General features: G+C 36.3%; 2 protein-coding genes across 3 annotated transcripts; one reads left to right on the top strand and one right to left on the bottom strand.

Annotated features, from left to right (window-relative positions):
* Nucleotides 1-75,640: 75,640 nt before the first annotated feature.
* Nucleotides 75,641-412,698, bottom strand: smog (G-protein coupled receptor 158 smog). 2 transcript variants are annotated; one of them, XM_081757949.1, is made up of 13 exons: nt 412,501-412,698; nt 283,675-284,613; nt 191,845-191,953; nt 181,685-181,845; nt 177,447-177,609; nt 175,440-175,508; nt 172,005-172,114; nt 126,241-126,476; nt 122,679-122,923; nt 113,916-114,083; nt 104,609-104,734; nt 81,877-81,897; nt 75,641-79,086 (listed from the first exon to the last, which is right to left on the bottom strand). In XM_081757949.1, exons 2-13 carry the CDS (start codon nt 284,415-284,417, stop codon nt 78,883-78,885), a joined length of 2,355 nt encoding a protein of 784 aa, XP_081614075.1. In that variant the 5' UTR covers nt 284,418-284,613; nt 412,501-412,698; the 3' UTR covers nt 75,641-78,882. The 2 variants fall into 2 exon arrangements, with proteins under 2 accessions (XP_081614075.1, XP_081614079.1); XM_081757953.1 differs by lacking the exon at nt 81,877-81,897.
* On the top strand, nt 392,367-392,921 carry LOC145684649 (uncharacterized). Its single transcript, XM_081757067.1, has one exon. The coding sequence runs from the start codon at nt 392,367-392,369 to the stop codon at nt 392,919-392,921; it is 555 nt and encodes a 184-aa protein (XP_081613193.1).
* Nucleotides 412,699-515,155: the final 102,457 nt, after the last annotated feature.

Here is a 515,155-nt window from a genome sequence, read left to right as displayed (position 1 = left end):
AATTACCAAATCTGCCAATTACCAAATGCGCCAAACGCGAAAATGACCAAATGCGCCAATCGCGAGAATGGACAAATCTGCCAATGGACAAATCTGCCAATGGACAAATCTGCCAATTGACAAATCCGCCAACTACCAAACCTGCCAATTACCAAATCTGCCAAACGCGAAAATGACCAAATGCGCCAATCGTGAGAATGGACAAATGAGCCAATTACCAAATCTGCCAATGGACAAATCTGCCAATTGACAAATCCGCCAATTACCAAATCCGCCAATTACCAAATCTGCCAATTACCAAATGCGCCAATCGTGAAAATGGACAAATCTTTCAATTGACAATTCTGTCAAACGGAAAACACCCAACTCTGTTTGTATTATCATCAAATAACTGGATAATCTAGTAAAAACATAAAGAAAGAAAGTATTTATGAATAACAAGCAAGAAATTAAGAGTAATTAAGAGAAAGTAATCAAATCATCGCCCAAATATTTGAGGATTTGAACGAGGTAACCATTTACAATAGCATTAACGTTTACTTATTGGGGGAGATCGCGGCTGGTTGACGAACTGCATATAACTCCTTCATTAATTAACATAATGAGCTGTTGCTACTGTCATAAAAGAGCGACCTATGGATGAAGCTGCCACCTTTATATGGAATTTGTAACTTGCGGATTATGGTGTCTATTAGATAAAGAGTGTTTTTGCCAGTCTGAAGTATTTTTTTCAGTTCTCTGTTACATCACAGAATCGTCACTACTTGGGGTACAGAGGTAAGTAATATAGCATTAGTTAGATCTGAACTTTGTTTTTATGGATATTCAAACAATAAAACGTAAATGCCAAACAATTGCTGAGTAATTACGACTTTGTTGCACAAAATGGGCTTGGGGTTAGTTGGCGTATAGCATTTGGGGTTGGTTGGCAAGTGCGCCAAACAACCTCATGTGAAATTTTATTTCATTTTACTTTTATTGTTACATTGTTTGTTTTATTGTTATATAGTTTACAGTTCTAACAATCCTTTACTTCAATGTTATAGAATAGCATGCAGATATTGGATTGCTGTCAAAATTTAGAAATCGAGAAAAGACTGTAGGCCGGACTCTGAATTTTCTGAATAGGCCTAATTCTCAGGATCAAGAATATTTTGCTCTTTTGTTACAAAAATAGAGGCCTAGCTATTGCTTTTTCTTTCTTTGTGGAAAGTAGGAAATAAATTGCATTTCTCGATAATTCAGCTAAAACATATCTTAGTTTCTCTTAGCTACTTTGTGAACAGCGGGAAATAAACTACCTTTCTTGATAGTTCAGTTATTTTAATTACATTTTGAAATAATATGAAGAATTAACCTACACCAAATCATATTAAAACTGATGTGGTTTGATAATCTTGTAGCTTTCAATGTCATGACAACCAAGCTAGAATAAAAGAAAGAAGTTTTCATATTTCATAATGCTGATTCTTTTAAATGTTGTGAATAAAAGTAATTTCAAACTTCAAATAGCCTACTTAATTGCAATTTATATAATAGAATTCAGAAAAATAACGTATATTTCTAATAAATCCAATTTTTTGTGTGCTTTGCTATATTTAAAAAGAATGCCAACTAGCCCCACGCTATCAGCCAACCAGACCCTCAGTAGGGGTCGGTTGGCATACTCCGTTTTAAAAGAAAGAAAAATTATTTTTCGAAAACTGTAAGCAACAAAACAAAAACAAAAATGGAATTTATTAGAGGAAACATTGGTCTGTCCGTACACATCCATTACATTGCAATACAGTGCACAATCTGCTCATAAAAAAAATAAAGAATGAAAAGTTCGCCAACCAGCCCCGGTCTCCCCTATGGAAGATAGGTTGTTGCGGAAAAGAGTTGGAAAGACCTTCACCCAGCACTGTATTGACAATGGTTGACTATGATTATATATCCAGTGAAACTTGTAGAAACCGGAACTTGAATAAAACGGAAATCTGTCTATAACGGAAACTCCTCACAGTCCTTATCGCTGTTATTCCTTCGAGTAAAATTCGGACCCACCGCCTTCTGTTTTATACAAGTTTCACTATATATATTAGCTAAAATGCTAGTTCTTCGCACAGTATGACGAAGTTTGTGCAAAATATTTGAATCCCCCAACTCCCCATATAATGCTCATTTCAAAGATTGACTACCCGGTTTATTTCGACTGAATCCATTCTTTGTTCATGTCATACTCACCGTGACTTTTTATTTTTAACTCCCCCCTCACTTCCCATACCAGTGGAGGCAATATTTTACGGTAATGGCATTGGGAGTCACCATTCATCTCCGTGACCCCGAACACTAACATAAGAATTTGACACTAATACCAGTCATTTTCGATTATTTGTATATGTGATCCCCCTGTGACCCTCTTGGGGATGATAGATGTATCTCACCCCTACAACATTTTTTCCTGGTTATAAGTAATATGTGTACAAAGTTTCGTTAAAATTGCTCCGGGCGTTCCAGAGTTATGCTACACAATATATAGATACATACAGACACACCTACATACATTATTTTTTACATATCATCCTCTTGTGACCCTCCTAAGGATGAAAGGGGTATCTTTCGCCCATAGTGTTTGTTTCCTCACTGTAAGTAATACTTGTACCAAGTTTGGTTGAAATTGCTCAAGGCGTTCCAGAATTATGCTAGAACATATACACACATACACATAGGGTCTACACCCGTTCATACATACGTATTTTTTATATACAGTACATCCATGTTTATCCAGACTATCTGGGACCAAAGTCAATCTGGGAAATCGAAAATCCGAATAATCCTGATAATATGGATAATAAGCAAAACAAATCCTGAGTCAATTCACTTCAACGTCTTGTGAGTAAAGCTTTCTAAAACTCGATAAGAATCATTTTATGTACAGTATTACCTGTGAAATCTATACACGAACTGTACATTTAATCAAAAAAAGAAAATGTTTGTCGTACTTATGGTTACGTTCTTGCTATCATAGTTAAAAATTATTATCTATGTGAACATTAAATTTTAAAAAGTTTCTACAAATCCGGTTTGGATTATCCGGAGATCCGGGTGAACGAGGGCCGGATAAACGAGGTTGTACTGTACGTAGATTAAAAACTTAAAACTTGTTAAGGCATTATCTATACATATAAAAAGGATGTATGTATGTATGTATGTATGTGTGTATGTATGTATGTGTGTATGTATGTATGTTCGAGCATAACTCTCGAATGCCTGGAGCAATTTCAACCAAACTTAGTACACGTATTACTTACAGTGAGGAAACAAACACTATGGGCAAAAGATACCCCTTTCATCCCTAGGAGGGTCGCAGGAGGATGATATGTGAAAAAAATAATGTATGTAGGTGTATCTGTATGTATCTATATATTGTCTAGCATAACTCTGTAACGCCCGGAGCAATTTTAACGAAATTTTGTTCACATATTACTTACTTATAACCAACACAAAATGTTGTAGGGGTGAGATATACCTACCATCCCCAAGAGGGTCACAAGGAGATGACATATACAAATAATCGAAAATGACAGGTATTAGTGTCGATTTCTCAGTTTTCGGGGTCACGGCGATAAATGGTGACAATCCAGATAGCGTTTCAGTCTCAGTGGAGGTCAGATACCCCTACCATCTCTAGGGAAGTCACAGGGGGAATGAAGTACAAATAATCGAAAATGAGCGATATTTGTTTGGAATCCATGGTTTTCGGGGTTGTGGAGATGAATGGTGCCAAACCCGATGGCGTTTCTGTCCAAATGTGGCTAATAAACCCCTATCAACCCTTCGGGGTCACATGGAGGATGACATGTATAGTCGGGATGAACCGTGTAATCAATTATTGAAATGTATATTGTGAGGGTAGTTGGGAGTTCAAATATTTTAATAAACCTGATCTCCCCGTTCAAAGAACGGGCATTTCAGCTAGTTTAACCAATAAAATACAAACCAGGGACATACACAGGCGATAGGTTCTGGTGATCCGGACTCAGCTCCCCCCCCCCCAAAGCTGCTTTTCTGTGAATTCGGTCTAATTTTAGGAACGATTTTACAAATTTTAAAATTCTTTATTCTCAAATTGAAATTGGACCCCCCTCTAGAAAGAAATTGCTGTGTATGCGCCTGATAAAAACAGTAGAGGGAAAGTGGGTTGGATTGATTGTAACTACCGTTTTAAGAGTGATTCGTGCAATTAAATAGGGATATTCATTGATGCATCGATCGGCATCAGAGTGATAAATTTCGGAATAAATTCCAGCGAAAAATTCTACGGGTGCTGAACGCCTATCAAAAATCCTCTATAAATGTTTGATCCTAGAAGCACCCATCTAATTAGTTAATTATTAGTGTTTAGCGTTTCTTTCCAGCACCGAGGCTATATATAACTTGGACCTACACTTTGAGATGGGATCCGAAATACCACAATGCGCTTAAACTTAAAGTCTCTTCCACTGGGAATCGAACCCAGGACTTCCTGTGTGGCAAATATATCCTAGGCACTACACCTGTCTCAAATCCAGTCTCATGTGTAATTATAATATGCGCTTATCCTAGACACTTTTGTCTGATTATCAAATGAAAACAACCGGTTAAGTTGAAAATTACGTATGTGTATACAGTTACTGTAAGCAGTAATGAAAGTGATGTTTAATTTTGTATAGGTGAAAATTCTTTGTATCTCCTTAACATGCCCAACGATATGTTCAAAACATATTTCTAACGTTAAATAAACCACCTGTAGACCTTGTAAACATATTTTATATTTAACTCAATAGTCGTAACAAGGTACAACACTTTTTAGTAAAAACACTATAAGATGTGAAGTTTCAATACTATAACAGAATCTTCATCAGACTTAAACAAAGTTATCTAGTGTTTTTTTTGGGAGGGGGGAAGACCCTGCTATGATCCAAGCTTCCAGCAAGTGCGCCTTGTGGACAAACATCGTGTAGTTTTCTCTAGTTATTTCCGGCTCCTCTCACTTTCTTCATTTCACTATTATCGTCATTTTTCTTAAATTTGTTACATAATCACTGAAAAAAAATCAAAATGTTGTTTCTACTCTTTCTACATCCCGTGGTGTAGGCCAATGTTATGGTTGCAATGAGGTACCTGAAAGAACACCAAAAGCGATTCTACTAATGTAATGTCGTATAATGCATTGCCCTTCTTCCTAAGATGCCTCTATTGGCATGCAATAGGTTGTAATAACTTTATCAAGAACGTGGTATGTATAAGCTTTAATGTATGACATTTTAACGAACATACGTAAGACACTATAATATTTATACATGCCATTAAATTGTGTAATTGTGACTCTATATTATGTTTGCAATTGTAAAAAAAAAAAAGTACATTATATATGTAAAACAAGGTGACTGAATGAGAAATGGAAGAAGAATACATGTTGATTTCGAAGTTACGACTACTTACTTTATAAATTTATAGTTTATATCTATTCTCAGGTTATCGAAATGACTAATGAAAAATATATAACTACACTAGTTATGCAAATCAAAGAAATATGAGTCGAAATGTTAAGTTTTGTGTAAATAAGTTTATAGTGTTTTTGTGTAAATTTATAAGTACAGAAAAAGGAACATGTCATACGAATCGTTATTTTGGAGAACCTAACCTATTCATTGAAAACCATAAAGTGAAAATTGTAAGAGAATAACACTTACCCGAATAATAAGGAAATATATATACTTTATATATACTTTATTATAAGTAGGCAACTTGTGATACTTTTATTGAAGTTATAGCATTTGTTCCAAAGGACGAAACTGAACATGCCCATGAATATATTATAATGAAAGAAATGCAAGAGAGTATGAAGATAAATATGTGAGTAATGTTCGTCGGCCACATGGCAGAGGGGCGTAATTTGCATTTTTAATTTTTTTACAGGAGAGAAGATAAAAGATTTTGCTAGATTTGAATCTCTCGGTACTCTCTCAGATTAGAAGCAAACACAAATCTTTTTTGTTATTTTGATATTTGAGGTCAAAGTTTATTTATTATGCCTTTTATCATGTGCATTTTCATACATAACATTTTTATTGAATTCTACATGTTAGTGTTGTACATACGCCCTTATGTCATAAACAAGTTATTTCCAACAAAGTACTTAAATGAATTTCTACATACCGCTGTTGTTTACTTACGCAATAATAAAACAGTATACACAATGATACAGTACACACAATGAATTAAAAACACACTTATAACAGTAGTCCTTCCGTCAGTACTTTTTTCTATCAGAGGAATAGTAATTTTTCTAGATTGGACTTTACCACGTTCTGTTTACACAACCAAGATAACGAAAGAGAATATTAAATACTTTTTTTTCATACATAGAGATGCAATAGTGAGATTCAATAGTGCTGATTAATTTTTACCCATAACAAGATTAATTCCAATCTTCATTAGCTATTTCAGATTATGCACAAGTACTTTTACTGAGTGCCCGAGTAGAAAATCTCTAAGTAGTCCTTAGCGTAATCGAATGTAACAGGATTTATGGAAAAGCTGTGATACTCTTAAAGGATTACTTTAGTTTTACAGAGTTTCATTAAATCATTCTTCATTTCCTTGGAAATTGGTAGCAGTCCTGAGTACAGATGAAAAGGATTGTATTTCTTTCTAGGTGTTCGGAAGGATCTTGAATGTGAGGATTCTCTGAAGGCTCTGTCATCCTTTCCTTGAAGAGAATCTTATTTTCGTATTTTGTGAATCTCAGCCATCTTAACTTTTGCCATGGAAAAGTAACACCGTTCTGATCTTCGTATGTAGCTCACTTGTAATAGCTTTTTGCTGGATCAAAATTATAGAAATATTCTGTTGTCATCGAATGTTCCGTGAATGGCTACAGCTTTCGTCTTGCCATCTTAGCAACTATACACCAATCAGAAGGTGTATAATTATCTATGTTCTTCTTTGCGCGTTCTATGACTCTATGCATGGAATCAGCTTCCATCTGAGTGTGTTCTGGTTCAAGAAACTTGTGGTCAATACAGGTTACACTTGTATTATGGATGCATACATACACATTGCTGCATTTTCCTTGTTCAAATTCTGTCCACTACAACAGTCTGAATACATCGTCACTTGTTTACTCCAGGAGGTAAATTTAGCAAGTAGAGTAGAATGCAGGAGGCAATTTTATCAGGGCCTCTCTTACCCCTTGTTTCATCCCATATGTAACAAACCCCTTCGCGCGTGGCTAGATTGTAGATGGTGAGGTTGTAAACATTAAGTTTACGAACATAATACATAACACCCGTTTTACGTGAAGGCGTTGTCAAGACTTGTTTGAGATCAAAACAGATAGCTATATGAGTATCGTCCTTTGTTGCTTTTTCTTTGTCTTTTTGCTCTTCTTACCTTGCTTCTTTTCTTTTCAAATGTTATTCATAAACCAATTTCTCTCTTTCTTTTTCCTCAGAAGACAAATTTTTAAAACTGACAAGTTTTATATTGATCTTTCTTCGGCTTGTGTACCTTGATATTCATTTCTTTCAGAATTTTCCAGTATGAAGTAAGCCCCATCACATTTCCAGGTGGGACTTTCTTCTCCTTGCAGTATTCCTTATAAAGGTTGTAAAGCTTACATACGACAGTCCTGCCTCAACATAATAATAGCAGGTTGAAGATCGACAATAATGAGAGTCAACTCGGGACATCGATAGCACATGCTCTTTTACAATATTTTTGACTGCTGATGTTAAACTGTGTTTCGGTTTGTGTTTCCTCGAAGCTCGTGACCTGTACTTCCCGAAGAAAGCCCTTTCTGCAAAACGAAACGACACACTTTATCACTAACGTCAAGAGTACAAAGAAAAAAACTGCTTGCAAACTTGTATCATTTTCCCATCGATAGTTAAATAATAGTCAACTGTGTATTGCCTTCTGGAAGTGGTGTTATATTTTCCGCGTAACTTTAAACTTCGCTTCATGTGACGCAGAAGATAATCTCTCTGTCTATGTATGTCTCCTAGTTTCCAGTATAAACGATGCACAAATTTCCAGGTTTTTTTCTTTGATAATTTGTTACCAACTGTACACGAATCTACATGAAAAAATGGGTACTCTGCGCGAATCACGAATTTTGCCAGCGCTGGTAACATATTTCTTACACAAATTACGATTAAGTTTGGCTTTCTTCTTCTTCCAGTTCATGGGATTCGTATGTCCTTTGCTTTGGATGCATTTGATGATTTTGTGGCCACATTTATTTCTATTAGCATTTCATCATTTGAAGTACTTTCACCTTTGTCCACCTCAAAATTCAAGTCGGCATCGCTATCGTACGATAGTCTAATATCAGTAACGGAGTGTCCAGAGTCGTCTGTCTCCAAAAGCCTGGATATTTCCTAATCAGATAGCGAAACACCGTCCATCCTGATCACTCTCTTCATCTCAACTACAAGATCCGTACACACTGTAAAACTTAAGAAAGGCCAATAATGCCATAAACTGCAACATTATTTAGTTTACTTATTCACCGCCTACAATAAAACATTGGAGAAAAAATATATAACGTAATGTGGCTTATTTTGAAGTCGCAATTGCTTTAATACGGATCTGAATTCAACTTACGCCCATCCATTGTACTTAGGCTCAGATATACGTTTCCTGCAATGTGAATATTATATTTCTGACATAAATTCGTAAGTGAACATAAACCTTCCTGTCATGAACAACTTTGTGAAACATGTCTTCCAAACTTTGAACTGAAAATCCGCTTTTATTGGGAATTAACTTACATCAATTTGCTAGGTGCAAGAATGTAACTTAAGTGATTCAATGAGCGAAAAAAATGTTACGGTAGAGACGATTATTTAATCTTAAAAAGAATGTAAATGTATGTCGAGGAAATATTATCTTGTAAAGGACAAACTGCGTTTCTTTACTAATATGACCACAAAGGGTGTAACCGTAGCAAATATTGTTGGACAAGTCTTTTGGGAGCCAGTTTATTTCTTTTCTTTATTTTGTTTATTCAGTTATGAGTATTTCAAGTTTGAAGTTACCGACGAAGTGCCTGTGGTGCACCATCATGTAAGTAGCCCACTATGAGAGGGATACACTTGACACAAAAGCTCTTTCAATTTTCAAAGGGCCTGTGACACTTCCATAATGTATCTGAGTCACAACAACCGATTTTGATGAATTTTGGTAGACTAATAGAACACTTTGCAAAACTACTGTAACTAGCAGGAATTTGTCGAAAAAACTGTAGTTTCTGAGATACAGTCGATTCATTAAAGACCAAATTTGTCGTGATATCTCGAGAACGAATCCACAGAAAACAAGAAAACTTTGCAAGCCATAGTAGATACATGATAGCTTCAAAAAAATTAAAACGAATTGTTTGCACTTGCGCAAAACTGCGCATAATGCGAAAATAATTGTGCGCATTCGCATATCTCGAAAACGTGAAGACTGCGATATATTTTTCTCTTGCTTAGTTTGAACTACATGACAAGTATAACATAATGCAAGAAAAAAACTAGACTCAAAGGTGAGCGTTTTCAACCAATTCAGGTGAGAAGATGTTAGGGTGGTCTGGCCCCGGACACCCGTGTCTACTTACGCACTTTGTCTGGATACTCAGTCATACATTTCCATTACACCTGTGTAGAAGTCATATAGTTAACATTAATAGTCGCCATATTCGGGTGTAGTGATATCAAGTACTGTAAGTCTTCAATGTTACACAACAGTAACACAGAATTAAGAGAGCGTAAGGAAACACTATCAGGCCTATAGACGCAGTCTATTCGAACACATCAGTGCGATGCAGGCATCTATGCTTCAAAGAAAAGTGTCAAAATCATAGGTCATAGGGTTTACTTATATATAGTTAGTGTGGCCATGAGACGAAACCTTTGGTGTTGTCTCATCTCGTCGCGTGAAACAGTCTAGTCGCAAACATGAGATGCTGGTGTCGTCTGGTGTCTTTGTCTCGAAGCCTGTGCCTGGTATCGTGTCGTCTCGTAGAACATTACGAGACAAAACTCATGATAAAATTGAAGGGAAAACCGACTATATGCTAGTCGTGACCCGAACAAGCCTGCGTAACTACCGTCGCGGATCTCTTACGTCAGCCTTTGCTTTATACAACTGGGTAGTATTGCTACGAGACGAGGCGGGATATTGGGGCTGTCGCATTTTGTCTCCTTACAACACTGTCGCGTGTCTCGTCTTGCAAATAATAGACAAATTTCGTCTCGAAGTGTTTGCTCGTTGTCGAGACGAGACGAGACATGAAAAAGGTTTCGTTTCGTCGCAACACTAACTATATATAGGTAACCCTATGGGCTATGATTTTGGCATGTTTCTTTGATGCATAGATGCCTGCATCACCCTGATGTGTTCCAATAGACCGCGATCATAGGCCTGAAAGTGTATCCTCACGCTCTGCGTAGGTGCAGAAAATTCGTTTTAATTTCGTTTCAAAGGTATCATGTATCTACTATGGCTTGCAAAGTTTGCTTGTTCTCGGTGGAACCGTTCCCGAGATATCACGACAAATGTCATTTTTAATGAGTCGGCTGGCTCTGAATCGCATCTCAGAAACTACAGCTTTTTCGACAAATTCCTGCTAGTTACATTAGTTTTGCAAAGTGTCCTATTAATCTACCAAGTTTCATCAGAATCGAGGGTTGTGGCCCAGACACCTTATGGATGTGTCATAGGCCCTTTAAAAGTAGTGGAAGAAATAATAAAAAAGGACTTGAACCATATAAATATTGTTACTTTACTATTTCAACAAAAACAAAGTTACAACTGTGCTGACGACCTTTACGGGGATGGAGATTTCACAAGTTTGGTTGGACCTCTCATAGAATTTGTGTAAAAGACCATAAAATCTACGAGCAGCCCTGTCTATGGCTGATCTAATTCATTAAGCGGATGTCAGCTTCTTTTTTATATTTTCGAAATAAACCAATATATGTATTCCTTATTATAATAGAAGAATGCAGCTGGTAATCAGTTAATAATAAAAAGTCTTCAATAAGAAGATATAATCTTTAACAGAAAATGGATAAGGAAAGTAAGAAGAAATGTAATTATTATAGCAATAATAACATCGTTAATAAATAAGCAGTAGTTAGTATAATCATGACTTGTTTACAAACACGTATCTTGAAATCTTTTTTGAGTACTATATTTAGAAAGTTTAGAATATTTAGTTATTTTTCATATACACTGTAAAAAATTTCGCCTTAAATTTACTGACCGATTACCGTCAACTCTCGCTGCCATCCGATTACCCTAAATTTTACGGACCACCGTTTTTTCATAAAAACGGCAGACCGTATAATTAGAAGCAAAATAATATTGACCGTGTTTAGAAACAAATTTGGTACCGTATATTTTACGGTAATTTACCGTAAAATTTAGGAATCGTTTTTTTTTTAAAAAAAAACCACAGGTGTGTTATTACCTTACAAGATTTACGGTAATTATCACACCGATTCCCTATCTAGAGGTCCTTGCCGGTCCAGCGTGCGCTCTTGCTAGATCCAGTAAGAATTCTTGCTGGGCAATATATATTGACCCAAGTTTCATCGAATTGCTGGAAACTGTATCAGTACACACACTAGCTAGCAATAATTTTTCCTGGATGGATGCAACTAGAGTGCACGCTGGTCCACTGGTGTTAAAGACTACTTAACTAAAGAAAACACAAAAATGAATGAAAGAAGCGTTGCACCTACGACGTGCATAATATCCACAAGAATAAAATTGAAATTAATTCTTAGTTTGTAATATCGAACCCTTGTTCTGATATCATCTTGAACACACATTAATTTTTCTTTTCTAAATTACCAATTTTGTCATGTATTGAACAAAACACCAGAAGAGGATTCGATATTACATACAAAAAAAAAAAAAAAAAAACATGTTTTTTTAAGATATTCATAAATGGATATTCTGTTGCAGTGTTAAGACTAGCTTTATCGCATGTATTTTCGCTATGAGTACCAGTAGACTAATAGACCTCAAATATTCTAATCAGCGATTCATTCGATTAGTCGCATTATTACGGTTTCAGATAACCAAGCAGGCACCCGACAACATAGCTTAGAATGGCCAGAACAATGGCTAAACAAGTGTAAAACCATATGACTTCTCACAACATTGCCTACAGTATCCAGTATCCGCTATCCCAAATTAATAAATACCTGTTTGCATAATTATGTAACAGTGGCATCAATGCTAAAAAAAAAAAAAAAAAAAAGTCACCAAACTTCCAGAGTATCGAACTTTTGCATGTTTATTAAACGCTCAAATGTACTAACAAGACAGCAGATCAGATTATAGGTACTCAGAACAAAATTAAAGATAAAAATTTTTACAGAAATATTTTTCAAATCTAACAATTCATTTATCCAGAAAAAATAATGACAGCATGGGCGCCCGATGAAAATTTTCTAAGGGACTCATCTCCCTGGTTACTATATACCCTATTACATTTGATATTTTTTAGTTGTATTAAGAAATTTAATACGTTTTCGTTAACTAGGGGAGCGACCCCCTGCCCCTCCTTCGGGCACACATGAGTGACAGTATACTTTTATTTCTGTAACATGAAAAATTCCAGTTGATGTAACACAATTTATGTAATGCTGTACTAAGTGCGGTAAACTACGAAGCACTTATCCTTTTTTTTCTTTTTTTTAAAAAAAAAGAAGAAAGAATTTCAACATTGTGATTCTAATTCTAGCTTCACCACCACTCATAGTTGGCTACATTATCATAAGACGTTAGTTTATACATCCAGCAGCTTCTATAGTTCACTGAGATTTGATGTTGATTGATTGATTTTTACGTCCCGTTCAGCAGCGAGGCTATATGAGACGTGGACCTACTGATTAACGTGGAATCCGAACCACGAGCTCCCGCCGGGAATCGAACCCGGGTCTCCCGCGCCAAAGGCGCGTACGCTAACCGCTTAGCCACGGAGGAGCTCTATAGTTCACTGAGAGTCAGCTTTGCTGGGTTCTTAGACTGTAGGAACTTTGCCCATGTTACAAGTAACTGTTGTCCTCTTGACCTGATTTACAGTAGTGAAATTTAAAACCGAAAGTTATAATAGAAGAAATTGTTTTACAACTATAAATTTTGGTATTTGTTTTTTGTACGACCTTGTACTTAGTGAGAAATTCTAATTTGTAATTGTGAAAGTTGTGAATATTTGAAAGAATGTGAATAAATATTTTTATAGCCTTGTAAATAATAAATAAAGTAAATATTTTAAGTAAACACTTTTGTAATTTTCTTCAAAAAGATTCTAAAGTGACGGCTTATATTTTGATGTCTCTATTCAAATTAACCGTCCCGAAAACAGGTTCGGATTCATTTTAACCAATTTGAAACTACTTATTACCAAGACTTCTTAATTAACTTGATTGTTATTACCTACGATTACAACTAGCATGTTCGAAAACGTATATGTGTGTCACCTTACGAAAAGACAAGCAAGCTGCTAGTTCGCTACTGAAAGGACAATGAATGAAAGCTGTCACTGATTATTGGCAACGAAAGATTCAGTTGTTAGTGCAGCATATTTTTTAAAAAATAAACTAAACATGTAAACTCGAGCATCTCATTTTAATTCGTTCGATGTGATTTATTGATTTATACATATATAATGTGTTTGACATATATATATATATATATATATATATATATATATATATATATATATATATATATATATATATATATATATATATATATATATATATATATATATATATATATTATTTTTAAAGGAAGAAAATCAATCAACATTCTGGACTATATTTCATTAACTGAGTAATGTAGTCTTAGAATTGGTGTAATAAAGATCTTAATGACAGAGACGACGACTTCTATATAACTTTGGGGAGGCATTGAAATATGTGTAGTTCCTTGTCACAAATTCGAATAAAGATATCTACATCCAGGGAGGCCGATCCCCAACATCAGCGCGCATGGTTAATGACGATATAATTCAGTTTCACTTTTATACCAGTAAGTAGCTGTAACAAAGCATCAATTTTCATATCTACGAATAGGATGTTTTAGTACATGTTCTAGAAAAGTTTACACGGGTTTTTACATGGCATTTTGTTTACCTCAATATTATCAATGGAATGATATATGTCTCGTCATTGGAAGACTGTTAGGACTACGCGTATCATTCTTGGAAATATGTGTGTCAGTGTTAAGAGAAATCAAGCAACAAAAGGTACAATACGATTGTTAACAGTTAATATTTTTCACTTTAGGAATCTGTTATCAAGATCAAAAAATTATTTTATGCACTAAGCATACAAGTTACAAAACACTAGTTGCTAATGTGGATTTACTAATAGATGAAAAGTTAACTCAATTATACTAATTTCCTTTTATATCAACTAATCTTGGATCATATTTAATCCACATTAAACGTATTAACTACATAAAGAGAAACTTGCTCTGAAAACACTGGTCAACAGTGAAAATGCTTCGGAGATAAAACTAATCAATTCTCACTAATTTGAGGGTGCTGATAACGAATATGAAATTCGTTTTTGAAGATTGGTTCGGGTTTCAAAGAAATACGTTAACCTCCGATGTGCTCTGCTCGGCAAATTAAGGGTTCGTAGCAACAGAAGCTGTCTACTTATTTCAATAAACTTCCATTGTTTGACGGTTAGTTTCATTGCTACCCTCAGGGACATACGCAGGGGTGGGTCCTGTGGGTCTTGACACCCCGACTTGTTTGTAAACTTAGTCTAATTTCAGGTTAAATTTTACAAATTTTAATATAATTTAGCTTCAAATTGTATTTGGACCCCCGAAAAGCTTAGGGCCCCTCCCGAAATAAATTCCTGTGTAGTCTCTGCCTATTCATATTGCTCGCACTTCATCGCTGACAAAGAAATATCAACCACTTCACGGTTTAGTTTGTATTGAAGAGTTTGACAGAGAAAACATGTTGTGTAACGTTATTTTGTAGTTACAATTTGCCATCTCGGACGTAGTGGTGGTGGTATATTGGGCGGGAGGGTGGGTGCTGCTATTATTATTATTATTATTATTATTATTATTATTATTATTATTATTATTATTATTATTATTATTATTATTATTATTATTAATATTATTATTATTTATCTTTCTATGACTATACTAAGCAGAAACATGTCGCGTAGATGTGTTTGCAGTGAAGAGCAAATTGTTTTTAACGAAGTGAACCGAAAAGTGGTATTTCGCTCCTATCATAAAGAAAACCTATCACTTGTACTTTGGCTGTAAAGTGGGAGATGTGGACAAGAACTGAGCACCACATATATGTTGTAATACTTGTTCTACAAATTTGCGGGACTGGCTACACGGAAAAAGGCCATGCGTGCCATTTGCAGTTCCAATGATATGGAGAAAAAAAAAAGACAATTCATACTTCAAACTGCTATTTTTGCATAGTTCTTCCAATTAAAGGTATATCCAAAAAAGAAAAAAGTGGACTGCTACTTATTCAATTCAAATATTCCTTGAAATGTTCATCACTGAGCTACACTCTGAAGAACTAAAGGTTCCACAACTTCTCATACCTTACTCAAGTGTTTTACCCAATGAAGAACAAAAGGTGAACAATGTCGACCCACATTGTCAAATTCTGCTGCAGATTCATCGTCTTCCAACGATTCTAACCTCACAAAACCAAAATATCATTATCTATTCACCATATGATACTCAACCTGAATTAAATTACCTGGGGTTTTGAAAAAGTGGCGCAGAACTGCTGGCATCCAAACTCAAGAAGTGGGGAGCTTATTCTGAAGATCTAAAAGTGTTCGTGTTTTGAACAGGTCAGAATCTCCAAACAGTAGTTTCAGTGGAAAGTGACATATTACGTTGTAACTATGTAGGCCTAACTGGTCTTATGAGTAAACTTAACATAGACGATAATCTCAATGAATGGCGGTTATTCATAGACGCATCAAAACATTCTTCAAATATATTCTGCGTAAACTTCCACAAATTGCTGAAACTAAAATCAGGTATGAATCCTTATTGGCACTCAAATTCGCCTCCTCAATTCAACTCCTCAATGATCCTGAATTTGATGCAGTGTTAGAAAATGAAGAGAGGATTGCATGAGATTCTTTCCGAAAAGTGGTGACGAATGTTTCGGAAAACGAGCGGTCTCAGAAATATAAGGAAATAGAGGTGCACCTAATACCTTCTACCAATCAATAGGGTGTAATGTATTACTAAAATACATATGTTCCACTCCCACATAGATTTTTTCCCAGAAAATTGCGGAGCAGTCATTGATGAACATGGGAAACATTTCTACCAAGTTATATATATGATGGAGAAACGATATCAGGGCTACTGGACTACTGCTCTTGCCGATTGTTGTTGGACGGAAAATTCCCAATTTTACCCTAATTTCCCCTTTTCTCGTACAACACACACACACACATATTATCATGATATTATTTGAAAGCCTGTTTTATTCTGAAGAGAATGACGTATAAGTCATGATCACCAAATAAATAATAGGGCCGCGGTGGCTCAGTGGTGGAGCGTTCACCTCTGGTGCTTGGGGTCCCGGGTTCGATTCCAGTCCCCGCCAAGTGAACTTTGTGGTGGATAAACACCGTGTGCGTGAGTTTCCTCGGCTTTCTCCCGTTTCCTCCCACTTTCTTCATTCTACCATTTTTTCATTACTCATCATCACCGTCTCCTTTAGAATTACCGCCATAACCGTTGGACGTAAAACTCAGATTTCATTTCATTTCAAATAAATAATACTGTTCGGACTAATTTGATTTTATAGTTATCTCACTTTCTTTCTATATGAAATTTGGTATTGTCTAGCAGAACTGAGAAATATTTTTTCCGTCACAACTATTGTAGGTATTACAATGAAACTTGCCACATATATTATTTATAAACTACAGTAGTTTTAAAGGTATATTATATTTGGGTGCCTTTAGTTGGGGCCTTACCAGGGGGTGCTACATTTGAACAAAGGGACCTTTGGACGGGAAATTCCCAATTTTACCTTGAATTTTCCTTCTTCTTATACATCATGTACACATGCGCATAGTACCATTTGCAAGCTTGGTTTATTCTGAAGTGAATGGCATATGAACCAAGATAATCGGATGAACAGAATTGAAGAAATAGCTACTTAAGTGAAAGACCAAATAGGCTTGTTGGCTATCCAATAATTACAACAAACATTCATCTTTTCGGGTTCGATTCCCAGTGAGAGGGCATTAAAATTCAAATGTTACGTTACGTCTCATATAACCTAAGTACAGCAATGGGATACTAAACTCCAAAAACCACCATCAGTAAACATTCATTTTGAAACATAATTGCGAATTTATAAAAGTAACACACATTAAAATTAAAATATCTTTTCCGCTCTTTCATAAATTCTCCTTCCTCTTCTTTTTTGTAATACTGTGGGACGATGATTGAAAAATACATCTAAAGTAAAATGATAGTTCTTTGACTTATCCATTGGCAGATTTGTCCATTGGCAGATTTGGTAATTGGCGGATTTGTCAATTGGCAGATTTGTCCATTTTCACAATTGGCGCATTTGGTAATTGGCAGATTTGGTAATTGGCGGATTTGTCAATTGGCAGATTTGTCCATTCTCACGATTGGCGCATTTGGTCATTTTCGCGTTTGGCGCATTTGGTAATTGGCAGATTTGGTAATTGGCAGATATGGTCGTTGGCAGATTTGGTAATTGGCAGATTTGTCAATTGGCTGATTTGTCCATTTTCGCAATTGGCGCATTTGGTCATTTTTGCGTTTGGCGCATTTGGTAATTGGCAGATTTGGTAATTGGCAGATTTGTCCATTTTCACAATTGGCGCATTTGGTCATTTTCGCGTTTGGCGCATTTGGTAATTGGCAGATTTGTCCATTGGCGGATTTGTCAATTGGCAGATTTGTCCATTTTCACGATTGGCGCATTTGGTCATTGGCAGATTTGTCCTAGGCCCACCCAGATATCATTCAGAAGTATTAATCTTAGATTTATATTCTTTGTCCATTTAAATCTTTCCTTGGAAGCTTGTATGAATCAAAATATTTTAGGGTCTTTTTTTTTTTTTTTTTTAAAAAAAATATAGTCATAACAGATTTTTTTCTCCGTTGATTTGACATTTATAAAATTGAAAATACACACGAACAAATAAAAAGAACATAATCAAAATTTAGAAAAAAAAGTGAAATATTTAATATACGGTACCTCAGTCATGCATTACCTTTAGGCTAAATAAGGCATGTGATTAATGAAAGCAAATGATTATGAAAGAAAAATTGCTGGAATGAGAAAGAACGAGGAAACAAATGAACACTGAGAAAACCCACGTTCACGATGTTGACCACAAACTCACATAGACTGCAATCGAACCACGGACTCCCTCGTACCAGAGGTGAACGCACGGAAATAAATTTCAGGATGTATAAATATCCCGATTTGTAGCGAACAAGAGAAAAATGTTTTGGTAATTTTCTGAGTTTCATGGTCTTATTGATACTATTAGAGATAGGAAAGCTGGATATTTTCTACCTAGAGAAACAGTCATTACTACCAGTAGCGTGTGCAGGAATTTATTTTGGGGAGGTCCAAATTCAATATGAGGGTATTTTATTTTAAAATTCCTAAAATCGCTCCTAAAATTAGGCTAAATTTAAACAAAAGTCGAAATTTCGGGAGAGGGGTCCGGATCCCTGTGTACGTCCCTAATTGTTACATACAGAGGTTGATTTATTTATGTTGAACCCAATTTGAATACGCCACTTGCTTAGGAAATGCTGTATTTCCACCATCAGTTGTGTTCGATCTGCAGGCCACCTCTACTGACTACTGCCCGGCATCGGAGTTTCCACTGTAGGAGACTGTTACAGCTGGACTATAGGTATTGCCTCTCACTCCTCTTTACAGCTTTCCACAGACCGGAGACAGTGCGGACTCGACGATGGGCCAGGTGCCGCTTGAGTAGTTGAAAAGCACAATAGTCCATTAGGCTGATCTGGACTCTTGACAGGGATATCAGCCGAATTGCAGGGGAATTGCCGAAATTCCAGTTTAGTTCCATATTATTCATGCATTTCCTTTTTCGCCCAGATACATGATACTATTTCAGGGCGTTCACTCTGCTCTTGCGAACGACCGTGAGGCGTTAATCCTTGTGAATGACGTGATTGATTGTCGCCTGCGATGTACGGCATTTGCTGGCCATCGCACGTTGTATGGGATGTTTTCCGAGGTCGCCATATGCCGAACTCACAAGAGGCCCGTTTCTAGTTGTTCGCGTCAGTGTGGTGGTCCCAGGGCTGTGTTCCGTATAATACGGTTCACAGTAGCACGACCTACTTGAAAATTACGCACTTGATACATTTCTGCGATGTGCGACGCCATAAACTTAGGGTCGCCATGAACCCCTTCCACCTTCCAGAATCTGTTCAGTTTCTGCGGCATCAGACTATGTTCGACCACACTGCTCTACTGCGTGACTAACAAGCAGATACTGTTGCTTGCTTTGTAACAATCTCTCTCTCACGGCGATGGGTTGCGCATGCGCAGCATAATTGAACATTGACTTGACTCAATATAAATGAATCAACCTCTGTACATGACAAGAAAGTGCCGATATTAGGGAAGTAACATTTCACCAGCAGTGTCACAAGTTCTATGACATGTGCATTGATTATATTGAAGAAGCTTTGTTTGACCTAAAAAAAAAAATCTTGAGGATGAACTGTAGCTAAATCATTGTTGGCAGTTGTTTTAAAAATTCGGTCATTTATATAGATGACGGCCAGTACTTTCAGCACTATAAACTCGTCAAAAAAAAGTAATAGAATCCAAGAGGCCGAAATGGAATTCCAGTTCAAATGATTTGTCTATGGAAGACATTTCATGGAAAAATAATCAATATTTCTACACTTTCGTCTGTGGTAGAGTTTACCTTGGCTCTTCCCAGAACCAATGCCTTCGTGAAGCGCATGGTTTCAATTACAAATCCATTATGGACAGACGAAAGTGTACTGAGACATGAATAACAGTGAAGACCAATGTTATTGATTTGTCATGTGTACAGTTTCACCAGTAAACACGAAATTACTATAACTGCTTGATTCAAGCGAATACTCACACGTTCCCCCAAAAGCGACAAAAATTAGAGTAGTACCAGAAACATCTGAATAACGTGTTTTATTTATTTATTTATTTATATAAACATGTCACTTTTTTTGGTGAAATACTTTATTTTAGGCTTTTATATTTACTACACCAATGTAAGGAAGTGAATGCAACTTCGTCCCTTTAATTTCGCGCATTTTAAAGATGAAAGTATAATGTCCTGTATTTTCAATGTTGAAATGTAGCATTCATTCTTAAATGTGGAACGAAAAAATTCACTCGGGCAACGATAATTTTGTGATTTTTTTAACATTACTTTCTTTTTCTTCTAAATTTAAAATAAGCTTGTTTAAGCATGCCTATTCTGTCTTAAATTAAATTCCCTTTAGATCATAATATACAGAGATGCCCATCAATCCTGGTTAACGACTGACACCTCTACGTTATCTTAAGCCCAACTAAAACATTATCTGCTTTTAAGCTTTCTCAATGGTTATGTTCCCCAACAACCTGTTTTCATTATACAGTCTTCATTGAGGAGGGATTTTTTAATTAATATTTTTTCTTTAGATTTATGTCCGCTGCTATTGGGTTTAAATGATGTCCCGTTTTCTCTTCCGATCCCAGGACTGACTAATCCTCTTCCGATCCGATTTCAATGACTGCTTTTGCCATTAACATTTTTTGTTTTTGTTTTTGGTAATGCTTTGGTAATTCCTAGTTCGGACATAGAAAAGCAGCTTTGTATATAAACTAAGATGCACTTTCACTAATGAAGTTCTGAATTCCCCGCTAGATGTCACAGTAAGCCAGCGTTGGACTTTGTCTTAATTGTTGCACGCAGAGTTACGCCATATTGTCATTTTTGTGCTTTATTTGCTTGTTTAGGTGGACAGCTTTGAACTGTTGACTTTTTCTGTTAGACAGAAGTGTAATGACTGCAAAAGTGCAAGTACGCTGACATTCGTCGCGTTTTATTGGTTCTATCTGGTTTTAGTGGACTTTGCAGATGTCAATAGGGATGCGTTCGAGTCGAGTCGAGTCGAGATTTAAGCCTGTCTCGACTCGACTCGAGAAAATGTTGTCTCGACTCGAAAATATGTTGCTGTCTCGACTCGTGTCTCGACTCGACAGTCTCTGTCTCGACTCGACTCGAATTCGAGTCGAGACGTCTCGAAATTCGAGTCGAGACAAAATATACGAGTTAAAATATACACACACATCAGCCAGACCGTTATGTCTACCTACCTAATTGTTAGTATATCCACCTTTTGGCATGAATAACAATGGCAGCGCGTCTTGGCATGGTCGCAATGTTCCTCGGTGGGTCGCTGGAGAGAGTTGGCACCACATATGCACACACAGGTCATCTAATTCCCGTAAATTCCGGTGAGGGGGTGATGCACCCTCACGTCACGTTCAATCACATCCCAGATGTGATCGATTGGGTTCAGATCCGGAAAGTTTGGGGGCCATCACATCACTTGGAACTCGCTCCTGTGTTCCTCGAACCACTCCATCACACTCCTGGCCTTGCGACATGGTGCATTATCTTGTCGAAAAATGCCACTACCGATGGGAAACATGGCCGTCATGAAGGGGTGTACGTAGTCTGCAAGCAGATTGCGATACCTCGACCGTCATGGTGCCTTGCTCAAGCTCCATTAGACACATAGATGCTCACCTGAATGTTCCCCAGATAATAATTAAGCCGCAGCCAGTTTGTCTCCGTCCCGCAGTACAGATGTCAAGGAGCCGTTCCCTATGAACACTACGTATTCGCACCCTCACATCGTCATGATGAAGAAGATATCGGGATTCATCAGACAATGCAACGCTCTGCCATTGTGCCAAGGTCTAGTGGCGATGGTCACGTGTTCATTTTAGTTATAGTTGCCGATGTCGTGGTGTTAACATTCGCCATCGTTAGGAGTGTGTGTTCAGACTAGTGTTGTGAAGGCCTGTGAAAAAAACAGGAATTTTGGGTTAAAAAACAGTTTTTTTACTGTTTTTCCGAGCTGGGGAAAAAACGGAAAATTTGGGTATTATCAGAATAATCATTTAATCACAGAATCATTTTAGTTAATATGTTAAATCAAACATATATTTCGTAGAGATATCTTGATTGTTCTATGTAAAATTCCGGAAATTTTGAAACCATTAGAAAAAATCGTTTGTTCGGAAATATTGGCAAAAACAGGAAAATGTAGTTTAAAAACTATTTGTTAGCCTGATGCTAGTAATCTTACTTGCTGTAACAGGTCTGCAACATATACAGTGGGAAGTCGAAAATCCGAACTAATTGGGACCACAGGTGTTCGGATTTTCAAATTGTTCGGATTTTCGAAAATGACCAAGAAAATGCCATTTAGGCTTACATACTGTACGGTATGTTCTTCTATCGATACAGTGGTTATTCAGTACATACAGTAATTACAATACCGTACGTAAGGCTACTTACATTTAATGTTTCTGAAAAACTTGCTTGTACTCTAAATAACACTGTTCTTGTAAGTCACACTTAAAACTTATAGGTCTAAGAAAAAATAAAAATAAAAATACATGACAAACAATTACATATAAATGAACTTTTGTTAAAACACTGACTTCACTTAACGTCGATGGACACGCTATTGCTTGTTTATCGCTAGCGTTAAGACAAAATGTAAAAAGCTTCTAGGGACCGCATTCGGATTTTTGACGTTAGGATTATCGACGTCCTACTGTATATACAATGTATTTCGCTAACGGAAAAATACTTAAAGCAACAGGTTTTAATTCTACTTTACACACATATACCGCACAAGTGAGTAAATTTGAGCAGCGGGAAATATATTAAGTGAAACTTCCGTTAGCAGACTAGCAGAATATCCGTTCTTCGCACGAGGAGAATACGTTTCATTTTGGACACAAAGGGCACCAAAACTGTCACTAATGAACTTGTGGAGCCCCAAAACTATGAATTTGACATTAATATCGATAATTTTCAATTATCTTTACATGTCACCATCCTCCTTAGAGTACTAATGGGGCTGAATTTGTGGATTTAAACGGCATCTTCTGCTCATCTCAGCGAGTATGGATTCGAGGCCATTTTCGATCATGTATATATATATATATATATATATATATATATATATATATATATATATATATATATATATATATATATATATATATATATATATACAGAGGCGGATCCAAGGGGGCTATAGCCCCCCCTTCACACTCAAGTATACACTGCATAAAATGGGCTTCAATCCTGCTTTACACTGGATAAAACTGCAAACTATGGTTTAGCCCCTCCCTTGATCATATCCTGAATCCGCCACTATATATATATATATATATATATATATATATATATATATATATATATATATATTGTATATAATGCTCAAAAAAATTAGGGGTTCAGCTGAAATATCACACAAGACCTTAAGATAAAGCATTCCTTCTTGTATGATATATATGAGTCAAACACAAGCTTATTCATACACTAAGATACACTAGAAAAATGGGGCACGGAAAACCTTGTTCACATGGCTCATGACACAAGACGGTTATGTGTGCATCTCTCGAACTGCCCATAAACAGGCAAAACAACAACACTGATTGTTCCTTAATATGTCATATGATCACTTCGAATAGCCAACAGAGCCTCGTACCTGCGTGGCATGGATTCAATCAGATTATCGATGAGTTCTTGGGGGATGTTGTGCCACTCATCCAGAAGAACGACTTCCAGCTCTGGAATGGTTGTTGGATTTGCTGGCCTAGCGGCAATTCGTCTGCCAAGCATATCCCAGACATGCTCAACTGGAACTAGATCCGGAGAGCTTGCTAGCCACTTCATCCGAGCGATACCATCAGCATCTCATCCACTAACCAAGTTCTGTGAGGACAAGTATTGTCATCCATAAAAAGGAACGAATCACCAATGGCACCAGCATAAGGAAGAACAAGAGTTTTCATGATCTCATCCCTATATCTGAGAGCCGTCAAAGAGCCATTTCGGATGATGTGGAGCTCAGTACGCTCACCAATGCTGATTCCTGCCTACACCATCAGTCCACCACTATGATACTGGGATCTTTCTCGCACAAACATGGAATTGTGTCGTGTTCCACACTCTCTCCAGATGAAAACACGTCGATTATTAGGCTCTACACTGAATCGAGACTCGTCAGAGAACAAAACATTGCCCCATTCATTCCGTCCCCACCCACGATGTTCCTTCGCCTACGCTCTTCGATCAACACGGTGTCGTACAGTTAATGGGACACACACCATAGGCCTACGTGCGTAGAGACCACCTTCTCGAAGGCGATTGCGGACCGTTTGAGTAGATATTATGCGTCCTGTTGTTGTTCGGAAGGCTCGCGGTAGCAGAGTTGTATTCTGGTTTCGACGGGCTGTTAACAACAGATAACGATCGTCTCTGGCTTTAGTTGCTATTGGACGGCCCTGTCCTTGTCTTCTTCGAACACTTCCAGTTGTTTGAAATCGATTCCACAATCGGGAAATCACACTTTGTGCCACTCCTATGGCATGTGCCACCTTCCGCCATGACTGACCAGCTTCCAACCTCATTGGGGGCCGCGGTGGCTCAGTGGTAGAGCGTTCACCTCTGGTGTTTGGGGTCCCGAGTTCGATTCCAGCCCCTGCCAAGTGAACTTTGTGGTGTACAAACACCGTGTGCATGGGTTTTCTCGGGGTTGTAACGTTTCCTCCCACTTTCTTCATTTCACCCTTTCACTCATCTCTCATCATCACCGTCTCCTTTAGCCTAACCGGCATAATCGTGGGACGTAGAAACTTAAAGATTTTTCCCGGTCCGCATACAATTATAGCTGAATTTGCATATCATCGCTAATGGAATTGTCACCATTGATTTCAGCGACTGCGAAAACTATGGATTTGACACTAATATAGGTCATTTTGGATTATTTTTACTTGTTTCGGTATCCGATCCCCCCGGCCCGAATAGGGTGAATTTGTAAGTTAATGTGATCAGACTTTTCAGCGACCGCGAAAACTACGAATTCGACAGTAATATCGGCCATTTTCTACCACTTTTAAATGTCCCTGTACGCGCCCCCTGAGACCTCCTGGTCCGAATTAAAAAAAAAAAAGATTCGTCTTGATCTGGGGCCTGGGCCAGGGTACCCCTGACTAAAATTTGGTAACTCTCGGTCCACTCGTCTGGTCCCCAGGCCGCATACAAACAGACAAACACAAACAAACTATTTATTTTATATATATTAGACTAGATAGATTCTTGCAAATTATGCCAGATTTTCATATTATCTTTCCGAACTAATTTTAAAGACCCGCTCCTACTTATCTTTATATATATATACGCAGTATCTCTATATTTATATCTATCTATATCTATATATGTATATAACAAACGTAGGAATTACACCCTCAATAACGCTCCTGGAGGACCCCTTTCTCAAAAAAAAATCCTGGGGAAACACTTGTAGAAACTTAATTTTTCGTGCCAGACGATTACCGAGACCTGGTGAACAAAAAAAAAAAAAAAAAAAAAAAAAAAAAAATAGCGATCGAATTAAAAAAATAGTTCTCCATAATAGTATTCACTGAGAATATTGTTATAAAATTTAAATTTTATGGGTAAATCAGTAGACTTTGAATACATCCACATCGTATCCACTAAGTTGCGAAATTGTGTACCTCCAGACATGGGCGGCCGAAGAAAATTTTCTAGGGGGGCATCTTCAGTGTTTGCTATATTAGTCTGGCATTTAATGTGCATGATTTGTTATATTACGTGTACATTTTCGTGAGCCAGGGAGGTTCATTCTTATCAAACACGGAGATTATGAAGGAGCAGATCTACTGCACAAAACATAATAAAAACATCTCTTTCGGATTTCTATCATCCCGCAGTCCAACCCCGAGACGGAAACATAAGAGATAGGCTTTTTGTTTTTAAACAAGATAACGTGCCTAGCGAATGCTTTACATTGTGAAGATTATATTAGTGAAAATTAAACGAATATAATTTTACAACTTAATATACATATCACTAAATGTTGGGCTCCCCGTTGCTATGTGGTTAGCGTATGCGCCTTTCTCGAACGAGGTTTGATTCATGGTAGGAGCTCATGTGTTTCAAATCCGACTTTAAACTTTAAGTTCACGTCTTGTAGAGCTTTGCTCCTGAAAACGGCGCTAAACTATAATCTAATTTAATATTACTAAATATTAAAAAATAATGACTTACCAAGGTGACGTCAATTTGGCAGTCATCAAATCCATTTTATACTTTCACTTAATCCAGTGGATATTAATATAACAATTACAAGACACACGTCATCATCTTCTCATGTATCTGCATTATTTGATTCATCTATAGATTTGTTATTTGTACGCATCATTCATTTTTGCATTTTCGGGAGGGTTCAGGGTTCTTTCTTCATTTAAAGAGTCGGTTCTCTGTATTGGAAAGAGAATCAGGGGAAGAAATATATACAAAACATGCCGCTTCCGACGCAGCACTGAAGCATTTCTTTTAGCGGTCATACCCCCCTCCCCTCTCAAGTTGTAAAGTGAGAAGGGACAGAAACATCCCAGACACTCAGGGTTCAGTTGACAATAATAAAACTATGGGTAAGTAAACATCTTGTACAGAGTCACGTTTTGCTTATTTTTGAACATTTCTGTGAATTCAACAATGCAACAGCGGAAATACTAACTGGTTTTATTAGTCCAACCATCGCTTCAACTAAGGGATAATTCCCAACGCTCAGTGAGCCATCTAAATTTTCGTTCTTTTTCTGTTCTCCAGAGGAAAGAATGAGATTTTGCCAAGATGCTAAAGTCAAGATGCTAGATGCTACATGGGAGTGAATTATGCTAGATCTAGCACCAAGATGCTAGATATGGCTTCACTGGCGGGCTCCGATATCTACAGAACTTTCTGCCAAAGCATACAAAAAAACACAAAGCACAATAGTTTCGATAACATCTGTGTGGTCCTTCGGTAGGCTACACATCCGGTAAGAAGCTCAATCCAAAGAGTAGTTTGCACTGCGCCCGTAGCCGGCTAACAAAAGACTCGTAGCCGGCTTGTATAGATAATTGAGTTCAAATTTTCAAGTATCCATTTACTGAATTCCCATATCGTGTATGCATGCATTTGCATGCATTATTTAATAAATAAATAAAGTACACACACAATTAATTATGTCAGTGATAAACGGTGTTTATTGAAAAAAAAAACTCTCCAAACAATGAAGATTAATCTTAGACTGGAGAAATGGTTATCCTTCGTTTTCATTATCATTTGGCTATGAAACAAACAGCTGACAGATATACAACCCCTATATACAACTATGTGATGTTGGAATATATAACTCGTAGGTTATGATGTTTTATTTTTTCAAAAATTTCAGTACTTCTAGTGAAATGAAATCTTTAGTTTTACGCCCTACGGTTATGCCGGTTAGGCTAAAGGAGACGGTGATGATGAGAAATGAATGAAATGGTGGAATGAAGAAAGTGGGAGGAAACGGGAGAACCCCGAGAAAACCCACGAGCATGGTGTTTGTCCACCACAAAGTCCACACGGCGCGATCTGGGATCAAACCAGGGACCCCATGCACCGGAGGTGAACGTCCTACCACTGAGCCACCGCGCCCCCACAGTACTTCTTGTGTACCCCTATAAATGCAATAAAGAACTAATGGCCGTTTTTTTTTTTTTTTTTTTTTTTTACAAAAATATTCAATTAGAACTGGACAATTTACATAAAATTTGGAATCGACAAATGAAAACGGCACGTTTCTAGCACTTGTGGGTTCGAGGTCTCATTGTTGAAAGGATTGGATACAAACATATAAACTTTTCTGTGAGGAGAAACATATACGCGTAAATCTAGTATTTTAATATATAGATAATAATTGGAATAATTTTATTTTCGAGTGCTATTTTTTAATATTCGCAATATTGAAATTTTTGAACTTAAATTTTTCCCGTGTTTGAAAAAAAAAGATATCATTACTAGTAAAATTAACCTAATACAAACATATTTATTTTTTTCAATTTTTCCAGAAAATCGAAAAAAACGTTTAAAAAAACAGGTTCAAAATTTCCGGAAATTTGACAAAACTAGTTCAGATACACTTGTACTTTGCCCAGCATTAAACTCTGATCTTAGTTCCGACGCAGTTCGCCGCCTGTCCTGTTTTACCAATCTGCCCAGACTAGAACGTTCGACATCTGTAATGAAGTGGGGGCACCCAACCCCTCGACATTTGGACGTCTTTTCCCCTTGGTTTCGCAACTTGCTGAAGACAATCACCACAGCACTCCTCGAACACCTGACAAGTCCTGCAGTTTCCGAAATACTCGTGCCGAGTGTTTCTGAGCGAGCACTTTCTTCAAAATAATATTAAAAATTATAGAAAAATTTTCGAGACATTCGAGTCGAGTCGAGATTTTTAGTAGCTGTCTCGACTCGACTCGAGTCTCGACTCGAAAATTCGAGTCGAGAAATACGTTTGTCTCGACTCGTCTCGAATTTTACAAAGTGTGTCTCGACTCGAATCTCGACTCGAATTCGAGTCGAGTCGAGTCGAGATTCGAGACATGTCTCGACTCGTGCGCATCCCTAGATGTCAACGCGCAACTTTTCATAGACCCTATATGCAAACACCATAAAATATCCCCATATTAGTTGCATTAATGTTTTTCTTTAAAATTCCCATGTTTCCTACACCAAAACTACTCCATTGAGAGAAAAAAAGTCTGATCGGAAAAATGGTGCGTTAAAGGGTTAAATGGCGCTTATGGCTGTGTTAGAAAGACGGTTAATGAAGAAAACTGTTACGAAAGAATTGATGGACAGAGCGGAAACGGGATAGGAGATAATGGAAAAAGACCAAGAACATCCACTAATAGGATTTTCTCCACCTCAAATCACGTGATCTCGGGTTGCCACTGAAGCACCTTCCCTCCAAGAAAGATAGAAGAAGACATCATGTTCTTAAAATTACTTAAAGCATCCTCATGTTTGCTATGGGAAAATTAGAAAATGAACGTAGAGAAGATAGCCAATGACTTCATTCTTTCTTGTACTGTAAACAGCATTACTTTTCTCGTGGAACACTATCCTGGAAGTATGTCATTTTGTTATGTACTGGTAGTTAACTTTAATTCTATTGTTTGTGCAGTGATAAAACTAGGTTAAAAGACAATGCTCAGAGTATGTCAAAGTACATTAGTATAATAGACCTTATAATAATAATAATAATAATAATAATAATAATAATAATAATAATAATAATAATAATAATAATAATAATAATAATAATAATAAACTTTATTTTACGTGCTGAGAACAGCTAAAATACAGCAAAAATACAGCACTTTGTCTTATTCTACATTATTTTAGCAATGAATCTATAGTACTAGTGAAAAAATTGTGTTTACATCTATATCATAAATTATTAATAATAAAAACATTGACAATGTAGTGTACGTCAATTATTAAAACAAAGAAGTGTCAAAAATTAAAAGTAAAAAATAAAAAATAAAAATAAAAATACTAAGTTATATTTAAAATTCTAAAATAAAGTCATATTTTAAGATATGCATTCATTATAGCTTTCTAAAATTCTACAGATTAAAATATGTTTTCTATTATGCGGTTGCAATAAAACTTTTGCCCTTGTACCATATGTTGGAACTTTAAAATCAACATTTTTAAAAATATAGTCTGAGGTATATTGGTTGTCAAGTAACTTTCCTACATATACAGATTCAATCAATTTTCTCCTGTCAGCCAGTCGTTCCAAATTAAAATACGTTATCCAATATTCATACGTGCTAGAATAATAGTCAAGTCCTAACTTAAAACAAAGTATTCTAATAAAACATTTTTGCACCATCTCGAGTTTGTTTACGAGAGTTTTTGTTAGGCTGTTCCAAGTCACTGATGCATATTCTAGTTTCGACCTTACCAGTAATTTATATAAGAGTACATATATTTGATTGACAGAAAGCAGGCCATTGCTTAAACAGGTAACCGATTATTTTTCTTGCTTCATTACATACATTTTGTATATGATCACCAAAGCGTAGTGACCTGTCAAATGTTACACCTAAATCCTTTATTGTGTCAACTTTCTGTATTACAGTACCTTGTATTTCGTATTGACTTACATAGTATTGCGATTTGTTACTGTAGGTCATGCACTTAGTTTTCAGACAATTGATACTCATACCGTTATCCTTGCACCACATAATGATTCTATTTAAGTCATCTTGTAGCCTATCGTTGTCCTCAATATTATTTACTACACTAAAAAGCTTAATGTCATCAGCATAAAGTAAAACATTTGAATGATTTAAGACTGTTGGTAAGTCATTAATAAAAATAGAGAAAAGTAATGGGCCCAGAGGAGAACCTTGAGGAACACCGTTACTAATGCTGGCTGAATCTGACATGACATTTCCAATTTTAATTTGGTATGTTCTACCAGTCAAATAGCTTTCAAAAAAATTTAGGTACAAGGGTGTTACACCTGTATTTGACAGTTTTTTTAACAGTAATCTATGGTCAACTGAATCAAAAGCTTTACTCATGTCAATGTATATGACATCGGTTTGTGATATACTTTTCATTGCATAGTAGATAAAATCCGTTATTTCACAGAGATTGGTTACAACTGATTTCCCTTTATAAAAGCCATGCTGTGATTTTTGCAATATATTTTTTACATTAAAAAACAAGTGTTTGTGAATGAGGGTTTCAAAAATTTTAGAAAATATGTTCAATAAGGTTATCGGCCTGTAGTTGTTCGGATTTAACTTGTCATTATTCTTGTAAACCGGTACCACATGTACATGTTTCCATTTAGATGGGAATGACCCTGTTCTTAATGAGGTATTGTATATTTTTGACAAGACTGGAGCTATTTCTTTCGAACATGCTTTAAGTATATAATTTGGAAAGCTCCCAGGTCCTGAAGATGCTAATGGCCGAAGTTTACCTATTACGGGGATGCGGCACAGGATCGACACGGCACAGGATCGACACGGCATACGACCGACAATTCAGCTCAGAAACCTGTTTCGGTCCTGTGCCGTGTCGACCCTGTGCCGTGTCGATCCTATGCCGTGTCGATCCTATGCCGTGTCGATCCTGTGCCGTTTTGCTCTCACGCCGCTGCTCTGAAATAATTTAACTTTTAATCATGTGCCTAAAAAAATAATATTTTTATTATCTGTTTAATCTTTGCTCTTACAAATTATAAACTCCTGTCGATTCTATGCCTGTGCAAGTTATATGCATAGAATACGTACGATCGAAACGGCATAGAGCCGACACGGCATAGGATCGACACGGCACAGGATCGACACGGCATAGGACCGAAACGGCACAGGATCGACACGGCACAGGATCGACACGGCACAGGATCGACACGGCGCAGGACCGAAACGGCATAGGACCGAAACAACGCACGATCATCCCCACTGCGTAGTATCTATAAAACCAAATATTTATTTCTCATAAAAGCAATCAGAGAGCTGTCAATTGATTTTAAAATATAAGAATTATAAGATATTTACTATATGAATATTAATAATTGTGAGTGACAAAAGAATGATAGTGCTAAATGGACAAAATATAATTTCTTGTGTGCTTGGTCAAAAGCATTTCTATATGTATGGAATACTTATATTTATTATTATTATTATTATTATTATTATTATTATTATTATTACGTTTTAACTCGTTTTGAAATCATGGCCTGATTCCACTAGAAAGCGAAAGCCATGAGAAATGTAAGCTAAGTAGTAATATGGAATACTTTTAATGTTGCTCACTAGAGGAAACATGCTCGCATGTCTTCTCGTCTCGATATCGAGACCACAAGAGACTTTTTTAATAAGAAGCTCAGTTGGGAAGTAATAACTGAGCCGATGGCTCGAGCCGGCTCGCTCGGGGTGAACCATCGGCTCGAGCTGGCTTGGTTGGATGAACCATCTGCTCGGTTCGGCTCATCTGGGCCGAAGGCTCTTGCTGACACGGTTCGGTGAGCTGTTGGCTCGGCTCACTTCTCGGTTCGGGTCCATAGTGAGTGAGCTGTGAGCCCAGCTGCTCAAGTTGTTTACAATTGTAAACAGTTTTGAAGATATTTGGCCAGTGCCCTATAACTTTTAACAATGTTTGGCTCGAGCCCGAATACTCAACCTAAACCCTCAACCCAAATTCACAAGCTCGTGAACAATATCCTTGACTCCTAGAATTCACGACTACCGAGGTTAGCAATCAAGTAGTTTTTTAGTATTCAAACACAGACCGCGTTTCTTTCATGTTTAAACACAGTGTTGTTATAATTATAATTATAATTATTATTTATTATTGTTAATAATAATAATAAAAGTTGTACTAGTAGTAGTACTAGTATCATTGATAACCTATATTGTCTATGCAAGATACTTGAAGAGAATACTCGAAACTACAAACCAGATTTGGTTCGACTCGACCCGAATTCGAGTCGAGTTGGAGGAAATTTTTCGAATCGCGTTCAAAGATGTCTGTTTTTAGTCGAATCGAGTTTCAAAGAATACTCGCTCGTACTCACTCGTGCCCATCGTAGGATGACCACATTCTAACAATCGAAAAGTAGGACACAAGTATAATAGTACTGTATATGATATCTTACTGCGTCGGCAATACGCATATCATTATTTCAATTAATGTTAACCTTAAGTTAATGAACATTTTTGTTAAGAAGAAGCACTGAACAAAATTATTAAAGGAATTAAACACAATTCCAAATGCTTTGATGAATAACAAATTGGTTTATTTTATGAACGTACAGTCAAAGTTCGTGTTGGGCTAAATAATAATAATAATAATAATAATAATAATAATAATAATAATAATAATAATAATAATAATAATAATAATAATAATAATATTCGAAGCGTGGTATTATTTTAAGAAATGAAAGAAAATTTAGACCGGCACAAAGGAACTTCTATTTAACTTGGTTAGCATCACTGTCATAAGTTCAATAAGAAACCTTTCCTACTTTACCGATATCTCAACAAGGCCTTCTCAGTAAAAGCGATGTATTGTAAAAAATGGTTTGTTGATTGTTCTCCATCCCTAGTCTTCTGAGGAGTGTTAAAAAACACAGCGGTTCATCATTCAGGAAAAGAGTGTGTTTGATTCAAAATATTGTGAATAAAGAATGAAACATTAAGATATTGCAAATAAATTAACTCTGGACATTTCGCAGGACATTTTAAAGAAGAAGGATATTTCTCGATTTCCTAGACATCTTCGCAACACGCAGGACAGCTCTTTGAAAAACAGTACTGTACTGCGAAAATCAGTACGTCTGGTTACCCTAGCCCATCCCTACGAGTAACGCAGTATGGCATTTTAGCCAATGTTACCTTATATGAAAATATTCATAACTTATAGCTGTCAAGTAAAAATGTGTCCTTGCATTTACATAAAGCAATTCAGAAAGGGCAATAATAATAATAATAATAATAATAATAATAATAATAATAATAATAATAATAATAATAATAATAATAATAATAATAATAATAAAACCGATAGTAATAGTAGTACGGAAAATTGAAGTGATAACATTTGTTCACATATTCTAAGTTTCAGACCTAAAAGTAACGCGTTACTTTCGAAGTAAAGTAACAGTTACTTTTTGGGGGCAAGTAACGCGTTACATTTTAGGAAAAAGTAAAGTAACTTGTAACGCGTTACATTTTTACATGTAACTTACCCAAAACTGTCCATGGGAAAATTGTTCACTGCTCGGGCCAAGATTGTTTCTGACTGTCGACAGATGGATGCCGTTTATGGCAGACCTTTGCCTGAAGTACTGCCCAAAGTTTGTAGTCCAACGGGTTAAGATCCGGGCTGCTAGAAGGCCAATCAGTGGTAGAAATGAAGTGAGGGACGTTCCGCGCCAGCCAGTCCTAAGTTGGTTTCGCTGTGTGGCCTGGAGCGGAATCCTGTTGGAAGGTCCACCTTTCTCCAGGGAACATGGTAGCAGATAGTGGTTACACTATAGGTGTTAGCACTGTGTCCTGGTATACCTTGGCAGATGTTTTAACACCTTATTCGCAAAAATACAGCTGGGTTGTGCTTGAGTAGCTCACTCCCCACCAAACCATCACTGAGGCAGCATGATGTGTCGGGTGTCATCCAGAAGTCCTAAACGGCAGAACTCCTAAAAATATAGGCACTAGACCTGAATTTTAGTACTTCTGCAGTTTAGGACTTGTGGCACGGTATGATTTTTAGGATTTCTGCCGTTTAGGACTTGTGCCGCGATATGATTTTTAGGACTTCTGGCGTTTAGGACTTCTGCCTTTTAGGACTTGTGCCGTTTAGGTCTTGTGCCTTTTTCATTCACTTGCTTTAGTTCTGAAATTCGCCACCACCCCACGAAATTGCGACGATGCAGCAACTAGTTGGCAATAATGTCACGAACGTAGCTAATTCCAACAATAACAGCTATATTTGTACTACTAAGATTATTATTATCACTATCTGTTCTGCACTTATACGTGAATTACATAATACAACTTATTTCATTCTAAGAATTAATTACATAATTAGTTAAGAAATTCGTTTCTTTCGAATGGAGATACGAGAATCCCAAGACAAATTCCTAAAACAAAAATAAATAAATAAAAAATTGAAAAAAATGTTTAAAAAGCATATTTTACCAGACTTCTGAAAGCAAGAAAACATTCAGAATTTCAATATATACTGTGTGGAGCGAATTTTATTAAGAGTAAGACAAAAATCCACCAAAGTTTACTTAATTAAGACAAAAGCTCACTAGACATTTCACGAGTGAACATTAAATACCAACGGTATACATAAAGAACGCAGTAGATTTAAAATTGAACAAAGAACATTTATTATGCAATACATTGGGTGACATTCATAAGTTCTAAACGGCACAAGTCCTAAAAATATAGGCACTAGACCTACATTTTAGGTCCTGTGCCATTTTTGCAGAAATTACTACATAGTCATTTAGGCGTGTAGCCTGCAATTTTTTCTAGGGGAGCTTGATTTTTATATATTAAAAGCAAATCAAAAGTTTATTTTCAGATTACGAAAGCTTCAATAAGACAATAAATTTATACATATTACACATGTACATAAATACATAATATTATTGTATTTCCAGTTACTTCCTTTTTGAAACCTGGACCTTGACAGAGCGTAAATTTAAAACCACAGCTTGTGGGAAATGTACGAATAAGTTAGTTATAAGAAATCGGAAACTGTTCATGGAAGTCCATTTGTTTGTATTTATCTTCTGTACTCTTATATAAAAGAGTAAAGATGAGTGATTTTTGGGCAAACTACTACAAGTAGAGTCGATAAATTTTAGTTATAAAATATAATTTTCTTATAAAAGCAGTACATAAGAAAGAATTTTTGGAAATAAGTATCGTAAAAAGGGTGGGGTAAGATTTTTTTAAAGGGTAGTGTATCTCGCAAGTTTCTAAAGCTAGTAAAATAAAACTTGGCATATAAGCTTTCCTATTTAAAAAAAAAAAAAACTGAAAATTGAAAATTGAAAATTGAACACATAAAAGGGAAAGAGCAAAGGGAGCACATTTTTTTATGTTCGATTTCCCCATTACTTACTCAGAAAATATGTAAATAAATTAAGGAAGGATTTGTTTAAGGTAGATGCGTGAAACTCGGCATTTGAACTTTTAACTAAAAGTAATAAAATACTATATGTTTCAGCGTCTTGAAAATTACACTTCTAAGCGAAAGGAGGGTCAGTTTCTATAATATTAAAATATCCCACTGCTTATGAGATTTGGGCAGAAAACTCTTTTTCCTTTAGGCCTCGGTTCATCCAGTTAAGCAAACGAGAGTACAAAGTGGCTGATTAATTAGGTTCTTTTAATTATTTTAACATGTTGACGTAGTTTAATTCTTTTAAAACTGTATTCTTTCACATTCTATTATAAACATATTTCATTTGCTGTAATTATTAAACACGTTTAATAAACATAAAACAGACTAACCTCCGGTCCCGGCCAGAATATGTTTTTGGTGTTAAGCCATCATTTGCCGTCCGTAACATAACCTTTGATTTAAACTTCACGTACTATCAAGACTCAAGTCTCAGAAATGTAGCATATATGAAATATACTACTTCTACTACTACTACTATACTACTACTAAATATTAATAACAATAATAATAATAATAATAATAATAATAATAATAATATGTACTTCTGAAATACATATGTATCTATGTGTTATTAATTCTTTCATAATCTTGAAAGAAACTTTTGATTTGTTTTTAGTTTGTAAAAATGAAGGCCCTCTAGAAAAACTTGCTGGCTATACCCTGAATGACTATGTATTGGTTTCTGTACACGTATTGTGTTATCACTTACTAGTCTAGTGTTATTTTTAGAACAAGACAATGGTTCTTGTCTTGGAATATTACTAGTTTGGTTTGGTAGTACAGTGATAGAGTGTGACCTATGATTTTATTTCCCTGTAGGGTATGCTATCTGCAATGCAATAAACTGTATATGCTTCTTCTTCCTAACAAGGCTGGGCGATAAGCCCCTGCAATTCCATTACAAATAAGGACGATATTATTTTATAAAATACTTGGTGAACCTTTGTTAATATAACGCTATTAGTTCTTACAACCTTTTGTTAATCTTATTTAACAATTGCAAAATGGAATAAGAGAGAAAATATATAATGATGATGATAGTTTATTTACATAAGGTATACATACAACAAAAGGGAATCTGTTGGTCACTACTGTGTATCTGCTAAACCAGGGTCAAACTCTGTGTGTCACAAAGGTTAGTTTAACAGAGTTTAAAATAATAATAGATATTTTGTTTGACTTACAAAGATTATCATATTAGCAAAATGATTTGAAATAACACGCCAGACATAGGATAAGCCTTGGGCTATATCGCTTAGAATTGTTTTAAGAGTAAATATATCATTTATGCATTAAATTTCATTACTGGCTACTTACACGTTTCGGCCTCGTATTGGAAGTCAGCTTCTCGTGTTCTTTTCATATTCCACGATAACTGTTTTAATTGCACACTCCGCCAAATTACCTTTCCGACCTTACAATACTTTCTTGGAAAACTTCGGCTAACATATATCACCAGACGTTTCGAAAACCGACATCCTTTACTTCAGGATACAATGCGTTATTTAGCACTTCACCCAACACCTCACCGTTACTATCATTCTCCACTTTCGCTCCTATAATCTACCACCGTTAGATCCCTCTTTACTTATCATCGCCGATTATGTCATTCATGAACATCTTCCTCTCATTCACCCATCATTTCCAGCACAGTGATTACCATTATTTACTAACATGGGACTCATTCATTTTCATCATTGAATAGAGCAGCCTCTAGGCTAAAGATAAGCTCATTTGTCTAACTAATATCACCCACGTGTTGTCCTGTGTATGCATCTCGCCACAACATTCACGCCCATTACTATATCATACGTATCGTGCATTCTATACCTAATCCTTCGTTATGATCATTAATGTTCTTTCCTTATAATATACTGCCTGATTATTTTCTTACTAATAACAATCATATATATGTAAAGTAACTTGGCTTCAGTTATCGCATCCTTATTGGTATGCAACCGTGCACATCACATTGCATCAGTTTGAGGGAATATTATTGATGAATTGGCAATGGCTTTCATGTTCTTGACGCTAATCCTTACATTTCCGACGATTTGAACTCACGTTTACTGAGTATGAGTGCATTCTGGGGATTTTTCGTAAAGTGTTTCCACACATTTGAATCACCCTGCTTCACTGTTATGCTCTACCGACACTGCAGATGTCTTTCTAGAGCATTTGAGTACAAATTCGCTATACTTAATACTCAGAACATCACTGTTGTCCGGCATCCATACCTGGCGATTATGCAACCACACACAACGGGCATGGTGTCCGCCATTTTATATTTGTTCCAGATATCGACTTAATACAAACGAATTATTGTTACCTGGTACAAGCCTATCAATTCATATCCATTTAGACCAAGTTTCACTTGGAAGATTATCCGGGACTCCCTACGTTCCTTTGGGGAACCCTTGCGCGTGCATGGTAGGATTGTGAAACATGCAAAATTCAATGGAGCAGGTATGACTTCTTCAGTGAATTTTTTACCCGCCCTCTTTATGTTGGTTAGTTTCCGAACTATTGGCGTCCGAAACTCATTTTTCCACGCTTTGTAGATCCGAAACTATGTCCGATAGCCGAAAGTTCAAGAGAACTTTTTTTTCTTGTCTCAGTGGCAGGAGTCACCTCTCAAGAGTTGTAACACTTATTTTGCAACACTCGATATCTATCTATCTATATCTATATCTATCTATCTATCTATCTATCTATCTATCTATCTATCTATCTATCTATCTATCTATCTATCTATATACATATATATATATATATATATATATATATATATATATATATATATATATATATATATATATATATATATATATATATATATATATATAGTAAGTAAAGATCTAAGGGTTTACTTGTCCCTACCATAAATCCATCATTGTAACCAGATTCCGGCGTTGCCGCTCTAACTCAGGTAGAACTGTATAAAGCTCTCAGTATGGCTAACCCCATTACGGTTATCATAGTAGCCCGAGCCCGTGCAGACCTATAAACACATTACCCCACAGAAATGAGTGCCATAAGTCCATGCCTTCTAAAGGCTGTTGCACCATGAATTTAGTTATCATTATTATTATTGCTAATATTAATATGTAATATTAGTAATAGGCTTAATAAAGATTCTGCCTGTTTATGTGCTCTGCTTGTAAGTATATTATTTCTAACTTTAAGATATAGTTATAGAGGTCATTATATAATTGATCAGTTTCTTTCTAATGTGATTCGTCACGTATATAAAAACTGGACAAACTACAAATTAGGATACTATACACAGGAAATTAATAATGATAGCTTTATTACTCAGATATTAACCTGCATACATTAATACATATGAGATTTAGATACTTAATAGAATGCTTTTTAATCATTTCTTTCTTTAAAAATAAAGTTTTAAATTGTCATTATAGACAGATGGCCTGTCGAATAATAATAATAATAATAATAATAATAATAATAATAATAATAATAATAATAATAATAATAATAATAATAATAATAATAATGTTTTCCCAGGACATTGAACAAAGTTACCGTGTCTTGCAAAATATTTTTGTTGGAGACAAAGATCATGTTGTCATCGAGATAGTTCAATCGTCCTCAGAAACTGAGGAAAACTAAAACGAGGACGTTTTGAACTCTTGAAGTGTTAAGTTCCAATTGTTAATTTTATCTATTTATATGAGAATTTTCAAAATAATGTTCAATTAGGTCTGATACAGTACTTTATGTGAGATTGATTCTAAGTTGCATGAAGGGCATAAACAAATAATAATAATAATAATAATAATAATAATAATAATAATAATAATAATAATAATAATAATAATAACATTTATAAGACTAACATTAGTGCATCACGCTAACTCCTAATAGTAAATCACGTTGATGCTCATTGCAATAATATAATACAATAATTTAGATTTCAGCATTTATATTTATGTATCCTCAAGTTCGTTGGTCGGCTACCTAAAAAAAGAAAGAAAAAAGTGAATGCAAACAATTAGAGCTCTTAAGTATTGACTTTAACCTATAATTAGTGCTTGAACTTTTCGGGTAAACTGTATCCGCCCGATACCCATTGCGTTTGGTATACTCGATCCTTAGACCTGATAAACCCGTTTGACCCGTGTTTGTCCTGTTTGGACCGTTTGTACCGATAGACTCGTTATGAGTTCGTACATGATAATTAGAACAATTTGTGTTATGATAATAAAGTGAAACAACACATCATTTACCATAATGACAGACTAAGCTTGTTTTCATAAAAACGGGATTATCAGGTCATCCCTATTCATACGGTTCAATCGGGCAAACCCGATTCATACGGGTAAAAATATAATATCGGTCCAACGTGCGGTCCAGTTTCTATTCTATTTTCCGAGCATTACCGCAAATGCACAGTACCCGAAATGGCTCGGACGTAAAAACTATCATATTATTATTATTATTATTATTATTATTATTATTATTATTATTATTATTATTATTATTATTATTATTATTATTATTCTATTAATAGGAGAGAAAATTACTTGTTGAATGACTTGTACGTATTTTATCCCTGTTTTAAATTGTTATTCTGGTTTTATGTATCTACTTATTGGTTTGCAACACTCAGAAAGAATAGTTCGAGACTTCATTGTTTACCCTGGCGAGAGGGAGAGCGGCTAAGCTTTTGTAATACCGGCAACATCCAACTGGTTGACAAACCGCACGTGGCTGCTAACAACCATATGACAGTTTTACTGCTGATAAGAAAACTTGGTTTAGCTTTGAAAACCACTATATAATTACCATATTTATTATTTATGTTGTATTCAATTATACTCGCTATTATGTTACTGCTCTTATGTTATTAAAACTACACCAACCATTCAAGTATGATTATGATCGAAAAGATCATAATGTCCTAGTTTTAGTAATAAATAAATAAATAACTCTTAGCCCACCCATTCCTTACTTCTTTACCATAGTACCTTCACTTCTCCCACCTAAGAGAGAGTGTAGCCCTCAAAAAGGGAGCTTGCCTATGGCGAGCACTAAAAAAACGCTTTTAATTGCTATTGTAGCATTTTAATAGATAGATATTGTGGACGGTTATCTGTTTGTGGTCAATCCTTTCGAAAATGAGATCTCGGAAACTGCAGGCTCTAGAAAGATGACGTTTTCACTGATCGATAGCGAATTTCATGTAGATTGTCCAGTTCTAATTGAATATGTAAAAAACATGGATACTATTTCTTTATTACATTTTTACGGGTACATTGGAAGGATTGAAATTAAAAAAAACAACTAAAGCATCACATCCTACGCATTATACATTCCAACACTACATAGTTGTATATAGAGGTTGTATATGTCTCAGGCGTTTGTTTCATGACCAAATAATAATGGAAAGGCAAGGATAACCATTTCTCCAGTTTAAGATGAACCTTTATTTATTTTTTTTAGTGTTTTGCCCAATGAACACCATATATAACTGACATTATAATAAATTGTGTATGTAATGTATTGTCTTATTACATACTGCATGCAAGAAGAAAGAAAACACTGGTCATACATGAATTAGAAACTCCAACCGGAAGTAGGCTCAAATCTTGCAAACGGTGCGAGATATTGAGAAAAAATAATCAAAAAAATTCCCATTTATGATACCTCTTGGATTTTTTTGCTCAATACGCCTTTCACTTGTGTCTGTAAAAGGACATGTACAGATGTTGTAAGGAATGAGAAGGAGATTTATGCTCATATGCTAATGATGCGCTGTGTAGAGAGCGCAGGTTCAGCTAGTAAACAATTAATATGCCTGCAACTTTTAGCGAAATTGGCATATCTTAAAACTAACTTCACCATTGTCTTCCTAATTAAATTATAGCCCGAAATTATGTATCGTATTACCTATTCCTATTTTAAAAACTTGGACTTAATTCAAAATGGCGGATTTCAAGATGGATGCCGTCAAGGTCATACCTACCATACGACTTCCCCTAAGCTTTATATATACATTGTTGTTTTTTTCATTAACGCTCCGTTTATAAAGGGTAGTAAGGAACTTCTGCAGTAATCTCTAATAACCACATCACAACTCTTAAAAATTATAAAAAATAGAAACATGCACCACGGCAAATATTTCTATCATCACAAATAGTGCATACATGTCCTTTAACAGAAAAAAAATCATTGAAAACAGAGCCGGACAATTGAGTGATGTCCTTTGTTAGAATTAAAATCAATCAAGAACGATGAAGTGGATTCCACCCCACCCCACTGCGACATGTTTCATACTGTGTTCGATTGATTGATTAATAAATTAATTGAGATTTCACGTTCGTTTTCAATACTATTTTTACATGAGCGAATTAAGCACCTTCCTTCCGCTGAAATCGATATTATACATGGCAATTGTAATAGAGTAATCTAAATATTTCTTTGTTCTATCTACAAAAGTTATAATTCTGCCATTTCGTGATGTATAGCAAGAAACCAGTGAATTATTCTATTTGTCAAGAAAGCATTTAGGAATGATTTTATGTTACAAATCAAAAAGTAATAGTTGATTAATTAGAGTTTAGCCTTGGTTAGGACTTCACGCTAATCAGCAGGTCCATGTCTCATATAGCCTCGCTGCTGAAAGGGGTGTTAAAATCAACTCAATTAGAGATATGGAAACACAACTCAACGTGGGACCCGCACCACATGTGCTTCTACATATAATCGAAATCTGGTGCTTCGCGTAAGAAATTACAGTAATACCGTTGAAACAGTGCAGATATTTACCATCCTGTTTTCAGCTATGGCATTTTACATTTACATTTACAGTTCTTATAATATGGTTTTCTAATCAAATTTGAAACGAAAACACTTGAATAAAGAATTACTTTTAAAAAATGTTCTCAGTCTCCGGGTAAGTTAGAAAGAAAATTAAAAAATCAAATATGACTTTCTCCGTGTCTTGAACACACGATTAACAAATTATTTATCAAACTTTTGGACTATTGTGTTTGCTACTTTAGGTTTATTTTGTGTAAAGTGGTTTTGTGTTCCACAGCCAGATACTATAGAATTTGTGACAAATAATTGGAAATTACATTTCTTGCAACATGTTGTATTTTCCTGTTTCGCCTATTTCAGTTTCGCCGAATGTCTTTGCCTACTTAATTATCGCACACCTGTGCAGGTGGCTATGTTCGACGCATCAGCACTTCCTGTTATCCCAAAAACTAGTTAAAGGGAATGTATACCACAACGGAGGGTCATGAAGTGGCTCCGCTGAGATTCGAAGGAGACAATTGTGTTTGCATTTGATATGTTATAATAACTAGACGTGCCACCGGGCGGGATATCGTGAGTTACAATATATTTTTTTAGTGTAAAAGCTACAAAACTAACAGAATAGTTGGAACCGAGTAATTTGTTCGGAAACGGTTGAATAAGTGGAACACTCGGCGAACACGAATCCCACCATTTTCAAGGGCACACAGTTTGAGGTAAAATAGTATGTCCCAGGGTCCCCCACGGGGTCCCAGACGGGGTTCAACTCAAAAGTTTCAAATAACAAGGGGGGTTAAGTAGCATATCATTTGAAAGCTGTTGTTATATGAAAGAAGATGGAGCAAGTCTCGATTCTCTACGATAATCTTGTGGAACATGGCGCCGGGTTAAAGTATAAACAAAAAATTAATTGAAAAGTCAATGGTTACTCCTATAAATCGGAAACGGTGAGGCAAATGTGAAAACATGAAAGGACGTGTGGCATTATTTGTAAAGTGTGGCATTATGTTCAAACGATTTAAGTTGAAACGTCTTGTCCCAGGACCCCCACAGGATCCCAGGTGAGGTCCAATTCAAAAGTTTCAAATGGCAAGGGAGGTTAAGTAGCACATCGTTTTAAAGCTGTTGTTAAATGAAAGAAGATGGAGCAAGTCTCGATTCTCTACGATAATCTTGTGGAACATGGCGGCGGGTTAAAGTATAAACACAAACCAAATTGAAAGGTCTATGGCTACTTTGAATCCAAGATGGCCGCTTAAAACCTATGCCATTCATAAGAGTACAAATCTAAATCTCTTTCTTTTTAAAAATTATGTATTTAGAAACAATAGGAATACTAAATAACAACTGAATTTCGATTCACTTCAACTATTATTTCATTCCGTAACAACACATATATGTTTTGTTCCTAATGTACGTTCGTCACGGTTCTCTCGATATCATTTGTGTTAAGATAATGCATAGGCGCCGACTTGAAGAAAATATTGGGGGGGGGGGAAACAATGAACATAATCATATTCAGCCGTTTTCTATCAACTGTTTGATGAAGCCCTTCTTCTTCCCCCCTCCAAGTTCTCGGTCCGATATTCCGCTTCATCCTCTCCTTCCTCGACTGGATTATATTGGAGGGGCGAGGACCCCACCTTTAAACATTGGGGGTGCCAAAAGTGTCCTGCCCCCCTAAAGTCGGCGCCTATGATATAATGAATATGTGATGAACACACAACTCTGATTTCCTATTCATACTGTTAAACAAAAGTCCAATATTTTATCATACGGATAGCGATGAAGCGTCCATATCTCAGCAAATTGATTTCCTGGCGATGAGAACGGTCTCTTCAATGCATTCCTATCTTAGGTTTGCAGTTTCGTTGATTTTTTTCAATCTTCTGCTCTGTCTGCATGTCTGTTTCCCCGCTAATGTTGAAAGCCGATTTAATGAAGTAAGAAAAGTAATCGTTTCTATGCAATGAAAATTAATTTGGAATAGTTGAGTTTTTCTCCGATTATTTCCTTTTACTCGGTCTTATTTATTTTTGCTTTCTTTCTATAAATTACAAATTAGATGAGTTTTACGATATTGTAACGTATTCGTGATGGTTACATTTGTATGCCATTCGTTGGTTTGATCGCAATATTTCAAGCAATAACAAATATATATATATATATATATACAATAAACGTTCACTTGCAAGATTGGCGAGCAGTACCAAACCAACGTGTAAATCATTTCAGTACATCGAGCTGCGCCAAACTTTGTTTGTTTGGTCACAATATTCCAAAAAATAGCATATTTATATACAAACTCATTTTTCACGCTGTCACCCATATTGGATTGCAGGTGTTACTCTTTATATTTTGTGGATATCTACTATTGACCGTAAACGTAAATATCACATTTCGCTTTTCCAACATCACTGTTTAAAGTTGACATGCATCCGATACATAGTGCGGCATTTTGAACTCAAGATGTCGCGTTTTTGAACATTTCGTATCTTTTCGTCACCTAATGATCAACGTTCATGCCAAATTTGGTTTTCCTACGTTCAACAGTCTGGTATGCCTATCCTCTCGGCATAGGTTTTAAGCGGCCATCTTGGATTAAAGGTGGCCATAGATTTTTCAATTAAGCTTTTCTTTTCATTTTGACCCGCCGCCAACTTGCACAGGGTTGTCGTAGAAAGTCAAGACTTGCTCCAACTTCTTTCATTTAACAACACCTTTCACACGATGTGCTAATTAACTCTCCGTGCCATTTGAAACTTTTCAGTTGGACCTTACCTAAGACCTTGTGGGGGTCTTGGGACAAGACGTTTCAACTTAAATCGTTGTACTTTGAAAATAATGCTACACGTCCTTTCCTGTTTTCACATTTGTCTCACCGTTTCCGATTTATAGGGGTAACCATGAACTTTTCAATTAAGTTTTTGTTTACATTTTGCCCCGCCGCCATTTTGCACAGGTTTTTCATAGAGTCGAGACTTGCTCCACTTTCTTCCACTTCACAACTTTCAAAAAATGTGTACTTAACCCCCCTCCTCGTGTCATTTGAAACTTTTGAGTTGGATTCCATCTGGGACCCTGGGGCAAACTTTATCCCCAAAAACTGTGCCCTTGAAAATGATGAGATACGTGTTCGCCGAGTTTTGCATTTACCCAACCGTTTCGAAGAAATGACTCGGTTCAAACTATTCTGCCAGGTAATTTTTTGCAGCTTTTACATTACAAAATATGTTGTAACTCACGATATTCCGCCCGGTGGCACGTATAACTTTGGGATTCTTCTAGTTACAACATATCAATTGCAAACACAATAGTCTCGTTCGGATCTCAGCTGAGTCACTTCGTGACCCTCCCTTGTCAGAAAGAAGTTTTACCTGGCAAAGTATAAACTTTTTTTGTAGCTTGATTTGTACAGTGTTGCCAATTTTCATGGTGGAATAGGCTGATTATGTAACAAAATACTCCACTTACTGTTACGCATAAAAAAATCCACAAGAGTTCTAAATACCTATAAGTAATAACTTTTGATTAATTACTATCCCTCATTAACTGCTTTTAAAATTTGTACAGTGTTGCCAATTTTCAAGGTGGATTAGGCTGATTATGTAACAAAATACTCCAATTACTGTTACGCGTAAAAAAATCCACAAGAGTTCTAAATACCTATAAGTAATAACTTTTGATTAATTATTATCCCTCATTAACTGTTTTTAAAATTACCATAGATAAGGAGCCAATAATAGCTTTATTATTCGATATAATTTATTATTACCTAGATGAGATAAAAGGATTGTGTGAATAAAAAATTCTTACGATTGCCAGCCACGAGGATTGAGCTTCCTAGATTCTGCATAATCCACTATATCATTTCACACGTTGGAAATATGTATAAAAGTAATTTGTTAATTCAATCTAATGATTACTCATACAAAATAATTTGAAAAACGGTCTGTGGATAATCTAAACAATTGCATCAGGCAAATAAAAATCAGTTGCGTGTTATGTAAAAAAAAAAAAAAAAATGCCTTCACCACAGTGGTGTAGCCAGCAGTTTTATTTAGGAGGGGCCGTCGTTTTTAGGAGGGGGGCGCTACGATGTACAAAGCCAAAGAAATTGTGTGGCAGTTAGTGCTATTGATGCCTGGAAAAAACGGAAAATTTTAGTTTCCTTCCGGAAAACTAAAAAGCTGGTTTTCAGCTTATTATTATTATTATTATTATTATTATTATTATTATTATTATTATTATTATAATTATTATTATTGTTATTATTATTATTCGTCTTTTTCCATAACTTATATTTAACCAATAACTACTGTCCCCGCCAAACGTTATACCTTTTGCATAACTATTTTAGTTTAATCCCTTGTAACTTCATAAGACTGATTTTCTTTGAAATTTCACTTAATTTCTTTAAAATTTCCTGACAAAAATATTTATTTATTATTCGTCACTAAAAAAAATAATTTTATTAAAAGCTATATCTCATTTACTGTTTTAGGGGAACTCCACATATTTCCTAACGCTATTTTTGACCAATTTTTACTCCCTTCTCCTCCTAGTCACACTTCGTAACGCAAGGCCGAACCTCTACAACTTTGTTGCATAACACTTTTTGATTTTTATTTTTTCACCAATTTTGATTATTTTAAAGGTTATTAAAATAAAAAAACTATTTTTAATGGTAGAACTTTTTATTACAAAATGCTTATATTATTGTGAATATATCACAATCCAAACGTTTGTAGCCCCTGATCCAAAAAGTCCAATATATTTCATTCAATCAATAATTTTATTGTATGTCTTATATATGGAGAACTACATATAGTGTAACCCAACCCAAGATATCACTTAACTCAGTGTGATATGCTTATTGCGTAAAAAATATGAAAAGTCGATTTAGGGACCGTCCAAAAATTTTGTGGCCCGTTATAAAAAAAATCCAAAATATTTAATTAATCGACATTTTTCTTGTACTCCTTATACCTGGAAAACTACATATCTGGAGAAAACTCGATTTAGAGACCGTTCGAATATTTTATGGTAACTGATCCAAAAATTAATATTAGCCAAGATCATAATACTTTGATCCATTTTTTAGATCATTCCTAAAATTCTTGTTTTTATCCAATCTTTCTTTTAAACAGTATCACTCTCTTTGTTCTCAATTTGAAATTTATCAAGCAATTATAAAGCATTGCTTATTATCCAATTTGTATTCGGTGTAGAGCTTCAATTTTCTCAAAGTTTCAAATAAGATAATAAAATATGATTTACTATCGGAATTCGTGTCAGGTATTATTATTACTTTTATTAGTGTTTTCCTTTCTTTCAATTGTTAAAACAAGAAACTACCTTGCACTGTCGTAAAATATGTGCTCTTTTCCAATAGCATAATAAGTGCTCATATAATTTTGAACTTTAAAATTAAGGATTGAATCAGTACAAGAAGTACAATTTGGATAACGAATGACTTATAATTGATGTTTAGTGGCGTACTGAAGTAAAGGGATTAAGGACTTTGATACCCCCCTTGAGCAAGGTATTATGCAAAATTAAGCACGTTTATCATATTAGCACGTTTATATATATAAACACTTGATATATTTGGTCTAGGAATTAATTCGTGCGGGTGGACAAGAGATGGCGCAATGAACGGAGCGTCCCACAGTTTCGTGTATCCACACATGTGTTGCAAACCCCTGTCATCGCGTATCGTTCGTAGTATAGGGCAGTGGATTAAAGCGTCAACAACACCAGTTTGTAGTTAAGTGAACATGGCGCAATTTGTGCCTGATAAAGTGTTTTTGCGGGGTGTCCTGCTGCATTACTTTAACATGCAGAAAAGTGCGACTGAAAGTCATCGTATTTTGGTGGAAGTGTATGGTGACCATGCTCTAGCTGAGCGAACGTGTCAGAAGTGGTTTGCACAGTTTAGAAGTGGTGATTTCGGCTTGACAGACCAAGAGCGAGCTGGACAGCCAAAAAAATTTCAAGACGAAGAATTGACAGCATTGCTCGAGCAGGATTCGTGTCAAACGCAGGAACAACTTGCAGCAGCATTAGGCGTTGATCAAACAACAGTCTCCAAACGCTTGAAAGCCATTTGAATGATTCAAAAGATGTCACATTGGGTTCCACATGAATTGAAAGACAGAGACGTTGAAAGACGAAAAACCATTTGCGAATTGCTGCTTCAACGACAGAGCAGAAAGGGGTTTCTGCATCGAATTATTACGGGTGATGAGAAGTGGATCCATTACGAGAACCCTAAACGAAAAAAGGCCTGGGTGAAACCAGGTGAACCAGGTCCATCACAACCAAAACGAGATACTCACTGTGCAAAGGTTATGCTGTGCATATGGTGGGATATGAAAGGTGTGGTGTACTATGAGCTGCTGCAACCGGGTGAAACTATGAATGGAGAACGTTATCGACGACAATTAATGCGTTTGAAGCAAGCTCTGGCCAGAACACGACCAGAATGGGAGAACAGACATGATAAACTTATTGTTCAACATGATAACGCTCGCCCACATGTCGCAAAACCGGTCAAAACCTATTTAGAAAATGTCGGATGGGAAGTTTTACCCCACCCGCCGTATTCACCAGACGTTGCTCCTTCGGACTACTACTTGTTCGATTGCATGAACAACGATTTGATTGGATAGCGGTTTACTTCTTCAGAAGATATCGAAACATGGGTCTCTGACTGGATCGCTTCCAAGGATGAGGACTTCTTTCGCCACGGAATCCGTACATTGCCTGAAAGATGGGCGAAAGTGGTGGCTAGCGATGGACAATATTTCTCTTAAGGTATTTATGTATTTTGTGTTTGTACTACAGCTTCAATGTGTGCGTACCAACCGCACGAATTAATTCCTAAACCAAATATAAACTTGTGTTCCTAAAGCCCCTGAACCCCCTAAACATTTGCGTAGAGTACTGATTGTGTTTCTCTTATTATTTTAACCGTTTTATGCTTTGAACGAAATTTGAAGTGCAGGAACCCTGTGAAGGTGACCACCTTTACTATAAAAATTTCTTTAATGGTTCTTAGTTTTTCTTCAAAACAATCAATAACGAACGAAAAATAAATGATTGAGTTTGATTTTAAATCGAAATTTGAAATACCACCAAAAAGTTGGCCCACCCAACCTTATTTTGTAAATGACTCTTAATAATTTTCAAAACAAACTATTTCCTCTTCAAACCAATCAATAAGAAAGTAAAACATGTTATTAGCTTGAGTATTGAATCGATATTTAAAAACAGAAAAAACAGTATGAAGTTGACCACCAAATATATCCTGGAAATAGATATATTTTACTGGTTGTTTTGAAACAAGTGATTTTTTCTTCAAAATAAGCAAACCGCCCCGAAACAAATCACCTTCATCAACATTATTTCTTAATTATATTCTTATGTTTTTCGAATCAAATTACTTTTCTTCCAAACAAGCAACAACAAATCCATATCAAACGATTGATTTTGGTCTTGAATCGAAATTTGTAAGTAAAGGAATCAGATTGAATTTGATCACATTCTAAATTTATTTTGTAAATCTCTTTCTCTATTTTTTCGAAACAAGCGATTTACTCTTAAAATCAACCAATAAGAAACGCTTGGCTTCGGTTTTGATTCGAGATTTTAAAGTGGAGCCAATATGAAATTCCATCACCCATTTCTCTTGAAAAGACTCTTTATGTTTTTCGAAACAGACTATTCTTTTTCAAAATAATTAGTAGCATACGCATATCAAACAATTGATTTTGATTTTCAATCAAAATTTTAAGTGGAGGAACAAGGGTAAATTTGGCCATATACCAACTTTATTTTGTAAACATCTCTTTATGTTTTAAGAAAGATACGATTTTTACTTTTTTTCTTCAAAAAAGTCAATAACAAACGAAAAACAAACGATTGGCTTCCGATTTCAATTCGAAATTTGAAAGGAGGCAACTTAACATAGGTGCATTGCTTCGCTTAAAAAAAAAAAAAAATCCAAACGCAAATTCTAAGCCTACAGTTTTAAAATTGCAGTTACATGTACATACTTCAACTTAGTATACATAAAAAATTACAGCATTATAAAAATATCAGACAAATAATATTATTTATTCGGTATTGAAAACCTCGAATCAACTGTTGGAGTTATTTAGCGTATTTTTTTTAATATCACAAAATTAAAGGTGTATTTATTACGGCATGGATATATTACGCACAATATTTTTATACAATTTGTATATATATATATATATATATACATATTTTTTTTAAAAATAGACCATTTAGAATTATTTATCCTTAAAATTTTTTATATCCACAAATTCAAGGTGAGGGATATGCGATATTGATATTTTCAGAAAGTGTTGGCCACCCTACAGAATGTCGATCCTGTGCCGTGTCGATCCTGTGCCGTGTCGATCCTATGCCGTTTCGGTCCTGTGCCGTGTCGATCCTGTGCCGTTTCGGTCCTATGCCGTGTCGGCCCTGTGCCGTGTCGATCCTATGCCGTGTCGATCCTATGCCGTGTCGTTCCTATGCCGTTTCGATCGTATGACGGTTCTCTCCTATATATCCTTGAGAAAATAATTGTTACTTAATATTGCGTAATTATAAAATAATGTATTTTTTATTATTTCGATCGTATGAAAGTTCTGCTGTCGATCCTATGCCGTGTCGATCCTGTGCCGTTTCGGTTCTGTGCCGTGTCGATCCTATGCCGTGTCGATCCTACGCCGTGTCGATCCTATGCTGTGTCGATCCTACGCCGTGTCGATTCTATGCCGTGTCGGTCCTGTGCCGTGTCGGTCCTGTGCATGTAACCCCCTATTACTTCAGTGACATCATTTTCACATATTACTGGAATCGTTATATTATTGCTGTTCAGATTACTAACTACAACACAGTCTAGGGTATTAACTTTTAAATTAAAATAATTGTAAAATACATCTTTAAAAACTTCAGCAATTTGCTTTGTCCCTGTAATGGTGGTACCATTGAACAAAATTCTATTTGGTACACTTTTGTCTTGAGACTTTTTAAGGTTATTCCAAAAATACACTTTGTTGGTACAAATACTATTCTCCAACTGCTCAAAATAACATTTTTTAAGTTTATTGTACATTCTTTTAACATTTTTTCTTAAAACCGAAAATTTTTCATAAATGACTAAATTACCAGTTTTCTTAAATTTTACAAAATATTTTGTTTTCTTATTAATTAATGCTTTTAACTCTTTAGTAATCCAAGGAGCTTTGTATTTCTTTTTTGTATAATAATAATAATAATAATAATAATAATAATAATAATAATAATAATAATAATAATAATAATAATAATAATAATAATAATAATAATAATATAGAGTGCTTGGTATAAGTTCTTTCGCAGCTATTGAGAGACTGGAACTATAGTTATATCATCATCATCATAGGTATTCTGCCTTTATTGGCAGGTCACTTGCCGCAGCTGAGAAGCATCCATGCTCCACGGTCCTCCGCTAACCTTTTCGTCTTCGCGTATGATCTTTCTGTTTTAATATCATCCATTAATTGTAGTCTCCTTCGCCCCTCCCTCTCTTTCCCGCCACCATACCCTCTAGGACGTCCCTCATGATACAATCTCTTCTTAAACAATGTCCTAACCAGTTTCTCTTCCTCTTCCTAATAATATCTAAAAGTGTTCTTTTCTCATCCACCATTTCTAACACTCTCTCACTCGTTTTCTGCTCGACCCAACTAATTCTTTCCATTCTTCTCCACACCCACATTTCGAAGGCTTCCAGTCGATTTTCGTCAGCTTTACGTAATGTCCACGTCCCCCCCCATACAGTACAACACTCCACACGAAGCATTTTATGAGTCTTTTTCTCAACTCTTTGTTCAAGGTCCCACAAAACAGACTTTTCTTTCTTTTAAAGGCTTCTTTCGCCATTCCTATCCTTGCTTTTATTTCACGTTCGCATTTCATGTCATTACTAAGAATATTGCCCAGGTATCGAAAACTATTCACTTGTTCTATTTTCTCCCCTCCTACTTTTATATTTGACACAGACCCCTTCGTTCCAACCACCATGGCTTTTTTTCTTTCTAACATTTATTTTCATCCCATATTCTTCAAAGCCCTTTCTCATTTTTTCTAACATTTTATTGATTTTCTTTTCAGATTCTGCAACAAGCGCCATATCGCCTGCAAATCTTATACAGCTAATCATTCTACCTCCTACCGAAATGCCATCATCATCATGTAGGCTCTTTTTCACTATCTCTTCTAGATAGACATTAAATAGTGTTGGCGAGAGGCAGCATCCTTGTCGAACTCCCCTTCCAATTGCACTCTCTTCCGTCAGTTCTTCCCCTATCCTAACACTTACTTGTTGGTTCATGTATAAGTTTCTTATTAGTCTTCTATCTTTCCATTCCAACCCTATCTTTGTTAGAACTCCCAACAACAATCCCAATTCACGCGGTCAAAAGCCTTTTCTAGATCAATAAATACAACATACACCTCTGTCCCTTTTTCTATAAATCTTTCACCGATCACCCTTAATAATCCAATAGCATCTCTTGTGCCCTTGCCTCTTCTGAACCCGAACTGCTCTTCCTCCACATCTTTATTTGTTCTTCCATATAACCTTCTGTTCAGTATTCGGAGCAGAATTTTAGATGCATGAGATATGAGACTAATAGTTCTATAATCCTCACATCTCTTTGGGTTCGATTTCTTAGCCATCGGTATCATGATCGTTTTCAGAAAGTCTCTTGGCCATTCTCCTGTTTCATATATTTCATTGCATAGTCGCCACAATTCTTCCTTTCCCTTGTCTCCTATATTTTTAATGAATTCGATTGGTATGTTATCTATTCCTGTTGCCTTTCCATTCCTAATCTCGGATATAGCCTTTTCAAACTCATCCCGAAGAATACTAAATCCTTTATCATCCTCGCCTACTTCATTTTCCACTTCAACATTTAGGCTACACGGTCTATAGTTAGAGTTTTTGTTCCTTTCATTTCTGGCGTATTTCTTCTGTAGGTTGTTATCCAATAATATTGCAACGAAATTTGATTTTTTTTTGTTCTTTCTATCAAGAAAATATCTGGTCTATTGCGTACTATAGTTTTGTCTCTGACGATGGATCTGTCCCAGTATGATTTGAAGGTTTTATTTTCCATAACAGTGCGAGATTTATCCTGTATTTGTAATATGGTAGCTTCTCTAATGAATGTGGTAGAATGTGCAATTACTTTGCTATGGTTTCCTTCCTATTCTGCCTAATAACTCTCCAGCACTTTTGATCTTATATTTATTCAGAAGAGGAATTTCTCTTCTACCTAATCTTCACAAAAAAGGGATATTTAAATTTCAGGGAAGTTTAATAGTAATTATTTTTACGACAATTGCAGCTGTTAGGTTTTTGTATATCATTTCGTATATCATATGAAACTTTAATTGCATTTTAAACTGGGAGTCTCAGAAATTTCACCTTTTCCATTGGTCAGAAACTCTGATTAGTTTCACTTTCCAACAGTGACGGCCGTAACTAAATTCAGCATGACTCAAGGAGCGCAAAATAACGCGATCATTTTCCTTGAGGCTTCCAATGATTTATTTTCCTGGTGGACTACACAACTAATAGGGTATTGCCGTGTCATATGGGGTCAGTTTGCACAAATTTAACGTAGGAATTCGGGTGCTTTCACTTTGACACATATCTATGGCCATAAGACCTACCTTGTTACTATCATTTGAAAGCTTGTGTTCTGCACTTTGTAGATATATCTACACGTTATAGGAAATTCTTTGCATTTCGTCCATGTTCAGGTTCTGATTGTGAGACAATAGGATTCCAAAGAGCGATTTTCGCAAGAATCTACTTCAACGTATTTAAGCTCGATCGTGGAGAAGCTCAAATAGTTAGAAACATTAATGATATACGTGATAAATTAAGACATCGTAAGCGAATATATAATGTAACGTACGTTCAGAACATTTTATAGTAGAATCTTATACTTGAAATCTAAAAGAAGCCACTGGCCTCCTTCTGTTGTTGGCGACTACGAATTGAAGGTGAATACCAAAACAGATGATAGAGAGGTTACAGAGGAACTAGGAGTTGAGCACTCGATCGTAGTTAGCCATTTGGAGAAACGGATAAAGGTGAAAAGATGGACAAAGACGGATAAAGAAATCGGCATTTTATATTCTACTCTACTCTGCTATTGCTCTTGTCATATAAAAGCGATCTATTTCACACACTCTCACACTTGCAAGGTAAACTTAAGTTTGTTTGACAATTAACATATTCTATCAGTGGGTACATTGCGCTTCTGCTCCTAAAACGTTTCCAGCGTTGACGTCGCATTCAAAGAAGCATATACAGTAATGGTACTTCGTGGTTGCATTGATACTCTACAGCTTATTCAATTCAGGCGGATCCAATGATCCAGGAAATTGATAAAATGTACCGAAAACTACGATGTCTATATCGGGCATTGGTCAACATCAAACATCTAATCAAATTACGCGAAAATAATATGAATAAACAACACTGCAAAAGTTATATGCATTGCAATACGAAACACTAACCTATCCACCACTCGTCACCTCGTTCACTGGCTTCCACCTTTTCCATCATGTGGTGATGTTCTTGAAGAGACACGTCTTCAACAATCAAGTCAGTGATCACACTGTCGTCAAAGACTTTATCAAGTCAGTGATCACACTGTCTTCAAAGACTTTATCAAGTTAGTGATCACACTGTCTTCAAAGACTTAATCAAGTCAGTGATCCCACTGTCTTCAAAGACTTTATCGAGTCAGTGATCACACTGTCTTCAAAGACTTTATCAAGTTAGTGATCACTAGGCTCCGGATTCTTAGGTCCGAACTTATTCCTGTACAGTGAATGCAAAAGATTCGTATTTTCTTTACATTTCAAGTTGCTATAAGTAGAACTATATTAGTTTTATAGAACCTAAAATGACCTAATTGGGGGGTTAGGATCTAAAAAATTATAAATGAGCTTTTAGAACCTATAACGTCCTAAATGATTCTTTATAGTTATTTTTAACTTGAAAAATACTTTCAAACACGTAGTCAATCGTCAACGACATAATTTAATCTGTAAAGAAGGTTTTCTTGAAAGCTCCTAACAGAGTGGCTACCTTCAAGGATATGCTTCCAAACAAACCAGTGCCACCACAGCCCGTTGTGTCCCGTTGGGGAACGTGGCTCTCAGCAGCACTGTACTATGCAGATAATTTTGAAAGCATTGTTCAGGTCATCGATTCGCTCGACGAGATTGAAGCCGCTTCAATCACGTCTGCAAAAAAAGCACTGAAGTCACTGTTTGCTGTACAACAACTAAGTTACATTAAAGCCAACTTTTCTCATCTGCCTCAAGCCATCACTGAATTGGAGAAGAAGACTCTTCCACTAACAGAAGCTCTTCAAATTCTTCAAGAAGTGAAAGAGAAAAAAGTATCTGGGGAAGTTGGAACAAAAATTGCGGACAAGTTGGAGGCGGTTTTGAAACGCAGTCCTGATTTCACACAGATACAACTAGTGGGCCAAATTCTTCGTGGAGACAATGTCCAAGAAAATTTGCTATGGAATCCCGAGGAATTGGCCAGTATGAAGTATGCGCTTCTTATATCGTGTGATGTGGAACGCAGTTTTTCTGCATTCAAGAGAATTTTGTCAGACGACAGGAAAAAGTTCACAACAGAAAATCTTGCCAAATATTTTGTTGTTCAGTGCCATTACAGAGAGTGAAGTGACCACTTTTTGAGCTATAGAAAACATGAAAAGTGCCCGAAAAACAATATTTGAACATTCGTATTTCCTCAGTGTATCGTTAGAAAAGTGAAGTGATATTTGTGGTGTTGTATAAAATTTCAAATATAAGAAAACTGACAAAAAACTACTACTACTACTACTACTACTACTACTACTACTACTACTACTATAGTACGACAGGCCTTACATATGTTAAACTATATTTCAGCTATCAAAAAAAGTCCAAGGTAAGAAGAGTTTTATTATTTTTATTACGCAGAAGACTGGTTAGCATAAAGCTTACTAAATTAAGGTTACCATTTAAGTATGAAATAGCTAACAAAAAGTGTTTAAAGTGTAGTAATATTCCGTTTTCAGTAATATAACGCTAAAAATCCTAAACCGTGTTTTTAAAAACGTATAAAATCCTAAAATGCACTTTTTAAAATCCTAATTTGAATTTTTTGGGACCTAAAAATCCGAAGCCTAGTGATCACACTGTCTTCAAAGACTTTATCAAGTCAGTGATCACACTGTCTTCAAAGACTTTATCAAGTCAGTGATCACACTGTCTTCAAAGACTTTATCAAGTCAGAACAGCAAATTTTTATATGGCTGGGATTCTATATTAAACAAACCTGTGCTGATTATAAGTTTTTCACTTGCGGTTCAAAATCCTACATTAATTTCACAACCCAATATATAATTTGTCTATCAGGATTTGTTAAAATTTTCTAGTTTGGGAGCAGAGGCACCAATTTCTGTATGACTTGAAGGGGGGCTTCAGATATGTGAATTTGTCATATATTCAAGCAAAGATCGAAATCAATATATCCAGATTTTAGGGGTCCAAGAAAACTTTGCAAGGACTTTTCGGGCTCTCTCAGATCCCCAGGATCGCAGCCCATACTGGGACCCACTCAAAGTTCAAGGAACCCAGAAGAATAACGAAAATTCTTATGAGATAATAGATTCAAAACAAATGTTTTTAAACTAAAAGAATAAATATCATACACGAGTTTCGGAGAAATAAGTACTATTAAATTTTCTTGAGATTTTTTTTTTCTTTTTTTTGAAGCACAACCAATGTTTTGCAATCTTTGAGTTTGCGCTTTACCATTCCTCGCTTACATCTACTACTTTCACATTTCATTTGTTTGTATGATTGGAAGTGAATGTACCAAACAGGACATCAAGCATTAATTCGAAACTATCAAGGAGATGACTACAGTTTACTTTTGCAAGGAAAGAAATTACTCGATAGCCATCGATCTATCATATTGGCTGATCCTAAGTGTAAGTCAATTATTATTATTATTATTATGTACTTCTCTGTAGTAGGCAGTTATAAGTAAACAAAGTAAATAAAAGTTGTACGAATAATAATAACAACTCATTCTACAACCGGGAATGAAATTCCAATGAAGAACGCTGAAACAGGAGATTAGCCAAACAAGATGTCCGAAACAAATCCCAGATATCACCAAAAAGGCTACCTTATGTCCTTACTCATATAAATTCCATTTACAATGATGTTACAAACTTCTTGAAGACAGTATATTACAGAGGGATATCACAACTGTTAATAAGGATAATCAAGCTTCTTTTTCTTGTTTTACTGCGCGAGATGAAAGTTGGACTTCCCAATAATTGCATGCAATTTAGAGTTATTACATAACGTTCTCTGTAAGCAGACAGGTCAAAGTGTCTTTAACGCATAAATAGTAGTGTTTGTGTGCGTTTTGTTGAATTTCCTCCGTGCCTAGCACAAGAGAAAACAGTTTGAGTTGTTGATTTTGAGTTAACGCCCCATTCAGCAGCGAGGCTGATCCAGCGCTGATATTGATTCAGCAGGCTTCAAATTTTAAAATATTTGCGGCAACAAACATTAGGTTGTTTTTTCCCCTCAGAACCAGGGGTAAAAGTGAGGGGCAACGTCATACCCCACTTCCAAAAAATACCTGTGGCATCCCTCCACTTCCTAATAAAATTATAATGGGGAAAGATAGGGGGACGTCGTGACGTCGTGCTTCTCCCTACCTTTTCAGATCTACTTTTATACTGTTAAAAATACTTTTTAAATCTAAGAAACCGTTTCTTATCTGTGCACCGAGAATATCTTTTCTTAGTAACAAGAGTTTGCAACTCTCATTAATGAGAAATGAAGAAAAGTATGAGGTTGTATAAAGCGGAACGAGAAAATATACTGTTACTTTCCTTACAAATGAGAATTGCCAAATCTCATTTCTAAGAAAAGATTGTCTTGGTGCACAGATAAGAAACGTTTCTCAAATTTAAGAAATTATTTTTAACAGTGTACCCCTGCTCTAAACTACATAGAAAATGTCGGGATGATATCTTTAAGATATAAGTTTGGACTTAACTCCCTTCTGGAAATTCTTTCCCCTCTTTCATTGTTATTGTTATTGGTAAATAAAAATTAAGCCGTAAGGCAATCGCGGCGGGAAAGATCCATCTGTTGTATTTCGTAATAAACATCAGAAAATTCAAATAACAGTACATATACGTGTTACTTCCTCTGACTTGATTTGATCAAACCTATCAATGTTTTATATCAACAGATAAATTTACGTAGGCATAATTTTCAATTACTTGTTTAATATTAAATATCATCGAGTGACGACACAAGCATTAAATCATCATTTTGATTGATGATGGTAAATTATGGTAAGGAATTAGTAGATTATAGTGTTTCCATGGTAGATAGGGTTGCCACTTTTCCAAAGCAAAATGTAGGAACACTTCAATACAACTAATGGAGGGAGAAATGTATACCAACGGTCTTTCTTCCCCTGATAATATAATGTAAGTCTTTCTAGTGAACAACGAGTCATATTTATCTAACTGATAAAAGGAAAGTGAGACAATATAAATCATTGGCTCTATATAATAGGGTGTATTAGAAGTCTGCGGCCGTAGGCCAACTCTATTATGAGTAAAGATACAAATAAATAAATAAACGGACAGCGGCAGTTGTTGGAAATAGATAGTTTTCAATCGAAAATAGTGAAATGGAATAATTCCAATCGCATCAGTCGTTTCGGCTCCATATTAGTAAGGATCCCCTTTGTTAAATGAAAACGCAACAGGCCTTGACAATAACTAACTAACTAACTAACTAACTCTATGGCCTATGGAACCCGGAGGTTCAATGCCGCGTTCACAAAAGCTCTCCACTGACTTCTATCCTTAGCTAACTGCATCCAGTTTCTACACTGTATTCCAATCTCTGCGAGATCCATCTTAATATTGTCCTCCCATCTACGCCTAGGTCTTCCTAATGGTCGTTTTCCGATTGATCTTCCAGTCAAGACTTTGAAAGCGTCTCTACTTTCTTCCATTCTAGCTACATGACCCGCCCATCTAAGCCTCGTAGACTTGACGACCCTAACAATGTTGGGTAAACCATATAAATTATGTAGTTCCTCGTTATGAAGTTTCCACCATTCCCCATTCCCGTTCCTCTTGGGTCCGAATATTCGTCTCAGGATCTTGTTCTCAAATACTTTCAGTCTATGTTCTTCCCTCAGAGTAAGTGACCATGTTTCGCAGCCATACAGAACAACAGGCATGATTATCGTTTTGTATATTTTAAGTTTCAAATTCCTCGACAGAATTCGCGACGACAAGAGATTTTGAACCGAATAGTAACACGAATTCCCTGCTTTTAGTCGACATTTAATTTCTCCGTGAATATGATTTTCCTCTGTTAATAATGATCCTAGATATTTGAAAGTATCCACTTTATCAAAAGTATTATTTAGTATTTTAACGCATCCATAATTTGCTGTATTCCGGTCCCGACGCACTTCCATGTATTTAGTTTTCTCTGCATTTACTTCTAAACCCATGTCCCTGCAAGCGTTTAATAAGATCTCTGCATTTCTTTCTATTGTTCTCCTATCATCTCCTATTAAATTTACATCATCAGCATATGCCATAACCTGGTGAATACCGTTCAACTGTAAGCCCTGGTTGCTATCTTTGATTTTCCTTATAGCGTATTCCAAAACGAAGTTAAATAATAATGGCGACAACGCATCCCCTTGTTTCAGCCCATTTTCGACGTGAAAGCTCGTGGACAAAAATTTTCCTACCCGGACTTTACTTTGGGATTCATTTAAACATATCTTAATTAATCTAATTAGCTTTCTCGGTATTCCAAGTTCTGCAAGAACGTTGTATAATGTTTCTCTAACCTAACCGAGTCGTACGCCTTTCTAAAATCAATAAATAGTTGATGTACCGGGGTATTGTATTCCCACTTTTTTTCGAGTATTTGGCGAATGGTAAATATTTGGTCGATAGTTGATCGATTTCGTCTAAATCCGCACTGATAATCTCCAATAATTTCATCTGCGTATGGGGTCAGTCTTGCTAACAGAATATTTGAAAGGATTTTATAGGATGTTGACAGAAGAGAAATGCCTCGATAATTATTACAGTCAGTTTTGTCGCCTTTGTTGTGGATTTGAACAATGATTGATTCTTTCCACTCTTGTGGCAATTCTTCCTTGTTCCAGATAAGGAGAATGAGTTTGTGTATCTTGTTTCACAATTTTTCGCCTCCAGCTAAAATTAACTCAGCCGGAATTTCATCTACACCCGGAGATTTGTGTTTCTTCAATTTCTTTATAGCGGTTTCTACTTCTATTCGGTTGGGTTCTGGAATATACGGTACTGCGGTGTGTATCTCCTTTTCTCCACGAACACTAGTTTTTGATTGCGTGTTAAGCAAATCGTCAAAGAAATCTTTCCATCTATTTAAGATGCTATCCGTGTCAGTGAGAACTGTACCGTTAGATTTCTTTAATATATAAGCACGAGGTTGATAGCCTTTCTTAAATTCGTTGATTCCCTTATACATGTCCCGTATGTTTTTACTTTTACTATTATCTTCAAGTTCCTTAATTTTAGCTTTCAGAAAATCGCGTTTCTTTGTTCTAAAAGTTTTGGAAGTTTCCCGCCTGATATCTGCGAAATTTTGTGTAGTCATTTCATTCGGATTTTGTAGCCAGCGTAATTTTGCCTGTTTTCTCTTCTCTGCTAGTTTTATGCATTCCTGGTCGAACCATGGTTTGTTCCTACGTATTTCCGCGTGTCCCAATTTTTCTTTTCCTGAAATTTTAATGCTTTCTCTAATTTCAATCCAGGTATCCTCAACACTAGTGCACTCCAAATCTTCTAAAGCCGAAAATCTATTCGAAACTTCAATCTGGTATTCCTCTCTTACCTGGCTCTCTTCTAATTTCTTTAAATTGAATCTCTCCGTTTTCGGACAATGAATATTACCTTTATTCAACGATAACCTCTCCCGTATTATCGCTGCTACCAGGTAGTGGTCAGTGTCACAATCAGCCCCTCTAAACGACCGGACATCAATTATGCTAGATTGCCTTCTTCTATCTACTAAAACGTGATCGATTTGATTATGTGTTTTCCCGTCTGGTGATGTCCAAGTGTATTTATGAACGTCGCGATGTGGGAATTTTGTACTCTTCACGATTAGGTTTTTGGATGTTGCAAAGTTCACGAGTCTAACACCGTTGTCATTACTTTCCTTATGCAAACTTTCGTTCCCTATAATCGGTTTGAAAATATCTTCTCGTCCTACCTTCGCATTGAAATCCCCTAATAGAATTTTCATATGGTATCGCGGGAGTTGGTCAAATATCCGTTCCACTTCTTCGTAAAAACTGTCTTTTATATCGTCATCCTTATCTTCCGTTGGGGCATGTACATTTAAAACAATAATATCACACCACCGTCCCTTAAGAGTAATAAAAGAAAGTCTGTCAGTAACAAATTCAACCCGTTTAATTGCTGGTAATATACGTTTATGAACGAAAAACCCTGTTCCTAACTGGTGATTTTTATTTCCTTCCCCGTAAAAGAACGTAAAATTTCCGGAATTCTCAGATCCATTTCCTTCCCACCTAACTTCCTGAACTCCTACTACGTCCATCCTGTATTTCTCTAACTCCCTCGTTACGGATTTTAACGCGCCTGCCCTATAAAGACTCCTAATATTCCATGTTCCAAATCTCATGTCCATTTTCTTTTGCTGAGGTCGTGCCAAGTTATCAGTCCTTGTCCGAGGCTTTTGTGAATATTTCTGAACAAGCGCTTTTTTTTACAGGATGAGGTTGTTAGCCCTACCCAAACCCCCAAGCTGGAGGACCACTCCTAGTCGGCTGTCCGCGACTGCTTATTCAGTATATTCGCAGCTAACCTCTATATCTAGAGGCCTTCTCCTCGATCCGCAACCTGAGGACGCGCCATGCCGTGGTGATAGGAACCCACGTTACACGGGGCGTTGACAATAGGTGTAGCATTTGGGTGATGAATTTGCCTCCTTTCAGAATCAAGAAGGTTGGATAAAACACTGTTCCCAATCCGCAGACTTCAACGTTATTGAACACCTGTTTTCAGTTCTGGAGTCAGAAAGCGGAGCAGGTTTCCTCCTGACAGTCCTAAATGCTGCACTACATGAGGAATGATACTACAATATCCCATCTGAAAATCATTCATAAATTCTATATTTCTATTCCACAATGAAACAAAGCTGTTCTGCAAGCTGGCGATGATTCTACGCTCACTAGCGTGACTAGAATACTTTGCTAGTGGATCGTGGGCCCTTACTTCTGAGAATGAAAAGAACCTTATCTGTGTTCCAACGGTAATCTAGAAGGGACAACAACTTCTAAGCGGCAGTGATAATTTCAAAATTTCCCCCGATGATTTTATGCATACATTTTGAAAAGTAGTACTGCGAACATATTGGCAACTCATATAGACTGAAATAGTGATGTCGTTATTTCCTCCTCGTTACCACGGTGATCGCCATGAATACATGAATCGAAAGGAATACTGTTAAGTCTGCTGTTAATAATTACAGATCGTTAATTAGACAATTGTATAATATTTTGAAGATAAAGTAAAGTTAGTAAGAGAAGGTACAGATTAAGAATATGGGGCCACTATTTATAAAATTTACGAGTGAAATTCCTTAATTCATGAAGTGCCGGTATCATCTAAAGCAGGCCTGCCCATGAATTGGCTCCCGGAGCCGAAGCGTGAGCGACAACGAGCGAAGATAAGAACAGGTGAGCACAGGTGTTGGTAGCTCCGCCCCTTCCACTGCATCCGATAAGTGTTGCCAACCACCATGATGGTAAAAAAACCTACGGCCAAGCCTGGTCACAAATTTGCACGATGTTGAAGCATTGAGCAGACGCAAGCGTGAAATGTGCAGGTGTGCTCTCCCCCTCCCCATTTCGAAAGCAGTGACGCGAAAACACTGCAGGAAATAAAATTGGTACGTTTTTTGATCTAGGAAGACGCATGATAGAGGTTACAGTTAGCGTTGAAGTAACTAACAAATGAAAAAGAAAGAAAGAAAGAAAGAAACGAATATTAAACATGTCAGCTTACAGACGTAAAAACGACTGCAAAAATCGGAAACGAATTGTTTCAGGCCTTTTTTTAGCTTGCTTACACAATTCGTGACATTGCATTACATTAGCACTCGGTCTGTAACTTGTCACTCGCTTCACGTTTGCTAAGTTGTGAACGCCTTTCGTTGCTAGATTGATAGCAGAACGACGGGAGGTTGAAAATAATAATAATAATAATAATAATAATAATAATAATAATAATAATAATAATAATAATAATCATAATAATGCGTATTATTATTATTATTATTATTATTATTATTATTATTATTATTATTATTATTATTATTATTATTATTATTAATAGTAGTAGTAGTAGTAGTAGTAGTAGTATTCGGACCAAAGACGGATGAAAATGGGGATTTGAGGAAATTCATAACGAGGAATTGCATAGTTTATACCGCTCACTTAACATTGTTAGGGTCATTAAGTGTAGAAGGCTCAGGTGGCCATTCCGTGTAGCCAGAATGGAAGAAATTAGAAATGCTTTCATAATTTTAACTGAAAACCCAATTGGAAGAAGACCACTAGGAAGACCTAGACGTAGATGGGAAGACAATATTAAGATGGATCTTTCAGAAATAAGAGTACAGAGTAGAAACTGGATCCAGTTGGCTAAGGACAGAAGTTAGTGGAAATATGTTGTAACCGCCGCATTGAACCTTCGGGTTCCATAGGCCATAGAGTTAGTTAGATATTATTATCTAAAAGAAATGTTCAAATGTTGTTAAGAGACAATTACACAGAAGAACTGAGTTCCGACCAAACACTAATTTGCCGGAAGGAAATCCCAGTGCAGTTCAGCCCACTTTAAGCGTTATCCGTGCAATCCACGTTTCATGTTCAAGACATTGGGAATAATTGTTCGTATCATTCAGTTGGAACGTTCCCTTCCAAGTTTACGCTATTACAGTAGGCCTACAACATCGTGACTTTCAAAACCAGTCAGTAACTATCGAAGAAAGACAAGCATGTAGCTTCAGTCGTTGATATGATTTAACATTCTTTTTCACTTTTAACAAGCCACCGGCAAGCAACCAGCCAGGGACAATATATTTTTCCTTATTAAAAAGACACTCCTTGTTAAAAAAAAAAAACTAATGGTACCCACTAATGGTCACTCTTAAAAATGGAAAATCTCTTTGGCTCTCTTAATATTTTGTTTGATTCTTTGCGATCAAAGTAACATTAAAAGTGGAAAAAATGAAATGAAATCTTTGGGTTTTACGTCCCACGGTTATACCGGTTAGGCTAAAGGAGACGGTGATGATGAGTAATGAATGAAATGATAGAATGAAGAAAGTGGGAGGAAATGGGAAAACCCCGAGAAAACCCACGCATACGGTGTTTGTCCACCGCAAAGTTCACTTGGCGGGGGCTGGGATCGAACCCGGGACCCCAAGCACCAGATGTGAACGTTCTACCACTGAGCCACCGCGGCCCCACTTTAAAAGTGGAGTAAGAAATACTATTCTTCCTATTGATAGTGTAATAGTGGCTTCTAATCTCCACAACCAACCCCTTGCTAAGCCTATTCGTACACACATACATGCATAAGCTAATTTTCTGGAGATAATACTTAGATAATTACAAACAAGTGCTACAGTATTTTTTTTTCGTATCAACAGATTATCTCTTTTCCTAAAAAGCGAAACAACATACCCACACTCGGATTAAGAACTTGATAATATATATATATTGAAAACTGGTTTTCCATTGGGCAAACTGGCAAATTTTTATAAATGTAAGCGATGGTTTGGTTCCACCACATCCTTCTTTAACAAAAGGAAAGAAAAAAGAAGAAAAGGAACGTACATAGTTTATCATTTGATTGCTGTTACCAGTTTGTGTTGTCTATAGTTAACGGTTACCACATTGTAAAAAACACTATACACTAAATGGCAATCAGTTACCATACATACTTTTTTTTTTATTTGGTAAGCTAGTGATTACCGCCAACGTTGACAACACTTCCGCTCCTCTAAGGACAAAACCCGAAGATTCACGAAGCACGAACAATGGTATTTGCTCGTAGAATGCTCGTGAGCGTTCACGAGGAGATTTTCCACTATCTGCTCGCCGTGGCCAGGGCTGATCTAAAGAATCTTCTAAAGGAACCACATTTCTACGTAAAATGATAAGATAGAAATTGCATAAGAAACGCTAGCGCCATTACCACGTAATCCATAATGAACAAAAGCAATTATACGCAATGTAGAGACTAAAGTAGAGACGACTGACAAGCTGTCGGCACAATGAAACTAGAACAAAATACGATTTGTCTACAAGGAAAAGTCACTGTCTACTTTGAAAATAATGTCAATTATATTGACGCATTCAGATTACTTACACCCACGCTTTAAAATATAAGTGCATAGTCACAGTCGCTATAAAATAAACAATAATAAAAAAAAGGACACTAGGCTTGTAGCCATATGCGTACTGAGAATTTTCAGTCTGGACCGATTTCTGATCGGTTAAGTTTTAAACACTAATTCTGTAGCCCTACACATATGCAATGTAATGTGTGATACTGATGGTACTAAATAAAGATTTTCCATAATTATTTAAGCTTAATATCTGATAATAAACAAGTTAAGTATTTTGACACTTAATGTAACCTCCAAATGTATAGATAAATACACAAAATCTACAGTATCAAAAGAAACATTTCACTTTAAACGCTTGTCATATTTTATCATATTATTTACCAAATTGCTTGCTTTTCCTATCTTTTCGTAGTTTCATTCATTGGAAATCTTTTTTATATATATAAGTTTTACTTTTAATCTAATGTTTGCAATCCAGAAGTTAATACGTCACTGTTTTCGTTTGTACTTAGGTTCTTAGGCGATGTTGTTTAGAAAATAAAACTGCGATCATCATGGCAACGAGAAGGATGTGACGTCACTCTATCTCAGTCTATTGAACAGGATCGGAAATATGCCCCGGGGGCTAATTTCGTCCCTCCGGGGGAATTTTCTCCAGGGTTACCCTGAAATATTCGTAGCTAGAGGGCTGATTTCTCTGGCTACCTCTAATTACTCTTATGTCCACGCCATACAAAACCGTAAATTTCATTTTCTTTAGGGTTTTTCATTACTTTCATAACTATAAATACCTAAAAAAAACATTTTATAGTAAGTAGTTCTGCCTATAGGCATATTATTGTCTCAAAATTTGCGAAATATGTTTTCCAGTGCTCTGCTAAACAAAAACATACAGGTTCGTTACCTGAAACAAAACATACTTAAAAATAAAACACATTTATTAAACTTTATTTCATCGTTTATTTATTTATATATATATATATACTTTTATATACAACAACACAATAACCGTTGTCTATATATATAAGTACAAGCTACAGCTGGGGAATAACAATTACTTCTTTGTTAAGTAATATATATATACTTTTTAAACTTTAGTTCTTGTCATGTATTTATCACTATTTTTTTAAAATTCCTGTTTCCTTGTTTTTTATTTATTTATTTTTTTTATAAAATTCTGTTCGTACATAACAAACATTTTATTTATAGGACTAGATTGGTCCCTGGTGATACTTTAAAACAAACAAAAATATTATGGAGACGTGGACACGATTAAGAACAATAACATACTTGGTATTTGGGAAAAGGTAGGTAGCATTACCAGTTTCTACACTAAAAAATAATTTACTCTATTGACAGAATAAAATTAGTTTAAACCAATTGCCTTTCAGCCATGGTACAGGAAAATATTCATGTTGATAGTTTGAAAACCTTTGTGTCTATTTTTGTTTGCTTAGTATATTCACCTAAGCTTCTTAGCACTCTATTTAAAACTTCTTAACTTACAGTGGTGCCAGATCTTCTAGTGTTCCCCTCTACAGTATTCATAGATTAAGGGAAATCTTTCGAATCTAGGGAAATTTTGTAACAAAAATTTAGCGAATAGGGGGGGGGGAGGTATTTTGTAAAAAGGTAAAATGTTAAAATCCAGCGAAATAATCGGATTGAGTTGCAGACTGGATTTACCTGGTATCTTTTATAATTGCTGCACTATATTTCTATTTATGATTGTTGGTAAGGAAATTATTAACGCCCTAGCAGCACTAAAATACCGCTCCTCGTCAGATTTTTAGCGAAATCAAGCAGTGCCGGATACCGTTCGTACTTACCAGATGGTGTTGGTATTAAGGTGTCCACCCAGCGTCGTGAGGACAATTGAGGAGCTACTTAAGAGAAAGAAGTAGCGAACTCTGGTCTAGAACGCTAGTATTAACGGCGAGAGGAGCCGATATGATCACCATACATCGCCCGAAAATCATGAGTGTCAGAAGACAGCTAGTAGGCGCTGACCTTCTAAGGGATTGTCTTCTTTCTGCATAAACTATAATGTAAATTGATTTTTTATATTCATACTTTGAGGAATGAAACAAACTAAGAGCAGGGCGCAATATTTCAAAGTCAAACGCACTCACCAATCCAAAAATGATGATCGCCAGTATCTCTCACATACAGATTATCAAAGGTCCCTACCCTCCTCCACGGTCTTTGGTTTGACAAAGGAAAAAATTACATCAGGGCATAAAATTTCAAAACCAGACTATTTGATTCAGGATAATCAATTTTGAATTGGACAGTTTATATACATGTTTAAAAAAATCTTACCTTAATACTACACATTTAGGTGGAGGGGGGTCTTTGTGTTTTCTCTCACTCAGTGACAATTATTTTCGTGTGAAACAGAAACTACACAGCTCTATAGGTTGAGATAGAAAACATTCCTACTGAACACTGGTCGTCAGTTCTAAATTTCTAGTCGCCAATGGCGACCTGGCGATCAGAAATTTTGCGCCTTGCTAAGAGAATATCTTCTATGTTATGTGGGATAATTCGGTTTGAGACACAAGATTTAAATAATTCGATTAATTCTCTGGATCATAAATTGAGGTACTACTTACTGTAACTGTGATTGCTCTACCACTGAGGCTACCTAATTAATTAAAACTTCTGGGAAAAGTAGATAAAATTTTTATCAGATAACTTTAGCACAGGATAGGAATCAGTGGAGAGTTTGTTTCTGCGTCGATGAACCTTTAGCTCTTTAAACTATAGAATAACTGACATTAAAAAAATATATCTTCCTGGACCATGGCTGTTACATAATACAGTTTCTGTGTAGAGTTAACTAAACGTTTTTTTTTATTAATATAAAACTTATTTCTTCATTATAAAACTCATTATATTCATCAGTAATATACATAATTAAACTTATTAGGGAAAGATAAACACACTGCATTATAACACAATGATTTTTATTTATTTATTTTTTTGCACAAATCATCCATACAACCATTTTCCTCTTATACGTACTTCACAAACATACTTAAAAGAAAGAGAAAAAAATAATACCACACGCGCTAAACAATTCTTTTTTGAGAGTTTAAATATTGTTTTGGATATATCAACATCTTTTCTCGTTTTATTTTTTTTTTTTTTTCATCTGCCAACAGTATAATGGTACATAATGGTGTTTATTTGAGTATACAATAGCTCTCGTACATTGATCTGAAAATAGTTTTTTTTTTCGTTTTCTATATAATTTGTATATATTATAATCTATTTAAGATGTATTTTCTTAATCAGATAAAATGCTGTCAACTTGTAGTCGAGTTGGAAATATGTTACTTACCAGTACGCTCATTTTGATAGACCTGTTTTAGGTAGACATATGCATTTACGAAGTTGTTAAAACAAGTTATCGCTTTTCATGTCCCTCTGTCATCAAAACTAACGCGCTCTTTTTGTTTATTTATTTTTCACAAATACAAACTGTAATATTGTATATGTCACCGCGCGTTTCAATAATTTTATCAAAAACTGGACTCACCAGTGCAATTCAAACCAGCAAGAAAAAAAAAATGAGATATAGACAGGACCTGCAAATGAACAAGTGTGCACTTGAACATCACTTCAATACAGTCAGGCTTGTAGCGAGAAGGGTGCGAGATTTTTTTTAGGGAGATGCGGAGGAAATAAAGTTGATTTCAACTTACATTTATAGTTTCTAAGTACAAAAATGTACTTTTGAAACGTAATTTCCTTAATGAGCCTCGTAGATACAAAAGCATTTGAAAATTTCAACGGAACTGAAGATTTTTGCTGGGGGATGGGGGGTGTGTGTACTCAGCCACACTTTACATTCCTTAGGTACGAACCTTAATATAATAGAGCACATTTTGAATTTTTACAGCTAGAATTGAACTTTGACATCTTAATTTTTTACCGGTATGCCATACCAGCCCAATAAACTCGAAAAACGTTTAATTCACGTATCGTTTCTATGATTTGTACTTTTAAGAATAGTGTCCTCCGCTGCCACTAGTTGAGACCCCTCGTGGCTATCTGGTTAGTGTATGAATCTTTGGCACAAGAGACCGAGATCGATTCCTAGTGGGAGCTCATGTAGTTCGGATCCCACTTTAAGCTGTAGAACAACGTCTCGTATACCCTTACTGCTGAAAGGGATGCTAAATGCAGTCAAACCAAAAAAGTCCTGCCACTAGATTTCGCATGTTTCTGCCTAAATGTTATGTGAAATTGCCACATTACTATGGTCGTACAATACTTGTTCAATTTCGTAGACTATTTTTGTAGCCCTATATTACTACTAACCTTTGGCTAGGTAGGGGCTCCGCCCAGGGCCGGATTTCCCAATAGGCCCGGTAGACCCGGGCCTATGGCCGCAAGCTCCCAGGGGGCGCACGGCCGAGAGAAAAAAAAAGTAAAAAAAAATATCAAGAAATAAAAATAAATAGCCATAACTTGACATATTTTTTGAATTCATTTTTCAAAAATCAGGCTAATACAGCATTCTGATTTTGAAGTTCATTGGAACAAAATTGTTGGTAAAATTCAACAATCTTTTGTTAATACATTAATGGTATTTTGTTAAGCCCAGAACCAAGTAAATTCCTCAAAAAGCTTGCAATGATAAAATTGCATCGTGGAGTGGTGTTTAAGCAATTAACATATAGGCCTGATATAATTTTTTAATAAAGGTTTTTAGGAAAATAACTTTAACCAGACTAGGGGGCGGAAAAAATTATTGGACCTAGGGGCGCCAAAATGCAAAATCCGGCCCTGGCTCTTCCCCCAGGCCCCGCGTTTGCTCGCATACGGCCTTGCATCTTATGTATCAGCCTTTGTATCAACAGTGAATTTTGTGCATCTGCTCTTCATTATTTCCTGAATTTACCCATCTGGGGGCTTCGCCCCCCACACCTGCGCCTTTGCTCGACCTACGGCCTCGTACCTCTCAAACCCACAATTCTACCGAATTTCAAGTTTCTTTTCCTATTTCAACCATCTAAAAGATTAGATTTTATATCCCAAGAAAACGCCTATTTAAAAACATGGGAAAACATTTCTTCACCCTCCTTTTAGACTTATTAAAAATTTAAAATATTCACTTTTGAAAATTTTCCTGTCACTTAGTCCCAGAAGGCTACAATCATGCCAAATTTCGTCATTCTAATCCTGCCGGAAGTGCCTAAACATATTGGGGTGTAAAAGACATTCCATATAAATAACATGGGAAAGATTTTTCAGTTCCCTATAAAACCACTGTTGGAATTTTTTATTTTTACTGATTTACATAGATAACGCTTACGAAAAGTACAATTATAACCAATTTCAAGCTTTTATTCCAATTCCAAGTACCTAAAATATGAGATTATAGGTCCAAAAAAAGGACCATTTAAATAACATGGGGAATTTCTTCATCTCCGCTTTAGACCCCCTAAAATTTGAAAATATTCACTTTTGGCAAGTTTTCTTTCGGTTAGTCCCGAAAAGCTACAATCAGATGAAATTTAATCATTGTAACCCTACAGGAAGTACCCAATAATTTGGGGGTGTAAAATGTGTCCCATATAAATAACATGGGAAAGATTTTTCAGTTCCCCATAAAACCACTACAAAGTTGGAAATTTTTACTTTTATTGATTTACATGGTAATGCTGACAAAAGTGTACAAGCACACAGAATTTCGAATTTTTATTCCAATTCCAAGTAACTAAAACATGGGATTATAGGTCAAAAAACAAACAAACAAAAAAAAAAAAGACCTATTTAAATAATATGGGGAAATTCTTGGTCCCTCCTTTAGACCGCCTAAAAATTAAAAATATCCAGTTTTGGCAATTTTCCTGTCGGTTAGTTTCGGAAAGCTACAATCATGCCAAATTTCAACTTTCCACGTCAACCGGAAGTACCCCTTTACTTTATGTCAGTTTATGTAGTTTTATATATAGTTAAGATAGTAATTTAATGTTTTAAGAAATGAATAAAGGATGCCAGGATAAGGCAGAAACACCAATTTAAATAACGACACATTTAGAAAATATAAAATCTTCCAATACTAGCACCTAATGTAACTATAACATCTTCCAACATAAGTTTTGAAATACAGACAACTCGATTCTGTGTATGTGTCAAATAGGGAAGCAAAATGTGCCTGCATCATTGCTAGAAAGTGTTTAATCATTTTTTTAAAGAATATATTCCTAGTGTTAACATTATCCACTACCTATGTATTATGTAATAAATTGCCAGTAACTTTCACAAATAAATGTTTGTTTGAGGTATAAGAAAACATTTATGTTCAAACGAAACAAAGAAAGTATTACATCAGATTCTATTTTCATTTATATATACGGTATATTTTTCAAAAAAGATTATTTAAAAAAATGTCATGATGCTGAACAGTGATGACTATATAGTTCCAAATTTGGTCGTTAGATGGCAGACTAATTCATTTGTGATTACGAATCAAACTTCCACTCGCAGCATCTAGCGTCGAAATGTAAAAGTAACTTTCTGTCGATAGTAATAATATAAAACGAATATAAAATGTCTTTCCCTGTATACTCGTTTCTGTCCATCTTGGTGATGAGCGTTCTGTCATTATCTCTAAGGATGTCTTTTTGTGGGTGCAACTAGATTAGATCATTGTTACATATCGATAGGTTCTGGAAGTTTTATTATTTTTATTTTAACGTTCTAAATACCTATGTTAGTTCTTTATTATTAAGAACGTGAATATTATCAGTAGCAACGATAAAAACTCACATGATATGATGAAATAATGATCTTGTTTGTATTCAAGTACAGCAAGCGAACTGAATATACTATTTAAATAAAACCGATAATATATCCAAAACCAGAACAAATATTCTGAATTGCAGGAGTTAAATGAAGTCCTAGACATGTATACATTTTCTTGAAACAATGTTTTGAAAGATATCCTAGTATTGAGCCAGTGCAGCAATATATTTCAAACTATATTTCGTCACCCTCCATCGTCTCAAAAAATATCTTGAATTTAAAACCATTACGATGTGATTCTTTAAAAAGTAAATATAATACTCTATATTTCTGAACCTTGAGGATTGCGTGAAAAACAACATGCAAATACATGCATTAGAAAAAAAGGGGGGAGGGACTTTTAGTTTACATTAAATTTAGTAAGATATGAAATTGTATTTTAAAGTTATAAAAAGGTGAAAGTACTCAATGTGAGACAGATTTACGTATATGATACTCTGGTTGTATGAAGATAAATCAAGGCCCAAACCTTTAAGGCTTTGGTAAATTAAAAAACTGACGAAAAAACATTTAACTTTAAAATAATTGTTCTGTTTGTCCATTTTAATACGAGTTCTCAATTATTGAAAGAGCATTAGCAAGGGTGTCTACAGACAGTTTTTAGGAAGCATGTTGCGTGCATGATTTTTTTTGGGGGGGGGAGGAAGATCTTAATTTTTCATTGAAAGTGGCAAAATCGAACTTTAATTATATCAAAATGGTGCTTGTAAGAATGGCGAAAAGTTCCGAAATTGAATAAAATTTAGTCTACAGAGGAAGTCAACTTGGTTTTGCCAAAACCAATTCCAGTCTCGATACTACTTTTGTTTGGGAGGAGACGAGCAGATGGTAAATTTGAGGGAGTTGCACCGAAGCACTTGGGCAATGGGCGCCACTGGCGTTGTCTCACATAATCTATAAGAATCTGGATTCTGATATAATCTACTGTATTAATATTTTATACGTAAATTTCGTGAATTATTAATTTAAGATTAGTGAATATAGTACCAGGAGAACTGACTAATTGCGGAATTTTTAGAACGAAATAAATCGACTAAAATCCAGGGAGAATTATCTAATGCTGGAATTTTGCTATTAACTAGGTCTACGCAAATCCCGGGATCGGGATCCCAAGTAGCAAGTGAACAGATGAAAATAATGTAATGTATGATAGAGAGGATATATGGGTTAGAAAAATATTTCTTTTCTCTCACCATTTTATTACAAAAGCTGTACATAAGTTTTTGCACACTATGCTAGAAATAAGTATTTTTTAAAACAATAGTTCTTTTCTATGACGTTGGACTTCTTGCCCGTGGTAGCGCGGAGGTCTTTGAGGTTGATCGTTAGGAAACTTTTGCCCGGAACAACGCGGAGGTGAGTTGGTGTTTTCTACACAGTGCAGCGCGAAGAAGAGAGGAATCTCTTGCCCGAAGCAGCGCGAAGGTCTTTGAGGTTGATGGTTAGGAACCTCTTGCCCGAAGCAGCGTGAAGGTTAGTTGGTGATTTTTGCCCAGTGCAGTGCGAAGACGAAAGGAACCTCCTGCCCGAAGCAGCGCGGAGATAAGGTAGGAATCTCTTACCCAATGCAGCGCAGAGGCAAGATTAGGGAGAGTTGATATAAGTTGACCAAAACAAGAGTGGTTTAGTTTTCTTTTGATTCGAATTCAGCATTGTAATTATGTGAAAGGAAACTTACTCCTTCAAGTGGGATTTAGCCGAAGCTTAGTATTCCCCTCTCAGAGAGGATCGGGGACGAACTCGGAATCACGAACACAGAAACCACAACCGTTGACCGTTTATCACAAGTATTAACCACCACACTATCTCCTCTAAAAGTTTTCAACGTCAGTTTACAACAGAACGGAGTCAGGCCGGCTGGGTATTGACCAGAGGAAAAGCTAGCCAAGAAGAAGCAGAAAGAGACAGAAAAAGATGAGGAGAGAAAGGCCTGAAGTGAATTGATTCGTGCCTCAGTTACAATATTGGGAAGCCATTCGTCTAGCATGGGCTAGAGTGAATAAGCATTACGAGGCTTTGTTGCATTGTTCATAGTAGTAAACCTTGGCTCGACTGTTCTGTTCTCTGGTCAATATACAGCTGGCCTTAGCTTGGTAGTTGATCTGAAGAATTAACTAGTTAAAACTGACGTTGACTATTCTCTTGCTTAGTTATTTTCACGGAGACTTTGCTCCGGCTTCTAGCTATTACAACAATCAGTATAAAAAAATATTATTGGCCTTTCTGATAGATTGGGTGACTGGCTACGTTCACAGTGTACTTACTCAGTGGACCAACTTGATCATCTCATTGTATCGTACACATAAAACTGAAGTAAAAGACCGGAAAGAAATAAATTAAATTAACAAATTATATATCTTTAAGTTTAAATAAGCAAACGTCCCTAATTTGATTATATATATATATATATATATATATATATATATATATATATATATATATATATATATATATATATATATATATAGAGAGAGAGAGAGAGAGAGAGAGAGAGAGAGAGAGAGAGATAAGCGAGAATACGCAAATAACTTATAAAGCAGCCGATAGATGGCACAGGCTGTTTAGTTTCTCCCATACCTCATGTGGAAGCACGATGTCACGAGAGATACGCACGACACAAAGAGTTCAGACTGTCTTATCTCGAAATAAACAAACAAACAAACAAACAAAGTGAAAATGACGCCTCATTTCGAAAAATGTATCTGCTTCTATCAGAAGACTTCTGTGTCTTCTCGAATATTCTTACAATATATTTATCTCGTCTCGTCTCTTACAGAACTCTTAGTATTAATGCAAATGAATCAATAAATTGGGCATATTTACTCTATTGTTAATGTGTATGAAATGTCAGGGGAAATAGAAGAGAAAAATAGATCTCTTTAAATAAAAGATATAGAACTATTTTGTTTGATGAGTAACAGGGAAGATTTGTCAGTTAACTTAGTGTGTTCGGCAACGATGTTGTTTTAAAAAAGATATAGGATTTCATTTATATATGGATCTCATAATGACGTTGATGTATATTGTTTGATGATCAGTGCTTAGTATTCCTTTCAGCAGCGAGGCTATATGAGATGTGGATCTAAAGTTTAATGTGGGATTCTACCCATATCAGTTGCAACCGGGAATCGAACCCGAATCTTCCGTGCCATACACGCATACGCTACCCATATAGCCAGAATGGAGCTCCGGCTAATATTGACCTTTAAAACCAGAGCCAGACTTATGTGGATAACACATATAAAGAACTTTGTGTGAAAAAAAAAACTGTTGTTAAATATACCGTGGCACGGTTTTGATTCTTCCTTAAAATAACAACAATATGGAGTACATGGATCCTTTCAATAATTATCCATGAACCACGATCCCCATGTTATTCACTTGGTATGGAAATCACACCAACATACAAGCAAAGGTGGACAATCACCTATACAAATTATTTTGCCAATACCTAAATTTACGATGTAGAGACAACTGTACTAGTGCACAGGCATTATTTTTGTAAGTTAAAGAGCACATGATGTAAGTTGCAGGAAAACTGTAGTCAGTTTGGGTCACTCACTTCGAAGTTACTATAATAATAATAATAATAATAATAATAATAATAATAATAATAATAATAATAATAATAATAAGTGCCCAAGAAACCAAATGAGTGTTGACCAACGACTAAGTTTTGGTAGAATCACCGTTTTCGAATGGCTACTAATATGTTGATGATGATAGTTTTGCGGCAGCGATTTTCAACCAATCAATATTCAACGGAAAAGCAACCAAATTGACAACCAGTTTTCAACTTAACCACCAAAAACAAACGTTTGTCATACGGTATTGGTTGGTTCAATGCAACAAAATTAGCACCATAAATTGTAGTTGAATTCAAAGTGAAAATTCGTATGCTTCGACTACCATGAAATGCTTGTGTTTCAAAGTTGTTTTACGCATGAAAAATCAACTTGATCCATGAAATGAAATCTAAGTTTTACGTCCCACGGTTACGCCGGTTAGGCTAAAGGAGACGGTGATTATGAGAAATGAATAAAATGGTGGAATGAAGAAAGTGGCAACTTGATCCAATCTTCAAGTGAGGTGGGGGCAACCATTTTGGTTACTTGAGTGGTTAACCATTTTTGCTAACGACTTCACGTTGTATAAATTATTGTGTCAAATTTTACAAGTATCGTATAGTGCCAATACATATTAAACAGCAACCTGAAAGAATAGACCCTAACAGCATAGCTGGTAATCCAACGGTCGCCATAGTTGGGAAATCGCAATAACGAAAATAAAGTTGAAAAATGTGTTGCCCCAACGTGATTTAAAGGAGTGTTGGCCAGCCAACAATTTGGTGTCATTTATCTAACAGTCATGACCCATCATATTACTTCTTTCGCAGGAGCTACGTTCGCAATTACGTTGGTTGGCAAGTAGTTGGAAAGTGCTCGGCAAAGTATCTAATTCCAACTTTTGCAGTTGGCAAGCCTACTGTTCCCCTCTGTTAGACCTACTGTCTGTATTGTTAAAGAAAAGACAAGAAAAAAAAAATCAATTTTACGTTTGGCTGAACCTATTCGTGACATAATCTCAAAGGATTTTGGCTTACCATTTTATACAGTTTTTAGTTGCAGAAGGAATTTTTGTTTTGTATTCCATAGGTGTTCGCATGGGGAACAAGAGGGAGAAAAATTTCCCCATCTAATGTGCGGTTAAGGATAGCTGTCGTCTGATAATTGAACAGAACATGTGATGCTTTGAAGGTGCTGTTGCCAAACGCTCTGTAACAATAGATACAGCAGCTCTGGCGACAAACTTGCAACGTCAAATAAGTTATAATTTTGTAATCGTAATAATATGACTGGAAGATTTGTGTAACAATTTGTGCAACGTATGATTTACAAATTAAAAAAAAAATAGTACTTGTAAGATTCGACAGAAAATTCAAAATTGAATTGCCGGCAACAGTGCACCCAGTGACCTCGGTTACCAAAAAATAGCGCAAAAGAATACTGCAGTGATTGGCGAACAAACCTTCTTTTCATTTTGGTTACAGCAGGTCAGACACCAAGTTTCCTTAAGCACACAATAGTTCGTATATAAAAATTCTGTTGCACAAGAAACAATTTCAAACCTATACCTTTTTATCTGGAATGGATCAGCAATACGTTTTTATCCCTCTCTTCTCCCCATTCATCCGGAGATCTACGCACCCTCACAATTAAAGATAAGCTACACACATTTGGTACGTTTCGATATCAGTAACCTGTCACAAACTGGCATATTGTAGGTTATCTTTATGGGTATTAGATTAAGTCAGATTAGAAAAAAAAACGTCGTATACAGTACCTAGAGAATAACCCGGTTTTGGCTGTACATATATTTATATAAACCAAATAGTCCATTATACCAGAGTTGATTACATTCCAGATTATGAGACTCACGCATGTGTTGGGTGGTTTGATATCTTATACAATATATAGGGTGGCCCAAAAGTAGGTATACAGTCCCGTACTGTATTAATATGATTTCTTATTGTTATCAAACAGGTGGACCTAGTTTCTTTATTATTTGTTCTTAACGTCTTTTTACTTATAACTTAAGCCCGGAACAGTCGAAGCAAATAAATACATAAACTAGAATGTTATACTTGATCAATGCAGGGGTGTATACCTACTTTTGGGCCACCCTACTTTGTGTACATATGTTAACACACACGTACTTGTTGTACTTATTTATGTGAGCCTTTATACGAAACATTCGGTGTGCCAAATCCAACCTCACTATACGTTGAAGGTCCATCGTTGTAGATGGCACTGGGTCCTTCCACACTACATACAGAGTCCTCTGGCGTTCTGGAAACTTCAGCTTCTGTTGGTTCATGATCGCCAGAGTGGTGGTGACGTGTTGAACATCTAGAACGATGGTGCAATGCCTGAAACAAACATTCATTTACTCAATGAAAATAGTATTACAAATAATTCTGCAAAATTAAATTGTCACAATTTTTATATTAAACTGCCTGAAATACCCATTCTTCGTATGGGTCAGATAAAATATCTATGTAAACAAACTGAACAACAAAAGAAAAAATGCCAGTCATTTTCTACTACTTGTACATATCCCGGTAAACACCCCTTGAGACCCCCTGGTTTGGAAGTCAACGTCTGAAGGAGTGTTACCATTCATCTTAGCAATCGCGAAAACTATGGATTTGGCACTAATATCGGTCATTTTAGATTAGCATGTCTCGGTATCCGCCTTGTGACGCCCCGGCCCGCAGCCGAATGTAGTGGATTTGGAAGCTAATGTAATCGGAGTTTCACCATTGATCTCACCTCCCGCGGAAAGTTTGAATTTGACACTAATATCGATCATTTTCTACTACTTTTACATGTCATGGTAAACGCCCCCTCTGAGACCTCCCTGGTCTGAATTTTAAATATATGCTTCGTCTTGGCCTGGGGCCTGGACAAATGTACCCATGACCAAAATTTGGTAATTCTCGGTCCACTCGTCTGGTCCCCAGCCGCACACAGACAGACAGACACACACACAAACAAATTCATTATTTTATTTATATTAGATATTAAAACAGAAAGATCATACGAAGACGAAGACGAAGAGGTTAGCGGAGGACCGTGGAGCATGAAAGCTTCTCAGCTGCGGCAAGTGACTGCCAATAAAGGCAGAATACCTATGAATGAATGAAGATACTTGTATAATGCTAGATACAAGGCCCGTAACTAGAGGCTGAGCAGGAGACTCATTTCCCCCTGCGAAAACCTTCAGCACCCCTGAAATTTTCAATTGTTTATTTAGATAAATATAGTCCCAAAATAAGCAAACAACAATGTAAGGTTAACTAAATTAGCCTCCAAAAATTATTTCTTACCTTTTCTCTAAAAGCCTATCTTATGTTCTGGCTACGGGCCTGCAGCTACTAATAGAGAGTTACACCCCCTGTTCGGGGAAGAGAGTTCATTGACTTGCTCCACAAGACGGTCTAATTAGAGATTTACTAATTTTAACAAGTCACTTAATAAGTTCTTAAGATGACTGATAAAACAACAACTTTTAGGCAAAATTCAACTTTACTTATCAACATAGTCTCCTTCAAGAGAGATACATTCATTTCAACGCTAACATTTCAATGTCTTTTTTGGAGAACAATTTGTCTTTGGCCTCAAAATAGGCTTAAGTTTCGGGAATCACTTCTTTATTGGAGTCAAATCTCTTTCCCTAGAACATTCTTTTTAGCTCGACAAACAGGCAGTAGTTACTGGGAGCCAGATCCGGAGAGTACGGTGGATGGGAAGACATTCAAAGTGCAATTCATGCAATTTTGCCATTGTTGCGAACGACTTGCGACACGGTGCATTGTCTTGGCGAATGAGTATTTTTCTTCTTTCTTTCTTTCTTTCTTTCTTTCTTTATTTATTTATTTTTGCAGTTTCTTCCTTCAAACAGCAAAAATTCCACGCAATATTCGGTACTGATAATTCTTCTTTGTGAAGGTAATCGTTGAATACATTACCATACGTATCCCAAAACATGGAGGCCCAAACCTTACCAGCTGACATTCGCGTTTTTGGTTGCTTTGAGCAGCTTTACCCGGTTACTGTCCACTCAGCTGACTACCAATTTGACTCTGGAGAGTAGTAATGGATTCATGTTTCACCCATGGTCACATAGCGCATCAAAAATGCTTTCTATTGCGCTGAAACAGCTCCAAACAGCGCTCTGAATCGTCGACGCGTTGATGTTTTTGGTCGACTGTTAGCAAACGCGATAGTCACTTCGAACAGAGCTTTCTTATGTACAAATGTTCACGCAAAATTGTGAACACACTGCTTTGTGATATCTTTAAGGTATCAACTATCTCATGCAACTTCAATTTACGATAGGCCAAAGCTATTTTGTAGACTTTTTATTTTTCTGGAACAACTGCCGAATTTGGGCAACCAGAGCGTTCAGTATCATCGGTGTTTGCACGGCCTTGTTTAAACTCGGCAAAGCACTTCTCTACCATTTATCTCTATGGAACAGAGTCCGAATAACACTTGCTAAGCCATTGCTATGTTTGAACGGTACCTTTTCCCATTAAAAAGCAATGCTTTATCGATACATGAAATTCAAATTTTTCCACTGTTTTGAAAATTACAAAAGTAGCGTCACTAAAACCACTGCAACTTGTGAACTAAACGACGGATTATTGCGAAATTTTGACACATATCATTTGACGGGTAGCACTTTCTAAAAATCACATGGATTTGTGAATAGTGGCGACATCTCTATGTCATCCTACGAACTTATTGAGTGATGTGTTTACTCTTTAGATTATCCCTTTTCTCGTCTACAGGAACCTTTGAACACAATAGGATATATTGTGCAGAAAATTACCAGATGTTAAATAGATCCAAAAATTTTGATAACGGAGAGGCCTCGATCGTTAGATAGATAGATGGATTTATTAAAAATTAGAGAATGCCAAATTCTCTTTAAAGGAAACAAATGTTTTTCTTACATAGATACAAATCAGTGATAGGTAGCAATAATATAAACTAATATTAATCCTACTACTGAATTTTATGTTTTATACTAATGTCATTTTGCATTTAGTATATTTTTGATCTATTGAAAGGCAGTTATTTTTTTGATGATTTGGTTCCACTCTGCGAGACTTCCTTTTCTGAATCAACATTCGTTGACATATTCCACTTACCTTCTCTCGGCTTCCCTTTTTCTGCAGCAAGAAGAAAAACAGGACATTTGATTATTCATATTTTTATCTTAGGTTAGGAAAACATATCAAATTTAGAACAATCTTATTATTATATTTAATTTTATCTATTTTCAACATATTTTTTTTATAATCTCTAAATCGTTTCTCTTACAATAAAAATATTAGAATTGTGCAAATAAAATGTCCACTCCAGTACGTGATATGCAAAAGTCAAAACATGAAAAAATAGAGGATCTGTTTGTAAGTCGCGGTCTGCATCTACACACGTTTGACATTGCTCAACCGACAATTGGATTCCGTGACGAAGGAACTCTAAAGTCTGAAATGCGCAGATGTCATCAATCGTACGTTACACCGATCGATAATCAGAAGACGCCTTTCCTCGCAACAAATGCTTGAGATACCAGAAAAGATAGTCGTTGGTAGTGTTGCCCATGAGACGAAAAATTTATCCTCTCGTGTCGATTCTTGTCTCAAAAACGAGACCGGAAGTGAATTTTCAAATTCGAGACGAAACCAGAAATATGACAAATACTCGTCTCGATTCTTGAGAAATTTTAATTTTTTTTAAAAAATGAAAACTTGTTCTGTAGACCAGATATAATATCAAATCTTGCATTTTATTTCGAAGATCATCGAATATCTCAGGAATAGAAGGAAAAAATAGGTAACCATTTCGTTTGTTTTGCGTACGCTGTTTCTTTTTCCTCCCTAGTTTACTAGTTACTCTGCGTACGAACGGCATCTGGCAAAACAAAGGTGGATGTACGTCGTAACGCTCGATGAAGCATGGATTTACCTTTCCGACTGCGGCAAACCGAGAGTCATCATGTACCGAGAGAAAGGCGCCAAGAACTTCAGAAGATGGGTCCGTGTCTGTAAAGAATTCTTCCCAAAAGGAATCATGGTCGTTACTGGCTACTTTTACCGAGGTAAACTGAAGATTCGTAAGGTGGCGAAGAACTGCAAAATAAATTCGCAGTATTTTCAGGAGCAGATCATGCGGCCGATCTACGAGCATGAGATTCGAACAATGTACGGAAATGACGCCAATCTGGTGCGCGTTCACATGGACAATGCCTCATTACATACCTCATTATAGTCCCTCGCATTCTACAGGGAGATGGAGGAGGCAAGTGGTATACAGGTGATGCCTTTCAATGAGGTACCTGTTAAATCTCCAGATGCAAGTCCTATGGACTATTGTGAATTTGGATAGCTGAAGCGGGCTTTGGGAAAACGGCGTGTGACAACTGTGGAAGGACTTTGGAAAGCTGTGCAAAGGGAATGGGACAATATTCCTCTCCAAGTTCTTCAGAGAAGCCTATTACAGGAGAAATTACGCTGTCGGGCTGTTATTAGGAACCAAGGGAAACTCATAGAGCACTTACAGACCTGGCGCCATGGATTCTTCTAAATTTTTAGGTAAGTCGAAATTGGCCAAATGTAGACTGAACAACCTCTGTATGTCACAAAAATCATTTGTTCAAAATTCTAGAAGTAGCAGTAGTGTAGAACAGATTGAAACAGTCGATTTCATTGGCTATCGGTCAACGTATAAATGTTTTCACTTTGTCTAGTTTTCTTCAAATGCCATGCTATGCTTCCGGCGAATGATTAATGCTTAATTTCTCTGCATCCTCTCGTGTCGTTTTCCACAGATTTGCTTTGGGGATCAGCTTCAATTCGTAGTTTTCAGCTATGAACGACGTTATTGATATTCACTATTCTCCACGAGTAAATAACCACGACAGAAGTTTCGGAACCAACCTTACATTGTATATATATGCTCGCTCACATTGCCTTAATTTAACTCTCACTGTTATTAATATTTTGAATTGTTTCGCCTCTCTGTGACCGAATTTAAATAGTTAAGCTCAATTAGATTTTGAGAAGATCATGTTCTAGCTTCTTATCCCTTCATGCATGAAAATATAGGATTATACAGATATATCTCTTTTGATGTATAAAGGTAACCAAGAAAGTGCTATCGCTTTCTGTGGAGGTCCGTATTCAATTGGCCCCCACACCGTGAGTTGAATGCAAATGAACATAAGGCGAAGGTCAGTTGTTGGTGGTACTACATATTAGCATCCAACATACTAGCTGGTTGTGGCAGTTCAGTTACACCATGAGCTTGCGTAAGGACAGAGTGAATATAGGACCTCCACAGAGCGTCATAAGGGTGTGTATGCTGCACGAGTTCAAACTGGAGACAAACGCCGCTGCAGCGGGGCGGAAGGTATGCCAAGTCTTTGGTTAGGGTGTCGTGACTACGCGGACAGTTCAGCGGTAGTTAAACAAATTTAAGGACGGTGACGAAACATTCGAAGACGCACCACGTGTTGGAAAACCAACACATGTACAAAATGAATATCTTCAGGCAGCAATTGAGGCGAACAGTAGCCAGATATGTGACGAATTTGGACTGCAATTCAGTGTGAGTGGAGAAACCATTCGGCAGAATCTCCATCAACTTGGGAAACACTACAAGTTGGGTCGATGGGTCCATATGATTTGACTCCGGACCAGAAGGCAATGCAAGCAAACATCTGTGTTTCTTTGCTGTCTCGTCTGAGGAAGGAGCCATTTCTGGACAGGGTGTTGACATGTGATGAGAAGTGAGTCATGTACGAATCTCCACGACACCGTCGTCATTGGTTAGCATCCCAAGAACCGGTTCCAAAACAGCAAAAATTAGCACTGCACCAGCTAATTTCCTGTGTGTTTGATGGACTGTTTGCAGCATCGTGCATCGGGAACTGCTACCTGCTGGTCAGAGCATCAATGCTACTGTTACTATCAGCAGTTCAAGAAAACTCAAAACTCTGGAGCAAGAGCTTTTCAATCGCAAAGGGGTCCTCATGTTACAGGACAACGATAAGCCCTACGTGGCTAGGATGAGCCGGGACACCATTCTACGCCTCGGATGGGAAACACTATTGCATCCGCCATACTCTCCGGACATTTCACCGTCCGATTATCACCTGTTCCATTCCTTGGACAATCACCTTAGAGGACTCCAGTTCAAATCCCTAGTAGAGGTGCAAAATGCACTTGACACGTTCTTCGCTTCACGGCCCACCAAGTTCTACCACGATGGAATCCATGGCCTTCCAGAACGTTGACAGAAGGTTGTCGATGCTGATGGGGACTATTTTTTATCTTCCAGGTACGTCCTAGGTGACATATCAATGTTCGAAGGTGGTGGGTGAAAAAGCGACAGAAATTTCTCGGTTACCTTTACACAAGCGAGACATTAATCCTCTTCCTTAACTTTCAATATGCGGTTAATAAAATATGCCTCACCGTATTTCCATTGCTTCGGATTGACTGTCCCATTATACCGCCAAACGGACTAATAGTTGAGTTGAAATTCCGATAGGTGAACAAAATATAGAACAAAAATATAGAGAAATGTTACGACCATAATTTGAGTAATACTTGCCTAAGGTTAGGGGACATTTTTGATTCCACAAAATGATTTACGTTGCTCCACAAATTTCTTATTGGCATAGCAAGGATTACATAATTTATACAACTGAAGTTTTACAATACCGATTATGAAAATGATTTTCTCTCCTTCGTGCTTTAGCTGGATGTCTTGTATTTTTTTTTAAATAGAACAATGCAACAATAACAATTATATATTTTGCACTTTTCCCATAGGTCCATATTATATTGTCTTGGTGTCAGAAATCACCTCCGAAACCTCGGTGTTGTCTTGAAACACCTTATATAAACACCTTCTATATACACCAAGTCAATAAATAAAGTTCAAATGGACCTATGGGGAAAGTGCTTAGCAACTGATATAGGGCCGTCCAGAAGGGTGGAAAAACAATCTTGCAACACGCGTTATTTCGAAACAAGAAACAGTGGAGTAATGATCCATGATAGCGCATATATCTCCCTCGTGGCTAAGTAGTTAGCGTACGCGCCTTCGGTGTGGGACACCTGGGTTCGATTACCGGCTGATTCGGATCCCACTGTAAGTTGTAGGTACACGTCTCATATATTCTTGCTACTGAAATGGACGCTAAACTGAAAATCAAATCATAACAGCGTAAAGGAAGTCACACATATACCATCGAAATGAAGAAGAAGAAAAGGAGAAGATTTCAGCAATATGCAATATGTGCGCAAGAGATTTCCTGCAGAGCATAATTTCCAGATATGCTCCCAACGGAAATGTCGGATTTGCTCTAACTTAAATGTCGATTCAAAGTAGGCAAAAGGAAACCTTGACAGCAGTGAATACGAAAAGTGTGGCTGTGAAGTCGGAAGTGTTAACAGACGCCAGTTACACAGATCCTCGTGTTCGGAATAACGCGTCCTGCGATGTATTATTTAACGTTCATACGTAAAAAAAAAAAAAAAAAAAAAAAAAAAAAAAAAAAAAAAAAAAAAAAAAAACTATGAAACAATACTCATCACAGGACGTGTATATATACACAAACTGAAATGCCCGTTCATCGCACGGGGAGAATACTTTTACCGCCTTAGGATACTCATTTCAATGAAACTGTAATGATAAAAAAAATAATGTTACCCTACCCCATGCTAATGGATACTGAATTTGGACTTAAATGACATTCATTTCAGCGATTCCTAAAACTATGTATTGGACAGTAAAGTCTGTCATTTTCGTTTATTTTACGTCACCCTTTCATCCCATCCATGGAGATGTGGGATAAATTTGGACTTAAATGGGTCAGGAATGTTACTATTCGTCTTAGCGACCCTGAATATTGTGGATTAGACACTAATATAGGTCATTTTTAATTATTTTTACATTTCATTTTCTCCTATCCCTACTTTCACCATCCTCGTCCCCCACGCCGATAGACAATGAACTTAGACTTAACCGGCATTGGAAGAGTCATTATTCATCTCGGTGACTCCGAAAACTATGGATTGCACACTAATATTGTTTTTTTTTTCTTTTCTTTCTTTCTTTCTTTTTTTTTTTTTTACATCTCAACTTTTTCCATCCCCACTCCCATCCAGGTGTTCTCAGCTCCATGCAAATAATGTAATAAAAATCTAAGTGAGGTCATGGTCTAGCGGTCTAGAAATTATCCGTCAAAAAAAATTGCATTTCATATATATATATAGTTGTCTGTACTCCCAAAATAAAGACGTATTCCAATTTTTCCTTAAAAAAAAAAAAAAAAAAAAAAACTCGCTCAGATCATTTTAGGTCACGAATAGATAACGTTTGGTAGCTTTATACTTGCTCTCCCTCTCACATAGACGGTCCTACTGAAGCAAAATCATAAATTGTATATGTTGGCAGGGACATATGCAAACGGTAGGTCCGGATTGCCCCCAAATTCCCGACTTCTCTTTAAGTTTTTGTCTAATTTTAGGGGTGATTTTATAAATTTTATTAGGAGTTAATTTATTTTTATATTAAAAATCTTTTAGTTTAACGTTCCACGATTAACACCTTTAGGCTAAGAGAGATGATGATGATGATGAAAAAGTGGAATGCGAATGTGGGAGAAAACGGGATTATCCGTAAACCTACGGCTTCGATGGTGTTTACCACGAATTTACTTGGCCGGGGATCAAACGAATCGAAAGTAAGCGCTCTACCACTGAGCCATCACGCTCCTTTTATTCTGGTATTGAATTTCGAAACCCCGAAAAGCGTTGGATCCCCTGAAATAAACTCCTGCCTACGTACCCGTATGTGAACTAAATGTTTCTGATTCATTTTAAACGTTTGTTTCATTCAACATGAAGGATATGTAGATTCACTGACGACATCCAATAGAAATCATTATTATTTTGTTAACTCTGAACTCATTTGTAAACCATTGTATTATTAAGTCCTACTCATGGAAGCAAATATGAATTCTATTCGTGTCGTTATACAGTAAAAGATTCTTTGCAAGATATATTTTTGACCGCTGTTTGCTTATCCACTTACTAATCAACGTTGAATAATAAAAGTTGCATTGCATGTCGTTTCCTTTGAACTAACAGTCACGAAGAGAAAACTTTTGACAAGTCATATTTAAGCTTCTAAAACTGATAAATAAGTTCTACAGCATGAAGACGAGTAATTTGAAACATTTTTTTTTTCGCTTTTTATGTTTCACAATTTTTCACATGAGAAAAGACATCTACAAAGTACTGACCATCGTTTTAAGAGTTGGAAGGTAATGATTTGGTTTCCGATTTCTATGATTTAAAACTTTGAAAATATTGTAAAATTACCTTATTAAGGTAAAAAGGTAGAGCAATTTACACATGAGATTTGGTTCTCCCCCTCATAACTTTTTATTACAAATAGGGATGGTACCGAGACCGAGACTAGTCTCGGTCTCGTCTCGGTCTCGTCTCGAATTATCGAGACGAGACCGAGACCGAGACGGACCTTTATATACCGAGACGAGACCGAGACCGAGACGGACTTTTAAATACCGAGACGAGACCGAGACCGAGACAGACCTCTATAAATCGAGACGAGACCGAGACGAGACTTAGGTCAGTCTCGAAAGTCTCGGTCTCGTCTCGAATATTGATATTGATAGATACTAAAATTGCCATTACTCAAAACTCGTTTCGTTGCTGTGTTAGATAATATGAGAACGGTTGACTGATGCACATTGGCGTATTTAGGGGGTGGTTATCGGGCTCAAACCCCTCCCGAAATAAATTTGTGATAATTTTTTGCATTGCACGTACAACGCAAATGTTTCTTAGTCGTTCCTCAATCCTCTCCAGAAACAAAAACAACTACTGATGCAAATAGAATTCTCTCTCTCTCTCTCTCTGTATATATATATATATATATATATATATATATATATATATATATATATATATATATATATATATATATATATATATATATATATGTATGTGTGTGTGTGTGTGTGTGTGTGGTCGCGGTGCCACCAAGGTCCGCCCTGAATAGGTTCCCGGGCCCAACTTTAATTTTAAATGGAAGCAAGGGGTGAGTGGTACCTCGTTCGATAGACCTTAAAAAACTAAAAATCGTTGTGGCAAAAGATCTTTCATATCGGGCACTGTATTCAAAATGGCCGACAAGACATGTTGCCTCTATCAGATACAGTAAAACGTGCAGTACCACTAATATGAAAACGGTTGAACATAAATGAACCGAACAAAAACTCAAATAGAAAATGTCATGTGGCACATCGATTGATATTGTTGCGGAGCCTCCCAGGGCCACCCTTCATGGGGGCCCAGGGCGCAACCTCAAAATTGTAAATGGAAACATGGGGTGAGTGATACCTCGTTCAACATATCTTTAAAAACTAAATAGTGCTGTTGCAAAAGATTGTTCATATGGGTCACCGTTTTCAAAATGACCACCAAGACATAGTACCTACATCAGGTAAAACGTCCAGTATCACTAATATGAAAACACCAGAACAAATATTCGAATAGGAAATTATTTATCATTCTATAGCTCGGGAATGTTGCAACAGTCGAAAAGATGATTAGAGTGAAAGTGCCATAATGGAAAGGAAAAAATCTAACTCCTAGAAATTTATCCTAACCTCACTCCGTGAGTGAAGCGGGAAGGATCGGTGAAATCGCAAATGAGAGCCTTAGTTTTTGCAAATTGTATCTACGAAACAAAGTTATTTGAAATGTGTTTTTTAAGAAATAAATGTCTCTGTAATGGGTTAAGGTATGTAAAATTATTGTTAAATGGTACCTTCCATTTTGATTGCAGGCAATGGTTTTATGCAAAAATGAATCAACTGAAATGCGAAACCAATTTGTCGAACAATGCAATTTTAGAACAAAGTTTGCAAACGTTGGTTTTGTTCAACAGTCGTCTGCATGATATTGGTTCGCTTCTTTTTACTTCTGTGTCTTCTTGCATGTGATAGAATATGAGTTTCACTGAGATGTCCACAGTTACATTCCGAATAACTTTCAACGGTAATTTCAGTTGTGATCCTTAGTAATGAAACGGTACATACTGATGCAGATATGTCCCAAAAATATTGCACGCATTGCGTTAAATTATAAGGGGCGAAGGGGCGGGCAAACTGTTGTTAAACTTGAATTTCACCTTATTTTTATTCACCTTATTTCACTTTATTTTTATTCATTATAGTACCAGTCATTTGTACACAAGTGTTTCAGACAAACCATATCTATTGCAAATAAAAGTGAGGTTCTCATTTGAGATTTTACCATTCATTCCCGCTTCACCCACTTACGGACAGAGATCGGAAAGATAATTTTCTATCATTTCCTCTTTTGCATCATGTCAATTATACTTTAATAATATTTTTCTCCGTTGCATTATACTCGAGCCGTGGAATGATAAATACCCTCTTGCTTTCCTATACGAGTTTTATGTTGTTCATTTATCTCCAATTATTTTCATATTAGTGGTACTGGACGTTTTATCAGATACAGGCACCATGTCATGGCGGCCATCTTGAATACGGTGACCAATGTGAAAAATCTTTTTCCACAACGCTTTTTACTTTTTAAAGATCTATGGAACGAGATATTACACACCCCATGTTTCCAATTAAAATTTTAAAGTATGGTCCTGGTACCCCATGAAGGGCGGCCCCGGGAGGCGCCGCGACAACACCATTCGGAACATAAATGAACATTTATGTTCAACCGTTTTCGAGATATCTCCGTGGAAAGATTAAAATGGGCCATCCTATATATATATATATATATATATATATATATATATATATATATATATATATATATATATAGCCGCGGACCCAGTATATGATCAAGGGAGGGGCTAAACCATGGTTTGCCGCTTTATCCAATGTAAAGAAAGTAGGATTGAAACCCATTTTATCCAGTGTATACCTGAGCGTTAAGGGGGGCTATAGTCCCTATAGCCCTCCCCTATGATATATATATTTAAAAAGCTGAAATTTTGTACCAAGTTGGGAAATTCTTCTAGATACTCTACAATATCACTAGATGAACGATATTGCTAATAGCAAAATAAAGTTGTATTTTCTCAAATTGCGCTACGTAAAGTATTACATAGGCTATTTCTAATTTAGTTATTTAACAAAACCACAATAGCCCATACATTATTTAGTGTAACAAAGGACAACACAGTACCATTAACATCAACATTTTGGAAATCTCTAATAACTCAAATGGCATGGACGGTGCAATGCGCATCAACTGTATCTTAGCGTCAAATACTGTGATCATGGTATAATATATTTCGAATGAATGAGAGAACAAAGTTACAAGAAACAGAAAATTTAAATGTTTCTAAACACTTTACTTCGAAAACGTGCTGACATATCAGGTCTCATCATGCAGATGCTTAAGACTTAAATGCTTATAACGCCATTTACAACAATTGTTATTTCAAGTCATTTGAGATACCAATACTGCTTAAAATGACGTATTTGTATTAAATTTTTATAATGATTATTGCTTTCCTTTGCTTCTATAACATTACAACAATAGTTTTTGGTGGTTTTAATTACAACAAATGGCAGTTACTGTATATTATTTTAAGCAGCGTTGCCCACTTAAATAAATTGTTAAATATTATTCTAAATATGTGCAAATAACGTAGATGAACTGCAAGATATTTTAAAATTACTCGTAGGTTGTTTTATAGTGCAAGAATGCTTTCAAGAGAAGACGTTTTTCATAGTCTTTGGGCTACTTATAATTAGAGATGCAAAAAAGCCGGCTTTTTTGAATCGATGGTTTTTTTCACATAAAAAGCCGGCTTTTTTGGGAAAAAAACGAGAATTTTGGAAATTTTGTTTTTTTTTTTCATTTTCATGATTTTTCTATCTAAATAGCCTTCTTATAGTATATTCTATACTTAGATAAGAATTCCATGACCTAAATGCCATATTTCGCTCTAAAATTCACCATCAAGATTGATGGAGCACATGTTTTACGAATTAAAGCTAACATGAAGAATGTAGTATTTGAGGGCAATTTTAGAGGCTATTTATCTTTATTTTAACTTCTGAGTTATCGATATTTTTTTTTTCTTCTCGGGAACATTTCAGTTTGTCATCTGTGTTTCATTTCTAAGAGCTTAGTACTCTAGCTTCTAGCGCAAAAGTTAAACTTACGTTTTTTCTATATATCCGTCAAAGCGTACGTTTTTCAATATATCCGTCTAACCGTACTTCCACATTTCTATTATACTGTAGCTGTGCAACGATTTAGCAATAATTTTCCGGATACAACCTTGAATACTAATTTATACAAATAATCAGTAGCTTATTTAGAAACGTACTTTGAGGCGGGTTTCTCTGATTGTTTCGTTTTCTAAAATGTCCTAATTTTATTTGGGAGGAGCTTGAAGTTTATGAGTACAGACATCACTAATACTGTATTTCGTTTCGTTTATATATTTAGAGATAATCTTCCGGATACCACCTTGAAGACCATTTTATACTGAGAATCAGTGGCGGATTTAGAAAAGTATTTGGGGAGGTTATTTTTTCTTACTAATGTTTAGTTTTTCTAAACATCCGTAATTTTTATTTGACGGGACCTTAAAGTTTATGAGTAAAGGCATAACTAATAGATATTTCGTTTGTTTTAGACATTCCGTAATTTTGGGGAACAGGCTTCAGTCCCAAAGACCGTCCCCCTAACCTTCGCAAAACCCGTCACTGCTGGTAATTAGTAATAATAACGATTTAAAAACAATAAGAAATGAAGTCGGCCAACTCACAGTACACGCACTATTTCAACTTCATAGATGGAATGAAGAAAAGTTTTGTCAGAATGGTCGAATGCTGAGTTGAATCCCGGACTTCCCGATAGAAGCGCAAAAGCTCCACTCAGTCATGTTTGTTGTGCAGTTGTATTTAACTTTAATATATTCCTTAGTCCGTTTTTTTTTTTTTTTTTTTTTGTGGTGGTGAGAGTTCCATAAAGATATGAAGGGTGTGAGCCAAGAACATGGTGACTAACAAATTTTCAATTGCTGAGTTATGCAGCACCAGATAGACAGCAACGCATACCGCTTCGTTTCATCCTTCATGTATAGTCTTATGTGAAAAATCAGCTTTCCGACTTTCAAAATGGATTGTGCAGCAGAAAATTTCTAATTTCTTAAAATAGTAAAATTGTGAGTTAGCATGTTCTTACCTCACACTCTTCATATTTTGAATCCCTCTTGTTAAAAATACAGAAAACTTGAGGACTGAGTAAACCGTGATGGTGCTTATATAAAACTGTAGAATTTCAAGAATATACAAAACCAAAAGCTCTAGATGTGCAGCCTTTAAGTGTATCATATAAATCTAAGTATTTTTCTTATGTTTCATTTTAATTTTATTTTGTTCCAAAAAGAGGGTATGGAATATTTTGAAGTAAAAATACTACATAGAATTTTGCTACTTATTTGAGTATTTTTTAAAGAAGTATTTACTTTTAGGGTTGGCTGGTTTACACCAGCTGTTTTTTTTTAAATAAACAACTGGTTTAAACCAAAATAAATAAATAAATAAATAAATAAAACGAAAAATGCGAATCGTGTGAACTTCATGGTGACGTTTCCCACATCAAACCATCTGCATTAGTTTTATTTCCTTTTCACCTTTTAATCAAGGTATCCCATGTTCAATTCTCGGTCGAACCACAACTCTTCTTTCATGCGTAAACAAAGTAGCGTTTCGGATGTAACTTTAAACGAAAGTCTTCTCCTTGATAACCTCGGTATTACGTAAGGATGTTAAGCCTGAACATACAAAACGAAACTAAATTGTATATTTCCGCATGCCTGAATGCCTGTTGTTTTATAAAGAAGCCAAGGTTGCTTAAATATATTGATAGAAATTGGCAAAATTCATTGATTGCCTACGTAGCTTCCAACATTAGCTTGAATTGTACTTTCAATAATATGTACGTACTAAATTTGTAATTTAATACCTCAGTTTTAGCGTACTGATTATGATACGTTGACCTTTACATTTTACATGCAAAACAATAACAGGATTTTTCCGTTATTGTTTTACATTTAGAGTAATGACGGGATTTTTCCGATGGCTAGGGCGGGAGTTTCTCAATTGGAGAAATTTACTGACCGGACTTCTTTAAGCTTATGTGACCTCTTCCAGCATAACCCCGTTGTTGCACAATAACACCAAGGCGAAACAAACTTATTTCTGTCAATATGTAATATAAATACATAAAGCAAAATATCTAAACCCAAAAAACCTGGTTTAAACAAAAAAAAAAAAAAAAACTAGTTTAAACTCCCCCCGAAAAACGGGTTTTTGGCATTTTCAAACACAACCATGGTTCTTGCCAACCCTGCTTACTTTTGTATGTAGGAGGTTAAAAAAAATCTTATTATATACATTGGTTAATCCTTTGGAATTCATAATGTAAATATGTTGAGAAGTAAAACTGTTTGAAATATCTTTTCGAAATTCATGGTTTATTTTCGAGGTTTTATATTATTACCGGCATCAACCACTAATTAAATGACTTTTTGTGTTATAGAGAAGCGAAACAAAATCTGGTTTATCAATTTAAAGCAGAATTTTCAGAAAAGCTCAAAATTTCCCAAGCAAAAAAGCGAAGCAGAAAAAACCGAGTTTTTTTTCAAAAAAAGCCGTTTTTTTTTTTCGAGCCCTTGCATCTCTACTTATAATGTTAATGTTTAAGTCTTCGTTCCAGCAATACATGTAAATGCAAATTGTAACTGAAATTAAATGTAAGTGATACATTTTCAGTAACACTAGTTGTTCTCCCTAAGCCTTAGGCCTGGTGTACACATTAGATTAAGACCCTGCTTAATTAAAAGTTCTAATTACACCCTAATTACATTTCACTTGCTTTAGTTTGACCACCAACCACCTCAAACTCGATCCATACCATATAGCTATATGCAATTATTCAAGGACTTACAGTTAGCAATACACAGTGTTCACTTTTGTTTTGTTTTGTTTTACATTAACGTCCCACAGTTATGCTAGGGCGGCTAAAGGAGGCGGCGAACTAATGAGATTATAGTGAAATCCGAACCACTTCGGTCGTTCAACTTTACCCCTACCGGAAATCGAACTCGGACCACGCGAACCGAAATCAAGAGTGCTAGCCGCTAGATCAAATGGGGGTGTTCACATTGTGTTGATTTAAATCATTCAGTCAGTGTTGCCAGATCCGAAGATTAAAAAGTAGCGTGTCTGTACTCCGAAAGTAGCGAATTCGAACTATTTGTAGTCCAAATATATAGAAATGAATACTGATGGTGCTAATGAAATAATTTAATATGAGCTGGAAAATGTGCTGGACGTATTGCAAGAAGAAATTATGACCGACGGATGAAAACAATTCTAGACTGGATACCACGAGACAAAAACACCCTAGGAAACCTCCGCATACAAGAAGGTGTGACGAAATCAAGAGCCACTGAGGAGTAACCTGGAAAAGAATTGCCCAAGTTAGATAGTTGTGAAGACTTGGAAAGACCTTCATCCAGCAATGGACTGATAATGGTTGATTATGATGATGGTGATGATTTTATTATGTCTCAACCTCGGAGGTAAACTAAACCAAGTCATAATTTCGTAATTTTATATAAGCGAAAAACTGGTTCCTCAACTAAGACCATATATATAACTTTTACTAGGTAAGGTAGGGTAAAAATGGATCCAAAATTTAATGAAAATCATAGAGCGAAAAAAGTATTTTTGACTATTAAATCCATCATGTTGCAGCAAAACTACGAAAATTAATACAAAAGAAAACTAGAAAGTTAAGAATCACTTGTTTTGGCGAGTGAGAAAAAAAATAGATACAGATAACTCGAATTACCTATATACTTATATAATGTGTATGTCCATGTTTCGCAAGTAATTTTTAATCAATATAAAATTTCAACGTAATGAATGCAAGATTAGTTTTCTCGAATAGAGATTGCATGCACCGTTGAGAGCTCAGGAATAAGATTAATCTATGTTACGGCACTGGATATGTGCTTACGTAATGCATTACGACCTTATGAACTTGTATAAGAAACAGAATGCACTTAAAATGAGACGCGAACTATACGAAACATCGGACTTTGAATCTAACTTGTTTTGTGATCCAACTCGTGACCTCACATAGCAAAGATGAGTGTAGTAGCTCCCACCACAAGATTCAGGACGTTCGTGTTATAAAGTGTCAATTGAACACGGAGATGTGAAATGGTAATAAAGCATTTCATCAATTTCAAACAAAATACATAGGGTCTATATTGTTGTAATAATTTACCCTATTAATAACACAGGCCTACAGAAAAAAAATTTTTTCTTGGTGCCTAAAATTTTAGAGCTGATTTTAACTATGTGTGGGGCGCTGAATCCAATAATGTAAGCAGTTTTTTTCTATCAGCTCTACTTTGGTAGATACAGGCTACTGTACCAGTAGTGTTATTTACGTTACAATGTATGTGGAAGAAATATTACAATCCAAAATAAATATGTAAATTATAAATGATGTAACCACTATTTCTGCATGCTTCTTGCAATAGTATACAAAATAAGCAAAAGAAATACAAATATTCTCGTAATAACAAGTTTGAATATGATCTTACAAACTCTGCAACTCAAATAACTGCTACTGTGCTCTATAGAGATTTCTATTTGGAAGAACGGCGCTCTTTTCTCATTAGTGCTGCTATCTGTCGGTACTAAACGGAAACTAGTCATATAGTAGTTCCAGGAACGTCCACTAGATTGCATTGGTATTCTACTTGGCTAGTGGATCGTAGTTGTTGTCTTGCAGGTGGAGTGACATGTTGGAACATGTGAGTTTTGTTCTGAAATCATAACTTGTATCGCGTATACTAAGGCTTTATATTTAACATCCGTGTTAGTGGCCTGAACATAAAATGAGTTCAAGTCGAAGAAGTTGTGTTAACCATCCTGATGTGTTTTGCTACATATGTGGTGAGTACACATTTAAAGACAATAGAAAACATATCAGTGACTTTGTAAAAAAAGCATATCATGCATATTTTGGTGTACGCCTAGGGGACCAAGATAAAACGTGGGCTCCACATATTGTGTGTAAAATGTGTACTGAACACTTGCGACAGTGGACAACTGGAAAAAGAAAAAGTCTTAAGTTTGGTGTTCCAATGGTTTGGAGGGAACCCACAAACCATGTTGATGACTGTTATTTCTGCCTGGTAAATGTTACGGGTATGAATAGAAATAACCGGAACAAGTGGACATATCCTGATCTGCCTTCAGCAAGACGTCCAGTTGTTCATTCCGATGAAATACCAATCCCAACGTTTCACCACTTGCCAGAGCTTTGTGAGACTGAAAACGAACGTAGTGAACATTCTTGTGACATGGATGATGGAAGTGACAGTGATTATGAGGGAATGTCAACAATTCCTCAACAGTTTAATCAAGATGAGCTAAATGATCTAGTTAGGGACCTTAATCTTTCAAAAGAATCGTCTGAATTACTTGCTTCCAGATTGAAGGAGAAAAACGTACTAGAACAAGGAACTAAAATCACATTCTACCGAACAAGGGAAAAGGAGTTTTTACCATTTTTCACTGAAGACACAAATCTCGTATTCTGTCACGATGTTAGAGGTCTCCTAGAACACATGGGTCTTCCAGAATACAATCCAGATGATTGGCGCCTGTTTATTGATAGCTCCAAGCGAAGTTTAAAATGCGTCCTTCTACACAATGGCAATAAATATGGCTCAATTCCAATCGCTCATTCAACACGACTGAAAGAAGAATATGAAGCAATTGCTTTGGTTATGGAAAAAATTAAATATCAGGACCATCAGTGAGTGATTTGTGTTGATTTAAAGATGGTGAACTTTCTTCTTGGACAGCAAAGTGGCTACACAAAATATCCTTGTTTTCTATGTCTGTGGGATAGCAGAGACAAAGCAAACCATTGGTCAAAAAAAGAGTGGCCGCAGAGAGATGACATGGTTGTTGGTAAGAAAAATATTATTAACATGCCTATTGTTGAGTGTGACAAAATCATTTTGCCACCTCTACATCTCAAGCTCGGTTTGATGAAGCAGTTTGTAAAGGCGCTAAATAAGGACGGGCCGTGCTTTGCTTACATGGGAAACAAGCTACCTCAGATCAGCACAGAAAAATTAAAAGCTGGAATATTTGATGGTCCCCAAATAAGACAACTCATGAAAGATCCGGCTTTCGTGGAGTCCATGAATGAGACTGAACGTAGAGCTTGGACCTCATTTGTAGAAGTTATCAAGAATTTCCTTGGCAATAATAAAGCTGATAACTATGTTGAGCTAGTGAACCAGATGCTTAATGCATTCCAAAAACTTGGATGTAATATGAGTATCAAAATTCATTACCTGCACAGCCATTTGGACCGTTTCCCAGACAACGTAGGCAGTCTGAGTGAATAACAAGGTGAAAGATTTCACCAAGATATTAAAACAATGGAGGACCGCTACCAAGGAAGATGGGATGCCCATATGATGGCAGATTACTGCTGGAACCTAAAAAGAGACTGTGCAAAGAAACATTCAAGGATGTCACGAAAACGAAGCTTCCGAAGTGTTGAATATATCGTTTTGAACAAATTATTTGATTTTTTATTCATAAAAACTATTATAAAATGTAGTTACAGAGTTATTATGTACTTGATGTTTGTGTTTATATGGTTTTCATTATTTTCAAAGTGTTCCAAATAACAGATTTAAATGTCATAGTTTTCTTTTCACTTACAGTAAAACAGCACCTATGCAATTTTCAACGTTGTAGCAGGTCAGTCTTGCAATTCCTATATCTCAAAAACTAAAGCTGTTAGGGGAAAACTAACACCATATTTGGATTCAGCGTCCCAATTCTACTTCAAATCAGCTAAGAAACACCCGGCACCAAAACCACTGTAAGCCAGTGTAATTAACCATATTTGTTAAGATAATGAACGTTATATTCTGTTTTCAAAATGACAGTCAAAGCAGAATGTATTGAATAATAAATGAGAAATTGTAAAAAGTTTCAATTTCGGTAAGATTAAATACATTTGTGCTGCTATGTGTTGCGTTATCCGTTAGGAGGTATTGAACAATTCTGGTTCAAAGGAAGGAAATAAACTACTGTATAGTACTGGAGTTAATTTAATAGAGTTTAATTGTATAGGCAGTTCTGAGGCTATATGAGACAAAGTCTATTGCTGAAAGTGAAATATGGGTTCTATTAGGGTTTTAGGGTGATATACCCACTGATCATTGAACCTGGAATACGCGCATGGAAAGCATTAGCATTAGCAAATTAGCTATGAAGAGGTACACCATACCATAATTCTAAGTCAAAATGAAAGGAAAAATAAGCGAAAACGACAGACTGTACGAGAATAATACTTTCACTTTTTTAATTTCACACTATTTATTTCGAGACTTTCGAGACTTTCGAGACGAGACCGAGACTTGGTACTCGAGACCGAGACCGAGATCGAGACAAGCATCTGTTGACCGAGACGAGACCGAGACCGAGACGGTGACTTTTTACTCGAGACGAGACCGAGACCGAGACCGTTATTTATCAACCGAGACGAGACCGAGACTGTACAAAGTCTCGTCTCGTCTCGTCTCGATACCATCCCTAATTACAAAAGTTTCTGTATAAAACAATATAACACAGAATTACTATAAATGTGGTCTTAAGATTAATACAAAATTTATTTAAGTAGTTAGGTTAAATAGGTGTCCCAAGTTCCAGGCAGCCAAGGAAAGGATTCTCATAAACCTTAAAGCAAGTTGAGTAAAGGCGAGTTAGGATTTTTTTACTGCTCTAAGGAGCAAAGAGAGGTTGGAGTCCCACAGAGCTCCAGGCAAGCTAAGCGTGGAAAAAACACAAAACTCGACGCAAGCTAGGTGTTTGTGGTTAGAAATTTCTCAGACCTCTACGCAAACTAAGGAAGTAGTTGAGTTCCCATAAAGCTCCAGACAAGCTGAGTAAGCAGGAGGCTTTAAAGCTTCAGGCAAGTTAGGAAGCTTCGGTTAGGTTAAAAATCCTTTAAATTTTCAGGCAAGCTAATAGAGTCGAGTTGGCAAGCCGAAACTGATGCTGATTGAAGCAATGCATAGGGTTTTATACCCTCTTTTGAGCAGCAGTGACGCTGATATTTCTCTTTTATTACATGATTAAGTGGTGACTAAGATTCTTGTCGTCTGCTTTACGTAGTAACATGTAGTAGTAGAGCACGTAGTTTTGTTTATAAATAAAAAAAGCACATGTTAATATTTACAAATATAAACCACGTATAAGATATTACAATATGCATTTATTCCCTAGAAATAGCAAAATTTTACCAAAAAAAAAAAAAGTGTTTTTGGTACTGCAAGAGTGGGGGAAAGAACTCTCCAGAGTTGTATATACTTATCAGAAACGCGAAACCTTACTTATATTAGAAATATAGACCCCCGCTAAAGCCAATACTGAAATCACTCTACTGCTAAAAACCACACAACTTTACATTACTAAACTTGACTTCAGTCATTCTCAAACTCAATGATGCCACATTTCATGAAAAATAAATCCTTCAACGCTTGTCAAATTGCTCTCATACTCAAAAAATACCCGCACATTCAGTATAAAAGGAATGAAGTATGGATCTTATAAGCACTAATGATTAATTCAGAAGGAAATTATCTCTGGGTCATATCTCGAGTAACATAAAATCGTACTTAACGAAGATTCGCAGAATTTTCGCAGCACTGTTTTCATCTTCCGTGTGTTCAAAATTTCTTCCGGGCGTGGATGGAATTATTTTCCATCAATATGCAACAGAAAAACTGGACTTGAGGTATTTTCGCATGGTAGGAGGAATAGAGAGACAAAGGCAGACAGAAGTTGTAGTGGCGATTTCTCATTTCGAACTGATTGATGTTACGAGAGATCTAACCGGTTTTGTGGCCTCCAGTGATTTTGCACTTGAAGTTGTGATGTGAAACACAAATAAAGGAGATTTTTCGTTTTTTATTTTTTTTAATGGGAAAATCATGGGAAAAGGCTGACCTGTTTGAAATGAACTTTGGAAAATAGTTAATACCTATCTCAAGCTAGAGGCTCCACTCGTGAATTTATAATGTGAGCACCGACCCGAGTCCAAAATATGTTTTAGCATTTAGGCTCGAGCCCATATGATAACTAAATGAGCCCGAAATAGGCCCGGATTACAGAAAGTTGATGATTAACGCAAAATTGTATTTTTTATTTACAGAAACTACAGGTTCAATTTCGCGGTTGTGCTTTAAAAGTTCTCCAGAAAGAACGGTCAAATAAATATCGTTGTACAGTATATTTATAAAGATAGGCCCGAAAAGGCCGAGAAGTATGGTTGTATATTTAAAAGTTTACGTCCCGAACCCGTGCAGACCTCTATCTCAAGCTAAGCTTTTATGATGTCACTTTCACAAAAGGGCGTATTGTAAGCCCGGAACCAGAACAGTAAACCAGGAGTTGTCGAAACCATTTTCGGAGGACTAAACTGACTTTTTCTTAAATTTACGAGGTCCACGCCACAAATGCGTGTACAAATTACGAGGTCCACACTTTTGTCATTTCGGTAAAACAACTACGGCGTCGGAGGCCTCCATTCTCTGTCTCTTAAGCAGTTAGATTTTCTTTACTAGGTAGCAGTGGTTGAGTCACAGTGTCTGAACGAGTAAGATGTGTTTCTGATACTTCTCGGGAACATAGAATTTTCGGTTGAAGAGCAACAGGTAATTGTGAAGTTCCTCACCGCAGCTGGACGTTTTGCAGCCGATATTCATCACCACCTGGAGTATGTATATTTGTGTGTGTGTGATGACAGTGCACTTGCAGAAACCACTGTTATTAACTGAGTGCGTGAGTGTGAACCAAGGTAAACGAGTGTGAAAGATGAGCAGAGATTTTGATGTTCAAAAACAGCATCAACTGGCGCTAACGTTGCCCGTGTTCAAAAATTTCATCATGGAACATAGACATGTCAACATGCAGGAGATTTTTGATACACTGGGACTAACAATGGGAATAGTAGAACGAATAGTTACAGTACAACGAACTGGGTCTAGGGAAAATTTCTTCTCATTGGGCTCCATGAATGTTTAATGACGATCAAAAAGAAGCAAGGATTCGATCAAGTGTTGCAAATGTGATACGCTTCAGAAGAGAGGGACGCAATTTCTTGGAAGATGTTGTGACACAGAGTCCATTATTCAATCCAGAAACAAAATGGCAGTCGATCCAGTAGAAACACACAGACTCAATACCCTCAAAAATTTTCGTCAGGTGTCATCCAATGAGAAGGTTATGTACGCTATCTTATTGGATTCCCAGGGCGTGATATTGTCCCACCCCGTTTCGAAAGTTCATACAATTACGGCCGAGTGTTTTCATACACTTTTTGCCAAAATTGACTGTGAATGTACTACAAATGAAAAATGACAATTCATCCTCTGTATAGATAATGCATCGCCACATTGTGCTGATGTTGTGACCTCATTCTTGGCTGTGACCTCATGCTTGGGATGTTGTGGCTTGAACTTCTGCTACATCCACCTAAATCACCAAATTTAGCCTACCCTAGTCACATATCAACAAGGAACTGAAAGTTTTAGGGAGATGATGGCGGTCGCAGGGGAAAAGCTGAACATCCTGGCCACCCCTAGGTACAAGCCTGGCGTATCGTAAGTAGGTAGAAGTTTAAAACATACTGTATATCAAAAGAAAAATAGCAATGGCCGGTCTCAAGCCAGTGCTGAGAAAGGGGGAGGGACCCCCTCATTACACACCGGTTACCGCATGCCTTGTGGCGGACTGGGTACTTTGAGGGTGAGACATGTTCGAGTGGTGCTTGGAAACAAGCAACTATCTCGAATGTCCAGCACCCCCGGGCAGTACTCCTCAAAGACTGCCTTGAAAGCTAGACAACAACCTACCGGCGGATGTGAGGCTTCGGCTATCCTCCGAAATGGGCAACTAAGCCGTGCCCTTGGATCCCGGAGATAAAACTACGTGGTATCCCAATACGTATGAAAGAGTGGGTAGTTGGTGTGCCCAGGGAGGCGGATCCAACGCCCTACCGGGAGGATGATGTAGGTACTGGGTGCTCTTGAGTCCGGGTTGGGATACTTAGTATTCTAATGCACACTCGTACCTCAGGAGAGCTGAGGAAGTGAGAACTCCTTCGTCCCAGTTTTTCGTTATGTTTTCGCTGGGTGCAGAAGCCACGACCCTACCAGGGGAGCTGCCGCTCCCAAATGGCCATTGTTTTCAAAGGGAGACAGTCTGCAGCAGTCATTGGCTCTGGTAGTGTACGGTGTACCTCTACTGTAATTAGAGGAAGTCCCGTATTGCTTGGAAGATCCTACCGGGAAGGGAGTATCAGCTCGCTGGCACCAACTCAAATCGTGACTTAACACGTACTATAGAATCCGGGACGAGATACGGGAGTATCTCGACGTGTGCGTGGTACCTCTATACGCGAAGGCGGTGGGTAGTTGAACGTTAGAGGTAAGCATGGCCAGGATTGAACAAGCCCCCTTGGGCATGCCGGGGGCTCCCGGATTGGGTTGGAGTCTGCCGGGCTTGGTCATACCATGGGGTCCGGTACCACATAAGAGCTAATCGCAGGAATCTGGGTAACGGTGAGCATGTTGGGGAGGTCAGCTTGCCTTTAAAGGATCGGGCACCATACCTGCAGAGTATGGGAGGACTGGCTCGCTAGGAGTCCGCATCCACCAGTAGGTAACTGGTAGGTGGGGTTTCGGCTCTGCCACGCAGTAGGCGTATCCCACTCCCTGCGAGAATGGGGGTTACACGCTAAGGCGTCAAGGTTGGGGACAAATCTTGACATGGGGACATCGTGCATGAGGACACGAAGATCAGATAGAGGAAGTATGGGCCGGGTGCTTATGTTAGTGGTACCGGTTCATCAAAAGAGGCCGATAGACCGCACCACGTCAAGCCAGCGTGCAAAGCGTGGAAGTCGTAGACCACTAACTCCTAATGTACATAAAAAATATAGTATCTTATCGGCTTTTATCACTAGACTTTTATGACAATGGGTATCCTAAGGAAGGAAGAGTCTTCAAATATTTTTCATAAATATGTTCCCCTGTAAAATGAACGGGCATTTCAGTTCTTAATTTTATCTAGAAGTTACCAGAATCCTTCCGTATCACGAGAGGTTCACGAAGGGTGTCATATAACAACATTTTAACCATATCTATTATTGGAGAATATCGTGAAAAAAACTTGCATATATTTAATTATTGATTAATACTCTTCATTGTGCTTGTAAAAATTACTTTATCAGTTTATAGATTTATACTATGACAACAAAAATGTTGAGATCTGACTTAAACTAATGTTACCTACGAGATTCATGAAATTAATTTCTTGTTTCAAACTTAAAAAGCACTTCTCATTTCGACTAGTGTTTTGTTTTCGAGACGTGAAATTTCTCCTCTCTTGGGCAACACTAAGAAAAATGCATTTACTTGGGGTATTTCCATTATTTTCATAACTAGTTGCATATAATAAATTTTGATAAGCACAGCATATTTTTTATACCAACATTTTATTCTATGGTGATGCGAAGTTTCTTTTTCTTTCTTTTAACTCCTTCAGTACGAAATTAAGGAAAACATATTCATTTATGATATTTGTAGAATAATTAAAAGATTTATCTTAGACCTATAATATCCTATTAAGAATTGTAAATTAATATTTACCTGAAGTGAGAACCTTCTATGAGCAGCCTTTCGCCCTCCTCTTCTTTTGGAAATGTGAGGGTTGTCAGCACGAATGGTTTTGTTCTTGAGCACTTCCAGTTGCGTATAAAGACGCTTCAGCTCAGCCTGTAAAACAATAATAAACCTTAATCAGTACCGGTATATATTAGAAACAGTAGTTTTTGGTGTTCGACGCCCTTAGTGTGTTAGGATATTTCCACAGCAACCAAAGGCAGAATATATCTTAAAACTATGTTAAAATTACACAGAGTCTTTGGTTGTTGGTCGTTGGTTACGTCCTTTGTCAGCAATGAGATTATGTAGTATTGAACAGCGTTCAACTATCATTTCAAACACGTAATAAATAACTCACTACTCATATAAATTGTATTGTTAATGAAAAAAGCATTATAAAGGTTTGTCATCACATACACAATGGTTACAACATACATACCATAATGGTAACAACCATCAGTACGATACTTTTCAAATATCATGTCACGTAGGGTTGTTCGTTGCATTGTGTCACTCTCAGACTCTACACACAAGGACGCCCATGTTGTGGTTTCCACAGGGGGCAAGTATAAGCGACATTTGAAATGCAGTCTCAAATTTTGCGGTAACTATTCTAAAAAAATATCTATTTGGTTTTCGATCTTCCGAAGTATAATTTCCTCTAGAGAGGGAAAGCGCCCCACTTTGCCCCCTTGATAGGCGCCCTGTTATACACATATTCAAATCTCCCGGAATTGCACGCACTTCTTCCTGAATTCTTCATTTCAATCTGCAAGTAGTGTTGAGAATACCTTGCTCTTAAAATAGCTCCAAACAAGCTTATCACACGCAAATAGATCTGGTGAGCTGGAAGGCCAGTTAATGTTTCCAAATCGGAGACGATACGGTTTTCAAAAGCACAACGTAAAGTACCCATGGACTGTTGAGCCGTGTATGTTGTAGCTCCATTTTGCTACAATTAGATCCTGGCGAAATCAACGTATAACTGGTGAAGACATGGAAACGCGAAGTCTTCCAGCTTATGCATGTATGCTCTGAGGTTACTGAGACCGCACGGCTATGCTCGCCCTCAAATGAATACAGTCATACCATTCCGAAAGCTGCAATGCAACATCAACTGTCACTCTTTTATTATAGAGGAGTTATCGATGCAACTGTTGTGGATTTTTATTATTCCAATCAGGGCCGGATCCAAGATTCTCTGAGGGGAGGTACACCAATAACTACCAATACATTTGAATTAAATTTGAGCTTTTTAAATGCCTTTATGCATCTGTGAGATAAATGAGGAATTGCTTTAGATGTGCTAAGTGTCTGCTCTCGATGAATTCTTTTTTCCTTCAACCTTCAGAAAAGTGACTTAAACTATTGATTTTGCAAAACTCACTGCTAGCTTCTCACTTTTGGTAGTGTATATTTATAACGAAGGGGTGCACGTGCACCTTTGGCCCCCCTAAACCCGGCCTTGACTCTAATATCGCATGTTTTGTTTCTTTACAGCACCCAAACACCATTAAATTTCCCAACAAATTCCTCTCTTTGTTTTGTACTTGCAAAAAGTTTTCATATAACTGTTTCCATAACTCTCAATGACATGCTGACGATTCCTGAACAATCTGCACAGATATTTTGTATGGGTGGTAATAGAGATCGTCGTGCGAAATACACCGCATCGATAGCACTGACATTTCCACAGAAGCGTCATGTTTCTTCGCAAACCGTTTTAGATTCTGATCAAGAGGTTGTCTTCCCGTCTTAATGTTTTCAGAGGTTCGTATAGTTCTTTCACATCGATCCGGTTTATTGTTGGTTACACAAACGGTTTGTCTAAACTTATCAATCAATCCATTTCCTTATTTTGTGTCAATCTGGAGCATGACCATGATACGCTATTCTCGAAAATGTTGGCTGAGTTTCGTCTGTGGAGTAACTACCACCCTTTCACTATTTTACAAATACGTTTCCACAGTTAAAGGGTCTTGCTTCTGACCAATGCTTCATCTGGAAGCAAATGTAAAACAATCGTACAATGATTGATGCGATGCATGCAATCCTCATTGTAGGGCTAGTAGAGATACCACACTCGGAAAACAGTTGTTGAACGCTGCCTATAATTTAAAGTAGGCTAGGCTCTGAACCAATACAATGCATTCGATTTTCTTCCACCCGAAATCGAATCCAAGACCTAGTGTGCCAAAGAGATTTAGGCTACCCCAATCACTAGACTAAGAGTGGGCCATTTATACCCAGAGTGAAGAAGTTTGGAATCTTAGAACTACTGAGTAAGTTTAAAGGGGATAGTATCTTTCTTTCTGTGTCTGTGTGTGTGAGGGAATTGAGAGGGTGTGTCATGAACAAAGGAGAGAATACGGTGTATGACACCTCTCCAGAATAAAACACACAACTAGGCTTGTATTTTATAAATATTTATTAAATAGTTGTATTTCGATCATACCTGATTACTACATCAAGAAAGCATGAGCTTGTACTATGCTGACCACGTCTGCATTATCTGCTATGACTGGCTACGCTGTCAGTGCGTTGTCATAGTTGCCAGACTTTGTCACAATTCAAGAATTATACACTTGCTGACTCAAATATATCCTAACCTCAGACCAGAATGAACGTATGAACTGAGTAGGATGAAGTCTAGGGCAGAATGCAGCCTAGGGGCAAGATATAAGACTTCTTCTTTCCCCATGTGGTCATTTCTGTATTACAGATTATAAATGATCTATTTTTATTTCCAAGTGATCTTTTCCTATAAATGTAAGTCGAACAATTAGACTCATAGCCACGACTAAGTGCTTGATCCCGTGTCATCGACGATTTGGACGACGCAGTCTAAATCCTTTATTAAAATATACAATTTTCTTCATATATTTAAAATAGAATATGCAACACAAACAAACTCGGTTATTAGAAATATATTTGAAATTATATTACTTTTTTGTCGGAGGTTTCCGAAAGTATAGGCTGAGATAATTAGTTAAACTGACTGAACTGAATTTTCCCGTCTTTCTGGCACAATGCGAGATTTTAGAATCTGAGTAATTAACAACTTCGTTGCACTTGTGTATAGTTGTCAGAGCTGAAATAGAGCGGTTAGACTTTAATATTAAAGGCAAGGAAATAAAATAAACAATTATATCCACTATTTTAAGTAAGCTTTATGTTTTGTATGGCTTTACACTAAAATTAGCGTTATTTCATCATTACAGGGATTCGCAACAAGAGGAACAGGGTTGACACCTCAATAAACAATAATTGATTGTTAATTTTATTACTGATTATCATTTTAATACGAATTATTATTATTTAAATGTAAATCTATCAGAGTGATTTAGCAACGACACAATGACAACGCGTTTATCTATTCTTCATTGTAATTTTACTGTACATAATCATGCAATGTAAAAATCTTTCAGTTTTACGCCCTACGATTATGGCGGCTAGGCTAAAGGAGACGGTGATGATGAGAAATAAATAGAATGGTAGAATGAATAAAATGGGGGAAATGGGAGAACCCCGAGAAAACCCATACACATAGTGTTTGTCTACCACAAAGCCCAGTTGGCGCGAGCTGGGATCGAACCAGGGACCCTAAGCAACAGAAGTGAGCGCTCTATTACGGAACCACTGTTTCCCCGCAATCGTACAATGTAGTATACTGATATGTAAATAATTGATAAACACCGACTCAAAGTAAACTGTTACACTATTTCTCATTTAAATACTTAAAAACGATATCACAGCAGTATTTATAATATAACCAGGTGATTGCAAAGGGTTTTCCATTAAAAGCGGTGGTATCGGACGATTTCTTGTGACTTCAGCGATATTCTCCTCTTAATTTTCATAAATGGGCAGGACAGAAACACCACTTTCTCATACAACAGTCTAGTACAACTGATTTTAGATGAAAATGAAGAGGGTAATATTATTTTACGTTAGGCAAAACTAACAGACTCAGTATTGTTACATTTTGGGATTAGTAAAGGTCAGAGCTGAACTTAGCGTCAGACATCTATAATACACGTATGAAGATACGTTTACATATTAAAATGGGTTAATATTTCTATTTAAGAATGAAAGTTGGCCACGACTTTCTTTGCAGGACTATCCTTTTAATCAAATTTAAAATTACCTTTTCTCATACTTGGTCATCGATGTGCCTTATAACATGGTCAATTTTCTCTTTGAGTTCTCACACTGTTTAGAGTTAGTCTGCTTAGACCTTTAGCTTCAGATCAGGGGTAAAAGTGGATCTAAAAACGTAGGGGGACGGTAAATAGCGGCATGAAATCACACCGTCCCCTTGCCTATCTTTGCCCATCGTATTTTTTTTAGGAACTGGGGGAACGCCGTACATATTTTTTCAAGGTCGGGAGACGGCAACCCCCGCGTTCCCCCTAACTTTTATCCCTGCTTCAGTACCCTCAAGAAGTAAAAGTCACATAATTTGGTTGGTCAATTCTGGACACCATTGCGAGGCAGGGCTCAGCCTAAGAATTTCTCAAGAAGTAAAGCACTCGTCTCGTAGGGGATGTGGTTGATAGCGCCATCTTGTTGAAGCCGTATGGAGTCAATATAAATTAGTCAAATATGGCTGAAAAACACTGGTAACGATATTGTGGTAGGCCCTACAGTTCTGCAATTAATTGTCGCAGTATTTCAAATCCTTGTATTGAAAATAGTAAGGTCCTTTCACGTAACTTGTAGGAGTTGTGTTAGAAACCCAACCGCATTACATGTAATTTAAATCAAACTTGACCTATTAAGATCAGAAAATTTACCTGTGTAATGGTGTAAAAATATTTGTCATTCTTATTAAGTATGATGGTCTACAGAGTGTTCCACATAAAACCGGTACGTCTCACGTACCGGTTAATCATCTCTTAGTTAAATTGCTTGTGGGGTGACAACACTGTCTCGAAAGTTGACTATCGGAATATGGAGTGCAGCAGTGTGTTCGTTCGTTAGTTGTTGTGCGAAGCTCGTATTGTTGAGTTGTTGCAAAATGTTATGTGTAGAATCAGCGCTTGTAGTAACAAGGACCATTTGTGACACAAATGGAGCAGTTTGCGTTAGAACAGCCCCATTTATTTCTGGGGCACAAAGAAAAGCAAAGCATATACTGACAGTCCTCATACAAAGACGATCTTAAATGGAACATTACTAGAGAAAGTAACAACATCACGCCTACAGAATCACAACGTGTTGCTGGTAACGTCATCAAACGAGACGTATGGCAAGATAGCCCCCCCCACTTTAGAAAATTGAAACAATGACTAGGTCATTCGTTTGTACTACGTTTGTACCGTTTGTACCGAAAATATTTTCGTTTGTACCATTTTCCTTATAGGGTTACTTGAGAGGTCGACTGGGGAGGCTATCTTGGCGCCAAGATAGCCCCCCCGTATCACAGCACAAAAATTTGAAATACACCATTCGAAAGCAAATCGTTTGTACCGTTTACACCGAAAAAAGTTTTGTTTGTACCCTGATAGTTTTCGAGAAACAGGGGATGACAATCGGGGGGGGCTATCTTGGCGCCAAGATAGCCCCCCCGTATCACTGCACAAAAATTTGGAATACACCATTCGAAAGCAAATCGTTTGTACCGTTTGTACCGAAAAAAGTTTTATTTGTACCATGATAGTTTTCGAGAAACAGGGGATGACATTTTGGGCGGGGGGGCTATCTTGGCGACAAGATAGCCCCCCGTATCACAGCTCAAAAATTTGAAATACACCATTCGAAAGCAAATCGTTTGTACCGAAAAAAGTTTAGTTTGTACCCTGATAGTTTTCAAGAAGGAGTGGATAGCATTTTGGAGGCTATCTTGTACAGCGGGGGACACTTCTAAATGGTACAGCCATATGGAGATTTACGGCTAAGGTGTACCATTTAGAAGTGTCCCCCGCTGTACAAGATAGGCCCCCTAATATGTACTTTTTCCATGCCCATTAATAAGTATTATGTGCCTATTCATGTGAATTTATGTGTATTTAGAACTCTTGTTGTACATATCCAAATAAAAAAAGGACTTGTTGGGAATAACGCAACGTTAAAATTGAATCGGCGAGTGGGAAAGCAGTGTGAGTTCTAAATAAGCCATTTTGAGTTAAAGGCGAAAATAACACTAAAGATGTAGAACTACAAGTTGTAATGAAGAGCAATACAATTTGGAAGACCTCACACGTTATAGTAGATTGCTGTAATGTCGACTGTACATTTGTAGCATTAACAAACGAAAGTTCTTTCCTCAAATATCTCAAAATGCGTTTTGTGGACTAGTGCTTTTTTTTCCGCTCAACGATTCAATTAAATTTTCTCTATTTGTGCCCTTTTCCGTAAATAAATACCGTAAAAAGAATAACAAAGTGTGTACAAATTCAGAAATAAACTGGATTTACAGAAATAATCTTAAACAAAGAAAACTAAAAGATGAAATGTTTGCTCACCTAAACTGCGTCCTTCCACGTTTCAGCTTTACATCAACTGAATAAATTAACTGTTTACATCTGTCACATTAACGGCTCGAGAAGTTTGCCGCTTTCATAGACAATAGACGAAAGCAAATAGGCCATTGCTGAATAATACGTATTTACTTAAGGAAAAGGGCAGAAATAGAGAAAATTTAATTGCATCGGTGAGTGGAAAACCACTACTAGTCCACAAAACGCATTTTGAGATATATGAAAAAATAACTTTCTTTTGTTAATGGCACAAATGTACAGTCGACATTATAGCATTCTGTTATAACGTGCAAGGTCTTGCAAATTGCACTGCTCTTCATTACAACTTGTAGTTCTATATCTTTAGTGTTATTTTTGCCTTTACTTCAAAATGGTTTACTTTGGACTCACACTGTTTTCCCACTCGCGGATTCAATTCTAACGTTGAGTTATTACTGAAAAATTCATTTTTTATTTTGATATGTACAACCAGAATTCTAAACACATCAATTCACATGGATAAAGATATAATACTTATTAATGGACATGGAAAAAGTACACATTAGGGGGCCTATCTTGCGTACAAGATAGCCCTCAAATTTCATCCCCTGCTTCTCGAAAACTATCAGGGTACAAACAAAACTTTTTTCGGTACAAACGATTAGCTTTCGAATGGTGCATTTCAATTTTTTTGTGCTGTGATACCTGGGGGGCTATCTTGGCGCCAAGATAGCCTCCCGCCCCAACATATCATCCCCTGTTTCTCGAAAACTATCAGGGTACAAACAAAACTTTTTTCGGTACAAACGGTACAAACGATTTGCTTTCGAATGGTGTATTCCAATTTTTTGTGCTGTGATAGGGGGGCTATCTTGGCGCCAAGATAGCCCCCCGCCCCAAATATCATCCCATGTTTCTCGAAAACTATCAGGGTACAAACAAAACATTTTTCGGTACAAACGGTACAAACGATTTGCTTTCGAATGGTGTATTCCAATTTTTTGTGCAGTGATACGGGGGGGCTATCTTGGCGCAAAGATAGCCCCCCCCGATTGTCATCCCCTGTTTCTCAAAAACTATCAGGGTACAAATAAAACTTTTTTCGGTACAAACGGTACAAACGATTTGCTTTCGAATGGTGTATTTCAAATTTTTGTGCAGTGATACGGGGGGGCTATCTTGGCGCCAAGATAGCCCCCCCCAGTCGACCTCTCAAGTAACCCTATAAGGAAAATGGTACAAACGAAAATATTTTCGGTACAAACGGTACAAACGTAGTACAAACGAATGACCTAAACATTGTTTCAATTTTCTAAAGTGGGGGGGCTATCTTGCCATACGTTCAAACGAGGTCTGCGAAGCAATGGCCACTACTTCCAACATCTCTTATAAACAGGGAACTATTTAACGTTACTATTATTATCTATTCATTGTTAGTTAGTTCATCGTTGAAAGTGTTGCTTGAATCCCATGCGTGAGACGTATCGGTTTTATGTGGGACAACCTGTATTAACCATATTCAACAAACATAAGAAGCTTCTTTTTACCCATTCTACTGAGTGAATTCAGAACAACAATTCTATTATATCATTATTAAATTAAAAATAAATGCAAAATTAGAAATGTTATTAATAGAATAACAATAATAGTTATTATTGTAGTTATTTTACAAAGATCAAATTCACAATGAATCATTATTTATTTTAATATCACAATTAACCATATTCATCCTGTTACACTTGATTGTAATTCAACAATATCATAATAACACAGTCATTGTAGTTTTACAGTGTAGGCTAAAATTAAAATCCGAATCCAGCTTAATATAAGAATGAAATATTTGTAGCCTTCTATAAACTATTTGGGGCTGACAAGGCTGGTTGGTAAAATGCTCCACCGACATGAGAGTTTTACTTTTTTTACTATTATATTAATGTACTGTACAATCGGAAGGCACGGTGGCTCAATGGTAGAGTGCTTAAGTGCATGGAATCCATGGTTCGATCCCCGGCCAAGTAAGTTTATGGTGAACAACATCGTGTCTGTGGGTTTTCTCGAGTTCTCCTGTTTCCTCCCACTTTCCCATTCCACCAAATTTTTCTAACATCATTCACTTGTTTTAATCGTCGTCTCCCTTAGCCTAAAAAGGCATAATCGTAGGACGTTAAACTGAAATATTTCATTTCATTTCGATTAAAAGTATGGAATTCTCAAAATCAGGGGGCAATTGTCTCCTCTGCCCTCCTCAAATGACGCCCCTGACTTGGGAGGACTAGCTCAGGAGAGTAATGCTCCCGGAAGTAGGGAGAAAAAAACAGTTCTGATTGGTTGGCATTATCCACTTCTTGCCACGTTGCTTTCAAATAGCAGAAATCAAACGACTGCCGTCGTCGGTCTTCGTGGCCAACTGGGCTAGAGCTATATGCTAGGAACGAAAACCTCTTTTGGCGTGAGTTCAAACCATGCCCGAGGAAAGTTTTTTTTTACATTTTTGTAACGCTTTTTAAATTAAAATAATATGAAAATAATACTCAAAAAAGTGATTTACTTACTTTTGTGCAGATAAGTAGTAGTAGTAGGAACGGGCCAGAAGCCCCGCAGAGCTCGTTTTGTTCCCCTTGTACTCCATGATATAAATTTTGTGACCAACTTAAAATAACTGGCTAGGATAGCGCGTAAAACAGCTGGCTAGAGTAGCGCGCGAAAAAACGTACCTCCGGGAGCATTACTTTCCCGAGCGGGTCGTGACTTGGGGCCTTTGCTACCTTGTAACATTAACGAATAATTCCTTCATACTTGTTAAACAAGTAAAAAAAAAAAAGTATTGTTACCCGAATATCTTCTGGATTCATGTCTGATAAGTTGATTTCTGCTGCGTCCAGATTATCACTGTTGAGAGTGACGCCATCTTGAGGTTTAAAAGCGTCCCTGCCTTGGAGCTCCTGTGCCAGGTAATGCTTGGGTTTTGAGTCTGCTGCTTGATGATGGTGATACCACAACTGGAAAAGACATACATCATCTTAGATTGATATATTAGCATTTAACATATGCGAGGGTTGGCTAATATACTTCTACTTCAAACTACTCATACACCATTTTCTCTTCCTTTACATTAACATGAATGAACAATTTTATTTTCTTCCTTTTCCTTTTGTAAATACAAATAATCTGAGAGAATGGTAGAAAAGTATTTGTCTTCTCGTTTCACAATGCATTTCGCTTCGCATGCGATGAGAAGCGACGTAGCCTTAGAAAACGCTATTTCGTATTTTAGTTTGTTTGTTTACGTCAGGATCAAGCTGATATATTTTCATATCCGTTTCCTGCTCAAAAATGCTTATTCGAAGTAACGGACAATCAACCTTAAAGTATTCGAACTTAAACTTTAAACTGCAGAATGATTGGCGCGAAGACGTGAAAGTCAATAGGATAGATCGCGTATGTAGAATGAACTAGCAAACTTTGATAGTAGCTAAACAAAACTGCGTAGCAATAAATATGCAGCCCTAATATAATTTAATATGTTCTTTGAATTTAATTATCTTACAGTACAATAGCATTGCTGAAATGGGTGAAAGAAGCTTCTAATTCTTGTTCAATATATATTTGTGTATGTGTGTGTTCTATTGAACAAGAATTAGAAGCTTCTTTCACCCATTTCAGCAATGCTATTGTACTGTAAGACAATTAAACTCAAAGAACATATTATGTTACGGTGGACACAGTCACAGACTATAGACAACGTTGCATTGATTGACTTTTTAAATGGAGGAAAACGTCAATTTGTCCTCATGTTACAATATCCCAATAAAATTACATTCCCAAGTATGTATACGTTAAAGACACCAATAAAAGGGAAAGAAGGGATGGAATACTACCTAGCCTTTACTTGCAAAATACTGCTCCGGATTAATATGATAACAAGACAAATTCTGAATAGGGATGAAAACTTGTCATTCTCAAACATATTAGTGAGAACCTTAAAACTTATATTATTTACTAGCATCAATTACTCCTTTCGCTGGGCTAAATTAAGAAAGAAATAGTAATATGTTCAGTTACTCAGTCACTTTTTACTATTACTAGAGCGCTCTCTGATATCGGTCATTTTCGATTACTTTTATATATCCCCTCAGTTCCCCACGTTGCAGTGCACGGCGTCAGAAGTGTTATTGTTAATCTCAAAGACCCCAAAACTGTGAATTAGTCACGATATTAGTCATTTCGATCATTTATATATATATATATATATATATATATATATATATATATAGGCCTATATATATATTTATTTATTTATTTATTTATATACCTTCCCCTAAGTTGAGGGATTTGGATTTAAACGGCATCAGAAGTGTCACTGTTCATCTTGCGACCCCGAAAACTATGGATTCGACACTGATATTGGTCATTTCCGATCATTTTAAAATGTTTCTCCCCTCCCCCATCTTTAAGTTTCAACGTCAAAGTTATATGACAAAAACCATCTCAGGTTTAAACTTCATCTAGCTTATAAGAGTTATTAAGTTTTCTTTATTTTTATATATCTTCCCCTTCTACCTCCTCCCCTAAGTTCTACCGTCAAAGTGAAATGATTGAAAAAAACACCTCACGCCTGAACCTCATCTATGTTAAAAATTTGATCGAGATTGATCGTTTGGTTCAAGAGTTATTAAGTTTTATTTATTTTTAACTCTTCCCTCCCACTTCCCCTAAGTTCTATCGTCAAAGTGAATAGATAAATACCATCCCAGGCTCGAACCTAATCTATTTTGAAAATTTGATCGAGATCGGTCGGGTGGTTCAAGAGTTATTAAGTTTTATTAATTTTCATATTTTCCCCTCCGTCAAAGTGAAATGATAAGAAGCTTTTCAGGTTCGAACCTAATATGTGTTGAAAATTTGATTCAGATCGATCGGGTGGTTCAAGAGTTATTAAGTTTTATTAATTTTCATATTTTCCCCTCCGTCAAAGTGAAATGATAAGAAGCTTTTCAGGTTCGAACCTAATATGTGTTGAAAATTTGATTCAGATCGATCGGGTGGTTCAAGAGTTATTAAGTTTTATTAATTTTCATATTTTCCCCTCCGTCAAAATGGAATGATAAGAAGCTTTTCAGGTTCGAATCTAATTTGTGTTGAAAATTTGATTCAGATCGATCGGGTGGTTCAAGAGTTATTAAGTTTTATTTATTTTTAACTCTTCCCTCCCACTTCCCCTAAGTTCTATCGTCAAAGTGAATAGATAAATACCATCCCAGGCTCGAACCTAATCTATTTTGAAAATTTGATCGAGATCGGTCGGGTGGTTCAAGAGTTATTAAGTTTTATTAATTTTCATATTTTCCCCTCCGTCAAAGTGAAATGATAAGAAGCTTTTCAGGTTCGAACCTAATATGTGTTGAAAATTTGATTCAGATCGATCGGGTGGTTCAAGAGTTATTAAGTTTTATTAATTTTCATATTTTCCCCTCCGTCAAAGTGAAATGATAAGAAGCTTTTCAGGTTCGAACCTAATATGTGTTGAAAATTTGATTCAGATCGATCGGGTGGTTCAAGAGTTATTAAGTTTTATTAATTTTCATATTTTCCCCTCCGTCAAAGTGAAATGATAAGAAGCTTTTCAGGTTCGAACCTAATATGTGTTGAAAATTTGATTCAGATCGATCGGGTGGTTCAAGAGTTATTAAGTTTTATTAATTTTCATATTTTCCCCTCCGTCAAAGTGAAATGATAAGAAGCTTTTCAGGTTCGAACCTAATATGTGTTGAAAATTTGATTCAGATCGATCGGGTGGTTCAAGAGTTATTAAGTTTTATTAATTTTCATATTTTCCCCTCCGTCAAAGTGAAATGATAAGAAGCTTTTCAGGTTCGAACCTAATATGTGTTGAAAATTTGATTCAGATCGATCGGGTGGTTCAAGAGTTATTAAGTTTTATTAATTTTCATATTTTCCCCTCCGTCAAAGTGAAATGATAAGAAGCTTTTCAGGTTCGAACCTAATATGTGTTGAAAATTTGATTCAGATCGATCGGGTGGTTCAAGAGTTATTAAGTTTTATTAATTTTCATATTTTCCCCTCCGTCAAAGTGAAATGATAAGAAGCTTTTCAGGTTCGAACCTAATATGTGTTGAAAATTTGATTCAGATCGATCGGGTGGTTCAAGAGTTATTAAGTTTTATTAATTTTCATATTTTCCCCTCCGTCAAAGTGAAATGATAAGAAGCTTTTCAGGTTCGAACCTAATATGTGTTGAAAATTTGATTCAGATCGATCGGGTGGTTCAAGAGTTATTAAGTTTTATTAATTTTCATATTTTCCCCTCCGTCAAAGTGAAATGATAAGAAGCTTTTCAGGTTCGAACCTAATATGTGTTGAAAATTTGATTCAGATCGATCGGGTGGTTCAAGAGTTATTAAGTTTTATTAATTTTCATATTTTCCCCTCCGTCAAAGTGAAATGATAAGAAGCTTTTCAGGTTCGAATCTAATTTGTGTTGAAAATTTGATTCAGATCGATCGGGTGGTTCAAGAGTTATTATCTCATGAATATAGTCACTTATATATATATATATATATATATATATATATATATATATATATATATATATATATATATATATATTGATTTTAGTTTTCTCCTCCTCTTTCTCCTTCCCTACGTTGCTCCATCAAAGTGAAATAATAATAATAATGAAAACACTCCAGGCACAAACCTAATCTATGTTGAAAATTCGATCGAGATTGGTCGTTTGGTTCAAGAGTTATTAAGTTTCATTTATTTTTTTAAATTCTCCCTCCCCTCCTCTAAGTTGTACCGTCAAAGTGAATACTCCCAGGCCAGAATTGCTTCTACGTCAAAAATTTTATCAAGATCGGTCGGGGGGGGGGGACAAGAATCACAAACAGTCACTTTCAATTCTCATTTCAAATAAGCGGACATATGTCTCAATATTCTGGCTTTAAGAGGGAGTGGGCATTTCTATAAATTTTCGCCACATTAATATGTACGTTGTCTGTTGTTTATGATTGCACCACGTGGAAGTGGCCGACCTCTTGGAAATGAATTTTGGAAATAGTACCAACCTCAAGCTGCTTATTTTTTTTTTTTTTTTGTCATACTACTTTGATTAAATGATGTAATCTAAGAGGGAGGGGGAGGGAGGTTCAAAATGTATGTCAAAACAGAAGATCTTATGGGTTCTAATCATTACGCTTTTATTGGAACTCATATTCTAAGGAGGAAGGAGGTTAACATTTTTCACAAATCTATGCTTCGTGTGAGAAAAATGGGCTTTGGAGCTACTTCTATGTATAAAAAACTCATCATAAGCTGTCGGTTAGTGTAAGAAATTATGATGATAGTTTGGAAGGAAATGGAGTGGGTTGGTTTGAGAAATATTGTATATACCATTAAATCAGAAACGTTCTCCATGGCAGTGGTTATTTTGTCTATATTGTCTGATAAATATTCGGGAGTAGATGATTTAACAGTGTTCTAGATCAATAGTGACATGAAGCTATAATTTACCCCGTCAGCTCTATCAAGCATAGTGAAAACAGTGTAACCGGGTACCGCTGTGAATGAGGGACACCAGTATGATACGAGTATATGGGTTTGATTACTGCCTGATCGCTGCCAGTTGAGTCGAGAAACATGAGAGAACGGTGAGTGAGTAATGGACTGGATATAGTAACGAAAGTTATAGTGGTATTAGAGGCAAGTTGGGTGGGTAGCATAGAAGCATACTCATAATAGTAGGAATTATGGCAAAGTTTTGAACTATGAAAGTTAATAACTGCGAAAATGATGAACTGTTTGAAAATATTAGAATTAATCAGGAAAAAATTGCAAAGCAAGGAATTTCTGGGCTTCATGTGTAGGTAGCGGAAGTGGTGATAATATATTCTGAGAGTTATGTCGGTCAAGTATTTTACCTACCTACCTACCTGCATTCGATCTTCTGTACTAGTTTCTAATTTTCTTCATGTTATTTCTTTTCAAATCAAGTCGAAGTTCAGATTTATTAGCAATTTATTTGAAACTACCTATATTGTATCAATCCTGAACTTGAGAAGAAAAAAAATGTCCTTTTATCACCCTTATGTTTCAGCCATATAGGGAAAGAGAGAGAGTACAGGAGGGCAAGAATACGCGGGGGGAAGAATACGATTCCCTAAAAGCAGGGGAATATATTCACGTATGGCAATAATGCGTCATATGGAGTTTGATGTTAATGGCCTCTAGAACCTAAACAACTTTGAGTGTGCTGCGGAAAACTACAAGCTATCTAGGTAAGTATTTATGTTTTTTCTAATAGTTTGATATAATATTGGGACTTATGGTATAACTTACACATTTTTTTTATTGATTTCAAAGTACTGTAAAGCATTAGTTTCTATCATATCCATTGTTTGACATGTTGGTGTAAATTGACTTTCTTTCAACAGTTGGCGGTGCAACATCACGGGAAAGTCCATTATGTAGTTAGGGGGTAAGGGTACGCAGATACCGACGGGGCAAGGATACGCGTGCGTACTCTTGCCCCCTTTTTTAAATGGAAAATATCCAATTTGATTTAAATCTAACAATCAAAAAAGAATGTGGATTCCGTTGTAATAGACAGTGACGGCAAGCGTTACGAATACTACTTCCCATATGTAGCCTATATCGTTAAGAATTCTGAAGAATCCTGTTATTTTCTTATGTACGAGGGACACATTGTTATTCTAAATACCATTCCTTACATAACAATATCTAAGGTGGTGTTTGAGTTTTCGAAACAAATGAAAGTCTGAGACAGTTAAATTTGCAGTTATTGAATAACAGCACGTTTTATTTTATTCAGGTTTCAGAAATGCTACATGCAGTACTCTTTTATCTTAAATGTCAATAGTCTTCAGTAACAAAATTCTTTTAGTCCAATGTTTGGTATGGGATCTTATAAACATATATGAAGCTGCCCTACTCTAACATTTGACAATACGTAGCTTCATGAAGGGTAGGCCGAGAACTTTTCAAATTACCCTCGTAGTTGACAAGCATTCTTTACTACAAGCAACTGATGAAACAAGCTGGTTGGAAAATATATTTGTTTTTATAAATGATCTAAATATTATCTGATTTTTTGTATCTTATGCATTCTCGATACTGACATGAGGAAAATTAAGGATTTTTCTATGCTTTGCTTTTGTTTAGGGAGAATCTGCAGCGTCTTTGGGCACAGTAAAGCCAGTATTTACCAAATAAATGGAGAACGAATTAGTGCACTATATCACATTACTGGATCTACTCTTTTGTGGCTTAACTTTAAAAGATCTAAGAAGAGTGGCATACGATTTTGCTGGTTATCTACAATATGTACGAAACTGGCATAAATATAGTTGCTCATAAAGTTCCAAAAGTGTTGTTGGCTAAAAATCAGTTGTGAATAAAATTGTATCTAGTGATTGTGAAGTTACCATCACAGCTGTTTCCTGTGTGAGTGCATCTGGTTCCTTTATTCCACCTGCGTTGATATTTCCCAGAAAACGAATGAAATAAGAGTTACTCAATAGATCGCTGTCGGGTTCTGTGGGAATGATATCTGATTCTGGTTTAATCAACTCACAACTTTTCGTAGAATGGCTGCATTATTTACATCAACATGTGCATTCGAATCCGGTCACGAAAAAGGTATTTTTACTTGTTGACAATCAGTCCTCTCACATTTCAATAGAGCGATTGATTTCTGCAGGCAAAATGGGATTCTGATGTTAAGTTTACCACCCCATACGAGCCATAATTTGCAACCATTAGATCGCTTCTTTTTTGGCCCGCTAAAATCCTGGTATTCAATAGCGTGTGATAAATGGATGAGGAATCATCCATCCCGCCCAATTTCAAAATTCCAAGTTGTGAGTTTGTTCACTGAGGCTTACTACAAAGCTGCAACCATTGGTATTGCAATATCCGGCTTTCAAGAATGTGGAATTGTCCCACTGAATCTAGATGTGTTTACTGAAGAAGATTTTTTCCTTCAACTGTGAATGTCGTAGACTTAAATGTAGAAGCCAGCTCTGAAGATAAATGCTGAAGAAGCCAGCATTCCTGAAACAACGAATCAAGCAGACCTGAATAGAGCCCAAAATTTTTCATCGGAGGATTCACTGGAAGTAAAGAGGAGCCCATGCGGCGCCTCCACATCAAACACTCCTCTGCTGGTTGCTCGTTCTTTCCCACCTGTTACCAAACCTTCAACCAGCAACACTGGATTCTCACTAGAAGCAAGCAGTGACTTATGCGGACTGTCAATATGAAACACCCTTCTGCTGGTTGCTTGTTCATCTGATACCAAACCTTCAACCAGTGAAGCTGAATCTTCATTGGAGGTAAGCAGGAGCTTATGCGGACCGTCTACATCATACACTCCTGTGGTGGTTGTCAGTCCTCCTCCGTGTGCCACCAAGCCCTCAACCTGTAAATCTTGATCTTCTCGAGGTCAATCAGAGATTCTGACATTCTCTCCTTTTAAACAGAACTTACTTCTGAAACCTCGCCTCCAAAGAGCAAAGACAAACATCAACTTTCACCAAGAAAACTAAAACCGAAGATAATTCCTCAGGTCAGAGAGAAAGTAGTGCACGAGTGTCCATTATGCAATATCATCTACAGCGATACCCCAACAGAAGAATGGATCCACTGGGCAAGATGCAATGAATTGAACAATGCACATCATATGAGTTCACATTTCGTAAAGCAAAGTTTTGTGTTCCATGTAAAAATTTTCTGTTGTAACTATTTCTTACCAAAATACATGAGTTTAATTGAAATTTGCGTACTCTTATCCCCTTTCTACTATATATATATATATATATATATATATATATTGAATATTAATATGAAAGCAAACTCTTAGATAATTATCCTATCTCACGATCTTACAAATCCTGCGCAGTTACAAAGACAAATGATTGCATTCCTTACCTTATAGAAATCTTACATTTGCACTGAGTACATATACAAAAATTGTTAAGTCTAATCAAAGGAGTAGGAAAGACGACCAAGGCATGTATTATTTCTGTGTGTGTACGTTAAATCTCAATTTCTGGGTTTAAAACATATTTAGGATGTCTTACAAAAAACTGATAATATAAAAAAAACTCTCACAAGAGATAGCATAACCATTGTTTAGAAATAAATGAGTCTGGGCACAGAATCCCTGTGGAGGCACTTGAATTGGTGATATTTGCAGAACACACTTATTACCGTATATTTCTGAATCCAAGACGATGCGTTTTGCCAAAATATCGTGTCCAAATATATGAGGTTCTCTTGCTTTTGCAACATATGATAGTGGGAGTAAGGAAAATCTACTGTGGGAAGAAAACCAAGGTTACAGTGATGCCGAAGCTTTATTGGACCCTTCAACTGAGGAAGACTAATGGGGTCTATGTCTGATTTGATGTTTAGTATAGTTTAATTTTAAGTTCAGAAAATATACCCATATGTGCTACATAACACTTTGTTTAAAAACTGAGGTTTGTCATGGATTCAGAAATATACGGTATTAATGATAGTATTAAGTTCGTCATTATAAAAATTCCGCTTACCTTTGGTAGGAAGATCAACAGAAGTACAAATGTACAGGTGAGCTGGCTGCGTGCAAAGTAGACGAGGAACATGTAATCGGGGTGAAGTGACGACCAAAAAATAACTCGAAGGATGTAGAAGGCTCCACTCACTAAAAGCTCCACCACAAGAGCCAAACTAAGGAAGCGACGTTCCTGGAACTGAGTAGTTGCGTTTCTACACGCAAAGCTTAGTCGGAGACCAAACACGAGAATCAGCAACTCTCCTGTACCAAAAACAATAAGACAAACATTATACATTATGTTATTTGGATATTAGAATTATATTAATAGATGGATTACACATAAAACATATGATCACAATCGAAAAGAAAAAAAAAGACATATTTTCAGTTATGAATTTTCCGTATATTCAAGAGAAAAGTGTTTACAAAATGGCATAAGTAATTGATTAGTGTTCTTGGTTCTCGATTCAGAGGTTTCGGGTTTAAATGCTATGGTCAGCCACCCTGACTGGGACTTTCCCAGTGTAGTTATGATGGGAATGCTGAGATAGTATCTATGTAATTATATAGGTTTTAGCTGGCTTTTAATCAATGTTTGGTGATTGTTTTCAGCTTAAAATAATTGAGCGGCAGTATTGCAATTATGCTAATAGCAGTGTGTCTTTATCTGCATTATTTGGGACCAAAGTTTATGCGGCTAACGATTTTTGTGGATAATCAAACATTGGCTTATTTATCAAAGAAGAACAGTACCCTTGCGATGTTGGCCATAGTTTTTGGATCAGGGGTCACACAATTTTTGAACGGTCCCTAAATCGAGCTTTCGTATTGTCTACGGAATAAGCATATCATACTGAGTTAAGTGATAGTTTGGGTTTGGCTACACTATATGTAGTTCTCCAGATATAATGCCTACAAGAAAAATGATTGAAATATATTGGATCTCTTGATCCAAAAATATAAAAATGTTGTCAGTACTGTACTGTTAGTTTCTGATAATGCTAGGTTGACAGGTATCATTCAGCTTGATATTTGCGGAGTTCGTTACTACTAAACTTTGCTTCTGCAGGGCTGCCAATCCATTAAAAAGAAAGAATACTTAAAACATACCTAGATCCGACTTATTGAAGAAATTGCTTAAATTTCTTCAAAATTGAATCAAATGTAGTACGTACAATGTACCTTTTTCTTTTTTGTATGCGGATAATTGATGCTTGGATAAACGATGTTCTACTCTAAATAGACGAAATACCCTCTATATTGAAATAAAAGAAGTAACACTCTACAGGAAATGCGAAATGATATATCCTGATGATACAGAATGGCTCAAGGAAATGGCTGACAAATGAATTTGAATGACTAGGAAAGATTGAAGGAATAATAATAGTTGCAGGAACGGGAATCTCCGAGAAAACCCGCGCGGACGATGTTATCTACTCGTCACTCATAAATTCACTACTCAGACAACTTGCATTACGAGTGAGTGTGCAAACACTTAAGGTTATTTATCTTGTCTTATAACACTTTTTTTTTTTTTTTTTTTTTTTTTTTTTTTAGAAAATGATCTTGTATGAAAGTAAGGACAATAAACTTTTTTCGATACTCACACGGCTCTCCCTTATCAAGACTACAAAAGACGAGACTAATTTCCCGTAGGTCATCTTCCCAGCAGATAAATCCAATGAAACATATATGCAGTGTTCGAAATGGAGAAAAAGCAGAGGCAGTATGTTTTATTACCATTTTGACTAGATATACCGTTTATCTAAATATTGAAATACAGTGAGGGTATGTTGTCTTATTTCTATTTACACAATGACTCAAAACCATGAAAGAGTTTCTTCGTAGTTACGGGGAGGCATGGAGATCTCCCCCAACTTTAATAAAAATTTAAAAAAATATCCCCTTTAGTTGTCTTATAGAGAATTATATATGAAAAGATCAAAACCGAGTTTTTACGTAACAGTTTTAAACAATTTCCCACGGAAGAACTCGCAGACCCTCACTCGATTGATGGATATTCCAGACCCCCGGAAGGTTCACCTCCACAGCAGACAACCCCTAAATCTACCTATGCTCAAAACACGGAATTATGTGCATTAAGGCAAGAAGATACACACATACGTAAGAAAGAAACAAATTGACTATGACAACAAAATATAACACGATAAGCAAAACAACAGACACTTAAGCAAATAGCATACTATGTTGATTGAATAAACTATATTGTTCTTGTAAATACACGAACTCCGTTATGTATTTCTTTATCACTGTAGACACAAAAGGAATCCCAGCGAATTCATAACAATATTTTCCGACTTCAGTTTAAACGAGTCACATCATTAATACACTATCTTTTGTTTGTATTTTACCCATGACTCATTCCTTTCTGTTATGTGACCCTTATCTGCAATCAACATTTCTGGGCTTTCGGCATCTATGGCCATTTAGCCCGCCACGTATGAGGGATGACGTCCCTCGGCGAGTACACTATCCGGGGAAAGGAAAGGAAGAAAGGATTGGGAAAGGAAGGAAGCAGCCTGGGACCTATAAGTTAGGTACCACCCCGGCATTTGCCTGGTGTGAATGAGGAAAACCCAGGAAACCTTCATTCAGGATGGCTGACCCGAAAAAGATTTTTGCACTTTTCAACCGAGTGCCCTCACCAGGAACAACCAACACGAGTTCTTGCATAGAAGCAAAGAGTGAACTTCTTGTAGACACCTCATTTTAAAAACAAGAGATAGGGAAAGGTAACAAAAAAGTCGATGTTGCTAACTTAAAATCTTTGACTTGCAAAACTATTCGTCAATTATTGTGTATAAAATGGATTTATTAAAGGTATATTAGCATCCACTTACCAGTGACGGTATGTCTTCATCACCGAAAAACGAGAGGCGGTATGCCTTCATCACTGAAAAACCAGAGGCGGTATGGCTTACCACCGCATACCGTCTCACTTCGATGTGTTAAAATACTACGTGAGTTAATACGAAAAACCATATTAATTTGGGCAAAAGGCAAATAGAGGTGCGAAGTTTGAAGCTGAAATTAACATTATTGTCTATAGGAAAAGTTCAAAAATAGGTACAACCATTTTGAAAATCACAATGTTTGAGTTTTTATTAATTATATATATCAATAGTACTTAGTAACACCTTTGAAATGAGCGTATACTAGCATTGGGGATATGAACCTAATCGTTTGTAGGCTTAATAAGGGAGTTGTGTGTGTGTCGAAAAGAGTTTGTTGCTCTTACTTTCATGGAAGCTAATTTTCACACCAGAAGTAAGCGCTCTGTCACTGATCCACCTTATCCCCATTTATCTTCATTTTTTTCTAGTATAATTTGTCAGACATACGAAAATGTTTACTTTTACAAATTTAATAACAAATATAACTAACTAACTCTATGGCCTATGGAACCCGGAGGTTCAATGCAATGTTCACTAAACCTCTCCATTGACTTCTATCCTTTGGCAACTGAATCCAGTCTCTATCTTGTAGCTATTCATATTTCTGAGAGATCCATCTTAATATTGTTAAACAAATATAAATACAAAAAGTTTTGTACTAACCAGTTTCCGTGACATAGTCCCACCAGAAGGTCTTGCAAGCAAGGAACTGGAGGCCATCATACGTCCGTCCAATTGCCAGAAGGCTATAGTTTTCCTGCAGGAAATTGAGGTTTGTGGCTGTCCAGGCGGCCATGTATCCAAACACTACGATCACCATGCCTAGTAGATATTTCAGGAGGTCTTTGTCTCTCACCACCCACCGATGAGCCTTCCGAGTTCGAAACTCAATCAGAATTCTGAAACACAAATAAGTGATCGTCTTTCTACAACATTAAACTATACTGACCTTTATAAACAGCATATACACATGTAACGATCTGCGAAGTCAGTAAAACAATACCCTGTGTAAAACCATTGAATAAATTCTAGAGTAGAAAAAAAAGCTGTCTGAAATGAATTACTCGTAATTGGATAAAAAGAACTGTAATAGTTACGTCAATGTTTCTCAAACTTCTATCAAGTATGGAGCGCTTCTGTTAGTCAGAATGCTCTACAGACTAAAATTCTCTTGTTCTCAACGAAACCAAATTTATCACTTTTTTAAAAAATCTTTTGAATGTTAATACCAGTATAAGCAATTTCAATTAAAAATATGTTAATTTTTTATTGGTATCAATAGAAAAAATATTTCTTTTAATAACTGAATGATATGAAGAATAATTTACAGAGTAAATAAGGAAATGGAGTAATAAAATGTCTTCCATGAGTGAGCACTTATTTATATATCTTTTCCAAACTCTGCGATTCTGAACTGTAGTATGTGTTATGAAAATCACTTGATTTATGTTTCTGTCACTAAAGTTCAATCTAAGAGAACCACAAGAACAACCTTTGATTACCACTAGCAGCCCGCAGACCACAGTTTGAGAAATTCTGTCAATTATATTAAAACTTCAAAATTATAGATAGTTTAGTCCATTTAGTACTAAGTCTCCGAACTAGCATATAAAGAAATGGTTACACGAACTCTTACTTTACTACTTCTATTTTACAAAGCCAGATTGTTGTTAGGAATGTTATTATTCAATGCTAGGAGTAGTTACTTCCTACAAAGCCGTAGCTAGAGATTTCGGCACCAGGGGCGCAGTAAAATTCGGTACCCCTACACTCACCTTACCAAGCTTTTTTAAAAGCATATAAGTGAAGCAACTTTTGTTGTTATGCTACGCTGAATCTTTTGTCAAGCTACTCGATAGACCATTGCAACAGCCAAAAGCGGTCATTATACTGTCTGTATATTCTTTTACAAATAAGAGCTGTTTTCAAGAGTGTTATTTTGGAGTTTCTGTTAAACTTGACAAACCTTATCTTTGGATGTTTACAGAATGGAAAGAGCATGGAGCCGATTCTCCTACGTAAGGAAAACCATGTTAGACATGGGAGTTGGTGGACGCGGGTGATGGTGTTGGAATCGGCCCCAGGCCCAGAAATGGGGTCCCGAAGTGTTGGGTTCGGTTTTCTTCTATTTAACTATCAATCATGGAATTCTTGGACGCAAGTGGTGGCGCTGGAAAGATCTTGATCCTCTGAACACACCGGTGATGTCAGAAATAGATTCCAGGACTCGAGGCCCCAGGGTGACTTGTGATTCGATGCATTTCTTGCAAGGGGATATTCTACAAGTACTTCGGAACATTTTCACCTATATGAACCGGGGGTCGTAAATCAATAGTTTTTGAGTAATTTGCACATGTGTGATGTCTTAAAAATTTGCAGGCTAACGAGAAGTGCACCATACTACAACATACTTAAATATCAGAACAATTGTCAATGCCAATATCCAAAAACAAAGAGTGTATATATATATATATATTTTTTTTTTTCTGGTGGACTCAATATATTACCAATATGGAGAGAGAGATTATTTAAAAATGTTAGTAGATTAAGGAAGACAGGAATACTAATCGCTATTTATCTTCAGTTATACTACTTAAGGACCAAAACTGGGGACAATTTCCGTATCATTTCTCAGTGCTAATGCGCTGCACTGTCGGTCTTGAGCAGGAGAAAAGTTCACTTTTGTATACTGTTCACACACTTATCCAGGGATCTTATATAAATAATAATAACAACAATGTTCGTGTATGCTTTGTATAATGTACAATCTTAAGTCCAACTATTCGTTAATAACAATTACTTATACAGGGTGACTGGTAATTCGATGCATCCCTTGCAAAAGGGATATTCTACAAGTTCTTTAGAACATTTTCACCTATATAAACCGGGGATGATGTTTTTGAAATTTGCAGGTTAATGAGAGGTGCACGATGAAGTTTCACCCTGACCCACCGCCACATATCGTAAAGAGATGAAATTTTAAATGTGTAATCCTGCATACCTATGTACATCATGTAGCAGTGTATAGCTCGTAACTCTGCACCGTTGCTGTGTTATAGGTCCGAATGTGAAGTAAGGTGTAATGGTCCAAAATCCATTACTTTACTTCAGAAAGCAGTCTGGCAAACATCGCAGAAATACTTGAGCCTAGGAAATGACTACCTGGTTGGGAAGAGATATAATGAAGATAATGTGCGGTCTACAGAAAACGCGAACTGTGACGGATTTCATATACAGGATCGTGCATCTGTCTGGCCAACATTCGAGCAGTGAATGGGTGCGTTGTTTCCCAGGAGGCGGGCACGTTTTCTCAGCATGCCAAGCTCTGTTATTTTTCACAAGCTTTTGTTAGTACTAGAGTGCTAAATGTGTTATTTTGTTATGACTTTCCAAGGTTTACATTTTTACCTTTGGAGAAAGCTTATAACATTAGGTTTTCATTGTAGCAATTGGTACGGCAATTTTGTTTTTGAGTTAATTAAGCTATGTATTCGATTGAAATTTATTTGTTTATTTAGTTATTTATGTATTTATGCAAGGGAATGACTCACGGAAGGGTTCGGACCTTCAACTCCGGGGTCAGATCTGTCTTTTAGGTGGGTATAGGATTTAGAAAAGAACTGGCCCTGGGTTTCTAGAAGTACCATCCCGGTCTCCGCCTGGTGAGAGTGAAGAAAAGAAGAGAAAACGTAGCCAAATCAATGACAGCGTGCCTACGTATCACCACCAAATGAAGTCCGGGTTCAATTCTGAGCGAATAAAATGATGTTCAAGTTTATTTGGAATCATTATGGGATATTACTACTAGGAGTGTTCGATAAGGCTGGGGACCTATCGAACTTCGGGACTGAAAATTTATCGAGTTGTCATCGGTTACTCGAAACATTTCGAGTATTTGAAATTATCGAAGTTTCGGGTATTATCGAAATTTCGAGTATTATCGAAGTTTCGGGTATTATCGAAATTTCGAGTATTATCGAAGTTTCGGGTATTATCGAAATTTCGGGTATTATCGGAATTTCGAGTATTATCGAAGTTTCGGGTATTATCGGAATTTCGAGTATTATTGCAAAGTTATTGCAAAGTTGTATTTGTCAGGAGAAAGGAAAGCGTGCAGAAAGAGATTGCTTTTTCGTCCCCTCCCTCCCCCACACAAAGCGTTCATTTTTTCCCTGAATTTTATCTCTTGTTTGTTATTTGCTAACAGCTAGTGTATTAGTGTTGGCAGAGATACGGTCTTAAACGTACAAATAGGGTAATTTGCTCTTCATACGATATAGTATACGCCCAACACCTCAACCATATTAATCACGTACGGTGTTGCTAAAATGTTATAGCAAAATTTTATTTTTAAGCCAAATGTGTTATCTTCTGTCGTGTTTGCTTTCTCTTAATGGCCACTAGTTCACACATTGCCGCAATCAGATATAATGATGCTTTGGGCGCAAACCCCCCTTTAGAATTTCAGTAAAATAAATGTTAGTCAAATCAGTGGTGATTTCAGGGGGTTGTTCAGGAGAAATATTTCCCCACAAACATATCTCTGATCATGTTCACCGTGGTTTACCAGTATTTTTGCTACTTTCACCCTCCATGTATTCAAAATCTCCCGGGGTAGGATTACCATAATTTCTGAATATTTTTAAGAATGGTGTGTGTGTTTATTGAGAAGTTAAGAAAAGTCTAATCTTAACTTCCTAAAATGCTTATGCTCATTTTCTATACTTAAAATATATTTTTTTTATGTTATTGTCTTAATTATTTTCCTGAGTAAAGTATTCTTGCGAAGAACACCTTATCGTTATTGATTTTTTCATAAATATCAGCACAAGACAGAATTGCAAGCCAAGCACTTGACCAAACACAGCGAAATTTCCCAGTCTTCCATTTTCCCTAAAATTTCTGGCATTAGTTAATCCCAGACAATTTTCCGGATCGGGCTTGAATCTAGGACGTATGATAAGACTACGCGGGGGAAACCTTGAAATCATCACTAAGTTTAATGAAGGTGAAAAACGGAATAAATCTATTTCCTCGACAGTGAATATACAGTGTAGCATATGTTCTATACAGTTGGTTTGTACATTATGATGAATCCACACACTAGCGGATCCAGAAGCGCCGTTTGGTGAAGACAGATTGCTTCCTGGACAAATAATGTAGGTTTTAAAAATGTAAGAGTTTGGCATCAATTTAGAATAACGTGGTGCATTATTTTATATAGAGTGTTTCAAAACAACACCGCCAACGTTTGGGTTGCCACATTACCTAATTTTAGCGGATACCACCAGATTTTCAGGTCTTATATTCGTCCCCCCCTTAATCATCTCTTAATCACGAAAAACCACCCGCTTTTTTGGATTGGAGAAAAATCTAAGACGACTTTGTTGATAAAGTGTTGTTATATTCAACGTAAACCGCTACATTTCTGTGTCAATCTCAATCGCGAATGGACAGATGACAGAAACAAGATGAACGCAAAAACTGTCAAATTATTACTACTGGTTTTGTACAATATGAAAGACGTATCATGTGTAGAATCAGGGGCGGATCCAGGGGGCGATCGAACGATTGTCCCCTTCCCCAGAAGAGGAAACTTTGTTATTTTATACATATAAATAAAACCCATCCCAAAGTTTGGAGTCCTTAAAAGTATTTAAATAGCATTATGACGACCCACCGCCCCCCCTTAGAAGTCGGTCCTGGATCCGCCCCTGCGTAGAATTTTATGATAATATTTTATGCCATCGAAATTTCTTAAAGGAAGTTAAAGGGCATGAAAAATGTAAAAAAAAATTTGGCATAATCATACACATTTTGGTTCAACCTATGAATACTAATGTATGATCTCATGGGTGCGTATTTCTTTGATAACATTCTGTCCAGTTCAACTAAACACGTCTATGTTGTTACGTAATCTATATGTTCAACTAGTCTTTATATACTCAGAAATGATTGCAAATTGAACCTACGGATCCTTAGCATATTGTTTAAATTAGATGCATTATTAGTATCTTTTTCTTTTAAAATGTTTATACTGTATTTCATATATTGTGAAACTGTGGTATTTTCGTATGTTAGTATGATTTCAAGTAGGAATCTTTGAAAATGATGAGAAATTTTATGAGATGGACCAAGACTCCTAAATATGTTTTAGCTTTCTTAGATAAAAGTTTAGAAATTATTTTGTATTCCTTAGAGAGAAAACCGTATGAACATCTGCCATATATCGCTTGTTTTTTTTTTAAACTTGTCTTACAGATATCCTTATTAGAGATATTTTACTGTAATACTTATATAATACTTACTTTACAATTCGAGACTCACATTTGTTGAACTTAATAAAACATTAAAGGCAAAAACTAAATTTTCTTTACTTTAGTTTTGTTAGAAAAGTACATTGGAAGTGTCACTTAACAAAGAAATCGCTAAAAAAAATTGAAGGATCGTCAGTATTTGTAATACACAAGTTCACATCAGAACTTACGGTTTAGAATCCCCCGCTTTTCTAATTTCAAAATATGGCAACTTTATCCTGAGACCAACATAAAACAAAAAGTATAGACCAACCTGGGTGCACAAATGCTTCCTTTTGGAGTTATAGGATGCCGAAAACATGAATAAATGAACTTTATAGGTCCATAGCTCCAGTATATGATCTACCGTAGTCCGGTCAAGATTTCATCTAGGAACTAGTATGTGCCCTATCCAAATATCCAAGTTTCAGAATGATCCAAATATCCCACATGATCTTTTCGCTGACATTTTCACTACAGTAACTTAAACACACTTTCCAGCACCGTTTCAGCTTGAATTAGCAGTATAACCTTGTTTCCCATAGAAAAATCTGATTACAACCGAAGTGCAATGTAATCGCAATCGATTTCAAAGACATTGGCTTCTTGTTTCGGAAAAGAAAGAAACAGTGAAAAGTAGTCTATTGTATGCAGGACACGACAGGAGAGATAGGGTCTAATATTTCTTTCAACAACTGCAAAGCAAGTAACTGCACGACCATCTTTCTTGGAAAGTCTGTTTGCAACAATATACGAAGCAGCTGAGAGAACTCTTGAGGAAATAATGTTTTCTATTTTTCCTTAAGAAGTGATCGGAAGTTATTTTAATTTCACGTGGAAATTGAATCAGAGCCATTGAAATGTAAGTCAGAGGATGTGTGTTTCTCTCCCCTTTCCCTTCATCCCTTTTGTCCCTCCTTGGTTCGATCCCCGACCAAGTAAGTTTGTGGTGGACAACATCGTGTCCGTGGGTTTTCTCGGCGTACTCCCGTTTCCTTCCACATTCCCATTCCACCAATTATTCCATCATCATTCACTTGCCTTAATCATACTTCTTCCTTAGCCTAACAGACATAATAGTAGGTCATTAAACTGGAAGATTTCACTTCATTTCATTTTCCTTTAGTCTTCGTTCTGTCATATGTAAAGTTCTCCCTTGTGCATAGCACCATGCCATGAGGGCATGTAGTGAGTGTGCCCTCAGTCGTAGATGAATGTGGTGTTGTCGGCACCACGCTTCGGCCGCATCCCCCTCCCAGGTACGCATTGAATCTGAGATTGATAATGCTCAGAGCCGCACGGCATCTTATGCACAAAATCAAATATCGTAAAGTGACCAAGAGCAACAGATACCTGACATATGCATTTAGACCAATCCTCTTTAAAATCGGACAATTCATTCGAAAGTTATCGTAGCTTTCACACGCCTAAGCTCAAAGTAGGAACAAATACTTGAATTCGGGAAAAATCCCCTTGTGGTATGGCAACCAAAACAATAGGTGTCGGGTGAAAGCAAACGAGAGCATTTTATAATGAGTTCCATCAAAATCGGACAATCCGTTCGAAAGTTATCGTCGGATGCCACATGCAAACAGACAGACAGGACGGCCTGTAATAGGGAGTTTTGCACCCAAAATTCTCAAGGTTTGTTTCACGACAATCTCAAATACTCGTAGGCATTCGAGCGCCGGAGAGTAAATTTTCGAAACGAAAGTTTGATAAGTCTTCAGCCTTATCGAATTTCCTTACCTCTACCTATATCAGTAGCTATCTCTATACAGAACTGTAAATTAAACCCTCGAAATCATATTAAAATTATTTTTCTGCCTGCCCCGTTATTGGCGCAATCGGCAAAGTGACTATTAGTAGACTAATGGTGTCTTGGATTCCAATTCCATTCAGGTGATGCATGTTTTCTCTTCCTCTTTCTCTCTTCTGACAGACTGCTTAAACCTTATACAGATCTGTGGGGAAAAAACTTTTCCTTCACTTCATTGCTAAGGAGAGAAGTTTTAAAATAAACACTCTGCATATATGTAATACATATTATATACAACTATGATAACCTCGAATTCATTGTTTCTTCCGAACACTCCGATAATCCCGAACTTTTCAAACTATTCAAGCGACTCGACAAATGCAATCATATTGATATATTTCTGTATTTGCTGCTTTCAATCAATTCGAGACTCTCGAAGAGTTCGAGTGTCTCGAAGTTGTCTAATGTTTCTTACATTTCGAGTGCCTCGAACACTTCGAAAGTCTCGAACATTTTGGGAGTCCCGAACATTTCAGGAGTCTCGATCATTTCGGGAGTCCCGAACATTTCGAGAGTCCCGAACATTTCGGGAGTCTCGATCATTTCGAGAGTCTCGAACATTTCGGGAGTCTCGATCATTTCGAGAGTCTCGAACATTTCGGGAGTCTCGAAAGTTCGATAATTCGATAAAATTAAAATTCTTTATCGATGAAACGGTTTTGAAATCTTATCGAATTGTTATCGATTACTCGATTATCGGAACAGCCCTAATTACTACTTGCTTTCCAGGTAAATCCTATCACAATTACCAGGACATATTATGCCTCACTGCTGCGTGCATTGGGGGGTTCTGTGAAAACCCAGAGCATGGCATGCTGAGAAAACGTGCCCGCCTCCAGGAAAACAATGCACCCGTTCACTGCTCGAATGTTGGCCAGACAGATGCACGATCCTGTATATGAAATCCATCATAGTTCGCGTTTTCTGTAGACCGCACATTATCTTCATTATATCTCTTCCAAACCAGGTAGTCATTTCCTAGGCTCAAGTATTTCTGCGATGTTGCCAGACTGCTTTCTGAGGTAAAGTAATGGATTTTGGACCATTACACCTTACTTCACATTCGGACCTATAACACAGCAACGGTGCAGAGTTACGAGCTGTACACTGCTACATGATGTATCCTCGTCGCCATAAGTGCCTTTACATCGCAGTGACGGGTATGTGACCGCGCAGTACTCCAAGGAAGGGATGGTTGTATAAGAATTTTTGATTAATTTTGAAGAGTTTTTATTTTGACTAGGGAATTAACATAGGTATAGGGAATAAAGACACAGATTTGAAGCATCAGTGCACGAAAAGATTTGTATTCTCAGTTTTTCTATTTATTGCTTTATATGTTAAGTTAAACACCACAATATGTATCACTGATATCGCAGATCGAATTATTTTGTAAAATCGTGTCTGTAACCTATTGTCAAAACATTCATCTCAAGACATGATGTAGAGAAAAGAGAAAGAGATAAGACATCTGTAATATATGTATAATTACTCAATAAGTAATTATAAATAAATTAGACTCAATAAGTAATTGTAGAAATTAGTTAAAGGACACGTAAGAGAGCGAAAAGGAGGTCTAGAAGTCTGAACTTTTTAGAAACGTCCTAGATAGGCGAAAATATAGTTAAAAATTGCAAAAGAAATCATGTAATTTATATTTCTTTTCTTATATCCTAGTATACTTTTTTCTTTCACATCCAAACATCTCTATTCAGAATTACGAGATGTTTGTGAAGAGAGGTGAAGAGAGAAACATTTCCATCTCAAGAATTATATCAGAAAAAAATCTTTTGACTTCGGCTAGATTCGAATTCGTAACCCTTGAATCCATAAGTCTGCGCTCTACCGATTGAGCTAACAATTGCTGTTGCAAAAGCCTGATTTCTACAACTACCGGTTGCTGAATGGTGTGTATTAACGAAATTGGCCGAGATAATTGCTTCATATAGCTATTGCAATAATAATAATAATAATAATAATAATAATAATAATAATAATAATAATAATAATAATAATAATAATAATAATAATAATAATAATAATAATAATAAAGATGATGAACAGAATTTAAAAAGTCGCATTGTTAAAAGTTTGGTGTGCGAAGTTAGTCCTAATATGAGATTTTATTAATTATATATAATAAATGTAAGCGTGGTTTATTCGTGCGTGCTACTCAAACTGCGCAACTCATAAGGGTTGTACGCGTATGGTACAGTAGCCTTGCGTCCTCCAACCGTGAAGAAAGATTCGGTTTGAACCTATGCGTGTCCTAAGAGGAAGGAGGAGATTCAAAGAAAGAGAAGTGGTTTAGAAATTATGCAAAAATAGAATATCTCACGAGGTGAGGTGATATAGAGTTCAGCGTGTCTTTCAACTGTGACTCTATACAAGATATGCATCTACGACGTAACGTGGAACCCGAACCACACGACTCCTGCCGGGAATCGAAACCCATATCACCTCTAGCTCTATCATGGGAGACACAGGGACATGTAAAAATAATCGAAAATAAACGATATTAATGTTAAATCCATAGCTTTCGAGGTCCTAAAAATTCCTAATTGAAAGATATGAGTGTCTATTCAATAGTTTTCGGGGTCGCTGAAGTGAATAATGACACTCCCGATGCCATTAAAGCCCAAGTTTTTATTCTTCGTTAGCGGCAAGTTAATTCATTTGCTCCTGCTGGAAATGGATTCGTACTATTTCATTCCGATTCAAATAAGTATTCTACTGGGAAAACTAATCTCAAATATATCTTTGAAATATAAACCTATTCTTCCCGTGCAACGCCGGGTATTTCAATTAGTAAATAAATAATTTAAGAAACAATGAGTATATTTAATGGAAACAGACATATGTATTTTTGAATGTTGTATATGAATTGCTAATTCATACTTTATCTAGTAGAAAATGGTGCATCCATTATATATTCTGAAGCAATAGGGAGAACTATTGGAGGTGTATTTTATTTATCTACTGTCGAATTTAGTGTAGAATTATTTCAAATAATTTATTTCGAAACTATCGAGACGAGACTGAGACCGCTATTTGTCGGTTGAAAGGAGACTAATACTGTAAATAGTCTCGTATTGTCTCGTTTTGATACCAGTCCTACTTCGGGGTTTGTTCTCTAGTAACTGGTTGCGTAGTGCACCTACAGTATATAAGACGTCGTATATTTAAATGTTTGAGAACTTACCCCACCTCCACTTGACGGATCGTTCTAACTAAAACTACCAGACCGTTTATGTAATTTTGCGTTTAAGTACAGGTCCTATCCTTATGTCAATTATTTTCTTGCAACAGAGAATGAAAAATGTAACAGTTATAATGTTGATCGCGCATAATCCTGTATAGACAAAAGGCACTTTATAGAGTGTCGACTCCGTGGTGTAAATACAGTAGTTACTGGCTTGGTAAGTTCATCACTGAACGCGTTTCCGTCATATCGTGCAATGACGTCACCTTTGATCGGGGTAACGCTGTTGTTTGCTTACTCGGTGCTGTTTATTCTCTTTGGAACCTGATGTGAAATTACTGCTTTCTCCTTACTTTCAGCTGTTTTTGCTATTTCTAATTTAGATGTCTATTATATTAGTGGATTTTTTTCCATCATGGAAATATATTTTATTTCTTTTTAAATGTAAATAAAAAGAAAAGTCTATTTGGACAACTTTCCCCACAACTCTAGAGGTATTGTCTTGGGTGCGCTTTTCTTTTCATTTCCTTTAGGGCCGCGGTGGCTCAGTGGCAGAGCTTTCACCTCTAGTGCTTGGGGCCTCGGGTTCGATCCCAGCCCCCGCCAATTGAACTTTGTGGCGGACGAACACCGTGTGCGTCGGTTTCCTCGGGGTTCTCCTATTTCCTCCCACTCTCTTCATTTCATTCATTACTCATCATCACCGCCTCCTTTAGCCTAACCGGCACAACCGTGGGACGTAAAACTTAAAGATTTCATTTCATTTCTTCAACACAAATGCAATTAAAACCTGACTCTGAGAGCGCAACAATGTTATCTTGTTCGAAGGGCAGTGATTTTGTGTCGAAGGTAATGTCACGCAAAGAGACAGGCTGCGCGTGGGCCTACCTTGTCTTACGTTTGGCAACATTGCTCTTGGTCAAGTGGCCTATTGCTTATGCCTTTAGGTATTTGCCCTAAAGCCATACAGCGAGCTGTGTGCGTTCTGTTACTCTCTCCCTGCCCCTCGCGGTGTTTGCGAAAATATTATTTGCTTTTCATGCATTGGGATAAGGGGTAAGACATACCTTGGACAATGGAAGGGAGTAACATATAAAATGATCGAAAACGACAACCGATGTTAATGTAGAGTTCATAGTTTCGAGGTCGCTGAGATGATTAGGCGTAAAGCTATCAGCTATTTTCTGTTAGTGGTTTCTTCATATATGTCTACCAAGTTAACGAACCTTGACTTATCCGCGTACAGTAGTTGGTTAGTGTGTCCTCGATGGCTATTTTTACTTTTTCCATGATCATCCCATACCATACAGTATTTTTTTATGTTTTGAAAAAGCTTGATTTTATCAATTCGTTAAACAACAATGTTTCTTTTTTTCTAACCATGTTTCTTAGTATTATCCTCTTCATTCTAACTAATTTAAATATTTTCAATAATTCAGAATTTTGACTAAAAATGTTACAATGATCAAGATTTGTATAAGAAGAGGAGCCTTCATTTCTAATCATTGTCATAAACGGAAGGGAAAACTTATAAAAAAATTGAAATAACTTAGTAGACGTAGAAAATCGATAGAAATAATGAACATCAACTATTAGTTGACTGTTAGAAGTATAGTAGATATAGTTCTCAACCCAAGTAGAAGATGCACTCTTTGCTTCATGAAAATAATAAACATTTTTGGAAAATAATTACAGAAAAGTAATTTGAAGACATTTACTGAGCGAACGAAGGTTACTGGTTAGTGTTGACGCTTCGTAATTGAGAGTCTCCCGGTTCAAATTTCGATACGAGGCATCCTGACTAGTGATTTTGCAGTACCACTGGGCGAACACCAGGATACCTTTAATACAAAAGCTTTGGCATTTTTTTTTTAAATCTTTGTTATTATGTTGTTAATGTTTCAGTGTGAAATGGCATTTTGCTGCATGGAAAATATTTTTAGTAAACAAAATATAGTAGATGAATGGTTAGTGTAAGGAACTCCTACTTGTGTGGCTTAGGTTCAAATCCCGACTGTTCTTATTGATTTTTTCTTTTAGCTACGCTCATATGTTGCACTCCAGAAGTTCAATTTTGAATTAAATGTAGTCGCAGCTAGTTTAAACTGGAATTATTTTCAAAACTATTTGCTATTACATGTTTTTGTTTTACTTGCGATGTTTCAACTTTGATATTAGATCTTAGAACCCTAATGTAACTCATTTCCCTACGTATCATGATGAATGTTTTCGCAACAACGATAGTCGGGCGGTAATACAGAATTTCATTGTTACTGCAGGGCCGGATCTTGAAGCCTGCGAACTACGCGTTCGCAGGAGGCGCCAGGTGAACAGGGAGCCAAATTAGAAAAATGAATTTTGTTTTAAATGTAAATATTTATTTAAAAAAATGTTATGATGAAAAATTTTCCTCATATAGCTTCAAATAAATATTGTACAGACTGAGATACAGATAAAATACATCAAAAGGACAATAAAGTCGAATCTTTGCGTGGTTGGCTGTAAAACGCCCTTTACACATGAAATGGACTCGTACATCAATTGATGCCAATACCACACACACAAGTGATGCTAGTTTGAGGACAATTTCCACGGCACAGGATAGACCTTTTTAAAGAGGGAAAAGGGATATTTTACGAATATGAGATATAATGAAGGTAAATTTAGCTTTCGAATAGATGTTGTATTAAGCACTATGACCGTAGAGCTAAAGACAGTGGTATTCTTTCCACAATCCCACCATATGTACAAAATACAAATATAACAGACTCTTCATTTCTTCCTTAACAATCCTTCCGACACTTTGCTAGAGAATATCATTGCCAAATATGTCTTTAAAATCCGAATGGATCAACAAACAAAAGGAATTCAACCGCAAGTATTGTTTATGGATTGGGTGGCATTATCACAGTAGAAAGAAATGTCTCCAAGGGTGCTCCTCCATCGTGTCTTAAACAGTGTCTTCGCATAGTACTTTGGTTCAATGACCTCAGTTAAGGATTGAGAAAGATCACCGTAAATGAAATTCATATTATCAAAGTTGAAGCAAGCATGGGCGCCCAAAAGGGGACGAGGGGGCCGGGCCCCACCTGGCTTACGACAAGTATAATATATATGTATAATTTCTTAAGATTTTCTTAATACAAATAAAAATACCAAACGTAATATACCAACCAGGAAGATGACCCCTCTAAAAAATTCTTCCGGCCCCCATGTAAGCAAGTAGGCTTTTCTTGTCCATTCGCCCAGGGAGTGGAGCGAATACTAAGAAAAGACGGGCGGTACAAATGGATTTTTTAAAAATCATTTCTGAGGGAAATTTTACCTTAAGTTCCTAATGGCTCAAATCGCTGTCCACTGCTTAATGCTCACTTTGTTTAATATCTATTAGTTCATTTGTCGTTCGTCAAGATTTTCATTTCTATCCTAAGTCATTTCGTTTTTGTTTTATTTTTTAAATGTATAATGATGTGTGCTTTCACTTTTTAATAGTACTTTGTTTTTCATGTAATAATAATGAGCAACGATATAAAACCAAGTGAGAATTTTATCGGAAAAGAAAGCTACAAAACATGAAAGAAGATAAGAGGCAACCGAAGGCTCTAAAAGGTTTCTTTCGCGTTCTGGACAAAATCATACAAATGTTGAGGTGGGGAGTTGTCATTACCAGTCACTGTTAACGAAGCATTTGCAGGTCGACATTCTTTTGAAACTGTAAGGTTATTTTACCTGATTGCAGTAATTTAATTGTTGAATTAAAATGGGACGATACGGTCATTTCTGTTACGGGTCTGAATTAAATTTCATGTATTTCAAAATATGTTTGAATACAATTAGTTTTCACGCGGCATATAAGTATATAACTTGAAAGGATATAATCGAAAGCGATGAAAGGTCATTTGTATGACAAGTAGTTTTTTTTTCAGTACTCTCACTTTCAATCACAGCAGCATATACAGATGCTTGTTTTATTATAACAGTATAACAACAATTATTAATCCATTCTCTGTTATTAAATTTAGATGGAGCGATATTTTAAATTAGTAATAATTCTAATGCAAAGTAGAGTTTTGATTATTAGTTACTTGTGTTCAGGGATGCACCGACATAGGTGCTAGGGATGCGCACGAGACGAATCGAGACAGGATTTTCCAGACAAAATTCGAGTCGAGACACGGTTCTTCCAATAGAGAAATATACATTTTTCGAGTCGAGACATCACTTTTACAACACATTTTCGAGACGAGACAGCTACACATCTTGTCTCGTGGGCATCCCTAATAGGTGCAGTGTTCCTTTCAGAAAAAATCTTCCGGGGGGCACACTTAGTATTCAGAGGGCCACTGCTGCTATTCTTTTTTTTATTATTATATTACAGACGTATTATTTTGATCTCCTCCCGGGGGAAAGTGGCCCCCTAAAAATATGTGTGGACGAAATACTGCACAGGTAGTCTGAGAGTCTGGATCCTTCAATTAGCACAATTTCAGGGGCAGATACACAAAATTATTTGCATTTGTAGGCTATTCCGAAAAATCTTCGAACCCGAAAGAAAAATCTTGGGTGCATCTTTGCTTGTGTTTACATTGTGTTACTGCCTGATTTCGTACGTTTATGTTGGAAAGAAACATGAAAGAATTGAATTGTTCTATAGGCCTAAAGGGCCCTGAAAAAAATTTTTGCGAAGGAACCTGATTTTAAAGTGCTGCCACTGGATCGAGGACAAATTAAATATCAATTAAGACACACACTTTTTCATTTGTTGTGTATTGAACTAGTTTAACTAAAATTAATAAAGAATTATTTGAAATCAAGTATATCTCAAGAACGATTAAATGGACTAGCTTTGATGGCCATTGAAAATTACATTCTGAATGAAATTGATATTGATGCAATAATAAGAGATTTTGCCAAATTGAAAGCCAGAAAAGGGTCTTTATAACATAAACTTTACAGTAACAAAGAAAACGAGAAATTAAGCTAACTACCATATTTGTATCACTGGAAAACACTATTTAAATATGCTTTTAATGAAGTGTAAGAACATATCTCTTTGCCAAAATCAAACCTGTGATAATGTTAAACTTAAAGCTCATTAGTTTTATTCTATTTCGACTTTTATGTTTCAACTGTATTTGTCAAAATACATCTCAGGTATACATTTTAGTTGTTTCCTGTGCTTATTTAATATATATATATATATATATATATATATATATATATATATATATATATATATATATATATATATATATATATATAAATTATTAAAACTGGAACTTTGGTCATGATTCATCCACAGTTAATTAGGTTTAATTTCGCCATTTTCCTTTAATACTCACAGGAAGACTGAATTATTATATATTGAAGATATTTGTAATTGTAACAATTATCTGAAGAATTTTTGTCCATTACAGCATTCTATTCTTTTATTATCATTTAGGCGGGGGCGACTAAATATTGTTTATTTACACTTACAAAATGTCTACAAAAGATCCTGTTACTGTTATATATATATATATATATATATATATATATATATATATATATATATAGAGAGAGAGAGAGAGAGAGAGAGAGAGAGAGAGAAAGTTTTGATTTAGAAAAAAGTACAGTTGAACGTACGATGCAACATGGGCTCCTGGAGGGATTTCAAACGAATTTAGTATACGTATACATTACCATCTGAACAATTTAACCCTAAAATTGCTTTCGATCACTGAAATAAATTCCTGCCTACGCTCCTGTAAAGCAGTAAGAATTTTAGGGACTGATCATGGGGTAATGCCTCCCTGGAGCAACGACAGTTCCCCAGAAATCATACCTCTGATAGGTAGGGATGTGACACCAGTATTTGTGTATTACCACTCCTCACTCTAAGTGTATTGAAACTTAAGTCAAAGGAACTGTTCTGAAATCTTCACCGGTTCTCTCCTCTGAAACCGCATGCGAATGGGGCCAAGCTTGGTCATATACCACATCTGGAATATTACCGTTTATGTCAGAGATCCCGAAAAATATATATTCGACACAAATAAAGGATGTTTTCGATTTCATTTTATTTATTTATTTATTTATTTGCCTGTCACCCTCCCACTCTGACCTCCATGCCAACCAAGGCTTAACTTGAACTTAAGCAACATCGACAGCGTCACTATTCATCTGTGACCACGAAAACTAATACCATAACGATTTCGATATTAATATTGTTCATATTGAGTACTTTTACATGCCACTTGCCCCCTTATTACGGATGACTTCAGTGTCTCGCCCCCACAACTATGGAGCAATTTCAACAAACTTACGTATAGCTATAAACCACCATCTGTAAAATAAATGTGCGGGTGACCTTTTTCGGGGAGGAATTCCTTAGCTACTTTTCCAATATCAATGTGGTGGCTTTTTTCTCTTTCCATGCTAAAGATTGCCGAAGAGCTCAACTGCATTTGCACCACTGTCCTATGAATATAGATTTTAATGGCATTTACTTTACTAAGTGCTTGCTTAGGTGTTACAGGAAAAGTGAGATTCTGTTATAAATGAGTAGGGGTCTAAACAAATACGGAAAACTATTATCAATGACACTACTCGAAATGACTTTTCGCAATATAATGGAACAGTATTTTATTCGAATGTGAAGGAAATCATTGCATAAATTGGCCCTTCCCCTCCTTAGAAGTCTAAGCTACAATACGTATCTAATAATTTTGAATTAGAAATATATGCATCGAGTTTCATATCCTTAACTTTAAGGTCTCCTGAGTTAAGTAAATGAATAACCTTCCTGCTAACGAAAGAGTAAAGCTTTGGGCTTTAATGGTATCTGGAGTGTAATTATTAATTTCAGCAACCCCGAAAACTATTGAATAGACACTCATATCTTTCAATTAAGAATTATTAAATTTTCACCCCTCCCATCAAACCTCCATGCCGATAATGCTAAATTTTGATGTGAAATATAGAAGGTTTCATAATTCATGTACTCAAAAGCTATGGATTTAAGATTAATATAGTTTATTTTCGATTATTTTTGCATGTCCCTGTGTCTCCAGGGACGCCCATTAAGGGAGTAAGAGGGGGCGATTGCCCCCTCTAGAGGAAATTATACTTTGCAAGATCGAAAACCCAAAAATTGTTTGAATATTTACCCCAAACTTTGGAACTATATTTGAAATGTTGCTTATACTTGCCCCCTTTGAAAACCACAATTTGGGCGCCCTTGTGTGTCTCTCATGATAGAGCTAGAGATGATACGGGTTTCGATTCCCGGCAGGAGTCGTGTGGTTCGGGTTCCACGTTAAGTCGTAGATGCACATCTTGTATAGAGTCACAGCTGAAAGACACGCTGAACTCTATATCACCTCACCTCGTGAGATATTCTCTTTTTTGCATAATTTCTAAACCACTTCTCTTTCTTTGAATCTCCTCCTTCCTCTTAGGACACGCATAGGTTCAAACCGAATCTTTCTTCACGTTTGGAGGACGCAAGGCTACTGTACCATACGCGTACAACCCTTATGAGTTGCGCAGTTTGAGTAGCACGCACGAATAAACCACGCTTACATTTATTATATATAATTAATAAAATCTCATATTAGGACTAACTTCGCACACCAAACTTTTAACAATGCGATTTTTTAAATTCTGTTCATCATCTTTATTATTATTATTATTATTATTATTATTATTATTATTATTATTATTATTATTATTATTATTGCAATAGCTATATGAAGCAATTATCTCGGCCAATTTCGTTAATACACACCATTCAGCAACCGGTAGTTGTAGAAATCAGGCTTTTGCAACAGCAATTGTTAGCTCAATCGGTAGAGCGCAGACTTATGGATTCAAGGGTTACGAGTTCGAATCTAGCCTAAGTCAAAAGATTTTTTCTGATATAATTCTTGAGATGGAAATGTTTCTCTCTTCACCTCTCTTCACAAACATCTCGTAATTCTGAATAGAGATGTTTGGATGTGAAAGAAAAAAGTATACTAGGATATAAGAAAAGAAATATAAATTACATGATACCTTTTGCAATTTTTAACTATATTTTCACCTATCTAGGACGTTTCTAAAAAGTTCAGACTTCTAGTCCTCCTTTTCGCTCTCTTACATGTCCTTTAACTAATTTCTACAATTACTTATTGAGTCTAATTTACTTATAATTACTTATTGAGTAATTATACATATATTACAGATGTCTTATCTCTTTCTCTTTTCTCTACATCATGTCTTGAGATGAATGTTTTGATAATAGGTTACAGACACGATTTTACAAAATAATTCGATCTGCGATATCAGTGATAGATATTGTGGTGTTTAACTTAACATATAAAGCAATAAATAGAAAAACTGAGAATACAAATCTTTTCGTGCACTGATGCTTCAAATCTGTGTCTTTACTCCTTATACGTATGTTAATTTCCTAGTCAAAATAAAAACTCTTCAAAATTAATCAAAAATTCTTATACAACCATCCCTTTCTTGGAGTACTGCGCGGTCACATACCCGTCACTGCGATGTAAAGGCACTTATGGCGACGAGGATACATAGGTATGCAGGATTACACATGTAAAATTTCACCCTTTACGATATGTGGCGGTGGGTCAGGGTGAAACTTCATCGTGCACCTCTCATTAACCTGCAAATTTCAAAAACATCATCCCCGGTTTATATAGGTGAAAATGTTCTAAAGAACTTGTAGAATATCCCTTTTGCAAGGGATGCATCGAATTACCAGTCACCCTGTATAAGTAATTGTTATTAACGAATAGTTGGACTTAAGATTGTACATTATACAAAGCATATACGAACATTGTTGTTATTATTATTTATATAAGATCCCTGGGTAAGTGTGTGAACAGTATACAAAACGTCAGAAGTACGTGGATTATTTAAAATAGAGTGAGCTTTTCTCCTGCTCAAGACCGATAGTGCAGTGCATTAGCACTGAGAAATGATACGGAAATTGTCCGCAGTTTTGGTCCTTAAGTAGTATAACTGAAGATAAATAGCGATTAGTATTCCTGTCTTCCTTAATCTACTAACATTTTTAAATAATCTCTCTCTCCATATTGGTAATATATTGAGTCCACCAGAAAAAATTATACACTTGGATATTGACATTGACAATTGTTCTGAAATTTAAGTATGTTGTAGTATGGCTTTTCGCTCAACAGATGTCAGCTGTCAGCACGGTTAGTGAGATAAGAAATTGGCAGGAGCACGCTTGATAATACAGGCTCTATCCATAAGACCAGTGGCGGATATAGAAGGTAAAAACTGGGGGGCCTGCCAGAACGCAGACTATGATAGGTATATCATGAGTTTACTATTAACTTTCAAAAATATATAAATAATAGCTTAAATTATTTTCGTTACTCTGAAAACTGGGTGGTGGGGGGCTAGGCTCCCTAGCCCTGGGCTAGATCAGCCACTTCATAAGACCCGTAGGAACGGCTTGTCTGATGGCTGTTCTCTTCTAATTTGAAGTTTATGCTTAAAAACTATAGTATTCGCGCCGAGTCGTAAAGCTTGACGTACATCTACCGACTTCCCCATCCAATAGAACGCGAGGGTATGTTCCGGTCGTCAACCCTCGCCCATCAAATTTTGTTAGAGTCGTCTCTCGTGCTATACGAAAGACATCTCCCGAGAGTACAGTATTGTCGGATTGGCGCCAAGTTCCGTTTTATTAATTGTTTTCTTTTTTCACATTATATTTTCATTGTTACTATTCTTGTTATTGTTAGCGTTTTAGAATAATTGTTACAGTGGTTATGGTTGTGCAGTGTTATTATTGGTAATTTTTTAAATGCTTCTCTTCAAAGTTTGGCAACATTGTTGGTGAATTTCAGCTATTTGAAGTTTCCCCAAGTGTGCACTCGGGAAGTGGCTCCACGAATTGCACCGAAGTTTTCCGATGTGTCGGAGGTCAAGCAAAATATTTCTGTGATTGGTTTAGAGCCCAAGCTTCACGACTCGGCGCGGGTACTATAATAAAAAAAAATAGTGGGTAGACATTTTGAAAACAGGCGGTTTAGTTACAGTGTTGCCATCTCTTACCTCTCATTTTTCCTTCTTGTCGGATATTACAGAATGAAATTTCCTTGCTATGTGCATGAATACTCTCTTCTGATCTAGAATTCACGCTTCAAAACCAATAAAATAACCATGGTAAACATTTTGCAATTAGTTTGTTTGCAGTGTTGCTATCCCTCATATCACGTTTTCTACTCGTTTAGATGCTACCGGGAAAATGTTCCTTATTTTGTACCTGACTGTTCTCTTCTGATTTGAAGTTTATGGTTCAAAACTAATAAAAAATGTGATTAAACATTTGGGAAACCGTTGGTTTGTTAGCAGGATCTCCACCTCTCATTTCGCATTTCTTCTTGTTGTTGGATGCTGCAGAATGAAAGTTCCTTGTTTTGTGCGTAGACACTATCTTCTAAACTGGAATTCATGCTTCGAAACCAATGAGATTAACATAGATTAAATTTATGAGATAGCAGTGGTTTGTTTTCAGTGTTACCATCTGTCGTGTTACGTCTTTACTCATCAGGTGCTGCCAGGAGAGATTTCTTTGTTTTATAGATGGCTGTTCATATATTCAATACGGCTTATATGGATAAGGGCTGTATTTTAAATAATGTACAATAAAGCAATAAACCAATCCGAGAAATCTCCAGAAGGCATAGTTGGAGAAACGAGGCAGATTGATTATGAAGTTGTTTATCATGAAGTTTTTGTTACTACCAACACGTTCAAGGAAATGTTAGGAGTATCGAATGGAGATTATGTGTTTCAGTTACACCACAGTTTACGTGGTTCCCATGTAAGGAAGTTTTGGAAAATGTTGAACGCATATACCACTTCATATCCATACAGTGATAGTTCAGGAACAATGCTTCACAATATCTTGACTAATGGACGCTTGCCAGAGGGATGCTCACAGAAGCTACTCAATTACGTCACTGATGCAAATGCAGAGTACTTAAAATTCAGGGAAGAAAGATTTATCACTAGAAAGAAGCCGCTCTCAGCTGTGATATATAAGCAGAAGCTTCCAATACTTTGGACATCTCGGGTCTGCAACAGCAGCTCAGGAACCAAAGAACATTGCTAGGGAAGTAGCTCGCCTAGAAAGATCTACTTCCATTGCTAAAGAGAGAAGTCTGTCAATATGAGGTATTCTTTTATATGACTTGACATCCTACATTACCCTCATCAACATTAACGGTGCGACTACTAAGCCTGTGAAGTCTATTCCGATGATCGAATTACACAAGATGCTTCCGGAGATTGAGACTCGTTAAATACTTTCTTCATTTACTCCCACTGCTGTTGTGATAGATATTGATAGATATTGCTGTTGTGATAGGTGTGAAAAGACGAACGCAAACATAATCTCTTGAGACATTTTCAGACATGTTTGCACTTCTCATAAATCGTGTAAGAAATGTCTGTCCATATGAACGTGAAGATTATACGTACTTGACAGCTACCTAGCTCATTCCATAAAAAAAATGCAGAGAGGGAAAAAAGAGCCTCTGTAGATCTGCTACCATTAGTACACTCACCCCAGACCCTAAACTGCCAGCGCAGATGTCAAGGTTTTGGGCATCATCTCATCAGATAATAAAGTAATGCTACAAAATGCGTTAATGAAATAACTTAGCATGCACACGTCACATTCACCTCATAGTCTAGTATTCAGTGATTTAGTTGGCAAGGATGGCCCAACTCCTGCGTTAGTACTTCCAAGCACTACTACACTACAGACTTCAATCAAAGACTTGATAAACCCCATCAAAAGGCAGATTTACGAATAACCCCACATATACTACATATTTTGAGAACTGGTATACAACGCATTATAATAATGTCAAACAATACGGATGTCCTTATTCTACTGCTTCATTTCCATCGAATGTTCCGAGAAAATGATTTGCCCGAGTTGTGATTACGTTAAGCCAGAAACGGATATTATTCCCAGTCATACCCTGGCGACTTCATGTGGCAAATTATGTGATGTCATTCTTGCGACACACATATTAACTGGTTGTGATGTGACTAGTAAGATAGAAACAAAACAGCAGCTCTGAGGGCTCACCCTGAAAGATTTTTAAGACATATTGGTTCTCGTATACCATCAACAGACGAGGATTATAAGCTCACGGCGGAGCACTTGGTCCAAAGGCACAGTGTAAATCTTGTGATGAATTACGTGTCCACACACATCAAATCATTAAGACTGTTAGTCTGTTAACACTACAACCTACTTTATCTACATTGCATGGCCACATCAAGCGTTCGTTTTACCAAGTGTATACGTATGCATCCGCTTTCTGTAGTCATCTGTACGATTGAATCCGAAAGATTTCGGATAGAATTCTGTAAATGGAACTTTTACCCGATTTAAACCTAAATATCACAAATAACGATTTGACAATAACAGTCCAATTGAAGAAGGTGTCGATGCCAGAAATCGTCAACATTCTGTGTATCTTATTGCAAGTGTGACTCTTCCTGCGAAAATAAATAGCCTTCCATATTTGCATCAATCGGCTCAAATGAAATATTAACACTAATTTTCCCACCACTTTGTAGGTTTGGTAATATGCAGTAATACGTGTAGGTTTTCTCACTGGCGTCTCTGGCATGTAAAATTTGGGGGGACATCAAAGGAAATGATCTAACTGCTAGTGAGTATCTAAATAAATTAAATTAAATTAAAATATTGAATATTTCGTATTTCAAAATATTGGGAGAACGCGTCCCCCCGTCCCTCCGCCAGAGACGCCCATGGGTTTTCTAAGCTGATGTAGGTGTTACACACAAGTATTACAAACTAAAATATTATTCTTTCGTCGTGATTTTGTTACTATTCTCTATCTGGAACAGATTTTTTTATTAGATGTTATATTTATATTATTTCTTTGGGTATGGGTTCTTTAAGTGTCACTACAATTGTCACACACTTTTACCACCATTATTTTGTTTTCTAAATTTCCTCAAGTGCCACATGTAAAATAAAAGAAAATACATTTTACGTCTCTACAATGTCATTTGTTTTATAAATTTAATATACTGTAGAGATTACGATTAAATTGGTCAGTATTATTATTATTAGCTTCATAACTTAATCAATTTAAATTACATGTAAATGTCAGAATTGTTACATCTATTTTCTAGTTTTCAATAACGCGCAAAATGTGACAAAGTGCCAAATTTTCCTGCTGAACAACTCAAGTTGTATTGTCGACACACACAATAAACGAAAGATTTAAATGAACATAAATCATTATTTTCATCTTTATAATAATTTTGTGCTGGTACAGCACATACTTTTCAACCGCTCAACCTACTAAGGACATGTTAGAAAGCCATTTCTCAACAGAATAATAGTTTCACAAAGAAATTACGCTACTTAACGACAACAATGCACAAAACGATGAAGAATTTTCGTGCAGCATCCGACAAGGAGAAAATTCGAGATAAGAGATGGTAACACTGCAAACAAACCATCTGTTCCGCAAATGTTTATTCAAGTTTTGTCATTAGTTTTGAAGTATAAACATTAGGTCAGAAGAGTACAGTCAGGTACAAAATAAGAAACATTTTCTCAGCAGCATCCGATGAGTAAAAAACGTGATGAGAGATAGCACCACTGCAAGCAAACTAACTGCTTTATCAAAATGTTTACACATGATTATTTTATTGATTTTGAAGCGCAAATTCCAGATTATAAGATAGTATTAGTAGTAGTGGTAGGCGTTCGCCCGAATGACTCATCCTCACTCTCTTTTATGACCGGGGTGAAAGGTCAATAACCTTGGTCGGGGTCAATGACCTAGGGGTACCTAGGACCACCCCCTCTAAATTTTGGCAAGGATACCTTGGCCCACCCCCTAAATTTTGGCAGGGGTACCTAGGACCACCCCCCTTAAATTTTGGAAATTGCCAAATCTAAAAATTTGGTGTGGTAGCCTAGGACCATAGTATGTACCTCTATTAGTATTGGGTGTCTATGTCGTTCCCTTTCATGGGTAAAAAATTGCCAAAAATTCAAATTTCGGGGGTTTTTGACCTAATTTATCCCCTTTGATGAGGTATTATTACCCTATATAGTTATATGGGCGTATACAGGGGTCCATTACCTTTCATAACATATGGGTATATTAATGCACCCCTTGAAAAATTTGGGAGGGGTACCTTGGCCCACCACTTAAATTTTGGAAATTGACCAATTTAAACATTGGGTATTATAGTACAGGACCCTAATATCTATTATGATAAATTTGGGTGGTCCACCTCATTTCCTTCTAGGGGTACAAAATTGCCAAAAATATAAACGTAAGCAATACGTTATACCACGTGTTTGGTTTTTGGCTCAATTTATCCCCTTTGATGAGGTGTTATTACCTTATATGGTTATATGGTCATGTATAGGGGTCCATTCCCTTTCATAAGATATGGGTATATTTGTGCACCCCTTGAAAAATTTGGGAGGGGCACCTTGGCCCACCCCTTAAATTTTGGAAATTGACCAATTTAAACATTTGGTATTATAGTACTGCACCCTAACATGTATTATGATAAATTTGGGTGGTCCACCTTGTTCCCTTCTAGGGGTACAAATTTGCCAAAATATAAACGTAAACAATACGTTGTACCACGTGTTTGGTATTTTGGCCCAATTTATTTCCTTGGATGAAGTCCTATTACCTTATATGGTTATGTATAGGGGTCTATTCTTTATCATAAGATATAGGTACATTTGTGCACCCCTTTAAAAATTTGGGAGGGGTACCTTGCCCCACCCCTTAAATTTTGGAAATTGATCATTTTATATATTTGGTATTATAGTACTGGACCCTAACATGTATTATGATAAATTTGGGTGGTCCACCTCGTTTCCTTCTAGGGGTACAAAATTGCCAAAATATAAACGTAAGCAATACGTTATACCGTGTGTTTGGTTTTTGGTCGATTTTATCCCCTTTGATGAGGTGTTATTATCCTATTTAGTTGTATGGTCATGTATAGGGGTCCATTACCTTTCATAAGATATGGGTATATTTGTGCACTCCTTTAAAAATTTGGGAGGGGTACTTTGGCCCACCCCTTAAATTTTGGAAATTGCCCAATTTAAACATTTGGTATTATAGTACAAGACCCTAATATGTATTATGATAAATTTGGGTGGTCCACCTCGTTCCCTTTTAGGGGTACAAAATTGACAAAATATAAACGTAAGCATTACGTTGTACCACGTGTTTGGTTTTTGACCTAATTTATTCCTTTGGATGAGGTCCTATTACCTTATATGGTAATGTATAGGTGTTCATTCCCTATCATAAGACATAGGTACATTGATGCACCCCGGGAGGGGATTCGGTATCATAGTACATGACTCAACATGTATCATGATAAATTTGGGTGGTCCACATCGTTCTCTTTTAGGGGTACAAAATTGCTAAAATATAAACATAAACAATATGTTGTACCATGTGTTTGGTTTTTGGCCCAATTTCTCCCCTTTGATGAGGTTTTATTACCTTATATGGTTATATGGTCATGTATATAGGTTCATTTCCTATCATAAGATATGGGTACATTGATGCATCCTTTAAAAATTTGGGAGGGGTATCTTGGCTCATCCACTCGGTTTTAGAAATTGTTTAATATAAGCATTTGGTATCATAGTACAGGTCTCCAATATGTACCACTATAAATTTGGATGGTCCACATCGTTCCCTTTTCATAGGTAAAGAACTACCAAAAATCAAATTTCGGAGGTTATTGACCCCTATTTAGCATGTTATATGGATATGTACAGAGGTTTATTACCTTTATATGTTTATGTTCCCTTTTAAATTTGGGAATTATCAAATAACAAAATTCGGTAAACGTTTTCTAGGACCCATTGTAGATGTTGATGTTCCTCTTATGGCCAAATATTCAAAATTTAAATGTTATTGACCGGCTTTATTATTGAATAAGTACAGGATTTATTACTTTTTTCATAAGACACAGGTGTATTTGTGTACCAATCTTAAATTTTGGAAGGGGTACATTTCTTATTGTCGTATCAATAATTGGTAATTGGATAGTATCTCATTCATTGGGTAAATCATTATGATCACGTGATCGGTTATTGACCTATGATGGGATTAGGAGTCCAGGACATTGGTACATTGAAACTTTGTAGGATAATTTGATAATGCGTCATTGGTTTTGATTATTCCCGCCAAATATAAACGTAAGCAAGACGTTGTACCACGTGATTGTCCTTGATGAGGTAGTGTACAGGGATTCATTTCCTTTGTTGTGGTACTTCTTAAGTTTGAGTACACACACATTTCTAGAAAACAGTTGGTTCTACTCAGGTAAACAATTGACGGACATTATTGACCTTATTGAACATATAATGATATGATTAACTCTAAGACTTAGGTATATCAAGAGAAGTATTCTTTAAATTTGGGAATGGTGATAAACAGAATTTTAACATAAGGTGCGAAATTTGAAACAATACATTGAACTTTAGTCACAGCTCATAGTCTAAGATCATTGGTGGTGATTGATTTGAAATCTGATAGCTAACCTTATTGAATCTTATGACTCATAGACGAAAGGCAATACATGCTACAACAGTTTGAAATTTAATCATAAGGTGATGTAATCTGACACTAGCAAAGTTATTGTTAATGCAATTTGATTGGATGATCACTATCTTTCCTACAATCTGATTGGTTGATCACTCGTGCAATCTGATTGGTTGATGAGTTTCAAATCTTTGCTGTATACAGTTTTAAGTTTTGTTTAACATTTAAAAATCTTGGTTTCGTTCAACATTTTGCACTCACTGATAAATATGATCAAAACAGTTTATTTGTTAATCGAATAGTTAAAAACCGGATAAAGTTTGACGGTTAACCGTGAAACGTAAATTTTTTTTAGTTTGAAATTTTTTTCGTTTGAAATTTTTTGTTTGAAAATTTTTGTTCGAAATTTTTGTTTAAAATTTTTTGTTTGAAATTTTTCGTTTCCAAATTTTTTGTTTGAAATTTTTTGTTTCAAAATTTTGTTTGAATTTTTTTTCGCTTCAAAATTTTGTTTGAATTTTTTTCGTTTGAAATTTTTTGTTTGAATTTTTTTTCGTTTCAAAATTTTGTTTCAAAGATTTTTGTTCTAAATTTTTGTTTCAAAGTTTGGTTTGACATTTTTAAAAGTTTGTACACTCATTAGTAAAGAACTGGAACTGTTTAGAGCAAAAACCTTTGACAACATTGTGGTGCAATAGTACACGTCAGAACCTGATAATGCAACGTCATCAGTTTTGCATCATCGTTCGCGTTAGTATTCATGATAACGTCATCATGGCTACTTGTCTGCAGTTTCTAAACACACGTGACGTGATGAAATCATTTACCAAGATTACTGATTTACAACAGAATGTACCTCATAGAATGTTAGCTAGCCAAATGATCCCTACAAAGTTTGGATTAAGAATCGTAGTGAAGCTTGAAAATGATAAGAATATAATTTTACCAGCAAGATATTTACCCATGGAAGCATCAAAACAAGAAGAACTGCTGCGTTTCTTAAATACTGGATCTGTATCTTTATGTTATAAAAGACTCTTGGGTCGAAGTCATCAATTTGAATTTAGTACACAGCCAGATTCGTCAGCAATTGTGATGAAATCATGAATTCAAACGTTAGCACATTTCTTTCCAATGACGTCAGCCGTAGTTGTATGAATTTGGTTGGTCGGCATGACGTCAGCAACTGTGATGAAATCATGAATTCAAACGTCAGCACATTCCTTACCAATGACGTCAGCAATAACTATAAACCAGCAAATACAGTGTCATCCCACGAAATCATTTGAGCAAGTGCTTTTCAGGAGGAAAGATGTGTACTTCTAACGATAAAGAGTTCATCTTCGCAAGCTATTATCCAATAAATATATTTCAAACAAAACATGTGATGATTGGTATCAGTGCTAGAACCTTTGAACCTGTGATTCGATTGGGCAAAGCAGAACAATTTGGTGTACAACTGACCTGTGAAGAATGGCACGAATCGACCAAATGAACGATGAGCTAAATGTGACCATAGTCAAATCATTAGGCTCAAATCATGAAGTGGTGCTGCGTACAGTCCTCGAAGAGAAGATGGTGCTGTTACGTAAAAAGAGTACATTTCATGTCCCTCGCAACATGGTGTATCTAACACAAACGGAATGGAACAAATTCATCAGCGTATTTCAGTGTGTGAAACATGCAGTGGAAGTGTGCAACAAAACAAGTATATTCCTGAAAAAGTACTATTTTGAAAAATGTGTTATGCATATTGTACAACATGTATCTAGATATTGTGATGGTTGTCAACATCGTTCGTGGGTGCATACCTGTATTGATAAACAGTTTATTTGTGATCAAATGGACATTGAGTTTCCACCAATTGATATTGCAATAGACCTTAAAAGACTTCAATTGGAATTAAAATTATATGCTAAAGACAAACTAGTGCAAGAAGTTCAAAATACATTGTATCGACAATATCCAGATCCACAATCTGGTATGGATGTATGTGGAGTGTAATAAAATGATCCATTTCAATGAATTGTGTTTTTTCATTTCAAGTACAACCCCAGGTTCTGATGTGTACTATTGCACCACAATGTTGCCAGAGGTTTTTGTTCTAAACAGTTCCAGTTCTTTACTAATAAGTGCACAAACTTTTAAAAATGTCAAACCAAACTTTGAAACAAAAATTTAGAACAAAAATCTTTGAAACAAAATTTTGAAACGAAAAAAAATTCAAACAAAAATTTCAAACGAAAAAAATTCAAACAAAATTTTGAAGCGAAAAAAATTTCAAACAAAATTTTGAAACAAAAAATTTCAAACAAAAAATTTGGAAACGAAAAATTTCAAACGAAAAATTTTTAAACAAAAAAATTTTGAAACAAAAGTTGTCAAAAAAATGTCAAACAAAATTTTGAAACAAAAAATTCAAACAAAAATTTGAAAGCAAGAATTTTCAAACAAAAAGTTTCAAACAAAAAAATTTCAAACTAAAAAAATTTTACGTTTCACGGTTAACCGTCAAACTTTATCCGGTTTTTAACTATTCGATTAACAAATAAACTGTTTTGATCATATTTATCAGTGAGTGCAAAATGTTGAACGAAACCAAGATTTTTAAATGTTAAACAAAACTTAAAACTGAATACAGCAAAGATTTGAAACTCATCAACCAATCAGATTGCACGAGTGATCAACCAATCAGATTGCAGGAAAGATAGTGATCATCCAATCAAATTGCATTAACAATAACTTTGCTAGTGTCAGATTACATCACCTTATGATTAAATTTCAAACTGTTGTAGCATGTATTGCCTTTCGTCTATGAGTCATAAGATTCAATAAGGTTAGCTATCAGATTTCAAATCAATCACCACCAATGATCTTAGACTATGAGCTGTGACTAAAGTTCAATGTATTGTTTCAAATTTCGCACCTTATGTTAAAATTCTGTTTATCACCATTCCCAAATTTAAAGAATACTTCTCTTGATATACCTAAGTCTTAGAGTTAATCATATCATTATATGTTCAATAAGGTCAATAATGTCCGTCAATTGTTTACCTGAGTAGAACCAACTGTTTTCTAGAAATGTGTGTGTACTCAAACTTAAGAAGTACCACAACAAAGGAAATGAATCCCTGTACACTACCTCATCAAGGACAATCACGTGGTACAACGTCTTGCTTACGTTTATATTTGGCGGGAATAATCAAAACCAATGACGCATTATCAAATTATCCTACAAAGTTTCAATGTACCAATGTCCTGGACTCCTAATCCCATCATAGGTCAATAACCGATCACGTGATCATAATGATTTACCCAATGAATGAGATACTATCCAATTACCAATTATTGATACGACAATAAGAAATGTACCCCTTCCAAAATTTAAGATTGGTACACAAATACACCTGTGTCTTATGAAAAAAGTAATAAATCCTGTACTTATTCAATAATAAAGCCGGTCAATAACATTTAAATTTTGAATATTTGGCCATAAGAGGAACATCAACATCTACAATGGGTCCTAGAAAACGTTTACCGAATTTTGTTATTTGATAATTCCCAAATTTAAAAGGGAACATAAACATATAAAGGTAATAAACCTCTGTACATATCCATATAACATGCTAAATAGGGGTCAATAACCTCCGAAATTTGATTTTTGGTAGTTCTTTACCTATGAAAAGGGAACGATGTGGACCATCCAAATTTATAGTGGTACATATTGGAGACCTGTACTATGATACCAAATGCTTATATTAAACAATTTCTAAAACCGAGTGGATGAGCCAAGATACCCCTCCCAAATTTTTAAAGGATGCATCAATGTACCCATATCTTATGATAGGAAATGAACCTATATACATGACCATATAACCATATAAGGTAATAAAACCTCATCAAAGGGGAGAAATTGGGCCAAAAACCAAACACATGGTACAACATATTGTTTATGTTTATATTTTAGCAATTTTGTACCCCTAAAAGAGAACGATGTGGACCACCCAAATTTATCATGATACATGTTGAGTCATGTACTATGATACCGAATCCCCTCCCGGGGTGCATCAATGTACCTATGTCTTATGATAGGGAATGAACACCTATACATTACCATATAAGGTAATAGGACCTCATCCAAAGGAATAAATTAGGTCAAAAACCAAACACGTGGTACAACGTAATGCTTACGTTTATATTTTGTCAATTTTGTACCCCTAAAAGGGAACGAGGTGGACCACCCAAATTTATCATAATACATATTAGGGTCTTGTACTATAATACCAAATGTTTAAATTGGGCAATTTCCAAAATTTAAGGGGTGCGCCAAAGTACCCCTCCCAAATTTTTAAAGGAGTGCACAAATATACCCATATCTTATGAAAGGTAATGGACCCCTATACATGACCATATAACTAAATAGGATAATAACACCTCATCAAAGGGGATAAAATCGACCAAAAACCAAACACACGGTATAACGTATTGCTTACGTTTATATTTTGGCAATTTTGTACCCCTAGAAGGAAACGAGGTGGACCACCCAAATTTATCATAATACATGTTAGGGTCCAGTACTATAATACCAAATATATAAAATGATCAATTTCCAAAATTTAAGGGGTGGGGCAAGGTACCCCTCCCAAATTTTTAAAGGGGTGCACAAATGTACCTATATCTTATGATAAAGAATAGACCCCTATACATAACCATATAAGGTAATAGGACTTCATCCAAGGAAATAAATTGGGCCAAAATACCAAACACGTGGTACAACGTATTGTTTACGTTTATATTTTGGCAAATTTGTACCCCTAGAAGGGAACAAGGTGGACCACCCAAATTTATCATAATACATGTTAGGGTGCAGTACTATAATACCAAATGTTTAAATTGGTCAATTTCCAAAATTTAAGGGGTGGGCCAAGGTGCCCCTCCCAAATTTTTCAAGGGGTGCACAAATATACCCATATCTTATGAAAGGGAATGGACCCCTATACATGACCATATAACCATATAAGGTAATAACACCTCATCAAAGGGGATAAATTGAGCCAAAAACCAAACACGTGGTATAACGTATTGCTTACGTTTATATTTTTGGCAATTTTGTACCCCTAGAAGGAAATGAGGTGGACCACCCAAATTTATCATAATAGATATTAGGGTCCTGTACTATAATACCCAATGTTTAAATTGGTCAATTTCCAAAATTTAAGTGGTGGGCCAAGGTACCCCTCCCAAATTTTTCAAGGGGTGCATTAATATACCCATATGTTATGAAAGGTAATGGACCCCTGTATACGCCCATATAACTATATAGGGTAATAATACCTCATCAAAGGGGATAAATTAGGTCAAAAACCCCCGAAATTTGAATTTTTGGCAATTTTTTACCCATGAAAGGGAACGACATAGACACCCAATACTAATAGAGGTACATACTATGGTCCTAGGCTACCACACCAAATTTTTAGATTTGGCAATTTCCAAAATTTAAGGGGGGTGGTCCTAGGTACCCCTGCCAAAATTTAGGGGGTGGGCCAAGGTACCCTTGCCAAAATTTAGAGGGGGTGGTCCTAGGTACCCCTAGGTCATTGACCCCGACCAAGGTCATTGACCTTTCACCCCGGTCATAAAAGAGAGTGAGGATGAGTCATTCGGGCGAACGCCTACCACTACTACTGTATTCATACATTTAACAAGGAAATTTCATTCTGTAATATCCGACAAGGAGGAAAAATGCGAGATAAGAGATGGCAACACTGCAACCAAATCGTCTGTTTCTGAAATGTCTACCCACGATTTATTATTATTATTATTATTATTATTATTATTATTATTATTATTATTATTATTATTATTATTATTAGTTTTTAAGCATAAACTTCATATTAGAAGAGAAGAGCCGTCAGACACGCCGTTCCTACGAGTCTTCCTATGGATGGAGCCTGGACTATGACGTTAGCGCAGCGTAAGTAGACCTACTATTTGTAGTGTTTTTATCGAATGTCATCAAAGTGCAGCGTCAGTGGAGAGGTGAGTTTGGTACTGAACCACCAACCCGCCTAACAATCAAACGCATTGTTGACCTCAAGAACCTTCGCCAAAAGATTACAGACGTACAGTATGTGCATCGGTCTCCATTGATACATTGACCGCTGTAGCTGCAGTGACCACTCGTCGTCTGTTAGGTGTTTGGCCGCTAACATCCAACATTTTGAACATCTAATGTAAACATATGCTTAGTTGAAGGTTTGTAACACATGTTTGAACAATAATTGAATGTAATTAATAAGTTATGATATATAGGGTTTTTTTCTTGAACAGTATATACATTTTTCTGGTGCACTCTGTATAAACACTTTTAATAATAATAATAATATAGGCTACTTGAAAATTTCTCATAACTAAAATTGAATGAAAATATAAATTCTTCATTTGTTCTCGGAGCCGCCCGGTTTTTATGGACGAGTACAGCACGTAAATGCATGGGATGGAAATGCAACGAAGGCTACATACATTTTCAGCCAGTGATCGAAATACATAGTGTGTTGTTGTTGTTGTTGTTTCAAATGCAATTGTGATATGTGTGTGTGCGCACGCATCGTACAGTATGTATGGATTAACTGGCAATAGAATAAAAAACACTAAAATATTTATTAATTCATTAACTTTAGAAATGTTTCCCAATTTTGGTGTATTATGTCTAGTATTAAGAAGCAATGCAGTTTTAGGGTTAGCTCTTTGCGGCATCGAGAAATACTTATTTTATACTCCTATCTTGCACGGGAATAATAATAATAATAATAATAATAATAATAATAATAATAATAATAATAATAATAATAATAATAATAATAATAATAATAATAATAGTATTTCGTTAAAATTAACACCAAATTCACCGAACATGTGTTTATATGACGAATGACTGAAAATATTTTGGCCTGACATGTAGGAATTAACACTTCAACTAAGTCGACCAAGTGATTCAAAAAATGAATCACTATGAAAGAACCAGCAGAATGCCTACCAGAGTAACGCAAAATTTGCACCACCATGCAGAACCATCCTATAAAATTATGATGCAAAAAATGCATCATTATGCTACAAGAAGGTAGACCAATATTCATAGAACATGACTGAGATAAAATGTACTAGTTTGTGCATTATATGTAGGGCTAAAGGAAATTACAATGTATTGTTGTTCAAATCACAACTGGGGGATATTTTCAACATGGCCGTTAACAATAATATTGTAGGCTAAAAGTTTAACAGTAGTTTCGAATTCAGAATTTGTTTGGTGTTATATGTACGCACATTTAATTTTATCAATTGTTCGAAAGTAATTAAGAAAAAAAAAAAATAGAAAAAGATGCATTTATGCAAGACACTCATGCACTCGGTTCTGGATTCTTTTCACAACCTGAAGCTTGTCCTTTTTGTTATTTTTTTCTGCCTTATTGTAACTAACGTTCTCTACATGTATTTTTTTTAGTACGAAAAAGTAAAAGTTCTACTTTCACCCCATCGAAGTTTGTATTCAATTAAACAACCTTCCCCCCATCCTATTTCAGAAAATAAATAAATTGAAAGGAAAAGAAAAAAAACATCTCTGGATAGTTTTGTATCCGTAAACGAAAAACATGATTGTCAATTGTTTTCTGAATAGCGTTTATATCCTCGTCAAATAGTACGTCCCGTCCCTTCCCATCCCCTAAGTAAACTCCTGTTGCCTGCCTGTTTTCTTTCTCTCTCGCTTCTCACAGTTTGCCTTTGCCACCGGATCCAGTTTGTTGTTTACGCTTGTAAATGGTCCGCTTATTTTAGAGGGTTTCAATTTACTGTGTTGATTCAATATTCCACGAGTGTAAGCGGGAGATGTTATGAGAAAATTAATTTTCTGTGTTGGTGGCGAAAATGACAAGAGAGAGAAAGAGCGAGTTTCAGTTGTGTGAACTAACCAGCTCAGTCAGCGAAGCTTCTACAACCCTTTCTCCCTCCCTCCCCCATTTTTTCCAAGCTATTTAGCCAGTGGTAGACTTCCGAATGATTGCGTCAAGAGTCGTATATCATAAAATAAAAACTAAAATAGAAAAAAAATAGCGAAAATGAATGTATAGAAAACAGCCAATGCAAGAAGTTTCTCAACAGCCAGACTACGTAAATGGAGTGTTTCTACGGATAGAGTTGAATAATTAAACTAATTTCATAGCTTTAATAACTTTTTCATTATAAATATATGTTTTCGTTAGTTTCGCATCGTTCATTTTTTTTAAAGTAAGGGAACTGTTTTCAAAAGGAAGTATTTCCCATTTTCATCTAACACTTAAAATATATTGCTTATATAGTTCTTAATATTGTGTGTTGGGAAACAGATTTTGTAAGAAAAAAATGCATAAGATAATTTAATATGTGCTAAGATGGGGAATATAAGGAGAATATCCAGGCTGGCTAGGGAGGACGGAAGCAGCCAAAGACGAGGGGAAAATTCAGTCATGTGGGTGAGAGGACACCTAACATTCATGTAAAACCTTTTTCTCTTTGTAAAATCTTAGTTAAAAAAAAAATCTGAGCCAAGTAAGGTCTCTCGTGTATGATATTTTGTAATTACAAAATTTACTTTATTTCAATGTAACTTTATTGTGTTTTTGCATTTTCATATAATCTCTCTCAGTGTTAATAAAGTTTGCTTACTCAAGTATTCCTCCCAGTTTTTTTACTTACTTCCACAGAAAAGAGATAAAAACCATTATTTTTAAATTAACAGCGGTAGATACTCTACACTGCCGATACTATAACATTCTTACATTTTTATTAATCATGGCTCCCCTGGCGACATGCTAATGCTCACATTCTTTTTTGGCTAAATTTTACATATTTTATACCAAATTCTATTTTTTTAAAAATTTTTTTCTCTATTTCTTGGTTAAGGCTGATGGGTTTCTCAGTGCAATTATTTTTATAAATTTAATATCCTTATAATTTTTGTTTTGTTGAGTGATTCCGTATGCCGTTAACGCGCAGTGCAGTTCAATCACGGAAATTGGGTGTAACCTTCACCGAGATGCAGTCGGTTACAAACAATCTTACTAATTCCTGGTTACATTCCAACCCCCCAGCACCAGCTCCCACCTCACAACATTTCTCTCATCAGATTAACAATGTTACATCAAGTCCTCAAGTTAATGGATCGCCCTTAACTAACATTTCAAACCTATCCGTTGTTAGTCCCCCAACTCACAGCACAGGGCCGACATTATCGGCCACTTCACCAGCCACACACCGACACACACAAAAAGGTGTTGTTCTAGTTATATACTGATACAGTGGGGGAATGTGTTGGGAAACAGATTTTGTAAGAAAAAAATGCATAAGATAATTTAATATGTGCTAAGATGAAGAACTATTAAAATGTTTTGTTCAAATAACTTGGCCTAAGGGACAAGATAAACAAACGAACAAGGCCTCTTAATTGTTTAAAAAAGAGATAAAGTGGGGAATATAAGGAGAATATCCAGGCTGGCTAGGGAGGACGGAAGCAGCCAAAGACGAGGGGAAAATTCAGTCATGTGGGTGAGAGGACACCTAACATTCATGTAAAACCTTTTTCTCTTTGTAAAATCTTAGTTAAAAAAAAATCTGAGCCAAGTAAGGTCTCTCGTGTATGATATTTTGTAATTACAAAATTTACTTTATTTCAATGTAACTTTATTGTGTTTTTGCATTTTCATATAATCTCTCTCAGTGTTAATAAAGTTTGCTTACTCAAGTATTCCTCCCAGTTCTTTTACTTACTTCCACAGAAAAGAGATAAAAACCATTATTTTTAAATTAACAGCGGTAGATACTCTACACTGCCGATACTATAACATTCTTACATTTTTATTAATCAATTGAAAGCAACTATGGTTATACGTTGCTTGTCTGATTCATTTGCAATGCATCCAGTAGTATGGACAAGAAAAACTACGAAAAGAACTCATTTTGTATTCAAATGAGTGCGTTAACTTCTATTTTAATACAGCATAGATAGAGGCGGATTTAAAAGGTAAAAACTAAGGGGGGGGGCAGCAAGAACCCAGATTATCCCTAGGAACGCCAAGGTATTTTTGGATTCCATGGAGCACCAACGGAGGGGCCTCTGAGGCCCACAGCCTAAAGGGTATTATTTCTCACGGAAAATAATTTATCTTGTCTGATGTGAACTTGGGATGTCTAAGACATCATCATATATTTTTATTCTCTATTATTACGAGGTTTCTAAGTACAGTGTTGCCAATATGTGTGTAATTGTTTAAGTTACCATTTTTTATTTAAGTCAGTAACTATGATCTATTTATTTTATTTGTTTGTGTAGAAAAAACTATCAAATAGATCAATAGCAACTTAGTACAGTGTAGAATGTGTAGAAAGGCGGCTTCTAAAAGCATTTTGGTGGTGGTGCAGTAAAGTGGGGTAATGGAGAAAAGTGAAGCTTACTTTAGTATTCCAATGAATTCAGGATTAATCTTATAATTCCATCCCGGCTATCCTTGGAATGGCGAAATTCTTTCAAATTTTGTTTCCGCGAAAAGATAGACAGTGTGAGGAACGTTCATTGGACACTATAGGGGATTTCACCAGAGAAGAAGTGTTGCTAACACAATATAAGTCACAATTTTTCTAGTAGCAAACGTCAGGGCTTTGCACCAATTGAATGAACATGTAAAACGTAAGCAAACAAGCTACGACTTGTCTGTCAGTTTTGTAAACATCAACACTACGACATCATGAGTATTACAAGGGATTCATTGCAAGAAACGTATCACTACTTCCATGTGTTCCATATGCGTTGTCAAATAAAATGTTCAAATCACTATCTTTTGCATCAAAATCTGACAGGATTATTTCCACTTTGCTATATTCGAGGTCACTACCTTCTATGTCAGATTGATTTAAAAGTTCTTTAAGTTCTTTTTCAATTGAACTTTGGCGAGGAGCATGATTTGCCATTATTCCAATGCTGCTGCAGATACCCACATACAGTCACAGTCACAGAATAACGAACTGACAATTTCTTATGAAATATGCGTCTTCAGTCAGTGTTGAAGGCTGCTGCTTCTAGATTCTATGATTAAAAATACTTGATAGCACCAGAGGTGGAGCAGTATAGTTCTTTCGCATCACTATTGAAACTTGATTCTGTGTGCAGTTGGCAACACTCCACCAGAATAATAGCTCAGAGTGCCCCTGCATGTTGTAATACCAAAATTGTTTCAAAGGAAAATAAAATAATAAGCCAAAACATTGGAATATAACAGCGTATGCGGTGGATAAAACCTTAGTACCACCAAAAGGGAAGGAAGAGGCTCTGAGGCCCAGAGCACTTTCTTTATTTATAAATAGAAAAAACAAAACACTAAAAACTAAGCAAGTACGTTTTATGATTAATGGGGTCAAGCTTGACAATATCATTTTTTAAAAAGATTTTTAATGCAATTAGAAGTGTTACAAAATGTAAGAAAAATAATTTGTGGGCCTCCAAGACCCTCCCCCCTTGGTGTTCCTAGGGTTATGATAAATATATCATAAAAAACTTTTAAAAAACTGGATGCTAGCCCACCGGCCCCCTGGCTCGATCTGCCACTGAGCATAGATGTTTTCTTCCCACCTGCATAGCAAAAGAACATAATAAGGGAGGACATAATAAGCTGTTATAGTGTCAAATATAGAAGAAATTAGGTGAAAGTGATAATTTCTAGATAGACATTTGCAAATATATATCAATATACGAGCACCCTAGCATAAGTTCCAGTTATTTCAGCGTCGGTCATTGTAACCGACCGTTTATCGGTTACATTTCTGTTTAAGTTGGCTCCTGTATTTTGATGTTTACCGGTTGTTCATGCAGCGTTAAAGTTGGTTCGTGTATTGTAACACTGCACCCTAGTGCTTCCAAAGATTCGTTTTGATGTTAATTTGTTTCGTTGCCAATGAAATAAATGGCACAAGAGGTGATTAGTTTTATATGCGATATGCAAAACACATATGAGACACGCAAACACACCAATAATTTACCACGAAAATTTCGAACTGTTTCTTTCTACAATTGCTTCGCGTTACTGTAATAATTCCACTCATGTTATAGCTTAATATAGTGAAATTTAATTAACACTTTTACTCTATTTCAATTTACTTTACCTTATAGAAATATCAATCCAGAACTACGATTGGAAGAAAATTTAACTTTTCATGCTATTTCACTCCGTTGCTTTCCGTCGTTCTTTTGTTAAGAACGTAGCGATCATTTCTGGTTATTCCCGCAAGAGGGCATTCGGATCACTATTAGAGAAAACGAAATGCTAAAAGATAAACATGGCGGATCGAAACGCAGCCAAAATTCTTCGTTACCGGGGTGACTGGTAAATAATGACCAGAAAGGAGTAAGTGCATATTTCTAAATTATTAAATATAGTTCTCGGTAAGTTAGAAATTAGAAATATATATACATAATCGTGATCTTTAAGGTTAGATTCTTGTATCGATATGTATTTATGGTAAAACTGTGTTAATTACAGTCGAAGATATAATATTTAAAAACGCGTTTATTAAGGTCTGGTGACGCGAGAAAGATGACGCAGTGAAACGCCGTTTTACAGTGTAAGAAGAACGATGGCTTAGGTCAGCTCCTCAAAACTTAGAAATTTCGTAACCAAAAGTGTAGAATTTTGGAAGTTAACCTAGTATAAATTATTAATTGGAATAACCTGACTTATTTTGGAAGAAAAGGAACACTGAGGAGTCTGACCGAAGTAAAAATTCATTGAAACAAGTTTTGGCCAAAAGCCATCGAGTGTTACTTCCGCCATTACGAGTGATATGAAGTAATGGGGCAGGAAGTATAGTTGTCGAAGTTCATTTCATCGGATACTGGAACCAGGGTCCCATATTTAATAGGACGTGGGACTAATACCCGAGGAGATCAGTTTCGACGTGTAAATACATAGGTTTGCTACCCTATTCTGTCCTGTGAAGCCATAGATCCAGGTGACAAGGACCGAGAGGACTATTTGTAGGAACCTCCATTAATTTGGTAATCTCTATCCATTTTATTTTATTTTCTTCTTGTTCCGATCATAAACGGATTCACTAATTCACCAAATGGAGTGCTTCGAAGTAAATATGTGTAGTTAAAGCAAAAGGCGTTACGCGTTTAGACAGCTCATCTCATTTCCACTCAATAAAAAGATATATAAGCATATGTGATCAACATTGGAAATTGTTGGTGAATTTTACTTTGGGCGCACCGCTTGATATTAATGTGCCTCTAATATTTTGCCATGTCAGAATTGATACATTCCTTTCTTATTGCTAGATTAAGTAAAATTTTTTTTCACTCTGAGATGTCATTTTGAACGTGTGCCTCATTAAATAATGTGTTTAGGTTGCTTAGGTTAGGTAAGATTTAAATTGAACGTGTCCCATAATATACAGCTATCTTGATTGTTAGGTTAGGAAATCAGATTGTGTGCTTACTATTAAATAATATACTTTTGCGTTGTCTGGTGATATATTCCGGGAAATGTATACTTTGATTGCTTGTTTAGGTTAGGTAAATTGAACTTGTGCGTTTACGGTTAAATAATGTCCTGTTATTTTGTCTCGTGATATATTTTGGGAAATGTATACTTTGATTGCCTGCTTAGGTTACGTAAATTAAACTTGTGTGCTTACGGTAAAATAATGTCCTGTTATTTTGTTTCGCGATTTTTTTTAAACATGTATTTCAATTGCGTAGGTTAGGGCTTTATGTAGGTTAAGAAAATTATATTCTGAACGTGATTTCGTATATATATATATATATAACTTGGATCTTAAATGTGAAAGGGTTTCGGTAAATTAGGATAGTAAGTGTACCGTGTTCATTGCTGTTGTCTCATGATATGCGAGTGCATACTTGATCTGTGCAGATTTCAGCTAACCTCCAGTTGTAGTTTTTCTTTATATTTTAAAAAAAATCTTGTTCGAATATGCTTCCGTGCAAGACTCTGTCTTGGGCACATATTTAGTTTAAAGGTGCCATTAACGCACTATGAATTTCTTACATATTTGCCTCATCGGAAGTCAACATAGCTGACTCATGTTCAACTTTATTGATAAACATATACGTACTTACATTTATTCAATTTGTCGTTCTTAAACACAATCTGAAATTTTATCATGTGTCCGTTGCTCTTGAGAATTAATGACATTATATTGTGAAGTTAAAGTGATAATAAAGTTGATAATGACGTTCTAATCTCTCGTAAGATATGTAAACCCTGGCGTAGAGAAGTGGAAGTAAGCTTTTTTTTTCTCGTTTGTAAATATCTCATCTCATTAATAGTAGATTTTTTTCAGTAGATGTATTATGTACGGTTGATATATGCTACTTACTTGTCCTAGAGTACAATGAGAATGTAGTAGCAGTCATGTAGGGCTTATGTTGTCGCCTCACTTAAATTGGTGACAGGGTTATAAACAATGAACGTCTACTTAGTAATAATCTTAGTAATAATAATGTCATGTTGTTAAATGAGTGACTAGAGCATATGGATCATTAGTTCTTGAGTGATCACGAACTGAATATGTATCATAAAGATACCAAAATTTGAGAATTGATACAATGTTTATATTAAGTCAATGTAATAATATAATATCGTAAGTGATTTGAACATACTGCGATGTAGGCAAATATTTGACAAACATTATTCTGTTGCTCCTGATAATTGTTACAATGTAACTGTTGACTGATTGGCACAAATAAACAATCACGACAAAATTTCAATTCTATAATTTCGAATACTGCTCATAGAGTTAAGCATATGTAAGTTTGATACTATTTTTTTTCTTTCATTCAATTTTGTTAATGACGTCGAGTCGTCTTTCATTTCGATTAGCCACTCAACAAGAATCTGAAATCTTTTGATAAATTTGTTGCGCATGTTTGAATTGATTTTTTTCTCTTTCTTCAACTACCGTAATATTTGGGCTGTTATAATTGGCGAAAGCTAACATAACCTAAACATTAAGGTTAAAGAATTGTAAAATAAAACGGTTTGTTATAATTGGCTTCGTTCAATCAGGATATATTTATTTATTTTGATGTTAAGACATAACCAAAGAAAATGGTTTGTTTTATCATCAAGTGATTGTAGACGGGCCATAACCACCTTTTTTCTTTTAAATAAAAATTGTATTTAAATTTAAAACCACATTTTAGGGATAGTGCGTAGATATATTGTAGCTTCCTACAAAAACACGTATACACTCATTCCTCATTTTAACTTACTAAAAGAGGTCAATAGCGATTCAATGTTGTCAAATACCCATAATTCCCGACACTAAATCTGCACTATGTAATATCCACAATTACATTACGAAAGAGATTGAAAACTATGTGATATTCACAATTGCTTTACTGTACTTTTAAGTAAAGTACACTTTCCAATCTGATAGTGTACAATATCTGTTGCACTGTAAATATATATTACAATAAATTGAACATATTTAGTTTAAAATATGGATCTTCAAACTGAATCGGCTGCTTTAGATTTTGTTAATTCCTACGAAAATCCGTAAAACCGAATGATGAGTGTATTGTATTCTGTTAAGTGTATATTCCTATCGAGAGTATATTCTTCTTGATCACCCTGTATACGGTAGATTATATAATACGTACATCTTCAGTCTCAGCTATTAAGTACAATATAGTACTCCTAAGTATTTTACATCCATTTAGTTTTCTGTATATTCCCGATATTCATAATTCCTTATGCTTATACATATTCACGAATAATATGTTTATTCTTATTATTTTAAGTTTGAATCTAGGAGTGCGTCCAAACTACGCCGTGTTCATGAACATTTTATTGTGTACGCACATGTTACGATGTGTTATCAACATTTTGATGATTTCATAACCATTTTTCAAATGCTCATGAACATTTTAACGTGTTTATCAATTTCAACATTGGCAAATGTTAATAAAATAGTCATTTTTAACCAAAAAAAAAAAAAAAAAGTGAAATATACAAGTTGATTTGTTGTGTTGAATGTATGAAATGGTTATAATAAATAAAATTATGAATGAGGGAATTATGAAAATAAAAATAAACGAAAGTATGATATATGAATGTTAGGGATAAAATTATTGGTTGGAGGGGAAGCTACAAAATAAACTGGTGGAAAAAGATGAAAACAGAATTGAACTTTTATGATAGAATGGAAACAGAAGTAAACATACGAGTAACTTATAGCAACGACAAATACCTATAATGAATAGGCATGCATTTAAAACTACTTTTAAGATAATTACTAAAGAATCGGCTTCAAACTTGTCTCTGATAATTGCAGATCAAGAATACCGGATTAGAAAGTTTATAATGATTACTAACACAGCGTTATTTACTGTAAATCGAATCTTAATATCTGACAGTTCTATTCCTATGATCGACAACACATTTTTATTAGATGCCTCGCTAAAGTTCGAATAGCAAGGCATGAAGATACTGATTACAATCAGCGGCCCAAAAATGTGTCTTCAACATTGGAGAGGACGGGTATGATGGTTCCCCAATATATATATATATATATATATATAGAGAGAGAGAGAGAGAGAGAGAGAGGATGTTAATGAACTATACCGACAAACTGTAAGAGGTGATTCCTCACATCAAAATAAGAGAAAAAGTTCATATGGAGCTATTGCAAAAAGTGCATAGTTTCAGAGCTAGGGCTGTCCAAAGTGATGAAAAAGCTAAACTTCAATAGGCCCTATTTCGAATTCCAAAAACTGTGGATGGTGGTTCTTATCAGCGTAAAGGAAGTCACGCATACGCAATCCAAAAAATGCATATTTCATCAATTGTTAATAGGTGTAGAAGGTATTCCCTACAGGGTGCAATTCTCATATATGTTTCCAATAGAGTTTTCAGATATACCCTGATTTCAAGAAGGATCCAAAGTAGGCAGAAGGTAAGCCTTGACAACAATGGATATCCAATGTTTCCGAGGGAAGTGTTAGGAACCGGCAGCTTCATGTTTCTTTGTGTTCGAAATAACGTGTGATGAAATGTATTTCGTCACGGTATATTTCACGTTTTCTTCACTTGTAAGCCTGAAAGTAAACATCGCACCATGCGTTTTCCCGAGTACGAGAGACCGTGTTGCTGACAATCCTTAACACTTCCGACATCGCGCCAAAGGATTCCGTGTTCTTTGCTATCAAGGCTTATCGTTTTCCTACTTTAGACCAATCATAACGTCAGAGCATATTTCAAAATTTGGTTGATGGCATGTCTGGGAATTTCACCCTGTAGAGAATAATCTGTACACCCATTGGACATTAGTGAAATATGCATTTTCGGATTGCTTATGCGTGACTTCCTTTACGCTGATGAGGACAACAATCCACAGTCTCTCGAATTTGAAATAGGGCCTCTTGAAATTTGGCTTTTTCGAGATTTTGGACAGCCCTAGCTCTGAAACTATGCTCTTTTCGTCATAGGTCCATATGATTTTTCTCATATTTTGATGTGAGGAATCACCTCTTATACTTTGTCGGTATAGTTCATTAACACTCTGTATATATGTAAGCGATGTTCAAAATACTTATGAAGTAGAAAAACAATGCTGTGGAGGATCAGGGGAGCAGAGTTGTCTTCAAGATTGGGAGGCAACCAGATTTGATGCTTATTCTGGGAGGACAATTTCATCTCACTTTACTTTGTGGCAATCGGACACAAATCATCACATTCTCCCCAAAAAACGCATTTCAAATCTGATTATTGGGGGGAAAAGTCCCCCCAAGTTCCAAGATTGGAGGGAGCATGTCCCCCTCATCCCCCCGGGATTTGCGCCAGTGGTTATAATATGCATTTTGTTTAAGTATGCCTTATCCCAGTACTTGATAAGCTTGTCGTAGGTAAGGATAGATTAGCTAAGTCTAGAACTGCTTTGGTTACTTTAGATCAATTTAGGTTATAGTTGGTTATGGTTATATAAGTCAGATTATAGGTAGCCCTAGGTAGTATACTTCGAGTACCCTTACCTTAAGTTATGATTTAAAGATTTAAAAAAAACTTCAGACTACTTTTAACTGTGAAAATATTCTCTTTACCAGCTCAATTCAATTATGCAACGTAAGACATTATTGTGTGGATTTTTAGAGAAAAATGTAGATTTCCTAGAGTTAATTTAAAATATTCATAGCTCAGGCCCTAATTAACGTTAACATGAAACAAGAAGCACGGCACATAGTATAGAACAAATAGTCTGAACATGTATGGCTTACGCACAATTAACATACCGCCAACTCAGGGAGCGGAGAAAAAAGTGCCCCAAATATGGTTCTTATTTTGTTCTGACTCACAATATGTTAAATAGTTGGCTACCTCTGCTCTAAACAATGTGGTACACATAATGCAACAAATATTATATTATATATTGTACTATAAGGTACTTACCTATATAATTTAAGTATAATCGCACCATAACATACTACAAAACCGAGTTCTCTACACCATGGTTCCACAAAACATTGGACAATGGAGGGCTCAAAGAAGCGAATTACCACCTGAGAGGGAAGAAGAGAAGATATTTAAAATATTTTCACCAAAGCACATAGATTTTCAGTATAAATCTATTAATAATTTATACGTATTCTTGAAAATTGAATCAATTCAGTAATTTCATTCTTCTGCTTTTTTAAAAAAAGCTTTACTTCCAAACATGAAGTCCCCAGTATCAGGAAGCATTCTTTAAACTCACCAACAAACATCTTCTTAACATTGAATGAAGCACGAGAGTTCAAAGGACGGCCTTTAGTTCAATATTTACTAAGATCTTTTAGTTATATTACCAATAGGAACATAGCTTCCTTGAGAAGAAAGCGTGTAACGAGGACTTTATGTTTTGAAGTAGACTGTTTTGTTACAACGTAACCATAACACTATCTAATTATTATGAAGAACTATTAATAAACAGGAATTGTTGTAAATAGTAAAACAATAAGAATTTCTGTATTTAATATATTCCATATAATTTTCACGGAGATATCTGTAATTAAATAAACTAATTTTTCAATATTCCATCCGAGTTTTATTTGTTTTATTTTAACTTATATTTCAAACACATTGACTGCGTTCATTGTCAGAATTTTAGTAAATAGTCACCTCGAGAGTCAATAAATGCATTAAAGCAATTGTAGAACTTGGTAAATCAGTCTTGGTACTTCTGTTTTGGAAATGCCTCAAGACTGCGGTCGGAGCCTTTTGGATATCTGCGATAGTGTCAGAACGCCTTTCTTTGAACGCCTATTTCAGTTTCAGGAATAGCCAGAAGATGCATGGAATCAAATATGGCAGGTGTGGGATGATCGAACTCCACGATATCTTTTTTTCGCCACAAACTAGCGTACCATTCTGTTCTTGTGTACGTATACATTGTTGTGCAACAGAGACCATGAGCTTTGTTCCCTATTTTCAGGTCGATTCTTCGAATCCTGGCCAATAGATGTTACAAAAACATCCACTAATACTCGGCGTTCACAGTGTGACTCTCTGGAGTAAACGCCTTGTGAATGATACCTTTGGAATCAAAGAAAATAATGAGCAGAGCTTTCCTACATTCGTAACTTCTTTCGGGTTGGAGAGCCTTGACAGATCCATTTCGAACTCACGCTTTGTAAGTAGTTCGTACTGAAGGTACCATGTTTCATCATCTGTTACAACGCTTGATATGAATCGTCTGTTCTATGTCTTCAGTGTTTTATATGTCTTCAGTGTTCCATTCTGCAATGTTTTGATCGTCACTGAGTATGTGTAACGGAAAACGCGTACAGACCCTTCGTTTACCCAAATTTTTTTAGTTCGAATGAAATGGACAGTGAACCTCGGAATTTAAGTGAGATCCTCGATTAGTCTTGCAGATGCGCAACGACCCGCATGTACAATCTCCGCCACTGTTTAGACGTTTTCGTCAGTTCGCACAGTCACTATTGGTCCTGTTTATGAATCATCTTCTGTACTCTTCCGGCCATCACGAAATCTTGTATACCACTTAAATACGTTCTTAAGACTCAATGTTTCACTACAGTAAACAGTTTGATTCATTTGAAACATTTATGTTGCACTTTTAAACGATTTAAAAGAGAATTTTACTTCCTTCCCGGTCAGAGTTCAGAAGGTAGTGTCAGTTACAAGATTCGTAGGAATCGAGCTTCGCTGCTAGCGATTTGTAACTTGCAAATTATTAGATAGTCGAAATGTACTGCTATGTAGTACATAAACTTCTCCACAGATGATGCTAGTAGTCCAGTAGCAACAAATCAGTCACCTTTCCCGTTAGACAGACTATAGATATGGAACAAATTGATGCGATCACCATTATTTAATATGGAAAAATTCCGTTCGGAATACGAAGTTTCGGATATGCTGCAAGGAATTAATCTCGTACGATAAAGTTAAACCGCAGAAGCAATAGTTGATGGGTTGGAAGGAATTTAAATATGCACAAAAATATACGAGGTAATATAAAAATACTGTCTATGTTAGACCAGGCCCGCAACTAGAGGTCGGCTAGGGAGCCTGGCCCCCCAAACTTTTTGTGGCCCCTCCAGACCTCAATACAAAATGCTATTATTAATACAAGTAAATTGTAGGAGAATTTTTAATGACTTGGCCCCCTTAACATATTCATAGTCCCCCAAACCTTTGTGGCTGGTTTCAGGTCTGTGTTAGAACAAATACTTCAAACGAAGAATTGGGAACTCTGTCATTGTTTTGGTATTTAAATAGAAATAAATTGTGGCTTTTGTGCAATATCAATATAACGTTCAGTGTAAGTTTATAACTTGGTTCTTAATTGGGGGGTTCAGAGCACAAGGGATTCAAGTACAATTACCGCAGTTCTGAGAAAAGGAGAAAGTATGTACGCTCTGCTTAAATATATGGAAAAACGAACACTGTCTTTTCCATTGTAAGAGTTATTTACAATATCTGGACATGAAGTTGTTAAATCTTGAGTGGAGCTTCAGGTAGAAATCTTAAATACGAAATATGACCAAAATGGCCAAAATTGGACTTGAGTCCTTTTTGTAGTAAAAGGAGCTTCAGGTACAGATCTTGCATAAGAAATAAGTCCAAAATGACCAATATTGGACTTGAATCCTTTGTGCACTGAAAAGAGCTTTCTGTAGAGATCTTAAATATGAAATATGACCAAAATGACCAAAAAATTGGACTTGAATCCTTTATGAATGTAAGGAGCTTCAGGTAAATATTTTAAATAAGAAGTATGTCCAAAATGACCAAAATTGAATTGAATTCTTTGTGCACTGAAAGGAGCTTCCGGTAGAGATCTTAAATACGAAATATGTCCAAAATGACCAAAATTAGACTTGAATTCTTTGTGCACTGAAAAGAGCTTTCGGTAAAGATCTTAAATACGAAATATGACCAAAATGACCAAAAAATTGGACTTGAATCCTTTATGCACTGAAAGGAGCTTCCGGTAGAGATCTTAAATACGAAATATGTCCAAAATGACCAAAATTGGACTTGAATCCTTTGTGTACTAAACACTGGTGGTCAACATCGTGTTCGTGGTTTTTCTCGGGGTACTCTCGTTTCCTCTCACATTCCTCGAAGTCTTCCATCATGATTCACTTGCCTTAACCATGTGTATCCCTTCGCCTAACAGGCATAATCGTAGAACGTTTAACTCAAAGATTTTTGTACTGAATGCCCAATTAAAAATTTTGTTCCATAATAACCAGCGCGACGATAAAATGTCTTTCTCTTTTATTTGTTCAACAGCATTGATTAGATGTCATTCCTTTGATCAAATGGATGATAGAAGTAGACACTATGAGAAAAAGGCAAAGAATACATAAATCTTACCGTTGCATACAGAAGGAAAGCTCCAAGCAGTATTGTTTCTAACATGGTCCACATTCCTGATGCTATAGTCTGCAAGAAGAAAGAAAGAAAGAAAAAAATAAATACAAGAATACAGAAAATACGTCACCTATAAACGTGAATATATATATATATATATATATATATATATATATATATATATATATATATATATCAGTAGCGGTTCGTGGTTTGTAGAAGCACCAGTTGCAATGTTTCAATATCAAATAACAATTTCCCTGAAATCTAAGTTAATGTAGCGAGTAGAGGAATAAACTCAACTGCATTTGGTTACGTATCATATTATTTTGGTTTCCTGTGAACTACTTTTTAAATAGTAATTGTATTTAGTTTGTAATAAACAAAATAGTTTTAACATACAGTTATTAAAACTAAATAATAATGTTAATTAAAAAGTAGTTTACAACAAACCAAGACAACATGATACGTAATCAAATGCAGTTGAGTTCATTCCTCTACTCGCTGTTTTAACTTAGATTTTAGGGAAATTGTTTTTGTGGCAACACTGTAATTTCTATGGATTGCAACACTGAACATTCATCAAGTTCATATTTTCTGTTGTAGACTAGCATTATCTATAATTGTGGTAACTTGCATTTCATTATCTCCTTTCACTGATGAATAATCAAGCAAAAGAAAATGGTAAATTTCGTATTATTTTTAGTAAGGCAGGCTCTTAACGTATAGGCCTAAGGGAAAATAAAAATAAAAATATGTATGACAAACAATTACATATGAATGAGCTTTTGTAAAAACACTGACTTCACATAACGCCGACGGACAACCCTATTATTTGCATATCGCTAGCGCTAAGACAAAATGTAAGAAGTTTCTAGGAACCGCGTTCGGATTTATGATTTTCGGATTTTCCAGAAAAAAGTACTTTTTTCCCATACCTGATGGGTAAGCTATTGTGGTTTAATTTTGTTTACGTACTGGATTTATTTATATATTTGCAACATTTTAGTCAAGGTGCCCGGCCCCAGGTTTGAAACCCATGGCCACCCATCATACTATCCTAACAAGATTGCAAAGATAAACAAAAACTCTCACACTTACACCCATGTATATATACTAATATGGAAAGAAATATAAATACTAACCATATACATTGCAAGGAGTCCTTTATATGTACTATAGACTCTAAAGGGAGCCACAGTGTGAAAAGGTTGGAAAAGGCCGATCTAAACATACTGATGGACGTATGTAACATTTATATCCGTATATATAGAATACAGAAACCTGTTAAGTATCAAATGTAATGCAGGGGCATGCTATGACATCTAAATGAGAAAAAGAGAATCCTTAAGTAGCATACGGATAACAAGTGCCATACGCAGACTTACGTAGTAAAACGTACGTATTGCATTTATATCAGAAATATATGGCTGTCCCTATCAATTATTTCCCTCAGTTTAAGCCCAGTCCTTCATATCCTCGGTGATGCATAAAGACCTAAAACACAAAACTCAACACTGTACCATTTATGTTCACTACCGATAGTAGAGTCATCATGCGGTACACATGTAAAACTTTTGCTCACACTGAAGTCAGTGGCAACATTTCTGTTTATGTTAGCGAAATAGGATATACAGTCTTGTTCAAAAAAATCTGGTTACCTATTTACCTTTGAAAGCTCCGTACTCTAACCAAGATTTTGAATTAAATCAAAAGAGTATTGATTTTCTTTGGCCAATTTAGACCTTTATTTAGAGTCAAAGTACTGTATTAGAATTTCCTATATGCAAATTCCAGAATATGTGTTTTTAAAGTAAGGTGGAGGTCAAGATTCTTTTTAAAAGACTGTACAATCAGAAAACTGAATAATTCAATATATTAGTATGTGAACGTTTACTCGATATAATCACTTTATTTTTTTTTATCAACCTTTTAGTTAATTATTCTAACATTTAGAATTATAATAAATTAGCAACTAAGCCTTAGCACAGAAAGTATATAAACGCTTACCTTACATTTTCTCTGCTTGAAAACAATACAAGCTAGCACCACAGAAATACACATGGAGAGGATTTGTATTCCCAAAAGGACACAGCGCATCAAGTAATCATACTCTGCCGTACAGATGTCATCAATATCGCATTCCGAGCATTGGCTTGAACAGGGACGACATCTGAGAGAGAAAAAAACTATATTAAAGTGTGTATTAGCATGAAAGAGTCTTCACTACGCTTCCTCTTCCCCCATTTTTCCGAGTTTTGGTGACTCATTTAAAGATAATGAAAAAATCCAAAAAGGTTCAGAAAGGGAGCCAGATTGTATTGCAAAATCTCATTACATTAACTAATATTTGTTTTCGTGGCCTTTCGCATATTGTAGAAATTTGAGTGCGCGTTAATTATGTCATAAACTGCCCTCTCAGGTATAAGGAAAGGTCTGAAAACACTTTACGGTCACACAGTGGGTTCTGGGGTATAAAGAAAGTTCTGGAAACAGGTTTAGGATCACACAGCGGGTTCTAGAGTATAAAGAAAGGCCTGGAAAAAGGTTTAAGATCACACAGTAAGTTCTGGAGTATAAAAGTTTTGGAAACAGTTTTTGGATCACACAGTGGGTTCTGGGGTATAAAGAAAGTTCTGACAACAGGTTTAGGATCACACAGTGGGTTCTGGGGTATAAAGAAAGTTCTGTAAACATGTTAAGGATAACACAGTGGTTTCTGAGGTACAACTGGAAACAGTGGGTTCTGGGGTATAAAAAGTTCTGGAAACAGGTCTAGGATCACACAGTGGGTTCTGAGGTATAAAGAAAGTTCTGGAAACAGATTCAGGCAGGATCACACAGTGGATTCTGAGGTATACAGAAAGGTCTGGAAACAGGTTTAGCATCACACAGTGGGTTCTGAGGTATAAAGGAAGTCTTGAAACAGTTTAGGATCACAGTGGGTTCTGAGATATAAAGAAAGGTAAACATTTTACACACATAGTGGGTTCTGAGGTATAAAAAAATGTCTGGAAACAGTTTTGGGCCCACACAGTGAGTTCTGGGGCATAAAGGAAGGTCTGGAAAGAAACAGTTTGAGGATCGCACAGTGGGTTCTGGAGTATAAAGAAAGGTCTGGAAATAGTTTTAGGATCACACAATTGGTTTTCGGGTATAAAGAAAGGTCTAGAAACAGTTATACTGTTTCATACAGTGGATCACACAGAGGATCACAAAATGGAACATACAAGATTATACGTCTGTCCGTCCGTCACTCCACGTGATTTTTCTTGAACAGAGCGAATTTCTAAATTGTCTTTTGCAATAGACAGCTAGAGGACGATAGTCTCGGGCAAATTCATTAATAGTGTCATTCCGTTAACATATTCACGGGTAACGGTAACTGTAACGGTGGCTATCCATATTCCATTCCTTAGAAAATCCCTAGCTTCTATACAACCTGCGCCAATAGCAAATAAATATTGGTTGCTTATAATAAAGGATATAGGGGTCTATAGTTTTCCTTTCTGCAAATATTCCATATCCCAGTAATTCTCAATTTTTTTCTACTGGTGTTTCACCAAAGCATATTAATCATTAATACCACCATAATTCATACTTACCGCCAGTGGTACACATATTACAGGTTGAGAAACCTTCCCATATCTCATACATGGAATAGCACGATCCTCTTTACTTTCTTCAGCAGAGTTTATTCGTTTAACAACATTTTTAAAGATACCATATGGCACATATCAGCGTTGTCACGTCAGACTTTGCTTGGGAAAGGGATAGGGGAATGAAGATTGTGCACCGATATGTTTCGCATTTTTTATACATAATTACTATACTGATGATTAAAGTACAGTTGAGCTTGATTATAGCAACAATGGTTTCTGCGACACCTCGTCTATTGCATCAGATATTTAGTGTGGCCAACTAATTCCTCATACCACAAAAATCATTGCATGTCGGGTTAGTACAACATTTCCAAATTAATTAAACTCGTTAATAAAGTTATCTCAAACTCGTACTTGTAATCGAGAGCTCCTTCGTGGCTAAGCGGTTAGCGTACGTGCCTTTGGTTTGGGAGACCCAGGTTTGATTCCCGGCGGGAGATCATGTGGTTCGGATTCCACGTTAATCAGTAGGTCCACGTCTCATATAGCCTCGCTGCTGAGCGGGACGTTAAAACCAAAATCAACTTAATCATTGACATCTTTTGATCCTTGATGACTAATATTATATTTATATTTCGGTTACAACGACATTACTTTTTGGGTCCCTTTGAACTCATTATAACCAAGTTCAACTGTATATGAGTATCACAACTCAAGGGGAGGGGCAGGAAATTGGCCCTCTTCCCTTGCCCACCACCAACTGATGGCCTTAACTCACTTTCTAATTCTTCTATATTCTTCGTTCTCCTTTAATTATTCATTAATTTTCAAAAGAAGTGAGAGAAAAGTCATTAAAGATCATTAAGAACTGTATTATTATTATTATTATTATTATTATTATTATTATTATTATTATTATTATTATTATTATTATTATTATTATTACTAGCAGCGTTCACCCCGCTTCGCTGCGGTCACCCCGGAACGCAATAAACTTTGTTACTTAGATAATTTTTACTTTTTCGCTTTCAAGTGATATGATAAAAACCATAGAAGATTGCAGTAAATCTTAACATTATATCGCCTGTCATTTATGTTAACCCGCCCCGCTTCGCTGCGGTCATCCCGGTGCTGGCATATTGTAAAAGTGTCTGTAAAAATAAGCAAATCAATTAAAAAATTTTAAACAGAAGATTCAAGCTATTTTCCGCTGTATATCGCCTGTCATTTATGTTAACCCGCCGAGTGACACGGTCATGCGGGTTGCATATAAATACGTTTATTTTTACCTATGATGAACTAATAACAAAGGATTTGTACGTTATGGACACCTGAATGGTCAATTATCTCAAGACACTGGTAATTAAAAATTAAAGTGATATGATAAAAACCATCTAGGGTCCAAATCCTAATAACCCCCCAAAAATGAAAGAAATTGGTTCAGCCGTATTAGCGTGATGAGCGGACAAAAAATTGTACGTTCTCTTTTATATATATAGATTATTATTATACAATTTTTCACATAAGGAAAAAGGACGAAATTGTACAGAAATAGTGGAATCAGAAGTTTATTCTGATGGCCAAGAATCAAATCCAGGATTTCAATAAGGCAAAATGTATGAGAGTTTCAGTTATACTTCGAAAGTAGGAGACTTGTTACCTTTGTAACTGAAGAAGGATTACTACTACTGGAAATTAGGTACTTTGGGCGTGAAACTGTTTTCTTTACTATACTTTAACATATTTCATACAATACAATGTGTTTACATCGGAATAGGCGTTCCCTGTATAGCCGATTATAACAGGGGCGGATCCAGGGGGGCGATCGGGCCAGAAGAGGAAACATTCTTATTTTATATATATATATATATATATATATATATATATATATATATATATATATATATATATATATAGATAGATAGATAGATAGATAGATAGATAGATAGATAGATAGATAAAACCCATCAAAAAGTTTGGAGCCCTTAAAAGTAGCAGTATGACAACCCACCACCTACCCAGAAGTCGGTCCTGGATCCGCCCCTGGATTATAATAGCTTCCAGGGTCAATTGGAGCTAGAGCACAAAATTATTGGCGTTGAACCACTGTCGCGAGACAACTGGATAATTATTTAATTTAACCTGATCATTTCTATAGTCTGTCCGTTAATTGATCTCCAACATGATAAGCAAAGTAATCATATTGCGTTAGCATCGACCTAATATAGAACGAGTCCCTGAGACCACACAGAGGGCGAATCAGATTGGTAATGAATGCTGTGCTGCAAAAAAAAAAAAAAAAAAAAAAAAAAAAAGTATTTGTTAACACAGCATGAGTCAAATGTGGAGAGCTTGTGGCATTATGTTAAATTTCAACCCAGATTTCACAGGAAGAAGAATGCCGTGTACAAATAAAATTCAATTAATACTTCTATTGAATTACAATTTTCCATATGCAATTCTTTTTCGTTAACTCTTCTAGATTATTCTATGTATTCACTGAGAAGAATCCAATACCAACTACAACCCAATCTGGTAAATACAGAATTCATCTTGCTGTATACTTATTATTTCCAGTTGAAATATATTCTTGTTTTCAAAGAAATAATATACACAAAGACGAAAGGGAAAGAGTTTATTTCTCACCTGAAATACGATTTATCTGGGTAGCCCATAGAGAAAGCAGCCTCCAGATCGACTCCTCGGAATCCACTCCAGGAGGCATTAGGGTGGTCGAGAAAATAGCCGCGGCGACATCTGCACTCATACCCTCCACGTCGGAAGCCATGTCCTGACAATGGAACACACTGTAAAGAGAAGGACAAGCATATATATGAATTTTCATTGTAGGTTTCAACTTACTTACTTACTTTTTTTTTTTTTTTTTTACCCGGCGCTCCTCTTTGTGAAATCTGCAAACTCCATGAACCTTGTTTGTGTAGTACAGTGAGTTAGAACTGGATAATGTGTGACGTAGGAGCACACTTGTACAATCAGAAAAATGGAAGAAAGAAACGTGTTGAGCAATAGAAGGTAGGAGATGCGGTAGGATAATGAAATAAGTGTTGGCAGCGCACGCCCAGTGATGAATCCAAGACTAATACTCGTATGCTACCAAACCTTCGAATTCGGTACTGATTTTCTTCTTTCCCTGTCACTATGCTTCTTTCTCAAGGCCAAGTTATCTGCCTGCTCCTCCTCCTCTCCGTACACGTTACTGAGAAGGGAAGCAACAAACTACGGCAATACAGCATACTCAATTGGAAATAACTGTTGTGTCTTTGCATATGTTATTAGTGTTTCATTTCAGATGTTCATGTATTAATACACTGGTGTGTCGCTCAGTACCATGGGATGTGTCGTAAAATATTTAAAAATATTGAAGTATTTAATAATTAGTTAAAATAAATTTTGAGATATGTTGTACCAGTCAACGTTCTCTGTGTCAGTAATAATGCTCGGTGCGTACATACAGTCACTACTTTATAGAAACGTGAACTATTTTAATTTATATTATTACTAGCCTTCGACTAGTTGGGGGACTTGCCTCCAAAACCCTCCGTTTACTCAGCCTACAACCTCACACGTCATATTTCTGACTTTGCTTTCGTTCTTCGCACGATAACAACCCAGACAGTATGCTTGCTTGCCGCAAGCTTGCGTGTCGCTTTTATTTGATTTTATTTCGCTTTGGCTTATACCCAAAAGCTTATTTCGGTTTAGCGCAAGCTGTAGTTCGGGCAACCCACGCTTCACTTGCGAGACGCTTTTCTTTAGATTGGAGTAAAAAGCCAGCGGGCGTTCGATTTTCAGTTGTTCTCAAAAACCACGTGACGCTGACCTCTTAACTTTAGGCGACAAGATAGTGTTCGCGTTGTTAGCGTCGTTTTAGCATTCACCTTGAGTAAAGAACAAACTTAATTATTTTTTAAAAAAAATTGTGCTGTTAGTACTCTTGTCTCACGTACCTACAATATTGCTCTTTATTTTCTCATATTTCGGTAAACATGAGGCATAAGAAATTGTAGTATTTGTGTATAAAGCATAAATGTGAACATAGATGGCAGCAGTTTTGAGCCTATTTATTTCACGAAAGAATACAGAACTCTTGCAGATATTTTAATATATACTTCAAGTTTGACTTACAGTATAAACATTATTTGAACGCTCTGTTTAAAGTGTAAACATTTTTCTGCGTTTTTATATAAAAAGGTAGAAATTTCAAGTACTCGCGGCTGATAATGCAAGATATTGTATATTGGTAAGAAGCAATGGGGAGTTCGTTGTCAAAAGAAAAAAAAAGTATTGTATTTGCTATCTTGGCAGCTTCATGGTTTCCTGGAATGTTTTTGTTTTTGTAGAAGCGATAGGCGTTTTATGTCTAAGCTTCAAAAATAAATTAAATCTATTTTCCATGTTTTCTGTTATAATGGGTAGAATTAACATCAGGCCCATAGCAAGTAATGATGGGAATTCTGACTCCCTTCTGGCATTCGATTCGTTGAGTTCAAGGAATCATAAGAGTAACGATTACTTTCGTCACTTTAAATACAAGGATTCATGTGTGCCTTTGAATCCCTGTACTCAGGTGCCTTTTAAGACATGCCTTACGTCTGGCCTACTCTCTCGCTTTCGATACTCCCACTGCTGAAATATATCGTCGTGCGCAATTTCCAACTATTTTGCCACACCTCCGCCATCTACGCCAACGCTACATAGCGACACGAATCCAATTGGCACATCCCATCGTCCATGAGCTCTTAGACCAGGTTCCTGCTGTACCACGCTATGCCTACCCACCACTGGACCATCTCTTAGCAATATACGAAAGTACCGAAAGCCAACTCTGACACATTCTCGTCAACTTGATTTTGCTATTAGTTCCCTACTTCAATCCACATTATTATATAGCCTGAAATCAATCTCCATGTCCTATAAATAAAAAAAGTTGAAAATATCTCTGGCCACAGAGAAGGTGTTGCCTTCTACGGCCCGCCCATCCATTGGATGGGAATGAAACTCTTGTTAAAAAAAAAAGTTGCTTGTCACAATAAACCGTTACTGCCATGAATATTTTTATGTTTTGTAGATGTAGCTCGAGACATGGATGTTTTCACGGTTGTGCATTTGCTTCAAAAATTGGGAAGGTGAGAAAATATATTGTAACAAATTTAACCAGATGGATGATATATAAGCATTTCTTATTGTTTTATTTTATCTAAATTCGCTTACCGCAAGCTTCCATGTGGCTTGTTTGACGTGTCCTTCGCTAGGAATAAGCTTAATAAAGCTTGCCATTAATAAGTTAAGCTTATACTTTGCTTGCGTTTCACTTGTGAACACAATCTTGCTGCAAGCCTTGCCCTGATGTAACTAACTAGCTTGCCGCAAGCTTGGAGCAAGCTAATTGGCTTGCATAGTAAAGCTTGCGGCAAGCTAATTGGCCTGCAACAGCAAGTTTAGGGCATTATTCTTTGTGGAAAATTTAAGTAATTGTGGAAAATTTAATTAAATCGTCCCCATACGCATTTCAACCAAAGTGAAATAATAAAAACCGATATTGGTCCTAGTACTAACTGTGTCCTAAAATTAATTTCTAATTGTTTGCCCGTTTCCCGGTGACTATATGACCATTTTGGTATAACAATGGTAACTCAGATCCTTTTTCTTTCCTACCTTTCTTTTATTCCTTCTAGGAAAAATATATTTTAAGTGAAAAGTCTAAATACCAAATGTCATGTTTCTTACCTTAAGGGATTTCAAGATATGTTCATCGTATTATAACAATTGTAACCCCATCGTCTTTCTTCCTTTCTAGGGAAAATATAAAAAACGGTAAAACGCGTGTCTAATCATTTTAAATGGGAAGTCCATATACCAAATTTTATGTCTCCGCCCTTTACAGATTCGGAGATATGGACTTCTTCTTTTTCTAAACATTTTTCCCCAGTTAGCTGGAGTCAGCTTTTCGGATCACACTGTTCTCCACCTGTTTCTATCTTGTATCATATCCACTATGATAGTGCACTGTATATATTTCTTCACTCAATCTCTTAACTTCTTCTCTTGTCGGTCTAGCGCTCGTTTTCCGTCCAGTTCTACACAGAGCCGTAACTTGTGGGGGGCAGGGAGCAACTGCCCCCAGGGGAGCTAACATCCATTCGAGGGGGCTCAACTTTAAGGCAAAATGTTTTTATTCCATGTACGATACGAACATGAAATTATAAATGAAGCATCAAACAGGTTCACTACATTACATAAACAAAACAGCATACACAAGGTAGATAAAAAATTGTCGTGGGCCCATTTGAGTAAAAAATGACTACTATTAGGGTCCCTAGAAATAATATTTGTTCGTATGGCTTTGAGATTGGTTAATATTATCCTCTTAATTAACGTGTCATGTATGGAACGGACCTAGGAGCGTTCGGGAGGGCCCACAGGTTCCGGCGGACCACAAAGAGTAAGAGAAAGATGGAAAAACGGGGCTCGTATTTTCGAATTTTGCGGAAGGCCCCAAAACAACTTTTTCTAGGGGGCCCAAATATTAATGCTTCCCTACCTTCAGAAAAAATCTAAGTTACGGCGCTGATTCTACAACATTCACTAGGTAAGTTGCTATGTATTCCCAAGGTCGTTTTTCTACATGTCCAAATCATCTATAAGTCAACTTTCTTGCAGTTTTTCTACTACTGATCTCACCTTACTTGTTGCTCGTGTCATTTTATTCTTAATTTTGTCCTCCGGGTCACTTCACACATCCACCGTAGCATCTTCATTTCCGCAACATACAACTTCTGTTCCTCTCTCTTCTTCGTCGACCAACATTCCTCTTCATAAATGACAACTCTCACTACTGTTTTGTAAAAGTTTTCTTTATGTGTATTAGTAAATTACGGTAACTCTACTCCAGCCGCTTCTCTCCATTTTCTTCAACTACTGCTAAGTCTGCTGTTTACATCTTCTTCTATTCCTGACTTTTCCTGTAGATTGATACCAGGTATTTGAATTTCCTCGTCATTACTAAGGATGGCCAGAACCGGTTCCTGGTGGAACTGGTTTTCGGGTCTGAACGGATCCGGTTCTAGAAGATCCGGTTCCGGAACCGGTTTTTCGGATCCAGGTCTAGAACCGGTTCTTCGGATCCAGGTTTGGAATGTTTCTTCGGATCCAGGTCTGAAATGTTTCTTCGGATCCAGGTCTAGAACCGGTTCCGGAACCGGTTCTGAAAACCGGATATCCAAGACCCGGTTCCTTGCGGAACCGGTTCCGCTGGAACCGAAACTTTGTGGCCATCCCTAGTCATTATCACTCCTTCTTCCTACAGAAGTATTCTTGTATTCTCGATTACATTTCTCCTTGAAGGATAGTGTAGATATTCTGTCTTGGATTTACTAATTCTAACCCCCTTTGCTTTCCAATGCTCCTCTCCAGTTATATAATTTCTTTTGCAGTGCTGCCTTGTATGTCGTCTGCAAAGAGCATATTCTAAAGTGCTAATAATTGCCACCCTATGTTCCTATTTCCTTTTTAAATTTCCACAAATTCTTTCTTAGTAGTACCTTACGTTACAAATTCTGTATATGCTGCCTAAATTTGAAGTTATTAGCTTCATCGGTTTGCACTGGGCATTGATCACTCACTCACTCACTCACTCACTCACTCAGATTTCATGTTTCAAATATTGTAGGCATTCAGCAAAATTGTGTCGTCAGTCAAAAAAGATTGGAAACTGTGGCATTAATAATTTCACAATTTATTTCCGTTTTAGTAGCATGCGCCTCCCTTAAGTAGTTTCACCTCCCCTCCAGTTAGGAACTGTTGTTTACATTATATGGAAAACTATTTTTCAATAATTCAAGTTCGAATTGATTTCTTATTCTCTACATTTCGTATGCTAAGGTTAATAATTCAACCTATTTATTAACAAAATGGTATTAGGAAACTAGAATTCATTGTAAAATATACGATTTTAAATAATTTTATTTCGCAACTCAAGTGATAACTTCTCTGTTACCTATAGTGAAGGAATTTGAAATCAGAACAAGTATTCACAGGAATTGCGGTATATCTGAAAATTGTTTGCTACCTTTCGATGATTGCCTCAGCTTATCGTTTCCAAGATCTGAAGTCTTAAGAATGAAGATTGGCTCAATCACCGAAAGCTCGATGGCAAATAATTTTCGAACATGAATGAGACCCTAGGAGGATTTTTATTACTTGGATTACGATAGCTATAAGAAGTCAAGTTTCGTTTAATAATAGTGCAGTAATTTTTGTCAAGTTTAATCAAGAATAATTGTTTCAACTTGTCTACATTTATTTTATAAAGATAATATATAATTTGAAATTTCATAGAAGGTATAATAATAATCCGAAACTAAAGTAATGTTAAAGTATTATAAAAGAGATTGGGATGTTTCGAAATATGCATCTCCTCGTAATGAATTCAGTAAGAGCAATATTTCATGTATAAAGCTGAATATTTGTATGGTATACAAATCAGCATCACTGGCTTCGTATACTTTTAAAGTAATTGCAAAGAAAGAGGCCATAGAGTACTTAGATATTTTAAAATGTGTCTCCCAAGGAAGAGGGGGAGGGGTTAAATTTCATGTTAAAAATAGAGAATCTCATGAACCTCTCAAGTTAGGGGATGAAATATGGTGTATAAACTCTTTATTAAAAATAAGTGATTCGTGTTCAAAGTGCTTTTTTTTTTAAAAAAAAATAGAAAATTTAACTTCTAAAAGGGGAAGAAGAAGTTTCTGTAAGATTTTAATTTTTCATTTTATATTCACAAAGTGTTAAAAATAATGAAATGGTTGAACTGTTTAAAATCAGTTTCCGAAAATAGGATTTGGGTAGGAAAGGGATTTTAACACTACACTTTAGTGGAAATGCGTCTCCTAAGAGCGGAATCATCATCATCGTCATTATTATCATCAGTATTCTGCCATTATTGGCAGGTCACTTGTAGCAGCTGAGAAGCACCCATGCTCCACGGTCTTCCGCTAACTTCTTCTTCTTCAAGTACGATATTTTTGTTTTGATATCGTCCATTAAATGTAGTCACCTTTGACCCCCTCCCTCTATTCCCTGCCACCATACCTTCTAGCAAATTCTCCATGATAAGTTCGTTTTTAGCCAATGTCCCAACCAGTTTCTCTGCCTCTATTTAATACGAATATTTAAATTGTTCTTTTCTCCCTTATCATTTGTATCACTCTTATCATTCGTTTTCCGCTCGACCCAACTAATTCTCTACATCCTTCTCCACACCCATATTTCGAAAGCTTTCAATCGTTTGCCATCTTTTTCGAGTAATGTCCACGTTTCTGCCCCATACAATACAGTACAAAACTCCACACGAAGCATTTTGTAAGTATTTTTCTCAACTCTTTATTCAAGGTTCTACAAAATGGTATTTTCTTCCTCCGAAAGGCTTTATTCACCATTCCTATTCTTGCTGTTATTTCATGTTAGAAGGTATTTATTTAAAGGGTATTTAAATTTTTCACAAAGAAGAAGGTCTGCACTGTTTGAAATTATTTTTTTAAAGAATATATTAAGTATTTGAGATGACCCGGGTTTTCATCATTTCAGTTTGATTCAAATATGCATTCTAATTTGTGAAAGAGAGAGTCCAAGTATATCTTTGAAACATTCTCCATAAATCTGTTCCTTCCGCTCGGAGATCTGGTATTTTGAGCTAGTAGAAAATAAAATTAGAGAACTTGGCTGCATCACTAATCTTCTCAAACCACTATCAAATGGTGATTTAAAGCAAAACATACTCCTAGACGTGTATTTCATTATATATATAAAAAAAAAAAAGTTAGTACACCTCTCATGTATCTGGTAGAGACGTTCAGAACTAAATAACGTTCAGGAAATTCAGTATAAAATAATCATCATAAACCTGGGCTATGTTTAAGTATCATAAAACAATATTAGAACTAACGTAATATATCCGAATAGGATAATAGTTAGTGCACACAATCAAAACTTATAAACTTAAGCAGATAGCATTTGTTCTTGAAAAGAAATATGGCATGCCAGAATGCCTCTTTCGCACCACAAAAAATATATTCAAATTAATGGACCCCAAAGTATATAAAAAAACAGTCGAAGGAAAATTGTCTAGAAACTTTCCAGATACTTTCAAGGTGAAGGAACTGGAGATCTAAGTTATTTGTTAGCGAAACCTGCGAGTGACCAACATTAAAAAAAAAAAAGTTACGAAAGTTGGAACAAGTTTTTGAGTCAGTGGGCAAGAGTAATGATGCACTTACGTGTTTAAATTACATTTTTTTAAAAACAAATTCTCAAGTTTTCTGAAATTTACATACCTACAAGTGAGACGTGTACTTCCAACAGCAACTTACTTTTTCTGTTCTTCCGACGTAATTTATTATGTGAAAGAAATAACCAACAGTTAGAAGTTTCTAAGTACTTTGTGTTTTAAATTTTCGTATTTAGTTTACATTGCCTTAACAGGAGACTGTGAGACACTGTACACAATGGAAAGAAAAAAAAATCGAATCAAATCTTTAACGTAAATGATTATACCGTTTAGGCTAAAGGAGACGGATAAATAATTACTATAGAATAATTGGTGATATGAGAATGTAGGAAGAAACGAAGAAATCTCGAGAAAACATACAAACACACGATGCTGTCTACCACAAACTCACATGTCCTGGGATCGAACCAGAGACCCTTTGAATCAGAAAGACGTAGGCAAATGAATAGGAAAAGATGTAGGTACATGTAGACTATGGAAGTGGAGAAATATAGGTGCTGAAAGTACGAAGTTTAACATTTAAGAAAGTTTAAGCACTCACTTCATGTCTAATGTGGTTTGATTTTTTTTAAAAATATCATTTGGCTGTTTTTTTCCTTCTCCTTAATGTTGAATAACCTGGAAGGCAAAATCTATATTTTTGTATCTATTATTGAAATAAAATCACAACAGAAAGTGAAATGCTGTTAAATTTTAAAAGTACAAGCTTTATTTAACCTTCGTCAGCTTCCAGCTCGTTGTAAGAGTAAAAATGATTTATCACTATCTAGAACAAGAGCATTGATTTCTAGCTGAATTTTTTGTGACGTCACCATTTGCTACTACATTCTGAGCGAAGCACATAGAAAGGTTAAGGAGCAAATAGGTGAGACAGTGGTGACAAACAAACGGCAACATCGAAGGCGTGATCGATGATTTGGAAAATGCATTGCTCGTGCCTCCAGGACTTCTTGTGTACCGCTAACGCTAGGTTTTATTCCATTCCCCTAATTTACTCCACTTGTTATTTGTGTCCTTTCTCCGATCGTAAACACTTGATCCTACGCCATACGTCGGCCAATTGGAAATGACTGATCTAGAGGATCAAGTTAATCCAGGAGCGGCTCGGTAATGTAGTCGCGAAGTTACATACCTTCCCAATTAACACAAAGAAATATTTAAAAATATATCGAAACATTTATTTCTGTGTTCGAATGAGGGTTATTTTAATATGGTATTTGCAACCCTGATTGTTGCCCATGAGAGATTTAACAACGTAGCATAAATTATAATGCTCGATGTTACCTTCTGTCATGTGTTCTAGCTTGGCTCTTTCTTGCGTTTGCCTACCTCACAGAAGAGTCCTTCGAACGCCTCACGTACAAAGTAATCACACTTTTAACGTGACTGAAAACTTCTCTTTCCAGCAGACGGGTTGATGAATAGGGTGGAACATTAACCTGTGTGCTGTCGCCCAATCCACACGATGAAAGTGGAAGGGACTTTCCACTTCAAGAAAAAAGGGAAGAAAAAAAACTGACACACATTGTTTCCAGGATGAGAGGGACTCCACAGTAGATTGCATATTTTGTGATGTTCCTATCCTATACATATCATTATGAAAGAAGAATTAAAATATTGTAATAATACACCTTACAATTTCGGGATTTAATTGCACCTGGTGTATGTTTACGTAACTTTGCAAAACTCATTTAAGAAACAAATGAATGTTCTTGACCGACATTTTAAATTGATCTACCTCTGAAATGTTACTGTGAAAACAAGCATGCGAAGCCACACATAAATATGTGAGTATTACAGTTGTAAATTTAAAAAAAAAATAATTATGAGATACCAAAAGCAGAGAATAGTCATTTTCAAATCATGTAGGGAGGTAGGATTAAGAGCAAGGCAGGGAACACTCACGGGGAGCTCAATAAATTACATAGCCATAGTATTAGCTGTAATTTGACGTTGTAACTTCTGAGATTGTACTACTGCTAAAAATGAGATATTTACGATGACATTCGCTGAAATCAGGCAAGAGAAGTACAGTCGCGTTACACCTGTGAAAATTCACAAGTAACCTCTTAGGCTGTAATCAGTTCATTCAGAAACAGCAAGGTTTAAGATAGTGATGGGTAAACTACGGCATGCGGGCTGAGTGCGGTCCTCTGAAAAGTTCTATCCGGCCCGTGACATGATTCCTACACATAATTTCAAGAATTAAACTTCACTTACGAGAATTAGTGCACCCCAGTTTGAATCAAATTGTGAGAAATTTAGAAATGCGTTCACAATTTCATTCATTACACTTCCCTTCATAATCTTTCAATCATTAATAGCGCTTAGTATTACAAGAACTTTGTAAACTGCACCGTTGTTCTTTATAATAAATTATACTGGCCCACCTAAGTTTTTTTCCACTTGTTTCTTTAGTTCAGTTTCCCATCACTGGATTAAGACATGTTAAACTTTCAAATTTGCAGACTATGTGGAAAAGGAAATTAGATATACTTACAAAAGTTGTGAGCAGGTCACACTTATGAGTTCCACCAGAAAGTGGATTGGATTCATTGCATTGATTGATATCTATGGAGTCCAAGGGGAAGAAAACAGCCACTACACCTCTGCAAAATAAAAAATTAAAGAAATATACTGTTAAAAGATTGAAGAAAACAGCTTATATCGGTAAAAGCATAGTAACATGTTTAAAAGATACAGGTACATAGTTAAAAGATAAATTTGAAAAACGAAATTATAATTCATTACAGAAAGCCATTAAAAAATCCATTTTATATAGTGTTATTCATTAGTTATAGATAGGTTAAATTGATATCATGCATGAACTTTCCCTTGAACATTTCCCATTTCAATACGTATAAAAGTCAAAATTCATACGCGAACTAAGACAATGGTTCTCTGATACCAACTCGCTTCTCAGAATCTACAATGAATGGGCCATCTATTTACTTCAGAATACAAAACAAATCAAATTTTAAAAGATTAGATAATCATATGCTGCCTCAACCAGTATTACCAAGACACTGGTACAAACTACGAGGAAAATTTCCCTCTTACACCTGTAGGCTGGCTTCACACATGTAATATTTCATATAAATGTGTATAGCAGAAACACATTTAAGAAGACACGCAAAAATTGCACGATTTGAATGAAATTCACACAGTTGAATGTTTCTTTTCAGAGGACACACTAATCTTAGTTTGAAGGTTCCAGCATATCGGTGTCTGGAGAGGATATTCTACTAGTAGTTTGAAGGTCATTATGTAAGACGACAAGTGAAGTAGCTCATGCAAATCCGTTCATGTATATTAGAATCAGTGTTTGCAATGTCAGGTTGACGCTAGTGCAACTAGAGCCATTGTGGCTGCCCATATGAACAAACGAATTTTAAAAAATCGATTGTTAGAGGCAAGTTTATGCTCCCACATTCCTCTCGCACGATTATCCTTGATACCTGCTCATCTCCGAACGTCTTCGGCGATGTCGGGAGAGCCTGCAGTGGTAAGGCAAATAGAAGGAAGTGATATTCAGCGATAAGTCTCGTGCCTGTTATGAACACAGAAAAAAAATAACGTGTGTCTGCACTCACTGTACAGTATCTACACCAGGCATTCTGGTAAGAGAGAAATAAACCACAAATTCCACTCATCTTCCGTTCTGTATTCAGCGATGTATGACTGCTGCGTCTTATACTTGTGACATTGAATCATGTTCTCTGACCTTATCTGGACACTTTGACAATCCATCTTTACCAGAAACGTAATCCAATAGAGCACATGTGGGACATATCTTGACCGCCACCAAAGCTTAAGCAACAACAGTAGCCCAGCTACGTTTAGATCTACCGGAGCTTGGGATTTATCTAGATAAACACCCAATATTTGTATTATTAGCTTCCATTCCGAACAGGGTCACTCTATGATATACGCGCTATTAAGATGAGTACTGTATGCATTTTAAACATTCTGTATAACAAGTTTGGATTGTTCTATGTCTTTCTTATTGTTGGAACCATTATAACCTATCGTCGTCTAATTGTGCAGTGACTGTTCATCAAATCCGTGAATACTTACCAGCGTGTTGTAAGTGTTCCCACCAGTGTATATACATATATGATACTTTATCAATTATAACAACTTACTCCTTCATAAATTTACTTTGTTCTAAATTACGTACTGCACACCTAAAGTCAGTTCCTATCACCCTGTGTATCTATTTATGTCGTACATTCGTGAGGAGAGTGTTCGGAAAACTAGGAGTAGACTGCACCTAGCGTAGGACCACTAAAATCTGTGAAGAACTATCACTATTTTGTTTTTTGTCCATAATTTTTAAAAACTGAAAATCTGTGGTTTTGCAGCTTCACAAGTCCAAAGGTTCCTTCTTCACAGATCGCTTCCACCTTGTCCGAGTTATAAACTCAACAATTGGTAGAAAAACGACAAAATATTCGTTCATTATAACTTGCATTTTCTAACCATCCTAAGGTCTTGAAGACTTATCTCAACAAAGATAAGTGTTGACACGACGATGGCTTTAGTTATTTACTCTTGAGATATTACATTCTCCAGACACGAAACACTTGAAGGTGAGATAGGGCAGAGAGTCTGCATGCATCAATTAATTCATTATTCCGTCATTCGTATGATTGATAAGGATTTTTTTTTAAAGATCTCTCATGACTTATGATTGAATTAGGGGCCCCACACACCATGTGTTCTCCTTACACAACAATACCGCCAGGAATCCCTACCATGGTATATAGCTCACAGTGAGTGACCCCAAAAATGAGGAGTAGTGCACTCTTCAGTGACAAGTCATGGTTCAATTTGGAGAATGATTCTCACCGTCTTGTTTGGAGGGCACCTAAACACGTTGAAAGAGACAGATATTAAGGCCTTGGTATCATGAATTCCAACAATGGACAACCCCATCTAAGATACAAAGGAATGTAATCTTTGAACAGTGTGTCTTACCGTTCCATGGTGCATATAGTCCTGAATTTCATTTTATGGATGATAATTCACGTCCGCAAAGAGCAAAGTTGATGGAGAATTACCTGCAACACCTGGATTAAGACATCACCTGTTTTGGGTGACCAGCATGGCCACTGCATATCAATCCCATTGATGGCCTGCGAGAACGGATTGCAGCCATAACACGCTCTCAACAGTCAATTGTTGAACTGCGCAGCGCGGTGCTTTTCTACAAGAACCGCTTGCTTGATGATGTAATCAGTAGCATGGATGCACCTTAGCAGCCTGCATGGCTGTTCGCGGTAACCACACTCCGTGAACACTTTTATCAAGAAAAACATGAACTTGTGACGACCACACATATGACATTCGTGTATTCAGTCACATTTTTCAGTGTTTATGTGTCATTGCAAGCGTTTGTTTTGTCCACAGTAGAAACATTTTGGTGCAAATTGTTCATGATTGTCACTGTTATCCACAAATTTCCTAAATTTTTGGACATGAGCGTATATAAATGTATGTAGTCGTATTTTGATATTAGTTGAGCAGTTTAAGTTTTCGTTTTATTTTTTTTTAAAAAAGTCTTTGAATAAATTAAGAATCTAATGGAGGCAAACAAAAAAGAAAAGAGACTGAGTTTTCGAAATGGTGGAAACCAGGAAAAAACTGAAAAAAAGAGAATTGAATCAACTTGAAGAAGAAATAATCGAACTTTGGAAGGATATGGTATCTCTTCAACCGCATGAATTGATAACCATAGAAGGAAGGAAGAAAGAAAGAAAGAAAAAGAACTGCCAGAAGATAAATGTCCCGCGGCAAAAGAATTGATTAATAGGCTCCAATCGACTTTGAAATCTTCAAAATCTTCGACAGTTGTTGATACAGATTCTCCTCTTCCTATGTGCTTTTCTCATTTTATTCCGTCTGGTCTCTTAACAGCGGGAAATGGGAGACTTACTCAACGGAAGGGTTGCCAGATCATACAAAAACTTAATACACCCTAGTAGTAAAAGGCAAACTTTTAAGCCTCTGTCATCCTAATAATAATAATAATCTTCATTTCAGTGCCGCGAACAGCTTTTTGGCAAAAATACAGCACGTGGTATCAGAGCACTACATTGCGAAGGAACAATAACACGTACTAATAATAATAGTAACATAGATAATAGAACATAGCGTCGAATAATAGTAAAATAATAAATAAGAAAACTGTGAAAAGAGGACTATTAATATAAAACATAATGTAGATAAAAGTAAGTTAAGCAGATATAATTTTATGATAAAAAGGCCTTGTGTCCATCTTAAACACAAACTAAACACACTTTCTTACAAGGCTCCAGGAGTAGTAGTCTGAAGAAGTGAGTGATATACTTCCGAAACTGTAACATTTCTAGTTAATTTATAATAAAGATTATAGACAGCTTTGTAAGAAAGCAGGGGCGGATCCAGGACCGACTTCTGGGGGGGGGCGGTGAGTTGTCATACTGTTACTTTTAAGGGTTCCAAACTTTGGGATGGGTTTTATTTATATATATAAAATAAGAAAGTTTCCTCTTCTGGTGGGGGGCGATCGCCTCGATCGCTCCCCCCTTGGATCCGCCCCTGTAAGAAAGTGTGTTTAATTTGTGTTTAAGAAATAATTTCTTGTCAAGGCTGTAAAAATTATCAAGATTTCTATCTATCTAAAACAACGAAAAGCTAAGAACAGCAGTCTTAAAAGTTACAATTTAGCTTAATGTTTCAAAACGTAATTGCTTAAAAACTGTCAATGAGATCTCAAAATTTTCACTTGCTTAATACACTAAGTCTAAAATGTGATTAAAGAATCTGTCAATCTTTTTTAAAATTTCACATTTCTAATTCAGAGGGACTAAAATTGTGTTATTTCTTATGTTATGACTCGGTACATTAAAACCTATGTTTCGTAAACAGTATTCACTGATATAAACATTATCCAGTACTTTTTGCATGCATACTCTGTCGAAATTTTTCTTCTATTCACGACATTCTCTAAATCCCAATAATCATCCCCATATTCATAGCTATGTGAATAGTGGCTCATTTTAATCTTAAAACTTAGCAGTCAAATAAAACATTTTTGCACAGATTCTATCTTGTTTGTCAAAGTTTTAGAAATGTTGTTCCAAATTACCGAACCAAATTCTAGTTTTGGTCTTACAAGTAATTTATATAAATATACATATGCTTTATCTCTTTGAAATACAGGCCACTGTTTAAAAATAAAACCTATTATCCTTCTGACACTTTGTACAATACAAATTATATGGTAAGAAATCTTTAACTAACTGTCCCTATTTCCACACCATTTACTTCATATTTACTGACATAATAGGTATATTAAATTTTATTGGTGTATGTTATAAATTTTGTTTTCTTATTAATTTTAGAAAACTGCTTCTATAATAATAATAATAATAATAATAATAATAATAATAATAATAATAATAATAATAATAATAATAAATGTCACTACTTGTACTGGCACTTGCCTGTATAACGACGTCCTTGAATAATTGTATAATACGGTATGATGTTTGGGGTACTCAAATTCAAAATAATAAATATTATTTTTTTGAAATATAAGCAACTTGAACTTTTACTTAAGCATGATATTAACCTATAATGTACAGCGGGTCAACGCTCTGGCCGAACAATTAATTATCCATAATAATACAGCACTTAGCGACATTGAATGAAAGTAATACGAAGTCATAATGAAATGTAGGCCTACTTGTTCATGTGAAAAATTACAGTTTTACAAAACATGGTGAAATTTGTGGCTTTGGGACCATCCCGGAGAGTCGACATCGTTACATTGAAAAGGTAAGCGATACCTTAATGCTTGGTATTCCCGCGTTTTTTTTAGCGTCATATTTTTGCTCAAACTTGGAAATTTAACTCCGAATTAACCACGATTTGTTTAATTGAGTTAATTTTAAAAAATTCAGAGACCAATAACTTTGAATTAAACACGATTTCTCATTATAGACGCTCAGATTATCCAAGTTCCCCTGTATTTTAAACAATTAATTAAGGTCTCATGTAAATCAGTAATGTTATGTGCTTATTTATATTTCACAATAGCGTTCAGAGTTGACTTGAATTATAAGACCCTTATTTACTTCCCTCAGTATATTTATTCTTTATTTACAGACACTTGGTACATTCTAATCTTTTTATTTGTGGGTTTTGAGCGTGGGGTTTAATTTTCTAGTGAATCTGAGCTGTTTGAGTCAGTAATGAATCAGATTTCACTAGGACCAGTCCGACAAGCATTTATTCGAAAAACACAGTCAATATCATTTGAAACAGCGTTTCATTAGATAATAACGAGATATGATTTGTGTTGTATGTGTAATATACACAAATATGTTCTATCATTTTATCGTGTTCAGTGCCTGAAAAGTTCTAAAAGTTTCTATCAATTCACTACCTCAATTCACAATAACTTTTCATTTTTGCAGCGGAAGATGGCATTGGTCTGCTTCGATAAGATATTTCATATAAATCAAGATATTTATTTTTGAGATTTTTTTTTTAAAAAAAAGAATTCTTTATCTGGAGGTTAATTTCAAGGTATTTTTAAATCCAGTATGGAAATTTTAATGATTTTGTCTACGTAATTCTTGATAGCCATGTGAGAACAATAACCAGATACATAGTCATGCCCACCAAAAATTTTCTGAGGGGGGGGGGACAGTATCTTTCACTCGATATAGTGGGCCGAATTTAAAGAAAGGCTGATAGCACTGCACCCCTCCACAATTTTTCATTGTCACATGACACGAATTAAAGTGCTGCAATTTAGGATAAATCCTATCGATGGTGGGTAGCACGTTCTATTCCAGCGACACGAAAAATCCTATTTATGGTAAAAAGGACAAAATTTATTAATATGAATGGGGCTTCTAGGGCGATAATTTGACTTGTACATTTCATGACAGTACAATAAATTTAAGACCAGTGAAGCATATTATTCAAGTTCATGTCTTCAATTGAGCCGCCCAATTTCAAAACATCTCTTGTACACTTTTTTGAAACGTGTTTTTTCATGGTTTTTATTTGTTAATATTTAATTTCAGCTGATTTATACCATTTAATGTGTTCAGGTATTTATTTTACACATTATAAAACTTATTTTGCTTATTTTCATGTGTAGAATATAGGATAATAACAAAAAAGACCTGATTTCCAGAGAGTTTTGTAAAACAATCAAGATATATTTTGGAATCGAGCAACATAATTATGAGTTGAATTGTTTTCCATTTTGACACCAAAAATGGGCCTTGAAGAGTGCTGTTAAGAAGCTCCAACCTGCTGATGATATCTCTACCCGTTATGATCCCATCAAACGTAGCCGTTCTTCAAAAACCACAAAAGCACACTGCTGATCCTGAAGATATGTTGACAATTTCTTCAGTCTTCATCTCTACCAATGTAGAGAGAACTTCTTTATAATGTTCAACAACTCCCGTTATTTGAATGAGTCTGCAAATCCACCTAGTGGGACACAAGGGTTTAATGTTTACAATGTTTGAGACAGGACCACCAGCATTAACCATGATCAGAGAAGAAATTTTGACCTCACTGAAAGTGACTGCGAAAACAGTTCATGCACTCACTGCAAAGGGTTTCTCACTGTTTCTGACGCACTACAGATATCCTTAATCATAAGATTAGCACAGTGAGCTCCACAATGTACGTACAAGGCAAAAGGTTGCTGTTTACATATGATAGATTGTACACCAATATTTGCACCACTCATATTTCGAGCGCCATCATAAGCTTATCTTCTGAGTTGTGCAACGGGAATCTGGAGTCTCACTATCGCATGCAGAATTTTCTTCAATTAATCGTAATTCTTTTCCTATTTCAGGAATCATTAATTGACAATCGACGTTTCTATTACAGTATTTAATATTTTTGCGTTCGTATTCCAGGAAAAATGTCTTGGAAAGTAGGAAGAATTGAAATAACTGAAATAAGTTGAGCAGTTGAACAATGTGATTACATTAGACTATCATCTACCAGCAATGATCACAGGTATAAAGGTCTTTCTCCGCACCAGCACAAATGGTGTGTTCACATTCTTCTCCTCACCGATGTCGTCTTCCAAATAGAACCGTTCATTCTCTTTGGTGCACTGGTTACTTAACTCTTATTATTAGATGATTAGACTTGTTTTTTCAAAGTATAATTTCTTCTTTGGTCTTAAGGTAACTACGTGATGTTCCACTTGTATTGCTAGATTGAATTTTGTCGCCAGAAAATATCATCCGACGTTTCATTTGCACCTTACGATTGCATATATCATGGCTAAGTTTAACTATTCTAGCATTTAGATTTACAGATGACTAAACACGCGTTTACAAAACACCCTAACCTTGGATTCCAAACATGTTTTCGCGCCGTAGAATCGCAATTAGCGTAAACACCAAACAGCTTTCAACTCTTCAAACTTTAAACTGTTCATGGTGTAGTGAAATCAATAACTTACCTTTCATTAGTTACACTGGTATTCTCGTGAAGACAGGCCAATGAAAACTTTCGTACAAAGCAAACACGCTCAGCACTTCTCACAGAACTATGGTCAGTATCAACCACTTAAATTCCACCTCTGCACATATCTTATAATATCTTCGGTATGGTTTTCCCTACTTATGTAAGTTTTGATGCTTTCCCTCTAATGCTATTGGCAGGTAAAAGTATTTCGGACTAGAATCCTGGTTTCTCTAAGTAATACAACATACGTCAGATACAGTCTCTTTGTCTCTCTATTTTAGCTTCCCCATACGAGGTAGTTTACCAAGCTCATCAAGTCTTCGTAAATTTTATTTCGTCAACTCTAATAAAAAATTCTTTAACTAAAATTCAATAATTTGCCATATTAATCACTTCGTAAGTTCGAGGGTTAAGGAACTTAAAGATACTACCTTCTTAATTGGGGACGTGTAACTAAATAATTAAATAGCCAGTAATATAACTAAGGACACACTTGTCACCACAAAACTTAGATGAACTTCTCTTTTAAGAATGACAATGACGATGTGGGTAGGTTATACAGAAATAAAGATAGGGAAATCTGTAGATTTGTTATATTTTAAATAAACTGATTTTCGGTATTATGATCATTCAACAAATATTTCCACTTACAAAAGTTGCAATATTAAGGACAATAGTAACATACAGTAAAATCTGCACAGAGAAAAATCCTTTCTCCGGACAGAGGTATATTGTACAAATATACGGCATTCTCTTGCTTACTGTAGAAATCAGTACGGAGCATACGTTATCCGTATGCTACATAAGCACTGCCCTTAGATGTTACATCATGCCGTTGCAGGATGTCTGACATCTAACAGTTTTCCGTATATTACATGCATATACTTACGTTATCTTTGTTAGCTATATGTTATATACGTCCATTTGTATGTGAGATCCTGACCTCCTATATTGTTTCATACGGAAAGTACGTATAGATGGAACACTTATACGGAAAGTATTATAAAACATGCGTTTTCAGTTATACGTCTGCTGTACGTTAAGTCCAAAAACTACAGGAATTACTCATGTAACCTATCTTTTTAAGTACGCCACCTACAGTTTTTTCCTCAGTGTGTTAATTTGGCCACTTCTCTAAATTGAATACCTGCTTATCTAGGTCACGTTTATCTTTGAAACTGTATTTTCTCATACGACATGCATTAATTATTACTGTGTAAGTTAGTCACCTGTCTATATTGGAACTTGGTTGTATTGAAGCAGCATTTGTCATATGCTGTTCAAGATAAATTTATCTGTGTATGTTGGTCACTCAAAATACTATATTGTTATTTTTCTGAACTCTTTCATATATCAGGGAGCCGCGGTGGCTCAGTGGTAGATCGTTCACCTCTGGTGCATGGGGTCCCTGGTTCAATCTCAGCTCGCGCCAAGTGAACTTTGTGGTAGACAAACACCATGTGCGTGGGTTTTCTCGGAGGTTCTCCCGTTTCCTCCCACTTCATTCCACTATTTCATTCATTTCTCATTATCACCGTCTCCTTTAGCCTAGCAGGCATAAACATGAGACGTGAAACTCAAATATTTCATTTTTCTTTTGTATCTCCTATATCTGAGGTAAATGAAAATGGAAATTCGGAAGCATGCATTCCCACGATTTATCATGTTTGTTAAATGAGCAGAATATTACCGCTATTAACGAGAGGGTGAATAGAAATTTAAGTAGAACTTGTATATCCTTACCCTGTATGTTTTGGGAAAGCTAATGGATATATCGAGACCTTTCTTCAATGAAGAATTTTAGTAATTTCGCAAAATTCTCAATGTTAGAGCTAACTATTTCAACCGTGATATCTGATGGTTATCAATAAGTTCCCAACAGGTAAATGAACTTATGAGTTATTGACACGCTTAAGATTTTGTCAAAGCATCTTTTATTTCAGGGTAAAAACTTGTAGCTCATTAAAAACAGATAGTTAAGCTTGAAATTGGAAAGTGTATATGTAGCAAAAAGAATAAAAGATATATGTAGGATATAAAATGAACCATCATGTATAAAATTATTACGTAACAATTGACTTGCTACGAAGCACAGTGGACGTAATAAAAAAAAAGTTAAAATAGGGGATTATTTTGCAATAGAAAGGAGCATTTACAAATATTAAAAAAAATCCTTTAAATTGTATACACGTTATTTCATTTAATATTTTCTCCTCTTTTTTGTGTTCAATATGATTAATTCAGGGCGTCATAGTATCAGTTTCTATAGACTGCGTACATGTGTTTCAATTTTATGATTGCCTGTGTGTTTGTGTTAGTCTGGTATTCAGGAAGAACTAAGATATACGGTAAATGCACTGTAGTAATTTTCTTAGCAGTGTATACACTTATGATTTACTCCAAACAATGATTTAAAAGTAGTTGTCTTGTTACTCCTTATTAAAGCTTTCCTATGAAACAATACTTTAAGTTCTGATCTACAGCAAACGCATATATAATTCTGATCTACAGAGGATGGACAAAAATATGTAAACACCTGAAAAATTGCACATTAGCTTTATTAATAGCGAGTAGGACCACCTTTGGCACGAACGGCCTGCAGTCGATGGGGAATGGAGAAATACAGGTCGCGTATGGTTGTCAAAGGGATGTTGTACCATTCTTCCGCCAAAGTAGATGCAAATTGTTGTAGAAACGACGGTAGTGGGTAGAGGGCTCGCACCTTAGTTTTCAAAACTGACCACAAGGGCTCAATGATATTGAGGTCTGGCGATTGTGGAGGCCATGGCATGTGACAGTTCATCTTCGTGCTAATCAAACCAGTCCTGAACAATGCGAGCTGTATAAACAGGGGCTCTGATCTTCAAACACGGCATTACTATCTGGGAACAAAGTTTGCACCATAGGATGCAGCTGGCCACTCAAAAGGTTACACAGTCCTTGGTAGTGACATGTCCATACAAAGTTATGATGTGTCCGGCAGAATACCAAGATATGGCTGCTCAAATCATCAGTGAAGCACCGCCATGCTTCACTCTTGGTAACAGACAGTCTGTATCGTTTATTGTACGCTTGTGGTGGCGTTCTCCACACGTAAACTTGGCCAGAAGTTGGAAACAATGTAAAAGAAGACTCATCCTACCAGAGAAAGTCTTCCACTGTTCCATTGTCCAGTTTTTATGGGTGTTGCACCACTGTCTTCGTATAGCAGCATGATCAACAATCACGAGTGGTTTGGGAATTGCAGATCTACCCTGCTTGTGGAGTTCTCTTCTGATTGTTTTTACGCTAATAGGGTTTATAAGCACTGTATTCAACTCAGCTGCGACTTTTGGAGCCGTGGTGATCTGTTTGGTGACAATTCTAATCAATGTGCGTGTGCCTCTGTCATGCAACACACACTTGCACCCACGCTAGTGCTTCGCTGATTCTGGTTTTCCGGAACACTCATAGGCAGTCATAATGTCGAGACTGTGCCTCTTGATACACCAAACATTTTCACTACTTTCGTCATGGAAGCTCCCACCATACGCGCATCCACACTTTATCCTCTTTGAAACTGTCAGCTCAGACATGGTTCACGATAACCTACAAGAACCAGTCGCTGAACTGTAACTAGCCTATCTGTTCGATTGGCGGGGTTGTATACCTCACAGGATGTGCTGACAACTTAAGCGACACCTAACACTCATACGCAAATCGTGTTTGAAATGGCAACCTCTTTTATACTAGGTGTTCCCATATTTGTGTCCATCCCCTGTAAATCACGTCGGGCACCTGTCTAAGTTGGATACTTTTCAATGGTAACGAGTAATGTATATTCAATGTAATCTGTTAGATTCTATTATTCCAAAAAAAAAAAAAAAAAAGTAACATGTCTATGTTGGTTACCATCGGTTAGCCAACATAGACATGTTACATTTTTTTTTGGAATAATAGAATCTAACAGATTACATTGTATATACATTACTCGTACATACATGGTCTACCAGTCTTTTCATGAGTGGTTAATCTACTAATCTCTGCTCACTTATTAAATAATAACTAGTAGTAGAGTTACGGTATGATGGTGTATATAAAAACTTAGCTAAGTTCTGTGGAGTTCTGTGTTACAATATGTAGTGTTTTACTTTTAAAAAATGCTTTCGGATGATAAAAGGATTAATGGTTAAGTAGTTTTGGCGAGTACCTTAAACAAACGAAAAAACACATAAACTTTACTATTTATGATACAGAAATGTAGCAGAATGTCTTGCAATGGGTATTAACACGCAGAATCGTACTGGAAATGATAGCAACGCTGGAATCATATGCCTCACACTTGTAGTGAAAGTGATAAGTACCGCCTAAAATATTACGCCAGTGCCCGTCTTATTTGTCACGTGAGAGTGCGTTTTCAAGAAGATTGATTTTCGATCTAATTTTTCGCTGAGAAGACTTAAGGGGTAAGTGAAAACTTGCACATTTTTATTCTATAATCTTGCTATAGAATTAAAACTTACATATCAAAAATTGCTATAATGCAATTTTGTTTCCTGCAAAATCTAAAAGATCGTCGATACATCAAATTATGTGTATGTTTTACAAATGACAGGAGAGGAATGCCGCACAATTACTGTGTCATAATTCCACGTTGTATTCATCTTGAACTCTGGCAATTTACAATGCACATTAGATTTTTAATACGTACAAATTTAAATGTAGGAAAAGAAAATGGAAATTTGTCGTATAAAGCAATCTAAGTGCCACTTTATGAACATTTCATTTTCAAGGAGAAACATCTTTTCAAGTGCTGCTGATTCCAAGGACAGAGGGGCGTCATTTAGAGGGGCGTCATTTAGAGGGGCGTCATTTAGAGGGGCAGGAAATTTCCCCCCTCCTACAAGAGTTTGAGGCATACATATACTTTGATCGATTGCCTACCAATACAAAACATGAAAGTATTATGTCGGTGGTGCTCTTGCCCCTCTCAAGCGAAGTCTGAAATGACGCCCCTGCGAGGACAGATGAAGAATTGTTGTGTGATGATGATTAATTAGAACTTATCAATTTCTGGATATTATGTGCATTATTTATAATGATTTCGGATAAGATTAAGAGTTGTGGTATCATAATGTGCTTTGGTCAAACTAGTTCAACGCAAAATCCAGTGGTTAGGACTCATCAGAAGATTATATGTGTGACTTCTGTATGAAGTAAATAAACCTAATATGAATAATGAAATAAACCTAAATAGATTGTAGTGCATTGCGTCCAATTATTACATCCAAACGTATTTTCTTTTACCCCTCTTAGATTGCAGAAAAGTTTACGTTAATCAAAAGAACTTATATTATGTTTCTTAATGATGCAGATGGGAGAGGTGAACTGAACGAGGATTATCTGCAATACTAAATGTAAAAACAAGTAAAAATTGGTACCAAATTTAATAACAACTGGCAGTGTAGCTGATGCAAGAACATCGAGAAGATCATATACATCTCGAGAACACCAAAGAACACTGCCAGAGTTAATGAGATGTTCGTGTGAAGCCAAAGAAATCAGTGCTTCGAGGAGTTAGTGGAAGTCATCTTACGCGTTATGCAGTTGCCACCATTCTGACGATGGATGTCTCTTTTAAGTCATGAAAACCACATTACATACAACAATTGTTTCTTGATGATTGTTATAGACTCATGGAGATCGAAAAAATTTTCTTGAGTTGGTATTATGATTGTCTCGAACTGTTAACATTGTGTGAAGTTATGATACAGTGTTTCATGGTGATGAATTTGTGAACAGGCATCACAGTCCTTTCTGGGCGAGTGATAATCTGAATATATGTTAAAAAGCATAGGAGTATCCAAAGGTTAAAAGTATGGTGTGATTTGTAGTTGTTGGTACTTTCTTTATGTGAAACACAACAAATGGCGAAAGACATTTAGATATACTCAGAAGTCATGTATGACCCGCAATTTCATGATAGAAAAACCAAGCTTTCTTTTATGCATAAGATGTACCAGTACAATACGGTAATGAGGTACCGGTATGCAAATGGTTGCTCGATAAGTTCCCAGGCCATTGGATTGGGAGACGTGATGCACATAAATGGCCGGTCCGCAGCCCAGATTTAGTACTTAGTATTTTTTTTTCTCTGGGCGGCGAGCTCAGGGGGTGTTTTACACGACAAAGCCACAAAATTTGAATGAACTGGAAGCAACAACATCCGACGTGATCAACAATGTTCCAGAAAACCTTTTATAGGTGGCAGTCGCAAATGTACTACTTGTTTTGAGAATACTGGTGCTCATGTGAAGTTATAACAAGACATGAAACAAACTCTCAAATGATGTTTTATAATATATAGCACAAAATATTTTCATGAATAAAGAAGTTACAATGATTTAAAAATAGGAAGTGACTTCTTAGTTGCCAATTCAATACTGTAAGTTATTTATTTCATTTCTAATATGCTTATTGTTTACTTCTCCCTAAATTTTCTCTTACTGAGTTTTCTGTATTTCACATCAATACGACATTCCCCATTCCTACCCACATATGTATGTCTGTATTCACTTATTATCAAAGTAGTCCAGAATATTGTAGATTTCCTTATTAGGAAATTTATTTTAAGAATATAACTTTTGCTTCACTTCTAATTCTGACAAAAATACAAATGTAGTTATTTGGGAATAAATAGCTGGAATTATTGGTGACTATTGTGAACTGGTGAGAATTGTTTGGTAACTCTTATGGGCCGGTAAAAATTGTTTAGTGACTCTTGTATCTTTCTGTAAATGCTTCAGTATAAATTAGCAAATAAATAATAAAAATATATCCTGGAATTCTAACTTCATTATCTATACTATCTAACTTCATATTCTACATATGCACATATACAATCACACACAATATATAGTGCTGAGAATTGCTTTCATAGATTTCTCCTATATTATCATTGATGAATGAATGAGAACCACAGTTTGGAACTTCCAGGCTCTCTCCAATCAAAACTTTCGACGATTGTTTTCGCAATAAGTAGATTCAACTGGGATTTCTGAGTTGGCATTACTCTATTTTCTAGATCGGGGCCGCGGTGGCTCAGTGATAGGTGTCCTTGGTTTGATCCCAACTCGCGCCAAGTGAACTTCGTGGTGGACAAACCCCGTGTGCGTGGGTTTTTTCGGAGTTTTCTCGTTACCTCTCACTTTCTTCATTCCATCATATCATTCATTTCTTATCATCGTCTCCTTTTGCCTACCCGACATAACCGTGGAACGTAAAACTTAAAGATTTCATTTTGTTTTCTATCTTCTAGATCATTTCAGAGAGCGAAGCGAAAGATAGAATGCAAAAATTTGAAACAACAACGATATAGCTTTAAAATTCAGCTTTACTGTAAACAAGAAGAATTTATTAATGAGCTCCATTTCTTAATATAAAAACTAAGAAGGAAGTCCAGATGCCCATGCTTCCTGTAGAGGAAATTCTAAGTCGCCAAATGAGCCTATCGTCACTAAGAAAAAGACAAGTGTAAAATTGTTGACGAAATGGCTGGCAACCGTGTTGGAGACGAAGGTGCACACTTGGCGACGAGCACAGAAACTTGAAAGCACAGAGTGAAAGAGAGGGGGCGCTGTTTGTATGACCTCAGCAAACGAAGAGAAACCGCTGACAGCATTTCCTCTCAAATGTTGCTCTAGCTACTAGATAAATGATGCAAGCCGAAGGCACTCAAACTTGGAACACTCCTGCCCTCTCTAGGGAGTACACTGTAGTAGATTTCCTGTTCTTTTACTTGAGTCAGAGAGCTTCCAGCACAAACAAGGCAACTTGAACTGTATTAACTTCTATGAAAGGTGCTGCACTTTCTTCATAAATAAAAAGTTCTTTTTCCAGGCATTTTTTTTTTTTTTTAAGTAAATATTATTCTGATTTATTTTAAACAGTTTGGAAACTATATTCCAGAATCAACATTAAATTGTTAATCAATATTACCCTTTTAGCTGGGAAAACTTTCACATTTCAATTGTTTTAATAACTGATTAAGTTAATTGAAATCGAAAACGATATTAATAGATATATGCTTACCATCAGAAACAGCCAATCAGTGATTGTTTTCTCTTTGTTAAATAAATACATAAATGAATGATTAAAAATATCACAGCACGTTTATCCGTTGAAACTATTTTTTTTTTCTTTCAAAGGGAAATAAAATTTTTAAATTAACTAGAAATGGAAAATATGGAACAAATTCAAAGCAGCATTATTCTAGGAAAGTTTGGAAGTGTTTGAACAGGTTTAAATTTCAACATGATATATTTAAACAAGAATGTGTTATTTAAAACGTATTTACTTTTCAATGCTCTTTGAAATAAGGGCCACAGTCCATACTCATTTACTTATTTCATAACGAATATATATTTGTATCTGAAATGCCCTTTCTTCGCACGGGGAGAATATGTTCATAAAAAGTAAAAATAACGCATTTCAACGAAAGTGTAATGATAAAAATCCGCAAGATGACCTATTTTGGGAATAAATGTTTAAATCGCCCTACTGTAACGCCCCCATCCGTAGCCTAGCGGACAAGGTGGGAAAAACCAATCCAGCCTGGCCTCAGAAGGGGCTTTACACGAGCAAGCATCCGGAAAGCTCAGGCTGTTATTTCAATTCGGAAATCCAGAGGAGTAATAAATCATAAATTAACAGTAAATATATATATAAACAAATAACAACACAATCCAGGAATAAATGTTTATTACAAATAAATTACAATAATTAATCTATCTTCTCGCTGCCAAGTCAAAATCTGGATTCAATAAATATTTTATTGCTCAGTTTGAGAAATAAACACTACACACGTAGAATACGACCTTTAGTTAAAGTGATGCGATTACAATCTAACTTGGGGTAGGTATTATGTTCCAAAACTCATTTCAAACAGGTCAACCGTTTTTCCGTGATGCAATCACGAACAATGGATATCGTCGATTTTAGATATTTATTTTTTACTCCTTCTCAATCCTTATGCCGATGGTAGCTGAACTTGGAGTTAAACAGCGTTGGAAGTATTATTATGCATCTTACCAACCCCCAGAACTATGGATTGGGCATTAATATCGGTCATTTTAAATTATTATCTGATGTTACCCCTTCTCATCCCCATCACTAGGGGGTCATACAGGTGTCTTACTCCAATAGCATGTTATCTAGATTGCAAATCATGTGTGTGCTAAGTTTGGGTGAAGTTGCTCCAGTCGTTTGAAAGTTATATTGGAATATATATGAATGGAATATATATAGACAGATAGTGCAAAGGTCCCGTTGAGATCGGTTTCTCCGAGCACTCAAATACCTATGAGGACTATCCGAAATTTTACAACTCTATTTCGATCCTCTGTGAGGTCTAAATTGGACTTTTGAGGTCTAAATGAGACTTCAGAGGATGCCAACATACTTTAAAATAACTTCAACAATCCAAATGAAATATGACGTAGTAAATTATTTTAGATAGATAGATATAGACAAATAGATATAGATATGTGACATCGCAGTACTGCTATGGCAGCATTAACTCTCTACAGTCAAATATTTTTATTTTCGTCCTTCATTTGATTTTTCCTGAAGTCCGTAAAGTTGTGCAACTCAAAGTTTGATTGCATATATCGCTTTTGAATCAAGAGCGATAAAGACCTGAGCCTTGAAGCACGTGTAAGTGTGTTTTATGTAGATATTTTCGAGATCATGACCAATGTTGTAATTTCTAACGTTTTTGTGTGGTAACGAAAGAAAGTAGCAAAAGTGTAAAGTAAAAAAAAATGTGCAAAATGAAGAAAATTAATATTCACCAACAGGAAATCAGTTTTCTGCGGGTAAAACCCTGTGTATATATGCAGCATATATCAACAGTTATCCATTGGTGCTAAAATGTTACAAAGTTGATGCCATGTAAAAAGGCTATATGATGCAAGTCCGTAAAATGTTTTTTTTTTTTTTTAATAGAAACGCGATCCCTGCCAACACTGTTGTGAAATTACTGCAACAGGTGTGTTTTGGATTAATTAATGATAAGCAATGAGAATTTGCACATAATTCGGGGTGGTTCAGTAATGTTGGACAGCCCTGAATAAATCGGAAACCAGAAGAGATATTAGCAAGAGTGTGGTGGATCCATATACTTCTGGAAGGGGGACGTCTTTTGAGGTACCACACAATGTTACCAGGTCAACAGTGTTGCCAGCTCAGTACAAAGTTGTATTTTTTAAAATGGAACATATAGAAGTTTATGCCATCAAAAGAATTAGTACAGAATGTGAATACCAACAAGCGAAACCGCACCTGTCAGTGTTGCCAAATAACGAAGTTATAAAGCTTCAAAGATCAAGAAATTAAAGTGTCCGTAGAGCAAAACTAGCAAAAAGGCAAGAAAAATAATACTACGGAATGAAAAGAAGTAACCGAAAGAGTAAACTAAAGAACGCACAGCATCCAGTGAATAACAGGGTTGCCACAGCAAAGGGGGAAAAAATGAAAATTTTGCAGTTGCTATAGGAGGAAAAGTGCCCATATGACATAATGCTGGAAACACCATAGAAAGTCTATGTAAGAGTCAGGAATCCTAATAGCGTTTGTTCGAAAGCAATATCTCTAACCGTTTCCGAGATACACCAAAGGTGTGCGGAGTTTGCAACACTGCATAATAATTCCCTCGCCCTCCAAACTACAGGAACGAGTAATGAAAATGATACGCCCAACAAAATGTAAGAACTACACGGGTCTAATCGTCAAATCAATTATGCAGTGTTGCAAACCCCGCACACCTTTGGTGTATCTCGAAAACGGTTAGAGATATCGCTTTCGAACAAACGCTATTAGGATTCCTGACGTATCACGTAATATATATCACGTACAAGCTCAGCCGAACTCATGCTATCGGGATCAAAGTTGGTGTGGCGGTAGACCTAGACCTGCTGTATAATTGTATGTGATATTACTTTGTGGAGGTTTACGATATCCGAGTTACGGGCGGTCAACTTTTGCATCATATTTTCTAAAGCAAAATCTCATACACCATGCTTATTCGATCCAGATCAAACTTGACACAGTGCTACAATTTCACCTACTATAAAATCACGTGAAATTATTTTGCTGTGAAGACTTAAGGTTCTCGAGTTATAGACGGACAAATTTTGCGTAAGATTCAAAAACGAAAACTCATATGTGTGTTGGAATTTGATCTGAATCAAATTAACCATCTATATACGCGTAAATATATGAAATATTATGTTGTGAGAACTCACGGTTCCCGAGCTATGGGCGGTCAAATGGCCTTAATGGACATATAGGAAAGACCAAAGGAGAGGAATAAAAGAGTGCTAGCTTTGAAAAACAAAATGCAGAAGGTGGACGGATAATAGGTCATGCAACTGCACTCAACCTTTCTAGTGTTAATTCCTATTTAGAGAAGCAGCTAGTTCATAAATTACAAGAGTGGGGGCAGATGTAGTCAGATTGACTATATTTGTGGCGAAGAAAACACCTTAAGAAATTGAAGGACAGTGTGGTAAAAAATGCAGAAAATGTGTCCCCATAGCAAGGGTTGCTTGTAGTCAACTGTGAGATAATAGTGGACAAATACGCGAAGCATACGAGACACACACACACACAGAGAGAGAGAGAGAGAGAGAGAGGGAGAGAGCAAAAGTTGAAGTACTGGAGACTAAAAGAAGTCCCAAGGAACAAGTTCAAGGAGAAGGTTCTACAACAAATAAAATTGGTTTAAAATGTGCAACAATAGTAGAAGTTGAATAGTTATACTGAGGAAAGTCGGAGAAGTGCTGAGAAAAATATCAGGGAAAGGATCACCATAAGGGAAGGAGACTTGATGGTGGAACGAGGAAATACAACTGGCAATACAGTATAAGCTAGCATGGAAGCTAGCAAATAAGAAGACCAAAAGAGCTGTGTCAATAGTTAAAGTAAAGCCCATAGATGGGGTTCATGCAGAGCTAGAAAAGAAAGATGGATATAGACGAAGAATGGGAATACCCAAAATAACAGATAAAGCATCCAAGGATATCACATTAATCAAGAAGATAAAAGACGAGAGGGTGAAGTGCTGTAGGACTTCCAGGCTAGGTGCAGAGATTTTAAGAAGCTAATAAATTAGGAGAACCAGAAGTACACACACACACACACACATATATATATATATATATATATATATATATATATATATATATATATATATATATATATATATATATATATATATATATATATATATATATATATATATATATTGTAAAACTTTGTCCCATATAGGTTATAGGTAGAGCGTTAATAAAAAGAGCGTCCGGAATCGACCCCCACTACCGGCTTTTATTATAAAAATTTCACGATAAAAATATTTTTACAAAATACTATACAAATAATCTCTCTAAGTTTGCAAGGTTAGTTACAGGTAGTCTTTCACCGTAAGGTCGCAGCCAGGGTCTTTACAGAGCCCCGTAGCAGGCTAAGCAGAGTGGAGTTAGGGACCCAATACTCCGTGGCAAACATAGGGATGGTTAAGTGGCCAACAGAGCCCCGTAGCAGGCTAAGCGGCTGAGGTAGGATTCCCAAACAGAGCCCCGTAGCAGGCTAAGCCAGGAGATAGGATAGGCGTAGTCCCGTAGCAGACTAGAGGCCTTGGGATAGGCTACTCCTAATGTTCCGTAGCAAACAGTAGGAGGGACACCAGAAAACTGGTACCTAGTTACTGTCGTTCATCAAATTTATAGGTGTCCTCGGGTGGCGGTGGAGCTGCTGCTCAGATGTCATCGTCTGCTCTGTGGTAGGAGCCAGAAGTCCGTCGTCTGTAGGTGATAGTGGATCCATCTGGTGCGTAGAATCCTCTTGCAAAACTATGTGATGGTGTTTGTAAACACTGGCGTGTAGAATTGTTTATACACAACACCACCTGGAACATTACAATATATATATGAGGATGGACTAGCAAGAAATAGAGATGTGGAATAAGTAAGGGGAAGAATAGTTGAAGGATGAATACAACTAGAGACGACTGTTGGAGAGGAACAGTTTGGTTTCATACCAGGAAGAGGAATAACTAAAGCGATCTTTGGGTTGAGGCAGTTGATAAAATGATATATGGGAATGCAAGCGAAGTTGCACTTCATTTTCATAGACTTTGAAAAGGCGTACGACTGAATGCCCAGACAAAAACTATGGCGATGCATGCGAGAGAAGACTGAAAAATATGTACGGCTGATGAGAGACATGTTTGAAGGAGCAGAGATCCACGTGAAAAGTAGTGTAAATATAACAGAAGGTTTTCCCGCAGAAATTGGTCTGAGTCAGGGATCATCTTTCAGCCCATATTTGTTCAGTTTGTCAATAGATGTGATTTCAAGGGAGGTAAAAAGTTGGACACCACGGATGTGAATGTTTGCAGATGATATTACTATCTGTACAAGCATTCAAAGACAGAAAAGAAACTGGAAGAGTGGAGAAGCGTGTTGGAAAACAGAGGCATGAGGATGAGTAGAACAAAAACAGAATATATGGCACTCAACTAAGGAGTCGGGAGCTTACTACGACTACATGGAGAAAAGCTACTACCTACCTAGAAATTTAAGTATCTTGGATCGTACTTCGACCAGGATGCTGGATTACATACAGTAATCCAACACAGAACTCAATCTAGTAGACTAAACTGGAGAAGGATGAGCAGGATGCTGTATGACAAGAAAGTAAGTTGCAGATTAAAAGGCCGTGTATTCAACACGATAGTAAGACTGACAATGAAGTACAGTAGTGAAACCTGGGTAAACACAAGGACGGAGGAAAAGAAGAGGAAAATCCCGGAGATGAGAATGTTAAGGTAGATGTGTAGTGACGAAGGATAGAATAAGGAGCGATTGCATAAGAGGAACTGTTCAGAGTAAAAAGTTTTAAGAATGGAGGTGAGATAGCTGGAACATGTAGAACTAATAAACCATGAATATGTGGGAAAGATAGAAAGATTAAAATGCTGGAGTACCAGAAAGAAAGAAGAGAGGAAGACCCAAGATGAGATGGAAGGACAAGATACAATTTTTTGAGGGAGAAGAGATGGAGAATAGGGGATACACATGATAGAGAAGAGTGTAGGAAAAGAATTAAAGTCTAGAACAACGACTCCATATGAACATGGAAAAATGCGAAGACAAAGAAGAAAGATAAACAGAGGCTTTGTATTAAATTAACACAAGCTTTTTTACTGCCCAACATCAATCTACATTTGAGGCAGTGCACTCGGTAACTTCTAGATGATCAGAAACTCTCTTGAAACAACGGTATCTTTCTTTTAAGTGTTTTGTGGTAGCCCCCACGAGCAGGGCTTGCATCACAATTACTACAAACGTTTCCTTGTACAATACGAATCAAAAAACCTGCAACATGAAAGTTTAAGTTCATTGTGAAACTACGCCAACAACATAGGCAACCAACCTAACGTCTTTGTGGCACTGATCACGCCAGGATAACTTTCGGCTTCGTCCCCCTGCACACTTCGTTTGGAGCAAGAAATGCATAGACCACGTGACTACAAACCACAAATTTCTCACAAGATGGAGTAATAGATTGAGGTTCTTCTCATTTCTCTTCTCATTTTACATCCTCAGTTTTAAAGAGAGAGAAAGAGAAAAAGGTCAACGTGATAAAAACTAAATAAAGAGGAATATGTGAAATATAAAGGAAAAGAAAACGTGCGCATATATTGACAAATGACACATGCACTTCAAAGGAGACCATCTCAAATTTTGTTATGAACCATATATAATAACTGTGAGAATCAGCAAACCACAAAGACATAATTACACACAGTAAGTGTTATACAACACATATTTATTTAAACAAATAAAAATGCTTGCAGAAAGCTGAAAATGTCTTTAAAATCTCAACCATAACTGAAACAAGAGATTACTTCTCTATTGTTTTTCTTCGTAGCATCCATCTAAATGGAGAAATGAGAAAGAGATAACATCTTAAGAGATTCGCACGTATACAATATCGGAAACTGCTAAATGGAAAAAAGTACCGTCTTTGGCTGGGATTCGAACCCAGAACCTTAGTGTTAGAAATCCAACACTCTACCGATGTAGCTAGTCTGACATTAATACCCTGTTCCTCCATCATTACCTATGAAAGATGGAATGGAGTCTGCAGAAAACTACGTCTAACATGTCCACGACAGACCGCCTATAACCTATGTCTAATTGGTACTTAAAAAAGCTAGTTCTACACGTGCATAGAAAAGTAAAATCAAATGAGTAGTTAGTACACATCACTTTGTCTGTCTCACTCTATCTCTGACTATAGAAATAGAGGAAGAAGAAAAAAATATAGAGGTTGAGAATACAGAAGAACAAGCAAAAATATAAGTTGCAGGAAAATGAATATCAAGGAGAGAGAGAGAGACATAGAGACAGAGAGAAAAATAGAGGGAACGGAGCAAATGATTTAATATACATCGGAAAAGAAGATTCACAACTGTGCTATACATTTAATGTATTGAATACTCTGCAGGCCCGTATCCACGGGGGGCTAGGGGGGCCGCCCCCCCATAACTTTGGCTGGCCCCAATAAAGGTTTCACGATAGGCTTGCAAATAAACTATAATATGGTGATGAAGTATAATATGATTGGGTCGGGCTCCCCCTAACTTCGGCCGCCCCCCCCCTAAATTTGTGGGCTGGCTACGGGCCTGATACTCTGTTTCTTCTAAATTGCTTGCTAGATGACAAATATTAATTTGTAAAAACGTAGCAAATGCCCGCGTTGTCTTGTTTTCTTACTATTTCAGTAATAGTGGAAAACGTGGTTTATGCAACATAATAAATTACTAATTTTCCCACAACAACCATGTAGATGTTGTTGATGATTTTGAGTTTAACGTCCGTTCAGCAGCGAGATTATATGAGACGTTGACCTACTTATTAACGTGGAATTCGAACCATATGAGCTGCTGCCGGGAATCGAAGCAACCATGTACTGTTGGTAAGAAATTTCTAAGCAAAAGAAAAAACTGATCAGCAAAATACATAAAACGATAGTCCTGCAAACTATTACTTAAAGAGAATTTATTGTAAAATCAATACATCCATGTGGCGGTATATAGTCGTAAAGTGATTAGAAAACTTAATATTAAACTGTCGATCACATTGTTTTACTTATTTGAATTCAATGTCGTATAGATTCGGTTTTAGCTCTAGATTTCAGCGTTCTCACTTCGATTCTTAACTTGTTGGAAATATGCATTAATCGAAATTATAAAAACATACGAAATTTAACTAGCTAAAAGAAGAGAATAACATAAAAATCCGGATTAGAGTACGTCGTCGCCAACATGTGCTTTTATTTCAGGGAGCATAAAGTCGGGAAGATCAACATTTTTTTTACCATTAAATCGGCCTATAATTCGATGGATACCACCTAACCTGCAGTCTCGCATATCCATCCCCAACAGTGAATCGTCACATGACCCATTCGCGCTGAACGGGCCATATATTGTGGATCAAACCGTCTTCCAGATGGGCGATACACACGTGTTGGCCCAAAATTTCCAGTGGAAAATATTTTTTCATCTGTAAAGACAACAGTGTCCCAGTGACAAGTAATATTTAGCTCTGCAAACGCCAGTCTATCGACTTTGTGATCTTCTGTCAATCTCTCCTTAACAGCAGCCCGGAAGGACCTTAAGCCTGCGGCCCGAATTCGCCGTCGGACTGTAGTTACATAATTTGGAAAGGCGGTAGACTGTTGCAGTTTTCGGGCACACATGAAAGGCTGTCGACAGCATTGATCAACTAATCGTTGGTCTTGTGTCGGTGAGGACACTCGTGGCCGACCACTTCCAGATTTTCGAGTTAGGCTTCCAGTTTCCTCATATTTTTTCCACCACCTGAACGCTGTTGCACGATGCACGCCTAATCGAGCGCCTGCTTCAGGAACACTCAATCCCGCATGTTCAATTAGAGCGATAACACTCTCGCGTACAGAATGATCATATTGCGCCATCCTTACACACCAAAGTAAAAGTGCTAGAAAGTCTTTGAATATAGGATAATGCAACATATTGCTATACATGACGTCGTATTATGAAAGGCATGCGTAGAAGAAGTAGATGTGCCTGTAATCAACTGTTGTTGCACGCAAAAATACTCACTCACTGTTAGTAACAAAATATTTTCCATTTTTTTAAATCCAATACATTAGAATATAGTAGCAGTTACTATTTTTTAAGAACATAACTTCCAGCGAGTGGTGGGCATAAACAAAAACTCGTAACTATGCAACAGTTAACTTCCATCAAAACCCACGAAGCACTTTACAGATTTAATCTGATTTATTTGTGCAATTTAGATACATATAAGATTACAACTTGTCCGGGAAATTTGTTTATACTCGTCTAAAACAGTTCTATTCTATTATTCGCCACTCGTATACATTATATGACAAACAACAAAACAGAAACAAGTAAAGTGCAAATACTATAGACAATATTTATCAAAACGTACTAGAGGATTAAGATATAGCCGAGCGGTTTAGTAGAGTAGTCCACTACCTCCGCCTTCTCGTGTTCAAACCCACCTGAGGTTTGTGTCTATTCTCTGTTTTTTTTTTTTCTTGTGCTTTCACAACGAACGTTTTTTCTATAATTTCTATAAGCTATGACTTGCAAACCCTAAAGAAAATACACATGTTTATTGTAATACTCTAATCCGGATTTTTATGTTATTCTCTTCTTTTAGCTAGTTAAATTTCGTATGTTTTTATAATTTCGATTAATGCATATTTCCAACAAGTTAAGAATCGAAGTGAGAACGCTGAAATCTAGAGCTAAAACCGAATCTATACGACATTGAATTCAAATAAGTAAAACAATGTGATCGACAGTTTAATATTAAGTTTTCTAATCACTTTACGACTATATACCGCCACATGGATGTATTGATTTTACAATAAATTCTCTTTAAGTAATAGTTTGCAGGACTATCGTTTTATGTATTTTGCTGATCAGTTTTTTCTTTTGCTTAGAAATTTCTTACCAACAGTACATGGTTGCTTCGATTCCCGGCAGCAGCTCATATGGTTCGAATTCCACGTTAATAAGTAGGTCAACGTCTCATATTATCTCGCTGCTGAACGGACGTTAAACTCAAAATCATCAACAACATCTACATGGTTGTTGTGGGAAAATTAGTAATTTATTATGTTGCATAAACCACGTTTTCCACTATTACTGAAATAGTAAGAAAACAAGACAACGCGGGCATTTGCTACGTTTTTACAAATTAATATTTGTCATCTAGCAAGCAATTTAGAAGAAACAGAGTATCAGGCCCGTAGCCAGCCCACAAATTTAGGGGGGGGGCGGCCGAAGTTAGGGGGAGCCCGACCCAATCATATTATACTTCATCACCATATTATAGTTTATTTGCAAGCCTATCGTGAAACCTTTATTGGGGCCAGCCAAAGTTATGGGGGGGCGGCTCCCCTAGCCCCCCGTGGATACGGGCCTGCAGAGTATTCAATACATTAAATGTATAGCACAGTTGTGAATCTTCTTTTCCGATGTATATTAAATCATTTGCTCCGTTCCCTCTATTTTTCTCTCTGTCTCTATGTCTCTCTCTCTCTCCTTGATATTCATTTTCCTGCAACTTATATTTTTGCTTGTTCTTCTGTATTCTCAACCTCTATATTTTTTTCTTCTTCCTCTATTTCTATAGTCAGAGATAGAGTGAGACAGACAAAGTGATGTGTACTAACTACTCATTTGATTTTACTTTTCTATGCACGTGTAGAACTAGCTTTTTTAAGTACCAATTAGACATAGGTTATAGGCGGTCTGTCGTGGACATGTTAGACGTAGTTTTCTGCAGACTCCATTCCATCTTTCATAGGTAATGATGGAGGAACAGGGTATTAATGTCAGACTAGCTACATCGGTAGAGTGTTGGATTTCTAACACTAAGGTTCTGGGTTCGAATCCCAGCCAAAGACGGTACTTTTTTCCATTTAGCAGTTTCCGATATTGTATACGTGCGAATCTCTTAAGATGTTATCTCTTTCTCATTTCTCCATTTAGATGGATGCTACGAAGAAAAACAATAGAGAAGTAATCTCTTGTTTCAGTTATGGTTGAGATTTTAAAGACATTTTCAGCTTTCTGCAAGCATTTTTATTTGTTTAAATAAATATGTGTTGTATAACACTTACTGTGTGTAATTATGTCTTTGTGGTTTGCTGATTCTCACAGTTATTATATATGGTTCATAACAAAATTTGAGATGGTCTCCTTTGAAGTGCATGTGTCATTTGTCAATATATGCGCACGTTTTCTTTTCCTTTATATTTCACATATTCCTCTTTATTTAGTTTCTATCACGTTGACCTTTTTCTCTTTCTCTCTCTTTAAAACTGAGGATGTAAAATGAGAAGAGAAATGAGAAGAACCTCAATCTATTACTCCATCTTGTGAGAAATTTGTGGTTTGTAGTCACGTGGTCTATGCATTTCTTGCTCCAAACAAAGTGTGCAGGGGGACGAAGCCGAAGGTTATCCTGGCGTGATCAGTGCCACAAAGACGTTAGGTTGGTTGCCTATGTTGTTGGCGTAGTTTCACAATGAACTTAAACTTTCATGTTGCAGGTTTTTTGATTCGTATTGTACCATTTTATTGCCATTGCTCTTTCGAACAAGACGTAAATGCTGTTCAGAAAACAAATAAGCATTTCATGTGTCAACCTGTACGAACTGGATGACTATAGTTAACTTTGTTCAAATTGGAACGCTGTAACTAAATTCATAATATAACAATATCAAAGGAGACACGGCATTTGCTAAATTAATTTCAAAGTAATATGATTTTAATTTCTTTTACATTAATGTTTAAAGAATTGGAAGTTTTACTTTAAATAATGGTTATAATGTACGAATACTCATTTATATATATGCTATTACGTACCCAGGAATTTATTTCAGGAGAAATTTAAAGTATTTTCAGGTTCAAATTCAATATGAGGGTAAATTATATTAAAGTTTGTAAAATCATCCCGAAGATTAGACAAAATTTACAGAATAGTCAGGATTTTGGTGGGGGTCACCCCCAGAACCCATCCCCTGCGTACGTCCCTGCGCATTTTCTCACTAGTAAAATTTGGGACATTACATTAGTTTGATTATTAACGTGTTTTGATATTAAACATTAATAGAGTGAAATTGTAAATGGATAATCAATTACATGCTTTCAAAAACATGCTTTTCTTTTTACGCATGCTTTACGTAAAACAAATTATAACATTGAATCAGGGGCTCCTAAAGAAAATTTTCTAGAGGGGAGCTCATCTCCATGTTGCTATATTATGTCTGGTATATCTGGTATTTAATATACGTGGTTTGCTATATTATGTAGAATATACATTTTCGTGACCCAGTGGGGAAGTCTGGGTCCCACCCTGCCCTCCCCTTCGGGTGCCCATGCATTGAATAGACGATGGAAAAATGAAATGTTAATTAGATGCACGTAAAGGCATTAGCCTGTATTGAATGAGAATTTAAATCTACTTTAAGGTAACATATTTGTTTCGAAGACCTTTATTGGTTGGGATATCATTACAATTAGCACATATGTTGTTTCTATGACCAAACTTTATTTGTGTGGAATGTCTATTATTTACTTCAACAAAATTTAATATCATTACAACAAAAGATAGTTTAGTGTGTTAATATTTAACAATATCATTGTTCAAATCGAGATACTATACGTGAATGTCTCGACTTGAAAAATTAAAGATCAAACCGGTGGTGCTTGATTATTACTCCTTTCCACCGGCTAGCTATTGATTGCCTAGTTTCATTAACTGTTGCGTGGGAGTTCGTAGGATGGATACACAATATTTTTTCTTTCTGAGGAAACAAGAGACATTTGATAATAACAAAGGTTACATAAATAACGAAACCATCCTCCACATACAAAGTTTACTTAGGCTAACATTGAGCTTCTGTATGAGATTCATAAGTAACTACATACTGTAGACCCCTAAGCAATAATGTCATGCAATCCACATATGTATCCACTTCGGAAATGATCATATGGCTAAGTTCTTGTTATAGTGATCACACGGAGTAGTGAAGCTTGACCTATATGTACTAGAGACCTGCACGGGCCGAATTTTTCGGCCCTAGCCCAACCCAGCCCGAACGTACCTAGGTCCGGCCCAGCCCGGTCCCGAAAAGTTTTGGAGATTTTCGGCCCAAGCCCGGCCCGGCCCGATAAGTTTTTCAAAATTCTTGGCCCAAGCCCGGCCCGGGCCCGATAAATTTTAAAAGTTTATGGCCCGACCCCGGCCCGATAATTTTTTTAAAAATTAGCTCGAGCCCGAATCTTTCTGAAAATTTAGTACTAAATTTGACCTAACCCTCAGAAACATGTTCTAAACTTTGGTTCACAACCTGACGCTTGCCTTCCGAATGGTACCATTGCCTCCTAGAACTTTCCTTGTTATCGAGAGAATAAAAACTCCATTCCCTGTAACAAAAATCTAACTTAATTGATTTTTAGCATAAAGTGAAGATGGCAATATTGTTTAGCGACAGGCAAAACATTCCGACCCCTTCTTTTTATATTTTGAGTTCAGTGAAGGTCAAGGTCAGAGCTCAATTTACCGCATAATGCCTGCAATCCTCTATAGTGAAAGTGGAGCCGCTAAGCAACACAAACTGTAAATAGCTAGTGCATTCTTTGTAACATTTTTCACGGACACTCTTCTTCAACGTTTGGCTTTATTCCAATTATCGTTTAACGAAAGTCAATAATTATTAAAGAATTGCAATTGATCGGCCCCAGCCCGGCCGACCTGAAGAGAAATCAGTGTCGGCCAGCCCAAGCCCGGCCCGGCCCAAAGAAATAACAATGTCAGCCTGCCCAAGCCCGGCCCGGCCCAAAGAAATAACAGAGTCGGCCCGCCCAGGCCCGGCCCGGGCCTGGCCCGTGCAGGTCTCTAATATGTACCAATATCAGCATCCAATAGAACACGAAGGTGAGTCCCAGTCGTCAACCCCATCTATGAACTTCTACCAGTCTCGTTTTTTGCGCTTTACAGAGAATATCTCCTGAGGGTCGGAACTCCAGTGTTGTCGAATTGTCGCTAAATTTCGTTTTATTTTTATTGTTATTGTTGTTTCATATTTTTGCTATTATTATTGTTACAGTTTAATTTGAATAACTGTTAGTGTTCTTGTTACGTTTCTTTAAGTGATTTCTTTAGTCACTCCTTTGTCATGTCTTCTAAATTTGGCAACATTGTTGGCGAACTTCAGTTGTATCACGTTTTCTTAGTACTTGGCTCTTTGAGGCGATCGCAAAGTGTATTTATTGCTCATGCGTATTCTTGGAATACGCTGACCATGTATTTAAATGTAGATGGCTAATCATAAACGCGAAAGCAATAAAATCGCTGAGAAAACGTCAGCTCGAGCGTATTTGGTGCGGGTCGGAACAATAGACCGCCTGCTGTTTAAAAGATTTGAAAAGGAAGGAAAAAAAGGAAAGACGTGTTGCCAGGCAAAGGGATTGTAGCAAGAAAGAGCTGCTTGGAAGATGGTTTGTGCAGAGTATTGGAACTCTACTATTACGCACCTGGACCTGGCAAAAAGACCTGGAAACCCTGACTGGCTCACAGTATGATTTACACATCTGGTGAAAGTAAAATTACTGAATAGCCATTTTGGCCGCGTTCGCTACAGGGGGTAACGCTTTCTCGACTAGCCTAGAACTTAAGCATACATCGGAAGGCAGCTCCATGAATCGGCCGGACGTATTATAAGTGAGGCAAAGGAGTTCTGTGTTTGGTAGAGTCCAAGTTTTACCATAGTCCCAAGCCGCCAACTATAATTTTAGCTTAATCGGTCTGTGCGAGTGGCCGTCCGAGATTCATAAAATGTCGGGAGCTATTCAAGGGATCACCATCAATTTTAACCAGAATGTAGAGGATCAAAAGTTAAGTATCGAGTTTGTTAGTGGAGGCGTTTCATTCAGTTGATCTAAAGACATGGACAATCAAAAATCGGTTCCCTATTTATTCCTATGGAAATAATTACGGATATCATCCTTGCTTGATATACTACCCGCAGTAGTGTTGAAATTAGTAGGTTGGTATAATGCTTAGGATACAATATACTAATCTGTCCGTGGAATACAGCGTTAAAATGGAACTAAAAGACTTTCTGATCGACAAATCTAAAGACGTTTTCCTTTCTAAAACATTCATTCACCTTATTAAAGTTTTAGAATGGGAAATGGAGAGCGAGAGAAAATGCAAAAAATAAAACTTCAATTTTCACGTTGTATACACTGTAACAAACCAAACTCTTTTACATGGTGTACTCTGGTACATTTATACGATTCTTTTCATACGAAATTCTACACTTGTGTACATAGTGATTGTACACTTGTGTACATAAAGACAGGTTTAACAATTGTATAGGTTAATTTATTATTTTAAAAAAATGTTTTCCAATTTTAGGTGCGCTCATATTACTAAGCCTGTGTCAAGAACTGCCTATTTGTGAATTCAGTATTCGTATATCGGAGAAATATTGACCTACGTAATGAAGCCATAATTAAGCCTTTATATATATTTGTTAGATTATATTTTTAGTTACTCGTATCTCGTTTAAAACAAGGGAAAGACTTGGCTACCCTATCCCTCCTCTATTGACTTAGTGGTTCACTTAAATACAGACACTCATAAATGTCGATTGGTTGCAGATGTGGTAATTTTCAGATTGGTTGCAAAATGAAACTACAACATAGAACAAAGAATTTGTATTTCTTAAAAATATATCAAAAAATAAAAGTTTTGCACAATGTGGTTTCCTATCCCCATTTGTTTGTAATTATCCAACCATAGTCTAATTCTCCTACCTATGTACGCTGCATAATGTCATGTGTTACAATCGAAAGTGCATCATTTCCGGAAAGTCCGACACAGCGTTTCTCGAAATTTCGATTTTAACGAGAGAAGAGGAGCAATTTCTACTTTTTTCTCAATATATAAAAATGACTTCGAAGTTGTCAGTGTCATCATTAGGAGAAAGAAGGGAGTGAAGTATTTGAAGTGAATTTTTGAACACAGCACTTGGGCTGACACTATATATTCTATTACTATAACATAGACATATATATATATATATATATATATATATATATATATATATATATATATATATATATATATATATATATATATATGTATGTATGTATGTATGTATGTATGTATGTTTCACTTGGATTGAAATGCGTATCCTAAGGGGAAAAGGGGTTTATATTTTTCGTAACGAATTGATTGATTGATTGATTGATTAACTTTTAATGGGAACGTCAGTATTGTGGCTATTTGTCCCCGATCCGATAGATTCGACTGCTCAAAACACGAACTGCAGTAAATGCACGTTAGAAACGAAAAAATCTAAAGATAAACTGCTGCACAATACAAAAGATAGGTATACAAGAATAAAGATAACAGAATAACAAGAAGAATAAATTGCAAGCTATTTGAACAATAAGAATCAAAATTGAACTAACAATAAATATTGAATAATAGCAATAAACGAGAAAGAAATAACAGTAGCAATTAATATTACAAACACTAGTATATAAGACATATACGAACCATAAAGAAAAAGAAGTGAGAATAAAATATTAAAATGCAGCAAAAGATTTAAAACACTCAGAGAACGTGAATAAAGTTACAATCGTGTATAAAAGAGAGGACTCGCGGAACAATAGCAACGTCATTACTCAATGCACGGTCAAGTGTACGCGGCAGTCCGTGACGTTCTCTGAGATCTGAGTATTCAGGACATTCCACGAGAATGTGCTGAATACTCAGAGAGACAACACATTCCTCACAATACGGGCGATTCAAACCACGCAGCAAATAATTATGCGTGTCCGATACGCAAATGCGTCATTCGTAACGAACAATGGCATAAACTTATTCTTACGTGCGAAGAACAAAAGCAAACGTAGAGATCGTAGGATGGAGTCTGGAGGCGAAGTCCCCAGCTAGCCGACGGTTAGTATATATTATTTGCAACTAAAATTCCTTATATTTTCACTAGAAGGGTGTATAACCCTTTAATTGACAAGCACTGATAGCAGTACCATTAAAATATTTTGTTTTTATGGTTGAACCAAGTCTTCCTGATCATAATTTCGTATTTTTTATAGTATTTTTGTACTTCGGTTACAAAATACAGGATGTTTATTTCAAAGCAACATTGCTATAAAATAGGTCGTATGTGTTGCTACTGAGCAGCATTACCATATTATGGTCAAATATTATAAGAATACTTTCAGTAATTTGCAGCAGTTTCATTGGAATATCTGCCTACACAGCAAGAAACGCCAAATAAAAAATAAAAAAAAGAACTTTCGCGGAACGTAGGGAATAAAGCTTCTACAATACTAAATTTGACTGTTCCCTGTTGGAGGAAATTAGAAATATCTAAACAAGCGACCCGCAAATCATGTATATGAATATTGTATGAAAGCAATAATGCCAATTTAATGATCACTGAAGTTATAATTCTTGCGGATAACGCAATAGAATGCGATGTTGCTTGTAAGCATCACTGCCAAATAAAGGGTTAAGTTTTTTTCTTTTCTTTCCTTTCTTTTTCAATTTTTTTTTTTAAATAATCTTATGCGCACGTGTGCATTTGTGCAAAGAAGAAGGGAAAGAAGAATCAAAGAAGAAACTTGAAAAAGGAGGAGCTGGCACAATCCCTGAAGGAACGAAGAACCTGAACTAAGTTTCTGTAAGCTTTTCTTTTGGTGTAAAAGCGCACGGAATGACTTCCTTGTTCATAACGGGAGAGAAAGAGGGATTCATAGCTGTATGTTTAATTCTCATCCTTTCTTTCTTTTCCAGGAGAAGCGTTGTTTTCAAGCGATTAACACGAAGCTAATGATCGCCATCTCTCATGATGAAACCTTAAAGACAAAAAAACCTCGAAGCGCAAAGACGAGAGGAGAAAATGGCTGCCGCTGTGAGAAATCTCAAGAATTAATCTCATCAGTACGTAATCTCGGCTTGATTTCTTTCTTAATTAGTGAAATTGAACGGAACAAAAGAAACCGACCATTTTTAAAATAGTAATAATAATAATAAAAGGAATTATTCATTACCAAACAAAAAGTGTAAATGTTACAAGAAATAAGTACGAAATGTAGCGTCTGAAGCACCACATATTAACAAGAAATTTCGTGGCGTGTTGGTCCACTTATCTCCATCTGTGACTCGGTCCTTTCATGCACTTAATGCGGAAGTGAACGATAGCTAACTAATTCTGTAACTTGAGTAGGCTCATAATGTTGATGTAACAAATGGTCCCAATCCTCTGTTCTTTCTTGCTCTTTCTTCGCCTCTTTCGTAGATGTCTTCGGCAAATGCAGACTTCTTCTAGTCGCTTACACCCTCTTTTAATTATTTTTCTACGTATTTGCATGAATATGTTTCTATATAGTGATTTCCGATCGAATGTTCTTCACATTATTCTGATGTGGGACCACATTGTTCTTAATGTTGGAATATGTGTCTAGGTTTGTTTATATATGTAAGGGAAGAAAAGATGTGAGAAGGAAAGAGCGGTCGTAAAAGAAAAAGAACGAAAACACTATTGCATACCATGTGCAGAAACGTACAAAGAGGTGGATCCTGGAGGTTTCGACCGTCTAAAATTCCGACTTTTCTATTAATTTAATCAAGTTTTACAAAATTTAAGTATAATTTGATTACGTAAATACGTCTTTGGACCCTCGAAAAGTTTTAGAACCCTCTCCCGAAATAAATGATTGCGTACGTGTCCGAAAACCTGCATTACATGATTCAGTGATAGTGGCAGGAATTTATTCACCTTATAAGTATATCAAATAGCTTCACTCAATTATTATTATTATTATTATTATTATTATTATTATTATTATTATTATTATTATTATTATTATTATTATTATTATTATTATTATTATTATTATTATTGCATTACATCCCGATGCGACACAGCTTACGGTAGAGAGGACGTAATATTTATATTAGTTTCAAACCACACAGACCACGAATTCGGTACAGCTAACAGGTACATGGATAACCTCTCACAAGACATGATCACCCACCCCACTATTTTGCCTGCAAAAAATCGAAAATACAGCATTTTAACCAAACTAAAAATATAACCATAATTATATACTAGAAGTTATTTTTTGAGGAGACAGTGCTAGATGCTATGAAAACTGTACAGAAAATTCTTTCATCAAGTTAAATTTTGAAATGTAAGCACTATAATCAGTTTATTGGTTTAATAGAAAATGATCAAGTTATTCTTTCAATCAGTTTATTGATTTAATAGAAAATGATCGAGTTATTCTTTCAATCAGTTTATTGGTTTAGAAGAAAATGATCAAGTTATTCTTTCAATCAGTTTATTGATTTAATAGAAACTGATCAAGTTATTCGTTCAATCAGTTTATTGGTTTAATAGAAAATGATCAAGTTATTCTTTCAATCAGTTTATTGGCTTAATAGAAAATGATCAAGTTATTCTTTCAATCAGTTTATTGATTTAATAGAAAATGATCAAGTTATTCTTTCAATCAGTTTATTGATTTAGCAGAAAATGATCAAGTTATTCTTTCAATCAGCTTATTGGTTTAATAGAAAATGATCAAGTTATTCTTTCAATAAGTTTATTGATTTAATAGAAAATGATCGAGTCATTCTTTCAATCAGTTTATTGATTTAACAGAAAATGATCAAGTTATTCTTTCAATCAGCTTATTGGTTTAATAGAAAATGATCAAGTTATTCTTTTAATCAGTTTATTGGTTTAGCAGAAAATGATCAAGTTATTCTTTTAATCAGCTTATTGGTTTAACAGAAAATGATCAAGTTATTCTTTCAATCAGTTTATTGATTTAATAGAAAATGATCAAGTTATTCTTTCAATCAGTTTATTGGTTTAGCAGAAAATGATCAAGTTATTCTTTCAATCAGTTTATTGGTTTAATAGAAAATGATCAAGTTATTCTTTGAATCAGTTTATTGGTTTAGCAGAAAATGATCAAGTTATTCTTTCAATCAGTTTATTGATTTAATAGAAAATGATCAAGTTATTCTTTCAATCAGTTTATTGGTTTAGCAGAAAATGATTAAGTTATTCTTTCAATCAGTTTATTGGTTTAATAGAAAATGATCAAGTTATTCTTTGAATCAGTTTATTGGTTTAGCAGAAAATGATCAAGTTATTCTTTCAATCAGTTTATTGGTTAAATAGGAAATGATCAAGTTATTCTTTCAATCAGTTTATTGGTTTAATAGAAAATGATCAAGTTATTCTTTGAATCAATTTATTGGTTTAATAGAAAATGATCAAGTTATTCTTTCAATCAGTTTATTGGTTAAATAGGAAATGATCAAGTTATTCTTTCGATCAGTTTATTGGTTTAATAGAAAATGATCAAGTTATTCTTTCAATCAGTTTATTGGTTTAATAGAAAATGATCAAGTTATTCTTTCAATCAGTTTATTGGTTTAATAAAAGGTCATCAAATTACGAATATAAAATCTACGTATACCGTAAGTCGAATGCTAATTAAATATGTTTAAAGAAAAATAGGACTAAAATTGACCTAATAATTTTCAAGAACTCGATTAATATGACTGAAGTGAACAAAGACTGCTTGATCACAAATAAAACTAATCCAATTTGAGCTCGAATAGGCTTATCTTAACATTTCAATATAGAAAAAGAGAATATAAAATATGACGTCATGAACATCAGAAGCAATTATGAGTAATGAGCAAAACCTTGGACAACTCTCCTTCCTAATGCAGCAGGTTGCACCTGTGTAAGAAAGTGAACAATTTTGTTTTAAAATGAAATGAAATCTTTAGCTTCCCATTCTTTATAGTCTTTTAGACTAAAGGTGACGGATGGTCAATGAAAGAGAAAGAATCTATAGAATGAGAATGTGGAAGGAAACGAGAGAATTATGAGAAAACTCACCACAAGCTTACATGAACTTTTGTCGAACTAAGGACTCATCCAGTCGAGATAAGAGTTTTATCACTGAGCTACCGTTTCCCCACAACAGTTGTTTTATTCACTTGCGAAAGATCGCAATTTTTTATGATTACCCTGTGTTTACACCTGAATTACGTTACACACACACACACACAGATATATATATATATATATATATATATATATATATATATATATATATATATATATATATATATATATATATATATATATATATATAACAAAGCTTCCATCAGCGGAAGACGTGCCGAACCATATATTTATTTGTGTGCGCTGATGAGGAGAAAGCAAACGAGATAAATTTTTTTATCATCTATTTTAGCGGGAAGAGACGTATTGATCCGTAATCGATCCTTTAATAAGCCACGAAGGATGTGAAGTGTAACAAATTTGGCACAATGCCACTGAAATCAACTCCTCCCGTTTCACCCCCTTCTGCTTGCGAACTTTTGCTAATTTTGTGTCTGGGGACCAAATGCAGAAAAAAAATATTAAAAAGACTTGACACTTGGCAATGCGTTGGCGATGATAAAGCATTCTAGGAAGGGGAGGAAACAGTGGTAAAAGCCATCAGAGTAGAAGATAATATTTCTCTTAAAGTTTCTAAGCTCACCATCTCGTTCCTACATGCAATCCCTTTGTGGGCCTCCAAACCTCTCACTTTTGTCGTCTGCCTGCGTTTTCCTAGTTTCAGTTGGAAAAGAAACTCTTTTTTTTAAGTATTATTTGCGTAAGAAAAATAACCGTTTGCTACGATTTGAAATATCTTGAGGCTTTTCAGTCAGTGAAGATTTTTTTGATTTAATATTTATTTAGATATAACGAAGAAGTGTGTGTTGAAATTGTCTGAAAGCAGATGGTATGTCACACAGTGTGCTAGGATGTATGCAAAATATGTCTATCATCGTCTTGTCAAAATGTTTCTAAAAACTTGTAACAGTGTGTCGAATGGTTTGGCAAATACTTCAGTTGTAAAAATAGTATACTTGTATATATATACTTGTATATATATATACTTGTATATATATATATATATATATATATATATATATATATATATATATATATATATATATATATATATATATATATATATATATATATATATATATAAAATGCATCTGCTTTTTATTGCTATCAATTTTAAATGTTTCGCACATCTCTTAGCAAAACCTGTTCTACGAGTTCATATTCGACTCTGATTACAATATGGTGGTAAAAGACCAAGGAGGTGAAAGGTCAACCAAAAAGGTAAACATTTTACCGTAAAATTCCACCCAAAGAAATGAAGGATTTGGCAAGAAATCGAAAAGGCAGACAAGGAATTGAAAGATCAGTCAAGAAAGTGAAAGGTGCAAACTACAGAAAGATTGTGACGTATAGATTAAAGGAGATGACCAGAAATAAATACTCAATATATTTCCATCAAAATAATCGGACTAGGGTCCTTATCGCTAAAGGCACGTAGATATCAGACTAGAGCTGGCCGGTCTACGTATAATAATACATCATGTGTTCCTTTAACTTAACATCACCCTCACCAACTAAAGTTTATGAGGATGGGCATACCTTGACTCTGATCATACAGTAAAACCTACAGTGTGTGTAATCGTGCAGTGTTTTTAATGTAATATAAAGTAGCATGTTGTATTTGTGTTACAATTTTAGTATATGGAAACTAAAAATGTTCACATACACATTTATGTAAAGAAAGAATCTCCGTTAACAGCATCTAACAAATCATCCACATACATGTTATAAAGCTAACCAACAAAGTTCTGTCACTTTTGGTGGAGGTGTGTGTTTAATTGGCCCTCACACCATGAGTTGAATGCGAATGTCAGTTGTTGGTGTGAGTATATCCAACATGCTGCCTGGTTGTGGCAGTTAAGTTGAACCGTGAACTTGCGTAAGGACAGAGTGAATATTTATTTATTTATTTTTATTTTATTTTTTTTATTTTATTTAACAGTCACCAGATACAGCTCAGAGGCCATTTTACACTGGATATCTAACAACAACAATAACAATGGGAAGGTTTCGGCCAGGAACTGTTTAGTAGGTACTATCCAGGCATTTGACTGGTAGGACTGAGGAAAACATTGGAAAACCTCAGTCAGGATGGTCGGCAGCGGGAATCGAACCCGCGACCTCCCGAATGCGAAGCCAACGCTCTACCACTTGAGCTACTTCGCTCGGTAAATGGGACTTCTACAGCATAAGGACGTGTATGCTGTACGAGTTCAAACTGGAGTCAAACACCACTGCAGCGAGGCGGAAGATATGCCAGGTCTTTGGTGAGGGTATTGTGAATACGCGGACAGTGCAGCGATGGTTTAACAAGTTTAAGGATAGTGACGAAACACTCGAAGACGCGCCACATGCCGGAAGGCCAACACATGTACAAAATGAAGATCTTCAGGCAGCAATTGAGGCGAACTGTAACCAGACATGTGAGGAACGAAGACTACAATTCAGTGTGAGTAGAGAAACCATTCGGAAGCATCTCCATCAACTTGGGAAGCACTACAAGTTGGGTCGATGGGTCCCACATGATTTGACTCCAGGTCAGAAGGTAATGCGAGCAGATACCTGTGTTTATTTGCTGTCTCGTCTGAGGAAGGATCATTTCTGGACAGAGTGTTGACGTGTGATGAAAAGTGGGTCCCGCATGAAGCTCTACGGCGCCGTCATCATTGGATAGCATTCCACAAACCGGTTCCAAAACAGCCGAAACCAGCACTGCATCAGAAGAAGATCTTCCTGTGTGTTTGGTGGACTGCTCGTGGCATTGTGCATCGGGAGTTGCTACCAGCTGGTCAGAGCATCAATGTAACTCTGTACTGTCAGCAGTTGAGCCGTGTTCAAGATAAACTCAAACCTCTGGAGCCAGCACTTCTGAATCGCAAAGGAGTCCCGACTTCCGTTACAGGACAACGCTAAGTCCCATGTGGTTAGGATGACCCGGAAGACTACTCTATGGCATGGATGGGAAACGCATCCACCATACTTCCCGGACATTGTACCGTCCGATTGTCACCTGTTCCATTCCTTGGAGTATCACCTTAGAAGACACCAGTTCAAATTCCTAATAGAGGTGCAAAATGCACTTGATACCTTCGCTTCACGGCCCACCATGTTCTACCGCGATGGAATCCATGGCCTTCCATAACGTTGGCAGAAGGTCGTGGTTGCTGATGGGGAGTCTTTTTGATCTTCCAGATACGTTTTAGGTGACATATCGATGTTCGAAGATGGTGGTGAAAAAACGAAATTTCTCGGTTACCTTTATACATAAAAATAGCATATTACACATTTTAGAACAAATTTCCAGACAGATCAACAATTATTTTCTTGTCCGCGATCATAGTAAGATTAATAATATAAAAGAATAAAATTGAGATTGAAATATTATCGATCTATGACAAGATATACCCTGGTGGAAACGCATTTAAGGATCTTAGGAGAAAGTCAAGAATGTGGCCGAAAATTATTATACGTCGTTTCTACAACTAGAGTGCAGTTCATACATAAAGATGATACAGAAAGGCGCTTTCTCCGTGTAGTGGCTCGTGCCATACATAAGTCATCTTCCGAGAGATCTTGCGGAAAACATTTCCATAACTAATTGGCCAACCAGCACCCTCATTTCAAACAATTGACAGTCACCTGTCAAATCCAAGTTGATTCTTAGTTGCCATAGTTCCAAATGCTGTTCTTTAAGTTTGTGCTCGATTCCCTGTTCCCAAGATCAGCTTCCTTGTTTTTAGCGGAGTGGTGGGTAAAATGATCTCTGCAAATAAAATGATTCCCTACCCGCATAGCGGAAATTGATGGCGCTGCCTGTTGTATCACATGGTTTCTACGTCACACATAATAAGCTGCCCTTGTTCATCAGTTCTCTTTGGATTAGAAACGTTTCGTTAGTCTTCCAGACGAAAAAATAACATTTTCATAACATTGTTTATAAGGTAAATGCTATTTTTTGCTGTATTTGTACTATCACATGAATTAGAATATAAATGAGACACTATTTGCTGAAAAGTCAGTGGTTAACTCTATATATTTAGCAATGCAAGTGGAAGTCTTCTTCATGATTTGTCATAGAGGAACGTATTTAATGGAAGCAACATGAAAAGGCAAAACGATGCCGGGATCATTTTATCTTAGGATTATTCCATTTTGCCGTTTTTGTTTAGTTGACTCAAGGTATTCAGATGAGCATGATAATGAAATCCTTGGAGATAAGCCTACTTTAAGTGATATCCAGCAAAACCTATCGAATCATTCTAGGCCTGCTGTTCTGGAAGCTGCTGTTCCAAAATTAAAGGAATATACAAAGAAGGAAATGATTTTTAAAACGAAGAAGTTGCAAGACGCAAAAAAGAAATATCAAGTATCATCTGCTTTTGACGATGAATCCATGACAGATACCGAGTGTATCTATTGTCATGAGACATTCAAAGTCTGTTGGAGGTGAGGGTCGGATAATGTGTCAGTAGTTCCAAAAATGGTCCCACGATCAGTGTGCTGGTGTTGATGAATATTTCTTTGTGTGTGACATGTTATGCCACTTAGGCTACAAGAAAGCTAAGTGTTCAAAAAAAGATTTCTATATTGAACAGTATATTAGCCTACTTTAACAAACTATAAATACTATTATAACTAACATACTTTAACACAGTATTACTACACCCTGTACTTCGTCCTTTTAAAAATACAATCATTTTTGTAAGTTCAGAAGATTTTTCTATTATTTTCAATGGAGGAATCATTTTACCCACCCCCTAAGGCAAAATGATCCTTTCGCAATAGGTTCAAATTTGTGTCAAAATAATATCGAAGAAGTTTATTGACAATGTTCAAAATTGCAAGTTAGAAACCTGAGAAAACATGTTACCCTAACGACACAATTACCATAACGTAGATCATTACAGCTAAGATACGGAGGCGAATTTGTTTTAAGGGGATTATTTTATTTACCTCTTCCCTACACAGCTGACATCTGTTTCATATTGGCAATTGCATTGGGAAGAAAAAGCAGACATTTTGAGTGTTAAGACGTTGCAACCTTGCAAATGCGGTCAAAAGAAGGATGGAGGGAGGAAGGGAACTTCAAAGATATTTGCCGAACTGCATTCCTATTGAGTAATTACGCTATACACAAGAAAGTGATACTGGTAGGTATCACTGACTCCAACATAGATCTTAAGGGATATCCCAAACAAAATCATAAGGTATTCTTAATTATTCGCTGTAAAATTATTCCATTATTCGTTATCTAAATAATTGTTCGAATGATTATTCGTTATCCCACAATTACAGGAATTATAATCATATGGACAATTATAGGAATAAAGAATTTTATAGGAATACTCGAATAATGCATATTCGAAGAATCCATTATTCAAATTTTAACAGCACTAGTACTCCTTATAATAGCACGTGTAAACATCTTTTAACAGCAAAGAAAATTTTCTACCTGCGAAAAATAAAGGATTCGCTTTGCAGAAGAAATGAAACAAAATAAAATATTGTAATGTGCCATTACAGTCTAATGAAATTATGTTTTTAATAGGAGGGTGCCCGAAATTTTTTGCACCGACTGTACTTGATGTTTAACAAAAAATTTCTGGCTGTTCATATAATTCGTAATATTGTTCATTATTCTATTTCAAATTAACATGAAAAAACTGTAAAAAATTCATTGGGAATGATAGTTTTGGGAATCAATATCTTTATTTATATTTTAAATTAGTTATAAGTCTTGCATATGTATATGTAAATGGATTATTACAATTCTTACGGTGTCAGTGCTATCCGAAAATATAGATCCACTATTGGACGGAACTTTCCAGATCAAATAACCAATCTAAAATTCGACAGAATTTTCAGGACCACCCTTCACCTCTCTTTTAGATACCTAGGTCCTTCTAAAATCTAGTTTAATCCAGATTTTACCAAATTTTATTCGCTTCAAAGCCCCACCGCCAAAATGCTTAGTTTTGATTGGCTGATAAACCCACGCTATGATATTAGGGCGCAATTATTCCATTCCAAGCCGGAAAATCTTGTTGACAACAGCTAGATTTGGATCTTCCCAGCAAAAACGTTGAAACGGAGTGAGAAAACCTGCAGTAAAAGGTAAAACTGATATAATAGTCGAATAACTACCAAGCAGGAAGCTACGGAGCCATAATTTGTTAGTTTTTCATAGTAAAAACCGGACTGAAGAAATAAAAAATAGATGACGCCATGTTGTGCAGATATTGTTAGTTATGGACAGGCTTTGTAAAGTGCATCAGTTTGCGAGTTTTCTTAGGAATCTATAAACAGTTTCGGAGGAGTGGTGTTTTCTCCCTTAAAATATTCTTATCCTTAAAATTATTCCTTTTCTAGTTACGTAAGGCCTGCCTCACTACCGTTTGTGTTCGTGTATGTAGTGGATGTGATTTCTTTTTGTATTTATTTATTAGTAACATGGCGGTATTTAATTTTGTGGTAGTCAGTCCAGTAATCACAATGCACGTGTAAATTTCAGTAAGGGCTCCTATCTGACTCCCAAATTGGGAGTACGGCTTCCAGCGGGATGAGTTGAACATGTAGTTTGTTCCGGGTTCCTGCCCCTTCAGGGCAGGGGTCCTATTGCTAGCTAATACTCCGATATGTCCCCTCAGGGCATCGATTAAATAGGTCGAGTAAAGAATATGATTTAGTAAATATAAGGGCCAGTTGGCCCTGTTCATTTCTTTCCTTTCGTTACCTTTCATAGAGCCGATTTAACATGGTAAAATCGGAATGATTTCTGTGTATATTTATTAGTATAACATGTATTAATGTAGTGTGTAGTATGAATGTGGCATGATGTGTCTTGTAGTTCGAGTAGTATGTGTATATTTGTAATGTAGTATCAGTGATAGTGATAATTAAGTGATGAAAGAGTGTGTTGGACAGTGTAGTATTTACTATGCGATAAATTTTTATTACTCCGTCATTAAGTGAACGTAATATAGTATAATAATTCCGTGTACAAGGTCACATTCAGTTGTTCAAGGGTTCATTATATCGTCGCTAGCCCTAGTGTCAAAAGTCAGTACTAACCGCCATTCTTCCGTCGAGGTGCTTAGTGATTTAGTTTTCATGAAATTGACCTTTCTTTCCGAAATAAAACCTAGAAGGTATAATTCACAGCCCATATGAATGTACAGTTAGGTCAAGTGACCCAAAATTAATATATTCTGAAAGTTTCAACATTCTGCATAGTCTAGAAATCTAAATATTTAAATAAATAAACAATACGTAAATTTTTAACAGAAGTCGGGCGATATGATGCTAGTTCTTCGCTTTGAAAATATATTAAATGTCCATTTTTCTTCGTGGCTGTAGAATTTCATTGTTGATGCAGAATTTTATAAACATTAGACATTATCGCAGATAATTCTATTTTCAGTGAACGTATGTAGGATTTTTTTTCTTTCGTTATTAATAAAGCTACCAAGTATTACATAGTATTGTGTGTGTGGTAAAAGAGTCTTGGGTTCGAGTGAGGTTGTCGTGCGGTGATCGGAATGGGAAAATGTTTGTAGTGATTATAGATTTTAAAGTATTATGATGAAATGTGTAAATAGGCTGGGCGTAGATAGAGGAAACAGGGTGTTTGTAGAATATAGCGTCGTGGCAAATGAATATTAATGTGAATATGAATATTAATAAGTATATGAATATTGTAGTAAATGGATATAGAATATAGGACACCCATATAGTTAAATATATAGTAGCCCAGTGAATACTTCGCCGCGTGTTGATATATAGATATTAAATAGATACGTGTAACTACAAACATCTCAGGTTCTGACCCCTGCACCATAATATCACGCGGACCGGAGGGCGATATATAGTCGGACTACGGTAATACTTTGTAGTTTATGTGTCATAATAGTAATCAACCATAGTAATACAATCTGATAGAAGGGGTAGCATCATATAATCGCTGACTAGACATATTGAATAATAAATTATGAAAAGACAATAGTAGTTAGACAACAGGGCTGTAGTGAATCATATCTTCTGGTCGGTTTTAAAAATAGAATGTACCACTCCGTGAGATTTTTTTTTTCTTCACGTTACCTACTCAGGCTAGCTTACAATGTTCATGGAGGCGACAGCTCTGACTGGGTACAGAATCAAAACAATTAGTTATTGAAATTTATTTTCGCGTACCCGGATGTCGACCCCTAGTCCCTTTAAGTATTTTCATTTCTTTTCTTAGTTTAATTAGACGAGGGAAATTAACGACATCCCAGACTGTGGCGTGTCTGCGCGGGGTAGCTATCGGTGAAGTTTGGCATAGAAATCACCGATCCAAAATTCAGTTTATTTAATTTTTTTTTTTCGACAAATCATTAGTTAGGGATATCTTAGATAATACTTCTATTCTAGTTTCATTACTGTCCTCGAACCTTCTTAGTTTTTCTAAGGGGTCGAATATTTTTTTTTACTTAGAGATTTCAAAATTGGGGACGCAGTTACCTGGTCCCTTTCCCCCTCTCCTTTTTTCCTGCTGGTCTGGGCCGGATACGGGGATCGGATTTCAATCTTACAAGCCAACTCTTGTGGGATTGGGATCTGATGGACACAGAACTTGCATCCTTGGCAGCAGGGCGCCCCTTGAGTCTACGTATTTGAGTAGACAACCCTTTTTGGCATATTAAGAATATTTTGGCTATGGATTTTGTTGAGAGCGAAATTCGACTTCTAACTTTGTAGCGTTAGTTATTTCTCACTTAAGTCTTTGGCGCCCCTATTCTTCGTCTTCCTTCTTCTCTATCTCTCTCTCTGTCTTCATTTCTTCAAGTTTTTTTAAATTTTTTCAACCTCCCCCCCCCAAGATTTTGAACTTGTTACTTACGATTTATTTAACGTACAACTCTGATCTGAAATTACCAGCTGAGACGTTGCAAGACACGATTCATGAATGGAGTAGATAATGATTGGGTCCTCCATCACATTTTGACCTATCGCTGAAATGAACAAAGACTTAGTATTTGACGACACTTCGATTACGTTCTTTCACCGTCGTTCCTCTTAAGTTTTTTTTTAATCCGTTGGTCACTTTCCTTTCTGTTTTGGTTTTCAATTACTTTGTAGTTAACCTGGGCCCAGAAATTGTATTTTGATTTATCTAGTTATATCTTTAGAAATGCTCTGTGTTACGTGCCTGCCTCACAAAGTTTTTTTTTCTTTTCCTTCATGATTTAAACACGAATTGATTATATAAAAGTTAAAAATTTATAGACGCGCGGTATCAGATAAAAGTTAATTTGTTTCCAAATGTAATGTTGGAAGTCATTTGTTTTCTTGGACAATGTTGCAACCTTGAAAAATTTTATTGTTGGGGTGATTAATTTAAATGTGTGCGCATTTATTGAATATAAATAATAAATATATATATATATAGAGAGAAATAAATACTTCGAAATGTATGTGTAATTAGTATGTGAATATGATGTTAAAGTAAAAGTATGATATTAAATGTATTATGAATATATGTAAGAGCGCTCGTGTCAGTCCCCCTAAAAAACGTGTATTGGTTGCTATAGTTTACCAGAAGTCTTCCGACGAATTTAAGAATGTAGATTTTGTTAAGAATACCGCCGTGCACTTAAATAATTTTCCTTTTCTTCTGAATCAATGTAAGTGATAACCTCTGTACTTATATAATGGCATGCATTGAAAAAATATCGGCAGGTCTAAACGTAACCCCCATCATAACAAATATTATCCCTGAGCAATTAACCTAAAACCATTGTGGAAAGTGCACCTTGAATCCTTCTCACCTACATGTGTATCCTGTGACTTGACCAGTTTTTTTTTTATCCTCAATTTGAACCATCATACTCCGTACACCTGTGGAAGATCATTTTTTTTTTTAATCCGAACCATGTATAAACATATACGAAAGTGATCCTAATGAAAGGTCTCGTGAAGTGTCCCAGTGTTGGATAAATAACTTGAAATTATTCGATTAATAAATTTGGAAATAGACCGTCTAAGAGGAGAAACTTCCTCTAGTGAAAGTTATTTTCTCGAAATCCCTAGATGGGTATAGACGTAGCAGTGTGCGATTGCAGATATAAACTGTTACCAGTTACAAACCAAATATAGACGACGAATGGTTTTGTAAACCAATAGATATATATATACATATAGAGATATATATAAATGACCACAAATTAAGTTAAATGGAGCGAAACGTTTTGGACACTACGACTAGTGCGTGAGTTGTGATTTGGACGCTCGAAATTATTAATATTTTAATATCTCGACGTGAGGTAGAGACTCATATAAGTTATAATACACCTAAAAGTTTTTTTCTTTCCTCTTTGTTCATATATTTTTTTTTTAGTGAAATAAGTGTCTCCTTTGCGTATGTCGCAAATCATAATTTTGATTTAGCATGCCTAAGATACAATATATGTAATTATTTTTTTTTCTTTCTTTTTCATTTGTCAATATGATTGAATATATAAAAAATTACTAAAATATAACACTATGTACTCTATTAATATATAACCAAGAACTTGTGTTTTTAATATTTTCCTCATAATTATTTGTTTTGTCCTTTTTTTTCACTATGAATGTAATAAACTATTTGTACCTTTGTAGTTAGTTGGTTTCCTTTAAACATAGATACACTGTCCTGAGTGAGTGAGCGTGTGAATGCATGATAGATTTAATATAAGTAATTTTAGTGATATCATTTGTCATATTAACATCTGTAATATATGTGTCATGTTTTAATATATATGTGTTAAGGTAAATAACCTAGGTCATGAAGGACCGTCACTAATGGTTTAAATCGGCTCGAGGAGTGAAGCAAAAATAGCAGGATAAGCCTAAATACGACATCTTTCTTCCAGGAAGTTGAGACTTTTATTGATGCGATACATAAATTTATATTGAGTTGATAAGTTTGATTTTTTTTTTCCTTGGCTAATTCATATGTGTGGTCGATCCTAGAGGACAGAGTTCAGATGCTGGATAGTTATCAGTCACCGGTCGGAATAACTTTACAAAGAATTAAATTTCACTTTTCTCATTTCCAGGTCTAGGTCTGGGCAACCCCATGATCGTGGTGCCTGGAGCTAGGTCTGGGTGGTATGAGGGAACATGTGTCTATTCCGAAGCATTCCAAAATTGATTAGTCGTTAATAACATTTAGAATGATTCGTCTTTCAACGACTCTCCCGACCTTTTACTATATTTCCGGAATTATCCAGTAATCTGTTTCTCATTAAAATACCCTATCTCTTTTCTTTCTTCTTTACCTACCTCCTTCTTTTACCCTTCTACTTTCTTCTCTTTCTTTCCTATTTCTAAATGAAAGAAAACGGAGTCATGATTGAGAGTAGTCGCTATTGGCACGGTCAATAAGTTGTTTCGATGAGTTTTCTTCGGGAGTCCGATATGGAATAATTAACAATAACAAAAGGTTTATTGGAAGTTACTCTATTGGGAAATAATCTGGATTTCAATCAGTAAGTGATCTTTCGTAATCGTCCTCGTTAAAGAAAATTAATTTTAGCGACTCCTCTCTCCTCTACATTAGCTCTTTTATCTTCGTTTTTTTTTTTTTTGTTTACGTTTTCTTTCAATTTTGGCTAACCGTGACAGGATCTGTTGCCCTAGAAACGACGGTTTCTATGGCAACGGACAGGAAATTTTCTTTCAATATTGGCGACCGTTGACATCGGACAGTTACCATGGAAACAATTGTTTTCCCTGGTAACGAATCTGAAATTATTTATTAAACACTGTTTAGGATCGAGCACATATTGACTTGGCCACAAAAGGTGTATAATTAAAAAGTTACAGTGAGATTAAATAATTATAGTCATTGGCTGTTCTGCTATCTTTGTCTCTCTCTGTAGAAAGGGGGAAATGAAGGAATTTGTCAAATTCTAAAATTTGAAAATGCTGGAAGTTGACCCAAGGAGGGAATTAGATAGGAGTTCCTTAATTTATGAATAGTACCTGAATAATAAGTATTGTTAGTTTATAAGAATATAATTGTATGTATTTATATTGTGTCTTTTTGGGTCGAAGCTATGGCAACCAATAGAGAAGTCGTATCACACGAGAACGCGGAAGTCTCATGTACACAATGTACTTTAGAAAGTAGTGAGAAAAGAGCTCGCGTCTCTCGTAGGCTAGTGAGGTGTCACGAATGTGGGCTGAAATGGATACATTTCAGTTGTATTAATTTAGAGGATACTGCGGAAAATGCAGAAAAGGTCCGGGCTGGTGAGATAGTCAAATACTGCAAAGAATGTGAGGGGAAGCTCCACCAGTCGCGTGAACCCATGCGTTTATCCTCTGAAAAAGAAAATGAGCATCCCGATTCGGACGGTGAGCGAGGGTATAGTACCCCGAAGAACCGAGGCCAAATATCTCCAGTGGAGATATCTGACCTCGATGATGATGAAAGAGATGGGGATCCAGTTGGTGATAAACCCAAAGAAAAGAAAAGGAAGACTGGGTCATCTAATAATGACGCTCTCCTCCTTTCATTGCAACAAATGCTACAAGAAATGAATGAAAATAACCGGGAAATGAGACGCGAAATAAATGAAAAAATAGATAATAATAGCCGAGAGATGAGACGCGAAATAAATGAAAATAGCCGCGAAATAAATGAAAAAATAGATAATAATAGCCGAGAGATGAGACGCGAAATGAATAAGAATAGCCGGGAAATGAATGAAAAAATAGATGCCTCGAACCGAGAAACCGAATCTCGATTCGAAGTATTAACTCACAAAATAGACAACATATGTTTGGACTTTGCTTCCTCAATAAACAAATTGAGAGAGCAAACGTCTACTGACATCGATTTGGTCAGATGCGAGGCTCAACAGTCCATAAAGCAACTTCAGCAGGAGACTGAAAGTAAATTAGATCATGTAAATTCTGAAATTGAAGAAATGGACACAAAATTACATAAAATCGACAATAAACTGGAAACACAGCAGGCCGAAATTGATAGTTTAAAGTCAACCTTGTCAGACTTATCATTGAAAACCGAACTGGAAGTAACTGACCAGAAAGTTTTGAAAATTCAAAATGACATAGTAAATATTCGAAAAGAAATGACAAAATCTAGTCGCGAAAAATCAGAGGTAACCTATCCTTTCCCCGGTAGCGATTCCTCAGGAATATTACCCGCTACAACTACCCGTGGCGCAGGAAAAGAAAATTTAATGTCGGTTGATGCACGGGATATTGCGACGCACTACCCCATGTATCGGTCAGAACCAAAGTCGTGGTTCAATTCTAATAGTGTGCCGAATCAGTCGAGTGTTGTGACGACTACGGTCACTAGCGTGAGTGCTCCCTCCTTACATGGAGGTATACAATCACATAGCGTGTTGCCGGGAAAAGGAGATGGGTGCCATTCTGAGTCGTTGTTCATGGGTGCGATTGGTCCGGGGATGGAGCCCAACATGTTCAATACGACCAACAAAATCCCTTTCCCTTACATGGGTAGTTATAACACCGCTACTACGTCGTCGGTGGTAAATCCGGTGACGACTCCGATCGTGCAGGAGAATATGTTAATTCCCAGTAACTATTCCCCTGCTTATGTTAGTATGGGTTCCAAGGTTTCGCTGAGGGACATCGAACGTTTTCCCACTTTTGACGGGAATATTACCAATGGACAGCCTCGTGTTTTTCTGCGTAGATTGCAGCAGTGTTTAGAAATGTATCGGCTGACCGATAGAGAACGTTTACAAATAGTGGAAAAACTTTTAATTGCAGCATCAGGCGCGTGGTTTGCTTCTATTAAATATAGAATCCATACGTTTGACGATTTCCTGATCCTTTTCAAGGAAGAATACTGCAATGAACATATAGAGAGGCTTCAGAAACGCAACCTCCAATCTTTAAGATATGATCGAGCCAAGTATGGGTCCCTTCTGGACTATGCTTGGAAGATCATAGAATTGTATTACCAGATTGCAGAGAATCCATCGCAAGCCGAACTAGTAGACATCATAGTGAACGCTCTTCCACCAGATGAGTCGCGGGCTATTGCTTCCCACTTGTGCCAAACGGTGCGAGAAGTTACGTCACGCCTAGCTGCCCTGTGTGGGAAAGAAACTGGAGGCCCACCAAAGAGGTATTTCGCCCGACAAGCAAAAGTTGTGAAACCCGTGAAAAGCAAGGCAACGGCAAGTTGCCAAACGGACTTTCTGAGTTACACCCAAGCTGGATCTCGCTATCCGAGTGGGAGTGGCTCAGAAAGCAATCAATATAACGGTCGACGTCTGTTCCGTAACCGACCGATGTTTAACAATCGCCGGGGTTATCGCCCCTATGACCGCACAATGGGGGAATCGAACCCGAATAGGGACGATAATAGGAGGAACTTTAACGGGGCGTACCGGAGAAGAGAAAACGGTACTGGTCAAAACGGCAATGTTAACAATAACTGTGCAAGTAGATCTCAGAATTCTGCCCCTTCGCAAATACCAACTAATGGCGGAAATGGAATTCTAGCGAATCGAGGGATTGATAGTCGCGAGACCGCTGTCAAATCGACAAATTAATTCCGCAACTACCTGGTGAAATGAGGAAGGATAGTTATATGAGTTGTCTCTTTCAATATCTCAGCTGGAACTCCTGTCAGTCCTGCTCCTTTGTGAACGATTTTAGCAGTTAAATTATTGAAAAATTGCGCTGTATTACACAATCTAAAAGGTGAAAGTATCGGAACTCACAATTTCCAGAATCTTAAACTTTTCAACTGTACCGAGGACAAAAAACGTGAACTTCTATCTCAATACCCAAAGTGAATGTTACACTGTCTCATTTGAGTGCATGAGAGTATGAGTGAGTAGTTAGTTTATTAGTATTAATACATGTTAATTCTATTCAACAAAATTTTGTTATTCAAACAAAATTTTTTTTTAACGACGCCGGGGAACTGTAATGTGCCATTACAGTCTAATGAAATTATGTTTTTAATAGGAGGGTGCCCGAAATTTTTTGCACCGACTGTACTTGATGTTTAACAAAAAAATTCTGGCTGTTCATATAATTCGTAATATTGTTCATTATTCTATTTCAAATTAACATGAAAAAACTGTAAAAAATTCATTGGGAATGATAGTTTTGGGAATCAATATCTTTATTTATATTTTAAATTAGTTATAAGTCTTGCATATGTATATGTAAATGGATTATTACAATTCTTACGGTGTCAGTGCTATCCGAAAATATAGATCCACTATTGGACGGAACTTTCCAGATCAAATAACCAATCTAAAATTCGACAGAATTTTCAGGACCACCCTTCACCTCTCTTTTAGATACCTAGGTCCTTCTAAAATCTAGTTTAATCCAGATTTTACCAAATTTTATTCGCTTCAAAGCCCCACCGCCAAAATGCTTAGTTTTGATTGGCTGATAAACCCACGCTATGATATTAGGGCGCAATTATTCCATTCCAAGCCGGAAAATCTTGTTGACAACAGCTAGATTTGGATCTTCCCAGCAAAAACGTTGAAACGGAGTGAGAAAACCTGCAGTAAAAGGTAAAACTGATATAATAGTCGAATAACTACCAAGCAGGAAGCTACGGAGCCATAATTTGTTAGTTTTTCATAGTAAAAACCGGACTGAAGAAATAAAAAATAGATGACGCCATGTTGTGCAGATATTGTTAGTTATGGACAGGCTTTGTAAAGTGCATCAGTTTGCGAGTTTTCTTAGGAATCTATAAACAGTTTCGGAGGAGTGGTGTTTTCTCCCTTAAAATATTCTTATCCTTAAAATTATTCCTTTTCTAGTTACGTAAGGCCTGCCTCACTACCGTTTGTGTTCGTGTATGTAGTGGATGTGATTTCTTTTTGTATTTATTTATTAGTAACATGGCGGTATTTAATTTTGTGGTAGTCAGTCCAGTAATCACAATGCACGTGTAAATTTCAGTAAGGGCTCCTATCTGACTCCCAAATTGGGAGTACGGCTTCCAGCGGGATGAGTTGAACATGTAGTTTGTTCCGGGTTCCTGCCCCTTCAGGGCAGGGGTCCTATTGCTAGCTAATACTCCGATATGTCCCCTCAGGGCATCGATTAAATAGGTCGAGTAAAGAATATGATTTAGTAAATATAAGGGCCAGTTGGCCCTGTTCATTTCTTTCCTTTCGTTACCTTTCATAGAGCCGATTTAACATGGTAAAATCGGAATGATTTCTGTGTATATTTATTAGTATAACATGTATTAATGTAGTGTGTAGTATGAATGTGGCATGATGTGTCTTGTAGTTCGAGTAGTATGTGTATATTTGTAATGTAGTATCAGTGATAGTGATAATTAAGTGATGAAAGAGTGTGTTGGACAGTGTAGTATTTACTATGCGATAAATTTTTATTACTCCGTCATTAAGTGAACGTAATATAGTATAATAATTCCGTGTACAAGGTCACATTCAGTTGTTCAAGGGTTCATTATATCGTCGCTAGCCCTAGTGTCAAAAGTCAGTACTAACCGCCATTCTTCCGTCGAGGTGCTTAGTGATTTAGTTTTCATGAAATTGACCTTTCTTTCCGAAATAAAACCTAGAAGGTATAATTCACAGCCCATATGAATGTACAGTTAGGTCAAGTGACCCAAAATTAATATATTCTGAAAGTTTCAACATTCTGCATAGTCTAGAAATCTAAATATTTAAATAAATAAACAATACGTAAATTTTTAACAGAAGTCGGGCGATATGATGCTAGTTCTTCGCTTTGAAAATATATTAAATGTCCATTTTTCTTCGTGGCTGTAGAATTTCATTGTTGATGCAGAATTTTATAAACATTAGACATTATCGCAGATAATTCTATTTTCAGTGAACGTATGTAGGATTTTTTTTTCTTTCGTTATTAATAAAGCTACCAAGTATTACACAGTATTGTGTGTGTGGTAAAAGAGTCTTGGGTTCGAGTGAGGTTGTCGTGCGGTGATCGGAATGGGAAAATGTTTGTAGTGATTATAGATTTTAAAGTATTATGATGAAATGTGTAAATAGGCTGGGCGTAGATAGAGGAAACAGGGTGTTTGTAGAATATAGCGTCGTGGCAAATGAATATTAATGTGAATATGAATATTAATAAGTATATGAATATTGTAGTAAATGGATATAGAATATAGGACACCCATATAGTTAAATATATAGTAGCCCAGTGAATACTTCGCCGCGTGTTGATATATAGATATTAAATAGATACGTGTAACTACAAACATCTCAGGTTCTGACCCCTGCACCATAATATCACGCGGACCGGAGGGCGATATATAGTCGGACTACGGTAATACTTTGTAGTTTATGTGTCATAATAGTAATCAACCATAGTAATACAATCTGATAGAAGGGGTAGCATCATATAATCGCTGACTAGACATATTGAATAATAAATTATGAAAAGACAATAGTAGTTAGACAACAGGGCTGTAGTGAATCATATCTTCTGGTCGGTTTTAAAAATAGAATGTACCACTCCGTGAGATTTTTTTTTCTTCACGTTACCTACTCAGGCTAGCTTACAATGTTCATGGAGGCGACAGCTCTGACTGGGTACAGAATCAAAACAATTAGTTATTGAAATTTATTTTCGCGTACCCGGATGTCGACCCCTAGTCCCTTTAAGTATTTTCATTTCTTTTCTTAGTTTAATTAGACGAGGGAAATTAACGACATCCCAGACTGTGGCGTGTCTGCGCGGGGTAGCTATCGGTGAAGTTTGGCATAGAAATCACCGATCCAAAATTCAGTTTATTTAATTTTTTTTTTTCGACAAATCATTAGTTAGGGATATCTTAGATAATACTTCTATTCTAGTTTCATTACTGTCCTCGAACCTTCTTAGTTTTTCTAAGGGGTCGAATATTTTTTTTACTTAGAGATTTCAAAATTGGGGACGCAGTTACCTGGTCCCTTTCCCCCTCTCCTTTTTTCCTGCTGGTCTGGGCCGGATACGGGGATCGGATTTCAATCTTACAAGCCAACTCTTGTGGGATTGGGATCTGATGGACACAGAACTTGCATCCTTGGCAGCAGGGCGCCCCTTGAGTCTACGTATTTGAGTAGACAACCCTTTTTGGCATATTAAGAATATTTTGGCTATGGATTTTGTTGAGAGCGAAATTCGACTTCTAACTTTGTAGCGTTAGTTATTTCTCACTTAAGTCTTTGGCGCCCCTATTCTTCGTCTTCCTTCTTCTCTATCTCTCTCTCTGTCTTCATTTCTTCAAGTTTTTTTAAATTTTTTCAACCTCCCCCCCCCCAAGATTTTGAACTTGTTACTTACGATTTATTTAACGTACAACTCTGATCTGAAATTACCAGCTGAGACGTTGCAAGACACGATTCATGAATGGAGTAGATAATGATTGGGTCCTCCATCACATTTTGACCTATCGCTGAAATGAACAAAGACTTAGTATTTGACGACACTTCGATTACGTTCTTTCACCGTCGTTCCTCTTAAGTTTTTTTTTAATCCGTTGGTCACTTTCCTTTCTGTTTTGGTTTTCAATTACTTTGTAGTTAACCTGGGCCCAGAAATTGTATTTTGATTTATCTAGTTATATCTTTAGAAATGCTCTGTGTTACGTGCCTGCCTCACAAAGTTTTTTTTTCTTTTCCTTCATGATTTAAACACGAATTGATTATATAAAAGTTAAAAATTTATAGACGCGCGGTATCAGATAAAAGTTAATTTGTTTCCAAATGTAATGTTGGAAGTCATTTGTTTTCTTGGACAATGTTGCAACCTTGAAAAATTTTATTGTTGGGGTGATTAATTTAAATGTGTGCGCATTTATTGAATATAAATAATAAATATATATATATATAGAGAGAAATAAATACTTCGAAATGTATGTGTAATTAGTATGTGAATATGATGTTAAAGTAAAAGTATGATATTAAATGTATTATGAATATATGTAAGAGCGCTCGTGTCAGTCCCCCTAAAAAACGTGTATTGGTTGCTATAGTTTACCAGAAGTCTTCCGACGAATTTAAGAATGTAGATTTTGTTAAGAATACCGCCGTGCACTTAAATAATTTTCCTTTTCTTCTGAATCAATGTAAGTGATAACCTCTGTACTTATATAATGGCATGCATTGAAAAAATATCGGCAGGTCTAAACGTAACCCCCATCATAACAAATATTATCCCTGAGCAATTAACCTAAAACCATTGTGGAAAGTGCACCTTGAATCCTTCTCACCTACATGTGTATCCTGTGACTTGACCAGTTTTTTTTTTTTTATCCTCAATTTGAACCATCATACTCCGTACACCTGTGGAAGATCATTTTTTTTTTTTAATCCGAACCATGTATAAACATATACGAAAGTGATCCTAATGAAAGGTCTCGTGAAGTGTCCCAGTGTTGGATAAATAACTTGAAATTATTCGATTAATAAATTTGGAAATAGACCGTCTAAGAGGAGAAACTTCCTCTAGTGAAAGTTATTTTCTCGAAATCCCTAGATGGGTATAGACGTAGCAGTGTGCGATTGCAGATATAAACTGTTACCAGTTACAAACCAAATATAGACGACGAATGGTTTTGTAAACCAATAGATATATATATACATATAGAGATATATATAAATGACCACAAATTAAGTTAAATGGAGCGAAACGTTTTGGACACTACGACTAGTGCGTGAGTTGTGATTTGGACGCTCGAAATTATTAATATTTTAATATCTCGACGTGAGGTAGAGACTCATATAAGTTATAATACACCTAAAAGTTTTTTTTCTTTCCTCTTTGTTCATATATTTTTTTTTAGTGAAATAAGTGTCTCCTTTGCGTATGTCGCAAATCATAATTTTGATTTAGCATGCCTAAGATACAATATATGTAATTATTTTTTTTTCTTTCTTTTTCATTTGTCAATATGATTGAATATATAAAAAATTACTAAAATATAACACTATGTACTCTATTAATATATAACCAAGAACTTGTGTTTTTAATATTTTCCTCATAATTATTTGTTTTGTCCTTTTTTTTCACTATGAATGTAATAAACTATTTGTACCTTTGTAGTTAGTTGGTTTCCTTTAAACATAGATACACTGTCCTGAGTGAGTGAGCGTGTGAATGCATGATAGATTTAATATAAGTAATTTTAGTGATATCATTTGTCATATTAACATCTGTAATATATGTGTCATGTTTTAATATATATGTGTTAAGGTAAATAACCTAGGTCATGAAGGACCGTCACTAATGGTTTAAATCGGCTCGAGGAGTGAAGCAAAAATAGCAGGATAAGCCTAAATACGACATCTTTCTTCCAGGAAGTTGAGACTTTTATTGATGCGATACATAAATTTATATTGAGTTGATAAGTTTGATTTTTTTTTTCCTTGGCTAATTCATATGTGTGGTCGATCCTAGAGGACAGAGTTCAGATGCTGGATAGTTATCAGTCACCGGTCGGAATAACTTTACAAAGAATTAAATTTCACTTTTCTCATTTCCAGGTCTAGGTCTGGGCAACCCCATGATCGTGGTGCCTGGAGCTAGGTCTGGGTGGTATGAGGGAACATGTGTCTATTCCGAAGCATTCCAAAATTGATTAGTCGTTAATAACATTTAGAATGATTCGTCTTTCAACGACTCTCCCGACCTTTTACTATATTTCCGGAATTATCCAGTAATCTGTTTCTCATTAAAATACCCTATCTCTTTTCTTTCTTCTTTACCTACCTCCTTCTTTTACCCTTCTACTTTCTTCTCTTTCTTTCCTATTTCTAAATGAAAGAAAACGGAGTCATGATTGAGAGTAGTCGCTATTGGCACGGTCAATAAGTTGTTTCGATGAGTTTTCTTCGGGAGTCCGATATGGAATAATTAACAATAACAAAAGGTTTATTGGAAGTTACTCTATTGGAAAATAATCTGGATTTCAATCAGTAAGTGATCTTTCGTAATCGTCCTCGTTAAAGAAAATTAATTTTAGCGACTCCTCTCTCCTCTACATTAGCTCTTTTATCTTCGTTAATTTTTTTTTTTTTACGTCTTCTTTCAATATGTTTCTTGAATTTCAAAATTAATTGAATTTAAATATTTATTTTAATCTAAATATATGACTAGTTAATCAAGTGTGTGCGAGTAATTGTCACAATCTTGAGGGGTCACACAAGCATCTCTTCGGGATGGAGTCAATCTATCTCTCCCTTGCACGACTGCGAACACACATACGGCTGTTGTTGTACGGGGCGAAACAGAAACGATTCTTACTAACTCATTACCGTATCCCTTTGCCTCGCAACTGCAGTCTCCTCGAACATCATCGAAGATAGAAAAATCAAGGGTAGTCGTACAACAGAAATACTGAAATGTAGACATGTCTTCAAAACTAGATTGTTTAGAGTTCTTCGGTCTCAGTGGGGAAACATGGCGGCTTTTGTTACAGTGACGTTCACCATCCTGTAAGCTACGACGGCATGGACGATCCTTTTGTTCACAAGGGTTACCTGCAGGCTGGCGAACGTCTGGTATGGAATCCCCTGCACCACCAATAAAGTTTCACACTCACGGGTTTTGAAAGCGGTAATTTTCCGAAACTACCACCTAGCTTTTCTCTGCCCTGCTCCACGGGCACTATCAAGTGTTGAGCACAGTTGATGGTGTCACGGGTAGACGAATGAAACGAAGGCTGTGTTTAGGGATGCACGCGAGACGCGAGAAGTCTCGTCTCGTCTCACGTCTCGTCTCGCATTTGCGAGACGAAACACGAGACGATACTGAAAATTTTATGCGAGACGCGAGACGAGACTCAGTTAAGTCTCGCACGAGAAGTCTCGCAACATTTATGAATTACATGTAATTATATATTTAGTGATTTTACATTTATTGAATATTCTAAGTTGAGCGTTAATGCCTCCAGGAACAAAAAAGTGATTGGGGCAATAGACATTTTAAGAGATTTATTATTATTCAGGGTTGATTTTTAGAATTAAAGCCTTCTTTAGTTTCTAAACATCATTAAAAAAGAAAAGCTTTGTAAATTGGAAATTTATTACAACAACATGGATTTAGGACTTTATTTTGCGACACAAACACATACACACGGGCGCACACGAATACATGAACTTCTCTTTTTTGGTCTGAAAAGCGAATAAGACTCCCTATTGCTGCAAAATGTGATATTTCTGTTGTTTCTGTCTTTTTTACATTACTACTAGCGATTTATGTTGGGGGATGGCGGGGAAGTCCCCTCTGGTCAAAGTTTATCCCGGGTCCGACTCGCAGAAATAACATGATATTTTTACGTGGAATAAGTATTTTCTTTCTATATATTTATCAAAAACATCCCCCTCTAGTTCGGAAATTTAATTCAAACACTGGTTTGGTAGGATGGCCCTATAGATTTGATGCGAGATGGTAGGAATGGCCCTATATCTGTCAGTAATTTTATTTATTTATTTTTTTTTTTAGATCTGGCAACACTATATAAGTTGAAGGCGAAAGTTGATAAAATGCGATAATGCAACATTGCTACAAGCGCGAACGAACCAAAAGAATTGGGTCGTATTGTGTTGTGAGGAGTTCTTTTGTGGTCTACAAGCTCTTTTGGTGGTATAAAAACATCTTTATAATGGAAAATCACCCTTCAAGGAAACGACCAAAACGTGTAAGTGTTGATAGTGGCGACGATATTTTAGAAGAGCCAAATATTGCTGGAGACCTCTAAGCTGGAAAACAATGTTGGATCCAGCAACAATTTATGCTGGTTTTGTTGTAAATTATGCTATTAACCCTTTGGGGATCCCATGGTACAATCTGTACCATACGGGGTGTTTCATGGTACATTGCGTTATAACTCTCCTATTTGAGCTTTTTCGGCCGTTTTTTTTTTTTTTTTTTATGTTCAGATGTATTGTAGAAGACCTTACGTATGGTTTCACACATTCCTGCGTCGAGACATAGGAGGTGATGACGTCATAATTCTAAAATATATAGCCTATTTTCTTTTAATATTGCGGGGCCGGTCTATGTTCACTATTCTTTGGCGGGCTTATTTTTACACGTAGAAGATTGAAATTTTGCACAAACATTCAGTCCACCGAGTAGTATTTACAAGATTTTTTTCAGATTTCTGCGTTAAAACAGGGGGGATCCAGAGGGTCAAAAAGTTGAAAAAAGGGATATTTTTACCCAAAAATCCCGTTTTTCCTCATTTTCCCGCCTTAGATACATGATGGAGACAAGTGAATGGCCGCCTGAAAGGCAGTTCTATTCTGAAGAGAATGATGTGCGACACATGACCCTAGGGTAATTAGGGAATTGTCAGGGAATTTTTATGAAAATATACTTCTGTATAGGGGAATTTTGGACATTTTCGGTATTATTTTTTGCGTGCTTATTTTTGCACCTAGAAGATTGAAATTGTGCACAAACATTCAGTTCACCGAGGGGTATTTACGAGATTTTTTCGTACTTCTGTGTTAAAACATGGGCGTACAAAGGAGCTAAACGTTGAAAAAGGGAAATTTTTACCAAAAAATCCCTTTCACGGGATTTTCTCACCTTAGATACATGATGGAGACAAGTGAATGGTACCGCCTGAAAAGCAGTTCTATTCTGAAGAGAATGGTGTGCAAACCATGATCCTAGGGTAATTAGGGATGTCTCAGGGAATGTTTAAAAATTTCCCTCTGTATACGGGAATTAGGGACATTGTCGGTATATATATATTTTTTGGCGGGCTTACTTTTGAACCTGGAAAATTGGAATTGTGCATAAACATTCAGCCCACCTAGTAGTATTTATCAGATTTTTTCAGATCTCTGCGTTAAAACATGGGGGTCCAGAGGGGCTAAAAGTTAAAAAAAGGATATTTAGACCCAAAAATCCCTTTTTTCGGGATTTTCCCGCCTTAGATACATGATGGAGACATGTGAGTCATACCGCCTGAAAGGCAGTTCTAAGCTGAAGAGAATGATGGGCGAAACATGACCCTAGGGTAATTAGGGATGTCTCAGGAAATTTTTTACCTGAGATCATGGTGTTTTACGGTAATTTGGGGCATGGTGGGAATTCCTGATAAAATTTCTTCCGCCCTTACTATTCAAGATAGAAACTTGAAATTTGGCACACACATTTAGTATACCAAGTAATATTTATCAGTTTTTGTTTAGATGGGTACGTTTACACAGGGCCGCTCGAGAGGGGCCCAAAGTGCGAGAAAAAATTCCCTCCGTAATTTTCCCTTTGACATCATTTTTCCCGCTCCTGGTATATGGTATGAGCATGCAAGTGGTACGATTTGAAAGCCAGCTTCATTTTGAAGAGAATGAAGTATGAACCATGATCTTAGGATAAACAGTAACGATGCAGTAGCTGCTTGACTGAAAGTCTAAAAAATAGCCCAAAAAGCCGGGTACCGGAAAGGGTAAATTTGACGAAAATTAAGGTTCCTGTGAACTCCCCCTTGTCCGAGTATTTCGCCTTTTCGCCACCAGATGCTCACTTTTTCATTTAGCAATCACTGCTGGCACCTCTACTGGGAAGAACTGAAAGATCGTACCGCTCAGTTTGAATGTGTCCAGGATATCCACACTTGAAGTGGGCGGGGAGAGGAATCCAACAGTTTTTTTTTCGTGCACCTGCAGTCAGTCAGAGTCTATTTATACAAGCCGTGTTGTTCAGCCGCAGGGCAAAAGGAGACGGTGATGATGAGTAATGAATGAAATGGTGGAATGAAGAAAGTGGGAGGAAACGGGAGAACCCCGAGAAAACCCACGCACACGGTGTTTGTCCACCACAAAGTTCACTTGGCGGGGGCTGGGATCGAACCCGGGACCCCTAGAACCAGAGGTGAACGCTCTACCACTGAGCCACCGTGGCCCCTCACAACCATTGATGAGTAACATAAATCTTTTCTTTTTGCAGGTAGGTATAGAGTTTTTGTACGAAAAACGGGAATTAGGTTGCAGAGAACGTCAATCGCATCGCGTTGACAAATTATCTTTCGTCCGTTTATCACATGAAACTCTTTTCTTTTTTTATTATTATTACCAGAATATGAGATAAAAAAAAACTAAATGGTTCTTTGTATACAGAAAACAAACAATACTAATATTTTCTTACATATCAGTATTATATGATTTTTTTCTGAAGTGTATGATGCATGAAAAATGGACAGAATGAATTTTGTCCCTATCCTTCTGAGTAGAGAGAATGATGTGGCGCAACTAAAGGGCCTGTAGGGCCAACATTGAGAGGCTCAGAACAGAAAGAGGCCCATTTCAGTTTCGAAGTTAAACTTTATAATGTTAAGATGTTAAAAATTATGTGATGTTCCAACTATATCTCATTTTTACCTATGAAGACGGTAACACCTGGGCGATTATTTAGTAAATTAAATGTCAACAAAACTTTTACTGACCAGCGAAAACATTATGACCACTCGCTACTTTTTGAACGAAATCATCGGGCTGAGATAAGGGCTACAAGGCATAACACAGCCGCGCGCTAAACACAAGAATCTCACTCGATTAGTCAGTGTGATGCTTGTGCCTCGAATGGGGAAGGACGACGATATATCAGGGTGACTAAATGGCTGGGAGCTTCATTTCGGAAACAACGCGACTTGTCGAGTTTTCGTGATCTGCCGTGCTTATGTATTTCAAAGATGGGGAAAGGACAGTAAAACCAGCATCGAACCAAACAACAAAAAGTGGGAGACCACACCTCATTAAAAATGTCGGATGTTATAGACTCTCGAATTTGGTACAGCAGAATAGACGAAAACTATAGCACAATATAATAATAATAATAATAATAATAATAATAATAATAATGTGCATTTTTTGCATATGAGCAAGTTGTGACTCACTAGATAGAACATGGAAAGTCAAAACTGTTCTCTGTAAATTTTACGTGACTCATGAATGTGGAAGGGGAGGCCCATTCGTCCTTACTTACGCTACTGAGAGATGTAAGGTAAAATAATAACACCAATATATATATATATATATATATATATATATATATATATTGACAACCCAGTCACTCGGTGCCTAATTTGGGGATGCTATTTGAGTGATACTGAGCGCCTTCCACTCACCATCTAGAATGAGTGGGAATGATCTCATATACATGTGCGAGAAGTTAACTAAATTTCCATATACCAACGGGGATTAATTCTGATAATAAAACATTTACTTCAATCATTCAATAACAATTATATTTTCTTAGATAACAGTTGTGAATGTAAGTGTTGTGATGTGTTTACGGATAATCGGAATATTTGCCAGTCGAGTATCGCCGATCGAGGATTGAGCCTTTGAGCCCTGAATAGGAGTAACACATACCTGATATCTTCAAATGACGCTCTGCTGATGATCTAGGTGTTGGATGTTGTATCGCCAAGTTGATACTCCCAATTAATGATTGATGTAGACGAGCATTGAGTTTGGTATACTCCCAAATGCTAACGATGACTCGATGTTCTCCGTAGATAGAATATTGTATTTTAAGTTGACTGTTAGTTGACTGCCAGTTGACTGTCCCGCTGTCTTTGACTAAACACTCAAAGACCGATCTTGTAGACTGATCCTTCAAGACTCTTTCAAGACTGATCTCCCAAGACTGAGCCTGAAGACCTCTCGTCTCCCGGTTTTGTTCACCTTGGTCCTTCTCCTGTCGTCTGCTGGACGGCACGTGTGACCCCCTTTTCCACTTGGAAAACAAATTCTTTCCTTGTGTCAAGACTCAAAAACTGCAACTCTCGACACACTCCGATTTCTCGATTCTAAGCAATTTCCTCATATCCGTGAATGTGTGAAATGTTCACAAAAGCTTACAATCTCTCTTTTCATAATGTACAGAATTTGGCCTATGCAAGAATTGACGCATTGTCTGCATTGTCTTCCTGCATTGGCAGACTCTCAATGAAACATTTTATTTACATTTTATTTACATCATTTCGCTGACCATTGAATAATAATATTCTTCAGCTTGCATTTAACTTAACTCGTAACAATTATTCACCTTAACCTTATTATTTTATAAAACGCGATCTTTACAACATAAATAAACATTGATTGAAAATAAAATTATTATACATAATCTTTCGATTTAAAAACGAATACTGCCACAATATATATATAATCCTGGCGCAACAGTCCCTTGTGGTCTGAGCCTGCAGCGGGCTTATGTTAGTAGTAAGCACAACCACACCCAACGTCGCCGGCTGTCTAGATTGAAGTCCGCTACCTTTTAGTTTCCCAACTTTTCTCTCGATATTTGGTCAACACAGAAATGTTTGAGTGCCACACCGGGAATTAATCCCTGGACGATGCACACCGTATCACTTTCGCTAATCATTTGGTAAAATTCAGGTTAGGGTGGTACTGAATTAATTTTGGAATATGCCATTTCTCATAAGGTAAAGTTCAAAGGTATTGTGACATAATTAAAAAGCTCATTATCAACCACGTATTCTTGCCTCTAATATCTCTAAAAGTTTTCGAGTTATGTGTCAAAAATGGTTGAAACACTTGAAGTTAGTTCAGTAACTTGAAGAAGATAGTGGACTTATACATACATGATTAGAATTGCAACAATTTTTATTTTTATTCTTCTTTCTCGTAAAGAAATACAAAATCATAATTTCAACCATTTTGGTACATTTTTCATAATTTAAAGCGCGAACAGCCGGTTTCTTTCCTTACGTTTTGAACTTGGGATTTATATTCTCCTTGTCACTTATCATGAAAGTCATATAATGACATGGATCCCAAAGCTAGAATATCTTATGCGACAGAGGTAATGACAATTTTTGTCATTTCATCTCTCAAGATCTGTTAAATTTGACATTTATTGAATGATATCGGTTTTATAATACGAATAAATTTTTCGCAATAAGGTGCGTATAGTGGTCGTAAGAAATGACAAAAGCTACCACTGACCTTTATAGTTTGACTCATGCTTTTTCGATCATGGTATTCCTCTTAAATTTTGTAAAGGACAGTATCATTTTAATTATCTTAACCTAATTTCCTAAAGCATCTCATTCGTACGCTAAAAGAAAGATTTCTATTTTTTTATGTATAAGAATTCAAGGAATGCAAATTTATTCAAAATTCCTTTACAATTAAAGCCACCTAAACAAACATTCCTTCGAGATTTCTGTATTTTGAAAACAATTCACGATTTCAGTTCTTTGTATTTACTTGTTTCCATGTTTTTTATATCAATGCTGTATGATCAGTTCCCAGAATTATTTTAGTTCCCCGGTAAATCCATTTATAACGAGCTCCAAATACTGCTACAATTTTAATGTGGTTTCAGGAGAATCTGCATATCTCATCCTTTTGTTACTCTCTATATATTCATCTACTACGTAAACAAACATCAGTGAAAGAAAGAGGCTGAGAGCTAACATGTGCTCCGTGAGGAACGTTGTCATACCTTGCACTGATATATCTAGAGAGTCTAGTGTTGCCACGAGACGAAACGAGACAAGATGAGACTTCTGGCTGCGTCGTCTCGTCTAGGAAAGATGTGCCCGTCTCGTCTCGTGGCAACACTAGAAAGGCTGAGGCCCACGAAGGAGCTGTTATACCAAGTGGTTAAAATTATATCTTTTAACCAAGTTTGGTTAACAGAGCACAACACACAACACGACTGCAATCTTCCAGCAACGACTGCTTAGTTTCGACTGAATCCGTAATTACTTCGATAGGAACATTTGTCAATACCGTCAGTACAGTCGAAAGGCAAGATTTCCCCATTTATTCTGATATCCTTTTTTCAGAACCCCTGGCGCCACTTCAACAAATAAGGAGGCCTATGTAACTTTCCCATTTATAAAATGGTTTATCTTCGAATAACACCATAAAAGGGTAAAAAAGATAAATTTTATTGTCAAATCAGAATCTTTTCAAAACTCAGTATCGAGAAAGGCTGACACGTTTCTGTCTTGGTTCGGAACGAGAAAGCCCATGAAACAATAGTTAGTTACTGATAAAATTGCCACTTCTACGCGTACTTGTACTTCTATTAAAGGATTTTTATACGTAGATATCTCCACCAGCCCCCGGAATAAAATCTTCTGAAACACTGATCTCAATGAACGCTTTACATTGTATTTGAATCTGGAGCACTATCACAAAATAATTAAACTTGAATCGATTGAAAAATGGAAATGAAAGCTGTTTGTAAGAATCATTTTTAAAAAGTGCTTTAGGTATTCCCTGTTCTTTGTAGGATTTGAAACATTGAATCACTTGGATCATTTGAAATAATAAAAGATGGTATACATTTCGAAGGCAAATAATTTATTCCGAGTTAATAAATTTTTAAGCAAATTCAGAAATTGTGTTTGTATTTTTCGAGACACGAGACGGGACGTTTCACGAAACGTTTCGTACTGTATCGTGTCTCGCTTCAAAGAGTCCTGTCTCGTCTCGTTGCAACACTAAGAGAGTCTTACGCATTCTTTTTCCAAGAAAATGAGCTAGAAACTTGAAAAGCACATTCAGTCAATTGTTATCATAGAATATACTATGGGCATAGCCACTGATGTGTAGAAGGTGACACAGGCGGAATTTGTTTTTGGCGAGTTGGTGCCGTGGGGCTCTATTATTTGGATTGGAAACATTGGTTCAAAAATATTTTACATTTAGCATACATACATATACACATATTATACATACACAGACATACACGTACATATGTGTTACATATACTTTAATTAATGTGTGGACCTAAGGACAAGGTCCGGTTCGCCCACCCAAAAACCGCCTCTGGGAGGTGGGTTGGAAGCGCACCCCTGAAACATAGAATTATGCTAATCGTAATCTTCTGAGATAGACTACCCCCGAGGAATAAGTAAATAAATAAATAAATAAAAATAGTTTCTTAATGTTTATCTTCCGTATACGAGTAATTGAAAAATTTTAGTGTCTCAACAATGAGAGCCGTATACAGGCGATCCTGCGTTCCTGGCGGAACTTCCCTAGTTATGGACAAAATTTCGCACTATACACTCTTTCGGCTCTCTCCCCCACGGCAGTTTTTTTTTAAATCTTTATCTACTCCCTTGGAGTAACTGTTGCTCTGTACTTTCACGGGCTTGCAACCGTCAGAATGAATATTTTGGCTGCCTTCCCAGCTACCCATTCAACATGCAATAGATACATGCAATAACAATCAAATCCCACACAAACTACTCTACCCATCAAATATTTTAACATGGAAAGTTCTTTTACGCAACATATTTCGTTTGTTTAAAATGGAATAAACCTAAATACAACTTTTTTTTTTTTTAATGTTCTGGAGATTCGATAGCGAGATCGCTCACATCAAAAAAAGAGAGAATTAGTGCTCTGACAATCTGGTAGAAATACAACATGCCATATGTACATTACTGTGATTACATTGCTATTTATTCAATGATTATTTTGCTTAGAGTTTTCTTACTCTCCAGGGTACTCTTCAAGGGTATACAATTACTCTTCACTTATGTCGCCAAAAATATTCAGCTTGCAAATTTATTTCGAAAACTTCTCATTCCCTAATACATGTTTATTCTCTCAATTTGTACGTACAACCGACAGACTTACACAGAATCTCAACAGAGTTCAAATGTGAGGTGTCTGCTGTGAAACACAGGTCAGTTATATGGAAGGGGCTTTTAGAGTGCAGTTCTAGGAACACTGTGGGCTTTTAGAGTGTAATTCTAGGAACGCTGTAGGGGGCCATCCCGCTCCACCTGAGACAAAAAAAAAAAAAAAGGAATGAATGAAAAGAAATCTGGCGGCACACAACTAATTCACATTGGTTACAAAGCAGGCACAAGAAAGTTCTGAATGAAATATGTTTATTTTTTTGCACTATTCCATTTTCCGAACAATAACATTTACCGATGACTTGTTAGCCCCTCCACCACAGCCACCATGAAAACAAATTCAATCGGAATTTGTCCAGCTCGTTTGATCACGAATAATTATCGTTTGGTCCCAACGCATAATGACGTATTACACACAATTTGGCTAGGGCTTGTTAGCCCTTGATAATCGGCATGTACCATTCCATAGATATTTCAATCGTAAATAGGTAAGCAAAGTTTCGTTAGTTTCTGGTAGAAAGTATGTAAGATAAAGTTAATTGTTTATTTAACAATGGTGGCCTCTAACAATGAAACTAACAACAACAACTGAAATCGACAAGTACCATTTCATAGATATCTCAGTGGTAATCCGATAGGTGTGCCAAGTTTGGTCAGTTTCTGGTACAAAATATAGCAAAATTGATTCTTTGTTTAACGATGGTGGCCTTCAACAATAAAACTAACAACAATATGTGGAATCAACACGTACTATTTCCTAGATACTTCAATCTTAAATGGGTGTGCAAAGTTTGGTTAGTTTGTGGTAGAAAGTATGTAAGATAAAGTTGATTGTTTATTTAACAAAGAAGAAATCCAATGATTGTTTATTTAACAATGGTGATCTTCAACAATGAAACAAAAACAAAATGTGAAATCGACACACACCATTCCATAGATATTTTAATCTTAAATGGGTATGCAAAGTTTGGCTAGTTTCTGGTAAAAAGTATGGCTGATAAAGATGATTGTTTATTTAATAATGGTTTCCTCTAAAAGAAAACTAACAACAATATGTGAAATCGACACGTACCATTCCACAGACATCTTAATCGTAAATGAGTGTGCCAAGTTTGGTTAGTTTGTGGTAGAAAGTATGGCAGGTTTAAAGTTGTTTGTTTATTTAACAATTTAGAAATCCATCGATTGTGTATTTAACAATGGTCTTCAGCAACGAAACTAACAACAATACATGAAATCGACACGTAGCATTCTCTAGATATTTAAAACTTAAATTTGTGTGCAAAATTTGGTCAGTTTCTGGTAGAACGTATGGCAGACAAAGTTGATTGTTTATTTAACAATGGTAGCCTATAACAATGAAACTAACAACAATATGTGAAATCGGCAGGTACCATTCCCTAGATATCCCACTTGTAATCCGATGGGTGGGCCAAGTTTAGTCAGTTGGTGGTAGAAAGTGTGGCAGATAAAGTTGATTGTATATTTAACGATGGTGGCCTTCAAAAATGAAACTAACAACAACATGTGGAATCCACACGTACCATTCACTAGGTATCTCAATCTTAAATGGGTGTTCAAAGTTTCTTCACTTTCTGGGAGAAAGTACGGCAGATAAAGTTGATTGTTTGCTTAACAACGGTGGCCTCTAACAATGAAACTAACAACAATATGTGAAATCGGCACGAACCATTCCATTGATATCTCAATCGTAAATGAGTGTGCCAAGTTTGGTTAGTTTGTGGCAGAAAATATGACAGATAAAGTTGACTGTATATTTAATAATGGAGAAATCCAACGATTGTGTATTTAACAATGGTGGTCTTCAACAATGAAACTAACAACAATATGTGGAATTCACACGTACCATTCCCTAGATATTTCAATCTTAAACTAGGGGTATGCCAAGTTTCGCCAGTTTGTGGTAGAAAGTATGGCAGATAAAGTTGATTGCTCATTTAACAATGGTGGCCTCTAACAATGAAAGTAACAACAATAAGTGAAATCGACCCATACCGTTCCATAGATATCTTAATCTTAAATGAGTCTGCAAATTTTGGTTAAGTTGTTGTAGAAAGTGTGGCAGAAAAACTTGATTGTTTCTTTAACAATGGTGGCCTTCAACAATGAAACTAACAATATGTGAAATCGAGACGTAACATTAATTAGATATTTCAATCTGAAATGCGTGTGCAAAGTTTGGTCAGTTTCTGTTAGAAAGTGTGGCACATAAAGTTGATTTTTTATTTAACAATGGTGGCCTCTAACAATTAAACTAACAAAAATAAGTGAAATCGACACGTACCGTTCCATAGATATCTCAATCGTAAATGAATGCGCCAAATTTGATTAATTTGTGGTAGAAAGAGTGTAAGATAAAGTTGATTGTTTATGTAACAATTCAGAAATCCAACGATTGTTTATTTAACAATGGTGGCCTTCAACAATGAAAGAACAACAATGTATGAAATCGACACATACCATTCCATAGATATCTCAATCGTTCATGAGTGTGCAAAGTTTGCTTAGTTTGTGGTAGAAAGTATGTCAGATAAAGTTAATCGTTTATTTAACAATGGAGAAATCCAACGAATGTTTATTTAACAATGGTGATCTTCAGCAATGAAACTAACAACAACATGAGAAAACGACACATATCTTTCCCTAGATATTTTAATCTTAAATGTGTGTGCAAGGTTTGGCCAGTTTCTGGTAGGAAGTATAGCAGATAAAGTTGATTGTTCATTTAATTGTTCATTTAACAATGGCGACCTCTAACAATGAAAGTAACAACAATAGGTGAAATCGACACGTACCATTCCATTGATATCTCAATCATAAATGAGTGTGCCAAGCTTGGTTAGTTTGTGATAGAAAGTATGGCAGATAAAGTTGATTGTTTATTTAACAATGGAGAAATCCAATGATTGTTTATTTAACAATGGTGGCCTCGAACAATGAAACTAACAACAATATGTGAAATCGACTGGTACCATTCAGTAGATATCTCTGTGCTAATCCGATGGGTGTGCCAAGTTTGGTCAGTTTGTGGTAGAAAGTGTGGCAGATAAAGTTGATTTTTTATTTAACAATGGGGGCCTCTAACAATGAAACTAACAACAATATGTGGAATCCACACGTACCATTCCCTAGATATTTCAATCTTAAATGGGTGTGCAAAGTTTGGTCAGTTTCTGGTAGAAAGTACGGCAGATAAAGTTGATAGTTTACTTAACAATGGTGGCCTCTAACAATGAAACTAATAACAATATGTGAAATCGACACGTACCATTCCCTAGATTTTGTAACGTCCATTAACCAGATTATGTCCGTTTTTGCTTAATTTTTGAATTGTTTATTTTATTTTTGATTGTTTTAATTTTATTAGTTGTATATGTTAACATTGGTGACGGTGGCGCCATCTATCGTTTTAGACACAAACTGTTTGGACGTTATGAATAACCTTAATGGTCCAGGAATCAAATTCCAGCACAACTTTTCTTTTAATTTGGAGCGGAGGGGAAACAGGTTCGGATACCATGTTGAACTTTAGTTTCCGTCTCCTTAGGATGTTATGAAGATTCATCCCATGGAAAGCAATGGCAAACCACCAAGGATTCAGCTTGCCAAGGGACTTTTAGGTCAAATACCTGTCTTCGGACAGAATATCACATCATCATTCATTAACAGCCATAGAATAACACATTGCAAAATGTTGACCAGAATATATGCGAGACTATGCGAGAAAGTCTCGCGCGAGACGCGAGACGAGACCCAAAATTGTATGCGAGACGCGAGACGAGACTTCACATTTGCGAGACGAGACGAGACGAGACGCGAGACGAGACCAACATTTGAGGCTGCGAGACGAGACAAGGTTTTTCCATTTCTCGTCTCGTCTCGTCTCGCGTGCATCCCTAGCTGTGTTGCCATTTGGCTAAGTATATGCACTCCACCGTGTGCAGCTAAGCAGGTGGCAGATACGAGTGATATGAATGTATACAAAGAGTTGGCAAACCGCAGCACTCTCATTTGATAACAGCGTTGAAAGAGAATTCGGAGCACGCTTTCAAATAACATAAACGCTATCCCATCTGAGCATAATTCATAATATATATTCATTATAAATACATACATTCATTGATTCACACACAGTGAATTCGTGCATCGTGTTTCTTGACATTCTTCAAACTACTAGCATGCCTTGTACGGACATTTATCCTATGGTGGAAATTTCGTTCGAATCGGATGATATATATGGTGTTTGTGTGCGAGTGTATGTGTGTGTGTCAATTTTATATATATTTCTGAAGTAGCAAGAATAATAATCGGCACGTCGCATTTCAAATCCAGAAATTCCAGAATTATAAGACAAATATATAACGAGATTTATGGAACTTTTCCATTAGTTAAACTATTCAATATAGTAAGAATATAACATATAATTATGTTTGTGATTGATAGTTAAGTTGTTCTGAAAGAGATTTAACAATACTATATTCGGAAAATGACAAACAATAGCTATCGAGACAAATTCTACCATGAACAAAATGTCACTCCTCGTATCTAAATAAATTTAAAAAAAGGAAATAAACAAATTTATGGACTCTTCTCAATGAAACCTTTCCCTCTATTGATTCCCAACAGTATTAAATATGACTACATCGGATAAAACTTAAACTTAGCTACATTGTATATTTTATGTACTGATGGTAGATAAAATTACTGGATAAAACTCATTATTAAATTTAGCTACATCGTGAAAGTTTCTTATTAACTTCAGTTGTGTCATATATTGGGCAAGCTTACAATCAATTTTAGCAAAGTGTTGTAACGTTTGCTACTAAACTTTACTACGTTTGATGAAGTTCGCTAATAAACTTTCTTTACATATTCAACTTGCATGGATTTCTATAACGGTTTTAATACATGTGTCTGCCTAGATTATGTCGACGTGGACGATGAAATAAGAGTAATAGGAATTTTCAACGTAATTATAAAAATAATCCTATAATTTTAGAAATTTCAGCGCGGGGGCCGCGGTGGCTCAGTGATAGGTCGTACACCTCTGGTGAATGGGGTCCCTTTTTCTATTCCAGCTCGAGCCAAGTGAACTTTGTGGTAGACAAACACCGTTTGGATGGGTTGTTTCGCATTTCTTCCGTTTCCTTCCACTTTCTTCATTCCACCATTTCATTCATTTCTCATCATCAGCGTCTCCTTTAGCCTCCAAACCGGCATAGACGTGGGACGTAAAACTTAAGGATTTTACTTTTCATTTTCAAATTTCAGCCTGTCCTGATTTGAGATCCAACACACACTGTGTTAACCACATTCTACAAGGAAAGTGTGAAACAAACCTGTAATAAATATAAATAAATCAACAATAACTAAAGTGATCGCACGGAGTCGTGAAGCTTGACCTAGAGCTATAAATGTCACTATCCAACAGAACCCGAGAGTGTATTTCGGTCGTTTGTTTCCTAGAGTGGTCCATCCATAAAGTTTTGCCAGTCTCATGTCACTTTACAGAGAACATCTCCTGAGGGTACACTGTTGTCGGATTGCCTAGTTTTCTAATTTTTTTCTTGTTACTGTTGCCGTTAAGTTATACATTTGCTATTATTATTGTTACCGTTTTATTCGAATAATTGTTAATGTTTGAGTTATAGTTCTTTAACTGCTGTTTCTTTTATCACTCGTTCGCTATGCTTTCTGAGTTTGGCAACATTGTTGGTGTACTTCTTTCCACGTTTCCTCAAGTGAGCGTTTGAAAGGCAGCTCCACGAATCGCACCGAATTCTTCGATATATCACACGTGAGGCAAAGCAGTTTTATGATTGGTGTAGAGCACTGGCGCAAATTCCGGGGGAATGAGGGGGAAATATCCCCCAATCTTGGAACTGAGGGGGACTGTCCTCCCCAATAATCCGATTTGAAATGTGTTTTTGGGGAGAAATTTGATGATTTTGGTCCGATTGTCACAAAGGAATGTGAGATGAAATTGATGTCCCCCAGAATAAGCCTCAAATCTGCCCGTCTCCCAACGTTGAAGACAACTCTGCTCCTCCACAACATTGTTTTTCAACTTCATAAATATTTTGGACATCGCATAATAATAATAATAGGCTAATAATAATAATAATAATAATAATAATAATAATAATAATAATAATAATAATAATAATAATAATAAAGATTATGAGAACAGTCTTACCCGTCTCCCCCAATATTGAAGACAAAGCGCCGCTGGTGTAGATTCCAGGCTTCACGAGTCGTTACGGTCACCATAGAAGCTACCTTCTGTAATTAAACTAGTTTATTTATTTGGTAATAAAACGAGTACCGTATATCGATTTATTTGGCCAATTACTCTGGAAAATATTGGTAATGATCAGTACTGGATTTAGGTTTGACGATGCCCTAAGATGAAGCCCTTATTACAAGCGGGGCTGGTTTAACGGGACCTCATTACAATCGGGGCTGGGAAATGGCTCGATTACATGTGGGGCTGGGTTACCGATCCATCCCATCACAAGTGGGGCTGAGAAACAGGCTCCAATTACAAGCCAAGGTGGAAAACAGGGACCCCATTCATAACAAACTAGTACATAATACAAAATATCGTTGTTTGATGTGTGTTTTATCGTATTTGCTTTTTATATTATTTTGAAATTACATTAACGCTAGTTTTTCATTATTTTTGGGGGGTCCCCTAAGGAAGTGAGGCCCTAAGCTATAGCTTGTTTAGCTTATACATAAATGATATGATAATGATAGATACGAATCAATTCTATGAAGGAATTAAGTCAGTACATTCATATTTAGAGGAAGCGTTCACAGCATTCACTTGGTATTTCATAAAAAACTAGCAATATATATTGCAAGGATAACTGTACGTAGAGTTTGAACCTAGAATCTCTCTATTACATTAAACATTTAACATACGCTTGAAAATTTGTGTACTAACTATATCACGTTATGCCAGATGTATTGTATTATCTTTTTTTCTAAAATAAATAAATAAATAAATAGCTAATTCTCTTTTAAAAAGCTGTAACATTCTTGTGTAAATGCGGAAACAATGTGTATATGTTATCATATTTGAACAAAAAAGGGTTGAATACTCTAATCTCTTTCTGAAGCTCTATATCCCTATCTGTAGGTAGAGATAAGCTTTCAGTAAACGAACACGTATATCTCCTGCTCCCATGAAGAATTTTCCTAAGGCTATGTAACTCGTTTATGATGAACGAGTGAACTTATGGCTACCATAAATGAGTTTTCCAGTTGAAGAGAGAATATACTCGTACATTAAAGATTTTTCTGAAGTTGAGTGTAAAGTTATGCCAATTGCCAAAAATATTATCTTTCCAATATACGCGTATATTGCATGTAGCGACTATATTTATAATAATTTAGTCAAAATCATGGATGGACGTTGAAACTGTTTACAAGAAAACGAAAATAGAAGGCAATGTCTTTCAATTCAAAGAGTTTAAGAGAAACTAGTTGTTATGGCCAAGCCTTCGGCCCGCTGTACATTATAGGTTAAGATCGTGCATAATTAAAACCTCTAATCGCTTATATTTAACAAATTATTATTATTATTATTTTATTTGGTTGCCAACCACCTTAAGCTTTGTACCATACTTTTACCAACTTATTCACAAACTTCATTATACACAAGTCACGCAAGTAACGACATGCATTAGCGTCAGGAAGATAAGTGATGGGACACGTAGCGACATCTATGAGCATGAATGTTCACTATTAGAAAATAGCATAATGCAACTAACATTTGCCGTTTATTATAAGGACTTCTCATTGTATCCCATGTCTTTCTATAATCTAGATCTCGATTTGATATGATCTAGATTTCATATTTAGACCAATGTTCTCTTAATCCTAAAGTGTGAATGAGAAACTTCACATATTTACAGCTTAGAATGAGCAGGCGCGCAGAATTATAGTCGTAGCGTATTTATTTTGTCAGTTACCCTGGAGGACACGAACAAGTAATAAGGCAAACTGTCAGCGCCGTAACTTAGATTTTTTGCCTGGGGGGAGGCAAGCATTAATACATGTATTTGGGCCCCGTAGAAAAAGTTGTTTTTCTAATTCTTGGGCCCCCTCTTTCCATCTTTCTCTTACTCTTTATGGGCCCCCGAAGCCTGTGGGCTCTCCTGCACAGCAAGATCTGCGGGGCCGTTAGTAACTCCCCTGGGCCCGTTCCATACATAACAAAGTAATTAAGAGAACAATATTGACAAACCTCGAAGCCATACGAATAAATATTATTTCTAGGAACCCTAATAGTAGAATTTTTTTTACTAAAATTGGCCCACGACTCATTTTTGTTTTATTTACCTTTTTGCGCTGTTTTGTATATGTAATATAGTGAACCTGTTTAATGCTTCTTTTATAATTTCATGTTCGTATCTTATATGGAGTAAGAAAATTTTGTCTTAAAATATGGCCTCCTCGAATGGCGGTGAGCTTGTCTGGGGAGCAGTTGCCCTCACAAGTTACGGCCCTGTAAACTGTAGATAATAGAGTTTGTATTTCTGTTATTCCATCATAGATTCGATCCAAATCCATTTGAGATTAAAATGGAAAACATTTATTATGACGGTTGATCCATTTCGACTTTTCTTCAACCACCCAGTTCTTTCATGTTGATTTATTTATGTATATTTATCATTAGTACATAGTACATTAAACAGAATATTTCACTAAAGTTCATTTTTGAATGCACGTATGAAATGCTTACAAGTGGTATGCGTGTCACAGATAGGGAAAGATAAACAACAATGTATTAACAATGGATATGTTAGTGAACAGTGTATTTTGCTGCATGTACAGCACATAACTAAATGCCTTTCTTACAGTCAAAGAAAAACTGCTAATTATCATTTGCAACAAATGTTACACTCGTTAGCACCCCCAAAAGTTCATTTTTCAATTTGCTCGAAAACTACGCATGAGAATTTATCCTCAAGCATGTTATCTTGTTTAGCTCCTAGCGAGTGATTGGATAATTTTTTTGTTAAAAAAGAACGTAAAGATTAAAAACTAAATGGTAATTTTAGGCTATATCTCATTAGCCATGCTATGTACTTTCGTCTTTGCTATTATCATAATGCAGAGCTTCATGAGGGCTCATGCTTGACTGTCGTCGTTGCTACTATCATAATGCAGAGCTTCATGAGGGCTCATGCTTGACTGTCGTCTTTGCTATTATCATAATGCAGAGCTTCATGAGGGATCATGCTTGACTGTCGTCTTTGCTATTATCATAATGTAGAGCTTCATGAGGGCTCATGCTTTACTGTCGTTTTTCCTATTATCATAATGCAGAGCTTCATGAGGGATCATGCTTGACTGTCGTCTTTGCTATTATCATAATGTAGAGCTTCATGAGGGCTCATGCTTGACTGTCGTCTTTCCTATTATCATAATGCAGAGCTTCATGAGGGCTCATGCTTGACTGTCGTCTTTGCTATTATCATAATGTAGAGCTTCATGAGGGATCATGCTTGACTGTCGTCTTTGCTATTATCATAATGTAGAGCTTCATGAGGGCTCATGCTTGACTGTCGTCTTTGCTATTATCATAATGTAGAGCTTCATGAGGGCTCATGCTTGACTGTCGTCTTTGCTATTATCATAATGTAGAGCTTCATGAGGGATCATGCTTGACTGTCGTTTTTCCTATTATCATAATGCAGAGCTTCATGAGGGCTCATGCTTGACTGTCGTCTTTGCTATTATCATAATGTAGAGCTTCATGAGGGATCATGCTTGACTGTCGTCTTTGTTATTATCATAATGCAGAGCTTCATGAGGGCTCATGCTTGACTGTCGTCTTTGCTATTATCATAATGTAGAGCTTCATGAGGGCTCATGCTTGACTGTCGTCTTTCCTATTATCATAATGCAGAGCTTCATGAGGGCTCATGCTTGACTGTCGTCGTTGCTACTATCATAATGCAGAGCTTCATGAGGGCTCATGTTTGACTGTCGTCTTTGCTATTATCATAATGCAGAGCTTCATGAGGGATCATGCTTGACTGTCGTCTTTGTTATTATCATAATGCAGAGCTTCATGAGGGATATTGCTTGACTGCCGTCTTTCTAATATCATATTGAAGAGCTTCACGAGGATGTATTTGTATCAGTTTAATTAAAATAAGTGACGTGGTCCTCGTACAGAATCAATATTTAGACTTATCAATTAATTGGTCTTACGTCATTAATACTGCCCAACACGCTTTATATTTACACACACCATTTTATTCAGTTCAATACGATCTATCGATTAGGATATATCTTTAGACATTTTTCTCCGTTAAACGCTAATACTATTGTAGGACTTTCGTGTATTAATATTAATTGAAACTACAGATAGTGAAGAATTTTTTTCAAGATGAATTTGTAATCGTGTTTTTGCCGTTGTTAGAGTTTTATAAATATAAACATATTTTTTTCTTTTTGTTATGTAATTTATTTGCATTTATTCCAGCTTTATTACGGCAAATTGCGATTACATTCGCACTTATATTTTATCGCAAGCCGAAGCTGAGAAAAGACGGTTCTTAAAACATAAGTACCGTAAAAAATAGAAATATGTGTAGATGATTAACTTAAGCACAAATATTAACGAATAAAAAAATATCCTACAATATGAATCACATCATCTAATTAAACTGTGCAAAAAATATAATGTTGCCGAATATAGTGTACACAAATTAAAAGAACATTAAAGATCACAAATGGGCATACAACTTTCACTAAATATTTTATGTAAACATGTTAACTTCTTACTTTATTTATTTATTTTTTTTTTTTACTTTCTTTCAGTGAAAAGGTGGTTAGGTGGCTTAATTAATAATTAATGTTTCACTTACTCACGATGAGTCGTCGACCGGTCAGCTGATACCACTCGGGTCCTGGCGTCGAATCTACTGGATAAAACGACTTACAGAAAAGTTTCTGTACTGGAGCCGGAATAAGCTTGGAGCTGAGTTGATTAATTTTGAAGGCCCAATTTAATTTTTCACTGGCAGGGGTAAGTGATTATCTTCGCTGGTGCAGTTATTTCCTGCTGCTCAATAGTTTGAACCCAGAGTCCATTACATAAAACTGAGACCACAAACGAATGTTAAAGTGCTAACGCGTATATACAAATCACTTCACGTGAAATTATTTTATGCGGATGTGTAAAATACCACTGACGATAAACTATAAAAATTAACTCTCACATATGCAAGTGACGATTCAGCGTGCGAAGCTCAACCCATACAAGGGGAGTGTTTACGTGTTGTCCTTAGAACAACACACCCCACTCATCTTGGTGGGTGCTCTTCGAAGTCACCAAAAGGAGCGCGTGCGAAACACTGTGAGTTTTATTTAGCAAACTAAAGCTTGTATATGGTTAACCGGGAAAATTTCGATTTTCACTCCTAGCGTCGGGACCAGAATTATTGTCCAATGAACTTTTGGTTATAGAAGTGCGTAGGTGGAAAGTGATTGTTCCGAAAATCAGACTCAAAGGGACGTTCACCAAGCATGTAACTATCACGTGAACAGTCCTTGTTCCTCGACCATATATGGCCGTAAAAATCGAAGTGAAGCCTACCAACACAAATACACGAAATACCAAACTGATTAAGAAAGTTTCGAGATTGTTTCTTTTATATACGAGGGTTGGTTAAATAAAGTTTAAAATTAAGTTTGTTTTTTTTAATGTTTTTTTTTAAATTAAAAAAATTAGCTTCGGGTCGGTGATAAATTTTTCAATGTCTGCTCCATTCTATAAAGAATTTTATTCTTTTATATATGTGTGTTTGTGTGTGTGTGTGTGTGTGTGTGTGTGTGTGTGTGTGTGTGTGTACTTGTTCTATCGAATCGTCATTATTTCTAATACATTTTTATACATAATTATGGTAGTTTTACAATACAAATATCTGCTCTAAGATGTTGATTATACAAAATTCCAATATTGAAATTATGATTTACGAGTGTTAAACACAATAAAATCATTTTTTCTTATTTTCTGTTACAAAAATAATCTTCTGAAGTAACTTTTATGTAGTTATTTCATTACATAGGCAGGCCTACATGTGAAGAAATAGTGCAATTTTCTGTTTCTGAAATTGATAAATTGACAAAGGTTTCTTTTCAATTTCTTGTTACATTTTAAATATTGGAATGGGATACTTGTTATCTACGAGCTCGATGTATGTTCCCTGCACTTTACACACACACACACACACACACACAGAGAGAGAGAGAGAGAGAGAAACACTGTATATTTTTACTTTCCAACTTGAAATATTAGAAAATTTTCTGGTTTCCGAAAGCTAATTGGAAAATGACAATTTGTTGCTGTCTAACTTTCCTCCACAGGAATTGAATTTTATAGCTGAATGTGCAGTTAAATATAGTGGAAAATTTTCCACCAAACATCACTATACATAATATCCAAAATTGTCCGGATTATGTAAAGTTGTTTCACTTGTTTCTACAACGTGATGAAAATTTTCCGATTCATGAAATTCCTTTCACTTGTTTCTACAGAGCAATGAAACTTTCCGATTCACAAAAAGTTGTTTTACTTTTTGCTTCAAAATGATGAAAATTTTCCGACTCATAAAAAGTTCTTCAATTTTTCCATACAAGACAGAAAATATTTCGATTCATGAAAATTTGTTTCCCTTGTTCCTAAATAGTACTGAAAATTGTCTGACCTATGAAAATTTTCAGATTCTTTAAACGATATTTCACTTTTTAACATTTCTATACATGATTTCAATCAATTTTATGAATACTGAGGAATTGTTACTTGATCACTGTTATTTGTTAAGAACGAAACATTTCCCGGAAAAATATAGAAGAAAATTTTCCACTTCACATCACGGCTAAACAACGATGTAGGAATAATGGAGTATGTTTTTATGAATCGGAAAATTTTCCGGAAAATTTTCATCACTGGCTTCTCGTATGAAGAATTTTATTCAAGATGAATTTTTCAATGTCTGCTTCATTCTATGGTGAAGAATTTTATTCCAGATGAATTTTTCAATGTCTGTTCCATCCTATGAAGAATTTTATTCAAGATGAATTTTCAATGTCTGCTCCATTCTATGAAGAATTTTATTCAAAATGAATTTTTCAATGTCTGCTGCATTATATGGTGAATTATTTTATTCAAGATGAATTTTTCAATGTCTGCTCCATCCTATGAAGAATTTTATTCAAGATGAATTTTTCAATGTCTGCTCCATTGTATGGTGAAGATGTTTTTCAGATGAAGTTTTCCATGTCTTCTCTATTTTTTTCACCTTCCAAAAATATTCTACTGTGTAAACTTTCAGCTATACGTAAGTATAAGAGCGCATTGGAGATTATTTCTGATTAGTTTACATTGGACATGTTAAGGGATATGTTACAATTTTGTCATTATTCAAATATGATTTATGACTCTTTACAAAAGTTAAAAAAAATAAAGAAAGTTCATGGTCCTTGCATGCGCTAATGTAACTGTTTTTGATGGATTCGTAAATTTCAAATTGTTGGTGATATAGAAGCTATTCAATTTATCACAAATGCCCTCTTGACCAGTTAATATGTCGATACTAATGTTTCCATGTGTAAGGTCGATACATAAGTTCTTTTTTTTTTTTATGACAACAATGCGGCGTGAAGCGATTGTATATCGTCGTTCCGTTGTTTTACCGTAATTTGGAGTTTGTGTGTTGTGAAACACAGGTTTTCTTGATTGTGAACGTATTATTCTATATATTTCAGACAAACTAATATGGAATGTCAAGTTGAGAAAAGTGATCATTTCCATCACATTTTACTCTTCGAGTTTAACCGAGAATCCAGTGCAGCAGAAGCTGTGAGAACAATTTGTGCAGTGCACGGGAATGAAACAATTGCTGAAAGAACAGCACAAAAAATCTTCTGTTGACCAATGACTAACAGATCTCTTCCAGTTAAAACCAAAACAGTTCTACAGGCGAGGCATTGAACTGCTACCTGAACATTGGCAGAAGGTCATAGATAGTGGAGGTGAATATATCACTGAGTGATTGTGAGTTAATGTGAGTGACAATATATTGTTACACTCGTAGAATATGTTAATATTATGTCTATGTTGTATTTGTATTTGAATTAACAGAACAGCAGAATAAAAATAAAATATAAAATATAAGGACCGCACAAACTTATGTATCGCCCAAATATTTAGTTTTCTGAGCTTCTACTTATAAACTTATGTCCATACAGGCGTTTAATAAAACCTTCTAATCTCTTTCTGATGTCCGTATATAATTTCTTATTATATTTACATAATCAGCATGCGTATCATTCAACTCTAGGCCATGGTTGCTATCTTTGATTTTCCTTATAGCTCATTCTAGAACAAAACCTGAATAATAATGGAGACAACGTATCTCCTTGTTTCAGGCCATTCTCGACGTTAAAGTTGGTCAAACTTTACGTTGGAATTCATTTAAACACACCTTAGTAAATCTAACAATCTTTTCCGGTACTCCAAATTTGGCAAAAATGTTGTACAATATTTTCCTTCGACCACAGTCGTAGTTATTTCTGAAATCAAGAAATAATTTATATTCCGTAGTATTGTATTCATTTCTTTTCGAGTATTTTGCGAATGGTAAATATCTGGTCGATAGATAATCGATTTCACCTAAATCAACCCATTCCGATAAAAACCATTCCAGGCACGAATCTCATCCATGTTGAAAATTTCTTCGAGATAGGTCGGATGGTTCGAGAACTATTAAAAGTCACAAATATAGTGACTTTCATTTATATATATTTAGCTTAAGTTATGTAATCATCGCTAGACTAAAGAACGCGAACAACGAAATTTCACATGTTTTAATCAGTAAATTTTCACCACCAGAGCAACGAAATTCCCCCCGGGGCAAATCTCGGATCATGCTCAACAAGGATTACCGGTATTTCTCCAGTTCTACTTTAACTCCTTGTGTATCAAAATTCCCTTGTGTGTGTAAATTTCTTCAGTTAGTGTTACAAAATATAAACAGGTAAGTTCTCAAAATATTTTATATAGTGTATATTTAATTAATAGACGTAGTCTTGTATCCGGAAACTCCATGTCCCGTTGTTGTCGGTTACGAGAGGTCTTACAGAACTGAGTCAGTTTTAAAATGACGCCAACATTATACAACCTTAATGAAATATTCAGATTATTTTTTTCTTATCTTGAGATGGCAACACTTTGCTGGACAGAACGTTCAACAGAGGTTATCCGCTTTTAGCATGTAATTCGATTTCCTCTCTTCGGTGGTGCGCTACGTTAAAAGAATCAGCACCCATCCCCTCCCTTGTTGTTGCGGAATCACACAGGTTGCTTGTGTAAACTCTTATCCGAATCATTCCCATACGGTTCTTTTCTTTCTTTCTTTTTTTTTTTTTTAATGCGGAAGGGGGGCTAAGAAAGAAAAGGAACAAGGTATTTGCCACCGGTCAGTTATCACATAACGATAACAATTTAAAACAGCTCTTGTTGTCTTTGTCGCGTATGGAATTTTCTGCGACTGTCCTTGGGCTAACGCTGCTTTTTTTTTTTTTTTTTTTTTTTTGTAGACTGCCCGTTAATTTGATTTCAGAACATTTTAATTGTTTAATATAAATAAAATAAAGAGTTTGTGTGTCTGTCTGTCTGTGTGCGGCCTGGGGACCAGACGAGTGGACCGAGAGGTACCAAAATTTGGTCACGGGCACCTTGGTTCATGCTCCAGGTCAAGACGAAGCGTTTTTTTTTTAAATTTCGAACCAGGGGGGTCTCAGGAGGAGCGTTTATCGGAACCGGCCTGGGGACCAGACAAGTTGACCGAGAGTTACCAAATTTTGGTCACGGATACCTTGGTCCAGGCCCCAGACGAAGACGAAGCGTTTTTTTAAAATCGAACCAAGGGGGTTTCAGGGGGGCGTTTAGCGAGACATGTAAAAGTAGTAGAAAATGACCAATATTAGTGTTGAATTCATAGTTTTCGAGGTCGCTGAGATCAATGGTGAAATTCCAATCACATGAACTTCCAAATTCACACTATTCGCCTGCGGGTCGGGGGTCACCAGAGGTGATACCGAGACATGTAAAAATAATCGAAAATAACCTATATTAGTGTCAAATCAATAGTTTTCGCGGTCGCTGAGATCAATTGTGATGCTTTCATTAGCGATGACATTCAAATTCAGACACCATTGTATGCGGGTTGGGGTCACCGAGGGGAGGGATTCCGAGATATGTAAAAATAATCTTAAATGACTGATAATGATGGGGGCTAATGTCAAATACATAGCTTTCGGGATCGCTGAACTCAATTGTGAAACTCAAGATCGTGTTCACTTTCACATTTAGCCCCCATCAGCTAAGGGACGGGGGCCCCGCAATAAAGGGGGGTCACCGAGACATGTAAAAATAATTCAAAATGACCGATATTAGTGGTAAATCCATAGTTTTCGCGGTCGCTAAGATCGATGGTCATACTTTCATTAGCGATGACTTTCAAATCCAGCCGCCATTGCATGCGGGCCAGAGGGTCATCTGCGGGGAGGGGAGTTACGGAGACATATAAAAATAATAGAAAGTGACCGATATTAGTGTGAAATCCATAGTTTACGGGGTCGCTGAGCTCAATGGTGAAACTCAAAATCGCGTTCACTTTCAAATTTAGCCCCTATCAATTAAGAAACGGGAGCCATAATAGAGGGTCATTGAGACATGTAAAAATAATCCAAAATGACCGATATTTGTCAAATCCATAGTTTTCGCTGTCGCTGAGATGAAAGGTAATACCCCCACAGGCGTTGACTTCCAAATACAGTTCCTATCAGCTGGGGGCCAGAGGCGTTGTTTTTTGAAAATTGGAATCAGGGAGTCATAAGGGACGTTTACCGGGATATGTAAAAGTACTAGAAAATAACCATTGTGTCGAATCCATATTTATCGGAGTCGCTCAGATGTATAGTGAAACCCCCGATAGTATTTACGTTCAAATTCAGTCCCCATCAGCCATCCCAATGAAAACACATCTACGTTGTTGGATATACATTCACACAAAATAGATCAAATTTTAGAAATGTTTCTTAATTGTTCTTTCGTTGTTTACATTGATATTTTATCTGATCCGTGCGAAGAATGGGCATAACAGCTTGAAATAATAAAAAGAAACAAAAGGTGTAATTTTTAGCGAATGGTTAAGAATACAATAGTCGACTTAGTGAATTATGTATCATACATCCCTCATAACCTTCCTCACTTGTCGAGTTGCTAGGGCGCGCCTTTGGTGCTCGGGGTACCGGGTTCGATTTTCCAGTTCAAAAACCTTGAAATTTGAATGCATTTCACTGGTTCGGATTCCACCTTAATCTGTAGTTTCACGTCTCATACAGCCTCGGTGATGAAAATGAAAGGAACACTACACTCCAACCAACTAAATCATGCATATTCTCTAACACTCCTCGAGTTTACTGAGTCATTCCTCTAAAGCATATACTGAAACGTATTTCTCTGCAAGGCGTATATTACAGGTAATATGTGAATGTTATATCCTTAATTACGAAAGCCTAGTAGATAATAATAGTTTGATCACTTAAAAAAAAAGAAAAAAAGCTGTTCTGAAGTTGATTATATCTAAGTACGGCATGGTCGCGTGTAGCACAGATTTTTCTTTTTTTTTTAAGTAATAAGTATACTATAAGACTATGTTCAGTACATTTAATCAACACAGTAAGCAATAACTTGAACATTGACGACCAGGTAACTCAACCCAATGCTGTAATCGATACAAATAAAATGTAATATCATTTTATATCTCTTTATCAGACCATAGCTACCAAACAGATTAACATTTTTTTTTAACAGATTGACATTTTTAGGGCCAATGGCGGATCTTAGACTGTAAAAACTGAAGTGGGGCAGCCAGAACCCAGACTATAATATTTATATCACGAGTTGACTATAAACTTCCAAAAATATATAAAGAATAACTTAAATTATTTTGTTACTCAAAAAAATTGGGAGGCGGCCATTGACTAAATCCGCCACTATTTAGGCCTCTGATTATCGTTTTACTTCGGCGGTACAGTTATAATTAGAAGTGATAATCGACCACCAAAATTCCCAATGAATTTGTTTGTAAAAGTTTTAATCAATCGGAATTTTTTATAGATAGCACCAGCTGAGATTAGCAACAGTGAAAATGTTCTCTTCCCAAGTATCTTTCTTGCATGCATTTTGGAATTTCTGTTTCATAGAAGTGGCAAAAGGGGGTATTACATGTTTACTTTTGAAACATTGGTACTTAATCGACAAATTTTATCAGTTACATGGTGGCCTTTTGCTTTAGAAAACATGAATCTATTAGCCATGTGCGAATTCGATATAGAGTAGGAAGAGGATGAGACGATAAATGCTCTCTCTAGTAACACGTGAGAAGGGCATTCACCATTCTACAATGTCCAGGTTTTCAATAATTTTCTTACTGATGACTAGTACAATATGTATTGCTATCTATGTATTGCTACCGTAATTATATTATTACTAGCTGAACCTGCGCTATCTACTCAGCGCATCGTTCTGTTATAACCATGAATCTCCTTCCCCCTATACATGTCTCCTTACTCAGACAAGTAAAAGATCGGAGACTCACAAATGAAGTGAATTGCTATATGTAGATGTTGAAGTGAGTTTGTACCAAATTGGTAAAAGTAGCATGACATCAAATGGAAATATTTTTTCTAATAAGTCCATATCTGTCCGAGTACGCCCCATTGTGTCTCTTGAGGCCTTTGAAGTTGCCAGCATGCAAAAGGTTATGCCATTCTGATTTAAGCAAAGCGCCTGCAATGTCCGTCAACCCGCCATACGTAATTTCTCTACTGGTTGCCTAACACCGTAGTTTCGGCCTGCAACAATGTTAATCTTATGGGCTCAAAACGGGCCCTAAAGTGTTAAATAGAACAGTAACGATACGGTTTTTGAAAATTTGAATGAGAACTGGACAATCTACACAAAATTTGGAATCGACCAGTGAAAACAGCACGTTTCTAGCACTTGTGGTTTTTCGAGATCTCATTTTCGAAAGGATTGGAGACAAACTTTTCTTTGGAGGCAAACATATAAACCTAGCATTTTAACAGATAGATATATATTATAGAGAAAGGTCAAATAGTACTGTTGCATTCACAGGCACAAACTATTAACTTTTTCAGTGGTGCTCAAGCTTCGATAGTCATAAGATAAATCACGCCTCGATTCATGTATTATATATAAACACCTCTAATATAGACCGGTGGTTCTCAAATTGCGGGTCGCCTCCTGAGGCGTAAAAGACCATCAAATGGTACAGGTTACTAAAATAAAATAAACAGTGAAATTATTTTTGAACTACAAAGGTCTGATTTTAAAAAGGAAAACGATTATTTAAATTTTGTATTTTTACCTAAACTAAACATTGATAATTTACTCTTCTATTTCAAATGTGTTTAGCAATATTGGTCAAATGAAAGAGAGAGAAAACTCTGGTAGGTGCTGAACAGTCATTAAAAAAAAATCCAATGTAATCGGCGCCTATGGTTGCACAATATATTATAACCATTTTCAATTTCATTTTTTTTCTCGGTAATTTCTGTATAAGCTTCAATCCGGATCCTTTTCTACAAATGCTAGGCAAGATAAATCATGTATGATCTGTTCCAGAAAGTAGTTTGAGTAATCTACGCGGTGCCATTTTATTACTAATTAACTTAAAAATTCAAAATACTTCTTTGGTTTAGTAACTGAAGTCGTATCCGGTAATCATTGATGACCTAATTACCTCAAGGGTAAACCGTACCTACGGTTGTTTACTTTTGGATGTATTATCCACAACACTATAATAACTCTTCGTTCAGAAAAGAGTGCAAAGTAACTTGGAATTCAGGTTATGGTTGACTATGTCATCTTGAGGCTCAAGAAGTAATTTCTTTGTCAAGTTCCGTCTGATCCGAGAAGGGGTATTTTTGTTCTGAAACAGACACGACTTCTATTGACATGCAGTGAATTATATGAGACGTCTTTTTCCTTTCTTAAATGAGAATGTACAGTAAGGGACACTTCTGGATGGTACACTTTTGCCGTAAATTTCCATATGGGTGTACCATCCAGAAGTGTACCTTACTGTACACTACGTTCAAAGAGACATCATTCCCTAAATTCTATGGTTGCAGTGGCGTACTCAAGGGGATTTTAGGATTTAAACCCAATTTGAACAAAATATAGGAACAAAATCCTTTGCTATATTAAGAAAAATTCAGCAATTTGAAATCGAGACATGAACTATAGGAAAAAAAGTGAACACAGATTTTTTTTACGTTAGATGATTCAAAGTACGACCCTAATGCATCCATACATCGTTCCACCTTGGTCAACAGTGCGTAGAAGGATTGCTGGAAGTCCTATTGTGGGATACTGTTGAGACCCATTGTCACAGCCCTTTTGACAAAGAAATTACGTCATCAAAGTACGAACCTTTTAGTTGCTGATTTGAGTTTAGAAAATAGTAAATGAGTTTAGAAAATAGCATGAGGTCACATTTGGTGAATAGAGAGGGTGGCACAACACACATATCCCCTTCTGAGATTAAAAAAAAAGAGAGTTTTGCACAATCACTGCCTTGTGACTTGGGACATTGTTATGGAGCAGACGCCATTGTACATCACTCCGATACTCAGAGCTCATATATGTGATATGTTGCAGCAACCGCTTCAATACCTTAATTTAAACTGAGGCATTAACTGTCTGTCCTGTAGACACAATTATAAAGAATGCCCTTACTATCGTAAAAAGCAATGTGCAAAAGCTTGATTTGGAATTTTGACTGCGCACTTTTTTGACTTGTGTTTATTTAGGAGACTACAATTTTGCACTCTGACGTTTTGTCGCCGGGTCATATTGAAAAATCCATGTCTCATCTCCAGTTATTCAGGAGGAAGTTAGAGTTCCTATTAACGGTAGCAGTTATTTCTTTACAGTATTCAAACCTGTTCCTTTGTTGGTCATTTATTAAGGAATGGGACTCGAAAGGGGTACAGACCTTCCTCTTGATGAGATAGTGGGTTATTACATGCTGTACAGTTCCTTTAATCACGTGCTGCTCCTGGTCAAGAATTCGCAGTATCGCATTTCGGTCTTCCGTGATCAGTGTCCTTACTTTATGTACTAATTCCTGTGTTCTCACTGTCCCTACTGCACTGGATATTCGTTATTCAATTGATCCCGTTCCGCACTGAAACGTTTGTGCCATGCAAATATACGCGCACAGGATAAACAAGTGGCTCCATACACTTGTTGCAACATTTGATAAGTTTCTCTGATAATCTTACCCAGACGCGCAAAAAACTGGATGTTCGCAATTTGTCCAATGTTGAACTAACGACGCAGTTTAGCAACACCTCTCTACACTCACTACGCCCACACACCAAGCCAGCCAAGATGAACGTACTTGATATCAGTTATTCATGAAACCAGTGGCGATCTAGAAGAAAAAACTGGGGGGAAGGGGCAGCTAGAACCGAGACTATCATGGTATATCATTATTTTACTATAAATTTAAAAAATATATATATAAATAATATCTTAAATTATTTCTGTCACTTAAAAAACTGGGGGACCTAGGCCCCCGGCCCTGGGCTAGATCCACCACTGCATGAAACATTCCTCTTTTGTTTGCACCACAGTTTACTTGCGAGACACATAATGAGAATAAAGTCAGTTTCGATTTCAAATTGCCGCACTGTGTAGGTCCTCCTAAAGGAAATAAATTTCAGGGCTTGAACCTTCTCTTGACGATGAGCTCCTCCGCGGCTACGCGGTTAGCGTACGCGCCTTTGGCATGGGAGACCCGGGTTCGATTCCCGGCGGGAGCTCGTGTGGTTCGGATTCCACGTTAATCAGAAGGTGCACGTCTCATATAGCCTCGTTGCTGAACAGGACAAACTCAAAATCAACTCAACTTTCCTTGACGATCTGCGTACACCACTGCATGGTTCAATACCATTAAATGTGAGTAATACACTTAAGCAGTTAAAAGTACAGATACACGAGGTGTGTGTGTACTTTAATATGCGTGTATACAATGCGTAATAAAAAAAACTGAATAACCTACGTTGAATATGAAAGTTACATAAATTTGCTTTATAGCCAAAATAAATTGCTATGAATTCACAAACTATAACTTCGAAAAAGAATAATAATAATTAAATAAAACATAGAGCTTGCATGTAATGCTTGAATGTTGCCGCGTAAATTTCATAGGGACCAAATCGCATGAGATTACAATCTGACGGTGCCATGCCGTAAACTGTAAAATAGAGAGGTCAGTAATAGTTTTTTTTTTTAAAAAAAAAAAAAAAGAGGACCTTCGTTTCTATTGGGATATTTTTAATGTGTTTTAGTACTAATATTTTAGGACACAATACATTTTACGCATGCCATTATCATCATAAGTATTCTGCCATTATTGGCAGGTTACTTACCACAATCTCAGAACCTCCCATGCACCACAGTCCTCAGCTACCTCTCCATCTTTGAACGGTATACTTCTGTTTTATTACCGTCCATCAATTGCAACCTGCTTTGCCCCTCTCCCTTTTTCCTTCCACCGTACATTCTAGCACGTCCCTCATGATGCCGTTCTTTTTGAGCCAATGTTCCAACCAGTTTCTCTTCCTACTTTTTTATATTTACAACTATAAATTACTCTTTCATTTCATAATATTTTTAACATTTTCTCATATTTTTCCGTTCGATTCAGCCAATGATCTCCATTCTTCTCCACACCCAATTTCGAAAGTCTTCAGTCTTCCAATATTGCTATTGCATAATTCCTGTTTCTGTTTCATGGAGTACAACTCCATATGAAACATTTTCTCAGTCTTTTTGTTCTTAACTCTTTATTGGGAACCCACAAAATATACTTTTCTTCTTCACTTCTTTTCCCTGTCCTATCCTGTTTTTATTTCACGTCCGCACTTCACAACTTTACTAATAATACTACCCAGGTACCGAAAATGTAATATACTCTACTTCTACACCGATTTCTTTCAGTCACTATTGTGTTTGTCTTTCTAATGTAACAATGCTCCTTATCTTGACGTTCTTGGTTCGATTCCAACGGACCTCCGGTGCGTGGGGTCCCTAGTTCTATCCCAGCTCGCGTCGTGTGGACTTTGTGGTGAACAAACACCGTGCTCATGGGTTTTCTCGGGGTTCTCCCGTTTCCTCCCACTTTCTTCATTTCACTCATTTCTCATTATCACCGTCTCCTTTAGCCTAACCGGCGTAACCGTGGGACGTTAAACTTGAAGATTTCATTTCAATTTTTCGATTCCAACGGATGAACTGTTATATTTTCATTTAACTGTAATAAAATAGCTTTAGTTCGTTTTCAACTTGGTTCACAAGTATTTTGTCATCTTTTTAGAGTCATTCCAGCTTATTCCCTCCCTCCTCTTTTGGGACAGATTATTTTTTTTTATTAGCGCATAAAGTGAATTTGAGTTTGCATGCTTTGATGTTGGAAGTGACGTGTAAGGTTAACGAAACATTATTGTGGTTAAAAGGAATCTGCTATTGCACTATTTTAATAAATCAAATTGGTTTACATAAATGATTCCGGGAAGCTTGAGACTACAAAAGTAATATCTTCTGTAATTAATAAAAATAGTTTGAAGTTGTAAACGATGAAACTTCAAAACTCCATCCGTTTGAATCGAACCAAGAGCCATAAGATGTGGCACATCGTTACACTAACCCTTATTTTCATCCCATATTCTTTGGAGCTTTTCATCATATTTTCTAACATGTCATTAATTTTCTTCCGAAATTCCGCAAAAAGCGCCATATTATCTGCAAACCGTCTGAAAATTAAAAAAAAAAAAAAAAACTGGAAAAAGTAATAAAATTAGATTTTGTATCTATCTTACCTGAAAAGAGATAACTCCTCTTGCACCTTCTCAAAAAACGGCGCAGAATATGCAAACATCCATCTTCTAGCTACACAGTCCCAGAATGGTGATGACCAAATCCCAAGATCACCGGTTTGATTCCTTGAGATACCAAAGTCATCGATATCAATAGCAACTCTCCAATACCAATCGGATGTGGATTGATTTGATAGCAGAGACAGCGTCTTGACTCGAACAACTTCTCCTTGATACGCAAACAAAGCTAAGGGGTCTTGTTCTGGAGTGCGTTGGTACGCAATGGCCACGGCCAAGATATTTGGTCTGCCGTCCAAAACACTTTTGGCCAGCGCTGATGTGAACTCATGATTAAGTTCACTACCTGATAGAGATTCCAAAACATTCGCCGCGGTCACAGTCACTTGTTTTCTGGACAAAACACGATCATTAAGCTGGTCTTCGGATATTCTGATATTTTCTAAAGTCTCCGATACACAAACTTCACTATCTTCACTTTCCTGCGTGGCAATTTCGGTAATTCTATCTAAGTACTCTGCCAAACGCCGTTCGCGTGCCGCGAGAAGTTCCGATCTGCGTACGTCTCCCCGCTGCCACTCTGACAGCTGTGCCTTGTCAACTTCATAACTGTCGTTATTCTTATTTTTGTTATTGTTGCTACTGCTCTTCACAACACCACTGCGAGATTCACTCAGCACTTGCACTAACACTAATACACTTGACACTAACACCTGCTCCGCTCGCATCGCGGTGCGTCTGTCACGCAGCTTCCGCCAAGCGGAGATAATGATAAGAATATGTAAACTTTTGATAATGAAATGATGTATTTTGGTTGGTCACTCTCATGTCGACTACACTCCTTTGCTTTTCGTCTTCTCATAAGAACGCTATATAGAAGTAGCTCTTCTGTGGAAGATAAGGATGTGCAATATCAACGACATTCTGAAAAGAAACAAAAAAAGCCTACGTCAATAAATGTACATCTTTTAATTATTCCGTGTAAAATAAGCACAACATTTGCAATAAACGTACGTGGAAGACTTATAAACAAGAAGTAATAATTGAATCGCTGATTTGAGAAACGTCATAAGTCAGTCATATGCTGAAAATGAGTTTACATGTAGGTTTATTGATTCTTGAAGGATAGCTACACCGTTGGGTTGTGATATGTCAGAAAGCACGCTAATAGCTCGTGCAATATCGAGCTGCAACAAGCGCCCCTGAGTTGATAAAAACGTCACAAATCATTGACTTAACGGCATTATTGACATTATTGACTTATGACGTTTCTCAAATCAGCGCAATTTCAACTAGTGTCACTTTTGCAATCATAAGGTAAACACAGGGGCGGATCCAGGATGGACTTCAGGGGAGGGGCGGTGGCTTATAATACTGCAACTTAGAGCTACTTTTAAGAGCTTCAAATTCTGGGATGGGTTTTATTTATAAATAAAATAAGAAAGTTTCCTCTTCTGGGGGGTGATCGCCCCGATCGCCCTCGGATCCACCCCTGGGTAAACAGAACTTAGAATATACTTTAAATCATATTAGATGAACTGAGACCATTAGTTTATACTTCTAGTATGCTGCTGAAGCGAATTATATACACAAGATTAAAACTATTGAGTTATAATTATACAAGTCACAAACTTCAGACGATAATTCATAAGCAATATTTCCTTCATGTTTTAAAAACTATTGCGACAAATCTTTCATTTTTTCAGCTAAGAAAATACTATTTCGTAAAAGGTAGTGTCGATATGCTTCTGATTACCAGGAAATATAAGTCGGACAGTTTTAATTCAGATCTCTTTGAGATACAAGGGAATGTAATTTGCTCTACGGTACTAAAAGCTAAATTCCAATTGTAAATTCATTCCGAAGTGCTTTATATAAATATAATATGTCCATCTGATGTGAATACAAAACATTTGACGATTGTATTTCCTCGATAAAGGCAGACATTCTTATAATAATCCAGTAGTAGTTCGTGGAAATGAATAATCTTTGTTACACTAAACTTGGCAATCTTCTTTCTTGTCTAGTGGTTAACGGCGCGAATTTTGTGTACGGGCACCGAGTTCGAGTCCAGCCTTGTAATTTGATCACATTACGGTAGTTTGAACTCAATCGACTAAACTTGGTGTTTTACATCAAGTGTTGTATGTATGAGTGATTTTAACGACTTCTACACTGTAGTTTGGAAGACAATGGAAAACTATTATACTATTTTACCAAGACAGCAAGAAGAGAAAAGAAAAGAACCTAAAGTGTAATGTAGCCAATAATGTAATATACCTAGGTAGTTAATATAGATAATTGTCTAGAAAATAACATTTTTATGAATACGTTTATAGTTCTTATGAATGATTTTGCGATGGTAACTTCTAAAATTGGCTATATAAAGCGTTCGCTTCCCTCGTGGTCTTTCCGCGGCATAGATGTAATTGAAGTGACGTGCCGTAATAAGCATTCACTATAATTCCTGCTTCAAAGACGTTCATTAGTTTATTTTCGCGTATAACGTACCAGAAGCAGTTAGACGCTAATAACGTGATTTGGTTTGGGAAAGATCCTCACGCGAGCGACGGGAAACAAATCTCCGGATTATTAATTACTCGTTCCACTAGTTTTGCGGTGAGATCAGTATTAATGAAACAAAGTGTAGCAAAACAAAACATGGGGAGGATGGAAAATGGAAAGAGGGCTCAAGATATATCCAGCGGAGAGAGAAGTCTCTGGTCGATTACAACAAAATCGTAATAATCTATATAAATGTTGTCTTTTGTTTCTCGCCCCTGCTCCCACGTTTACCACGACAATCTCACCCCTTTTTCATTTTCTACTCACCCTGCTGCTTCACCTCATGTAACTTGACACAACTGACGCTGACAGCCTGCTCATGTTTGCTCCTAATGAACAATTGAAGATCGCTCAAACAATGGTTAGTGTTCATTGTCAACCATGAGAGGTGGCTGCCATTTGAACAGTGAGGAGGAAACTTGTGAAGTTGCTCCCATTAAGTGAACAACATGCTAAGCCCTGTTGCATGCATGTGTATTAGTGTATATATATGTATATAAAAAAGCACTTTGACATAAGCTCGAATAATAAAACTGCTTTAATTCAGCCCACAAAGTAGTAGCTAATCTGAGATCTGTAATACTGGAAATTATGTACACATACAACAAAAGTGTTACAGTTCGAAGTTTGGTTTTTATACTATTTTATGGCTTTCCTTAATCTTGTCGTTCAGAGATGATTTCAAAAGTGATCCGGGGAGAATTCCCTCCGAAATATATATAGGGTGTTTCAAAATAACACCGACAAATTTTGGGAGGTGGTTCCTCACGCCAAGATAAGACAAAAAGTATAGACCAACCTGGGTGCAAAAATCCGTCATTGCGGAGTTATACGCTGCCGAAAACATGAACAAATAAACTTTAAAGGCCCATAGCTCCAATACTATGGAATCTACCGTAGTCGGGCCAAGACCACTTAGAAACTAGTATGGGCCCTATCCAAATAACCATGTTTCAGAATCCTGCCTTTCTTCAGCAACAATTTTTATAGAGGTAGTTCGTATTTCAAATTATATACCCGTGGCCAAACTACCTCTATAAAAAATGTGTGAGTACCGAAGGATCCTGAAACACATATTTTTGGATAGCGAACATATTAGTTCCTCAGTGAAGTCTTGACCCGACTGCGATAGGTACCATAGTATTGGAGTTACGAACCTGTAAAGTTATTTTTTTTTTTCATGTTTTTTGGCAGCCTATTACTTCGAAATGACAGATTTCTGCACCCAAGTTGGTCTATACTTTTTGTCTTATCTTGGTATCAGGAATCAACTCCCAAACATTGTCGGTGTTGTTTTGAAACACCCTGTATATTCGATCGTACTCAACGTGCGTTATCAGTATTATTGCGGTATAGCCCCTAGCGGGGGTAAATTTCTGAAATCATCTCTGTTCTTGGCCATACCAAGTGTGATAAAAACCTCGCACAAAGAATATAAGATGGACGACTGTAAGAAAAAAAATGTATTTGAGTATTCTACTACCTATCAGCAACAAATTTTTCATCATTTTGCACCTCCAGAATAGATAGAATGCTTGTACTAAAAAGAAAACTCTTCTTTTGTAATATGTTTGCTCCAGTAGTATAGCTTTCAAAATAATAACAATAAAGCGTCCATATTGTTATTTTCAAATTGTAAGAAATGTATTCTGAATTATAACCTCAAGAGGCTCAATACTTGTCAGACTACCTGGCATTATGAAATATGATTTTCCTTAATGATCTATGTACACATAAAAGCATTTAAAATCTATTGAAAAAATTAGGTACAATTCAATATGACATCAAGATCTTTTGAACATTAAAAAATGAAAGTGATTGTATCAAGTGAATACGTATGAAGCATGTCTCCTTGCAGAAGTTAAGATCATCTGGGGCTTTCATGATAAGAAAAGAAAAACTATTGAATCTGTCAGATTAGCACAACAAAATATTCTTTCCTAAACAAACACTTCAATTTCTAAAAACAAGAAACTACCAAATACATTTCTCTTTCAGTGGTGGAAGGAATCGTTCTCAAGCCAATAAGAACAGAAACCTGCGATAACAAAGCGACCAATTTAAAAACTTGCCTTTTCTCGGAGAAACAACAGGGTGAAAATAGTGAACATTTAAATTGGGATCTATATTCCATCCCGGATCAAAACGGAACTTTCTTTTTTTTTTTTTTTCTTTTTTGGCTTGCAACAAAATTGGCTATAAGAGTTCCTTGACTATTTTTAGAACATTTTTTTTTTTAAATCTAAAAAATCAACTGCAAGTTTCACAGGGCTGAGAATCCCTGGCAAGCCTCTATGAATACTGGTCTGTCCATCATACTAAAAATTAAGGTTCGCTTTAACGATAAGATTGCGGTTAACAATGAGGTTCTTTAGCAAAATCCTGTTGTTTTGTCGCAGAATCTGTAGATAGGTAAGCGGTGTTAATATGAACGTTCCATTTAAAAATAAAAGGATTTTACTAAAATGAGCGGGAAAGACACTGACAATATCATTCATTCCTTCTCGAAGACACGCCATAAAATTCGAATATTAATTTTTACCTTCAATTTTTCTGATTGGTTCAATCTTTGCGGGTGCAACAGACTTGCGCACAGATGAGATCCAAGATTGCGCACACTTTTCAGTTATACAGATCAAGATCCAAAAATCCAGATTTGCACACAGTTTTTTTTACAACGTTGCCAAACTTAGATGTTTACAGGGTGTCCCAAAAGTAGGTATACAGTACCGTACTGATCAGGTTCATTGCATTTTTATCTGCTTAATAGCTTGGAAAGTGCATATGGGTCGAGTAGGGGCTAATTTATTTCGACAATTATACATTGCTTCTCTGCAACTTCTCATATCTTTATTAGGGATGGGCACGAGCGAGTTCGAGCGAGTTTTCTTTGAAACTCGACTCGACTCGAAACTGACATGTTTGAGCTCGACTCGAGAACTCGACTCGAATTTGGGTCGAGTTTCGAGTCGAGTCCAGTCAAAACGAGCCAATTCGTCCTAAATCCTGTGTGTAGTTCCAAGTAGTCTCTTCAAGTATCCTACATAGATAATATAATTATCAATGATACCACTATTGCACTTATTATTATTATTATTATTATTATTATTATTATTATTATTATTATTATTATTATTATTATTATTATTATTATTATTATTATTATATGAACACCGTGTATAATCTTTGAAAGGTATGCGGTTTGTAGGTGTCTGTGTGTTCTCTGAGAGTCTTTGAAAGATGTCTGTTCGCTGAGTTGAACCGAGCAGAGCCGGTTGACATCACTATCCGGGTTAGGCTTATGCTTGGGCTCAAAACTTAGACCGTGCAGGTCTCAGCCTTGACGGTAACAACTACAGTATATATACAGGGTGTTTCAGATAAAACGTCCAGGGTCAACTTCAAATTTTCAAATAGGAACATGTAGGTCTATTGAATCATACCTCATTCGGTAGTCCTTGAAAAAGGAAACAATTCTTGTAGGAAACAATTTTTATTTCGGTCACTGTTTTCAAAATGGACGCAAAAAGTAGATTCTGTGAGTCCATGTGATGTTCCCTATGACACTTTCCTATCTCAGTTTTTGTTTCATCTTTTTGTTCTCAGCCGTTTTTGATTTATAAGCACTGGACGTTTTGTCTGATACAGGAACGACTTTTGCGGTTCTAGGACTACCGAATGAGGTATGATTCAATACATGTTTCCATTTGAACATTTAAAGTTGACCTCTGGGCCCCCTTCAAGGAGGGCCCTGGGGGTCACCACAACAACACCATGTGATGTGCCCTATGACATTTTCCTGCCTCAGTTTTTGTTTCATCTTTATATTCTCAGCCGTTTTTGATTTATAAGCACTGGACTTTTTATATGAAACAGGACCCACTGAAATTTGTCTTTACAAACAAAAGTAGGTGGTGGTGTTTCCCTTCCAAGTACGAATAACTAGTATTTCAGACTTAGCATCCATCATTTTCTTTTCTTCATTAGATGTTGTGCACAATTCTGTTTTTATCACCTGGCAACGTCGATTCCCGATCCTGTGCGCAATCCTGGCCAAAGATACTGTCAATCAACCTCTTATCTGGCATTTGCTGATAAAGAAGATAAGTGTGCGCAAGTCTGTGACTCCCATCTTTGCGGCTACAAATATAAAATTTTGTAGTGATGGACGCCAAGTATACATATATCAAGGAGCAAACGCAACTTACTGAAGCACATAAAATATGAGAAAGGAACGGAATTTTACATTCATTTGCCCAGTAAGAGCAACTAATTATGACATGATTTTTATGAATGCAAGGCAGGACTGAGCAATGATCGTCACGTGAAAAATACAGCAGCAGGGTTGCCAATTTAATAATTTTATGACTAAATCTAGCTGTTTTCATATTCTGATCAGCTAGTTAAAATATGGTTAGCTACTGGCTATAATTTTGGCCAATTCTACATTCAAAATTGTAATTTGTAGCAATTTGTTCTTAGCAACAATCAAATCTCTTTTTACAATCAAAATTTATATTTAAAAATATCTCAGTTGAAACGAAGTTGTTATTTTTTAAAATCCTACTCCTTACAGAATCATCCACATATATATAAAATAATTCCTCTTTGATTGACAGACTGATTGATCAAAGCCCAGGCCAAACCGCTTAAGCTAGAAACTTGAAATTTGGAAAGAGTATAGGATTTGTGGTGCAAGATCTGAATAATGAAAACATTTTGGACATTCGACGGGGAAGGAGAGAAGAGGGATGGCAATTATTTATCTTCAAATGCACATATATCGGAATCTCTAAAGGTTAGTGACACAAAATTTGACATATGAACTTTTCATTTAAAATAATTAGACGTTTCAACGTTTTCGATATTTGATCTAGAAAGGAAGATAAGGAGTGGGAATTAAACTAACTAACTAACTCTATGGCCTATGGAACCCGGAGGTTCAATGCCGCGTTCACAAAAGCTCTCCACTGACTTCTATCCTTAGCTAATTGCATCCAGTTTCTACTTTGTATTCCTATCTCTGCGAGATCCATCTTAATATTGTCCTCCCATCTGCGCCTAGGTCTTCCTAATGGTCGTTTTCCTATGGGTCTACCAGTCAAGACTTTGAAAGCGTTTCTACTTTCTTCCATTCTAGCTACATGACCTGCCCACCTAAGCCTCCTAGACTTGACGACCCTAACAATGTTGGGTAAACCGTATAAACTATGTAGTTCCTCGTTAAGAAGCTTCCGCCATTCCCCATTCTCGTTCCTCTTGGGTCCGAATATTCTTCTCAGGATCCTGTTCTCAAATACTTTCAGTCTATGTTCTTCCCTCAGAGTAAGCGACCATGTTTCACAACCATATAGAACAACAGGCATGATTATCGTTTTATATATTTTAAGCTTCAAATTCCTCGACAGAATTCGCGACGACAAGAGATTTTGAACCGAATAGTAACACGAATTCCCTGCTTTCAGTCGACATTTAATTTCTTCGTGAATATGATTTTCGTCTGTTAATATTGATCCTAAATATTTGAAAGTATCCACTTTATCAAAAGCATTATTTAATATTTTAAATCCCGGGAGTGGGAATTACAATTATTATAATAAGATGTCCATATCTCGGAATCCCTTAAGTGTAGAGACATGAAATTCGATATTTGGACTTCTCATTCAAAATATTCAGACACATGTCTTACCGTTTTCTATATTTGCCCTAAAAAGGAAAGAGAAAAGAGTGGGATTATAATTTTTATAATTAGAGAGCTATATCTTGAAACTCGTTAAAGTTAGAGACTTGAAATTTGGTATTTAGATTTTTTAAAATTAAAATAATTAAATGTGTATTTCAAGTTTTTTTTTTAATATTTTCTCTACAAGGGAAGAAAAAGGGGATAGAAAAAACTAGGGGGTTGTAATTGTTAAAATAAGATGGACATATGTTGAAATTCGTTAAGGTTAGAGGCTTGAAATTTGGTATTTATACTTTTTAATTTGAAATAATTAAAGATGTGTTTCAGTGTTTATAAATCCGAAACGGCTGAGAATAAAAAGATGAAACAAAAACTAAGATAGGAAAATGTCATAGGGCGCATCACATGGTGTTGTCGTGGTGACCCACAGGGCCCTCCTTCAAGGGGGCCCAGGGGCCAACTTCAAATTTTCAAATAGGAATATGTATTGAATCATACCTCATTCAATAGTACTTGAAAAACGAAACAACTTTTGTAGGAAACAATTTTCGATTTGGGCCACCGCTTTTAAATGGCCGCAAAAAGTGGGTCCTATATCAGATAAAACGTCCAGTGCTTATAAATCCGAAATGGCTGAGAATAAAAAGATGAAACTAAAACTGAGATAGGAAAATGTCATAGGGCGCATCACACGGTGTTGTTGTGGAGACCCACAGGGCCCTCCTTCAAGCGGACCCAGGGGCCAACTTCAAATTTTCAAATGGGAACATGTATTGAATCATACCTCATTCAATAGTCCTTGAAATACGAAACAACTTTTGTAGGAAACAATTTTCGATTTGGGGCACCGTTTTCAAAATGGCCGTAAAAAGTCCTGTATCAGTTTGAAGTTGACACCTGGGCCCCCTTCACGGAGTTTCCTGAGGGTCACCACAACAACACCACTTGATATGCTTTATCATCGTTTCTATCTCATTTTTTGTTTCATCTATCTATTCTCAGCCGTTTCTGATTTAGGCCTATAAGCACTGGACGTTTTATCTGATACAGGACACTTTTTGCGGCCATTTTGAAAACTTTGGCCCAGATCGAAAATTGTTTCCTACAAAAGTTGTTTCGTTTTTCAAGTACTATTGAATGAGGTATGATTCAATACGTGTTCCCATTTGAAAATTTGAAGTTAGCCCCTGGGCCCCCTTTATATATATATAAAGCTACGAGCTCACATCCCACAATAGAATTCATTTACTTACCTTCGGTAACTAACTTCTAAAAAGTTTTAAAACTTGCCCGCACCGATGAACCACTCGCCCTAGGCCCTATCCCTACCCTACAACGGAAAATAAAGCAGGAAAAAGAGTTGAGAACCAGTATCTGATGCATAGAGAAGGTGGAAGGAGCTACAGTCCCCTCTCCCTCCAAAGGACAGCGTTTTAATTTTCTTTATTAGATTAAAAGAACAAATTATATAAAAATGTAGAAGTAAGTGACTCATTATCGCCCAGGCTATCCTACTATAGGTTGAAATGTGAAATTTGGTCAGAATATTCATTTTGTCAGGATAGAAACTTATAAGAAAGATTTTTTAGAAATACGTAGGCTCTATCCGAAAGGGGTTCAAGGTTTTACAAAAATTAATGTAATCCCTGAACTTAAGAAGATTAAATTCGAGCACATATACCATTAAAAATAACTACGCTACTTTTATAGTCTTTTCGAAAATTCAGCACCGAATGGGAGGAAAGAGTGCTATTTCTATAATATTAATATTTTCTACTATTTTTTTTTTTCAGAAAATGCCAAATATAAGGATTAGCATAAGTTGGACATGTGAAATTTGGTATTGAAACATTTAACTAACAATAATCAAATACATCTTTCGAAAATTCCGCTCGTAAAGAAAAAAGCGGACAATTTCTATAATAGTAAAATTTCGCAAGATTTATTCAGAAAATGTCAAATGTAAGGATTTCTTTAAGCTGGAAGTGCGCAATTTAGTATTTGAGCTCTTAACTTGTGTAATTTAATCCATCTTTCACCGTTTTAAAAAATTTCGCTTCTAACTGGGGGAAAACACGGTCAATTGCTGTAATATTTATTCAGAAAATTCAAAACGGAAGGATTCAAAATGAGATGTTAAATTCGTAATGTAAACTCTTAAACTAAAAATAATACAATACGTTTTTCGGAATTCTCTAAATTCTCATTTTCAAATAGATGAGGAGGAAATTTAAAAAAAAAAAATTTCTCGATTTTCAAAACGACTTTGTCTCTCTCATCATCACAAAAAAATGGTTGTTCTTTCGGAAATGAGTTATTGAATACAGTACTATGATACAGCCGGGTTTTTATTATGCCACTTCGATCATAATCCTTGTTCTAATAAATATAGCCTCATGTTATATATATATATATATATATATATATATATATATATATATATATATATATAAAACTCCTCATCGAAAGCAATGGGATACGCGCTTCAATGTTGTAGGAAATTCCGGTTCTACAGGGGAAGAGATAATTTCAATTTATTTTTGAAATATATGAAAATGACATCGACGACGCCTATCTCATCGTTACAGGAAACGTCTGAATTATTTGAAATGAATTTTTGAACATTGTTAGCAGTTGACCGGTCGAGCTGGATTTTAATCATGTTACTTCCATTAAAATATATATTCTAGGGGGGAGGAGAGTTAAACATACAGTCGCAAGCTTCAAAAATTGAGTATCTTACAAGCCTCTCATGTTAGAAACATAAACGTCGGTATATACTTCTTATTTTTAAAAAAAATAACAATAATAATAATAATAAGTGGATACGAGCTCCAGCGTTTTCGAGAATCCTTTTTTTCTAAAAAGAGGTTAGAGGGAAATTTCTAAAAATATTTAAAGTTCCCTTTTTGCATTCATAAAATAGCCGAAATGAGGAGCTGTTTGAACAACCTAAATTAATTTTTTAAACACAATTAGCACTTAGATCGATTTTTTTATCAGCTCATTTTAATTGAAAGAAAAAAGTATTCTAAAAGGAGAATAGTTTAATTTTTTCGTAAAGAATATCGGCTGCACCATACTAAATGTATTCATTTCTTAACATTGTTAGCACTTGGGTCGAACTGATTTTTTTTTATTTATTATTATTTATTTTTAAATTTTTTCATTGATTGAAAAGTATCGTACGGAAATGGAAGGAAGAATGATGTTCAAATATATATATATATATATATATATATATATATATATATATATATATATATATATATATCAAATATTTTCGATAAAGCTATTCTGTTCGGACGAAGAACGGACATATCAGCTATTATATTTATAAATGTTTATGTACTAAAATACGTAATACCGACTCAGAGGTCAGAGTACAGAGTCAGTGGAAGTGAGTGTATACAAAGGTCTTCGTGAAATATATATCTAAAGAGAGAAAAAGGATCCAATTAGCATGTCTTTCATCGCCTAAATTCTGTTCTCTTCGTCAACATCTACGCCTTTGAAGAATTCTTTTGAGCACAAAAGAGGCTCAGGTAAAAGGAGGTTCTTTCCAACGGTTCCTTAATGTTCCAAGAGTCCTCCTCGTTCCTTCTTTTGCTTTTCTCTCTCTCTGTCTTTTTCAATCTTAAGAACTATCATTTCTTTAAGGAAGCAGAATCCAGAAGCAGTTAATTCATTCTCTTTACTTAAAACACGCTAAATTCGTTAATACATATACAGTATACATCTTATTAAGAAAAAAGGACGTGCATTCAAAATTAGATAAGAGAGCAAGTAATATTTTTCTTCAGACTTCAATAACGTATAACAAATCAGAGTGCCTTATACAAGAGTAATATTAATTGACGTAGTGAAGTGTATAATGATGTCATGATTATTTATTTTCTTTTTATTTTGATTTTTGCATTTGACTTTCATTTTAGCTGCCTTTTCAGCAGCGAGGCTATTTGTGATGTGGACCTACAGCTTAACGTGGAATCTGATCCACATGAGCTCCCGTCGGAAATCAAACCCGTGTCTCCCACCCCAAAGGCGCGTACGCTAACCGCATAGAAACAGGGGAGCTATATTTTCTTTATATACAGGATGGCCCAAAAGTAGGTATACAGAGCAGCATCGATCAAGTATGACATTTTAATTTATTAATACAGTGAAACCTGTCTTTAGCGGAATCGAGCGGGACTCGCAGAAATTTCCTTTAAAGTCAGGTTTCCGCTTAATGGAGGTAGACGCTGTCTTTTTTTTTCAATACATGCTTATAACGGACATACTGAGAAAATATTGTACGTACGTTGTACGTACCTTTTTCAATTACAATGCTTCTTTCTTCTACGAATTAATACACAAAAAGTTTAAAATTAATACAAAATATCCTATGCACACGCTTTCTTTATTTTTTCAGTAGTCAAGCAGTTTTTTCTGTATACATTGCTGCTTAGCTGTTGTACTTTCCGTACACACTTTAGCCTGAGAAACTACACTTAGTAATTCAGAGTCATTTCTCCGTAAGGCAAATTGTTGCAGTTCCTTTAAACTTCTGAGATCATCTTGATACGTCTTTATTCTACACTCTTTTTCGAACTCGGTACCGTATTCTTCTTCTTCTTCTTCCACCTCGTCTTCTCCTTCCGACTTTCCGTTTCATTCTTGATTAAGGTGAGGGGACTACGGACAAATTGTGGGGGTGAATATGAGTAGTGCTTGGGGAAGGTCAACAATGCCCAAAAAAAATTAACAAAGGAACGAAGAATTTATCGCAGACATGTAATGTATATATTTACCCTCTCACAGAATGTCTAAACATTTTCTAAACGCTGTAGTCTGGAACTCTGAATTTTCCGTTAAAGGTTTATTTTGCTTTCCGTTGTCCGCATAACACAGTTTCCGCTTAATGAAGGGACTTTTACACGTTTTGCACTCCAAAATTTATGGGACCGTGAAATATTTCCGTTTAAGACAGTTTTCCGTTTAATAAAGGGTCCGTTGAAGGCAGGTTTTACTGTATATTGAATTTATTTGCTTTGGTTTGTTCCGAACTTAAGGTATAAGTGAAAATAAATGAAGAACAGATAAGGAAGAGACTAAGTCAATACATGTATGGATAATAATAAGTAAATGATATAAAATGGCATGAGTCGATCAGTACGGGACTGTATACCTACTTTCGGACCACTCTGTATACTAGCAGTATCATCAGCATATCATCTGAACAGTTTAACTTTGGAATGAAATTAAAAAAAAAAACAAAAAAACAAAACATACACTTACTTTTAGAAACGAAAAATTCAACTTTTAAAATAAAATAAAAAGTTATACATTTTCCCCACAAATTCAATGCCAGAAACATGATGCAAAATTGCTGAGTAAACAAATAATAACACTCAGCCATCGTAGGCAGGCAAACGATAGCACACGTAGCGACATCTATTAGCATAACTGTTTATTATTAGAACTAGTGTAACGCAGAAACTGGGAAGTTTGCCGTCTATTATTAGGATACTTGGTATTAACCTATGTATTTCTCAATCTGTCATTTTCTTCTAGTTTTCTAATTTCCAGATTTTCATATATTCTATTAGGACCAGAAATTAAAGGAACTGGCTACTCTACCCCTATTTTACCGTTTCTCAGTGGCTCAGCGTAACGAGTAGCTAATTTCTCACCTACGATGCGAGCGGTTCCGGATTTGATTCCACAGTGCGGACACTCGATCGAAAAAGTGTAAAAGTTTTTTCAGACTAGTGATTCTCAGTGAAGTTTTCCTGGGTTTTCCTCATTGACACCAGGCAAATGGGGCCGTCATGGTATCTCATATAATTGTCCCAGGAGCTTTCTTCCTTCCCCATTCCTTTCTTCGTCCCCAGTTCTTGGGCAGTGTGATCGTCGAAGGACGGCATCTCTCAAACGTGATGGATTAACATGATCATAGATGCCGAAAGCCCAGCGATATGATTCCTAACCCTAATCCTACCATTTCACAGGGGACCTACCTAGCTACAATTAATGAAGATCCTGTCTTCAAAGAGAACTTCAAGGTAAAACAAAAAAGTACAGTATTATTCTACGCTGTTTCCCTGATTGATAATGTCATTTACAGAGACCTTTATATGGCGAACAGAGATCATTACATGCTACAGAGCTAAATGGGAAATAATCTATCATAAGGTCAGGCATCCATACCGAATTGGTTCTAAGGTATGTGGAGTAACCAGACACAGAACGTATTCGGTCAAGGCAGCAGTTCTTCTACTACATTGAAATTGGTAGAAATCAAAGTAATTATTGCATCAAGTTAACATAAAAAACTTAGACATGGATAGAGTGGTTTTAACAGCTGGAACAGTGAGGTATGGAAATCAATGGAAAATTACTGTAGTATTTTCGTTAATTTTGCGTAAATAGTTTTTTTTGTACATATTTACATTGGCCTTTCATCAGATAAAGTATTCTACAAATAAAATACCTCAGTTCTAAATATTTCTGGGACAGAATTTCTTGCGACAAGGCCTCATATCAAGATAGTCAACAGATTGAATGGCAGGCACAGGGTTTAGAATTTTAATTTTGAGTATGCCCACGCGCTAGCACATACATAATGTTTTCTTGAATAATGCCAGTGGTAATATTGATTGATACTTTCGGAAATAAGCATATGAACCATTGAAAAATCAATCCGTACACTGTTACCAGTACATTATCACCTGAAACTTGAGAATTAAACAATCTTACCACTTCAAATGGCACGCGTCCTTCGTAGTCTTTTTTTCTTTCTTCGGAGAACCTAAGCTTCGGAGATTATTTTTGCAGTACTTCGGAGATCCTCTTTGTTAAAAATTTCTACCATTAATATAGGCCTGATTAACAAAGATATTTTTAAAAAACATAAGTGTATTGGCTATGTTCCTTTGCAGTAAAAATATGTTTATTACTAGGGCAATCCAAAAGCATATAAAGCATAAAAAGCATAACAGCAATTTACACATATGGTTGGTACCTTGAACATAGTTGTGGTTGTCTAAGGGTCCAGAAGAAACTAATTTTAAAAGCATAAAAAGCATAATTTTAGAAAATGGAGCATAATTTAAAATATATAGCACAATTCTTGCAAAATTCTATTAGAACAATTCTTGGAAAATTCTGTTTAACTGCAAGTTTAACATACTGTATTTAATATTTTTCAAAACCAATATTTACAATGCAAAATCATTGAGAACATTTGCAACAATGAAAAGCCTATTTTTATTTCTGTAAACTTTTCGGTGATACTTTGATGTGGAGAAAAGAAAAAAAAGGGAAAAGAAGAAGAAAACTTTCCGCCAACAATGAATAGTACACAAGAACTCCACACTATATTGTTTTGTGTAGTTTTTGAACTTGAGCACTTTCTGTGCTTTTTGGTGGCATCTTTTACTTTCCTTTCTGTATATATGCACCTGTGATAAAAAAAAAAGTAATAAAAAAACACACGAGTGATAAAAAAACCGACTCGAGTAGAGCATATCTCTTTACAGTGCATTAAGTAGAAAATTCATTAAATATGAAAGAAACTGGTTACATAAAATATTAATAAATAGATCAAGATATTTAGAATATTTAGTGTGTAGTAAATATTACATATTATACACGATTAATGTAAAACAATGATTGAGATTACCAATTAAGGATAATAAAGCATAATTTGGAAATAATAAAGCACAATGCAGGTTATTTTATTTATTACCTTTTTCACTTTTATAATTTTTAAAATTTTTAGGTAGACCTGGTCTATTGCTAAAGCCGCTTCTAAGCAGATAGTGTTAACTAAACAACAATGATGACTAGATCTCGGATTTCTAAGCAAAATCTTCATTTCTTTCTACACTTATGAAAGTAGGAGAAGTCACGAACTTCGTAGAACAAAATCTGACAAGTGATTTTAACCATGGCTAATACGTAATGTTCAAAATTTTTATTCTGATAAAATGTTTTTACTTTACTTACTTATTTTACGATTTTTAATTAAAATTGCATATTTTGCTCAAAAACATAACATTAGAAGTGCGGATTTCACTCCTATGTATTGCCGTTATCACTGATTTCATATTTTCTTCCATATATGCAGACAGACATGTGACCCTGCGCACAGGGTGGAGATTTTGTCTCTCTGTTGGTTGACTAGCAAAATTTATCCCCACGTGCGCCTCGCTTCTTACCGTACTGTTCAAAATCAGAGATTCCAAAATGCAATTCGTCTTATGTACGTCTCACGTTCTTAGGTATTGGTACAATAGGTTAAGTGTAATTGCCGATAATATTTCACTTTAGAAATGCTACCCCAAAACCATCACCACTATTCTTCTCTAATGCCATGAGTTTTGTAGATGATCATCACATTAGACGCTGTCCCTCGACACACATTTTCGTCACATAACCGCATCACATAACCAATCGCCAACAATTCGCTCTTTTTGGAAATCAAAGAGATCGCCCATTTTACATTAATACCGTTTGCTCAGTTTACTGCACACTGTCCTTCTACCCTCCTCATGAGTTTGTTCTAACACACTAACACCAACAATACGTTGACCCGGTCGGCGCTTGACCGTTGCCAACCCAACCATCTAACATGTTTCCAATTTCGCTTATTTCATTTATTCTAATAACTATTTGTATGTTTTTATAAGTAAAAGAGGGAAATAGAGAAAATTTACGAAAACAAAAAGCCTAGATAAGGAAATGATAGAAGTACAGTAATTAGTGCAAAACAACTCAAATTTTCCATTTTTAGGAATGTGAATTTGAAAACGCATCACAAGGTATGAACCAAAATGCTTCAGGTAGATTATATAAGAACTCATCTAATGAAAAATATCAGGGACAAATACAAAATTCCTGCTTAACACGCAGGAAAAGACAGGAAAAGTGCCAACAAATTTTGAAGAAAAAATTACAATAATCTTTATGCATCACGGAGGTTATGGAAGATTAGATCTGTTATTAGCGTAGGCTTCAAACCACGACCAGGGCTTAAATCCCACGTAGTTCCAAGAAAGCGATTATCCTGTAGGACCACGTCACAGCCCCGGCTCCAAGAATGAAGTGCAACTACTACAGGACTACAAATTTGTTATCTCATACGCCATAAGTACTAGGTAAGGACCTTTATCAAAGAATAGAGAGAGAAATAGAGCAAGATCTATCGGAGAATTAATTTGGGTGCAGAAGAGGAAGAATCTGAGAAGAATTGTTAAAATGTGGGTTTTGAGACCTTCAGCTATTTATTCTAAGAATAGATTTCTAATGAATTTACAAAGTTATGATACACAATAGTGGCTTCGGAAATGCATACAATAGGTTCAATTTGTATTAGGTTACATAGGAACCCTTTCGCTCATTGCAGCCCCCGGTATAGTTAATTAAAAGAAGTTTTCTTTGTCCACTGCTACCTCGGGAGACAGTTATAAAATTCCTCCATTGCTCATTGCAGCTTCGGGGGGAAGGTGGTTATTAGGATTTCTCTTTAGCTCACTGCAGCCTCCAGAGATCAAATTTAGAGGAAATCTTCAATAGCCCATTGCAGTCCTCGGAGAGAGGTGTTGGTAGGTTAATGACCACCTCTAGAATGATACTTTTGTCCACTTGTGGTCCTCTCTTATAAGTGTCTTCTGAAAGGGCGGCTTGTGAGGAAAGGATCGTCCATCTTCGGTTTCCTTCCGAACCAGCTTCGTGATTTCCCAGTGTTCTCCTTCCATCGTCTGTTGGTGACAATGTTTGTATAGCACGTGGTTGTGAAGTATGAATTTATGGAGATTGCTTACGCGAGAATGTATGGAACCAAAGACTGGAACAAATGATGAACTAATTTGCAGAGTATGAACTGCAGATAGAAGAATGATATAAAAACCGAGAAGGGGTCAAAGCCATGTGGAAACCTGAGGAAGAGAAAATAAACAAGCGAGTCAAGGTTGTGCATTTCCATTACTTATATATGGAAAAAGCAATTACGTAATTTTTCAAAAAAAGAAAGAAAAAGAAAGAAAAATGAAAATAAAATTAAAAGAAAACCAGAAAAATGTTTTAGCACAATAAGATTTACAGATAACATCAAATTGATAGTAGCTCGCGCCAAGTCAACTTTGTATTGGACAAACACCATGTGCGTGGGTTTTCTTGGCGTTTTCCCATTTCCTTGCACTTTCTTCATTCAATTATTTCACTCATTTCTCATCTCTCTCCTTCAGTCTAGCCGACATAACCGTGAGACGCAAAACTTAAAGATTTCATTTCTTTTAGTTGGTAGTAGGAAAACAAGAAATACAAGGTAATTGGCGTACGGAACTGAGGAAAAGATGTACTAATAATAAAAATGAAAGCAAGAAAAGAAGAAAAATTCTGAAGTTTATGAAGAAGTAAGTTGTGTACTAACATGACATACCGTACTGAGATGAAAGGAAGAGGGAAGAAAACGGGAATGAAAAAGCAGAAGAAAATGGACACTCTCTATAAATAAAACTGTAAAGGCTACTTACATGGATGAACCTAAGGATAATAAAACGAAAAATGTTTCCATAGAGTATAGTTCTGTATGAGGCAGGAATATTGGGACTTCGAAAATCAGAAAGAAAAAAGTTGGATGCATTTGACCTAGAATGACGGAGGATGTTCTTAATTATCATAAACAGAAATAACAGAGAGGTCAGAAGAAAGTACCAAAAATCGATTCATTTTAGTCACAATTTGAGATGAGAATTGATAGCATTGATCTGATTGGCCATTCAATTGAACACTAAGATTATATTGTTGGGAGGAAAAGTTGAAGGAAGACCACGAATGAAGTGAGGGTAATATATATATATATAAAGGATGACAGTCTAAGTAGATAAAACAATTAACAGAGAATAGATAGAGAATTTCATCTTTTCATCTTCCTAGGATAACGGTTGCAATGGCATGGGTTCTGTATGGAGTAGTGGCACGAAGATTCGTCATTTAATGTATGATACCTACTTTTAATTTCCTGGTTGACTTCGTTCTTATTTGTTAGCAGTGCAACTTCATCCACCTTCTTTACATTGTTCTACCTTCCATTATTATATGGATACTTTCAAATATTTAGGATCAATATTAACACACCAAAACCATATCCAAGAGGAAATTATATGAAGACCGAAAGCAGACAATTCATGTTATAATTCAATTCAAAATCTTCTGTGGTTGCGAATTCTATCGAGAAATTTGAAGCTTAAAATTATAAATCGATAATCATGCCTGTTGTGTTGTATGGTTGCGGAACATGGTCGCTTACTCTCAGGAAAGAACGCAGACTGAAAGTATTTGAGAATATTTGAGACGAATATTCGGATCCAAGAGGAACGGGATTGAAGAATGGCGAAAACTTCATAACGAGCAACTGTACAATTTACACCGTTTACCAAACATTGTTAGGGTCATCAAGTTTATGAGGCTCAGGTGGGGAAGTCATGTGGCCAGGATGAAAGAATGTAGAAAAAGTTTCAAAATTTTATCTGGAAATCCAATTGGGAAACGACCATTAGGAAGACCTGGGCACATATGGGAGGACGATATTAAGGTGGATCTTGCACAAATACGAATACGTAGTAGAAACTGGATCCAGTTGCTAAGGGCAGAAGTCAATGGAGAGATTTTGTGAACGGTTTTTCTGAAAGATTTTTCACATTGTCTAGCACTGATCTTCATAATTTACCATGTGTATGTCGTGTGAACCTTCTCTTTAGACTAATGATTAAAGGGCGTGTCCTTGATGCACAAAGTCTCAGGTTGATTTCCTGTGAGAAAGCACGAAACACAATACAGATTCTTCTTCTGTAGATCACATCCTATATAGTTTCACTCTATAGTTCACATGATCTGATATACAAGTCAATCAATTTACCTATCTACGTTATTTGTGTTTACAAGTCATTTACTGTTAGTTCTCTACTGCTTTCTTTATTTTTTCTAACTGTGCAATTAAAGCGAATTAAAAAGGGATCAGAGAATAAAACGTTCCCTTGCTTTAGTTCTTTACGAGACAGAAAAGTGTTATATTTAGTGATTCAAAAGTATATCATATACTATAACATTTAAGATTTGTTCACATATTTTGTACATATTTCAAATTTCGAATACGTGCCTTGACTTTTAAATCACATAGTAACTCCGCGCAGGATAAGGAAAGAATTACTGTTGTTTTCCTTTCATATTGATGATAATAAATATTGTAATGCATTTTGTTTTTCGTTTTCTTTTCTTGCTAAGACAACGTAAGACGTTCGGAAAAATGAAAATCAATAGCTTTATGCCAAGCAATTGGCGTCGAGACGAAAATAGATGTTTGTTGATAATAATCAACACATGCACTTTATGAGTTGTTTTTCAATGATGGATTATGCATTCCTAATAATACATAATGGTTAGGAAAAGGAAGAAGGAAAATGTAGTGTAGCTAAGTAATGTTTGAGACTTGACGAGTACACACTCCCATAATGGTACTGCTCAGACAGCCTTCATTTAATTTCCTAAAATGAGGAGTATTCCAAGAATTCATAGTAAAATATTATAGTGTTGTGTGAGACATAGAGTAATAAGACCGTTTTGCATGGAAGTATTCTTCTCATAATTGGGTTATTAATATCTTCTTGAAGAGGACATGTTACCGAATGTTCCTCCCTCCCCCATCTTTTTCATTTAACATGTCGCTGCGTCTCTTCAATGTGGGTTGTTTGTACATAGATAATTTAATGTTCAGTATTGTAACATCTTGAGTGGTCACCTCAGTTTCCAGACCCCGCGCAGAAGAATTCCTATCTTTTAAGTAAAATAAAAGTGATAATTTACTCAGTTAAAGATCCAGCAGCTAAAAGAACGCATTCTGCAGTGTATGGACATGATGATAATGGAACATTCTGTCAATAGTTGTGGAGAACTGGACACGTCGCTTATGCATTGATGTTGAACGTGTACACATTGAGCACATACTATAGATTCCTTTGTAATCTGACTTTTGAGTCAACCTGTAGTTTATTCAGTTATTAAACTTATTTTAATTGTTATAACTATTGACTTCTCGATAAACATTTATAAAATCACACACACATATATGGCACACATATGGTATATATGGCACATTGCGTCATGACCATCGCCCTTATGGACATCTTGCTATCGCCAATGTTGATCACAGAGAAAGACTATAATTTTCAATAGAAACATTATAATTCAGTTTCGTGGTATCGAGATGTTAAACTTTATGTGAAATTCAGTGTTACTAAGTAAATATCGTGTTTTTTTTTCTTAAATACTATTTGTGAAAGAATAGAGATTTTATAGGTATATCACTAATACTTACTAAACTAATAATCTACAGTGACCGCTATCTGTTTCTGTACTTAAAGAAACAATTTGACGGAAAACACTTCGAAGACGACGATGAGGTTAGGGAAGAAGTCACAATGTGGTTCCAGATGCAATCATTGGATTCTTACGATTCTGGGATATAAAAGATTAATCCGCATTTCAATAAATGTTTGGGAAATTGTGGTACTTATGTAGAAAAGCAGCCTCTGTAACAAAGTCCCTAGTATAGGTTTCTTTACGTCCAATACATTTCCTATATTTCTTATTTTTGGTTTGTAGCTTTACTTTTCTGGCAAGCCTCGTACTGCTGTTTTTGCTCTAGGTGTATAGGATCAACACTGAAACAGCAAATGGACGTAAACTTCTAGTACTTTATTTTTTCAATAGAGAAACAAGGGCGGAGGTGAAATCTACTCTTCAGACGCTAAATCTATCTATCTATCTATTGTATAGATAAAATGTTTCCCTCGGACACGCTGGCTCAGTGGTAGTGCGCTGATCTCTGGTGCGTGGGGTCTTCGACCAAGTAAGTTTGTTGTGGACAACATCGTATTCGTGGGTTTTCTCGGGATACTCCTATTTCCTCCCACCAATTCTTTCATCATCATTCACTTGCCTTCATCATTCGTCTCCCTTAGCCTAAAAGGTATAATTGTGAGACGTTAAACTGAAAGCTTTATAAAATGTTTCTCGCTATGTAATACTGTTTCCACTGTTAAGGCTATCAATATCGAACGGAAATAGTTGGTTTCTACTATTTCCGTGTGGCAATTGAGGAATAAAGGTGAATACCGTATTTAAATTATGCTTAAAACACTGAATGCCTATCAGAAAACGATTTTTCACTAAGTATGACAGTTCTTACTCTCTTGCCTGTAGACAGACGGACGGTTGACGGATAAATTTTCTATCTTATGAATAGCATATTTAAAAAATATAATACTTTGATATTCTAGCTTTCGAATGACAATGACCGGATAGATGTTTTTTGTAGTCGAGTGATGCTTGATTGGCACATCCATTTTCTTTGCCGTTAATTCAGATTTTTCTAAACCTTAATATGCTATCTCTTAATACTACGAAGCTCCTCAATTACCTCACGATTCTGACTCAACTTTGAAAATTCTCTTTTTCACCAAAACTCGAACCCGAAATTACATCTACCAGGGTTGTCCACGAAATGAAACGAGATAAAGATCTTCCAATAAAAACAAACACGCACTTTCGGAGACGAGACATCATTTTTATTGCAGCTTATCGATACGACATATCATCATTTCGTCTCATAGCCAAACTTGATGCCCACCAAAGGATTAGGAACAATCAGGTACATGTAACCATTAAATAATTTTCAATGGTATGAAGAGTGATTGGAAAGTAAGGTTACAAACCCTGCAGTGAAACATATACACATTATTTCATACAACCAATACATCGAACAGATAGTATATACATTAGGTTATTCTTCGACATAGTCTTCATATCGGGTGAGGCACTTGTCACATCGTGGGATGAGTTTCAAGATTTCCTCTCGTAAAAATCCTGTCCTTGTGTGTTCAGTCTCGTTGTCACGAAATGTTTCATCTGCTAGTCTGAAGCGAAGCGACGGCCTCTTAGGTGCTCCTTGAAGTGCAGAAACAGGTGAAAGTCGCTTGGAGCGAGGTCCAGGCTGTAGGAAAGGTGGTCGATGATGCCCCAACGAAACTGCTTCAACAGCGTTCTTCTGGACTTTATGCGGACGCGTGTTGTTTTCTTCGCCAGCCGCAAACTTTCGACACCATTCTGTAGAATGTTGACAAGACATTACAGTCTCTTCGTAAATCTCTACCTGCTGCCGGTGAATTTCAGTCGCGGGAACATGTTTCGCCCACAGAAATCGAATAACTGAGCGGACTTCTTCCGAATGAGTAGCCATTTGTGGTTACCTACAACTAGCGCCGTAGGTGGCCGTAGGTGGTAAATGAAACTCTACAGAGTTGCCAACTCCATGTATTAAAATTCCCTACACTCCTCATTCCTCTATAACATACGAAACTCCAGAAATATCGACGTTGTAACCTTAGTTTCTGATCCTCCCTGTGATGAATACTGGAATGAAATGATATCTATTTCAAGTCTCACGCTTATGCTCTGTAGTCTAAAGAAGACGGATAACTAATACACGTGAATAATTTTGAGATTTGGTAGAATGATAATGTGGAAGAAAACGGGAGCATCTCGAGAAAGTTAACAGTCATATAAATTGGAATCGAGCCATTAACCCCTCACACTGAATTTAAATGCTGTATCATTGATTAGATTGGATTCGATTTTTGAGTTTAGCGTCCCTTTCAGCAGCGAGGCTATATGAAACGTGGACCTACTGATTAACGTGGAATCCGAACCACATGAGCTCCCGTCGGGAATCGAACCCAGGTCTTCCACGCCAAAGGCGCGTACGCTAACTGCTTAGCCTCGAGGGAGCTCTGCTATATCATTGAGGTACCGCGCCCGGGTATACTGAAGACATTGAAGCTGTTATTATTTAGTCTATTTCGTTTGCATATTTCAAATCGATGATTTTCCATTAGTAATTGTCACCACTGATAAATATAAAAACTGTAATAATAAAGGTGTTAAAGTACTGACACTTTTTCTTCCTTAAAATGAAACAAACACTTGTCAGTTTTTTTTTTTTTTTTTTTTTTTTAACGTGCTCTCTGGTTGCTCTCTGTAGAAGTTATCTGTCAGAGTGTGGCAGGCAAAACACGACAACGGCTCAAAATTAAATTTCACTAGATTCACGAGTTGGGTGAAAACGCAACGCATCCCTTTTCCGTACACCAACATCAAAATATCAGCTGACAGGTGGATGAAGAAGAAACAACGCCAACGAGAAGAGTTCTCGCCTGATAACGACTCTGCCTCACTCATTGTACCCACTTCGTCTTCTTCTTCTTCTTCTTCTTCTCGTTGTTTCTACGAGGCATCCACTCGTCGAAGCCGACAGGCAACAGAATGAGAAAGAAAAATAATCTCCTACAGGGAAGTGTAGAAGCGAAGAATTTCTAGCGAAAGCAATATATTGAAAATGTCTCTTGGAGTAGAGCCACCGGAGCTGCTTGCTGTTGACCGAATCTTTATTCTCGACCGCTGCTATACTTACTGTTCCACAACATACTACAATTATATTCGCGTTTTCTTTTCCGCCATTTTGTAGACTTTTTCGATAATACCACTTTCAGTACTTTTTTTTTGTTACTGTCTAGGTTAGTGTTTCTCAGAATGTGGGTCGCAACCCACTGATAGGTAGCGAGAATTTTTCCTTTTACTTAATGAAAATCTTATTTTGGTGAAGTACTATTCAGAAATTAAAAACTGAAATCGTTTGTTAATGAGGTGAATAGTAAGTGGTTATTCAGAACCCTGCCCTGTTGTAGGTCAAGAGAGATGCTCGGTTAGGATGGTAAAATGGTGAGTGAGTCAAAATCTGTCAGAGGGTAGGTTATTGCGTCAGGAGTAGTGTTAGCTCTGCGTTACCTTTCTATAGAAACATTTTAACCCTTTTGCGCATGCGTACAATTTCATATGATACAGTTATTGAGAAAGAAACTTACATTACACTTGCTCCATCGTCACCAACTGATAATCTCGTACCTACAGGGCCACTATATTCATAAATTTACATTACAATTTAATTTGAAAGTGAGACATTTACGATAGATAAGAAACCAACTAAATTTTGATTTATCAAAATTTATGCATCGAGCTCTTCTTCGTAACATTCATGGTCACTCGGGATGTTCACAACATTTCCACGTAATTTTTTTCATGTTAATCATTCATACGGATTGTTATTGCACAAACTGGAACTAGATATGACATACACAATTTAATTGCTTTGAAAAAATGAAATCTTTGAGTTTTACGTCCCACGGTTATGCCGGTTAGGCTAAAGGAGACGGTGATGATAAGTGGATGAAATGGTGGAATGAAGAAAGTGGGAAGAAACGGGAGAATCCCGAGGAAACCCACGCACATAGTGTTTGTCCACTACAAAGTTCACTTGATGCGAGCTGGAATCGAACCAGGAACCCCAGACAGCAGAAGTGAACGCTCTACCACTGAGGCACCGCGGCCCTCCTGACGAGTTTGCCCTAGGAATTACAGTGTGCGTTAGTTTCGAATAGAAAAATTCAAGATTTGGCTTGTGGTAAAACCCTAGTGTTCCTTTGCAATACCCTTTATTAAACAATGATAACTTTGAGAAGGGTAGTCATAGTGACTTAGTTGTACAGCGGTCATATCTGGTATGAGAGGATCCTCATTCTATTCCAGACCACGTGATTTTGTGGTGAACAATATTGTGTCCGTGAATTTTCTCGGGAATCTCTTATTTGCTTCCATATGTACATACTCCATCAATTCTTTCATAATAATTTACTTTTGTAAATATCCATTTCCTTTAGCGTACAGGGCATAATTGTGGGACGTTGAACAAGAAATTTCACTTCATTTCAGATATCTTAAACAAGGCGTAACAAATGATGGCTTAGACAAGACATAACGAATGATAGCTTAGGCAAGACATAGCGAATGATTACTTAGGCAAAACGTAGCGAATGATTGTTTAGGCAAGAAGTAACAAAGGTTGTTTAGGCAAGACGTAACGAATGATAGCTTAGACAAGGCGTAACAAATGATTGCTTAAGCAAGACGTAACGAATGACTGCTTAGGCAAGACGTAGTGAATGATTGCTTAGGTAAGACGTAGCGAATGATTGCTTAGGCAAGACGTAACAAATGATTGCTTAGACAAGAAGTAACAAAGGTTGTTCAGGAAAGACGTAACGAATAATAGCTTAGACAAGACGTAGCGAATGATTGCTTAGACAAGACGTAACGAATGAAAGCTTAGACAAGACGTAACGAATGATTGCTTACGCAAGACGTAGCGAATGATTGCTTAGGCAAGACGTAACAAATGATTGCTTAGGCAAGAAGTAACAAAGGTTGTTTAGGCAAGACGTAACGAATGATTACTTTTCATAAAATGTTTTTACAAGATAATTTCACAGCTTATCATTATAGTAGCATCAATTACCCCCTTGGCTGAGTTAAACTAAGAGAAATAGTTTAGTCAGTTTTTACTATGACTAAAGCGCTCTTTGATATCAGTCATTTTCGATTATTTTTATATATCCTCCTCCATCCCCCATATTGTGAGACACGACATCGAACATGTCATTGTTCATCTTAGCGACCTCGAAAACTGGATTCGACACTAATATAGGTTACTTTCGATCATTTTTAAATGTCTCCCCCCCACCTTTAAGTTACACCGTCAAAGTAATAAGACAAAAACCATCTCAGGTTTAAATCTCATCTATGTTAAAAATTAGAGCCAGATTGTTCGTTTGGTTCAAGAGTTATTAAGTTTTATTTATTTTATAACTTCTTTCTCCCACTCCCCTAAGTTCTACCGTCAAAGTGAATAGATAAATACCATCGCAGGCCCGAACCTCATCTATGTTGAAAATTTGATCGAGATCGGTTGAGTGGTTCAAGGGTGATGAAGTCACAAAGACAGCCACTTTCATTTTTATTTATTTTTTTTTTTTTTACATATATCTCTCCCTCCCCTGCCCTACGTTGCACTGCAAAAGTTAAATGACAAAAATTGTTCTAGGCGCAAACGTCATCTATGTTGAAAATTTGATCAAGGTGGGTGGGTGGTTCAAGAGTTAAGTTTTATTTATTTTATATAGAAATCTTCACCTCCCCTCCCCTTCACCTCCCCTAGGTTCTACCGTCAAAGTGAAAATATAAAGTAAAAAAACTTTTCCGTCTCGAACCTCATCTATGTTGAAAATTTCATCGAGACCAGTCGGGTGGTTCAAGAGTTATTAGGTTATATTTATTTTTATAGATCTGCCCCTCCTCCTTCCCTAAGCTCTACCGTAAAAGTGATACATAAAAAATATCCCAGGTCCGAACCTCACCTATATTGAAAATTCGGTTAAGATCGATCGGATGAAGTCACAAAGACAGTCACTTGTATTTTTATTTTTTAAACATATATCTCCCTCTTCCCCCTCTACTAAGTTGCACTGTAAAAGTTAAATGACGAAAACATACCAGGCCCAAACCTTATCTATGTTGAAAGTTTGATCGAGATCGGTCGGGTGGTTCAAGAGTTATTAAGTTTTATTCATTTTCATATATTCTCCCTCCCTCTCTCCTTAGATCTACCGTCAAAGTGAAATTATATAAAACAATTTTGCAGGTTCGAACCTCATCTATGTTGGAAATTTAATTTAGATCGATCGGATGGTTCAAGACTTATTAACTCACAAACATAGTCACTTATATTTTTATATTTATTCATTTTAGTATATCTCTCCCTCCTCCCCCTCCCTTACGTTGCTCCGACAAAATGAAATAATAGAAAACATTCCAGGTCCGAACCTCGTATGTTGAAAGTTTGAGCGAGATCTGCCATTTGGTTCAAGAGTTATTAAGTTTTATGTATTTTAGACTCCCCCTCCTCCCCCTTCCCTAAGCTCTACCGTCAAAGCGAATAGCTAAAAACACTCCCAGGTCAGAGCCGCACTTACGTCAGGAATTTGATCGAGATTGGTCGGGCGGTTCCAGAGCTAAAAATCCGGATGCTAATTAGCATCGACGGCGCATTTGTTTCGAGAATTAGAATTATTTCTGTGTTTGGTATTACATTCGTTCTGATTTTTAAACTTCCCTTAATAGTCAACACATAGAGCGTTGAAAATTCTGCCAAATAGTACTTTACAGAAAATGAAGCTAAAATCTACATAATAAGTACTTACTGAAAACTTCTCTGTCTAACAACTGCATTTTGTGGAAAATTCATTTTACAGATCAGGGAGGAGGCACATCCTAAAATACCTAACAGTACAAATATTTACTTCTTTGATCGAAGATGAATGTTTGTTTTCTGTTACGATGCTATATAAGATGGAGCCCTACTGTTTAACTTAGAACTGAACACTGTATGCGTGGGTTTTCTCGGAGTTCTCATGTTTCCTTCCGGTTTATTTCTCCCATTATTATCACTGTTTCCCTTAGTCGTGCATAATCGTGGAACGTTAGAAAAGTAAAAACAAAACTTTAAAAAAAATTAAAATGAAATGAAATGAAATTTTTGTTTTACGTCCCACTGCTACGCTGGAGAGGATAAAGAAGACGGTGATGAGAAATGAATAGAATGGTGAAATGAAGAAAGTGGAAGGAAACGGATGAACTCCTAGAAAACCCACGAACATGGTGTTTGTCTACCACAAAGTTCACTTAGCGCCAGCTGGGACCAAACCAAGAATCCCATGCACCAGAGGTGAACGTTCTACCACTGAGCCACCGCGGTCCCCTTAAAAATTATAGAAAATGTTTTAGGATATATCTTTTAAAGAGAACTTCCCATTTTCTTACAATATAGTGTGCGTTTTCTTTCGAGTGCAAGAATTGTTGGTATTAATTACGGTTGTAATGGATTCGACAGCAACAACAAAAAACTTCCATAAGTTGGTAAAATTCTGTCTATTTTATCCATCACATTCCAAACATATACCAAAATGACGCATACATAAAACAAATCGAAAATAATATAATTTTGAGAAGAAATACAAATATTTCAGAGGAATAAAGGAGGAAATGAATAACAAAAGCTAATCGAACGCTAGCCTTTCTCCTTCACTAGACACCGTGGATTCATTTCGGATATTAATCCCTGCCACACATGAAATACATTCTACATAAAGATAGAGAGGATTGTATTCCGAGTGGAAAGCAAGTTAGCGACAAATTCGTCTCCTGTTTCCCTCCAAAATCGAATCCACCACTTTTTTTTTTAAATCTCTTCTTGCTCTTCATCTACGTACATCACGTCGCAGATTGATTATCCACCCTCTTCCATTTTGTACACCCCTTTGGTAGCCTCATTGACGTCATTCTAACAAAATACGATCGCCTTTTCTACTTCTATTATACGATGCTTTGCCATCTTCTTCTTTCAAGATGGAATACAGCCTCTTCTTTGCAGACATTTATTTTGTCTTATTTTATCCCAATCAATTGTTTGTTCAGGTCTTTGAACACACTACGAAGACTGAATGTTCATCCCAATTTCCTCGTTGTTGTATGTAGAAAAGTAAAATATTGTATTTGTAAGATTAATGTGTACATATATATAGTAGATTAAACAGTAAAATATGTATCTTGTTTTCACGGCTCGTGTTTGAAGACGTCTTATATCTTTTCTGAAGGTAAGTGACTTTGATACAAAAAGATAGTACGTCTGTAACTGTGCCGAAAGTTCACTTCCGAGAACATACAAACGAAATTTTGTATAATCTACATTTATATAACCTTCACTACTAATTACTAATGAAACATAAATCTTCTCAAATAATTCTTAAAGTTTCAAACACTGCTACATATTAGACGCAGTTTTTTTCAACATTATGAGCTATCTTATTATCTGATAATATGATGTATTTAATACGATTTGAAAATTTAAAAAAAATGTGCATACGGAGTTAGACACACTTCATTACTTACAGTATTGATGATAATGTCTTTAAATACTCGCTATAGTGTGCATGTTACTACAATTTTTTTAAACAGATTTCTTAAATGCATTTGAATTTATTAGAGTTTGCCTGGGTCTTCACTACAACGAAATTAAACTACCGCTAACTTTCGAGTTTCTTTTTTTGTAATATCTTCAAAACAAATAAAAATATTCGAAAAGCAGAAACATACTGAACTAGACAATACTATTTTACATGTGATACCGTTATCACAACTCATCTATCTACTTTCGATTTGCAACTGTAGATAGATTTAGCATCTTTTGCGGGTTCTGTAAATAGCGGCATACCAAAGGCAGATATGTGAATTGTGGTAAAGGTATCATATACAAAATCGTATTGTCTAGTCCACTACGTTTCTGCTTTTCGAATATTTTTTATTTGTTTTGAAGATATTACAGAAAAACTCTCAAATTAGCGGTAGTTTAATTTCGCTGCAGTGAAGACCCTTAAAATTCTACCGTAATATAGGTTCACTTTTTCCAACTCTTTATTGTGCCATAACTTCATTAACTATTTCCATTAGGAACTGAAACTGATATATATTACACTTTAGGGACTTTCTAAATCTGTTTCTAGAACATGCAAAACCCATTTAACACTTGGGACGAATTCCTGATAAGGTTTCTCAACCAAAATATTATTTATTATTAATAAAGAATTTCACTTTTCTTTGTACGGCGCTTTAAGTAATATATTTTTACCGCCTCTGTCGGAAAAATAAAATATGATGTTGAAAAAAGAGAGACAATACAGTCGCCTGATTTCTATAGTACTGCGTATCAATGATTGAGGATTTAGATTTCTGGGCTTTCGGCATCTATGGCCATTTTAGCCCGTCACGTTTGAGGGATGACGTCCCTCGGCGAGCACACTATCCGGAGAAATGGAAGGAAGGAAGCGGCCTGGGCAGTATATGTTCGGTACCAGCCCGACAATTGCCTGGTGTGAATGAAGAAAACCCAGGAAGACCTCATTCCGGATGGCTGGCCTGAAAAGCTTTTTACACTTTTTCGACCGAGTGCCCCCACCGGGAATCGACGCGGGACCGCTTGCACCGAAGGCAAAAGCGTTAGCGACTATGCTATGCGGGGCCACAGTATTACAAGTTAAATCAAATACAAGTTAAATCTTTACTACTAACCCAAGAGAAGGGGCAGTCTTACAGATCTTTTAATAATACTATAAATCATGTAACAAAACTTTTGAGTATTTTTATATGCTTTAAATCAAACACTGATTGTTGACGATGACACTTAAGTTTAGTGCTTCTTTTCAGCACCGAGGCTATATAAGACGTGAATCTACAGTTAAAGACGGAGTTCAAACTACTGTAATGTGTTCAAAATCTAGGGCTCCTCTACCGGAAATCGTCCGGGAGCCAAAATCTAGCGCGCTAGTCACTAGAGCGTCATGAAGGGGTACACTAGTTCTTTAAGTTTAATACGTCATCGTAATGAAATAATGGAGTTTGATATTATTTAAAGAATTGACGTTCGTTTGATTCGATTCAATGTTAAATATCTCTCTGACATTAATAACTGTTACATCCAAAGTTCTTTGACATGAAGGATTAAACTTTGTTAAGGATTTCGGGCAGTTCAGCGAATCAGAACATCGTTTATTATTGCCGTTGTTTCCGGGTTTTTAGACCAGTATATACTGTTTGTTAATTTAAGTAGCTTTCAAAATCCGTAATAAAAAACTAAATCAACATTGAAAAATCTGTACCCTACTAGAACTCGAACTAATGACCATGCACATTGTAGATAACTACACTTATCATTCAACTGCAGAAGACCACAATAAATAATGAACGAGCTCACTTGTAGGTCTATGGTTAGCATACATGCCTTCAGTGTGGGAAGTCCGGATTTAGATTTCTGGTGAAAGCTCATCTGATTCGGAAACCAAGTTAAGCTATATGTCCACGTCTCATATAGTCTCAAGGGGCACTGCGGCTCAGTGGTACAGCGTTCACCTCTGTTGCGTGGGGTCCCTGGTTCGTTCTCAGCTAGCACCAAGTGGGCTTTGTGGTGGACAATGCTCGTGGGTTTGCTCGGGTTCTTATGTTTCCTCCCACTTTATTCATTCCACCATTCCATTCATTTTTCATTATCACCGTCTCCTTTAGCCTAGCCAGTATAAGCGTGGGACGTAAAACTTAAAGATCATATAGTCTTAGCAGTATAACGGAACGCTAAACCCGCAAACAATAAATATTAAAATTTTATTGCTAAAGAAGAGTTATTTTAGTGGACAACGTGTAAGATATCACACAACTGTCTTAAAATATTAAAACTTCCTAAACTTTAAATAATCCAATATGAAGTTGCTAAAATATTTGCTTGTTTATCTCGTATACAGTGTATACAGCATATAGCCTTAGCAATCATTCTAAGGATAAACTTTTTTATGTATTTGTGTGACAGAAGTGACAGCAGGTCGTTTTGTATGTCGTGTAGACGCCGTCACTTTTCATATGACGCCCTAACGACTTCCTGTCACTGTATATGATTCATCTGACTGCCTAATGTTCAGGGAGAAAGTTTCACAGTAACTATGAAGAAGAGTGTAATGTGTCGTCTTATTTTGTTAAAAAAAAAAATACACACATTTGAACTGCTTGGAATGTAAATGACTTTCTCATTTGAATTTATTTCCTTTTCTTTTCTTTGAGATGGAGCATATACATAACTTTACGGAAAGAGTAATGACACAGTGACAAATATAGTCTATAATATACATGCTACGAAACGCTTTTTTCTTTAAAAAAAAAGAAAGAAAAAGTAAAAAAGAAAAAGGAGGGAATGATGGCTATATGTTAACGGGCATAAAAAAAATAATGCATTCCATATAGTGGTTCCATAAAATAAAACGAATGAAGTAATTAGCTTATAATTTTCGTAAAAGGGACCCAGATTCCTATGAAAATAAACTGTGTGCGGTATTATGAGGAGCTTTATAGAATGTATGCTGGAAGAAAAAAGAGGGAGCGGAAGATAAAAACAGTTGATGAACAGTAAGTGAAATGAAATGAAAATAAAATCTTTCAGTTTAACGTCCCACGATTATGCCATTTAAGCTAAGGAAGACTATGATTAAGGCAAGTGAGTGATGATGGAAGAATGGTGGAATGAAATGTGGGAGGAAACGGAAGTACCCCGAGAAAACCTACGGACACGATGTTTTCCACCACAAACTTACTTGGACGGACATCGAACCCCGTGCACAAGAGGTAAGCGCTCTATCACTGAGCCACCGTGCCCTACTTGAAAGCATTCGGATTTTATCTTAATCTGTAGGTCCATATCTCATATATCCTTGATGCTGAAAGAGACGCTAAACTCCAGTTCAACCAATGGAATACCTTAAATGTAATTTGTGAGCGTTCAGATGTCGCTTAAATTTTGTAGATTTTGTCCTTACTATCTGGAACGCCTGAAATGTTTAATTAGTATGTTAGAAAGTGTCTCTGTATATACATCTTTAGACGTATTTTTAAAATTAGAAAAAAATAGTAAGTAAAGCACTATGTGTTAAATTGAGTTGAAATTCTCTGATATTGGTATCAAAAATCACTCAATACTTCAGAAGAGCTGACTTTTGTTTCTGAATTTTCCCTTTTGGGAAGAAGAAAGATTTGAAGATAAGAGATAGTTTAATCTGTGTCTAAGTAACAGTAAAGGACATGAGAGAGAGAGAGAATAAAGATACACTTAGGAAAAGAGACAAAGCAGAGCACCACCAGAGGCGTTCTCGCTCTCTCCCTCTGTGAACGCAGAAGGTGGAACAACCAAGGGAACGCAACGCAGGCTGCATTTCGTGTAAAGCGGCGAAGACGATCATTCGATTACAGGAAAGAAAAGCCTCACTAGATTCTTCGGGCGCAAACTTCACTGGAGCTCCTGCGGGTATTAGCATTTCAAAAGACGCCATCTTTGATCAGGTTCCAGTCTCTCCTTCTCACTCGTTTGCTCTCTCTTGCACACACACACACACATACATATATACATATACATGAAGAGAGAGAGCAACATGTAAGGAGAAATAACAGGAAGGGAGAAATGTATGCAAAAGTAAAAGCAACGAGAAATTCAGCTTAGATTTCTTTTATTATTCCCAACTTCATGCGAGTTGCTGGAGGATATGGAAGTCACTTCTCTTGATATATATTCTTTCAACTATTCTCCAGTTCTTAGGTTCACATTTACATACAATATATTTTTCTATAAGGTCTTTTCAGACGCATTTAACTAAAAAAAAAACTTTACAGAGTAGGCCTAATTAAAAAATAAATAAATTACTTTTAAAAATATACTTTTTAAAATCGCATCAAATTAAGGTTTTGAGTGATATCAATATAATATCCAAATCATGATTTATTCAAATTTTATCCAAAAGCGTACAGAAAACGTGAAAATCGTCAAAAATCTTCACATTGAATATGATATTACTGATCATAAAATGAGTCTTTGGTGGACTTCAGTTCTTCTGGAATATGCTTCCTATTGCATTGCATCGGTCCAACTAGAGTGAGATTCAAGTCTCTGTTCAATTTTTCGGCAAGTTCTACAGATATATAATACCTGTCAGTTGTCACATTGCGTCCTTTATTTATGACACAATGGGAGCAACAAGTCATTTCACTAGTTCTTCAGGTCCCCTTGACTGGGGGGTCGAACTTTCTACTTTGTCGGCATTAAACTTCCATATTGAGAACATAACGTTGTTTATAGTCTGCTAACATTCTTATCAATATCTTGTACTTTTTGTATTTATCCTTCATGAACTCCTTGAACGGGCATCTTAATCTGAAAGACGAAGACATTTCATGGACAACATTGTTTTGGTCAGCTTTGTAGTGCCTGGTAAACGTTTTATTTGTAAGCTGGAATATTTCACGTAAAGCAGCAAATTTGTCTGTGGCTCTTCATTCAACCCTTGTACTTTTTTTCATCAAATCTAAGAACATTTCGAAGTGAAGTGAATCGCTTTCGACTCACGCCTGCTATATATGAGGATTTACCGTATTCTTTGACTATCAGCCATGATAGTTCAAATTATTGTTAGTATTTACACCCATCAAAATCAAAATTCCAATCAAAGCCAGCATTTCAGTCTCATTGGTTTCAGTAACATTTCTTCTTTGCACTTCTTTATTAGTATATTTAACAATTAGTGACAAAACGTCTTTCATAAAAAAAATTAGAAAATGGCTGCTATACTGCTTACCTTTCCTGATGGTCGTAAGATTGATTTTTCACGTATAATATTCTGTTGCGTTCTGCGTGCAGGACGGCGAGCTTCTTTAGTATACACTCGGCCACTTTCAACAATATATGCGACGCCCGATGAAGGGGAACTTGCCTCTTCATCGTCAGTACAACCACCATTATTATTCGTTTTTTTTTCGAATTCTTGACCATAATTACCATTGCCTACATCGCTGAAGTGATTTTCGCTTTCACTTAGAATTTCATCCAATCTAGATACAGTTCACTGTCATCTGTGTTCATTGCCACTTCGCGTTCAATGTTACTATCGGAAATAAAATATGCCATATTTGCTTTTGAAAGAAAGTAAAAACATGTGTTGTTTACTTCACTCATACTTTCCACTGAAGAATAACGATATTTAGCTGTTTATCACAAATATATGATATTAGATCTAGTGTGGAGGCATGGTTTTGAAGCTGCGATTGACAGACCGCCATTGGTGAATGACACTTTATATCAGCTGTGCCCGCAGCAACGTCTAGCGTCAGAATTTTAAACTTTATGGTGACACATTGCACCAATGGTGAGTACTTTATGTCCACCACGAAAACTTTTTTTAAAGGTTAAATTTTAGAAATTAAAAACACTGAAAGCCAGAAAATGCAATTTATGTCATTTTTTTTACACAAACCTGACCTATGATATGATACTAACGGAATATTCATAAAAATCGTTATTTAAGTAAAGGGTGGACATTTTTTTAACACACCTTCGTAGTGTTAATGTGTATGTGTGATTTTTTTCACTCCTTAACAGTTGCCGTTATAATTGCAACATTTATCATAATCATTTTTAAAGATTTACTAAATATATTTCAGTAAATATAATTTTATAAATTAACTACATTTCTCTGGTAGGTAAAAAAAAAATAGGTATTCCATTTTACCATCTCTGCCGATGTTCCTAATGATAGAATTTCTTCTTATCTTGCTAGGGTTTGTTTTCAGTCTTTCCGAAAATTTTCTGCAGTACCCCTGAGTGATATACAACCCACTTCACTTAGTCATCGTTACGGTTGCCTATCAACTTATATTAGGAAGTGTTAGAAAGTGCGTTATAGCCCTACATGAAACACGAATGCGTAACGCTTATGCACTCCCTAACGTGCTACAGCCACCAGATTTTTCTTAGTTGACTAATACATTGTCAACACACCCCTTCTATTCTCCTTAAATCACAATTTAAACACGGCAATTCGTCACCTCTTAATTGAAGTAGCTTTTCTTGGTTATAACGATGCTTCAGTCAACACCAAGAACGATGTACCTTTAGCAAGAGCCGGTCCCTGTACACATACACTGAAACAAATCAATTACATGAGAGTACGTTTATAAATGTATTAACTTTCGAACAAATTACCAATTTACACGGAATGAGTCGGTGCACAGCAGCATATATCAATCGGAAGCTCGGAGACGAATTGAGCTCGCGTATTTTCGGTTTTACGCTCACCACAGAGCCTGTTTCTTATAGCCTCAGTACAGGAAACGAACTTAAACTTCAAATAAATAATCACATTCTAAATGAAATATGTCAATATTCAAGCTGAAAGTTATACATTTTGATATATTTTTAGTGATAGTCCAAACTCGAACTGGCAGACCAAATAATAATAATAATAATAATAATAATAATAATAATAATAATAATAATAATAATAATAATAATAATAATAATAATAATAATAATAATAATAATAATAATAACTAACTCTATGGCCTATGGAACCCGGAGGTTCAATGCCGCGTTCACAAAAGCTCTCCACTGATTTCTATCCTTAGCTAACTGCATCCAGTTTCTACTTTGTATTCCAATCTCTGCGAGATCCATCTTAATATTGTCCTCCCATCTGCGCCTAGGTCTTCCTAATGGTCGTTTTCCGATTGGTCTTCCAGTCAAGACTTTGAAAGCGTTTCTACTTTCTTTCATTCTAGCTATATGACCCGCCCACCTAAGCCTCCTAGACTTTATGACCCTAACAATGTTGGGTAGATCATATAAATTATAAATTATATATATATATAATAATAATAATAATAATAATAATAATAATAATAATAATAATAATAATAATAATAATAATAATAATAATAATAATAATAATAATAATAATAAACCACGAATAGACACCAATCCATTTTTGTTTTGGTATAGAATTTGGTTTATAGTTTGTTCTTCGTTCAAGAAATATTTTACTGTGATATTAATATATTATATTAAAACCTAATACGAGGAGGTATCAAGAAGTGTGTGCAATCATCTGGAAATTCTTGGTTCGTGCTATCGTTTGACGAACTGCGAACTTCCACGGACATGTATTTTATAGTTAGGTCTTTGTATATTAACTAGAGATGCAAGGGCTCGGAAAAAAACCGGCTTTTTTGGAAAAAAGACTCGGTTTTTTCTGCTTTGCTTTTTTGCTTCGGAAATTTTGGGCTTTTTTCAAATTACTGCTTTAAATTGATAAAACAGTTGCCGCTTTGTATCGCTTCTCTATAACACAAAAAATCATTTAATTAGTGGTTGATGCTGATAATAATATAAAACATCGAAAATAAACTATGAATTTCGAAAAAATATTTCAAACAATTTTTCTTCAACATATTTACATTATGAATTCCACAGGATTAACCAATGTATATAATAAGAATTTTTTAACCTCCTATATACAAAAGTAAGCAGAGTTGGCAAGAACCGTGGTTGTTTTTGAAAATGCCAAAAACCCGTTTTTTGGGGGATGTTTAAACCAGGCTTTTTTGGTTTAAACCAGGCTTTTTTGACTTAGACTTTTTGCTTTATGTATTTATATTACATATTCACAGAAATAGCCTAAGTTTGTTTCGCCTTGATGTTATTATGCAACAGCGGGGTTATGCTGGAAGAACTCCCATAAGCTTAAAGAAGTGCGGTCAGTAAATTTCTTAAGTTGAGAATCTCCCGCCCTAGCCATTGGGAAAATCCCGTCATTACTTGAAATGTAAGACAATAACGGGAAAATCCTGTTATTGCTTTGCATGTAAAATTTAAAGGTCAACGTACCATAATCAGTACGCTAAAACTGAGGTATTAAATTACAAATTTAGTACCGGTACGTAGATATCATTGAAAGTCCAATCCAAGCTAATGTTGGAAGCTACGTAGGCAATCGATAAATTTTGCCAATTTCTATCAATATATTTAAGCAATATTGGCTTCCTTATAAAACAACACGCATTTAGGCATGTAGAAATATAGAATTTGGTTTGTTTCGTATATTTAGGCTTAACATCCTTACGAAATACCGAGGTTATCAAGGAGAAGACTTTCGCTTAAACTGACATCCGAACCGCTACTTGGGTTACGCATGAAAGAAGGATTGTGGTTCGACCGAGAATTGAACATGGGACACCTTGATTAAAAGGTGAAAGGGAAATAAAACTATTGCAGGTAGTTTGATATCTGGAAACGTTACCATGAAGTTCACACGATTCGCATTTTTCATTCTTTTTATTTTTGTGGTTTAAACCAGTTATTAAAAAAAAAAAATGTTGGTGTAAATCAGCCAGCCCTAAAAGTAAACACTTCTTTTTAAAGAATACACAAATAACTAGCAAAATAGTATGTAGTATTTTTACTTCAAAATATTCCATACCCTCTTTTTGAAACAAAATAAAATTAAAATAAAACATAAGAGAAATACTTAGATTTATATGATACACTTAAAGGCTGCACATCTAGAGCTTTTGGTTCTGTATATTCTTGAAATTCTACAGTTAAGTTTTATAGAACCACCATATTGAAAAACGTACGCTTTGACGGATAAATAGAAAAACGGGCAAGTTTAACTTTTGCGCTAGAAGCTAGAGTACTAAAAGCTCTCAGAAATGAAACACGGATGACAAACTAGAGAAGAAAAAAGATATTGATAACTCAAAAGTTAAAATAAAGTTAAATAGCCTCTAAAATTACCCTCAAATACTACATTCTTCATGTTAGCTTTAATTCGTAAAACATGTGCTCCATCCATCTTGATGGTGAATTTCAGAGCGAAATATCACATTCAGGTCATGGAATTTTTATCTAACTATAGAATATACTATAAGAAAGCTATTTAGATAGAAAAATCATGAAGTTGAAAAAAGCCAAAATTTCCAAAATTCTCGTTTTTTTTTCAAAAAAGCCGGCTTTTTATGTAAAAAAAAACCATCGATTCAAAAAATCCGGCTTTTTTGCATCTCTAATATTAACCATTCAAATCTGGACTTGTTAGAACAACTCTCTTTCTTTCTTTTTTGCAGGTAAATCACTGAAGGTGCGATGATTGACAAGCTTGTGGCGCGGAGAGTCATTAAGCTTCTTCATCTTCAGGGGAAATCAACAAAGCAGATCCACGGATAGATGAAATAAGTCTATGCGGATGAAAGCCCATCCTATGAAGTGGTAACAGCAATTTCAAACTGAACATATGACCACCGTGGACGCCTCTAGAGTTGGAATACCATCTTTGACTGATGATACCGCTTAGACGGAGAAAGTTGAGAAGATCGTAATGGAAGACAGAAGGATAACCATTGTAAGTATTATGTGTGCAATAGATATGAGTTATGGGTCTGTCTCTAATATCATTCACAACCAAATGCATCTTCAGAAAGTGTCAGCAAGGTGGATACCACAACTGCTCACATGTTTCCAGAAGAGAAATCGCGAGGACACTGCAAAAGAAATGTTGCATCACTGTGAGGTGGATGAAGAAAACCTTTTCGAGAGGAACTGAAGAAGAAACGTCGTGAGTGGGTCACAAAAGGGTCCGCCCATATCTCCATGATGAAGGCTGTGGAATCAGGATATAAAGTATTGCCCCACCCTCATACTCTCCGGATCCAGCACCATATGACTTCTTTCTGTTCCCAGAATGAAGCGTCCACTCAGAGACGCCATTTTGACAGTAAAAGTGACGCCATTTCTGAGGTTGAACTGTGGTTTCAAAGCCAAACTGCAGACTTTGAGAAAACGGGCATACGGAAAGTGAAGAAATGCTGGTAAAACAAAAATGTATCACAATGCACGGTGACTACGTAGAGCGCTAATATCATCATGGTGTCAGAGTTCACCAGAGTGGATTTTTTCTAGGTGGTTGCATGAACTACTTGATACTTCCTCGTATTAGTTCAGTTTACAAAATTAAAGCCATAAACGGACACTTTAGGTATGATATTAGTGTAACAGTAAAAAAGTACATTATTTACAGCATTTATTTTTTCTTTAGTTCTATATCGTGTCAATATACTTGAAATGGGAAACTTCGATACAGCATCTTAACCTTCTTCCGCTCGAATTTTAACGGTCTCAATAAATGTTGTGTTTATGGATAAATTTTAAACCTGCTCCGCGTAACCTCTGACGTAAAACAACTTTAGGTACAAAGACGTTACTAACTGAACTTCATTTCTAATTTCTAATACATAAATTCTACACGATAATTTTATTCCACTAAGTCTAACTAGTATATTTTCAGAACAGTTATTAGTAGCACTATTAAATTTTCACTCGAATATTAATGTAACAAGTCTGTTAACAATTCGTTCGAGCTAAAAAAAAAAAAAAAAAAAACCTTTGTTTCTATAAAATGATTTTCTCGCATTAAGTAAATGATTATTCGTGATTCTTGAACGTCTCATGATTTTTATTGTATTTTCTTAAAAATGTAGTTACTGAATGTTTTTTTTTTCTTGTATTATAACGCGGAAAGAAAGATAAATGTTCTGTATTGTTATTTCTTCATTAAAGTTGAAATGCGTTTCCATGAAAAAAAAAAAGTCCAAAATTTCTCACGCAAAATATCCGTGGAAAAAATTTCGTTTCTTTTTTTTTATCCTTTCCATTTCTAATTATGATAGAAGTTATCGATAAAAAATAAAGGGCATTTGTAGTAAGTCATACATGTTGCAACAAAAAATTATGATCTGTGAAGACCAGCGATTCTGCACGGTGTACCACCCAATCCTTGACTGAATTTAGGAAATACTGTAATACTAAGTGATAGGACGAAATCAAGAAATCCTAAAAAGTACAAGAAGTAACCTGGGAAAGAATTATTCAAGGAAAGAAAGTTTGATTGTTGGGAAAAGGAGTTGGGAGATATCTTCATCGAGCAGTGAGTTGACAATGCTTGACAAGCATATTATTAATTCTAAAGCTTTGTGGAATAACACTTTGCAACGAGCACATAATACCCCCCCCCCAAAAAAAAAGGTATTGAAGGAGATGCCTCAGGCCACTATTTTAATACATGTATTATGAATGTAGAATTTATATAATCTTAGTTATTTTATAATAAGAATAACAGAGAAAAAATTTAGTCGGCATGATAGTTGTGCAAGAGAATTGAATCGATTTGAACCCTACTATTTTTAGACTACATTAAGCATTTCGTTTTAAAGTGGTAATAGAATTTAGGATTTTATGAGGTGAGAAAGCAGAATAAAAACTAGAAAACAAATAGGATATTGCAGGGTTTTCCAACCGGCATGTCGCGTAGCCGTATGGGTCTTATTGCGAATTAAAATTTATTTTTTTTTTATAAAATTCAGAAGGCACAAAGTCTAGCCCTTATACGATACATTTTATTTTTTATTTTTTAGCGTGAAGCCTTTCAAAATAAGTTAAGGTAAGTTTTGAGATAAATTGTATCAGTCAACGGCAGCTACAATATTCAATTTTAACCTAAATGTATCGCGATGTCGTAGTTCAATAAACTGCGACGATCGTCAAAGAAAGTTGGCAACCACTGGGCTGTGGTACCACACACAATATTAAAGTAACTTTTACGCTAAAAGTTTACCCATGTCTTAATAGACATTTCGTTACCTATTAAACATGTCCTCAGGAATTTTCGGCTGCATTCGTTATATAATCTGGCGATGATGAAATCACAGACCCTAGATTTTGAAATTCTACCTCACAACCGACGAATTTGACTGCCGCCAGTAACGAAAATTTTTATTGGGCTTTAAAACAGTAGGTTCTACAGATTTGTATCTGCCTATATAGAAGTGATGCCCTGCAATTTTAATCAATTTGTTTTATAGTTTATTATTTCCATTCATAGCTTAACTAGAATTTCAGGCTGAGAAAGATACCGGTACCGTATAGTTATTTTATTTCCTGTATTCCTGCTATTGTGTTGATTACAGTGGTGTCATCAAGTCTAGGAGGATCAGGTGGGCAGGTCATGTAGAGAAATGGAAGAAAGTAGGAATGCTTTCAAGGTTTCGACTGGAAATCCAATCGGAAAACGTCCATTAGGCAGACCTAGGGGTACATGGGAGGATAATATTAAGATAGATCTCACAAAGGATAAATAGGAATACAAAGTAGAAACTGAATCCAATTGGCTAAGGACAGAAGTCAATGGAGAGCTTTTGTGAACGCGGCATTGAACCTCCAAGTTCCATAGGCCATAGAGTTCGTTAGTTGAACACTTACAATTAGTACAGTATAGATAGTGTTATTCAAGTAATATTTTACGTAAATAACATTACTGAAAGGCAAAAAAAAAATATTTTGAAAAAGGAAATCGACTAGAATCTCATACATACACAAAATTACATCCCGGTATCCACACGTTGAAATGTAAGTTGGAAAACGTACCCAGGATAACCAACCGCGGGATTAGAACACGATTGCAAGGCAATCTACACATCTTACTCTAAATAAAATTGTAGATCTCTTGGAGGTGATACAATTTGGTGAGAAACGGTTTATACTGTAAAAGAGCTGAACTAGCATGATGGTTCGAGCACTGAGTTCAAGCCTCAGTCATTATTCGGAACCCACGTTAATAGTAGGTTCCTATCACTCATAACCTCAATGTTGTATAGGAATAAAAAAAAAAGCAAGAAAAATTCAAACTCTAAAGAAAATCCATTTATATATTGATTTTGCTCTAAAAACAGGACATTTCATCAACGCATGATACTTCAGTGCATGTGATACATGTACATACAATAACAGGATTGTGAAATTATATTTTAAAAAGGAGTTATCTCGTACAATCATCCTTTTAGAAACAAGATTAGCATTGCATGTGAAATAGCATGTTGATAACGCCCTGTTTCGAAGATAATAATCATTTCCCCCCTCTCTCTCCCTTCCCATTCTGCCGACGAGGACATAATCCATACAAGCGTACACCCACAATAGAATGGGATCTGTATCATTTTCTGTTCCTTTCTTCCTGGTTTTGATCGGCTGACCCACCATCTCACGTATAGGAGACCATCTTTGGGTGATAGCAATGACGTCACAGGCTCCCGATCGATACGTCAACAGAGCTTTAGAAACTACGGACAGAGCGAGAGAGAGAGAGAAAGAGAATGAATCGGGTGGGAGAGACAGAAAGCGATAAAACTGAATCTCCGGTAGCTGTCTCGGTTTGTAGCTATCAACTGTACAGAACGTACAATCACGTGCCTATTCAGTTGGGGGACGTCATGCGACCATAGGATTTGAATTCTGACATCCCTGTGGTCGCCGACAGGTTGCCTTTTTTTCTTTATTGTTATTACTATTGGAAGAGAGTGTGGTGCGCGTACTACAAATTAAAATGCACACTAAAATTACGTTACGCGAGTGAATTCGTCTCCCATTAAATCTGCTTTATAGACATGCAGATGTAGACATACAGAAAAGAACAAAACACTCACACATGCACATACAGAACCTAAACTCCCGAAAGATCCATCACAAAAGTAATTTATAGCTCATATTTGTATGTAACTGAGATTTCCACGTACGAAGTACTGCACAGACATTATTTTTACTCATTCACCACCAATAAAAATCTGAAGCGTTACATTTTAAGAGAGAGCGATATTCCTGAGCAGTGGTAAGCGATGAATATTGCTTTTATTAATATTATACGAAGTTACATAATATCTCTCTTTATTTGGAATTGAAGACTTCGCAACAACGAAACATAAGCTCTAATTGAATAACTTTTGAAATACAGTAGTACATCCATTTACGAGGCTTTTTTTTTTCAGAAACTTACTTGATTTACACAAATCTCGTATACTGAATCGAATGTTCTCATGTTAAATCATGGATATCCTATCAATGCGCTCCACATCCGAAACATATTAATATTATAAAAACAATTAAATCGTATTTTATGGTATGGTGCAAGAAGGGTAAATTTCTTTGTAAATAACAATTATAAATGTAGTTAAATATCATAGAAGATAACAAAATAATATGAAATGTAATACAAAAACAAGTCAGTCTGTGAGCAACGCTAATTTTTATCAGTACGCAGTTAATAGGTGTCGATACATCCATTCCTTCCTGCTTAATGCTGGTAGCGTGCAGGCAATTTGCCGATTTAAATATAATATGACAATTTAATTGCGTGCAAGTAGTTTTCCGATTTAAACATAATGTGACAATTGAATAGCATGTAGGATATTTACCAATTTAAACATAATATGAAAATTTAATTGGGTGCAAAAAATTTTCCGATTTAAACATGATGTGACAATTGAGCAGCATGCAGACAATTTATCGAGTGAAACATAATGTGATAATTTAATTGCGTGCAAGTCATTTGCCGATTTAAACACAATGTAAGAATTGATTTGCATGCAAGTAATTTGCCGATTTAAACATAATGTGACAATTTAATTGTGTGCAGGCAAATTACCGATTTAAACATAATGTGACAATTTAATTGCAGCTTTAAAAAGCTGGATACATATATAGAATGTTCCATAATTCGTGTAATTTTCTAGAGCACTGGGAGAAGATGAAATTTACACACTATTAATGTAAAATTTGCCACTATTATTGAGAAATTTCTGAATTTTACGATTTGTAAAGGAAATAAGGGAAAATTGCTGTTTAGCTCCCCTTTCGGGGGTGTACACACAAAAGTTCATTTTCCTTATGGGAGATTCAATGTTAAAGTTTGGAAGCAGTTTCAGTTTTCTCCAATAATTATTCGTGAAGATTTTGAGGCAAATGAATTGTGTTTGTTACAAAATGCAAGGTGGTGGGTGATGCGTTAGCAAAATCCCAAAATTTATTTTCGGAATGCCAGTATGCGTCAGCTTAATCACGAATGTCACACACAGAATTAATGCTCGCTCCAATGCTCTTTACGTGTAAGGGTGACTGATAATGGGGTTACAGCCCCCTCTCAAAAATAAAATAAAAAACACCATAAATATTCTTAGTAGGACATATTCTACGGCACTGACAACAGTTTCAGACCTTTTCTTAACGCAACACACCAAAGATTTACGACCTATGTTGACAGTTCAATAGGAGTTTGTGTCTGTACTCCATATCCGATCGACTTCTTCGGAAATGTACATTACACAGCACGTGAATGTGGTGAGTAGACTAGCTTAATCGTTTGTGGAATGATTGTCGTTTCCACTACATTTTTAGAGTACGTTCATACTGTAGTGTTCATTGATCACAAAGTGTTTAACTGGGGATCAGCGTGCTAATATTATTACATTTACATGCGTGCCCACTACGGTTCTGGTTAAAATGGCATCTGGACAACAGAAAGCGTTTTGTGTACTACGTTTTGCGGAGTGCAAGTCAGTGATAATTGTTCAGCGTGACTTTCGTACTAAGTATGGTGTGGATCCTCCTACTGCACAGAGCATTAGACGATGGCATGAACAATTCCGAACAACAGGTTGTTTGTGTAAGAGAAAATCACCGGGACGTCCTCGAGTGCCCGACGCAGACGTGGAGCGCGTCCGTCAATGTTTTACACGCAGTCCGCAGAAATCCGTTCGTCGTGCAGCTCGACAGCTCAACATGCCCTCGATGTCCGTCTGGCGTGTGTTGCGTCGTCGTTTACACATGAAACCATACAGAATTCAGCTACTGCAAGCTCTTCGTGAAGGTGACAAAGAACGACGTATGGAGTTTTGTAATTTCATTCTTGGCAAGATTGCAGAGGACGACAGTTTTGTTCAACGCTTAGTGTTTAGTGACGAGGCAACATGCCATTTGAATGGAAATGTGAACCGCCATAATGTGCGAATATGGGGAACGGAACACCCACATGAAGTTGTACAACATGAGAAGGACTCGCCAAAAGTTAATGTGTTTTGTGCAGTTTCCCGAAAAAAAAGGTGTACGGTCCATTTTTCTTTGCCGAGAACACTGTGACGGGGATAACCTACCTTGGTATGCTTGAGCACTATCTTTCCCACAGTTGGAGACTGATTCGAATGATTTCATCTACCAACAGGATGGGGCACCCCCACACTGGCATGGGAAAGTGTGGGGATTTTTAAATCGAACGATTCCACAACGATGGATCGGTCGGACTGGACCAAATAATGCAGCGTTACATTACTGGCCTCCAAGGTCACCTGACCTTACTGTATGAGATTATTTCTTGTGGGGGATTTATAAAAGACTCCGTTTATGTGCCTCGTTACCAAGCACATTGAATGAACTGCGACATCGCATAACGGCAGCTGTGGAAGCTGTAACTGAAGACATGCTAGCTGCAGTTTGGGACGAATTTGAATACCGCATGGAAATATGCCATGCATCTCACGGGGGGCACATTGAACACCTATGAACAGGTGCAATAAAAACTTTTTGAGTTTCACTGTCATGTAAAACAAAAACTATTTGTATATGTTTATTAGTTTCAGAAATACAGATTTGCCAAAGTGGATGAATCTTTTTGATACACCCTGTATATATATATATATATATATATATATATATATATATGGAGAGAGAGAGAGAGCTTCTTGTTGTCTGTTACCATTGTTGCTCTTTGGTGATTAATGTTGAAACCGGATGTGATAGGTTTTTTGCACTTCCGGTCTGCATGGAGTGAAAAATGAGTTGAAATATATTTTTGGGACTCTGAACCCACATGAAACAACCGTTTCCCGTTATTGCTTATCTTTATATTCTTTGAAAATCAATATTGAAACCAGAAGTAGTACCATATTTTTAAACGTACCACTTTGGATTTCAAGAGGTGTACGTGTGTTTCTTTTTTTTCTTTTTTTTTTTAGTTTGACGAGTCACGATTATGCACCAAGGCTAGCGGAGACCGTAATAATGAGATGGATGATACTAATGAAATGATAAAAAAATGAGAAGAAACGGGAGAATCCATGCACTCGGTCTATTAGAAAGCCTACTTGACGGAAGCTGGAATCGAAGTAGGGATCCCACGCACAACAGATTAAGCACTCTACTATTCAGTCACTCCAGCCCTAATAGGAATACAAGATCTGAAAAGCAATGTATTTTTAACAGTGAGTTCATATCGATAAAGCGCTCCTCGCTATCTATTGTATTTACGTGTTTGCTGTCTAGTGATCATTGTTGAAACCACACTTAGTAGATTACTGTCACTTTCGGTTTAAATAGACGGTAAATGGAGAACATGAAATCTATTCTTGGGGTAATTAATCCACATCAATAAACGCCTCAGTATTTCTGATACCTGTCTACAGACAGATAGTCAGACATTAGTCATTGTATTGGATATCCAATACTTATGCATAGCATAATTTGGAGGTGGGTAATAACGGTGGTTAATTAGGAACTTCAAGAATATCTAAATACTGTATAGAAATATAAAAGTATTAAAAAGCAAAAAAGAAATAAATGTTTTTTTTTCTATTAAAAAAGATCTCTTTCCATCCTTGTAAAAGTGTTTCCGTCCATCTTCTTTCACAATATCATTTTTTTAAAAGTATATTCCAGAAGTTTCGTCGTCTTTCTTTGACGACGAAGTGAAACTTCCATTATAGAAAGAACTTGTATCATGCATTAGTCACAACACAAAGTCGCCACTCATTCACTTAGAAAAGTTTACGCTGCTCTCGTGCGTCATCGAAACTTCTCCATTTTCTTTTAATTTTTATTTTAAGACAAACTTATTATTTTTTTTTCTAATATCTTATACACACTTTAGAACAAAAGAGTTGCTAGTTTCGATCATTTCGTTTCCTTTCAAGAAAGGCCGAGTCATCTGATTCGTATTACTAGTATTTTTGAAGGCATAATGCAGAATAATACTATGTATACAGTAGCTATACTCTGAATAGAAGGAAGGAAAATTCAGTTTAGTTTTTGCTAAAGGACTTCTCAATTTTACAATTCCTCGAGACGCAGTGACTTTTCATGAAACTTGTGTGCGCCTTCTTTTATCGTTTAGGATCGTTATTAAAAATACGAGACAATGTGCTATGCTATAGCAAATTGGTTTTAGGTTTTTACGGTTGAAAGCAGCAACGTTTTTTCAGATTTTGCTTGGGAAAGGGGGCACAAGATTCTTTACCAACATAAAGAATTTCACGTTTTTTTTTATTAGCACAGTTCATTAGTATGCAATTGATTAAAACATATATAATTATTACTCAAACTCAAGGGGAGGGACAATTGTTCCCTTTTTCCTTCTCAAATGACGCCCCTGGTTAAAAGTATGCACAATGACGAGGAAAATAGAGCATCAGATTTGCATTTAAGACAAACGTTGTGACAAATCTGGCACTTATGTTACTTATCACGTTTTGAGTACCGCTCTAAAAGTAAATTGAAACTCTCTAGCCTAACAGAGCTTAAAGAAATAATAAAAAAAGAAAGAGCTTTGTCTTATCGCAATTTTTGAAATGTCCGCCATTTTTGTGCTAGTAAGTTGGCAGCACTGAACGTTACACGATTTTCATCTGTTGTCTTTGTGGTTAGTAGTGTGGTAAAAATCACAGTCGAAAAAAAAGTGATATATTTTAAATATTTTTCATACAGGTTGAAAAACCTGAGATTGATTTATTTCTCTATGTTCATTGAGTTAGAAGAGACCAGAAGTTTCCACCTAACAGTAAAATTCTAAATATTGTTCTATGCTACGTGACTTCTGTAGGTGAGTGGGTCACAACAGAAATAGATTAAGAGGAATTTAACCACAGTTACACGATTGATATAAAAGACTGCCGTAAATTTGCTTCGGGGCCCAGTTGGTACAGTGGAGAGGCAAGATAGTTGTTTTGAAGAAGTCTCCATCGTTCGGAACATAGAGATGGATCTCTTCTGCCCACCAAAGGTTGGATCTTCTGGTCTCCTGCCGAATAGTATTGTAAGTGACTATCCTTCTACTTATCCTATAATATGGATAAATGTTGAATTGTGATTTTCAATAGGAAATGTTCAAGATTCTTACCATGTAATAGGAAATGCCTCCCATCTAATTCTCACTTTCTTAAATATTCAATTAATTAGCTTTCACTTTTGTTACCACATTAATTAGTTATTAATTTTGTAACTTCATTTAATTTGTCTTATTATATTTCAATAAATCATTGTAAATATTCTAGCAACCCTTTTTACATCATTTAAATTTATGTTTCCATAATTTAACTAAAGGTGTATCTTATTTAGCAGTGACAGGCATATTGGCTAGCCAATGCTCTTGCCAAGATAATTTGTTTACATTTGCTAATGACGTTATGGCTAGCGCCGAATAGTACATGACCGTGATCTGTTTTCCGTACGAGTCGGAATGGAGCGCTTCACGACGGAACAGCGTGTTGTCATAGTGATAAGTTATCACAAATAATGTGATGTGATGAATGTTGTGCAGAGACTGTTCGCAAACTTCGTGGAATGTTTGGTCAGCGTAGTGCACCGAATTAAGTCGACTGTGATAATGTTGACCAAACATTCCACGCAGTTTGCGAACAGTCTCTGCACAACATTCATCACATCACATTATTTGTGATAACTTATCACTATGACAACACGCTGTTCCGTCGTGAAGCGCTCCATTCCGACTCGTACGGAAAACAGATGACGATCATGTGTGGTGAATGTTGTGCAGAGACTGTTCGCGAACTTCGTGGAATGTTTGGTCAACATTATCACAGTCGGCTTATTCGGTGTACTACGCTGACCAAACATTCCACGAAGTTTGCGAACAGTCTCTGCACAACATTCATCACATCACATTATTTGTGATAACTTATTACTATGACAACACGCTGTTCCGTCGTGAAGCGCTCCATTCTGACTCGTACTGAAAACAGATCACGGTCATGTACTATTCGGCGCTTCGTGACTACTAACCACAAAGACAACAGATGAAAATAGTGTGTAACGTTCAGTGCTGCCAACTTATTAGAACAGAAATGATGGGCATTTCAAAAGTTGTGTTCTTTATGGAACACCTTGTACTATCTGGCCTCGCTTCAAAAAGAAAAGAAAGAAAAATGATAAAATTCGTAATAAAATGAGAATTTTTTTGAACGATCTACTCAACTTGGAATGCCTTCAGAAAAATGTGACCTTAACAAAGGAAAGCAGCCTTTTATCAATGACATTTTGAAAAACTGTTTGTTTTGTTATTTTTAAGACAAACCTTTTTACATTTGTATAATCATTTACTAATGAACAGTAAAATCACTATAAATATTTTACTACGTCTACATTTTACGCTTGTTTTCTTTATTTTAACATCGTATCTATATACAGTGTACGTTATTTTATGTATCTGGCAACTACTTTAAATATTATACAATTTATCTTAAAATGTATACAATATTTTTTATTCTTCATCTTCCTTTCTCTGTAATATTCTTTTTAAAACGTACAGTACACTATACAACAAATATTCATAAAGTATTGGTCTTTACTAACACGGGAAGGACCCACAAGTTCTCGCTAAAATCTGATTTCCACATATCACAACTGATAGAGCATCATCAGAAATTAAAATGAGCAAAATTTAAGGTGCTATGGACCAGAAGGGTAGGAGATACGGGGCTTCAAAATTTGAATATCCAAAAAATTATATCATGGAATTATGTGCGTTTAAAGTAAACATCTTGAAAACCGTTAAAGCAATCAAAACAAAAGTTGCACAATATGAGAAAAAAATGTCCTATCGAAAACCATAAACAGTGTTGTCATAGGTGAAGCAGTGTTGCCCAATCAGCATAAAATAGTTTGTTTGAAATAGCACCATATCCAAGTGTGCATAGATTTAAAATGTATTGTTATCACTAAACATAACAGGAAGTGTAGTGGTACTGTTGCAGCTACGTGTGCTGAAAATGTACAATGGAGAAGTCTGATATGTGGCAATAGATGGTGATAAGGGAATCTGGGTCTCGTACTATGAATTTAGTTCAAATGCCTAACACCGATAGTATAACATAGCAAAATGTCAGCAGTGACACAAACTATTGATGCATTTGAGAAACGAAATTGAGTGACGCCATTTATACGTCCCGTGTCAGTTCTGAAGCTATATACGATGGAACCTATATGTAAAATGGGATCCAAACCACTCTGAAAGACAAAGATAACAATGAAATGTAAGGTGGAAAGTACAACAAAACATGTCCGAGACTGGATTGGAACCCGAGATCCCTAATATGTCGGTTGTCTAGCCTTCTAGACCACACGGCTTTCCGGGTCGACTAATAACAAAATGAGGTAGTAATATAATAATTATATTTCCAATGTGAATATGGTAGTGTTACAGTGTACAGACGTAATCATACGGTATGTAGGAGAGGAAGTACAAGAATGTCACTTAACACAAAAGACATAAACCAAGAAAATACTCTACCAAATATTGATAAGATAACTGGAGAAGCAATTTACAGAATCAGAAAACACGTTTTTCTTTTCTCGCGTGTATCATTTTATTTTCGTGAGTTGTCTGCTTATTCACCGCGGCTACAGAAGTATAGTGCAAAACCCTCACTTTTTTCTAAAACATTCCTTTATTACCATCCGTCGCCACATATCATACTTCTCCATTGTACATTTACAGCACACGTGGCTCCAACAATGTGCAGTACTGTACCACTACACTTCACTGTTGTGCACACTCGGATATGGTAATAGTGCATTTTAATCTGTGCACACTTGTATATGGTGCTATTTCAAACAAAATATTAATGCTGACTTGGCAACACTGCTTCACCTATGGAAACATTGTGGTTTTCCATAGAGCATTTTGTTCTCATTATATTGTGCAACTTTTGTTTTGATTGCTTTAACGGTTTTCAAGATATTTACTTTAAACATACATAATTCTATGATATAATTTTTTGGATATTCAAATTTTGAAGCCCCGTAACTCCTATCCTTCTGGTTCATAGCATCTTAAATTTTGCTCATTTTAATTTCTCATTATGCTCTATCAGATGTGCTATGTGGCAATCAGATTTGAGCGACAACTTGCGGGACCTTCCCGTGTTAGAGGTCGTCAGAAAATATGAATAAGAGTGAGTTTTTGGTATAAGAAGTATGTTTCTAATGGTATGGATGGAACAACAAGTGAGTAAATATAGAATTTCGGCCTATCAGGCATTTTTGTTATCCTGCCTGCCCTTTCACAACATTATACCGGATAATGGAGAGTCTACTGTACGCCTATGCGTCCGTTTGCCTCTCTACAACAGTAATTATCAACTCGACGACGATATGTGACACCGAAGCGCATTTTGATAATCTGAGAAACGACAGCATCGAGGAGAGTGGGCAAGGGAAAGGAGGGAGGAAACGGAAAGAGAATAAAGCAAAATAATGTTGATAGTGTTGTTGATGTCCTTGTATGCCACTGGTTTTCTTAATGCCAGGGTCTATACCAGCTCCTTCCCCTTTCCGTGCGATATACTATGAAGAGGATCTTCAAACTGTGACGTCACAGAGCACTCAGTCGGAAATATGGTGGGTCTACAGCTGAATAAGGGATCAGTACCACGTATGCACCGCGGGAGTCGAGCCAAAGTCTCCTGCGCTTCAGTTGGATTGACTGCTATTCAGATATCAGAGCAAAAACACTAAGAGATAGAGAATTCTTTCTTGATATGAATTCAGTGTGTGAACACTAGTCTTCATCTCCTTCTTTAACCCCCTACTACTTCCTGGGTTATAGCGGATAAATTCATCCCAACTTCCAAATTTCCTTATTTATAAAATACTAGCATCAATTACCCACTTCGTTTGGTTAAAATAAGAAAAATGGTAATATGTTCCGTTAGCGATTATTTTTACATATCTTTCTCCTCCTCCTCCCCCAAGTTGTGGGGCTCAATTTGGATAAAGTGTATCGGAAGTATCACTGTTCATCTCAGCGATCCCGAAAACTATGAATTCGATACTAATATCGGTCATTTTCTATCATTTTTATATATCTCCCTCTCCCTTCCCCTAAGTTGCATCATCAAAGTCAGATGATAAGAAAAACATCCCAGGTACGAACCTCATCTATGTTGGAATTTTGATCGAGATCGATTGGATGGTCTCAAGAGTTATTAAGTCACAACTATAGTCCCTTTCATTTTTATGTATATAGATAGATACCAGTTGATAGATGGCATAGTAAGAAAATGAATTTCTACTGTAACTTGAGTAAAATTTTATGTTCACGATAACTCCCGTAAAATATTCAATGTTAGTGCTATGTCGTCTGAAATTCAATACTGCGTAAGTAACATTTCACCAATTTTACAGGAGAGACACTTTAAAAACTAGCTTCAACCTCATTATATGCGGTATTTTTTTTATGGAATAACAGCCATTTGTCGTGATATAAGTGTACTACTTAACCAGATTGTGCGCCATCCTATACTGATTCTAATGGTATCAAAAATTCAAATTCGCCAAAATTGGAGATGCGGGGTGTTGAATCTCAGACGACGATATATCACATACAGGATCTAGCAGAGAAATCTGACAGCTTCTGAAATTATAGTAGAAGGTTGTAATTTGAAGAAAAACAAATGAAGCGCCAATGAAGTATTGATTCATTTATTCAGAGTCTTGTCAGAGTGGTTACGACGACTACAGTTATGGATTGAGAGGTAATTTGCAAATTTTGGGCTTTCAAACTCGCGACACACTCCAACATTGACAAATAATAATAATAATAATAATAATAATCACACCACTGCATTCGTGAGCTACAGTTAGTGTTATTTAATATGCTACATGTCCCGTTCCCATTTAAAAAATTCGACTTGAATCCAAAATGGAGGCTTTCAAGATGACGGCCATGATCGACATACACCTCAAAAGTTGTTGCTCCTCACTCAATTTCAGTTGTCAAAATCACTTCACTTCTTCTCTTCCGGCTTCAAATTATAAGGATGTCCAAAGACTTTTGACTCACCGTGTATATTGAAAATATCTGTGTATGTTCTACCGGTATACAGCTTAACTTAATATGTAAAAGGAAACAAATTGTTAAAATAAAGTAATCAATGTAGAGAGTTCTAATCCCTTTTTTCACGTGAATTCGTTAATCCTCTACTTAACTAGCGAAAGGACTCAGAGGTATTGATTCATCTATTACCTGAATGCAAAATAATTACAGTTATGGTTACCCACAAAAGAATAACAAATCACCACAAATGAGTTCCCATTCATGATCCTGTTTACACGATGTTCTTTCTTTTCTTCTTTTAAAAACAGGAAATCTAATGCTTTGCACAAAGGGACAAGAACAGTGCCACACTGATTCGTTGAAACAAGTTTATACGTAGGGATTTGCATACACGTGCGAGTTTTCGAGCTGTTGCTCATTTTAAATTCTCAATAAACTCTGTTTTGTATTTGTATAAATGTTGCAAAATACTTAGCGCTGATTTCAGTGTTTATTATTGTATATTATGGGATGAGAATACAGGGTGTATCAAAAGTCCGGTGCCATAGCCGAACTCAATTAAGTAAAGATACGGAAAAAATAGAATAAAAGGAAAGTTGTTTGATTTTTTTTAAATTCCACCAGGCGTTTGGGTCCACACTGTAAAGAATCATATGTTAAAGAAAAGCAACATTGCCAGTTCAGTTGACTGTCTGTCCCCTTGGGTCCTCATCATATTAACAATACAGCATTATTATGAAACGGATTCGAGGTGTTGTAGGTTCTCTCACTTCAGTGTCCTAATCACTGCGAAATTAAAGTACCGCTAATTTTACAGTAATTATGTGATATCTTCAAATAGATAAAAGATAATCGAAATGTGGAACAAGAGCACCCTAGACAATATTATTTTGCATGAGGTCCCATTATAACGAGTCACCTAGTAACTTTCCGTTTGCAGCCATTTAAAAATGCGAAAATAAATGCCGATTTTCTAAATGGCTGGAAATCGACAACAGATAAGTGAGTCGTGATAACGATATTTCATGTAAAATAACATTGTCTAGCGAACTCTTGTTTCATTTTTCGATTATCTTTTATCTATTTGAAGATATCACATAATTACTGTAAAATTAACAGTATTTTGATTTCGCCGTGATGGGGTCTCTTAATAATATGTACGTTCCCCTTGTCATTTTTGTGTACCCTTGCATTCTATTCGAACAGCCAACTGAACTGGCAACATTGCTTTTCAGTTTAACATATGGCGCCTGATCAGTGTCGATTCCAAACGGCTGCTGCGGTTGAAAAAATTCCTCACTTTAGTTTGAAAACCACCTATTTCCAACAAGTTTTCTCTCTTTCCATTGTTTTCCGTACCTTTATTTATAACGTAGTTGGCCTATGGCCCTGGAGTTTTTGATAGACTCAGTACCCACTCTAATAATGTTGTATATAACTACAAATAGCTACACCCAATCGCATTATTATATATTTCGATACTGCTGTAAAAGTATTTTACATACTTGCAGTAAAAGTATTTCAAATCAAGGTTTCAAGCATTAAGAAAACACTTTAATATTAGATTTCGCTTCAGTAAATCAAACTGAGAGGGAAATGCTACCAAGTAGTGGATTTACGAGGTGCATCCAGAAAATAAGTTTCTCCTAAGGCTGTAAACACAAAGCAGACATAGTGACCTTGAAATATTTATTGCCACAGATACAGCATAGGTGACACTAGTTTTCAATATATTCCTCGCTGAAATTCAGGTACTTGTCATGTCGTGAGGATCAACTTTTGTATTTCGATTTCGTAAAAGTCAGCCCCCTGGTAGTGGGACCACTGCCAGTTATTTCGGCATCCACCTGGCAGAAAATTTCTTGAATTTCTTTGTCACGTGACAATTTGGTGTAACAAGGACCGGGAAGTATGTGAGAGCTGAGTTCAGTTATCATATCCAAGAACCGTCGCTTCATGATAATCGAACTCAACAGTTAGTTTCCACAGATTTCCTGATCCCTATTGCACGAAATTGTCATGAGCCACCTGAGTTTCAAGAAATTATTTGAAGTAATTAGTTTGTTTAAAGTAATATTGCATTAATTTCACCCAATAATACCAATAAATGTTGTTTTGAACTTAAAATAGAATGTTTAAAGATTTATTTGCCATGTATTTCGTATAGCTATCTTTTTTTATTATCTGATCCACATCTTTTCAAAGAGGACTAAATTGATTGAAAACTTAATTTGCATGGATATTGTAATGATTTATAGGTAGATACAAAATAATGGTCCGGGCGAGTCTTTTCGCCTTCACCAATTTATTATAAAAATTACAATGTCTTTGATTTACAAAGAATAAATAGTGTCTTTTTTTCTTATTGGCCAAATGAAGGGAGATTGGTGTTTTGCACGGTGCCCCTTCTCTCAAAGCAGTCTTCAAGGCACCTGCAATGTTTTGGTGAGTCTTGCAAGGAAACCCCCTCGGCCCAAGGCAGCTTCGCGAGGTTTTGGTTGTGGTGAGGATCCCTAGTCCAATGCGACGTCGGAGCAGGTGTTGGTTAGTTAATCAGTGATCAGACTGACGCCAGGTCCCTCGGTGTTCCCTCTTTTATGTGTCGTCTTGAGGTGGCTTGTCCTCCTTCAGATCCTTCCGTGTGGTCCATCTTCTTTCGGTTTCCTTCGTGTCTTTGTGTATCGTCTGCTTCTTGTGATTTAAAAGCACGTGTTATCATACATGTGCTCCTGTTGTGATGTGGGGATCCTTATAATATACAAGCCTAGTACCGAAAGTATTAATTAAAGTTTTTAAACGGAGATTTGCATAAAAATTCCATTTTAAGTATCTAGATGAAATATTTAAATCTGAGTTTTCAAAATATATATTTGTGTAGTTTAAATTAGGCATTATAGTGTGGAGTGCGTCTAGAGTTCCGATTCCATGACAGATGTGGTATTTATTTATATGAGAACAGCATAAAATGCAAAGTCCACTGTGAGAAGCGTTGAACACAAAGTTATTATACTACTTAATCTACTTGAGAATCAAATTCTTTGGCTGCATACGTTAATAATAACTCAAAGTGTTTATAATTCAAGGTAAACATATTCATTTGTAAAGAATATGTATATATATTTTTTTTTGGTCTTCTAGGAGATCTTAATGGATATGTCTACTTTCGTCATATCTCCTTTATATGTAAGCACGTTCAGATTTCAAGCGCACAATCCATTGCACGACCACAACCAAGAATTATCTTAAAACAGTGATATACATTTGTGTAAACACTTGTTCTATACGTTATTCTTCGAAATGTCACTCGAAGTTCCGAACGAACTCAAGAAGGATGTGTCTGGAGTCCAATCTTTTACGGGTACTGCGTTATTAATTATAGAAGTACACTACTATTTGAGGGGCAGCGGTAGTTCAGTGGTAGAGTGTTCACCTCTGATAAGTGGAGTCACTGATTTGATTCCCGATCACGCCAAGTGAACTTTGTGGTGGACAAACACTGTGTGCGTGGGTTTTCTCGAGGATCTCCCGTTTCCTCCCACTTTCTTTATTCCACCATTTCATTCATTTCTCATCATTACCGTGTCCTTTAGCCTAGCCGGTATAAGTGTGGGACGTAAAACTTAAAGATTTCATTTCATTTCACTATATTTGAACATCGATCTTGAGTGGCCATAGGGGCTCAGCCTTTTCTGAAACTTTCAGCTGTTTTTCGATATGTACAAAATTAACTCCGCACAAAAATCTTGTTTTCCTTGCTGTTCAAGTATTGTGGCTACAGGCTTAAAGTGAATTATACTGTTCAGTTCTATGATTCTTAAAGTACATTTATAGTCTTGGGACGTGTCATTTCATAATTTATATGGGAAGTGTGAACAAAAGAATACCAATTTTATGTAAAATTATGTTGTTACAAGATAACGTGCCAAGCTTTATGTAAAACGGTTTGAAATTTATAAAATTATTACAGTTGTAACAAGGATAGGGAACAAACGCGGTTTACTTGCAGTTGTATGACTTAAGTGAAGTACTCAACAAAGAAAGAGTCAATATATCTTTTTGCTTTATTGGAGCAAAGTGTCTGTACTCGACCTAGGCGCTCGTTTATCCGGATATTTCTTCGAAATTCCTGAACCGTTTTCAAACAAATTTGACATGGTGATTTCAGAACGCGCGCTGAGTGTCGTAAGGTGTTGCATGTCCCCCGATCGAATATTGCCACTGAGAAATAATCGCCGAAAAACGGGATGTTCATAGACTTAACCTTGAAAAAGCATTTGGCGCGCGAATTATCATTGTAAAGTATGGAAAATAGAAATTTCAGTATTCGAAATAGGGTGAAGATCTTATCGTGTTGTTCTGCGGATATAATTTTTCAAAGCCATTATGTTTTTCGCTGATATGCCAAATTTGCTTGTCGTGTTCGTTTACGAAAATAATTGACAAACTAAAAAATTCTATGTATAATCAATAAAGGAAGATTGCTTCGCTCCTAATTTGCAATTAATGCATATCTAGTTTTAATCTTTTTCACAATACGGGAAGAGCACTGCGAAATATTATTTCTATTAGCGGTTGTGTACTCCAACTGAAAAAAAAGCGTATACTGCTCCCGCCTCTTCACAAAAAGATTTCTGGCTACGCCACAGCTAGAAATGTTAAACAAGTAAGCAATATTGTATATGAATATGTAATGTGAAAATAATTTATTCCTTCTTTTCTATGTAAGCTGGCAACACTTGAATGAGCGTGATCATGATCAGTGTTGGCGAACAGGATGGAAGGACGAGAGACGGGAGCTATTTAGAAAACGAAAGGGAAAAAAAAATTCTCCCCCAGCCACTCATTCACTGCCATTTCCCGTGTTTACATCGGACGAAAATGGATGACATAACATAAGAGAAAAAAAGTTAGAGAAGAAAAATACAAGAAAAGGAAAGGGAAGGCGTAAGCTAAAAGAAAAACAAGAGGGGGTGAACAACTTTGCTTTCCTTTATTCTTTTGGTATAGTACAGCCCACTCAGAAAACAGAGATCCGGAAAGAAATATTCCCGTTTCTTCATCCACGGAAATGTTCACCACACTCATATAGAGTTTACTTAACAGCCAATAAGTCTTCGTAATTTGACCATTTGAGATAAATTATCGCAATATTTCAATGTAAAATTGTTATTTATTAACTAATTCTATGTAATCTGTTAACACATATGTAAGCAAACGGACATCGTACGTACTATCATTGTATCGATCAACCAGAACATGATCTTCGACATATCGATGCTCGATATCATAGAAACCTAAAGCTTTCTAATTAAAATTCGCTACTAACTGAGTATATTTAACTACGAGAAATATTCACCACTAAGGCTTTTTACTAATTATTTACTAGCTACTCACAATCAAAAAGCAAATTATGATTTATACGAGGTGTGATTTAAAAGTAAGTACCAATAATGTTTTAAACAAGTACCAGTGCCACATGCATATCACGTGTTTGGTTTTTATGATATGATTTTTTTTCAATTAATATCTAATAAAGAGATTAAAATGGAGATGGAATATATTCTTAAGAAGTTTAATTGATTGTAGAAAACGGCTTGTTGCTCTCTATTACCATTTTTGCTCTATGGCAATCAATGTTAAAGCCGGAAGTGGTTTATTTATGCCACATCCGGTTCGAATAGAGGCTTAGAACGTTAATCAATTCCTAATAAAAACCCTTCTCGCCATCTCTTAACATTTTTGCTGTATATAGACCAATATTGCAACTGGAAGTTGTAGTTGAATTTTACCGCTTCCTGTTTTAGTAAACAACCAAGGATGGAGGTGGAATGTATTTTCGAAATGTTTAATCGATTGTAAGAAATAACTCCTTGCTATCTAGTAACATTTTTGCTCTATTATGATCAACGTTAAAACTGGAACTGGGTTGATTTCTACAATTTCCGGTGGATGAATTGATTCTTATCTTTTGGTGCTCTACCGCTTGTTCAAACTTGTTTGTGATCCACCAAGTAGATCTTCAGATTTTTGGTCTCCCGAATGTATGAACAGGGAAGAGTTTGGTACTTCGAACTCCTTATTAAGCATAACATTATTTGCACAATATTTTATTTTTTTACAGGATGATGCTTACCTTAAGCTACTTCTCCACATAGTTTCTGTCATTATTGAGACTCGTTCTAACGGAAAACCATTATCTATAACCAGTGGCGTATTTACGATTTTGTTTCGGGGGGCTTTGCTAACTTTCGGGGGGGCTTTGCCTGAAAATGTGAAAATTCTGCAAGATATTTCATATACTTTACTACAGTAAGTAAGATTTCGGGGGGGGGGGGACTTAAGCATAGAAGCTTCCCCCCTAAATACGCCACTGTCTATAACCATTCTTCATAGAAAAATCCCACCTATAATGCTGCATTGCTGTCATCTTTTTCATCAAAATGGCACATTATCACGATCTTCATTAAACATCCTGACCTACTTCTAACCATTTCTGCGCTCATCACATTTGTCCCATAATGATTGTCCTTACCTTACAATCGACAGGGCTTTCAATAGTCTTAGACATTTACATACTCTGAACAAGTGACAAACATGCTATGTTTATTCTCTGCTCTGCCAATGAATGAAGTATGTCATTGCACATCGTGAAAATCGGAAACACAGTGTCGACATGGCAATATTTTGAAACTGTATTTACTTTACAAACGCACTTCGTACCTTAATTTAGGGCCATAACTTGTGAGGGGGCAGGGAACAATTGCCCCTCCAGGGACGCTCTCCACCGCTAGAGGGGGGCCCACTTTAAGACAAAGTTTTCTTACTCACTGTATTACATAAACTCACTATATTTTCTGTAGGTTCACTATATTACATAAACAAAAGGCAAACAAAAGGTATATAAAACAAAAATAAGTCGTGGGCCCATTTCAGTACAAAAATGTATACTATTAGGGGCCCTAGAAATAATATTTATTCGTATGGCTTTGAGATTTGTCAATATTATCCCCTTAATTAATTTGCCATGTATGGAACGGGTCCAGGGTCGTGCGGGAGGGCTCACAGGCACCGAGACCCACAAAGAACAATAGAAAGATGGGAAGAAGGGACCTATTTTCGAATTTTGCGGTAGGGCCCAAAACAACTTTTTCTAAGGGCCCAAATATTAATGAGTTGAGTTGAGTTGATTTTAGTTTAGCGTCCCTTTCAGCAGCGAGGCTATATGAGACGTGGACCTACTGATTAAATTGGAATCCGAACCACATGAGCTCCCGCCGGGAATCAAACCCGGGTCTCCCCAAATATTAATGATTGCCTCCCCAGAAAAAATCTAAGTTACGGCGCTGCCTTAATTTATGGTAACAGTTAAATATTGTTAAGTAATATCTCTTTGGTTCGTGTGGTCCTTGATTCCATTCCTGGTAGTTGTAAATAATTTCGAATTGACCCAGAATCATAAGGCAATTAAGGAATGACTTGAATTGACATATAATATTAGCATGCAGGGTAGGTAAGTTGCTGACCGTTCAACAAGGAACCCCTTGAGTGCGAGGTCGCAAGTTCAATCTCTAGTAAGTTCAATCTCTAATTTAAAAGTGTAGTGTGAAAAATTATGGCAGGAAAAATATTAGCTGCTAATGCCTCATCATGTTTATCAGGAGGCTGACAGAAAATACTTGTCCGAGAGGTGTAGAGATTAACCTTCTATGAGGTGTAGGTATTACACTGCACAAAATGGACATCGTCGACATTCACGAAATGATCAAAACAAACCATTAACTTGCATTATGAACAAAGAATGAAAAATGACGCGCTGCAGTGATCACTAGGGACCGGATTTTAAGGTGCAAAAATGTGGTAGGAAAAATGGAATAACAGGTGCTGAAAAATCATTCAAAAAGGTGCAAAAAGGTGCTATGGTATACAGTTACGTGAACATTCTTTATGCATTACACCAGCAAATATTGTTAAAAACTTGGCTTTAAACATTTCACATAAATTGCAAAATTGTTTTATTTATTCTCATAAACTTGTACAACATTCAACATTCTTGTAATAAAATTGTGGTTAAAACCAACTCGGTATTTTTTAAAAAAACTAATTTAGCTATATTGAGGCTTGGGAAACCGTTCCATACTACTGGGTTTTCAGAAACTGGTTACACTTGATTATGCATGACATTTCTGTGGTTTCGAATGTTAATTTCTGTCGCTTGGAGTTAACATTGCTCGACATAAATTGAAACCAGTGCTGCATATCTTGTAAGCACATGGACATTAAATTCAGTTGACGTTGCAAAAGTTTCTACGTCCGGATCAGTTTCAAATTTGTCCCTAGCAAGTCAGTCAAGGTTGTGTCTAAATTTATGGAATATTATGTGCAAACCAGATTGAAATTGAAACATTGTTCTGTCCAAATTAAAAAAAAAAAACAGAAAAAAGGGACAATAAAGGTGCTGAAGGCTAAAAGAAGTTATAAAAAGGGAGAATGTTATTAATTTAGCAAGAAAGGTGCAATATTCACGAAAAAGGTGCAACAAAGTGTGCTCATTTCACATCGTTTTATGCCCGGAAATACATATTTTGATCTTTGGTTGTTATAACAACTACATTTTTAGAAAAGGTGCTGCACTTTAAAATCCGCTCTCTAGTGATCACAAACGTTTGCACCATCAAGATCGAAGATGAGGTCCTTGTGAGTTACAAACCGTTCAGGACGTTCAACTAGATATCCACTCTTAGAGATGAGAACTGATGGAATATGATGACATGCAACCAAATGTGAAACAGTCTGTCGTAGAGATTATCGTGAAACTGGCTATCTTTTAAGGCATAACTACAGATAGTGCGATAATATGTTTTACAGACACCGAAAAAGCAAAAATATGGAGGCTGAATTTGTCCAGTGGTTCCAGGTGGTATGGATTGCAATGTCACACACTTGTCAGAAGGGATAGTTTGCTTTAAAGGAGTATGATTTTTATACGTAGACCAGGAATCAAGCTAAAGCAAGTTATTTTGATCAGCTATTGGCCAAAAGCAGTGCTAATACCATAGTTGTAGTTCGCTTACACCCATTTTCCCACTCTTGCTTACTGTGACGTAAATATTCCCTACTGCCCTTGCAAGATCACTCTCACGAGAAAGAATCGTAGGGGGCATAACACCTCCAACTTCCCGCAACACAATAAATAACTTTGTTTGTCTCGTCTTTTTTTCTTTTTTTTTCTACCCTTGCCCTTGCCATTTTCTTATCGTCTTATTGTAGAGTTGTCATATTTCAAAAATAAAAATCCGGGACGCTACTAAATTACGAGTATCTTTGAAATGCTTAAAATGAAAAGAAGTGTTATATAGTAATTTACTTTCTTCCATTAGACAGAGTTGTTCAAATATTACGTAATCACATTTTTAGTCATTTTAGTAGACTTTATCCTCCCTAGTTAAGCAAAGGTAAGCAGATGATTTACCCCTTCCCCTGTTAAGCATTTTTTTTTAAAAAATCTCATGATCTGTTATATATAGTGGCTTTTAGAGTCTGTTTCAGCTCATTCAAGGAATGATGCTTCCTTTCACACGTTTTGTCTGTTCGTGATATATACCTAATTCTGTGAAAAAAACAAACTATAGTATTCCCTTCCTTTCTTCTTCGCGATATTTAAGCGTCCCGAGGAATATTTTCGGGACGCAAATCTCTATTGTGTGACGGTCCCGGAATTTCCGGGACGAATGGCAACTCTATCTTATTAGCAGACGCATCTGCCTCTAACTCTTTAATCTCTCGTCTACAAATTTTCGGGCTGATTCCGCAGTTTGCTGTGCATCGTCCAGTTGACGCTTTGTTTGTCTTCCAATTCTGTAGCACTGTTCGAAGTTATGCAACCATCCACTACTTCCCTTGAAATCACTGTAACCTGTGTCTCGCGCAATTTGATGCCCATAACGTAGTAGGGCACTATAATGCACTATACTAAATTGTATCGAGCATCCTTGAAACGCGCAAACACCAGTTTTTGCAACAAGTGCGCCCTGTCCTTCCTTGAATATCCGTAGTTTTTCTTATGCACTGGTCATATTGCTGCGGACTTATTCGAAATCTGTTCATAATTGTTTTTACTATCCTGCCGATGATCATTATGCTTTGTACTTGCTCCTTGGATAACGATTGTTCTTTACTACGTTTCACTGAAAACGGGATCGCTGTCCGACAAGGATGGCTCGACACCTGTTTCACTGTCACTTTCACTTAAGCATTTTCCCCACAGTCCAGAGTAGACAACACCACACATTCTACTGATTCATCTTGCAGAAACTCAAGTATTTCATCTGCCACTTCTTTCTCACTCTGCAAAATTCCTTAGGTTCCTTTCTGATGAAATGTCAACTTTGGCAATTCTTATTGTAGATATAATGCAATATTTGCTTTGTTTATCGCTGCCATTGCTCTGTTGTATATCAACACCACTAGCACTGTAGAACTGTTGTACACGCGTCGACTAAGTAGTTCAACTACGCTTCATAGCCTCATGCTGTGCTCATCATTAGATACCCCCAGTCTCACCCTCTGTTGCCATTAGCAGCTAATATTGTGGTTGTAGGGTAGACAATATGTGGGGTGTTGAATTTTTGCGACCTTGCACTCAAAGGGTTCATTGTAAGATAAGTTTATGCACAGTTATCTATTACGTAGTTTCGCTATACAGTGTGTCCAATAGAAAGTATTCATATTTTAGCTTGCTATTACACAAATATTTAACTTTGATTGAGGTATTCATTGACAAATTTACAGGTCTAACAAAATAAATTAACAAAAGGTAATGACAAAGTAAAGGTAAAGGTAAAGGCAGGCACGTAGCCAGGATTTCGTGAAGGGGGGGGGTCCATGACATGAAATACTGTGGTCATCACAAAAGGGGCTCGATCATTCTGAACTATTTTACTGGAACATATATTCGTTCGTTTAGCCAGGATTTCGTAACGGGGGGGAGGGGGGTGACATGAAATTGTGAAGGCCCAGGAGCTCGATCAATCTAAAGTACCTTACTATCAACATATATTGGTTAGTTAGAACAATAAAATGAGGATATGTTGGCAAGTATTTTAATAACAAATTATAAAGAAATTTCGAGCAAAATAATAAAAAAAGTATTGAAAAAGATTTTGCAATATTTACGTCCTTCTGTTTATTCAAATATATCAATTTTCCTTTCGTTATGATCCAATTATTATAAAAAGTACATACTGAATGCTGTCTTGTAAACTATCTTCTAATATAAATAAAATAAAGTGTTTGTGTGTTTGTCTGTCTGTCTGTGTGCGGTCTGGGGACCAGACGAATGGACCGAGAGTTACCAAATTTTGGTCAGATGTGCCTTGGCCCAGGCCCCAGATCAAGACTAAGCGTTTTTTCAAATTTCGAAACAGTGGGGTCTCACAAGTAACACTTCACATCGTTGCTGCCGGTCTGACGCTAAACTATACATTTTCGGAAAGCACTAGTCCTAAATAGGATAACTACACAGTGCGACGGTCAGACGTTGCCGCGTTCAGGACTTATGGAGCGTCAAACATTAACATGGGGTTTATGAGAGTTACAGGAAACGAAGAAGAACACAAGGTTTGTGACGTTTGAATCGACGTTGTCTGATTGAGCACTTGTTTGCGTAAGTTAAAGGGTACAATCAATGTGCAAATCGTCGAACAGAGCATGAGAGATGCAAAGAGTGCGCTCACAGTGTGCACACTTGACGAACGGTAGTTCGCCGCACGTGAAGCACACGTCACCTTCGTCGAGGGAGTCAAAGCAGTACTCGTGCGGAGAGATCCACATTCCCGGCTCCTCGTCCAGATAGCCAGCCTTGTGGAAAGCGTACCGGATCAGGTTCTTGAATCGGGGTGCGCTGAACTGGTAGAGTGAAAACGACTGTAGTGCCAGGAATCGATCGCGATGCCAGATATCCATGACACTGTCCATGGCCAGTGTGTCGGTCACAAAGCGTACAAAGGACTTGTACTGACGGAAGAAATGCACATCTAAAGGCTGAATCTTTCCAGTGCAACCACCAGGAATAAGTCTCTTGTGCAACGCAACGTCGGCAGGCTTCAGTGCGTTCGATAGATTGTCGTCCTTGTTCAGAGTCCACGAGTCCAATAGCAAAACGATCTTCTTCCGATCATCAGGCATGCTTGGCCAGAACACTTGCTCGTAGAAGTCCTTAAGGTCGTCCCTGTTCATGTTGGACGTTTTGCCAGCAAATGATTTGATGTTCGGTGGATCTGCAGGCTTGTTTCCCGGAAACTTTCCACTTGGTTCCGACACCAGTACATACATCGGCCGCAGAATCTCTCCGGCCATGGTGATCACGGGCATGATCATGTAGCTGTGGGTTGTTGCGCTCATGGATCCCACAACCGCTCGCACGACTGTTGTTCCTTTGGTACGGAGAGTGCGAGTACTCTGCAACAACTTCTTGAAGCTACTCTGATCTGCATTGGCAACCTGCGTTGGTGGGATGCTTTCGCTTGCAATGAGCTCGCGAGTCGCTAATACGAAAGCATCAGCCTGCTGCTGCAAGTCCAACTCTTTCAGTTGCCAGGTCCTGCCGACCCTGTGGGTGATTGCACGGTCCACGATGTTGTTGCGCTTCTTGAATCTGTACACCCACGACGGTGATGCCTTGAACTTGAGACTCTTGTTAGGGTCCAGTTCATTAGCTGTTTGCCTAGCCCAAATTCGCAACGTTCGATCGTGAATGATAGCAGTGTGCTGTTTCTCCGCGAACATGCCCCGAACTGCCTCATTGATCTCTGCCATCAGCGTCTTCTTGTCATCTTTGCCTTGTGTTGCCCCAAAGTGACGTAGCACGCCAATGTTCCGAATATACCTGAACTGATTCTGCAGAGTCGAGTGGGTAGCACGACCGGTCTTTGTGTTCCAAGGCCTACCTGTTTTTGGATTTACCGTCCAGTAGGCATAGGCTTTTGCCTTGTACTCGCGCCACTGCTCTGGTGTCATTTTGGAGTCTTCTGGAGGCTGATCCTGGAACTTCGGCTTCTTCACAGGAGAGGGCAGGTATTCTGACGCTGATGAGCCAGATGCGGAAGACGTATGAGACTGCTGCGATGACGAAGGCATCTCTGCATCCTCCTGCTCTTGGTCTTCCTCGTCTCCAAAATCCATGTCTCCGTCCCCCTGGTCACCATCACTGTCACCGAAGCCGAGCGTACGAATCTCTTCAACGACTTCCATCCCGCTGGTCAAAAGAGACTTGATGTGTGCCGCCATCCTTTGCTCTTCCAAATTTGGATTGCGCTCATTTGTCCCGATCTCGGCCACCAGAGCCCAAACGACCACTTTCGGATCCATCTTACAACGCATACCTAAAAAACACAAAAACAACACAAATGTTAGCACAGAGTACAAATGCAAGACGAATTAGCATGAAATAATACGACTGCTACAACACACATGTTAGCACAGAGTTCAAATGCAAGACGAATTAGCATGAAATAATACGACTGCTATGGTTACTCTCATAAACCCCATGTTAATGTTTGACGCTCCATAAGTCCTGAACGCGGCAACGTCTGACCGTCGCACTGTGTAGTTATCCTATTTAGGACTAGTGCTTTCCGAAAATGTATAGTTTAGCGTCAGACCGGCAGCAACGATGTGAAGTGTTACTTGTCAGGGGGGCGTTTACCGGAACCGACTTGAGAACCAGACAAATTGACTGAGACTTACCAAATTTTAGCCACGAATACCTTGGTCCAAGCTCCAGACCAGAGTTAAACGTTTTTGTCGAAATTCGAACCAGGGAAGTCTCAGGGGGGCGTTTACCGGGACACGTAAAAGTAGTAGAAAATGACTGATATTTATTTATTTAACAATCACCAGATACAGCTTAGAGGCCATTTTACATTGAATATCCAACAACATTAACAATGGAAAGGATTTGGGAAGTATCGGCCAGGGCCTGTTCAGTAGGTGCCATCCCGGCATTTGCCTGGTAGGACTGAGGGAAACCCTGGAGAACCTCAGTCAGGATGGTAGGCAGTGAGATTCGAAGCCACAACCTCCCGAATCCGAAGCCAACGCTCTACCACTTGAGCTATTAGTGTCGAATTCATATTTTCGCGGTCGCTGAAATCAATGGTGAAACTCCAGTCGCATTAACTTCCATATTCACGCTATTCGGCTCCGGGCCGGGGGTCACCGGAGGGGGGTGAGATACAAGAGTAATCCAAAATGACCGATATTAGTGTCAAATTCATAGTTTTCGCGGTCGCTGCAATCAATGGTGACATTTCCATTAGCGATGACTTGCAAGTACGCAGGCCGGGAGTTAGCGGGGGGTGGATACCGAAATATATATATAAAAAAAATAGCCCAAAATGACCAATATTAGTATCAAATCCATAGTTTTCGTGGTCTCTGAGATCAATGGCGATACTCCCACAGGTGTTGACTTCCAAATACAGCCCCTGTGCGAAGCATGTGTATATTCAACTAGTTTTACAATATATGCGTTCCTTTCTCTGTTGAATCAAATGCTAACAGAACTTTCTTTCAACATAATTTTCTTTTATTATTCCGTCAACCACTATCGGTTCCAAATGACAGGTTAAAGGAGCAACAGAAAATTGTACTTGAAATAACATGTTTTATACTACAAGGATGCGATGACGAAAAATTATGATTAAAAATGTCCACGCTGTTACACAACGGCACTTATACTTTCGAAAGCTTGAAATCTCGCTGACTAGTAGCAGGAATTCTGAGAATTCCATAACTTTTCTTGAAATTTCAAATTCCCTGACTCTTCCAGAATACCTCACTTACCTCGCCACCATATTGCAAGTAATACAAATCTCCTCATAAGAAAGAGTAAGCAAAAGCTTCCTGTAGTTTTCTTTTTAATTTTTAACACTGATCCTTCCTTTTGTCATTTAATTTAATTTTATGCTTCATTATTTTTTTCATTTCTGGTCTCGAAGGGGGGGGGTCCGGACCCCCCGGACCCCCCCCCCCTTGGCTAAGTGCCTGGGTAAAGGTATCTTTTCTGCAAATCGTTTACATTTTTTTTTTAACAAAACAAAAAAATATTTGAGTGATAGATCAATAAAGATCAAGTACATTTTTATGAGTCACCCTGTAGGTTAATAATATTGTTGATTTTTTCGGTGTAAGTTATAATTTTGTAGTTCATCTCTTTGCCAAAACACAATTTCGTACCTTTGTGAAGAATAATAGAAAGCATTGCTTTATTTCTAATTTGCAACGCTCATAGAAAGAGTTAGCTTGGTGGAAGTTAATGGTCTTATACGTGGTTAATCTCTGTTACTATTTATAGAAGTCCAAGACAAGAACCTATTGTTTTAAATCGCAAGATCGGTTGTCTTCTCGAGGATTTACAAATTGTGGCGTCAGATGATATTGAAGACTTTGAAGCATCTGTTTGTTACAAGTGGTCGATTGTCCGATAATCCGTTTCCAGGAAGGAAGAGGAGGCAATTTCAATATGTTTTCTCAATATATACAAATGACATCGATGCTGTCCCATCATCACTAGAAAATGGCTGAAGAGTTTAAAATGACATTTTGAATACAGTATTTGGCTCAGGACGATTTTTTATCGTGCCACTTTCATTAAAAAAAAATATATCGGAAAGTGGGAAAAGGGGAAGGGGATTAAAATGTACACGAAATTACACTGTTTCTTTAGTTTCTCACGTTAAGTAGATAAAAGTCGGTATATGAAATACTTATTGAAAATAAGCGGTACTATTTCATTAATATTTTTAATGTCTCTCTCATCATCACGGAAAAAAGGTCGAGTCGTTTGAAATTAATTTTGAAACATAGCACATAGCACGACCTGCGTTCTAACTAAGTACTTTTGTTAAAATGTGTATTTCAAGAGGAAAATGAGTAGCTAAATAGGGAAGAGTTTAAGCTAAACACATATTTAACCCCTGGTATGAATCACTTGTGCCAATTTCGTCCAATAAATTCATTCAAAAATTGTGTATAAAACTATATACAGTAGAGCGTCGATTATCCGAACGTCGGTCAACCGAACGACCGCTTAACCGAACTGTGTACTCGCTCGCACCTGTTACTCTCCCACCCTACCGTCCATCATCCCCCTCACTCCCAAACCAAGTTTCCCACAGTAGTCGCCGCACTGAGCCACCGCTGGCGGAACATTGCTTCTAATGGGGCCTTCATAAGGCGCTGCTGACCGGCCAAGCCGCCAGTCGCTGTGTTTCAACAATCAGCACACTTCTGTCGGTTTGGCACTGGCTGTAGAAGTACAGTCCAGTACAGTGCAGTGCAGTACAGTACAGTTCGATTATCCGAACAAACCAGTTTTCCGAACACCCATGTCCCCCAATTACTTCGGATAATCGACGCTCTACTGTACTAAGGAGGTGTAACCAACAGTTATAATATAGTAGACTCTTGCTAATCCGGCTCTCAGCATAACGTTGCAACAATCTATCAACCTAACAGTGACTCTCATAATCTTGACAGTGAGACACAATCCTAACAGTAAGAAATATACTCCTGACAATAACGCACATATTTCTAACAATGACTCACATAATCCTAACAGTTTTTCACGTAATAGTAACGGTCACACACATAATCCTAACACTGACTCACTTAATCGTAACGGTGACACACATAATCCTAACAGTGACTTACATAATCCAAACAGTGACTCACGTAATCGTAACGGTGACACACACAATCCTAACAGTGACTCACGTAATCGTAACGGTGACACACATAATCCTAACGGTGACACACATAATCTTAACAGTGACTTACATAATCCAAACAGTGACTCAAGTAATTGTAACGGTGACATACAATCTTAACAGTGACACACATACTCCTAACAGTGATTCACATAATTCTAACAGTGATTCACATAATTCTAATAGTGATGTGCATAATCCTAACAGTGACGAGCATACTACCAACAGTGGCTCACATAATCCTAACAGTGCTCTCGTAATTCTAACAGGGACACACATACTCCCAATAGTGACTCATATAATCCTACAAGTGATTTACATACTACTAACCGTGACTCACATGATCCTAACAGTGGCTAAAAATACTACTTGAAAAATTTTATTGAAAAAGTTTTATAAAATATGTTTTGAAAATGTTTGAAAAATATGAAGTTACAGCGTGTTCCTTTTCTAACACGATTAATAAATTCGTTAAGCGGCTCGTGCATTTTGCCATATTTCGAAACCACATAGTCATATACGATACCACTAGTGATTTATCCTCTTTCTCTCCCCCTTCTCTCTCTCTCTGTATGGGTGAGTGTATGTGTGTGAGTGTATGTGCTTTTTGATTTTCTAAACCATTTTTTCTTTGTGTTTAAAGCTGGCGAGGAGGGCGTGTGTGAGGATGTTGCTTAAACACAGAGACACGCTCGCAATCAAACACAGTTTTAAGAATAGAATGCGATGGATTTTTTTTTCAGGCCAAAATACACGCACACACACATATATGCAGAGAAGCAAGGAACGATAATGCAACATCTTTCAAAACAACAAGAAGCCAATCACAGTTCTATCATGCATAACATTCTGATAAGCAAACAAATCACGAAAGTGGAAACGACAGAGGAGGAGAAGGGGGCGGGGGCAGGGGCAGAAAGATGACAATACGAGGTAGATGAAAGGGTAAAGATTTTCTATTCTGCTCTTCACACAAAGCAAGTTCATCACGTGACACGGCAGCCCTTTCTAGCCCGTCTGTCCCAACGGACTAATCGAATAATCGTGTTTGGCGTTACTACAAGCAAATTATTTATTCTTCGTCGCACAGAGCACTAGCATCTAACTATGTATACTTAGACCTATATACGTACGTGTATAGTGCGTATGAGTATGCCTTTTGTTTTACTACCTACGCTCCTCTTTCTTTTTTATCCTTTTTTTTAAACAAAAATAAAACAATGAGATAAACCTTGTTTCATGCCAAAACGTTTTCTTTTTACTTCAGACAAATTCAAATATGATATAATAAAATGGAGTGAAATACTTAGTGTAAACTCTTACTTAATCCTCATAAAATCTGTTAAAAGTAAAAAATAATGGTAGCTGGTAAGATAGATATAAATAATACTATTACTACTACTATACAGTGATTTTTAGTTAGATCGAAACACCCTGGAAGGTCGTTCCAGAAAATATTTGTTTTATATATTCAGCAGTTCAATAACAAATTGACTCGTTAGCCATATACATTATAGAATTCCATTAAATATAAAAATGAAATGAAATCTTTCAATTTAACGTTCCATGATTGTATCCTTTAGGTTTAAGAAGACGATCATTAAGGCTAGTGAACGATGACGAAAGAATTGGTGGAATGAAAATGTGGGAGAAAATGGGAATAACAAGATAAAATCAACTGAGACAAAACTATTTGGGAGGGGATCAAACCAGGGACCTTACGCACCAGAGGTAAGCGCGTTACTGCTGAGTCACCGTGCTCCCCGTTCCAGTAAATATGTTTCCCAATTAAATTACTACTGTTATATACACTTAGAAAAAAAATAATCAGTGCGCAAGAGTGTATTTGTCGTTAAATACAAATTGCATATGACTTTGTATCCAAAAGTTTTGTAATAATTTTCAAATATCTAATTCTATGGCCTATTACGTTTCTCTTACTTCTCTCAGTCTTATATTTTATACGTTACATACTGTACATGAGCATAGTGGCAAAGTTTCTGAATCCGTGGACTCAATTCAAGAGTACCCTAATTCACGCCTGCACCCTCGCATAGAGACAGTCGTGAAGATGCCAACTGCCATACTAGGAAATAACGTTCCATACGTTTCTCCGCTTGATGGTAATTTGTCAATAGGGTTGCAGACCCAACCAGGCGTATTTAGAGTCACATATCACAGGGCTGGTGATGAGAATGCATACATACTGTACGTACTTGCTTGTTTTTTTTTTATTATTATTATTTTGAATGTGTGAATAACTGATGTTGCGCATAATTGATGTGCGTATAAAAGATGCTCTACTGTATAAGCATTACACAAGCACTGTTAAGTAATAGGTTGTATATATGATATATGAATAAGTAAACAGACTCTTTCAGCAGAATAACAATTATCAATTATTATTGGCAACGAACAACATAGTACTTTTAGTGGCATAAAAAATAACTTTCCTCGATTTTGTCGAAAACTACGCTTAAGAATTTAAAGTAAAGGGTGAAATAATTGATTATGTTGTAAATGTAGCATGTGCCTAATAAAGATTTGGATAAAATAAATAAAAAGTGATTTTTGCCGCAATATGAAAACTAACTAGTAATCGTATATATTTATTCAATTCAATGTTTCAAAAAAGCATGCAAAAAAAGAGAACGAAAATACATCTCAACCACGTACGGGGTATATTTTCAGAGCTTTCTTTAGAGCTACACAAAAAATCTAATCGGATACAGACCTCCTTTTGTCTTCTTGATTGGAAAGGTCAATTGAATCTGAGAACGGTCAACGCTAAAGTGATAGGCGAGGAACAAAGTAGAGCTTATGGAAAGCTCGTGATTCTGTTCGGTAAAGAAAACTCCACATCATATGTCGCGATAGCAAGACGATCCCATATTTTTGTGCACGAAATCAAGACAAAAAAAAAAAAAAAACTCGTTTCGGATTCAGCAATATGCAGTAATTGATAATCTTGAAGAACGGTATCGAACAGAATAGTATTTCGCTAATCATGTGCCATGGCGCTCAGAATTCTACACCTCCTGCGGAATTCATGTATTAACCCTTTCACAGAGGAAGTCGACTTTTGTCGACAGAACCAAATTTCCTTAACATGCGAATGTCGACTGTAGTCGACGTGTTAAAATTTGTTTGTCCGTATCTTGGCTTTGTCGAGAGTAGTCGCCAAAGTTGTACCGTTCATTTTTGTTTGTGTTCTATTGTTTTCGATAAACAATAGAAATCACACAGAAAACCTTTGGCGACTACAATCGACAAACCCAAGATACAGACAAATTTTAACACGTCGACTATAATCGACATTCGCAGGTTAGGGAAATTTTTTTCCGTCGTCTTCCACAGTGAAAGGGTTAAGCAAGAAAAATATGAGCAAACTTTATGAATAGACAACAATCACAAAATGAAACAAAAATAAAATGCAAGTATTGAACTTTATCTAATATCTGCTCCATATAATTAATTCTTTTATGCAACAAGATAAATACTGGAATGCACTTCATATCTGTGAGTAAATATATAAGAAAAATTCGGCACACGTATGAAACCAACAAGAAAACGTTTTCTTATTCTTATTGTGCGACGAGGCTATATTCTCTAAAAACAGAGCGGCGTGTACTTCTCCAATTTTCATGTAACAGACGTGAGACAACAGTTAACGATTTTGTTTCCCAATACGAGGGTCCAGATTTCGAATCCCGCTTCCTACAATCTTGACTAAGATTTCTTCATACTGCTTTCTTTGTCCCGTAGAAGAAATAATATTAAGGTGGTTGGTACTGTGCGTTTGATATGCAGGATTTGTCCAACTTCCTTTCAAAATTATACTCTAGTTTAATTTCTAATTGTATCTGGAACTTTCTAAAATAAATTACAAGCCGTTTTCTCAGTTTATCGACCCACGATTATACACCGAAGCTAAGAAAGACGTTGATGATGATAATGAATGAAGTGGTAGAATGACGGAAGTGAAAGGAAACTGAAGAACTCCGGGGAAACCAATGCACACAATGTTCACTTAACGTGACCTGGAATCAAACCAGAGATCCCATACACCAATGATCAGCGCTTAGTCACTGAGCCACCGTGACCTTAACAAATCTTTTTTGTGTAATTATTTCTGTAATGGGAAAATAGCCAATTAATTGTCATGACTAGAAAAAAACAATCATATTGTAAATTTATATAATTAAACATATTCCAGTTACAGATATCTTCCGTTGTTTTGTCGTAAAATTCAATTCATTTCCAGTGCTAAATCTTCAAGTATCTTTATAATGAGGAAGAATGAATATTGAGGTTTGCGTTCCTTTGCGTCCAGTCTAAATCATTGTGTTATTGTGTAAGCGATATACATGTATATAGTAAAAGAAAACACTATATAAACATAAAATTTTAGTTTTAAATTGTGCATGGCAATAACTTTTATAATATATGACATCAATTTAATGCATTTAAAACTTTTAAATGTTTTCGTTTTCGTTATTTTTAAACAGAGTGTTTTGTTCTTAGAACAGATAATGACAAACTAAAATCTGGAAATCATAACAAAATGTTAGGTTAAATCGTGGTGCATCATGAATTCTTTCAGTTGACAGCGTGGAAATTCTACCTACTCATAAAAACTGCAAATGCGAAATGCTATTCAGTTCATGGCTGTAATAAATTAGGCGAGTCTCATAAACCGATAATTGAATTTTGTTGTTTATTTTTCCTTTTTTTCCATTGTATAAAAATACTTGAAAACTGAGTTATAGCGCATTAGGTATACTTCCAATGATTTTTTTGTTTTCAACCTTGATGCTGTACTTGTAATGACAATAGCAATAATACTAATAGTTTAGATTTATTTGTAAAAGTGCAGATGGCACTAAAATCAAGGGTATTTCTAATATTATATTTGCAAACTCCGGAGCAAATTGCCAAATATGCTCCATATGCTGGAAATTCTTTGCTAGTTCTAAGCTTGGGCAGACAGAAAGAAATACTTATTTATTTCTTTCCTTTAAGGTAATCCACAAAAGTTGTCTAGATTTAGCCAATTACCGTTGTGTAATAATCTACATAGCTGGTTCTGGAAACAAACTATCTACCCTTTACTTAATTCATTGATCTTTTCATTCTTCATTTACAGATCCGGATGTCGTTTTGATTCGGGTTTCATGCCAAACTTTAGATTAAAAAACTTAATAACCGGTACTGCGAATAAATGTTTAAAAGACACTAATCAATGAACCACTAACGCACAAATGAGATGCGTTATTTCTAATCTGTGTTATCTGCAGCCCATTTACAACAGTTAAGTATACATGATATGTAATAGGGATTTTAAAAACTGGTATATGATTATTATGTGAGCTCTCTCCTGGCTATGTACGCGCCTTTGGTGTGGGAGGTCTGAGTTCGATTTCAGGTGGCATCTCCTGTGATTCGGATCTAACATTATAATGTAGGTCCATGTATCATATAGTCTCACTGCTGATCGGGACGCTAAGCTCAAATCTAATTAATTATTATGTAGAGTTCTATGTAGAGTTCTATGCTTATATTTGGTATTTCAACTTCTTCTTCAACAAATTACAAACTCAAGGCTTCTTATGAACTAGTGCCAGAATGTCAAGATATATTCCTTGGAAGGTTCCATAAATTAATTAGTGCAATTTAGACATAACGTATTAGCGTTTAACAGCGAGCGGGGGAAAAGATGAAAGGGTCCTGGATAGTTTTTACACATTTATTTTTGGATTGCTATTATGGATTAATCAGGATATTGACATGTATAAATGAAATATAAGCTATTCATAAGTGTGGCAGAAATGGGAAAGTTGGATCGGTAATATGTCAACGAAGAGGAAAATTCACACTAATTATGCTGTCGAATCAAACCGTCAGTGCACGAAACAAGTATTAATGATTTTTTGCGAAGACTTTTCTTTGTTTCTTTAATCGAGTGATGCTGTAAATTGTATCAGTCTATTTTTTGCTCTGATAAGTTAGAAGTGTAATGTAATTTTTAATACATTAATGTATATTAAAAACTTTTAAAATTAAAAATAAAAGAAACAAATAGGCTAAGGTTTTGTAAGGTATTCCTCCATGACAGGTGTAAATTATTAAAATTTATAATTTCTATATTTATTATTTTATAATCCTTTCTCTATGTAACTTGTTACAATTATAATCAAAATATATCTAAAGTAATATTATCTTTCTACCAAAAATAACAATAAACAATATGCTATAATCATTTGTTCAAATTAGCAACCAATCTCTTTATTTTAAAGTTACGAAACAGAAGTGAAGGTAAAAGAATTTGATTTAACTAACCAAATTCACACATATTGCACCGTATTATTCGCAATATAAAAATTTCAGGATATACGTAGTTTATCCCCATAGCGATATGCAACACACATAGCTTAGGTGTACATTCGGTTGTCTAAGGAAAGGGAGTCATTGCTCGAAACGTTTCCTCGTTCTTTCGGAAACAAAATACAGTTCGGGAATAACTACCGGCCGTATTTTCTTCTTGATACTTGTCAAACAATAGCGTGAATCTTACCTGTTAGTAGGACTAACCACACATAGCTCGCTCTACTAAAACCGGAAGCTGTAGAAATTTACTATCACTTATGTTTATAATATTAATACAAAGCAAACTCCTTTTTTTGATTCACACGTGTCACAACTTGTTTTGTAACAGAGAACGGTGAATATTATTAAAAAAAAAATTGAAAGCGATAAAAATAAGGATATCTTTGTTAAAGGCTAAGCATTTCTAAATTTTCTACAAAATGATGACGCTCACAATTCAACACATCTATCAAAGAGTAACTTAATTAAGATATTACAAATAGATATGTGTCTGTTCGAAAAAAAATGAAACAATAATAGATACACAATCTATTAATTAATAGGGTATATTTTTCATTACATAAATAAATTATTCCAGCCAGGGCCTGCAGTTTACCCTAGGAAATATACAGCTCGTGCAATGTCATCGTTAGACAGCCCCTCTCCCGTTTCTCCAGAAGGAACAAATATTAAAAGCCACGATTATAAATATGTTACTCCATCATTAACAAAGGGGCCGCGGTGGCTCAGTGGTAGAGCGTTCACCTCTGGTGCTTGGGGTCCCGGGTTCGATCCCAGCCCCCGCCAAGTGAACTTTGTGGTGGACAATCACCGTGTGCTTGGGTTTCCTCGGGGTTCTCCCGTTTCCTCCCACTTTCTTCATTCCACCATTGCATTCATTACTCATCATCACCGTCTCCTTTAGCCTAACCGGCATAACCGTGGGACGTAAAACTCAAAGATTTCATTTCGTTTTTTCCATCATTAACAACTAAGGGGGAAAAGAATCCGCACTCAGAAAGGCCTAAACACCACAAATACAATCTCGTTGTGTCGGTTTTTTTCTTTAAATAACAATCTATTATGTTAGTAAAAGATGTAAGAAAAAACACCTGCAGAGGAAAGATGGTAATCCTTTTTATAGAATTCAATATTGAGCTTAAATCTCAATATATCAGTTTGCAACTAGCTCTTTTATCTTTATTTCTTGATTTTCCTTCTACATCATTAATTTTTTTTGTTTCCAACTTCAATGATAAGGAACTTATTTCATATCAAAACTGTGATAACTAACAAAATGTAACAGGTTTTCGCTGCTGTTCGAGAATTAAGTTCTCGTATTTGACAACAATCAAGCAATTCATGCCGGAATTTGTTTGACCATTTGCTTTAGCACTGCCTATGTAACCTTAAACTAATGCGACCTAAACGTGATTTATAAATGTAGTGTTCAAATAGAAGGTCAGCTTCGTAAATTTAACTACCATTATCATGAAGTCTGTTTTGAACAAGAAATATTTATTTTAAATAATATATTTATGAGAGATTTTCCCGCCGCGTGCAAGTGCACGTGCTGAATATACGTAGAGTCGGTCCTGATTGCAGCAAAATAAAAACTTTCAACCGCAACAGATTTGCATCCAACAGTATTCTCTTTAGCGCTACAAATATTCGTTCTTCTTGATTTTGTCAAAAACTTTACGTATGAGCTTTTGTGTATCTATCTATCTATCTATCTATCTATCTATATATATATATATATATATATATATATATATATATATATATATATATATATATATATATGTGTGTGTGTGTGTGTGTGTGTGTGTGTGGTGTTTCAAAACAACACCGACACCGATTCCTGACACCAAGATAAGACAAATAGTAGATACCAACCTGGGTGCACAAATGCTTCCTTTCGAAGTTATAGGCTGACGAAAATATGGAAAAATGAACTTTTAAGATCCATAGCTCCAAAACTATAGAAACCTACTGTAGTCGGGTCAAGACTTCACTCAGAAACTATGTGCGCTATCCAAAAATACATGTTTCAGAATCCTGCGGCACTCACGCAACAATTTTTATGAAAGAAGATTGGCTGCGGGCATATGATTTGACGTACCACCAACTATCTCTACAAAAACTATTGTGGAAGTGCAGGATTCTGAAACTTCGATATTTGGATAGGGCAAATATTAGTTCAAAGTGAAGTCTTGACCCGACTACGGTAGGTTCCACGGTTTTGGAGCTATGAACCTTTGAAGTTCATTTTGTCATTCTTTCGGCAGCCTATAACTCCGAAAGAAAGCATTTGTGCACCCGGGTTGGTCTATACTTTTCGTCTTTTCTTGGTGTCAGGAATCACCTCCTAAACCTTGTCGGTGTTGTTTAGAAACACCCTGTATATTCGCTATCTGCGGATTTGGGTGGCAACGGCACCGCGGATAGCGAAAATGGCGGATAATCCGAAAAAAAGACTAAAAAATTAGAAGCAAACACGAAGAAAATATTTTAGTATGAAAACTGTTTTATTGTACGTACTACCCACGCAAATCGAAATTCCCGTTTTTCATTCCTTATAACAATCGACATCTGCTTATCAGAGTAGAGAGCTGCATTTCGAAACGTGGTCTATTGTTGGAAATATTGATTTTTTACAATGCATTTTTATGTTTTATTTACAATATACACTACTTATTTGCATATGGAGTGTCAATCTGGAGCGACTACTTATGGAAAATAATTGAGGGGTAAATTTGTATAAGGGCGTAACTAGCGATTCTTCAATTTTTCAGGAGAGCGGGAAGAAACGCCATTATCCAATTCACCAATGTATTCACACACTATTTTTGGAGACAAGCGTTCGTTACGGAGCAGATATATTACCTTAACACCATCTAGACACACACGGACGTCCTCAAACTTGCAGAAAATATGTATATCTCATTTTACCGGAAACAGGTCGATATGCCCTTATCCAAATTACCCCTTCAATTGAACGCGACTGCAGAGGTTATTTTTTTTTTCGCGGCACTCGCGGATAATCGGGGCTCTCTCTTCTTCAAACATTTTGTTTTCGCAAAGAATTATTGGACGGCAGCACAATTTAAAATTTTAACATAGCACTTAAGTCGTTTTGCGTTTTCATTATTTCATATTCATTCAAATATAAAGTCTAATGAGGGAAAGGTGTTTAAAGTGTATATTTCCAAGTATATTTCATAATTTCATAAGCCTATTCTTCCCTTGCGAACAATGACTAATTCAGCTAGGTACGGAGGTATGGTAGCTCAGTGGTAGAATGCTTACCTCTGATGCGTCGGGTCTTTGGTTCGATCCGCAGCCTAGTAAATTTGTGATGGACAAAATCGTGTCCGTGAGGTTTCTCGGTGTACTCCCGTTTCCTCCCATATTCTCAACCCACCAATTTTCCCATCATCATTCACTTCCCTTAATCATCGTTTGCCTTAGCCCAAAGGGCATAATCGTGGGACGTTAAACTGAAAGATTTTATTTCATCTTATTTACTACTTTTATTTACATCACTATCTACTACTTTAAAATGCAACAATATGAATTTATTCTCCCATTTCTTTAGTCTGAAGTTATAATCCAGAAAATTCCAATTAAGAGTCGTTTAACGTATCTATGTTTTATTCCGATGGCAAGATCACGTAAACATCCAACGTTGGAAATGTAAACATATCCCATTCACAGCGTCGACGGAAACAAAGAGCTCTCTATCAGCTGAATGAGATCAGATCCTTCTGTTTTGAACAAACGAAAGTCAAAACTTACAGTTGTTTCTTTAAACACACTTCTTTCCGGTTTTTTTTTTTTTTTTTTATTTGCAAACCGCGCCTACTGAGTTCCAGATCGTTCTTGTGCGAGGAATATAGGCTCATAAATGAGAAGTTAAAAATCAACTAAAAGATGGCCACCTACAGCTCTTTCCAAGTGGGAGACTTGGTTTATGTCAGCGCACCCAGATGGCTCTGTCTTTATATGTATATACACACACATACATACAATGCGCATTCAGAACCACTAGACTAATTTCCACAGAGAATTGCGAATTCTTAACATACCTGCTGCATTCTTAAATCTTTTATGGACCACCCACGTATGTGCTCGTCTATATTTGTTTGTAGAGGTGATCTGGTGGAAACTTACTTCTATAATTCTGTTTGACACTAAAGTTGTCCTTAAGGCTTCATTTATCCTGAAACGCCATTGGAACTTTTAAACTAAATTAGTACTGTATATGATGCAAATATACCACACTAACAATGTTGCCAACCCAACATAAAGTGTTTTTTCAAAGGAACGTCATGTTACTATATATTTGAAACCTAAATGTAAAATGAAAAGTTACTATGACACCCACATGAATTATTTAGTGTTGCAAACTAGGATGCTACAATATCACAAACAACCATATTGTAGAGGAGTATACAGTAGTACAGGAGCGCACGCATGGGGGTCTACGGGGTTCGGATCTCCCCGAAAACCTTTTAATTCAACATACATTTGTACACTTTCTCAATACAACTATAGTTTTTTAAGAGAGAAATGATTGATGTAGCATTAAAATTTCACACTTCATCTTCTCTTATAAAAACGACCTACTTTTATTATTTGTTTCTCTGAAAATATGGTTAGAATTACTTATAATTACTTATTGTCTCTTCGGGTGCAGAATAATATCCGTTCAATGCTATAGACGTAGTAGTGCCTTGTAGTATTTGTTCCGCTTTGCTCAGAGCTTGGACTACTCCCAACAAAAATTTCTGGGTGCGCGCCTGTGGCAGTAAGACAGAAGGGACAACAATGCACATCCAAAGTACTGTATTTACGCGTGTATGCCGCGCCCCCGTGTAAGCCGCGCACCCCCAATTTCTGGAACGTTAAAATAAAAAAATAAAAAACTCGTGTAAGCAGCGCACAACAATTTTCTGAAAAAAAAAAACTGTATTTTTCATCCTACTTTAAAATCATTAAAATCGTTATACATAGAGATAATCCAACAATACTGTGATTATTAACAGAAATCACTCCCGTGCCTAGCTTTCTTCGTCGCCGTCGTCTCCCGAGGAGCTGGAGCACGTATCACCATCGAACTGAATAAAGTCTTCGCTCCCATCGCTGGCATTGGAAATGCAGCATTTTTTAAAGCTGCGGACGACAAGATCCTCTGGAATTGAATTCCATGCTTCAATAATCCATTCGCACAAAAGGCGAAGTGCAGGTTTCTTAATTCGGCCAGTTGGCGTAGTTTCGTGTACTGCAGTCGCCATCCATTCAGTGTACAGTCGCCGCAAGTGGTTCTTGAAAGGTCGGTTGATGTAAAGAGGAAAGATGAGCTGTAACTTGTCATTTTATATTAAAACTTTTCTACTCTTGTAAAATTACTCACAATATTCCAGTATTAGGTTAATAAAAACTCCCCGTGATTTTAAATGTTTGGTGGCTCAGTCAATTCTACATTTCCTCGTGTATGCCGCGCACCCTGTTTTTTGACTTCGTTTTTGTGCAGAAAAGGTGCGCGGCATACACGAATAAATACGGTACCTTAGTAGCCAATACTACAGGGCGCACTCACCGTAGGTGTCCACCGGGACCGCCCCCCCCCCCCCAAATACTTTCTAACTCAACATACATTTGTAAACTTTATGAATAAAACTATACTTGTTTAACAGGGAAATGATTGATGTAGCACGAAAATCTGATCTTGCACTTTATTTGTATTCTTTCTCTTATAAAAAACAATATAGCTGTATCATTTCTGCCTGAAAATATAGGTGGAAATATATTACAATTACTTATTGTCTTTTTGAGGGCAGAATAATACCCATACATAGACGTAGTAAAAAAAGCTTGGATTCCTTAGAACAAAACTTTCTAGGTATGCGACTCGAATATTATGATGAAGATGTTCTATTATCATGAGTTTCGAATAAATAGGAACGAAGTAACAAGGAATGAGTTGAAAATTTGAATGAGTTAAAAAAAAAAGTTTACTTTCGAAAAAGACCTTGAATTAGTATCATATCCTGGCGCAAACCGAGAATTTTTTGTTGGAAGGCGTCCAGTACTACAAGTCATTACGTCTATGTAGTGTTGAAGGAATATTCTTCAACCGAAAAGGTGATACGTAATTGTAAAATACTTTCACCTATATTTTCAAAAAAAAAAAAAAAAAAAAAAACAGTATTACTAGGTTTGATTTTATAAGATTAACAGTACAAATGAAGTGTAAGATCAAATCTACATGCCACAACAATCACTTTTCTGCTAAACGAGTATAGTTTTATTAAGAATGTGTACAAATATATGTTGAGTTAGGAACGTTTGTGGGGGAGCAGCTCCAGAAACCGATGGAAAAATCTGAATTTCATGTGTTGATGAAGCATTAGGTTTTTAATGGGGGGAAATACCGTTCAAGCAAAGTAATGCCTTGGCAAATGTTACTCGGAGTCTGCTCCATCGAGGCAAATGGTATAGAAGTAGTTTCTTGAATTTAAAGGCGACGGTACAAACACCGATGATGCTGAACGCTCTGGTCGCCCAAATTCGGCAGTTGTTCCAGAAAACAAAGTCTACAAAATCATTTTGGTCGATCGTTAAGTGAAGTTGCGTAAGACAGTTGACACCTTAAAGATATCAGAAAGCAGTGTGTTCACCATTTTGCGTGAACATTGGTCCATGAGAAAGCTCTGTTCGAAGTGGGTACTGCGTTTGCTCACAGTCGACCAAATCCAACAACGCATCGACGATGTAAGGTGCTGTGTGGAGCTGTTTCAGCGCAATAAAAAGGAGTTTTTCATGCGGTATGTGACAATGGATGAAACATAGATCCATCACCACACTACAAAGTGAAATGGACAGTCAGCTGAATGGACAGCAACCGGCGAATGCCGCCCAAAACGACTAAAAAGACAAATGCCAAATAGAAGGGTTTTGATCTACTATTTGGGGATATTTTATTCATAGATTACCTTGAGAAACGAATAACCACCAATATCGAATATTATATGGCGTTAAGGAAACAATTGGTGGGTTTGAAGGGGAAAAATGCGAAATAACGACCCCAAGTGAAGACGAAAAGTGCTCTTTCACCAAGAGAATGCACCATGTCAAAAGTCGATTGCAACAACGGCAAAATTGAACGAATGGCACTTTGAATTGCTTTCCCATCCATCGTACTCTCCAGATTTGGCTTCCAGCGACTACTGCCTGTTTGCAGATCTAAAAGGAATGCTTCAAGGAAATATATTTGACCCCAATAAAGAAGTGATTTCGAAACTGAACCCTATTTTGTGGCCAAAGATAAGTAGTTCTACAAATAAACATTGAAATGTTAGAGGAGCGTTGAAATGAATGTATCATTCTTGAAGGAGATTATGTTGATGAATAAAGTCGAATTTTGTCTAAAAGTTGTTGTTTTATTAGTCATTCTACCAACTTATTGAGTGATATGTCAGATGCTTTTTAAGATTAATGTCGAGTGACTGTGGTAGTGATGAAAGGTATTTCGCGTGTTAATCAGTATGCAAAGTCTTGTGTTCAGAATGGAATGTTTTGGATTATCGTCTTTTATGAATATAAAGTTCTTTCTCGTACCAATTTATTTTTAGAGAGATTAGATTACAAAATGTCAACACATAGATGATTATTATATATAAGCGATAAGTGAAAGACCTGTTTCATATATACTCAAACTAAAGTAGAACTGCAACTATTTTATTGTTGGTTTAAAACTTTGTTTTTGAGGTCGTTATTCATTTATAATTCATTAAATTGTCCGATAATCAAGTAACGGGGGCTGAATTTGTTTTATTGGTAAATATTCCTTACGATGTTTACATGTAGTTTGGTAAGTTCTAATTTCTTTTTCCTATTGGTTTCACTGTAAATAAAATTTCTACGACCCACTTTACCAGTGGCGTTGGGAAGGGGAACCCAGAGGGGCCGGGCCCCCCAAAGAGGTCCGACAATGTACTTTGGTACTTTGACGTTTGTATTTTTTTAATATATTTTTATGTTTATATATTTTTTGTTTGTAATGTTTCTATATGTACCCATAACAGCACTTGTCCCCCCCCCCCAACACACATCCTGGCTACGCTACTGCACTTTACCATGGAATAAAGATCCTCACAAATAATTTTGAACAGCAGAAGGGCAAACATTCTCTTGGAGTATATTATAGAGCTTACTTCTTATTTTTGTCATTCTTGTGTGTATGAGATTTAACTCCATCTTTATATCTGGCGAAGTCATTTTTATTGCCGTTAGTCAACTCGATCTTCTTTAGATTTTTAAAAAAACATTTTCTTCATCCAATTCTTGTCAACGATAATTTGAATAGTTTTGCTACGTGTGCCAACATCAGCTATTATTTGAGAAAGCTACATACACAGGCTGTGCAGAAGAATTAAGATTGGCTGTTCCTCTTCTCCAACTTTACGATCGTTCGATCCCATGTTTCAGTACTCCTGCACTCAGCAACATAGTGACAAAGCACAGTCTCGTGCAGATAAAATGAAATGTTATGCCAATATCTCTTTTCCTCATTCGTGAAAAAGCTGAGAATTGCTGTCCAACTTCTATTGTACTGTATTAATAGTTTTCTGATTTGGAAAAAGATCTTTAGATTCATATGCTTTTCTACATACTTTCCCTGTCTTTTGTGAGCAAATCAGTGGAAATACAGGTATAGTTTCGCACTCTTTTCTATTATCAATATTCCAGGAGAATTTGAGGACGAATAGCATAGGTTTATGAGTTTATAACGGGTAAGAACACAAGAAAATTATGGGTTGATTAAGAAATGAAATGAAATCTTTAAGTTTAACGTCCCATGGTTATGCCGGTTAGGCTAAAGGAGACGATGATAATGAGAAATGAGTGAAATGGTGGAATGTAGAAAGTGGGAGGAAACGAGAGAACCCCGAGAAAACTCACGAGCACGGTGTTTGTCCACCACAAAGTCCACACGTCGCGAGCTGGGATCGAACCAGGGACCCCAAGCACCGGAGGTGAACGCTCTACCACTGAGCCACCGCGCCACCCTGGGTTGATTAAGAATAATGGGAGAAACAAATTTTATAGAAGGAAAGAAAGTGCGTACATGTTTTATTTATAAATCTAAGAAAGAGATTGGATGAATTCTGATTTGTTAAAATTCTTAAGAAGGCGGGATTGAAATGAAATGGTTTGAGAGTTATGTGAAACTAATATACGAGGGTGAGTGAAAAATTATCTGCAATTTTGACATAACTCTCTTAAAATGTTCATACTGACCTGTGTCCTCGTTTATTTTATTTCTGTGCTGCTGTGATGATGCTATGGAAGTTTAATCCTAATTTCTCCATTTATCTTCCTTTTGTTGCAGATAGATCATGACCGCTCCATCAGAAGTTTGCACCAAAGAGGAACAATGAACAGTGATCTGGTAATTGTGATCGGAAGGTGTATCAGGAACCATGACTAACTTCCAGACGGTGTGTCATTTCATCAATAGTGACTTGTCTGTCTAACAGAAACATGTCACGTGCACGCTCAATATTGTCATCATTTGTGTCCGTAGATGGTCTTCCAGCTTGTTTTTGGATCCTAACACTTGTGCGACCATTTTTTTGAATTGTTCAATCCATTCGTAGACACTCCGTTGCGGCCAGGAACTGCTCCCGCATTGTGTCGAAAGTCTTTGATGGGTTGCGGCCCCTGATACACCATCCGACTACAAAAAACCGGATCACTAATCGTTGTTCCTCTTTGGTGCGAACTTCTAATGGAGCGGTCATGATCTATCTGCAACAAAAGGAAGACAAATGCAGAAATTAGGATCAAACTATTATAGTATGACCACAACAGCATAACAATAGAATAAACGAGAATAGGAGTCAATATAAACATTGTAGGAAGAGTTATATGAAAATTGCAGCAGACTGACTTACCGTCGTATGAACCAAACAGTAGTTTTAGAATAGAGGGAAAATGACAGATGAGAGTGTAATTGGAAACAGATTTCTACAGGTATATTTCCTCTTATCAACGTTTTATTTCTTTTAATGCATCTTCAGAAGACAACGGAAAAGATGTTTCAGTAGAAAACACAAGAATAAGGTGTACATGGCTTGGAAATGATATGGCTCTGGTTACGGAATCTGAGTTAAAAAATGAATAAGATGTTAGAAAATCTGGGCAAAAGAATATGGGAGGAAAATAAACTTTAAGAAAAACGAAAACAATGATGATTGGAACGAAGCGGTCGGTAACAAAGATAGAATTAGGAGGGGGAAAAGAATAGCTGACTACTTTTCGGTATCTAGGTAGTATTGTTAGTTAAGACATGAAATGTGAACAGCAACTAAAAGGAAGGATAGGAATAGCGAAAAAAGCATTTAGGAAAAAGAAAGTAGAATTAAGGAACATAGTCATCAAATATTCGATGTAGAGTGTTGGAGCAAATATACACGCACTATGCAGAGATGATGATATAAGACCAGAAGCTCTCAAATGAGGGTGTTGAGAATAGAGAAACTACCTGGGTCGAATAGAAAACCAATGAGGAAGTATTGGGAACAATAGAGAAGAAGAACAACAATAGATGTAATTATAAAGGGGAAGAGAAAGTGGGTGGATCATTAACTCATAATAAGTTGATTTCTGAGGATATGATACTAGTAAAAAAGATAAGGGGTAGCAAGAGGCTACAATTGACGAGCAGTATTAATATTAAACGAGACTGTAATTACTCGTCAATTGCGTAGTCATCTGAAGACCGCAGTAGATTGAAGCGAAATGCTAGTACTTGTCATAATACCTACAATGATGGTGATGATGATGCTCTGTACTCTGTAATAGAATAGAAAATATTCTTCCTTCTCAATGTGTCTATGTAGAAACAGAAGGAATTTGGCAACAGAACAATTGACGATAAGAAATAGTCCTTTTATAAAGCAAAAATATCTCAATATGTGAGCAATGGTAATATGCAAACTGCAAAACATTTCACTTATATGAGTTGCATAAATTTTAGGTGAAAATATTAGATATTCTTAATCCTTATTACAAAAGCAATAAGCCTCTGTCAGTCACGATAATTTCTAATAGTTTACAATCAAGCTAATAGTTGTCGGTAGCTGTGGTATTTCGCACTTTACGACCTACATGAGGATAATGCTAGTACAGTACAAAAACAAAGGAAAACTGAGACATGTATATACACTATATATGTATGTGTGTGTGTGTGTCAGTAAATACAACACCTTACATCATGTATATGAAAGACAGATTCCCTTTTTTGGCATTTACTCTGATTTTTTCTTCGATTTTTACCAATTATTTTGAAAAATCAAGAAAGAGAATTATGAAAGCTATTTCCTTACACAAAAAGGCACATAAAGTACCATTTTCAATAATATATATAGGCTCCCTTCGAGCAAGGGACAGCGCTAGGGATTGAGCGAGGGGGCTTTTACATACTAGAAAATCTTCTAGCCCACCCGTAAATAGGTAAGGGAATTCATGTGTATTTATAACTCAATTTCCTACTGCACCCCCACAGTACTCCAAGTCTCAGATTCTGGCAACGCCACTGAGGATCATCATTTAATTAGTGAGTCAAAGTGGACAAATCTGCATAAAGGACAGTTCAAGAAGCTACGGGACGTGAAAAGTTAGTAACAGAATATCAGGAAGATATTTTAAATGGATGATCAACATAGGAAAAATTAGAAAATTGTATTATTCCATATTGCTTTCTAACTTTGGTTAAGGAGAGAAATAGCCTATTAGGAGGTATGGCGGCTCAGTGGTAGGGAGAGGGCACAATGACTCAATTAGCCCTCCCCGCTGGTGTAGTGGCTAGCACGTGCGCCTTTGGTTTACGGGGTCCCGGGTTCCATTCCCTGTGGGAAAGCCTTTGGAATTTTAACTGTCCTAGATATGTATGTGTTCGTGTCCCTGTCGAATTTAGTAACGGTCAAAGAGGCCTTGTATACGAGGAAACTCGGGTTGCTTAGGAAACTGAGGTATGATCGGTTGAGGTATGAAACTGTAAAAAAAAAAAAAAAAAGAGGTAGAGCGCTCTCTTCTGGTGCGTGGTGTCCCTGGTTCAATACCAGTTCGCACCAAGTGGGATTTGTGGTAGACAAACACCATGTTCCTAGGTTTTCTCGGGGTTCTCCCGCATCCTTCCATTTTATTCATTCCACCATTTCATTCATTTATCACCATCACCGTCTGCTTTAGCCTACCCGGCATAAACGTGGAACGTAAAATGGAAATCTTTCATTCTATTTTCTTTTCAATGGTAGGGACTTCACTTCTACTGCAAAGCATCTGTAGTTAGAAAGACGTTTGTGTTTAGCAATATCGTTTTCATGGGTTTTCCCGAGTTTTTTTGTTTCATTCAATTGTCCATATTATCCCATTTTCTCATCATGCTTTACTTTCTTTTGGTTTCTGTCCTTTAGTCCATATACACAGGGCATACCAGTGATAAATTGAATTAAATACTTTATTTTAGTAGCCTATCAACCGTCTTAATTTTGTGAGTATTTGTAAATGCATATTGTTCTTAAAATAAAAACAAGAAACAAAAAAGTGATGACTACACTGAGAAAAAACCGTTATCCGGACAACGGTATATTGTTCAAATATACAGAATCCATATGTTTACTGCGGAATTCTGTACGGAGTATACATTATGCATATTCTACGCACGTACTGATTTTCCCCTCTTAGATGTTACGTCATGCAACTGCAGAGTATCTGACATCTAAGAGTCTTCCGTATATTACATACGTATACGTATATTACTTACGTCAGCTATATGTTACATACGGGTCCATCTATATATGAGATCCTTACTGCCTATGTACAGTCATACCGAAAGTACGTATAGATGGAACACTTATACAGAAAGTATTATAAAACATAAGTTTTCAGTTATACGTTTGCTACGGGATGTTACATATAGCCAAAGTCCAAAAACTACAGGATTCACACATGTAACCTACGTTTTACGTACAACACGTACGTTTTTTCTCTATGTATTTTAATTTCCATAATAATTTCATAGCTTTTCTTCGCAAAAACGTTCTCTCCTTTACAAACCGGCAAAAGGTGTCGAAAAATGCTTATAATCTACGACATGTGTGTGTGTGTGTGTGTAACAAATTCAAAGTTAAAATCAAGAAACATTGTTTAGAAATTGAATGAGACAGTGAATACGCTATTTACAACACAGCGTTAAATTATTTTCAACAGTAATAGAAATTTATAGACGTGGATACCCCCTTTTCCTCCCACAAAAAAAATATACGAGGAGAAAAAAAGATGAACGCAGAAACATAAGAGAACATTAGACATGAATTTTATTGGAAAAACTCTTAGAAGACGGAAAGAAAGCGTCTAGAGAACAGATATGCGGGTTGCTAGCGTCGTTTGTCAACTTACAAAATGGGGTCGCTTTCAGGGGATTATGATAGCAAGACAACCACAAGAGAAAGAGGGCAAACGAAAAGAAAGCCAAATCTTAAACAGATGTTCTGCTTTTCGTAAAGAAAATAAAACATAAATCGTTTTTTTCTTCTTTTGTTGTTTTCTTTATGTGTTTTCCTGACCAATTTTCTTGCAATCTCGTTTTCATATTAAATTAGGCTTTCTTTTTTCATAGATTGAAAAGTAACAAAAAAAATGATGTGTAATGTTATAGATATTCAACTGGACTACGTTATAAGCTATTTACGTATTCAATTTGTAAAATGAATAATGGCATGCCCTCTTGCATTCTATACATACGTATTTCATAGCCATTTTACATTCATCATCATACCCGCGAAATCTAAATATACATACAGCAGTGATACACCAACACAATAAGTAAAATTAAGAATGTTAGAGGTGTCGGGTGAAAGAATTGATCTCCTTGGAAAAAAATCAAACTACTCAATAACTTTTCTACATAATATGCATAGGTATATTCATACTCTTACAATGTTAATAATAACAAAAATCGCAGTTTCGTTTTTACGAAGTTACACTTAAGTAATTCGGGTTACGTAAAGATTTACGGAATTCATTACTTAACCTAAGTCAGAACGTTACTCTATTATGAATTGTCGTCTTCCTATAGTACTCGCGCCGAGTCGTGAAGCTTGACCTAGATCTACCGATTTCACCACCCAATAGAACGCGAGGGTGTGTTCCGGTCGTCAACCCCCACCCATCAAATTTTGTCAGTGTCTTCTCTCGCGCTACACTGAAAACATCTCCCGAGAGTACAGTGTTGTCGGATTGGCGTCAACAAATTCCGTTTTGTTAATTCTTTTTTGTTGCGTTATATTTTCGTTCTTACTATTTCTGTTATTGTTATCATTTTAGAATAGTTGTTACAGGAGTTATTGTTGTGCAGTCTTATTATTGGTAATTTTTAAATACTCTTTTTATATACTCGTTTACTGTGTCTTCAAAGTTTGGCAACGTAGTTGGTGAATTTCAGCTGTTTGACGTTTCCCCAAGTATGCGCTCGGGAAGCGGCTCCACGAATTGTACCGAAGTTTTCCGATGTGTTGGAGCTCAAACAAATTATTTCTCTGATTGGTTTAGATTCCACGCTTCACGACTCGGCGCGAGTATTATAGTGGCATAGTAAAAAGCTTTATAAAGGTATTCTTCAGTCAGTGGCGGATCTAGAAGGTAAAAACTGGGGGGGAGAACCTGAATCCAGACTACTATGATCAGTATATCATGAGTTTACAATTTTTCATGGGTCCTGCAGAAGTTTCTAATTTAACTCTCTCCCGATAAATATTATGGTTAGGTTGGATGTTGACATTGTGAACCTCAAGTATTGTTTTACACATTACATAACAAAAATTGGAACTGAAATTATATCTAATTTTTCAAAAAAAAATCCAAAAAAAGAATAAATGCAACGCTTACTATAAACTTTCAAAAATAAATAAATAATAGCCTGAATATTATTTCTGTCACTCAAAAAACTAGGGGACTACTAGGCCCCGGCCTCGGGATAGATCCATCACTGACAGTGTCAGTTTCATCTTGATGGTAGTAGCATGGTTATCAAAGAGCATCAAATCTCGATTTTCAAAATAAATAAATAAGTAAATAAAAACTTCTTTTTTTCATTTTCTCAAAAACACTCATGAAAATTTACACTCATCTATATCACTTTATTTAGCTTAATGAGATCTATCAATTACAGTATGCCTCATCTTTGGACATATATTTCCATTAAACGCGAATAACATTGTACACTGAAAAAACGTAGGTTACATGCATAAACCCTGTAATTTTGGACTTAACGCACAACCCAATATAACACCCTGCAACAAACATATAATTGAAAACATACTTCTGTTTCATACATACTTTTCGTAAAAGAGATCCGGAAACACGTACTTTCCGTACCAAAGAAAGATATGTATATCGGTGGTCAGGATTTCAAATACAGATGGACGTGTATAACATATAGCTGACGTATGCAATATAGGAAGACTGTTAGATGTTAGATATCCTACAGCAGCATGACGTAACATATAAGCGCGTAAAAGGTATTATGCATGTATTATATGGATTACGAACGATCCGTACAGATTTCCGTAGTAAACATAAACATTCCGTATATTTGTAAAATATATCTCTGTCCGGATAACAGATTTTTCTCAGTGTAGAATGTCATGAACAAATCAGTAATTATATTTTATTTAACGCTTTCAATGCCTAGGGAAAACATCGATATGTCAAACGTATAAACTCATATAATACAGTCGCGAAACAAGTGCATTTTATGTTATAGCAATAGAACATTAATTTCTAGAAAAGTGTGCCTTTAATGTGTGCCTTTAACTTCTACGCCTCTTACAGACTATGGCGCTGAAAAGAGACACAAAACTTTGAAACTGTAACTGCCACGGAAAACAATATGGATCTGACCTTCAGTAATAAAATAGCACACATTATTAATAGTCTTTTCCTGGAAAGATTGTTATTAGCTAATGCAATTTCATCATCACGTAACATAAAATATGGAAACACGTAGACTGGTTTGATTAAATCAGGACTAAAACATTTACCTTCAATCAATACATTTCCGCAATTTCTCTGACTCCATAATCTATTTTCATTTAACTTACTTTTAGCGAAGACTCGTATCATGAAATAAACTTATCTTTTTTTATTAGAAAATCTTGAAAAAAAAGATGTTATTAGATTTTAATTAAATTGGTAATATCACTAAGTACTAAACACATTGTACTAATATTTAACTCACGCACGCACACTCAAAAGAAATACGTTTAAAAAATGAAATGAAATCTTAAAGGTATACGTCCCACAGTTATGCCGGCAAGGCTAAAAGAGAAGGTGATGATGAGAAATAAAGAAAATGGTGGGGTGAACAAAGTAAAAAGAAACGGGAGATCCCCGAGAAAACCCACGTACAACAAAGCTCACTTAGCACACGGTGTTTGTTCACAACAAAGCTCACTTGGTGCGATCCAGGATCGAACCAAGAACCCCAAGCACCAGAGGAGAACGATCTACCACTGAGATTCATTGGCCCCGAAATATTTTTAGAGTAGCGATAAGTTGTGACCAAATGTATTAAAAGATTTCTTACAATAGTTAGAAAAATTTAAAAGTAAGGCATTTCAAGAATAGAAGTAACTTGTTCAATTCTTGTGGAATATTCAATTCATGCTTACTTAATCTCGAGACATTTATGAACTTTGAATTACACATAGCGATAGAACTTGTTGCACAGAAAATGTTACTTTACTATGATCTTTAGTTAATAAATCTTTAATTAAAAATTTCAAAAGGAATCACAGGTTTAAAATGATAATTTAATCTTTTATTTACTTAGTTGTACGTAGTAAAATCTACACAAATTATGTATTTTGTTAAGATATCTTCTCCTCCTAGTTCCAGAATCCCCGACCTGTGGTATTGTCCTATAGAATTCTTAACTCTGAGCCACAGGCTTTCACGAATGTTTGAATTGGGGAGGGAAAGAGGTAATGTAGAGATAATAGAGTATGGCCATAGCAGAAAAGAAAACGATATATATTATTATTATTATTATTATTATTATTATTATTATTATTATTATTATTATTATTATTATTATTATTATTATTATTATTATCTGATTTGAAAATAAATAAATTTTTCTATAGGTATGATAAATATGACCAGTTCACCTTTCATCTTAGTTTTGTTCATTCTGAGGCTAAAACGTTTATAAAGTACCTACAATACACACATACACACACACACACACGCACGCACACACACACACACACACACACACACACACACACACATATATATATATATATATATATATATATATATATATATATATATATATATATATATATATATATATATATATATATATATATATATATATATCTTCCAATTGTCAGTGAGTTCTGAAATTTCCATTGTAAATATGCATGATTCCTTACAAAATATTGATATATTTTATTATTATTCATAAAGTGGAAATTAACACTTTCAATCTACAATCTACAATAGCATTTTAACGAAAGGAAAAGTCCAACGATAATACATACCTATCTATCTAAACAAAATTATATCGAGAAATGTAAAAGCTCATGTGTAAAGTTTTCGAAAAAGTAGAAAAAAAATATAATTAATTAGTAAACCTAAAAATTGGTGCTGTACGACAATAGTTCTCAAAGTGGGGTCTGCGGACCCCTGGGGGTACGCGGGAACTAGCCAGGGGTCCATGACGCCTAAAAATTGAAATGTTTTGTAGGAGACCCGGGTTCTATTTCCGGCGGGAGTTCATGTGGTTCGGATTCCACGTTAATCAGTAGGTCCCGTCTCATATATTCTCACTGCAGAAAGGGACGTTAAACTCAAAATCAACTCAAATTGAAATGTGTTATAATAAAGTGGAACTCACAGCTGTTATGCAAGAAGTATTTTTTTTCAGTTACTAAAAAGAAAGCAATTAGAAATTATATTTATGTTTGTAAATTTAAATATTTTCCTAATTTACTAAATTTCTGCCCTGTGAATATGAAGAGTTTTGTAAAAAAGGCATTGCAACATTTAATGGCTTTCTCTGCCACTTATGTGAGCAGACCTTTTCCGCTCTTTGGAGTATTAAAACCTTGAAGCGAAACCGTCTTAATGTGGAATCGGACCTAAGATTGATGGTGACAAAACTTATTGCAGATTTTCTCAATGCAATTATGGAAAAACAGAAAGAATTTCATTCCTCACATTAGTGACCCCACATTTGAGAACATTGTTTCTCAAGTAGATTTCCTTCTCAAAAAAATGATTTTCAACCTTGAAAGTTTTTGCAATTGAAATATCGTTCACTAGGAAACAATCATGTCTTTAGAATAAATTACTTATTGCATTATTTTTCTTGATCTTTTTCTTATCAGTGGTAATTCTAATTAGTATATTTTTAATATCATGTGAAATTTCAGATAACCTTGAAAAGGGGTCCGCAGAGCACTTTCCGAATGAACAGGAGATCCGCATTATAGGAAAGTTTGAGAACCACTGCTATACGAGAATCATGCCACTTATTGAGATGAAACTCGTACTGAAATATGTGCCCTCATAAAGCTCTTTGTTATGACTCCAAAAAATGGCAATGCATATTACGATTAATGAGAGATTGCCTAAAGGTATCATTAATCCTTAAATTTTAATTAATGTTTATAAAATATTCCCCAAAAGAGATCTATCATGTGTAATGTTTTCCATTGTACAAGCGTTGCTTTTTATAGTCTTAAATTTGATTTACTAATCAAAGCAATACATTTATTGTAAGGATTATTATTAACGTGTAACAATTTTGCCAATTGTCTACTTTAGCTTCATCAGATCAGATAATGTCTGATCTTTCAGAAACAAAGTTTCGGAGGGCCACACTTAGTATTATTCCAGGGGCACTGTTGTAGTTTTTATTTATTATTATATAATAGACGTATGATTTTGGTCTCCTAGGGAGGGTACTCTCAGAGCTCCCTAAAACATGTCTAGAAGAAACACTGGTCTGATGAACCCAAAATAGACAGTTGGTGAAACTGTTACACGTTAATATATATATATATATATATATATATATATATATATATATATATATATATATATATATATATATATATATATATATATATATATATATATATATATATATATATATATATATATATATATATATATATAATAAACGTATTGTTTTGCTGGCGAATAGTTTAAATCAAATTTAAGGTCTATTAGTCGATAGGTCACATGGAGTTGAAAAAAATGAAATATTTTTCAGTAAATTTTCATGTTCAGTTTTCTAGATTTAAAAAAAAAAAAATAGTTTTTGTAGCTCCAACCAAAATAACAATAATTAACAGTTTTTTTTTATTTTGCTCGAAGAAATTGTTCTTTACTTATGTATTTCACATGTAACAAAATACACTTTTCACTAGCAGATTTTATCCATAGTTTATCTTCTCCTAAGGATTACAAACATGCTTTTTTTAAGCACATATTACTTGTAAGTAAAAATAAGCCTGTACTGTACTAGATGAAATGTTAGGTTTTCGCACGGAATTTAATAGATTTATGGAAAATATTTGAAAGGTAAATTTTAACGCCCTTAGGATGAAATTGGAATTGAAATTGGAAATAGTTAAAAAAAACTCAATCACATTGCTATATTCAAAAATGCATTTCAAACTATGCAACCATTAGCATTTTTTTTTTTTTTTTTTGAAAAATTAAACCCTCTTCACCTGTTAGTATTCGCATTTCAATCAATAACATAAAAACCCTGATCCACCCAAGTGCTAACTATTTTCCAAAAATAATTTTAAATGACTTATACTCGACATTGGAATAAAAATATTAAAAACTTACACATATTTACATTCATGTAATAGAATTAACAAATATGGAGTTTACCGTTACTGTATTGTAGACATCCTATACTCAATGTCACTTTCAAAATCATGTTGAATCTACAGATTTAATTTAATAAATTTTAGCAAACCGTTACGACCTACGTATAAAGAAAGAAATTCACAATTCACATAAAACACTTAAAAAATATGTTTTACTCATTCTTCTAACTTCGTTCAGCAGTCGTGTTCATCGTGACGGAGACAAATAGCCTCAATGCTGACGTCCCTATTAACCCTTAATCAATTAATCAACCTTCTAGCTTCGCTGTAATTGTTTAGTATGTCATTTTTGGACTTGTTCAGTTTTTTTTTTTTTTGTAACAAAATTCTTTAATGATTATTTTTTTTTACAAATACAAACATATCTATGAAATAATAATACTTCATAGCATCCCCTGATACAATATTACTTATATTGCAAGTTAAATAAATCTATTCATAAACTGATTACCAGGGCTTTTGTCAGATCACGTGTTCAGGATTCACTTTATGGTATGGTGCATGAGCATATCGGAGAAGGAAAGTTCAACTCGTTTTGTAACTGGAGCTCTATTGCTTCAAAAAAAAAAAAAAAATCAGAATCTTGTAAAGTTCATGGAGTCTGCTTCTTCTTTCGAATTGGATATGATGACAAATTCTTTTCTAATTGTCTTCATGTATACCCTCTTTTTGTTCTTGGAAATTTCGGTCCAATCAGGTAAACAATAGTCCAAAGAATGTATTCTACGTTAGTCGCATAGTTCCTGTTTGTAGAACAGAATCATTAGTCAGCGATTCGTTTTATCTTTTTGCACAAATAATACCTAAGATATCTACTTCTGACTTTCATTTATGCATGTTTTATTTTTTTTTTCCTTTGAGCACAGAAAAATAAAATTCACAGTTTTTGTTCTTTCTTTTTTTTCACCGAGTTCACCGGAGTAGGCTGTTTCGAAACTTAACTTTGATTATGTTTCTTCTTTCTTACGATCTGCGAGAAATTCTTGAGATGTTTCCATCTATTCTTAACATGTACACAATTGTTTTCGTTGCCAAAGATCTGCCAGCTCAGTAGATGGAAGATTGTTATCAGTTGTGATAGATGTTTCTTCCTTTGTTGATCTACGGCGTATGAGCTATTTTACAAGTTCAAAAATAAGAGTCCCAATATTGTCTTTCTTTGGCTGTACATAAACTTTGCTTTTCAATGTGTATGAGTTTTCCTCATTGTAACGCAGATACTTCCTTCCATAATTCTTAACCTTGCCGCAAAGGTGCTACACGTAGCTGTACGTTCGTTCCCAGCATCTATACATCTATATAGTAATTTCTTATGAAACAACGACAAGATCATTCAAAGCGATGATCGCTCACCTACCTGTCTATGTTGTTGTGAAACAATGAATGTTCACTTCATGTGCCCATTAATCCTACTGCTATTTGATCATAATTGTTTATTTTTGGATCTTTTCCACAATTTTTAATTTATATGGGAGTGATTCCATATAAGTTAGAATTGAGTGCACAGTTGAATTATTGGGTTGAATTTTACATTCGTTGCAATGTAGCTATACAAGAATTTAAGGCAAACTACGGGAATGAGGTATTGTCAGGTTTGTCCCTGGGTAGGTCAAATTGATGGGACACGTTTAAAATGCATTATGCACTATGTTGAACACAACATTTATTACAAATTATGTAGAGCATTGCCAAAAGACGAGAGTTTTGCACTATGTTCAATGTTTGAAGATAACATCTCTTAGGTTAGATGGACACCACCTAGATAAAAACACTCTTTGGTCCCAAGAATCATATCCAGCATAGTTTGGCGCAGGGTTTTGGCAGAGATGACTGCTATCTCCCTTCGAATGCTGTCCTTCAATTCATTGATTGTAGTGGATTTTGTTGTGTACACCCCCTCCTTTAGATAACCCCACAGGAAATAGTCCGGTGGAGTTAGATCGGGGGATCTGGGTGTCTAATGGATATCATTGAATCTGGAGCTGAGAAGTCCAGGGAAGTGTCGGCGAAGGGTTGTCATTGATACTACTGTAGTATGACTGGTAGCACCATCCTTCTGCATTCACATGTTCTTTAGGGTAAGCCATCTCATTTCGGGAATAAAACATGTTCGTAATATTGTGTTGTAACGCTCAGCAGTGGCTGTTACGGTGCATTATGTTCGTTCTAAAATAATAATAATAATAATAATAATAATAATAATAATAATAATAATAATAATAATAATAATAATAATAATAATAATAATAATAATAATAATAAGGACTTCTCACATAGGCATGACTCACTAAACGCCACATAGTAACTTTGGTACTGTGCAATGGCAATATCATACAACAGCTGCGGATTTTTTCTAACTTAGAATCGACAGTTTTGTTCATTGACATAACCACTGAGGTGGAAATGAGCTTCGTCGGAAGTGATAAAGTGTTGCACAAAGTCATCACCTTTGCTGATTCGTTCTTTTCACAGAATGTGGTTTGTTGAATCTTATCTTGGTCGAACAATTTATGCACTATCTGTAGCTTGTATGGATACAGTTGTAAGTCACTTTTAAGGATTCGCCGCACACTGCTCCTGGAATATGCATTTGACGACACAATTGCCGAGTTGACTTTAGTCCATGGCGTTAGACACACGTTCAATGTTTATTGCACTATGCGACGATCGAGGTCTCCCAGGGAACTGTTGTTAGTTTGCGTTTGTGGTCTCATGGAGTTATGAACAGCACGCAGTATGACCGTTCGTGATGGTGCTACTCGTTTCTTAAAATGTTGTTTGGAATGCCGTTGTGCTGTGATGGTGGAGCTTGCACAACTGAAGAATGCTTCCACGACATACTAAATTTCAACGATGGTCCACATCACGATGATTCCCTTCAGCAATTAAAGAAACATATGTCAGTAATCCCAAACCTTATTCTTCCTGTTAAGCCATATGAAACACATGTATAACTGTTATTGCTCGTCGTATTCAAAATATAGATATATTCCAACAATATGTCCCATCCTGTATAAACTGCTATTGATTGCTCATCTACGCAACAATGTAAAAGTCCTCTCTGCTGGTCTAGTGGCTACAACACTCGTCTTTGGTGCACGTGTTCCCAGGTTTAATTCCCGGTGAGAGACCATTCAAACGGTTTCCATTTAAAACTATAGATCCATGTCGCATATAGCTTTGGTACGTAAAAGGATGTTCAGTTTCATTTTTAAAAAAACACACAGAGAGACACAAAGAAACCTGTGGACTAGAAAGAAACATTTCCCATACTTCTCTAATTTTTTGTATGTAGTCATAGTATCTTCAGCTAGTCTGTTATTCAAGTGCTTTTTGATTTATTATCGAAGCTACAAAACCTACAAGGATTAAGAATGCGTCTGCACAAAAGTCTTCCATTATCATTAGAGACTGCTACACGCCTGCCAATAATAACAATCCAATGAAAGCGTGGATTTCGATATCATCAATGTCTTCCCACTTTCTTGCAATTTGATTGCTTTCTGCCGCTCCGAGACTTATTCATGGTTCTGTTTCTGCCGTCTGTTTGTTTCATGAGCAATCACATTAATAGTCAGGAGTTTATCCAAAAATTCAGGAGTGTAATGAAAACTTCGGGAATGTAAAATTTATTAGTTGCTTGTTCATTTCCCCGTAGAGCAATGTTTCCCAATGTATAACGGGGGAGTAGATGTTAAGAAAAATTTGGGATAAGTGATTGAGGTGTGTGGATAAATTATTGTTGATATATCTCAAGATTAATATTCAGCTTGAAAGACGAGATTATATATTGTTTACCTTATATTAAGTTTATTTATTCTTCTTTACAGTACCAAATAAAGTTCGTTGGCTGAGTAATGGTCAATGAAAAATATTTACAACTTCCAGTTTCAATATAAGGATAAAAACAGAGATGGAAGCGTTCTTGGGACGTTGAATCTATGCTAAAAATTACCTCTTAGTGTTTCTGCTCTATAAGAATGCAATACTAAAATCGAAACAGCTTAAAGAACACGAGCAAAGATGAAGTCTATTCTTCGGATGTTATATCAATGTTAAGAATCTATTTATTGGTATTACTTCCATTTTTGCAGTATGCAGATGGAATATTAAAAACAAAGCAATTAAATCATGCACTTAAGATTTCATCAGACAGATAAAGGCGAAGATGAACCTGCAATGCTAAACCCATATATACAGTGTGTTAATGGCAAGCTGTAAGAGGTAATTCCTGACATTAAAAAAAGTTCATATGGGCTTGTGGGGGAAAAGTATATATTTTCAGAGTTAAGGCTATCTAAAAGCATGAAACACACAGACTGCAACATGTACTACCACGTATTTCAAACACAGGAACTATGGAGGGGTGGCATATGTCAGTGTAAAGGAAGTAATTTATATGTCCTCCAAAATGCATATTTCAGCAATGTATCATGTGTACCTAAGAGATTCCCCACAGGGCATAATTTCCAGACATGCTCCCAACACAATCCTTAGATAGCAAAGTGTGTCCAAAGTAGGCAAAAGATAAGCCTTGGCAGCAGTGAATACGAAATGCATCGGCGGGAAGCAGAAGTGTTAATGACCGCTTGTTACACGATTCCACATGTTCGAAACAACGTGTGTTACAATCTAAAATCCTAGGGTAAATGGAGGAGGAGACATATAAATAATCAGAAACAGCCTATATTAATGTCGAATTCATGGTCTACGGGTCATTTAGATAAATAGTGACATTTCCGATGCCGTTTAAGTTCGATTTAAGCCCCAATTAGCACGTGCAAAATGGTGACATTTAAAAATATCGAAAACGATTGGAGACAAAAAAAAAATCCGAAGAACTACTCTATAGTTCGTCATCAATTTTGGCCAAGAATCAGAAAGTCAAAAGTTCAGTTCGCTGATGAAGGTAATCCATCTACCTGTATTGGTAGAGAGCGACAATTTTCACCTTTTACGTAAATTACTATGGAGTAAAAACGATAATAGATGGAGAGAAGCGGTTTGCTACAATTGATTAAGCGTCCCAAGAATTTATTCCATTTCCAGCCTTAACTTTCTATTAAAACCGGAAGAGATAGAAATCCACCACAACTTCCTATTTCAATATTAATTGATTAAATAGCACGTTATATGAACCAAACTCCTTCACGTGTTGTACACGTGACACTGCCAGTTAGTTTTAACGCACTCAGATTTCTCTGTTAGAATTCAAACATAAAACGGCAAAAACTATAATAAACATAACTTAATAGTTGTCGTATAAGAGAGAAGCCTGAGAAGCAAAAGGATTTTATTTTGTACTGAATTTCAGACTTTCCCTGTGAGACAAAGAATTTACTTTCACCTAAGACTATATGCGATTTTTTCATCTTTTTCGTTTTGTTACATAGTTGACTTTGCGGTAGACAAAAGGTGAATGTTACGTTCACAAAACATACAAATATATTTACAAAAGAAAAATCATAACAGTAATCGCTATGCTATTAGTTCTGTCAGTAATATATGACAATGCAAATTGGGCTGTTTCTTCTTCGAAAGAAAAATAACAAATGTTTTATTTATTTGAATTTGAGAAGGGGTAATCTCTTTTCTTACGTTTGGTGTTTTGTGCACGTGAACAAAGAAGAAGGAAGAGAAGGAACAGCACAAGCGACTTTAAAATGTGGCTCTTCGTCCTAAATATGTATTCATATATATCTATTCCCCACGGAAATAGTATTTGGTCCATCGCCAACAACTGGAAAAGATGAGAACGAAATCACTACGAGGCCAAAAATAAAGAGCCACTTTTTCTACACTCCTCTCTCCTTCTTCCTTCTCTTTGTTTGAGAAAGAAAGAAAGAGAAAGAGAGAGAAAGAATATGCATGTTCTATATTCTCCTTAAGCTCTTATGACGTGAACATACACGTTAAAACATCACTTGAAAAACAATCTCTAACAGTATTGTTAATAAAATTTGCTGTGGGAAATGGGGTAAATTTCGTTGGTTGCAGTGAATTACTTTTCTGTTAATCATAAAACATGGTGAGTTTCGTTTCCCCAAAAACGTAGTTGGCTGAGACAGGCATCTTTCGATCAGAACGAAGAATGTGATTCTGTAACGATAACGTTTATGTATATTTAGTTTAGGGCAATAAGGATAATAGTCCGGTACCTTATGATAACAAATCTTGTGGCTAGACTTGTTTAAACTTGTTTTATTTATGCTGTTAAAGATATAACAAGTGAGGAAGCCATAAGTGATTAAAGTGTATTTTTAATTTCTGCAAAATGAATGATAAGTATTAAGGAAGTACAAAGTTTAAATGTAACAAATATAGTTTAAATGTACTGAAATAATTATTGTGGCAAGTTTTGGTGGGCACTAAAGTAATTTAAAACGAACTGGGATTGCAATATTTAATTATAAATGTATGTTACATTTCTTGGGAGTTTTTGTTTCTTAATTAAAAGTTTTCTGCTTCATTTTGACAATTTTATAGAATAATTAACAAATGAGATACGTACATGAAGTAGAAAAACTAAATTGGTCGTGACTATATGGTTCGAGTATGCGCCTTTTGACGCTTGAGATCTGGGTTTGATTCTCGGTGAGAGCTCATGAGGTTCGGATCTCACTTTAAACAACAGATTCACGTCTTCCGTAATCTCGATGACGAATTGGACGGTAAACTCCAAACCAAACAACTGATTTTTGTGACTTTATGACTATTTCCTTTAAAAAAAAAAAAAACTACCTAACTCTAACTCTATGGCTATGTAACCCGAAGGTTCAATGCCGCGTTCACAAAAGCTCTCCACTAACTTCTATCCTTAGCCAATGGGATCCAGTTTCTACTTTGTATTCCTATCTCTGCGAGATCCATCTTAATATTGTCCTCCCATCTGCGCCTAGGTTTTCCTAATGGTCGTTTTCCGGTTGGTCTTCCAGTTAAGATTTTGAAAGCGTTCCTACTTTCTTCCATCCTAGTTACGTGACCTGCCCACCTGAGTCTCCTAGACTTTATAACCCTAACAATGTTGGGTAAACCGTACAGATTATGTAGTTCCTCGTTATGAAGTTACCCATTCCCCATTTCCGTTTCCCTTCGGTCCGAATATTCGTCTCAGGATCTTGTCCTCAAATACTTTCAATCTATGTTCTTCCTTCCGAGTAAGCGACCATGTTTCGCAACCATACAGAACAACAGGCATGATTATCGTTTTGTATATTTTAAGCTTCAAATTCTTCGATGGAATTATCGACGACAGGAGATTTTCAACTGAATAATAACACGAATGCCCTGCTTTTGGTCGACATTTAATTTCTTCGTGAATATGGTTTCGTCTGTTAATATTGATCCTAGATATTTGAAAGTATCCACTTTATCAAAAGTATTATTCGATATTTTAACGCATCCATAATTTGCCCGTATTACGATCCCGACGAACTTCCATGTATTATGAACATTTTGCTAATTTCTGCAAAACAAAGCAACTATATCATTTCTCAATTTTTAAATAACATTTCTACCACACTCTATTCCGTAGGTAAATATCATATACATAGTTACGTTTGGTATATAGTTTCTACGAAGAGTGACTTTACATACCAGTAATGGGAAAAAATGTATTTTTGATTGATTGCTCATGGTTTCATTACAATCTCAAACTTTCTCCCAAAGATTATTATTATCAACTTTTACGTACAGTAAAGGGAGTATTTTGTGGGTGTAGTTTCAAGTAACAATTACAAAAATAATCTACAATCTTTCATTTTAATTCTAACAATATTATTAATCCAAATATTATGAAATAGGTAAATAATTGCAAATTTCTATAGGTCATCACATTTTCTCTTATAAAATTGAATAGTATAAAGGCGTTGTTTTATCACGTAAAATCTGAACAGGTTAGCTCAAACCGCCATGCCTAAAGGACGACGAATAAAGTTATTTCTTTTAATTCAACATTTAAAAAGAAATGTGATAAAAAAAAATATGGCGGGATATAACAGAAAGCCTGAATTTAACTGTCTTGTTTAAATGTTCTGTCCAAAGACAGTTTTAACTAATTTATCTAACGTAGGTACATAGTATAACATGGTCGTTAATTTAACACAATGTATTACCCTAGTCATGTTAAATTTTGATACATACCTGATACTACTTCAACTCCATTTGAGTTTGGTGTGAATTGTTAAAATAGTAATCGTTGATTCAACTATCTGACATTATCTTCATGGATTGAAATATACAAGGAATAAGGTTAAGATATCGAAAACAGATGGCAGCACTTCTGTTCGTATACATTTTGTCAGAAAATTCTTACATTCATTAAACTACTTTCATAAACAATTAGAGAAGATATACGTTCTTCATTATTTGATATAAATGTCAAATATACTACAAAGAGCTTTGCGCATAGCAAAAAATAATAACTATCACTAATTCTCAATATCAGTTACTTAGATATTTATGATATCCTCGGAAAGTAATGTGCACGCTTACAGAGTCATATTTGACATTCAACGATTGTCTACCTCATATATTCCCATCTTAGCACTTTTTTTTTCACTCAACACTAACTTTGGGCTTTCACTGCTTCTTACATCAGTCTCGAGTTGCCCCGATACAGATCTAATCAGGGGCGGATCCAGGGGGATATTTTCTTATTTTTTATATAGATAAAACCCATCCCAGAGTTTGGAGCTCTTAAAAAGTATCTCTAAGTAGTAGTATTACAACCAACCGCTTCCCCAGAAGTCCGTCCTGGATCCGCCCCTGGATCTAATCATCATGTGTCTCATCTAATGTTCTCAATGTGGTTGTGATGTGAATGCACTTCATATCATCATATCATCCAGGATAAGTGATTACGTTTATCCCCCAATTATCTGTCTTTTGTTTATTAGCAACATTAATACTATATTTTACAGTTTTGTTAATATTTTTTTCTCATAAGTATTAATCTCTAGGTATTTTGTTGTTGTTTTCTCTCACTTTAAAATTGCTCCTAATCAATTTATTGATACAATTAGGACATGATTAAAATACCTCGACATCATTGCTACAGAGAGGATGTAACTTTCTAATGGCTGGGGTTATATGACGCTTTGGAACATCAATGATGAAAATTATGAATAAAAAAGCATGATAAATCTGATTTCTTTCCTTTATAGGAAATGCACGCTTATAATTACAGTATGGTAATATCCATCTGATACACATGATTTTGAGACGGCTGCGACACCTTTGCTGAGTTACCGACGACAATACTTTAATAGCTTACGTTCCCCATGCGAGGTGATATAATTTTAAAAAATACGATATATATAGAGAATGAATACCGTAACGCTGTTCCTATTACCACAGTTCTTCGTTTATTCATAAGGTTCTTTAACACAGTCGCGGTGTTATTTTCACACCGCTCAACATCGACTCTGTGTCAAACAGGTAACACCGGGCTTGTGTTAACCGTGACACCAGATCCTTAATGTTGAAATAACACGTTAAAGTGGTAGTCACACTAGAACCACTCGCCTGTGTTAAAATTGAGTAACCATTTTCTGCTGTGTAGGTGGGATCACTAAGACTGAAGAATAGGAAAACATACAATGTTCGGAAATGTGGAAAGCTGGAATTTACAGTGAAAGAAAATATTAAAATTAGTATTATCACGGACACAAAAACCTAGACGTATATACATTGGACAAACCACAGTAATATAGAGTGTAATCATATTGAGCAATACCGGTATATATACTGGTCTCGAATAGTAAAGTGTGTGTGTATAATGCAGTGTAAAGTATTGTATGTTGCTTCTTACTGTTTTTGCCTCTTGAGACATAATTATGTTAATTTTTGGTTATAGATAGTATCATGGGTGGAAAGAATAATATGACATTGTGACACAGTAGCAAATCAGAGCTAGCATACATATCTGGTCGTGAGCCTCATCAATCTCTGAGGGAGGCAATGACGTTGCTAGAAAGGCATTATGGGGAAGGCTAATAATAATTGTCGTGTCAAAGAAGTATACATTTACGCACGCACGCAAATATATAACAAAACTATTATGAGTAACTTTTTAACTTAATTCAATGTTCCTTTCACGTAAGAGAATATTTTATTTTGAGTAAGTTCTCAAAATCAACGGAATGACAAAAGGTTCGAAATTGGACATTTACGAACTGCCACTGTTGAGTAAGCAACTTTACCGACATAAAATATAAGTTAGTATACAGTCTAATTTTTCCTTTCGGTAGATAATAAATATACCAAAATATGTTGACTAATATTTATTAAGGTCAAAATAAAAAAAGACATTAATATATAGAAAATCAGACTACTTTAATACATTTGTTTGTTTCAGTTCCTTGATAAAACATCATAACAATAGATTATATGTAAAGTGAATGTCTCACAGTTACAATCTGTTGTATGCTAAAGGAAACGACAATTAATAAAAGAAAATGAATAAAAGAAAAAGGATGATAAAGATAGTAAGGAGGAACATACGAAACATACATATATGGGCAAGGGCGGATCCAAGGGGGGCTATAGGGGCTATAGCCCCCTTGACCCTCAGGTATACACTGGATAAAATGGACTTCAATCCTGTTTTACACTGGATAAAGAGGCAAACTATGGTTTAGCCCCTCCCTTGATCATATCCTGGATCCTCCACTGTGTATGGGCATAGATAGCCATCTTCATTCATTAACATTAACGGAATGCTATATTAACAAACTCGGCCAGAATAATTGCTCTATCTATCTACAAGGTAACCAGAAAAGTACTTGCCCTGTTCATGCGCTCACAGAGAGGAAACGAAATGACACACGTGCCTGCCAAGTGATCAGGAGTTTGTCTGACCATCGACCTTCAATAATGCAGGCACGTTCAATGTCGAAAAGAAATGGACGTATCGAAGCAGCTTCTTCGCGTGTGTTTGTTGTATGGTTTTAAAGTGACCCTGTCAGCCGCCACATCAAGTAGCCGCATATGCCAGGCATTTGGGGAGAATGCCATGAACGAACGCACCGCCAGGCATTCGTTCCAGAAATTCTGTTCGGAAGCTGTGATCCTTTTGGATGAACCTCGCAGTGGACGACCACATGTGTTGGATGACATGGCCCTGAAAGCAGCCATTAAAGAGGACAATAGTCTAACGTATGATGAACTTCTAGAAAGGTTTCATGTTTTCGCTGTATGGGATAGGGAAGTGTTACAGGTTAAGCAAGAGGGTATCCCACACACTGTAGGGAGACAACAAGAAACAATGAGTGACAGTCAGTTTGTCCTTGCCCACTCGCAGCTGATCACACCCATTTCTGATCGCTTGCTCATTGGTGGCGAAACGTGTATCCTCTATGATACTCCCAAGAGCACCAGACATTGGTTGCCACATAAACCTGTTTTTCACATCTCAAGACTCCCTTTGTGCCCACGGAAAGTTATGCTCTCTGTATGATGGAACTGTCGGCAAGTGGTGCATTACAAGTTCCTTCCACCTGGTCAGACCATTACTACTGACCTCTGCCCTCAGTAATCGCAAAGGCTACACCATGCATTGCGGAAGAAGGAGCCGGCATTTGCGAATCGCAAGAGTGTGTTGTTCCTGCACGACAATACCAAACCACATGTGGCAAAGAGGGCCCGGGAGACCCTTAAACAATTTGGATGGTGGACACTGTGCCATGCATCACATTCACCGGGCCTTACTCCAACAGATTACCACCTATTTCATTCCGTGGGAGAACCTTTGCAAACGAAGGAGACCTGCGGAACGAGGGAGACCTGCAGATGGAGATTACTTTGAAATCTAAAGGTCTGTATCGTTCACTGTATTCCTTTTTGTTTATCACCACTCTAGAGCGCAATTGGTTACCTTGTATTTCAAAAAACAGAATTCAAAATTTTGCTTACATTTATGTAGGATATAGATAATCACCATTAAAGTCGTCGTTATTCATTAAGATTTTAACGGATTGTCTCTATTAAAGAACGCAGCCAAAAGAATTGATCCAGTGATTTAATACAAAAAACAAAATTCAAAATTCAAAAATTCGCTTAGGTTACATATATTAGATATAGGATATAAATAGTCATAATTAAAGTCATGCTATTCGTAAAGGTGAAAAGGGGTTGACTCTATGAACGAATTCGGCTGAGATAATCGCGCTAGCTAGCTACTGTATATATATATATATATATATAATTCAAAAATTTGCTTCTCCTGTAACCTAGCCGGCGGACGTAAAGAACTCAAAAATTTCCTTCATATACGAGTTATGAGTAGAAACCAGATGTTAGGCAGAATTTCTGTTCTTTAATATTAAAGATATAATCAAAAATAACATTTTAAAGTTTATATGGGGGGGTTGTAGTTTCAATTTAAGCCAATTTTATTTTGCCTATTTCACCTATTTTCCTTATTTTGCCTATTTCACCTATTTTCCTTATTTTGCCTATTTCACCTATTTTCCTTATTTTGCCTAAATAATTGCTTGAGTGCCTAATGCCGTCTATTCTGTGCATTTTCTTCAAAATAAGACTTTATTGGGGAAAAATATATAATTTAGTATTTCAAGAAAGGATTTTGCCTCTTCCGAGATAAGTACTGTTTGTAGTGATAAGATGTAAAATTTTGGACTACTAAGTGTACTGATAAAGTGCTAGTGTACTTGGACTGCTGTGTACTAATAAAATGTATAAAATTTATACGTGTAATGTGTAGTGATAAAGTGCTGTATAGAATGTGTTTACCAAATATACATTGAATACATGTCAAGCTTCGTTTTTATATATATAGTGAAAGAAGATATTAACAAGTAGGAATGTTTCTACATTCTTTGAACATTATTTATGACTTGAATTTATTTTTTAATTGTATTGAGTATTTATCTTTATTGTTTGCCTTACATTTTTGTGCCTATTTAACTGCCTATATTTTAAATTTTGAATGCCTATTTTCCAAGTTTTTAATGCCTAAAAATCCGGTCTCTAGTTATGAGCTATAGATAGCCACCTTTAAAATCGCCGTCACCCGTTAAGATGTTAACGTATTGTCTTTATTAACGTACTCGGCTGAGACTATCACTCTACTCTACATAGAAAACATGCGCTCTACACATCGCTCTATTGCAGAAAACATTGAATGTCTTGGGAAACGATAGTGCGATGCCGATAATAAACTAGGGATTGCTTGTGGATCTCTATCTGTAGTATTTTTAACTATCACTAAGAAGTCTCAAGAAATATTAAGAGAGAATGGCGCAAGCGCTATTAATTTGCGTTGCCCCCATAAATATGATCGTAAACATTTAAGCATGAACAACCTACACCATGTATGGAAGTAAACATGGCGGAAGCTAATGCAAATAGTGTCAGAAAGCATGCGAGAAAAATATTGTAACAAAGAAAGTGATATTGAAGACTTGAATTTACTGAATCTGATAATCTCATTGGTTCAATTTAAAGTTATAATGATTGTTCAATAACAATAGTGAATTACGTTTAAGAACAGAAAAAAAAGAACTCTTCGAAAATTCACCTTAGGCATCACTAATGTTTACAATTTTCGTAACGTCTCGTACTCCAAAGTATATTAGTTCACTTCCTGATCCTACCACAATTATTAACTAATTCTTAACGTACATTGATGTTGATTATGAGTGTAAATTGGTGATAATATTAAACTAAACTAGACAACGAACTGATTTTGAAAATACGTAGCCTTAGAACCACGGCAATCAGAAGTTATATACTTGTTATGTGATTACTTGACTATTATCACAATAATACTAGTGCGACATGTTTGATAGCTATATACGCTTAATATGGACTAGTATGTAAATCGATATGAGTATTATTATTTGTGTATATTTGATTAAAAGAAAAGTAAAACGAGCATGGACACTAGGTTAGTGAGAGTACAAGCACGAAATATAAATAAGACTAGCTCAATCAACTAGAACATTGAACTCATATAATAAAGCTCATCTTTTTAAATTAGACCATGTTAAGGTCTTGATTCGATTGGTTAAACCGAATGTCAATTGATATATCCCAATGTTTATCTAGACCATAATGTAATTTTCTTTGTTATTTATTTTTTAATTTTTTTTGTTGTCATTAGATGTAATAAAAATGTACTAGTTGTAATTAGTTGATTGTTTCCTTTCTGAAGCAATTCTTAACCCACTAGCATATATACGTACATTGTTTGATATGGTGTGAATGTGCGAATGAATGAATGAATGGTTATTTTAATTGTAAGTAGACAAACCTACGATATAGAGTAAAGACTGATAAACATCTTATTACATGTATATTTTCTTTGGAAAATTTGGTTGTTTCTTATTCATGACCTAGGTCATGAAGGTCATCAATTTTCCAATTAAGTTGAAAATGTCTCTACAAAGCAAGCGGGAACAATGGAACAAAACTAGTGATAGTAACCACTGAGTTTAGAAACTTCGAGAACTTCAAACCATGAATAAGCAAAGTTTCAGTTGTTTTTTTCCTTCTTCTTTTTCCTTGACTAGTCCAAGTACGATTCTGATTGCTGAGTAAGAACCAGTAAGTAAATAAACAAATACTTTATGAATAGAAACAATGATTCCAAGAATCAATCTAACCTTTTTCGCCATCTGGGCTGGGTTCGAGTAACTCCGATTTGCCCAGTTACTTGGATCCAGGTCAGAGTTGTATGGGTTAACATGTTTTTGCAGCAAACTGTTTAAACTCGATTTTCAAACAACAGAATGGGAATATAAAATACCTCGAGTACTTCCTTGAGTTTCTTTACTATATTTCGATAATTTTCCTGTAAATTTTTCCTTTCCTACTTCTTCTTTCTCTCCCTTTTTACTTTTTCCATCTTTACCATGGACCATTCCATATCCCTTTCTCTGTATCACCTTCTCCTTGTCTTCCTGCCATTTCTGAGACAATACGTTCCTTTGTAGGGTCATTCGAACCATTTTTTCCTTCTTACTATCCTCCTCCTTCTCTCTCTTCTTTCTTTACCTTCCCCTTGACTTCCCATCCTTCTCTCTTAACCTTTCTCTGTTTTAATAAAACTGAACGACGTCGTAACTGGGAGTTATCGTCATTGTACGCGGTCAATAAATTTAGATTCAGTTAAATATTCGGAAGATCGATATTAAACGACAGTTAAAGATATATATTAGTTAATGATCGACAATACTTTTAATAAGTCATGACATTCAATGGTCTTGTCTTTACAGTTTTCAGTTTTCAAAATGGCGACAGCTCCTCTTCTCTTTTCTCTTCGTTAAGACATGACGATTCGTTACAAACTAAGTGACTTGTGCGTGAAAATGTGGTGCGCCACGCCTACAGCCACCTACCAAAGTCTCATTGTTTCCGTGACAAACCGCTTTACTGCTGTCCTGCGAGCCAAACGAAGACATATTTTTCTACCAGATATTTAGTAGGTAGTCATAATGCTCTGGCTGGTTACTGTATATTTGTAACGGTAATGCCCCAGATGATCGAGCTTTTTCTAAATCTTGAGCATTGAAAGCCAAGAAAATCACCATGTTGATACGGACAAAGTACACAATGAGTTTCTCTTCCAAACAATTCACCGCTTTTGGAAAATTACGAGTCTATCGAGAAGTTTTGGTGAGTTTTTATACATTAATTGTGATTATTTTATGTGTTAATTTTTTTTAAAGAAAATATGTTTCTCTTAAGAAACTCATTTAGTTCAATGCAAATGTTTTGAATAATAATAATTATCATATTATGTGCCATTTCTTGCATAATATGAGCAAAGTAGTGACTGACTAGATGGAACATCCAAGGTCAATAATATTTTCTCTATAAATTGTACCTGCCTTCATGAACGTGGAAAGAGGAAACCCTTTTGACATTTTTAATGGGAGGTCCATTCTTAGTTAAGCTACTGAGTAAATTCTACATTGGATGACTTCTTTTCCAAGATTATTAAGTATATATGTGTCACTGAACAATCTATGTTAATTACGACGGATGTTACAACTAAGTGCATTATAATATGTGGGCTTAGAACTATGTTCTTCCAAGCAATAAATGTACAAGATTTGTGTCACACTGCAATAGTGTTCAGGTCCCTATTATTCATCAGCGGCGAAAGTATTAGGATTTAGACAATATGGAATCAGATAACGTTTTAACCAGCGTTGTACACCTTTTCGACATGTAGTTTTTTCTTTTTTTAAAAATTTGATTGGAAAATCGTTAGTTGTACAGTCACGAATTCAAGAATTCTACTTTTCTAGTGACACAAATGAGAGAAGAAACATCCAAACTCTTCACCAGCACGTGTTGAAGGCTTTGTTTGCTGTGTGATGTCTCACTTTCCGGCAAACACAGACGATTTAAGTAGTCACAAGAGTTTTGCTTACAAGTTAGAGACCAAATAACATAAATTTCATTACACCACTAAAACATTGTGAAATAGTTTCTACTTTTAACAGTTATCACAAAGTTTCTGAAGGTAATGTGTTTGTTCCTGACTTGCCTACTCCTGGTTCATCTACAACCATACAAACAATTTATATAATCAAACCTATGTCATCTTGTATATAGGCGGGACAGGAGTTTCTGTTTGACCTGTTCCAGCTTCGACTAATTTTCTCGGAGATGAATAATTAATACTAACCTTTGACTAGCTGGAGGTTTCGCCCTCAGACTCCCGCGTTTTCTCAGGCCTACGGTGTCACATCTTATATTCCAGCCTTTGCTTGTTTTTCACACAGCAAGAATATGTTTAAACAATTATACTTTACGAAAAATTTAAACTCCTTCACTCTTTAGAATACACATTGCAATCAAAGTGAAATGATAAAAATCCATGTCGGCCCAAGTGTTGTGCTCAAAATCATTTCAAATGGTTTATCTGTTTTCTCAGGATAATGAGACTGACAACATCGAATTCATATTTATATATTGAGAAAACAAATAGAAATTGCTCTATTCTCTCGTTAAAAGCAGAATTTCCTCAGAAATATTGTGGTGGAACTTCCGGAAACACTGTAGCACATACCCACTTGTTTTGAATACGGATTTTATATACCAAGTTTCATATTCCTAACATATCTCTATTTTAAGGAATTTCGACATGTGGCCATTTAATTATAACAACTGCAATCTCCACCCTTTTTCTTCCCTTCCAAAGGAAACAAAAAAAAAAACGCTGAAACATAACATAAAAGCCTAAATACTAATTTTTATTAACTATCTGGTTCATGCTATCTTTGTAGTAACTTCACAAGAGAAATAAAAATCAGTGAACAAAGCAAGTTTTAATTAAAAATTATAATTGTTTAACAGTTTCGCCAACTAATTAAACATCTTGGCTTCATCAGATATAATGCAATACAATAATATAATATACAGTTAACTCTTAATATAACAAAATCCCTTAGACTGATTCTGAACGCTGTTTGGCTGATTTGAAGAATTTCAACCAATCAGAATTAGAGTTGAAGAAAACAGCATCTAAAAGCCATAAATTCATTTTTCCCCTTGTCCGGTTGACACTACTGGACCTAAAAAGCTACAAATTAAGTTTTTTTCTCAATAACTTGCCCCACAGCTCATCAATTTTTAACACCTACATTTCAATTCGTGACACAGCCTTGTTGGATCAAAAGTTCCATATTTCAGGCAAAAATTTTCTTGTAGGCCTTATATCTGGAGAACTATATCTAGTGTAGCTAAAGCCAAACTGTCACTTAACTCAGTATGATGTGCTTATTCCGTAAAACATACGAAAACTCGATTTAGGGGCCATTCAAAACTTTTGTGGCCTCTGATCGAAAAATGTATCAAAAGATCCAATATATTTCAATCAATTTTTTTTCAATGTACGCTTTATATCTGGAGAACTGCATACAGTGTAGTCAAACCCAAACTATCATTTACCAGTAACTCAGTATAATGTGCTTATTCCGTAAAAAATACGAAAACTCGATTTAGGGGCCGTTCAAAACTTTTGTGACCCCTGATCCAAAAATGCATCAAAAGACTCAATATATTTCAATAAATTTTTCTTGTATGCACTGACGCAAATAACGGGGGGATGAGGGGGACGTGTCCCCTTCAATCTTGGAATTGGGGGGACTGTCCCCCACAATAATCCGATTTAGTGAGATGAAATTGATTCCTCTTGGCTTTTCCATTTCACCTTAATGATGTAAAGATTTGAAACTTCAATGCATTCAATTTGTCATTAATTATTGTTAGTCTATTTCTAACTATTTGCTTAACTGCTGTAACGATTCCTACAATGCTGTTGAGATCATCATCATTTTGCTCGCGTCATACATAATTGATTTTCTTTCTTTCGGGAACTCATTATTTATATTATTATAAAACAAGTGTCCTAAAATTTTAATGTGGATCATTGTGGATGCCTCAGTAGAAACATATCAATTATATTATATATAGATATATATGCATATATTCAAATTTCAGATTGTGTTCACGGCACTGATATGAACCACTACTTCATCTAGATCGCCTGATATATAATACAACAGCTTCAACTTAGAAATCAGATTCATCTACTGTAATATGAGTCTCAATCCTTCCCTCCCAAGAATAAGCATCAAATCTGCCCGCCTCCCAATGTTGACGACAACTGTGCTCCCTTGATATTGCACTGAGCATTGTTTTTCAACTTCAAAAATATTTTGAACATCTCTTTTAATATATATATATATATATATATATATACTCGTCCCCCCAATGTTGAAGACAAATTTGCGCCGCTGCTTGTACGCATTGTATCTGGAGAACTGCATATAGTGTAGCCAAACCCAAACTATCACTGAACTCAGTATAATGTGCTTATTCCGTAGAAAATAATACGAAAACTTAATTTAGGGCCGTTCAAAAATTTGCGACCCCTGATCCAAAAACTAATTATTGGTCAAGATCGCAATCTTTTGATCCATTTTTTGATCATTCCTAAAATTCTTGGCCGAGATCAGAATCTTTTGATCCATTTGTTATCATTCTTATTTTTTTTCAATAAATCTGGCCTCCTTCCACTTTCTTATTAACTTCCGTATCCTCCACATGCTTGTAAATGGCATTCCTTTCTGTGTAACCTTACATCATCTTTGTGTTGTTTTACACGTTCATTCATTTTTTTCCTCGTTTCACCAACATAGTAATAGCTATCAGAATCAGTACATCTGATCCTGAAAATAACTCCTTCCCTTTCCATAACCTTCTCTCCGTTTTCTTCTTCATACATACCACATCTAACAGTCTCTTACTTCCTTCCTATGTGCTGAAACACTCCCTATTTTCTTAAGTGGTCTCTTTATTATCTCAAGTGTCCTCTTCCATATTCTCTATTCCCCTTCAAGGTTTTCTTTCTTCTCCTCCTTTATCTTCCTCTATTTTTCTTCCTTTATATTTTTACTTTCTTGCTCTTTTCTTCTTCTTTCCATTTGAAGCTTTCTTTTATAATATCCGTCGGTTTCCAGGTACTAGTAAAATTCCTCTATTTCTGTTGCTTTTATTTTATCACTATTTACTAACCTAATCCTCTCCTCCACATTATGTATGAAGTTCCTCTTCGTTGAGTGATCAACGTCATTCCTTTTATGACAGTAGTTGCCTGATGCACATCTCTTCTGCTGCCATTTCATGTCCAACTTGTCTACTTGCCTCCCTATCCTCGTATCCAGGAACACAATTCTACGGCTTAGCGTCTTAGGAACGTATCTACAAAAAGTTAGTTTTCCAGAATTGTGAAAAGAAATTGTTTCTTCGTATTTGATTTTAGTTTTTTGATAATCCAAAATGCTTTTTGTTTGATCAACCATATTTTACAAGAAAGTTTGACTTGTAATCATTTCACAGAAAGAAACACTCGAGCTCTGATAATGTCAGAATTGTTCATATCTCAAAAAAACAATTTTTGTAAATACGTTCCTTTGATACTAAGCCATCGAAATGCTCCCTCATTTTCCACATCTAATTCTAGTTTTCCAATTATCATGCCTAAAACCTTAAGGGATTTGGAGATATGGTCATCTTACTACAGCAATTGTAACTCCCACCTTTTTTTTAATTTCATCTATTTTCGTCCAGTCTAAGTGGAATATAAAAAAAAAAACGTTAAAACATCTTTAAATATTTTAAATGAAAACTCTAAATACCAAATTTCATGTCCCTAACCTTGAATGGTTTCGAAATACAGTCATCATATTATAACAATTTTAACTCCACTCTTTTTTTCTTTCCTTCTAGGGGAAATATCAATAAACGGTGAAACAGTATTATTTTAAATGGGAAGTCCACATACGAAATTTCATGCATTTATCCCTCTTCCTTGCCGAGTTTCTAGAAATCATTTCTTAGTGAATACTTTAGGTCATAAATCCTATGCACTATTGAAATTTCAAGTTTCTATGTAGCTTAAGCACTTTGCCCTGGGCATTTATCAGTCAGCCACTCAATCAGGACTTCTTTTATATAGAAATGTTATAGGTAGTGTTGCCCAAGAAACGAAATGAGAAAACCTTATTTGTGGAAGTTTCGTAAAAAATTTTATAGAAGTCTTATCTCTCTCAATTTTCGAAGAATTTCTTCTCCTTTCGTCACGGATCTCAAATTTTTGTCTCTTTACAAAATTTTTCTCGTCTCGTTTGTAAATATATGTACAAAATTTATGCCATGATATCTTCCTTAATTTCATCTAAGAGTTAACAAAATCCTTCCGCGTCATGAAAAATCCACGAAGAGTGTAATATAGCAATGTTTAAACCATATTTTTTTTTTATTTAAGTATATTGTGTAATAACTTTCTTATCTTTAAATGTTTATAAATGCTCTTCATAGGGTTCGTACTAGAGGTCTGCACGGGTCGGAATTTTTAGCCCGGGCCCGGCCCAGCCAGTGAATTTATAATGTGAGGGCCGACCCGAGTCCGAAATATGTTATAGCGTTTAGGCCCGAGCTTGTGTGATAATCAAATGAGCCCGAAATAAGCCCGAATTGCAGTAACTTAATAATTAAACGCAAAATTGTATTTTTACTTACAACTATTAGAGGTTTATTTAATTTTGCAGTTTAAAAGCTTACATAATTCTGAGAGAATAACAAAATACGGGTTATTGTTTACACTTACTAACTATATGAATTCTCTAAAGAAAATGGTCATTTATATAATCAGCCTCGGTGCATAATAGTGCAACTTTAAACTAAATATTTCATTTCATTTATATAAATTTTCATGAAATTGAAACATGAATACTCCTAATATTTACAAAAAAATCAATATATGCAAATTCTTATGGAAATGGATGTCTACTGAACTCACTCAGATAGTCCTCAAAGCAGTCATTGTTAATTTGCTGTGAAGAAAAAGAATGGAATCCACACTTTGGTTGCTCAAACTTTCACTCACAGATAAGCTAAGCATATTTGTTTCTGTTACTTGTAGTTTTTCTCTGCATTCCATAGTTAGCTTCACTCTTAATTACATAATGATATAATTTTAGAGTGGGTGTCTCAAGTTGCAAATTTAGATGTGCTTTAAAAGTTCTCTAGAAAGAACGGTCCGATAAATATCTTTGTACAGTATATCTATAAAGCTAGTTCCGATGGTTGTATGTTTAAAAATTTACGGCCCGAACCCGCGGTGTTCTATGCTTTGTAAGCCCGAGCCTGGCCCACGGGCTGGGCCAGGCCTAAATGCGCAGGCTCGGGTCGAGCCCGTGCAGACCTAAGAAAAAAACAAAACTCTCGGCGTAACAGCCCTTTGTGGGCTTGAGCCGCTCCAACACCATCTGTTGTCGACCGGCTGAACTAAGTCTAGCATAGTGACGAATCCGCGGTCAGCACGCTGAATCACCCTGTCTCAAACAGGCGTGTCACGAACTTTCTAGACCTAGTGATCGTCTCGTCTTGTATTCACGCAACTCCCTAGTTTGCCTCACGACACTGGGTGAATGCCGAATATTGGGAAGTACCGGCCGGGATTCGAAACCGGAACCATGCGGACGTGAGCCCAACACTCTAACCACTATACTGCGGCGTCCCTTCTTCGTAAATCTGTTTCATTAATTTATAGATTTTATATATGAATCAATTCCACACTAAAACTGGTTCACAAGATTCGCGAAATTCTTCGTCTCGTCTCAAAATTGAGAGACGAAATATCATATTTTTCGTCTCGTCTCGAATTTGAAGATGTACTTCTCGTCTCATTTTCAAGACGACAAGGGAAATTACTAATCTTGTGGGGAACACTAATCATTGGAATTATTTTTATAGCATTTCTCCGATCTTTTATAATTAATGACTAAATTAAAACCCAAATAATAGGGTTTTTCTTATAATTTTCTTTGACGAGACTATTTTTGTCGCGGTCTATTTTACTAAGAAATTCTACGTTCACTTGGCACGTTTTGAAACATAGCACTTTTGAGAAAATGACTTCATATGTATTTAAATTCGAACTTGTCTATGTGTGTGTGAGAGAGAATTTTTACGTTCTTATGCAACATCGAGGTATAAAGAACAGATGTAGCGGTAACGTGAGCTCCCAAGTTCCCATCCTTCATAACCTTGTTGTTAGTAAGGATACAAACATGAAAATTCTACAATTCTACAATGTCTGCAATGTTTATACCTAATTCAAACTCAAAAAGAGTAACTCCAATCTGTACTCATTTATTCATTGCAATCATGACATATTCATTTAATTGGGAGGAAAAAGTGCATAAGAAACACTTCTAACTCAATTGAAACGTTAGTTAAAGTAAAATCAAAAGGTAACTGCTATGAACGCATCATTTAAGAAAACAATGGTAAACTGTAAGGTTGTTTACGAGACAATACATGAGGCTGTCTCGGTTCGAAGTGATTTCGTGAAAATGATGTCTCGCTTTGGAAAGGGTATCTTTTTCTGTTTTAAAGAGCTAATGTCTCTTCTCCCTCATGGGCTACCTTGTGAAAATGAATGATTTTTCGTTTATTTATTTTTGATTTGAACGTGTCTTTCAGGACAGGCTATTTAAAACATGGTTCTGTTTTAATACAGGTTCTGTTTTAATACAGGTAAACCGTGTAATACAGGTCTCCTGCACGAAAGGAAAGAATGTGAAACATTTATTGAAGATTCTATAAATGCATTAGAAACTTATCATTTCATTTACTGTGCATTTCACGTAGCCGTAAATAACTCACATCCAGGGCCGACCCTAGGCAATTTGCCGCCCCTCTTTATCCAGAAAGAACAAATCTTAAAAGCCACGAGTTTAAGTATACTATCCCATCATGAACAACGAAGGGAGGGAAAAAGCACTCCCACTCAGAAAGGCCTAAACACTACAAATACAATTTCATTGTGTCTGTTTTTATCTTTTAATAATAATCTATTTCTTAGTGAAAGATAAATTAAACACAGCTGGAGAGGAAAGATGGTAATTCTTCTTATAGAATTCAATATCAAATTTCAAACACAATGTCAGTTTGCATTTGTAGTGCAACTAACTCTTTTATCTTTATTTCTTAATTTTTCATCTATCTGTCAATTTTTTTAAAAAAATGTTTCCACCTTCAATGATAAGGAACTTGTTTGTGACAAATACAAGACTAGTTTTCATATCAAAAGTGTGATAACTAACTAAATGGAACAGGTGTTCGCTACTGTTCAAGAATTGACTTCTTGAATTTGACAACAATCAAGCAGTTCATATTGGGATTTGTTTGACTATTTGCTTTAGCATTGTTCATGTGATCTTAAACTAATGCGACCTCAGAAGTCTGTTTCAAACAAGAAATATTTATTTTAAATAATATAGTATAACAGACTTTCCGTCCCTCGAAACTGTTTACCCAGTACAAATGCACATGTTGCATATATGGTAGAGCTGGCCCTGCTCACATCAAAATCAATTTCCTCATTCAAGTTGAACAAAAGAAAGCACATCAATTGACACATATATGTGCATAAAATATTTGTTTCATTTTTTCTGGATATACATACATGGTATTTTACCTAATACTGTAACGCTAAATGCAGATGATCGTTTCAGGTTTAACTAACGGCTGTGCTTGTGCAAAATATATCTGTTAGCTATCGTCTTGCATCTCAGTTTCTACTAAAAGAGCCTGTGTTGAAGCACAGTTTGATCACAACTTCTTCCTCCCTCATGAGAAAATTCCAACGATCATAAAGGAACCACCAAAAAGTATATAGCAACCTCGTTTTAACAATGGAAATCCACAAAAATTCATGGAGATGCACTAGGGGATTTCACAGGGATAACTGTAAAACGGATTCCATGAATCCTTGTTTCACGTGCCATCCGCTCCATGTATGTCACCGTTGACTTCACCGTATGACTGAACACCTTGTTCTCGTAAATGACAACGCGACGAAATGTGGAGCTGCCATAAAGAGATAGAATATCATATCAGTATAGTAGTTTCAATATGTTTGTCTGGTAATAAATTGCATTGATTTTGACGTTTTTGTCCACTCTTGTTCGGTGGTTCATTTGGAATTAACCGTCTCACTCAGCACCGAGACTTACGAGACTTGGACCTACAGCTTAACGTAAAATCAGAACCACATGAGCTTTTACAGGGAATTGAATTCGGGTATCCCGCGCCAAAGCACGTACGCTAACCAGTCCACTCTGGTGTAGCGTTTGTTTGCCTTTATAGGAGCATGTCCAACAATTACAAAATCGTGTAGTTGAAAACTTTCTACACATTCACGTACCCAGTCAGTATGACCTCTGGAATCACAGAGACGATAGAAAATGGTCCACTTTTTTTTTTTTTTTTTTAATCGTATTCACACATCCATGCCTTATTGTTCTTAGAGACGATGGGTTCTTACGTCGCACCAAGGAACGCACTTTTCTTCCACCATATAAAAGATACACCCGGGCTTCTGATATCTACGATATCCAAATTAGAGGACCCAACGGTGTTTGTTTTGTTGCTATTCAAAATAGGATTTGTCCCTTTATTTGACATATGGAATTTTTTTATATATACTGCTTATTTTATTTGACGATAACTAACAAGTATCGCTATAAACCAATAACCAATAAGCACAAATATAACTCTAGCCATAAAACCACACACACATACACACATCAGCCATCCTCAACGCAAATCAAACCCTGCACTTTCGAACTATTCACAATAACTTTTCGGACTCATTCACTCGTATTACTACTTAGCGTTTGAATGCGCTGCCATAAAATTGAAACGACCTTCCCGTATTTTCAATGGAAGCAAATATGGAAAGCCTACAATAATATTTTATCTACAAACTGTAAGCTCATGACATGTGTATATTCATACGCAAGTAGGTTTTCCACATTTAGTTGCGATTGAAAAGCCATTAAGATCTCAACGTTAGATAAAACGACCTACATCTGGGTTTCTGAGAAATGAATTAAATGAATATCGGCTTTGTGACTAAAGAAAAAATTTACTTATTTATTAAACGAGGAATTATAATAAATAGTTTTGAGGTTTTGAGTTTTATTCCTCGTATACCACCGATGTTACCAAGAATCTATTATTAACACGGACTCGACCAGTGCTTAACTCTGGTGTATTTGGTGGATGGATAAACTCCAATGCATGATCAACCCTCACCATACAGGTCAGTTCCAACTACACTTTCTCGAACTGGATTACAGAAATATGAAATGTGATACACTATAATGTTTACCGCTGACGTCTCTTCAATTAAATTTGATTTTACTTGGTTTATATTAGTCGTATCCGCCACGAGATCAAGATTCGTGAACAGTTAAAGATAGACAAATTCTGATTGCAGATTAAGGTTACCTGAGCTGTAAAGAAGTGACGCGTGTAATTATTTTTCACAGTAGCTCTCACAAAACACACCGAAAATTCCCAAATAACTCTAATGAACTGGAGATAGTCAATTTCTGCTGTGAAAATCGAGTAATGTTTCCGATCCGTAGCGAGTTGCAACGGATATTTGTTTTTCACAGTGGCGTTCTTTAAGACCAAGAAAAGTACAGTATTTGCAAAATAATAATTAGCTTTAGAGCAGTATGCAGTAACATGTAATATATTATTATGGATTCTACATTCTATGGAAAATGCATTTATATGGACACTTTTCGACAGAATCAGCAGTGGCCAACAGAGCCAATTTCACTATTCATGAAACAGGAAGTGGTCAAAGGATTTTTTTTAGAAACGGGTAATGATTGCACTGTTTAAGAAATGGAATCCAAAATCAATTAGACTAGAGCAGGGTTTCTCAACCTGAGGGTCGCGAGAAGGTTTCATGGGTGTCGCGAAGATAAGCGGAAGAGATAAATATAATTAATACCTAATACAGGAAAATATTTTTAAATACACTGAGAAAAAAAATTGTATGTAGCGTACGTGAAATTGTATGTTATATTTGTAAATTCTGTAGTTTTTGGACTTAACGTACAGCAAACGTATAACTGAAAACGCATGTTTTATAATACTTTCTGTATAAGTGTTCCATCTATACGTACTTTCCGTAGGAAACAATATAGGTGGTCAGGATCTCACATACAAATGGACGTATATAACATATAGCTGACGGAGGTATGTATGTAATACAAGGAAAATTGTTAGATATCAGACATCCTGTAACGGCATGATGTAACATCTAATGCAGTGCCTATCTAGCATACGGATAACGTATGCTCCGTACTGATTTCTGTAGTAAGCACGAGGATTCCGTATACTTATACAATATACCGCTATCCGGAGAACGGATGTTTCTCAGTGTATTTTTTGAATTTTATTCTGATATGCTTGTTTTATTTTTATAAGGCACATACTGTTAAGAACAACAAAAAATAGGTTCATTAAACATTTTCAACAGATGCTGAGATGTTTAAAAATAAATTTAAATGAAAGACGTACGATATCAAGCTAATGAGAACTGCATATTGACATACCAGAAAAATACAAATGCAAAAAAACACACCTATTGAAATACAATTAAATTGAAAGATAATGAGACACGTATGTGTGTGAGCGAATAGTCTAGTCTTTTTTTTTCAGCAAGCTGGTCACAATGAAGGTAAATTTTTGTTTCGGGATTTTATTTGTTTCCTAAATTTTAAACAAGCTGCTTTTAACAGTTTTTGGTGATACTGAACACATACACAACAATGAACCAAATTCACAACAAAATGAGGTAACTCAAAGTGGCAGTCTCTCGAAAATTAAAATGCTCAATAACTTTTTTTAACAACTGTCCAAGTTTTTTTTAACCAAAATAAGAAATCACTTTATATTTTTATTATATACCCAAAATTAAGGGAGTTATGAAGTTTTGAAATTTTGAAACGACCTCCAGTTTGAAGCAGTATGACGGATCGGATTCGATATTTTTAATGTGAATGAACTGACCAAATTTGGTTTTAATCCATACACTTTTAGGAAAAATACTCTACCCACTATATACAAGAAATGCATTTTACTATTACAGAAATAGATGGATATCGTGAAATCTCCGCAATAGGTATATATAAAAAAAATCCCACACAAGTTTATAACAAACTGGAAATTATAAGGAGTTGCTGTTAAGAGGATGTGATAAAATGAGGGTCGTGATAGGAATTAGGTTGAGAACCACTGGACTGGAGGACTGATAGTCTCATATCTCATGCAGAAAAAATCCTGTTTCAAATATTTATCATTATATGGTTGAACAATGAGGAAGTATTGCCTTACTTTCAAAAAATTGAAAATAAAATGAAATATTTCAGTTTAATGTTCCATAAGTATGCCCTGTAAGCTAAGGGAGACGGATGGTTAAGGCAAGTGAATGATGTTGAAAGAATGGGTGGAAAGAGAATGTGGAAGGAAACGAGAGAACCCCGATACGATGTTGTCTACCACAAACTTACTTGACAAGGATCGAACCAGGGACCCCGCGTACCAGAGGTAAGCATTCTATCACTGAGTCACCGTGCCTCTTTGACTTATTTCGAAATTTCCTTTAGAGAAAGAAAATCAAGTGTCCGTAATGTTAACTAATTTAGAGACTAAGTCAACCGGGAAATTTTAATGGAAATTCTTAAGAAAATTTTATGGAAAAATAGAAAACTAATAACTAACATCGAGCCATTGAGAAGAAAATAAGGCAGAGAAAAATAATTAGGAAAAATGAATGACTCAAATGTTGCCTCTCAACAAAATTATTTATGCTATTTGTAGAAATTGTAAAAAGGGAGCTGACAAGAAAATATGCTATTTTAGTTAGAGATATGAGTTCCCCAATTCCAAAACGTCCCTTGTTTACTTTTTGGGAATGTGCTTTTTCACTGTTTATAATTTATTAATACCTCACATCAGATAATTTATTTCATTTATTGCGTTCAGCTATTTATTTTATATTTTTAAAAAAACAATAGTTTGCTTATTTTCAGGTGTAAAAATATTAAGATGGTAAGACAAAAACCTTGATTCTCCGAAAGTTGTAAAGTGGACAAGAGATGTGTTGGAATTGAGCAACTGATATAATGATTAAGTACATTCGGTTTGCAGATGATATGGCTCTTACTGTTGAATGACTCAAAAGTTAACTTTGAAAAGGTGGAAAATATTGTGTGAAAATAAACAAGTACTTAGAAAGAAAGAAAGAATAAGGGAAAGAAGTAGAAAGCAATTGTGTTGGAAAGGAAATAAGTTCTGTTAACAACGGAACTGAAGAGAGAACTAAAACAGGACTAATATTTTCGGTATTAGGTAGTATTATTGCTAAAGATAACTGCTCACGAGAACATCAGCAATGGTGAAATAATCCCTTAAGAAGAAGAAAAGTGTATATTGAGGGTAAGATAAAGTACTCGTATGTTTCATGTGACATATGGCCCAGAAAAAAATGAATACAACCAAAGTAGATTAAAAATAACTAATTTTTTTAAAAATGTGCATGCGGAGAAGAATAGAGATTAGCTGAATGAAACGGGAAAACTAGTGAAGAGTTGTGAAGAAGAAAAGGAAAGAGCAATATTAAAGATAGCTAGCAAGTGTGTTGGAAGTGTGTTGGAAGCAATATAAAGGAGAGTGAGATAAGGACTAAAGATGATGGAAACGGATAATCTCCCATACACTTGGTGTAATTGGTTAATTCAGGATAATAGTATACGAAATTTTCACTTTTCACCTGTTTCAAGTGACCTACCTTTCAATTTTTATCATGATTTTGATAAAGAATAAAATGCAATTCTTTTCTTGGACAAAATCAATTATGTTTGTCAGCATATAAGAGATATTGAAGCGAAACTAATAATTGGCATATTGTGTTACGAGACTAAGGCTACTTCTTTTACATCCCTTCTGAGTTTGCCATTATATGCGGTTCTCAAAAATTTAATTTTAACATAATTGAAATAATTCATAAAGTTCAGGTCGAAATTAACAAAATCTTGTACTAATATTGAAATTAAATTCGAACATTAATGACAATCGAATTACTATAGTGGCCGTTTCCCCTAAGCAGGGGTAAAAGAATTTGAACATGACGTCATGAAGTTCCCCGTGCATATCTTTGCCAATTGTAATTTTTTTTTTTAGGAAGTAGGGGGACGCCATGGACATTTTCTGCAAATGAGGGCATTCCGCCTCACTTTTATCCCTGACCTTAAGCAGCCAAAAATGAAAAGTGAACTCAAATAAGCCCCACAAAAATATGTCATTCCCCTGCCCTGTCTAGTGCTCTGGTTAGAGACCTGTACGTAAGAAAAAACTTAGTTCAAAATTTGACCCAAATAGAGAAAGCAAAATTATTTTATAAATAAAATTGAGTTACAAAATTCAATTTAGTGCAGTCATAGTTGTGATTTTGTTGTTCGTAACAGGTAGAAAAAAAGCTGCATGAATGGGCTCCAAACGTACCAAAATATATGAATATTGGTGCATTTTTTCTTTATCAAACTTATAATTTCCTTTTTGTAATTTACAAGTTATGGATTTTATTTTTTTCTTGATCAATTCAGTCATAACAGCGGATATCCCCACACGTTTAATGTTGAACACTATTACGACGAAATAATATTGTATAGTACCATTATAATATATGAGTCTAACTTAAAAAAAAAAAAAAAAAAAAAAAAGCCAAGAACTGTTAATGAACGAATACAAGCTTGAATATATGTGTGTTATATATACTAGAGAGAGAGAGAGAGAGAGGGGGGGGGAGGGAGGGAGAGAATTTCCAAAGTAAGGAATGGATAGTAAAAATGTTCAATTATCAAGTCTCAAAATTGATAGTACGGATTTAAAATTTCTTGGAAAGCATTCTGAGTTTCTTGTCTTCAACCCACATTTATTACTACTGTTTCCTACTATAAATATCACGAACAATATTCGACAACACAAAATTACCTCGTAATACAAAGAAAAAGGTACTGCTAATGAGCAAAGAACATTATCATATGTATTATAAGTCCGTCGGTAACATATTGTTGATATGAGTGATTTCATCTCGCCCGACATCTACCGGGATAATCAATCATTAACCATAGAAGAATGATTGCCTTCAGTCACGTCCTTAATGCATATGTGTTCCCTATGCATTTGTCTCTCTGATATTTTAACACTATATAGAATATATTATGTTAGCTACTGCTGTGATTTTATTATATTTTACACTCTACCTTCTGATTTAAATTTATTGGATTTAACCATTTTGCCATATTCAGGGGAGATAGTGTTTTAGACGTCTATAAGGGGTGACGATTTATAAAATATATTTGTTTCACAGCATTAAGCTTTTCTCTAAAAATATTCAAATCTTGACAATTGTTCGTGCACAAAAAATACCGCCATCTGTGTTTCATACTTTCTTACTTGTGTCTAAAATATGGTTTATAAATTGAAATTAAGCAACGTTTTTTTTTTTTTTTTTCTGAAATCAAATTGCTGCACAGCCAGGGGACAATAATATATACGTAACACAGGTTTTCATCTGTTTCCCAAAAGAAACAAAAAAACATAATGCATGGTTTAGTACTTACCAGACGAACAAAATATGAGCTCACATGTTGTTAACACTCCGAATCTACTTGATATGTGGATTCACATCACTTACGTGTAAGCTTACATAAAAATGGAATACTCTGTGTTTTCTTCTATTTTGTCTATTTGCCTTATTGACAGTCACTCGCGAAAACTAGAACCCGCCTTTATCCCCTGTTCGCTTTCTCACTGGGCTGTGCGACAGCCACTGAGCCAAGCGAACCCAAACCGTGCCGATGAGGAGAGCTTCTCTCTCCTGCACCGAGCCGTGATGGGTTACGTACGTTGCTATGACAACCAACTGCGCCCTACTTGTTCTAGTGTTTTCAACCACTGAGATACATTACCAGGCACTTTTTTTTTTTTTTTTTACTTTCTTCTTAATTTTTCTAATTTTGTAACTCCCTGTACGTGAACTGATATAATTGTATTTCTTAATACCGTAACAAAATAGGTTAGAGTAGCGTTTCTCACACTTTATTTTCAAGTGGAGATCACTTTTGTCATCAAGTTCTATGAATTACTCCCTTCAAGAAACAAATGTACTTTTTTCTATGTTTTGAGGATATGTTAATAATAATTTAAGGATCCATGGATGACGTGAGAATTGAAAGCAATTGTAGAAAAGAAATACATTGAAGCAATAAATCTTATTGTTCAAGCTTAGAAAATGGTATTTATAAGAACAACTTATATTTTTGGAACATTTTTAAGAAATCTGACTGTAAACAAGTACCAAAGCAAATAAATTATAATGGTATGTTAATCCAAGTCACTGTCGAAATCACTGAAGCATTTAAGAGTGTATTTTATGAAGCTTTTAACTTAGACGTAGGTCAATAGGTATTACCTAAGAATATCGTTAGTAATAGTGCCCTAATCGGAATTCCTACCGTTACTGAATTAGATGTAATGGAAGCAGTTAAACTAAGTAAACCGAACACTACTCCAGGTCCAGATAATATTCCTTATTATGTAATAAAAGCTTGTGCAACTGAACTTTCAATAGTTTGGCAAATATATTTAACGTTTCATTACGTACAGGTGTATATCCTTCAATGTGGAAGCAAGTATATGTTGTTTCAATATGTAAATCAGGTGTTAGACAGAATGCTAGCAACTACAGGCCAATAACTCTTGTCAATGCATTCTCGAAAATATTTGAATCTTAAACTAATTATATATAAACACAAATATTTTAATGTAAGAAAGATCTTAAATGATCCTCAACATGGCCTTTATAAGGGCAAGTCAATTGTAACAAATCTACTTAATTTTACAGACTTTACCAATCACGCACTGAAAAATAAATTGCAAGTCGATGTAATATATATAGATATTACAAAAGCTTTTGTTCTGTCAGTCATAAGTATCTTATTAGCAAGTTACCAAATATTGGTTTGTCACCTTTATACATTCAATGTTTTGAAAGCTATCTGTCAAACAGAACATACAAAGTTAAAATTGGACCTGTACATTCTAGTGTAGGCTATGTAAAAATGGAATACCGCAAGGGTCGTCCTTGGGCTCCCTCTTATTTTCGTTATTTTTAAATGATCTTGCAGAAAAATTCTGCTATATGCTGAGGATATGAAGTTGTTCAGATTAGTCAAGAATGATTTGATAATTATTTACTGCAACAAAACTTAAATGCAGTAAATACCTGGTGTAGAAACAATTTTCTAAAATTTAATAAGAAAACAAAATTTATGACATACAACAATAAAACTCAATATTGTGTCAGTAAATATGAGGTCAATGGTGTACAAATAGAAAAAGTAAGCATTATTAAAGGCCTAGGTATTACATTTGACGGTTAGTTAAAGTTTTCTTACTGCATAAATTGTATTGTACAAGGTGCCAGAAGGATAATAGAAGAATATTTTTAAACAGTGAACTGCATTTCAAAAAGATAAAACATATGTATTTCTATATAAATTACTTGTAAGACCAAAACACATTTCTAAAACTTTGACAAACAAGATAGAATGTGTGCAAAAATGTTTTATTCGACACTATGTTTTAAGATGAAAATGAGCTACTATTCACATAGCTATGAATATTGGAATGACTATTGGGGTTTGGAAAGTCTTATAAATAGACGAAAAAATTTCGACAGAGTATGCGTGCAAGAAATACTAGATAACGTTTATATAAGTGAATATAGTTTACAAAACACAGGTTTTAAAGTACCCAATCATAGCATAAGAAATAGCACGATTTTAGTTCCTCTGAATTGGAAATGTGACATTTTAAGAAGATTGGCAGATTTTTAAAGCTCATTTTAAACTTACTGTATTAAACAATGTGAAGGAATTACATGACAGTTTGACAAGGAATTACTGTTTAATCCGATACTATTTTATTTTATCATTATTTTTTATTGTTTCAGTAGGAAGGTTATGTTGTATGCAATATGTGTTTATTTCTGTCTGATAAGGTACTGCATTTTTGCCATTAAGCAGTTCATGACTAATAACAAAAATACATATTATTAGAAATAAACATTATTATTATTATTATTATTATTATTATTATTATTATTATTATTATTATTATTATTATTATTATTATTATTATTATTATTATTGCCTGAAATACAAACTGAACAACGAAAGCAAAAAAGATCGGTCATTTCCTACTACTTTTACACATCCCGATAAACGCCCCCTGAGAACCCCTGATTCGAATTTTTTTAAAAAACGCCTCTGGCCCCCCAGCCGATGGAGGCTGTATTTGAAAGTCAACGCCTGTACGCCTGTGGGAGTATCACCATTTATCTCAGCGACCGCGAAAATTATGGATTTGACACTAATACATGTCATTTTATAATTTTGGATTATTTTTACATGTCTCGGTAAGCTCCCCCCGCAGGTGACCCCCGGCCCGCAGCCAAATGGGATGAATTTGGAAGTTAATGCCATCAGAGTTTCACCGTTGATCTCAGCGACCACGAAAACTACGAATTTTACACTAATATCGGTAATTTTCTACTACTTTTATATGTCTCAGTAAGCGCCCTCTCTGAGAGCCCTCTCGTTCGATTTTTTTTAAACGCTTCGTCTTGGAATAGTACCTGGACCAAAGTGCCCGTGGCCAAAATTTGGTAACTCTAGGCCGCACACAGACACACACACACACACACACACACACACACACACACAAACTCTTTATTTTATTTATATTAGATTATTATTATGATTTTAACACACTGTTGTATCTTTGCCAACGAGCTGTTCACAGCACTGAAAATAAAGTTATTATTATTATTATTATTATTATTATTATTATTATTATTATTATTATTATTATTATTATTATTATTATTATTATTATTATTACACCTGTTGGCAGGTCTGAGGCTAATTGGAGATGCCCTCCTTACGTTAAAGTCTAGAGATATTTCATCGGTTCCTTGATCTTCAGCTTCCTCCTTTAACCCCAAATATTTTCTTCCATTATTCAAACCGTCAATAAGTTGTGTTCTGCTTTTTCGGATTGCTCGCTTTCCTTCCATCTTAACCCGTGTGGCAGTATGAAGAAGACAATTTTCTCGCAAAATGTGTTTAATTCAGTTGGCCTTCTTACGAAGGATTCTGGTTAACAGCTTCCTCTTTTCTCGTACTCATTTTAAAACTTCTTCGTTTGTTACTCTCTCCATCCACTTCATCTTCTCCACTTTCCTCCAACATCACATTTCGAAGCTCTAACTTCTGTAATGTTGAAGTCACTGAGCCATGCAATTCCATGATCCACATATAGCACTTCTTTTTTAGTCTAATTAAATTGTGTAATTTATAATAAAATTACAGCTGAAGTGCGTAATATTCACTCTTCTGGACTAATCGTCAATCTATGAGGACCATCAAGGCAGATCACGAAAACCGCTTGTGATCCGCGGACTACGGTTTGAAAAACACTAGATTAAAGTAGTATTTTAGACTTGTTTCTTCTTTTAACACTTTGCTGATTGTCAGTGGCGGATCTAGAAGATAAAAACTGGAGGATAGCCAAAACCCAAAATATGATAGGTATATCATGGGTTTACTATAAACTTTCAAAAATATACAAATACTAGCTTCACGTACTTGTGTCACTCGAAAACTGAGGGGGATATGCCCCCTCGGCCCCGGGCTAGATCCACCACTGACAATTGTCCGTAATTTTCGACAGTCTACAATAGCGAATTTCCACATAGCGAAAGAAAAAGGAAAATATAGTACTGTACTTTTAATCAAGTACAGTATCCAATCTGAAAATATTTGGGATTAAAGTATCTGGTACAATGTAAATATACATAACAATATATTCAACATTTTTAGTTTAAAATCAGAAATTGCAGACTGAGATCGGCTGATCTAGATTCTATCCGTTGCTTACGAAATAATATATATATATATATTATTTCGTAAGCAACGGATAAAATCTAGATCAGCCGATCTCAGTCTGCAATTTCTGATTTTAAACTAAAAATGTTGAATATATTGTTAAATTACTCTACGATAGCAAAATAACAGCAAACAACATTTTTTTTTTTTAAAACTACGGTACTTGAACATATTCTACGGTAGATGGATATTCTTATTTAAAAGCAAAAAATGAAATCTTTGAGTTTTACGTCCTACGGTTATGCCGGTTAGGCTAAAGGAGACGGTGATAATGAGTAATGAATGAAATGGTGGAATGAAGAAAGTGGGAGGAAACGGGAGAACCCCGAGAAAACCCACGCACACGGTGTTTGTCCACCACAAAGTTCACTTGGCGGGGGCTGGGATCGAACCCGAGACCCCAAGCACCAGAGGATTATTTAAAAGCAATTCATACATATAACATAGATATGCAAACAATTGCAAGAACAATAGAAGTTAATTTAGCTAAAATAATGCTCAAAGTTAAACAGAGCTAAGTTTATCAAAGATAAACAAACTTAAACTAAACTTAGTTACGGTAAACTAAACTAAATTTAAGTTAAAGCTAACAAAGTTTTAGATAACTTAAGATTGGGGTCGCCGATCGTAGTTTTTCCCGTAAGTTTTGCGTTTTTCTACTAAGTTTACGTAATACGTTCTTTCATATTTCCCCAGTAAGATTTTATTTCGTTATTTGAATAAATAAAACAAATGATAGTCTTGGGATCTTTGAAAATGTTTTTACGTGTTAGTGTGAACAAGATTTTTTTTAAGTCACAGAAATTGATTTCTCAAACAATATTAACAAAGCAGCCCAAGAGTTTAACTTAGTTTTCAGAAAGAAAATGCAATATTTGGGTTTTTATCTCCTATCTAATCGGAACTAAAGCCTTCTGTCTAAGAATAATTTGGTTTTTAGAATTTTAGTCTTTGTTTGCCAACACCGTTGTCTAAGAATAATTTGGTTTTTAGAATTTTAGTCTTTGTTTGCCAACACCGCTGTCTAAGAATAATTTGTTTTTTAGAATCTTAGTCTTTGTTTGCCAACACCGTTTCGATCATATCGCATTTTCAATCTATCGAGACATATTGATGTCAGGAACAGAAGCTATTGATCTAACAAAAGCAGAACTCTAAGTACTTTTGAATTTCAAAATGTCCTGTAAAGATCTTTCGAACATATTAAAAAGTTTCCGAAGTCTTCGTTAAAATACAATTTAAAAGACAAGAAAGATTTATATAATATAGTTAGTTGGTTGGACTTGAGTTTAGCGTGGGGCCGCGGTGGCTCAGTGGTATAGCGTTCACCTCTGGTGCATGGAATCCCGGGTTCAAACCCTGCTCCCGCCAAATGAACTTTGTGGTGGACAAACACCGTGTGCGTGGGTTTTCTCGGGGTTCTCCCGTTTCCTCTAACTTTCTTCATTCCACCATTTCATCCATCTCTTATCATCACCGTCTCCTTTAGGCTAACCGGCATAACCGTGGGACGTAAAACTCAAAAATTTCATTTCATTTCATTTGAGTTTAGCGTCGCTTTCAGCACCTAGGCTATAATGAGACGATTATCTACAGCTTAACATGGGATCCGAATTACATTAGTTCCCATAGGGAATTATAATATACTTTCTTATGTTTTATGTGTTACAATTATTTTTAATGAAATTTCCCCAGCTTCCAATTAAGTTATTCTGTTACTCTATGGAACGATATAAGCGCTTCCTATAAGTAAATTCTGAATATCACCCTATCTTCCTTCTTTTCCACTTAAACATCGTAAAATCTTTTTTTTTTTACTCAAAAATAGTAAAAATCTTCCTTTCTTTTCCACTTAAAAATCATAAAATCTTTTCTTTTCCACTTAAAAATAGTAAAATCTTCCTTTCGTTCCCACTTAAAAATCGTAAAATATTTTCTTTTTTCTCAAAAATAGTAAAATCTAACTTTCGTTCACACTTAAAAATCGTAAAATATTTTCTTTTTCTCTCAAAAATAGTAAAATCTTTTCTTTTCCACTCAAAAATAGTAAAATCTTCCTTTCCATTTAAAAATCGTAAAATCTTCCTTCTTTTCCACTTAAAAATAGTAAAATCTTTTCTTTTCAAATCAAAAATAGTAAAATCTTCCTTTCTTTTCCACTTAAAATCGTAAAATGTTCTTTCTGTTCCACCTAAAAATAGTAAAATCTTCCTTCCTTTCCATTTAAAAATCGTAAAATCTTCCATCTTTTCCACTTAACAATCACAAAATCTTCCTTTCTTTTCCTCTAAAAAATCTGGCAATCTTACCATGATAACCATAACTATTTTTACGAAATCAAAGCTAACAACAAGTTTTGCTGTTCACACGCTTAGATCAGACGTTAAAGATTCTAATACAACCGTGCTCTGCTATTGTCGAAGTTACAATAATATGCTGTAAATATTTTTTTAAAATAAAATGTTACACCCAGTGATATTCGGTATTGATAAAGCATCTACTTACAAACTGAATGACCGAGTACAATCACCGCAAAGCGCGGGATTTATTAATAATTCCAATTCTGTTTCCCAGCCTCAGTAAAATGTATACTTGGGGAAACCTTGGAGTCAATGATGGCTCCAGAGCTTTACAAGAGAGAAGTCACATCGGCAGTGGCGGCGAAACCAACTTTGCCTCAAACGAAATCACCTGCTGGCTTTGAAGCTTTCAAGTGATTTTTCAGTTTGAAGCGATTGTTGGTCCTCTAATTCTGATGTGACGCAGAAGTATTAGAGGAAAATTAACAACGAATTTGCGATTGCTTAATCAAATATCTAGTATTTATCTTACATAGGAAATTATGAACTTTCGTAAAGGTTTTCAAAAAAATGTAGGCATACATCAGGTGTTATTATAAAGGTAACCAAAAAAGTTCAGTTGCTTTTTGTGGAGATCTGTGTTCAATTGGCCCTCACACCGTGAGTTGAATGCGAATTGATATAAGGCAAAGGTCAGTTGTTGAAGTGGGTATATCCAACATACTACCTGGTTGTGGCAGTTCAGTTACACCGTGAACTTGCGTAAGGACAGAGTGAACATGAGACCTCCACAGAGCGTCATAAGGGCGTGTATGCTGTACGAGTTCAAACTTCGGTCAAACGCCGCTGCAGCGGAGGGGAAGATATTCCTGGCTTTTGGTGAAAGTGTCGTTACTACGCGGACAATGTAGCGTGGTTTAACAAGTTTAAGGACAGTGACGAAACACTCGAAGACGCACTACGTGTCGGAAGACCAATACATGTACAAAATGAAGATCTTCAGGCAGCGATTGAGGAGAACAGTGACAAGACATATGAGGAACTGGGGCTACAATTCACTGTGAGTGAAGAAACCATTCGGCAACATTTCCATCAACTTTTGAAACATTACAAGTTGGATCAATGGGTCCCACATGATTTGACTCCGGGCCAGATGGCAACGCGAGCAGACACCTGTGTTTCTCTACTATCTCGTCTGAGGAAGGAGCTATTTATCTTACATAAGGAATTATGAACTTTCCTAAAGGCTTCCAAAAAATGTAGGCATACTCAGGTGCTATTATAAAGGTAACCAAAAAAGTTCAATTGCTTTTTATGGAGGTTTGTGTTCAATTGGCCCTCACACCGTGAGTTGAATGCGAATGGAGATAAGACGAAGGTCAGTTGTTGGGGTGGGGATCTGACCCCATTTTGGACATTCTGGACAGGGTGTTGACATGTGATGAGAAGTGGGTCCTGTACGAAGGCCCATGGAGTTGTCATCATTGGTTAGCATCACATGAACCGGTTCCAAAACAGCCGAAACCAGCATTGAACCAGAAGAAGGTCCTCCTGTGTGTTTGGTGATCTGGTCGCGAATCGTCCATCGGAAACTGCTACCAGCTGATCAGAGCATCAAGGCAACTCTGTACTCTCAGCAGTTTAGCCGTGTTCAAGAAAAACTCAAAACTCTGGAGCCAGCACTTCTGAATCGCAAAGAGGTCTTTCTGTTACAGGACAACGCTAAGCCCCATGTAGCTAGGATTACCCGGAACACCATTCTACGCCTTGGATGGGAAACACTATTGCATCTGCCATACTCCCCTGACATTGCACTGTCCGATTATCACCTTGGACAATCAGCTTATAAAGGACACCAGTTCAAATCACTAGTAGAGGTTCAAAATGCACTTCATACCTTCTTCACTTCACGGCCCACCAAGTTCTACTGCGGTGGAATCCATGGCTTTCCAGAACGTTGGGAGAAGGTTGTCGATGCTGGTAGGGACTATGTTTGATCTTCCAGGTACGTCTTAGGTGACATATCGATGTTAGAAGATAGAGGGTGGAAAAACGACAACATTTTCTTGGTTACCTTTATAAATTCCGAAATTGTAAAGTACATTTAAAAAGTATTACATATTTTTCTGCATAATAACACCGGATCACACATGTTTTGTTTCAGAGACAATTTTGCCTGTTTCTATAGTATTTTTATATTGGTAATCCAGCTTTTGTATCAACATTTTGCTATCAGGTATAATTTTATAGATAAAAGAGTGTGCTTATCATTTTTATAGGACAGTTGTATTGTTTACAATTATTGATTTGGAGCAACTATTGTTGGTTATTACTAATTACAGTTTACATACCTATGTGGAGTTCATGTATAAATAATGGAGGGGAAACATTGTCTTTTCAGAACTAGTAGGAAGCTAAATATTTTCCGGCTGATCATCGCACCGTTCAATTGCCTCAGTTCTTTGTAGACCATTATATTAGTAGCTTTCATTTATGTTTGAAAAATTAAATTTGCCTGATAAGTGCTTAAACTGTTCGGGTATTTTCTGTTATATTTGTGGTGGTGAGTTGACTTTCAAACCTCAAAGAAATAACATCATTCTTTTAATTCGAACGATAAGTTCAGCGAAATTATCTATGCAAAAATTAAACAAGGAATTTTTGAATGATCACAAATAAGAGAATTAATAAAAGGTGCAAATTTTGAAAAAAGTTTAAATGATTCAGAAAGATATAGATGGGTTTCCTTCGAAATAGTGACTCAGTTTAAACAACAAAAAATCTGACAACCATGGGGATTGCTGAAATCATTACATTAAGCTCAAATATGTTTCTTCAAATCCAATTCCTTCACTGTCACTTCAATATCTTTCCAGAAAACCTGGGAGCTTTAAACAACAAACACGATTAATGCTTCCATCAGATTGTTTTAATAATGAAAAAAATTCTGAGGACAGTGGCACTCAAAAATGTTGACAGATTACTGCTGGCCTCTAACAAGAGAAGTTTCTGAGACAAAATACTCAAGGAAGTGAGCAATTAACACGTTATAGGTGCGGTAAACATTTGATAATTTCTTTTGTGTAAGTGCTATAAGTGCAAATTATTTACCTGTCACAAAACATACTTTATGTGATTAAGAAAAACAGTTTCCACTCTTTTTTCAGTGAAAATTTTCCTATAAAGATCAACCAATGAAGTTTTTGGAAGATTAAAACTAACTTTGTAGACCATGTAATTTGTCTGTAAGCGTCGCAAAATAAACATAATGCTTCGAAAATCTACTGCCGAGTCTTCTTGTCCTTGAAACAATAAGTTTGAGTCTTTTCTGCAAGAAGGAGAACAAATTTTTCTTACTTTGCTCGTGTCCAGCTCAACAGAGCTGAGAGGCTTTACCCTATTTCTTCCAACTGCCCAAGAAAGTTGAGAAGGGAACATTTATTTGATTACGGTGAAAGTGTGATTACTTTGTGCGTATGGTAAGTGTTTAAATTGTTATGTGAGAAAGAATCAAGCTGGAACAAGAGAACAGAGAATAACATCAAACATCGCGACTTATGTTATGACACCAAATCTCTCATGGATTTTATTCAGGGTTGCAAAATTTATATGTAAATAGCTAAAGCTTTTATTCGGTCGTCCCTTATTCGTATACAGGAATAAATGTTCGAAATTATTAATTTTGTTTGTTTTCTCTAAATAAATCTTCTTCGTTAATTGACAATGCACGTAACTATGGGGTATATATAGACTACGTTAAGAGGTGTATATAGACTACTACATGATGGGGATAAATGCAGTCGGGATGTGATATTGACTGCAACAGCTCCAGTACGGCTGAACTAAAGAAAATGTGGAACTTTACCTCTTATGGGCTTGTCTTGAATGGGGTGGTGAGGGTGATAGTCCATTCTTTACTTTTTCTCCTTGAATCAGCAGTCTCTTGATAGTTTAACGCAGTTTTCCATTCTTCACTATCAATTCTTCACCAGACTTTTCATTTTCTTCAAACTTTTCTACCCTACACCTTGTGTTAATCGGTCAATATATTTCATTCAAGGCCTTTCTTTTGGTGTTTTTCCTTGTACTGTTCTCTCAATAGTCAATAGTGAGATTTCTTCATGTCTCATAAAGTGTCCAATTCACCAATAATTTACTCATAAACCATCTATTTATTCTCCATTTTTCTTCGTCGTCTACAGTCTATACCATACAACGTCACTTTTATATGTATGCTTTAATAATTAGTTCTATCTCATATTTCCGATTAGAAATTCTTTCGTCGCCTAAGTTATTTTCAATCTTAATTTTGTTATAAAATATACTAATGTGATCATGAAACTATTATTAACATACTAACCCTGAATTAAATGTGATAACACACTTAAGTATATTCCATAAATTAAAAGCCTACTATAGAGGTTAATCATCCACTTCTGTGAGGAGTATGTTATCACATCCAAGTTGGAGTTGGCTGTCGCATGTGACAATTGAAATGTAATAACATATCCCTCACAGAACTATATAACAAACATCGCGCCTACTACTACACAACAGAAGTGTAGTTCGAATGTGGATAATTGACTTTGGTAGTAGTCTCCTAATACAGTAAAACAAATATTCAAAGCCATGAAAATGCACTTTTCTTCGGTTAAAATAAACACTCAATTCTACACCACAGAGAAAATAGCACAGCAATCTCTCTTTCTTGTAGCAAGTTCACGACAATCAAAGAGACATTCTGTTCCGGAAATACAGCTTTAGTCAGCCGAGTGGACCCTTGAGTGGGAGTTGTAACAACTAATACTTGTTTTTAGGTCATTTCTTCCCTATCATCCAAGCTTATTTGAACATTTAATGGGACTCTATCTTCTAGCAGGAAAATGCCCGTTCTCATCCTCCAAGGAAACTCATCGTGCTCTACGTGCTCTACTTGGGAACTGCTTGCTGGGTTTCCCGGTCTAAACCCTATCGCGCACATATTTGATATGGTTGGACATCGCCTAAAAGTGAGACGGTCTCAGTAGGAGTGCCCATTCCGCCAACGGCGTGAGTACAACCCCTCAAATTTACCATTCTTCCCTAAATTTAACAGTCTCTATGAAATTTAACATTTCCCCCGGACGTTACTATATCACCAAATTTACTATTCCGCTACCCAAATTTCTTTCTTTTCCCCCAAAATATACCTTTCTTCCCCCAAATTTAACATTCTCCAGTTTAATGGTACAATTTTCCGTGAAAAATTATGTCCCACAAATAATCTCATGGGGAAAACTGCGACCTAAAATCCCCTTATGGGGACCCGTGGGTATCAAGCATAAACCTTCGTCCAGGTAGGATTATACCGTGGTCGTAGAATACCATACGTCAGGGAGACACTTACTATTCATACGACAGACCTGAACGAAGAGCTGTTTATTTTTCCAGTCGGAGTGGATAGACATCCTACCAAAGTGAATATTGTATGTATTTGAGCACCCTATATAACCTGTTCCAGATGTTTTACAAACCGCATAGGGATTCGCTACAACCTTCTTGTTGTAGATCATCTTGTTATGTACCAACATTGGACAAGATCTGTGAATTCCTCCTGGATGTTACGAATTCATTTCGTCCTGGATGTTATGGATCGTCCACTTAGACGATACAATATCATTAGATATACGTCATATTCTATAACTTCTCAGGACACTCCCATTAAATTAAGGTTATTCTGTCAATTATTTCAATAGTAATAACTTTCACTAAATGTTCATTTCCTTTAGCCTACACACTATAACCATAAGATGTTAAATTGAAGATTATGTTCTCTGTTGGTTCATACGGCAACTTTGGTATTACTCTCAGTCATAGAGTAATTATAAAAATTATAACAAGTACGGGGTACTGCAGAGTGGAAGATAACGGGAAGCTACTACCACTCTACTTCCACCTAGATTACTAGGAATAAAAGAACATGTATGCAATGGTCTTTTTCAGGCCAAAATATATTTAGGGGAAAAAATATTTTCCCATTCGAATCTCCAGGAGGGGTTGTTTTGGAAAAGATTTTTGGGAAAAAGAGGATACAATGTAGGAAACCTCAGTGAAGGAAAAAAGACATGCAATAACAAACTTATTAGAATAGGAGCGTGGATCATGTGTTCCGTGTTACAGAGAGGAAAATTAAATCTTAAAGAAGATATGAAATCAACCAATCTTGCTTTGGTAGGAATTTGTAATGCTAAGTTAGATGAGAAAGTAATGGAGATTTGAGAAGTAAACTTTATACTTGTATTGTATAAAGTTTTATGCAGGTTAATAAGAAAAATGATTCTACTGATGTGGAAGTAATTCTGGGTAAATGTCTGAAGAAGTACAGGAAAATTTAAGAAAATAGAAAAAAATCGTAGACAAAGCGAACAATGATGCATGTGTAATTGTAACGAGATACTAATGCAGCCATAGGGATGTTCAGGAAAGTAGTATCGAAAGGAAATATAGTTAGACCAATACCTATCTAGTTCCTGTTAGCCTTACTTTAGTAATTCAAACAAGAATTTTAGGAATGGTACCAAAAAACTGGATCAAAAGATTGTGATTTTGACCATGAATTTTAGAAATGATCAAAAAATCCATCGAAAGATTGCAATCTTGGCCAATAATTAGTTTCCGGATCAGGGACCACAAAATTTTGAACGGCTCTTAAATCGAGTTTTCGTATTTTCTACGGAATAAGCACATTATACTAAGTTAAGTGATAGTTTGGATATGGCTACATTGTATGTAGTTCTCCAGATATAAGGCGTACGAGATTTTTCTGATTTGGATCGTATGGTCTGAAAATTGAAATAACACACAGAGCCAAGAGAAGTTGACGGAGACAGAAGTAAAAATGTGATTTTTAAAAAAATGCAATCTTTCAGCTTTACGTCGCACTATTATGCCAGCTAGGCTAAAGGAGACGGTGATGATAAGAAATGAATGCAATGATGGAATGAATGAAGTGGGAGGAAGCGGGAAAACCCAAAGAAAATCCACGATCCACCACAATAAAGAATGTGACAGTTATTATATAGAAGAAACAAGGAAAAAGATAGAGGAGCCTTAAAGCAGCACAAAGACGATGTGAGGTTATGAAGAAAAAGAAATGTCATTTCGAACATGTAAAGGATACGGGACATGACATAAATTGGTGTCCTCCCCCCTTCCTGAAATTTTGATCAAGGACAAAAGTAGAAAGGGGTTATAGAAGGGAAATAGAAAGAAGGGAAATAGAATACAAAATAATAATCTTAATCAATTCAACGCACAGATTTAGTATTACGATAGTAGAGTGGAATTTAATACCCAGAGGATGAGTTCCACCAAGCTAGATTAAGCTATTACTCTGGAGTAGATACGTACGTAATCGGAAATAGGACATTAGTTGTGTTTTTTGGCGCTGTTACTCCAAGTAAACTGACAAGGCAGGGTACCTCGGTGTAACACGCCGATTTTGATAAGATTGCACAGACATACAGATCATCAAAAAAGAAGCGACACGTATTTTTTTATATCGGCCAACAAGCGTATTGAAAGGGTCAAATAGGGACATAAAAATGGGGTCAAAATGAGATTTTATGCAATATAGCGAGAACGAGAAGAGATATCGGAAAAGGTTAAATGTACGAAATACTACCCATAGTTGACGCAAGCCATTGAGGTAGAACTTACCCATGTGAAGAAAGCAGAACATCCGGAAATGGACCAATCACGTTTACAACATTGTCATAATGTGCTACAGAAATGAGTGAAGAGGGTGGCAAGGAGCAGGAAGAAAGAAAACACGAAAATGGAAAATACGTGTTTTTGCTTTGAGTTCATACGTCACCCGTTTGCGAAAGGGACGCAGATTCATCTCAGTGCACGAAGATTCATCTCTACACGCAAGAAGGATGCAAACGCCGTTCGTATAGGCAGCCAGCAAGACAGTACTGCACAGCGGGTTGCATATAAGATCAAAACCTCAAGTTGAGTGGTAGAAACGACTAATAGATGAAGGAATACGAGGTCAGATGACGTAGCACATTATGACAGGTGCAGGTACTGTAAGGAAAGAAAGAGCAAGTTGACGTTGTACACAAAATCAGTTTTAACAGTGAGAGTATTGGACGCGGCGTATGCAATACGAGCTGGTTTGAGTATACAAAGTTGCCAAACGCGAGGTGTAGAGCCAGCAAAGTGTATGTGCATTTGTGTCTTTCACAGGTACTATTCTCAACAAGACAAGCAAGGCGACGTTTAACTGCTTGTGAGACCTAGTGGTGAACATTGGACAGTGTGGTAGCTGGAGTGGTATTTGATTGTTGTGTAACTGGTGGTGTGTGCTTGTGCGTATTTGTAAGTGTGTAACAAAATTCAGGTGAGGTGTAAGTGGGCTTGTGACGTTTGTGGTTGCAAGATGGTCTATGTGAATCCCCTGAATGTGGTGGATATGCTAGTGGAGGCATATCAGGCAACACAATATGTCCGGACACCACGAACGGTAACGGAAATGGAGCTCAAGGACTATATTTTTAACATCCTAGAAAGTTTCAAGACGAATGGGTACATGTATGTTGAGATTGAAGAAGACCTATTGTGCAGCAATAGATCAGACATCCCAAGTATGGCAAGTGAAGATGAGATGGATGAGTGGGATGGCCCAACGACCTCCAACGTACATACAACTGGAGTCAAGAGCAGAGATATTGTGGACATGGGATACAAGCGGAAGGCAGTATCGTTTTGGAAACGAGGGAAGAAGAGAAAGATGTCCTGGAAATCTGTACAGAAACACTTCAAGCGTGTCAAATGCAGAACAGATCTATATAGATGGGAGAAACAGATCACAGAAGGTGGAACCAAACGTGAAAAGCTAAACGTGATAGACCGAACTGTGTATGAAAAATTTGCGACAGCAAAACAGCGGCATTTAATTGTCCATGACACAGACTTGCAACGTTGGGCGTTAGAAGCAAACCAAACAACAGCCGTTGCTAATTTCAAAGCTTCGAAGAAATGGTTATGGCGCTTTAAAACACGTCACGGTATCGTCTCACGCAAAGTTACAAAATTTGTAACACATAGCATTACAGCGAAGGCCACACAAGTGCACGAAAGCGCTAAAACCTTCGTCCAAAATGTACAATCACTCATTACTGCTCATGGCGAGGATAACGTATATAACACAGATCAGAGTGGCTTTGCTTTAGAATTTCACTCTGGACGCTCTCTGGCTTTGCGAGGTGAGAAGCATATTACAGCAACAATGCAATCTCTACCTGCCATCACACATAGCTGCACAATACAGCCTGTTATATCTGCCAGTGGAAGATTGCTGTCGCCCATGCTCATAGTCTTGAAAGAACTTCATGGTACGTTTGGGCCACGGATTCAGCAAACAATGTTCCGCCCACAAAACTTATATATTTGTGCATCATCATCTGGGAAAGTGACAAAACAGATAGTTAAGACGTGGTTCCAATCAGTGTTCCTTCCACAAGTCAATGAGCAAACGGTACTGTTAGTCGACTCGTGGACGGGTTATGATCGATCCGACTTGGCAAAAATAATGCCACAGGACAAGCAGTGCAACATTATGACGATACCTACACACACAACTGGGTTAATACAACCTCTGGATGTGTATGGTTTCAGAATTTGGAAGAACTTCGTACGCAAAGTATCTGATGCGGTACGCCTTCAGCAACTCAACATCAATCTATACAGCAGAGACAATATACTGAAACTTCAATCCCTTGTGCATAATCAACTTTCATCTCCACGGTACATACATCTATTCTAATACGCATGGTTTTGTTCTGGATATCTTTCATCACGACCAGATTATTTTCCAAATCCAGTGGAGTTTTGTTTTCATCAGTTGACGTCATTGGTCTGCGAAGGAGCAGAGTGCCAGAACCCATCCATCATCAAGTGTTCGTGGTGCAAATACTGTTTTTGTTTGGACGATTTCTTCCTGAAATATCATTTTTGTGCTACTTATCAGGAGTGAGCGTCTTGTTTTCAGCATACACCTCTGCTGACTTTGATGTTGTACGTACATATGTACGCGTATTTTCATGATATAATGTAGATACTCATGCGTAGAACTGATATTGCTGTTGCTCTTTATCTTACATGTGGACCACCTGCTATTACATTCTACTGTGCAATGCATTGTGTGTGTGTGTGTGTGTTACTAGCTACAAACATTCCCGTTTCCAATATGTATCTCACCGTTGCTCCCATTGCACAATATATGCAACCCACTGTGCAGTATTGTCTCACTGGCTGCCTATACGAACGGCGTTTGCATCCTTCATGCTTGTAGAGATGAATCTTCGTGCAGTGAGATAAATTTGCGTCTCTTTTGCATATGGATAACGTATGCACCCAAAGCAAAAACACGTATTTTACATTTTCGTGTTTTCTTTCTTCCTGCTCCTTGCCACCCTCTTCACTCATTTCTGTAGCACATTATGAATATGTTGTACATGTTATTGGTCCATTTCCGGATGTTCTGCTTTCTTCACATGGGTAAGTTCTACCTCAATGGCTTGCGTCAACTATGGATAGTATTTCGTACATTTAACCTTTTCCTATATCTCTTCTCGTTCTCGCTATATTGCATAAAATCTCATTTTGACCCCATTTTTATGCCCCCATTTGACCCTTTCAATACGCTTGTTGGCCGATATAAAAAAATACGTGTCGCTTCTTTTTTGATGATCTGTATGTCTGTGCAATCTTATCAAAATCGGATTGTTACACCGAGGTACCCTGCCTTGTGAGTACTCTTGAGATAACATTTACTCCATCGAATTCGGGCGAGTAAATTCATAATTCGCGAGTGAAGAATTCCTGCAAAACAGAACAATGGTGGAGAGGCTGTGACAGTTAGTGTTTACTCTAATGTTTCGAGTGAAGATTATGTTAATGATGGAACTCGGCCAGCAATATGAATCAGAGAAAGAGCTAACCTGTTTGAGGATTAAGATGATGCTGAATATGTTTTTTTTTTTTTTATATATAGCTGAATAAAGATTGTAACTAGTACCTACTGAGTATCATTAAGCATAAGTTAGAATTTTTCTCTGACGTGTAATTTATTTCTTGTTTCCTTTGGTGCTATATCAATGTAACAACAGAAAATCTATATTTCGACAGTTGTTATTAGACCTGTATATTTAAGTTTGAATCTTGAATGTCGAATGTGAACGCGTGATTAAAAAAAATATATATTAGCTAATGAGTTATTCATTTGCAAATATTACATATAATAATACTTAAGGAAAATGATGGCTTAGAAAACACCTCATACGCGTATTAAGAACAGATATGGGTGTACTTAGTGTTGAATACTTTGAACGGTAAATACAAATGTACATTTTAAACATTGAGTACAAAGGCAATCTCTGTGTGAGGTGTTTTGCTAAGCAGTCCCTCTGTTTAGGTGTTACCAGGTCTAATATTTGGAAGTAAATAACACAGTAACTAATAACATTCAAGATCATGAACTCACATTCAATATTGGAGGTTCAAACTTAAGTGTTCGATCAAAAAACGTTTTCAGTAGTATTCAGAAACGTGTTTTCGGGTGACAATCAGCGTGCTGCACTAAGTGAGTGACAAACACACTATTTATATCTGTATTTAAGAAAGAAATTCGTGCGCTAGTAGCGTCGATAGTTTTAACAAGAGGAGGGACTAGTTTTTCGTGTGCTTTTCTTTATCTGGAACACTTTTGATGACATTTTCCAAATTAGCTCTAAGCTAGTAAAATAAGTCATTAAGAGTGAAATTAATCACTTTCGAATGACGGATAAACAAATGAAAAGATCAAATCCATCGAGCAATAACCTGGAAGAGCATTTCAGAAGAACAATCTTTGTACCGTACTTAGATTATTTAATTTCCGTTTTAAAGCAAGATTTTGTGATAACAAAGAAGTGTTAGAAATACTTTCAACATGCTGACGAAGGAAAACCAAAAGGTCTCGCAAAAAATTCAGAACTATTGGACTAAGAATCCGTCCTCACGGCTGAATATATAGTATGTGGTGTGAAAAAGAATCACGAATCAAATAAACCGGTCGAAATTATGGATGTGCTCGATGCCTGTAATCCAGCCTTCTTCCCAATAATCAACAAGTTACTCAGTATCTTAGCTTGCTTGCTTGTTTCAAACGACGTCGGTGGATAGGTTATTTCCTTCAATGGAAAGAATCAAATCCATCTCCAAAGCAACTGACAGGACTTGCGCTCCTATAAACCCATTTCACTGTCTCCTAATGTTGAGAAGGTGACTGATGTTATGACTGCTGGACAAAGAAAATGAGGGCGCGCTGGCTCAATGGTAGAGCGTTCACCTCCGGTGCTTGGGATCCCTGGTTCGATCCCAGCTCGCGCCGTGTGGACTTTGTGGTGGACAAATACCGTGCTCGTGGGTTTTCTCGGGGTTCTCCCGTTTTCTCCCACTTTCTTCATTCCACCATTTCACTCATCTCTCATCATCACCGTCTCCTTTAGCCTAACCGGCATAATCGTGAGACGTAAAACTTAAAGCTTTCATTTTTTTTTTTTTTTTTTTGACAAAGAAAATTGCTTCTATGAACGGACATATGAACTCTCTTCATTGTGCTTTGTAGAAAGTGTGTGTTTTTATACTTCGGGGTTGCCATTCGTTCCGGAAAATTCGGGACCCTCACGAAATCGAGACTTGCGTCCCAAAAATATTTCTCTGAACGCTTAAATTTCCCGGATTTCATCGAAGAAGAAAGGAAGAGAATATTATAGTTTGCTTTTCTCACAGGATTAGGTATATAATTATTCCCTTCAACTTCTGAGTATGGCAATTCAAAAGTTGAAAAAAAATTGAGTACATAAAACATGGATAGTATTAAGTTCACGATTTAATTACTTTGACATTTAATGAAGCATTCGTTTCATTGGGCAGGGACAAAAGGTTTCACTGCTCGATCTTATTGTTATCATTAGTACTCTGTTTCAATCTACATCTTGTTTCTGCAATATTTTAATCAATACCGGTAATCCCTGACCGATATTTTTGGTAATTTTCCTCTGACCAGTCAATAAGTAAAATATATTGTGAAAAGAAGCACCATATCTTGAATGAGCTAAAATAGACTCTGAAAGCCATGAAACATAACAGATCCTGCGAAATTTAAAAAATGCTTAACAAGGGGGAGGGGGTAAATCATCTGTTTACATTTACTTAACTACGGAGGAGAAGGTATACTGAAATGACTAAAAATGTGATTACGTAATATTGAAAAGTTCTATCTAATAGAAGAAAGTAAATTACTATATAACACTTCTTTTCATTTTAAGCATTTCAAAGATTCTCGTAATTTAGTAGCATCACGGATTTTCATTTTTGAAGTATGACAACCCTAGTATACTTTAAAGAGAAGTGAGAGGTTCATTTTTTTTTAAATCAATATATAGTTAATAAATTGAAATTTAATGAATTTAGCTGTGAGTGCTTCCCAGTCGCAACGTATGGATCTAGACTACAAAGAAAGTTCCTGAAACAGGAACCTCGAAAGATTTTAATGTCCCTCCACGAAATGGAATTCTGGCTACATACTACATTGACCTTTCCTTCTTTCACAGACAAAATTTTCCACACTAGAAGAGTCTTATGTTTCATCTGTTTTCAAGCAAAGAACCTCTGGTTCATTCTCATCATATTCTGTTCTTATTTTATTCAGTACCACCTCTGCCAACAGTTAATTTATTATGTTATTCTGAACTTCAGAAGATGTACAGTCATGTCCAAAATGATTGTCGCATATCTATAACTGTCTTCTTGTAAGAATGTAATTTGATAATGATTTTGTAGGGTACTTTTAATACTGAAACTATGTGTATAATCGGGAAATGCATATTTGTGGTAAATTTCAAAGGAAAAGAATTATAAATACGAAAATTAGAATGAGTAAAACAAAATGTTGCTAAATGGACAAGAAAGTTTTATTTTCGTTTTGTTGTTCTTATTTGCTGCTCTTTTGACATGAAATTTGCCACATACATGATTTTGCCGATTATACACATACTGACATTATAAGAAATACCGGGCGAATTCGTTATCAAATTGTATTCATACAACAACATATTTATAGATATGCAATAATAATTTTGGACATGAGTGTACATGAGTGTTCTGAGCAATATGTATAACTGAGGACTGGAGACATATAACGGGCTAAGTGACAAAAAATTTAAATCGCTGCTCTCCCCGGTTTTGTGGGCTATGAAGCGAGTGACATATCCTGCTTAACAGGCCAAGTCAGAGTTGGCATGGAAATAGTTGAAAAAAAATTCCGCAAGTTAGCGTGTGGGGAAATCAGTGTTCGTAACTTGAGGAAAATTTCGTAGGTAAATTTAGCAAAAAGGGCAAAAGTGATTTTTTCGATAAAACGTGAAAATCCAGGGAAATTCTCGCGCTGACTGATTGACCAATATAAATCTTTAAAATTTTCTTTGTTCTTCAGAAATAAACCAATACAATAGCAATGGTTTGTGTATATATGTGTGTGTGTGCAATATAGCACAATTTGCACCTTTTGTGGCTGGATGAATTTGTCTGTTTTTTTTTTTTTTTTTTTTTTGCCAAAATGTGATGGAAAAATACAAACAAAAACAAACGAATAAAGCAAATGTGGTTGGCTCTTCCTTTTTTATGGTTAAATTAATCCTGTCACGTAACTTTTGTCATAGGAATTGGACACTCAAGGAGCTAGGGAAATTTTGATAAAGGGAAAACTTTATGTCAGTCGAGGGAAATTTTATTAAGGTAACCTACAGACTCGTATCCAGGGGGGTCTAGGGAAACCGGGCCCCTAAAATTTTTCACGGTAGCCTTGCAAAAGAAGTATAATATGGTGATAAACTATAATATGGCTGGATCGTTCCCCCCTAACTTCAGAATCCCCCTCCTACATTTTTGGGCTGGCTACCGACCTGGTAAGCTACGAACACTGGTGGAAATTTGGCGAAGTCATTTTAATACGGTGGGGTTGTGAGTAACTCGTAGCACATCATATGGGTTCAGTCCACTCAGTTGTCGTGTGATATCACTGTATAGATCACAGGCAAGAATACATAACTATTTACACGTCGTGTTGTGCTTTTTTTTTTTTTAAAAAAAAAAAAAGTTATTACCGGTACTTGTAATAGTGCTCCTAGGTTGTATTTAGTGTGAAATAATAAACTTGTTGAATCATGAGTGACAACGGGAAACCATTAAGAAAGAAAGGTGAAGGATCCTGGCAAACTTACCGAAAATTAACGCGACAGGAGAGGATTACACATAGAAATAAAAGAAATCTATGGCAGCTGAAACACTTATTCTGAGAATGTTAATGATGTGACAAAACCAGCTCCTTTGCTGGAGCTACCTCATTAGCTCCGGCACTGATACGGGAATCGTTCAAAGGTGCCAGTTCATTTTTGAACTGGTTCTCGAATTTTATGTTCGGGTGGTACTGTCATTCACGGCACTATTGCTGTAATGATAAATTCATTGAGTTCCCATGCTTACCAACAGATGGCGTAAGATGTCCGCTTCTCGATCGTAGGTTTGTGTTTATATTACAAAAATCTTGATGTTGCGCAGTCTCAGCGTTGCTAGGTTTACTGATTTAGCTGTAGATCTACAGGTTTTTCATAGAAATACTGAAAACGTTTTTATTACGATGTAGATGTATAGATATTTATTATTATTATTATTATTATTATTATTATTATTATTATTATTATTATTATTATTATTATTATTATTATTATTATTATTAAAAATAAGACATCGTTCAATACATATGTTAAAGTTCTAATCGAAATGAAATGAAATCTTTAGTTTTACGTCCCACGGTTATGCCGGTTAGGCTAAAGGAGACGGTGATTATGAGAAATGAATGAAACGGTGGAATGAAGAAAGTGGGAGGAAACGGGAGAACCCCGAGAAAACCCACGAGCACGGTGTTTGTCCACCACAAAGTCCACACGGCGCGAGCTGGGATCGAACCAAGGACCCCAAGCACCGGAGGTGAACGCTCTACCACTGAGCCACCGCGCCCCCAGTTCTAATCGAGTTTTTGCTGGAAAAGGAACAAAGTGAAAAGAATGAACGGCAGTTTTTCATTTCAATAAATTTTATTTCAAGGGTCCATATTTGCCAGGAAAACAAATGGATGTTGAGTTATGGGACAGCTCGTCCCTGCGCAACAGACGCATATTTTTTCACGCTTGACCCTGGCCATAGGAACTAAATACACGTTTCTGATTGGTTGTAGTTTACGATTGTCCAAACCTTCTGGTGCATGTATTGTGTATTATAGTAATAGAAGAAAATTGTCACTTTGTGTGTTGATAAAAATAAAAATATAAGTATGTTTGGATTACCTTTCGTAAGAACATGATGCATATTTGTTTTTTCAAGCGCTACACTAAAAAAGATATGCATTTTGGTCACAAAGAAGCGGGTAAGGTTCAAAGTTGGACCACCTGAGTGTGACGTAATGTCACATGATATTATCGTGGGGGTAAAGGTGGAACAAAACGAGCCCTGTTGGGCTTCTAACCCCCTTTTATCGCTGCCGCTCGCTCAGCTGTTTTGTGACGTAAATAAATTGCTTTTTATGCATTATATATTACGTACAAAGGCGAATGAGTATTATTGTTTTATCTTATTTTAATGTATCACCATATCTATATTAGTCTTTATTAATTTGTATTTAATGTATGTAGTCTGTATTTAATGTATTATTATATCTATATTACTCTGTATTAATTTGTATTTAATGTATGTAGTCTGTATTTAATGTATTACTATATCTATATCTGTATTATCTACAAATGAGTAATATTATATCTAATCTTAAAATTTAAAAAAATAATTTTAAAAACTTTCCTTGGGCTGGGTTTGAACAAACGCTTAAAACAATTATCATTGCTAGTACGTTACGCTAGCACGCTCGGCAACGAAAACCGACACCAGCAGGTGTTTGATTTCTGGTATATGCACGCTACATGGCGAGAAACGGATAACTTTAACCAATCAGAACCGCGTATTTAGCTCCTATTGCTGGGTTCGAGCGTAATTTATAAATATGCGCAGCAGATATCTTCCGAGATGCATTCGACTATTACATACTTTCGTTGTGGTCGATAAATGCAAATATTTGCAAGAAACGAGATGGAACTGTTTATTTCAACTTTCGATTTTTCTCAAATTGGTTTAAAAAATTATTGTGGGAGAAAATCCACCCGGGCACTTATTGTACTCTTTAAAGGAATTACACGTTCGCGTAGGGCCGTCGCGTGGGTTGTAAGCGCCCGGGGCGAGAATTCCTAGGTACCCCCCACCTCCAGTGTGTTATGAAAAACAACCAGAGTTTATTCTGTACTCCTAGATTTAAATATGAAATGTAAGACAAAAAAAGTTGGTATTATGTCAGTTTTTTTTAAGTGAATGGCTTTTGTAGTTAAAACATAAAAGTTAATGAAAACATGGTTTTTGAATTATTGAAATCGAGTGCTATTCTTGCTTATTTTAAACTTGATACACATCAACATACTAATAGCATAGAATATACAAATATTAAATAAAAAAAACTCACAGAGGGCTGGAGAGAGTCCTGTTGAATAATCTTAGACGATGTTTTATTTTACTGGTAATTTTCAAGTTCAATACTCTATCGGGAGTCCCTCAAGGATCTAATCTAGGTCCCCTGTTGTTTCTTCTTGTTATTAATGATATTCCTCTGTGTATTAAAAATTCTGAAGTTCTTGTTTTTGCCGACGATCTCAAATTATACTCCAAAGTAAGTTCAATTGATGACTGCGTGAAACTTTAACAGGATCTAGAGAGAGTTCAAATATGGCGTGATAAGAATAAATTAGTCCTGAATGTGTCCAAATGTTTCACGAGGAAAAAAAATCCAATTAACTTTACCTATACAATAAGTGGCACTTCCTTGTCTACCTCCAAATACTATCAAAGATCTAGGAGTTATATTTGATAACAAATTAATCTTTGCTCAACACGTTGACGCAATAACGAGTAGTGCATATTGTAAGGTTCCGCAGGTATTCACATCATGCGATAACCATGTGTGTACTACACGTGTTGGCAGTAAACAGATACAACGCAGACGACAGTAACGAAGAGGAGTCGCCCACAATCGCCAGTAGTCGGCAAGACGGAGATCACCGATGGTAGCCGACATTTTAGGATAAAAGACAGGAGTACGCCTCAAACAGCATCAATCTATCCAGGTTGATCAAACAACCAAAGCCCTAAGGCGCCTGGCCATTGGGAACACCTTGCCCTCTCACGACGCTCTGTCAATTGAGAGATACCTTTCTTAAAGCCCTACGTCGCTTGGTCATTGGGTTTCCTCTCTCTCTCACGACGCCCGATCACCGAGAGACACCTAATCACACAAAACTTATCCCTTCTCAAGACTCCCAGTCAAAGAGAGTAACGTCACCTACAAAGCCCTATGATACCTGGTCATTGGATTCCTTCCTCTTTCTTACCTAAAATTATTAGAGGAACTACTTGTTGTAATATATTTCTGTATTTAACAAGATCTTCTATAATAAAAGGTGATGGGAAAGTCCAAATTCCCGTGTACGATAATTGCTCTACCTTACATAAACTAAGAGAATTTGACATGGTAGATGCGTTGGCGTCTATTTTAACAGACATTTCTTAAGGACTTTCCTACGGGACGCTATTTTTATTAACGGAAACGGTCTTAGAAACTTTTTAAAGTACAGTGTTGGTGTTAATAAGACAGGATTATATAAAAACTATGTCCGTGTTGTTATAGCAATCTCATTACTCTTAGCCGTAAATTGATTCGTTTTAGGCTGGCAGATATTTATGCCAACAACTAGATCTGGAAAAAATACGTATAGAGAGAACGATAATAATATGACAGAATCAGGCTCCCGAATACCTGTGAATATTCCTCATCTAACTAGATACTCAGGTCTAGAGATGCAAGGGCTCGAAAAAAAAAACGGCTTTTTTGGGAAAAAACTCGGTTTTTTCTGCTTCGCTTTTTTGCTTGGGGAAATTTTGGGCTTTTTTCAAAATTCTGCTTTAAATTGATAAAGCAAACTTTGTTTCGCTTCTCTATAACACAAAAAGTCATTTAATTAGTGGTTGATACTGATAATAATATAAAACCTCGAAAATAAACTATGAATTTCGAAAAGATATTTCAAACAATTTTTCTTCAACATATTTACATTATGAATTCCAAAAGATTAACTAATGTAAATAATAAGAATTTTTTAACCTCCTATATACAAAAGTAAGCAGAGTTGGTAAGAACCATGGTTGTTTTTGAAAATGCCAAAAACCCGTTTCTTGGGGGATGTTTAAACCAGGCTTTTTTGGTTTAAACCAGGCTTTTTTGGTTTAAACCAGGCTTTTTTGGTTTAAACCAGGTTTTTTTGATTTAGATTTTTTGCTTTATGTATTTAAATTACATATTCACAGAAATAAGTTTGTTTCGCCTTGATGTTATTATGCAACAGCGGGGTTATGCCTGAAGAACTCCCATAAGCTTAAAGAAGTCCGGTCAGTAAATTTCTTAAATTGAGAAGCTCCCGCCCTAACCATCGGGAAAATCCCGTCATTACTTGAAATGTAAGACAATAACGGGAAAATCCTGGTATTGCTTTGCATGTAAAATTTAAAGGTCAACGTATCATAATCAGTACGCTAAAACTGAGGTATTAAATTACAAATTTAGTACGTAGCATAGATGTCCAAACTCGCGAGCCCGACGCTCGTGAGTTCGGCACTCACGCTCAACCTGACTCGGGCTCAATAATTGAACGCGAGCCCGAGCGAGCGCGAGCCCATTTGAGATTAGTGAGCGCGAGCCCCAGTGAGCGCGAACCCAATCGAGAGAAGTGAGTGCGAGCCCGAGTGAGCGCGAGCTCAGTTAACAGAAGTGATCGCGAGCCCAGTTAAGAGAAATGAGCGCGAGCCCAGTTAACAGAAGTGAGCGCGAGGCCGAGCGAGCCCAGTGGAAAATGGCCACCTTTGGTACGTAGATATCATTGAAAGCCCAATCCAAGCTAATGTTGGAAGCTACGTAGGCAATCGATAAATTTTGCCAATTTCTATCAATGTATTTAAGCAATCTTGGCTTCTTTATAAAACAACATGCATTTAGGCATGCAGAAATATACAATTTGGTTTCGTTTCGTATGTTTAGGCTTAACATCCTTACGAAATACCGAGGTTATCAAGGAGAGGACACGCTTAAACTGACATCCGAACCGCTACTTGGTTTACGTATGAAAGAAGTGTTGTGGTTCGACCGAGAATGAACATGGGACACCTTGATTAAAAGGTGAAAGGGAAATAAAACTATTGCAGGTGGTTTGATATCTGGAAACGTCACCATGAAGTTCACACGATTCGCATCGTAGAGTGATTATTATTATAATAATCACTCTACGATTCGCATTTTTCGTTCTTTTTTATTTTTTTGGTTTAAACTAGTTATTTTAAAAAAAAAATTGGTGTAAACCAGCCAACCCTAAAAGTAAACACTTCTTTTTAAAAAATACACAAATAACTAGCAAAATTGTATGTAGTATTTTTATTTCAAAATATTCCATACCCTCTTTTTGAAACAAAATAAAATTAAAATAAAACATAAGAGAAATACTTACAAGAGATTTATATGATACACTTAAAGGCTGCACATCTAGAGCTTTTGGTTCTGTATATTCTTGAAATTCTACAGTTAAGTTTTATATAACCACCATCACGGTTTACCCAATCCTCAAGTTTTCTGAATTTTTAAGAAGAGGGATTTAACATATCATTACGGAACTCCCCCCCACCCCACCCCCAAAAAAAGGACTACGGAATATATTTAAGTTAAGCTAAATACAACTGCACAACAAACATGACTGAGTGATTAGCTTTTGCGCTTCTATCGGGAAGTCCGGGATTCAATTAGTATTCGACCATTCTGACAAAGCTTTTCTTCATTCCATTTGTGAATGTAGAAATAGTGTATGCACTGTGAGTTGGCCGATTTCCTTTCTTGTTGTTTTTAAATCGTTATTATTACTAATTACCAGCAGTGACGGTTTTGCGAAGGTTAGGGGGCGGTCTTTCGGACTGAAGCCTGTTCCCCAAAGTTACGAAATGTCTGCAACAAACGAAATATCTATTAGTTATGCCTTTACTCATAAACTTTAAGCTCCCGTCAAATAAAAATTACGAATGTTTAGAAAAACTAAACATTAGTAAGAAAAACCCTTCCCAAAATACTTTTCTAAATCCGCCACTGATTATTTGTATAAATTGGTATTCAAGGTTGTGTCCGGAAAATTATTGCTAAATCACTTCACAGCTACAGTATAACAGAAATGTGGAAGTACGGCTTGACGGATATATTGAAAAACGTATGCTTTGACGGATAAATAGAAAAACGGGCAAGTTTAATATTTGCGCTAGAAGCTAGAGTACTAAAAGCTCTTAGAAATGAAACACGGATGACAAACTAAAATGATCTAGAGAAAAAAAAAAGATATTGATAACTCAAAAGTTAAAATAAAGTTAAATAGCCTCTAAAATTGCCCTCAAATACTACATTCTTCATGTTAGCTTTAATTCGTAAAACATGTGCTCCATCCATCTTGATGGTGAATTTCAGAGCGAAATATCGCATTTAGGTCATGGAATTCTTATCTAACTATAGAATATACTATAAGAAAGCTATTTAGATAGAAGAATCATGAAAATGAAAAAAGCCAAAATTTCCAAAATTCTCGTTTTTTCCCCAAAAAAGCCGGCTTTTTATGTGAAAAAAACATCGATTCAAAAAAACCGGCTTTTTTGCATCTCTACTCAGGTCACAGTACAGACGACTCGGATCTATTTTTCATGTTATTCGATCATTTGACTTTACTCCAGGCATGGACCCCTGAAAAGAAGAAATAAATTCTCCCGATGTATTTACAGGATGTAGCTCTCGATTTTGCATTGCAATTACAAAATCAGAATCAATTTAATACCCTATATTACGACCAACTTAAAACTAAATTTATTTCATTGTCTCGTCCAAATTTGCCAGCATATAAGGCAGAATTAGAAATTTTCCAAATACAGAACGAAAATGAGTCGGTCGATTTATATTTCTTAGGGAAATGAAGGGCCATTAGACAGCTAATGCCAGCGGCTTCGGAGGAACAGAAGATCCATTTTCTTTCTTGGAATTACAAAGATTTTTTTTTTTTTTTTTTTTACAGAAGATAACGTTGGAATCGAACAGCAAACACTGGGATATTCTATTACCTAAAAACCAACAACTAATGTATTTCATAAGCCTCTTGTGTGAAGAATGTGTGCTTCATATAACAAAATGATTAGATTTTATGCAGTAGATGTATTTAGTAACGATAAAACCGTTCCCATAATTTTTTAAAGTGATGTTCAAAATATTTACGAAGTTGTAAAACAATGCTGTAGAGGATCAGGGGGACAGATTTGTCTTCAACATTGAGAAATCGGCAGATTTAAGGCTATTCTGGAAGGACACCAATTTCATCTCACTTTCCTTATGGCAATCGGACACAAATCATCACATTTTTTCCCATAAAGCACATTTCAAATCGGATTATTGGGGGGACAGTTCCCCCAGTTCCAAGATTGGAGGAGACATGTCTTCCTTATCCTCCCAGGATTTGCGCAAGTGACAAAGGTAGAAATAAAAAATACAATGAGCAAAATGATCAACGGATTGTTGAGAACGTGAACTCTTTTCCCAGACAAGAAAGTCACTCTTCAAGGGCTAAGAGTAATACCGAGTACTTAAGCTTTGATTTGAACACGAGTAGGTTACATCAAGCTTTTAATGAAAAAACATCCTGGAAACGAGATTGAAAAGAAATATTTAAAAAAGTATTGAAATGCAAATTACCAAAACTGTTTTTTCGCACGCTACACAGAGGAACGTGCGATACTCTGGTACAGTCCAAATCTAGCGCACGGTAAGCTTCTTCTAAGAGAAAGGGGGAGAAAAATACATGAACTGAGGCGAAATCAAATGATGGTGAAAGTTCGTTTTCACCCTCAACTGTTCCTTACGCGAAGTCTGATGACAGTCCTCTCGACTCCACGAGAACACGGACCTTGACTCTTGAGTCCATGAGATTTTACACAATCCTGCGCCCCAGGGTTGTTTTGTTTAAAACAAATGATTAAAACTTATTTTAAACAATTGATTATGTTTAAAACCAAATTTATATAGTTTTAAACATTTTGTTTTAAACGTGTATTTTAAGACTTGTTTTAAACATAACTTATGTTTATTTTTATTTTATTTTATTTTTGTAAAAAAAATCTGCCAGAGAAAGAAAATTGTCAAAAAGTGCTTCCCATTCGGAAGACTGTTTTTTTCCCGTACGAATGTTTTGATTTCTCGTGGCTTCAGCAGGTCAATGTGATTATCTACAACTCTCTTTTTCCCCTGTTTTTAACGTTTATTGTATTGTTTAAATGTTTATCAGTTAACTTGCGAGAAAGTGTCGTAGTCGAAGGTTGGACTACTTGTAGAACTGATATTAAGAAATAAATAAAAGAATGATCATGGAAACAAGTTTTTGTGTTGTATTCAGAAAACAAACAAAGCGTTCTTTGCTAAATTGTGGTTCTGAAATTAAATATCGCAGGCATTCGTTGATACAGTATATGTTGGTTCCCATTGTCCGTATAACTTAGAATTGTTTAACATGAGTTTTACGGGAAGAGAAAAAGAACATCATTTGGAGCAAATTTATTAAAGTAAACTCCATCAGATAAGAAAATGACAATACGAACTCGTTGCAAAACGTGTAAGAAAGAAATAGTTGGTTTACTTCAAAGAATGAAAAATCATTATAAAAAATGCAATTCTGTAAAGAATAAAACTGGAAACTCAAGCAGAAGTAGATTTGTTGATCAGAAAATTGCTTCTGATGATTCTAACGTCGATAATGTGGTTGAGATGCAACTGGAAACTTAAGGAAAGAATTAATTTTGTATCACCAATATCTTTTATGAAAATTTTATTTTGTATCTCTCCCCCCACCTCAGTTCTAAATTTTTTTAAAAACTTTACACTGTGGCTTAGCTTGTATGAACTGACCAGGCGAGAGAGGGCAAGGTATAGCAGTCACCCGCATAATTAACCATTAAAGCGTGATGCTTATGGTCACCCCATTGCCGAACGTTAGTGAGTCTCATGTGATGGCTTGATCCACATTTGTTCGTCTGTTTGTGTATATACACCACGCTACAGGGCGCAATTTTCGGTCTTTTAACATTAAATTTTGAGGGTAGAGGTACGAGATATCCAGAATTTGCTGTACAGATTTTGACTGCGATCTGGCGGAAAATTTCAAAATTAGTGGTTTGGATTCCACTTTAAACAATAAGCCCTGTCTCAAAAAGCCTTGCTACCGATGCAAAACTGTAATCAATCTACAAACTAAACAAACTAATTTTATGCGTTTCAAACAAATTTGGGTTGCGAGATAAATTTGGCTCCAACTTAGTTTTTTGAAAATATTTTTTGATATGGGACCTTCAGAGCACAAAGGATCCAAGTGTATTTTCAGAAAGGTTAACATTTGCTCAGCAAACGTAGATCTTCGTAGCCGAAATAAATGAAACAGAAACCACGTGAAAGGATGTGTTCTAGAGTTTCATAGTACAATCGCTAGACGAGAGCATTGATGGAACGGAGAAACAGGATGCGATTTCCCCCTCCTTGCTCATAAATTTAAGATATTAGTATCATATTGTGTACGCTGCAGCGTGGGAATGATTAACAAATCAAGCTCCGAATGCCATAGTCAATGGTGCATAATTACGTTAAATAATTGCAAGGTGTGTCAAAAAAATACATTGACGGAAAACGTCATATCTTCGCAACCACGAATCCGAGATGAAAGAAAGGACAACAACGCGAAAAAGTGCAGTCTAGAGTTTTGTATGATTGAAGCTAGAGAGGAATGTCCGTTTATAGGTCATCCGCTCCTTAATCTGAATTTCAGATTTTTGGAATTTCAGATTTAGGAAACTCTCAGTAACAATAACTCCAAAATGACTTCTTCTAGGGCTCATGTAACCACACAAACGTATTTCTGGTAAAATTCTAGCCTTAAAACATGTAACACGACTCTCTTTGCATTTACAATTTCGAATACCAATCAACGATGGCCCCCATGATGCTTGATAGCACCATCTGATGTGTAAGACCACTTCCAAGTTTGATCATTCTCCCTTAACTTGTTCTCAACACATAAGGGTGTGAGGATTTTTTTTTTGTTTCGCCATGTATATTGATAGATTGTGTAAAATCTCCATAGATTAGATTTAAAACCTACCTAAAAAGCTAATTACAACCAAGAAGGTACTTATGAGAGTCACTGGCAAAGAGTGTAATAAAAAGGGGTCGTGATATAAAATAAGTTGAGAATTACTAATCTATACAATGTAGTCTTAACCAGGATAAAATAAATGAAAAGGCCAGTTGCAAGTAAAGAGCAAAAAGTCTTAACAAATAAATTATTACACGATTTTGAATATGTTTAAATTCGTTTTAAACTATTCAAAATATTTAAAACTTGTTTTGTGTGTGTGTGTGTGTGTGTGTTTTAAAACATGTTTAAAACATTTTAAACGCCTTTTTCATGTTTTAAACACATGTTTTGTTCTTTTTTTTTTTAAAAAAAAAAAACAAAACTGTATTTTTTCCAACCCTGCTGCGACCATGTGAAATTTGTGCCAGGGCCAGTTAATTTTCATGAACTATGAAGATGAGGCGTACCCTGAACTAATTACCCAAAAAACTATGTACACTTTTTGTTCATCACCTTCAAATAATGCAATAAATATTGGAAACGATCGGAAAATAAAGACCTTTTAAACTACACGTAAGATGAGATATTTTAATAAGAAACTAGCTGAAACTGCACTGTCTACTCAGCGCATCGTTCTGTTATGACCATGAATCTCCTTCTCACTGTGCATGTCTCCTTACTCACACAAGTAAACAATAGGAGACTCACAAATGAAGTGAACTATGTATAGATGTTGGAGTGAGTTTGTAGCAAATTTGTAGAAGTAACAAGGTATCAAATGGAAATATTTTTTAATTCATGTCCGTCCGCGAGTACGCCTTTGCCAGCATACAATAGATTATGCCTAGGGATGCGCACGAGACGAGTCGAGACAGGATTTTCCTGGCAAAATTCGAGTCGAGACACGGCTCTTCCAATAGAGAAATATACATTTTTCGAGTCGAGACATCACTTTTACAGAACATTTTCGAGACGAGACAGCGACAAATCTTGTCTCGTGCGCATCTCTAATTATGCCATTCTGATTTAAGCAAAGCGCCTGCAATGTCCCGCCATACGTAACTTCTCTAGTGTTTGCCTAACACAGTAGTTTTGGCCTGCAACAATGTTAATCTAATGGGCTCAAAACGGCCACTAAAATGTTGAATACAACAATAACGGCACGGTTTTTGAAAATTTGAATGAGAACTGGACAATCTTCACAAAGTTTGGAATCAACCAGCGAAAACGGAAAGTTTCTAGCACGTGTTGGTTTCGAGATATTATTGTCGAACGGATTGGGTACAAACATGTAAACCTAGTATTTTAATACGAGGAAGGTTCAATAATTATTGTCCCCGGTATATTTAAAATACTTGAGCTGGGATGGCTAATGGGGGGTATTGTAGCCTAATGCCTTAGATGCCTATATGCTAGATTTCAGAACCATAGCTGCTATATTAATATTCTTTTTTTTTTTTTTATCGTTTCAGGTGTGAGAGGTGGCACCTAGCTTGAAAAATGGAGAAAACCGAACAACGAGCTGTCATCAAGTACCTCCAGAAAAAGGTGTTAAGCCCAAAGGAGATTCATGAGGGCATGGTCAGTGGGTTGGGCGATGGGACTCCTGCCTACCAGTGGCAAAGAACTGGTGCCGCGACTTCCGTTGCGGCAGGGAAAGCTGTCAATAGGCCCCTGGTGCTGGTCATCCAACAGCATGCACCCCAGAAAACATTGATGCTGTGAATGATACGATTATAGCAGACAGACGAATCACTGTGCAACAGTTAGCAGTCACCATGCACATCTCTGTAGGCTCAGTGGAAACCATTGTGAATGAACACTTGGGATTCAGAAAGGTGTCAGCGCGATGGGTACCCAAAATGTTATCTCGTGAAAATCAGAAAGACACAGTTCGATGTTCAAAGGCTGGTTTGGAGGTTATGGGGCAGACCTGAAACAGTTCTGTGATAGATTTGTGACAGTGGATGAGACGTGGCTCCACGACTATGATCCCGAGTCCAAACGCCAGAGCATGGAGTGGCAGCACAGCAGTTGGTTTAAGGTGCAAGCATCAGCACACAAGGTTATGGCCAGAATGTTTCGATGCGAAGAGTGTGCTCCTTATTGACTACCTGGAGGTTGGACACACTATCACGGGGGTCTCTTATGCAGCCCTAATCCCTAAGTTACGCGACGTAGTCAAGGAAAAACGGCGCGGGATGTTGCAGCGAACAGTGCTGTACCACCAAGATAATGCTCCGGCCCATAAAAGCCATCTTACTGGTGCCGGAATCCATGCTGCTGGTTTTGATGTATGGAACATCCTCTCTACTCACTTGACCTCGCCCCTAGTGACTTTAATTTGTTCCCAAAGTTGAAGGAGCATCTCAAAGGGAAGAAGTTTCACTCAAATGCAGTTGTTATTGAAGCCGTGGAGGAATGGCTCACGGCTCAGCCAGAGACTTTCTTTGAAGCTGGAATAATGGCTTTACAGCATAGATGGAAGAACTGCATTACTATTAAAGGAGACTTTTTGGGAAAATAATACTGTTTTGGGAAAATAATCTAATCGTTGAATAAATTAACAACAATGGTGATGAAACAATAATTACAAAAAAATGTTGATTTAAGAGCAATAATAAAATAAAAATACAGCAATGTTCCTTTATAACCATAGCAGCATTTTATTCATTTATTTTCATTTTCCCTTGTTGCTTACACTAACACTTTCTTTCAAATTTCCTTATTTTTTCATCTTCAACAATCCTCTACATACACACACACATTAGCATCCTTCTACTTCATCATTCTCTGTCCCCTTTTTTCTGATAATAACAAATTCTTTGGAAAAGTGTCGCAGCAAAATCTTTGGGATTGAAAGAATACCAAGGGGTTTGCATCGTGAAATAGCAAGGAATTTGTTAGAATTTCCCCACCCTTCATCTCATCATCATCCACTAGCAAGTTACTTGATAAAGTATCGCAGCAGAACTTTTGACATTAAAGGAATTCCAAAGGGTTTGCTAAGTGAAATATCAAGGAATTTGCTAGAATCTGGTTGTCCGGCATAAAATCGTATGCTGCATATCATCTTAACGTCCCTCTCCAGTCAAAAGTAGGCCCTCACAGAGGTAGAGACCTTGACGAGGTTGTGAGGCTTTCAACCAACATCTGCCTGCACCAACCTTCCTACTTTGCTTTGGATGAAAAATAATAGCTTGTTCTTTTCTTTGCAGGAGAACAGAAGTCCAGAGATAGTTTAAAGATCATTACTCGTGGCAGACACAAGCAAAATATAGAACAGACCTGTGCCAAATAGAAGGAATATTACTTGTTTGAAAATTATAGAATAAGAACAACATCGTATGGTATCTCTGAAGATACCGTAGCAATAAAAATCCAGCATCTAAAACTCGAGAAGATTGAAGAATGAATACAAGGAACAATTTCTGATGACAGTAAAATAGAGGTGCTTGAAAGGCGTTTAGAAGTGTCCAATTCATTAGTTTGGAGCTATGATATAGTGCAGCCCTAAGCTATGAAACGGTACAACTTAGCCAGTTAGTGCATGGAAACTCAAGTGTTTGAAGTGCTTGAAGAAGACCGACTTATTCACTCAGTCTGATAGTTTGATTATATTCATGAGTGGTTGATTTTAAGATGTAAAAGAAAAACATGCTCAAGAATCGATAGTTATCGAGAGACTGGAGCTTAATCCTCTAAGGATACCGTCGACTGCTGTGACTCATTGCAAGTAAAATCAGAATGGTCTTCAGGTTGCCCCAGAAAATATTTTCTTCCATCCTTTTAAGATTAAGAATAGTTGATGTAGGAGGGAAATTTGATTCAGCGCTACGAAGGAATTTACGAAACCAGGAAGTATTGTTTTTCCCATTCTAAAGAATAAGGAAAAGCATACAAGTTCTCACTCAAGCAAAAGTGTTGACTGCAAGGAAAAACAAAAAACTTTCATGGAAATCAAAATTCTTACATTCAGCTAATTTATCGTATTGAAGAGTTATTTGAGCAATGATTTTCAAAATTTACCAAAATTCCTCCATGAGACATAATATATTATAAAAGTAACGAAGAAACTTCTGTCGTTTTTTACCCACCACCTTCGAACATCGATATGTCACCTAAGACGTACCTGAAAGATCAAAAATTGTCCCCTTCAGCATCCCCTTCTTCCAGCGTTCTGGGAGGCCATGGAATCCAGCGCGGTAGAACTTAGTGGGCCTTGAAGCGAACAAGGTATCAAGTGCATTTTGCACCTCTACTAGGGATTTGAACTGGTGTCCTCTAAAGTGGTTTTCCAAGGAATGGAACGGGTGATAATCGGACGGTGCAGTGTACGAGGAGTGTGATGCATGCAATGGTGTTTCCCATCCAAGATATAGAGTAGTGTCCCGGGTGATCCTAGCCATATGGGGCTTTGCGCTGTCCTGTAACAGGAGGACCCCTTTGTGATTCAGAAGTCCTGGCTGCAGAGTTTTGAGTTTTTCTTGAACACGGCTCAACTGCTGACAGTACACATTTACATTGATGCTCTGACCAGCTGGTAACAGTTCCCGTTGCGCGATGCCGCGAGCAGTCCACCAAATACTATTGCAATGCTGGTTTCGGTTGTTTCGGGACCCGTTCATTGTATGCTAACGAATGATGACGGCGCTATGGAGCTTCGACAGGACCCACTTCTCATCACATGTCAACACCCTGTACAGAAATGGTTAAATGGCTCCTTTCTCAATCAAGACAGGAAAGAAACACAGATGTCTGCTTGCGTTGTCTTCTGGCCCGAAGTAAAATCATGTGGGACCCATTGACCCAATTTGTTGTGCTTCCCAAGTTGATGAAAGTGCTGCTGAATGGTTTCTCCATTCACACTGAATTGTAATCCCAGTTCCTCACATGTCTAGCCACTGTTCGCCTCAATCGCTGCCTGAAGATCTTCATTTTGTAATGTGTTGATCTTCCGGCACGTGATGCGTCTTCGAGTATTTCGTCGCCGTTCTTAAACTTGTTAAACCACCGCTGCACTGTCCGCGTAGTCACGACACCCTCACCAAAAGGCCTGGTATATCTTTCGCCCCGTTGCAGCGCCGTTTGACCGAAGTTTGAACTCGTACAGCATGCACGCCCTTGTGAATCTCTGTTTAGATCCCATGTTCACTCTGTCCTTACGCAAGTTCACGGTGTAACTAAATTGTCGCAACCAGGTAATATGTTGGATATACCCATATCAACAACTGAAGTTCGTCTTATCTCTATTCGCATTCAACTCACGGTGTGAGGGCCCATTAAACACAGACCTCCACAAAACGCGACAGAACTTTCTTGGTTATCTTTATATATTTAGGAATACATTACAAATCGATAAAGGGAGAAAGGATTGAGAGAATTATGAATTATTGGGTATTTGTCTGGAATTCAAATCAATTCTTAATCACACAGAATAGAACATTCACGAAACTTAACGTTCGAAATGAAGTGAAATGAAATCTTTCAGTTTAACGTCCCACAATTTAGCCCTTTAAGTTAAGGGAGAGGATGATTAAGGCAAGTGAATGATGATGGAAGATGTGATGGAATGAGAAAGTAGGAGGAAACGAGAGTACCCCGAGAAAACCCACGAACACGATGTTGTCTACCACAAACTTACTTGGCCGGCGATCGAGCTGGGGACCCACGCACGAGTGCTCTACCACCGTGTCCCCCTCGAAATGAAGTTAATTTTAAGATCAGGCCGTGTATATTAATATATGAAGAAGTATAAAGAATAAACACTAAAGAATATAATGAAACACAAATTACAAAATACCACCCTAGAAATCTCAGTTAATATTTTAATCAAGTACTAGCTCAACCTGCGCTGTCTACTGAGCGCATCGTTCTGTTATGACCATGAATCTCCTTCCCACTGTGCATATCTCCTTACTCACACGACTAAAGGATAGGAGACTCACAAATGAAGTGAATTGCTATGTATAGATGTTGGAGTGCGTTTGTAGCAAATTTGTAGAAGTAACAAGATATCAATGGAAATATTTTTAAAAAAATAAATCCATATCCGTCCGAGTACGCCTCATTGCGCCTCTTGAGGCTTTGAAGTTGCCAGCATGCAATAGGTTATGATATTCAGATTTAAAAGCGCCTGCAAACTCCGTCAACCCGCCATACATAATTTCTCTCCTGGTTGCCTAACACCGTAGTTTCGCCCTGCAACAAGGTTAATCTTATGGGCTCAAAACGGCCACTAAAATGTTAAATACAACAATAACGACATGATTTTTCAAAGTTTGAATGAGAACTGGACAATCTACACAAAATTTTGGAATCGACCAGCGAAAACGGCACGTTTCTAGCACGTGTTGTTTTCGAGATTTAATTATTACTAGCATTTTAATATATAGATTATCATACTCATAAAAAGGCAGACGAAGAATCTTCATTGTGAATAAACTGGGTTTGTTTGACGAATTTTTACCTGCTTACTCTACTATGTGTGCACTTAGGACACTTTTTTCTTCAATTCATTTGTTGCATTTGTACACCATGATTTTTTCTTTTTTATTTCATTGTATTTTTTAGTTTCAATTGTTAATTTGTTCAATGGAAGTTATTTTATGTTGTTTAGCGTTTATTTTTCAAAACTCAAACTTGTAGAAAGAAAGAAAAATACTTTCCTTTCAAACAAATATCTTAACAGAATCATTAAAAGTTTAACAGTAATTAAGAACAAACACACACCCTTTAGTTACATTACAAAATTTTCAATAAATACTGTACTTCCTTGAAAACACGACTTGTCCCAAACACAAACGAGAAAGTATTTGAGTACGTAATGCTCGGATCAGTGATACCAATCTAAAACGTTATAATAAAAAAATAAAGCTCTCGAGAGGCAAAAAATCGCATTTTACTCTTCAATTTCATAGGTTATACTAATGAACTATAGTACGGAAGCTATAACGTCGTTGGCTTCCCGCGAAAAGTTGTAGTGACGTTTATGGGGAGTGGCCAGCTTGGTTACTCGTGGCTCGCTGAGCACAGTAGACGGTTGGTAGTGATTGGCTGTCCTCTTACCACACTCCCAGTAACGAGCAAGTAAAAGCGCGGGAAGCCAACGACGTTATACCTTCTAGACTATAGTATATGAGTGGAATATTCGTAAATTTCGATCTTCTGCATTTATCAAATACGTTAATTTACTTGAAAGAGAAAAGTGAAAAAGTTGAAAACAAATACAATTAGTCAGAATTTAGTATTTACATCATGCCTTTGAGAGATTACCTTTTAATAAATGTAACGATATTAGAACTTTATTCCCCAGTCACTTTGTGTCGAATATTTTTTAAGTTGTTTCCCCTTTCGTATTTCATTTCTTCCGTTAATTGTTTTCACTCTTTCTTTGTTTTTCAAGAAAAAGTATGAGAGCACAATTTACGTTTCTTGGAGTTTGCTTTGGAACATTACAAGTTACTTCTGCACTATTATGCATTTTCTGGTAAGAAAATTTGACAATTAACTAAGATTTCAACTTATTAAGGACTCGTTTATTCTGATCTCCGCTCACAGAGAATTTTCCTGCTGACGATGAAGTATGAAAAATCCCATATATGTTGCTAATCGTAACGAAAATGTAAAAATGTTTTTAAAAAAGCTACAAAATGGGATTTTCCCCGCGAGTTGGCAACACTGGCACGGATAATGAAATTATGCTCATATTTATAAAGCGGAGGGTTGACCCTCTTCTGTTTAACTCTATTTCGGATCGAAATTACTCTCTTTTGTTGTTGTTGTTTTCTAATTATACGAAATTTTGTACAACACTAACTCCGCTTTACGGTGTATTACATGTACGGCATGAAAACTAGGTTCGCGTTCGAATCTTCAAGACGACCAGGACTGTAGTCGAGGGTACACGGCGATACACGCCGTAATGTACTGTGATATGACGTTAATATTACCAGTAATGAGAACAATTTCCACATTGCCATGTTCCACAGCAGAGTATAAGCGAGGTGCGAGGTTAAGGTTGACGAATAACATTATCACTGACTCAGGCACGTAGCCAAGGGGGGAGGTCCGGGGGGTCCGGACCCCCCCTTCGAGACCAGAAATGAAAAAATTAAGGAAGGATAAAACATAATGAAATGAAGAAGAGAAGGATCAGTGTTAAAAATTAAAAAGTAAACTACAGGAAGCTTTTGCTTACTCTTTCTTATGAGGAGATTTGTATTACTTGCAATATGGTGACGAGGTAAGCGAGATATTCTGGAAGAGTCAGGGAATTTGAAATGTCAAGAAAAGTTATGGAATTCTCAGAATTTCTTCTACTAGTCAGGGAGATTTCAAGCTTTCGAAAGCATAAGTGCCGTTGTGTAACAGCGTGGACATTTTAAATCATAATTTTTCGTCATCGCATCCTTGCAGTATCAAACATGTTATTTCAAGGACAATTTTCTATTGCTCCTTTAACCTGTCATTTGGAGCCGACAATAGTTCACGGAATAATAAAAACAAAAATTTATGTTGAAAGAAAGTTCTGTTAGCATTTGATTCAACACAGAAAGGAACGTATATATTGTAAAACTAGTTGAACATACACATGCTTCGCACAGGGGCTGTATTTGGAACTCAACGCCTGTGGGAGTATCACCATGGATCTCAGCGACGGCGAAAACTATGGATTTGATACTAATATCGGTCATTTTGGGCTATTTTTTACATGTCTCGGTATCCACCCCCCGCTGACTCCTGGCCCGTATACAATTGTAACTAAATTTGCAAGTCATCGCTAATGGAAGTGTCACCATTGATTTCAGCGACCGCGAAAACTATGGATTTGACACTAATATCGGTCATTTTGGATTACTTTTATATGTCTTGGTATCTCACCCCCTCCGGTGACTCAAGGCCCGGAGCCGAATAGCGTGAATTTGGAAGTTAATGCGATCCGAGTTTCACCATTGATTTCAGCGACCGCTAAAATATGAATTCGACACAAATAGCTCAAGTGGTAGAGCGTTGGCTTCGCATTCGGGAGGTCGTGGCTTCGAATCCATCCTGAGTGAGATTTTCCAGGGTTTCCCTCAGTCCTACCAGGCAAATGCCAGGATGGTACCTACTAAACAGGCCCTGGCCGATACCTTCCTAAATCCTTTCCAGTGTTAATGTTGTTGGATATCCAGTGTAAAATGGCTTCTGAGCTGTATGTGGTGATTGTTAAATAAATAAATAAATATCGGTCATTTTCTACTACTTTTACATGTCCCGGTAAATGCCTCCCTGAGACCCCGCCTGGTTCGAATTTCGAGAAAAACGTTTAACTTTGGTCTGGAGCCTGGACCAAGGTATTCGTGACTAAAATTTGGTAACTCTCGGTCAATTTGTCTGGTTCCCAAACCGGTTCCGGTAAACGCCCCCCTGAGACCCCCCTGTTTCGAAATTAAAAAAAAAACGCTTCGTCTTGATCTGGGGCCTGGGCCAAGGTATCCCTATCCAAAATTTGGTAACTCTCGGTCCACTCGTCTGGTCCACAGGCCGCACACAAACAGACAAACACACAAACAAACTCTTTATTTTATTTATATTAGAAGATAGTTTACAAGACAGTATTGAGTATGTACTTTTTATAATAATTGAGGTCATAACGAAAGGAAAATTGTTATATTTGAATAAACAGGAGAAGGACGTAAATATTGTAAAATCTTTTTCGATACTTTTTTTTTATTATTTTGCTCGAAATTTCTTCATAGTTTGTTATTAAAATACTTGCCAACATATCCTCATTTTTTTGTGCTAACAATCCAATATATGTTTATAGTAAAGTAATTTAGATTGATCGAGCTTCTGGGCCTTCAGAATTTCATGACTTCAGATCATCATTGTTGTTTACCCACGTCTCCAGTCTTATGTTCATCAAATCAAATGGACCACCACTTGATCAGTTCATGCCTTAGATTACGTGAACACGTGGATTTAAAACCACCGTGCTGCAAATGACAGCAAATCCAGAGTTTGTACAAAAAAGCGCTAGTGACACCTGTGAAGAAGCAAAAATTGCGCTTTGGAGTATTTTTTTAGTAAACCGGTGCAAATAGCTCTAGAACACAACTGTAGTGTTGAAGATAAATAATAAGATCTTTAAAATAACGTTATTTTGTTCAAGCTTTTAAAAATCTTCTACCAGCGTTATTTAATTATTAAGAGTTTACATGTGATAAATATGGAGTAGGTTCGAGTTAAGAGATGCGAATAGCTCCATAGGAACAATTTATTATTGCAGAGGAAGTTAATGGTGGGTGTTCAAACTATTTTGTTTATGCTTTCTATGTTTTGTGTTATTAGTAATATTTAAGGTATTTTTGAAAAATGCTCTAATCTCTTTCCAGCCTTAGAAAAAAATAGATGTAAACAAACCCACCTGACTACCAGTGACTGGATGACCAGAGATTGGTTGTTGGTCTCACTGCACTAGTATCCTGCCATAATATAATCCCTGCTAAAACAATAATTTAAAATAAAGATATCTGAATTTATCCTACATTTTGTGATAATAAACTCATTATAAATAATATTTAATAACAACTGTAGTAGCTTTATTTCCGTACTTGGACATGTAGTATTTACTGGGCATGCGTATGTGTTCGCGCGCCGACCCCGTTCATTTGAAATTGTAGAATGCAGTTTCATGTCGACGATGAGTGACAGTAATTCATCTTCATCTCGTGTTATAAAACACAAAAGAGGACAACAAGAACAGAGGCAATCTCTTTTATATAACGATTTAAGAAAATACATATTTCCAACATAGTAGTAGTCAGTATCAGTTCGTTAATTATTTACCAATTAATCGTAGCCTTACATTTTGGAAATTGTGCAATCCGATGACAGTAAGCTAGCAGACGATCTTACTGTTCATGTCTCTCGCTGTCGAAACACATGTGAGCCGCGGAGAAATACATTTCGCTTTGTTTACGTCTACTTTGTTCTAAGGTTGGAAATACCTTAGTGACAAGTGTGAGGACAATAAAAAGTTGCACTTTACAGTTTTATTGAGCAAACGGACGCAAATAGCTTCAGGAGAAGACTTTATCAAGGTTAGTGTTACGTCTTATATTTTATGGGTTTTCATTGTTACTGTTATTACTAGCTGTTATTATTCGAATGTTATTATACAGGAAGGAACCAAGACACAAATTGTTAGTTTTGGGATGAGGGAATAGATCGATGCAAAATGGCATATTTTTGTTCTGAGAGGATACCCAAGCGCTTTGAAGGTCGAAGGCTGTGATTATCCAATTGCTTGAACCCTTGTTCTCTGCTGAAAAGAAGCAAACTCGTTCGACATTTTAAAACTAAGATATGAATATTTTCAATATCACGCCAATGTTAATACGTAACTTTGTGCAATACAGAACCTATTAATTGAAAAAAAAAAATGAAATGAAATCTTTGAGTTTTACGTCCCACGGTTATGCCGGTTAGGCTAAAGGAGACGGTGAAGATGAGTAATGAATGAAATGGTGGAATGAAGAAAGTGGGAGGAAACGGGAGAACCCCGAGAAAACCCACGCACACGGTGTTTGTCCACCACAAAGTTCACTTGGCGGGGGCTGGGATCGATCCCGGAACCCCAAGCACCAGAGGTGAACGCTCTACCTATTAATTGAAACAAACATTTCATGCCTTAATGATTTTATAGAGTTAAATTTGAAAACAATTTTCTTGCTTCTGACTGATCAGGCGCAATTTTTTCTGTTTCTTCTCGGAGTGAGTGGGTTCTTTCTCCATATCTAAAACCCATTTATGTTACTAAGGATGTGATGTAAGGAGTGTCATCAAGAAAATAGCATGAAATACTTTTAGACTATAAAACAGTAATATATCCTTTATATTTTTTAATTTGCCTTTTACATTGTTCATTAAAAAATGCCTTATGTCTTTTATGACAATTATAGATTATCACAATACAGCGTATCAGGGGTGCCCATCCCCCCCAAAGCTGATGGCGCACTCCCCCCAAAAACTAGTAATCTCTTCCCCCCTCAAAACTCAAGTCCTCTAAAAACAATTGCCCAGTGTAGCAGTAGTTTTTATAGTACTAATAATTGTTATTTTTGTTGTTTTTATTTCCTGTAGTAGTATTATAGAATGCTTGTAGTAGTAGTAGGGGCAGTAGTAATTATAAAAATGGCATTACTTTTATTAGTAGTCTTGGTAGTGTACAATACTAAATATGTTCTATAAGAATATTGAAGGGTATAAAAACTTCTACACACTGTGTATGGCACAGGTATTCTTTTTTTACAATTAGTAGTAAGGTAAACGCGCCTGAATTCGACAGGCACCCGAATTCGACATACCTGTGCTTAAATGTTGTGAAATAAGCGTAGGATGTCATCCCTGAGATCGTGAATAGAAGTGGCAACATTATGGGAGTGTCTTTTCTCGTGTCAAAAGTGCGGTTACAGTGGATAAGTCATACGCATGGAGAAAAGAAGTACATTGTTGTGTGTGTGATACCTCTTCGAGAAAAAAACACATAATCTTAAGAAAATCATAAGACGGCAGGTTATTTTCGTAAGACTTTTATTAAAGTTAGGTTTGCTTCAATCAAATAGTGGTACTTTAATGTTGTAAAGGAGTTTCAATCAGTGCGTTTTGTTTTCTTCTGTGATGACAAAGGTTGTCATGTAACATGAACGGGGGGTTGTCGAAAACACAAGCTTTTTTGTAACGTGAACCGGATTTCGACAAGCTTGTCGAATTCATGCTCAGTAGTGCAAATATAATTTTAACTGAATATCTAAACGTACAAGTATGTTCAAAGTCTTTCATAAAGCTATTTATTGCATAATTCTCTGATAGTTGTAACCTCAGTTCGATATGGAATGTCGAAATCAGGTTCCTGCATGTCGAATTGAGGATCATCGAAGTAACTACTCAGTTCAGAAAATTTAAGTTGTGTTCTTTTGCCCGTCTGATAATTTCTGCATAATAATAAAACAATATTTGAAGCTAAGAAGAAATTACTACTACTAATAATGCCGACTTAATGTTTTAAATGGATATAATTGAAGGTGTCGAATTCAGATACCGCAACTGTCGAAACCAGGTGAAGTGTGTTGAATTCGGGTTCCATTGACGAGTTCCAGTTTCATAAAAAAATTTAATATTAGCATTTGAGCCTTGAAGTGACTTCGAGTATTAGTAGAGACTGTACATTTCAAGGAAAAAAATGGGCCAACACCGACCAATATTATGGCCACAATAGGCAATTGATTTTGAAAAAGGTCTTTAACCTGTCGAAATCTGGTGCGTTTACCTTATTATTTTTTTCTTTACAAAATATTGATATAATTCCCTTGTACATGAAAAGTAAGATGCAAGTTACAAGTTATTGAGTTTGATACCAAAAGAAAATGTTATCCTCGAAATTAGCCTACAAAAAGAAGTGATATCCAACAAAAAACATTCCTGTAAAAGAGCCAAGTACGAGTGGCCTTAAAAAGAATTGAAATCACAAAAATAGACGCCAAGTTCTAGTGGACAACAGTTACAAACACTCACTGGCTCACTTCAAATTTAGATTTGAAACTTGGCTGTTGTTTGTATGGTTACCACTATCTCACAATTATGTCAAACTACTTTATAATTTTCAACAGACAACATAGGCAAGTTTCAAATCTAAATTTGAAAGTGATTCCTTGAGTGTTTGTAACTGTTGTTCACCAGAACTTGGCGCCATCCTTTCATATAGCAACTTGCGCGGTACTTCATTCATAGAGTTTCTAAGCACGGGTAGGGGGATTCATTCTCGAGATTAAAAAAAAAAAAAAAAAAAAAAAAAACGCATCGTGTTCCAATGTTATTCTGACGACAGCAAAATTACTAATTCGACATTAGAGTAAAATTCTTCCCCAATTTTTTTATTCCCCCATTTTTTTCTCGATGGCACAACTTGCGCCATTAATTCCTCCTGTGGGCGGCCCTTCTCTCTTAAAACGAACCAATCTTTCCTTTCATACGGCTACTTGCGCGGTACTTCATTCATCGAGTATCGAAGCAGGGGGTACGGGGGTTCACCCGGAAAATTTTTAAAAATTAGCTTCTCAAAATCGTGTTTTAATGCTATTCCGACAGTAAAATTGCTAGTTCGAAAGTAGAGTAAAATCCCCCCCAAAATTTTTCTCAATGGCGCAGCTTGCGCCATACATCCCCCCTGTGGGCGGCCCTGCAGCGTATACTCTCTGAAAATTTTAGGACTACATATTGAAGACGGCATACTGTAAAGAATCATGGATTTAGTGTTGCCAACTCCGAAAAATAAAATCACCTATTTCTGGCCCCTATGAATCATGGCCATTCACCCCCAAGTGCCTCCTTGGGAGTCATGGTCCCTGGCCACTACAAGTCCTGCCCTATACATCCAGCAAACATTGTGTCTGTCCCATTGATGTTAGGGACCCTGCCCCTAACACCTGTGTTCTCTGACACAGAATCCATGACCCTTCATCTTCAGAGCTCGTGTTCCCTGGCTCCTATTGTGGTGGTTCCTGGACATTGATTGATCTTTCTAGCCTCAGTTCCTTAAGCCTAGAATCCTAACATTGAATTTTAATCTATTTAATATCTTTCAGTTAAAAAAGAAAAAAATGAATGAACCGTCCCAATTCCGCATAGCTCGAAACATCAAAACAACAGTTTAGAAACAATATTTTTTTGAGAACCAATTTCCAGTGATGACAATTATATGATCTGAGCTTAATCTAAACTTGACTTATCTTCGAAAAATTCAGGTTATCCGATCCGGTCCTGTGCAAGATGGGATAAATTTAGAACTATTTCATGCTGGGCTCCCTATTATTTGACTTCACTTAATTCCATCGATTGTTTGTTTAAGTTAGTATACCAAACCTTCTTTATATATTTACCATATCTATCTGTCCGTCCAGGAGAGAAAAAATCTCAACTACTTGGTGAATCACCATCAATTTTGGTCAGCATGTAGAGAAAAAAAAAATGAAATGAAATCTTTGAGTTTTACGTCCCACGGTTATGCCGGTTAGGCTAAAGGAGACTGTGATGATGAGAGATGAGTGAAATGGTGGAATGAAGAAAGTGGGAGGAAACGGGGGAACCCCGAGAAAACCCACGAGCACGGTGTTTGTCCACCACAAAGTTCACTTGGCGGGAGCAGGGATCGAACCCGGGACCCCAAGCACCAGAGGTGAACGCTCTACCACTGAGCCACCGCGCCCCCCTCAGCATGTAGAGAGTGAAAAGTTAGGGATAATGTACGTTGAGGGAAGTAACATTCAAACCGGTAGGGTAGAAATCAACCATTTCTGCGGTTAACAGAATATTAATTTACATAGAGCAAAAATGATAATTGGTAGCGAGAAATGTATTTTTAAAATAGACCAGACTTTGACTAGCTGGGGACTCCGCCTCCAGACCCCCGCATTTGCTCGGTCTACAACCTCGCATCTCTTATGTATCAGCATTTGCATCAAGAGTGAATTTCGTGCATTTGCTCTTAATATTTCCTAAAATTAGCCAACTGTGGACTTTACCCCAAGCCCTCGCGTTTGCTTGGGCTATGTCCTCACACCTCATAAATCCACAATTCTACCGAATTTCAAGTTTCTTTTCGTATTTCAACTACCTAAATAATAATAATAATAATAATAATAATAATAATAATAATAATAATAATAATAATAATAATAATAATAATAATAATAATAATAATAATAATATTTTGTATCCCAAAGAAAACGCCCATTTAAATAACATAGAGATTTTTTTTTATTTCCCCTTTAGACCCCTTAAAAATGGGCTCCTTAAGTTATAGTTCTTGTTATTATTTGTTTGTGGTTACTTTCTGAGCGACAGTTTGGCAACATTGACTGAAACGAGAAGAGAATACTCTGCAACTGCCAGCCTGTTCACGTAAGTCGGTGCAACGCATTTCACAAACACCAATCATAATAAAATGCACCCGAACGACTATGTATATATGGTACGTGACAGGAAATCTAAAAGATTCGAACATCCACGTATCGAACATTGGTTTAACTCTTTTTCCAAACAACATTGATGTTTTTCATACCTAGGTATTAATATATAAAAAGTAACTTCCGCCCACTACTTACGTAGTGTTATTACTATCAATATAAATAAATAAGATTACAAGATGTATAAAATACTAGTAACAATATGCTGAACCGAGATTTCAGTCCCTGTGTGAGATTTAAATACAAATGATTCAAAGGATAAGATAAGAATAACATACAGAGGAACCTGCTAGAAATGTTTCCAAGAGTTTCAAAACAGCGACACAGAGTTCTTTTGTGGCTAAGCGGTTGGTGTGTGCGCCTCTGGCATGGGAGACTCAGATTCGATTCCCGGCGGGAGCTCATATGGTTCGGATTCCACGTTAATAAGTAGGTCAATGTCTTATGTAGCTTCGTGCTGAACGGGACATTGAAATCAACTCAAAAGGGTGGCACCAAAACAAAGTCGCGAATATACACACCTTGACGCATATAATACTTCATACAAAACAAATATTATTGACTCATATTGCATAACTTTATTATTTCCTGTAAGTATAATCAATTCTGCAGTATGTAAGTAAGTAAATTTAACATTTTTAGGAACCGAATCCTTTTCAACAATCCTGGAGGGGGCAATTGCCCCTAGTTGCGAGTGCTCATGATAAGATATTATTATCACACAAAGGATGTATCGGGACAAGAAAAGAATGACAGTTCGTATATGATTCTTTCCTATTGCATTCACTAGACTTTAATTTAAATCTGTGTGACAGCTCGTAAACCGATGAGAAATGGTTAGGACAATGGTAGTTCCAGGTTTCCCCGAATAAGGGAAAAAGGGCTTTTACAACCTCTGGCCAGAAAGTTCAGTGAATAACGTCATTCTGCTCACCGTCGCCACATTGTAGGGTGAATGTGTAGTGCGTGAGGTCGAAACCAAAAATGGATACCAAATTGGAACAACGAACAAACTTGGAAAACCAACGAAAGAGACTTATGAAATGCTGACAACAGTTTACGTAGAACGTGCAGTCACCTTGAATTTTTTAAACGTTTCGGAGAAGAGCAGTTCACCGTGGAAGATGCCCTCCGAACTGGCCGGCCTTCATCTACATGCACCTCGGACAACGTACAGAAAGTGAAGGAACTTTTGGCCAAGGGTCATTGTGTGATAGTGCAAATGATAGCAGAAAAAGTGAGGATTGGTCGTGAGACGGTCCAAATCATAGTTTCCCAGAATTTATGTAAACGTAATCTTTTCTCTCTACTCGTGCCACACACTTTGACGCCGAAAAATATGCTACTTCGGTTTGATGCCTGTAGAAACTTCATCGACATGGCAAATCAAAACCCAAATTTCCAGAAAACCATCGTCACGGGCAACGAGACCTGGAGCCTAAGATATGACTCGAAGCCAAACATCAAAGTATGAAGCTGTGGGATCCAGAGTCGTCGAAAAGCAAGAAGGTGTGAAGTGAGAGATCCTACATCAAGACAATGTACAAGCGGGTACACCCCAGCACGCAAAATAAGACAACTGAAACCTGCTCCACGACAATGCCTAGCACACACTGCATTTCTGATTACACAACAGGAGAGTTATGTCACTCAATCACCCATCCTACTCTCCGTACTTGTATCCCCTTGACTTTTTCTTGTTCCCCAAATTGAGATTACCCCTGAAGGGCCAGAGGTTTGCGGACATTTCGGAGATCCAACACAATGTTATGACCCAGCTGAAAGCTATGAAATGAGTACGCCAGGAGTTTCCAGGATTTATACAACCGTTTCAAGAAGTGCATTACCATCAACGGAGATTACATCGAAGGACAGCTACTGCTGTTTCAGGTAAGATAACAATCCATTTGAAATATAGACACATTCACCGAACTTGCTGGACAGAGACTGTAGTAGAGAGAAGGTAGAAAGTAGTACTGTGCATCTGCTGGTAACACACATTGAGCATCAGCGAAGGTATGAGTCTGGGGAGAATTTTGTAATTCCGGGCAAGATTCCTACCCGGAACACCCTTCAAATCATCACTGAAGTAAGATCTAGAAATTAAGGTATAACTTGAACAAAATGACCGAAAGTGCTTCCTACTGGTAATTACCTGATATTATTGATAATCTCCTGCATCTCAACAGCATTCCTCCGTTTCTACGTTGAAATGTCAGAAACAGAAACAAATTTTTAAATCAGCAAAATTTTTAAATCATTCATCCGACCTTTTTTTTTTTTTTTTTTTTTTTTTTTTTTTTTTTTTTACATATTGGTCTTTGGGAGTCATTCCGTAGTACCAGGCTTCGCAAAATTCTGCGAACAGCAACGCAATGCAAAAAAAATGAAAAATGTCGTTATAATTGCTCTGCTAATTATTGCAAACTCGATCGTAAATTTCGCGTTGCGTTGACGCAAACAGTAACGGAATTCATCAGTTAGTGGCAATTAATTTCCAGTGGCGGATTCACGGAGAGTGAAGGAAACAATCACTCTCTTCAAAGGTTTCACTTACTAGCGTTAATTCGTTAGAAAAAGAAGTACGGTCTTTTCTTAATGGATCCAGTATGAGTAACACAGGTTTGGCAGAGCCCAATCAAAATATGTAGTATTTACTAATAGCTGGCACGAAAACTAGTTTATCGGTTTTTAGAAAAAACGAAAGCGGTTTTTTAAAAACTTTGGGAAACAATTTTTCAAAACCGGTTCGGTTTTCTATTTAAAAAAAACTGGTTTGGCTTTCTATCAAAATCCGTTTCAGTTTTCTAACAGAAAGTTTGTTTCTTCGTTAACTTGTTTTTAAATGAGTACAACAGGGATAAGAAAGGATACCGGCATCGGGAAAAATCACAATTGGTTTTAGTATTAAAAAATGGGTTTGGAGAAAACTGAAGTGTCTTTTTTCGTGTTTTTAGAAACCAGGTTTGCCCATTCCTACTACTTACGTAAGCTTATCACTTGAAGTGTGGGTGTTTCAGGTCTTGGTATGTACGATTCATTCTTTGGATAAACAGCTGTGAGACAATCAAATTCTTTGAACTAAAAATTTGTATTTTATTTTTGTGCCACAGAAAAAAGGGCGGTGAAGTAATGCGGAAACCAAAACATAAGATTTGCAATTTCTTTCCCCTTGGTTAAAAACAAAGAGAAAGGAAATGTAGAAATTTCAGCGCTCCTGGCCAAGGTTATTAGATTCATTAATTAATTTGTGTTAACAGTCTTTCTCAGTAGCTAGAGAAGGACGAGATTTAGAGTTTAATACAGTGTGTCAAGATTGCAGTGTTAGGTGGCACAAACAATTGTTGGAAATAGTCTTTGTGTTGAGGAAGAAAGGCAGTGGAGAGAACCCCGTGAGTTAAGAAGTGGAGACGGTTCGGGAAGCTTTTCAGCAAAGTCCACGCAAGTCGATAAAACATGTAAGTACAGTACTGCGAATCCCATGTTCGACTATTCATGATATCATGCATTAAAAGTTACGTCTCAGAGCCTACAAGTTATAGCTTATTCATAAACTTCAGTTTAATGGCATGCTTTGCAGATATGAATTCGCTGTTGAAGTGCTAGTGGTGAAGTGAAGGACAATTATTTCTTTAAAAGAATAGATTTCCCTAAGGAAGATACCTCTCATACATCAGATAAGGTGCATAGGCATAACTACAGGATAGGGGTGAGGAAAATCCAGATCAGTTTGTGGAATATAAACTCAACAGCCCACAATCAATTATACATGTGGGTGTGCGTTGACTGACAATTCTGTCATAGGCCCATTTTCTTTGAAGAGGGCTGTTGCGATTATAGATTCTAACTCAACTTACATAGGACATTGGTTATAAGTTGAGACAACAAAGATGACGTGGGAGCTCCTCCGTGGCTAAGCGGTTAGCGTACACGTCTTTGGCGTGGGAGACCCGGGTTCTATTCCCGGCGGGAGCTCATGTGGTTCGGATTCCACGTTAATCAGTAGGTCCCATCTCATATAGCCTCCCTGCTAAAAGGGATGCTAAACTCAAAACTCAACTCAACTCAACTCAAAGATGACGTGGCAAACCTGTGACGTATGGCTTCGTGAATTTGCAGTATAGGCACAAAATCTATTTTATAACATCCTTGATTAGTGCTGGCCAAGGATGTTATAAAATTGAAGATCTGCCTTTACAAACAATCGTGAAGATATACGTCACAGTTTCACCACTCCTACTCCGCCCGCTACGCACAATAAAAACGCAATGTTTTGAGCCAACATTCATGGCGGAAACGAGAGTAGCCAATCAGACGTGCCAATGCTCTTTTTTTTCTTCATTGAGTTAATAGTATGAAGATACATATGGGCAGATCCTTTATTTTATAACATCCTTGGTGCTAATTTGTTTGACTAGTGGTGCCGTCTGGCGTGTGCAAAGAGAAATGTACAGCTAGCAAACCTTGTAAACAAGTGGAAGATTCAGTGAATTTGAAATAACAACTTGACTAACAAGTAAGTATAGGCAGACACCGTGATGCACTCTTCAATCCAGATACAAGCAGTGATGCCAACCCGTGGGAAAAATCCCATATTTTGAGATTATTTGACTAATTTCTCGAAATGGGATAAAGGGAATTCTCGTAAAAAAAAAATTTAAAAAGCAGAAATTATGGGATTTTTCATATATCCCATTGACGCCGACAAAATTGACCAATGGATCTTCAATAAAAACGAAATTAATGTTAATTGTCAAATTTTGATAGTATAAAATTCATGTAGTGTTGAAGTGATTTATTGAGTTAATTGTGAATCTCAAAAAATAAGGGCCAAGAAGCGTTAATTATATTCTGGTATATATATAAAAAAGAAGAAAAATGAAAGAAAGAACAGAAAAAACGGAAGAAGATCAAACGAGAAACGTTAATCTCCAAAACGATCCATACGAAATGAATGAAGAATGAAGTTTTCCACGTTCAGTTGAAGATCTGGCTTAAAATCGTGGTGGAAATAGTAAACTCGCAACAAGATATACGCATTTTCATCAGCATTTTTCAATTGCCAAAAAGTAAGGGGGCCGCGGTGGCTCAGTGGTAGAGCATTCACCTCTGGTGCATGGGGTCGTGGGTTCAAACCCTGATCCTGTCGGGTGAACTTTGTGGTGGACAAACACCGTGTGCGTGGGTTTCCTCGAGGTTCTCCCGTTTCCTCCCACTTTCATCATTTTCATTTATTTCTCATCATCACCGTCTCCTTTAGCCTAGCCGACATAACCGTGGGAGGTAAAACTCAAAAATTTCATTTCATTTTCTTTCAGTTAAGAAAAATATATGTTCATAAGCTGTTTGATAAAATTAGACTATCAGAACTTTTGGGCCATTCACTCATATATTGAAGAAAATGATTGATATAACTCTCCATGTTTTCTAAGATGATGATGATGATGATGATGATTATTATTATTATTATTATTATTATTATTATTATTATTATTATTATTATTATTATTATTATTATTATTATTATTATTATTATTATTATTTGCTATCAGTATAGCATGGGAAATTCAAAAGCAAAATGGGAATTTCTACCTCTCGAGATGGGACGTTTTAAAGTTACAGGTTGGCATCACTGGGTACAAATGAAAATGGCAGACTATGAAACTAACGTGAGAAATACTGTTGCACATCAATCATCAGTAAACCATTTTCCACACTCCTAAACAATGTGAATGAATTCATTTACATACAGTGAAATTGTGTTCTTACAAAGTTTTCGATATTAATTCGTTTTAAATGTGTTCTCGAAACAGTCGCTCCCAACTAACTACGTAATAAGCGGAAGAGAATCAATGAAACCAACCCGTAGAAAAATTCCATCTTGTGGGATTCTTTTACTTTAAAAAAAAAAAAAGAGAGAGAGAGAAAGCAGTTGTCTGAAAAAGTCGAACTTCATTGGGCTAAGTTCTGATCCCTTAAGCCCCTATTCTACAACTGCTTGAAGTTCGAAAACGTTATTGTTCCCCTCGTTTACCTTCATTTTAAATATTCCCGCGCAAACAGCAGCTTGAATGTGTCTCTTCACTCTTCTCACTTTCATACCTTCATTCTCACCGTTGCACACTGGGGCCAAACCAGGCAATTCTTAGCAAAAATTCGAAAAATGAAGTAAAAGATTGACTCGATATAATTTGTTATAATGAAACCTTAATAGTGTATACATAAGATAGTGTGCAGGAAAAGAAGTGATAGCAGTTTACAATGAACTCATGGGACGTGTAAATTTGGTTATAGGAAATTGACTTTGAATGCGACTATTCCTACATTGCTTGTAGATATTCAGTAGCTGGTAAACATGGTGACACGACCAACATGTATGTATCGTTTTGTATATTTAGAATGTTGTTGTGATGTACTGTCAATAATCATATTTGGAATGATGCTAATATCATTATCATATCCCTATGATAATCCTCTACTTAATATCATATTTGGAAAATGCTGTGGTACTGAAAGCATATAAACTATGGTCAAACGATAGAATGGCATTTTAGTAGAAAATATGGCATATGTCTGTGATTTTTACTATGTCGTAGCGGAAACATTGTTCTTACTGTATGCAAAGAGAAAACCTGCACATATTTGCACTTTTGGGAAATATAGAGCATGAAAACGTTTGAGGAAAACCGCATTCTGGATGCAATGCTGCTTTTGAATTGAGCTGGGATGAATGTGAGAAAAGTGTTAGGTTATTAGACGTGTGATCCCCATGCACGCAGTGACAAAGTTGAATATAGGTCTATTCTGGGAATTTTGCCTCCAGACCTCGTTGGGGGCTACGGCCCCACGACCCATCTTGTTTCCAACATCTAGTCATATTTCTCTGGCATTCACCAACAGAATCAAACTCTAGTCAAATATATTTGATTAATGGTAACATATTTGAAACGCCAATGTTTGCTAAACAATCTATGGACCATAAGGTAGAATCATATTAAAAATGGTATTGATCAATCAGAATTGTGTTTTTTGTGATGGGTGCACAGAAGTGACATTGGAACCAACTGTAATGAGCCACCGCTCGCTCCAGCTCAGAGTGTTCCAATCAAGCCCTGAAATAACTCAAGTAATGGACGATTCAATATATAAAACAACCTGAACAGATTACTTATGCTTGTAAATCATAATATGTTTAATATATCTGATAATATTAATATATAATATTCATATCGAGAACTTGGGATGAGATAATTTTTATATTGAAGCGTCCTTGCATCTTCATTGTTGTAATGAATCCTGCACAACTTTAAAATAATTTTGAGAAGCAAGAACTTTCCTTCAATTTTATTACTCTTCAGTTGTAAAATAAATAAGTAAACTTTTTCCTTTAATGCGTAAGAATGTAAGCCAATCGTAAATTGATAAATCAAAGCATATTGCCCACGCGTTTGTTTATGCCAATCATATAATCTGTTATATAAGTTAGGCGTGAATATAAGGAATATTGCCTTTTATGATGTAAAACTCTATGTTTTTGATGAAATAATGTCGAAATAACATTATTGTAGCCACTGCACACACCGAGCTAATTGGTTTTCTTTCAATTTTCTGCTTCATATTGCTAATTCTTATTTTTGCCAAGATTTCAGTGCTTTGGCCCCACTGTGCGTCGTGATTAATCCGAATGGGTTAAAAAAAAAAAAAAAAGTTTTGAACTGAACAAACTCATCATTATTAAAACGTCGAGCACGACTTTGCTCGTTTCTGATTTTGAAAATGCTCCTGCATACACTACAAGTCATTACTCGGCACCTTGTATGCCACATGTCGTTAAGAAATCATCTATAATAACTCTTTAAGTAATAAGTAAAATCTTGTTGTGACTTATTTAAACTCTTGGATTGCGAGCGAAGCGAGCAAGAACATTTTTAAGAAATCTACGTATTTCATTGATAACCGATAGCAATATTTATCTAATAACATACTTTCTGGGGGCGACTCATCTTTTATTCATGTCCAACACCACTTTTTCTTTCTCCTTGCTTGTTCGGCGCCCCCTTGCTATCAGCGCCCGGGGCCGGCGCCCCGCTGCCCTCCCCCTTAGCTACGGCTCTGGGTGTGGCCTAGGGACCTGGATCATTTCTCTGAGAGCTTTAAAACATTAAAATTTCATGTTTCTGTCTGTTATACGGTTCATCTATTTAACACTACATCATAATCACTATTTAGAGAATTAGAGTTGTAAGTTTTGTAACTTGTAATACCTAAACTGCTACTCAACAACAGCTGACATGTTTGCAAAATTGTGGCTTGTTTCCTTGTATGAGACATCAGTTTGTGCGGGAGGGATTATTTACAGCACAGGGGCATACAATATATAAATATGGGCCTGTATATACCTAGGCATATATATACACTTAATCAATAGCAACAATATGGACGTGAAGTAGACTAATAATTAGCGCTAATTGTCAAATTTTGCTGAAAAAGCATGGATGCTAGTTCTGCAGTAATTTGTGGTTCAAAGAACTTCAAGAAAAGGAAATCATGATCTGGTATTTTTTTTTTAAAAAAAAGAGGAAAAATAAAATAAGAAATGAGAAACAACCAACTTAAAAAACGTTCCACACAAAATGACCGGAGAATAAAGTTCTTGTAGTATTGTTACATTCATTAGAAGATGATGTCTCAAAGGCAAATACAAATACTACCGTATTTACTCGCGTAATTTTTGCATTTTTTTTTAGACGAAAAAAGTTGTTTTGAAACAAGGGTGCGTAAATTATCCGAGGAAAAAGAATTAGCCACATCAGTGAACATCATCTAATTTTTCCCCAGTCAAAATAACACGAAAATACCGGTACACATTTTCTATGTAGCAAGAATTGACAACAAACAACTAATTCTTAATTTGTAGAAAAATAACATTAAAAAATTGATTAACCCTTAAGAGATCCGGGGTTTTTGGGCTATTTTTTAGACTTTCAGTCAAGCAGCTACTGCATCGTCACTATTTATCCTAGGATCATGGTTCATACCTCATTCTCTTCAGAATGGAGCTGGCTTTCAAATGATACCACTTGCATGCTCATACCATATACAAGAAGCGGGAAATGATGTCAAAGGGAAAATTTCGGAGGGAAAATTTTTTTCTCGCACTTTGGGTCCCCCTGGAGCGACCCTGTGTGAACGTAGCCATCTAAAAAAATCTGATAAATAGTACTTGGTATACTGAATGTGTGTGTCAAATTTCAAGTTTCTATCTCGAATACCAAGGGCGGGAGAAATTTTATCAGGAATTCCCACCATGCCCCAAATTACCGTAAAACACCATGATCTCAGGCAAAAAAATTCCTGACACATCCCTAATTACCCTAGGGTCATGTTTCGCCCATCATCCCCTTCAAAATAGAACTGTCTTTCAGGCGGTATGACTCAGGTGTCTCCATCATGTATCTAAGGCGGGAAAATGAGGAAAAACGGGATTTTTGGGTCTAAATATCCTTTTTTCAACTTTTAGCCCCCCCTGGACTCCCCCTATTTTAACGCAGAGATCTGAAAAAAATCTGGTAAATACTACTCGGTGGGCTGAATGTTTATGCACAATTCCAATTTTCCAGGTGCAAAAGTAAGCCCGCCAAAAAAATATACCGACAATGTCCCATATTCCCGTATACAGAGGGAAATTTTTAAACATTCCCTGAGATATCCCTAATTACCCTAGGGTCATGTTTCGCCCATCATTCTCTTCAGAATAGAACTGCCTTTCAGGCGGTACCGGTACCATTCACTTGTCCCCATTATGTATCTAAGGTGTGAAAATCCCGTGAAAGGGATTTTTGGTAAAAATTTCCCTTTTTCAACGTTTAGCCCCTCTGTACCCCCTGTTTTAACGAAGAAATCTGAAAAAATCTGGTAAATACTACTCGGTGGACTAAATGTTTGTGCACAATTTCAATCTTCTAGGTGCAAAAATAAGCCAGCACAAAAATAGTACCGAAAATGTCCAAAATTCCCCTATACAGAAATATATTTTGATAAAAATTTCCTGACACTTCCCTAATTACCCTAGGGCCATGTGTCGCACATCATTCTCTTCAGAATAGAACTGCCTTTCAGGCGGTACCATTCACTTGTCTCCATCATGTATCTAAGGCGGGAAAATGAGGAAAAACGGGATTTGGGGGTAAAAATATCCTTTTTTTCAACTTTTTGACCCTCTGGATCCCCCCCTGTTTTAACGCAGAAATCTAAAAAAAAAAAAAAATATGGTAAATACTACTCGGTGGACTGCATGTTTGTGCAAAATTTCAATCTTCTACGTGCAAAAATAAGCCCGCCAAAAATACTTTACATACCCCCCCAAAAAAAGTATTACACGAAAATAAAAAATTTAGACTTATGACGTCATCACCTCCTATGTCTCGACACAGGAAGGTGTGAAACCATCCGTAATGTCTTCTACAATGCCTCTGGACTTGAAAAAAAACGGACGAAAAAGCTCAAATAGGAGAGTTATAACGCAATGTACCATGAAAAACGCATATGGTACAAATTGTACCATAGGATCCCCAAAGGGTTAAGAAGTCGTGTGGTTTCTTATCCTATAACAATGGCTTTGCTGCGTTGCCAATTGTTCATTAGCTACCATAATTGATTCCTGGAAAAATGCTGTTTCACAAAAAGTTTCCGCGTGAGCAAATTACGCGAGGAAAATAAAATATACAAAAAATGCTCTTCAAAATTGGGATGCGAAAATTATGCGAGGGCGAAAATTACGCGCGTATTTATGGTATATCCTGACAACAATATGTAATTGTACTCGTTAACATTTGGTAAACTTTCTAATGAAATGAAATTTTCAGTTTTATGTCCCACGATTATGTCCTTTAGGCTAAGGAAGACGTATGACTAAGTCAAGTGAATGATAATGGAAGAATTGGTGGAACGAAACGAGAGTATCTTGAGAAACACGATGTTGTTCACCACAAACTTACTTGACTGGAGATCGAAACAGGAACCTTACACTCCAGGTAAGCATTCTACCTTATCTATAAAATGGGAAGCTATCGGACTCCCATTATATATATACATATATATATATATATATATATATATATATATATATATATATATATATATATATATATATATATATATATATATATATATATATATATATATATATGTGTGTGTGTGTGTGTGTGTGTATGACTATGTATATGTGTATATGTGTGAGTGTGACTAGTATAAGATGGGAAATTCAAGACCAAAATAGGAACTTCTGCTTCTTGGAAATAGGATTTTATAACGTTTCAGGTTGGCACCACTGAAGGGAATGCGTCATTCTTCCTTGTGGATTGTGAAAGGAATGGAGATGCATTAGATTTGTGTTAGCCATTTTTTTGATAGCTCTAGCAACTAAAAGAGCTCACAAGTAAATGATTGCGTGCTAAAAAGAGAAATAGCAATCAGAAGTTTCTACGTAGCATTATTAAAATACAACATCTTCATTTTTAGACAGTATTTGACTCTCGTACGGGTCATCCGCGTTACCGTTAACTTCGTTGCGTAATGTAAACGTGAAGCGGCAAAAGTCTAAAACTACGAAGGATTAAGTGTTTTATGCTTTACTGTGAAATAAGAATGTGTCGTGTAAAAAGATTTTCTTTATGGGCTTGCAGTAAGTATATAGATTAAGAATAAGCAGGGAGATGAGATTGTGCAATTAGGTATTACACAATCTTATCTCCAAAGTAATATCAACACGTGTGGGTATAGTTACTTTGGGATAAGTCTAATGTACAGTTACTGATTCTTGCAGGCAGACTTTGGAAAAGTAACTCTACTTCGCTTAAAGAACCGCACCCTAAGTTGACTTAATATTGATTGCATCAACTTATGGGCATGTAGATCGGTGAAGCTGGGGGGACCAACCAAGGTCAATACCACGTAAGAATCAGTCAAAGTACAGTTTTGAGATGATGAATAGATTACAGTACTTTTATATATGGTAGACCGTCACTAAAATTTGGCTCTAAACTCACAAGCCTCGGTGCTTAACGGGACACTAAACTCCAGATCAACCAATCTTTATTTATGCAGAAATATTTCAAGAAATATTGCAGCATATTCATTTGTATTTATATGCTATTCAGTTCAGCAGATGCCATCGAACAATGGACGCTGACCAGTCCACACCTTACGGTGCTCTAGTGCCGTGCTAATAAAGGGTGTCCAATATATATATAATGCAACCCGGAGTTTGGGATAGTAGAACTTTTGAACCGGAAGCGGTACACAAATAGTGGTTATACCAAAATGAAGCCTTGTTCATGCACATAGTTTTAAACTAGGAAGCAACGATTGAAGTACACTAACAAGGAAGGGTCACGCAGTGGCTCCGCTGAGATCCGAACGAGACAATTGTGTTTGCATTTGAAATGTTATAACTAGATGAATCCCAAAGTTATACGTGCCACCGGGAGGAATATCGTGAGTTACAACATATTTTGTAATGTAAGAACTACAAAAAAATTACATGGCAGAATAGTTTGAACCGAGTCATTTGTTCGGAAACGGTTGGGTAAGTGGAAAACTCGGCCAACACGTATCCCATCATTTTCAACGACAAACTTTTTGGGGTAAAAAACTTTGTCCCAGGGTCCCCCGCAGGGTCCCAGACGGGGTCCAACTCAAAATTTTCAAATGGGAAGAGGGGTTAAGTGGCACATAATTTGAAAGCTGTTGTAAAATGAAAGAAAATGCAGCAGGTCTCGACTCTCTACAACAACCCTGTGCAAATTGGCGACGGGTCAAAATGTAAACAAAAACAATTGAAAAGTCCATGGTCACCCCTATAAATCGGAAATGGTGAGACAAATGTGAAAACAAAAAAGGATGTGTGGTATTATTTTCAAAGTATAACGATTTAAGTGAAAACGTCTTGTCCCAGGGTCCCCACATGGTCCCAGGTGGGGTCCAACTAAAAAATGTCAAATGGCAAGAGAGGTAGGACATCGTTTGAAAGCTCTTGTTAAGTGATAGAAGATGGAGCACGTCTCGACTTTCTACGACAAAACATGTCCAAAATTGCGGTGGGTCAAAATGTAAACAAATTGGAAAACAATCCAAGATGGCCGCTTAAAACCTATATCGAAAGGATAAGCATACCAAACTGCTGAAGCTAGGAAAACAAATTTGGCATTAATGTTGATTAGTAAGTGACTAAAATATGCAAAATGTTCAAAAACGCGACATCTTGAATTGAAAATGCCGCACTATGTATCGAACGCATATCCAGCTCACACCACAAAATATCAGAGTATAATCTGTAATCCAATATGGCTGCCATCGTGAAAAATGAGTTTGTATATAAACATGTTATTTCTTGGAATACTGTACCAAGCCAACAAAGTTTGACGCAGTTCGATGTACTGAAATGACTTACATATGTTTGGTACTACTTGCCAATCTTGCAAATGATTTTTTTTTTATTTGGTATTGTTTGAAGTATTGAGATCAAACCAACGAATGACATACAAATGTAACCATCACGAATACGTTACAATAGAGCCCCCAACTTACTGGTGCAGCAAGTTCTTTCTGTATGAACTACGTATGACAGAATTAAAAAAATACCCCAAGGTATTCAACTTTTTTTTTTTTTTTTTTGCACTATGAGTAGGAAGTCATAGTTGTGTGTTCATCTCATATTCGTTATATTCAAGTAAATAATGCCGAGAGAACCGTGAAGAACGTGCATTAAGAAGAAACCATATATGTGTTGTTACCGAATGAAATAATAGTTGAAGTGAATCGAAATTCAATTGTTCTTTAGTCTTCCTAGTAGTTCTAAATACATAATAGAGAAAAATAGAGATTTAGATTTGTACTGTTATGAATGGCATAGGTTTTAAGCGGCCATCTTGGATTCAAGGTGGCCATAGTTTTTCAATTAAGCTTTTATTTACATTTTGACCCGCCACAATTTTGGACAGGGTTGTCGTAGAAAGTCGAGACTTGCTCCATCTACTTTCATTTAACAAGATCTTGCAAACGATGAGCTTCTTAACCTTTCTTGCCATTTGAAACTTTTTAGTTGGACCCCACCTGGGACCCTGGGACAAGACGTTTTCACTTAAATTGTTGTACTTTGAACATAATGCCAGACTCCCTTCCTATTTTCAAGTCTCACCATTTCCGATTTATAGGGGTGACCATGGACTTTTCAATTAAGTTTTTGTTTACATTTTGACCCTCTGTTATTTTGCACAGGGTTGTTGTAGAGAGTCGAGACTTGCTGCATTTTCTTTCATTTTACAACAGCTTTCAAATTATGTGCCACTTAACCCCTCTTCCCATTTGAAAATTTTGAGTTGGACCCCGCCTGGGACCCTGCGGGGGACCCTGGGACAAAGTTTTTTACCCCAAAAAGTTTGTCGTTGAAAATGATGGGATACGTGTTGGCCGAGTTTTCCACTTACCCAACCGTTTCCGAACAAATGACTCGGTTCAAACTATTCTGCCATGTAATTTTTTTGTAGTTCTTACATTACAAAATATGTTGTAACTCACGATATTCCTCCCGGTGGCACGTATAACTTTGGGATTCATCTAGTTATAACATTTCAAATGCAAACACAATTGTCTCGTTCGGATCTCAGCGGAGCCACTGCGTGACCCTTCCTTGTAAGAATCGCACAGTGTTGCCAGATGTAACTGAAGGTGTATTTTTTTTTTTTTTTTTACAAGTCACGTAAATTGACTCATAACTCATACGTATGGATGTTCTGTCGTTAATTTTCAGTTTGTATAGTTGGAGTAGTTTGGAAACTATGAATGGAAAAAAGAATTTTTCATTTCCATTAATAACTAATCGGGTGAGGCCTCTGTAAGGGGTTACTAAGGAAAACGTGGTTTTCATAAATCAAAATTCTGAATTGGCAACAGTGCTGATGTTTCAGTGCATCAAAGGGTATGTTAAGGATCTGTCTACATTATGCAATTTCTGAAAACAATAAAAACTGAAATTATCGTGATAAAACTTTTACTTACATGCACCCGGCAACATTGCTATTCATCAAGAACTGAATTGTCAGTTTTACGGCAGATTCCGGAAGTGACCCTGTTTTGATTCAATGAATAGTAGTGTTGCTGGCTGCATGTAAGTACAAGTTTTATCACGATAATTTCAAAGTTACTTTTTCATTGTTTTCAGAAATTGCATAATGTAGACAGATCCTTAACACACCTTTTGATGCACTGAAACATCAGCACTGTTGCCAATTCAGAATGTTAATTTATGAAAACCACGTTTTCCCTAGTAACCCCTTACAGAGGCCTCACCCGATTAGTTATCGGTGGAAATGAAAAATTCTTTTTTCCATTCCATAGTTTTCAAACTACTCCAACTATACAAACTGAAAATTAACGACAGAACATCCATACGTATGAGTTATGAGTCAATTTACGTGACTTGTAAAAAAAAAATTGATTTACACCTTCGGTTACATCTGGCAACACTGTGCAGTTCCTAGTGTACTTCAATCGTTGCTTCCTAGTTTAAGACTATATGCATGAACAAGGCTTCATTTTGGTATAACCACTATTTGTGTACCGCTTCCGGTTCAAAAGTTCTACTATCCTAGGGTGACCAAATCGTCAACTAGAAAAAACGGGACACCTTTTAGTTTTGGATGGGTTGCTCCCATATATATATATATATATATATATATATCTTTCTCTTTGTATCTGTCAGAAAAAAGGACAAATTTACACTTTTTCGTTTCAAAACCTATTGAAAAGGATGTGGAATTAATTAAATAACTATTAACTATCAGCAGATAACAAAAAATGAAAATATAAAAGAATGAAATATTTGAAAACATTACTAAAAATATATGAAACATTTATCAATTATTAAAATGAGAAACATGAGGTATGTTCATGGGAATAATGTACTTCAAAATATGAGTTCATTTCATGAGCTAGATTCATGAGAATACCTAGCTGTTCTAGTCATCTTTAAAACTTGCTTCTTTTCTAATAAATTTACGTTATAAAAGTTACAACAGTCCATTTTGAAATTGTACTTAAAGAATTTCAGAAAGAGTCTCCACTACCACCCTGCTTCTTTCGTCTCTCCATTGAATGTTCATGAGTGAAAATATTCTTTCAGTATTGCCGTTATGAGCAGGGATCGCAAACGCAAATTGGCATATCTTTAAAAATTCAAAGTGCTGTTCAGACCTAGTATGGGTTTTGAAAAAACAAACCCACTTCTCGTGGTGCTGGAGGGACTTTTTAAATCTTACTTTTTTCCACTCCTTTATATTATTACTAACAAAATCCTTCAACGAAGCCACTTGATCGAAAAGCAAAGAATCATTTATTTCAATACTTCTCTGTTTGAAGTGTGTAACACTATCTTCAATCTGTCCCCAACTGAGGATGTTCAATAGCATCCATTTGATATTGAAAAAGTAGTATACAATACACTACATTTCCTTAGATATTCAATGCAAGTTTCATAAGAACGGATTCTACATTAAATGATAAAAACTGTTCGTCTCTTCTTTTAGACATAACTTTAAGCATGCCTTCCAATACATCATTGATATCCATAACACTTGTTTTTGCATTTCCTTTCAATTTTCTTAATTCCGTGGTGGAAGGCACTAAGCTGGTTATGGATAAATTATGGGTATGCTTCACTTAAAGGATTATTGTTAATTATTGTCTAGTCAAATCACGGAAATATTGTACTGTACTGATGACAGCGCCTCAATTTTCCACCGCCCAAAACAGAGAGCAAAATCAGTTCAGTTGAGTTGATTTTGAGTTTAACGTCCCTTTCAGCAGCGAGACTATATGCGACGTGGACCTACTGGCTAACGTGGAATCCGAACCACATGAGCTCCCGCCGGGATTAGAGTCCGGGTCTCCCACGCCAAAGGCGCGTACGCTAACAGTTTAAGCACGAAAGAGCTCAAGAGCAAAAACAGGTTACATTTATTCATAAGGTTTTCAGTCCCTTGCACTGTCATCTGCGGAGTGAAAGTCTTGTATTGGGGAGACCTGGGAAGGGAAGCAATGCAGCCACCATATCCACCATCGCAAACGTCGTAATGATGTTGCTCAGTAATTAGATATGTTCCAATTAATCACATAGCTTAGTAAATAATATAAATTAAAAAATTTTAGCGATTGGAAAGTTTTTTATACCCAATGTAAATACGGGACATTGTGACGTCCCGAGAGATTTTTTCGGGATACAGGGAATGGTAGTGCAAAAACGGGACAATCCCGTTTTTACGGAACGGTTGGTCACCCTATACTATCCCAAACTCCCGGTTGCATTGTATATTGGACACCCTGTACTATGGAGGACATTGTACGTTAAGACCAGGCAGACAAGTTATCCATTTTTCATGTGGTGTAGTCGCTGCGTACGGTTCTCTTCCGTCTTTTATTTCCATATACGCATCACTGACGTGATGGCGTTCCTTGTATAGGTACCAATTTCACATTACGAAAAGCCTCCTCCCATAGGTCGACTATACAGCACCATTTTAACGAACTCATTTGTTTATATTGCACCGTTTGGAGTCGATGAGGCATAATAAGCCTGATAATATGTCTTCTATTCGTTTGTCCACATATCACTATCTGAGTGGTGCGTAAATTGCCTTCCGCGCACTCAACACTGGGTGCTGCTTTGTCTACTCATGCACCATATCACTTAAATTGTAATTGTTCGTGCGTCACACCTTGCCGTACAAATAATGTAAGTCTTCTACATGTTTCAATTTTCACAAATACCAGTAGTCTTTATACATAACATGAATTTGTAAGGGTTATTAACACATTTCCAGATAGCTGTAAATATATTTTGAACTGGAAGCCTAAGATTGAATTGTCGAAGAAACTCGCCCGGAGTAAAAGTACCAATAAAAGTACCAATATTCACATATTGAAATTGAAGAAGACATCTGGGAAACCTTAGCGCTTATGGCCGGCCTCCGAACCCGGGACCTCCAAAATCAAATGAAATAATAATAATAATAATAATAATAATAATAATAATAATAATAATAATAATAATAATAATAATAATAATAATAAAACTTGGAAATTGCCATTAAAACAGTATTACTTACATGAACCCGACAACACTGCTATGCATCAGGAATTGAGTTGCCATCTTTATAGCAGATGGTGGAAATGCGCAGTGTTTTGATCCAAACACAGATGCATTTGTTTCACCATGTCAGCAACTTAACTAAGAGTACAAATGTTACTGTTCTCAATGTTCAGCGAATGTTCGTTTCTAGATCTTGTATAGTTCGAGGATTATCCTTGTATACCTCTTTCTTTAAGTAGCCTATAGATAAAAAAAAGTCCGGATATATTAAGTCAAGGGTCATAAGTCTTTGCTTATTATTTGCTCACCAGAGATTCTTTCAACATGTTTAATGTTTTAATTAACGTATGGAATGTTGCCCTGTCTTCCTGGTCACGTTCATCAATTGAACAACAAAGAAATGGATTGCGTGATAACCTCCCGATATGCTGTGCTATAAACTGCATTGTAAAAAAAAAAAAAAAATAATAAGACTATTCGGCGCCGTCAGCCCACACCTACCTTTATGGAATGCCACTGTTGTTCTTGCAACACGTGTGGGGGTCAGTTGACCAGTATCTGGAATTTTGACTGTTGACGTAACCATTGAGGTTGAACCAAGCTTCATCGCTAAAGAATAACTTGTCCAATATGTTGATTCCTTGGTCTCGATTAAAAGATACACCATGTGCGTGGGTTTTCTCGGGGTTCTCCCGTTTCCTCCCACTTTCTTCATTGCACCAGCTCATTCATTACTCATCATCACCGTCTCCTTTAGCCTAACCGGCATAACCATAGGACGTAAAACTCAAAGATTTCATTTAATTTTTTCGATTAAAAGATTTGAACCAACGGCAATAATTCGTTCGGGATTTCAAATCTGGCATCTTAAATTCTTGCACAACTTGTATCTTATCTGTGTGTAGGTGCACCATTTTTAAAGCAATGTACGTCATTGTTGGTGGTAAATTTACTTGTGCTACAAACTTAACGTAAAGATTTCCGTGGGATTGTGAAATACACTATTCTTCAGTTTCCAGGACCTCTTGTGTAAAAATATGCTGTTGTCTATCGTCTTTTTTTTTTCGTGTACGGATCTCGACTGACGAAATTTTGAAACAAGTCTACATACTGTTCACTTATCTGGAATACTAGTTATTGAGAAACTGTTCTTAAAATTCTGCTGTCACTGTGTTCAGTACTGAAATAATTTTTCTTCTACAGAGTACTTCCTTGCACCAAAACAAGAATAACTTAACAAGACACTAATAAACACTAACAACACAGAACAAAATACAAAATAACACTCAATACCAAAATGCACTGCCGACCAAACACGACTGACCGTTCCTTAGGTTTAAAAAAAAAATGTAATCTTGTGACAGCAGTGTTGTTGTGTGCATGTAAGTAACACTATTTAAATGACGATTTTCAACTTTCTTTTTTCTTGTTTTCAGTGCTTGCATGATACATACAGTTTCAAAACACACCTTTTTTGGTACTGAAACACCAGCAGTGTTGCCAATTCACGATTTTAGTTTATAAAAACAACGGCTATCCTAGATCCCCTGTACAGACTTCTCATCCGGTTAGCTATCGGTAGGAATGAACAACTCTTGTTTCACTGCCATAAATGCCAAGCTACTCCATCTAATCAAACTGAAAATTAACTACAGAATGTTCATACATATGAGTTGTGTGTTACTTTACATGCTTTTGTTAAAAAAAAAAAAAAAAAAGTATTTATACTTACCGTTGTATTAGCAACACTGCTTGAATACTAATGAAGTTCATTCTTTGCTTCCAAGTTTAAAAATATCTACATAAAAAAAAGATTCATTCTGTTATAAGCAGGGGTAAAAGTGAGGGGGAGCGCGGGGAGACGTCGTCCCCTCACTTCCAAAAATCTATGGTATGGAGTGCCCTTCACTTCCTAAAAATTGCAATGGGCAAAGATAGGCAAGAGGGACGGCATGACATCATGCGTCCTCCTAACAACTTTTACCCCTGGGTATAAGCATTATGTGTGTACCACTTCCGGTTAAGAAAAAAATACCATCCTCAACACCGGTTTTCACTGTAAATTGAACATCCTCTATTTGGTGTTTCATGATAGTCAAGAGTAGTCTATTATTTCGTTCATTTCATTTCATTTTTATCCATGGTCATACATGAAGTTTGAAGGAAGACGAGCGTATGAATCGGACGTATTATGAAGCGTTCGTTGGCGATCGCTAACAGAGAAACTAAATGACTGTGTATTATTATTATTATTATTATTATTATTATTATTATTATTATTATTATTATTTTAGAAAATTGTCATTTGTACCTTATCAGTACTTCAAATTATGACTTCTTTTATTTATTAAAAAATATGTTGCGTAAGTACCGCAGGAACATGTTTATTTGGGTAGAGCGCGCATACTAGTGCATGTATACTTAGTGATACTACGGTGGTCCCTCTATTTTTGGAGCTATGTAACTTTAAAGTTTATTTTCCTTCGGTTTCGAAATTTTATAACTGTCACGGACTACGTTAAATCGCATAACTTTGAAAGGGCACATTTTCCGCCCCATTCGGCACTTTTTACTTGTTTCGAGATCTTCCACTGGCTATCTTCACTTCAGCATCCGGTAGGATATATGTATTTCGGCACCGAGCCTTTGGTAACAGAATCCATCTTAAATTGTAGGACTTCTTATACCTAGGTATAACTGCGATGCTGAAAAACGTTGAACTCACCAGTATTTGTTATACATCTCGGAACCGTTAAATTGGACGTCCTTTTTTTTTTTTTTTTTTTTTTTTTTGCATTCACCTTGGCCTATTACTGTACACACCAGGCCTGTATCCAGGGGAGTCTAGGGGGGCCGACACCCCTAAATTTTTACTGGCCCCTCCTAAAATTTTCACGGTACGCTTAAAAGTGAACTATAATATGGTGATGAATTATAATGGGGTTGGATCGGCTCCCCCTTTCCTTAATTTTTGGGCTGGCTACAGGCCTGGTACACATGTTGATGTGCTCCAGGAACGCACCTACAGTGAGAGTCCGCTGGGTCCGAACCACTCAAAAATTCATAATTCATCATTTCATTTTGTACACTTTCTCAGTAAAATTATACTTTTTTTAAACAGGAAAACGATTAATGTAGCATGAAAATTTGATCTTATACTTCATCTCTAGGGGAGAGGGGGGACATTGATACACGGGGCACATATGTACAAGGTAGATATTTTTCCACTGTGAAGAGATAAATAGACAACAGTTTGGTGTTGGCAACATTGGTGACAAACGAACATCGTGAGGCACAATTGATGGATGGCCACAGCGACTTTTCTCTGTGGAAACAAAAAGCTTGATTTCTGAGAGCAAAAGTGTTTTCACTTATGTCTTTGTAAGCTTATATTTGTAATAAGCACTGAATTTTTTTAAAAAAAACTTGTGTATGTTGCATGAAAGTGTTAATTCTTTACAAATAATTTCATTTATGTTCAATTGCCCTGTGTGGAGTAATTTTTCAGTTATAAGAATTAATGATCCTGAAGTTTGGTTGGGACACATTAATACACATACATGTGGGGTGGATTGGTATGGACCAATGTGCCTCCACTGCTCTGTACCAATCTGCCCCTTCCATTTGTAATTATAAGGCTTGACTGCTCTTTGTGCATTTCCCATGTATCACAGTTTTCATTGTGATTAACATCAAGTAGAAAAAGTTACTAATAATATAGGCTATCTCTTGTGTGTCCCAAACTTATAAGAGGATAAATATTTTCATCGTGTGAAAGTAGCTACTACTATCCATTTCATAAAGATAGGCCCCTGACTTCGCGATGCTACCGTGACGTCCAGTCAAAACTTATATTTCATTGTCGTACCTCGTTGGAATTGCTGGAATGTTGTCTTTTCAATACTTAAGATATAAAAATTTTCTTTGTACTATGTAGTGAGGAAAAAATAAAAATTAATGAAAAAGTGCGTATTTTTTCGTACTTTTTTGGTAGATCAATGTTTATAGAGCTATATCTCAGAAAAGAGATCACGTGAAATAATTTCCTGTGTACAGTATGTAGATGCATCCATTAACTATAAGATGTGAAAAGTTCAATTTTCATCACTTGACATTTTTTGTGTAATTAAAACAAATGTACGACGCTCTGATCTCCTTTACCATGGTAGGTAGAGAAACGTACAAAACACTGTTCGAAAATTTGGAAGTCTAGTGTTCCAAATATTTGGAACTATAAACAAAAAAGGGTTTAGTTGGTAGAGTATTTATTTATTTTTTTTTTAAATGTTTACTTCAACATATTCTCTGCGTTAAGCGGTGAGCCATGTTGCAACCCAATCTTTAAATTCCCCGCGCTTATATGAAGAAACAGCATACAGTAAATGGAAGTGCGGCAACGCTGTCGTACACTGTTGTCGCGTTCAGGAAGCTTGTAGCGCGAAGCCTACTTCATAAGAATGTAATAGGAAAAGTATTTATTATAACCTTTCACAACATCATAAAACTATTAATGCATGCACACTTATGTCCAAAATTATTGTCGCATGTCTATAAATATGTTATTGTAGGAATATAATTTGATAACGAATTCGCCTGGTATTTCTTATAATGTTAGTATGTGTATAATCGGCAAAGACATGTATGTGGCAAATTTCATGTCAAAAGAGCAGTAAATAAGAACAATAAAACGAAACTAAAATTTTCTTATCCATTTAGGAACATTTTGTTTTACTCATGCTAATTTTCGTATTCTTTTCCTATGAAATTTATTACAAGTATACATTTCCCGACTCTACATATAGTATCAGTATTAAAAGTACCCTGCAAAATCATTATCAAATTATATTCTTAAAAGAAGACAGTTATAGATATGCGACAATAATTTTGGACATGAGTGTACACATCTCAATGTAATCGAAATAAAACGTTGAAGAAACACATCCAAAAACTCATATCTTAATCTATTTACTTCATTCACTTTCGTCATGGCTTTGTTGACTCATCGCTGCTCCTGCTATCTTCCCTAATATTTATAAACAATGGCTCCATTTCTACCTCAAGATCTATCAGTATACACACTCTACAGCTTACGAACATGTTAAAGGTTAAAAAAAAAAAAAATGTAGCCCTACTGTAGCCTTGGCAATCATATGTTCACCCAAGTTCTGCGATCAATTCCCCTGCCGAATGTAACACAGAATGAGTCCTTTGTTTTCTTTCAACGAAAGTAAACAATGCAATGAGTAGGTGACGAGGGCTGTATTTGCGTCTAATCACGTCGCACTGATTAAATCTTCAACACTTCCCTTCGGTTCGTAGGCGTCAAAAACTTCCACACACACTCACAGCATATGGGTTCATTGCAATGAAACGGACGAATGGGCATTTATATTTTTGTGAGTATATCTTGTGCTTTTTGATTGAAAAAAAAATGGATATTCCTTCACGAGCGGCGATATTACAAAAAGAAGAGGCAAAATGTTTAGCGATAATGAAATTGCAGAACTGATGAATGACTCCGACTCAGACGGTTATGAGTTAGTAATTAATAGTAAGGACATTGACTATTCTGTGCTCAGTGGCGTATCCGGGAGTGAACAAGATAGCAACTCTGTTTCAAGTAAACCTGAAGCTGCGCTAAAAAAAAAAAAAAGCGTCATTCCTATTCAAAGGCAGATTCTAATGTAGCTTGGAGCTCTTAGATCTGAAAACAGATTTTCTGTGAAGTGTAAACTCAATATTACATATCAACTAAGGTTGTATCATATAATAAACTTTGTGCGTGTTTTTGTTTCTGTGCAAGTGTATTTTGTACTGCGTGCAATAAGTGAAAAAGTGACAAAAAGCAACAAATTTTCGAGGACCATCACATGCAAATCCAAACAAGATAAAAGTTTGCTTTTCTAATTTTGAACACTTGGTACATTTACTGTATATCCTGTTAATTTCTAAGAAATTGGTTTAAAATCTGTGGAGACATTTCATTTTAAAAATATCTCTAAAAAGTGCCGGACAGTATGCGTGACAAGTTTAAATACCCGTCCGGCTGAGAGTCTATACGCGCCAGGAAAATGTGGCAAATTAGCACTCCGTATAAACTGCGATAGCGAAGGGCGCAAAGCAGAAATAATCATAATGTCATATTTGTGATTGTTTATCTTTTAAAACAAGTCAAAACAGTTTGGTTGAAAAAGCTATTTTAAGATCTTTCTAAAAGTTTTTTCAGATTGTTAATACACCGCAGCAATTCAGAGATAATGATGTCTCACTTTTTACTGAATAACAAGAAAATTACTACGTGTTCAGTAATGAAATTTTCAGAACTTACAGGTAATAGATGCACCTACATATCGTGCACAGGAAATTATTTCATGTTCTCTCATTTCCGAGATATAGTCCTATAAACATTAATTTACCAAAAAAGTACGAAAAAATACGCACTTTTTCATTAATTTTTATTTTTTTCTCACTACACAGTACAAAGAAAATTTGTATGTCTTAAGTATTGAAAAGACAACATTCCAACAATTCCAACGAGGTACGACAATGCAGTATAAGTTTTGACTGGACGTCACGGCAGCACCGCGAAGTCAGGGGCCTATCTTTATGAAATGGATAGTAGGTAAATACATGTCTTCTACGTCTTTGTATTATCTTGTCATATGAAGTCCTATTACTTCCTTACGTTTATTTTTTCATATCCAGTAAATTACGCTTAATTAGTCATTTCAAGTACTGAAAAACGTTTCTTTATCATCGTATGTGTGTTTATTAATGTTTATATTTTGTTTCAACCACTTTTTTACGAATTCCTCAACGTTGGGGGAAAAAGTGGGAATTTGAGACAGCGTTACCAACTTCTACAGCGCAAAATTCTCAGCTTTTACAAAATTCCGAATATCTCGGTAAGTACTTGACTTATCGACTTCAAATAAACGTGAGAATGTTTCTTATGGCATAACAAATTGTCCTATAAATTTAAAACCGTAATGTACTTATGGCCTTTTTCGAGTTATTGCACCATATCCAAACTCGACTTTTGTCTTTTCTGTTATGTCAACACTGTTTAACGGACCCATCTAAACTTGGTGTCAATTTAAACCGTTCTGGCCAATATTTAAATTATTGTGCAAAACTAGTGTGTACCTCACTCCCTGTGTGTGCAAAAGACGTTTAAATGTGACACATATTTAACGTTATTTCTCGAGAAGTTTGCAACACTGACATGCGGGTGGCATATCTTTCGTCTTCCCTTTTAGTGTTGAATTAAATTATGAAATGCAATTTAGGTCGTTCCATTTAAAAAATCATAACTTTATATTGGGTTGGCAACACTGTTCATCCGGTGATGTCAAATAATACGTCTACCAATGTGCCCCTTTGTATAGTTGCTTCGTGCAAAGTTTCGCTTCTCTCTCTCTTTTGGTTTCTCCGTCATCAAGGTTTGACATTATAAATGACGCACCCTGTATATTTGTACATTGACGCTAAAAGCCAGTGTATAGTAAGCGTCATATTTATTCGACATTCAGCAACCTATTTGAGTTATTCGGCGAAGTTCTTGGAACTTTAATATCAAAGATTAACCAAGAAAGTTCTGTCGGTTTTCGTGGAGGTCTGTGTTCAATTGGCCCTCACGTCGTGAGTTGAATGCGAATGGAGATAAGGCGAAGGTCAGATGTTGGTGTGAATATACCCAACATACTACCTGATTGCGGCAGTTCAGTTATACAGCGAACTTGCGTAAGACAGAGTGAACATGGGACCTCCACAGAGAGCCCTAAGGGCGAGTATGGTGTACGAGTTCAAACTGGGGTCAAACGCCGCTGTAGCAAGGAAGAAGATATGCCGGGCCTTTGGTGAGGGTGTCGTGACTACGCGGACAGTGCAACGGCGGTTTAACATGTTTAAAGACGGTGCTGAAACATTGGAAGACGCACCACGTGCCGGAAGACCAACACATGTACAAAATGAAGATTTTCAGGCAGCAATTAAGCCGAACAGTGCCCAGACATGTAAGGAACTGAGACTACAATTCAGTGTGAGTAAAGAAACTGTTTGGCAGTACCTCCATCAACTTGGGAAGCTCTACAAGTTGGGTCGATGATTTCCATACGATTGGATCTGAGCCAAAAGGCAACGTGAGCAGATACCTGTGTTTCTTTGTTGTCTTGTATGAGAAAGGAGCCATTTCTGGACAGGTGTTGACATATGATGAGAAATGGGTCCTGTACAAAGCTCCACGGCGCCGTCATCATTGGTTAGCATCCCATCAACCGGTTCAAAAACAGCCGAAACCAGCACTGCACTAAAAGAAGGTCCTCCTGTGTGTTTGGTGGAATGCTCGTGGCATCGTGCATCGGGAACTGCTACCAGCTTGTCATAGCATCAATGCAACTGTGTGCTGTCAGCAGTTCGCTTGTATTCAAGAACTATTCAAAACTCTGGAGCCAGCACATCTGAATCGTAAAGCGGTCCTCCTGTTACAGGACAACTCTAAGCTCCACGTGACTAGGATGACCCAGGACACCATTCTATGCCTTGGATGAGATACACTACTGCATCCGCCATACTCCCCGGACATTGCACGATCCGTTTATCACCTGTTCTACCGCGATGGAATACATGGCCTTCCAGAACGTTGGCAGAAGGTCGTCGATGGTGATGGGGACTATTTTTGATGAACCAGGTACATCTTAGGTAACATATCGATGTTTGAAGGTTGTGAGTGAAGAAGCGACAGAACTTTCTTGGTTACCTTTATAATAACAAAGCTCCGCTTCCTTTGGAGACAAGGGGTACGCTCGAACCAAAAGTATACCACATTTTCGAGTTACTAGTTGAGGTATGAAAGATTTCAAAATTTTGCAAACTGTAGGTAGCCGTTGGATTATTTACTTCTATTTTTCCTTATAGAGACAGAACCTCATTTCTAGTATGTTTTTGTCTTTGTAAATAGCTTGCGAAACTTTTAACTTTTGATGAGAACATAAGCAAGCATTGGATTTTTATTTTATTTTTATTTTATTCTTTATTTATTTATTTATTTATAACAGTTTGAACTAGATCTGTTGAATTACTAAAGATTCTTACAAATCTTCAGATTCTTTTTATGAATCGTGTTTTTATTTTTCATTTTTTCTGCTGTAGGTTCTTAAATCTATTGTTAAAATACTTGAGTTTATGGAAGTTTAATAGAATACCATATCTCAAAATATTTCATGGAAATAATAAAACAAAATATTACGTTATTTCTATTATCAAAAAGTCTGTGTGATACTTCACTTTACTAGTACCAATCTGCCCCTACATGAGGAAGATTGGTACACATTGCAGACATTTCGTAAAATGTAATTTACTCCAGGTAGGACATTAGTAGAAACAATATTATACACTGTAAATGTAGCTAAAAAATCACAGTTTAAGTAGGGAAAAAAATCATGTTTCTCAAGCTGACGATACTTATCATCTAAAATCTCATGTAAGTAAAAATCGTATCAATGTCCCCCCCTCTCCCCAACTCTCTCCTATGAAAACAATCTGCTGTAGTTCCATCATTTTCTGAAAATATAAATTGAAGTACTTTACACTTCCTTATCGTCTTTTCGGATGCAGAATAATACTCGTTCAATATTACGTATACGCAGTGGCGTATTTACGATTTTGTTTCGGGGGGGGCCTTTGCCTGAAAATGTAAAATTCTGCAAGATCTTTCATATACTTTACTATAGTAAATAAAATTTCGGGGGTCTGCTTAAGCCCGGAAGCCCCCCTAAATACGCCACTGCGTATACGTGTGGCTTGTAGTATTGGACCCTCCCTGCAAAGCTTGGACCCCTTCCAACAAACATTTCTGGGTGCGCCCCTGATGCTGTAATACTGTGTGTACCGGTACGATTTTCTTTGCTTAGCTGTCTGCTTATGGGAAGACTGATTGGAATGCCCGTTCTTTGCATGAGGAGGATAAATTTGTGGGAAAATATGTGAACTCCCTTTTCTAATTAGAGTACGCATTTCAATGAACTTGTAATGATAAAAAAAAAAAAAAAGACATAATAACACTGTATTCTAGCATCAATTGAGAACCTCCTCTATTATACCGCGTAGAACACACCCTTTAACGAAAGTAATATGATAAAGACCTAGCTCTAGGTGGGTATTAACCATTCCAAAATAGCACAAGGAACACAAAGGAAACTGACCTTTATGAAAGACAGTGGTGACAGACAAAAGAGATCATCAATGGCCTTTTGATGGTTTTGTAGATGCGCTACTCGTAGATTCATCTCTATTCTCATACACTGCCAACATCAGTTTTATTCCATTCCTCTACCTTCTAATTTCACCTATTTTACTCCAATGTTATCTGTTTCCTTTCTCTGATTGTAAACGCTTGTTCCTACAGGGTAGTCCTGAAGTGGGCATACTCCACTTTAGTTTCAACAGTATAGTGTTAGTTATGGTAGAATCTCTGTACACAGTTACCTTGAAGTCTTAAGAGTCATAAACATCGGTATGATCACCATCCATGTCGTAACACAGCTGAATTCTGTACCAAATTCTCGCAGATGTTTTGCGGACATACTCCGAAGTCACGACGGTGAAGGCGTGTTCCACAGCTGCTCGTAATTCCTGCGTTGTATGATATCGGGTGTTTCTTACTTGTTGCTTTATGGAACCCCAGAGAGCATTGTCTGGTGTCGTAAGATCGGGACTTCTTGGAGGCTAGATAAAGGGAGCTAGTGAAGATGTGATCTGATCACACATTGTAGATTACTCCAACTTCACTGCAAATAACTGTTACCAAGCAGAAAACAACAGAAAAGAAATGAACATGGATAGCAATGTTACCAGCCAATGCCAATCAATGTTACCAGACAATGCCAAGCAATGTTACCAAACAAATGTGGGTAAAACCTAAAGCCGTCAGAAAACACCAATTAGGGGTACGCCCACTTCCAGACTACGCTGTACATCAGCCAGATAGACTGTTTTAAAGTACAAGGGAAAGAACTAAACGGAAAAGAAATAAAAAACACTAAAAAAACGATAGAATTTGGTGAATAGCTAAAAATGGAAATAGGATTTAAACCTGTATCATTAAACAACTCAAATAACATTTCCGAGGTTTCCAAACACCTCAAACCTTTCTGACAACCCACAGGCAAACAATATAGCCCAAATATATCCCCTCGCGCAGGTTTTTGAACATATGTATCGGCCCTTGACCAAGATCAATGATGGACGAAGTACAGTCTGTGGGATAGATGGGGGTCCCATGAAAGGTTTTATGCGGACCGCGACATGATTCGTAATCTGGCAAATGAAAGAAAACTAAGGTTACTTCGAAAGATCTTGGATTAGAAACAGAATGACAGAAACAGAGCATTTGACATTTATCTGGCACTTCTGAGACTCAATGTATCGCAGTTCAAACTATACATTATGAGAAACTAATATTCCGGTGCATCAATTATTTATTGATTTTAGAAAGGCCTACGACTCGGTTAGGAGGGAATAACTGTACAACATTCTTACAGAATTTGGAATATCAAAAAAGATTTGATTAATTAATATATGTTTAAATGAATCCTAAAGTAAAGTCGAGTAGGAAAATTCTTGTCCACGAGCTTTCACGTCGAGAATGGCCTGAAACAAGGAGATGCGTTGTTACCTTTATTATTCAACTTTGTTCTGAAGTATCCCGCCAAGTGAACATTGTGGTGGACAAACACCGCGCGCGTGGGTTTTCACGGGGTTCTCCCGTTTCCTCCCACTTTCTTCATTCCACCATTTCATTCATCTCTCATCATCACCGTCTCCTTTAGCCTAACCGGCATAACCGTGGGACGTAAAACTAAAAAATTTCATTTCATTTTTTTGTTCTGAAGTACGCGATAAGGAAAATGAAAGACAGCAAACAGGGCCTAGAGCTGAATGGTATTCACCAGGTTATGGAGTGTGCTGATGATGTAAATGTAATAGGAGATCATAGGAGATTAAATAGAAAGAAATGCAGAGGTCTTATTAAGTGCTTAAAGGGACATGGGTTTAGAAGTAAATGCATCATCATCATAGGTATTCTGCCTTTATTGGCAGTTCACTTGCCGCAGAAGTAAATGCAGAGAAAACTAAAAACATTGAAGTTTGTCGGGATCCTAATGTTGCAAATTATGGATGTGTTAAAATATCAAATAATGTTTTCGACGAAGTTGATACTTTCAAATATCTAGGATCAATATTAACAGACCAAAACCAAATTTACGAAGAAATTAAATGTCGACTAAAAGCAGGGAATTCGTATTATTATTCAGTTCAAAATATTTTGTCGTTGCAAATTCTATCAAGGAATTTGAAGCTTAAAATATATAAAACAATAATCATGTCTGTTGTACTGTATGGTTATGAAACATGGTCGCTTATTTTAAAGGAAGAACGTAGACTAAAAGTATTTGAGAACAAGATCCTGAGCCGAATATTCGAATCGAAGACGAACGGGAACGGGAACGGGAAATGGGCGGAAACTTCGTAACTTGGAACTGCATGATTTATACCATTTACCAAACGTTGTTAGGATCATCAAGTCTAGTAGGCTCAGGTGGGCAGGTCATGTAGATAGAACGAGAAAATGTAGGAAGCTTTCAATATTTTAATTGTAAATCCAATCGGAAAACGACCATTAGAAAGACCTAGGCGCAGATGAGAGGACAATTTTAAGATGAATCTCGCAGAAATAGGAATACAAAGTAGAAACTGGATCTAGTTGGCTTAGGACAGAAGTCAATGGAGAGATTTTATGAATGTGGCATTGAACCCCCGGGTTCCATAGGCCATAGAATTAGTTATCACAGATCTGGAGTATGACTTTTCATAGAGATCTATGTATCATTCCTTATACAATAAAAATTCCGACAGTCGTTTCTTTTTAATGTTTTTGAGTAGAAAAAAAAGTATGACCTGGGCTCTGTTCTGCCATATTCATGTCAATGAACAAGCTAATTTTATAAGTAGTTACTTGGTCTCTATATATTTCTTTACAAGTTTACATTCTTTTCGGCACAGTTTCTGAAAAGGTGTTTGGAACCTTATTTAAAGAAAGAAAGAAAAGAAACAAAAAGATCTAGCTCCACATGGATTTTACCTCCAGAGAATCAACTCACAAATTTCTCCCAGAACGTCAGTAGTAATATTTTTCCGGATTGACAAGGGTGAAAATAGTTCATGATGATGCCGTGGTATCGCAGTGGCAGCACCAGCTTCAAATGAGATGCTATCAACCTCCCTCAAACTCACACCAACACATGTGCACGATCTTCGTGCTCGAGAAGCTAGCTTTGAAACCTCAATGGATACTGGTACGTCAGAGTGACGTCACAACGTTGCTTAGTGACCGAACATTTCATTCTGTAGTTTGAGGGTGGAATGTGTGAAACTAGGAGGTCAGAACTTTTGACGATTTTTTTCCCTTTATCTTTTTTTGTGATTAGTTTTCATTGCACGTACTTCTTTCTACGGCCCCCGCTTATTGCTTTTGATTCAACTCGGATTGTTAGCCTAGAGTTAGTTAGAAAGAAGTACGGAAAACAAGTTAGGAACTTCAAAATAACTAAACTCTTTACCCATATCGTGTTACCTGGGCAAATAATAGCGTATGTCTAACGGTGCTGGATCGACAGTTATTAGGTATTATTACGATAAACTATGGATTCTTACAAATGTTTGTTTCTTGCAATGGCTAGGTATTACTATCGAAAATTAGAAACAAAAGATTTCAGATTCGAACTAATACAGAATTTGGGGATGGCAAGACATTTTAGAGTAACATTTAAAAGTAAGTATTCAAGATATCTTTGGAGTTAGGGCAATATTTCCTTTTCCTTTTGCAGTTTTCGTAGTATTCTCATGCAAATGCTAGTACAAATTATTTTTCGAAATGTCTTTTTAATAGTAGCTAAACAACATAAGGAACGTGTCCCAAAAATGTTAGCAAATTAGAATGAAACAGTGGCGTCATTTAGCGAGAGCAGGGAGGGGCAATTGCCCTCCGTGTTGGAGATTTATATAGATTTTATTAATAAAATAGTAGTAAAACAGTAAAAAACGCGAAATTTTACTTATATCAAGGGGTCTTGCCCCCCCCCAAGCAAAATCTGAAATGACGCTCCTGGAATGAAAGCTGAACCTGTTGGACGCTGTCTTGAATATATTTTACTGGAAGCTGGAAATATATTCAACATATGAATATATTGAACATATTGCCTCGAAACAGCAAAGGGACGATAAACTTAGTTGTAAGAAGATATGAAAAACACTCAGAGCAAGATTCCGGCTATATAATGGAAGATTAACAGCAGTGGCGTCTTCTCTGGGTGTACAAATTGCGTGTCAATACTGAAAGATTTTTTTAAAAAAGTATTTTAATTTAAATGAACGAATCGTTAGACCTCGGAATCTTGGGCACGGATTATCAAGCACTGCGTCCAGATAAGCCAAACTCCTAGCACTCCATAGCAACAAAAGCAAGAAAGTGTACCCAAATTCAAGGCCGTCATTTTGAGGGTAACAACAGAATTGCTAATTACGTTTCTAGTAATTATGGCACTATTTATACTGTCATACTTTTATGGTATTATAATATACTATAAATATCTAATGCAAGCATAAATTTCAATAATAATAATAATTTATGGTTGAGAAAGTTAATGAAAATATAACGGGTTAAAATTAAAAGTCAAGCTAAATTGAATTTAACTTCAAAATTAAGCAATAAAACCTAAAAATTACAATTTTCACTATTATACAGTAAGAGTTGTCTTAAGTTCTGAAAGTAATTGTAAAATTTAATGGATGAAATTAAGACAATCAGAAAATTAATAGGTTATGAAACTTACTATTTTTAATCGAAAGTGAAAGTCAATAAAAATTAAATTAAAATGGCAAAAAGTTAAGAAAAGTAAATGAAATTATGTTATATATGTGTGTTGTTTTAATAATGGCAACTATATATATATATATATATATATATATATATATATATATATATATATATATATATATATATATGTGTGTGTGTGTGTGTGTGTGTGTGTGTGTGTGTGCGTTGGTGAACCCGCCAATCTTTGTAGGTCGATCGGCTACAGAGCAGCACTCTGAGCAATTTTTGCAAAGCGAGAATTTTTTAGTGGTTGCTCGAAAAGTTTTTTACTTTTAACGCGTGCAGGACCATTATAGGGGTCCCCCCGCGAGTTCTTTTGACTCCGCTCGTTTATACGGATACAGCCGGTTTGTGTGTGAAAAGTGTGTATCCAGACTGAAAAATTTCGTTTCTCGATCGGTGTGTATTCCGACGCAGTGCCATCTACGTGTGTATTGCAAGCAGGAACTAGAGCAATTCAAACTCCCTGCAGCAACGTTCACCATTGTTGCCAATGAAGTATTTGTTGAAGTGTTAAAGAAAATTAGCAGCTATAGCAGAGGAATTATTCACAGTACGAACTAGGATATGAATATTACGTAGAAATAACCCTATGCCTAATTTTTTTTCGTTTGAACTGAGGGGAGGGAGAGGTGTATATATATAAAAAATCTATATTATAAAATTGAAAGTGACTATGTTTGTGACTTAATCTCTTGAACTGCCCGACCAATTTCGATCAACTTTGCCACATAGATGCGGTTCTGGCCTGGGAGTCCTTTTAGCTGTTTACTTTGACAATAGAACTTAGGGTGGGGGAGGAGGGGGGACGTATAAAAAATAAATAAAACTTAATAACTCTTGAACCAAATGACCGATCAGGATCAAATTTTCAATGTAGATGAGGTTTGGGACTGGGATGACTTTCATCATTTCCTTTTGACGGAGAACGTAGGGGAGGGGGTGGAGGGGGAAATTTATGAAATCAATAAATATAAAAATAAAAGTGACCATGTTTGTGAACTAATAACTTTTGAACAACCCGATCGATCTCAATCAGATTTTCAACATATATGAAATTAAAACCTGAAAAGTTTTTTATCATTTCATTTTGACAGTAGATTGTAGGGGAGGGACAGGGGGAAGGGGAAATATATGAAAATGAATAAAACTTAACTCTTGAACCACCCTACCGATCTCGATCTAATTTTCAACATAGATAAGGTTTGGGTGGGGATGGTTTCTTCATTTCACTTTTACAGTACAAAGAAGGGGAGGGGGAAGGGAGGGGACAGATATATAAAAATAAATAAAACTTAATAAGTCTTGAACCACTCAACCGACCTTGATCAAACTTTCAACATAGATAGGGTTCGGGCATGGGATGTTTTTATCATTTAACTTTTACGGTGCAACCTAGGGGAGGGGGAGGGAGGAGATATATAAAAAACAATTCATATAAGACTAAAAGTGACTATTTTTGTAATTTAATAACTCTTGAACTATCCGATCGATCTCAATCAAATTTTCAAGATACATGAGGTCCGGATCTGAAAACATATTTGCAATTTCACTTTAGCGCTAGATCCAAGGGGAGGGGACGTATAAATAAAAACTAATAAAACCTAATAACTTTTGAACCACCCAACCAATCTTGATCAAATTTTCAACATATATGAGGGTCGGGCCTTGAGAGTTTTTTTTATTGTTTCACTTTGACGAGCCGACGTAGCGGAGGGGAGGGGGAGATATATATGTAAAAATAATACAATAAAAACTGCATTAGTGACTTCATCAGTTTTCAACCACCCGACCGATCTCAATCAAATTTTCAACATACATGAGTTTTGGGGCAGGGATTGCTTTAGGTTATTCAGTTTCACAATGGAACGTATGAAAGGGGGGGGGGAGAAATTTCTAAATGATCCAAAATGACCGAAATTAGTGTTGAATCCATAGTTTTCGGGGTCGATGAGAGAAACAGTGAAACTTCTGATGCTGTTTCAATCCAAATTCAGTCCTGATAGTTGGGGAGGGGGAGGGTACAACGTAGTGGAGAGGAATAAACATTTATAATGATCGAAAATGACTAATATTAGTGTCGAATTCATGGTTTTCGAGATCATTCAGATGATTAGTAACATTTGCGATCCGGTTTAGGTCTAAAATTAGCTCCGCAACTTGGTGGAGGGGAAGAAAGAGATCTATAAATATGATAGAAAATGGCCACTATCAGTATCGAATTTATAGTTTTCTGGATCCCTTCTATGAACACTGGTACTTCCGATCCCGTTTAAATCCAAATTCAAACTCACAACTTGGGGGAGGGGGAGAATATATCAAAATCATCGAAAATAACCGATGTTAGTGCTAAATCCACGTTTTTTGAGGTCGCTGAGATGAACGGTAACACTTCCGATGTCATGGCCCGCAACATGGAGCTGGGGGAAATGTATATATATAAATGGTCAAAAATGACAGATACTACTAATAAATCTACAGTTCCTGCGGTAGCCGAAACGAACAGTGACACTTCTGATGCTGTTTAAGTCAATGTTCAGCCCTGACACTTGGGGGATGAGGAGGGATGACATACATTAAAATGATCCAAAATGAGCAATATCAGTGTGCATTTAAATTATTTATTTCAACGCAGCGAAACGGGTAATATATGCTAATAAATCTATATAGATAGATAGATAGATGGATAAAATTGAAGATAACTGTTTGTGACTCTAAATCTGCTGAACCGTCTGACCGATCTGGATCAAATTTGTAACATGGATGAGGTTTGAGGCTGGAGGCTGAGCTGGCTTTAGGCTATTCAGTTTAATGGTAGAACTGAGGGTTGGGGGAGGAGGAGTGGCTATAAAAATAAATAAATCTTAATAACTCTTGAACAACTCAACCAATCTTGACCAAATTTTCAACATAGATGAGGTTCAGGCCTGAAATCGTTTCTATGATTTAAATTTGACGGAGCAATGTATAGGATGAGAAGGAAGGGGAGATATATAAAAATCATCTATATATATAAAAGAGAACGTACAAATCCTTTGTTCCCTCATCACGCTAATACGGCTGAACCAATTTCTTTTATTTTGGGGGGGTTATTAGGATTTGGACCCTAGATGGTTTTTATCATATCACTTTAATTTTTAATTACCAGTGTCTTGAGATAATTGACCATTCAAGTGTCCATAACGTACAAATCCTTTGTTAGATCATCATAGGTAAAAATAAACGTATTTATATGCAACCCGCATGACCGTGTCACTCGGCGGGTTAACATAAATGACAGGCGCTATAATGTTAACATTTACTGCAATCACTTGAAAGCGAAAAAGTAAAAATTATCTAAGTAACAAAGTTTATTGCGTTCCGGGGTGACCGCAGCGAAGCGGGGCGGGTTAACATAAATGACAGGCGATATAATGTTAACATTTAATGCAATCTTCTATGGTTTTTATCATATCACTTGAAAGCGAAAAAGTAAAAATTATCTAAGTAACAACGTTTATTGCGTTCCGGGGTGACCGCAGCGAAGCGGGGTGAACGCTGCTAGTTTTATATAAGAATGAAAGTGACTATTTTTGTAACTTAATAAATCTTGAACTATCCGACCGATCTCAATCAAATTTTCGAGTTACACGAGGTTCGGATGTGGAAACTTTTTTGTAATTGCACTTCAACGGTATATTCTAGAGGAGCGGGAGGGGAAGGGGACGCATGAATAAAAATTAATAAAACTAATAACTTTTGAACCACACAACCAATCTCGATCAAATTTTCAACATGTATGAAGGTCGGCCGTTGGGTGTTTTTTATCGTTTCACATTGACGAGCCAGCATAGGGGAGGGTGAGGGAGGAGAAGTATATGAAAATTAAAATAAAAAAGACTGCTTTGTGACTTCATCACTCCTGAACCACCCGACCGATCTCAATCAAATTTTCAACATACATGAGTTTTCGGGCAGGGATTGTTTTAGGCTATTGAGTTTCACGATGCAACGTAGGGGAGGGGGAGGGGGAGAAATTTAAAATGATCAAAATGACCGATATTAGTGTTGAATCCATAAATTTCGGGGTCGATGAGAGAAACAGTGACACTTCTGATGCTTTTTCAATCCAAGTTCAACCTTGATAGTTGGGGAGGGAAAGAAAACAATGTAGGGGAGGGGAATAAACATTAAAAATGATTGGAAATGCCTAATATTAGTGTCGAATCCATAGTTTTAGGATTAGTTTAGATTTACGGTGACAATTTTGATGGCGTGTGCCGCAGCACTGTTGAGGGGGAGGGGAGCTATATATGATAATGATCGAAAATGAACAATATTTGTGTCTATTCCGTAGTTCTGCGATCATTCAGATGAGCAGTGACATTTCCATCCAGTTTAAATCCAAAATCATCCCCGCAAGTCGTAGGAGGGGGAGAAAGTTTTATATAAAAATGATCGAAAACGACCACTATCAGTATCGAATGTAAAGTTTCCTGGGTCGCTTAGATGAACAATGATACTTTTGATCCTGTTTAAATTCAAATTCGAACCTTCAACTTGGAAGAGGAAGAGATTTAAAATGATCGAAAATGACCGATATTAGTGCTGAATCCACATTTTTGGGGGTCACTGAGATGAACGGTGACACTTCCAATGACATGGGCTGCAACATGGCGGAGGGGGATATAATGGTCGAAAATGACCGATATTAGTCTTGAATTTATAGTTTTTGAGATCGCTGAGATGAACAGTGACACTTCTGATGCTGTTAAAATCCAAATTCAACCCCACATCTTGAGAGAGGGGAAGAGAAATAAATCAAAAGGATAAAAAATAAGCCATATTAGTGTCGAATTCATAGTTTCCGAGGTCGCTGAGATGACCTGTGACACATCCGATTTCCTGCCGCGCAACATAGAAGAGGGGGAGATATATAAAAATGGTCAACATTTTTCGATATAAGTGTTTGATCCGTAGTTTTTAGGGCCGCTGAGATGAAGAATGACACTTCAGATCCCGTTTAAAACCAAATTCAGTCCGCAACTTGGGAGAGGGAGAGATAATAAAATGATCGAAAACGATTAATATTAGTGTCGAATTCATGATTTCCGGGGTAGCCGAGATGATCAGTGATCTTTCCGATGCCGTTTAATTCGATGCCATTAAAAACGAAACAGCATATTTCGTGGTGACTGAACACATGAGAGACGGGATTGTGCATTTAAATTTTCATTTTACCCAACGAAGCGGGTAAATATATGCTGGTAAAACTTCATAACTTTGGAACCACTGAATCGATCTCATTCTAATTTTCAACGTGGATATAGTTCGGAGCTGGAATGACTTTTATCATTTTAGTTTTACGGTATATATATATATATATATATATATATATATATATATATATATATATATATATATATATATATATATAGAGAGAGAGAGAGAGAGAGAGAGAGAGAGAGAGAGAGACCACCCGGTAAAGGCATTTTTCTGTTCGAAGTGCACGTAGAAACTTCAAACAAAAAATGAATCACTGCTGACGACAAAGAGGAAGTATCCCCCTTTTCCTCAACCCCAACCGAAGTTGCGCATTGTGGGTCTTCAAAGGTAGGCCTAGTATATCATCTTGGAACACGAATCAAATTTGCGGACAGATAGCCGGGTCTGTAAATGTCAGAGGGTTCAGTGAATATATATTCCGGTGCACGCTAATCTATTGAGAACAATATCCATGCGACACACGTTTCAATATGCCTCTGAAACAAGTTAAGAGCCGTAAATTAGTTAGAAATAAATAATTGCTAGCTTATTCTCAGATCGGTGTTGTTGTTGCAACGACAGTAGCAACACCATGCGGCTTAGCTGTAATGCTTTTGCCTCTACCAAAGTCGATGGTGATAAGTAACTTAAGATTAAAAGGTAAAATCTTCTATCCCACAGCGGTCTAGGTTGGTGATTGAAAGGATATCTTTCTTACTCATCGTAGTTTCAGGAGACAGTATAGTTGTATCTCTTTTGCCTTTTGCAACCTCCGCGGCAGGTAGTTATAGAAATACGGAGTTTACAAAACCTCCGGAACACAAAACGATCTCAGAAATAGTTTAGGAAGGTCACTGGATCACCACTGGGACTTATTCTTCTGTCCACTTGAGGTCCTCTTTTATGACTGTCTTCTGAAGAGGAAGTTGGTGAAGAGAGGGTTGACCATCTTCAATTTCCTTCGGAACCAACTGCGCGTCTTTATGGTATCCTTCTTCCACCGTCTGTTGGTGATTATCTTTTGAATAGAAAACACGTGCTCCTGAATGAAGCATGCTTTATGGTAGTTGCTTACACCTGAGATACTGAACCTTACATCCCCCACATCAGGAACAGAATTCACAAGATTATTTGAAAAACACAAACATTGCTTTGGAAACATCTGTTAAAAACGTTCTATCTTCATGGCAAAATCCTTGATATGTGCCAGTAAGTAGGAACATAAGCCCGTAAAACTGCAAAATTCTCTTTTGGTGGAATCTTGAACTCTATATTTTTAGCTTTCTTGCAGAGGTTTTAAAAGAATTACCTGATACTAAATATACGAGAACATTCACTCTGAGTAAAATAAATTTGTCTTAGGTGAAGCACAAAAATTTCTTAATTTTTAAAATAAAATTCCCTTAGGTATTATTGAAAAGTGTAGCCTCTCAGCACGATGTCATCGGCAAAAGATCTTATTCGTTAATCAATGTAAAATCATTCTAGTTGCAATTAAGAGAGCTTGTGTGCTAATTTATTAGGTGGTTATGTATTTTTTGCCTTTTAAAGTGTTTAACACATACTCAATTGACTGGAATGGCACCCACAGGTATTTAATGTAAGTTTCGCACTGCTGTAAATTCAAAACAATTCTAAATGCGTTCGTATTTGGTTTCTTGACAATAATTTGTGGCGAGGCGAAGCTATTATCGTCTGTGGGTTGTATAATTTTAGCATTAATAAGGTCTTGAATTTGTTTGTTTTCCTGATCTCGAACATGCATTGGAACAGGGAGATTTGTTCTGGAACACTGCCGATTTAGGGATTCTTATTTTATGACTGTAGCCCTATAATGTCCAATGCCGTCCGGAGTGTATAAAAACATTTTTGTATTTGTATAATAACTCGTGAATGGCATGTTTCTGCGACTGGTCTAAATTAGGATTAATATCAAAAACATCAATTTTGAACATTTTTATCTATACTTCAAAGAATTGCCAATCTCCTATTTTATTGTACAATTTTTATTTTCTTCTATTGAGTTTGCTTTCATTATTGCAAAAGATTAATCTTGACATGCCACAAGTTCCACCACTGGCGTATTTTCCTAAAAGTTACAGGATAACTGGACTGGACATTACCAGTTATGTTGTTTACGTGTAACCTTTGCTCGATAGCTTGTATATGTCAAGGAAGTCTTGGAGAAACGATACGAAGAAAGATGTAGAATCATCAATCTGTCTTTTTGCTATCACCGGAATAAATGCGTGGAAAAGTGGAACAAATATATGTATTGTTACGGGAGAGAACACTCCCTTTTACAGTCCCCTTTCATATATGAACAAATAGTCATGTCCCATTGATGTCCGTTTTTAAGAGGTTTAACTGAACTTATTATGAGATAAAAGGTTAAACAGTTTATTGGTTATAGTGAATTATTAGCCATTATCGTTTCTGAATTGTTGCAACTGTATTGTTGAGTTGATTTGATTATTATTCATCGTATCTTTTCAGCAACAAGGCTATATGAGACATGGATCTACAATTTAAGCTGAAATCCGACCCACTGTAGTTCAACGCTCTCCCACCGGGAATCGAACCCGGGACTATGTGCACCAAATGGACGTGCGCTAGCCACTAGACCAGTTGAGAGGACTGCAACTGCATTGTGACGAGTTGTCAGTAGTCCATTATTGACGCACAGAAACGGGGAACGTAAATAGTGAGAAAGTGAATGAAAACTGTTAACCAAACGAAGCGGGGGGAGGGAGAACTTAGGCTACAAGCAGGGACGTAAGCAGGGGTGGCCCTGGGGGTCCGGATCCCGCCCCCGAAATCCGGACTTTTTTGTAAATTTAGTCTAATTTTAGGGGCAATTTTACAATTTTTAATATAATTTAGCCTGAAATTGTGTTTGGACCCCCCGAAAAGCTTTGGACCCCTCCCGAAATAAATTCCTGCTACGTCCCTGGCTACAAGGTGTCTAAATCCACTCTGATTAAAACCAGTTGCTTTTCAACCAACTAACCCTAAATCATTGTTTCTATATAGAGTAGTTGAGCCCCCCCCCCCCAATGTTTTCTTCGTGTCGGCGCCTATGGGTAAAAGCACAGTGCCTACGCTTTCTGCATCTTGCGAAGTCCAGTATTTCATCTTCTGTTGTGGATTTTGTTGGAGGTTTTGTGGTGACCCCTGATTCCTGTATACTTCTCCCCGTTCTAATAGTTTTTTTTTTTTTTTGCTTCATCGATTATTCCCTTAATTCCCATTTCTGTTTTGGTTATGCAAACTGGTTTGTGCAACTATTAAATACGGCTCTACTATTTTATTGGCCAGGGAAGAAAAATCTTTTTGAACAGTAGTATTCTCCTGGTGTGGAGATTCTACGACGTCGAGGTTAGACTTATGATCTTTCTCTAGTTGTGGTGGTGATATTGGAGTATGTAATAGCAGAGAGGATTATATTGAAAAATAGGATTTTGTATAGGTACTGCTAAATTGACATTAACTTTATCCTGTAATGATTCAAGAGACTGAGGTAGTACATTTATGTATATACAAGTATAGTGCGGCAATAATATATCGATTTTTTTTTTTTTGCAATAGAGAAATGAAAACTGCGCCGAAAGCAAATATGCTTCTTCGTTGCTAAGCGGTTATCGTGCGCGCCTTTGGAGTGGGAGACCCGGGTTCAATTCCCGGCGGGAGCTCATGTGTTTCGGATTCCACGTTAATCAGTAGTTCCCTTCTCATATAGCCTCGCTGCTAAAAGGGATGTTAAACTCAAAATCAACTCAACTGAAAGTATATGTCTATCAAGTGGCTAGCACAAATGTTAGTAGTCGAACAATAATAGTTACACATTATTATTATTATTATTATTATTATTATTATTATTATTATTATTATTATTATTATTATTGAATAGAATCTTGCAATTAGGTTTTATTCCCTGAAGATGGGAAATTCAACTACGAAATCTTATAGGTAGTTATATAATGCTCATATATTAAGCATTGTGTAGCATTTGAGCTGCGCAATATTTCGTAGGGCAGTGAGTCTTTGAAGCATGTCGGTAAGACAGAAAACCGAGAGAACAATTGTGCACATGTAGAAGCCACGGATCAAGTTTTGTTGGTGACTTATTTTGGTTTCCAATGGTCTCGCTATTCTTTCATTAAATTAACAGTTGAATCCTTTAAGAGCATATGTATGAATTTCATGAAGAGATCGAAGTAGAAAAAATTCTGTAAGAGTACTGTAAATATGTGAGACAAATGGATAAAAAAAAGTTATCAGAAAAGTGAAGGCACAGATTATTGCTAACCATTCGCATTAAAATTGACAACATTGCATATTAGCATAAGCTATGGTTTGTTTCATAGTTAGTACGGCTAAAACAGTAAAATAGATAAATTGATTCGATTAGACAAATATATTATAATATTCCAGAGAAACAAACATTTTAAGTGATACAAGATTACGACGTTCAATAGTATATTTGTGTTTTGTTGCTAAATGTTAATTGAAGTAACATGATAATGTCTTAACCTCTTAAAATCCACCCTTTGTCACTTTTAAACTTACTGCCTTTTTCGTCTTCTTTTGCAGTATTCTTACCGTTTAGTACTTCATTTTCGACGTTATAACAAAAATATTAAATTCGGTGGTACGAATATTTCAGTTAAGTTGATTTTGAGTTTAACATCCTTTTCAGCAGCGAGGCTATATGAGACGGGAACCATAGATGTTCATTTTACTTCGACCTCACTCACCCTCGCCCTCGCAGTAGCAGTTGGCCCTCGCCCTCGTTCACCCTCGCCCTTGCGAATGATATTGTCCGTCGCCCTCGCGCGCCCTCACCCTCGCTGTTGAAACTTGTCCTCGCCCTCGCGCACCCTCGCCCTCGCCGTCGAAGCTTGTCCTCGCCCTCGCGCACCCTCGCCCTCGGGATAGGAGTTGTCCATTATCCTCGCTCGACCTCGCCTTCGTGCTCAAAACTTTTCCTCGCCCTCGCGCACCCTCGCTCTCATATCATTGAGGGCGAGGGTAATTGAGGGTGAGGAGGCCTCGAGAGGGCCTCCTTCGTGAGGATCAGAGCATCAATTATTCAACCTATTTGTTGAATTATTTCCTTATCGTCAGTGGCAGATCCGGGGGGGTGATCGGGGCGATCGCTCCCCCCCAGAAGAGGAAACTTCTTTATTTTATGTATACAAATAAAACGCATCCCAGAGTTTGGAGCTCTTAAAAGTAGCTCTAAGTAGCAGTATTACAACCCACCACCCCCACCAGAAGTCCGTCCTGGATCCGACCTTGCTTAACATACGTCCTAAAGAAAGGAAACTAAATATATCATCGTATAACTTACTGTGGAACACCTAAAATGGAACAACTGTTAAAATAGAGATCTCGGTCGATAGCGACGTTTACATCATTTATCAACAGTATCCAATGCTTTTACTTCAAAATGTTCCTTGAACTACGATGCAAGCATAAGTATTCAGCCACACAAGGGCGGCTCTCATGAGGGTGAGGGTGAAATCAAGGTTTGATGAGTGGCGGCATAGTGACTGCCGCGGAATATCTGTCAGAATTTGACAGTCAACACGTTGGCCATCCCTGATGTATGTAGCGTAACTGTGGAATTTGAACAAATTCAAAGGGAAAGATCTAAAGAGCTTAGGCCCTAATTTTGAAACTCCGTCAACAAACAAATAAAATACTTCAGAACACTATTGTTGAATTATCACTCGGAAATATATACCCACTCTAACCTATAACATGAATGACTTCATTGATTTGAATGTGAATCTAAGTTAATTGGTATTTTAAAATATAAACTGAAATGTGTCAATGTGCTTGTAAGGTTAATTTCGATGCTCAAATATTGTTAATATTCACCACTAATAGAGATACATTTGTCCTACCTTAACAATGTTAACATTTTTAATTATTTTCAATAATTGCCATAAATATGAAACTTTGTCTCAAGAAACTACCCTAGGGGCTAATTTGTGCACTTTATCACTTTGGTTTTGGTTCATTTTTGGCAGCTATCATTGCTGGAAAGTTTATTTTCAGTAATTCCCACAATTATGAAATGATACTTTCAAACGTTGTCTCAAGGATTCCTTACACTACAAATACGTAAAGGCAAATAAAAAATGAAATCTTTAGTTTAAGATCCCACTATTATGCAAGCTAAATGCTAAAGGAGACAGAAGTGAATGATGAAAGAAATAGTTGAATGAAAATGTGGTAGGAAACTGGAGAATCCCCAGAAAACCCACGAACACGATGTCCTCCACCACGAACTTACTTGGACGGGAATCGAACATGCGACCCTTCGAACAAAGGTAATTTCTCTATCGCTGAGCCACCGTTCCTCCCTAAATGGCACGCTCAGAGCTTTGCACCTCCAGGGGCCTTGGAAAGATTATCGAGCCTAAAATGATTTAGCACTGACTTTTATATATCCACCAATTTAACAATTAATAATGTCGTGCAAACTTTAATACGTGCAAACTTTAAGATTGTAGTAATGAAAGAAAAGATGAAATATTTAGTTTAGCGCCCCAGAGTTATGTAACTGCTAAAGGAGATGGATGAAATTGCAAGTGAATGATGATGAAAGAAGTGGTGGAACGGGAAAGTAAGAGAACAAACTTTATTTTCTTTAGCACAAATAATTAAATGTGTAGATTAATTGATTTCCAGAAATTTTATTATAATTAGCAATTAAAAACTGAAAGGGCGATCACAAACTTTTCTTGCCCAGGACCTCGCAACAATTTGTTACACGCTGCCATACATCATTAAAACAGGAGTAGAGTGACTGAATTATTTTGCTCTGTGGTTGAAAAGTAATAACGCAAAACAGACAATTATTGACTTGAAGAGATAGGATAGTTTAAAAATTCTGACTGGGGAATAAAATTGTGAAGACATGTGTATTTGGACATATGGAAAAGTTTCTTATTTTGAACAAAGGGACATTTTATTTTAAAAGAGCATTTCAGTCAAAAGAATCATCATTCGTTTCAAATTAAATCACCTATCGACTTTTTTTTCTAAGTTCATTTGCCTTTGCTGTCTGTCATTCATTTCTTACGTTGTAATTTTTCAATTAATAAAATAACAGATGGCTTCCCCGTCCGCATTCCTATCATCACCTCACCTTGGTTAATCTACGAGCATGCACTTTTCTCATCGAGACGCAAATCAGAGTGAATAACCGAGGATATGAACCCGGAAGGAACGCCAGACAAAAACGATTGAGAGACTATTGGAAGGGACAGTCGACATGGAGCGAGAGAAGAGTTAGAATGTAGACCGCGAGCTTAATTTTGAAATTTACGATTGATAGCTTTGCTCTGTCTTATAAAGCACCTTTATTTCGGCTAGCGCCAGATAGCCATCTACGATAATGTATTGCTTTTTGAAAAGAAGTTTCAAGTTTGACTTAAATTGCGGTCTTCGCTAAGTTGGTTTCTTTTTGGTTTCTTCATTTTTACGTCCTACGATTATCGCAGTCTTGTAGCCAACCTGGAACGAAAGAGATTCAGCCCAGTGAAGATTCTTTGCGAATATCATTTCAATGTGAATTTCGAACAAAGATCTAAGCTTACCTTCATGCTTACGTTACGTCAAACAACTAACATATAAGGTGGAAATTATTCAACTTTTTTCATAAGATGTAATCCAGCTGACTAATTAAAATTTTATAAGCTTTATATGTTATATGTTGATTGATTAAATGTTGCACCTGATAATATGTAGTCGTTACTGCTTGTTACCTAGTATTAGCGTGTGTAATAGTTGTATGGGGGAGAGGAGTATTTAAACGCTAATATTCTAAAGTGAAATATTTACATAAAAATTAGGATAATTAAACATTTTCAATAACTCCCTCTTAGACTTCGACTCTGGTTATAGGTCGATTACCGGTGATTACTGAAAGTTAATGATATTGAAATATACAAAGGAAGTTAGTATAGTGTCTAGCAAGCATGTCTGCTTTGCAGCAAGTCTCAGGTTCGATTCCCTTGAGTGAAGTTTGAACGCATTATGGTGGTTCGGATCCTACCATAAACTATAGATTCACGTACTATTTTGCATCGGCATCGGTGATGAATTATAAAGGGACATTAACTCTAATACGTCAGAATACAGACAGATAGACTGTTGTCGATCGAATTTTGAGTTTAACATCCCTTTCAGCAGCGAGGCTATATGAGACGGGAACTACTGATTAACATGGAATCCGAACCACATGAGCTCCCACCGGGAGTCGAACCCGGGTCTCCCACTTGGTATGGACAATGTATCCTGTCTCGTGTTTCTTGTAGGCATATAATATTGTTCTCCCGCTAGCCTTGTAGCTAACACGTGCCTCTTTGGTCACATGGTCTCACGGAAGCATTAATAAAATCTGAACTATTATAGTGGTTCGGATTCCACCTTAACTTATAAGTCTCTCTTACAGCCTCGGTGCTGAAAAGAAACCCTAACCTTCATCGAAAAACAAACAGATATAACCCTACTTTAGTCTCGCCATTCCATTTCAAAATGAAATTAAATCTTACAGTTTAACGTCCCACAAATATCCTTGTTAGGTTAAGGGAGGCGATGATTAAGGCAAGGGAATGATGATGGAATAATTAGTAGAATGAGAATGTGGAAGGAAATGGGAGAGTTTCGAGAAAACCCATGAAAACGATGTTGTCCACCACAAACTAACTTTTTCGGGGATTGAATCAATGCAGTATTCCATTTGAAATCAAATGAAATTTCTAGTTTTATACCCCTTGGTTATCCTCTATAGCTTATAATAGACGTGTGATTAATGAGAGTGAATGATTATGAAATAATTTGTGGAAAGGAAAATGTGGAAAGAAATTGGAGGGCCCAAAAAAGTCAACAGCATATATCCATGTGATTCATTTGCTACAAAGTTAACTAGTGTTTAAAGGAATTGCTCTAATTGCATTACTCACATTTACTCACTGAACTCGCATTTTACACATTTTACACACAATATCTTTGTTTGTTTGTTAGTGTCTTCGTTTGTACATTTACTCATTTTGCAAATGCCCAGTTGGTTTGGGTGCTCACTTGTACGTACCCAGTCAGGTTCGAGATACTGCATTCTGGTGCCTCTGGAAATGTAGCTTTATCGCTGGCGCAACTTTTGAGAGCGTATCAGGAAAATAGCTCCATTGGTAAAGCAGATATGAGTGCATACTCGGTTTTCCTATGGCCCAGCTTGCAGACACCTTTTGTAGGGTAGACAAACAGGGGTGTGTGTGTGTGTGTGTGTGTGTGAAAGTCATACCGAATATAAAGTGCATATAAGCATATGATAATCTTCAAAATGATGATTTCATCATTACAAAGTATATAAATTTATAGGCCACGTACCGTAATATCAAACATAAAATTTGCGTATCGCAACGCAACTCAAAATAATGCAACAAGTAGTTATGACTGCTATGTCAATTACTAGTCTGGTAGCCAGACCATTGAACATGGAATTGTCGTACGCCCAAAGTTTTTTTTTTTTTTTTTACTGATTTGAGTGTGCTAAGCAAGAATTTGTCAGGTGCCACTCTGTCATTGTTGGGCAAATTGAGATATGGGCACCTGAAATGGGGAGTCTCATTAGGTCATGCTACGCCACTAGTTTTAGACATTTCCTTCAAAACCTCGGGAACCATTTATCCTAGAACAACCAAATTCGCTATGTAAGTGAATATCAATGTCGTTAACATTACCCTATTTCCAATTTTAAAAAAAAAAATACAGTAACTGTTAGCAGTGTTGCCAGGTTCAGAACTAAATGTCAACGTTTATTATTTTATTTACTTTTGAACTTGAATTGTAATCCCAAAGTTGTTTTGCTGTATCTTACTGATTTGAGTATGCTAAGCAAGAATCTGTTGGGTGCCGCTCTGTCATTGGGCAAATTGAGGTACGGGCCTCTAATATCAGGTCCTCATTAGATTCACGCTACGCTACTGTTCATAGAAATTTCCTTCAATATCATGGGAAAGATTTACCCTAGAACAACCAAATTCGGTACGTAGGGATATAACAATGTTATTAATATTAACCCCATCCCCAATTTTTTTAAATACATTAAATGCCAGCAGTGTTGCCAGGTTTAAAATAACGGTTTATGTTTATTTCTTTATTTACTTTTAGGGATTTTGAATGGAGGAGTAAAGGAAAAATATGGGTATACTTTTATACTATTTGTACAGAAGAAAACAAAAGAAAAATACATTCAGACTATAGCAATACTGCGCAAATTTGAGTGATGCGACTGGGTAAAAAGTAAGAAAAGCCTTTATTGAAATATCTAAATCTCACTGTTAAATGCAATAACCTAGTTTAATATTTCATATACAGGAATTAACGTTAACTTGGTAGCGTCCTTTCATTTCATATTCCTTTCATGAAGTTGACTTTTTAAAAATATTGTTAAACAATAAAACACAGAATGTAAAAATTACATTATCAGAACTTTCATTGCACTCGTTCCATGTACAATGAAATATTTTTGTTCACTATCATTTTCTTCATCAGAATCACTGAAATTGCCTTCCACTGTTGTCGTGAGTGGCTTGTCACATTCACCACTACCGCCACATGTACAGAACGTTATACAGCCTAGTTTGTTTGCAGAGCAACCACATTTAGCAATAAAACACTTCGATTCTTGTGGACATGAACAGCAAATCATTCGTAACACATCATCTGGAGGTCTTTGTTGCACGGCATTCTTCGAGGTAGCATATTGTAAATGGGCTCTTCTGGTGTGTTCATCGAAAGCACCATGAGTTGGTAGAAGACTCTTAAATGTAAAGATGTCATCCTTGAACTTCCTACTTTCTTGGCCCACACAGAGTACCGTACCTGAGACATGTTCTCCTGATGCTCAAACCCATAGAATGCTGCAAAAAATTCTGAAGCTTCGTGTACGACTGTGTTGAGATTTGCGGCAGGATTTCCTAGATTTGGAAATTTGTATTCCTTCTTTAAAACGAGAAGTGCCTTTTTCTTTCCTATTCCATAAATACAGGGTGCGGCACATAAAACCGGCCCGTAAAGTGAACACATAAAATGAAATGTAATGTATTGAATATGATTAACTACAACACATAAATGAAATGTAATGTATTGAATATGACTACTCACCTTCACACCAGGTGCTGAAAGTGTCCTCCGCCCACTTCAACACACATGTGAGCACGATTGAGGAGATTCATATATACCCTTGTCAGTTCTTGTGTTGTAATGCTATTGGTGACATCCTGGATCCTGGTCTTGAGTTCTTCAATTGTGTGTGGATTTGTTTCGTATACTCTTCCCTTTAATAGTCCCCATAAGTAAAAGTCACACGTGGACAAGTCTGGTGACCGAGGAGGCCACAAGCCTTTGCTGATTGTCCTCTCTGGTGTAAACATCTCATGCACAAGGGACAATGATGCAGCTGATGTGTGGCATGTTGCACCGTCCTGCTGAAAGTAACATAACTGACGCTCCTCTTCGGTCAAGTGTGTATAAAACTCATCCAGGATTCCCATATACACGTCACTGTTCACTGTCGTCTCAAAAAATATGGGACCAATAACGCGTGTGGCGAAAATAGCACACCAAACACCAATCTTCTCATCATGCAAGGGTACCTGGTGGATTGCGTGTGGATTTTCTGTCGTTCAATACCGGTTGTTTTGATAATTCTTTGTTTTCACAAAAGATCCAGTGAGAATGAACCCTTCAACAATGGCAATACGCTCGGGTATCGAATACGGCATTATCACACACTGACACTCACCCGGCTTAACACAACGAGGCCTTTTTCTCAACTGGTTTCGACAAGTTTCACTGGCTGCGGCTGCACGTGAGTGCTGCAGGTCACGTAAGTCGACCCGACCTCGACACGCCATCTCTTGGTAGGAAGGTAGATTATTTAAGTGTTGCTAAAAACACAATATACCAGAATATTACGACGGGCCGGTTTTACGTGCCGCACCCTGTACTTTCAACACTGTCACGTTCTGTTAATGCGTGAGCTGCTAACAAATGTTTAACGATATCCAACGACTTCTCCTTTGATGCTGAATTATCAATCGCTGTCCTTTGGCTGATCGCAGCTTCCGTACCTTCAACAATTTCAACATAATGATGGAAGATGAGGAGAAATACATCTGTGTCATCGGAAATAACCATGATATTAGAAGCAGAAGTTCTAGCTAATAGCATAGTTTGATGAACAAGAATAACGTCTGCTTCCTCATCTAGAAGTGGAAATGTTCCATCTTGAACATTACATCGATAGGGATAATATCAGGCCCAGTGACTATCAACTTCTGAAGAGTAGGGAAAGACTTTCTCCATTCACACAAGTAGTTGCATATGTGATGAATTGCTTGTCTTGTTCTCAGAAACTGTAAGAATAACTTCTTGTGGTGGAAGGGGAGTATTCATTCTCAGTTGATACTTTCTGCTGAATTTTACACATGTTGTGCCCGTGTGCAACTTTTAATGTTATTGTCATTGCATCTATCAAATACAAGATGCAAATCAGCAGTTTGTATGCGGGCGTTGATATATTCTACGTACTTTTCCACAATATCTAAAACAGTTTAAGTTGATGGCCAGGGTATCACCCAGAGAATTGCAGAACCGTCTATTACATTATCACGAGAACATCGAGATAGATCGAAATTTTTATAATTTCGAAGATTATACATTTTATTATTAAAAGTGAGTGTCACCTTAAGAAATACCAAAGTGTGAAAAATAAGTTATTATTGGTTTCGTTAAAAACAGGAAGAAGGACACCAGGAAACTTAGAAACACTTATATGACAAAACAATTTTCTCAGTGAAAGTGTGAAAGCTGTGTTTTCCATGCATACGTCATAAAACTATTATTTCATGGTCTAGAATGTACTGGTCCGGAAGGACATGAGAAAGAAAAATAACAATGAGGCAAATATAAAAACTCCTGGTTTCTATACCAGGGTATTCAGTCTTGGATTGAAGCTCGTTGAGTCTTAGTTCAGTCTTGGTTCAGTCTTACTCAGTCTTGGATCGAGTCTCGGTCCGTCTTGACTCGCATCTGCAATCGCGTTTAGTCTCGTCTCGAGTATACGCGATAGTCTCGTCTCGTCTCGAGTATACGTGATAGTCTCGTCTTGTCTTAACGCCTCTTGGTTAAGTCAAACTGTATTGATGGACCAGAACATGTAAGTTGTGTATTTTATGGTTTTCCTTCATTTTGCACATCAGTATGGTCAGTTTTTATATTTGCCTCATTGATATTTTTCTTTCTCATGTCCTTCCGGACCAGTACATTCTAAACTACGAGGGCTAGTCAAGAAAGACTTGGACTGATTTTTTTTCTAGCCAATTTATTATTACTCAGCAACAGGCACATGATCCTTTTCAAAGTAGTCCCCGCCCATTTGAATGCACTTTTTCATTCGAGTCTTCCAGTCCTCAAACACGTGTCGCAGGCCATTCTTCAAGAGGTCCTTCAAAACCGCCTCCGATGCCTTCAGAACCTCGGAATTATCGGAGAAGCGGCGTCCACGCAGTCTGGATTTTAGGGCAGGGAATAGAAAAAAGTCGCACGGTGCGGTAGGCGTCTCCACCATCCTCAAACCTTTGCAACAGCTCCCTGCAAGTCTCCACTCGAACGGCCTCCTGCTCTGCTGTCAGGAGTCGCGGAATCCATAGCGCACACACTCGGCTCATGTGGAGGTGGTCATGCAAAATTTTGAAGGCACTGCCATGAGATATGCGTAGTGCGGCTGCCAGATCGTCGATACTGATGCGGCGATCTTCTCTAACAATGACTGCTGCCGTGTTAATGTTCACCTCAGTAACAGCTGACGCTGATACACCTGGTCCACCAGCTTTCGTGATTGTCATTCGGCCCTCTTTAAACTCTTTGAACCACCAGAACACGGTACTTCGTGGCAGAGCGTCATCTTTGTAGGCTTCTCTCAACATTCCTAGAGTTTCTGTTGCACTTTTCCCCAGGCGATAGCAAAACCGTATAGCTGCAAATTGTTCATCTCGTAATGACTCCATTTCTTCTACAGGCGACTTCTAGAGGCGGCGCAGAACATCACCTGCAATAAAAAGTCGTGGTTACCAAACATGCAATGATTCCTTAACAACATTTTATATATATGCACAGCAAGACCCACCCTACTTGTATGCCAAACTATGAAGCTCCAGCGTTAACAGAACTGCCGGGAAAAAAATCAGTCCAAGTCTTTCTTGACTTGCCCTCGTATAAAATAATAGTTTTATGACGTATGCATAAAAAACACAGTTTTTACACTTTCACTGAGAAAATTGTTTTGTCATATAAGTGTTTCTAAGTTTCCTGGTGTCCTTCTTCCTGTTTTTAACCAAACCAATAATAACTTATTTTTCACACTTTGGTATTTCTTAAGGTAACACTCACTTTTAATAATAAAATGTATAATCTTCGAAATTATAAAAATTTCGATCAATCTCGATGTTCTCGTAATAACATAAACACTAGGATGAGCTCGAACACGATGAGAGAATTCAACTGCTAAACTTAATTTTAAGATTGCTTTAGATGTGTATCTCATAGAGTCTTCATCATTAAATAATGCAGTTGGAAGTGGTGCTAGTTCATGCTTAAGTACAGTCGAAACTCTACTGATCTGGAACACAATAGACCAATCACACATGAGTATGACATTGGTGTCATAAACAGAAAGACTGTCAAGATCCTCTTCATTGAGGTCATGGTTATGATTTTCTTTGAGATGTAATTGTGAAAACTTTCAGACCATGATATTTGGAATTCAATCATTTGCTTTTCTCCTATCGCTACATCATCATGAACGTTTACAGATGCAGTTGCAACTTGTCCAGTTAAGATATTGATAATTTCAGGAGGGTGCTGCAATGAATCCAAGGGATCAATGCACTGTAGTAGTTTCTCTCGAATATTTTTCTGTCTTCGTTGTCCATTTTCTTTCTGGATTCTCTTTCTTCTTTGTGATATAGAAAATGCAATTGGAAGTCTTTATCATTTCGTAGTTCTTCGATGTTTTTTCTGCAGCTGAGTGCAAATGTGAAGACTTAGTGCCCAAGTTACAACCATATTTTCGTTTAGAGTAACACCAATAAGCCCTCTATGGCTCTTCCCGTACCTCATGAAGGTAGTTTCAATTCAATACACATGGCACTCCAAATAGCGTTCCATATACCTCGTCTGTGTCTTGCAACATGTTCTTTTAAAAACTTCTCCAATATATTACTATCAATGTTGCACACCGAGGAGTAATAATATAGGCAGTATCTAGCCTAACTGAAATGTCCTGCTGCAAAAAAGTATGGAATTATTTCCTTCACAGCATAAAGATGTAATGGTAAATCAGTCTCTCATTTAGCTCTCACAAACAGCATCATTATTAGAACAGGCTTCACTAGCCAGGGGCGGATCCAGGGAGGGCGATCGTCCCCCCCAAAAGAGGAAACTTTCTTATTTTATATATATAAATAAAAAAACATCCCAAAGTTTGGAGCCTTTAAAAGTAGTAGTATGACAACCCACCGCCCCCCCAGAAGTCTGTCCTGGATCCGCCCCTGCCCACAGCTTACATGTATTGCTCATGTCTGCTTTGCATGTAAGGTATTCCATAAGTAATCTTTCATCACTGATAGATACACTTAATATATGCGGCCTAAGTATTTCTTCTGCTAATATTCGTAACGCTGTTACATTCTGTGGAAATTTCTTTCTTGACAACATGAATGAACACCTCCAAATGCACATGACAATGTTTCTTTAATCCAACTATTTGTCATGAGAATCCCAACACATCCCACGAAGCTCATTAGGGCATGCATTCCACCAAGTCTAAGAGTGAATTCTTTAACTCCTACGGGTAAGGCCACACGATATCAACAGCAATTCGATACAGAGCTTGATCAGCTGTGAAAACTACATGCTGCTGACCAGGCCCGTAGCCAGCCCAAACATTTAGGGGGGGCCCAACCCAATCATATTATACTTCATCACCATATTATAGTTCATTTGCAAGCCTATCGTGAAATTTTATGGGGGCCAGTCAAAATTTAGGGGTGCCCGGCCCCCTCTTCTCCCCCCCGTGGATACGGGCCTGCTGCTGACCTGCTACCACAGTTAGTCGTTTCGTCTCCACC

This window comes from Thermobia domestica, chromosome 1, assembly GCF_964235325.1.
Source record: "Thermobia domestica chromosome 1, izTheDome1.hap1.1, whole genome shotgun sequence".
In the NCBI taxonomy this organism is placed as follows: Eukaryota; Metazoa; Arthropoda; class Insecta; order Zygentoma; family Lepismatidae; genus Thermobia; species Thermobia domestica.
This window is presented reverse-complemented; position numbering and strand designations above follow the sequence as displayed.

Excerpts from the sequence above, each read along its gene's own strand:
- smog (XM_081757949.1), bottom strand. The coding sequence starts at position 284,417 with ATGCGAGCGGAGCAGGTGTTAGTGTCAAGTGTATTAGTGTTAGTGCAA. Across the intron at positions 175,509-177,446 it reads TCAAGCAGAGAAAATGTAAG|ACTATAGCATCAGGAATGTG; the intron begins GTAAGCGTTTAT and ends TTCTTCTTGCAG. Across the intron at positions 114,084-122,678 it reads TGTTGATCTTCCTACCAAAG|TTGTGGTATCACCATCATCA; the intron begins GTAAGCGGAATT and ends TGTCTTTTCCAG.
- LOC145684649 (XM_081757067.1), top strand. The coding sequence starts at position 392,367 with ATGGACGTATCGAAGCAGCTTCTTCGCGTGTGTTTGTTGTATGGTTTT.